Source organism: Trichomycterus rosablanca, chromosome 1, assembly GCF_030014385.1.
Source record: "Trichomycterus rosablanca isolate fTriRos1 chromosome 1, fTriRos1.hap1, whole genome shotgun sequence".
Lineage (NCBI taxonomy): Eukaryota > Metazoa > Chordata > Actinopteri > Siluriformes > Trichomycteridae > Trichomycterus > Trichomycterus rosablanca.
The window spans coordinates 29,925,739-30,502,454 of record NC_085988.1 but is presented as its reverse complement, the minus strand read 5'-3'; the positions used below and the strand labels follow the sequence as shown (position 1 = coordinate 30,502,454).

The window sequence follows — 576,716 nt, the reverse complement described above, 5'->3', positions numbered from 1 at the left end:
GATCATATTGAAATGAAGGGAGTATCAGACCACTGCAAATCTACCAAGACCCGGCTGTCCCTCTAAACTTTCAGCTCAAACAAGGAGAAGACTGATCAGAGATGCAGCCAAGAGGCCCATGATCACTCTGAATGAACTGCAGAGATCTACAGCTGAGGTGGGAGAATCTGTCCATAGGACACAATCAGTCGTACACTGCACAAATCTGGCCTTTATGGAAGAGTGGCAAGAAGAAAGCCATTTCTCAAAGATATCCATAAAAAGTCACCTGGGAGACACACCAAACATGTGGAAGAAGGTGCTCTGGTCAGATGAAACCAAAATCGAACTTTTTGGCCACAATGCAAAACGTTATGTTTGGCATAAAAGCAACACAGCTCATCACCCTGAACACACCATCCCCACTGTCAAACATGGTGGTGGCAGCATCATGGTTTGGGCCTGCTTTTCTTCAGCAGGGACAGGGAAGATGGTTAAAATTGATGGGAAGATGGATGGAGCCAAATACAGGACCATTCTGGAAGAAAACCTGTTGCAGTCTGCAAAAGACCTGAGACTGGGACGGTGATTTATCTTCCAACAAGACAATGATCCAAAACATAAAGCAAAATCTACAATGGAATGGTTCACAAATAAACTTATCCAGGTGAAAATGGCCAAGTCAAAGTCCAGACCTGAATCCCATCGAGAATCTGTGGAAAGAGCTGAAAACTGCTGTTCACAAACGCTCTCCATCCAACCTCACTGAGCTCGAGCTGTTTTGCAAGGAAGAATGGGCAAAAATTTCAGTATCTCGATGTGCAAAACTGATAGAGACATACCCCAAGCGACTTGCAGCTGTAATCGCAGCAAAAGGTGGCGCTACAAAGTATTAACGCAAGGGGGCTGAATAATATTGCACGCCCCACTTTTCAGTTTTTTATTTCTAAAAAAAGTTTAAAATATCCAATAAATTTCGTTCCACTTCACGATTGTGTCCCGCTTGTTGTTGATTCTTCACAAAAAATTACAATTTCATATCTTTATGTTTAAAGCCTGAAATGTGGCAAAAGGTTGAAAAGTTCAAGAAGGCTGAATACTTTTGCAAGGCACTGTATATATATATATATATATATATATATATATATATATATACAAGCCCGGAGTGGCTAATCGGGAGATTCGGGAGGATTCCCGATGGGCCGGCTCATGTCAATCTCGAGTTTGGGCCGGTTGGGAAAAAAATCTTGACATTTATCTGTCACTTATCTAATTTTCTTCTTGCATTCATTCTGCATTTATTTGACAGCACAGCCCCTACACCGCAGTAGATTAGATGGGTTCTACCATCTGAGGGAATTCCCCCCTCCCAAATGATTCAGTTGGTTTGGCCGACGAGGCGTCTTTTCTGGAGCGCCGCGCAAACCATCAGTCGGTGGTGATGGAGGGAAGGAAGAGGCCAGCTGGAGCCGAAAAGGCCAGGTTAAAAAAAAAGAAAGCTGCCAAATGTGCCAAATGAACAGACCTGTTTTCCAGAGGACAGACCCCAGTTGCAGCCGGTAAAGAGAGATATGGAAATAATGTTGTATTGTCACTGTAAGGCTATTGCGCAACAATTGCAATGTCAACTTAGCATAGTTTATTTTGTAGAACCCAATAAACACCATTAATCACAAATATCCCATTTAAAGCTGAAAATAATAAACATAATTTGAAGTGTAATATATTAAAAACCCTAACTCATTAGTTTTTGTTCCGACGCTACTGTACTGATGATCCCGAGGAGGCCATGACTACTGAAGGGACAGGTAGAAGATAGTCTAACAGAGTTATTTAAACTAACATAGTTATTTGTAATGTAAAATATAACGTAGAGAATATACATGATATATGTTAAATTGTTCAGACATTCAGAAAGATGTCAGCATGATAGCCTAATTTATTTTAACAAGTAGAGACAAATAGCCTAAATCACTATCAATTTTACACCATCATAATATAGGCTAAATTGTTAAAAAAAAAAAAAAACTTCAAGCATGTTATGTTATTCAGCAAAATAGGCTAACCCTTAATGAAATGTTTTTTAGCCTCAGAGCAGCAGATAAGCCATGTCTTATGTCTATAGACAATGACACCATTAACTTATTGCTCCTGTACAAATGTAAATAAGTTTTCATTTTTATCAAATTTTTTTACCTTTTAAATCTTTATCTGATTTAAATTTGAAGTGAAGTGTTTTCTGTTATATACCCAATAAAAAGGCATTGTAAGAGCTAGCTGCTGTTTCATTTATTTAAATTCCTCCTCCATGGAAAAAGAGGGCCGGGTATGGGCATGAAACTCCCGGGCTGAAAAAGGGGCCCACTCCGGCCCTGTATATATATTAATGATAGTGGAAATGATGTTAATATGTTGACTGATGTGCTCACCTCATATATTCTTTTTTGTAAGGAATCTGTTACCACTACCAAGCAAATAAAAATATATCCAAATAACAAAAAATGGATTACAAAAGAACTTAAAGGGTGCTTGGTTGAGAAGAAAAGGGCCTTCCTACAGAAAGATCAGCAACGTGTGAGGGAGCTGGAAAAGGATTTTCAGAGGAAAGCGACACTTGCAAAAAGGAACTATACACACAATGTGGAGCAACAATTGAAATCTGGGAATGCGAAGGAGGCATGGCAGGGCTTGAACATCATGATGGGAAGAGACCCCAAACTTTTGCGGGGTCACTGCCCGAACCCTACCTCCTTTGCAGAACAGCTCAACATCATCTTTGCCCGGTTCAATAGTTGCTGCCTACCCTTCAACTGTACTGATCCCACCCACAGCACTACTCAACCAGCCTTGATCATCAGTGAGGAAGAGGTCACCACCATCCTGCGCCGTATCAACCCATATAAGAGCTCTGGCCCTGACGGGCTTCAAGGCAGGGTGTTGAAAGAATGCTCCACCCAGCTAGGTGGGGTTGTCACTAGGTTGTTCCAGCTCCTCCTGGATTCTGGCTGTGTTCCGGAGCAGTGGAAATAATCGATTGTAATTCCTATCCCCAAGAAAACACACGCAAAAGAACTGGGAGATTTTAGACCAGTGGCCCTGACATCAGTTCTGTGCAAGTGTATGGAAAGGGTTGTGGGAGCCCATTTGAAAAAATTCATTTCAGACAAGCTGGATCCTTTACAATTTGCTTATAAGGCAAAACGTGGTGTAGAGGATGCAAGTCTTACACTTTTAAATACTGTCACGAGACATCTGGACACAACACAACCGCATATAAGGATTTTATTTATGGATTTTTCTTCCGCTTTTAACACTGTTGACACAAACATTCTGCTGTATTGCCTCTCAGACCTCAATCTCCATTCATCACTGCTTTTATGGATACACAATTTTTTAAAGAATAGGCCACAACAGGTGCTTCTAAACGGTTTTAAATCTAAAAAAACAAGTTTTAAGCACTGGGCTTCCGCAAGGCTGTGTTTTATCGCCTGTTCTCTTCTCTGTCTACACAAATAACATCTCATGTAGCAGTGAAAGAATGACACTTTTTAAATATGCAGATGACATGGCTCTGGTGGCCTCAGTAAAAACATTGGAGGACCTGTCCTGGTACCAGCAGGCAGTCAGCACCTTGATCCAAAGATTCAAAGATTTTCACCTGGAACTGAACATATAAAAAACTAAAGAGTTGTGCTGAGGAAGTTGTGCTGAGGAAGAGTTGTGCTGTGGAAGTGTCAGGGAAGCAACCATATCCCTGGGTCAGCCTCTCAGCATACAGGGCCAGCTGGTGGAGCAGGTTGAGTCGTTCAAATACCTGGGAACGGAGATTGACAACTGCCTGTCCTTCATAAATCACAGTAACTGTATTTACAAAAAGGCACAACAGAGACTTAACCTGTTGAGGAAGCTCAGGACTTTTAATGTAAGCACAGATATTTTAACAGTTGTTTATAGATCACTCATTGAATCTATCCTTACTTTCAACATTACATCCTGGTATAACTTTCTTACAGTCAAACGCAAAGCACAACTGTCTCGTATCATTAAACAAGGCAGCAAAATTACAGGCTCTTCACAGACATCATTATCAGCATTGTATGAGCGAGCAGTGCTCAGGAAGGCTACACTGATCACTGCAGACCCATCTCATCCACTACACCCACATTTTCAGTTACTTCCATCAGGAAGGAGATATAAGGTTCCACTAGCTCGGAAATTTTTTTACAAAAAATCATTTGTCCCTTCGGCAATCACAATTTTAAATTCATAAAACATAATATTCTAATCGTTTTAACCTATGTTGTATGTATGTGAATTGTGTAATTGTGATTGTGAGTGTACTGAAGCCCTGTCAAACACAAATTTCTGTCTCAGTTTGAGACAGACAATAAAGATTATCTATCTATCTATATCAAGTTTCATTATATATAAATCAAGTTTCATTATATACATATATATATATATATAGTTCATTATATATATCAAGTATCATTATATATATCAAGTTTCATTATATATATATCGAGTTTCATTATATATATATTGAGTTTCATTTTATATATATATATATATATATATATATATATATATATATATATATATATATATATATATATATATATATATATACATGTATATATATATATATATATATATATATATATATATATATATATATATATATATATATATATCGAGTTTCATGAAACCGGATATATATGGAATGAAACCTGATATATACAGTATATACTGTATATATACTGTATAATGAAACTTGAATGAAACAGGGCAGGCGCTAGGACCCCCCGATTTCCTCATTGCTCCTCCAAACGCAAAGCAAGCGCTTTGGTCATCAGTTTTTCACTTCACATCCCAGGTTTCAGTTTTCAGTTTGTTTTCAAATAACAACAAACACACATTGAAAATAAACGGCTCCTACTTTAATTTTTTTAAATCAGCATTTATATCAGTTCAATTGCAAATAAACGCGCAAGCGCATGCATGCGCTTACATGCTTATATTATTGTTTAGACAGTGTAAATCAAACACGTGTTAAAAAAGTAATAATAACGACGCGTCCTGTTGTTCTGACTGTGTTTGTATTTGTGACGTGCACATATTTGCTCTATCTGCAAAAAAAAAAAAACAATGTGAGGAAGCGATTTTTGTACTGGACGTTGTAACGTTGTCATGTTAGTTTTATACACAAAAGTCAGAACAGGGGTCAGATCATGTCGTTATTACTATCAATGTGTGTTTGTTTGTTATTTGAAACAAAACTGAAAACTGAAACCTTTTCAATTTTGGGATTTGAAGTGAAAAACTAATGACCAAAGGTACACGAACCCCTTTGCATTGTGCTTGGGGGGTAGTTTTCATTCATTCCATTTCATTCATATCAAGTTTCATTATATATACTGTATATCGAGTTTCATTATATATATCAAGTTTCATATATATATATATATATATATATATATATATATATATATATATAGAGAGAGAGAGAGAGAGAGTTTCATTGTATATATCGAGTTTCATTATATATATATATCAAGTTTCATTATATATATATCAAGTTTAAATTTATATATATCGAGTTTCATTATATATATATATATATATCGAGTTTCATTATATATATACAGTATATATCAAGTTTCATTCCATATATATCAGCGTTTGCTATATATTTCCTGTTTGGCTTGCCATAATATATATATACAGGGTGTCCCAAAATGAACTGACATTTTAAATTTGCCGCCATTTTTTTGCGGCAAAGGCAGAGTTAGAGATTTTTAAATTGCTGTCTTTAGTAAATGTTGAGGTTAAATCATGAAAAGGTACACAATCGAACAACTCGTAGAAATTTTAAAAATTCACTTTAAAAATGGTGATGTAAATTGGCCGCCAAGATCATGTGACTTGACGCCGTTAGACTTTCTTTGGGGTTATCTTAAGGATAAAGTGTATACCAACAAACCACAATCCATTGAGGATCTCAAAAAAGAAATTCGACACAACATTGCTGAAATTTCTCAGCAATTATGTCAACGTGTCATGCAAAATTTCATCAAAAGAGTAAACATGTGCTGCCACGGTCGAGGCGGTCATTTGTCAGATGTTCTGTTTCATACATAACCTCCATGTCTTTACTTTCAAATAAAGCAAAAACATTATTAATGTTCAAATAAAAAACTGTGTTTTGTTAAAAAATGTAAATGTCAGTTCATTTTGGGACACCCTGTATATATATATATATATATGTATATATATCAGTGGCAGCTGCTGGTCTTTCAAAGAGGGGAAGCTCATTGTCGGCTTACATCATAAAATTTGTCAATTTATTTATACATAAATTCTTCCCTCAAGAAAAAGGCCTGAAATGGGTTTCAGTTTGTCTTTCGACTTCACTCGCAAAATCTGCCATGGGACTGAAGCTCCCAGTGATTAAGTGATGGTGTAGATCTCAAAATAGCTGTCGTGGCATTTATCCATTGACCGGCGAGTTTCGAAGCAATGAAAAAAACCTTTCCATGTGGTCCCATTGAAGTGAATAGACGCTCAGCTTCTGCGGGCAAATGCATTGACGCTACGGGAATGTATGAGAAGTTCGAGTCAGTCGATTTGTGATAAGTAGCTGATTCTGAACAAACTTGTCTTCGAGATGAAAGTGTTCTAACGCATTTGTAGTCTCGTTTTGATTTAATTTTTTACATTTTAGGGGGAGCTGAGCTTCCCTTGCAGTCTTAGAGAAATCGCCACTGATATACTGTATATATATATATATATATATATATATATATATATATATATCATTATTAATCCATAATTAATCTATTGACAGTATAATTTGAAGACTAATGAGGAAAATATAATTAACATAACAATTTGCATAGAAAGATATTTTTAGACACAAAACAGTTTAGATTTCTTAGTGTTTGGTATATCCCTCTTTTGCTGTGCAGCATTTACTCAAGCTGACCTGAACTCCACTAGGAGTCTGGGAAGATACCAGTATCAACACTACAAGTGTCACTACCAAGCCCCCAAGATTACTGCAGAAATTTTAAAACGATCAGACTGTTTGTGTGTGTGTGTCAGTGTACTTAACAATAGCACTGGTTTCAATTGACTCAAGCCTTGCCAGACAGCATATTCAGTTTACTCAAATATAAGTAAAGCCAGAACTCAATTTTCAAGCCTTGCTTCTGTAATATCTGACACCCGGTACTTATGAGCTCTTTTGCCCAAGGCCACTGCATTGTCAGTCTAAGGGAACTTCATAGACTCTGACAGCAGATTCCAGTCCTAATCAAGATATAATTACTGTACTAAATGCATAGGTCTGGCACACCAATTCACTCAACAACTCAGCCACCAATTGTTTTTCATTTTCCCTCATGCAATATGCTGCTCACCTTTTCTTCTCCCCCCGCTCTTTTAAACCCACAACTGAGCAGACTGGAAAAGGAAGCCAGTCATGTCAAAAGAGATTTTCGGGAAACCGTGAGAGGCTGGATGATTCTCCATTAAGGTAATGAGGCTCCTGGAATGGCTATGGCGTATCCTTCATTTAGGTTGTCTCAGCCCTGCCACCTCCTCAAGAGGATACACACCTTGCTCCATAATGGCCTATTTAGTCTAGCTTTTCTACTTTTTTTTTTCATTCTGTGCCTCTTCCCTTCTTAAATGCTTCATGACAGTCAGGGAGAAATAAAAATGGGGATGGAACGTTATGGTGCAATTTATTGCATGGATTGTAATCTAGACGAACATTTACAGATACAGTAGCACAATGGTGGCAGATTAGAACTAGCATTGGGCTAAAGGAAGTTTCAGGTTACTCCACTATCACTTTGGAGGTCTTACAAAAGTAGTGTTGCAACATGCTGTGACTAAATGATTAGAAAACACATATTTGTCCAAACATGTTTTAACATTTATTTTGCCCCCCACCCCCAAAAAAGTGAAGGTTAACGATGGCAATTTAGATTAATTAGATGAAGGACCCCCACAGGACCACTACAGAGCAGGTATTAATTAGGTGGTGGATCATTCTCAGCACTGCAGTGTCAATGACATGGTGGTGGTGAGTTAGTGTGTGTTATGCTGGTATGAGTGGACCAGACACAGCAGCACTGCTGGAGTTTTTAAATACCGTGTCCACTCACTGTCCACTCTATTAGACACTCCTACCTAGTTGGTCCACCTTGTAGATGTAAAGTCAGAGACGATCGCTCATCTATTGCTGCTGTTTGAGTTGGTCATCTTCTAGACCTTCATCAGTGGTCACAGGACGCTGCCCACAGGGCACTGTTGGCTGAATATATTTTTGATTGGTGGACTAATCTCAGTCCAGCAGTGACAGTGAGGTGTTTAAAAACTCCATCAGCGCTGCTGTGTCTGATCCACTCAAACCAGCATAACACACACTAAGACACCACCACCATGTCAGTGTCACTGCAGTACTGAGAATGACCCACCACCCAAATAATACCTACTCTGTAGTGGTCCTGGGAGAGTCCTGACCATTGAAAGACAGCATGAACATTGTCTGTGGATACTTATTTTTTTGTTTAATATAATTGCAGTATTTTATTGTACTATTAATACTTTTTTCTAGTTGTAATATATATTTCATCTCAATTCCTTTTCATTTTAGGGAAAGGCAGGTCTATAGTCACTCACGTTGGTAACAGTACAGTAAGAGACTTGATGCTAATGTTTCTGGAGTCCTGAGGGGAAGATTATGGAGAGTTATGAGCCATTTGAATGCTATAAAATGTATAAGATACAGAGCTGTTATTAACCAATAAAAGGCTAAGGCTGGTGCATTTTGGGCTATGTAGCAAAGTGCCATTGTTCCAAATTTGATTTGGGCAGCAGTAGCCAGCAATGAGGTGAACATGGAAGTGGGTAGACTAGAGTTCCGAATCATTTGCAGGAGTGTAATAGTACACATGGAAAAACCTTATCAGAAGAGGTTTCTGCACAATCTAAACAGTCAATGAGAAGTGGGTCTATTTATTTTAGACCTAACAAGGACAACTAAAGAACACCAGCATGAAAGAATCACAGCATGTACTGTATTACACATCTCATCTGTTATGCTATGACATTTATTCTACAGCATTGTGGTCAATGAAGGATCATTATTTTTGTATAATGGCCACTGATTGATGACAGCTGTTTCACACCTAATCACACTGCAGTTAATGTAGTCCTCACTTTATGCCAGTGTCTTTATCACCCTGCTGGGACTTGTTCTGAAGCACTGGCAACATTTAGCTGGTGGTACATTATCCTTAGGGTACAGAAAAGACAGTCTACTGTAATTTAGTGTTTATTCACAAAATATTAATAATAATAAGACAAAGAGAATCAGACTACGGTGACCACAGAGTGTTGAGCTCCTGATGTCTTGTATCAAACAAGAATGAACAAAATATCTACTTGCAAAACTGCAAGAATTTGTCACATCAATTCCCCAAACAGAATAAAAGTCTTATTAATAGGAAAGATGATGGAACACGGGTAAACATGCCTCTTCCCCACGCTTGTTTTGAAGTGCATTGCAGGCATTACATTCTAAATTAAATTCAATATTGGAAATCTTTTCTTTCTACTTTTATCAGTTAAATTAAGATTTAAGAGAATGAACAAAACACAGATTCTTTTCTTTATTGTGTTTAAAGGCCAGGCTATAGAGTAAAAATTAAACTTCACAGTGACTGTCCAGACTTACAATCTCCCCTGTTTCTCTCTAAAGGCAGCCTTGTGGCATGACCCAGGTTTTTGTTCGAGGTAAGTGGCAATTGATCTGTTGTGGCTTGTGTGCTGGCTTAAATGTGGTGCAGTGGCAAGAGTTCAAATGTTATAGATTCCCTAGGGGCTGAAGAAACTACAAGCTGAAAGAAAAGTTGAATCAGCATTTTGCGCTTTGAACTCAAACACACAGCTAAAATACTGGTATATGCAAAGTAGTATAGACATGCCAGAGCCGTAAAGCTCTCAAGTCTTTAAAAAAGTATGCAATATTTAGCACAAGCTTAAAATCAATTTGGCCCCCCACCAATCCTGACATATGAATCAGTTTGCTTTAGATTAAGGTTTCTTTGCTATGTATGTATGGTTGCGTCTGAATGAATGATTAGAACAAATCCAGATGGCTCATGTGTATTCTAAACCTTGGTTTGCAATCCATAAATTAGTAAAACAACAAAGATCCAACATTCATGGAGAATAGAACTAACACCTAAAGCTGAGAACTATGGACCAGTTTGTCTTTAAACTAGCCAGATTGTGGTTATTCACCATTACTATAGTTACTATATTATATACACCGATTAGGCATAACATTATGACCACCTCCTTGTTTCTACACTCAGTGTCCACTTATCATATAGAAGCACTTTGTAGTTCTACAATTACTGACTGTAGTCCATCTGTTTCTCTGCATGCTTTGTTAGCCCCCTTTCATGCTGTTCTTCAATGGTCAGGACCCCCACAGGACCACCACAGAGCAGGTATTATTTGGGTGGTGGGTCATTCTCAGCACTGCAGTGACACTGACATGGTGGTGGTGTGTTAGTGTGTTGTGTTGGTATGAGTGGCTCAGACACAGCAGCGATGCTGGAGTTTCACCTCACTGTTACTGCTGGACTGTGAATAGTCCACCAACCAAAAATATCCAGCCAACAGCACCCCGTGGGGCAGCATCCTGTGACCACTAGAAGATGACCAACTCAAACAGCAGAAATAGATGAGCGCTCGTCTCTGCCTTTTCATCTACAAGATGGACCAACTAGGTAGGAGTGTCTAATAGAGTGGACAGTGAGTGGATACGGTATTTAAAAACTCCAGCAGCGCTGCTGTGTCTGATCCACTCATACCAGCACAACACACACTAACACACCACCACCATGTCATTGTCACTGCATTGCTGAGAATCATCCACCACCTAAATAATACCTGCTCTGAGGTGGTCCTGGGAGAGTCCTGACCATTGAAGAACAGCATGAAAGCAGGTTAAAAAAGTATGTAGAGAAACAGATGGACTACAGTCAATAATTGTAAAACTACAAAGTGCTTCTATATGGTAATTGGAGCTGATAAAATGGACAGTGAGTGTAGAAATAAGGTGGTGGTTTTAATGTTATGGCTGATTGGTGTAGTACTATACTATACTATACCATCTAATTTATGGTGGGCCTGCTGCTATTTTTAAGACATAAGATATAGACAACACAAGTAAATGGAAAATGCAGGTAAAGAATTCAAGAAACCTATATCAACCATTTAAAAAACGAACCCTCCAACCCTTAACCCAATAAAGGTTGCGTCAGCCTTGACAGCAACAACTGCAATCAAACTTATTATTACTTCATAATATATTATCTCAAAATGTTTTTTGTTCTTTTTGGTCAGCAGTGGTTTCCGCCATGCAAAGCTTTCATGGAAGCCATTTTTGCCCAGTGTTTTTCTTATAGTTGAATTGTGAACATTGACCTTAACTAAGTCAAGTGAAGCCTGTGATTCTCTAGATGATAGTCTATGTTCATTTGTGACTTCCTGGATAGGTCATTGATGCGTTCTTGTTGACATTTTGGTAGGCAGGCCACTCATGGTTCACCACTGTTTCAGGTTTTCGCTATTTGGGGATAAGGCTGTCCTTGTGATTTGGTGGAGTCCCAAAGCTGTAGCAATAACTTTGTAACCCTCTACAGACTAGATTTCCAGGTTGGAATTTAATAACTTTGTTCTGTATTTAAATCTCTTTAGAATGTGGTGTCATGATTTTTAGACATTCTAGCCTATTTCTCAGTGCCTGACAGGTTATTAAAGTGATGTTTAGATTTGACAGGTCTGGCAGTAATCATGCCTGGATGAGGCTTGTGAAATAAAATCAATTTGGGAAACTGGGGGAGGGGGCAAATACTTTTTCACAGCAATGTATGTCCAATGCCTTTAAGTTGGTTCTGTAAAATTATTTTACTTTAACAGGGGTACAGAATCATATCATGTCAAGATGCATGGAAGTGCAGATGATTGATAGTGGTGTTTCCACCATAGTGGTAAATCTAGCAGTATCTGCACCTCATCATCATTAATTCAACGCAGCTGAGACAGCCCTTTAAATACCGACTTTATTGGCTCTTTACCGTGAACTCTTTGCAATGTGTTGTATGATGGTTATGGTTTCTTGATGCATGTTTTGAATTCTGCTGACCTTTATGTCAGTATTCTTTGATCTTCTTTCTGAGGAACTGCAGTGCCCCTTGGCCATTACTATGTAAACCTCCTGGGTGAGCTTTCTCCATAAGTGACATGACGGCATCTTTTTGAGTGGACCCAGAGATGGATCTGCATCAATTTATGAGCGAAGAACCCTGGTCTGTTCCTTTTATGACTGCCCCTGATTTTTTCTAATTTATCATTCTTTATGTTTGTTGGGACCATGGGTTATCATACCAGTGGACAGAATGTAACTCAGTTTTCACCTTTCCTCCTTTATCTCATTTCTTACTTTTCTGTGTGGTTCTGCATTTCACTGTGGCTGATGCCTATGTTGGGCAAGTGACTTTTTTTTTTTTTTTTTTTTTTTACTGATCGAGCTTGTAGAGTGTAACTACACTTGTCTAACTGATATATTGCAGATTTGCTTCATTTGTTTCTCTATTTTTGCCTCTTGTTGTTTAAGGTATCTTCTTTTTGTGGTTCTTCAGCCATAATATTGTTTTGCCTTGGTTAATTTTCTGCAATTGGGTTTATATACCTTCCAATGCATTTTTCCCAGCGTCGTACCAACTTTTTAATGCCATCAGCAAAAAATGTTTTTGGTTGAGTCTGTAGCCACTGATGTGCCACTGCTTTGACATTATCATCACATGAAAATCTTCTTCCCCTTAAAGGTTCTTTGAGCGGTTCAAAAAATTGGAAATTAGATGGTGCTAAATTCAGACTATAAGCTCTCTCTCAGTCTCTCAGAAACAACCAGTTATTATTTCTCCCGCCCTCAATGTTTCCAATGAAAATATAAAAGTGCAGAAACTTTTTGAAGATCAAACTGTATGTATTTCGACTTTGCAGGGGCTTTACCTGAAGCACCTTGCATGTTTGTCTATGCCTAGACTTGTTTTTAATGGACTTTAACTTCATTTTGAATTGTTTAGTGGCCATTTTTTACCATACTTGTAAAGCAATTAAAAATAAAATGGCCTTACATCTCTTACATAGATTTGGACCACAAACAAAAGAGTTGAAAAGGCAATGTTTTGTATGAGATCAAAGGTAAGGTATGATTTTGTATGAGATCAAAGGTAAAGTATGATTTTGTATGAGATCAAAGGTAAGGTATGATTTTTCTATGCAATCAAAGGTAAGGTATGATTTAGTATGAGATCAAAGGTAGGGTATGATTTAGTATGAAATCAAAGGTAAAGTATGATTTTGTATGAGATCAAAGGTAAGGTATGATTTTGTACGAGATCAAAGGTAAGGTATTATTTTGTATGAGACCAAAGGTAAGGTATGATTTTGTACGAGATCAAAGGTAAGGTATGATTTTGTATGAGACCAAAGGTAGGGTATGATTTTGTATGAGATCAAAGGTAAGGTATGATTTTGTATGAGACCAAAGGTAAGGTATGATTTTGAATGAGATCAAAGGTAAGGTATGATTTTGTATGAGACCAAAGGTAAGGTATGATTTTGTATGAGATCAAAGGTAAGGTATGATTTAGTATGAGATCAAAGGTAAGGTATGATTTAGTATGAGATCAAAGGTAAGGTATGATTTAGTATGAGATCAAAGGTAAGGTATGATTTTGTATGAGATCAAAGGTAAGGTATGATTTGTGTGATCTAGTAAACAGAAGGTTGCTGGTTCAAACCCCGCCACCACCAAGTTGCCACTGTTGGGTCCCTGAGCAAGGCCCTTAACCCTCAATTGCTCATTGTGTAAGTCGCTTTGGATAAAAGCGTCTGCTAAATAATGAAAATGTAAATGTAAATGTGTGAGACCAAAGGTAGGGTATGATTTTGTATGAGATCAAAGGTAAGGTATGATTTTGTATGAGATCAAAGGTAAGGTATGATTTTGTACGAGATCAAAGGTAAGGTATGATTTTGTATGAGATCAAAGGTAGGGTATGATTTTGTACGAGATCAAAGGTAAGGTATGATTTTGTACGAGACCAAAGGTAAGGTATGATTTTGTATGAGATCAAAGGTAAGGTATACAGTGGGGGAAATAAGTATTTGATCCCCTGCTGATTTTGTAAGTTTACCCCCTTACAAAGACTTGAACAGTCTATAATGGTGGTCGAGAGATTTGAACGGAAGAAACTGATTCTGTGACAGGAGTCTTTTATACAGGGACAGGACTAATTTGTGTGCCTCATGGGCACATAACCGGTCTGTGGGGGTCAGAATTATTGCTGGTTGGTAGGGGATCAAATACTTATTTCCCTTAATTAAATACAAATTAATTTATAACTTTTATTTAATGTTTTTTTTCTGGATTTTGTTGTTGATATTCTGTCTCTCTCTGTTAAAATAAACCTTCCATAAAAATTATAGACTCTTCAAGTCTTTGTAAGGGGGTAAACTTACAAAATCAGCAGGGGATCAAATACTTATTTCCCCCACTGTATTTTAGTATGAGATCAAAGGTAAGGTATGATTTTGTATGAGATCAACGGTAAGGTATGATTTTGTATGGGATCAAAGGTAGGGTGTAATTTTGTATGAGATCATAAATAGGGGTATTACTGAGGGTAAAAAGGATAAACCAATAATCTGTTAAAATCCGTTTACGATGAATTATTAAGTAAATTGATTAATAACCTAAAGGAAGTGTTCATTAATAATTATCTTAAGAGGGAAAGGTCTTATGTGAATATGTATAAATAATTAACTCAGATTTAGTAAGCTCCTGGGAAATAAATTGACTTTTATAACTTTTACAACTTAACTTTTCTTTAAGAAAAGGAACAAAGCATTTTACATTTTTGTTTGTGGGTGTTAATCACTTTTATCAGGTCTAGATAAATTGAAGGTAGACATATAATGTGGATGGCAGTGATCATGCAGGGCATTAAACAGTGTATTGGCAAAGCTATATGTCACTTTTTATACACATTTTAAAACGTGTAAGCTGGAGTCATTAAAGGGGCTATACTGCCAAGTTATCACCGGTATAACTTCTTTTAACAACCAAAGGCTGAGAGTACTGTAGTGAAAGCACAAATAATCTTAGGAGCAGAAACCTTGGTTAATACATTTTAAATATGTTAAAATAGTCAAATGATCTTATCATTCATTCAGTCGGCCGTCGGTCGGTCGGTCGGTCGGTCGGTCAGTCATTTATTGTCTGTGTTACCACTGTTTTTTCAGGATCACAATGGGCCTGATTAATTAGGCAAAAGGCAGAAAGCATCCCAGACAGTTTGCCCAGACACTCCTTCACAGGGCAAACACACACACACAATTTTGCTAAAACAAACAAAGCATACGCTCAAAGACTTTCTAGTATCTTCTCTGTTTAATACTCAAAGATTCTGATCTACGACATTTAGTGAATAGTGAATGATTAAGACATAATGAGCATATATTGTTATGAAAAGTCTCTATACAACAACAGCAAAAAAAAAAAACAGATAAATGTGTATACAGTATATTAGGGATGTAATGATGTACCACAGGACAGTTAAAAATCGGTGCACATGTGCCACGATTCGAATCGATTATTCATTTAAGATGAATCAATATTCACTTTAAACAGCAGAGGGCACTGGCACTATTCACCTTGCCTGGTTGTCGGCACTTTACAAAGTTGCCAGGTAGGGGGATTTTCCAGCCAAATTTATTTATGTGAGGATACTCTCTTTATTTGTATTATTACTTATTTATATAATGTTGGATTTGTTTTAAAATTTCATTTCAGTTTTTTTACACAGTAAAACTTTCATTATTTAGATAAATAAAAGATAAGCACAAATATGTTTTTTTGTTTTATTTTTTTAAAGAGAAATAATAAAAGGAAACTTTGTCATAATTTGTCTTCAATTTCATTTTGTTTAAAAAAATACTGAACCCAGTATCGTGAATCGTATTGCATTGTGGGTAGACTGTATTGTTACATCCCTACTGTATATAGTTCAATAATCTAACAGAACACTATGGTAACTCAGGGTAGATTCACCTAGCACCATAACTAACTGCTTGGTCTCAGCACTCAAGCAAAAGAGGATTGCAACCAATGCCGTCCATCTTAATGTCCAGACTACCTTCCGAAAGTTAACATCCTTTAATCAGGAAAGGGAAAAACAGCGGACCAATGTCTCACCTCTAGACTTAGGACCCTGAGCATAGCCTGGGACTGGGAAATGTGTGTCGACCTAGGGCAAAGACTTATCTTCCCGTCTAAGATTGCAGTAATCAACCTGTGTCTGGATCTTGTCCTCTGGTCTGACTACAGCCAATGTGTCTATATCGTACAGTTGACGGTCCCATGGGAGGATGCATTTAATGAGGCATACGAAAGGAAAAAGCTGTCATATGCCAACCTGGCAGCTGAAGCAGAGCAGCAGGGCTGGAGTGTAAAGGTCTGTCCAGTGGAGGTGGGCTGCAAGGACTTTGTAGCCAACCTCAACTATAAGGTTTCTGAAGGAAGTAGTTATCAGAGGACATGCCCAGCGGAAGGTTATTAAAGAACTTGCCACTGCTGCCGAAAAAAGCAGCCACTGGCTGTGGCTGAAACTAAGCAGGTCTGATCAGCCTGAGGTGGTCCGGCCTCTGCTGAGGGTGTCTTGTGATAAAAGGCTGAAACACCTGAAGAGGCAGGGGTACACAACTGATGATGTGACATGGCGGTGGATACAGAGACCAACCAAATCCCTCTCAAGAGGACATCTCCAACCCCACTTATGTAAGAGTTGTGAGTCTTCAGGGATTGCAACACCTAGTCCTGTTAAGTACAGTAGACCCTTGACTTGCGAATTTAATTGGTTTTGAAGGGCTGTTCTTAAGTCAAAATGTTCGTTAGTTTAACCTTTTTTTCCCATAAGAAATAATGTAAATAGAATTAATCCGTGCCAGACCTCCCAAACCACCCCCTTACCTAACCTTTCTAATGTCGTAAATGGTTGTTTTTTTGTTATAAATACAGGTATATTTTCCCTTAAATCTTAAATTATAGAATAGACATTACTGTAATAAACAATAATAAACAACAATACACAGTAGTACTGTACATAAAAAACACACACCACATTTCACTACAGTACGTGTGCTGTACCATACACCATAATACATTGTATCTACCAAAAACAACAATAACTCTCATATTTCTCTATTATTTCTTTCTGTATTTCAATAGTGTTGTATTTTGTAGGTGTAATTGCATGAAAGAATAACTTCCTTCTTATCTCTTACTCAATGTCCCCTCTGTCTGATACACAGTGACAGCTACTGGCAGGAGTAATTATACAACAACAAATAGCATTCGATTGTTTTATTTTCTCACCACTTTGCTTTCTCTGCACATTCTTTGAGGCCATTTTAAAATAGAATTTTACAAAATATAAAGAAAACACTGAAAAAACACCGTTCGCTCTCCGCTCACTGTATATATATATATATATATACAGTATATAAAGAGAGAGATGGTCAGAGTCAACTTGTTTGTGATGTCACGTGTTTTGCGAATTTCGGTTCGTAATCCGAAATTTGTTTGTATGTTAAGTTGAAAAAGATCGTTCGTAACCCAAAATACTGTACTAACATGTGAGCAGGCCCACATTTAATTTAATTTTTTATTGTTTTTTTATTTTTAACCATGCTACATTAGACTGAATGTTTTGTGTTATTCCCATAACTTTTTATAACCAGCTCACCATTGAAAAAAGCACCGGCAGCTTCTACCTGATATGAAGCTGAAAACATTTCCACTTACCTGCACTGACTCTCCGGGAGGCTGAAATTTCTCATTTGGAGTTGACAGGCTCTCTGTAATGGCTGGCTCCCTCCCACACTGCAGCTCCAGCTACATTCTCTCTGCACCAGCTTCCACTACAAAAACAACTGTGATGTGAAACACTGTCTTCAGCAGGAGTGAATGAGGCCTGCTGGCTATAGCACTTCCTGCAAAACACATAGCTCATTTCACTCTAATGCTGCCACCATCCAAAGTTTCATTCAAGATAAGAAACTTACTAAGAGTCCTTCTGCTAGTTTTTAGGTCAGATGTAATGAGGTTCAAAAGTAGAAAAGATGGTACTAATTTTACAGGAAGAGGGATACACAAAGTGGTCTTTTTGTCTTAAAAATGTAAAAAATAAAGAAAATGATTCAAAGGTTCTCAAGTTTTTAATTGTGGACCTTTTTCCTGTTGCCTTTCTCGTTTAGCTAAGACTGGCAGCTTGTGTAGTAAAGGTAAACATGCAGTTGAATGTGTCAAAAACTACACACTGAGCTCATTTATGAGTAGTCAACATTAATGTTTCACAAATGTGTAATAAATAGCATATTTCTAACATGGAAACCAGCCTTGATACCCCTGCAGCATTGTGCTATAATAAAAGAACGCTGTAATAAATATTTATTTTCTAATGCCAGGGCTGCAGTTTCAAAGAGGATGATGGATTCTCCTGTCTGTGCCCACCTTGTGAAGCTCGGATCATGAATATTAAACACACATTTCCAAACAATTTTTTAAATTTGTCATCTTCAATGATGCACACCATCAAACATTTCAAAAGCATTTTCCCTGCACCAGCGTGTGTGGGTGGTGAAATTTATGCTTGAGTTTTTGATGGCAAAACCAACAGAAACTGTGCATTTAGAGTGTTAATGTAACACTAGCGCTCTTTGAAATCAATTACTCTCTAGCCTTTCTAGTCATCATGCATTTATTTATCATGTTAAGATGGAATTATAAGGTATAAATTGTATAAATTAGCTCACAGTTATACAAACACTAAAAAATAAGTTTTACTCAGGTTTTCAAAACCCTTCCTGCTGCACCACCATGCTGTCCCCCTTAAAATAAAAAAGAAAACAGTTTGTGTGCCCACTGATCAGGGTTGTGGTGGGTCCAATTTATTGGGCAAAAGGCAGGACATGTTTATTATTTTCCACTGATGTTTATTACCTTCGACTGATGTTTATTACCTTTCACTGATGTTTTTTTTTCCCACAGTGAGGATCTAGAAATTTATGGATAAAGAATCATTTTATTAACAAACAGAGTTTGTTTATAAACTAACAGTAGTCAACAGTAACTTGACTGACATTGGAAAAACCCTTATAATTGTTGATAAAATAAATACAATCATGTCACAAAAATCTTTACTTTGAAAAACATGTATGAACAGCGGGATATTCCGCTAGCACACCAGTGCCGAGATTCTAAACTCCTACAGTTCGAAACTCGCCGTTGCCACCGGTTGGCTGGGAGTCATCTAGCAGGCATAATACGGTTCTGCTAGGGCGGGATGACCGGACTATGTGGGTGGGGTCTTCAAACGCTGTGTATGGACCCTGACTGGCAGATAGAGAGGCGCCTGTGCAATGTGCATAGGTGAAAAAGGAGGAGGCGCGAGCAGCAATATACCTGACTACAATCAGTGATCCCCCAGCAGCAGAAGACAAATTGACTATGCTAAATTGGGAGAAAATGCATAAATAAAATAGAACAAAAATAATATATATATACACTGATCAGCCATAACATTAAAACCACCTCCTAGTTTCTACACTCACTGTTAATTTTATCAGCTCCACTTACCATATAGAAGTACTTTGTAGTTCTACAATTACTGACTGTAGTCCATCTATTTTTCTACATACTTTTTTAGCCTGCTTTCACCCTGTTCTTCAGTGGTCAGAACCCCTACAGAGTAGGTATTATTTAGGTGGTGGATCATTCTCAGCACTGCAGTGACACTGACATGGTGGTGGTGTGTTAGTGTGTGTTGTGCTGGTATGAGTGGACCAGAGACAGCAGCGCTGCTGGAGTTTTTAAATATCGTTTCCACTCACTGTCCACTCTATTAGACACTCCTACCTAGTTAGTCCATCTTGTAGATGTAAAGTCAGAGACAGTCGCTCATTGCTGCTGTTTGAGTTGGTCATCTTCTAGACCTTCATCATTGGTCACAGGACGCTGCCCACAGGGCGCTGTGGGCTGGATATTTTTAGTTGGTGGACTATTCTCAGTCCAGCAGTGACAGTGAGATGTTTAAAAACTCCATCAGCGCTGTTGTGTCTGATCCACTCATACCAGCACAACACACACATATACAGTGTATCACAAAAGTGAGTACACCCCTCACATTTCTGCAGATATTTAAGTATATCTTTTCATGGGACAACACTGACAAAATGACACTTTGACACAATGAAAAGTAGTCTGTGTGCAGCTTATATAACAGTGTAAATTTATTCTTCCCTCAAAATAACTCAATATACAGCCATTAATGTCTAAACCACCGGCAACAAAAGTGAGTACACCCCTAAGAGACTACACCCCTAAATGTCCAAATTGAGCACTGCTTGTCATTTTCCCTCCAAAAAGTCATGTGACTCGTTAGTGTTACTAGGTCTCAGGTGTGCATAGGGAGCAGGTGTGTTCAATTTAGTAGTACAGCTCTCACACTCTCTCATACTGGTCACTGAAAGTTCCAACATGGCACCTCATGGCAAAGAACTCTCTGAGGATCTTAAAAGACGAATTGTTGCGCTACATGAAGATGGCCAAGGCTACAAGAAGATTGCCAACACCCTGAAACTGAGCTGCAGCACAGTGGCCAAGATCATCCAGCGTTTTAAAAGAGCAGGGTCCACTCAGAACACACCTCGCGTTGGTCGTCCAAAGAAGCTGAGTGCACGTGCTCAGCGTCACATCCAACTGCTGTCTTTGAAAGATAGGCGCAGGAGTGCTGTCAGCATTGCTGCAGTGATTGAAAAGGTGGGGGGTCAGCCTGTCAGTGCTCAGACCATACGCCGCACACTACATCAAATTGGTCTGCATGGCTGTCACCCCAGAAGGAAGCCTCTTCTGAAGTCTCTACACAAGAAAGCCCGCAAACAGTTTGCTGAAGACATGTCAACTAAGGACATGGATTACTGGAACCATGTCCTATGGTCTGATGAGACCAAGATTAATTTGTTTGGTTCAGATGGTCTCAAGCATGTGTGGCGGCAATCAGGTGAGGAGTACAAAGATAAGTGTGTCATGCCTACAATCAAGCATGGTGGTGGGAATGCCATGGTCTGGGGCTGCATGAGTGCAGCAGGTGTTGGGGAGTTACATTTCATTGAGGGACACATGAACTCCAATATGTACTGTGAAATACTGAAGCAGAGCATGATCCCCTCCCTCCGGAAACTGGGTCGCAGGGCAGTGTTCCAGCATGATAATGACCCCAAACACACCTCTTAGACGACCACTGCTTTATTGAAGAGGCTGAGGGTAAAGGTGATGGACTGGCCAAGCATGTCTCCAGACCTAAACCCAATAGAACATCTTTGGTGCATCCTCAAGCGGAAGGTGGAGGAGCGCAAAGTCTCGAATATCCGCCAGCTCCGTGATGTCGTCATGGAGGAGTGGAAAAGCATTCCAGTGGCAACCAGTGAAGCTCTGGTAAACTCCATGCCCAGGAGAGTTAAGGCAGTTCTGGGAAATAATGGTGGCCACACAAAATATTGACACTTCAGGAACTTTCACTAAGGGGTGTACTCACTTTTGTTGCCGGTGGTTTAGACATTAATGGCTGTATATCGAGTTATTTTGAGGGAAGAATAAATTTACACTTTTATATAAGCTGCACACAGACTACCTTTCATTGTGTCAAAGTGTCATTTTGTCAGTGTTGTCCCATGAAAAGATATACTTAAATATCTGCAGAAATGTGAGGGGTGTACTCACTTCTGTGATACACTGTATATAATATTTTTACATTAATTGGTCAAAAGTATTAAAGCACTCCTTCTATTTATTGAATTTATGTGCTTCAGCTACAACAAACAAACAGGTGTATTCAATGTGCTAAACATTAAAATGTGTTAGAAATACTTTATAATGTTCTGATTTGTTTAATAATAAATACCATTGTCTACTGGTAATGCAGTACACAAGTAAAAATGTGTACCTAAGTACACTTAAATATGCTTATTTTTTAAATTAATGGCACATTCCCAAATGCCACAGGCTTTTGTTTCTTTGGGAGACACAAAATACACTGCATTTGCCCCATGTTTCATGCAGATTCCAATTTGCACTTAATTAAGTGCCTGATTAGAATTGCTTAGATAAAAAAGAAAATAAACAGTTAAAAAACAAATTGATTTATAATAACTAAAGTAACACACCCGTTTTATAGTGCAAATGTAGTGAATAAAAATAGACTTTCATTTCTGTTGAAATAAAGTTAATAAAAGTATTAGATTACAGAAGTAATCAAGTAAAGTACAGATGCTTAAAATACTTAAGTACAGTAACAAAGTAACAAAGTCATTTCTATGTGATGCTGCAGAGGGTCGAGAGTATACATTAATCTCCCTGCCATTGGTAGCAACTTGGACAGCAACCTGGTGACCCTGTTGGAGGGTAAGCCATGCAGAAATAGATGTAAATTGCCCCTTCAAATGCTCTATTGGCTAGAATGAGTAAAGCATGCTCTCTTGTTCATGTCTGTTTACCAGGTTTCAGTAGGTTGCACTGGTCCAGAGATAGTAATGACAGCACAACTACTGTGAATGTCCTTGATAAAAAGTACAGTTAAGACATCTGACCAAACAAGTCTGAGCACCAATACCAGACATAAAAGAGGACATGTAATATGTGTAATGCACTAACGTATGTGCCATCATGGTGTTTAAATAAATCAAAGAATATAAAATGTGACATAAATTAAAAGCATATAAAAGTATTCAGTATTTAGATTTTTTTATTCAATACACTTTGTCTCTTTGACAGCAATAACAGCTTTAGGTCTTCTTGGACACAGTTTTACAAGCTTTCTTCAGCTCAATTAAGGTAGTTTATTTCATTTTTCAGATCCTATTAGGCTTTGTCAGATTGGATGGAGTATGTGAACTGACATTCACATTTTCTGCATTTAGTGGGCACGTTTATGAAAAGTGACTTACAGTTGTTACAGTATACAATCTAAGCAATTGAAGGTAAAGGGCCTTGCTCAAGGGCAGTGATGGGGCTTAAACCAACAACCTTCTGATTACTGAACCAGTACCCTAAACACCAAGTCTTTCAGGTCTCTCCAGAGATGTTTGATTGGGTTTAAGTCTGGGCTTTGGCTGGGCCACAAGGATATTCACATACTTGTCTCAAAGACACCCCAGTATTGTTTTGGCTGTATGCTTTGGGTCATTGTCGTGTTGAAACTGTTGGCCTAGTCTGAGTTTCCATGGATTCTGAAGGAGGTTTTTTAGGGGTGTTACGTTATTTGGCATTACCCTGTCCCTCGGCTCTTATGTGTCAATCTCCTTTTTTTGCTGCCACTATTTTCACAGTAAGGATTGTATAATGTATTGGTAATGTACATTGCATGTTTTTTTAGTTTTGATGTAGGTGTAAAAAGTAATATGAGGCAATTAACAAATAACAAATTAACAAATGTGCAGGAGCATCAGTCACAAAAAACTGTATTTTTTTGTGTAATCTGTAATAGTCAAATATCATACCATCATAAATAAAACCTAGTCAAAGAGGAATAGAGGTTGGAAGTGGAAGCTCAACAGTAGATAAAGAAAACACTGAACAAGGCCAGTACTAATGCCCCAAGATTAAAGACAAAAATAATCAGAGAAGTGAAGGACCTCTATGATGTAGTCTTAACAAAAAAGTATGTTTTGATCCTCCTGAAGCTGAAATTTATAGCAGGGCCATCAATCAGAAAGGTTGTGGATTGATAGCAGTGCACAAGGACAAAAATAAAAGGATCACAAAAGCTGGATGTGGATGGATTTATGTTTTGTGAGCCAAGAATACTACTAAATGTTCTTTTACAGACACAGTGTCTTCTGCTGTCTGTTAAGTATGGTAGGAGATTTATAAAGGAATGAGCAGCAACAGTGGAAATCATTAGATTTAATGATTGTTTTGCATAGTCATATAACAGCTGACAGTTAGGAGGAAATTTTACAGCACTAGAAATGCTCTATGGTACAGTCACTCCGGGTGATTTTTTTACTCATTTCAGAAGCAATGTGGATCTCATTACTGATGCAATTACGACCTCTGCTGGCTGGTTGATGGCGTCTGCACAGAGTAGAGGAAAAATGCTGATCAGGGTGTGGCTCTCCGTGCACTGGGCTGATTCGCATATGAACTCAGATGGTGCAGGTGAAAAAATGCAGTGGGCTACTGCTCACATGTCGGAGGGGGCGTTTGTTATTTCGCTCTTTTCAATCAGGGGTGAAAATCGGGAGAAAAAAGGGAGAAAACGCATTAAAAAAAGTAAAGAACTTGATTCATATTTCAGGCATATCTCATAGGCATAGCCTTTGTTTACTGTACAAGGAAGGCTAGATCTGTGCTCATGAAGGTTTTTCTGTCAGGTAATCTGATTTCGTCCTCCCTTCCAATAACCTGATAGTAGATGAATTGGCTACTCTTACTCTATTGAGTGTTATGAATGGAAGGATATCCTGCGTTCCAGGTTACTTTCTTACTTTGCACTCAGGTGGAAAATATTTAGGGAAGTCTAGGGAGAAAGTCTAACGACTGGCAACTAAACATAAAAGTATAAATGACCAAGTGTTCTCATACCCAGGATAAAACAATTAAATGTCCGGCATTTAGCAGATGCCTTTATTTAAAGCAACTTACAGTACAGTGGCAATATACAGTCTAAGCAATTGGGGGTTAAGGGTTTGTTTAAGGGTCCAACAGTGGCAAACTAGCATTGGTGGGGCTTGAACCAGTAACCTTTCGATTGCTAGTCCTGTATCTTAACCACTAGACTACAACTGCAACAATTAATTCTGTCAAACAATTGATTCTGTCAGTGCAAACAATTTTAATTTGTATGTCTTTAATTAACCCAGAATACGGATTTGAAACTCTGGGTCCCTCTCTCAAAACGATCCTAATAGGTGGATAGGCTGCCATTAATTGCCTAGCTGTGAATGTTTAAGTACGTTAGTAATGTAGTGACATCCTGCTCATGGTGTATTTTAACCTTGAGTCCATCTTATGAGTGTGCAATCTGAAATCATCCTTACATTCAAGTTATAATTTTGACTAGGCCATGCAAACATCTTCACTTTTTTTTATAGAAGGCAGTGTCTTGTTTGTGTGCAAATTTTCAATGTGCATATCTGTGCCTGTTATTGCTGCTATTTTTTGCTACATTTTGTCAGCAACAATATTTTTCTTAATTATGGTTTTTAAACCCAATGTGTTTTTGCTAATATTTACATACTTTTTACCAGTGGTGTATAAAGTACCTGAAGGCCATACTGTAAAAGTATCTTACCAGAAATTTACTTTGAGTAATATGACTTGAGTAAATGTCTAAAAGTATCTGATGTTTAATGTACTGAGGTATCAAAAGTAATTTTCTGATATTAAATGTACTTAAGTATTAAAAGTAGAAGTACAAGTAAATGCTGTTAGTATAAATGCAAGCGGTTAGAATTTTGAAAAATATGAAGATTGTTCTTTTAAGCCTGTAAACCACCTTAACAATTAACCTACTTTCTTCCTTCCATCTGAACATGATTTGTGCCAAATCATGATTATAATCAGCTGTTGACCTTACCTATTTGAAATCACATCATTTTTTAGTTTTTTTTACCTTATTACTAGCCCAAATTTTTTTTAGAATGTGTTAAAGACTTAAAATGCATGTATGTGTATGTTAAGAATTGAAATGAAGTTGACCGGACAAAACATAAAATATATTGGGTTCATATAAGATCAAATTAAAGGAAATGTAAGAAACACTGTCTTTTTTTAATTGCATTTTCTATACTGTCTCAATTTTTTATTTGGGTAGTACATTTAAGTCATAGATATATCTCAACAACCTATAACCACTGAATTTTGGCATATTTGGGTAAAAATAAGCTGTATTTAAATAATCTTGTTTGGGCCAGATCTACTGCCTGATTGGCGTGTGTTAAACTAAAAAAATATTGGTATTCTTATTTTAAGAAAACACAATTTCTAACTTGTATGTCAACTTGAAGCAGCAGCTGAAAAATCATCCATTGAAAAGTTGGAAATGTTGAAAACTAGGAAAAGCAAAGAAATAATCTTTTAAACATTATTATTATTATTATTATTTATTTTATTTTTTTTTCTATTCCCCCCCCCCCCAAATATTCTCCCCTAATCTAGTCGTGTCCAATGACCCTGATTGTGTCCTCTAAACTGATACGACTCTTCACCGCTGACTGAGGACGCCTCTCAACTGACATACGCCCCCTCCGGCACGTACAGTCAGTACAGATTGCATTTTTCACCTGCACGAGTCAAGTTCATACACCAACGGGCACTGTGTACGGAGGGCCACACCCCCATCAGCATTATTCCTCAGCCCTGTGCAGGCGCCATCAGTCAGCCAGTAGGGGCTTCAGTTGCACCAGTTATGAGGACCTACGATCCGACTTTTTTACCATCTAACCCTATGAACAACAGTCAATCTTTGTTTATGCAGCCACCCAGCCCAGTCGGAAGACAGAGCTGAGATTCAATACGATGTATTCGAAACCCCAACTCTAGTGTGCTAGCGTACTCTACCGCTGCGCCACCTGAGCGGCTTCATTTAAACATTATTTTCTTGTTGAGACCATTAAAGGGTTAAAGACGTGCTGTACCGGGTTTTTTTATATTTTATATTCTTTGTACTTTTTTCTAATATATTTTAATACTTGTATCCCATGTTTATTTTATTATTGCTGCTGATCACACTGAGAGCTACCAAACAAAGTCTCGTTGTATAACTACAATGACAGTAAAGTCTGTCTTATTTTCCTCAACACCACGAATGTTTCCTCTGCTGCTGTAATACAAAAGTTAGTTAAAGAAATATTTGCTGGCAGGTGAGTTTTCGAAAATAATGGACATGTTTTCATGAGTTCTGCACTGAATTAATTCCAAACAAATTTAGTGAAATGTTTTATTTGTGGTTTGAATGTTCAAAAATGGTAGCTAGATATCTGAACAATCTCAATGCTAATAATAAGAAATAAAAAACAATGATGCTGCGATTTTACTTTATTAATCATTCTTAACTTACATCAGCATGTTTGGTGAGGTTGGACGGGGAGGTTCTGATATGCCGATATTTCCGTGTCTTTGGGTGAACGACACACTTCACTCTGATCGCGAACTTTTGTTTGCTCATGTGCATTAATGTGTTTACCCACCGATCTAACTTACAAGCACAGATTCGCCAAACCTGCGTGCAGTTTGTCACACATCTTACATCATTTAGCTGAAAAAAAATCTTCTCGTTTTATTTTGTAGTAACGAGTAACGAATTTGCATACGTCAAATGTATTGAGTAAAAGTACACAATTTCTTTAGGAAATGTAGTGGAGTTAAAGTAAAAGTTTTTTATACTCCAGTAAAGTACAAATACTCCAAAAAACTACTTAAGTACTTTAATGAAGTATTATTACTTCGTTACTATACACCACTGCTTTTTACAATATAATTTCAATAGATTAAACAGCAGGTCTTGTGTGTGTAAATTTGATGTTGTTATATGTGCTAGAATTTTATTAACTAACAAAAAAGAAGTGGTTGAACATTTGTTTCCTGTCACTATATTTCAACAATTGCACTTCAAAATGTTTCTCTTTAGTTGCATGGCACACTTTCAAGTTTCTTTCAGCATTGAAAATCAATTAAGATAAAAGAGCAGTTGGCAATAGTCTTTGCAGTTTCTTCAGATAAAATCAGTTTGTCACACTTAAGTTGAAGGAGAAAAGAAAATGACATCAGTCACAATTCTCTCCAAGGTTGAGATGTAGCCCAAAACAATACAGTAAGAAAATATTTTTTTATCTAATAAATCTTTCCAGTGTCTGTACTCCTCAGCTGTTTACAACACAGAGTATGAAAAAATGAGAATTGTTTAATTTTACACATCAAAAAATCATGATTTTTAACAGGATTTACATTATATTATCATTAGTGTAGTCTAAAATTATGACAGCTGACTTAAGCAGTAAAATAAACAGCTGTCAGAATAAGCCAAAAAAAAAAACAGATACACAAGAGTAATCACAGACCTGCCAAACCTGGCACTCGCTGTCATAGTTTTTCTTGTCATAATGACAAGAAAATCATCATGTCACGGTTGTGTTTGAGGGTTTAAGTAAAGTGTAATAATGTGGACATTTTGGAGTAGACTTAAAAATTCATAAAATGCAAATTGTGGTTCTTTTCAGGGCTCATTACATATTCTGTTTAGGCAATATGTTGTTGTTGGAGGCAACTGACTGTTTTTCCAACTGAATTTAGTTACTTTGGTTTCTTATTTGGGAATTTAACTGACCTCAACCCTGTAGATATTCCTATTCCTATTCAATTATATCAGCTTGGGAAATAAAAAAAATAATTTTGCCTTTTGAGTTTTGAAAGCAGAGAACATGGTGTACCACATACATGGAGAACAGCTGCATTTTGTTTAAAGTAATCTTTATTTATTTAGTTACTTAGCTAACCAATTTAGTCTGCATTAACTGCATAATCAGCATATCAGTGTCTTCCACACTATGTACTATGTGTACTGTTTCACACCAGTGTCTTTATCAGAAAAACTCTTTATTTCTAATGTCTTTAGCATTTTCATTCTTTATGATTGATAATTTGTATTATGTCATAGAAGCTTTTAAATTCTGGGCCTAAAGCAAGGAAAAAGATTGTGCCCTTTGAAATTCTGAATAAAAAAAATCTTTATCAAATTGTGGTCTGATTTTCATCCAAGTCACATTCTGCAGTTTTGACATTTTGTTGTTCTACTTCTTAAAAACCTTTTTGCAGATAGTTTAAAATATATGTTTATAGAAAACCTTTTTGGGAAGTGCACACAAAAATGTATATTACAATATTCTAGCACACCAGAGCTGGAATTTCAAACACATTGTTTTGAATCTTGGTTCTGCCATCCGGCTAGGCGGCTACATGAACAACGATTGACTGTTGTTCATACAGGGTGGAAAAGCTGGACCAGGGCACCTCATAACTGATGCAACTATGACCTCTGCTGGCTGATTGATGGTGCCTGCACAGAGACGAGGAATAATGTGTTGATAAGGGGTGGCTTTCCTTACACAAAGCTGATCCGCATATGAACTTGCCTCGTGCAGGTGAACAGATGCAGTCGGTACTGCACAAGTGTCAGAGGGGGCATGTGACAGTTGAGGTGCTCCTCAGTCAGCAGTGGAGGGTAGTATCGGTAGAGGGGAAGCGTAATGCAATTATGGTAATTGGATACAACTAAATTAGGGAGAAAATTGGGGAAAGAATTGCAAAAAGAAATAATAATATTCAGATGTTATATAGCAAAAATTATTAAACATTGTACATTATTTCTACCATCTCAGAGTTATTGCAAATTAATAATGTTAATATTAAAAATAATTTTAATAAATTCATGAATTATGCCCTGCGGCCACAGCCCAAGCATTTTTAGGCGATAAACAGTTGGTTTTGTGGTTAGAATGGCGTTTTGCTTGTATGAACATTGAACATAGTTATTTTGTGTTGATGTTGTGCTTAATGTTGTGTTTTGTATTTGTTTTCGTGTTACATATGTAACTTATCGTTTTCGTTAAGAGTTGTGTTTGATGGGGTGAACCCATTCTGTGCTTTTGTTTAGACATAGCGGGAGTGGTCTGTGTATTTAGATCTAGCCTCTACTTGTGCTCTGTACTGATTCAGAAGCAACTGAATAAAATAGTGCTGCCTCCTGCTAAAAATGTGTATTACTGGGCAGAATTACTTTAGGGAATTGTTGTTATAGGTTTATGATGGTTATTGGTTACATTTCAAAGAATTCACACTTTTGTTGTTGTTGTCATTGCTGTAATATTTAGAAATTAGCCAGTACTGGTGTCTGAGACCATGTCAAACCTGCCCACATCAGCTCTCTGAGTGTCTGTCAGATGTGACACATGATGATTGACATTATTCTCAAATTAATTACTATAGGCTCACCCCATTACTCTGAAACATGTCTTATGCAGTCTTATAATTAGGTCTAAATTCCATTTATGAAAATGAGTATTCAGCAAAAATTCTGCTTCAAAAGACTGGGGACCTTTGAACACCCCCCTTCATTTACCTTCTGCCTCCTGCATCCAGTCAAAAGGCTAATTATAATGCTACTGTAAGTCAGAAAATTGGGAGGGGAATAGTGGTTGGCGACTTGTGAATCTACTATTCCTCTCCTCCCAGACCCTCCTTGATGAAATGAGCTAGGATGCAGAAAGTGCCTGGTCAGCAGCTGGCATGTGACCCAAAACAGGGACTGGGAGGGGAAGCTGGGACATGTGCTCACTTAACAGAACAAACAGCCTGCTGGGAACTCTTTGATAACACAATTCACCTCTTTCAATCATGCTTTCACAGCTCAGTGCCATCATTCAGATACCTTGTAAAAACGTCATCTTTATATAGTCAAAATATGTCATTGTGTCTGCTTTATAACATGACATGTTAACAAAAAAGAAGCAAAGATCAACTCTGTTTAGTATATGCATAGAATAAAAATGTTATCAATATCAAAAGTTCCAGTTCTAGATGGGTAACACATGAAATGTATTAAGTTTGATGTTAATTAATCCATTAAAAACACCATAAGAAAACAAACTGTGTATTTATAGCAATTTATTGCACTATAATTAACTTATAATAAAAAATTGAACTGTATGGACCACTGTGACATTATTGTACGTGTTTGCCATCAACAGGGCCTAACAGTAGGGCTCAAATCTACGCTTAAAAGTCCTTAGACTTGTCTTGAACTTGTAAGGGTTTTTTTTATATGTACTTGTCTTAGTCCTTGAGGCCCCATAGATATTGTTCTTGTTCTAGACAATGTGTTGTTTATTTATTTATACATTTTCAACCAATAGTTTCTTCCCGGTGAGTGTTGTGGTGCAGCCAGTGCAACAGGTGACAGATCTGAACTACAGGTAGGCCAGTCAAGCTAGTGCACTCAGTGTTCAAGTCTCAGTGATAGCACCTGCAAAATGATGCCTGTCATTGTCTAGCTACAATAACCATTGACTTTCTAGAAAATGGCAACGTTTGTCTATCTCCTAGGTCAATGGTGACTTCATTATTATGCAAGTCACCATGCCATCAGCACTGATGCACACCATACCATAACGGATTGCGTTTCTTGATGCGGCGGACTGTGTCAAGTGCCAACAACTTTGCGAATCACTCCCAAACCCATGTGACTATAATAATTACAATAGTATTATGGTTTCTTGTGCAGTGCTGTCTCAGGGCTCAAGGGTCATGCACATTCAACAGTGGGTTCGGGTCTTACACAAATAGCGCTTTTCCACCAAAAGAACCATGGTTCTTGAACCGGTTCTGTTCAGGTTTATTCGAACCTTGGTGTTTTGTCGAGAACCGACCCCCGTTTCCACCAGTTTTTGGTGAACCAAGCCTGCGTCATCAGCGGTGGGCATTACACAACGAAAGTAAGGAGTAGTAACATCATGCGGAACATGAGATGTTCGTTTTTATGCAAAAAGCATCGCTCAATTATTGGTGATAAGAGAACATAGACGTGTTTGTCGCAGTTGTTGTTTTCTTTAGTTCATTGACGTGAGAAGCGTTTTGCGCTTCGCTCTCACCGCGACCCTCGGCGCAAATAGCCGATTTGCTCAGCGCTCGGCTTGAGCGATAATTTGTGTGAAATAACCATTAAATCCACTTTAAAAGCTCCACATGTATCTGTGTTTAGCTGTATTTACTTCACATGTGGTGTTTATGCAGCTCAGGGTTCTGAATCCGCAAAAAGCTTCACCTAAATAAAGTGTAATGTGGCTGAATGTACTAAAAGTACGACACAGAAACACAAATTTCTCTTTGTTATTACTGGTTATAAGTGCTCTGTACTGACCAAATTCATCGGTCATTGTTTTAGTACAACAAAAATTCTATATAATGTTATAATGTCTCATGTGAAAGCACCCATACCTCTACACTGTGACATGCCCACAGATGACGTCACGGTTCACGCTGAAAAACCAAGTATTCTGTGGTGCCAGATTAGAACGCTAGTCTGGAACCTCTTTTTTTCGGTGGAAAAATGCAGAACTGGTTCAAAATCAAGTTCACAAACCGGAATGGAGCCGGATCCGCGTCAGTGGAAAAGGGATAAAACTGATATTTCTTTGGATTCCTTAAATTCCTTCCTTAATTTTACAATATAATGCATGGTAGATGGTGAGAACGATGGCACCTTAATACAAAACAAAATTATCTTTAAAATTCTGAAACATACGCACAACAAACCCAAACATACCACCACTCAGACAAAGTGAATCAGCTTGCTCTTGGGTCTTACATTAGTACTATTTCTTACAAGCAGTTCTGCTTGGTTTTAGTAGGGCAATTTTAAGGTAATATGTGTGTATAACAAAACACACACACACTGTGATCACACAAGGTGAACCACACAAAATATCCTCAAAACTATTTGTAAATCAATAAACCTCCTTTCCACAATCAAACCATATTGGCTATACCTCAACCAGATGAATAAGTCAAATATTGATTTTGATTCTGCTACAATATTAGATTACACTGTCTAAATGCAGGTTTTCTCTATGATGCCAAAATGAGAAAAAACTGTCCATTATTTCCCCACTTATAAATTATCTGACCAGGCCACTGAGGCATGACACCTTACCACAAAATGCAATTATCTCTTAAATGTTTCAAACATAAGCACAACTAACCCACAACATACCACCACTCACACAAAGTGAATCAGCTTGCTCTCGGGTATAGTCTTTCATCAGTGCTAGTTCTTACAAACAATTCTTGGTTTAAATATGGCAATGTTAAGGTATTAGGTGTGTATAACAGAACACACACACAAACACTGGGATCCACAAGGTGAATCACACCAAATATCCTCAGAACTGTTTATAAATCAGTAAAGATCCTTTGCGTAATCAAACATTATTGGCTATAGCTCAACCAAGTGATTAAGTCAAATATTAATGCTGATTCTGCTACAAAATTGGATTAAACTGTCTCAGTCCACAAACATTTTTCAGCTGAAGTGAAGGTGTTTTAATTTGATGCCAAAACCAAATCAGTAAGTAAGTAAAAGGAAACACATTATCATTACAGTATAACTCTTAGCTTAGTAAGCTCACACTGTGGCGGTAGGTGGGGACAGCCAATGACGTAATTGCTATCTAAGTAGTGAGTCTAAATCTGCTTACCTAAAAGTGTAATGTCAGTTAGAATTCAAGACAGCTCACTAGGTTTTCAGACAGACCCAACATGGTGAACATTATGCTGCCTTCATAATGTCATCCTGGATGACTAAGAGATTAATGCCATTGACTGTCCCTCACATTCCCCAGACCTGAATCCAATTGAGAACCTCTGGGATGTTATGTATCAGTGCATCAAAAACTGCCAGGTAGTGCCATGGACTGCGCAGGAGCTTGCTGATGCCTTGATCTAGGACTAGGAGGAGATTCCTCAGCACACCATCTACTGTCTCATCAGGAGTATACTTAGACAAAGGGAGTCAGGAGTCAGGCACGTGGGGGCCATACACACTATTGAGTCTGTGATTTTAGTTTTTACTTGTGTGATTTTGTATTTGTGCCTTGCTAGGCAAATCCACACAGCTGCAAGAATGAAACCCAAGTTGGAAATGTCTAATCAAAGTAGAATAATCTACTTTTTTCAGTGCAACATTTAATATATTCCTAATTATGACATGCACAAGTGTTACAAACTTTCCACTCACATTTTTAGTGTGTGGTCCTAATATTTGGCTCCTTAGTGTATATGCAGTATGTAATCCAAATCCAACTGCTGCTATAACAGCCTTCATGCTCTTTAATCCAAAGAAACTCTAATATGAAAAGTGGCGTATGCACAGCGTATGCAATTTTTGTCTGGTTCTATAGATTTGTCATGTATTTAAGCTGCTAAAGCATGGGTGATACTGTCCATAGTCAAGCAAGCTGTTGTGCTTAGATGCTATGGTGCAAGAAAATAATTATAATAATAAAAACTACTTCTAGTTCCTATCTTTTTCATTTAAGTTGCTGTTTGTATATTTGGACTACATTTTTTTTAACATATGTGTTTTAACAATTCATTCACAGATAATAATAAAATAACAATTGCAGATACTAAATCCCTGGATTTGCATTACACTGTACTGTATGTATTGTTCAACGTAATTTGTATTTTATACAGAATAATTTTAGATCAATTAAGCAAAACCGATTTTACACAAAGTGAGCAAAAGTATAAAAAAAAAAAAAAGAATATATATTCAGTGGTACCTTGAAAGTCAACGCCAATTGGTTCTGGGAGTGGCGTTGAGTTTTAAAGACAATGAGGTTCAAGGTATTTTTTCCCATAAGGATGTATGGGAAACCTGTTAATGCGTTCCATGGTCTCGTGGAACTGCATAAATTTTAGGCTAATGTATAATAATCGGGTTGTTTTTGATATGTATCCACTGGAAATACCACAAATATAGTATGAAAAACACTGAAATACAATTGAAAAACAGTTAAAAATCCATATAAAAATGCAGTAAAATCTGCATCTTAACATTACTTCTTTATTGAGGTATTTGCAGTATATTGCAGAAAAAACATGATCAATTATTTGTACTTTATAGTATCATTATTCAACACATTTGTGCCTTTTTAGCTCTAAAGCTCTGTCAGACTCTGTCCATACACATTACCCTCCCCCATTTCTTCACCTCAGTCTGTGCAAAAGCATCACTGATTTACTAAGTAAACTGAATCACCCAGAAACGACTCTTTTCCAATGAATTATTCATTGGAATCGAATCAGGGAGCTGTCCTCTTGTCTATGGTTAAGATTCATTCGTTTTGCTCTATTTTATTATGGTGTCGTGCGTAAACAACTCCATAAATCAGTTCATATGTTTGGTTTTTGTTAGTTAGACAAACACAGTTGAAAATGGATTTATGTATTCTGGAATTATTCTGGAAATATTCTGAAAACACACAAGATAGCCGCCAAGAAGATAAACAAGTGGATTATATCCCTAATGGAACAACACACGGATATTGATCTGGTCTTCATTTAACGAAGAGAAGCTCAGGTAAACAGCGGTAATGATTTTATGCTGGATCGCGGTGCTGCTGTTTACCGTGCGCTTTAATTTTGCAATGATAGCAAAGCATTATCATAGCATAAATGTGATTGTGAGATTCTGCTGGTTTTTTTGATATAAATATTTTTACATTTTATTGCACCGCTCAAGCCAGTCGCTGAACAAAGTGAAAGTCGCACACACATCGAGTTTAAGGGAAACGTTGAGTTTAAGGGATACAAATTTCTTGACAAAGGGTGTCGAGTTTCAAAGATTTCGAGTTTAGGGGACGTTGAGTTACAAGGTACATCTGTATATGTGATTATATTGTTATGTATTTTGTAAGAAGCTGTCATGATAAATGATAAAAGCTGACATGACAGTTAACTGGTGAGATTACAATACAACAGATAACAGTACTGATGAAATAACACTCCTGACATCAACACCTGACATCAACTCTTAAGACAACCCCTGACAGCATATTACTTCTGGCTCGATATTATTCAATGCATATATTTGTAATATATGAGATAATTATTGCATCCTGTTTGGGACATACACAATAAACTGCATAATGCCTAATTACACATATTCTGTTCTGGGGGGTTTTTCTCAGTAAATTGGGGGCTTACAGAGACACCTGTTTTTCAGGATTCATTGCTGTATTTCTGACAAACAAACAAAGCAACTCCACATATCCAGTAATCCACCAATATCAAATATTAATAAGGCAATCTCTGCTTAGATTAAAGTATTATGCTTGTTTACACAAAGAAATGGCCAGCCATAGCACTTTGAGAAAGTATTTGCCCCCTTTCTAATATCACTAAATATTAGTCACACTAAATGATTTTAGGCTGTTAAACGAAACATGATATAACACTATGTTAACTATGCTTAGTCAGAAACAGAATTGTATAAAACATGATTTCATTTACTTATGGAACAGGGTTATTAAACACCCATATTACTTGTTTTGAGTGTGTTGCAGGTATTAAATTTTGAATTTGTTTTTATTTATAAAAGAATCATTATGTGTGTATGTATATGTATGTATGTGTATTTATAGTGCATTTATAGTGTCTTATTTGTTTATCAATGTTTTTATGTTATTGTGTAGCATTTTTAAGTTTTAATTTTGTGTTTTATTTTATTTTACTTCATTGTAAAGCACTTTGTGGCCTGGTCCTAGAAAAGCACTCTATAAATAAACTTTACTTACTTACTTACTTACTTACTCTCGTCAGTTAAATAAAGGGTCAAGAAAATTAACATTTTGCAAATTGTTGTTTTATTGCGCATTACAAAATGATCATTTAATTAAAAGTTGGGATAGGTTAATTGGCTGCAGTGTAACTCAAGTACCCTAATGACAGTTTTTAAACAATTAAAAATTAATTAATTAATAGGAAAGGTAATGTAACACACTGTTGAGCATATCTCTGTTTCAAATTGTTTTGAGTATGTTGCAGGTAAGTGTAGTGTAGTGTAGTGTAAGGCTGTAGTGTAACTCAAGTACCCTAAAGATAGATATTTTTATACACAGCCTGACCTAGTTAAAGATCTTGGTAATATATATAGGAATATGTTTCAGGGCTCAGTGTTGCAAACAGACTGATGTAAATTACTGTCAGGTGCAATTACACTCATTAGGAGAAGAAGATCTTGACATTTAATTTCTAGGTTACAGCTCTTTCCCGTTACTCAACACCTCCTGTAGTGTCCCAGCATAATGTAGTCTTTTAGATATGCATAGTCTCAGAGGTGGATATGCAACATCTGCCCAGAGGCAAAGTCATCACATTACTCTCCAGTGGAAGATGGGGAGGCAGAGAGCCAGAAAGAGGCCCACTGGGAACACCAGCACTAGTTCAGGTTAAATCAAAACTTAAGACCTTCCACAGCTTCTCCAGGGAGCTTTAAATTCATCTCTCCTCTTGCTCAATTGCTGTCTGCCTGAGCCTCTCATTGATTTGCAACTCTCAAGAAAGCACAGTGGAAGATTGTACAGACGGCGCTTTTGTCTCAAATGCTGAAATGTGCTTCTGACCCAAGCTACTTTCTGCAATTAAAATCCCAATACATCAGGGCTAGTTAAGCTTACAGGCAAAGGCAGCACAAATGGACTGGATTCAGCATTATTCCAAAAGCTGATTATCAACAGTATTAGGGCTCTTTCCTGAGTAGATGAAGTAACTGATGCACCACATGTTTTTATTTGATGACTGTTTCACAGAAGATATGAGGCAGCTCCTCCTGTAACCCTGTTTTCGAAAACACATTATAAATACAGTTAACTAGCTAGGTTCAAACAGCGGGAAAAGTCATTTGCCTGTAGCGCTGTGAATTATGGTCCATCACCTTTGATTAAGTTTTTCTTCCAATGACACTGAGCTGGATTAGGAAGGGCAGGGCTCCAGGGAGTATAGTCTTCCTGCAGCGCTTATGCACCCAATAAATATAACAGGATGTAAACAGTGTTTCAAAAAGCAAATGCACTTCAGTTGTTTTTCCCATATCAGCCTATAAGGTGATTTGTATATAAGAGCTGTTTTTGTAAGCTAAACTGTGCTTCACTGTATAATATATTTTAGGAAATTATTAACCCAAATACATATTAATATAGAGTACTTAGATATACACAGTTGAGTCACATTATTATAACCACTTCCTACTTTCGACGGCGGCAGCACATACTCATGAAGGAAGTCATGTTTCGTGAGCTGGCTTGGTGGGTATATAAGGTGAGCGATAGGCTGTCTGCACATATATCCCTTGTTGCTGTCATGGGTAAAAGTATCATGGGTAAAATTGTCTTTCCTAGGGTGGATAGGATCTTCCAGCAAGACAATGCAACATGTCACATGGCTAGAAATGTCTGACATTGGTTGGAAGAACATGATCAAGGCTTCTAAGTACTTGAATTCAATTGAGCATCTGTGGGACCACCTCGATCGTCATGTTCACTCTGTGGATCCTCCCCCACGCACCCTTCAGCAGCTGCGGGATGCACTACAGTCAGCATTGCTCCAGATATCTGTAACAACCTACCAGGTTCTTATTGATTCACTCCCAGCCCATCTAGCTGCTGTCCATGCTGCACACAGCAGTTATTTTGAATATTAGCTGGTGGTCATAATAATGTAACTCGACTGTGTATTTTAAATAGTAGTATGAGACTCCTTAGAATAGTTGCTTGTTATTATAGTGTTCTTTCCTTACTGCATATGAGTGTATGAGAGCATAGACCTCAAAAGCTGGGCTCTTCCAGGACATTAGGTACTCACTTATTTATTCAATCACTCACACCTAGGGGCACTTTCTTTGGGAGAAAATAAAAAACCCAAGAAAACATACATGGACACAAGGACAAAAATGATTATTTTTGACAGAAGGTATGGATCAAATCCAGGTCCATAGGAGATGCACTGTACTGGCTGTGCTATCATGCTGCTCCTACAACAACAACAATAACAACTATAACAACAACTATACTACTACTATTATCACTACTACTACTACTAATAATAAAAAAAAATAATAGTAATTTATAAAAATAAGAATAATGATGAAATATGGTATATCAATGCAGATTTTTGTGGCACCGTACTCCGGTCAGTGCAAAAGGTCCACCCACCACAATCCGTTGTTTTCCACCACCAACATGCATGTGCAGACCAAAAGCAAAATATGAACCTTCCCACATATTACTATTTTACTAGATCTAATATTGTATAATGCTTGTATTGTTGTTTTTGGCATGTGACTTTTGTATTTTCAAACACTTAAATTGTGTATAATCTCTCGTCATATTTCTGTTCTCTGTGTTTACAGACAATTAAACATTTAACTTAATTGGACCTTTAAAAAACGCCTGAAGATTTATCAAACAGCAAACACATGCCAACAATGCTGCTCCTGCTAGATTTGACGTGAACCTGGTGTGTTTGCACCAAAAATGTCAAGAACTCACTTCAGACTTTATCACAGACTGGACTGAATAATGAAGAACTCCAATTATTATTTTGCTAGTTATAACTTCTAGTTCAGTTTAATTTTGTGTATGTATGTACGTATGTGTGTAAATTCAATTAGTTTAAATTATCCTCCAGGCCACCCAAGGAGGATGGAGATCCCTTGAGTCTGGTTCCTCTCAAGCAGGCACGTGCACAGATAGACCCCTAGGGGTGCTCAAGCACCTGCCCTTTTGCCCTGGATGAGAAAAGTGCCTTTTCTGCTGGAGCCCAATTTTTTTTCTACATTCATTAATATTTAAAAATAAATATTACCCTCTGTCATCAATTCCCCCAAAAGTGTTTCACTAGTTTTGTTTTATTTAAAATCTTACTTATTTTGATGTGAAAGCCTGAAAAAAAAAAAAAAACATGAGCACAAACATTCTGCAGGAAAATGTCAAGTAGCTCTCACAGTAAAGTGTTGAAAATAGATACAAACATACAATATTTTTTAATTAAAGCATCATGGCCAAAACGCTGTGTAGGAAAAGTCACCTTTTATTTTCATGCAAGCATTTATACTTCAACAGTTGAGGTTTACAAATTTTGCCTGTTTTTTTTATTTATTCAATTTGATGATTTAAGTTATTTGATTAGATAGATGTGTATTGATTGTGTTAACAAAAATAAACATATAAGTTAAATATCCTACTGTGTGTTTTTTTTTTTTTTTTTTATTAATAATTTTCGCGATGGGTGCCCTTTTTTTTGGCTTGAGCACCTGCCCCCAAAAATGTCTGTGCACGTGCCTGCTCTTAAGGTTTCTTCCTGCAATTTTTTCCTTGCCGCTGTCGCCCTCGGCTTGCTCAACAGGGGTTTTTGGTCTGTTGGTCCTGGATCCTGTAAAGTTGCTTTGAGACTTGACTTGACTTGACATTTGTCTTTTCTGTTCACTACACGAATTACAGAGAAACTACTACTCATTTTTACTGGATTATATTTTACTATTTTTAAATCTCTACTAAATAAATTTTTGTTTGTATTATTAGGGATTATAGTTTTATCCAGAGTTGGCCCTTTTATGTTTACGGTTTAGGTGCAGTTGCACCCATTGCACCACTGTCACTTATATGTAGATTTTATGAAAGATTTTTTTTGTGTGATCACCCGTTTACTGTAAGTACCAGATCAGGAGACTGATCTTCTCCAAGTAATAAAATGTGTTGGCGATTTCCCCACATCCTTCATTTGAAGCACAGGCTTAAGAGACCAATACCTGTACTTATCATGAGCTGATTAAGCTGAAAGGGCAAGCATATTAACTGAATATGTTGGATAATACAAATGGGAATTTAAATCCTAATGGAAGCAGACTTTTGGAATCTTGTCATTTTAAAGTGCTGTGCTGCCCCCTACCAGGTCTAAAAGAAAACGCTGCTAATGCAGCTGGATCATGTAGCCTTATTCCTTCTGAATGCGTTAAACAGCCACAATCTACTCTGAAGTTACCACAGCAGATCACAAGGCATATCTCCCAGTTATGCCTTACACAGATGTGCACACAACAAGACACAGCTGCAGTGGTGATAAACGTGTACTATTTTTTTCGATGTAGTGGGAAAATGTGTCTGGAGCTGGGTAAGGGACAAATTTTAATTTGTCCATGCAATCACAGTATATATAGTGCTGCTGCCTCAGAGCACCACAGCCTATAAAAAAACAGAGAGTGATAGTCTGTATGCCACATGCACTATTTTTTTTTTCCGGTGCACTGGTGAAATGTGTCTGGAGCCAAGTAAGGGACAAATGTGAATTTGTCCATGCAGTCACAGTGAGGATTAAGAAAAGCCAAATCTTTATTTTACAATGCCAAGTTTTTTTGCATAGGGCACCACAGCTTATGTAAAGTAATATGACATTTGAAAGAAATGTATCATATGACTAGAACTTGATAGCCTGCATGCCACTTATATGTTTTGAGGTAATAACAGTAGGGCAGCTAAAAGACAATTTTAGTCCAAACCATTTCCATTTCCAGAAAAGTTAGGGTGTTTGGTAAAATGCAATAAAAAGAAGAATCTGTGATTTGTAAATTATCTTGAATCTTTACTTGACTGATACAAACAGAAAGAAAATATTCCAGTGTTTTCACTGATCAACTTATTGTATTTTGTAAACATAAACACATTTAGAATCTGACGCCTGCAACACACTCCAAAAGGTTAATTGTTGCAGTTTTTGTTATTAATTGTTGCAGAATTTTTGTCCATTCTTACTTGATACTAGACTTTAGGACTCAACAGGCCGTGGTTGCTGTCATCTGATTCTTCTACTCATGATGGCAGCATGTGGCTCTGTAAAATCCCATATACATCTCTGTGTCAATGGTAGCTTTAGTCAATGGTATTTAGTCAGCCACTGATTGTGCAAGTTCTCCTACTTAGAAAGAGAGAGGTCTGTAATTTTCATCATAGGTACATTTCAACTATGAGAGACAAAATGAGAAAAAAAAAATCCAGGAAATCACATTGTAGGATTTTTAAAGAATTTATTTGTAAATTATGGTGGAAAATAAGTATTTGGTCAATAACAAAAGTTCAACTCAATACTTTGTAACATGACCTTTGTTGGCAATGACAGAGGTCAAACGTTTCCTGTAAGTCTTCACCAGGTTTGCACACACTGTAGCTGGTATTTTGGCCCATTCCTCCATGCAGATCTCCTCTAGAGCAGTGATGTTTTGGGGCTGTCGCTGGGCAACACGGACTCCACACATTTTCTATGGGGTTGAGGTCTGGAGACTGGCTAGGCCACTCCAGGACCTTGAAATGCTTTTTACGAAACCACTCCTTCGTTGCCCGAGCGGTGTGTTTGGGATCATTGTCATGCTGGAAGACCCAGCCACGTTCCATCTTCAATGCTCTCACTGATGGAAGGAGGTTTTGGCTTAAAATCTCACGATACAAGACCCTGTTCATTCTTCCCTTAACACGGATCAGTCGTCCTGTCCCCTTTGCAGAAAAACAGCCCCAAAGCATGATGTTTCCACCCCCATGCTTCACAGTAGGTATGGTGTTTACTCAGCATTCTTCTTCCTCCAAACACAACGAGTTGAGTTCTTACCAAAAAGTTCCATTTTGGTTTCATCTGACCACATGATATTCTCCCAATCCTCTTCTGGATCATCCTTAAGCTCTCTGGCAAACTTCAGACGGGCCTGGACATGTACTGGCTTAAGCAGGGGGACATGCCTGGCACTGCAGGATTTGAGTTCCTCTCGACGTAGTGTGTTACTGATGGTAGCCTTGGTACTTTGGTCCCAGCTCTCTGCAGGTCATTCATCAGGTCCCTCCGTGTAGTTCTGGGATTTTTGCTCACCGTTCTCATGATCATTTTGACCCCACGAGATGAGATCTTGACCCCAAGGGAGATTATCAATGGTCTTGTATGTCTTCCATTTTCTTACAATTGCTCCCACAGTTGATTTATTCACACCAACCTGCTTGCCTATTGTAGATTCACTCTTCCCAGCCTGGTGCAGGTCTACAGTTTACTTCCTGGTGTCCTTCGACAGCTCTTTGGTCTTGGCCATGGTTGAGTTTGGAGTCTGACTGTTTGAGGCTGTGGACAGGTGTCTTTTATACAGATAACGATGTCAAACAGGTGCCATTAATACAGGTAACGAGTGGAGGACAGAAGAGCTTCTTAAAGAAGAAGTTACAGGTCTGTGACAGCCAGAAATCTTGCTTGTTTGTTATTGACCAAATACTTATTTTCCACCATAATTTACGAATAAATTCTTTAAAAATCTTACAATGTGATTTCCTGGATTTTTTTTTCTAATTTTGTCTCTCATAGTTGAAGTTTACCTATGATGAAAATTACAGACCTCTCTCATCTTTCTAAGTAGGAGAACTTGCACAATCAGTGGCTGACTAAATACTTTTTGACCCCACTGTAAGTAACCCGCTCCATAGACACTGATGCCGCCCCATCATTATTATGATTATTATTATTAGTAGTATTAGTAAGGGTGCATTCACATGAGAAGTGGGAAAACCGCTTTTGCACCCACTGTGCCATTGTTTCCTATGGAGTTTGGCGGTGCTGCTTATCTCGCCGCTGTGCTTCCCTAAGTGGCATTCACAGTGCACTTTTGCAGCGTTGGGCTTGCAATTTTTGCACTTGCCGCGGCGTTCAAAGTTCACCTGATTGAACTTTGATTGCCGCTGACCTTTTCAAAGCGCCTTCAATGAGACAAACTGTTTAGTTGACTCGATAAAAGTGACTCAACAACATTTACCATGAACAAAACTTAACAAGACTTATTGTACTGTACAAAAACAACCTAGGAGAATTGAATTAGTGGTGAGAATATATGATCAGTAATAATTAAGAGAAGTTAAGTGTTCTTATGTCGTTTTTTAGTACATTAAACCACATTGAGTTTCTTAAGCATTTTAGACTCTCTTGGAAAATCTCACAATATCTCAGCACACCGAGCTATAACACAAGTTTAAAAGTGAAACAGTGAGGAAAATACAGCTAAACACAGACACATGTGGATGCCTTTAGAATGAATTATTTTATGTGGTTGCTTTCAGAGCGATTATTTTACACAAATGCATATTCTTGTTGTGGTGCACTTTAATGGTGTTTTACCGCTCAAGCCAAGCGCTAAGCAAAGCACTGGTTAAAACAGGAGATATATAACACATCAATTATTCTACTAAATAAGATTTTCCTGTATGAATAAAGCTCTTTTGTTTTTGGCCATTTTTTTGCATGTGCTCAGCAGTGGAAAACCGAATGAGATTTAATAAAAGATCAAATCCAAGTGGCATTATAAGATTTCTTAACATTTAATAATGGCATCAAAGTATGATGTTTACTTACCAGCGGATACACTTACACCATGGATAAACTGAATTCAGCATATCAATGTCAATAAAAGCAAGAAAATGCCTCTATGTCCCTGCTTGCCAATGTGGCTAAATTGGAGCCTTTCATGCTGTTTGTCTCTCCTTTCCCTGGGTGAATGTCATTACGGTAAGAACCTTTAGAGTGGATCAATGCAGGGACATGATATGCATCAAGTGGACAATTTTGCTTCACAGCCTCATATCGACTTTTTTAAAAACTGGCCAAAAACCACAGAAAATAAAGATGCTGAGACCCTTCTATTAGTCATCCGAAAAGAATCAGCAAAAAGCCAACCTGGTGGCAAACATTGCTCTTGTTACTCTGCAACAGCCCTAGCACTTTAGAGTCTGACAGTCACGTTTTTCTGTAAAGTGTTTTTGTAACATTCTGTTCTGTTCATTCAGTCGCTCATGATGAAGCTTTCTTCACTGCTCTCAGCAAAAATAGTACTTCTGTCAAAGCTGAATGAAGCAGAGAAAAAAAATTTATTTGATTCAGAGAAAGAAGTGAATGCCAGCCACTCTTCCTCTCCACTCCATCTGTGCCAAGAAGAAAATGGGGGATGGGACAGAGCCGCATCTTATCAGGCTAAAAGCAGGGAGATAAAACAGAACTGAGACATACTCTGTTTGTATTCCAGTCATGGAATGTCCACTGGCCATTGCTTGTTAAGAGATCAGCACTGAAAAAAGATCTATAATGCAGAGAACGCATGACAACCAAGCAGCTCAAGAAAAAGAAAGGAGAAAGAAAGAGACTCTATAATTCATGTCGTTCAAGGACAATATCAGTAAAAAATTTAACCGTAGTATTATCTAAAACTTTTTTAATCTTTTGAAGCCATTTCCAAGCTTGTGCATTTTACAATTAATCTTCTAAGGGCCTTTGTTATTTATGATCAGGGAACAAAAGGGTTATGACATACAGGTCACTCATGATGTTATTGGAACATTATTGGAATTACTGGAATACCACTGTCACACACAAAGCAGGAAACTTGATTGCTTATCCAAATTAAAAGCGTTAAGCACACACTGAAGGAAACAGCGAACAAGACAGGTTTTCTTTTTTTTTTTTTTTTTCAAAGGCCCTTCATCTTACCATCTTTGAGAATTAAAAGTTCACACTCCAAGTAAGATGACCTGAATTTAATATTTATGTTTTTTATGACATTACATAAATAGTACATACAATCTAAAAAAAATTTATTGTGACCTCGACCACTTTTATACAATCCCAAATCAGAAAAAATGAGACAGTTAAAAAAAAAAAAAACACACACAGTGACTTTTATTTTATTGCAGGCAGTAGATCTGGACAAAGATCTAGAATATTAATTCATCTGACCATAGTACACATTTCCACTGTGTGATGGCCTTGAAACCCAGAGAACTGAACATGGTTAACATAGGGCTTTTTTCTTTTTGCACAGTAAGGTTTTTTTATGGCATTTGTGAGTGCCGTCTGAGGAATCAGAGATCACAGGTTAGTCTTGCAACCTTTTTTGCACTGAAATTCCTCCAGATTATTTTAATTGTTTAATGATATCATGCACTGTAAGGGACAATTTTCTTGAATATTTGTAAACAGTAAAAATAACTAGGAGACAAATAATTTTACCATGAATTTGTTTTTACTTACTGTAACATTTTGTTTTTACTTACACCAACCAGGCAACATTATGACCACTGACTGGTGAAGTAAATAACACTGATTATCTCTTTACAGCACCTGTTAGTGGGTGGGATATATTAGGCAGCAAGTGAACATTGAACAAAGTTCAAGTTAGAAACAGGAAAATGGGCAAGTGTGAGGATTTGAAAGGTTTGACAAGAGCCAATTTGTGATGGCTAGACGACTTGGTCAAAGCATCTCCAAACTGCAGCTCTTGTGGAGTGTTCCCGGTCTGCAGTGGTCAGTATCTATCAAAAGTGGTCCAAGGAAGGAACAGTGGTAAACCGGCGACAGGCTCATTGATTCATGTGGGAAGCGAAGGCTGGTCCGTGTGGTCCGATCCAACAGACGAGCTTCTGTAGCTCAAATTGCTGAAGTAGTTAATGCTGGTTCTGATAGAAAGGAGTCAGAATACACAGTGCATCACAGTTGCAGGACTGTTTTGGCAGCAAAAGGGGGACCAACACAATATTAGGAAGGTGGTCATAATGTTATGCCTAATGGATGTACAGTGTATCACAAAAGTGAGTACACCCCTCACATTTCTGCAGATATTTAAGTATATCTTTTCATGGGACAACACTGACAAAATGACACTTTGACACAATGAAAAGTAGTCTGTGTGCAGCTTATATAACAGTGTAAATGTATTCTTCCCTCAAAATAACTCAATATACAGCCATTAATGTCTAAACCACCGGCAACAAAAGTGAGTACACCCCTTAGTGAAAGTTCCTGAAGTGTCAATATTTTGTGTGGCCACCATTATTTCCCAGAACTGCCTTAACTCTCCTGGGCATGGAGTTTACCAGAGCTTCACAGGTTGCCACTGGAATGCTTTTCCACTCCTCCATGACGACATCACGGAGCTGGCGGATATTCGAGACTTTGCGCTCCTCCACCTTCCGCTTGAGGATGCCCCAAAGATGTTCTATTGGGTTTAGGTCTGGAGACATGCTTGGCCAGTCCATCACCTTTACCCTCAGCCTCTTCAATAAAGCAGTGGTCGTCTTAGAGGTGTGTTTGGGGTCATTATCATGCTGGAACACTGCCCTGCGACCCAGTTTCCGGAGGGAGGGGATCATGCTCTGCTTCAGTATTTCACAGTACATATTGGAGTTCATGTGTCCCTCAATGAAATGTAACTCCCCAACACCTGCTGCACTCATGCAGCCCCAGACCATGGCATTCCCACCACCATGCTTGACTGTAGGCATGACACACTTATCTTTGTACTCCTCACCTGATTGCCGCCACACATGCTTGAGACCATCTGAACCAAACAAATTAATCTTGGTCTCATCAGACCATAGGACATGGTTCCAGTAATCCATGTCCTTTGTTGACATGTCTTCAGCAAGACTTCAGAAGAGGCTTCCTTCTGGGGTGACAGCCATGCAGACCAATTTGATGTAGTGTGCGGCGTATGGTCCGAGCACTGACAGGCTGACCCCCCACCTTTTCAATCTCTGCAGCAATGCTGACAGCACTCCTGCGCCTATCTTTCAAAGACAGCAGTTGGATGTGACGCTGAGCACGTGCACTCAGCTTCTTTGGACGACCAACGCGAGGTCTGTTCTGAGTGGACCCTGCTCTTTTAAAACGCTGGATGATCTTGGCCACTGTGCTGCAGCTCAGTTTCAGGGTGTTGGCAATCTTCTTGTAGCCTTGGCCATCTTCATGTAGCGCAACAATTCGTCTTTTAAGATCCTCAGAGAGTTCTTTGCCATGAGGTGCCATGTTGGAACTTTCAGTGACCAGTATGAGAGAGTGTGAGAGCTGTACTACTAAATTGAACACTCCTGCTCCCTATGCACACCTGAGACCTAGTAACACTAACGAGTCACATGACATTTTGGAGGGAAAATGACAAGCAGTGCTCAATTTGGACATTTAGGGGTGTAGTCTCTTAGGGGTGTACTCACTTTTGTTGCCGGTGGTTTAGACATTAATGGCTGTATTTTGAGTTATTTTGAGGGAAGAATAAATTTACACTGTTATATAAGCTGCACACAGACTACTTTTCATTGTGTCAAAGTGTCATTTTGTCAGTGTTGTCCCATGAAAAGATATACTTAAATATCTGCAGAAATGTGAGGGGTGTACTCACTTTTGTGATACACTGTATATATAGCTACATTAATTTTTTGCAATTAAATTATTAATTGAAATAATTAAATTACATAAAAATAAATACAAGCATACATTGTATGATATGCATTAATTTGGACTCTTGGACAACCTGTCCTGTAATGGACAAAATGTTTAGGAAATGCATTTTTATGGACTCAGGTAAGTAAAAATTCACTGGGCTCTAAAACATTGGGTGTTTCTGATACTGAACATAGGATTATTACTTTTAATAAAAAGTTATTGAATAGGTAAAAAGTTTAAGGACTGTTATAGAGGTGAAGAATCCACAGTGTATAGTCTGATAATTCTCAGGTGGAGCTCTGTTCTGCACATGCACATATCCATAACAGGGAACACATCACAAAAACTCATACCTAGAGGGCATCTCCAATTAATTTGACTGCATGTCTTTGGACTGTGGAAGGAAACTAAAGCACCTGGAGGAAACACAAGCAAACACAGGGAGAACTTGCAAACTCCACACAGAGAGGATCTGGACCAAACTGGATCGAACCAAAGACCTTCTTGCTGTGAGGTGATAGTGCTACCCACCAAGCCACCGTGCTGCCTTACATTGGAAACATGTCGCATCTGATATGTAAAATAATTTGTTCATTTATTAAATATTAGTTACTGCATTTTTCTGCTTTGGGTTTGGGTGAGTCGTACAACCCAGAAACTGAAGATTGGGAACAAATCCCTGCACAGTGTGTCAATTTATTACAGGCCATTACACTTATCCTGTCACTTATTTACTTATTCAGACCCAGGGGCAATTTACAGTTACAGATACTCCTTTTGTTTGTTCTTGGAAGGTGACAAGAAGCCAGATTCCTTAAATGAAACCCCCTCTGGATACAGGAAAAACAGACAGTGACCAGATGATAATACAAACCAGGTCAGGGCATATGCAAATCATGACTAATTAATTCATTGTAGATTTACTTTTGATTTTAGCTTAGTATAATAAACATGGAGCTGGTAAAGCATAACTCCAGCCAACCAACTTTCTGCACTTTTAAAAATTGGCATTAGTTAGAAAATGGAAATGGAATTGAGGAGTATTAGTAAAAGTATTGGCAGTGCAGTCATATTTATAATTAAACTGCTTTGAATTTTTATTATTTAGTTTTTTTAATTACTGCACTGATGTCTCTAAACAAGATGATTTTGGAAGTGTTTACAGGGTCTTACAAAAAGTAATACAACTACACCGATCAGCCATAACATTAAAACCACCTCCTTCTTTCTACATACATTGTCCATTTTATCAGCTCCACTTACCATATAGAAGCACTTTGTAGTTCTACAATTACTGACTGTAGTCCATCTGTTTCTCTGCATGCTTTGTTAGTCCTTTTTCATGCTGTTCTTCAATGGTCAGGACCCCCACAGGACCACTACAGAGTAGGTATTATTTGGGTGGTGGATCATTCTCAGCACTTCAGTGACAATGACATGGTGGTGGTGTGTTAGTGTGTGTTTTGCATAAAACATAGCAATGCTGATGGAGTTTTTAAACACCTCGGTGTCACTGCTGGACTGAGAATAGTCCACCAACTAAAAATACCCAACCAACAGTGCCCTGTGGGCAGCGTTCTGAGACCACTGATGAAGGTCTAGAAGATAACAAACTCAAACAGCAGCAATAGATGAGCGATTGTCTCTGACTTTACATCTACAAGGTGGACCAACTAGGTAGGAGTGTCTAATAGAGTGGACAGTGAGTGGACACGGTATTTAAAAACTTCAGCAGCACTGCTGTGTCTGATCCACTCATTCCAGCACAACACACACTAACACACCACAATGTCATTGTCACTGCACTGCTGAGAATCATCAACCACCTAAATAATACCTGCTCTGTGGTGGTCCTGTGGGGGTCCTGAAGAACAGTGGTCCTGAAGAACAGGGTGAAAGCAGGCTGATTATGGCTGATTGGCTTGTTGTTCATGGAGGGAGGGAGCCGGATAGGGTAGAAAATGTGAAAGTACCTACTTAAAGACAGTCTGGGACTGTACTGTATACAGTATTTAACTGACTTTCATGGCAGAAGTGATGATTAATTAAAGTGGTTTTGTCACTCACCTGTGCGCAGACCTTGATGAAGACGATCAATACAACAGTGTGTAGCTTAGTGTGGCTGGTCAGTTGATCAAGTGCTTTCTCTCACTAACAAATACTCTCTAAAGACAGACCCACATGCAGCCATACACATCACAAAAATTATATTTGTTTACCGGAACATGAGTGAAACTTTTTCTAAAGACTGTTTCAACTTTGTTACTGACCAAATCTTTAGATACAGTTATAACAGACTATCATACTAAAATGCCCACTATGAAAAAACTTAATTTCAGTTGCAGGTGGTGACACATTGCACCCACAAGATAACAGCTGCTGATAAGGAGTCCTCTCAATAAGCCTTCAACTATTTCTAGGAACAGAGTAAAGCCCTATCAGTGCCATAGCAAAACACTGTTAATGCAAGAGCAATAACAAGAAAATGTCAGTTCAATGTCACATCAGTGCACCATAAACGTCAAAGCAATTGTATGCTGTATCAATGCTGGAGACCTACCAGAAATATGCCATACTAATGTCAGGTCTATGTTTGAGCTTGCTGTATAAGTACCAGTGCATGTCACATGACTGCATGATAAATACTAGAGTCATGTAGTAAGTGCAACCAGGGTAACTCCAGAACAATGTCAAACAAATCCCAAAGCAATGCCATATCAATTTAGCAAAACCAGAACCGAACAAGAGGAATGTTAGTGCCAGAGCAATATCAAACCAATGTCTGGACATTATTAAACTAGTGCTAAAGCAATACCAGTACCACCAGTATTTTACTAGTACAGTGCTGATGCAATACCAAAACAATCTTAAATCAACCCAAAAGCATTGCCCTATTCCCCTATAAAAGTGAACGAAAAAAAAGAAGAGTGTCATACGGCTGCTAAATACCAATACCAGATCACTGCTAAATGAATACTGGTGCAATGCCATACCAGAGTAATAATAAATCGATGCAAAAGCAATTCTATATCCGTGCCAGCGCAATTCCAGATCATCTCTACTTCAAAAGTACCACTAGCATTAGAACAAACTCATTCTGCCCTACTGCACTTACAGGGAACATTTTTTATTATTACATAGCTCATTCCAGAGACAGTCCCTCAATCATGCAGCAGCACACTCCACATGGCTGCCCTTTTCTTTTTCTCTTTACGGTGGTGCCTCAATAAGACATCGACATTTAATTAAGAAACAGCTGTGTTTGGAAAAGAAAAATGTCACAAAACAATACAATACATACACTCACTTTATTAGGTACACCTATCTGGTATGTCCTTTTTCTATTTTTTTTTAAGGTACTCCTACCATACAAAAGAAGTTAGGGGCAGTTGTAGCCTAGTGGTTAAGGTCCTAGACTAGTAATTGAACGGTCACTGGTTCAAGCCCCACCACTACTAGGTTGCCATTGTTGGGCCCTTGAGCAAGGCCCTTAACCCTCAATTGCTTAGACAATATACTGTCATAGTACAGAAAGTCGCTTTGGATAAAAGCGTCTGCTAAATTCTGAAAATGTAAATGTAATGTAAATGAAGTTTGAGGGTTTACAATTACTGACTGTATCCTATTTGTTGATCTGTACAGTTTTCCACCCCTTTCCGTTCCTAACAACACTGCTGCACCTCATACATTAATACCAGAACAACATACAGTACTATGTTATTACATAACAGTGTCAGTGTAATTGCAGTGCTGAGAATGTCCACCATCCAATATCATCTGGCCAGTGTGGGTCATATGGGAGTCCCTTTCTTTGATAAATAGTGTTTAAGGGTTGACAAAGTGTGCAGAGCAACAGATGAACTACAGTCAGTAATTGTGCACCTACAAAGTTAATCTGTATGGTAAGTAAAAGCTTATAAAATAATTAAATAAAATATGTACATATCAGATAAGTGTATCCAATAAAGAGTCTGTCTTACAGGTTCTCCTCTTTCTGCACATGACCTTTGATGCTCATTTGAAGTGATTATTGGGTTCTTTTTTTTACCAAGGCCAACTCCAGAAAGGTTCAAAGTTCAAAGTTCAAAATTTTAAAATTAATGAGGCCAATGCGGTCCTGGAAACACTTAGAAACTTAAATATACCTTTGGCCTGATCTATGCCTTGCTACATATTGATTGTGAATATCTAATCGGATCTTCCATGAACTGGAGTTCCTTGAATCTTATGGCTTTTTTTTTTCCTAACAGTGCGTGTAAATTGTGTGCCTTTTTAAACTATGTCTAATGAATATTAATTGCCACAGGTGAACTCCAACTAAATTCCACTATTATCCACAACCATTGAAAGTCCAATTAAATCAGATATTAGTTGTATTTCAGTTGTATTTGGAATCCTCAAAGACATTTTATACAACTGACGACCAGGTATGGAGATCCTTCATTGAATGCCTCAGCATCAACATCAGTCTGACATCGAGTCACCATCCAGAAATTAATGGCCAAGTGGAACAAATAAATTAGGAGAAGCTATTGTGACCGGCAACATATACGGTGTAAATTTTTCACATGGACTGAATAAACTAGAGAGGGCATCCATAGATACAAGCTGATCATCACTGCAGGGGGGCATCAGAATACCGACCAGAAGCAGTAACAGGGTAACATACAAACTTCAACTTCCCACACATCTCACAATATCTCCCTCATTCCATGTCTCTCTCCTCAGATTGCCGCAGCATGAGTGCATCCGCTTGTCAACTCTTGTACAGTAGCTGAACATTCTTACGGCCCTACTGACAACTTTGTGCCCACATTGTGCACTGAAAATCTTTTGGTTTGCAAATGAGGAAAAGGGGAATATGGAATGGAGAAGGGTTTGGAATGGAGAATTTAATATGAAGAGAAGAAGAAGATAGGTGGGTATGGGGTGGTACAGAATAGCAAAGGTAAAAGCCAGCATCTCTCATGATATTGTGGTGTGTCAGTGCCAATGTAATGTCATAAATAACTTGCACATTTATGAATTTTTTATTACTGGTATTCGGGTCGTATAATATAAATATTGGACAAAAATCAAATGCAACAGCTAATCACAACTGGGAAGCATGATAGAAGAAGCGTCATGGTCTAGGTCTGTTTTGCTGTTAATTATCAATTAATTAATTACCGTGTTTTATAATATATGCTTGTATAGTGTTACAACCATATCTTATGTGGTTGTATAGTGTTTTTGAGGGTCTTGAAAAGTGCTTATAAATAAAATATTATTATTATTATATATTGAAAGTAACTTTGTTCTTTATTATTATGTGGCTTAATGCTTATAGCTGAACTGTTCTTACATCTAGATCTTTCGATTCACAAAAACACCACTTTTAACATTTTACCAGTGTAACTCAAAAAGGGCAGATATAGTGGCACTCAGGTGGCACATCGGTAAAACACATTAGCACACTAGCACTGACATTTCGAACTCATTGGTTCGAAAATCAGCTCTGCCATCCGGCAGGCTGGGCACCTACATAAACAACGAATGGCTGTTGTTCAAGGGCAGGGTGCCGAAGGGGACCTCATAACTGATGCAATTATAACCTCTGCTGGCTGATTGATGGTGCCTGCAGAGTCGAGGAATAATGAGTTGATCAGGGTGTGGCTCTCCATACACAAAGCTGATCTGCATGTAAACTCACCTCGTGCAGGTGAAAAGATGCAGTCGGCTACTACACATGTGTCGGAGGGGGCGTGTGTTAGTCACAGCTCTCCTCAGTCAGGGCAGGGATCGGCATTAGTAGAGAGGAAGCATAATGTAATTGGGTAATTGGATACACTAAAAAGTCGGGAGAAAAAGGGGAGAAAATGCATAAAAAGTGCCAAGCATTTTTTCTGAGTGTCTTGAAAGGTGCTTATAAATAAAGTATTATGATTATTATTATATTACTGAAGTAATCTTGTTCTTTATTCTTATGTGGCTTAATTCTTGTAGCTGAACTGTTGTTACATCTAGTTCTTTCGATTCACAAAAACACCACTTATATTTTATATAGCACAGATATAGCGGCGCTCAGGTGGCGCTCAGGTGATTATTAATTAATGAATTATGTTTTATGTTTTGTGGTTGTATAGTGTTTTTGAGTGTCTTGAAAGGTGCTTATAAATATATTATTATTATATTATGGAAGTAATCCTGTTCTAAATGTTTGTACCTGAATTGTTCTTACATCTAGATCATTCAATTCACAAAAACACCACTTATATTTTACCGGGGTAACTCAAGAAGGGCAGATATTTTGGTCTTCAAACTACTGATTAGTAAAATTAGGTGTAGCTCTTTATAGTTGGTATGAAAACCTTGAGCCACAGTGGCTTGTTTTGGATAGGCGTGAATACCACTGCTCTACACTGTTTATATAATATAAAAATCACCGGAGGACTGAGTGTCAGCAATAATAAAGACAGTTCAATCTCCTCAACTTTAATTATATTCTATCACATCTAAGCCTGAAATGTGAGCATTTTGCTGTGCTTGTGGGGTATCACTATGTCTGTTTGTAGTGATAAGATTATTTACCCACTGCTTTAGTTATATATTTAGACCTGTGAGTATTTATATATTACGCGATATCCCTTCACCCACTCTGCTTATCTTTTCAAAAGCACCCACTTTGTCTCCTTCCCATTTGAAAAGCTTAATGAGCTGCAAATGGAAAAAGAATTAAGTGAAATGGTGAAAGTAAAAAGCACCTTCAAAGAAAACCCTTTCAGCATGTGTTTTTTTTCTCTGGAAAATGAAAATATTGGTTTCAAGGTCTGGCGCTTGTGTTTTTGCTTTGTTGCTGGCTTTGGACTGCACAAGGACTTATGTATTGATGATTACTAGTTGTTCTAGTAATAAAAAAAAAAAATAATAGTAATAATAAATGTTAGATCTGCAATAGCTACTGTTTTGCTCCCTATAAGCACTTTGACATAATGAAATAATTATTGCAGGGCCATGGTAGATAAGGCACCATCCTGCTATTGGTAGGATTTAAAACATATAGGTCCTTACTGGTTTTGCCTATATTACAGAGATAAGAGATAAAATGATGTCTTACAAGTAAATGAATATACTGAGCCAGCATTAGTAAATCTCACCCTGTGTCGTGTGACAACAAAGATAATGTTTTGATTGAGATATTTAGTCAGACTTTCTTAATATCTAGAGCTTGTCTTTGCCTCTATAACAGATTTTTATTCTTTCTGCAATGTTGTTATACACATCCTGAATAGTTTGTGTGCCAAATTTCAGTGTGTTTGGGGAGCTACAGAAGAAACTTGACTGAATCAGGATGTTCAAGGGTTTTAGCAGGTGGTAGACAATTTTCAGCACTGCAGTTAAACTAACATGGTATGACATGGTATTGTGTTTTCTATAAGTGTAGCTGGTGCAGCAGCGTTTTTGACATTTTAAAACACCTCAATGTCAATGACAAAGAAAGAATACAACATTGTCCATGAAAAAAAAAATAGCTGTAGTTTCCAGGGTATGTGATCATAATAAAAAGGCCAGATAGTTTAAACAGTAAAATCTGAACAATGTTACATCTACAGTACATCACCAAAGCAGAAAAAGATGGGACAGCATGGAAAATGCAAAAAAAAAAAAAACACTTAAATTTTTTACATTTACTTTGACTTTTATTTGATTGCAGACAGGATGAACCTGAGATATTTTATGTTTTATCTGCTCAACTTCATTTCATATATTAATAAACGTACATTCCTGCATTTCCGGCCTGCAACACATTTCAAAAGGAAGTTGGAACAGTAAAGCATTTACCACTTTGTAATGTTGCCATTCCTTTTCACCACACTTAAAAGATGTTTTGTCACCAAGTATACCAAGTTATTTAGTGTTTCAGCTTTTATTTTGTCCCATTCTTCCTGCAAACACGTCTTAAGATGTGCAACAGTACGGGGTCGTTGTTGTCACTTTTTTCGTTTAAAAATTCTCCACACATTCTCTATTGGGGACAGGTCAGGACTGCAGGCAGGCCAGTCCAGTACCTGTACCCTCTTCTTCCACAGTCATGCCTTTGTAATGTGTGCAGCATGTGGTTTTGCATTGTCGAAAAATGAATGGATGTCCCTGGACAAGATGACGTCTTGAAGGCAGCATATGTTGCTCTAAGATCTTGATGTACTTTTCTACATTAATGCTGCCATCACAGAAGTGTAAATGACCTTTGCCAAGGACACTGACACAGACCCCTACCATGACAGACCCTGACTTTTGGACTTGTTGCTGATAACACGGAGCACACGGAGTCAATTTTTTTTCCCAAAAAAAAAGGCCTGTAGGCCTTGTAGGCCTGAAATGGAGGTATATTAACAATTGAAATTAAGTTGAGCAGACAAAACATGAAATATCTTCCCTCTCATCAAACTGTCTGCAATCAGATAAAAGTCAAAGTAAATGTAAGGAACACTGCATTTTTATTTTATTTGCATTTCCCATACTGTCCCAACTTTTCTGATTTGGGGTTGTAATACTTATTTCAGTACAATCATGTCATTACCATGTTGGTGCTGAGATTCGCTCATGACCCAAACATCATCTGTACAATGAGGGACCCATAAAGGTACCTTTGAATTGATAAATGGGGTGAAGGGGAGTGACAAAGTGTACCGAGCAACAGATGGATGTCTAATATAAAACAGTATATTGCATATATTGCAACTACGGCTACTTAATAATGCGCTATTATTTTTGGGGCTGTACGATTAAGCTTTTTTTTTATCAACTATTCCTGTCAAAGAGCTTTTTTCTCCTATTTTGTAAAACATGCAGAAGGTGGATGGGCCATAGGTTTGAATTATTGAGTAAATGATTGAGTGTGTAATGCCCCTGTGTAATGGATAGGCCTTTAAAGATGATAAATAAATGTACTTACAAAACATTTAAAGGATGGTAGATGGTTAAAAAATATATAAATATACTGTAGTAATGTTTGCACATAATGCTTCATTTCCACTATTCATTTAGTCTTGTTTTCTATGCCTACACTCATTGCTTGTGGAAGCTCTGCTCATTTGTGTTCATGTTTGTTCAGGGTTGCAGAAGTGGTCACAGGAAGAGGTGGCCTGTAATTACATTTTCGATCATTTGCTGGCCCCTTGGCTCTGCCTTACCATCAAGTTAATGTATGTGATCCTTTCCTCTTAGCCGAAAATGGATTTTGCTGCATTAGCTGATGAGAAGCGTAAATTACATTAGAATCTACAATGTGTTTTCAGGTGTAGACCAGCTTTAACCCAGGGCATTTCTGTTTCAGAACATTGTGTTTTTACATGTCACTTCTTATTTCTAAAAACAGGATGTGAATCAGGTCTGATAAAACAAAACTGCAATGCCTCCTGTAGCAGAGAGGCAGCTACTAAATAAGTTCTGAGCAATGGACTTTAAAGTGAAGATTCTCAGTGAGTCTATAAAAAAGGACTTTGATCCCGACATTCAGCACAGCTTAAGTAACAGTGCAGTGCCAGAGTTTTTAAAGTTAACAGACTGTACGGTTTCTACTGAGTGTTTTAGCTGTAAAAGGCATGAAAGGCAATTAGCATCTGCCTATCAGTTTCAAGGTCGGGATTCAACTTAAAAGAAATAAGTAAGACAGAGATGCAAGCAGAAAACAGTGCAGCCCATGTAACTAACACGAGGATCAATTAACAAGCCTGCTAAGGTGGAAACAAAAAGAAAGAAGAAAATGAAAGGCTTGTGACTATTCATGCTGGTTCTTGGCCAATAAATTGTGCCCAGACAATGTTATTGTTTCATAGTAGTGGTACAAATCATAAGCATAGGCTTTGTAACCCTTCTGAGACTGGTAGATTTCAGTGACTTTGTTTTGAATATGTATTTGAATCTTTATAGAATATGGCATCATGTGCTGCTTTTTGAGACCTTCTAGCCTGCTTCACATTGCCTGACAGGTTCTATTTAAGTGATGTTGAGATTCAACTGGTCCGACAGTAATCATGCCCAGTGTGGCTAGTGAAATTAAACCCAATTGACAAATGAATTTAGTAAGCTGGTTGATTTAGTAGCTAATGGGAAAATTACTTTTTCACACAAGGCCAGGTAAGAACAGCATTTTTCCCTTCAATAAATGAATGAATAAATGAATGAATAAATGAATGCTTTTTCATTATTTTATAAAAGCAGTTTGTGTAATTTTAAAAGTATTTTGATGATGATTTGAAACACGTGTGACAAAGCGCTATACATGCTTATTCTATAATTGACTGTCCAAAACAGTTGGGGCACAGGCTTTTCTACCATTGTGTTACCCTGAGCAAAAATGTAGTTACTTGTTATAAATAAAGAAATGCCACCCACAGAAGTAACAGGCAACATTTTAGGCAAACTAATACTATAATGGAACTATACACTAATACTATTTATTTTTTACTTTAACCTGGTAAGGGTCATGGTGGGTTTAGCAAAGGTTTTAATCTTGACATTCATTTCTTAGTACCTGTGATTAAGGGATTTACTCTTTTAGCCTCTTTGATTTAGTAAAAGTAAGCAAAATATACAACCCCAAATCAGAAAAAGTTAGGACAGTATGAAAAATGCAAATAAAATAAAAATGCAGTGAGAGTGTTAAATTTACTTTTGACTTTTATTTGATTGCAGACAGTTTGAACCCAAGATATTTCATGTTTTGTCTGCTCAACTTCATTTTATTTATTAATATACCTCCATTCCTGCATTTCAGGCCTGCAACACATTCCAGGTGTTACAGGTGATTGTAATCATGCTTTGGTACAAATGAGCAAAGATGATCTGAGGATCTTTAGTTTGTCAACAAATGCATGAGAAAATGATTGAAATGTTTAAAAACCTCAAATAAAGATTGGAAGGGATTTGCATATTTCTCTTCTACAGTGCATAATATTATTAAACATACACTAGCACCATCTGTTCAATATATACAGGTTATTATTTACAAGTAATTAATTTTTAGATGTCCAAAGATTACAGTATGCTGTACTGTCAAAACATAGCATTACACTACTGACTAAAAATTGTTAGCATAGGAACAGAAGTCCGCCATGCTTGCTTTTAGTGGTAGGGCTCTTCAGTGTGTATCTAGAATGTGGCTGACAAGAGATACTACCACAGTCCTCTTGGAAATGGTGAGTGCCTTAGGTGGGGTCAGTGGCCAGAAAAAAATTGAGAACCCATTTAATAGTGTGTTTTTTTAAGAATAGTAATCATTTTTTCGGAATAAAAGTAATAATGAAATATTGCTTTGATCAAATTGTTTAAACATGTTATGATGTGTTATGTTTCATAGTGACCTATATGTTTTGGCACCTTATTAAGAAGAGTAAAACTTATATTATTGACCAGGGCTTTAACTACTTTAAAGCTACAAGCAACCAACTTTTTATTTTTTTTGCTTTGAGTTGGAGTTCCAATGTGCCATTGACTGAAGTGGATCTCCTGACTTTAATTAAGCCTTCATAATTAATGTCCATGGCCATGTGTTCACCAGGACAGACGCCGGATACAGGATAACCCTAATTAGTTTATGGTTTCTGAAGTGGCCACATTGTTTCATTATGTAGTGTCTGTGCAGCACAGCTCCATATTATAATTCTGAGCAACAGAAACCAATTGAGTGGAGTTTGCCATGAGGCTTTACACTTGGTACTCTGGTTTCTTCTGACCTCCCAAAACTTGTCAGACAAAACAAAACAGGTGGGCTGAGTACTCATAATTGCCCATAGATCTAAGTAATTGTGAAGGAGTAAGTGTTTAATACTCTGGCACCCCATCATACATTTTGCATTCTTTGGATATGCTCAGGAAAGGACCTATTCTAGGTGAAGGGTCTTCACTGTTGTACACTGCACTTTATTTCCATGAGAGGCATTTCTGGTCTGCAGCCAGTCTAGGACTGGCACCCTCAAAGCCATGCTGTTGTAACACATGCAGAATGGAGCTTGGCATTATCTTGCTGAAACAAGCAGGAACAAAAATGTTGTCTAGATGAAAGCAAATGTTACTTCAAAATGTGTTTGTAGCCCTCAGTGTTAACAGTACCTTCACAAGGTATTTTTTTGCCCCTGGAACAGACCAATGTGGTTTACTATGGCTCAGATTGCATATAATTTTAATATTGGTGATTAAGGAAAGTATGACAGCATATAGTGCATTATTACCTTATGTGTATTAAGGTAAATTTACAATATACACCTCTGTGTTAATGGCACCTTCACACATATAAGGTTACCCACGCCATGAGCACTAATGCACCACTTTACCATAACAGGCTTTTGCAAGTCTGTATGGTCCATGTCTTTGGCACAGATAATGCAACATCTGTTTTTCCAAAAGCAAGCTGAAACATTTCAGGTGGCATTTCTTGATGCATCAGTGGAAACTGTAAAAGACTTAAAGTGATGAGCCACAATTTACATTTGCTTGCAAAGACTGCTGGATCCTCCTTTTACTGTATATCATATCATGCTACTCTTACCTGTTACCAACAGGGAAATGTTCATAAATGCACAATTAATTGTCCCCAAACAGAATATCCATACAAACAAAACATCTGTTGCCAAGACACTTTTTTAACCACACAAAATAACTCTCACTGCTTGAGATCACTGCCAAAAAAGAAAGCCACAATAACACTGCAACGAAATACTTCAAGATTCTAAAAAAGATTTGATTTGATTAGAGTAATTACACAATATCAAAGAAAGAAGACAAATAGGGTGCAAACCATTGTACAATTTCCCCTATATACCAGCAAAATTATGCTTATAAACTAAAATTATTCAGCGCAGAATAAATCTGCCATATGTGCAAGCAATATTTAGAACAGGCAGATGAATAAGAGATATCACAGATGTAAGATGGATTACGGAACGAGCTGAGAAATTCATGTCAGCATGTGCTTCAGTGACTACAGAAAAGCTTCCGACTGTGTTGACCACACACACACACTGTGGAATGTCCTCCTTTAATAAGAATTTCTACACTAATAACAATAACAAGCCACTGTCAGAAGATTGACAAACAATTAGAGTTAGACAGCGCTGCATTCTACTGTATTACTATTTCTGTTTAACCTGTACACTGAACATTTAATGAGATGAGCAGGACTGGAGGAACATGTTCAATAATAGATGCAAATAAAACAACAATTACAGCAAAAACAACAGGAAGACCTAAAGACTCTTCTAACAAAATATGGAAATTCAACAAGAAAAATACCACTATTTTTTTCTATTTTTTCCCAAAGTAGCGTAGCCAATTAGTCTTCCACTCCTGGGGACCACAATCACGTCCGAGGAGGGTATATTCGCCTGACACATGCTCCCTCCGACACGTGCGCAGTCCACCAATTCATTCTTATTCGCCCATACTTTGATGGGTTCGCATGTGAGGCCAGTCTTGCGCACTGATCACCATGTTCCTCCTCTTCTGTACAGGCCAGGACCTTCTGCTGTGAGCTGACAGTGCTACCCACCCAGCCACAGAGTTTGTGTCACCCCACAAGTTTTAGAAAACCCAGAATAAACATTCATCATTATGATTTGTTAATGATTTGTTGTTCTTAAATCCTACAATTTTGCTAAAAAAAAAAATTAAGCTTTAAAAATGATTTGGATGCAGAGTAAGAACAATGAAATATGTTAAAAAGTTGGCATGGAGTTGGAAGCACGTAAATACACTACCCACCCAGAGGTATGGAGACATATCATTAGATTTCAGCTACATCATGAAATCATGCAATTTATACAAATATTGGAACAGAATGAGTAGAATTCAAACAGCTCAGTACAACATGAAAATGCCACTTTACAGCTTGGTCACCCTGTCGACAACAATTTCTAGGAGTGACACTTTTTGACCCCTAAAATGTGTAGCTGATTATCAGGTATTAACATCACAGCTCTTTGATGCTTTTGCAGCTGAATTGAGGGGAACCCTTCCAAAATCCAAAAAAGACTACTATAGCAGTTCAAATATGAGTATGTCCATATTACAGCTAATGGTTTTGTTTAACATGTGTTTGTGTGTTTACATATATTGACAAAGGAATTTTCTTTGAAATGACTTCTGAATTCTGTTGTGAAAGTTAAAGAAATTATGATAAGAAAAAAAAACTACAGAGGTTTTACTGTAAAAGATGATTTAAAATATGGTATCCTAACAAGTCAAGTCAAATTTATTTGTATAGCGCTTTTTACAATGGACATTGTCTCAAAGCAACTTTACAGAATCCAGGACCAACAGACCAAAAACCCCTGTTGAGCAAGCCGAGGATGACAGCGACAAGGAAAAACTCTATTCAAATAAACTACAAGTTACAGTTACAGCTGATTCATCTTTTTGACTAAATATACAGATGTTAATTTTCTTATGAAAACTAGAAATTGTCACACATTTACCATCTTTTCAGATTTTATACAAACCACAGTTCTCTTCTGTTTTATATCCAGTTCTTTTACATTCCAAAGAGTGCATCATGTGCATCAGTCCTACAATAAATAAGAAGTTTAAGAGGGGGGAAATAAGTACAGTATTAATAATTTGTGTATCTCTTTCTGCTGGGCTTGGCCCTATGTCAGATAACCTTTCATCATTGCATTTAATCTGCAAAAGAAGCCGTACCACCTAAAATTACAGCTCATTCACTTGAGCCATGACATTTCATCTGCAGTTGCAGGCAGGAGAATTTAAATTATGCTAGAGGGAAAATGTGAATACTATTTTATTCACGTTATTGATTGCCAGAGCATTGTCCAATGTCGATAAAAAGCACAGGTGAAAAGTAAAACTAGCTTTACATATCTGGCTCATTCATGGCTCTATAATAAAAAAGGTAAAACTTCTTTTTGGAATATAAAATGATTCCAATTATTTTCAATATTTATTTTGTTAATATTTTGTTTTTAATTTATATTATTTGGTGACACACTGGGTTTGACATTTGTGTACAAAAAGCTGTAGCTTATACCAAATTTTGTTCAGCATCACCTGCTAATTAGACAGATGAATTAACTAAAGTTAGTAAAGTCAACCGTGTGAAAAGCATTGATACAGCTGGTATGGCATTAGACGCAGGTAATTAGTATATACAACCCCAAATCAGAAAAAGTTGGGACAGTATGGAACATGCAAATAAAATAAAAATGTTTCTTACATTTACTTCGACTTTTATTTGATTGCAGACAGTTTGAACCGAAGTTATTTCATCTTTTATCTGCTCAACTCCATTTCATTTGTTAATATACCTCTATTCCTGCATTTCAGGTCTGCAACACATTCCAAAAAAAGTTGGGATGGGGGCAATTTAGGGCTAGTAATGAGGTGAAAAAACTAAATTATGATGTGATTCCAAACAGGTGATGTCAACAGGTGATTGTAATCATGGTTTGGTACAAAAGCAGCATCCAGGAGTCTTTGATGAGCAAAGATGATCAGAGGATCTCCAGTTTGTCAACAAATGTGTGAGAAAATGATTGAAATGTTCAAAAGCAATGTAACTCAAAGAAAGATTGGAAGGGATTTGCATATTTCTCCCTCTACAGTGCATAATATCATTGAATGATTCAAGGAATTTCAGTGCATAATGGTGCAAGCTTAAGTTAAATGCCTGTAATCTTTGATCCCTCAGACAGCACTGCATCTAGAACCACCACTCAACAATAGCTGATATAACCACATGGGCAAGGGATTACTTTGTCAAACCTTTGTCAAGCACTACAATACAGAGTTATATGCGCAAATGCCACTTAAAACCTTACTGTGCAAAAAAGAAGCCTTATGTTAACCATGTCCAGAAGCGACGTCAACTTATCTGGGCTTGGAGGCATCTAGGATGGACCATCACACAGTGGAAACGTGTATTGTGATTAGATGAATCAACATTCCAGGTCTTTTTTAGACAAAGTAAATGCAAGAAACTTTTTTTCTATGCTTTCTCAACTTTTTCTGATTTGGGGTTGTAAATAGTAGTGAAAACACTACTGTAATATGATTCAGGTTTCCATATATGAATAACATAATTGCAAAAAAATTAAAAAGTAGCCCAGCAGTTCTTACAAGGCAGTGGTAGTTTAGTGGTTAAGGTACTGGACTAGTAATAAGTAGGTTGCCGGTTCAAGTCCTACCTCCACCAAGTTGGCAGTGATGGACCCCTGAGCAAGGCCCTTAAATCTCAATTGCTTGAATTATATTTATACATAATTGTAAGTCGCTTTTGGATAAAACTGTCTGATAAATGCCACAAATGTAAATAGAGAGCAATTTGGCAGTTATGTCACTCTCTGCAAGATATATATCTTGTATACATCTTTTTTTGGGAGACAAAAGAAACAAAGAAATTAGGCCACTCTTGGTCGCAGAAGCTAAAAATGTGCTCATTGGTTTGCAAACCACCAGCCTGGGGAAACCACAGAGACCTGAACATGTCTTTTATTGTCAGCTCATAGAATATTGAAAAGATATTGAAATGACTGACTGTTAGAACATCAAGAGATCTTAAAGAAATCTTGCTGCTCAGATCTTCTACTCCAGTCTCATTTGCTGAGCAGAATGTCAGAGTGAGACAGTCAGAGTAAGCTTCCAGTTTATTGTATGAAGTTTAAATAGCTGGGGATAACAGGTGTACGTGAGAATGTGAGCCTAGGTTCAAGCTTAGTGGAACTCAAATAGTACAGCACAAAGAGAATTATTTACGAATAGCCCAGAACCAAGTTAATGGTTAGGGTATTGGGGTTGTTAACGTTTAAACAGGTGCTATGGTTAGTCATTGCTGAATAGTGTACCTCTGTTGCAACACAGGCCAGAGATGAAGGACAAGTCATTAAAAGTTTATGGACACCTTGATATTTTTACTTAACACTGACAATAACTGAAACTCCCTTCAACAACTTTTTATTACTAAAACATGATATTTACTCGGATCTATTTTACTGTCATAACTTGTATTGCTTTTAAGTAATCCAAATACATTTACAATTACAGGATAAATTGTATATTTTTAAAAACTATGTAAAATTTTATACAGTATCTATAAATGGGATTAAATGATACACACTATATTGCCAAAAGTTTGTGGTATGCGGACCCCCTTCTCAATTAGTAAATCTTTTAGCTACCTGGGGTGCTGGAGCCTATCCCAGCTTTTCAATAAATGCAAGGCACACAGTAACACCCTGGACGGGGTGCCAGTCCATCGCAGGGCAGACACATACACACACCCATTCACCTATAAGGCAATTCAGTGTCTCCAGTTTACCTCACTTGCATGTTTTTGGACTGTGGGAGGAAACCGGAGCTCCCGGAGGAAATCCACGCAGACACAGGGAGAACATGCAAACTTCACACAGAAAAGACCCGGACCGCCTGGGGATCGAACCCAGGACCTTCTTGCTGTGAGGCGACAGTGCTAGCCACTAAGCCACTGTGCCGCCCTCATTGTTAACATGTAGATAAAATACATTTTATTTAAAATAATGTTATGCTTCCAACTTTATGGCAACAGTTTGGGAAAAGCACTTGTTCTTGTTCCATCAAGACTATGTCCATGTGCACAAGGAAAGAACACTTATAACATCATTTGACTAAAGGCCAGACCACATGCTCAAAAAAGCTAAAGAGTTTGGGAGTAAATTAACACTCAAACTCTTGTGGTGTAGATTAATGCTATGACTTGTATTAGTGATAACAAATTTATACCTCCCATAGGACACACTGCATATATCCAGCTGCATATATCCATCATTTTTAAAAGCTTATCTGTAATGGCACTAGGGTGGCACGGTGGCTCGGTGGGTAGCACTGTTGACTCACAGCAAGAAGGTCCTGGGTTTGATCCCCAGGTGGGGCGGTCTGGGTCCTTTCTGTGTGGAGTTTGCATGTTCTCCCCGTGTCTGTGTGGGTTTCCTCTGGAAGCTCCAGTTTCCTCTCACAGTCGGAGATACAAAATTGTCTATGACTGTGTTTGATATTAAACTTGTGAACTGATGAATCTTGTGTATCGAGTAACTACCGTTCCTGTCATGAATGTAACCAAAGTGTAAAACATGACGTTAAAATCCTAATAAACAAATAAATAGTAATGGCACTACATTTTCTAAACTGTTTACAACTACCAACTTTATTTTTAACTAAACTAAACTAAACAAGGTTAATACTCAGTAAGTTACATTTTGGTAGATCTAGATGGTAGATCTTGGGCCTGGCTTAAAAAACACTAACAGCCATGTATGGCCATTTTCCTTCTCTTTTTCCTTGTTCAATTTGAAAATAATTATCCCAAAATCAAGTATCTTTTAGTAAGATACTTTGTATGAGTTTGTATGAGTATGTTTACAATTGCATGTTTTGATAAGCAGAACATCGTCAGACCCTGAACATGACTCAAAGCTTTGCCAAATGTCACGAGTGCTCTAAGGATTTAATAACAAATATAATTTCAACCCAGCCTTTTCATGCTTTATTTAATCTGTACTGAATAGCAACGTTACTTGTGACATAGTTATTTTCTTTTGTACAGACGGTTCAAAATACACAGATATCAAATCTCCACAGAGTGATGCTTCCATATTGTCTTGAAATGAAAGAGACACATTGTCAAACATCTTGCAAAGCAGTGAATAGTATTTGGCAAGGTTGTACTGCTTTAAACAATGCTGTTTTTCACCTGACTGTCAATTTGACTTCTTACTCCCCCAAACCCAGGCAAAGATAAATGTTTTATTTGTGAAAAGATATCCTTCTTGTCAAGCGCTGACATAAAATATAGACGCTTTCTTCCCCTCTCGTGTGCCACAAAGACACCTCCTTCCCATTACAATTAGCGCACCAAGGTTTCACTCCGTCTCAGTGCTGGCTAGCAAGGGCACATTTCAATTTTCTCATTGTCTTAACGCTGAGGTTGAGTGACAGATTGTGTCCCTGTATACCAGCTGAAGAGGCTTCTCGTGCAAACATTGGAGCCAGAACAGCTGCCAATGCTTTCCTCAATAGAAATCAGCAAGTCAACTTTCATGCAGCTAAGAGAAAAAGATGTGGACAAGGAAGGGAATTGACTGGAATATAACACATCATTTTACAAATAAAAAATGAAATGTAGATAGGGTGGAAGGATGCAATCACTTGTGCAAGGTAAAATGTTTCAATATTATACTTCAAAATCATAAACATTAACGTGGAGTCCCACAAGATTTGAGAGGTCAGGCACTGATGCTGAAGTAGAAAGTCTGGCCCACAATCAGTTTTCCAATTCAACCCAATAGTGTCCATTGAAGTTGAGGTCAGGGCTCTGTGCAGGCCACTGGGTTTCCTTCACACCAAACTCATTCAACCATAGCTGCATCCGAAATCGCATACTTCCATACTCAATAGTATGCGAAAGCTGTACGCGAGAGTGGTTAGTATGTCCGAATACATAGTATACACAAAAAGGTAAGCGAGAAGTACCCGGATGACCTACTTCTTGGGCAGCCATGTTTGAGTATGCAAATGATGCACACTTTCAGTCCGCTAATGTATCCCATAATTCAACTGGAGCTGCGTAGGCGTCTGAACCGGAAGAAGAAACCAGAAAGATGGTGGAAAACGGAGAGTCCTCTGTTTACAAGTGTAAGTAAGATTAAAAATGTTATTATTGTGTACAACCCTAAATAATGTTATGATTCACGCAAAAATATTCAAAATATTGCTGAGTCGGGCTTGTAATGAGCAAGCGGTCTGTAACTATGGTGATACTACATCCTCACGTCATCACTTGACGTTGGTAAGATGACGGACGTAATACGTAGGGTGTTGCGTGCATACTGCACACTTCTGTACTGAAAGCGCGTACTTCTTTACCGGCCGAGCGGTGCGTACTTCCTCAAATCTAGTACGTATTCTGTAAGTATGCGATTTCAGATGTCTTTATAGACCTGACTTTGATTACACGAACACAGTGAAACCAACTATGATGCTGAATTGAATGAGATATAGTAGATACAATTGCGAATGTGCTAAGGTTGAAAATATGAATGCATTAAAAAGTACAGATACTTTAATAATAATAAAGTACATAATAAAGCTACAGTCTTTATTTGTGTAAAAGCAGAATGTAATGATGGTACTCTTCTTATTCTGTAATGTGGCAGCCATAGTAATGTAACATGATGGCATTTTTTTCATGCCGAGCTGGGATGTATAATACAAAATAAATACAGTCGTCTTAATGAAAACAAAAGACTGAAAACTAGATTCTTCAGACTTCAGAGAACAAGAGAAAGCTATTTGCGTGTAGGCACAACCTCTATTTCTCTACTTCTGGTGTGAAGGTTATGGAACAGGAAGATTAAAGTAGTGGCAGCCAGCAACCTTAAATAGCTGCTATTAAGTGCAGAACTACTCCTTCTTCAAAAGAAGTGAAAAACTTTTGGAAAAAAAAATGAAGAAAACAAAAAGTGAGAGACACAGGGGAAGTTTAGACAAAGGAATATGGAATATGCACCTGTGTGCAAGTCAGAGGAGATGGCCTAAATAATGGAGGGTGAATAATAGAATGATGGACAAGGGAGAGATAGAAAGAGGGAGCGGCAGACGGGTGTGGGAGAAATTGCAATTGTTCTGTGTTTGACACCTTCACAAAAACACCTCAGCGGCCTGTCAATCAGGAAGGTTTTCCTGATTGATTTTCATCTGCTCTCAAGAAGGGTCTGGAGCAGCCTCGCCATTTTCTAACCATGTCTCTCACACCCACACACACACACGCCTAAACTCAAATATCATTCTGTCCTCTGCCACTTATCAATCAATAAGATGAATTGCAAAACAGGACGATGTCTGCAATTCAATTAGGAACATAATTTTTGGGTTGTAATCGGGTAATTAAAGCATGTGCAGTAATAATTACATACAACAATTTTGTGTCCTAATAATTAAACTAACAGTTAATTAGTTAGTTAGTTGTGCATGTAACTCTGTATTGTAGTGCTTGACAAAGGTTTGCCAAAGTAATCCCTCACCCATGTGCTTATATCAGCTACTGTTGAGCGGCGGTTCTTGATGCAGTGCCGTCTGAGGGATCGAAGATCACGGGCGTTTAGCTTAAGCTTGCACCTTTGGCCTTTACGCACTGAAATTCCTCCCGATTCCTTGAATCGTTTAATGATATTATGCACTGTAGAGGGAGAAATATGCAAATATGCAATCCAATCTTTCTTTGAGGTACATTGTTTGTAAACATTTCAATCATTTGAACCAAACCACGATTACAATCATCTGTTGACATCACCTGTTTGGAATCACATCATTATTTAGTTTTTTCACCTCATTACTAGCCTTAAATTGCCCCCATCCCAACTTTTGTTGGAATGTGTTGCAGGTCTGAAATGCAGGTATGGATGTTTATTAATAAATGAAATAAAGGTGATCAGACAAAACATGAAATATCTTGGGTTCAAACTGTCTGCAATCAAATAAAAGTCAAAGTAAATGTAAGAAACTTACAGTTTTTATTTTATTTGCATTTTCCATACTGTCCCAACATTTTCTGATTTGGGGTTGTAGATTTAACATTTGGGTAATGTCATTGCATAACTGGCTTTGAATTGTACTGATAAAAGTATGGCCACATCATTAGTTTTTCCAAAACCCACACGAAATGAGTGTTTTCGACAACACATGCAAAACAACATTTTATAACGAACTACTTAGACAAACTATCCAATAGACTTTTCTATTTGGATGAAAGTCCACTTTACCTGAATGTATGAATGGTATGCAGTGTCATTAATCTGCACTTAGTTATATGATACATTAAGATTAATGACTTTTTGCAAAGGGTGCCACTTCATCACTCACTCACCAAAAAGGGATAGGATTTGAATCTACCACAACACTGATCAGGATGGATTACTATAGCTGAATATATGAATGTGCTAAGGATGAATGTATAAGTACAGTTACTTATATAGCACACATTCCTGAAAAATAGACATGCTATTTCCTGCAGAAAATGAAACGACTTCCAGGAATGCATAAACCTCCTGGCTTAGAACGTTCAACAAAGATGAAAGCTTTCATTTCAATTTATGTATAAGGAGAGAGTGAAAATGATACTCCTCTCACCATAACCATATAAAAGTTATGGGGCACCCACAGACCCATAGACATAATGTCATTTTGCCTGGCTTTTCCTTTCATGCTGGGATGTCTATTCAAATACAGAAATGTAATGAAAACAAAAAAACTGCAAACAAGTTTCTTCACACATCAGAAAGCAGAGAAAGCTCTTTGTAGTATCAGAATTCAAATGCTTTTTTTAACAAGTATAAAATATATAAAAGGGGTGGCATGGCTCAGTGGGTAGCACTTTCTCTTCACAGCAAGAAGGTTCTGGGTTAGATTCCCAGGTGGAGCAGTCCGGGCCCTTACTGTGTGGAGTTAATGTTCTTCCCATGTCCAAAAATATGCAGTCAGGCTAATTGGAGCTACTACAATTGCCTTAAGTGTGTGTGTTATGTTTGTGTGTTTGCCCTGTGGTGGACAGTGAATCCGACCCACCATGACTATGATAAATGATAATATGGAGTGAAGATATACCTAACATGGCACTTAACATAATTTACACTGTATTATTTACTATTGATTTAACATTACATGAAGTAGGCACAGTGTCACAGTGCACGTTAGGGGCATGTTTAATGAAAATATTTAAAATTCACAAACACGGCTCTGAAACATGCTTGTGTGTAAAAAAAAAAAAAAAAGATAAGCTGCCCTAATGGTATCCTTCCATTACTCATTAGTTATGTTCCATTAATTCCAAAAATGAATTAATTGCCTACTTTTAATGTGCATTTATTAGGGCAGGGATAGATCAGTGGTAAGCTACTGCACTCAATGGTACTGCCAGCTTGCCAGTGTTGGGCCCCTTAACAAGGCCCTTATGCTTCAATTGCTTGCATTGCATTCAGTTACAATTGCAAGTTGCTTTGGATGAAATCATCTCCTATATAGTACTCCTATGTACTTGTAAAACTGTAATTTGCATAACAATCTCACATTGGTCTTCCTGCTATGTACTTCCAGGGTTTTTACTGCATTTTGTGTTTAGTCCTAGCCTAGTTCTGCACTTAATAGCAGCTATTTAGGGTTGCTGGCTGCCACTACTTTAATCTTCTTGATCCAGAACCTTTACACCAGAGGACGAAGCCACACATGTGAAATTGTGAAAAGCTGTATAATGACAAAAATCATCAACCATTGAGCCAGACATATTAATAATTACTTTATAATTGTATAACATTTAAAAACACTACATTTAAAACACTAATGTATACAGAAAGGAAATATTATTCATTTTTTAAGCCATGATTAGATTATATTAGATCTAAAAAGAGGAAAAAATCGTTAAAAACAGGATACATCTCACGTGTATATTAGTTATATACACCGATCAGCTATGTATAACATTAAAACCACCTCCTTGATTCTACACTTTTTGTCTGTCCGTTTTATCAGCTCCACTTACCATATAGAAGCACTTTGTAGTTCTACAATTACTGACTGTAGTCCATCTGTTTCTCTGCATGCTATGTTAGCCCCCTTTCATGCTGTTCTTCAATGGTCAGGACTCTCCCAGGACCACCACAGAGCAGGTATTATTTGGGTGGTGGATCATTCTCAGCACTGCAGTGACATTGACATGGTGGTGGTGTGTTAGTGTGTGTTTTGCTGGTATGAGTGGATCAGACACAGCAATGCTGCTGGAGTTTTTAAACACCTCACTGTCACTGCTGGACTGAGAATAGTCCACCAACCAAAAATATCCAGCCAACAGCGTCCCATGGGCAGTGTCCTGTGACCTGCTGAAGGTCTAGAAGATGACCAACTCAAACAGCAGCAATAGATGAGCAATCGTCTCTGACTTTACATCCAAGGTGGACCAACTAGGTAGGAGTGTGTAATAGAGTGGACAGTAAGTGGACATGGTAGTTAAAAACTTCGGCAGTGCTGCTGTGTCTGATCCACTCATACCAGCACAACACACACTAACACACCACCACCATGTCAGTGTCATTGCAGTGCTGAGAATCATCCACCACCTAAATAATACCTGCTCTGTGGTGGTCCTGTGGGGGTCCTGATCATTGAAGAACAGGGTGAAAGCAGGCTAAAAAGATATGTAGAGAAACAGATGGACTACAGTCAGTAATTGTAGAGCTACAAAGTGCTTCTATATGGTAAGTAGAGCTGATAAAATAGACAGTGTGTGTAGAAACAAGGAGGTGGTTTTAATGTTATGGCTGATCGATGTACTATATAACATCACTATTCTACACAGTCACCTTTTCATGCATTTTCACATTATACCAACCTTTTAATGCTATCAGCAAAAAATGCTTTTGGTTAAGCATGTAGCCACTGATGCACCACTGCTTTTACATCATCATCATGTGAAAATCATCTTCCCCTTAAAGCTTCTTTAAGACATCCAAAAAGGTGGAAATCAGATGACGCTAAATCCGGACTATAAGCGCTCTCTCAGTGTCTCAGACACGACCAATTACTACTCCTCCCGCCCTCACCGCTTTCAATGAAAATGTAAAAGTGTGGAAACTTTTAAAAGTATGGATCCCTCCTATATATATATATATATATATATACAGTGTATCACAAAAGTGAGTACACCCCTCACATTTCTGCAAATATTTTATTATATCTTTTCATGGGACAACACTATAGAAATAAAACTTGGATATAACTTAGAGTAGTCAGTGTACAACTTGTATAGCAGTGTAGATTTACTGTCTTCTGAAAATAACTCAACACACAGCCATTAATGTCTAAATAGCTGGCAACATAAGTGAGTACACCGCACAGTGAACATGTCCAAATTGTGCCCAAAGTGTCAATATTTTGTGTGACCACCATTATTATCCAGCACTGCCTTAACCCTCCTGGGCATGGAATTCACCAGAGCTGCACAGGTTGCTACTGGAATCCTCTTCCACTCCTCCATGATGACATCACGGAGCTGGTGGATGTTAGACACCTTGAACTCCTCCACCTTCCACTTGAGGATGCGCCACAGGTGCTCAATTGGGTTTAGTCCATCACCTTTACCTTCAGCTTCCTCAGCAAGGCAGTTGTCATCTTGGAGGTTGTGTTTGGGGTCGTTATCCTGTTGGAAGGGAGGGGATCATGCTCTGTTTCAGAATGTCACAGTACATGTTGGAATTCATGTTTCCCTCAATGAACTGCAGCTCCCCAGTGCCAGCAACACTCATGCAGCCCAAGACCATGATGCTATCACCACCATGCTTGACTGTAGGCAAGATACAGTTGTCTTGGTACTTCTCACCAGGGCGCCGCCACACATGCTGGACACCATCTGAGCCAAACAAGTTTATCTTGGTCTCGTCAGACCACAGGGCATTCCAGTAATCCATGTTCTTGGACTGCTTGTCTTCAGCAAACTGTTTGCGGGCTTTCTTGTGCGTCAGCTTCCTTCTGGGATGACGACCATGCAGACCGAGTTGATGCAGTGGGCGGTGTATGGTCTGAGCACTGACAGGCTGACCTCCCACGTCTTCAACCTCTGCAGCAATGCTGGCAGCACTCATGTGTCTATTGTTTAAAGCCAACCTCTGGATATGACGCCGAACACGTGGACTCAACTTCTTTGGTCGACCCTGGCGAAGCCTGTTCCGAGTGGAACCTGTCCTGGAAAACCGCTGTATGACCTTGGCCACCATGCTGTAGCTCAGTTTCAGGGTGTTAGCAATCTTCTTATAGCCCAGGCCATCTTTGTGGAGAGCAACAATTCTATTTCTCACATCCTCAGAGAGTTCTTTGCCATGAGGTGCCATGTTGAATATCCAGTGGCCAGTATGAGAGAATTGTACCCAAAACACCAAATTTAACAGCCCTGCTCCCCATTTACACCTGGGACCTTGACACATGACACCAGGGAGGGACAACGACACATTTGGGCACAATTTGGACATGTTCACTGTGGGGTGTACTCACTTATGTTGCCAGCTATTTAGACATTAATGGCTGTGTGTTGAGTTATTTTCAGAAGACAGTAAATCTACACTGCTATACAAGCTGTACACTGACTACTCTAAGTTATATCCAAGTTTCATGTCTATAGTGTTGTCCCATGAAAAGATATAATGAAATATTTGCAGAAATGTGAGGGGTGTACTCACTTTTGTGATACACTGTATATATATAATTCCCAAATCGTGCACTGAAAGTGAGAAAATCTTATGTGCCCACTTCTAGCATCATGTCTGCAGCTGAACTACATCATGTTTTAAGAGGCAGTATAAAAACTGACTGCTAATAACTGTCCTAACCTTAATAAATCAAATAATAATAATAAATAGATAATAATAATAACAATTACAATAATAATAAATTAAAAATATGTAATGATCACACAGAAATGGGTTCTTGTCAATATCAAGCAAATCAACTATCATACCTAGATAGATGAAACATAAAATACAACAAAATCATTTTAAATCATTACCTGCTTCATCCTGATCAGTGCCTGGTGGGTCTAGTGACAGAAAAAAAGCACTGGCCACAGGACAGAAATACAACTAAACAGGAAGCCAATACATCACAGGGCAACACGTAAGCATCCAGGAAACCCATAGGAAACAAGAGAATCATGCAAAATATCTTGGACATTCATTTAATCCAAGTCTTCTTTAACACATGGATCAAAAAGAGGTCTGACCATGGAACACAGTAACCTTTTTATTTTCTTTATAAAGGTTAACAAGCAGCATGCAAAAACAATACCTCACTGACTTGATTTGAAGAAAGGCAGACAGAGCAAATTTTCCATTGCCATTGTAGTTTAATTTGCAGAACTTTTCTTTTTTCCGGTCTATTACCCAGTAAAACATGCTTAAATACACACACCCACACAAAGTCTATCATTCATTACATACTGCAGGATATTTTCTCAGTGATTTATGGTTGCATTGTCCTGAGCTACGGAGTAAACAAAGCAAAACTTATCCGCTCTGCTTTGCTGGGTTGCAGCCAAATCCATTCGATTTAATTTCTGTGAGGGCAAAAATGTCAAATTGATCGTGTCCAACTTCACTGTGGAGTTTAATAGCTGTGCAGGAGTCACTAAACAAAGACAGTGAACTGGACAGAGCACTTTATGAGTACAGAGGTTTACTAAAAGGTTAATAGGAATATAGACCGTGTGTATGATGGGCTTTCAAGGCTGAGAGCTGTGGATTTTACCACTGTAACACAAACACAACGGGATGATCTTTAATTTACTTAATTATATACATAAGAATTCTTCCTTTTTTATTGTGTATTGGTCACATTTATTTCAGTAAAATTAATGAAGAAAAGACATTACACAAAAGTAACTAAAGTAAAAACACGCATATATCATCTTTGCTACATTAAATTTTAAACTGCTAGAGCCACCTTGCCCTCACATTTACCTTACTTAAAGTTATCTATAATTTGATGAGATTACGTTATTTCTACATTCCAAAAGGTTTAGGAATCCTCCAGGTGCTTTTATGCAAATGTCAAAGAAGCACTAATGGTTTTCTTGGTTAGCAGTGGACTTTTGCTACTGTTTCTCTGGAGGACGTCAGACCACTGAATACCAGACACAAACCACAGTAGACTACAACCGTGCATTATTAATGTTGATATAATTTGAGGATAGAGCAGCACGGTGGCTAAGTGGGGAGCACTGTCGCCTTACAGCAAGAAGGTCCTGGGTTCGATCCCCAGGTGGGGTGGTCTGGGTCCTTTCTGTGTGGAGTTTGCATGTTCTCCCCGTGTCTGTGTGGGTTTACTCCCGGTGCTCCGGTTTCCTAAATACAAAATTTACTAGATACTAAATTGTCCAGGACTGTGTTTGATATAACCTTGTGTGAACTGATGGATCTTGTGTAATGAGTAACTACCGTTCCTGTCATGAATGTAACCAAAGTGTAAAACATGACATTAAAATCCTAATAAACAAACAATATGAGGATATTATTTTTATTTTAACTTATTTGTGTACCATAAACCATTGTGGAGCTGACAATGGATAAAAGGATGCATTTGGAACCCTGCCCTCTTTAACAACCATTGGTTAACGCTCTAAAAGTGCAACCCAGCAAAGACCAATGTCAAGCCAACGTTCTGTTTGTTAAATTATCAAACATTTTCTAGCTAGCTAATAATGTTGCTCAGACTCAGGACATCTGATGGTAACTATTACTATGCAGCAGATAAAGTTTTCATTTATCACATTACCTCTTTTTGTCTTTTCACCATCTTTCAAGCTTTTCTCTTTGGGCACCAGAGGGCTTTGGCCTTTTGGACATATTGGCTGGTGGCTGCTATGTTGTTTGCCAATCCTTGTGTTTACCGTTAATCACATACTGTCATTTACTCACTGGTGGTGGCCCTAACTTCTAACTAGATCGTGAGGAGTGGGGTTTGATGTGCCAGGGGGATTCTCGACAGGCAGCGCACACATCATGGCAAATATTAAAGCTTATAGCTTCATGTTGTGGGCTTATTTGTTAGCGCCCGGGCGCCTTATGGATAGATGGCACCCATGGCATCTCCTTGCCTTGGTGGACATCCTTTCCAAAATGTAATTTTTTAAAAATTTTACTCATTCAAAGCTAGAATTAAATAAACATTGTAATGTTAATTGCTTGTATTCTAAAGTTCACAATGTATTAGCCACAACTTAACCTCTAATTAATAGGCAACACAAGCTCACAGAAAATGATAAGAGTTTCAAATGTGCCACAAAACAATGTCAGCACATGAACTGTTTGATTAAGCAGCCACACACCAGCCTAACTTTCCATGAGGGCTTTTAAATGTCAACTTGAGGGGTGTAAATCATAATTCCATACTACTGTATTCTGGAGGAGCAAAAACTAGAGAGCCAGACTGTCCCGGGCAATCCGAGAAACAAAGCGCGCACACGGCCAGAACATCCACAGCCACTTCCAGAACAGCGGTGACACACGGCGCTTGTGGCAGGGCATCCAGGCCATCACCAACTACAGGACGACTCCACCCGTCTGTGACAGTGATGCCTCCCTTCCAGATGCGCTGAATGACTTCTACGCTCGGTTCGAGGCGCAGAACAACATGTTGGCGAGGAAGATGACCCCACCTTGTGACGACCAGGTGCTTCGTCTCACCACAGCGGACGTGAGGAGAACTCTGCACAGAGTCAACCCACGGAAGGCTTGTGGACCAGACAACATTCCTGGCCGAGTGCTCAAAGGATGTGCAGACCAGCTGGCAGATGTATTCACTGACATCTTCAACATCTCCCTGAGCAGCGCCATCGTTCCAACGTGCCTCAAGACGACCACCATCGTACCCGTGCCAAAGAAGTCATCTGTGTCATGCTTCAACGACTATCGTCCCGTAGCACTCACGCCTATCATAATGAAGTGCTTCGAGAAACTAGTCATGAGGCATATTAAGACACTACTGCCTCCCACCATGGACCCACTGCAGTTTGCATACCGTCCTAACCGCTCAACGGACGACGCCATATCCACTACACTTCACCTGGCTTCTACACACCTGGACAGAAAGAACACTTACGTCAGGATGCTGTTCATAGACTTTAGCTCAGCATTCAACACCATCATTCCTCAGCATCTAATTGGAAAGCTGAGCACGCTGGGCCTGAACACCTCTCTCTGCAACTGGATCCTGGATTTCTTGACTGAGAGACCTCAGTCCGTCCGGATCGGTAAGGACACCTCCAGCACCACCACACTGAGCACCGGCGCTCCCCAAGGCTGTGTGATCAGTCCACTGCTGTTTACTCTGCTTACGCACGACTGTACAGCAATGCACAGCTCGAATTCCATCATTAAGTTTGCAGACGACACAACTGTGGTGGGACTCATCAGCAACAACGATGAGTCAGCGTACAGAGAGGAGATACAACATCTAACGGACTGGTGCCAAGTCAACAACCTGTCTCTGAATGTGGATAAAACCAAAGAGATGGTCATTGACTTTAGAAAGACACTAAGGGACCACTCCTCACTGCACATCGACGACTCATCTGTTGAGATCGTCAAGAGCACCAAATTTCTCGGTGTTCATCTGGAAGAGAATCTCACCTGGACCCTCAACACCAGTTCCATCACCAAGAAAGCCCAGCAGCGTCTCTACTTTTTGAGAAGACTGAGGAAAGCTCATCTGCCACCCCCCATTCTCACCACGTTCTACAGAGGAACAATCGAGAGCATCCTGAGCGGCTGCATCACTGTCTGGTTCGGAAATTGTACTGCGTCGGACCGCAGGACTCTCCAGCGAGTAGTGAGGACAGCTGAAAAGATCATCGGGTCGCTCTTCCATCTCTCACGGACATTTTTAACACCCGCTGCATCCGCAAAGCTCTAAGCATTGTGGACGATCCAACCCATCCATCACATGGACTTTTTACTCTGCTCCCGTCTGGGAGACGATACCGCAGCATCCGGACTAACACAACCAGACTGTGTAACAGTTTTATCCCACAAGCAATCAGACTCCTCAACTCAGTACTATAACAATTTCCTCCGGAAATTTTTCTGCTGCCACACACTGAACTATATTGACTATGTTAGACTGTTTTTACCTGTTTATTCAAATACTGAAAAAGTCTTTTTGTATTTTTGCACCTTATTTACTTCTTAGGCACCTTATCTCCATTGCCAATTTTACTGCTTATTCAAATATTGAAAAGTCTTTTTGTATTTTTGCACCTTATTTACTTTTTAGGCTCCATTGCCAATTTTACGCTGCTAATGTACAACATGTCACTACCTCATGAACCATTGTACCATCTATTCACCATCATGTACTAACACTTGTCTTTAGTCCTGTCTTCTAATTACTTGTTTAGATTAGGGATAATTAGGAATATCTTTTGTAGTTATTTATTATAGGATTTTTTGTATTTATTGTTGTACCTACACTGTTTTGTATTTACACTGTTTTGTCTTGCACTTTTTGTACCGTGTTACACCGTGATCCTAGAGGAACGCTGTTTCGTTTCAATATGTACTTGTATGTAGCTGAAATGACAATAAAACCTCTCTGACTCTGACTCTGACTAACTAAATAAATTTAAAAAATCTTGAAGCAATGCATCAAGATTCACAAGCTGACTGATGGATACATTTGTATTTGGCAGATGCCAGGAGAACACCACCTTACCAAGAGCACAGTGCCAAAAGTACATGTCTGTGAAGGGGAATTAATGATCTGAGGATGTTTTTGATGTTTTAGGCTGGGCTCATTAGTTCCAGTAAAGGAAAATCATAATGCTACAGCATACATTTACATTCTAGAGATTTATGTGCTCCAAGCTTTATAAAAACAACATGGCTGCAGCATTCAAGTGCCGCTTTTTATCTGTTTTAATTATCTTTATGTGATTATTTTATACTAGCAAAAAGAAAAGAAACAGTTTTGTTGAATATGGTAATGACAGGCATGTGCTTACTTATAATGCATAATATATCTATCTATCTGTCTGTCTGTCTATCCGTCTGTCTGTCTATCTATCTATCTATCTATCTATCTATCTATCTATCTATCCATCTATTTATCCATCCATCCATCCATCCATCTGTCCGTCTGTCTATCTATCCATCCATCCATCTATCCCTCTTGTATATCTATCTATCTATCTATCTATCTATCTATCTATCTATCTATCTATCTATCTATCTATCTATCTATCCATTCATCTATCTATCTATCCACCCATCCATCCATCCATCTATCCGTCTGTCTGTCTGTCTATCCATCCATCCATCGTCCATCTATCCATCCATCCATCATCCATCCATCCATCATCCATCTATCATCCATCCATCCATCATCCATCCATCCATATATCTGTATGTCTGTCTGTCTGTCTATCTGTATTTGTGTGTGTGTGTGTGTGTGTGTGTGTGTGTGTGTGTAAAATGTGGAGGCTGGGTTAGATGAAGAAAATGTGGTTAGTCTTTTTGTTCAATTTTTTAAAGCACAGGGCAAACCCTTTTTAAAAAGACAGAGGCAGAGAGTGGTAGGTATTATGCCGATAATTTAGATGAGTTTTGATCTTGCGGTGTAGATTGTACTACAGTCATGCACAGGAATAGAGTGGTCTAAAAAAGGCTAAGTAACCTCTAAAAGATGAAAATGCATGGATGTGAAGCAAATCATTCTGACATCAGTTTTAATCACTTTTAATCTATCTATCATGGCAATCATCATCAACAGGATGTATAAATATACTTACAAACGGTAGTGCCAGCTAAGAGTTTACAACTATAATTAATTAGATAAAAATGTGGACTAGATTAGAGTAAATGTGTTTTATGTGTGTGATTTTTAAAGCTTATGGGTGCCAATGTAACTTTTGGCACTCATAAGCTTTGAAAACATCTTAAACAAGTTGGCTAGTGAAGGGGGCTACCAACAAGCTAACCCCAACCAAATATGGGATATTTAAAATTAGATGTACTTACGTGTAAAGAATTGAATGATGATGATCATGTTGTTGATTATTCCTCTGCTTCTCCTCTATATGTATATACACTGATCAGCCATAACATTAAACCACCTTCTTGTTTCTACCCTCAGTGTCCGTTTTATCAGCTCCACTTACCATATAGAAGCACTTTGTAGTTCTACAATTACTGACGGTAGACCATCTGTTTCTCTGCATGCTTTGTTAGCCCCCTTTCACCCTGTTCTTCAATGGTCAGGACTCTTCCAGGACACTGACATGGTGGTGGTGTGTTAGTGTGTGTTGTGCTGGTATGAGTGGATCAGACACAGCAGCGCTGATGGAGTTTTTAAACATCTCACTGTCACTGCTGGACTGAGAATAGTCCACCAACCAAAAATATACAGCCACTGATGAAGGTCTAGAAGATGGCTAACTCAAACAGCAGCAATAGATGAGCAATCATCTCTGACTTTACATCTACAAGGTGGACCAATTAGGTAAAAGTGTCTAATAGAGTGGACAGTGAGTGGACATGGTATTTAAAAACTCCAGCAGCGCTGCTGTGTCTGATCCACTCATACCAGCACAACAAACACTAACACACCACCACCATGTAATTGTCACTGCAGCACTGAGAATGATCCACCACCTAAATAATACCTACTCTGTGGTGGTCCTGACCATTGAGAAACAGCATGAAAGGGGGCTAACATAGCATGCAGAGAAACAGATGGACTACAGTCAGTAATTGTAGAACTACAAAGTGCTTCTATATGGAAAGTGGAGCTGATAAAATGAACAGTAAGTGCAGAAACAAGGAGGTGGTTTTAATGTTATGACTGATCGGTATATATATATATATATATATATATATATATATATATATATATATATATGTACAGTATATATATATATACTGTATATATATATATATATATATATATATATATATATATATATATATATATATATACATACAGTGTATCACAAAAGTGAGTACACCCCTCACATTTCTGCAAATATTTCATTATATCTTTTCATGGGACAACACTATAGACATGAAACTTGGATATAACTTAGAGTAGTCAGTGTACAACTTGTATAGCAGTGTAGATTTACTGTCTTCTGAAAATAACTCAACACACAGCCATTAATGTCTAAATGGCTGGCAACATAAGTGAGTACACCCCACAGTGAACATGTCCAAATTGTGCCCAAAGTGTCAATATTTTGTGTGACCACCATTATTATCCAGCACTGCCTTAACCCTCCTGGGCATGGAATTCACCAGAGCTGCACAGGTTGCTACTGGAATCCTCTTCCACTCCTCCATGATGACATCACGGAGCTGGTGGATGTTAGACACCTTGAACTTCTCCACCTTCCACTTGAGGATGCGCCACAGGTGCTCAATTGGGTTTAGTCCATCACCTTTACCTTCAGCTTCCTCAGCAAGGCAGTTGTCATTTTGGAGGTTGTGTTTGGGGTCGTTATCCTGTTGGAAAACTGCCATGAGGCCCAGTTTTCGAAGGGAGGGGATCATGCTCTGTTTTAGAATGTCACAGTACATGTTGGAATTCATGTTTCCCTCAATGAACTGCAGCTCCCCAGTGCCAGCAACACTCATGCAGCCCAAGACCATGATGCTACCACCACCATGCTTGACTGTAGGCAAGATACAGTTGTCTTGGTACTTCTCACCAGGGCGCCGCCACATATGCTGGACACCATCTCAGCCAAACAAGTTTATCTTGGTCTCGTCAGACCACAGGGCATTCCAGTAATCCCTGTTCTTGGACTGCTTGTCTTCAGCAAACTGTTTGCGGGCTTTCTTGTGCGTCAGCTTCCTTCTGGGATGACGACCATGCAGACTGAGTTGATACAGTGTGCGGCGTATGGTCTGAGCACTGACAGGCTGACCTCCCACGTCTTCAACCTCTGCAGCAATGCTGGCAGCACTCATGTGTCTATTTTTTAAAGTCAACCTCTGGATATGACGCCGAACACGTGGACTCAACTTCTTTGGTCGACCCTGGCGAAGCCTGTTCCGAGTGGAACCTGTCCTGGAAAACCGCTGTATGACCTTGGCCACCATGCTGTAGCTCAGTTTCAGGGTGTTAGCAATCTTCTTATAGCCCAGGCCATCTTTGTGGAGAGCAACAATTCTATTTCTCACATCCTCAGAGAGTTCTTTGCCATGAGGTGCCATGTTGAATATCCAGTGGCCAGTAGGAGAGAATTGTACCCAAAACACCAAATTTAACAGCCCTGCTCCCCATTTACACCTGGGACCTCAACACATGACACCAGGGAGGGACAACGACACATTTGGGCACAATTTGGACATGTTCACTGTGGGGTGTACTCACTTATGTTGCCAGCTATTTAGACATTAATGGCTGTGTGTTGAGTTATTTTCAGAAGACAGTAAATCTACACTGCTATACAAGCTGTACACTGACTACTCTAAGTTATATCCAAGTTTCATGTCTATAGTGTTGTCCCATGAAAAGATATAATGAAATATTTGCAGAAATGTGAGGGGTGTACTCACTTTTGTGATACACTGTATATACCCTAATGATGGTCAAGTTGAATGTTTTTGTGTTTTGGTCACTTACTAAAAAGTGTATTATTTCAAGCTGTTTTTCAAAAATGTGTTGACCCCACCCCACTGTCTAGGCCCCAGTTTTGGCAGCAAGATTTCTGCCATAGTGCTTTTGTAGCTCTGTGTCCTATTAATGTAAGTCTGAGAGGATTTGGCCAGTCCCTTATTTGGATAAGGGGCTGTTTATATTAACATATTACAGCATGAAAGAAGACTAGCCCATCAACTAAGCATTAGCTTTCATCGGCGCATCAAGTCTTCTGCTAACATCCCAATTTTTTTTTCTTTAATTAATTTATTTTAGTCTAATATAAAAAACTAGTTTGGTTTCTTGTATTACATTTACTAGTATCATTAGTATGAAGTTTATATAATCATTTCCACATGTACCAGTAACAATATAGTGATGACAAGAATGTATTTATTTTAAATGAGAAGACAAAATAAAGTTATGAAAAGCAGAGCTATCAGTGCTAAAGCAACATGGCAGAATAAAGTGAAGCAGGATTTAACTATGCAAATTAAATGGTAGGCAATATGACGGCTTCATTTGCTCTGGTTTTAAAACAGGCTTTTCCCAGTAGATGCAAGCTCACAAAACATAAGACATTAAAGCATGAAATTTATGTATTCATGAATCTCATTTTATTAGTTTTCCCTCAAATAATTTAGCCAGGGTTGATTTTAAGCCTCTTTTACCCAGATGTTATTATTATTTCTAATCATTTTGCCACCTTTGCTGGAATGGAAATCAATCACAGCACCATCCTCACTGCAGAACTCTCAATCAGCAAGTCTGAGTGTGACATTTACCAAAAGATATGACACAGATATATGTAATATATGATAGAGATAGTCAATGTGACACTATGAGTCAAGTCTTGCTTTACCATAGAGACTACAGTGGAGATATCTAAAAGGCGATTGGTCAGATACAAGCTTATATTTGGTTTATAGCAGACAAGGTTGCGAAGGAGGAAATGAAAAAGTTGCTGGTCTAATTTCCTGCATGCTTCAGCGAGCGTCAGTGCTAGCTGGATGCTGAAGATGTTTCACAAAAGATGCATATCACTGAGCTCAAGCACTATACACTGTTGAGCATGAGTCAAAATTACTCTCAGCATCAAGCATTATGCAGCAGACAGTGGGTTATTCTCTGCTTTTGCTTGAAATCTGTAAATAGGATCTGAGATTGTCTTATTGTGTACAGGATTGTGATTAAAGCTTATATTTGCTTTGTGATGGCTACATGTTAAGGGCAATATATCATATTGTACCCAACCATCATTTCATTTACTTCCAGCGGATATATCCATGTCAGATACACTATATTACAAAAAGTATTTGGACATTACAGCTACCATAAAAAATAAAATTGTCTTCTACAAACACAATTAATGTTTTGTTGACAAACTTGGTCGTATTTTGTAAATATAAACACATTCTACATTATATGCCTCCTACACACAAAAAGTTAGGACAGGTCAAAACAGGTTTATAAAATGTTAATGTTGCATCATTTTAAAACATTTCACAATAAGCAGGTAAATTGGTAACAGGTGAAAGTATCATGATTTGATTTAAAAAAAAGGATCCAATAAGGCTCAATCTTTATAAGCAAAGATGGGTTGTGGCTTACCACTGAGTGCCAAACTTTATGAAAGAATCAGAATCAGACTTTATTGGCCAAGTATGCTCACACATACAAGAAATGCTAGCAGTGCATGATAAATACAATAAGGGCAGTCTTATTCACGCACATATACTCCCTCTCTAGCACACATTCATACCTGTAAACAATTAGCATGTGCAATTTACATTATGGGTTAAAGGTGCAGAGTTCTGTGCAGTATAAAAACTATAAAAAAAAAATAGAAAAATATATAAATAAGAAATGAAAAATGAATGTGATAGACCAGTGTATGCAGTATTGCGAGTCATTATATAAGTTAAATAGGTAATTTGTAGATGTACAAGTGTCTCAAAGATTAACAGTTCTGTAGTGTTCAATTGTTAATGAGCAAAATGAAATGTGGAAAAAAGCTTATTTGTAGTTGTAAGAACATTTCTCATGGCATTGCATAAGAAACTATCATGCTACTGTGATAAATCTAGTCACATGGTCTCAGGAGTCCAGAAAAACTGTTGTAAGTCCGCAGCTGCATTAAAACACACAGTCTAAAGGCGCTCAGGTGCAGCGGTAAAAGTGGCTAGCACACCAGAGCTGACATTTCGAAATCATAGGTCCAAATCTCAGCTCTGCTATCGGCTGAGCGCCTACATGAACAACGATTGGCTGTTGTTTATACAGGGTGGGAGCTGGACGGGGATTCCTCATTACTGATGCAATTATGACCGCTGATCAGGGTTGATCAGGGTGTGGCTCTCCGTACACAAGGTTGATCCACATATGAACTCACCTCGTGAAAAGATGCAGTTGGTACTGCACACGTGTCGGAGGGAGCGTGTGTCAGTCACGGCTCTCCTCAACCAGGGTGGAAAAAAATATTAATCCACCTTTTGTTATTTAATGTTATTTAGTATACTTAATATACTGTATATAGTATATTAATATAATGAAACAAAGCGATAAACCAGGACATATTACAAACCAGAAAAGTGGGGATACTAACTATATTAACTATATTGATGCAGCAAACATTTTTAACAGCAGACATTCACCGATCAGCCATAACATTAAAACCACCTCCTGGTTTCTACACACACTGTCCATTTTATCAGCTCTACTTACTATATAGAAGCACTTTATAGTTCTACAATTACTGACTGTAGCCCATCTGTTTCTCTACATACCTTTTTAGCCTGCTTTCACCCTGTTCTTCAATGGTCAGGACCCCTACAGGAACACCACAGAGCAGGTATTATTTGGCTGGTGGATCATTCTCAGCACTGCAGTGACACTGACATGGTGGTGGTGTGTTAGTGTGTATTGTGCTGGTATGAGTGGATCAGACACAGCAGCGCTGCTGGAGTTTTAAATACCATGTCCACTCACTGTCCACTCTATTAGACACTCCTACCTAGTTGGTTTACCTTGTAGACCAGAGATGATCGCTCATCTATTGCTGTTGTTTGAGTTGGCCATCTTCCAGACCTTCATCAGTGGTCGCAAGATGCTGCCCACGGGGTGCTGTTGGCTGGATATTTTTGGTTGGTGGACTATTCTCAGTCCAGCAGTGACAGTGAGGTGTTTAAAAACTCCATCAGCGCTGCTGTGTCTGATCCACTCATACCAACACAACACACACTAACACACCACCACCATGTCAGTGTCACTGCAGTGCTGTGAATGATCCACCACCTAAATAATACCTGCTCTGTGGCGGTCCTTTGGGGGTCCTGACCATTAAAGAACAGGGTGAAAGCAGGCTAAAAAAGTATGTAGAGAAACAGATGGACTACAGTCAGTAATTGTAGAACTACAAAGTGCTTCTATATGGTAAGTAAAGCTGATAAAATGGACAGTGAGTGTACTGTAGAAACCAGGAGGTGGTTTTAATGTTATGGCTGATCGGTGAATGTCTCCTGTTAAAAATGTTTGCTGCATCAATATAGTTAATATAGTTAGTATCCCCACTTTTCTGGTTTGTAATATGTCCTGGTTTATCGCTTTGTTTCATTATATTAATATACTATATATAGTATTCTAAGTATACTAAATAACATTAAATAACAAAAGGTGGATTAATATTTTTGTCCTCTTACTGAACATTTTATTTAAGCAAAAAAATGTATAGAGAGATAAAAACTAAATATATGAATTTTCCTTAAAAACATAAAGAATGTGTATATTCTTGCATTTCTGCATTTTCACATTTATATAACAGAGCATATAATATTTAGGAAGGAGATGAAAACACGGTATACAATAAAGTAGTTCAGCTGTATGAATGCTAATTTGCTGTTCAGTGGTCTGAAAGGGCTGCAAGCTTTTGTATTAATTAGCATGTAATTAAAAAGACTTTAGAACACACTGTGCAAATGGTAGGTACATTTAAACATTCAAAAGAAAACTGAAATATAATTAAAACATAGTATTTAAAAAAAATAAAATAATATAAACTAGGGATTTTTGCAGTTTTATGTTTGAAAAATCAGCTGGCAGGTTATTCCAAATAACTCAAGAAACCAGTCTGAATATAGTAGAAGTGAAACGTTTACATATATTTGTAAAGAACATCTAATGTATGTGATGGCATTCTTGAGATTTCAGTTACTTCTGCAACTGTTCTGTATTTGAAAGATTAAAGTGCATACTTTATACTCTTTGTCACATCCATCTCATTTGTCCTTTTTTAGTATTATAAGCTGGCGACTCTTCACTCAGTTACAAAGAACACTATATAGATGAAAGTATGTGGATACACAGAACCCTAATCTGAACCCCAATGAGCACATCAAATGAAATGAGAACCAGTTCTTTTTATCCATCATTTATGCCTGACCTCATAAATGCTCTTTTGATAGGAGAAATTATAACAGACACAGTGGGAATAGTCAGTGTTATAGCCAGAAGAGGGGTCAACTTCATATTAACACACACGGTTTTAGAATAAAATGTCTAACAAGCGCATATGAAAACGGTCTAATTTCTGAGGTCAGAAAGAAAACTGTCTAAAAACTGTTTAAACTGTCTCTGTATGATGAAATTTGTCCAGATACTCAGACGTATCCCAAGAACTACCACAAAACAAGTCTGACATAATACAAGCTGCTACAACACAACAAATATATTTTTTATCTAGACACTCCATTGTGTACTGAATTCCATAGATGGGTTTTAGGAGTAAAACAGAGACAACAGGAGAACAAGTAAAAAGAATGTGGTCTCATTCCCAGACTTTATCCCACTGATCCAGCTCTAAATACCACTTCATTTAAAACCCAGGCCACGTATCCCTCTGCAGCTTGCAGCATACCTACTACTGTAAGTCCTTCTGCTGCTCTCTCTAAGCATTAGTGCCAATATCAGCCTGGTTTACGCTGCAATGGCAATGTGAGCACGAGGCCTTTAGAGAAGGCTTAATAAGGGTTATTTGCATAGGCATTGCTTTAGAGATCAACAGGAGTGTCTGTTCTTCCTCCCTCTGCGTGTTCCTCTGTGTAGCATGATGCTTTATTATCATATCCCTGTATTACTCTATCATTTTTCCGTGATGTAAATCATTGAAAGCTCAGTCGCATCCAGGGGGATGTAAATGCGTTCAAAAATGTGTAATAATCAAATAATCCAGCTAGACATTTACATCCTGTTTATCACAGAAAGGATAAGCATGTGTATAAAAGCACCATGACTAGATTAATCCAACCTCCCACCAGGAATCCATCAAGGGTTGAAGAATAAACCATTATTAGAATAATGCAGTGCATAGTGGGGTAGGCAGGGTGGCACAGTGGATTACATCAAAAACCTGTACTGGCTAAGGGTTTGTTGTCTGTGACATTGGATTGTATGTTAGAAGTATTAGAATTACAAATAAGTCAAGACAGTCCAAAAGATAAGATAAGAGATAATTGTGCAAACAATGAAAAGGATACAATAATATAGCAAAAATACTGAATGTTTCTAAATAGATTAATGTTTCTAGGCAGGTTCAAAGAAAAAGTAGGTCAAGTCAAATTTATTTGTACAGCGCTTTTTAAAATGAACATTGTCTCAAAGCAACTTTACAGAATCCAGGACCAACAGACCAAAAAACGCTAATGAGCAAGCCAAGGGCAACAGTGGCAAGGAAAAACTCCCCTAAAAATACAGGAAGAAACCTTGAGAGGAACCAGACTCAGCAGGGACCCCATTCTCCTAGGGTGGCCTGGAGGATAATTTGTATAAATAGGATTATACAAATTATCCACTGGATCCACTATCTGTACGTGGCAGAATCAGGAACTATCTCTGACTGCCACCAGATTCCTGAGAAGGCAGGTGATTAAAACGCTTAAATGACTGCAACAGCCCTGCAGCAAGATTGGTGGAAGAAGGTACTGTTCTGTGGAGTGATGAAACAAAATGAGAACTTTTTGGTCCTATGGATCAGTGGTATGTCTGGAGGAGAAGAATGAAGCATATACTGAAAAGAATATCCTTCCTACAGTAAAGCATGGTGGTTCCTCTGGGATGCTCTCTGCAGTGTGTTGAAGCCAAGGATTCAATCAAGTATTAAGAAATCCTGGGAGAAATCATGCCTTCTGTGAAGCTGAAGCTTGGACGTCATTGGACCTTCCAAAAGGACAATAATTAAATTTTTAAATTTTATGATTTTCATGACCTCTGACTGTTTGTTTTCTGTGACTGAATGAGTAAAAGGTTTATGAATTTAAATTCAAATTTTTTTTAATTAAAAGATGATATACTTTAATGATCAATTCTTTTGTAGTTTTGTAATGTCATTTAACATTCTAATTCCTAATTAATGATTATGGTTAACTAGTGACCTCTGTGACTTTATCACTAGGCATAGTTTGACTGCTTCCATTAGACTGAGCAATGGAGGTACAGATATCAGAAAGATCATAAGACTACCACCAGTCAGGAATGTCACTTGGAGACACCTCTGAATATGCTCAGCTTTCCATACCATCTATACAAACAATTGTCTGTAAATACAATGCCCATAAAGAAAGCCCCCAACACCCAACCATTCTGGCTATGACCACCTTCACTTATGTGGGAAGGTTTTACACAATTCTATAGAATGTGTCTGTGGACAACATGTGCCCATGTTGGATGAGAAGGACTGGCTCACAATCAGCATTCCGATGGGTTAAAGTGAAGGCCCTGTGCAGGTCAATGGCATTTACACCTTTGTGGACCTTGTTTTGTACACACGCGGACAGTGGTCCTGGAACAATATTTTTGACAAAAGGTTGGCTCATATAATAAAATATTATATAACCCAATATTAGGATAACCCATAATTAGATAACCCAATGTATCTTGGTAATTAGTTCCAATGAGGTATATTATTAGACGTGACTAAAGCAGGAATCATGCTTTAGTCATGTTAAAGTATGGTACTGTTATATAGTTAACCCATCATTCAATGTTATGTTAATTATGTTAATTACATTAAGTGAACATTATCTTACTCTAGTAAACAACAGTTTAAGGATACAAATCTGCTGAAACCCTGTTATTCCCCACTATTTCCCCCCCAATTTTCTCCCCTAATCTAGTCGTGTCCAATTACCCTGATTGCGTCCTCTATACTGATTCGACCCTATGCAAGAAATAAATAAGAGCATTAGTAAGTACATGTCAGCTTAAGTTCTTAGTAAAGAGGTGGGTTTTTTAATAATCAAGACAATAAAACAATTAAACAGCAGTACAAACAATATATTCTCATCTTAGTTCTCCCAACACAGCTTTGCTTTATTATAAAAACGTAATAAAACTTCAATTGTATAGAACACTATGACCTTTCTGTACACGGTGGTCATGGCAACCTGTGATGATTTAAATAACTAACATGCTTTCTTGACTTATTTTGATTCACGGACATGATTGGCTGTTGGTGCCCAAAGGGGTGGCCGAAACAGCCTAGACACTGGCGCACTTTTGTCAGTGCTGGTTCCAATTCCAAGCCTGGATAAAAATAGGAGGGTTGGGTCAGGAAGGGCATTGGGTCAGGAAGAGTGTAAAAACTGCACCAAGTCTGGTTTGCAGACCAGATCCTCTGTGGCAAGCCTTTAATAAGGGAGCAGTTGAAAGACATAAGATTTAACTGGTTTAACAATAGATTAGCAAAATTGCAAATGTAGGTAAAGAACACTGGTTTAAACAGTTCTTTTTGTACAAAAATCTGTTCGACTAAGGAACTATTTTGGTCATTTCAGCTTTAGTGTAGGGCACTTCATGTGGCAAGCATGTGATGTGGTGAGTAATAGCATCATTCCCAGGATGGTAGGACCACCTAAGGAATTGGGTTTTACCTTCAGGCAGTGATTAACAACCTTACTTCTGAAGATATACCATCCTACAGAATTCACATCCAACCCTAATCTAACACCTGCTCCAGATAATTATTCTTCTTGATTAGCCAGATCGGCTGAGTTGACATAGAGCTGAAACAAAATTCTGTAGGAACAGAGCTAGTAATCTCTGCCTTAGGGTTTTTTTTAAGTCTAATCACCAAGGGAACAGGAATTCTGTGTAATTACTGTGAATATACAGAATTGGTCAGAAGATCTAGGTCTTGTGGTTAATAATGATTTTCTGGTATTTACTGTGGCTTTTATTACCACAATTAGTTACTTTAAAGAACTTAAAAGAAATATACAGCACATCAGTGTGGCTTATTTTATGTGGCACAGAGCACTGCAGAAAAAAACCTCTAGTTTATGAGCAAAGCCTACGGAACAACCAGCAATGCAACAGTGACACCCACAGGCGGAAAAAGAAATATCATCAATTCCTTCTCACACATAACACGTAACAGGTTACGCAAATGTCACAGGTAGCAGCAAATTCATAGTCATTTGGCTGCAGAACCATATGGAAAGTTTCCACAGGCAGATCCAACATCTTCAGCTGCATTTGAACTTTAATACTTTAAAGAATGTAAGGCATGATGACAATGAGACATGATACATTTCTTAAAAGCATTGACCTTGTACTCACACAAGTTTTATGACATGAAAATTTTCTTCAAATCTAATTTGAATCTATTTTTTATGATGCACCATGCAATTTCAGTAATAGAGAGATCTAGATTGCAGTCAGTCCAGTTGAGACACTTTGTGTCAAAGAAATCATGCCATTGTAGTGCATACAGAATGAGACCTGTAATCGCCATACAGAAATAACCATGGATCTTCCTGGAAATGATGCTGGCCTGGTGTCAGCATATGTTTCTCCAAAATCTCACTATACAGTGGTACCCTGAAACTCAACGTCAATTGATTCTGGGACTGGCGTTGAGTTTAAAAGGCTTCAAGGTATTTTTTTCCATAAGGATGTATGGGAAACCTGTTAATGCGTTCAATGGCCCCGTAGACTTGCATATATTTTAGGCTAATGTAAAATAATAATGTGGTTTTGACACTTATACACTGAAAAAGCACAAATATAACGTTGAGTTTAAGGGAAACGTTGAGTTTAAGGGTACACATTTTTCAATGAAGGGCGTTGAGTTTCAAAGATTTTGAGTTTAGGGACATTGAGTTACAAGGTACCACTTTATGCCTTCACACATGCAAGTCACCTATGCTGTGTGCACTGATCCATCCTTATACCATGGCAGCTGTTGGCCTTTGCACCTGCTGATAAATGTCTGAATGGTCTTGGCAAACTAGACATCTGACTACATCACATTTCCACTGTCTTTCGGCATTTACTTATTCATTTAACTAACCACTTCATTCTGGTTAGGTTAGGAGTGGTTCTAATGCCACAGTGGATGGAGTGACAATTCATTGCAAAACATTACACACTAATAAATTAACTTACTCCCTTAGTCACATCTATGTTGTTTAGAGTAAGTAGTCCACCAAAACCCAGACAGATAATTAAAAATCATTCACTTGTTAGTGATGGAGTTTTGTGCTGCTAAAAAGTAACAGCCAGACATGCCCTAACATTTACTATAGTCCAAATTTAGGAAACGTGAATGTATTACAACATTAACTTAAATTTATAAAATAATAATGGTAAGCAGTTAATAGTATAGTAAAATCCCAGAACATAAATAAATAAAATTATAATTTAAACAAAGTGGCATGTAAACACAAGAGAATGACATAACAGAGCTCTTAACATTGTCTTAAAGCAGTTGTGAGACTAGCACCGGCAGCAGGGACAGGAACTTAAATCATTTGGAATTTGTATGACCAGGTTGCACCCTGAAACCCAGTGCAGTAGTGTCTCCTTACACAAAATAATGTGGAGAAATAATGTCTTAGCATTCAAAAATTTGTATTTATTTGGATTTTAACATCATGTTTTACACACTTTGGTTACATTCATGACAAAACAGGTAATTACTGGTTACACACGATTCATCAGTTCAAGTTTTTAATGTCAAACACAGTCATGGACAATTTTGTATATCCAATTCACCTCATTTGCATGTCTTTGGACTGTGGGAGGAAACCAGAGCTTCCAGAAGAAAACCCACACAGACACGGGGAGAACATACAACTCCACACAAAAAGGACCCGGAGCGCTCCACCTGGGCATCAAACCCAGGACCTTATTGCTCTGAGGCCACAGTGCTACCGAAAAATTTATAAATGATTTTATTTTCCAGTTTTACTTATTGCAGCCCAAAATACTATCTAACTTACTATAAAACTTACTTATAAAGCTTCATTAGTGTACTAGCTTAATGAAACTACTATAAATTATTTGAAATTGATAAACAAGAGGTAATTTTGTTATCTTTATACTTATATTGGTATATTTAAGTTATTTAACTTTCCTGGCGGCACAGTGGCTCAGTGGGTAGCGCAGTAAGAAGGTCCTGGGTTAAATCCCCAGATGAGGCAGTCCGAGTCCTTTCTATTAGGAAAACATGTTCTCATGTTCTCCCCGTGCCTGCATGTGTGTTCCTCCTACAGTCCAAAGACATGCAGTCAGGTTAATTGAAGATACAAAATTGTCCATGACTGTGTTTGACAACTTTTGAACTGATAAATCTTGTGTAACCAATAACTGTTGTGTCATGAATGTAACCAGTGCGTAAAACATGACATTAACATCCAAATAAAAAAAATACTTTTCCTAATAATTTTTCTGCCTGTTATTGTAAAAATACACTACTTAGTATTTTGTGTACATAGAGTTTTTAACTATTTGCCCATATTTATATTAGCATTTGTTTACACATCCACAGTTACCAGTTTGTTCTGATGAGGAATGCAAGCACTGGGAGCAAGACAGGAATACACCATAAACAAGGTGCCAATCCATCACAGATACATATAATTAATAATGTATCTGTGATAGATGTCTAATAAATTATATAAAGAAAAACATATCAAACTTTATCTAGCAAGTAACTAAAGGCAAGGTCGCCAAAAACAAGGAGCTGTGCAGATATTATGTTATGTATCAGAACTACATAAATACACAAGGTTCTCTTGACTCTTCACATCTGGGAAAGACTGTTAGTGCACCACTAAGCAAACAAAACCACATGTGTACACCTGTTAGAGAATGTGGGGGTAGAATCAGGGTTGCCCCGTTAATCTTTCCATCTCTTTGGAATAGATCTGTAATTTAGCTCATATTACAATCACACACAATATAAAATCTATTTTAAAAATCTGTAGAACTTCTATAATCAGCAAAAGAATGTAGAAATCATCAGTCTGAGAATGCATGGAAAAAGAAAAGATCAGGGTTGCCCTCCTTATCTCTGGAGCTGCTCTAACTGAAAGGCCGTGGTTATGGCACACATGGGCTAACAGAACACACTGAGGTTGCCCACCTGGCAAACAGAAACCACCTTCACCTGTTGGGACACCCGGAGAACACCCAGAAACTGAAACAGTGAAATGAAAACATATACATACGTTCATGCAGGGCTGGATGTACCAAGCTTTTTATGCCCAGTTTTAGGTGCATTTTGGGTTAAAACTGGTGTAAAAGTCCAAGTTAAAAGGTTTTTTTTTTTACTCTTTCTTTTATTAATGTATAAACTGTGTCTCACCCTTATACATTTGCAAAACTGGGAAAGTTGAAGAAAAAATTACCGCTCTTCTGGATCCTCACAAGTTAATGCTTAATGAGGCGCAGAACCTGCCTAATAAGGAACCAACACCCTCAGTCATATGCGCATCCATGGCCCCTGCAAGGTTACCATGGGCTGGCATGGGCTGGCATGGTGGGCATGATACCGAGCTATATGGCAGTTGGGCTTGTTACACTATGACAAATTCTGAATAAAGTAAGAATTTAATTATTTTAAAACCCATTATCCTGGAAATCAAAAGGCAGTGGTAGCTTGGTGGTTAAAGTGCTGGACTAGTAATCATAATGTTGCCGGTTCAAGCCCCACCATTCCCAAGTTGTCACAGTTGGGCCCCTGAGCAAGGTCCTTAACCCTCAATTGCTTGAATTATCTGTAGTGATAACTGTAAGTTGCTTTGGATAAAAGTGTCTGCTAAATGCTGCAAATGTAATTCTAAAGACATTTTATCCATATCTATGCCAATTACAACTTTTCTGACATGAGTACCAAATGCACTGTGTGTCCAATGTGCTAACAGTCTTAGCACATTGGACCAAAGTTTTAGACAGGTTGCGAGCACAGACCGCGAAGTTGATTCACACTATGCCACCATACCTTCAACTATTAGTTTGTTTTTTTCTTTTAGCCTGACCACAAATAATGACATTAAAGAGATTAAAAGACACTTTTCTAAGGCCTCACAAGTTCTTAGCCTGAGCCTGCCTATTAAAGAACCAACATCCTCAGTCATTTGCACCTCCATGGCCCCTGCAGGCTTACAGTAACATGATACCGAGCTATATGACAGTTGGGCTTGTTACACTATGACGAATTCTGACTAAAGAATTTAATTATTTTAAAACCCATTATTTTTGAAATTCAAAGCAATTTTAGCCATATCTATGCCCATTACAACATTTCTGACATGTGTACCAGATGCACTGTGCATGATTAGTTAGTCTTAGCACACTGGACCAAAGTTTTCAACCAGTTGCGAGCACAGACTGCAATAACATAAACGTCGATTTACACAATGCCACCATACCTTCACTCCTAGTTTTTTTTTTCCTTTTAGCCTGACCACAAATAATGACATTAAAGTAAAGCTTTGTAAAATAAAAAATGTAAACTTTGAACGCAGGAATGTTTTGCAGGGTTATACCTGCATAGTCTAAAGCTTCAGTCATCCCAGATATTTTTACTAACATGTCTGATTTCAAACTGTGTAACAGTAACTGTCCTGTGAAAAGGTCTTGTTCCCTTCAAAACTGTTCCAACCTTAACACCCACCAATTAAAAGTGAGATGACAGGAAAGGGCATCAAAAATGCATGTCTACAGACAGAGCAGGCAGCTGAAATATGAACACAATCTTAATGTTTTAGAGAGGTAAATGAACAGTCATACTTCAGCTACCTTACTTAAATTCCTGGCACACATGAAATTCTGAAAAAGGTTACAAAAAGGCATTCAGCTGACAGCCATGTATGTATGGATAAGGACAAATACAGAGCACAGTGTAAAATAACCCATATTATGCAATAATAGACTTTTTATATTGTCTTAGAAATGTCATAAAAAGCAAACCAAGGAACAAAAGGGCACAATTTTAGTCAAGACACTGACAAGGCTTTTAATCGGTTTCTGAAATCCTTACAAAGACAAAAATGAAAAACACTCGATTTGTTCAAGGGAATAAAGCACATTATGTTGCAGCCTGTAACTGCATGAATGTAATTGCTCTACCAAGAGTCTCATACACACATAGTTGCTGCCGTTGTTGTACCAGGGCTGACCGCAGTGCCACAGGCCCCTTTTTATGCACAGATTGCTGCAGAATAAAATTCTTGATTATTTTATGAGCTTTTCATAAAATTAGCACCACTGTATGCAGAAACCTCCAGATGACTTAGAAGAAAGGTGTTCGCAACACTGTTTAAAGGTTTGTTTGTTTTATTAGGATTTTAACATCATGTTTTACACTTCATGACAGGACAGGTAGTTTGGTTACAGATGATTCAATTTAAGTTAAACATCATGGGCAATTTTGTATCTCTAATTTACCTAAATTATGTGTCTTTGGACTGTGGAAGAAAACCCACACAGACATGGGAATAACATGCAAACTCCACACAGAAAGTACCCAGAGTTCACCACCTGGGAATCAAACGCAGGACCTTCTCGTTGTGAGACAACAGTGCTGCCCGCTGAGCCATTGTGCCGCTCACTGTCAAGAGGTTATGAGATTAAAGCAATAATGTGCTTCAGACAACTTTGTCTGTTAGTTCATGTGGATAAGCGTGAGCAGCTATTGCCTCATCCAAGCACAATCATTTGATAAATAACATGAAACAGAAAGTCTAATGAAGTGAGATGTTTTTAGATTTTGTTTCATGATGAAAAATGCAGAGTTTCTTACATTTTATTTGCCTTTTATTGTAATGCACACAGCATAAACTCAGGATATTTAATGTTTTATTACTTCATTTCATTTATTTGTATACATCCATTTCTGCATTTCAGGCCTGCAACACATTTAAAAAAAAGTTGTGAAAGAGAAAATTTAGGGCAAGTAGTAAGGAAAAATGTAAACAATTATGTAATTTCAAACAGGTGATGTAAAAAGACGTAATCATGTAATCATGATTTGGAACAAAAGCAAAGACAAAAAGGACAATCCAGACTGTTATCAGCAACAAGTCCAAAAGCCAGTGTCTGTCATGGTATGGGGCTGTCAGTGCCCTTGGCAAATGTCATTTACACTTCTTTAATTAAAGCATTATTGCAGTAAAGTATATTGTAAAGACATGAAAGTGAGGTGAATTGGAGACACTAAATTGTCCATGACTGTGTTTGACAATAAACTTGTGAACTGATGAATCTTGTGTAACGAGTAACTACCTGTCCTGTCATGAATGTAACCAAAATGTGTAAATCATGTGTAAAAAAAAAAATCATAATAAAATAAATACTATATATATATATATATATTTTACGTTTTTCATACTGTCCCAACTTTTTATGATTTGGGGTTGTATAAGGGTCTTACAGACTGTTAGGCTGACAGCTGCAGATTGACAATAATTGATTTAAAACATTTCCAGCTACATAACACATTGAAAATAGTGAGATAATTGGACACAATTGCAAATGTTACAAGAATGTGATACATTTGCATGAATCCTGCAGTAGAGATTCTATGGGGACTGACAGATGTGTTTTTGGTGAAAATGTGCTCTGTGTCAACACAGTGATTAGAGCTGAGCGTATAATTAAACTATTTTTACCATCATTTATGGACTAGCCAGTAGTCTTTTAAAAAGGACATTCAGGAGCAAAGTACAGTTCAGTGGATGCTCAAAAACACAGCATGATGTGTTCTCTTTACCATGAATTCTAAATATCTAAATGCTTCCCACTTTTTATTGTCATTTTATTGCTAGAGATAGAGCTGTACAATTTAATAGATTCTCTGACATTCGGTCCAACTGTGGGCACTCACTGGTCACGACGATCCACTGCTGCAGTGTTTGATGGGATGCTTGTGAGAAAGCACTACATTGTCATAATCAAAGCTGTCATCCAGACTGAAAGGCAAAACCTCTTCAGATTCACTCTGCAAAATAAATGAAAAAAAAAAAAAGCAACAGCTTTGTAAATTCCAAACATGCGGCACAAGATTTAATCAAATTTTACTCTGTGTAATTAACCAAATTACATTGCTTAAACCCAGTTCAATTTATCTGAACACATTTAGTTAAATTGCCATTTCACTTCAGTGCTATTTACTCATAAGTCTATTGCTGGATTGAGACAGACTCTGGAGAGTGTATTATAGTGACAACTATCTGCAAAGGGATGCTGGGAGTGTTGAGAAGAATGGTAAATTGCTAATTGTGTGTAGGGTTGGACAGAATACAATAACAAAAAGTTTCTCTACAGACCCTTCAGGCTTCTTGTCCTAGGTTCTTACTTCTGGACTCTTCTCATCAGTTCACCCACAGGTTTTAAATAAGACGTATACGAGGGATCTTTTATATTTTGGTTGGAAATGTTGAGGGTGGGAGGAGTAGTAATTGGTCGTGTCTGAGAGACTGAGAGAGAGCTTATAGTCCGGATTTAGCGCCATCTAATTTCCACCTTTTTGGACCGCTCAAAGAAGCTTTAATTTTCATGTGATGATGATGTGAAAGCAACTGTGCATCAGTGGCTACGCGCTTAACAAAAACCAATTTTGCTGATGGCATTAAAAAGTTGGTGGAAAAATGCATCGGAAGGTGACTATGTAGAAAAGTAATGTAATTAGTTTTTTAATTTTTTAATAAATAGAGTTAAAAAAAATGCAGAACATTTTTGAAGAAGCAAATTCAAATGGCAATTTAAAAGCTTGTTTTTGTGCACATTAGCCTGTATATGTGTGTAAATTTGTACATTTAATTTGAATTATTGTCTAGCTAATAACTACAAACACCTGTTTTCTTTTCTACTGTGACTTAATGACTTTTATAATGCAGTGTATCCTACACCTATCCCACACTATGGTGGGGCAAAAAAGCCCTTAGTTTCCTCACCTGACCTTAGAACTTCCCTGAGAGTCCAGTAAAATAAATTCCAGGCATGCAGTTTAATGCCAAACAAGTCCAAGTGTTCTGTCCAACCATGACACTTCAAGAATTGTTGCCTTTCCAGTAATGATTTTTACTGTTTGTGAGCACAAAATACACTTACTTACTCCAGGTAGGTTAATTACAGCTCAAGTTGCTCCTAATCTAGTCATCTTCAGTTCCCTCCCATCACGTACTATCACATGCTCACTCAGACAATCATATACACCGATCAGGCATAACATTATGATCTTCCTTACTGACTGCTCTGCGGCTATGCAGCCCCATATGCAACAAACTGTGATGTACTGTGTATTCTGACACCTTCAGCAATTTGAGCTACAACAGCTCGTTTGTTGGATCGGACCACACGGACCAGCCTTCGCTCCCCATGTGCATTAATGAGCCTTGGCCTCCCATGACCCTGTCGCTGGTTTACCACTGTTCTTTCCTTGGACCACTTTTGATAGATACCGACCACTGCAGTCTGGGAACACCCCACAGCATTTGCAGTTTTGGAGATGCTCTGACCCAGTTGTCTAGCCATCACAATTTGGCCCTTGTCAAACTCGCTCATATCCTTATGCTTGCCCATTTTTCCTGCTTCTAACACATCAACTTTGAGGATAAAATGTTCACTTGCTGCCTAATATATCCCACCCACTAACAGGTGCCATGATAAAGAGATAATCAGTGTTATTCACTTCACCTCTCAGTGGTCATAATGTTATGCCTGGTCGGTGTAGTTGCTTGTCACCTGCTTCATGTCGGGGAGACAAACCAATCCTTGTGCATCATACATTGTCAGTGTAGGTGCTTGGACCAGAGAGCAGAGACTGCAATTTTACTGCTGCAATTAATTTTATAGTTTTTCCATTCTATAGGCGCACAAGCAATTGTGTCTGTGTAGGCGTCTGGCTGGTCAATAGCACAGCTGATATTCAAGCAGATCTTAGCAGTGGTGGGCTGGTGAGTTAGTGCTGCACCACCTGAGCACCTAAACCAGTTATTGCCTTAACAGTGGGTAAGGCATATGGATAGATTAGGCATATAACTATTTGCATAGCCTTATTTCTCATTTTAACAGAACACATTTATTTTTTGGTATTTTCTTATTTTTCACACATTGACAAAAACCTTAAGGAATTTATCCATCTTCATCTAGGTTTTTAGTTTTTGATATCTTATAATGTATTTTTGTCTTTGGTCATGATTAAAATAAATAAAATAAAATAAAACAAACAGCCTCTTCAGCTTTGGACTTTGACTGAAATACTAAATACAACTCATTTTATTTTCCATTGTGGTACTACCCAACGCTGATTGTGTACCTGTCCCTCAGCATCACTTTGTGAAGTGTGTTTCCTGTGGATCACGGCAGTAGAGCAGAGCTCCAGCCGTGTGCAGTGACAGAAAGAGGGAGTGTAGGCCGGCAAATCCTCCTTAGCCTCGCCAGGAAGTACGCACACATCTGCCAGCAAGAGAACAACATGAACCTGCTTCATATGCATTCAAATATTGCTCTGAAAAGCTGAGGAGGTTCACAAATGAAAAAGAAACACACAAAAATCTCATACAAAACAGTACCTAATAAAAATACAAGTACATTACAAGAGAGATTGTACATCATTTTGTAAGTGATTTGGATTTCTGAATTAATTTATCATAACAAAGTAAGTATTTGCCCCTTCGAAGTTTCTTCTGTTTTTTGTCACTGATATAATTTAGATTAAACTACTTATAATATTTGACAATGATAACCCAGGTACACACAAAATGCTTTTTTTCAAATAATGATTTAATTTATTGAAGCAATAACGCTGTTTAGCCCAACCTTGCCTGATATAAAAAAGTAATTGCCCCCTTGGATACTAAATCAACCAGTTAACCAAATTTAATTGACAACAAAGTTCATCTTTACTTGTCACACCAAGGCATTATTACTGTCAGACCAGTTCAGTCCTAACATCACTTAAATAGAACCTGTGTGGCAATGTGAAGCAGGCTAGAAGGTCTCAAACGGCATTACATGATACCATGTTAAACAATGCTAAACAATTTATTGATTTATTTATATATTAGGATTTTAACGTCATGTTTAAACACTTTGGTTACATTCAGGACAGGTAGTTACTCATTACACAAGATTCATCATTTCACAAGTTTAATGTCAAACACAGTCATGGACAATTTTGTATTTCCAATTCTCCTCACTTGCATGTCTTTGGACTGTGGAAGGAAACCATAGCTTCCAGAGGAAACCCACGCACACACGAGGAGAACATGCAAACTCCACACAGAAAGGACCCGGACCGCTCCACCTGGGAATTAAACCCAGAACCTTCTTGCTGTGAGGCGACAGTGCTACCCACCAAGCATGCTATACAAAGTTTTTAAAGGGTTGCAAAGCCACTGTTAAGACTCTGGGACCTATACGAACATTTAGAACTGCAGGCTTCACTTGAATAAGTTAAGGTCAATGTACACAATTCAACAACAGAAAGACACTGGGCAAAAATAATTTATGGTAGAGTTGCAAAGTGTAAACCACTGCTGACCAAAAAGACTGATGTCAGACCCTGTCTGAGTGATGAGTCAAACTGATGAGTCAAAGGTAGAACTGACCCCTGTCCACTGCCGAAAGCACCAACAATGAGCAAGTGAGCATCGTAACTGGACCATGGAGCAATGGAAGAAGGTGGATGAAGGTCTGATGAATCACGTATTCTTGTACATCACATGGAAGGCCGGATACATGTGCGTCGCTCACCTGGGGAACACATGGCACCAGGTTGCACTATGTGAAGAAGGCAAGCCGGCGGAGGCAGTGTGATGCTTTGGGCAATGTTCTGCTGGGAAACCTTGAGTTCTGCCATCCATGTGGTTGCTACTTTGACACGTACCACCTACCTAAGCATTGCTGCAGACCATGTACCCCCATTCATGTATTCCCTGATTGCTGTGGCCTCTTTCAGCAGGATAATGCACCCTGCCACAAAGCAAAAATGGTTCAGGAATGGTTTGAGGAGCACAACAACGAGTTTGAGGTGTTGACTTGGCCTCTAAATTCCCCAGATCTCAATCCAATCAAGCATCTGTGGGATGTGCTGGACAAACAAGTCCGATCCATGGAGGCCCCACCTTGCAACTTACAGAAGTTAAAGGATCTGCTTCTAACATTCTGTTGCCAGATACCACAGCACACCTTCAGGGGTCTAGTGGAGTTCATGCCTTGACGGGTCAGGGCTGTTTTGGCAGCAAAAGGGGGGCCAACACAATATTAGGAAGGTGATCATAATGTTATGCCTGATCGGTGTATTTTCTATACACATGCGCCTATAGAAAACCAGCCAACTCTAACAAAATCCTTGCCTTTTGACACGTTACACAATTAAAATAAAAATTCATGAAGTTTAACTTTTCCAGCTGTGCTTACACATTATAGCCTTCATCATTAAAGTGAAAACAATTACACTTTTAAAAATCTGAGATTGTTATAATTTAATTAGTAAAATACCTGGTTTGCATGAGTAACCAGTCCCTCAGAGTAACCATTATAAACTTACTCAGGTACAGCCAATCACCTTCCAGGTCACACACCAGGCTAAATGGCCCACACTTGACATTGTAGTGGTTTTCAATGACTTCAAAATAAAACCAGATGTTCCTCGATGATTCCACTACTAGTAATGCATGGTAACACAAAAATTCATCATGGTTGGAATGGTGCACTTAAAAGGGCTCTATGATGAAGATGTGTAAAGGCACAAGTTAGGAGAAGGATACAAAAATATTTCAGCAGCTAACTATCAGAGTTTTGTTTAAAACTAGAACCACCAACACCTTGCCAAAAGGTTCAGCTTCCAGCATGACAAAGACCTTAAACACACAGCCAAAAAAGCCGTGGCTTAAAGCTAGGAAGATGACCAAGTCAGAGCCCTGACCTAAATCCAATAGAAAATCTGTGGATGTACTTGAGGAGAGCAGTGCACTGCCGGTCACCAAGAAAATTGAACTGAATGCAAACAATTCTGCAAAGGAAGAATGGGCAAATATTCCCCAATCTAGGTGTGCAAAGCTGGTAGAGACATATCCAAACAGACTGATGGCTGTAATTAAAGCAAAAGGTGGCCCTTCAAAGTGCTATTTCAGAACCAATTCCTTTTTTCTCATTAAGTGAATGTTGTAAGTTAAAATGTGTAAACACTGGAGAAAAATACTTTAGTAATTTTGATTTCAGGCTGTAGGACAAAAAAGTCGCAACGGGGTATAGAGTTTCTATATAGAGGTTCTGTATTGAAAACGTGGTGCACAATTTGAGAAATAATAGGATTTAGGTTTTTTCTACTAATCATTTCATCATACTTCTAATAAAGGGGAACTTTTTAAACAATTTACATAAATAGTTGTATAAGCAATGAAAAATGTTTACAGCCTGTTATTATGTTTTTTCAGGAGTGCTGATATATAAGGAGAGGACTGTATACAATATACTGATAGATATTTTAAGTCTTATGTAATTGCTGTTCAGTTTAGTGTGTGTAGGAGAAAAAGAGAGAGAAACATCACTGTGTAATTTTTTAGGATTGTCAAGTTCACACTACATGACTTTCAAGTTGTTTAGATCACTGTACAGTTCACACTACACAACTGGATCTCTTGCACTCGGGAGTCTTTTCAGTCGTTGTGGTTTTCACATTACATGACTGATTGGCGATAGGGGATAACACACCATCTATCACAGAGAGAAATCGCAGGCGAGTCATGAAAACAAACATGGGAAATGATGATGGGTTTAACTATACTACGTCCAAAGCGTAAATGCAAAGAGGAAAAATAAATGAATCCGAGTGGATTTGGCTACGTGAACAGCATGGATTGTTCTGTAGTGAGTTGGAGGTTAATATATATTTTTTGCAATGCAACGTTGGTATAATGTTTTGTCGAGAACGTTAATGTCAGAAATACTGTAAAACGTGTGTGTGCCGATGTATTCTGATAGAAACTATATTAGGCCCCTGTCCCACGTTTTACAACTACTCCCCTGCCAGTCGCCCGACTGATATCCAGATATTTAGCATGCTACTGTAGATATCGCTCTTCAATTGGGAAGCGCTTGGCGAGCTGCTCGGATCGAGTCATTGAACAGTTCACACATAGCGATCGAGAGCCGAGTTTCGATCGCCGAGCGAACACTGAGTTGCCTCCAAGCTAGCAAATTTAGCGGCGACCAGTCAGCGAGCGAAAATCAGGGCAAAAATCATGTAGTGTGAACTACGCATAACACAGTATCTAACGTGTGATAAGGGTTTAGCATTCTGTTGCTAATTTACTTGGGCCATGATTCATTTGCATAGTCTAACTATGAGGGGTCTTCAAAAAGTTTCCGCACTTTTATTTATTTTGGTTGGAAATGGTGAGGGTGGGAGGAGTACTAATTGGTCGTGTCTGAGACACTGAGAGAGCACTTATAGTCCGGATTCAGCGCCATCTGATTTCCACCTTTTTGGACTGCTCAAGAAGCTTTAAGGTGAAAAAGATTTTCATGTGATGATGTGAAAGCAGCGGTGCATCAGTGGCTACGCGCTCAAACAAACGTTTTTGCTGATGGCATAAAAAAGTTGGTACGACGCTGGAAAAAATGCACTGGAAGGTGACTGTAGGAAAGTGATGTCATTTGTTTTTGAAATTCCTAAATAAACAGAGATTTTAAAAGTGCGGAAACTTTTTGAAGAACCCTCGTAATAAGGTTCAGGTGACAGACAGCTACCCTGACATTCTTCTGTAAAATGTGCAACAGGTGTGCTTGTTATACAGCTCTGGGTTCTTTAAGACCATCTTTGTTATTGTTGGTAAGTTTTGCATGGTTGTCTGTGTTAGTGTAGAACAGTTATCTCTCACCTTTAAATAAATATGCATTTAAAGTTTCCAGTAGGAACAGGGCCCACCATGACTCTGATCAGGATGAAGTGATTATTCAAGATGAATAAATTAATTTGTTGTTACAGTTTCAAAATCATTGAGTCTTTGATATAGTTGGCTACAGTGGTATAGCTAATGGAGGATATTGCTTACAATCACTGTCTCTGAGGGATGTCACATGTTACAGATTGCTCCACCATGCTTTACATATACAAGGAGATTCACTCGAAAGTGTCCCTGAATATTCTGTTGTAAATCCTGTTAGGATGAAGCAATCTGAACCAAAAAAATACACTACATACCTTGACGTATGTGTAATCGATTGCATTACATGCAATGTTGGAAGTGATCCCTGTTTTCTGCCAGACACATTGACACGACGCTTCTTGAATATGTTCAGTCCAGTTTCCATACCATCTTCTGAATATCACTCTTTGAGAGTACTTCCTAAATTCACTCGGACATCGCTTACACGAATTGGTGACCCAATAGGTTTGCACCATGAAGATACACTGCTCAATACTGTACACCACCATCCTCATTAGAAGTCGAGTGACTGAGTGAAGAGGTATGGGGTATGCACCCGGGAAAGTTGCAAATGGAGGTTAAACATTGCGAGGGCTGTCCGGCGCCTACCTCATCGCCATGCTGCAGGGGCACCCCAGCTTGTTCGAAGCTCCATATACTGAGGAGCAGATTGCTCGTTGTTTCGTTCAGATTGCTTCATCCTAGCGAGATTTAGGATGTTTGAATATTAGGGGACAATATTCGGGGCTTTTATCGATTGAATCTCCCTTTATAATAATGTTTCTGTAAAAGTAACAAATCAAAACTCGAACTATTTGGCCATATGGATAAGCAATTTTTCTGGTCCAAGAAAGCCGAGGCTTATGACCAGAAGAAAACTGTCCCCATGGAACAAGCATGGAGGTGGGTCAGTGATAATAAAGGGCTGTTTTTTTGCTGCAGGAACTACTAATCTTGACTGTGTAACTGGCATCATGGATTCACATAAATTCCAAGACATTCTGAGTTGATATGCTATTCCTTCTGTGGTGATAATTGAACTTTCCAGCAGTGACCCCAGACACACTTTAAAATCAACCAAAGCTTGGTTGAAGAATCATTTACATTTACATTTACGGAATTTAGAAGACGCTCTTATCCAGAGCAACTTACAGAAGTGCTTCATACCAGAATCAGTCCTGGTATGTACTGGAGTGGCTGTCTCAGTCTCCAAATTTAAAACCCCATAGAAAATCTTTGGTGGGATTGAAATAAAGCAGTACAAAAGCCATCACACCTCAGTGAGCTGGAAACTTTTACACAAGAGGAAAATTTTTATCTGCAATATATAAGCCACCATGTCTGTTTAGAAGCTCACCATCATTTTTAAAGCACCATTCTTCACTTGTTATTTTCAGACACAATTTGCAGTATATCTATTTTGACACTGAGTCATCTTACCTAAAAGAAATGTTCTCTATTTCCCATTTCTCTCCCATTCAGTTTGTGTATGAACATCTGAATAAGTGTGTGCGCTGCTGCGCGAGCATGCTTGGCACTAGTGTAAGCAATCTTAATTAAAGTCTAATTAAAGCTAATTACTTGCTCAGTGAAAGACATACTTTTACTGAATCAAAACCGAGCATCTGCAAGTGTGTTCTTGTGTGTGACCCTGTGTGAATATACACTGGCCTGCTATATTTGCATGCCTTTCATTCTTCAGCTCTGGGCAGCTGGTATTGGGAATGCAGCACCAAAAAGGTCATTAACGATCACAATAAAGTAACAGAGAAAGAACATTTACTCCTGTAAACAATTATAAAACTGCCATTAGGTGCATCATAAAAAACTTCATGGCCCCAAACATCTGGAGGAAACAAAATCCACCCATACTGCAGTTAAAACCCATGAATTCTTGTGAATCTTGTTCCAAATGGACCAGAAGCTTGTCTGGGCATCTTTTTTGCCAGCCTGGTTTAGCATCTGTCTCCTAACGATGTATTGCTGTATTCTGGCGTAATGGTGATTATCCAGTGTTCCATGTCTGGCTGAGTTTTCTCGCTTACTGTCGGTCTTTTATACTTATGCTAATGAGTCTAAAGTTTTCTGTTACTCAGCACTTTTGACTGACATCCAAAATACCAGATGCATCAGGTCTCCTTTCTACTGATCCCACCTTCTAACCTTTGCTACCTATCATCCTGGCAGGCCCCAGCACAGCTTTCCACACTAGAAAAAAATTGCTGCTAGGTGCAATGAACATTATTATTATGTTAATTAAAAATGTACCAGTTAATTGGATTTTTTTTTAAATTTTGAGTGTGCAGCAATGTTTATCAAAATATATGTTACATTTAGGAATGTTTACCACAAACGCAGAGAAACTCGGCGTTGTCACTGGTCAGCTGAGCGCCATCTGGCAGGCATAACTGGCAGTACCTGCAGCAGATACTAATTGGCCATTGTTTAAAACCACCTCCTTGTTTCTACACTTACTATTTTATCAGCTCCACTTACCATATAGAAGCACTTTGTAGTTCTATAATTACTGACCATTTATTTCTATACATATCTTTTTTAGCCTGCTTTCACCCTGTTCTTCAATGGTCAGGACCCCCACAGGACCACCACAGAGCAGGTATTATTTGGTGGATCATTCTCAGCACTGCAGTTACAATGACATGGTGGTGGTGTGTTAGTGTGTGTTGTGCTGGTATGAATGGATCAGACACAGCAGCGCTGCTAGAGTTTTTAAATGTCATGTCCACTCACTGTCCACTCTATAAGACACTCCTACCTAGATGGTTCACCTTGTAGATGTAAAGTCAGAGACGATCGCTCATCTATTGCTGCTGTTCGAGTTGGTCATCTTCTAGACCTTCATCAGTGGTCACAGAACGCTGCCCATGGGGCGCTGTTGGCTGGATATTTTTGGTTGGTGGACTATTCTTAGTCCAGCAGTGACAGTGAGGTGTTTAAAAACTCTAGTCTAATTGTAGAACTACAAAGTGCTTCTATATGGTAAGTGGAGCTCATAAAATGGACAGTGAGTGTAGAAACAAGGAGGTGGTTTTAAATGTTATGGCTGATCAATGTATATCTATTTATACGCTGTGTAAGGACCCTGATTGGCGGATGAGGCGCCTGTGCAGAATGCAGGGGCGAGAAGAGGAGGGCTGCGTACATGCTCTCCTCGGATGCAATCGGGTATTCCTCAGCAGCGAAAGACAAATTGACTGCGCTAAATTGGGAGGAAAATGGGGAGAAAATGCATTAAAAAAAAAATGTTTACATGTAGCTATCTCGGCAGCCTTGGATGCTTTAAAGGGTAGAGCCATGACTGGCAATAAAATAAGGTAAACTTATGTATAATAGCAGAGCTTTGGGGAAAAATGCATTATTACCCATAAAACCATTTCAGTAAAAAGCTGGAGAAAGTCAAAGACATCTGCAGGTGTTTTGCTGTTAGAATTTTTTTAGTGATCTTTGCAAAACACACTCCTAAAAAGAATAACACAAAATTTTCTTTAATTGTAGACAATTTGTCTTCCTGTGGATCGATGTTCACACAGAAACGCTTTCAAAATGCTTTTCCGCGATCTCATTTTCTCCTCCTCTACTCCAGTACTTTGCCATCCCTAGCTCTACAGCACAGACCATAAAAACCTTCTGCTGGATAAATTGAACATGCTTGTTACTACCAGTTACGGTTTTATATGCACTGTTACTATGGAGAGTTTCTGTCATCCAGCTAGCATTAATTAGAGGTTATTAGTATCACAGAAGATTCATGGAGACGAATAAAGATGCTTATACATTTTCCCGCTCATTATGAATCTGCTCTGTAAGCAAAGATAGGAAAACAGTAAAGCTGCTGTCTTCGTCTATAAAAACACACCAGTCTCTTGTAATTTGCAGAGAATTAATAGGTCTAATAAATGGTAAGAATGAAATTGGATACCTTGTGGCTGTTACAGAAACAGTGCACATATAATTCTCAGTAAACTAGACTGAACATATGGTGGATCCATAAATGCTTTACATGCACGATTTGTTCATTCTCTTAAATCTTTATTTAACTGACAAAAGGAGACAGAAAGAAATTCCAGTATTTTCACTAATCAACTTTAATGTAATTTGTAAATTACATTTAGAGTTTGATGCCTGCAACACACTCAAAAAAAAGTTTGGACACCATGTAATGACACTTTTTAATAGTTTGGGAACTGTGGACACTAACAGCGCTTTTCCACCAAAAGCACATTGGTTCTTAAACCCGTTCTGTTCTAAACCTTGGTGTTTTTTAGAGAAACAATGTGCGTTTCCACCAGTTTTTGAGAACCAAGCCTGAGTCATCAACGGTGGGCATTACATAAAGAAAGTAAAGGGACAGTGGTAGCCTAGTGGGTAGAGTCCTTGAGCAAGGCCCTTAACCCTGTCTGCTCCAGGGGCGCCGTACAATGGCTGACCCTGCGCTCTGACCCCAGCTTCCAAACAAGCTGGGATATGTGAAGAAAGAATTTAATTGTACTGTACACCTGTATATGTATATATGACAAATAAAGGATATCTTCTATCTTCTTCTAAAGAGTAGTGATGTGATGGCAGGGCGTGTAGTTTACCTGCGAGCATTTGTGCTGTTGTTACAGATGTTCGTTCTTATGCAAAAAGCATCGTCCACTATTGGTGATAAGAAGATGTAGACGTGTTTGTCACCACTGTTGCTTTCTTTAGTGCATTCACGTGAGAAGCGTTTGGCGCTTTGCTTTCACCGCGACCCTTGGCGCAAATAGCCGCTTTGCTTGAGCGGTGAAACATCACTAAAGTTCCACGACACGAACATCCATTTGTGTGAAATAACCATCAAACCTACTCTAAAATACAATACATACTGTACAGTGTATCACAAAAGTGAGTACACCCCTCACATTTCTGCAGATATTTAAGTATATCTTTTCATGGGACAACACTGACAAAATGACACTTTGACAAAATGAAAAGTAGTCTGTGTGCAGCTTATATAACAGTGTAAATTTATTCTTCCCTCAAAATAACTCAATATACAGCTATTAATGTCTAAACCACCGGCAACAAAAGTGAGTACACCCCTAAGAGACTACACCCCTAAATGTCCAAATTGAGCACTGCTTGTCATTTTCCCTCCAAAATGTCATGTGACTCGTTAGTGTTACTAGGTCTCAGGTGTGCATAGGGAGCAGGTGTGTTCAATTTAGTAGTACAGCTCTCATACTGGTCACTGAAAGTTCCAACATGGCACCTCATGGCAAAGAACTCTCTGAGGATCTTAAAAGACGAATTGTTGCGCTACATGAAGATTGCCAAGGCTACAAGAAGATTGCCAACACCCTGAAACTGAGCTGCAGCACAGTGGCCAAGATCATCCAGCGTTTTAAAAGAGCAGAGTCCACTCAGAACAGACCTCGCGTTGGTCGTCCAAAGAAGCTGAGTGCACGTGCTCAGCGTCACATCCAACTGCTGTCTTTGAAAGATAGGTGCAGGAGTGCTGTCAGCATTGCTGCAGAGATTGAAAAGGTGGGGGGTCAGCCTGTCAGTGCTCAGACCATACGCCGCACACTACATCAAATTGGTCTGCATGGCTGTCACCCCAGAAAGAAGCCTCTTCTGAAGTCTCTACACAAGAAAGCCCGCAAACAGTTTGCTGAAGACATGTCAACAAAGGACATGGATTACTGGAACCATGTCCTATGGTCTGATGAGACCAAGATTAATTTGTTTGGTTCAGATGGTCTCAAGCATGTGTGGCGGCAATCAGGTGAGGAGTACAAAGATAAGTGTGTCATGCCTACAGTCAAGCATGGTGGTGGGAATGCCATGGTCTGGGGCTGCATGAGTGCAGCAGGTGTTGGGGAGTTACATTTCATTGAGGGACACATGAACTCCAATATGTACTGTGAAATACTGAAGCAGAGCATGATCCCCTCCCTCTGGAAACTGGGTCGCAGGGTAGTGTTCCAGCATGATAATGACCCCAAACGCACCTCTAAGACGACCACTGCTTTATTGAAGAGGCTGAGGGTAAAGGTGATAGACTGGCCAAGCATGTCTCCAGACCTAAACCCAATATAACATCTTTGGGGCATCCTCAAGCGGAAGGTGGAGGAGCGCAAAGTCTCGAATATCCGCCAGCTCCGTGATGTCGTCATGGAGGAGTGGAAAAGCATTCCAGTGGCAACCTGTGAAGCTCTGGTAAACTCCATGCCCAGGAGAGTTAAGGCAGTTCTGGGAAATAATGGTGGCCACACAAAATATTGACCCTTCAGTAACTTTCACTAAGGGGTGTACTCACTTTTGTTGCCGGTGGTTTAGACATTAATGGCTGTATATTGAGTTATTTTGAGGGAAGAATAAATTTACACTGTTATATAAGCTGCACACAGACTACTTTTCATTGTGTCAAAGTGTCATTTTGTCAGTGTTGTCCCATGAAAAGATATACTTAAATATCTGCAGAAATGTGAGGGGTGTACTCACTTTTGTGATACACTGTATATCTGTGTTTAGTTGTATTTACTTCACGTGTGGTTGTTATGCAGCTCGGGGTTCTGAGAATCTGAGTCGAAAAAGCTTAACGTAAAAAAAGACTAACGTGGCTAAATGGTTATAAGTGCTCTGTACTGCTGAAATTCATCACTCGTCCACAAATGATGTCACGGTTCGCGCTGAAAAACCAAGTATTCTGTGGTGCCAGATTAGAACACTAGTTCGCTGTCTGGAACCTCTTTTTTTGGTGGAAACGTGGAACCGGTTCAAAATAAAGTTTGTGTACAGGAACAGGCTCCATTCTGCTTCGGTGGAAAAGGGGTATGATTGTTGCAGTTTTTCAAGTGGAATTTCTCTCCATTCTAGCTTGATACAAGACCCCGTCTTCTGAGGGCTAAGGTCATGCACATTCAGCAGTGGTTTCCATTCTAGTCCTACATAAACTTTCTCTAAGATTTCTCTTGCATTAAGAATTGTTTTTAATTGATTGACAATTTCTTTATGAAGTTTAGTACAAAGTGGTAAGCCACGACCCATCGTTGCTCGTAGACTGAGACTTTGGTGGATCCTCCATTTACACCCAACTTTTACCAATTTATCTGCTATTGTCAGATCACTGTACAGTTCACACTACACAAATGGATCTCTTGCAATCGGGAGTCTTTTAAGTCACTGTGTATTACACACTACACGACTGATCGGCGATAGAGGATTACACACTACACAATCTATCACCGTGAGAAATTGCAGGTGAGTCTATCTGGTCTCCCAAACTATTTTTCGTCACAAAAACACACACACAAGAAGTGACTAGGGGTTTAATGAAACCACGTCCAAAAATGCACATCAACAATAAGCAAGCGATCAAAGTTGTTTGTGCGCTGATGTTCAGCGTAAAAGCAAGTAGGAAAAATAAATGAATCCGACTGAATTGGGCCACGCAACCAGCAAGGATTGTCTGTTTTGTAGTGCGTTGGAGGTTGGTATTATGTTTTGGCATGGAAGATAAAATCACAAAATACTGTAAAGCTTGTGTGTGTGCTGATGTATTCTGACAGAAACTGTATTATGCACTCCTCCCCCTGGTTTCCCCTCACCCCGTATCTTGCGTTCTCATTGGCTATATTTCCACATAGCACTTGCTGCCACCTGCTCGTAACACCTTTCACACTACACAATTTTGAGTCGGCGACTGATTCAGATATTTAACATGCTAGATATTTTTCTTCAATCGCTTGGATCGAGTCACTGAACAGTTCACACATAGCAATTGAGAGACAATCGATCCCCGAGCGACCGCAGAGTTGCTTCCGAGCTGGCACATCTAGCAGCGACCAGTTGGCGAGTGAAAATCAGGGCAAAAATCGTGTAGTGTGCAATATTCTATTATTTAACATTCTATTATTATTCTATCATTATATTATTCTCAATATTCTCAACTTTTAATTTTTTTTTACCTCTGCCCTTAATTTTTTTATGTGTTGCAGGCATCAAAGTTTAAATGTTACATGTGTTACATTTTCAAACTACAGTAATGCTGATCAGTGACAACATTGAAAATCTTCTCTTTCCACGTGTCAGTTAAATAAAGATTCAAGAGAATAAACAACTCACATATTATTCTTTTAATTGCATTTTACATTTTGCATTTCTTGACAATACAATCAAATAAGCATAAGCACATTTAAATGTAATTACTTTCCAGAGGGAATGTAATGTTTATTGAACAGGCTAATAAAAGGAAGTGTGCACTAAGTACATAATAAAGATTAATGTTCCCTATAGGCACTTGGATGTAGCACTAGTCTAATACACTAGCCTACTGCGAAGATACAAGTTTTAGCAGTGGCACTGGCCAAGTTGGGAACTATACAGATGCAACTGCCAATGTCTGAAGAATGACAGGCCTAGTAGAGATTAACTTTTTTGGTGCTGTGACAGTAATTCCTATTGGCAGTTTACGTAACACATTTGACATAAGGCAAAGCAACTGAAATAGGAAAATGAAGATTACTTGGAATGCAGAAAGAGTAAAAAAAAAAAAGAATTTTAAAAAGGTTAATGTTTCCTTAACATGGTGGCACAGCAAGCAGTAGCACCTGGGTTCAGAAAACTTGGGTTTGATATTTGTTTCCGGTCAATGTCTGCATTGTTTTCCCAATGTCCTTTGGGTACTCTGGTTTTCTACTATCCAAAAACATACCAGTTTAAAACCCTGCAATGATTTGACTCCTTGCCCTTGGTGTATCTCTGTCTTGACTTGCCAATCTGTTTTTCCTAACCCAACTATTAATGAACCAGGCCCACCATGACTACCACTGACCAGATAATATTTAGCTGATGAATCTTTCTAATCACAGCAGAGACATAGGGTCTGTTTGAAAACCTAGTGAGCTACCTTGCTGTCTTACTGCCTACATAGGCTGCCTAAGCAGGGAGGATTCTAATAAGTCGACTTATAAGTCAGGTTATTCGAACGCACTACTTAGACAGTGATTTCCACGATTCCATCAGTTTTTGCTTACTAAGCTAACACTGTTAGACTCATGCCATTCAAACCAATGGGATGAGGTCGCACAACGCGCTAGCATGTCAACTAACATCTCCCTCCATGTACCAAAAACACTTAAATTTGCTGTCAAGTCCGAATTTGCAAACAAATGACACTTGTGCACATTTATACAAATAAAAAATCAATAATAATTTATTTACGTTTGAAAATAACTCTGTTTGTTGCTCCGCACCGTCTACATTTAAAAAAAAAAATTGCCTTCACAGCTAAAGCAGCATCAGATGCTCCTTCGTTATTCTGTCAAAATACAGATTTAAGATGCCTTAGTAGGCAGCATTTTAAGGCATCTAAGAATTCGAACAGCCTCCTTCTCGGGAGCACGCATAGAATGACATAAAATGCGTCTATGCAGAGAGCTCACTAGGTTTTCGAACACACCCATTGACATGATAATGGAATAGTAATTCCTGTGCCACTGGTTTTAGATTTTTAGTTGCAGCCACATCTCTAGGATATTAAAACACCCTGTCACTGCACCAACTTTTATTAAACTGAACAGATATTCTCTAAAATATTTAAATAAAACTAAAACATTCAGTAATTTAAATAAGGTTTTGTCAATGTTTAGATATTTAGGCAGCAAAGCACACTAAAACCATTTCTTCCTTCACCATGCATTACAGATAGAATGAAGTATTGGTCTTGGAGGGCACTGCATTTTATTCTATTAGTCCCAACTATTTCAAATATAGTGTATCAGGTGTGTTGTCAAACATCCAGGTGGAATTTTGCAAAATTCCCCATGCAGCAGTAATGCAGCAATGTGTTTTTTGGAGAGAAGCAGTTTTACCTATGGTGTCCTTTCACTAACACCACTTTTAATTACTTTAATTATTTTAAATGTATATAAAAACATGTAAACAGATTGTACAGGACTTATTTTATTTAACCTTCATTAGGAGTGTTAGTTGTGTTCTCAGTGTGATTAATGCAAGATATTCCTCAATCAGGTCTTTATGGACGTTTGTTTAACCTTCGTCATTTTCTCAATTCTTCCTCACCTATTGGTATCATTTTTAAAATCAGACACGTTCTATGTAATTAATGCAGAAATCAAGATATTAACAAATACAGTATTTCTCAAATAAATATGAAGCTTTATGCTAAAGTTGGAACTTAGTTTCTCCTTCTAATTTCGGTTTCTCCAGTTAGGAGTCACCACAGCGGATCATTCGACTTCATCTTGCTCTGTACTGAACATCCTCTTCTGTCACACCAACCACCTGCATGTCCTCCCTCACCACATCTATAAATCTCCTCTTTGGCCTTCCTCTCTTCCTTCTGCCAGGAGGCTCCATCCTTAGCACCCTTCTCCTGATAGTGCTATCATCCCTCCTCTGTACATGCCCAAACCATCTCAATCTCACCTTCCTAACTTTATTTCCAAATCCTACCTGCACCATCTTTAATCTTGTTCATCCTTGTTACTCCCAGTAAGAAGAACACCATCATCTCTGTCACCTCCAGCTCCCACTCCTGTCTTTTTTGTCGGCGCCACCATCTCGCTTTCACAGATACCCTTCTATCACAAGTCACTCCTTCCACTCTATGCCACCCATTCCACCCTTCGTACACTCTCTTCTTCATCTCTTTACCATACACTCTTTAATAATTTGTACACCCGACCCCAGGTAATTAAACTCATCCACCTTCACCACCTCAACTCCTTGCAACTTCACGCTTCCACCTCCCTTCCTCTCATTCACACACATGTTTTTCTCCTGCACACCTCCATCTCTCCAGGCTCTACTCATCCTAAATCACAATGTCATCCATAAACATCATAGCCCATAGAGACTCCTGCCTTACCTCGTCCATCAACCTGTCCATGACCACAGCAAACAAAAAAAGGATTCAGAGCCGATTCTTGATGCAGTCACACCTGCACTTTAAACCTGTCTGTCATTATTCACCGCTGTCACACTGTCCTCATACATATCCTGCACCATCCTCACATCCTTCTCTGCCACTTCCAGTCTCCTCGTACAATGCCACAGCTCCTCACTCAGCTCCCTATTATAAGCTCTCTAGATCCACAAAACAAACAATGTAACTGCTTCTGGACTTCCCTATACTTCTCTATCAACAAACATCTGTGATGCACTTTTACTGGCATAAAATGATATTACTGCTCAAAAATCTTCATCCTTTTTTTCAGTCTAGCCTTCATTACTCTTTCCCAGATCTTCATGCCGTAGCTGATCAACTTTATGCTTTATGCCAAGTTGACAGTTTGTATTAATAAAATTTTTCTTTAATTGTCTTTAAACAATTATATTCAGCAAATAAACAAAATTGTGTATTTATAAAAATACAATTAAATTCTTTCACTGTGGAGAATGTCCTATTTTACTATTTTACGTATTTAAAATTGACAAAACATGGAATTTAACTAGGGGTGTCCAAACTTTTGCTTAATACACTACATCAAAGATCATGCCATCAATATTAATACCAAACATCATATTGTTTAAAGCATATACAGAAGATTGTATTCCTTGTGTGTGTGTGTGTGTGTGTGTGTGTGTGTGTGATCTATCTATCTTTTAACGCTGTGTAAGTGAGCTTAGATAGATAGACAGACAGACAGACAGATACCTTGGATGGATGGACAAACAGACAGATGGTGGGTGGGTGAATGGACTGACAGACAGACAGACAGATACCTTGAACGGACAGACAGACAGACAGACAGACAGACAGACAGACAGACAGACAGACAGACAGACAGACAGACAGACAGATATACATTATTTATCCCGAGGGTAATTATTAAATTAGCTTTCGTTTTTCAGGTTGCTGTTATTTACATAAGTAAATAAAAATGCACACTTTAGCAGTGTAGTGCTAATGTAATGACAGTCTGCTTACAGGTTTAAACAGACAGTCAGGGGTTCGCATCTGAAATCTTTTTTGTTTGTTTGTTTTACGCAATCAAATCACATTGTTCCACTATTTCTATTGTTACAAAAACATGGAATACGTGTTGTTACTACCAGTAGCAAGATAGATAATGTACCTTGGGTGTCCTGCAAGTCATTTGCCTCTTCTAAGTGTTGTAGATAATTATCAAACTAGTGGAGACAGAAAAGAAAAGCTGAACAAGACATTTAGACCATACATTTATTTAATACTGTACTGCTTACACAAAATAGTTTTAGATCTAACAGTTAACATTTCATTTCAGTTTAATCAGTTAACTAACCGAAAAAATAACTTTAAATTATTGCAAATCGTTTAAAGACACAGTGGTGGCCTAGTGGGTAGAATTTCGTTGTACTGTACATCTGTATATCTATATATGAGAAATAAAGGCATTCTAGGCATTCTAAGTGATCATTTAAATACATTTCCAATAGCCAATGACTGACATTTAAGTCATATTTGGGCATTATAAATGCTGAACTAGCTCTACATGACATTTATACTCACAATACTCTTTTACTTTACAGCCACACTACATGAATTAAATTTGCATTCAATATTGTTTAGTGCATTTCTTAAAATCTGCATCTGTTCTATAAAGCTACCAGAGACGTCTGTGCAACAAAATACCTACCTTGACAGATCGATCTATTAGGAGAGTCCCCCCATTGCCAAGTCTACCTGCTGTGACACTGCCATCCAGCGCCAGCTACAACAGTATAAACACATTGCAAACACAGTCAGCATTTACATGTACAAAACATTCAACATGTGCATTCTTATTTTGTTTCTGGTTCTTATACAGGGTAAATAAATAAGTGATCAAACTATAATAAAATTAACAATGGAATTTGCTCACAGATTTTAGAGGGCCTGAAATGCTCAGGATATTGGTGCATTTTTAAGAACCACATTTTCTTGTTATGCTAGAGATATACAGTACTTTACCATCTATACTACAAAAACTTCTGTACAATTTTAATGATGTCTTAATGAGGTGATTGGAGAGGCCATAGAGGGCACTTTTTCATAGCACTCTAAAATAATTGAAGCAGTGCAGTACAGTATGTGGACATTATCACCATGTTTTGTGGAAACATTATTAGGAAAGAGATTGCAGCCAAGGCCACACAATCCTGTAACTTTAATTTGTTACTGAGGAAAAATTGAACACAAAAAATACATGAAATTTCGAGTTGGTATACTAAGGGATGTCCATGAACAGGTCATAATTGACTAAACAAAGATAAATAAATAATAGAAAGAATACATAGAAAATGTCTATCTGCAAGACATCAATTGCCAAGACACTTTTGTTGATCTCAACTACACAGAAGAACTTTTTAGTGCTTGTCAGACAGCCCTGAGAACTGGTAGATTGGAAGAGAGAGGTCTTACTGAAACTTTTATGAAATCCTATTCTAAATCCAAAAGCATTTATAAGGAGTCGCCCCCAGCTTTTTGCAGCTATAACAGCTTCCAATCCTCTGGGAATCTTTCTACAAGATTTGAGTGTGTCTGTGGGAATTTTGACCATTCGTCCAAAAGTGAATATGTGAGGTCTGACACTGATGTTGGATGAAAGGGCCTGGCTCACAATCTCCTCTTTAGATCTTGTCAAAAGTGTTTGATGAGGTTGACGTCAGGGCTCTGTGCATGCCAGTTACGTTTTTCCACACCAAACTCACCTAACCATCCCTTTATGGACCTTGCTTTTTGCACTGGGGCAAAGTCATGCTGGAACAGAAAAGGGCCTACCCAAAATTGTTGAAAGTTGGAGGCATACAAAGGTCCCAATTTTCTTGGAATTCTGAGATTCACTTTCACAAGAACTAAGGGGGCTAGTGCAACCTCTGAAATACAACCTCATAGCATTATCCCTCCTCCACCTAACTTTACAGTTGGCACAACGCAGTTAGGCTCCAGAGTCCAGTTGTGGCATGCTCAATAGCAGTCCATCTGAAACTTGGCACTGGTATAAGACTTGTATGTAGCTGCTTGCCCATGGAAAACCATGCCATGAAGGTCCTGGCACACAGTTTTAGTTTTGCCAGAGGAGGTTTGAAACTTATGAGTTTGAGTCAACTTTACATTTTCAGCATTTAGCAGACACTTTTATCCAAAGCGACATACAGTACTGTGACAGTATACAGTCTAAGCAATTGAGGTTTAAGGGCCTTGCTTAAGGGCCCAACAGTGACAACCTGGCAGTGGTGGGGCTTGAGCCAGCAACATTTTGATTGCTAGTCCATCACCTTAACCGCTAGGCTACAACTTGTCCACAAAAGGTTATATCGGACACAGTCATGGACAATTTAGTATCTCCAATTCACCTCACTTGCATGTTTTTGGACAGTGGGAAACCGAAACCCACACAGACACAGGGAGAACATGCGAACTCCACACAGAAAGGACCCGGACCGCCCCACCTGGGGATCGAACGCAGGACCTTCTTGCTGTGAGGCGTGTGAAGCCACCGTGCCGCCCTTACATCGAACACCCTTACACTTTACATGGTCTGCTGTGGTTCCTAAACACTTCCAATTTTTGTTTATCTAGGAGGGAAGAGCTTTCTCAAAGTGATAAATAAAGAAATAAATGCAGTGGTAAAGTTGTGTATTAAAACAGATTTCTTCCTAAAAAGTGGATGTGCTGCTGTTTTTTTTGTTACTAGGATTGAACAGTATATACAAGTGGGACCTTTGAGATATAAATCTTGGGTACTTGAAGCTGGCAGTGCTCTCAGCAGCAGGCTTGTAAAAGTGGAATGGATTGTCTGCTTTCTCCTAAAGTCAACCACCAATTAATTGGTTTTCTCAACATTCAAGGAGTGTCGTCAGTGCACCAGGCAGTAAGAAGGTCAACTTCTTTACTCTGAGATGATTCATCTTGATTGGATATCAGTGATGTGACAGAAGTGTCCTTAGAGAACCTCACGATGGTGTTTGTGCTGTCCATCAGCACACAGCAGTGATGAAAGAGCAAGTATTATAAATGAGCAAGAATAAGTTTTAGAGGCATTTATTTGTATCCTTGTCCATTAAAGTCTCAAATCAGTGGTCCTAAAATATTTAGCTACAGCCCCTCCCCTTTAGAGATATTTAAACTGAAGTGGCATATTTATTATATAAAAAATTACAGATATATTAAAGGTGCTTGAGAGGCGCAGCAGTCTACTACACTAGTCTATCATTACTGTAATCCGGGTTCTAAGCTGGCTAGTCGGTGTCTACAGAGACATAATTGGCTATGTCTGATGAGGAGAGATGGTCTTTTTTAAAATAAGTTATGATGATCTAAGCTAAGGCACCATAACATGCAATTATAATTTTGCCTGTATGCCTCATTTCAGATGGATAATTTTCTTCTCCGAGTAAAATAGTCAGGATCTCTACAAAATCTCTATTGTAACTGATCAGAGTGATACAGATTACACTGACTTTGTAAATGTGCCTGTTAAAACACAGTTTTATCTGTTTAATGTAATTTTATCTGGATTAAATGTAGCTTATTCTACATTGGTTTGTGTTTAATAGTTTGTGTTCAATCATTACAGTAGTGTGATCAGTATAGTGTAGAGAAGATACCAGTTTCTTTTAACTGATAACAGATCGCCATTAGTCGATGGTTAACCGACTTATAGTAACCCATCAAAGTCTAAAACATGATGGAATTACTTGTAAAAGAAAAAGTTAATGAAATAATTAGAAAAAAAGTTCTTTACATCATATCGAATTTCAGCTCTGCCATCTGGCTGGGCTGGGTGGCTGCATGAACAACGATTGGCTGTTGTTCATAGGGTAGGATGAGCTAGACCGGGTTCCTCATAACTGAGCGAATTATGACCTCTGCTGGCTGGTTGATGGCGTCTGCACAGAGTTGGGGGAAAATGCTGATCAGGGTGTGGCTCTCCGTGCACAAAGCTGATCCGCATATGTGTGAAACGTGCCAGGGGAGCGTGTGACAGTGTCGTTCTCCTCAATCGGGCAGGGGTCAGCTTCAGTAGAGAGGAAGCATAAAGCAAATGGGTAAAAAAATGAAAAAAATGAACGTGCTAAAATCAAGAGAAAAAGGGAGAAAATGCATAAAAAACAGAAAAAAGTTCTTAATAAAGTTGCTTGGTTTGTGATGCTTAGGGAAGAGAAATTTATTAAAACTTGCAGCTGCAGAGATGACGAAAAACCCTTTTGTTGTACAAAGATAAAAGAGGCCTTGATTCTGTAAAAAATAATGAGCCTAAAACCTCTCTAGCATTTTTAAACTGATACAGAGAGAACTGAAGCATCAATGTTAGGTTAAGGGTTTCTCCGTGCCTGGGCAACATGACCAGGCGAGGAAATAAAACTTTAAAAAATAAATGAAACATCTGCTGTTTGGGGGTAATTGTGTCTAAAAGAAGGGGAACAGCAGTCGAAAATGAAGGGGGCAGTAAGCAGTGCAGAAAGCAATATTTTGTATGTAATTGAGTCCACGTTGATTATTAAAAAGGGCCGACATCATAGAGAATGAAAATCATCACCTGGTTTTATTAGTGTCTTAATTAGAAATGGTTACATAAAAGAAAGGCAGGCTGATTACAGCTCCCCTGTTTAAAAATGTATAAAATTGATGTATCCTGAGCTGTACTTTGCATTCGTTGTGGATTATGCCCAGGTTGTGATCACATCTGCAATAAAGTTGGAGTCTTTTTCTCTTTTATTCTTTTATTACCAGTCTCTGATGTTTTTATTTAATTGTTGTGTAATTTTTATTACATTTAGTCTGTTGTAAGTGATTTGGAATCCTTACGCCATGACAACCACATGACTTAGCTTCATATCAACAACACTTAATACTTTATTGATTAAAAACATTGCAACATAGTTAAAATGGCAGTAATGCAGAACAGTAACATGAACATAAACACTGAGCAGAAGCAGTCAGCATCAGTGTAGATTTTAAACGTAGGTAGAAAACAGTTCATTACAAGCACTAACTAAACATGCTAGAGATAGATGCTAGAGAGATGCAGTCTGTGCATTAAATCTCTTTCTGATAACCTTAGTGTTGTTATTATAAAAGCATTAACAGAGTTTTATCGTATTACTGGAGCATAATGCAAAATATTTTTGTTAAAAATAGTTAAGCATGCCATTTGACTTTATACTGACACTAACCAGCTTCACCTCTGTGTAATAGTTCATTACTAAAATAACAGAAATACATAAACATTTTGCTGTTCTGATTAAAATCTCTGAATATGGCTGTAAACAGAGCATGTGCACTAAGTTAAGGCATTTCAAGTAAAATTTTTTATTCGACCTCAGGATCAGCTGTTAGAAATGAATTTAAAAGACATTTTTAATCTACAGCATTTATCAAACATTGATTTACATGTCGGTAGAATTTTAAACAGTTAAACCATGTTACAGTTTATTGCAGCATAATAATAGCTTTATTAGCTTTTTTTTTTTTGACTGCATGTGAAAGCAGTGTTTGTACCTTTGCACCTTATATAACACTGGGTTCTGTTCTGTATGCTCGGTAATAATAAATGTGTATATTGATACTTTATTGATACAGTATACTGCTTTTACTCCATATTTGTATATAGCGGTGTCCCTGTGTATCCCTCCCTTACTGTTCTCTTTTCTATACTGTATGGTTGTGCAATATGTGTAGAGTTCTGTGTTTTGCTGCTGTAACGAAACAATTTCACTCAGGATTAATAAAGTTCTATCTATCCATCCATCCATCCATCCATGTACTGTTCTGACTATGACACTACAGAAAACAGTTTCCGGCTCAACCAATCAGTACTTGCTTGTTGCACACCTCTGTAGATTTGCATGATGCATAGTATTTTTTATTTATTTATTTAGACTTTACACAGTAATCCACCCCCACAAGCCACCCCCAGTGCAGTGAATCAAAGTAAAGTAAGATACTTACCTCTTCCAAATCTTTAGTAAGCACATGCTGTTCTCTGGGTTGTGATGGTCTCCAGTCCATTGCATTCACCTCTCTGTTCGAGAACTCTCTGTCTCTTTTTCCCTTTAGATAAAAAACTGCGTAGTTTTTTTCATTTGGAACTTTTATATGTCCAGCAGTAGCATCTCCTTTAAAATAAAAAAGCAGATGATGTACTGTTGCACCAAAAACTCTGGTCTGGTCTCAATCCAAGTCATCACAATGGAGGTGCCATGTCCCATATAAAAGCACAAAATCTAAGGCATCTGTATTCAAGACAGACCTGTGTAGTTAAACAAACTATTTAAGAAAACAATTCACAGTAATACAAATGGTTTACAAAATGGAAGAAAGCTGTAACCACTTTCTTTAGAAGAGAAACTGGACAAAAATATTTACATTTTTTATAACTTTAAGAAAAACATGGTGTATTTTTAACTATAAAATTCTATTCAATAAATTCATTTAAAAAAATCACATTACATCTAGGCTATATAGGTTTTTGTGCACTGGTGTGCCCTGTGGAAGGACACTATACTAACTTAGGCACTAACCTGTAGTCAGGTGTGTAAACGTGGAAAGAAACTGCTCATACGACTGTTCTGAGGAGTAACAGAACTGCTTAAAAGCCAAAGTCATGCACTGATCATAATTTATTTATTTATTAAGATTTTAATGTCATGTTTTTACATGTTACATTCAGGACAGGACAGGTAGTTACTCGTTACACAAGAATAATCAATTTAAGTCTTTAATGTCAAACAGTCATGGACAATTTTGTATAACCAATTCACCTCACTTGCATGTCTTTGGACTGGAAACCAGAGCTTCCAGAGAAAAATTACTCGGGGAGAACATGCAAACTCCAGACAGAAAGGACCCAGAACGCTCCACCTGGGAATCGAACCCAGGACCTTCTTGCTGTGATGCGACAGTGCTTCCCACTAAGCCACCGTGCCACCCCGCACTGATCATAACAAACATCATCCGAGTTACTCTGTAAGTCTGGTCTCCTGCCAAATCTGGAAAGAATTGAAAAAGAAAACTAAACTAAGATCTTACAGCCTCATTTATCCTCACTAAGTTCAAAGCACTGTCCAATAAACCAAACCAGAGACAATAAAGATGAAAGGAAGATGATGCGGGTACAAAGAGAATAAAAAAGTAAGACTGATGATTATAGAGTAAGAGTTAGATTGCTCCACTTGTTCAGTCACTTAATCACACAGTAATATACATTCCAGCCCCATTAGCTCTGATTATCGGCATAAACTTCAGTTCAATTCTAATCATTTAGAAGGGGGGATCATCACAGTGACATTAAAGAGTAATGAAGGGCCTCGAAAAAAGATCATCGAAACGTCTAAGCTGCCACCGTGTCATTTGTCAAACTCTTGCTGCAGAGGAGTTATCATCCACCAGCATGCCATTGCGTGGGACAGAAACAGGTGGTACACTACAGTCTAATTACCTTGTGCTATCATTTAATAAGTACAGTGCCATGCATGGCCTCAGGCTTGAGCTGAACTGTTTCACTTCCCACTCATTTAACGTTCGCCTGGTTATGCTAAACAACTGCAACACAGGAGTGGCAAAACATCAAAAACCTGTCACATTACTGAATACATTTTTATTACACAACACACACTATATGGCATGTGGACGCCTCTCCTAATAAATACGTTCAAGATTTTAAGGAGAAAACATGTTTCTGGTTGATTAGAGAAATGTTGTTGGTGCTCAGGTGGCGTGGCAGTGTAATTTATCTGCTTGTCATTACAGTTGTCTACAGTTTGGTTTGTTTGTATGTGCTTTTACTGCCTTGTTTACACAAAAGTTACCTATTTTTCCCATAAGAAATAATGTAAATAGAATTAATCCGTGCCAGACCCCCCACACCACCCCCTTACCTAACCTTTCTAATGTCTTAAATGGTCTTTTTTCTTAAAAATACAAGTAAATTTTCCCTTAAATTATAGAATAGACATTACTGTAATAAACAACAATACACAGTAGTACTGTACTGTACGTGTGATGTACCATACACCATAATAAATTTCCTTCTTTTTTTATAAAATGTATCTACCAGAAACAACAATAACGCTTATATTTCTCTATTATTTCCTTCTTTATTTCGACAGCGTTGTATTTCGTAGGTGTAATTTCACGAAAGAATATATATATATATATATATATATATATATATATATATATATTGTATATACAGTGTGTATATATATATATATACACACACACAGGTGCTGGTCATATAATTAGAATATCATGAAAAAGTTGATTTATTTCAGTAATTCCATTCAAAAAGTGAAACTTGTATATTATATTCATTCATTACACACAGACTGATATATTTCAAATGTTTATTTCTTTTAATGTTGATGATTATAACTGACAACTAATGAAAACCCCAAATTCAGTATCTCAGAAAATTTGAATATTACTTAAGACCAATACAAAAAAAGGATTTTTAGAAATGTTGGCCAACTGAAAAGTATGAACATGAAAAGTATGAGCATGTACCGCACTCAATACTTAGTTGGGGCTCCTTTTGCCTGGATTACTGCAGCAATGCGGCGTGGCATGGAGTCCATCAGTCTGTGGCACTGCTCAGGTGTTATGAGAGCCCAGGTTGCTCTGATAGTGGCCTTCAGCTCTTCTGAATTTTTGGGTCTGGCGTATCGCATCTTCCTCTTCACAATACCCCATAGATTTTCTATGGGGTTAAGGTCAGGCGAGTTTGCTGGCCAATTAAGTACAGGGATACCATGGTCCTTAAACCAGGTACTGGTAGCTTTGGCACTGTGTGCAGGTGCCAAGTCCTGTTGGAAAATGAAATCTGCATCTCCATAAAGTTGGTCAGCAGCAGGAAGCATGAAGTGCTCTAAAACTTCCTGGTAGATGGCTGCGTTGACCTTGGACCTCAGAAAACACAGTGGACCAACACCAGCAGATGACATGGCACTCCAAACCATCACTGACTGTGGAAACTTTACACTGGAACTTAAGCAACGTGAATTCTGTGCCTCTCCTCTCTTCCTCCAGACTCTGGGACCTTGATTTCCAAAGGTAATGCAAAATTTACTTTCATCAGAGAACATAACTTTGGACCACTCAGCAGTCCTTTTTGTCTTTAGCCCAGGCGAGACGCTTCTGACGCTGTCTCTTGTTCAAGAGTGGCTTGATACAAGGAATGCGACAGCTGAAACCCATGTCTTGCATACGTCTGTGCATGGTGGTTCTTGAAGCACTGACTCCAGCTGCAGTTCACTCTTTGTGAATCTCCCCCACATTTTTGAATGGGTTTTGTTTCACAATCCTCTCCAGGATGCGGTTATCCCTATTGCTTGTACACTTTTTTTCTACCACATCTTTTCCTTCCCTTCGCCTCTCTATTAATGTGCTTGGACACAGAGCTCTGTGAACAGCCAGCCTCTTTAGCAATGACCTTTTGTGTCTTGCCCTCCTTGTGCAAGGTGTCAATGGTCGTCTTTTGGACAGCTGTCAAGTCAGCAGTCTTCCCCATGATTGTGTAGCCTACAGAACTAGACTGAGAGACCATTTAAAGGCCTTTGCAGGTGTTTTGAGTTAATTAGCTGATTAGAGTGTGGCACCAGGTGTCTTCAATATTGTACCTTGTCACAATATTCTAATTTTCTGAGATACTGAATTTGGGGTTTTCATTAGTTATAATCATCAACATTAAAAGAAATAAACATTTGAAATATATCAGTCTGTGTGTAATGAATTAATATAATATACAAGTTTCACTTTTTGAATGGAATTACTGAAATAAATCAACTTTTTCATGATATTCTAATTTTATGACCAGCACCTGTGTGTATGTGTATGTGTGTGTGTGTGTGTGTGTGTGTGTACATACATACTGTGTATATATATATACAGTGTATCACAAAAGTGAGTACACCCCTCACATTTCTGCAAATATTTCATTATATCTTTTCATGGGACAACACTATAGACATGAAACTTGGATATAACTTAGAGTAGTCAGTGTACAACTTGTATAGCAGTGTAGATTTACTGTCTTCTGAAAATAACTCAACACACAGCCATTAATGTCTAAATAGCTGGCAACATAAGTGAGTACACCCCACAGTGAACATGTCCAAATTGTGCCCAAATGTGTCGTTGTCCCTCCCTGGTGTCATGTGTCAAGGTCCCAGGTGTAAATGGGAAGCAGGGCTGTTAATTTGGTGTTTTGGGTACAATTCTCTCATACTGGCCACTGGATATTCAACATGGCACCTCATGGCAAAGAACTCTCTGAGGATGTGAGAAATAGAATTGTTGCTCTCCACAAAGATGGCCTGGGCTATAAGAAGATTGCTAACACCCTGAAACTGAGCTACAGCATGGTGGCCAAGGTCATACAGCGGTTTTCCAGGACAGGTTCCACTCGGAACAGGCTTCGCCAGGGTCGACCAAAGAAGTTGAGTCCACGTGTTCGGCGTCATATCCAGAGGTTGGCTTTAAAAAATAGACACGAGTGCTGCCAGCATTGCTGCAGAGGTTGAAGACGTCAGCCTGTCAGTGCTCAGACCATACGCCGCACACTGCATCAACTCGGTCTGCATGGTCGTCATCCCAGAAGGAAGCTGACGCACAAGAAAGCCCGCAAACAGTTTGCTGAAGACAAGCAGTCCAAGAACATGGATTACTGGAATGCCCTGTGGTCTGACGACACCAAGATAAACTTGTTTGGCTCAGATGGTGTCCAGCATGTGTGGCGGCGCCCTGGTGAGAAGTACCAAGACAACTGTATCTTGCCTACAGTCAAGCATGGTGGTGGTAGCATCATGGTCTTGGGCTGCATGAGTGTTGCTGGCACTGGGGAGCTGCAGTTCATTGAGGGAAACATGAATTCCAGCATGTACTGTGACATTCTGAAACAGAGCATGATCCCCTCCCTTCGAAAACTGGGCCTCATGGCAGTTTCCCAACAGGATAACGACCCCAAACACAACCTCCAAGATGACAACTGCCTTGCTGAGGAAGCTGAAGGTAAAGGTGATGGACTAAACCCAATTGAGCACCTGTGGCGCATCCTCAAGTGGAAGGTGGAGGAGTTCAAGGTGTCTAACATCCACCAGCTCCGTGATGTCATCATGGAGGAGTGGAAGAGGATTCCAGTAGCAACCTGTGCAGCTCTGGTGAATTCCATGCCCAGGAGGGTTAAGGCAGTGCTGGATAATAATGGTGGTCACACAAAATATTGACACTTTGGGCACAATTTGGACATGTTCACTGTGGGGTGTACTCACTTATGTTGCCAGCTATTTAGACATTAATGGCTGTGTGTTGAGTTATTTTCAGAAGACAGTAAATCTACACTGCTATACAAGCTGTACACTGACTACTCTAAGTTATATCCAAGTTTCATGTCTATAGTGTTGTCCCATGAAAAGATATAATGAAATATTTGCAGAAATGTGAGGGGTGTACTCACTTTTGTGATACACTGTGTATATACAGTGTATCACAAAAGTGAGTACACCCCTCACATTTCTGCAGACATTTAAGTATATCTTTTCATGGGACAACACTGACAAAATGACACTTTGACACAATGAAAAGTAGTCTGTGTGCAGCTTATATAACAGTGTAAATTTATTCTTCCCTCAAAATAACTCAATATACAGCCATTAATGTCTAAACCACCGGCAACAAAAGTGAGTACACCCCTAAGAGACTACACCCCTAAATGTCCAAATTGAGCACTGCTTGTCATTTTCCCTCCAAAATGTCATGTGATTTGTTAGTGTTACTAGGTCTCAGGTGTGCATAGGGAGCAGGTGTGTTCAATTTAGTAGTACAGCTCTCACACTCTCTCATACTGGTCACTGAAAGTTCCAACATGGCACCTCATGGCAAAGAACTCTCTGAGGATCTTAAAAGACGAATTGTTGCGCTACATGAAGATGGCCAAGGCAACAAGAAGATTGCCAACACCCTGAAACTGAGCTGCAGCACAGTGGCCAAGATCATCCAGCGTTTTAAAAGAGCAGGGTCCACTCAGAACAGACCTCGCGTTGGTCGTCCAAAGAAGCTGAGTGCACGTGCTCAGCGTCACATCCAACTGCTGTCTTTGAAAGATAGGCGCAGGAGTGCTGTCAGCATTGCTGCAGAGATTGAAAAGGTGCGGGGTCAGCCTATCAGTGCTCAGACCATACGCCGCACACTACATCAAATTGGTCTGCATGGCTGTCACCCCAGAAGGAAGCCTCTTCTGAAGTCTCTACACAAGAAAGCCCGCAAACAGTTTGCTGAAGACATGTCAACAAAGGACATGGATTACTGGAACCATGTCCTATGGTCTGATGAGACCAAGATTAATTTGTTTGGTTCAGATGGTCTCAAGCATGTGTGGCGGCAATCAGGTGAGGAGTACAAAGATAAGTGTGTCATGCCTACAGTCAAGCATGGTGGTGGGAATGCCATGGTCTGGGGCTTCATGAGTGCAGCAGGTGTTGGGGAGTTACATTTCATTGAGGGACACATGAACTCCAATATGTACTGTGAAATACTGAAGCAGAGCATGATCCCCTCCCTCTGGAAACTGGGTCGCAGGGCAGTGTTCCAGCATGATAATGACCCCAAACACACCTCTAAGACGACCACTGCTTTATTGAAGAGGCTGAGGGTAAAGGTGATGGACTGGCCAAGCATGTCTTCAGACCTAAACCCAATAGAACATCTTTGGGGCATCCTCAAGCGGAAGGTGGAGGAGCGCAAAGTCTCGAATATCCGCCAGCTCCGTGATGTTGTCATGGAGGAGTGGAAAAGCATTCCAGTGGCAACCTGTGAAGCTCTGGTAAACTCCATGCCCAGGAGAGTTAAGGCAGTTCTGGGAAATAATGGTGGCCACACAAAATATTGACACTTCAGGAACTTTCACTAAGGGGTGTACTCACTTTTGTTGCCGGTGTTTTAGACCTTAATGGCTGTATATTGAGTTATTTTGAGGGAAGAATAAATTTACACTGTTATATAAGCTGCACACAGACTACTTTTCATTGTGTCAAAGTGTCATTTTGTCAGTGTTGTCCCATGAAAAGATATACTTCAATATCTGCAGAAATGTGAGGGGTGTACTCACTTTTGTGATACACTGTATATATATATACAGTGTATCACAAAAGTGAGTACACCCCTCACATTTCTGCAAATATTTCATTATATCTTTTCATGGGACAACACTATAGACATGAAACTTGGATATGACTTAGAGTAGTCAGTGTACAGCTTGTATAGCAGTGTAGATTTACTGTCTTCTGAAAATAACTCAACACACAGCCATTAATGTCTAAATAGCTGGCAACATAAGTGAGTACACCCCACAGTGAACATGTCCAAATTGTGCCCAAATGTGTCGTTGTCCCTCCCTGGTGTTATGTGTCAAGGTCCCAGGTGTAAATGGGGAGCAGGGCTGTTAAATTTGGTGTTTTGGGTACAATTCTCTCATACTGGCCACTGGATATTCAACATGGCACCTCATGGCAAAGAACTCTCTGAGGATGTGAGAAATAGAATTGTTGCTCTCCACAAAGATGGCCTGGGCTATAAGAAGATTGCTAACACCCTGAAACTGAGCTACAGCATGGTGGCCAAGGTCATACAGCGGTTTTCCAGGACAGGTTCCACTCGGAACAGGCTTCGCCAGGGTCGACCAAAGAAGTTGAGTCCACGTGTTCGGCGTCATATCCAGAGGTTGGCTTTAAAAAATAGACACATGAGTGCTGCCAGCATTGCTGCAGAGGTTGAAGACGTGGGAGGTCAGCCTGTCAGTGCTCAGACCATACGCCGCACACTGCATCAACTCGGTCTGCATGGTCGTCATCCCAGAAGGAAGCTGACGCACAAGAAAGCCAGCAAACAGTTGGCTGAAAACAAGCAGTCCAAGAACATGGATTACTGGAATGCCCTGTGGTCTGACGAGACCAAGATAAACTTGTTTGGCTCAGATGGTGTCCAGCATGTGTGGCGGCGCCCTGGTGAGAAGTACCAAGACAACTGTATCTTGCCTACAGTCAAGCATGGTGGTGGTAGCATCATGGTCTTGGGCTGCATGAGTGTTGCTGGCACTGGGGAGCTGCAGTTCATTGAGGGAAACATGAATTCCAACATGTACTGTGACATTCTGAAACAGAGCATGATCCCCTCCCTTCGAAAACTGGGCCTCATGGCAGTTTTCCAACAGGATAACGACCCCAAACACAACCTCCAAGATTACAACTGCCTTGCTGAGGAAGCTGAAGGTAAAGGTGATGGACTAAACCCAATTGAGCACCTGTGGCGCATCCTCAAGTGGAAGGTGGAGGAGTTCAAGGTGTCTAACATCCACCAGCTCCGTGATGTCATCATGGAGGAGTGGAAGAGGATTCCAGTAGCAACCTGTGCAGCTCTGGTGAATTCCATGCCCAGGAGGGTTAAGGCAGTGCTAATAATGGTGGTCACACAAAATATTGACACTTTGGGCACAATTTGGACATGTTCACTGTGGGGTGTACTCACTTATGTTGCCAGCTATTTAGACATTAATGGCTGTGTGTTGAGTTATTTTCAGAAGACAGTAAATCTACACTGCTATACAAGTTGTACACTGACTACTCTAAGTTATATCCAAGTTTCATGTCTATAGTGTTGTCCCATGAAAAGATATAATAAAATATTTGCAGAAATGTGAGGGGTGTACTCACTTTTGTGATACACTGTATATATATATATATATATATATATATATATATATATATATATATATATATATATATATATATATACTGTATATACACACACATACATATACAGTATATACACACATACTGGTGCTGGTCATAAAATTAGAATATCATGACAAAGTTGATTTATTTCAGTAATTCCATTCAAAAAGTGAAACTTGTATATTATATTCATTCATTACACACAGACTGATATATTTCAAATGTTTATTTCTTTTAATGTTGATGATTATAACTGACAACTAATGAAAACCCCAAATTCAGTATCTCAGAAAATTTGAATATTACTTAAGACCAATACAAAAAAAGGATTTTTAGAAATGTTGGCCAACTGAAAAGTATGAACATGAAAAGTATGAGCATGTACAGCACTCAATACTTAGTTGGGTCTCCTTTTGCCTGGATTACTGCAGCAATGCGGCGTGGCATGGAGTCCATTAATCTGTGGCACTGCTCAGGTGTTATGAGAGCCCAGGTTGCTCTGATAGTGCCTTCAGCTCTTCTGAATTGTTGGGTCTGGCGTATCGCATCTTCCTCTTCACAATACCCCATAGATTTTCTATGGGGTTAAGGTCAGGCGAGTTTGCTGGCCAATTGAGAACATGGATACCATGGTCCTTAAACCAGGTACTGGTAGCTTTGGCACTGTGTGCAGGTGCCAAGTCCTGTTGGAAAATGAAATCTGCATTTCCATAAAGTTGGTCAGCAGCAGGAAGCATGACTTTACATCTACAAGGTGGACCAACTAGGAGTGTCTAATAGAGTGGACAGTAAGTGGACATGGTATTTAAAAACTCCAACAGCACTGCTGTGTCTGATCCACTCATACCATCACAACACACACTAACACACCACCACCATGTCAGTGTCACTGCAGTGCTGAGAATGTTCCTCCACCTAAATAATACCTACTCTGTGGTGGTCCTGTGGGCGTACTGACCATTGAAGAACAGGGTGAAAGCAGGCTAAAAAAAGTGTGTAGAGAAACAGAAACTACAGTCAGTAATTGTAGAACTACAAAGTGCTTCTATATGGTAAGTGGAGCTGATAAAATGGACAGTGAGAGTAGAAACAAAAAGGTGGTTTTAATGTTATGGCTGATCAGGGTATGTAAAGCATTCAGTCAGGTGCTTAATGGAGAGGGGTGTGAGACAAATCCCACATAAAGAGGTAGTTCCCCTTCTTATCAATTGTGAGTGTGTTAGTCGTGTGTGGCCAATGCAGCATCTGATGCATATTAATTGGTCTTTGCACCTTTCTAGCTGTATTTTTGGTTGAGTGTTTACACTGGGGAATATTTTACAGCTTATTCCTTTTGTGGTTGTTCTATTCCATCTGCCACATGCTCTTGATGTAGGTAGTTATTAAAGGTTTAATATTTGTTGGTAGGAATCTGTTGCATGTAGGTCTGCTTTTTTTAGACATCTATGTTCCAAAGAAAGTTCATGAGCTTCCACATAAAGGTTCTGTATGAGAAGCTTCCCAGTTCTGTAAGCTCCCATTGTCAATCTGATGCCTAGATGGTGTATGGTGTTTAACAATCCAAGTAGGATCCTCTAGCCATAATCTAGCTTTGAATGCTTTGTAGTTCTATAGATGGAGATGAGTGGGAGGAACTTCTTGTCCCACTTGATGCTGGCCAGGAATTTTAATACATTCAGTGTTCTTCAGTGTTCATGGATAAAAGTTAGTTTTGGGTGCAATGTTAGGTCCAATAATTTGCTCATTTTGTGGATTTTGATGGGACTCATTTAGGCGAAGTTTTGCCTCGAGAAGGATGATTCTTCTTTGGTGTCAATGCATGCCTGCTGTTTTGCTTTTGGAAAATGTAAAACCATTGGTAACTGGCCATCAATGGATTCTATTGTTTGATTCTATAAGTTGAAGTTTGTGTTCTATGATAGGATGTGTTTTCCTCTGTACACAATGCATAGGTCATCTACATGTGAGCCGCTAAATGTACCTGGCTTTCTATGTGTGATTGAGAGGATGCTTCCCATCTCCTGTGTGTGGATATTTGAATAAATATTTAATAATTTACATTTACGGCATTTAGCAGACGCCTTTATCCAAAGTGACTTACAGTACAGTTACAGTATACAGTCTGAGCAATTGAGGGTTAAGGGCCTTGCTCAAGGGCCCAACAGCAGCAACCTGGCAGTGGTGGGGCTTGAACCAGCAACCTTCTGATTACTAGTCCTGTACCCTAACCACTAGGCTATGGCTTGCCCTTGACATAATAATTCTAACCCTTAAGTATCTGTTTGCTATGTAGGCAACTATGAAGATTGGTTGGCGACCCCTGAGACAGCCTGGTGTAAATTGTCAGGTTGCCATACCTCCAGGTCATGTCAAATGTCTTTTCTAAGTCAAAGCAGACTATTAAAGCATGTTCCTTTCTGGAGAGGATGCTGTAGATAAAAACTTTTAATCTCATCAAGTTGTCTATTGTGTTTCTTTCTTTTCAGAAGCCACTTTGGGCTTCATTTATTATGTGATCATTTTCTAATTGCCATACGTTTGTTTGTTTATTAGGGTTTTAACGTCAAGTTTTTACACTTTGGTTACATTCATGACAGGAACGGTAGTTACTCATTACACTAGGTTCTTCAGTTCACAAGGTTATATCAAACACAGTCATCCACAATTTCTGTATCTCCAATTCACCTCACTTGCATGTTTTTGGACTGTGCGACGAAACCGGAGCACCCGGAGGAAACCCACACAGACACGGGGAGAACATGCAAACTCCACACAGAAAGGACCTTCTTGCTGTGAGGCGACAGTGCTACCCACTGAGCCACCGTGCCGCCCCCAATTGTCATACTAGCCGATTATTGATCATTTACTCTATTGTTTTGCACAGACAACTTGTGAGTGCTATGGGCCTGCAGTTGTGTGAGTCATTATGATCTTTCCCCAATTTGGGGATGCATTTGGCACTTTCACCTGAGTTCCATATTTGGTTGAAGGTGCTTAAGAGTAGATCTACTGAATCTGCCCAATTTTACTGCCCAAAAGAAAAAAAGTCACAGAGCCGCGGAACTCCAGCGGTTATACACTAGGGATACAGGGGTGACATTAAAAAAAACTAAACAGGTGTAATTGGCGTTCAATTGACTCTTAGCCAGCACATTTTAGGGATCTCATAAAAGATAAAGCCTAGGGCTCGTCCTGACCAGCCGTTTGATTGGAGTGGGCATCTTTAACCTCCTGTCTGTGTGAAGTAAGAGCCGAAGTACTGTGTTGAGTTCTGACAGCCGCAGCTTGCCATTTTCCTCAAGTACCAGGAGCTCTTCTCCCACAGACACAAGTTGGGCAAACGGGAAACAATTTGATCACACCTCTATTGTGGTCCTTTCTCTAGTAGTTGGCAATCAGGGACTCTTTTGACAAAATGTGATGGTAGTCTATTGTTCTACATGACCTGAGCACTGTTTATTTGTCAAGCAGTGTTATTTATCAATGTGTCTTTTTGTGGTAGATTTTTTCTCACCTTTCTGAGATTTTTAAATGCAGATCTGAAGAATAAATGTGGAGTAAAAACCCAGATAGTAGCTGTTAACTCACAGCAAGTTTATGTCTCCAGGTTATGCAAAATCAGACCAAATTAAATAGAAGTGTGGTAAGGCATGACAGGAATGGTTCAGGGGTGATGACGATGGCAGTGCTAACTTAGTTGTGAAGCTACTGGAATAGTAATCAGAAGGTTGCTAGCATGCTTTTCGTTCACAACTGTAAGTCGCTTTGGATTAAAGCATATGCTAAATGCCATAAATGTAATGCAGAGCACCTGCAGCTCGTTTTATCAGTCCATGGTTATGCTTTTATTGCCCCATTATGTGTGCTAATAGGGAGGTAAGCAAGCAGTAAAAAGAAAGAGAGCTGAAACAGTCTGAAGTTTACTACTTAGCATCTGTTTAAGTTAAAATATGGTAAAAGCACACATCAGAAAGTCTTACAACCATTGTTTCCCAGGCTTGTACTTCAGCTCAAAGTCCTCGGAACTGACCACACAGGCAGGATATTGACATGATTAAAGATAGCTTGTGTCATATATGGCATTTAGTTAGTCAGACATCACAGTTCCACAGCACAAATAATTAGAGCACTGGATGAGGTTGGTAAATGTGAAAATATACACCGATCAGCCATAACATTAAAACCACCTCTTTGTTTCTACACTCACTGTCCATTTTATTAGCTCCACTTACCATATAGAAGCACTTTGTAGTTCTACAATTACTGACTGTATCTGTTTGCCCCCTTTCATGCTGTTCTTCAATGGTCAGGACTCTCCCAGGACCACTACAGAGCAGGTATTATTTGGTGGTGGGTCATTCTCAGCACTGCAGTGACATGGTGGTGGTGTGTTAGTGTGTGTTGTGCTGGTATGAGTGAATCAGACAAAGCAGTGCTGCTGGAGTTTTTAAACACCTCACTGTCACTGCTGGACTGAAAATAGTGCACCAACCAAAAATATATCCAGCCAACAGCACCCTGCGGGCAGCGTCCTGTGACCACTGATGAAGGTCTAGAAAATGACCAACTCAAACAGCAGCAATAGATCGTCTCAGACTTTACGTCTACAGGGTGGACCAACTAGGTAGGAGTGTCTAATAGAGTGGACAGTGAGTGGACACGGTATTTAAAAACTCCAGCTGCTCTACTGTGTCTGATCCACTCATACCAGCACAACACACACTAACACACCACCATGTCATTGTCACTGCAGTGCTAAGAATGATCCACCACCTAAATAATACCTGCTCTGTGGTGGTCCTGACCATTGAAGAACAGGGTGAAAGCAGGCTAAAAAAAGTATGTAGAGAAATAGATTAGACTACAGTCAGTAAATGTAGAACTACAAAGTGCTTCTATATGGTAAGTGGAGCTGATAAAATGGACAGTGAGTGTAGAAACAAGGAGGTGGTTTTAATGTTATGGCTGATCAGTGTATATGATAACTTCATGATTGTATTAATATCAGTATTCTTTAGTGCAAAGCAGCAACCCTCCTGTGCTATTATAATGCATAATATAATTATTAAAATTGATGTGTACCTGAAGGTCAAACAAGCACACTTATACACACCTACACTTTACCCGTTGGGGCAATGTAAAGCACAAAATCCACTTTTTGCATGTCTTTTGGGAGATGGAGGAAATAAGTAACTGGAGAAAATCCACACTAACACGATAAGAACTTCCCACACACAATAATCAAAGGTGAAAATTAAACCACGGCACCTATAATGTGCATACATGCAATTTAACACATGAAATAAAATCCTCACAGCTGACTGAGAAGCTGTTTGCACAATGTTTTTGTCTCGCTGGCACCAAGGAGACAATTAGGCCCCCTCTTAAGCCTGCAACACAACAGCAGTTCAGACACAGGTGCTCAGGCAGTGTTTTTTCCCCAGCTCTAACGTTTCAGGCGCTCATGGTTACAACACTTCCACCAAATACACATTTGCAGCCGCAACACACCAAAACATTATGCTAATTATCCCAGAACAGCTGTTATCCACTTTTTCTAACTTTCAAACGATCATTGTGCTTCCCTATTACCTTTTTTGCTGTTGTGTAATTAAAGACAGGTCAATTGATACAAAACTAGTAAAGTGAATTGTCTAAGAAATTTTGTATATTTCAGAGCAGATTAATTGTGCAACTTTAGCAGTCCTATGGCGTTCATAGGGTGTTTCTTGCAAGTGGTTGGGATTATGCTTTGTCACTGAGGCACCAGCCCCCACACCTACAAGCTTTGAAGAATAAATCCAATATGCAGAATGCTTGACCAAGTTAGAACAATACTGTTGCTAAAAACACAAACCAACAGGCGAAATCACAAAATAACAGAAACTGATAATAGTATCAAAACAAATGCACAAATTTCATCTGCAGCATGTAGCAGAGAAACCAGACAGAAAAGAAATGGAGTCACATTAGTGTCAGTTGTTTGATTCATGTGATAAAGAAATGGGGCATGCAATAAAGAGAGGAAACTCTGTACAAACTGGGAGCTATAAAATGAGCAGGACAGCCACTCCACTTACAACTGCAGCTCGCGACCCCGCTACAAGACATGGGGCCCCGCTCATAAGTATTTATTTATTTATTTATTAGGATTTAAATGTCATGTTTTACACACTTTGGTTACATTCATGACAGGACAGGTAATTCACTGATTACACAATTTTAATCAGTTCACATATTCAATGTCAAACACAGTCACGGACAATTTTGTTTCTCCAATTTACCTCACTTGCATGTGTTTGGACTGTGGGGGGAAGCCGGAGCTCCTGAAGGAAACCCATGCAGACACAGGGAAAACATGCAAACTCCACACAGAAAGGACCCGACGGGCCTATTACAATTCCAATGTTCTAAAAAGAGAACTGACAAAAGTGGAACAGTGGTAGCCTAGTGGGTAAAGTAGGGAGTTGCCAACTAGAAGGTTGTGGATTTGAATCCCAGCTCTGCCACACAGCAGTTGTTGGGCCGTTAAGCAAGACCCTTAACCCTCTCGGCTCCAGGGGTGCCATACAATGGCTGCCCCTGCACTCTGACCCAAGTTTCCAAAAAACATGTAATATGCATTCTATTTCATTGTACTGTACATGCGTATATGAACATATGACAAATAAAGGCATCCATCTGGCATGGATTATCCTTATTAAAATATTGGAATATACCAATTTATCAGATAAAGACATCCTATTCTCTGCAGCCAAGTTATGGATGCATGTTTTAATTAAGTTAATTTCCTTATTCACAGGATAGACAGAAACTAATTAAAATTAAATTGGATACCAATTTAAAATTTTGGGCTTGTGTTCTAATTATTACTGACACTTCGTATCAGATCAGTTCATTATTAGTCTTTCAATAACCCTTGGTGTCACTGGGTTTGGTTTATTTTAAAATATTACTATTATAATCTTAATATTGTCCTACTGCCATTCTAACTTTTTTTTATCTTGTGTAAATCCAACATTATTGTGTCTTTAACTAACTTCATACTTGTTTTTGTTTAAATGTATCATGCTCAGCCACCTGCTGAAGCTGACAGTCACAGACAGTTGACCTCAATATTAAGCTCTGATCAGAATCAACCATGCTTCACAAGCATCTGAGCTCTGCCTGAACCTTTAAACTTCAACTAAATACAAATAAAACCTTTAAGATCACACTTACGACTACTGCTACTACTGCAGGCAAACTTTGGAGATTATACCATCATTCATTTAAGCTTTGGGAGATTATACTGTCAAGAGGTAAGGCGTGCGATAAAGTTTACTACCAAATCAGAATACAAATGAAAAAAGGTAGAAGAAGTGTTGTGTGTGCTAATTACATGTCAAGCATTACGTTAACTGAAAATGTAATTTAAATAACAGAATAATTTAAGAAAATTTGACAAACATGATACTTTGCTTGTTGTTTTAATTGAGATTATTAAATGCTGTCTTTTTTATTGTATTAAACAACAGACCTTCTGAGCTTTAATTATCTATTTCTTTAGCTATAGATCTTGAACATATTTCAGATAAATTGTTCATTGATGAATTAATACATAAGTGTATTAATGTAATACGTACCTATTCCATCTAGTTAACAGTGAAAGCTGTTATTACTGTTTCATTCATTCATTTACTGCAGACAAACTGAAGTCCAGGAACATAACACACTCTATGGCCAAAAATATGTACACACCTACTCAAGAGCTCTCTTCTATAAAGCTTTCCATACAATTTTATTATAATGTACACCAGAAAAACTATAATAAAAAGATTATTTATGAGGTCAGGCACTGATGCTGGACATAAAGATTGCACTGATTAGTAATTACTGCTTCAATTCATCCCAAAGGTGTTCAGTGGTATGAAGGTCAGGGCTCTGTGCAGGCCACTAAAGCTCCTCCAAGCCAAACTCAACAATCCAAGTCGTTATGGACCCTACTGTGCACACAGGAATTGTCTTGCTGGAACAGAAAAGGTCACGTCATGTCACTACACCATCATTGCTTTGCGAAGGTTGGCTGCACAAATGGGTCAGCTTTCTCCAATGCCCTCTGTCTCGAGTCACTTGTAGCAGACTAGCCCCAGTAATGCAATACATGTGGTCATGTCAATACAGCTCATTCTTGGTCTTTCCTGTCTTCTGATTCCTGCCTCTAATGTTGTCATGTGTGTGCCTCATCACATGCACAAACTAACATGCAGGACTTGGGGTTTAGTAGCTACTTTCCTGTTCTGGCCACCGTGTTAAATTGCTCAGTGGTCATCATGTTCCTTCATAAGATTTTAAGCAATTTTCTAATGCACTTGTTCGTAAAGCCATGAATGTGTCTTTCTTTATCTTTTTTCAGTGTCCAGGCTTTACAGGGAAGGGCCTTTGTGCCAAATTGTTGTCACAAAAAGTTAAGCTTTTATTTAATGTAACAGATTTTATACACTTATTATTAATAAGTGTGGCTGAAAAATCTTAACTCAATAATTTAGATGGGTGTGTACATACAGTTGGCCTTATAGTGTACAAAGGAATATCATAGATGTTTATTCAGTTTTTGTATTCATACTGTTAAATGCCAGAGGTTGCTTCTTTCTATTCCCTTTCCTATATATATATATATATATACAGTATATACTGTATATCACAAACAGTAATACAAAAAAAGTAGATATTAAATCATTACTAAACTACATACAGCAGCACAGTGGCACAAATGGTTGCGTGGAAGCCACACAGCAACATGGGCCCTGGGTGGCTAGTTTTGACACTTGCCCCAAAAATGCAGCAGGTGGATTGGCTGCTCTAAATTACCCCTATGTGTGAGTTCACGAGGGTGAGTGCTACCCTTGGCTACTGACAATGAATACAATAATACACCATATACTGAAGCCAGAAGGTCACTATTTAATCCACAAAACTGCTGTAGGACGTTTGGAATCAATAAAACATCCAGTCAGTGATGGGTCATGTTATAAAGCTGGACTTCATTCAACTTACCTACCTACCATAAAACACATAAACACATAATCTAACCGCTACAGACTATTACTAAACTATTTTAACAGGAAATTAGATTTGTTAGTAATAAAAATAATGTTAATTGGTTAGTTGCTGTTGGTTTAATTAAAAAAGATGCAGATTTTGATCTGCCTTTACAGGCTGCACTTTTAAAACGACGTTCTACGGCTGCGTCCCAAATGCATTCTACCTCACCAAATAGTGTCTCAAATGAATACAAAACACGTTGGTATTTTAGCACACTAGTTAGTACGCCAGTATGCTGTTTGAAACACAGCGTGTTTCTTTCTCGCTTGGCAACTGGCTGTTAGTTTGAAATGCTGCTACGCTAGCCAAGTTACTCTACGATTTAAAGCAACCAAATGCACACTTTTATTAATGTTTTATTTATTGTTAAAATAAATAATAAAACATACCACAACGCTTAAAAGCCGTCCAACCTATTAACTACACTGCTCCTCCAGCAACCACGTATCACAATGAATTGTGGGTAATGCTGCGTTTTTATTCAAACTCTAATGCGATAAATAGGAGAAAGAGAGAAAAAGAACTACAAACTTTTAGTGCGCTTGTTTTCAGAGTCCGTAAAAAACAGGTAAGAAACAATAGTTCTGACTATAAGAGAAATTCAGGATAATTCACGCATTGAAGCGCATTTTTTATTAGATTTAACAAAACCAAGACTATAGGAGCTGCAACCCCCTCTATAATAGCAACAATCAACACATCCCACCACATTAACTCAAGCATCAAGCTGCAGGAGTCCACAACTCTGTTCCCTGCTCTGTTCTGGTCTGGGTCACTGTGGGTCAGGTGCCACAAAGAAATCCAAGAAATACATTGAGCGCCAATCCATGCAAAAACACACATAATGACCTATTCAGTCTATCATTCATACAGCCAATCTACCTTCAAGCTTTTTGTAGGTGAGGGAAAAACAACTCACCCTTAGCTAAATATTTTTAGGATTTAGTTTATCTTAGCATCAATAAAGAAAGTCGTGCTAGATGCATCAGTTCTGTGTCTGGTTGGGCTAATCATGACTGAGAAAAGTCCAACAGTTATGTTTTACACACTGTGGTTACATTCATGACAGAAACGGTACTTACTCATTACACCAGATTCATCAGTTCACAAGTTTAATGTCAAACACAGTCATGGGCAATTTTGTATCTCCAATTCACCTCACTTGCATGTCTTTGGACTGTGGGAGGAAACCGGAGCTCCCAGAGGAAACCCATGCAGACACGGGGAAACACGCAAACTTCTCTAATTTCCTTCGGGATCAATAAAGTATCTATCTGTCTATCTATCTATCTATCTATCTATCTATCTATCTATCTATCTATCTATCTATCTGTCTATCTATCTATCTATCTATCTATCTATCTATCTATCTATCTATCTAAACTCCACACAGAAAGGACCAACTACAATGGTGAACGTAAAGGTGTGTACATTCTAAATAAAGGTGTGCACACTACAGTGCTATCTAGTATTTTTTATTATTAGAATTTATTATTATAGACTCACTCACTCACATTCTTAAACGCTTATCCAATTAGGGTCGCGGGGTGTGCTGGAGCCTATCCCAGCTTTTCAATGGGTGCAAGGCACACAGTAACACCCTGGATGGGGTGCCAGTCCATCGCAGGGCAGACACATATACACACACACACACACATACACACACCCATTCACCTATAGGGCAATTCAGTGTTTCCAATTAACCTGACTGCATGTTTTTGGACAGTGGGAGGAAACCGGAGTTCCCAGAGGAAACCCACACAGACACGGGGAGAACATGCAAACTCCACACAGAAAGGACCTGGACCACCCCGCCTGGGGATCGAACCCAGGACCTTCTTGCTGTGAGGCGACAGTGCTACCCACCGAGCCACAGTGTATTATAGACTATTATAGACTAAATTAAAATGAAACATCAAAATTGCAAGGATTTGATTGGGTTGTGTAGTTATGGGCAGTCTCATCTATACTTCAGTGAAATACCTATTATTAGGCATTCTTTAAAAAGCTACAAAAAAGTTAATTAAAATTCCTATTGTAAAATTAACTTTTTTTCAATCAGAGCTGGCAAATTATGGCCCATAAAAAAGTAAATGCAGCATATCTCTTAAATAGATGAGTGGTGGATTAGTGGTGGCAGCTACAATTTTACAGCTATTTTTGTCATCTCTGGATTTGCTTTCCAGTTACACTCCAAGTGACAGTGCTATTACATCTTGATTGACAAAATTAATATCTAAATAAGGTTTGATCTATTATAAAAAAAAGGTTAGTATTCTTTACAATATTATTAGGGTGGCACGGTGGCTCGTGGGTAGCACTGTCGCCTCACAGCAAAAAGGTCCTGGGTTAAATCCCCAGGTGGAGCGGTCCGGGTCCTTTCAGTGTGAAGTATGCATGTTCTCCCTGTGTCTGTGTGGACTCAGTCCAAAGACATGCAAATGAGGTAAATTGGAGATACAGATTGTTCATGACTGTTTGACATTAAAGACTTGAACTGATCTTGTGTGACCACCCATTACCTGTCCTGTCATTAATGTAACCAAAGTGTGTAAAACATGATGGTAAAATCCTAATATGTAAATAAATACAATATTATTAAACTAAATTAACTAACATTTCTTTTCTCATTGAACCCTACAGCTTTAAGCAAAAGAATGTCTCTTCAGCACCTGACTGCTTCAAACTTTGCAGGTCTTTTGCAGCCTGGATGCTCCATATTAAATCTGGAGGGTGATATTTATCTCTTTGGACAGAAAGGCTGGCCCAAACGATCCTGCCCAACTGGAATCTTTGGCGTACGCATTAAGCATGGAGAGCTCAAGCTCCGTGCCATCTCATTCTCCAATAATTCCAGCTATCTTCCACCGTTGCGTTATCCTGCGGTTGCTCATTTAACAGCTCGCAGTGAACACCCCGAGTGTATTGTCATTCACGGAGGCCGAACACCAAACAATGAACTGTCTTCAAGCCTGTACATTCTTAACGTTGACAGTCGAGGATGCAATCGGAAGGTTACGCTGAGATGTCAGGAGAAAGAATTGGTTGGAGAGCTGCCAGGACCTCGTTATGGCCACACCATTAGTGTAGTCCACAGCAGAGGGAAAACTGCATGTGTTCTCTTTGGCGGCAGGTCCTACATGCCACCTTCTGAGAGAACGACAGAAAACTGGAACAGCGTAGTGGACTGTCCACCCCAGGTGTACCTTATAGATCTGGAGTTTGGCTGCTGCTCAGCACACACCCTTCCTGAGCTCACAGATGGCCAGTCATTCCATCTGGCACTTGCACGACATGACTGTGTCTACATCCTGGGAGGCCACATTGCTTCGACTGACTGCCGACCACCCCGTCTATTCAGGCTACATGTGGAGCTTCTCTTAGGCAGTCCATTGCTCTCCTGTGAGATCCTCAATGATAGTCTGTCAATCACAAGTGCCATAGTAACACCCATTGGATCTCACGAGTACATCATCCTTGGTGGTTACCAGTCAGATTCCCAGAAGCGCATGCAATGCACTTATGTGGCACTGGATGATGTGGGTATACACATGGAGACCCGAGAGCCACCTGAGTGGAACAGTGAAATTAGTCAAAGTCGCACCTGGTTTGGTGGAAGCCTGGAAAATGGGAGCGCATTGCTATCTGTACCATCAGGAACAAATCCAGCACCACCAGAAGGTTATTACTTCTACCAGGTAAGCTTCAAGCTGAAAGAAGATGGAGAAGAACCAACCCAGACATGCAGTCAAGAGTCCACAGATTTTGAGGATTCAGCTCCTCTAGAGGATTCAGAAGAGCTATACTTTGGACGTGAACCCCATGAAATGGAGGACAGTAGTGACGGAGAGGGAGACACGTACAATGAGGAAGATGAGGAGGACATATCTCAGACTGGTTACTGGATCAAGTGCTGTCTCACCTGCCAGGTAGATATCAACACCTGGGAGCCCTTTTACTCAACTGAGTTGACCAGACCAGCCATGATCTTTTGTTCCAGAGGTGAAGGTGGACACTGGGTCCATGCTCAGTGTATGGAGCTCTCGGAGAATCTACTCTTATGCCTCTCTCAGGAAAACACCAAGTACTATTGCCTGGATCATGGTGGCCTTGCCATGCAGGAGATGACTCCACCGCGCAAGATAATGTCTTTGAAGAGGGTGCCAATGAAGCCAATGCACCGCAAAGCCCCCATCACACTGAAAATGACTCCAGCTAAAAAGAGCTTCCTCAGAAGACTGTTTGACTGAGCTGTTATAGTTATTTCAGAGCTAAAATGAATGTTATGCAGTAATAAAAATCTTACTTGATTTAGTGTTTAGTAGTTAGACTATTTTCAAATACAATAATACTAATGTTTGCATAGAGGTTCAAAAATTTATTTCTTTTGTTGTTTAAAATAAAAAATACTGTTGTTTTGTGTCAATTGTCTGGCTTTAAAATAAAAGTTGGGTGTCAAACACATCTGATGTAGTGTTTTAAGTGTTATGATCTGTTTTAAATACACCGATCAGCCATAACATTAAAACCACCTCCTTGTTTCTACACTCACTGTCCATTTTATCAACTTTGTAGTTCTACAATTACTGACTGTAGTCCATCTGTTTCTCTGCATGCTTTGTTAGCCCCCTTTCATGCTGTTCTTCAGTGGTCAGGACTCTCCCAGGACCACTACAGAGTAGGTATTATTTGGGTGGTGGGTCATTCTCAGCACACTGACATGGTGGTGGTGTGCTGATATGAGTGGATAAGACACAGCTGATGGAGTTTTTAAAACTGTCACTGCTGGACTGAGAATAGTCCACCAACCAAAAATGTCCAGCCAACAGCACCCTGTGGGCAGCGTCCTGTGACCACTGATGAAGGTCTAGAAGATGACCAACTCAAACAGCAGCAATAGATGAGCGATCGTCGCTGACTTTACGTCTACAGGGTGGACCAACTGAATAGGAGTGTGTAATAGAGTGGACAGTGAGTGGACACAGTGTTTAAAAACAGCAGCGCTGCTGTGTCTGATCCACTCATACCAGCACAACACACACTAACACACCACCACCATGTCAGTGTCACTGCAGTGCCGAGAATGATCCACCACCTAAATATTACCTGCTCTGTGGTGGTCCTGTGGGGGCCTGACCATTGAATAACAAGGTGAAAGCAGGCTAAAAAGATATGTAAGGAATAGATGGACTACAGTCAGTAATTGTAGAACTTCAAAGTGCTTCTATATGGTAAGTGGAGCTGATAAAATGGACAGTGTAGAAACAAGGAGTTGGTTTTAATGTTATCGCTGATTGGTGCATGTATATGCATACATATGTTGCCATTAAAAAATGAGTAAATATCAGGTAAGATAAAATAAAATAAAAAAAAAGGTATGACCCACTGCACTGCACCACTGTTACCATACAGAGCAGCTTACACAGATCTATCTTTTGCAAAATTATACTGTTTTGTTGAATCATATAGGATAGGAATTAAAAATCAACTTCAACTTGCATTATGAAACTAAGCTTTGCTACCACAAGTTAATATTATAAAAAGTAACAAAGCATGTACATCAACCTATGCTATATACTATACTATACTACGTAATGTAGATTTAAAAAAAATTTAAAATGGGATTTGTACCAATGTTTTGAAAACAGTGTTGATTCATTTCAAGATCTTTACATCAGTTTTGCAAATATGGGGTATTCTTCAAAGTTATTTCTTACAATTTGTTAAAGCAGTTGTAGAATGTGGTTTTAGTTTTTAAGACCTGTCGAGGGTTAGTAATGCAAGGACTGTAGAGGGTTAGTAAATAAATGACATATTTCACATAATTCTTTACAATATTTCTATGCAAATGCATTTTCAGTGCATCAGAATAAATCTAATTATGCAGTTATACGCCCAAAGTGGTTTATTTGACCAACCATGAATTTAGTGAAATGTGACTATAGCGTATGTATAAAAATGTATAAAACCGTTAAAATGGTATTTAATTATATTTATTCATTGCATTTTAGTTTTTTATTAACTAATTAAATCTTTAACCCTGGGAGACTCCAGTTGCAGAATTTCAACATTTCTTTTAAATGATGCCATCATAATTATTTCTGACAAAAATGGCCAAAACAACATTTCCCAGAAGCCCACTCTCTAAACTTTTGGATTGCAATTATGTGGGTGGACTTACAATTACAGTCAAGGTCATGTGCTTCACTAAAGTCAGAAAGAAAAGAGCTGCCCTTGTTTAAATCACATGCTCCTGTTTTCAATCAAAATTTGGAAGGTGTTCAAGTAAGAATTTATCATGTAATATTTTTTCTACATTTTGTATGACGATTAGTAACAGAAAATGTAATATATTAACAAACTGCACTCTGTCCATTTGATTTGTAGGCAGTTTTTGAACATTGCAAAAATACAACACTGGGCTCCAGTGTTCATCATAATTACAGAAGGATAAACTCATTACAAATGAATGACACCAATATTTTACAGTAATCAGTATTAGTTTTAGAGACATTTGAGCATGTAGTCTTGTACTATAATTTGAATAACTGTCTTATACAGTTTTTGTCCTAATTTTTTTTTTAATTACATGTTCATTACCCTCCAGATCCCAAATAAAGATGGCCACCTCACTTATTTAGGTGAACATATCAAAAAGAGAGAGACCTTCTCTGGATGAGGGAAGATCTCCATGCCCCAGTGTAAGGGTGCCTCCCAACAAGATGGTCCAGAATGCCTTGATCAGCAGATTGCTATAAGTGTGAAAAATTTCTAAAACGACTAATATGGAATACACATAATTGACAGGATATGTGTATTTGTATTGTAAAGGAGATTCCAATAAGGGGCGTAACTACAGGGGGGGCAGGTGCACTGGGGCCCATGGCGGGGGAGGGGACCTCCACGACATGAACTCAACCACTCACCTCACTGCCTCCCCATTGGCTGCACTCGCCAGGTCGTTATTATTATATTACAATATTTTTGTTAAGTACAATTAAAATAACCAAAACTGTGCATTAAAAGTACCAGAGCCAGGAATTTGGACTTTAAGTCTATTGTAGATGATTTTGCTAAGTGCAAGGCAAGCCGCATGAACTTCTGAGTACCTTTAATTCATTCGGATCAGCTATCAGTATATTTAGGGGGCCCAAAATTCTTTTTTTGCATAGGGGCCCATGAGCTCTTAGTTACGCCACTAATTCCAATAGAGCTTAGAAGTGCAGTGACAAGGTCAGCAGCTCTTCAACAAATCAGTAACAATAAAAAATTAGTTGAAATTTGTTATTTTTGTGCCAGGCTAGGTTTGTTAATACAGATGGTATAACCACAGGCATATTTAAAATATTGCACAATTAATTATTAAAAAAAGTAAAGAATATTATATGCAACAAAGACATTACTAGATTTAGTTTATACATGAATTTAGCAGATAAAAAACTTATATAATTAATATAATAATATATTTATATTTTTATATATTTTCTCAATTATAGTGCAATATTACCACTGTTTTTCTGAATAATAAAACTGATTATCTTGTTCATTACTTAATATATTGCTGTAAGAGCTTTGAAATATGCCCAAAACAATGTGTGTTTTAATGCAGCTATTATTTAGTAAAACTAAGAAGTAAAAAAACATATTTGACATTTAGAACAAAATCAACAAATGTAATAAATTCTTGTTTATTTAGTCACAGTGTTGTTCTCACAAGAAAGAAAACAAGTTTGAGAACATGTACAATATTGTGTGCACAACTACAAACAATAAAGAAATTACATCTGTAATTAAATTGTGCAAATAAACACAATTATGCAAATACACAGTAAATAAAAAATCCATAAAACCATAGATATCACAAGAAATTTAAAAGTAAAAATGAATAAAATGCTACCTGGGGGTTAAATGCCCCCTCACACAACGTATAAAATAAAAATAGTCTGAGGCACAAATGTAATACAAAGTGCTATTTAAAAGTGGTATGAGGTATTGGTGTCTATTGGTTTCACCGCGGGTGGCATGTAGTATCATGTGTTGTCGCATACTTATAAAAACATTTCTGAAAAAAGTCAAGAGCTTATTAAAATAACAAACAATAAGCACTATTCTTCCATATTACAGCTTATTGTTTTGGTTTTAACATTGTTACATAATGCTGGGTATTTATGTAGTAAATAAAATTAAGGACATCAATGCTTCCAAAAACACAGTCAATGAAATTAATCAATAAATGTAAAATACTGTAAACTAAACAAATGTAACACAATGAATTGACATCAAATTAAGTAAATAAACAAATTAGTTAATAAAAACACTTTTTGTTTTATATACAAAAGTACAGATATTAAAAAACATAAAAACATTATTAAACTAGCACTATACAATGTGACTGGCTAACTGAGGATGATGTGTTGTATTGTCTGGTGCAAAGTCATAATAATTATAGTTAGGTAGTTAAGATTGTGCAAAATCTTTAGAGTAAAACTGATGTTAGAATAAACAAATAGCAAATCTATGAAAAAGTGCAAATGTAGTAGCACCCAACTCTGCTGCTATTCTTTAAGAGGTCCCTAATTTACAGCTCTAAAGCAATGCCGTTCATGATTTATTCACAAACTGTGGCAGTTGGAGTTTCCCTAATATCATTTTGTCTTTGCCCTCTGTGATAAATGAATACAGTGAAAATAAAAGTGAAATCTGTTAAAGCTATTCCCTGGTGGTGACTTACAGTGTTTTCATTTGATTCCATAAATAAACCTTCTGTATAAATTCATGAGCGTCTTCTAACTAAAAAATACAATAAACTATACCTTATTTCACTAGCAACCAAGTATGAAAAAGAGAATAGAACAAAACCTAAGGAAAAAATAATAAGCCAACCCCATAAGCCAAGAAAATACTGCAACAGATATTTAAAACCTTATTGCAATAGATATTTAAAAAATGCATAACATTGTGATTCAATTTAAAGTCAAAGTTCTAAAACACATCTAAAAACAACAGTTTTTGAAAAGGTGTCCTATTGCAAAGAGTCAAAAAAGGAAATAAATATCCCAAGTAAGTCCAAAGTAAATTACTCTCTGCTCACTTTTTCTTGAAACTCTATGCCATGTGCTATATATATATGTAAAAATCATCAGTGTTTTTAAATTACTGTGAGCCTTCAAGCATGTTTGCCATGTACGTCCAATGTTTTTTTTCAGTATGTCTTTAAGCTTGAATGTTTTGAACTGCCAGGCATCCATCTCATTCACTTAATGGAAGCGGCAGACAGGCGTGTTCCCAGACTTCCTTCTCTCTACAGTTTTAGGGAAGTAAGCTAAAGGATTGTGGAGGTTGAGTTGGTTGTCTTGCCACTGCTTTTTTTTCTTTAGGAACCAGCTGACACACCACTCCAGGCCATTGATCACTGGGCATAGTTGTCAGTTATCATCTTTACTTTTTAAAAGTCTGGAATGTCAGGTTCTATATCTAAGTCATCAGGGCTTTCCTCAGGGTGAATAGTGGCTTGGAATGCTTTCGCAGAACTTTTGTGAGCCTCCATGAAGTTTTGCAGATACTTAGATGTGTACAGCCAATGGTGTTTTAGTATGTCTTCTAACTCAAACATCTTGGACTGCCTAGCATTCATCTTACGGAATCGACGGAAAAGTTTATTCCCGGACTCATTTCCCTCGCTGGCCCAGGCACCAATCGATCCATCTCGCTCTACAATTTCAGGTACATGAGCTAAAGTCTTGTGGAGGTAGTTGGTAATCTTGCCATCATAACGATATTTAAATTTTGTGGAAAGGAGTTCGGCAAATCGCTGAGAGTTGAAGCTGTAACGGCAGAGCAGATCTGGGCAATCTCGAGCTGGACAGGTAGAACGCCACACAGGTTTCATCTGAAGATAAAGCTCCATGAGTTCCTTTACAGCCTCACGCCGCTCTTCAGTAGGAACCAGCTCACACACCACTTCGATAGCCTCACGGGTCATCAGTCGCCGTGCATAGTTTCCATTCATCCGCATCACTGGTTTTAGCTTCATCTTTTTTCTAAGCTGCTTGTCAAGGGCTGAGCGCCAGAGTCTACGCTCTTCTCGAGTTGGGTTGCTTTTCAAGTATACTTCACCAATCTCATCCTGGAAAATCTTGTAAAACTCAGTAGCATTGCCAATGTCACAATGAAGGGCATCTAATGTAGGCTGTGTCTCCATAAATGGCTTAGCTGAGACCCCTTTGACTCGATCCCTCAGTTCTTCTGCAGACTCAGAATAAGGGTTAGTCCTCCATATCTCATAACGCTCAAGATTTTCTTCATGGCTTCTGGTAATAGAGTGAAGCACCATGTTCTGAGAGGCTTCAGCTCGTGTAGAATCACACAGGGTACAAATGTAAGTGGAACCTGAAGCCTCCAAACCTTCCATATCTCTTACCATCTTTTCATCATAGCCTGTGCCTCGAAAGTGAAAGCGGAAGGAACGAAGGAGACCACCTATAGAAAGAATGAGGCGACTCTCTTTCATAGCTTTACGTTCGGTGACCACAGGTCCCAGGATGGCTGTCAGCGTCTCATGATCAGACTCATCCACAAACATAAGGCACAGAGGTCTACAGGAGAGCTCCGAGTTAGGCTTTGGCTCCTGAAAGATAGTGACCGCGTCCGCCTCACCTTCAGCTTGAACTGTGATGGACATGACTGTGAAGGAGAATCTCACTGCTTTCTCTGGGACAGCCGGTCCACCTCCATGCTTTTCACTGACATCTCCCATGCCATCACATGACTCCTTGATCACCACAGTGAAACCTGAGGTACAGGTGCTGTCATCTATATCTCTCTCTCTCAGTCCCTCCATGATGTCCTCCTCTAAGTCCTTCAGAGCCGATACAAGGGCCACATCATAACGAAATCTTCTAGAAATGGTATCTGCAGGTACTTCATCTACAGAGATTGTCCACCCAGACAGGCCATCTATGATACCCACATTCCAAGAGGTGGAAACGTTTTTTAATGCTGGCTGCCACTCAAATTGATGAAATCCAGGAAGAAGCTCCTTCTCAGCATTACGAAGAGTGTGTAAGGGCTGGAAGATTTGACGTCCACTAATGGCCTTGACAGTGCGGTACATTTTGTGATATTGACTACAGCTGAGGAAGGTGTTTACTCGGATCGCCAGACACACAGCTGGATGCAAACCGAGACCCCTGCCTGAGAAAAAGACAAAGGCAAAACAAACCAGTTTAAACATATATAATGACTTTATGTAGATGTTAAGTAAGCAACTGGGCTAAGTAGGTAAGTAACAGTCTTTTGAGATGTTACTATAAAAAAAGTGTTGCCAGTGAGTACTGTTATCTAAGTTTGTGGCTTATAATATAATCTTACATAAAATAATAAAATCATTTACTACAATTCCTGTCAGTCAATAAAAGCCAACTTGTTACAGTGGGATCATCAATTACCAAAACAAGTCTACCATAAATTAGCAGCTTCTGAATATGGGTGACACTTTCCACAGTCAAGCTTTAAACCACCATGGGTTTTTACACTGATCAGCCATAACATTAAAACCACCTCCTTGTTTCTACACTCACTGTCCATTTTATCAGCTCCACTTACCATATAAAAGCACTTTGTAGTTCTACAATTACTGACTGTAGTCCATCTATTTTTCTGCATGCTTTGTTAGCCCCCTTTCATGCTGTTCTTCAATGGTCAGGACCCCCAAAGGACCACTACAGAGTAGGTATTATTTGGGTGGTGGATCATTCTCAGCAGTGACACTGACATGGTGGTGGTGTGTTAGTGTGTGTTGTGCTGATGGAGTTTTTAATTACCTCAGTGTCACTGCTGGACTGAGAATAGTCCACCAACCAAAAACATCCAGCCAACAGCGCCCCATGGGCAGCGTCCTGTGACCACTGATAAAGGTCTAGAAGATGACCAACTCAAACAGCAGCAATAGATGGGAGATCGTCTCTGACTTTAGATAGGAGTGGACAGTGAGTGGACACTGTGTTTAACAACTCTAGCTGCTCTGCTGTGTCTGATCCACTCATACCAGCACAACACACACTAACACACCACCATGTCAGTGTCACTGCAGTGCTCAACATAATCCACCACCTACATAATACCTACTCTGTGGTGGTCCTGTGGGGGTCCTGACCATTGAAGAACAGGGTGAAGCAGGCTAAAAAAGTATGTAGAGAAATAGATGGACTACAGTCAGTAATTGTTGAACTACAAAGTGCTTCTGTATGGTAAGTGGAGCTGATAAAATGGACAGTGATTGTAGAAACAAGGAGGTGGTTTTAATGCTATGGCTGGTCAGTGTAAGTTGCCTTGCAAGAAAGAAGGGCCCACTCAAAATTGGCACCTAAAATTTTAACTAAACTTTGTGGCTCATCAGCAAGGAGTAGTTAGAATTATCTTTACAACCCTGGCATAGATCACTGGTGCATGTACCTTTTAATGCATGCAAACTAACCCTGTTTATCTGAACGCAGTAAAGTCAGCAGCTGTAGGTATTTACAAAAAATGGAAGCTCATGCATACAGCTATGCTCTATGTGTATTTTTGACCCAGCCTATCTTCAGAAAACTTTCAGTGAAATTATGTGTTCCAATAACGTTCCAATAATGTGTTTGATAACAACTGTGGATTTAAGAGTATTTTAGAGTTTTCTTGGTTTTGCAATTTAACATTACCTTGCATCATGGCCTCCAGCTCATCAGCCTGTCTGTGTTCATTGCCTGCCCTTAGAGCCAGCAAAAACAGGGTCAAACACACTGATTTCACATCTCCACCTTCCTCTTTGTCAGCAAAAGCCTTCACCTGATTCTTCAAGTCTTTTAGCCTGTGCTTCTGTGCTCTTCGTGTTAGTGAGAGCAGGTGCTGCCGAGGACGGCCACCCTTGTTGACAGGCATAAAGCCATCCAGATTCTGCTCTGTGATACTTTCTTCCTTTCCATTGTTGGCTTCAAGACAGTGATTCAGGCAATGGTCTCCGAAAGAGTCAAATCTAACCCACTCCTCACAACCTTCTCTTGGACAGAGCAGAGGAAGAGACTGGAGAATAAAGATAAATGCTTTGGCAGGGCTCTTCAGGTCAGTGGGGTTAAAGAGGAGTCCACAGGTTGGACACTGGGGTCCCAGGGCAAGGCTGTATTTCTGGATGCAGGTGCGACAGAAGAGGTGCTGGCAGGGGGACTGAACTGGGTCAGACAACAGATGATCACAAACTTGGCAGGCAACAGCATTTACAAATTCTTTAGGGAGATCGCCTGGTAGCAGCTTGCAGCTCAGGTGATCTCTCTGGCAACGAGTGATATTTTTTACCCAAAGGTTCCTCTGAGCAGTCGGCTTTACCCAGGTTTTAAAATTCACAGCTGTTGGGTTGTCTGTGGTTTGTCTCCACACTCTAGTGCCCCCTGTGAATGTTGGAGAGTCTCTTTTTGTCTTTTTGGGAAGGATGTGTGTACTATGTAGTGGTTTGCTTCTCTTCCTTCCTCTTCGTTGAAGTTTTCTAATCTTGGGGTAACAAAGCAAGCAATTTGAGGTATGAGGCTTCCATACAGGAACCTGAGTCCTTGTGAAACTACAGATCCCCCCTCCTCTTATAGCTACTGTCCAGCATTGATGACAGAACATAGCTGGGTGAATGGTCTCCATGTCACCACTCACATCCACCTTAAAGACCTTTACAATGACTTCAGGCCATCTGGTAGCTTTGCAACCCATCTTGCGTAAGGCATTTCTGCTGGAATCATCAAGGTCTCCTTGGACCTCATGCTCTGGGCCTTTTGCTTTTCTCAGAATTATGCCGCATAAGCGACAAAAAGACCTAAAAAAGAAAGATATTAGCTAGCTTTCATTTAGTCCATTTATTAATTATGATTTAGTTCAAATGCACAAATGGGGCACATGTTAATCATCTTTGTCTTGTTGATATTTAACTAAACCTGATCATTATCCATTTACCTGAGATGCTCCATGTGTGTGTCAATCTCCTGAAGCTTGAGATCGATCTCCCTGCCCGGACCCTCTACATTCTCCTTGTTCTTGCCTCCCAGACAGAGCTTCATAACACTTCCTGGACCTCTTAAGTCATCACACTGTTCAACCACCCTCAACTTTGCTTCCTTCCCCTGCAAAGGCTCACTTGGCAGAGGGGCCTTTTCCATTGAACGAACCCGGAAGAGCTTAAACTTCCATTCAGAAAACTTTGAAAAAGGATGGCACAACTCATCTGGCATGGAAGCTCTCGGAGCATCCACTGGATTGTGTGGCTCCATGGTATCACCAAGGTCCCAGCTTCTAAAGGAAAAATGGGGAGAGAGGGAAGCTGTTGTGATCTATGGAATTATTTGTTTTACATTTATTTGAACAGTGCCTTTAATAATAAATGTTTTGAAACAGCTTTCAGAGATTAAAATCCATGACTTAAATAAGTAAGCCAAGTGTAGAGGCAAAGAGAATCTTCCTAAACATTTTGTGAAAGAAATGTTAAAAGAAACCAGGCTTTAAAGCAATTATATGCTTTGCCCTGCAAGTGCCTAGATGCCCACCACCTTTAACTTTGTGTCCATATTGCAATTTGAAAAATTTCATTGTTAAATCTTACTACAGAAAACATTTCCATAAATTTTTTTTATTAAATTTGTCTGTAAACAAAATAAACACATTTCTTGTATGCTTTTAAAATCTAAAGCTGTAAGGGTCTCTAAATGTCTCCAGATGACCCTTTCTAAGAGAGGCATATTATCTTTAAAAAGCCAGGCAGAAATTGGCCTAAATTAATCAGATTTGAACATGAGATGAATTACCCTAAGAGACAAAATGTTTTGATAAATGGTTAAAGAAAAACACAGTTTTGTGGATTATTTTAGGAATACCACTTAAATTGTTCAAACTCACAACCTGCACTAATGGGAATAACAGTCCTATGGCACAATCAGGCAGATATAGGGACAGATGGTGAGAATGTTTGGTGCAGTGTTCTTAAATACCAGCACACAGTAAAATGCTGAGCTTTGACCCACAATGTGGCATTATTTTATAAGTGGCATTTAGCTCCTCTGTGAAATGCATGAGACAAGCATTCAGAAATCGATCGACAGCTGAAAACTTCATTTTATACCTTCTTTATTCTTCTGCCCCGGGAGTAATTGTGTCCTTTTATTCTAGCAAATCTCTTTTTTCTTGGATATGGCAACTTTTCTCAATGGGCATCTTTATCGTTTTGGTGCCATCAATCACTCGTATTAGACATTTTATCAAGTGGAACTGGAGTCAGTGCCTCAGGGGCACCAGACTGACATTTTAAAGTAGCAAATAAGGGAGTATTTACAGTGTGGTAGCTGGTTAGTGATCAAGGAATTAACAAGAAAAGGTGTTAACCTACAGTTAATGTGTACACACATTTGTTATTCACAAGTCATGACAGTCTAGGAATTTTAAAGACTTTTACAAGTGCTTTTTTCTCAGTTATTTAAACACAAATATAAATTCTTACAGACTTTCACAAACTCAAATTATTTTATGCTTTTACATAATTTAACTACTGAAATACTAAATATTCTAAACTACTGGTGACGTTTCTATGCCAGTATAAAGGCTAGTTTTACTGCACCCATTACAAATTACATGGAACACTGCTCCTTTTGCCACTGTTGGGAATAAATTACCATATGCTGACAAGCAGGCTTTACATTGTAATGGGCTTAGAGGCTGCCATGCAAACAGAAGTATCTGATCCTGCTTTTTTGCCCATGTGATCAGAAACAATCTTCAGTCAAGTTTTTAAAGTGCTTATTTTTTATTCAGGGCATCTTTCTTGCACAGCAGCCTCTAGGTCTTTGGTAATGTGTGGATAGAGTACCTCATGTACCAACAGCCTCTAATTCATAGAAGACCTGTTTTGTGTAGTATTTTAGTGTCTTGAAATACAACCCCAAATCAGAAAAAGTTGGAACAAAAAAGGCAGTGCTTGTAACATTGACTTTTATTTAATTGCAGAAAGTATGAACCTAAGATATTTCATGTTTTGTCTGGTCAACATGTTCTTATCTGTTAATATACCCTGCGTAAGATAAGGGTTAGGATACTGGACTGTCCTGCCTGCAGTCCTGACCTGTCCCCAATAGAAAATATGTGAAGTATTGGAATGGAAACACTTTATTGCTTGGTATCCTGTGTGCCAAAAAAATGTGTTTTAAGTGTTGTAAAAACAAATGGCAGCAATACAGCCTTACATCCTAACTTTTTTTGAAATGTGTTGCATGCATGAAATGCAAGCATGAATGTAAAAATTAAATCAAGTTGATTACACAAAATATGCTGTCTGCAATAAAATAAGTCAAATCAAATGTTAGCAACACTGTATTTTTCATTTTCCATACTGTCCCAACTTTTTCTTATTCAGGTTGTAAATCTATCCACCCGAATCAACAGTTCCATGGACTTATTTATTTATTAGGATTTTAACGTCATGTTTTACACTTTTTTTTACATGACAGGAGCGGTAGTTACTCATTACACAATATTTATCAGTTTACAAGTTTAAATGTCATTGTCATGGACAATTTTGTATCTCCAGTTCACCTCACTTGCATGTTTTTGGACTGTGGGAGGAAACCGGAGCTCCCGGAGGAAACCCACGCAGACACAGGGAGAACATGCAAACTCCAAACTCAGGACCTTCTTGCTGTGAGGTAACAGTGCTACCCAATGAGCCACCATGCCACCCAAGTACTTATTTAACATGACATTATACTGTATAACCACAGCACCAAAAAAAAAAAAAAAAAAAAAAAAAAAGATGCTGTATGTATGGCACAGCATATTTTCAGTCAACTCACAATGATGTGTTCCAATCATTAAGTTAAGGGAAAAAAAAGTAGTTAATGACATCTTTAAAATCCCAGGACTGCCATGACAGAGACTTCTTACTTAGAATAAATACAGAAAAGTGAACACTTGTAAATATTGCACAAATGGAAGATGAATGCAAGGACCAGAAAGCAAAACCACTGGTTTCCCAGTAGGTGTCAAACATTGACAGCATTTCTCAGCTGCTTTTCCATGATATAACATAAACCTTTCCTCCTAGACACCAATGCTTTATCAATTCAGTGCTCAATAAATAAATCTGCTAAAGCTTACCCTTGTTTTCCAACGGTGGCAGCATTATGGAATTATCTTTAACTCACTGTATCTTCTCACACATTTTATCTGCACCCTGTGCTTCTTAAACTGTCTGCATTAGCTTTTACACTAAATTACCCATACACACTCTCTCTCTCTTTCTCTCTCTCTCACACACACACACAAACACAGGTTCACAAAAACATCAGTTCCACACAAACAGATGAGCCTCTGTCAGCTGGGTTCTCCTACCTTGTTTTTGAGGCTCAGCTGGTGTCAAGTTCCCCAGGGTCCTTTCTGCTTGGGAGCACAGAGACAGAACTGTGTGGGTTCCTCTCTGCACTCACTGTGTCTGTTTGGATCTCAGTCTTCCCACCTAGGATTGTGTCACTCCACAGGAGGAAAACACTATTTATACCATGCTGAGGGGTATGTAAGTGACACCCTATGCCACCTGAGTGATGCAGGAAAAACAGGGAGGAGTGATAGCGCATACCACAATAATTAACACCCACACCAAGATATACATTTACAAATACAGTTTGCTCTTGCCATGCAAATGCAATAACATGCAAGTAGGTATTTTGGCTACTCTTAATTGGTCCTAGTTAAGAGAAAGTACATACTGGAGTTCTCCTGTCTTGTTTTTTAGAGCGGTAATTTCTGCATGTTGGATTTTATCAAACTAAATATGCACTAATGACAGATATGCACTTCAGACAGGGATAACAGGTTAAGGCCCTGTTCTGTTTTTGCATTAACTGATAATGTCTGTCCAGCTATCACCAAGCAATACGTATCACTTTTTGTAATATTCAGACAAAATTTTTTGGTAAATGGTTAGAGAAAAAAACTTTTTGTGGATTATTTCAGGAACACCACTTCAATGGTTCAAACTCACAACCTGGGAATAACAGATAACAGTCTTATGGTACAATCAGGCAGAAATAGGGACAGATGGTCAGAATGTTTGGTGCAGTGTTCCACATGCCTAAAATGCAAGAATGGATGTATGAATTATGTATGAAGTTGATTACACAAAATATTAAATAAAATATATTTGGTTCATACTGTCTGCAATGAAATAAAAGTCAAATCAAATGTAAGAAACGCTGCTTTTTCATTTTCCAAACTGTTCCAACTCTTATTTGGGACTGTAAATCTATCCACCCGAATCAACAGTTCCATGTACTTACAATGGATCTTTTACCTTTTACATACTTGAAACTGTGCATCTTTGCACAATATTCATTTATAATTCAGTCTCCAGTTTTATAGTTTTTTTCTTGTAGTGTGGGCTGTTTCAGTTATCTTAGTGTATGTATGTACGTATAGTGCAGGTTTGTATGTACTGTTGAAGCTTTATTCTGTCTGTCTATCTATCTATATAGATATTTTAGTTTTAGTTTTAGTAACTTTAATTGAATTGAATAAAATTATCATTTAAAACTTGCTTTCTTATGTTTTCCTTGTATTAAATTTGTATGAGGACCATTTACGCAAAACATTGTATGCAAATGTAAAGTAAATTATGGAATCAGAACTGGTCAAATATTATATTATTTCATGACAGTGACACCAAATGACAGTACAAAACAATGTATTAATAATAAAACTAATACTACCACCATTTCCACTACTACTACTGTTACTAATACTACTAATATTACTACTACTACTAATAATAATAATAATAATAATAATAATAAGTCATGCAGTCAGGCCAACTGGAGCTACTAAAATTGCCCTAAGTCTAAGTGTATGTGAATGTTAGTGGGTGTCCACTAAGATCTATCAAAACAAGAATAGAGATACATAGACACACCCATTATCAAAGTACATTAATATATTATTACCTATCCTAATTAATGCAGTGTCAGTACCATAGTTAAGTTTAAATCCTGATTGAAATATCTCATATACTGTTTATGTGCAGATAAGAACATAATTATTGGGAAAGTGCTTTTACTTAAATAATCGTGAAGACAAACAGGAGGTTTGAAATTGGCCTGAAATTAGATAGCACATGTGGATCAAGATTAAGTTTTAAATAGGGGTTTGATTACTTCACATTTAAACGATTTGAGCACATAATCAAGGCTAAGGGATGTATTCATTATGGTATACAAGGGCTCTACAATGACAGAGAGTAAATCTTTAAGTAAGCAGGTTTGAATAGGGTCAAGTATGCATGACGATGACTTAATTACAGCAAACAGAAAGCACCTGACCACAATTTGGTGTGTATTTTTGTGTTCAGTATATTTGTTCAGGCTGTGTTTCACCTTAGGAATAATTAAAAAAATGCATAAATACAGAAGTGATTTTATTAATGATGTGCACAAAGAAAGATTGCAAAAAAAAGATTGAGGAAAAATGTATATACGTTTTTATTTGGCTGAAGGTTGCAAGTTTTTCCAGGTGCATTTCTTTAGCTCAGGTCCTAAAGCAGAACTACTGTACTACACATGTATCATGCACTAGAAAGAGGTACAGATGTTACAGTCTGCCCTACATACAGCAGTCAGGTTTCTAGGCCTGTTCACCAAGGATAGATTATATCCCAAAAGACTGTCACCACTCTAATGACTTTCTCTGACAATTTCTTTTCTGTGTCTGACAGATTATTTGAGAGTCTCCCAGCAGCCACCCAGCTGACATTCTTCTGCTCTTTTTACAGATTCCTTTAACCAGAATTTCATTAGTAAGAAACTTGGTTTTGGACTGTTGGGACAAGCAGGGATGAGCACTAATGAGAGAGAATGGTTTGATAGTTTGGCTCTGGAGATGGACAGTGTATTTGCGTAAGAATAAGTCTTGTTTGAACTGAAGTGGAGAATTAATCTTGTCTGCTCTCTGCAGTACTACGCCTGGCAGAGCTAGATCTGTCAGCCCTCTCATTAGATATGCAGTCAGTGCTGCACATCATTACTACTGTCCATGACTTACTATTAATGACAAGTCAAGCATCAAAAATTACTCTGAGATATTAAAAGTGCTGGAAGAAAGCATTTTCAAATGCTAACGAGAGTGCTACATTAATTATGTTAGTCTGACTTACAAATCTGGATTAAACTATTCATGTGGATCAGAGTCATGGTTGGTGTGAAGCTTGGAAGTGCTTGGACAGGACACAAATACACTGAAGTATATCTCTCACACACACACACACAATCGCATGTGTATGATAAGTGGATGAACAAGACCCAGGGAAAACCAATATTTAGAGAAAGACTTTGAAATGTCTTACAGATTATTATAGGTGGGGTTTGTACACAAGTCTTCAGTTCTCTGAAGCAGAGGAGCATCTACAGTTAAGGTCAAAATTATTAGCCCCCTAGGAACTTTTAAATATTTCCTTAAAATACTGCCCAATGTTTGCAATATTCATAAAATTTCATATAGTAAATCATTCATCAATGATGTGGCCCTATTTTGGTACACTTTAGAATGTAAAATAAATATTCAAGATTTCTTTATGAAAAATCTGGTGAAAACTGAGATGGTCAAAATTATTAGCCCCCATGTGATTTTGTGCTTTCAAAACAAATGAACTGGGTTTGAAACTACACCTGAGCAGTCAATTAGGTTTGAAAACTCACCTGAGCAATCAATTAGCACTGAACCTTATTTAAGTGACTCCAGGAAGCAGAGTTAGTATCATTTGACTGCTTGAATGAAAGGGATACTCTAGGGTTGCTCAGTAATCTTTGTAAGAAGCAATATCATCATGCCAAAAAGCAAAGAAATCAGTCTGGACCTCAGACAGAAGATAGTGGACCTTCATCTTCAGGGGGATATACTGGATAAGGGCCAGTGATAGCTCAGTGGTTAAGGTACTGGACTAGTAAACAGAAGGTTGCCGGTTCAAGCCCCGCCACCACCAAGTTGCCACTGTTGGGTCCCTGAGCAAGGCCCTTAAGCCTCAATTGCTCATTGTGTAAGTCGCTTTGGATAAAAGCGTCTGCTAAATGCTGAAAATGTAAATGTAAATAAGGATATACTGCCATTTCCAAGCGTTTCATGGTTTCTAGAACATTGCATCATCGCAAAGCACAAAGAAACAAAGTCTGTTAAAAATAAACCTGGCCGTGGTCGAAAATTTCCAAAACTTTGCAGCGAAAAATAATCAGAGATGTCAACAAGAATCCCTGGACCTCTGCAAAGATGATTGTTGCTCAGCTGGCTTCCTCTGGACTTGATGTTTCACGCAAGACTGTTGTGAGGGCTCTTCATCGTGGTGGACTTCGTGGTCATCGTCCAAGAAAAACCCCGTTGCTCTCACAGCGGCACACCAAAGCCCGACTGAACTTTGCCAGAGACAATCTGAAACATAAGGGTGAGTTTTGGAAGTCTGTCCTTTGGTCTGATGAAACCAAACTTGAGCTGTTTGGGCATATGGATGCTGCTTATGTTTGGCGTAGGAAGGGCGAGGCCTTCAACCCTAAAAATACTGTCCCCACAGTGAAGCATGCTGGTGGAAGCATAATGCTGTGGGGCTGTTTTGCTGCTTCAGGGACAGGAAACCTTGTTCGGGTGCATGGGACCATTAAAAAAGAGCATTATGTGGATATTTTGAAGAATAACATCAAGACATCTGCTGCCAGTCTAGGGTTAGGTCATCGCTGGGTCTTCCAACAAGACAATGACCCGAAGCATACATCAAAGTTAGTCAAAAACTTTTTGAAAGACACCAAAATCAAGGTTCTGAAGTGGCCCTCTCAGAGCCCTGATCTCAATCCTATCAAGAATCTGTGGATGGAGCTCAAGGTTCAGGTCCATGCTCGGAGACCAAGCAATTTGCATGATCTTGAACAATTTGCCAAGGAAGAATGGGCTAAAATCCCTCAGGAGACATGTGCCAACTTAGTTAGAAACTACCAGAAGAGGTTGTTGTCAGTTTTGGATCAGAAAGGCTACAATATTGACTATTAGTTGTCAGAGGGCTAATAATTTTGACCATTGCATTTTTTGCATTTTTCTTGTTTCAGTTCAGCAAACCAATAAAAATGTTCATTTGACCTTATGCAGATGTTGTCATTGTTCTTGTGGACGCACACAAACTATAAACACTTAAGGTTATGGCCCATGTCATTGGAAGGATAAGGGTTTTATTTAATTTCATAAGGGGGGCTAATAATTTTGACCTTAACTGTATAATACCTGCTGTTATACTTTGCCCAAGGATAGCAAGGGAGAATTCTCAAGTGGACCAGAAATATCAAGATTGTTTTATATTGTAAGTCAAATGTATTTGGTACCTCATTTATTAATTCATATTTGTTAACCACTTAATCCTGGTCACAGTGATCTTGGCTAGGATCTTGAGTATGTGAGGAAACTCGAGTATATAGACAAATGAAGAACATGACAAGACAAACATGACAGACACTGTCAAACATGACAATGACCTGAGGTGAGGATCCACACTATGATCTACGTTGCAGTGCAGCACCCACTCTAGCAGCTGCACATCACTCACTCAGTGGAACTTTAAAATCTTTAGAGCTTTAATAACACAATTACCATACCTCAAGTTTACCAAAATAAACCATTGAATATATATATATATACAGGGGTTGGACAAAATAACTGAAACACCTGTCATTTTAGTGTGGGAGGTTTCATGGCTAAATTGGACCAGTCTGGTGGCCAATCTTCATTAATTGCACATTGCACCAGTAAGAGCAGAGTGTGAAGGTTCAATTAGCAGGGTAAGAGCACAGTTTTGCTCAAAATATTGCAATGCACACAACATTATGGGTGACATACCAGAGTTCAAAAGAGGACAAATTGTTGGTGCACGTCTTGCTGGCGCATCTGTGACCAAGACAGCAAGTCTTTGTGATGTATCAAGAGCCACGGTATTCAGGGTAATGTCAGCATACCACCAAGAAGGACAAACCACATCCAACAGGATTAACTGTGGACGCAAGAGGAAGCTGTCTGAAAGGGATGTTCGGGTGCTAACCCGGATTGTATCCAAAAAACATAAACCACGGCTGCCCAAATCACGGCAGAATTAAATGTGCACCTCGACTCTCCTGTTTCCACCAGAACTGTCCGTCGGGAGCTCCACAGGGTCAATATACACGGCCGGGCTGCTATAGCCAAACCTTTGGTCACTCGTGCCAATGCCAAACGTCGGTTTCAATGGTGCAAGGAGCTCAAATCTTGGGCTGTGGACAATGTGAAACATGAGTCCACCTTTACTGTTTTCCCCACATCCGGGAGAGTTACGGTGTGGAGAAGCCCCAAAGAAGCGTACCACCCAGACTGTTGCATGCCCAGAGTGAAGCATGGGGGTGGATCAGTGATGGTTTGGGCTGCCATATCATGGCATTCCCTTGGCCCAATACTTGTGCTAGATGGGCGCGTCACTGCCAAGGACTACCGAACCATTCTGGAGGACCATGTGCATCCAATGGCGGTGCCGTGTATCAGGATGACAATGCACCAATACACACAGCAAGACTGGTGAAAGATTGGTTTGATGAACATGAAAGTGAAGTTGAACATCTCCCATGGCCTGCACAGTCACCAGATCTAAATATTATTGAGCCACTTTGGGGTGTTTTGGAGAAGCGAGTCAGGAAACGTTTTCCTCCACCAGCATCACGTAGTGACCTGGCCACTATCCTGCAAGAAGAATGGCTTAAAATCCCTCTGACCACTGTGCAGGACTTGTATATGTCATTTCCAAGACGAATTGACGCTGTATTGGCCGCAAAAGGAGGCCCTACACCATACTAATAAATTATTGTGGTCTAAAACCAGGTGTTTCAGTTATTTTGTCCAACCCCTGTATATATATATATATATATATATATATATATATATATATATATATATATATATATATATATATAATATAGTTAATATAGACATGTGATAAATAAATGAAAAAAAAGTTGCTGCATTACTGCTGGTGTAAATGTTATTATCTTGAAAGGTTGCTAAAATGTGTCAATAATAATAATATGTACAAGCATTTTATGAATTATATTTTCGTTTGGAAAAATAGGCTTATTGATGAGCAACTGAATGCTGAATAATGTTATATTCAAGTTAATAGTCATAAACACTGCATTTATATGAAAACATTTAATCTAGAATAAAGCAGTAAGCCACGAGAGACCGTGCGTCCTGCGATTTGTTTTGGCACGACGCGAAGCAGAGTGCCTAAAACGTCTTTCCCCGTGATAAAATCATAGCAGTAACACACGGTCTCGAGTGGCTTATTGCTTTTATAAAACGGCGGTCAACATAAAATATAATGAAATACAACAATGTTCAATTTATAAATGTTTTTATTTACAAAAACACTTACAAAAAGCATTCTTCCACGACCCCAGGTAGTTCGTTAACAGTGTTGCCAGGCAACATGAGGGCGAACATAACATACACTTTTTCTTTTCAGTGGCGTATTAATATGGAATGATGTGAGGTGGTCATAGGTGTGCATTTATCGGGGATTTTACAACGGCTTCGAACGCGGCTCAGCCAATCAATTTTTAGGACCGGAACTATCCATTTTATAATGTTCATTGTGTCATGTGAACACAAATGGTTTTTGTATTAAGACATTTTCACTAATAAATGGGGCAGACATTTAATATTTTAAATATTAATATTTGTATTATCATTGTAACTTTTGTATTTCACTGGTGTTACAATTTAATAGCCAGTACTAAATGTGTTAAAAGTACTTAATTTAAAAGCCAGTACTTAATGTGTTGATAATGATCAATTATTTTAATGCAATTAACTGACAAATTATTAAAATTTTGTCATAATTATCCTGTTTGAATAAAAAAGTCACCAGTACCACAATATCACAGTATCACACGAAGGCTTTATTCGTATTCAAATAGTTGAACATCAGATATTTAGCATAAGAAACAACCGCTTGTTTTTGCTATTTTCGTTTCATGCATTTTTCCCTTTTCTTCCAATTTAGCGTAGTCAATTTGTTTTCCACTGCTGGAGACTCGATCATGTCCGAGGAGGGTATTTCTGCCTGCTCCATGCTCCCTTCGATGCGTGCACAGTCCACAATTCGCGAGTGAAGCCAGTATCCGCATGTGGAGAGCCACTCACTGATCTCCGTGCTCCTCCATTTTCTGTACAGGCACCTCGAGCTACTCAGGAGGGTCCTTACACAGCATCAAAGACCACTCCCAATTTACAGTCTGGTCTTTTTCCCACCCGGCAAACTTTAATGGCCAATTTTGTCTGCAGCAGCAACTGCCAATTATGCCAATTATTATAAAGTGGGCCCAGCCAACTGGTTGCTGAGGAGCTGAGGTGCTGAGGTTCGAATTTATGAGTTCAGAATCCCAACGCTGGTATGCTAGCGGATTATTCTGCTGCGCCACGAAACAACCGCTTTTTAAATATATTTATTTATTTTGTCCTGTCCCTATAATAACCAAACTACTCTTGATTAAGTAATAATGAATGATGACCATTGATGAGCTCAGTAATGATGAGCACTACAATGTTTTTTTGTTAACATTGACAGTTAACATTGACTATTAACAGTGACTATTGACTGCCACATAACTGGCCATAGACATAGATTAAAAGTGAGCTTTGAGAACGATTTCACTATGAAATGTTAAAATTATTAGTAGTCACATACATTACAGATGCAGTAGATGTGTTCATGTGTTTTTGTATTTTTCCATAGAGATACAGTTGCAGTAAGTGAAAGATCTGGTGTTGTGATGAAGAGGACAAAACTTCAGCTGTCTATCTAACGAACACACAAGGACCCCCTGAGACCCCATGATCTCATTCCTGTCCACTAATTGACTTGTTATTGATAAACCCAGTGGCAGTTTGATTTATAGGAAAAATGTCTTGTGTTGACAGCCACCTGCTAGGAGCTGGGTGTTGTTGTGCAGTGGTTGGATTTTGGGGTCGATGGGGCCGTTTTTGAGGTAGTTTGTTACAGCTATCTCCAACTGTAGAGCACACCTGCTGAGTGATGCAGGAGCTACTAATGCTGATCTGAGATCAGTTTTAGGTTTTCACTTGTAATGGATTTAGACCGCTCCAAGAGTAAAGACATTTTCTGCCATGAGCAATAATACCTAATACCCAGTACACATCCAAAGTCAGTAGATCAGCAGTGAATTTAATCTTAACTGGAAAGTGAATTTAAAATAGATCAACATGGTGGTTATAAAAGATAAGCCACTTTTTGTATATTTTATGAATAATTATTTAATTTTGTTACATGGAGTGTAGTCTGATAAAAATAAAAAACAGATGCAACCTATTACCTAGGGTGAAAACATTTTTTTCTTTGTGCCTCATACATACAGTGGTATAACAAAGTAATTTTCCCCATTCTTACTGCCTTTGTTATTGCCTGTCATCCTGAATGATTTCAGATTATTGAACAAAGCATGGTATTATACAAAAAAAACCAAAGAACCAAAGTAAAAAAAAACTAAATAATTAAAGAAACTGCAAATAACATGTCTTATCTTTTAATATGGATTGATTTCACACTGTTAGACAAATTGTTAGCTTGTGAGGAATAACTGCTTGTTTAAGGTTTTGTACAAGCATCTCTGCTGATTTCAAGTCTTGTTTCTTTTCAGCCATTCACTAGTAAACTTGCCTTTGTATTTGGAGTAATTGTTCTCTTGCATAATTCAATTACATCTCAGCTTCAGCTCAGCCTTAGCTAACTATGTTTTCACTGAGAATGGAATGCATTGTCTGTTCAGTAATGGCAGGTCTGCCTGGTCCTTACAGCAAAGTACCCCTACAACGTATAATGCAATTATCATGTAATATAATAAACCATGAAAACATTTGTTCATACATAATAACCCTTGTTTCACAAACTGTCCATAGAACATCATGTGATTTTCTTTGCAAATGTCAGATGTCTTGGTTTATAACCCATTTTCCAGACTGATATAATTCATCATTTAATGGGTTTTGGTACCCATAGGGTATTTTTGCATCATCCAACCTCTAAGCTATATTTTTCTGACATTCTTTAAATTAATTGTTACTTAAATGCGAGCTAAACAGACCTTCATCAGTTGAGACAAGGTTGGTGGTATGCAGTACTGCTTCTAAACATTTGCCAAAAGGAATTTACCCTCTCTAAGAACCCAGAGGTTTTTATAAATTCCTGTCAACATTTTATGAAGATGTCTGGTGAGAAATCGTCCTAAAACACCCACTTTTATCAGCAGAGAGGTGTGCAGGGCAACAAGCTGAAAAACCAGATGAACTACATGCCCAAGAGGCTCTAGTACACAACAAACACTAATGCACTGCAGTTGAACTCAACACTATATATATACAGTATATATATATAGTCTGAGTCTTTCCATTGTGCTTGCATTGCACAGCCGGTAAGGTAGACGGGTGGTGTCAAGTTCACCTTCAGTTTTTTAACTTTCTAAACTAAAAACTAAAAAGTAATTTCTAAAACCTATACAACCCCAAATCAGAAAAAGTTGTGGAAAATGCAAATAATAAAAAGCACAGAGTTTCTTACATTTACTTTGACTTTTATTTGATTGCAGACAGGATGAACCTGAGATATTTCATGTTTTGTCTGGTCAACTTTATTTCATTTATTAATAAACATCCATTCCTTCATTTCAGGCCTGCAACACATTCCAAAAAAAGTTGAGACAGTAAAGCATTTACCATTTTGTAATGTTGCCATTCCTTTTCACCGCACTTAAAAGACGTTTTAGCATTGAGGAGACCAAGTGATTTAGTGTTTCAGCCTTTCTTTTGTCCCATTTTTCTGCAAACACGTCTTAAGATGTGCAACAGTACGAGGTCGTCGTTGTCGCTTTTTTCATCTCAGAATTCTCCACACATTCTCTACAGGTCAGGACTGCAGGCAGGCCAGTCCAGTACCCGTACCCACTTTTTACTCAGACATGCCCTTGTAATGTGTGCAGCATGTGGTTTTGCATCGTCTTGTTGAAAAATGCATGGACGTCCCTGGAAAAGATGACGTCCTAAAGGCAGCATATGTTGCTCTAAGATCTCAATGTACTTTTCTGCATTAATGCTGCCATCACAGAAGTGTAAATGACCTTTGCCAAGGGCACTGACACGACTCCATACCATGACAGACCCTGGCTTTTGGACTGGTTGCTGATAACAGTCCGGATGGTCCTGTTCGTCTTTGGTCTGGAGCACACAGCATCCATTTTTTCCAAAAAAAAAAGACCTGGAATGCTGATTCCTCCGACCACAATACACGTTTCCTCTGTGTGATGGTCCATCCTAGATGCCTCAGAGCTCAGAGAAGTTGATGCCGCTTCTGGACATGGTTAACATAAGGCTTCTTCTTTGCACAGTAAAGTTTTAAGTGGCATTTGTGCATGTAACTCTGTATTGTAGTGCTTGACAAAGGTTTGCCAAAGTAATCCCTCACCCATGTGGTTATATCAGCTATTGTTGAGTGGCAGTTCTTGATGCAGTGCTGTCTGACGGATCGAAGACCACAGGTGTTCAGCTTAAGCTTGCACCCTTGGCCTTTCTGCACTGAAATTTATCCTGATTCCTTGAATCAATTAATGATATTATGCACTGTAGAGGGAGAAATATGCAAATCCCTTCCAATCTTTCTTTGAGGTACATTGTTTTTAAACATTTCAGTCATTTTCTCAATGCAATGCATTTGTTGATAAACTGAAGATCCTTTGGCCATCTTTGCTCATCAAATTCCTGGATGCTGCCTTTGTACCAAACCATGATTACAATCACCTGTTTGGATTCACATCATTATTTAGTTTTTTAACTTCATTACTAGACCAAAATTGCCCCCGTCCCAACTTTTCCTGAAATGCAGGAATAGATGTTTATTAACAAATGAAATGAAGTTGACCAGACAAAACATGAAATATCTTGGGTTCAAACTGTCTGGACTAAAAAAGTTCTTATTTATTTCTTAGTTGAGTTGTGTGTTTTACAACACTTTATGCTGGTCAGAGTCACAGTGGGTCTGATTCATTGGCCAAAAAGCAGGAAATACTCCGCTCACCAGTCCATCAGAGGGCACACACAACACAAACACACTCACATACTCACACTTTTTGGTAGCTGACTGCATGTCCTTGGACTTGTGAGAGGGAACCAGAGCACCCGGAGGAAATCCACACAGACACACAGAGAACATGCAAACTGAACATCCACACAGAAAGAACACTGGCTGCTTGGCCGGGGAACTGAAACCAGGTCCTTCTTGCTGTGAGGTGTTTATTTGTTTTCCCCTTGTGAACTGATCAGTGTTGTATGTGAAACCAACCATGTTGGCTTCCTTGCTATTGAGGCTTTAACCCTTTTGATTTTGTTCTCCCCTGGCTGGTAGTGCAGTCATTTATGACTCTGTATAGTGTGATATCTGTTAATCTACTGCGTTATCCCGGTCAAGTCCAGTTCCACCACTAGCGATAGATAGATAGATAGACAGACAGACAGACAGACAGACAGACAGACAGACAGACAGGCAGACCAGACAGCTCAGTTCAGATGCACGTTACAAAAATGTCAGAAAATGTTTAAAAAGTGTGAAACATCTAAATGATCATTTGCAATGCCAAACTCCCAGGGGGAACAAAATTGCTGAACCTGCTACACCTGCTACACATACACACACTACCTACCATGTTATTACCATAATCATGTCACTGCAGTGCTGAGAATGGTCCACCACCCAAATTACATTTGGTCAATGGGGTTTCCTTTTGATTGACACATGGAGTAAAGAGAGGTGACAGAGCACAGAGCAACTAATGGGCAAGAATCAGTAATTGTACTCTCACAAGTTTAACTGTATGGTAAGTGTAGCTTATAATATAGTGAATGAATGCTGAGCCAGCATAGCATACATAGGCGGTATAAGCAAATGCTAGGTTTGCCGTCCATTTATAGGGATGCCCATTTGCCCCAAATAAAGAAAACTATTTTTGAATAAATATTATTTACACTATTATTTTTAAATATTACAAAAGCCCACAACATCATAACTTTATAGTCTAATAATGTAAGTTTTATTTTTTTCTGTGATGTGTGTGCCGCCCATCCGGCATTCCGCTGCCACATCAAACCCCCATCATCACGCCCTAGTTATAGACTTACCTGCCTATGGAGGACGGGCGCTGCCAGTGAACACCACCTCCTTATTTCTACACTCACTGTCCACTAATCAGTTCCACTTACCATATAGAAGCACTTTGTAGTTCTACAATTACTAAGTGTAGTCCATCTGTTTCTCTGCATGCTTTGTTAGCCCCATTTAATGCTGTTCTTCAATGGTCAGGACTCTCCCAGGACCACTACAGAGCAGATATTATTTGGGTGGTGGGTCATTCTCAGCACTGCAGTGACACTGACATGGTGGTGGTGTGTTAGTGAAATGCTGATGGAGTTTTTAAACACCTCACTGTTACTGCTGGACTGAGAATAGTCCACCAACCAAAAATATCCAGCCAACAGTGCCCCATAGGCAGCGTCCTGTGACCACTGATGAAGGTCTAGAAGATGACCAACTCAAACAGCAGCAACAGATGAGCGATCGTCTCTGACTTTACATCTACAAGGTGGACCAACTAGGTAGGAGTGTCTAATAGAGTGGACAGTGAGTGGACACGGTATTTAAAAACTCCAGCAGCGCTGCTGTGTCTTTTCCACTCATACCAGCACAACACACACTAACACACCACCACCATGTCATTGTCACTGCAGTGCTGAGAATGATCCACCACATAAATAATACCTGCTCTGTGGTGGTCTTGTGGGGGTCCTGACCATTGAAGAGCAGGGTGAAAGCAGTCTAAAAAGGTATGTAGAGAAATAGATGGACTACAGTCAGTAATTGTAGAACTACAAAGTGAAGTGCTTCTATATGGTAAGTGGAGCTGATGTACAGTATATATATATATATATACTGTATATACAGTGTATCACAAAAGTGAGTACACCCCTCACATTTCTGCAAATATTTTATTATATCTTTTCATGGGACAACACTATAGAACTAAAACTTGGATATAAGTTAGAGTAGTCAGTGTACAACTTGTATAGCAGTGTAGATTTACTGTCTTCTGAAAATAACTCAACACACAGCCATTAATGTCTAAATGGCTGGCAACATAAGTGAGTACACCCCACAGTGAACATGTCCAAATTGTGCCCAAAGTGTCAATATTTTGTGTGACCACCATTATTATCCAGCACTGCCTTAACCCTCCTGGGCATGGAATTCACCAGAGCTGCACAGGTTGCTACTGGAATCCTCTTCCACTCCTCCATGATGACATCACGGAGCTGGTGGATGTTAGACACCTTGAACTCCTCCACCTTCCACTTGAGGATGCGCCACAGGTGCTCAATTGGGTTTAGTCCATCACCTTTACCTTCAGCTTCCTCAGCAAGGCAGTTGTCATCTTGGAGGTTGTGTTTGGGGTCGTTATCCTGTTGGAAAACTGCCATGAGGCCCAGTTTTCGAAGGGAGGGGATCATGCTCTGTTTCAGAATGTCACAGTACATGTTGGAATTCATGTTTCCCTCAATGAACCGCAGCTCCCCAGTACCAGCAACACTCATGCAGCCCAAGACCATGATGCTACCACCACCATGCTTGACTGTAGGTAAGATACAGTTGTCTTGGTACTTCTCACCAGGGCGCCGCCACACATGCTGGACACCATCTGAGCCAAACAAGTTTATCTTGGTCTCGTCAGACCACAGGGCATTCCAGTAATCCATGTTCTTGGACTGCTTGTCTTCAGCAAACTGTTTGCGGGCTTTCTTGTGCGTCAGCTTCCTTCTGGGATGACGACCATGCAGACCGAGTTGATGCAGTGTGCGGCGTATGGTCTGAGCACTGACAGGCTGACCTCCCATGTCTTCAACCTCTGCAGCAATGCTGGCAGCACTCATGTGTCTATTTTTTAAAGCCAACCTCTGGATATGACGCCGAACACGTGGACTCAACTTCTTTGGTCGACCCTGGCGAAGCCTGTTCCGAGTGGAACCTGTCCTGGAAAACCGCTGTATGACCTTGGCCACCATGCTGTAGCTCAGTTTCAGGGTGTTAGCAATCTTCTTATAGCCCAGCCCATCTTTGTGGAGAGCAACAATTCTATTTCTCACAACCTCAGAGAGTTATTTGCCATGAGGTGCCATGTTGAATATCCAGTGGCCAGTATGAGAGAATTGTACCCAAAACACCAAATTTAACAGCCCTGCTCCCCATTTACACCTGGGACCTTGACACATGACACCAGGGAGGGACAACGACACATTTGGGCACAATTTGGACATGTTCACTGTGGGGTGTACTCACTTATGTTGCCAGCTATTTAGACATTAATGGCTGTGTGTTGAGTTATTTTCAGAAGACAGTAAATCTACACTGCTATACAAGCTGTACACTGACTACTCTAAGTTATATCCAAGTTTCATGTCTATAGTGTTGTCCCATGAAAAGATATAATGAAATATTTGCAGAAATGTGAGGGGTGTACTCACTTTTGTGATACACTGTATATACAGTGTATCACAAAAGTGAGTACACCCCTCACATTTCTGCAGATATTTAAGTATATCTTTTCATGGGACAACACTGACAAAATGACACTTTGACACAATGAAAAGTAGTCTGTGTGCAGCTTATATAACAGTGTAAATTTATTCTTCCCTCAAAATAACTCAATATACAGCCATTAATGTCTAAACCACCAGCAACAAAAGTGAGTACACCCCTTAGTGAAAGTTCCTGAAGTGTCAATATTTTGTGTGGCCACCATTATTTCCCAGAACTGCCTTAACTCTCCTGGGCATGGAGTTTACCAGAGCTTCACAGGTTGCCACTGGAATGCTTTTCCACTCCTCCATGACGACATCACGGAGCTGGCGGATATTCGAGACTTTGCGCTCCTCCACCTTCCGCTTGAGGATGCCCCAAAGATGTTCTATTGGGTTTAGGTCTGGAGACATGCTTGGCCAGTCCATCACCTTTACCCTCAGCCTCTTCAATAAAGCAGTGGTCGTCTTAGAGGTGTGTTTGGGGTCATTATCATGCTGGAACACTGCCCTGCGACCCAGTTTCCGGAGGGAGGGGATCATGCTCTGCTTCAGTATTTCACAGTACATATTGGAGTTCATGTGTCCCTCAATGAAATGTAACTCCCCAACACCTGCTGCACTCATGCAGCCCCAGACCATGGCATTCCCACCACCATGCTTGACTGTAGGCATGACACACTTATCTTTGTACTCCTCACCTGATTGCTGCCACACATGCTTGAGACCATCTGAACCAAACAAATTAATCTTGGTCTCATCAGCCAATAAGACATGGTTCCAGTAATCCATGTCCTTTGTTGACATGTCTTCAGCAAACTGTTTGCGGGCTTTCTTGTGTAGAGACTTCAGAAGAGGCTTCCTTCTGGGGTGACAGCCATGCAGACCAATTTGATGTAGTGTGCGGCGTATGGTCTGAGCACTGACAGGCTGACCCCACACCTTTTCAATATCTGCAGCAATGCTGACAGCACTCCTGCGCCTATCTTTCAAAGACAGCAGTTGGATGTGACGCTGAGCACGTGCACTCAGCTTCTTTGGACGACCAACGCGAGGTCTGTTCTGAGTGGACCCTGCTCTTTTAAAACGCTGGATGATCTTGGCCACTGTGCTGCAGCTCAGTTTCAGGGTGTTGGCAATCTTCTTGTAGCCTTGGCCATCTTCATGTAGCGCAACAATTCGTCTTTTAAGATCCTCAGAGAGTTCTTTGCCATGAGGTGCCATGTTGGAACTTTCAGTGACCAGTATGAGAGAGTGTGAGAGCTGTACTACTAAATTGAACACACCTGCTCCCTATGCACACCTGAGACCTAGTAACACTAACAAATCACATGACATTTTGGAGGGAAAATGACAAGCAGTGCTCAATTTGGACATTTAGGGGTGTAGTCTCTTAGGGGTGTACTCACTTTTGTTGCCGGTGGTTTAGACATTAATGGCTGTATATTGAGTTATTTTGAGGGAAGAATAAATTTACACTGTTATATAAGCTGCACACAGACTACTTTTCATTGTGTCAAAGTGTCATTTTGTCAGTGTTGTCCCATGAAAAGATATACTTAAATATCTGCAGAAATGTGAGGGGTGTACTCACTTTTGTGATACACTGTATATATTGACTCTCACAATGCTGCAGTGCATTGATAAACCTTTATCATTTTAAATCTTAAAAACATAATTGTTCTACTGGGAAAAATAAAGGCCCGACTCCAGCAGGTTAAACAAGTTCAACTCCTCATTATTCTTTGCATGCTCTCATTTCTTTCTCTCTCTCTCCATTTCACTCCTTTTCCTCCAGCCACTTCTTCTCACTCGTCAAAGTTTATTTTGTAAATTACCATTCCAAACAGCGGCCCCGGGTGCCATGCCATTTGTCAAAGGTAGGCTGCTAGAACGGCTCTTTCGCTGTCCTATCCACTTTTAGGCGGCTCATCTATCTTTCTCACTCCCTCTTTCCTCTATCTCTCATCACCCTCCCTTCAGCCCTGCCTAATAATCATTAATGCCATTATCAGGATGCAGGCTATTCATTACCCAACCTGTCTGTCTGTCTCTGAGTCTGACTCATTTTCACCCACTCTCTCTCATTCTTGGTATTTTTCTTTGTCACTACTGTAGTATAAAACTATACTAATTGTACCAATGGTATGAATGTAAAGCCAGGATTGCAGTTAATTAAAACCCATACTGAGAATTCAAATTTGTTCTTTCTTGCTCTCATCAGTGTGTTGTCTTGTTTTTTTTTCCAATTTTAGAATTTTTGGCATGACTGACTTTTTGTGCTGTGTTGAGAAAGCAATTATAATGTGGTAACAAATACATATCATAAATCTATTGCATGGCACCACACATTTAGAGCTGGATGTACTAAATGTGTCTTATAAATGTGTGCTATGTATGATACTGGTGCACCAGCCCTAATGACCAGTTTGCATGCAGTCATCATTAACAGATGTTTAGTGTTTGTATAACAAAATGTAAAGAGCATATACACCGATCAGCCATAACATTAAAACCACCTCCTTGTTTCTACACTCACTGTCCATTTTATCAGCTCCACTAACCATATAGAAGCACTTTGTAGTTCTACAATTACTGGCTGTAGTCCATCTGTCTCTCTACATACTTTTTTGGCCTGCTTTCACCCTGTTCTTCAATGGTCAGGACTCTCCCAGGACCACTACAGAGCAGGTATTATTTAAGTGGTGGATCATTCTCAGCACAGCAGTGACAATGACATGGTGGTGGTGTGTTAGTGTGTGTTGTGCTAGTATGAGTGGATCAGACACAGCAGCGCTGCTGGAGTTTTTAAATACCATGTCCACTCACTGTCCACTCTATTAGACACTTCTACCCAGTTGGTCCACCTTGTATATATAAAGTCAGAGATGATCGCTCATCTATTGCTGCTGTTTGAGTTGGTCATCTTCTAGACCTTCATCAGTGGTCACAGGATGCTGCCCACGGGGCCATGTTGGCTGGATATTTTTCAGTCCAGCAGTGACAGTGAGGTGTTTAAAAACTCCATCAGCATTTCTGTGTCTTATCCACTCACACCAGCACAACACACACTAACACACCACCACCATAACAGTGTCAGTGCAGTGCTGAGAATGATCCACCACCCAAATAATACCTGCTCTGTGGAGGTCCTGTGGGGGTCCCGACCATCGAAGAACAGGGTGAAAGCAGGCTAAAAAAGTATGTGGAGAAACAGATGGACTACAGTCAGTAATTGTAGGACTACAAAGTGCTCCTTTATGGTAAGTGGAGCTGATAAAATTGACACTGAGTGTAGAAACAAGGAGGTGGTCATAATGTTATGCCTAATCGATGTATATGTACATAAAAGTCATTTTTGGGTGTGAATATATTTAAAGCAACTGTTAATTGCCATTTTTATGTCAGTGGATTATTTCTAATCACAGATTAATTGCTGCAGTGTTTATTTTGTGGAGCTTTTTAATTTATGCATCAGTTAGAGCATTTGGCTTTAGTTAATTCTCCTGGGTTAAATAAAATGCCGGTGGGAATTAATTGATTTCTCACTGATAGAGAACTCTAATAATGGCATCGCCAAAATGGCAAACCTTACACTGAGAGATCGTCACAAGGTCACACGTCATTTAATTTTACTAACCACTGTATCCTAATTAGCGTCATAGTGGGTTTACACTTAGAAACACTGAGCTTGTGACAGCAATTCACCCTGGACATGGTGCTAATCCATCACAGGGCAGTGCACAATCACCAGTTCTTTCACTACCCATACTTGGAGGCAATTCAAAACAGCCAATTCACCTTCATGTTTTTGGAAGGTGAGAAGACACTGGAGAACGAACTTGCATACAGTGACTGCAGGCAGGGCTCAAAACCTGGTACTCATAAGCCATGCTGCCCTGCAGCAACCGCTCCACTTCCCATATTTCTTCTTGTTATTGATTATGTTTACATTTACATTTTCAGCATTTAGCAGCGACCTACAACTGAGACCATATACATTGCAAGCGATTGAGGGTTAAGGGCCTTGCTCAAGGGCACAACAGTGGCAGTTGTGGGTCTTGAACCAGTGACCTTCCAGTTACTAGTCCGGTTAAGGTTACTAGTCCTATACCTTAACCGCTGAGCTACCACTGTGTTCTCTATAGGTATTAAGTCTATATGAATTGACTCTTTGTAACTCTATTCTTACACACAGCACGTATCATTTTATAATTTCTAATACAGAAATCATAGCTAAATTTATGTAGCACACAGCTGAACTGGATTGTTATGACATGTTTGGACACAGCTGCACATTAACAGCTAATGTAGGACATAATGGGGTGCTCAGGTGGTGCAGCGCTCTAATGCACTAGCCCACCACGGCTAAGATCTGAAGCTCTCGAGTTTGAATTTAAGCTGTGTTATGGACCGACCAAGCATTCACACAACTGTACTCATAGAAAAATTAAAAGGGTTCCTCATTGCTGCATGAGAAAACTCTTTCATGGATACTTGTGCATGACACTCCATGTACAATAGTGCTCTCTGTGAGACCTTTATGTTAACCATATAATGGGCGGCTTGTTCCTTAGGGCGATCGGGCGACGCACCACCAAAAGGCAAAAGGGAAGAAATTTTTCTATCACATTCAACCAGTGTTAAACTAGCTGTGACTGTTCTGGACAGTCTGTCTTGCCTCTGAATATAGTAGTCCAATAGCGTCAAGTTGTGTTCCGTACAGTACCGCCCCTTTTGGGCGATTTCAGTCTGATTTTAAATCGCCCCGGATTGCTCTGATAGACTCTCATATTAAGGCACTTTTTTTGGAACTGTAGGCACTGCAATACAATCTGTATGGGTCCCGGGAGGGCTAGCACTTACGTGCTTGCGTCACACATAACCTGGTGTAGCAATAATTTGAGCAGCTAGCAATCTCGTCAACATGACTACTATTACCTCAGGATCTGCTGCACCTAAAATAAAATGCTATCTTATGAAGACTGAATTAAGTTGTTAGTGTAAAGGCTTAAGATGTTAATTATTTAAGCTTCAATTTACCCATTGAACGGGTCATCTTGGCCATCATTGCAACAATTGCCCCCCCCCCCCCCCCCTCCTGAGAGATTTGGCAGGAGCCGCCACTGAACCATATCCAAAAGCAGCTTCAAGTTCTCTGGGCCTGGAGGCATCTGGAATGGACCACCACACAGTGGAAATGTGTATTGTGGTACAGATGAGATAGTATTTTTGATCTTTTTTGGAATAAATGGACACCGTGTGCGCCAGTCCAAAGGTGAAAAGGAACATCCAGACTGTTATCAACAAGTCCAAATGCCAGGGTCTGTCATGGTATGGAGTGTGTTGGTGCCCTTGGCAAAGGTAATTTACACTTCTTTATTGCCAGTACATTTAGATTTTAGTTCAATATATGCTGCCTTCAAGACAACATCTGTTCCATTCTAAATGTTAATCCACATGCTGTACACATTACAAAGGCATGGCTGCAGAAGAAGAGGGTACAGCCCTGACATGTCTCCAATAGATAATGTGTGGAGAATTTTGAAACGATAAATGTGACAACGACGACCCCGTACTGTTGCACATCTTAAGACGAATTTGTAGGAAGAATGGGACAAAATAAAAGCTGAAACACTAAATCACTTGGTCTCCTCAGTGCCAAAACGTCTTTTAAGTGTTGTAAGTGGCAACATCAATAAAAGGCAAAGCAAGTGGTAAATGCTTTACCTTTGGTGCAGGTGTTAGTAATAAATTAAAACTAGGAAAAAACATATGGGCATTCTGTGCATATAGGCACTCAAACATCCCTTATGGCCAGAGGGTTCCATCCTATTTATCCATCCTGAACCTTAAACCCTAATAATCTGCATTAAAACACCTAGCAATTTATGTAGGTTAACTAGAAAAACTTGCATTGCTTCATTATTATTATTATTATAATTATTATTAATAGTGCACTCAGGTGGCACAGCGGTAAAGTACGCTAGCCCACTACTGCTGAGACCCAGGGTCTGAATCTCAGCTGTGCTAATGGGCTAATCATGACAGTGCATGGAATCAGGAAAGGCATCTGGCATAAAAACTGTGCCAAGTCAGGTATGTGGACCAGATCTGCTGTGGCAACCCCTGAATACAAGATTACAAGATAATTATCATTTCATTTTAATATTTTATAATTACAAGATTATTTAAAACTAAATAATTTTATAACTTCTTGATTTCCTGCGTACAATATGTACGTCTCTTTTGATTGATTTTAAGGGATTTTAGCATAAAGTTTATCAAATTAAATAATTTAGGTAACTACAATAGATCTGTCACATGCTAACAATGATAATCACGTAACATGATTTATTTCATAATTCAAAAAATGTTTAAAATATCCCTCTACATTTAAAATAAACCCCCTGCAATGCCACCACGAACCTATGATTGTTTTTTTAAACCCCTGGTTGGAACACACTACCTTCAGTTATAACATAATGCATTGAACTTCAGCCAGAAATGGCTGCTGTGTGCTTCCCTTGCAATCTAATCAAATTGTGAAATGATAATCTTTTTGTCTTTCTTTTTATCCCTCTCTTTCTGCTACAGGGCTGCTCCGGTCACTGATGTTATCTGAAGCGTTAGTTCTGGCAGGCCAGGCCTATTTCCTCTATCTCAGCACTGTGTGCCTTTGACAGATGAGGGATGGCACAGAACAGACACATGGTGTTACAGTACTCTTACATCTATTGCTTTTGCTTTTTTCTTGCCATGGGGTCACTGTCTTCTTTTCTCCATACCATCTCTGTCTTGCCTCCAGCAGACATTCAATTAACTTCAGATTTTTGAGCAGGAGGGCCCACTGTGTGTATGGCTTCATGTTGCTCTTTTTTTCTTTTTCTTTTGCTGTATGCTCCCTTTCAGCTTGTTGGGGAAAATCTATTCTGTCCTGAGTACCTACTGTTGTAATCCATTGTTCAAATTTAATAAGCACTTAGGATGACTTTGTAGCAGATTAATTCACTTGTTCACCATAGTATCTGTAGACAGGTGAATCTAGTATTTTCTTTTATATGCATTACATCGAGGGTGTTAACCCTGTAGCTACATGTGCACAGTGTATTAACAAAAACCCTGTAAACTGTGTGAAACAAAATTATAATATCAAACTGCTGTAGCCTTGGCATCCAGATTTAATCATCTGTGGAATGCTGTCTTCAAGTATTGAATGATATGTTGTTAAATGCTTTTCACTCATATATTGCTGCTGTTAGAGTTGGTTTTCTAGACCTTCATCAGTGGTTACAGGACGCTGCCCATGGGGCGCTGTTGACTGGATATTTTTGGTTGGTGACAGTGAGGTGTTCAAAAACTCCATCAGCATTGCTGTGTGTCTTATCCACTCATACCAGCACAACACACACTAGCACACCACCACCATGTCAGTGTCACTGCAGTAATAATACTTCGTTACAGTACTAAAGTAGTTTTTTGAAGTACTTGTACTTTACTGGAGTATAAAAATTTTCGGCAACTTTCACTTTTACTCCACTACATTTTCTAAAGAAATTGTGTACTTTTAGTCCGTTACATTCGCTGTATGTAAATTCATTACTCGTTACTACAAAATGAAAGTTACAGTGGGGCCAAAAAGTATTTAGTCAGCCACTGATTGTGCAAGTCCTCCTACTTAGAAAGATGAGAGAGGTCTGTAATTTTCATCATAGGTACACTTCAACTATGAGAGACAAAAAGAGAAAAAAAAATCCAGGAAATCACATTGTAGGATTTTTAAAGAATTTATTTGTAAATTATGGTGGAAAATAAGTATTTGGTCAATAACAAAAGTTCAACTCAATACTTTGTAACATAACCTTTGTTGGCAATGACGGAGGTCAAACGTTTCCTGTAAGTCTTCACCAGGTTTGCACACACTGTAGCTGGTATTTTGGCCCATTCCTCCATGCAGATCTCCTCTAGAGCAGTGATGTTTTGGGGCTGTCGCTGGGCAACATGGACTCCACAAATTTTCTATGGGGTTGAGGTCTGGAGACTGGCTAGGCCACTCCAGGACCTTGAAATGCTTTTTACGGAGCCACTCCTTCATTGCCCGAGCGGTGTGTTTGGGATCATTGTCATGCTGGAAGACCCAGCCATGTTCCATCTTCAATGCTCTCACTGATGGAAGGAGGTTTTGGCTTAAAATCTCACGATACATGGCCCCGTTCATTCTTATTTTAACACGGATCAGTCGTCCTGTCCCCTTTGCAGAAAAACAGCCCCAAAGCATGATGTTTCCACCCCCATGCTTCACAGTAGGTATGGTGTTCTTGGGATGCAACTCAGCATTCTTCTTCCTCCAAACACGACGAGTTGAGTTTTTACCAAAAAGTTCCATTTTGGTTTCATCTGACCACATGATATTCTCCCAATCCTATTCTGGATCATCCATAAGCTCTCTGGCAAACTTCAGACGGGCCTGGACATGTACTGGCTTAAGCAGGGGGACACGCCTGGCACTGCAGGATTTGAGTCCCTCTCGACGTAGTGTGTTACTGATGGTAGCCTTGGTACTTTGGTCCCAGCTCTATGCAGGTCATTCATCAGGTCCCTCCGTGTAGTTCTGGGATTTTTGCTCACCGTTCTCATGATCATTTTGACCCCACGGGATGAGATCTTGACCCCAAGGGAGATTATCAATGGTCTTGTATGTCTTCCATTTTCTTACAATTGCTCCCACAGTTGATTTATTCACACCAACCTGCTTGCCTATTGTAGAGTCACTCTTCCCAGCCTGGTGCAGGTCTACAATTTTTTTCCTGGTGTCCTTCGACAGCTCTTTGGTCTTGGCCATGGTTGACTGTTTGAGGCTGTGGACAGGTGTCTTTTATACAGATAACAATGTCAAACAGGTGCCATTAATACAGGTAACGAGTGGAGGACAGAAGAGCTTCTTAATGAAGAAGTTACAGGTCTGTGAGAGCCAGAAATCTTGCTTGTTTGTTATTGACCAAATACTTATTTTCCACCATAATTTACAAATAAATTCCTAAAAAATTATACAATGTGATTTCCTGGATTTTTTTTTCTCATTTTGTCTCTCATAGTTGAAGTGTACCTATGATGAAAATTACAGACCTCTCTCATCTTTCTAAGTAGGAGAACTTGCACAATCAGTGGCTGACTAAATACTTTTTGACCCCACTGTAAATGATGTGAGATGTGTGACGGACTGCACGCTGGTTTGGTGAATCTGCGCTTGTAAGTTAGACGGTGGTTAAACACATTAATGCGCATGTGCAAACGTTCTCTAAAAGCTATCTGAGTTTTCTAAAATTGCGTCGTTCACCCAAAGACACGCAAATATGGACATTTCAGAAGCTTCCTGTCCAACACACTGATGTAAGTTAACAATGATTAACAAAGTAAAGCTGCAGCATCAGCGGTTTTTTAATATTATTAGCATTAACATTGTTCAGATATATACCTACCATTTTTACCGATTACATTCGAACCACAAATAAAACGTTTCATAAATCATTAAATTTGTTTGGAATTCATTGACTGCAAAACTCATGAAGACACGTCCATTATTTTTAAAAACTCACCTACGGACAAATATTTCCTCAGATAACTTCTGTATTAGACCGGCAGAGGAGAGATTCATGGTGCTGAGGAACATGCAGCAAGTCTTTAACCCTTTAATCATCTCAACAAGAACTCAATTTATCCAACTTATTATTAATGATTTTTCAGCTGTTGGCTTCAAGTTAGAAATGGTGTTTTCTTAAAGTAGGAATACCAATATTTTTTTAGTTTAACACATGCCATTCAGTGAGTAGCCCAAAAACGATTATTTAAATACAGCTTATTTTACTCAAATATTTTGATTTAAATTAATGGTTGAACAGATCATTAAAGGGATAAAAGTGCCACACGTTTTGTTAGACTCTCCTGAGTTTTGCTTTAAATTAATTATGCCAAAAAAAAAATTTTTTTATTTAAATATACTACCCAAATAAAAAAATGGGACAGTATAGAAAATGCAAATAAAATAGATGCAGTGTTTCTTACATTTACATCGACTCACATTCTAAAAACGTTGGAACAGGAACATTTAGGGCTAGTAATAAGTTAAAAAAACAACTAAATAATGTCATGATTTCAAACAGGTGATGTCAACAGTTGATTATGATCATGAATTGGCACAAATCATGTTCAGATGAAAGGAAGAAAACAGGTTAATTGTTAAGGTGGTTTACAGGCTTTAAAGAACAATCTTTATATTTAAAATGACCACTTCCATTTATACTAACAGCATTTACTTTTACTTCTACTTTTAATACTTAAGTACAATTAATATCAAATTACTTTTGATACTTAAGTACATTAAACATCAGATACTTTTAGACTTTTACTCAAGTAATATTCTAAAAGGGGACTTTTACTTCTATCAAAGTAAATTTCTGGTAAGATACTTGTACTTTTACTCAAGTATGGCCTTCCGGTACTTTATACATCACTGTTTATAGGTGATAAATTGCTGTCAGCACAGTAAAAATATTTACTTTATGTATTTGAGCACTCGATTGGCACAGCTGTCTTTTACTGTAGCCCACCACCGCTGAGATCTGGGTAAGAAGCTCAGCAGTGCTATCAGCCAGCTGTGCGTTTACACACACATGATTGGCTATGTCTGAAAGCTGGGCTGTAGAGTTTCAGGGGGTCTTGTGATCCTCTTTTAATAATTTGTAATCATTTGCATGTGACAAAAATCAATGTTTTGCAAGAGCAAAAACCAACATATGCACTGGGTTAACTTTCAGTTTTTCTTATTAACCAAGCTATGGCTTCCACAGTGGCAGAGATGGTAAATGCGCTGAACAGCAACATGGGTCTTGAAGATCTTGATCTACACTGATCAGCCGTAACATTAAAACAACCTCCTTGTTTCTTGTCCATTGTCCATTTTATCGGCTTCACTTATCATATAGGAGCACTTTGTATTTCTACAATTACTGACTGTAGTCCATCTATTTCTCTGCATACTTTTTTAACCTGCTTTCACTCTTCACTGTTCTTCAATGGTCAGGACCCTTACACAGAGCAGGTATTATTTGGGTGGTGGATCATTCTCAGCACTGCAGTGACACTGACATGGTGGTGGTGTGTTAGTGTGTGTTGTGCTGGTATGAGTGGATCAGACACATCAGCGCTGATGGAGTTTTTAAATACCGTGTCCACTCACTGTCCACTCTATTAGACACTCCTACATAGTTGGTTCACCTTGTAGATGTAAAGTCAGAGAAGATCACTCATCTATTGCTGCTGTTAGAGTTGGTTTTCTAGACCTTCATCAGTGGTTACAGGACGCTGCCCATGGGGCGCTGTTGACTGGATATTTTTGGTTGGTGGACTATTCTCAGTCCAGCAGTGACAGTGAGGTGTTCAAAAACTCCATCAGCATTGCTGTGTGTCTTATCCACTCATACCAGCACAACACACACTAGCACACCACCACCATGTCAGTGTCACTGCAGTGCTGAGAATGATCCACCACCCAAATAATATCTGCTCTGTAGTGGTCCTGTAGGGGTCCTGACCATTAAAGAACAGGGTGAAAGGGGGCTAACAAAGCATGCAGAGAAACAGATAAACTACAGTCAGTAATTGTAGAACTACAAAGTGCTTTTATATGGTAAGTGAAGCCGATAAATGGACAGTGTGTGTAGAAACAAGGAGGTGGTTTTAATGTTATGGCTGATTGGTGTATGTTTTTCTATTTTCTCTTATCTACCTATAACACGCAGAAGGTAAAATGGCTACTGACAACAGGTGTGTGTGTGAGTGGTTAAAATGAATGAATAAGGTAATGAATCCAAGGGGGGTTCATTAAGGTATTTTATTTTTGAGTCCAGGGGCATATCCTTTCTAATAGGTTTTTTAGTATTTTCTTTAAAAGAGATATTAAAAATGGACTGTGCCTGAGGAGAGGAGAGCTCTCCAGATGGGTCTTATGTATTCTGATGTCTTTAATCAAAATAACAATGCACTTTAATTCTGTGTTAATTAAATTGTTGTTTCCCTTCAGTGAGACACAGAGTTAGTGGAGCTTGGAGATGTGGCACACTACTGCATTCTCTCTTTGGATTTGTGTCATGTTCAATCATTATCTTTTTGCTGATTTATTGTACATTGGTGTTTGTTTATTCATCTGTTCCACAGACAGGAGAAATCTCTCTCTCAATATAAACACTCACAAATATTTACAGCAACATTGATTTTGGGAACCTGGGTTTAATCACACCTAATCATGGTCTTTAGGGAGTGTGGTATGTTTTCCCTGTTTACATACACCAATCAGGCATAACATTTTGACCACCTGCATAATATTGTGTTGGTCCCCCCTTTGCTGACACCTTTCTATCAGAACCAGCATTAACTTCTTCAGCAATTTGAGCTACAGTAGCTCGTCTGTTGGCCACACGGGCCAGCCTTCGCTCCCCACGTGCATCAGTGAGCCTTTGCTGCCCATGACCCTGTCGCCGGTTTACCACTGTTCCTTCCTTGGATCACTTTTGATAGATACTGACCACTGCAGACCACCCCACAAGAGCTACAGTTTTGGAGATGCTCTGACCCAGTCACCTAGCCATCACAATTTGGCCCTTGACAAACTCACTCAAATCTTTGCGCTTGCCCATTTTTCCTGCTTCTAACACATCAACTTTGAGAATAAAATGTTCACTTGCTGCCTAATATATCCCACCCACTAACAGGTGCCATGATGAAGAGATAATCAGTGTTATTCACTTCACCTGTCAGTGGTCATAATGTTATGCCTTGTCGGTGTACGTTTCCACCACTCAAAAATTAGAAGGTACTTAGTTTTGAGTGAATGTGTGAGTGTGTGTTGCCCTGTGATGGACTGGTGCCCTGTCCAGGATGGATTCTTACCCTGTACACAGTGTTTCTATTTTTCTTTTTTTTGTATGTATGTGTGGTGCAAAAAATAACCCTGAATGTTTGCAAGAGAAAAAAGCAGCTGGGGTGTCCATCACAACAGAGCCCGATTGTCCTGTGGTCACTGTCAACTTGCAAGACAAATGGTAGCTTCTCTCCACCATAAATCTGCTTATTATTTTCCTGTCTTTTGACTAAGAAGTCCATTATAGGAAATGTCAGGGCAGCCGTGGCCTTTTCAGTAGCGAAGGTGTCAAACTTTAGCGATGCAAACAATAGAGGGCCTGACATCAGTATGGACTGTGTCTAGGTTTAAACAGGCTGATCTTTAAATCAGTTCATTTTGTAATTATAATAGAGCGGTGGAAGGTGCAAGCAGCCATCTTTCAGTATTAGATGCTTAAAACCTTGCCACAGACAAGATCAGTCATTGCGGTCGTGCTCAGAAGCATCTGTCAAATGTATTACTGAAGGAGGTATGGCATATAATAGTGTAAATGCAATAGGTCACAGCAGAAAGGATGATTTAGGTGAATATGGTGGGTCGTAAAACAGTTCAGAATGCCAAATTGTAACTGGAACATCTTTGTGCCAAGTGAAGGGAGCTTGACAAGGCAGTTTTTTTTATTCTGACAAATAAGTTTTTGTCATTTTATTTAAATATCTAAAAATGTGATGTACCAAACAAGTCAACAAAGGATATAAAGTAACTAATGATTACTCATGATCATATTATAGTGGATTCAAAGAACTCCAAATACATGTTTTTGCTACAATACAATTTAAAGCAACAACAAAATAAAGTGTACAAAACATACAGGTGGCTGAATCCTTTTTGAATTCACTGTGTATACACATTCTCAGAGGTACAGCACAATAAAAATATTTTCTTTGCATATGCAGTGGCAACCCTTGAGTAGAGAATAATAAGGGCCTTGCCAAAGGACTTGAACCCTCAATCTTTTAATCAATAACCAGTCCTAACCATTAAGTGCACTTTGCTTCCTCCGAACCAAAAATAGAAATAATGAAGCACCATACAATTTAGGGAAAGAACACTTCAACTTAGTAAATGAAGGATAATAATTTGTGATGTTCCTGTTTTTTTGTTCATCACTGTAAACAGGACCACCACAGATATTATTTAGGTGGTAGGCCGATCCCAGCACAGTGGTGCAATTGACATAAAAGAGAGGCATTGTGGTTGATGTGGGTTTGTATAACAGTAAGTTTAAAACTGTTACAAAGTTAACAACAAGATAGGAAAAAACTGCTAAGTACATTGAATAGTAGGTTATTTTCAAGGTCAGGAAAAACTGTATGCTATGAGAGCTATGTAAATCACTATGACATATTGGCTGCCATGCTAAAAAAAACATAAAAACACAACATGTTCATTGTAATTTTTAGTAAAATCAACCTAGCTCTATTTACCTCGACAGGGCAGTGGTAGCTCAGCGGTCAAGGTACTTGAAGGTTCCCAATTCAAATCCCATCACTGCCAAGTTGCCACTGTTGGGCAATTCAATTGAATTTAATGATAATTGTAAGTTGCTTTGGATAAAAATGTCTGCTAAATGTCGAAAATATAAATAATTACTAATGAGGAATTAGGAGGTTTAGCCACAAATTTAAATGCCATCATAGTGCTTTTACCACCAAATTGCATTCACATTGCTATATGTATATTAGACAGTATATTGTTTCTTATAGAGCACATTCGTTTTGTAAATGTGTATGTAAAAATTTGACTGTAGCAGAAATGTCCAGTCTTATTTACGAAGGGTCAGTGTGACTGGAGGTTTCTATACCAATCAAGCAGGGTCTTACCTTATACAACTGATCAGTTGTCTAAGACCAAGACCCACAGATTAAACAATCAAAATCAAGTGTAGTTTGTGCTATGAAAAACTCACATAATGTGTTGTAGTCAGTGCTGCTTGTGTCAGTGTTCTTGTTGTTACCTTGTTGTTCTGTTGATACAAGTACACTGAGAGCTCAATCACTAAAACAAATGTAATTGAGGGCAACAGTGGCAATTGTTTAACATAAATGTTTAATTTAAGATAACAGACCCAGACAAAAGGAAAGGAAGAAAGAGAAAATGCTACTGTTTATTCAGGCTGGTGCAGAAAGATAACTCTGATGTTGGGGAAGCTGCCTTAGCAATCACTGTAACTTAAAAGTAAAAACAATGGTAAAAATAAATGTTTCCTTATTGTATGGAGAGAGAGACAGAGAGACAGAAGAAGAAAAAGTAAAGAAGAAACGAGAGATAAATTAAAATAATAAGAGAGATTAAAATTAAATGAGAGAAAGATTAGAGATAATTACTTTATTTGCACATTTAATCACAGATAGAAAAAGAGTAAATTACATTTTTGGGTGGGCTTTAACTAAAGTCAAAAACAGGGTATCTGTCCTCAGTGCCATCTCCCTGCATTCCACTTCCCTGGTCAGTCAGATAGCAACCTCAGCCAGACCTAAAATTGAAGTTAAGTTTATTAAGGCATGCTGTATACTTTGGCCTAAAACATAGAGACTTTATGTTCATGGCCTCCTGCACCACTCACTAAGTGCTAAAACAGGCTGCTTAGCCTTTTGCAGTGTAAGAACAGATGCTGTAGTGTTTCCTTGCTGCCATAGAGATAACATTCTTTAGCTCAATTGAGGTCCAGGTGTGCCACGTGTCTGTTTGTGGCCATGGCCCCATGTACTATCTACCACTTCTGATCAGCTGAAAAAGGAGAGAATAGGAGAGAACTCTTTCTTCTTGCTCCTGATGATCCCCTTCAGCAGAGATTTGTAGTGATGGGAGGGGCTGCTGTTTCTCTCCTGGGTCATGGCCAAGAGCCTCCCTGAAGTATGATAGTGATGCCGAGATCACCTCTTCCAACATCCTGTGCAGTCCTCCAGGTGTTGCCTGACATTGACTGGTGAGATTGGTGATTCCAGCTCAGACAGATATAAATTGATGATAGCATTTAAGACTGTATAAGAGGACTGTGGAAGAAAGCATTTAAAATTGCTGACCAAGCATTAAGGACAGGCTGGTAGAAAGATGATGCTGTCAGGTCCATCTCTCTCAGATCCAGCTCAAATAGTCATAGGCTCTTCTTAGCAAAAAACAAGCTGTGCCAGCCCACATGGATTCTTTCCCATATAGCAGCCTCTGTACTGTCTGCAGTCTGAAGGTTCTGACTTGACAGGATAGGTCAATTATGTTTGACCCCCTTCTTGCAGCGGCAGATAAAGTATTGAGGCCCAGGTGCAGTGCTGCCCAGTCCAGGAAAAATTCACAATTTTCTTTTGCACCTCTCTGACTAATATCTCTGGTGGCTCAGGGACAGAGAGCAGAGAGGTGGTGCCATAGCATGGAGACTGTCAGGTTATCTGTGACCAGAACTCTCATCATATCGGACAGCTGTGGCAGTAACCAGTTCCTTTGAGAGAGCTTGGCACACACCTTCTCTTCTACACCTTCCGAATATATACAGTGTATCACAAAAGTGAGTACACCCCTCACATTTCTGCAGATATTTAAGTATATCTTTTCATGGGACAACACTGACAAAATGACACTTTGACACAATGAAAAGTAGTCTGTGTGCAGCTTATATAACAGTGTAAATTTATTCTTCCCTCAAAATAACTCAATATACAGCCATTAATGTCTAAACCACCGGCAACAAAAGTGAGTACACCCCTAAGAGACTACACCCCTAAATGTCCAAATTGAGCACTGCTCGTCATTTTCCCTCCAAAATGTCATGTGACTCGCTAGTGTTACTAGGTCTCGGGTGTGCATAGGGAGCAGGTGTGTTCAATTTAGTAGTACAGCTCTCACACTCTCTAATACTGGTCACTGAAAGTTCCAACATGGCACCTCATGGCAAAGAACTCTCTGAGGATCTTAAAAGACGAATTGTTGCGCTACATGAAGATGGCCAAGGCTACAAGAAGATTGCCAACACCCTGAAACTGAGCTGCAGCACAGTGGCCAAGATCATCCAGCGTTTTAAAAGAGCAGGGTCCACTCAGAACAGACCTCGCGTTGGTCGTCCAAAGAAGCTGAGTGCACGTGCTCAGCGTCACATCCAACTGCTGTCTTTGAAAGATAGGCGCAGGAGTGCTGTCAGCATTGCTGCAGAGATTGAAAAGGTGGGGGGTCAGCCTGTCAGTGCTCAGACCATACGCCGCACACTACATCAAATTGGTCTGCATGGCTGTCACCCCAGAAGGAAGCCTCTTCTGAAGTCTCTACACAAGAAAGCCTGCAAACAGTTTGCTGAAGACATGTCAACAAAGGACATGGATTACTGGAACCATGTCCTATGGTCTGATGAGACCAAGATTAATTTGTTTGGTTCAGATGGTCTCAAGCATGTGTGGCGGCAATCAGGTGAGGAGTACAAAGATAAGTGTGTCATGCCTACAGTCAAGCATGGTGGTGGGAATGCCATGGTCTGGGGCTGCATGAGTGCAGCAGGTGTTGGGGAGTTACATTTCATTGAGGGACACATGAACTCCAATATGTACTGTGAAATACTGAAGCAGAGCATGATCCCCTCCCTCCGGAAACTGGGTCGCAGGGCAGTGTTCCAGCATGATAATGACCCCAAACACACCTCTAAGATGACCACTGCTTTATTGAAGAGGCTGAGGGTAAAGGTGATGGACTGGCCAAGCATGTCTCCAGACCTAAACCCAATAGAACATCTTTGGGGCATCCTCAAGCGGAAGGTGGAGGAGCGCAAAGTCTCGAATATCCGCCAGCTCCGTGATGTCGTCATGGAGGAGTGGAAAAGCATTCCAGTGGCAACCTGTGAAGCTCTGGTAAACTCCATGCCCAGGAGAGTTAAGGCAGTTCTGGGAAATAATGGTGGCCACACAAAATATTGACACTTCAGGAACTTTCACTAAGGGGTGTACTCACTTTTGTTGCCGGTGGTTTAGACATTAATGGCTGTATATTGAGTTATTTTGAGGGAAGAATAAATTTACACTGTCATATAAGCTGCACACAGACTACTTTTCATTGTGTCAAAGTGTCATTTTGTCAGTGTTGTCCCATGAAAAGATATACTTAAATATCTGCAGAAATGTGAGGGGTGTACTCACTTTTGTGATACACTGTATATATATATATATATATATATATATATATATATATATATACTGTATATATATATACTGTATATACTGTATATATATATATATATATATATATATATATATATACCGATTAGCCATAACATTAAAACCATCTTCTTGTATAGAACATGTAGTTCTACAATTACTGACTGTAGTCCATCTATTTCTCTACATACTTTTTAGTCTGCTTTCACCCTGTTCTTCATTGGTCAGGACCACCACAGAGCAGGTATTATTTAGGTGGTGGATCATCCTCAGCACTGCAGTGACAATGACATGGTGGTGGTGTGCAGCGCTGCTGGAGTTTTAAAATACCGTGTCCACTCACTGTCCACTCTATTAGACACTCCTACATAGTTGGTCCACCTTGTAGATGTGAAGTCAGAGACGATCGCTCATCTATTGCTTATGTTTGAGTTGGTCATCTTCTAGACCTTCATCAGTGGTCACAGGATGCTGCCCACAGGGCGCTGTTGGCTGTATGTTTTTGGTTGGTGGACTATTCTTAGTCCAGCAGTGACAGTGATGTGTTTAAAAACTCCATCAGCACTGCTGTGTCTTATCCACTCATACCAGCACAACACACACTAACACACCACCACCATGTCAGTGTCAGCTCTGACCATTGAAGACGAGGGTAAAAGCAGGTTTAAGTGCTAAGACTGATCCACCACCCAAATAATACTTACTCTGTAGTGGTCCTGGTAGAGTCCTAACCATTGAAGAACAGCATGGAGCTAACAAAGCATGCAGAAAAACAGATGGACTACAGTCAGTAATTGTAGAACTACAAAGTGCTTCTATATGGTAAGTGGAGCTGATAAAATGGACAGTGAGTGTAGAAATAAGGAGGTGGTTTTAATGTTATGGCTGATCAGTGTATATGCTTGTATCATTTATTTTAACCCATATGTATAGTTTTATTTTTAAGAATTTCCTTCTCACGTCTACCAGTCTGCACTGACTAATGAGCCCCTCAAGTGCCTTGCTGAATGTGGGTGTGGTTCTTTCCCATTCCTATCTACAATCTGTGGTACAGTTCCATTCCCTTCTTATTAACACTACAAATGGGCTGTTATGTTGTAAATAATGTTTTTATCTTGTTAAAAATATCATCATTATTAGAAGCATTAATTGCCTTTACCATTAAAACTCTTGCTACCCCAGAAATTATATTAATAAAAAGGATTACATTACCCACTTAGTTTCATTTTTCTGATCGGTCAGTGTTTCCTGCAGAAAGACAACATTTGTGTGTAAATATCTTTTAATCAGCATTTTACCTTTCTCCAATCTGTTTGATTATTTAAATCAATACCTCTTTTTTGATCGAGTTCTTTGTCATTAGCGGTACACTGAGGTCTTACACCAGAAGCTATAAATGTCTCTGTGTCTGGGGAAATAATCCTTTATGTTGACTTTTTTCCCCAAATGTTTCATCAAGGAAACTATTGATCTCTTCAAAGTTGTTCATCTCCCACCTGTGATACACTGCTGTCTGAGCAGTCAGAGAAACTATTCTTCTGCATATCTACACACCACCTTCCTTCCTCCACATTTCTTCCATGCTACCTGACCCCCCACGGTACACATCTCTTCCAATGTACCTGATCCCCTGCTCTGAACATCTCTCCCTTACTGCCTGACCAACTAACATTGTCTGTCCCCTCCAATCCACACACTTTTTCATCTTCTCTCCCATGGTTTCTCTTGTACTTTTGACTCTTAAATCTGTCTTTTCTTTTCCTCAGAGTGACATGTATGTTATGTTCCTATTTTACATTAAGATTTTCAGTTTTGTTGCTCATTTTTTGCTGCGGCTCTTCTCAACCGGCTCCTCCGCCCTGGCCTCACTTGGACTCGGCTTGTCTTTGATCTGCACTTTGTGCAGACAGGCCATTTTTTGTGTCCAGTGTCCCGGCATTTAAAGCTTATCATGCTCCCAGTGCTGGCATGCAGCATGAAAGATGCTTCATGATAAACTCTGAGAGAGATGTCCAGATTGGGCTCTTTTAGAATCATGAGTACTGTGCGCCTGTGGGAGATGATGTGCTTCAGCCCCGAGTTTTACAGTTTAGTGCCACTGACCTCAACCCACTTCTTATTTTACAGAAGCAAGAACGCTCTCGCTTCATATCCTTGTCGAGTATCATTGGGGAATGTTTGACATTGTAACTTTCATTGGTGTAGCACCCTGCTGTATTTTATTCCATAACAAGAACACCATAGATCAATGCAACATTAGTGTGTGTGTGTGTGTGTGTGTGTGTGTGCAGATGTTTGATGAACACCTGTTTTTAGCTTCTTTTTTTTTCATTTCATTTTTATGTATTCATAATAGTACTGAAATACTAGGCCACCCCTTAGTTTAAACCTTTATATTTATTTATTAGGATTTAAATATCATGTTTTACACACTTTGGTTACATTCATGACAGGACAGGTAGTTACTCATGACTCAAGATTCATTAGTTTAAGTCTTTAATGTCAAACACAGTCATGGACAATTTTGGACAATCTCCAGTTTACCTCACTTGTATGTCTATCGACTGTGAAAGAAAACCAGAGCTCCTGGAGGAAACCCACACAGATATGTGGACAACATACAAACTCCACCAAACCACTCCACTTGGGAATTGAACCCAGGTGCCGGATGTGGGCTATTTATTACCGGGCCGCACAGAAAGAATGAAAAATTTTAATTTGCTAGAAAAACAGTTTTCACTGCTTCTATTTCGGGTGTTATTGCCTTATTGTCACCCCTAGGTGGGAGCAGCGTCTTGTTGCAGCGAAAACAGCTCATTTTACATTGTTTGTGAGCAATATTATTAAATAATATTAAATTCTCCCTTCCCTGCCGGTCTGTGAAATTATATATTATATGAAATCGGTCTGTGGTGCAAAAAAGCTTGGGAACCACTGGGGACATATGCATTTGGACATCACACCAGGACCATACTACTAATAGTGACTAATCACCCCCACACTTCACTGGTCCTTACCTAGAGTGGATACTGGTTAGAGCTGTACACTTTACCATGGAAGTGGCTTTACACAAGATTAGGAGCACATTAAATCCATTGCATTAATAAAACCCAATTAAAATACAATAAAAAGATGCTCTGTATTTTACAGCAAGCCACCTACATATAAACGCACAAAAATACTTTAGTCATTAGCCATACGTTAGCAGTGTTTTATTATTCATGCACCAAGCCGAAACACACCATTTAACATACAGAGCCACTGACCTACAGAGCTGTTTAACACACACATACCATACCACATACAAGAAAAAAGGAGAAAAAAAATCATTATTATAGCTGTATAACCTAACATACCGCAAAACAAATTATAAAATGTAATTGTCCTACTGTGAAAAATACCTCAGTTTTATGCTTTAACTACCATTGTCAGTCAAATCCTTGATATTTACTTCACATATACAAAAGCTGTAACAAAGCATATAATCCTTTTAGTTCTAATCTTCTATTGCTAGTCCACTAGCCAAAAACACAAACAAACAAATTACCTTCTAATATGTCCACAATGTAGTGTCACTGTTTGGCCACAACAATGAACACATACAAGGTAAACAATATTCTTGTTTTATCTTACAGCTCAAAACTAAAGCTAAACAAATTAACCCTTCAGCATACCTCATTCAGTCTACATGTTTAACCCAAACTGGACTCGGAAAGAAAATATGCCATTTTTTGTTCTACACTGGCTTAATTCTTCAATTTCTTTAATTTCCTTCAGGATCAATAAAGCATCTATCTATCTATCTATCTATCTATCTATCTATCTATCTATCTATCTATCTATCTATCTATCTATCTATCTATCTGTCTGTCTATCTATCTATCTATCTATCTATCTATCTATCTATCTATCTATCTATCTATCGATTTATCTAAGCTCACTACATTTATCAACTGCTTTATCCTGAACAGGGTTGCAGTAGGGTTGGTTCTATCATCCATCAGGGATGGATCAGGGTGATCAGGGTGTGGCTCTCTGTACACAAAGCTGATCTGCAAATGAACTTGCCTCGTGCAGGTGATAAGATGCAGTCGGCTACTGCACACAAGTCGGAGGGGGCGTGTTGGAGGAGGCGTGTGTCAGTCTTGCTCTCCTTAATCAGGACGGGGATCGGCATCAGTAGAGAGAAAGCATAATGCAATTGGGTAATTGGATACACTGAAAGTCAGGAGTAAAAATGCATAAACAAAAATATTTGTAAAAAAAAAGTCTTAGACTGATGTGCAGCACTAAATACCCAGACTGAAACAGTCAGAGATATGTGTGACGAAATAGCACTCTGGAGTATTTTTGTTTTCTTCTGCCCGCCCCCTACTACAGTCATTTTCCTTCTGCTATTCAAAGTAAAGTCCACAGTGACTTTGTTGCAGGTAGAATCAGCTATATTGTGCAAGCCGGACGTTAACCAACACAATTGTCCGTCCCTAAAGACAAGCTACTCTATATGCAAAGCAGTGGTGTGGTTGGGAAAAACTGAGCCTGGTGTGGAGTGATTATATTTGTAATTTAATTTTGCCAGTCACAAGAGGCGAGAGATAAGAGTGAAGACCGACTGCAGTTGTCTGTGTCCAACCATGAATAGCACTGTGAGGACAGACAATAGAACTGAGAGACAGACATTGCTTCATTGTAAAGGACAGAGATCTGTGATGGATGGCTGGACACAAAGAAAACATTTCTGAGCAAATTCATACAAAGAGTGTGGATACTTATGTATGCACTCAATATACACACTGACTAAATAATAATTCATGTGCTTATTAAACCATATAAAGATACAGTATCTGTGGACTGAGAGCTTTCTCTTAATAGTTTAAAAACCAGGCTGAATGTGGTTTTTTTATATTTTTAAACATTTAATATTTAAGATATTTAAGACCACTTCATCCTGGTCCACACCTTTGTTGCCAGTCCAAAGCACGAACGTAAGCAACTCATCCTTGTAAACCTGTAAACACTATGGCAACAGCAAGAAGAAGCTCAGGTATGTCTGGTACTTCAAGTTGGATTCTGGAATTTAGTCATATGACTGTGCCAAAGCAAATGCACTGCCAAGAAACACTGGATGCAAGGCTGAAATTCACCCTGGACAGGGCACCAATCCATTACTGGGAAAAACACATACAATAACTCACTCACTTAGTTACTTAATCACTCACTCACATGACAGTCCTGGAATTGCATTGATTTTTTTGTGTGGAATTGCACTGTTCTCTTTTTGTGACTTTCATAAGTTTTTTGTATTTCTACTGGGTTAAATTAATTTTTACACAGCAGCATCTAAGCCTAAATCATGTCAAGCTTGTTTGACTATGAACAGTGTCACTAATATTCCAGCGGCTTCTAGTTCAAAGCTGTTTTTGATCATAGTTGGCCTGACACCAATTGGCACTAGTCCATATTACACCCTGGACAGGGCAATAATTAAATACAATGCTCCAAGTCAACTCAAATTTATTTGTATAGCACTTTTTACAATAAACATTCAAAGCAACTTTACAGAATCCGGGACCAACAGACCAAAAACCACTGTTGAGCAAGCCAAGAGTGTGGCAAGGAAAAACTCAAAAAATACAAGAAGAAACCTTGAGAGGAACCAGACTCAGCAGGGACCCCCATCCTCCTTGGGTGGCCTGAAGGATAATTTAAATAAATAGGATTTACACAATTCATACACACACAAATTAATATGAACTAAATGTTTTAACAAGCAAAAAAACAGTTAGAGTTCTTCATTATTCTGTCCAGTCTGTGATAAAGTCCGTAGTGAGTTCTTGACATTTTTGGTGCAAACACAATACGTTTCCGTCACATCTAGCAGGAGCAGCATTGTTGGCACGGCAGTCTCGACTATCACTATCAATTATTTATTTACTGACTCAACCCTTGGGGCAATTTAGAGAAGCCAGTAAACCTGCATAATATTCAAACATAGGACAACACTGAAGTACTCACAGATAACTTATGATGACACAGACACGGTGAGGACATGCAAAACCCCTCACAGTGAGTGGCTGGAGGCAAGGTTAAAAGCTGCTGACCCATAACCTTGGAACTGTGCAGCACCCACTTTACCTGCTGCATCAGTGGGTTAACCCAGTGTTATATTTATGATTATTATTAGTAACGGTATTGATGGCAGCCTTTGGACACAAAAAGGGCACGTCATGTTATTAACCCATATATAACCAAATATTACCTATTAAAAAGGTAACACTGTAACCCAAATAACACACTAAAATTCCTTCTTCACAGTCCCACACTGGAGAAGGATATTCCTATAGGACATTCTTAGCTCTAAGCTTTAGCTTCTGTCTTTATTTAAGCATCCAGCCATGAAATGCTTTATTGTGGTCTATCCTCCTGAGACAAACACACGCACACATTAAAACTACAAAGCTTAAACTGACCTCAGAACTGAGTCAGAACTGTCTGAGAATTTGTTATTTTCTTTTTTTATGTGTCTTAACAAAAAATGTAATCAATGAGGGAGCCAGACAGGTAGTGTAGTCAAAGAGCAAAAACACATTTAAGATTCCAAAGGAGAACACACAGAATGGCATCAACCCAGGAATAAAAGCAAGGTAGTGAAGGACAAACGTGTGACCCTGAATATATCCGTCTCCTTCTCTAAGGACCAAAGATAACTGATCTCAGATCAGCAGGAGAAACATGGCCCTTATGCACAGTCAGTGCTGGATCTACAAATACTACAGGGTGAAGAAGGGCTAAGTGTGATTTATACAAGTTCTATGCAATAAAAGTGTATTTCTCAAATGGGCACACAAATAATGTTGGTACCGGGACTTAGAATTACAAATTAAAGTAATAAATCAGTGTAAAGTTAGCAGCCTGAAATGACTTCGTCTATAAATCTGTAACTAATTATTCAATCTTAATAAAAATTTCAGTTATGTTTTAAATAACTATTGTAAATTATCAGTTAACTGTCCACTCTGCACATTTTGGATTATGCCCTAGTTCCAAAGGAACAGAGGATATCTATCTATCTATCTATCTATCTATCTATCTATCTATCTATCTATCTATCTATCTATCCATCCATCCATCCATCCATCCATCCATCCATCCATCCATCCATCCATCCATCCATCCATCCATCCATCCATCTATCTATCTATCTATCTACCTATCTATCTATTCATCCATCTATCTATCTGTCTATTGTTGTGGGAATTCAAAATAACCCTTAAAGATTGACACAGACAACCGGGGTGATAATAAAAGCAAAATAATCAATTTATTACTCAACTGAGGACCAATCTCATAATGCAAACACACACATGCCTGTACAGGAGAAAAAGGTGGATACCATTCACCCTATCGCAGTATTTATACCCCGCTTTACTGCCCCTTCAGGCTAACTCTTCTCAGCAACCCAGCTCAAGACTGACTTTCCACACCAAACTTGTTTATCATTCTACAAGAATAGTCAGCTTGTTAGGAACATGGCATACTTCCATAAGTATGTAAAAGTATCAAAACTGTGTGTGCGGGGGTGCCCATGCCAAGGTCAACGTATCTCTGGACCTCAGAAACCTTCCAAAAGTCTCTTCTACCTCTGCTAATTGAACTAAGAAAGCAGAAACGTATGAGTTTAATGCAAATAACTAATAAAATATAACATTTCCAGTCACACTATCTATCTATCTATCTGTCTGTCTGTCTGTCTGTCTGTCTGTCTGTATATCTATCTATCTATATATGTTTGTACTCTGTGTACTTATGTAAACAAGGTGAGTTTAATAAGTTGGACTGCACTTAAACCACTAAAGTTATATGGAGCAGTGGACTTGCCAGTCCAAATCAGAAAGAAAACCTAAACTAAAATGACCTAAAATGACCCAAACTGTCATCTTAGGCTGGGAGAAAATGTGTCTGGGTGGTTAGATGCAATCCAAGAACAAGAGCTTTTGGAGCAAGAGCTTTTTTCTTGCTTTTAAACCAATGTGAAGGGTCACGCTGGTTTAAAAGCAAGAAAAAGCTCTTGTTCCAAAATTGGACAGCTTTTAGCTACACCAAATTCTAAGGCATAAAATCAATGCCATGTAAACTCCACTGACAAAGATTGACAGTTGAATGGGTCCTAATAAAAAGCCTTGTTAATCTTAATGCAAAACTGTTATGTGATGCCACCTTTCCATCATGGGTGTCTGAAAAAACCCTTGCTTCATTACAGCTGTCTTGTTAGCCCTAAGTGTCGTAATAGTTAAGTGTAAATGTTCCAAAACATTTAGCCAAAACAATAGCCAGGCTTAAGAGTAGAAGACCAGTCAACCCCCAGAACAGTATGACTGACTGCTGATGGTGTAGAAAATGTACTGTCAGAATGGTGATTTATTTAGACAAGAATAAGAAATGGTGCTGTACAACAAGAACAAGAAAATTACAAAATCCACAACCATGAAATGGACTAGAAAAAAAGAGATACACACAGAGACACAGTGCGTTATGTTTTAAATAACTATTGTAAATTATCAGTTAACTGTCCACTCTGCACATTTTGGATTATGCCCTAGTTCCAAAGGAACAGAGGATATCTATCTATCTATCTATCTATCTATCTATCTATCTATCTATCTATCTATCTATCTATCTATCTATCTATCCATCCATCCATCCATCCATCCATCCATCCATCCATCCATCCATCCATCCATCCATCTATCTATCTACCTATCTATCTATTCATCCATCTATCTATCTGTCTATTGTTGTGGGAATTCAAAATAACCCTTAAAGATTGACACAGACAACCGGGGTGATAATAAAAGCAAAATAATCAATTTATTACTCAACTGAGGACCAATCTCATAATGCAAACACACACATGCCTGTACAGGAGAAAAAGGTGGATACCATTTACCCTATCGCAGTATTTATACCCCGCTTTACTGCCCCTTCAGGCTAACTCTTCTCAGCAACCCAGCTCAAGACTGACTTTCCACACCAAACTTGTTTATCATTCTACAAGAATAGTCAGCTTGTTAGGAACATGGCATACTTCCATAAGTATGTAAAAGTATCAAAACTGTGTGTGCGGGGGTGCCCATGCCAAGGTCAACGTATCTCTGGACCTCAGAAACCTTCCAAAAGTCTCTTCTACCTCTGCTAATTGAACTAAGAAAGCAGAAACGTATGAGTTTAATGCAAATAACTAATAAAATATAACATTTCCAGTCACACTATCTATCTATCTATCTGTCTGTCTGTCTGTCTGTCTGTCTGTCTGTATATCTATCTATCTATATATGTTTGTACTCTGTGTACTTATGTAAACAAGGTGAGTTTAATAAGTTGGACTGCACTTAAACCACTAAAGTTATATGGAGCAGTGGACTTGCCAGTCCAAATCAGAAAGAAAACCTAAACTAAAATGACCTAAAATGACCCAAACTGTCATCTTAGGCTGGGAGAAAATGTGTCTGGGTGGTTAGATGCAATCCAAGAACAAGAGCTTTTGGAGCAAGAGCTTTTTTCTTGCTTTTAAACCAATGTGAAGGGTCACGCTGGTTTAAAAGCAAGAAAAAGCTCTTGTTCCAAAATTGGACAGCTTTTAGCTACACCAAATTCTAAGGCATAAAATCAATGCCATGTAAACTCCACTGACAAAGATTGACAGTTGAATGGGTCCTAATAAAAAGCCTTGTTAATCTTAATGCAAAACTGTTATGTGATGCCACCTTTCCATCATGGGTGTCTGAAAAAACCCTTGCTTCATTACAGCTGTCTTGTTAGCCCTAAGTGTCGTAATAGTTAAGTGTAAATGTTCCAAAACATTTAGCCAAAACAATAGCCAGGCTTAAGAGTAGAAGACCAGTCAACCCCCAGAACAGTATGACTGACTGCTGATGGTGTAGAAAATGTACTGTCAGAATGGTGATTTATTTAGACAAGAATAAGAAATGGTGCTGTACAACAAGAACAAGAAAATTACAAAATCCACAACCATGAAATGGACTAGAAAAAAAGAGATACACACAGAGACACAGTGCGAAGCTAATGAAAATAACAAACATGAGACATGGGGTGCTTCATTGTGCAGCCATTGAAGTAGCAGTGATGGTGCAATTGTGAAACCATCAGTTTGTCACAGATGAGAGTATAGCTTACAAATTTTACAAGCTGTTCCTGTTCATAACACTTCAATATGTCTCAGAAAACATTGTAGAATGACCAAGTTTCCTTTTGTAAAATCATGTATTTTAATTTCACTTTTTATGATCATTTACTGGGAGCAAATTACTGTATATCAGTATAAGGCTAAGATGTTAAAATGTGGGTTTGTTTGTTTATTAATTAGGATTTTAACGTCATGTTTTTACACTTTGGTTACATTCATGACAGGAACGGTAGTTACTCATTACACAAGGTTCATCAGTTCACAAGGTTATATCAAACACAGTCATGGACAATTTAGTATCTCCAATTCACCTCACTTGCATGTCTTTGGACAGTGGGAGGAAACCGGAGCTCCCGGAGGAAACCCACGCATACACAGGGAGAACATGCAAACTCCACACAGAAAGGACCCGGACCGCCCCACCTGGAGTCGAACGCAGGACCTTTCTGCTTGTGAGGCGACAGTGCTACCCACTTAGCCACCGTGCCACCCTAAAATGTGGGTAAATTGGTATTTAGTTGAATAGAATTAGTGTGAAGGTAAATGTATGTTGGAATAAAGCGGTGTTGTTGAGGGCTTTTTACATTTGGCTTGTGGAAGATTTGCACTGTATAATAATGGCATGTTAGCTTTGGTCTTTGTTCTGGTAAAATGGTCTCTTGCTGTGAACAAATGGTGCTGACTGGTAAATGAAACAGTGCGCAGCATGCAGTTTGATGTGAATGATACTCAGGCCCAACAAGGAAGGTGAAGTGTGTCTCAAAGTCACCCAAATGCAGATAATAAGAAGCAAATAACTTGACAGTGCAGTTTTGCAAAAATTCCATTAGGAAACATGACAAGGCACACAAGCGTGTCTACAGCCTTATCATGAAATCCAGATTCTAGGCTTATATGCTATTTAACACACTCCAAACTACACATACCCATCCTTTCTACTTGTGAATAAGTGTAATAAATAAGAACATTTGCATAATAGAGCATGATAGATTTTTGTTATGCATTATACAGCAGGAGTACCATTATATCTTATAACAGATTTTCACCATATCATTATTTAGCAGTTTTACATCCATCATCTCAACAGTATAACTCACTTGCCTTGCAGTATGTATTTATCAGCTGGGTACATTTCTGACCTCTCATTGCCCTTCTAACAGTTTGGCAGCCTGATGCTCAGACACACCATCAGTGAAGCCGAGCCCTAGTTCATAAAAAATGTTCTACTGTGAAGCTCTTTTAATTGAAGTTATTTTATTCTTTAATTTGTAAATTAATTTTTATTATTATTATTACTATTATTATTATTATCACATGTAAATACAATACAGGATAAGAGATTATTAATAAACTTGAAAAAGGCAGGAAATGCCAACAAAATTGATGTCTTCAATTAAAAACAGTTCAAAGACAATATACACCTATCAGCCATAACATTAAAACCACCTCCTTGTTTCTACACTCAATGTCCATTTTATCAGCTTCACTTACCATATAGAAGCACTTTGTAGTTCTACAATTACTGACTGATCTATTTCTCTGCATACTTTTTAGCCTGCTTTCACACTGTTCTTTAATGGTCAGGACCCCCACAGGACCACCACAGAGCAGGTATTATTTAGGTGGTGGATCAGACACAGCAGCACTGCTGGAGTTTTTAAATATTGTGTCCACTCACCGTCCACTCTATTAGACACTCCTACCTAGTTGGTCCACCTTGTAGATGTAAAGTCAAAGAAGATCGCTCATCTATTGCTGCTGTTTGAGTTGGTTTTCTAGACCTTCATCAGTGGTCACAGGACGCTGCCCATGGGGCGCTGTTGGCTGGATATTTTTGGTTGGTGGACTATTCTCATTCCAGCAGTGACAGTGAGATGTTTAAAAACTCCATCAGCATTGCTGTGTCTGATCCACTCATACCAGCACAACACACACTAACACACCACCACCATGTCAGTGTCACTTCAGTGCTGAGAATGATCCACCACCCAAATAATACCTGCTCTGTGGTGGTCCTGTGGGGGTCCTGACCATTGAAGAGCAGCATAAAAGGGGGCTAACAAAGCATGCACAGAAACAGATGGACTACAGTCAGTAATTGTAGAACTACAAAGTGCTTCTATATGGTAAGTGGAGCTGATAAAATGGACAGTGAGTGTAGAAACAAGGAGGTGGTCATAATGTTGTGCCTCATCAGTGTACATGTACATTAAGAACATTCTGTATTCATATGGGATCAACAACCAGTTTTTGTCATTGAAAACTGAAATTTTCCATTCTTTCTTGACTGCTCTGGGTTCTCCACTGTTGTATGTTGTTTCATAACGCTCCACGCATTTTCAGGCTGGTCTAGTCTCCAGACAGACCAGTCTAGCATCTGCACTGTATTACTATTAAGTCACATTGATAAAACACCTGCAAAGTTTGGCTTTGCATTGTCTTATTAAAAAAGCAGGGAAGTCCCAGCAAAAGACATCATCTACAGCAGTGGTCCCCAACCACCAGTACCGGTCCGTGGGTCATTTATTGCCGGGCCGCACAGAAAGAATAAATAATTAGAGATTGCTACAAGAGCAATTACATTTTCCAAACTCTTCGGGTGTTACTGTCTCCTATCACCACAAGGTGGGAGCAGCGTCTTGTTACAGCTAAAAAGCTTAGAATTTACACTGATTTTCCATTCTATAGTTACTCTATTTTAAATCCTCCCTCCCCCGCCGGTCCGTAAAATTATATCACAATGAAACTGGTTCGTGGTGGAAAAAAAAAGGTTGGGGACCACTGCTCTAAATGGATGCATATATTGCTCCAAAATGCTTAAGTACCCTACAGTAAAGTTAACTGTGCCATTTGCACTAGCACACCCTCATAAATAACAAATTCTGGCTGCAAGATAGACTGGTCAGACCACAGCACACGTTTCCACTTTGCATCGGTCCATTTATTATGAGCTTAAGCCCAGAGAAGTTGACACAGTTTCTGGATGATGTTGATAAATGGCTTCTATTTTGTATAGTTGCTTTTAGTCTTTTAGGGTCTTGTAGCTTTTAGGCAACAAATTGTGTTTACTGAGAAGGGTCTTCCAAAGTAAGAACAAACAAAGGCAAATCTGAGCACCATAATCCCTAAGAAATACTTACCTATTTGTTGTTGTTTAGCCACAAACTATTCGTTCTGCCTTAGGTAAGTGCTCTGCAATTGGGTTATTTTATAGTTTCACTGGTACGGGGCTTCACCTGCTGCTTCAGTAATAAAGCATGAACAGCCCCAGTGCAAAATAAAAGGGAATGAATTGCTTATACGAATGGTTTTATTACAATGTAACTGAAATTAAAACACTGTAATACTTTAATTAACGTGTTAATTAATTATCATATTACACATTAATTAATTAGTGTTCATTAACATATATCAGTTACAAAAAGCAAACAGTTGGCAATTGTAGGACTAATGAGTCTTTCTGACTGTAGAGAAGTGCAAGAGTAAACCTTAGTAAAAGATAACACAGCACATACACTTGTCCTTAACTATCAGGAAATTCATCTAAAGAGCCTTGAGGAGTTTAGAGATATGTTAAGTCTACATTGTATCTGATTGTAGGACATATACAAGTTAAGCATAAAAGAAAAGAGGAAAAGCCAGGGCTGAAGGGCATGACACGTAGACAGGTCACATACAAGCCAAAGCCAAGAACACACCTGAATGAATTTAATCCCATTTCACACTTATCTCCTTTGTCAGCACATATTCTTTTAATCTTACCATCTCCTATCAGTTTATCAAGTGAGAATCTCAGCCTTTCCTTCCTTTGTTCCTTACCAAACATCGAACCCAAACAGAAAAAGTTGATAAAAATGCAGCTAACAAAGCAGAAGCAAGTCTTTAACCTTTTGTAAATACTTAACTACACAGTTTTTGGACCCCCTGTGTAATGGACATACTGGTAAAATTATTATTTCGGGTTAATTAGATCAATCACAACACTGACAATACAGTATAAGATACATCTCTTTACATTAACTGAATTCATGACTTAACAATAGGAAAGCCAGATTTTCATTTAAAATCTCCTGGTACTTCATGGATGCTATGACAGGCCTGTCCACAGAGGCTCTGCATTATGTCAAGTTCACACTACATGACTTTTCAAGTTGTTCAGATCGCTGTACAGTTCACACTACACGACTGGATCTCTTGCAATCGGGAGTCTTTTGAGTTGTTGTGTATTTCACACTACACGACTGATCGGCGATAGGGGATTACACACTACACGATCTACCCCCCTGGAGGAATCACAGGCGAGTCTATCTGGTCTCCCAAACTACGTGAAGTGACGAGAGGTTTAGCAAAACCATGTCCAAAAATGCACGTCAATAATAAGTTGTTTGTGCGCTGATGTGCAGCGTAAAAAGCAAGTAGGAAAAATAAATGAATCCAAGTGGATTGTGCTACATGACCAGCAGGGATTGTCTGTTCTGTAGTGAGCTGGAGGTTAATAAAAAAAATTTTGCAATGCAGTGTTGGTATTATGTTTTGGCATGGATCACTAAATACTGTAAAGCTTGTGTGTGTGCCGATGTATTCTGATAGGAACTATATTATGCCCCTGACCCACGTTTTACACTCCTTCCCCAGGTTTCCCCTCACCCCGTATCTTGCGTTCTCATTGACTGTAGTTTGACATAGCACTCGCTGCCACTGGCAACCTGCTCGCAACACCTTTCACAGTACAGGATTTTGAGTCTGCGACTGGTCCAGATATTTAACATGCTAGATATTTTTCTTCAGTGTGCGAGCCGCTCGGATCGAGTCGTTGAACAGTTCACACATAGCAATTGAGAACCGATTTCCGAGCCCCGAGCGAACGCAGAGTTGCCACATCTAGCGGTGACCAGTCAGCGAGCGAAAATCAGGGCAAAAATCGTGTAGTGTGAACTAGGCATTAGCCGTGCTAAAAATGTGTTTACTAATTTATTCATTTTCATAAGTGTTTTATCTTGGTCGGAATCGTGATGTGTCTTGGCAGTGGACCAACTGGAAGGTATACATTAGGCAGAATATCATTTAACCACAAAGCATCACACACTTAACAATGATCTCACTTTCCTACTGATACATGTACTTACTCACACCTAGGGACTATTACACATTTTAAACTCATCACAAACAGCAACCGGGAAAGAGGCTCAAATTCAGGACCTTAGAAAGCATGTGGTTATGAGACAACCACTATAGCAACGGCAACACGGTACAACTGGAAACACTTACTCACTCATTCACTTTCTTAACCGCTTATCCCAGCTTTTCAATAGGCGCAAAGCACACAGTAACACACTGGATGGGGAGCCAGTCCATCGCAGGGCAGTCACACATACACACACACATACACACACCCATTCACCTATAGGGCAATTCAGTGTCTACAATTAACCTGACTGCATGTTTTTGGACTGTGGGAGGAAACCGGAGCTCCCGGAGGAAACCCACGCAGACACGGGGAGAACATGCAAACTCCGCACAGAAAGGACCCGGACCGCCCTGCCTGGGGATCGAACCCAGGACCTTTTTGCTGTTAGGCAACAGCGCTACCCACTGAGCCACTGTGCAACCCCAACTGGAAACAATGCTTTTTTATTCGTCGCTGCTTTTTAAATAAATCAAATAATAAAATTTTAGAAGTTTAGGACTTCAGATACATGTACATTCTAAGAAGGCTAATGTAAAAATCATTATCAGAAAGCATTATCTAATCTCACATTACAAGCTACAGCTTTTTTGATATGACTACAGGTTTCTCATTTTTATTAAACTAATGATAAGGTCATATCACTGTATTATTTATTGTTGATTCTGTATAAGATTTAACCTACTATTCAGTTGTCTGGATATTTTTCATCTCTTCGCCTTTGTTCTGACCTTGAATTGCATTTTGCTAGATTCTCTTTCAGTTAAGTGGATTGAGCAGTTCAACACCCTTTCTCCCTGAGATATGAGCCATTAGTTACAGCAATGAGAACACAGCTGGCATGTTAAGTGTCTTTTTACATTTTTATGAAAATCTATCACACACGTATTTACATTTTCTCACAAGGGATGGCAGCCAAGCTGTGAAACTTGTAGTCAAATTAGATTTATACAATTGAGAAATACGTGCATAATTTATTATATTCCTAGATCCTATATGGTTGTTAGAATATATCTTGTCTCAGTATGTCTGCATGATTAAACAGAGGAACCAGAGACACTGTTACACACATGTATATACATTTGATTCCATAATCACACAATCCAGCACACATTTATCCGACATGCATGAAGCATCACACTCTGTTTTATTATTTGTCAAAAATAAATCACACCTTGTACCAACTTCTAATTCTTCCAAGCAAATTACACCAGCACCACCAAGTGGTGAAAACATGGAATGCATTCCAGTTGATCAACTCTTTGATCAAACTTTGCCAATGCTTAGTACCAGTTCATTCATCTTGTAATTAAACTTCTAGATTGCAGCACATTACCTTGCCAATCTACTCAATTTCTTAGTCCACAGCTGTGTGAAAATTTTGGAATCATTAGTTTTTAATCACTTTGCAAGGATGAAAGCCCACCTCTGTTTGCAGCCTCTCAATACGGTACAAACCATCCAGAACAGAACAAATTGAATTTAAAACAATTTAGGAATCAAATCATAGAAAAAAGAAAGCTCTGTAGAGGAATACAAACACATCTTAAATGCACCGAACATACCTCAGAGCTTAGTTCAATCATAAAGTTAATCATATGGAACTAGGAAAATAATAAAATAATTTATACATTTAATTATGCAATTATACTGCCTGTATGTTAGAATAGATTCTGATTACATTGTAGAAATCAGTAGCTGAGATTGATTGTGAGGTTCCTGAAAGTGCCAGAAAGACAGTAAACTATCAGTAATATATAATATCAGAAAAGGCATTTTTGGGAGGTTTTCAGGATAATAAATAGCACACAATACAGAGAAATCAGCTCTTTGGTTAAAAAAATTGTCATTCAGCAAGACAATGACCAAAACCACACTGTGAATGCTGCATTTAAGCAAGGGATTTTTAGGGGCGGCACAGTGGCTCAGGGGTAAGCACTGTCGCCTCACAGCAAGAAGATGCTGGATTTAATCCCCTGGAGTTTGCATGTTCTCCCCGTGTCTGTGTGGGTTTTCTCCAGGAGCTCCGGTTTCCTCCCACAGTCCAAAGACAAGTGAGGTAAATTGGAGATACAAAATTGTCCATGACTGTGTTTTACATTAAAACTTGTGAACTGATGAATCCTGTGTATGGAGTAACTACCTGTCCCATAATGAATGTAACCAAAGTGTAAAACATGACGTTAAAATCCTAATAAACAAATAAAAAATCCTAGCCAAATAGTAATATAAAATTAAAAAAACAAGTTGTGTCCTAGTTAAATTTGTACAATTCCGGCACCCAGGTGGCGCAGCGGGATATTCTGCTAGCACACCAGCGCAGAGATTCTGAACTCATCGGTTCGAAACTCAGCGTTGCCACCGGTCGGCTGGGCGCCATCTAGCGGGCATAATTGGCAGTGCCTGCATGGTGGGATGACTATGTGGGTGGGGTCTTCAAATGCTGTGTAAGGACCCTGATTATCAGATAGAGAGGCGCCTGTACAGAGTGCATAGGTGAAAAAGTGTTCCGCTAAGGGCTGCGCGCGGGTCGGAGGAGGCATGAGCAGCAATATACCCACCTCGACTGCAATCGGGGATCCTCCAGCAGTGGAAGACAAATTGACTACACTAAATTGGGAGAAAAGGGGAGAAAATGCATACATAAAATTGTACAATTCCAGATTCTAAATAATAACTGTTAATGCAAAAAGAAGTTGAGGCCTGAATAATTCTCTAAGACTCTGTAAGTGTCTCTAAGTTCAGAAGAAGCACAACACAGCTGAGGCAGTCTACGTCGTTATTTATTTCTATTTATAAACACACACATACTCACTAAATGATAGGTATGCAGACATATAATTAACATGACACAGCCCTTAATTGCATTTTAATCGATAGGAAAAGCATGACAGGGCTTGAAACTGTATATGCACCTGCTGAGAGGAAGGGTGTGGTCAGTGGGCATTCACCAGCTGTCACTCAAATACAGCTCAGAATGGTCAGAATAGAAAACTACACCCACTTATTAGTAAGCAACTAGGATATGGATATCATCACAGTTTCTCTGCTGTGCTTTTTAATCATAAAATCTTTACTAATTAAGTGTTTACAGAGTATACTATAAACCCCATTTTCAGAAAAGCTGGGACGTTTTGCAAAACACAATGAAAAAGAAGAATCTGTGATTTGTTAATACTCTTGAATCTTTATTTACCTGATAAAACTAGAATGAAAAGATTTCCAGCATTTTTTTTATTTTTTTAAAATAGAAACACATTGAGAATTTGATGCCTGCAACACACTCCAAAAAAGTTAGGACAGAGGCGTGTTAACCCCTGTGTTCCATCACCTTTCCTGCTAATGAGACTTTTTAATGGTTTGGAAACTGAGGACACAAATTGTTACAGTTTTACAAGTGACATTTTGTCCATGCCCATTAAAAGAGAAACAAAGTCTTAGTTTTATGCATTTATGGAAGATCTGTTTTTAAAAAGAATATGCTTACTACTTACGAAAAAGCCATATGTTAACCATGTGCAAAAGCTACATCACGTTCTCTGGACTCAAAGGCATCTGTCATGGACCATCACACAGTGAAAATGTGTATTGTAGTCAGACAAATCAGTATGTTAGATATATTTTTTTTAATTGACTTTGTTTGATGCAGGTTAAAGATGAAAATTATCATCCAGACTGTTATCAGCAACAAGTCCAAAAGCCAGGGTCTGTCAGTGCCTTTGGCATAGGTCATTTACACTTCTGTGATGGCAGCATTAATGCAGAAAAGTACACAAAGATTTTAGAGGAACATGTTCTGCCTTCAAGGTGACATATTTTCCAAGGACGTCCATGCATTTGTCAAGACAATGCAAAACCACATGCTGCACACATTACAAAGGCATGGCTGCCGAATACAAGTGTACAGGTAGTAGACTGGCATACAAACACTTCCGATAACACAAGGTGACGTATTTCTGAGTTTAAATGAAAAACATTTAGTTCATTGACAAACGTTTATGTGCACTATTGTTCAGCCCCCAGCCTTGTACTTATTGGAATATCTTCTAGCCTTGATAACCTGTAATAAGCAAGACACTGTTCTCATGCAAATACTTTCTGCCCATTGAGGTTTGATTGCTTTTGTGCTGCAGCTGCTTTCATTAATTCTTACCAAAAATGCAACAACCACAACCCCATACTGTTGCACACCTTAAGACGTGTTTACACGATAAATGGGACAAAACAGCCAGTGAAACACGTTATCACTTGGTATCCTCTGTGCCAAAATGTCTTAAGTGTTGTGAAAATGTGGCAAAATTCTAAATTGGTAAATGCTTTACTGTCCCAACTTTTTCTTGGAATAATACAGGAATAGATGTATATTAAAAAATAAAATAAAGACAAAATCAAACAAAATATGAAATACTTTAAGTTCATACTGTCCTTACTTTTCTAAATTAAATTAATCAGAGTAGGAAAGTAGAACTTTTTGTTTGACTTGTTGTTTTAGTGGGGTATGTATATGAATTAAGGTCAAATTATTTTATGTCATTCTTTAGCATAGAAAAGACAAGAGAATATAACAAGCAGTCATAAAATCTGAGAGAGTAGATCATTTTATCGCACCAAAAAGTAACAAGTATAAGAAAATTCCCAAGACCTTGAACGTTCCTGGAGACACAGTTGGCAATATTGTGTGGAAGTTCCAGACTTAGGCACAGCAGCAAACCTGCCTGGCCAAGGGACACATCCCAAAATTTCACCCAGAGACCTTAGCAATCCTGCAAATGGAACTGTTTAGCCCGACGGATTAGCTACTTGTCTGTCGCAAGAAAAGCAAAGCTTATGACCAGAAGCTTGGTGATAAATGAACTCTCCAGCAAGACAATGATTCCAGGCACACTTCCTGAATTGAGAATAAAGCTTGGAATATCCCAGAGTGGCTCTTACTGTCTCCAGATTTAAATCTTTAAAAAAAATCTTTGGTAGAATTTAATTATAGCAGCTGCAGCACAAAAGCTATCAAACCTCAATAGGCTGGAAGTTTTTGCATGAGAACAATGTATTGCTTATTAGAGGCAAAATGATGTTCTGAGGCTGGGGGTTAAACAATAGTGCACAGACATTTGTCGAATGAACTTAATGGTTTTCATATAAACTTAAAATCATGTAAAAAAACCTGAAAAAAAAGTTTTTGGAACATTACAAAATTTGTCCAACACACACACACACACACACACACACACACACACACACACACACACACACACACACACACACACACACACACACACACACACACACACACACACACACACACACACACACACACACACACACACACACACACACACACCACATTAAGTGGTTTTGATGCTTATTTAGAAGGATGTTGTCTTATCATTTATAGTACACCAAAACAAGCTGCTGTTTTGACCTTCAAGGACATTCGACTCACATTCCGTCGTTAATTAAGCTTTATCGTGTTGGTTAATTGAAAAAGGTCCTCTGTGGATTGAATAACAAACTCATTAGGCACTGCTAACAGGGTGGAACTTCCTTTAATTACTGCTGCACTTGACTAATGCACAAAGCTAAATTCACAGAGCTAAATTCAGTTTTTTTCTTCTCCACTTTGGTGGGATCAAAAAGTAAACATAAGCTTAGCATGCTCCTCTTTTAACTCTCCAATTTAATCTGTACCATCACCTCCCAAAATCTGATGACTGCCTTTACTAGAATACATACATCTTTCAACAGCAAAGCACCCTTTATCTACAGTTGAGTTTAAAGGCTTACTAAAAGAGCACCCTGCTAAAAAAAAAAAAAAAAAGCAGAAGCATTAATTGATTAAAGGTTACATTAGGACTGTCTTTCATACAACCCCAATTAAAAAAAAAAAAAGTATGAACCCAGGATATTTCATATTTTGTCAACCTTAAATAATTTGTCAATAAACATCCATTCCTGCATTTTAGGCTTGCAACACATTCTTAAAAAGTTGGGATGGTAAAGCATTTACCACTTTGCAATGTTACCATTCCTTTCTCACTTAAAAGATGTTTTGGTTTCAGGTAAAAAGGTGTGCATCACAGGTGTTCTTAGGCCTGCAACCTTTTCCTGTATTCACTAAAATTCCTTTAGTTTCCTTAAGTCATTTATTGATTCTATGCACTATAGAGATAAATATCTTTTAATTGTTCTTTGAAAAAAATTGTAACAAAACACAAAATTCAAATGGTCTTTTGTTGTTTTCGGAAAATTTGATTACCAGGGAGGCAAAAAGAACTACACAAATCAGTTTGCAGGGCAGTTGTAGAACATGGGCTAAGGTAATATTTATCATAAAGTGGGTGGTTTAAGCCTCACCACCATCTTGCCACTGTTGCCCCTCTAAGAAAGACTGTTAACCCTCATTTGTTTCCATTGTATTCGATCACAGAAGTCGTTCTAGATAAACGCGTCTGCTTAATATCATACATGTACAGTATTTGCACATCTTTGCCAAAGCAAATATTAGATATATGAGACTGCTCCTTTCAAAATAAAATAATTATAATTAAATAAAAGCAAAGTAAAAACAACAGGTTAAAAAATAAACTGATGCATATTATTTATTTTAAAAGCAATATAAAGCAATAAAGCACGTGACTTGTTTATTCTTACCAAAACATTATACATTCATTATCCAAGCAACTCCAACTGAGCTCCTTAATTCTATGCTGAAGGATATAAGCAGTAAATTGATTTAAAACTATGTGGAACTGTGTAGTATCATAAACTAACCAAAAGGGTGAGCTGTTGCAGCAAAAAAGCACAGCGTGTTCTGTTCTTTACATTGTTCAGAAAAAACATGCTTACTAATTACTTCTGTTTTTAGACCCGTAATCTGACAAATGCAATATTTTTTATTATTATTTATTTATTTTGGGATGTAGTAAAGGTAATTAAACAAACACAAGGTTTCCTTAAGCAGAGTAGGCGTAGTGTCTGTAGTACTTGTATAGTATGCTGTATGTAGCATTTTAGCTTAGAACATGGTTTTTCAAATTCTGGGGTTGCAAGCCAAAAATGGGTCGCAGAGAAAAAAAATATATAATAAAATCAACAAATTTTAACAGGCAGAAGCACAAAATAAGCTTGTACACAAACGCCCCCTTGTGGAGGCTTTACGTTACGTTATAATCCATTATTTACTCTACAGTGATCCCACTGTGAATTCTGAGGCAGTTGTGTGCATAAAACACTAAACCATAGATTCATTCAATCACGCCCTAATTTAATGGCTCAAATAATGGGTACCTGATTGCATGTGCAGTCTAACAGATACACTGCATGTGTAGTTAATCCATGTTTTGCTGGTGATTTGACAACATACACATATAATGCAGTATTACTATGTAATTTAGTTTAATGCCAGCTACATGTAGTCAATACCCATGGTGAAATTAGATGTCAGATAAAGGTGGCTGTTACAGAACAGGGTAAAAGAGACTATAAAAGTTATCGTTCTGTACAATGGTTAAGGTTCAGAGCTGGATGATTGTGTAAATAATTATATGAATAATTATAGTAGCACTGGTACCAGATAGGAAACATGCAGGGCCTTGTGTACAGGTGTAATGTGATATGTGCAGGTTCATTTTTTTAAACAAAATTACTATAAACACAAAAACTAACCCTGAATAAATACTATTGTTAACTGTTAAACAAATGACAGCTTTTAACACTTGAAAACAATCATAGTAAACTGCAATACAAAATACAAAACAGATTTCATATTAAAATCATTGGTTTTCACATTTTCCTGATAGACCACACATTCTTATAAAAATAAAACTATGTACTTTTAGACTAACAAAAATTTAATGAAATTAAAAATTAAAATTAAAAACAACATAAAACACATGGAAATTAATGTATTATATTATGGAACATTTATCACAATTACTGAAAGTTTTCCCACGTTTAGTCCTACCCATGCCCTAATGTTATGCTACACTTGCATACTGTGTGTTATGGCAAAATGTGAAGTTGTGAGGTATCCACAGTTGTGACATATGCAAATGCAGATAATTAAATGTAGCTAAAGGCAGATTCAACATTGGTAATGTATGCTGAGCATTTATGCTGTCAATACACAGTGCAAACAAATTATTGAGTCGGATGCTAGACTTCATCACTTCAGGACTACTACAGACTTCCAAAACAAAAATGCATTGCTAATGCCCATCTTTTCTGAAATGCTGGCATAGTTATTAGTGTCGACATCACTGATTTAGTGTCCATCTCACCATAACAATTGCAGTCATGCTTTAAGGTGTGCATCAGAAAAGTTTCTGCCCATCACTTGTATTAATTGACAGAAGTAAATACCATTCCTAAAAGAATCTGGGCTTAATACTGTACATCAGCCTACAAACCACATAAAGCAGAGCTCCTCTATCTTCTTTACTGGCTGCAACATGCAGTTACTGAAATAGAAGCACTATTCTTCTGCCTCTATCATGGCATTGACAACTGTCTTCTGTGCTCACAGTGTTTGCCTCTGTGCTGGTAGGGCTCACTGAAAGAGCGCATGTATGGCACCTCGGGTGCCTTCCACCAAATCTCAGTTGCCTTTTTCAGCTCAGGTAGTGTGTCAGGTACCACACACTGCTCCACCAAAAACACCACCGGCAACACAGCCAATAGCAGAGCCCAGCCTACTGCACCAAGCCAATAGGAGAATCCCAGGCGTGAGAAATTGTCTCGTATATCAGCAATGTGCTCACTGGTGAAAAGTGCCCAGCTTAGAAGGAAAAAGAACCCTGTAATAAAAAAGAAAGATAAGTGTGAGTATTATACTGTTAATGTTTGCAATGGAGAATCAATGCATAGGAAAAAGTATGTGCACATAGAATAAATTAATTCTGCTGTAATTGCTAGGTATTTTGCAGTGCTTGATACTCTGCATTATGTATAGTACAAACTCAATTCCTAAAAGTAAAGGTAATACAATGCAGATAAAACCAGGAAATTGTCATGCAATACATTTTAAAAGGGGGCAGAAACAAATGAGGCCATAAAAGTTTAAGGAATGACTAAAAACATGTTTTGGGACAGGTGAATAGCTTACAAATAATACTGGCATAAATGGGTATGCAAGCAACATTAACAAAAGTATTGGTCATTTACAGTGGCACGGATGGGTTGTGGTTCACACTTTGCAAATATGCATGAATAAATAATCCAACAATACAAGAATAACATTTATAAATGCACAATTGCAAGGAGTTGCAAATTTTTACCATCTACAGTCCATAACATTTCTAAAAGATCGAAAGAAATCTCTGTGCATAAAAGACAAGGCTAAAGACCAGTATTGAATGCCTGGGTGTGTAATAGCATTGCATTAAAAATTGAGCATGCTTCTGTACTAAATATAATCACATGGGCTCTGGAACACTTTAGATAACAGTAAACACAGTTTGTTGCTGCATATTATATTTTATATTATTACATTATTATATATTATATTATTATGGGCTAGCATGGGGTTGTTGTATTAAAGCTCTGCTCAAAACCTTACAAAGGCATATGTTTAATAAAAACCAAATCTCAATGCCCTATCAAAATATTTAGATTCTGCCCATTTTTGTTCATTTAAAAATTAGCTCAAATCTAATCTTTTGTTTATCAAATAAAATCATAAGCTGTTTGTATTGTCACACTTCTCCTGCAGAGCTTTTTATTTTAGAACTGAGAGATTGACACTCCAGTGTGATGTGGAGGTTCTGACCTGTAGGTGCCAGCGTGATTAGAAGTAAGGTGGTGGGATAAAGAGCTTGGCCGGCCATCAGCAGCGAGCGAGTGTTTGAGTAAGAGTGTACTGTGCGATTTGTCCAGCAGAATGCAAACACAAGGCACAGAATTCCTGAGCTTACTGCCATGAGGAAAGAAAGAACAGCGAAGACACTCTGAGCTCCTGGACCTGTTCAACACAACACAAAACATTACTAAAATACATTATACTTAACTGTGATAAGATATACAAATTAACTGTTTAGGTCAAACAGAAGTAAATAATAGATTAAACAGCCAAGGACATCAGCAAAAAAATAAAATAAAAATAAGTGGACCTCACAAGTTTGGTACATCACTCACTCACTCACTCACTCACTCACTCACTCACTCACTCACTCACTCACTCACTCACTCACTCACTCACTCACTCACTCACTCACTCACTCACTCACTCACTCACTCACTCACTCACTCACTCACTCACACACACAGGATTCTCAAAATGTAGAAGTGGTCCTAACTGATCTAAAAGAAGGAATGTGTACTAGGATTAAATTTCTGGGATTGTGAAAATTGTTTAAATAAATGTGGCTGAGGTGAATGGAAACGTATAAATTTAACTGTTTATATTACAAGTATAGAACATTTTATTATTAGTATGATTTAAACATGGATTTCTTGCTTTGTGAAGACCTTTACATACCACTCACTTAATAGTAAATCAATTAAATAAACCCTAATAGTCATTTATTAATAAATAATATTTAATGTTATATTTATATGTTTTAAAACTCAATATATTTATTTGTGAATGTGAAATTGTGTTTTAGGGTCAAAGTCTACTATATATGTTCAGAATGTTTGTAAGACCTCTGATGGCCCGACATCCTATCCAGGGTGTATTCTTGCCTGACACCCAGTCATTTAGGGTAAGGTGCTGGATACTGATACCATGATTAAGATGAAATTATTAAGAATAAATACATAAATAATCAATGTTTTGATTAATTATCCAGTATTATATAAATTGTGGTGACATTATTGCACTACGAATTTGGAATGTTTAATAAAGAACTTTACAATAATACTCTATAAGGCCTCTAATGTCGCCTGGTTAATTAAGAATAAAAATTCCCACTTGCCATACTGTCTCAGTGATGACATTAAATAAAAAATATTGGTCTCTTAATTCCTCTTGTGAAACTGTGCAGTATGACTGTTCTGTGAGGGAGTGTTCCTCATAATTCAGAAGTAAATAATGGAAGGTACATTCTGATTGTTTATTATAGACCCAGAAGTACATGACAACACTTGGGCACAATCATGTGAGAAGGTACATCACAGCTACATAATTCCTAATGTTTTAAGTTTGAAACTCGTTTCCAGTAATTGTCTTTGAGGAGACCTCCCAGTCACATTCAAAGAGTGAATTGGCTACCAAAAAATTCCCCTAATAATAAGAACTGACACTTTTATTTAAACAAATAAAAAATATAACAGTTTTGTAACCTATCAGATATCCTTAATGTAATATTTACTCTCTACATCTGTGCAAACACACCTACCATTACTTAGATCTCCAACCAAGAAAAAACTGAGCTTTGGTTCCGTCCAAAGACATGGCTTAGGTTATTGGGACGGCACAGTCATTTCTAGCTCGAGAGTGAACCAAATGTAACACAATACAGTGACATAAATCATCATCATTGGCATCCGTCTATCTCGTGAGATAATGGTAGTGCCTTGGTTGGTCAAGAGTAGTCCTGTTGATGGCACTGTCTGGCACCGTATTTTGTGATTATTGCATACTAAAACTCTTATTTGCAGAAGCTTTTGCATTATTTGACATTGGATCAGAAAAAATGTTTCGAATATAACATTGCTTCTGATCAGAAGAACTGGAGAATTAAAATGGATGCAGTTAAAGAGATAGTCACAGAGAAAGGTCTGTGAGTAGTACCATATTTGGTGTAAGTCTAGAAAATCTCATATTTCCTCTTATCACCATCAATCTACTCCTCTGAGCAAAAGAAAAAATATGACATCTGCTGAAAAAAAATGTTGCTGAAGGTACAAGCCTAAGCTCGTCAGTTTAAACTGAGGCCTCTTAACATCCATACACTATACACACCTCATAACTGTATGGTTTTAATTTTGCCTAGGATACAATGACCTAATGAAGTAAAAATAAAAAAATAAAATGTTATCAGTTTTTACATTGAAGCCAGATTTAATGATAATCTGCTGAATTCCAGCTCATTATAGTTAACCTTTTATTAGTCTGCTGACTAACTGATTGCCCATTTCATTCCTAGTTAACATGTTGGTGCTTGCATTAGGACAAAATGCTTAGGATTCTTCAGGTTCAGAAAGCTGTCTTATGAAACTAGCACTGATAGAGATGTTCTGACAGAGTTAGTATACTTTATGTATATGTAAGATGGTGGTTTTGCCACCAACAAAACAACAATTGAGGGAATATATTTTTAAACAAAATGTTATCCTTCCAGAACAAAGACGTAGAATTTTGAAGACATTTCTTTGTCCTTTCACGTGCATATGCTGTATATACACCGATCAGCCATAACATTAAAACCACCTCCTTGTTTTTACAGTCACTTTCCATTTTATCAGCTCCACTTACCATATAGAAGCACTTTGTAGTGCTTCAATTAGTGACTGTAGTCCATCTGTTTCTCTGCATGCTTTGTTAGCCCCCTTTCATGCTGTTCTTCAATGGTCAGGACATAGGACTACTACAGAGCAGGTATGATTTAGGTGGTGGATCATTCTCAGCACTGCAGCTGGACTGAGAATAGTTCACCAACCAAAAATATCCAGCCAACAGAGCGGGCAGCGTCCTGTGACCACTGATAAATAAAGGTCTAGAAGATGACCAACTCAAACAGCAGCAATAGATGAGCGATCGTCTCTGACTTCTGTGTCTGATCCACTCATACCAGCACATCACACACAAACACACCACCACCATGTCAGTGTCACTGCAGTGCTGAGAATGATCCACCACCTAAATAATACCTGCTTCCGTGGTGGTGCTGTGGGGGTCATGACCACTGAAGAACAGGGTGAAAGCAGGCTAAAAAGATATGTAGAGAAACAGATGGACTACAGTCAGTAATTGTAGCACTACAAAGTGCTTCTATATGGTAAGTGGAGCTGATAAAATGGACAGTGGGTGTAGAAAGAAGGAGGTGGTTTTAATGTTATGGCTGATCAGTGTGTGTGTGTGTGTGTGTGTGTGTGTACACACTATATAGAGGTTTGCAGTTTCCTTTTCTCTAGGGGAATAAGAGGAACCGAAATAGGTCAGCAAAATCCTTGTTTTTACCTGTATGTATGTGTACATATTTGTATAAGATTACTATCTACTTAAATACAATTCCCTCAAAATACTGGCAAACTAACCATTATATGCCAATATACTGGCTTTTTATAAAATTAATTATCAAGTATAGAAAGCTATTAATAAAATGAAAGAAACTTAAGAAATATAATGAAATATAATAATATTATAACTATACTATATTAATTTTTTATGATATAATATTTGTTGAACATGGAGTATACACTGAAGATAGATAGATTCATCTTGTGTTGTTCTGTGAGGGACTGTTCCTTATAATGAAAGGTACATTATGATTGTTTACTATAAATATATAATGAAACATAATATTATAACTATACTATATTTTTTTGATATAATATTTGTTGAACATGGAGTATACACTGAAGATAGATAGATAGATAGACAGATAGATAGATAGATAGATAGATAGATAGATAGATAGACAGACAGACAGACAGACAGACAGACAGACAGATACTTTATTAATCCCAAAAGAAATTATTTTATGAATAACATGTTTGCAATGTAAACTACATTTAAATCTAATACTTAATGAAACAGAGTATTTGTTAAACTGTGCATTAATGATATGAGACATACCTTGCACTGAATGCCCTGCTGCCCAGCTGTCATCTGGATTCGAATCATTCCCACTGACCCACAATCCTCTACCATCCAGCCAATCAGTGGTCCAGACAGCAAAACTGATACTCAAGCAACCAATTAATCCCAAACATGATTCAATAAATCGAAAGCGACTTGTAGAATCCCAAAGCTCTGGTTCATTCATCACTCCTTCTTTACAACAGAAAGCTGTAGAACAAAAAGGGAGAAAAGAATCATAAAAGCTGATACACTGTCATGTACTGTAAAGTGTTTTAATTAATATTAATCTAATCTAAATTAGTACTAGACAAGTAAAACAAAGTTCTGTTAAAGTACAATAAAGATATCAGCTTATAATCAACATCAAAATGAATTAAATAGTCTTACCTTTAGTTTAAATCAGTATGTAAAATTTCTTGTGGAGAAACTAAGAAAGCTGTAACCTTGTTGAAGCTGATTCTTGAAGAGAGTGAAAGAGATAAATCACACATGCTCTCACTTCCACTACACACTACTGTAATGTGATACTGAAAATTTCCCTCAGCCTACAGAGTAGACCCAGCCTCCAGCAGGTGGAAACTCCCCCAGTACATACACACGTGAACATACAAAGAAACAAACACCGAGGTTAATTTCCCCCAAGAACCCATCTGACTTAAACTGTGGCCTGTAAAGTGGAACTGTAATTTTCTAAACTTTCTAAAGTGCAGGGGAGACTAATATATTGACATTTAGAGACTTTGAATTAACCTGTTACACATATCAGCACATTCTACAAGCTTTCAGACAGAAATAAAATTAAAGCTGTTTCATAATGGAATTTGAACTCCCCAAAATGGTAAGAAATAAAATGTATGGATCTTAAAAGTAAACTAAAATGGTTATCATTATATTAAAAAAATCCAGGAATATAAAGAATATTCTTTAAAAATATAGATTTAGGCCGCTCAGATGGCGCAGCGGTAAAAACACACACTGGAGCCAGAGCTGGGATCTCGAATACACCGTATCGAATCTCAGCTCTGCCTGCCAGCTAAGGCTGAGCGGTCACATGAACAATGATTGGCCTGTTGTTCAGATATGGGTGGGATTAAGCCGGATAGGGTCTCTCTCTCATAACTAATGCAATTACGACCTCTGCTGGCTGATTGATGGCGCCTGCACAGAGATGAGAAAAGAGAGCTCTCAGGGTGTGTCTCTTCGTACACAGTGCTGAGCTGCACTGGGTGATAAGATGCATATGGCTGCTGCCCACGTGTTGAAGGGGGTGTGGGTTAGCTTCATTCTCCTCAGTCAGAGCGAGGATCGGCATTGGTGGAGAGGAAGCATCATGCAATCGGAATGTGACTGCAGAATATGTATTCCATTAATACAAAATTAACTTCTCAAACCCATCTAAAGCTATCATGCTAATATCATGTGAGAAAACATCCCTTTTACTTGGTCCCCCTAGCAGCTTGTCATGTTTGAAAAGAAAAATGTTAAGTATAGAGTATGGAGGTGGGAGCAATATGATAATTTTGACATTTAACCAAACTCAACAAGCCAAACAAAAGTTCCAAATAACTTAAAATTAGTTTCTAAAAATGTTGAGTCCAGTGCAATGTCTAGCCAATGTTCTGAGTTGAATCCCAATTAAAATTAAGCATTCTAAAATTGCAAGGTTGTTAGAGTGACCTTTGTAACCTTAGAACCTAAGAATTAAAAACAATTTGTCAAGATAAATAAGTCAACATTAAACCAGAACTGTTCTAAAAGCTAATAACTCATTACCATAGACATACCAAAGCTGTAATTGCCATCAACGGTTTCACAACACAAATACTTTTGTACATAGGTTTTTATTCATATTTAACAGTACATGGTCATAATGTGTGTAGTGGATATACAGTTTACACTGGAGGTACATGAAATAAGAAAAACTCAAGCGGTTAAATACTTGTTTCCCTCACTCTATTTAACATACTGTAACCAAACCTACCCACATTGTTCTCACCCCTGAGTCAATGATACGCTGTTTTTCAGAGAGCGGAGGTGGAAGAGGGGTTTCTCTGATGTCATGGTGTAACCTACACAGGAAAGAAGAACCCACTGCTCACTACACTACCAAGTATGGTTCAACAAAAGCCAACACTTTTTTCCTTACTAGGTTAAACATACCCTCAATCTGAAAGCAGCTTCTCTTTTCCTATTCTTAAATTAATAATTTTGTAATGTGGGTTTGTCTAAATAAACACGAGACATAATCAAACTTGAAAAGACTAATTCTTTATTACGAGGTGCTGTGTATTTAAAAGTTCAATTCCTGAGCATCATGATATAGAGAAATGTAAAAGGCTGCTACAAATCATTTATATTTAATCTATTAGTCTATTTAAAAATACATTTTACATGTTGTTGGAAGAACGAAGCATCTTTACTAACCAACTCGGTGCCAGTGTAGAAGCTAAATATTGTTTAAGATTTAGTTTTTTGTGATTTTGAATCATTCCAAAATAAGTTACAGGAGATTAACAATGGACAAGTAAAAATAAAAAATTCCTATACTAGGAGAAAACATTTGACAGTGGGAAAAACTCAACAACACAGAGTGACCAAAAGTAAGATTTAAATTGAGGTTTCCAGTAAGGGTCTTCAGGGTCTACAAGCAAACACTAGGCACAAGACAGTAATAGAGCAAACATATAATACATCTCAGGGTAATACACAACTGTTTGTGTATGTAGTCATCTGGTGTGTACATTCATTGATATTGGTATAAGCTTTACCTTTGTGGGCATACAATTACTGACTCTTGTCCGTTAGTGCCATTGCAGTGCAGAGAATGTCCACCACATTATCAGATGGGCTACATTCAGTAATTGTACACCCACACATTTCAACTGTACGGTAGGTATTCACTCAATGAGTAAAGGTTCAAATCTACAAAAAGCTTCAAGAACCATATAGCTCCACTTACTACACACTACACTCACTGAGCTAATTTGCACGATATGCAAAATCACACACATGCAAACTAGGCTCTGGATTTTAACACATTGTTTTCTCAAATAAACGCTGAGAATTTGAAGTGTGTGTAAGTGTAAATGTATATAAAATATCTAAATCAATGTCATTGCCAGATGCCAATCAAATACATGGGTGGAGCAAGCCAAGCAATCATCTGTAACCAAAACAATCATCCAATCCAATATTAAATCTTTACCATTTCAGAAGGGAAAAAGATGACTTAACAAAATTATATCTACTTATATTAGTAGGTGTTTTTTTGCTTTTACTACAGTATTTGTTTTGTTCTCATCACAGTGCTCTCTTCAAAATCACAACAATCAAAATAATTCACACACATATTGGTGTAGTGATATACTCATTTCACAATTTAGTTTAATTTATGACAGTTCACGATTCAATTTCCTCAACTGAACAGAATTAAAGTAACTAAAATGTGTTTCTACATTTGATTTAATGTACATTTAAAGCATTTACCAGATGCTTTTAAAGTGACAACTGTGACCAATTACAGTGAAAACAATTGAGGGTTCAGAGCCTTGCTCAGGGGCCCAACAATAATGGCGATGGTGGAGCTTGTACCACCTTGAGACCTTCTGATCAATATTTTAGTACCTTAACCACTGACCTAACACTGCATTTCACTATGTGCAAACCTGAGAGTAAAACACACATGTACTTACTGATTTCTAGTCTGAACATTTTTTCAACCTGTTCTGAAGTGCAAAATGTGATTAGACATACAGTCCTGCTCACCATTATTGGCACCCATGAAGTTTAAGTACATAATGTGGAATATCTCCTGGAAAAAAATGAATCAAGTGTAACAGCTTTTTTCTATAGGGAACTTGTGTTTGATACAAAAGAGCAAATGATAAACAACATTTAAAACTAAAAACAATGGGAGAGAAAAAATAGAAAAACCTAAAGCTTGCTGTGGCACTGGTATTGGCACCCTTTACAGTAAATCAGTATGGAAACACATTTTGACTCACCTGTGCTAAATCACAAATGAGAATCACCTGTGATAAGTTGTCAGTGCCCATGTGACATTAATTACCCAATGAATGATGACTTCAGTGTTTTAAAAAGCCACATGTTATTCCCTGTTCCTTTGTCACAATGGTGAAGACTAAGGAGCTGTCTGAGGACATCAGAAGTGCTATTATTAGCAAACACAAGACCTCCAAAGGGTATAAGTCCATCTCCAAAGACCTTGGTATCTCTGTTTCAACAGTGTGCAATGTTATTAAGAAGTTTGCCAAGCATGGAACAGTCAAGAACCTCCCTGGATGTGGAGGGAAGAGGAAAATTGATGAGAGATGTCTTCGAAGTTTGGTGCGAATGGTGGAAAAAACACCATGTCAAACATCCAAAGACCTGAAGGCCAACCTGGAACAGTCTGGGGTCATGGTTTCAATAAGTACCATACGGCGCACACTAAACCAAGCAGAGCTTTATCGGCGAAGGCCAAGAAAGAAACCATTGCTAAAGAAAAGACATAAAAAGGAATGACTCAACTTTGCCAAAGAGTACCTGGACAAACCACAATCCTTCTGGGAAAATGTTCTGTGGAAACAAAAATAGACAAAAATAGAGCTTTTTGGCAATGCACACCAACAGTTTGTTTACAGACGGCGCAATGAAGCGTATAAGGAAAATAACACCCTACCTACAGTTTAGCATGGTGGATGATCCATAATGCTGTGGGGCTGTTTTGCTGCGTCTGGTACTGGGGGCCTCGATCGTATCACAGGAATCATGAAATTGGAGAATTATCAAGAGATTTTAGAGCGAAATGTCCTACCCAGTGTAAGAAAACTTGGTTTGAGTCGAAGATCATGGGTCCTCCAGCAAGACAAAGACCCAAAGCACACATCCAAAAGCACGCAGGAATGGTTGAAAAGGAAGAAATGGACTGTTTTAAAATGGCCAGCAATGAGTCCTGATCTCAATCCCATTGAAAATCTGTGGGGTGAGCTGAAATCTGTCATTGGGGAAAAAGAACCCTGCAAACATTCAAGAGCTCGAACAAACTGCAAAGGAAGAGTGGGAGAAAATACCAGCTGAGAAGTGCAAGAAGCTTATAGATGGCTACAAGAAACGTTTGGAGGCTGTCATCACTGCCAAAGGGTGTGCAACCAAATATTAAGGAGGGGTGCCTTTATTACTGCACATTCTGTTTTTTTCTGTTTCTTCTTTAAAATGACAACATGTAAGCTGAAAAACAATGTTCTTCATTATATTACTTTGGACCTCCAATTAAAAAATCCTGATAATATAAAATTGGTACATTTCCATTTATTTCTGAAGATATTGTACAGGTTATGCAAAAAATGAAGGGGTGCCAATAATGGTGAGCAGGACTGTACAACCTGCATACTTCAGATATGTACTATGCTTGAATATGGTCTATGGCAAGGATATTGAATTATTTTAAAATAAAATATTAAATATTTTACCAGTACCATTAAACATTTTCTGATTCCAGATGTTGAAGCTTTGTGGAAAATTAAAATATCTGCACTATTATACTCCTGTACGGTAAATACACTGGCACAATACCAACATCAGCAAACAAGCCCAGTTCTGCCCACATGAAAAAAATGTCCAATTTAAGTAGGGAGGTGTCCTAAAGTAACATGCCTCTAGGCTGCACATTCAAAATAATGATCTGATTTTTTTCATTTGATTAGCTGGAAAAAACAATCAGTAGAAAGTCAGTATAATTGACACTACTGAAATGGCTCTATTCTACAGATACCCTTACCCTTAATAGGACAAAGAGGTGGTAAAACAGCCAGTGGATAATTGAGTGATCATTCTATGGCATGTGTCAAACTCAAGGCCTGCTATGTCACTTTATGTGGCCTGTGAGAGGTTAAAAGGCATATGATTGTCCTAAAATAAAAGTCAATCCTGCTTTAAAGAATACATTGTAAAATCGTACATAAACTGCCACAATGCATGTAGATTTTTTGACCCACAAAGGTACTCCATCCAGCATCCTGCCACTAGATTGCAGTGTTTCCACATCAGGGTTTAACTAAGGCAGTTTTCCAACAAGTGGAGCTGAGAAATATCTACAAATAACCCCAACATGTCTAAAAAGAGAAAGAAATATGCAGAGGAAAGAAAATTTAATGAAAGATGGTTAAGCGAATACATGTTTGTGCTTTAACTGTCTGTGTCCGTGGTAAAGGAGTACAATTTACTTTACCAAACACAGAGCTAAGTACGCTAAATTTAGCCTCCAAGACAAACTGTCCAATAACTAAAAGGCAGATTGCAATCACTGCAGGATATGTTCACAAAAGCTAGAGCCAAAAATGATGCAGCAGTGAAAGCTAGCTTTATTGTGGCTGAAGAAATCTCCTGAGCTTCAAAGTGTTTTTTAGAGAGTGAATTTTTGAATCAGTGCTTTCTAAAGGTGTGTGAGCAGGTGTGCCTCGACCAGATACAGACTTTTAAAAATGTTTGTTTGTCAAGAAACACCACTGCAGATCGAACTAGGAACTAGAAGGAAATCTGGCAACACTGCTGGCGAGACATGCGGCTTTATCATTACCTGTTGATGAAAGCACAGACAACACGGATACAGCGCATCTATCCCTTTTTATAAGCGGCATGAAGGCAGACTTCTCTGTCACTGAGGAGCTCTTGGATGTAGCTGCAATTTATACAGTGTTACAGTTACAAACAGCCCTTAACGCTGATGTGACCCTGAAAATGAGTTTGACAACCCTGTTCTATGGATTATAAGTAATTTGGTTTAAACAGTGCAACTGCACAGAATTAAAGTATAATAATCTGTTTTTAAGCAAAGGTAAAATATATAATGCTCATATTTGCATAATGTTACATTTGCTTTGGATGCATTTTTTACAATGCAATGTTACACCCCACTCTTGTATTTATATGTTTTCCGTGTGTGTTGCCATTGGTCCTTTATGAACAGCAACCAGACTGTTTATTTAAAATCTTAATAACATTAATAGTATTGTCAATAATAGTACAATGATAGTATTGTCAACTGGCACTTTGAGATTTGTACACAAATGTAAAGTGCGTTACAAATTAAATGTATTATTATGATTATTATTATGATTATTATTATTATTATTATTAATTTAAAAGAATACCAAACTCTGCTTATCACTTACATTAAAGTTAAAACACTGCCCCTTCCACTGGAATGTTGCACTCTTGAAATTGCTGTTAAATCCTGGCTCTGTCCAACAGATCTTTGAAAACATCAGCTTGTGTTGGGTCTTCTCCAGCAGCCAGTTTTGGTCTGTTCTTTTCCAGCCAATCAGAGGAGTGGATCTGCTGTCTCAACACACCAATCAGGGAGTCTAGAATCTCTGAGTTAGAAGTGGATTGGCCATTGTCAACAATTGGCAAGTCTTCATCAGCCAATAGCAAGTTTGCACCTACAGTTCCATTTGCTTGCGAATGCCCTTTTGGTGTAAGAAGGGCTGCCATTGTTGAGTCTTTGGAGCTGTCTGTATCACTATTGTCCCATGTCTTAGTGTAATGCTTTTGTGTTTCTGCCTTTGTCTTCTCATTATCAGACATCATGTTGCAGGCTTGAATTTCCTCTAAAGTCTTCTTGATTCTTTCAAGACCTGCACACACAAGGCAGTAAACATTTATTTAAAGCATACAAGTGATAGAGCCTCTATTAAAACCTAGTGTGATAAGCAGGATACAATGTAGTGTGCAAACTTACCAATCTGGAGGCGTCGGTGCTGGTCGGAGAAGATGATACGAAACCAGCCTGGCGAGGAGCAGCTAAAGGCCTGACCACAGCTCAGCAATACTCTGTGCTTCAGAAAACACTTCCATATGCACAGCTCCTCTTCACATGTTTGTTGCTTTAAATACTGTTTCATGTAAAAACAGGAATACACACACAAGTACACAATCATAAAACTCGTTACAGCAGCAATATCAGAGAGTTAGAAATGACTTACACTGTAAACACAAGGTAAATACTTTTAAACTGGAACACAAAATGTATAAAATACTATAATACTACTATAATTTGTTTTTTAACATGATTTAAATGTCAAATATACTAAACTGATACCTTTAAGAAAATCGGCTTTTAATAAGTCAAGTCAAATTTATTATATAGCGCTTTTTACAATAGACATCGTCTCAAAGCAACTTTACAGAATCCAGGACCAACAGACCAAAAACCCCTATTGAGCAAGCAGAGGGCAACAGTGACAAGGAAAAACTCCCTTAAAATTACAGGAAGAAACCTTGAGAGGAACCAGACTCAGCAGGAACCCATCCTCTTTAGGTGGCCTGAAGGATACTTTAAAAAAATGAATTTTTAATAAAACACAATTAAGCTAAAATAATATCCTAGATTTCCATAAACATCACACTTATAACATCTATTCATTACAAATGCCATAGAATTAGAACCATAACAAGATTTCTCTGTCATTATTGCTATTGCTATGTCATTTGACATGCTTACATTTTACATACATCACAACTTTTAACTGTACAACCCATATAACCCATTCTCTCAGTGCACAACCAATCCTTAATAAGTATGAGTACATTAAATAAAGCTGTCACTATTTCTGTAGAACTTAGTAACCAGTGATTAATATAACTTGGAAACGGTTGTTCATTTTGAAACCAGAAATGAGACATAAAGCAATTACAGATCTGATGCTCACTGACCCTGATGACAGTCATAAACATTACGGGTCAGTCACCCAGTTAACACCAAATACAATAATTAGTTCAGCACAGCTGAACAATAATTGATATAAATAGAATGAGCTGTTAATATGAATTCCAGTAAAAGCAAGAATAAACTGGAAGACATAAAAACCATTGCTCTGTTCCTCTGCATCAGTCCTGTAGTGCATGTTTTTTTTTCCAGATAAAAGTCCTTAATTTATGTTAATTATGAGTAAATCAGTTATTTACTTATACAACCACCATTTAATTGTCATGCATGACATTCATGCTGTCTAAGGAGGACCGCACAAGACAATAATGCTGTTGACTAGGCCGGTGGCACCTCTAAGACAGGCACAATAATTTGGGCATTTGGGTGTATTCACTTTTAGAGTTTTTTATTAAAGAATTAATCACAGTGTTTTGTTAATTTATCTTGTTTTAGCAGAATAATATTTCTTTTTATCTGTCAATCATTCTTTTCATCTGTATTAAAAAAATCACTTCTTGATTCAGCAGCAAGATCATAGTAGTGGTAGTGTACTGTGTGTACTGACAGTTACCACTGTACTTGGTATTAGGGCTGGGTGTCGCCACTAATTTCCTGGATCGATTCGATTCGATTCACAAGGTCCCGATTCGATTCGATTTCCGATTCGATTTAACCCAGTTAGGCATATTTGAGTTACATTAACAGGTTTTGTTTAAATATGTACAGATGTTCAGAGAACGAATGTGATAATTGTACAAAGAACACTCATTATTAAAAATATTTGTGTGTTTTGTTTACATAAATAATTAATCCAAAACAGAAAACAGTAACATTCATTTTTTATTATTATTTTATATGTCTGACACACTACAACATTGTAAATGTAATGTAAACATACACCTGGCTGTTGAACAGCTTATGCCAAGTTCACACTACACGACTTTCTGATTTGCCGGGTCGCTGTAATATTCACACTACACGACTCACAGGCGATGGGGGGTTTAACACTACACCATCTATCTCCAACTGGAATCACAGGCGAGCTTCTCTGGTCTCCAAAACTACGTTTTGTCACGAAAACACACGTGAGAAGTGATGAAAGGTTTAATGATACCACGTCCAAACATGCACATCAACAAGTAGCGAGAGATCAAAGTTTGTGCGCTGATGTAGAAAACGGAGAAAAATAAAGGAATCTGAGTGGATTTGGCAACACGAGCAGCATGGCTTGTTCTATAGTGAGTTGGAGGTTAATAAATATTTTGTTTTGTAGAGAACAATCAGGTCAGAAATACTGTAAAACTCATGTGCTGATGTATTCTGATAGAAACTATATTATCACCTGTACCACCTGTTTACAACCTCTCCCCTGTGTTTCCCCTCGCTGTTTCTCACATTGATTGAGAGCCGAGTTTTGATCGCAGAGCGAACACCGAGTTCCTCCTGAACCGTAAATCTACTCTAGCGCCGACCCGTCGCCGAGCGAAAATCAGGGCAAAAATCGTGTAGTGTGAACTAGACATAACTTGAGCTTCTGCCATGCTAAACTGATGTGCAGGTCAGATCTCGTTGCGCAAAAAACAGTGGCTGGTCACGCGAAATTAAAGGGGGTAACAGATTTCCGTGTACACCGTAAAAAGGGGCGTATTTAAAAGATCGATCTCGCGTTTATATGAATCGATATCGGATCGTTCAAATAAAGATCGATTCGAATCGAAAAATCGATTTTATAAACCCACCCCTACTTGGTATGTAAATTTTGCATATTTATTTATAAGGATGATTATTTATTTATTAGGTTTTTAATGTATTGATTTACACTTTGGTTACATTCATGACAGACTCCACACAGAAAAGAACCTGAACCACTCCACCTGGGTATTAAACCCTGGACCTTCTCGCTGTGAGGCAACAGTGCTACCCACTGACCCACTGTGCATATTAAAACTAGAACAAAGATTTTGGACTGATGGGGTAAGAAGCTATAACACCATTACAGACAGGGACATTTTGTTCTCTATGGGTGCTAATGTGCTCTCCTCCCTGATGTTATACCCCAAAAATATTCTGAAATACGTTTCTTCTCAAAAATGTATTTATAGTTTTAAGATGGGTTGTGTGAAACCACTGTGGTTATAAATATGAAAGCAGTCATTTTTAAATTCACACATACAGTATAAGACCTCTGTAAATGTCTGTGGTTGTTTGCTCATGAAGCCAAAAATGTGAAGTTTTTTTTCTGAATCCTATGCTAATCACAATTCATTTAAATCAGCCAGTTAGAAGAGTAGAAAAGATTAAGTTTAGGGGTGGTCAAAAACTGATACCATGCTTTAAAATATTGGGTGAAATGGTGTTACAACATTTGAAGTGACCGAGAGAATAAACAACAAAAAATAATGAGGGGGTACAATGACTACTGTTTACTGATTATTACCTTTTTTACCTCTTTTACTGGCTTCAAAGAATGCCAACAGAATGGTAATTAGCAAAGTGTCTGGCAGGCTACACTGTCACAAATATTAAATTATTGCCTAATCACAATTATACAGAGCTTTTTGTGTCCATTTGGGATAACCACAATTGACCATCAGGTTACAAGCCAACCTGATATGCATATTTCTTTTTTTAGGTTATAGAAATTATACACAGAAGTATTATTTAATACATTATAATTAAACATATTACATTTAAATATAATATGTTATAAATAAACATGATTTATTTATTGATAAAATTAACACATTTGGCAAAGTTGTTAGTTTCAGTACTTTCAAGATATAAAGTTAGAGGTTACATGCAAATATAAGAAAATCAGTAAACCTAAAAAACAAGTAACCTCTCAGTCAAAGCACAGATACTCAAACTGAAGCTGTCCTATTTTGGTTACATTATGAGAATAACTAATTCATTAGAAAAGGGAATTGTTATTTTTTGTGTGCCTGAAAGAGGTTACGTTAAAGGAGGGAGAAGACGGCCAGCAACAAGACGAATAAATACAATTAGAGGAACCATGAATAAGCCATTAAGAGGCCTGGGGACCCATACAGTTCTTGTTCTGGAGAAACACTATGTATATGGCTGCCAGAAGTAAACATTTATTGGCTCTTAATATTAATAATAATAATAATAATAATAATGAACAAGACATGCTGTAGCCACAGCCATTTAACTTGGATAATGCATGATGAAAAAACAGTTAATTCATTCTGTGAAATACAGAGTTCACAAATAGAAAATAACAGTCTACAAATTATTGGAATACAACATGAGCTTGTGTGCCTGATATTATAAGCACCTCACCTTGCTGAAGTCAGCCCAGATAAAGAAGCCTGCACCCTTGTGCAGATACGGAATGCCAAGCCTTTTCAGCTGAGTGGAGACATACTGATGGGCTTCCTGTAATCTGCGCCTGTTCTCCGGCAGAAAGGTGTTATTCACCCAATCTAAAAATATCAACAACAACACAGAATAACTATCAAAGTTACGTGAATTTGTCAAGGATCACTAAAGGCATTTCACAGTATCAAACCATGGCTGACATATTAAATGCACTGCAAACTAAAGCTGAAATTGTTATGTCTCAGTATTAAATTATAGAGAGATTGTAAGTACCTTTATCCTTCAGCAGCTGAGCCACCTGATGCTGTGTAGTTCCTGTTACTCCATGAAAGCAGCCCAGCTTATCGAGAGCCTGCACTAAATCGTTATTTTCAGAGTACAGCGTCCCCAACCGCATCCCTGCCATTGCAAAGTCCTGAACACACATCATGTCACACCACAATGTAAGAAACAATGTGAGATTAATAGCAACATTCTGTGTTAGAAAGAAATGTTATTGTGCACTAGCCTTACTTCTCAGTTATACAGTGATTGCCCTACCTAAACCTGACTTGATATCATATTAGACTCAATTGATATGCCACGATTAATAAGTCATTTTATAATTACCACAATGTCTTGTGTTTTTGCGCCCTTTCTGATTTTCTTTAATTTCCTTTTCATCCATGGAGTGACAAAATAAACCTATTGAAATGCAGGCCTTGTTTAACCCAGATAAGCTCAGCATTGATAATATTAAAAATAAACAAGGCAAAACAGTATCCATGGGAGAGTTGGAATGATGCTCTTTGGACTGATTCAAAAGTGTAAATTTTTTAGATGACATGGGTCCTGTTACATAAGTCTGACACAGTATTCTACAACAAGATCAACAACAACAATACCAACAGTCAGATCATTTGTTGACATAATTGAAAGCACAATTCATTCTATTCTCTATCCTGAAGTAGAATGCAGTCATTAGTCTGTGATCTGAAGCTCACAGAGTGCAAAGCGCAATTGGGTTGAGTAACAGGACAGCAATACAAAGCCAAGTTCACCTTTAAATTATTTTAAATAAACAAAATTAGGGTTTAAAAGTAGCCTATTTAAGGTCCTAATCTGAACCCCATTGAGAAGTAGTGGCAGGCTCTTCAGGACACGCAGTTTATGCTCAAAAGCCCCCCAACATGGCTGGATTAAAGCATTGCAAAAAAGGGTCAATATTTATTTCACAGTGATGTAAACATGGACTCCAGTTAGTGTCCAGAAGTGTTTGGTTGCAGATGTTGCTGCTAAAGGTGGCAGAACAATTTAAGTTTAGGAGGGCAATTACTTCTTAATTAATGGGTGATATAAGCGTGTTTCTTCATTTTGTACATGTATGCAAAACATGTGGAAAAAGCAAGTACTTTGTGTTAAAAAAATATGAAATGTTGCCTTAATGACAGAAAACCATTAAGGATACATACATGCTGCATTTTAAATGGAACAATTTTTACTTAACAAGTGCAAACATCTCATATTTTTGTCATCCTAAGCCTACATAAATCACAGGTTACTTTAAATTGAGCACAATAACAATATTGTAGAAAGTTAAGACATGACTGATGATCACAACATGAATAGAATTGTATGTTTGATGCAGATAAAATGCAGATATAGATTTATTTACTCTTACCTTGCTAATGCCCCACATAATGTGGGTCCTTTGAGGGTCTGGCAACCTAATGAGATACACTGTAGTTATTAAAGGCACTTATCTTGAGACAATGTAAAATATGACCCAAAATGTTATGTACTATTGTTTGTGTACACATTTAAATGTATGTATGAGGGTGGACTAAATAACAACAAATCTATACCAATATAAGGAGTAGGGCCACTTTTGTTCCAAGAACAGCTTATTTGCTATGCTGTCAAACAAGTTTCTAATGGTCTGTGCTCCAGACCTTCTTATAAAGCTTAATAATGTTTAATCCTGGTGATTTAAACCTTTGGTTTTTAACATAAATTCATACAGATGTAAGAAATAATTCTTTCACACACACACACACACACACACACACACACACACACACACACACACACACACACACACACACACAGTTTAAAAAGTGAAAGTATTTATTGGGCATTTAGGGGCTATCCAGTAAAGTGCAATGCATCCCTTTCAGTAAGCTTCTACAACCCAAATCAGAGAAAACATTGGCAGCATTTTGTACATTGACATTTATTTTATTGTAGACAGTATGAACCCAAGATATGTAGTGTTTTGCCTAATCAACGTAACTTCGTTTTCAGTTTTTGTAACAAATGTGTTAGAAAATGGTTGAAAAGTTTAAAAATAATGTTCCTCAAGAAAGATTGGAAGGAATTTGCATATTCCTCCCTCTACAGTGCATAATATTATTAAATTATTCAAGGAATTTGAAGAAAAGTGTGTAAAGGGTAAAGGCACAAGCTAAAGCTGTGATTTCCGATCAAGAGCCATCATTCTTCAATAGCTGATATAACCAACATGGGCAAGGGATTACTTTGACAGACTTTTGTTAAGCACTACAATACAGAGTTACATGCACAAATGCCACTTAAAACTTTACTGTGTCAAAAAAGCCTTATCTTAACAATTTCCAAAAATGACAACAAGCAACAAGTTCAAACACCAGGGACTGTAATGTTATGGGGTTGTGTCAGGGCCCTTGGCAAAGGTGATGGCAGCATTTATGCAGAAAAGTACATTGAGATCTTGGAGCAACATACGCTGCCTTCAAGACTTCATCTTTTCCAGAGACACCCATGCATTTTTCAACAAGACAATGCAAAACCACATGCTGCACACATTACAAAGACATGGCTGCAGAGGAAAAGGGTACAGGTACTGGGCTGGCCTGCCTGCAGTCCTGACCTGTCCCTAATACAGAATGTGTGGAGAATTTTAAAACAGGATGTGTTTACAGGAAGAATAGGATGAAGTAACACCTGAAACACTTTATCACTTGGTATCAGAATCTATTTTTGGTGCAATGTTTTTTTAATTGCTGTGAGACGGTAATGGCAACATTACAAAGTGGTAAATGCCTTACCATCCCAACTTATTTTGGAATGTGTTGCAGGCCTGAAATGCAATAATGGACGTATATTAACAAATAAAACGAAGCTGACCAGTCAAAACATGAAATATCTTTGGTTCATCCTGTCTGCAGTTAAATAATAGTCAAAGTAAATGTAAGAAACACTGTGTCTTTTTATTTTTTTCTGTTTTAGGATTGTACTTTTCACCAGTGTTTCTTTTCATGGATGGCATAATATCATTATTGTTACCTTTGTAGACTAAGAACACTGGTAAACAAGCCATCGAACACAGACAGCATGTAGATTTCATCCACAACTGCATGCAGCTCATGTCTGTAGTAAACAAAAAAGGGGAAAAAACTGTATCATCTGAGACACAAATTGCTGTTAATGAATCAATTACAGGGTTTATCACAGCCTTAATGAAAGTTCTTAAGACAATAGAATCCCCCTTTTAGCAATAAAAAGCTTAATTGCACTTAGTAAAATTAATGTAAGCATGCTGCAATAATGGATAATTGCACACCACAGGGGATGATCAAGTAGTAACTGTAGCACCAAGCAGAGCAAATTAGGGGTGTACGAAACCTTTAATTGCCAAATATATTTAGTCAGTTTTAGATGCACATTTAAAAAACTGACTTTTTGGCAAACTCCAGAAAGCAGGTCATCTCTTCTGCTGTGTAGATCTCCCCGAGTGGATTTTGTGGGTTAACCAGGATAAGAGCTCTTACATTCACCCCCTAAAAAAAACAAGCAGCTCTTTCATTTTAATGTGTATTTATTTGAAGTGTATGTGTATGTGTGTAAATCATGTACTTTATGAATCACCTCTTTCTTTGCACTCTGGAGAGAGAGCTCCAGTTTTTCAACAGTGAGGTGAAATGGCTTGTCATCATTTTGGCTGGGCTAAAAAAAACAAAATATGCATAAAAACATGCAGAATAGAAAATAACATCGTATATTATATACAAGAGACACAATGGACATAAAGCACACTTGGTAATTACCTCACTGTCAAGAGGAACATAGTAGAGTTTTACACTGCCATACAAATCAACATCCTCCATAATCGCACCATAAAAAGGGGTTGGGATGAGGATTGCATCTGCAAATCACATATACACAGTGAATTACTCGCCATATTAATATAAAGCATACACTGCAATACAACTGTTATTGCAGACAGCAATGTAAACCACATTTAATCATATCATATGTGCAAAAATAGAAAATGTGGACACCCCTTCTTGTTTGTGTGGGTTGGATATCTTATGGGATAGTTCTATTGTTAAGGTATACACTATACAGCCTCTATAGACAAACAGTGATCTTAAAAATGGCACCGTTGCCACCTTTTCAACATGCCAGTTTGTCAGTTTATTACCCTGCTATAGATGCCCTAGTCAGCTTTAAGTTATTGGTAAGTAGAAATGTCCAGAGCTTAGTCACAAGGCAAAAGGCGGTAATTAATTAAGGCCACAGAATACTAAAGCACATATGGCATAAAAACTATTTCTCTGTTCGAGTTGTCTGATAAAAAAATCTACTTTTGGTGCATGTCAGAACAACGTTATCTGCCTAACATTGGAAACACTGGGTGCAAGCTGGAAATACACTGCATGCAGGGCAGAAAAACCTCCTGACAGGGAGCCAATCCACCACTGACCAAACAGACTCACAATAACTCACTCACTAGCACAGAAATATGGGCAACCCAAAGTTTAATCCACTTCTGGCATGTTTTACAAGGTAGAAGAAGAAAAACAGACGTTGTGACTAGAGGTGAGGATTAAATTCATGTTCCCATGAGCTGTGTTGCCACTCTGAAGAGAAATAATGGTTTGGTGTTTGCCCATGTGTTCTTACCATCAGGATCACAAAGTACAGCTGCTAATGCAGAGAAAAGAGAGCCACAACCATTCATTACAACCACCTAAGAGAGAGAGAGAGAGAGAGAGAGAGAGAGAGAGAGAGAGAGAGAGAGAGAACAAGAGAGAACAAGAGAATGAGCAAATATGTTTTAAAAAGATCCTGCTGATCCTGATTAAGTCATTAAAGGAAACTCACATTTTCGGCTTTTAGCGGCTTTGGAGAATTGCAGTGCTCTGACAGGAACTCAGCCACTTCCTTTCTTAGGCTGTAAAAATAAGATTTCTTTCACTGCACTTAATAATGCCTCTATAGAATTATAGGTAAAAGGGTGTTTTGTAAAAGTAAAGCCCAACTATTTATATTTCTAAAGTGATGTTTTAATGTACAATAATTTTCTCTAGAATAGTAATAGTAGAATTTCTCTACTATGTTTGGTGTTGACATCTTAGTTCTGTAGTTTTGCAAATATCTAAAATAACCTAAAAACACCAAAATAGCTGAGTCATTTTATTATTTATACATAGATTTATATTCAATTGCCAGCAAAACTTATTACAGCTGATTACACAAAAAAACTAAATACGAAAAGCACATAGAAGACAAAAAGTTGTTATACAAGAAATGGCCTTTCCAGTCTGGGTACTGCAGCAGAGATGGCTCCACATAAAGCATGTCAGGTTGCACCAGCTGTAAAAAAAAAAAAAAAAAAAAAAAAGATTAATAAATCAATCAAGTGCAGCAGACTGGTAAGAGCAATAATTTTAACATTTCAATGCATGATAACTAGCGCTGTCAGACTCAAATGTTGGGGCTCAACTGTACCAGCACATAAGTGGGCATCATTATATGTGTGTGTGTTTGTGTATATATTACTAACTAAAGTCCGACACGTCTGCTCAAGCTTATGGCTCATAAGGCTACACATGAGCTGAATCTGGTGTGTTGGGAGGGCAAACCAAAGTTGAAAAACCCTGCTTAACACAAAAATCTATAGAACAATGTATTCACTATTTTTATGGCTTTGCATAATTTTAGTCAAAAAACGAAACAGAAAGATCAGGCTCCTTAAGTGTAACTAAGTATAGTATTTTAATGAAAACCCCTCACCCGTTGCTGCAGGAGGTCCAAGCATAGCTTGTTCTCACTTGTTCCCATATTAATAATGCCCTGAAACAAAGTGAAAAAACAATACATTCACAATAAAGAGTCCCTTTATTATTTCTGAGTTCCGAACCCGGATCAAAGCAAAAAAAATTTAAATGCTGCATAATACAGGAATAAAAATACAAATCAAACTGTATTTGTGAGATTACCCTGTATTATACTGTAAGCACAATCCTAACCAGTTTTATAAAGTAGCCAGCTGCTTTGTTTTTCCTACAGTTTTACAGCTGTTCGTACATATGCTGAACACTTGTTGGCTTTTCCCAATGAAAACTACATGTTGAGGAAACATAATTTACATATTTTCAATATTTCAATAAACAAGCAAAAATGTCACTATTAGTTATATTTAACATATTAAAAATCCACTAAAATCCACCAAAAAACAAAAAAAGGAGAAAAACAGACAACCAACTGTGTATATCCAAATTATAGAGTGAACAAAATGCAGAAATAATGTTAATAATTCCATAAACACACATTTACAGGAGAAAACCGGCAAACTTTACCAAACAAGCCAAGCCATGAATTCCAAGGAACTGTCTGTGGAATTCTGCGATCAGATTGCAGCAAGGCATAAATCAGGACAAGGATATAAAACAACATCTAATGCTAGTCTTCCCAGTACCACAGTGACCTCAAAAAGTTTTCCTAAAGTAAGAGGTAGAACAAAACCAAATTCTTATAATAAAAGGGCTCCAAAGGTCCTGTGCAGAAATTGGAGAGCTTGTTGGATGGACAACCATTTCAGCACTCCATTGATTTATTATCTTTAGAGTGGCAAGAAGGAACTTTGGCCTAGTACTGTAGTTTGCTAAATACCATGTAAAGGACAGATTCTCTGATCTGATAAGATGAACACTTTGGGCAGAGCATCAAACACAATGTCTGGGAGAAGAACAGGCACTGCACAAAACCTGACTGAAGCCATCTTTACAGTGAAACATGGTAGTTGCATCATCATTCTGCTTTTCATGCAGCAGACACAAAGAGACTGGTAAGAATTAAAGAAGGATGAATGAAGCCAAACTATATGAAAAGCGTCTATGAAAAAACCTCTGACAGACAGTTCATCTTTCAAAACAACAATGACCCCAAACATAAAGCTAAAATAAAACTGGAGTGGCTTAAGCCAAACCCCAGACATAAACTTCATCAAACGCGTGAAAAGGCTTGAATAGGACAAGTCACAAACGCTCACCATCCATTCTGATGGAGCTTGAGAGTAGCTGCCATGAGGAGTGATATAAATCACCCAAACACAGCAAAGAGAAGACAGAATGTTCTGGAGAAACACTATCCATATGATCACCAGGAGTCGAAATCAACTTTATGGCACTTAATAATAATCATAAAATTTGTAGAGACAAAGACAAAAAGACTTTTAGCTATAATTGCTGCCAAATGGGTATTGTGTCAATACTTAATGCTTTAGAAATTTAATTTCATGATTCTTAAACTCCAAAAACCAAAAACATGTTCTAATTTCATCCTTGGGTAATTAAGTGTAAAGTGTAGGGATGTAGCGATACACTCTACCCACAATGCAATACGATTTACGATACTGGGTTCACGATATGATTTTTCCCAATTCTTTAAACAAAATGAAATTGAAGACAAATTATGACAAAGTTTCCTTTTATTATTTCTATTAAAAAAAAAAAAAAAATACTGTATTTGTGCTTATCTTTTATTTATCTAAATAATGAATTTTATTTCTGATCTATGCCAAATAATGCTTATTGTGTAAAAAAACTAAAATGAAATTTTAAAACAAATCCAACATTATATAAATAAATGAATAATACAAAAGAAAGTATCCTCACATAAATACATTTGGCTGGAAAATCCCCTACCTGGCAACTTTATGAAGTGCCATCAACCAGGCAAGGTGAATAGCACCAGTGCCCTCTGCTGTTTAAAGTAAATATTGATTCATCTTAAATGAATAACCGATTTGAATCGTGGCACATGTGCACCGATTTTTAACTGTCCTGAGGTGCATCGTTACATCCCTAGTGATGGAAAAAACTAGCAATTACATAAATTTAAAAAATCAGGGGGTTTGAATACTTCTGAATCAACTGTACATTAATAATTAAAGTACGAAGGATCTTCAAAAAGTTTCCACACTTTTATATTTTCTTTGGAAACTGTGAGGAGGAGTAGTAATTGGTCGTATCCGGGAGACTGAGAGAGTCCGGATTTAGCGCCATCAGATTTCCACCTTTTTGGACCGCTCAAAGAAGCTTTAGGGGGAAGAAGATTTTCATGTGATGATGATGTGAAAGCAGCGGTTACGCGCTCAGTGGTTACGCGCTCAACCAAAAACATTTTTTGCTGATGGCATTAAAAAGTTGGTACAACGCTGGGGAAATGCATCAAAAGGTGACTATATAGAAAAGTGATGTTATTTGTTTTTAAAATTCTTAATAAATAGTTTTTAAAAGTGCGAAAACTTTTTGAAGAACCCTCATACATTGCAGTTACTGCCTAAATACATCTCACATTACATGAGTGGAGTACTCACATCAGGGTTGCTATTCTCATCATACTTGTTGGCATGGTATTGTGAGTACCCCTCCTGCAGAATTCCCTGATGCTGGCAGATCCTATTGCCTCTCTGGGACAAGAATTTGCTGGGCTTGAGTGTCTGATTGCCCGTTAGCAGGCTGGATCCTGAGGGGAGTGTTGAGGCCTTAGGTGAGAACTGTGCTGAACATGAGGGGGTGAGAGGAATAGAAAAAGACGCTGATTCCGACATTGCTGGATTGAGGTTAGATATGTTGGTTCTGGCGTCTCCATTGTCTGGTCTCTGACCAGTCTTTACTGATTGGGGTACAGTTGAGAGTTTGGAAGGGGCTGGATGAGACTGGTGAATAAAGGAGTCAGACATTAACTCTGACACTCCAGGTGTATTAGTACCTCCTTGATCTCTCTGTAGTGTTTTGGTTGTAGATAGGGAAGTCAGGTGACCAGGCGGATGCACAGAAGGCCCAAATATAGACGTTTGCTCTGATGCTGTATTGGTATCCAAGTTCATATAGTTGCTGTTTCCTTTGGCTGCACTGAAAGCCCCAGTAAGTAAAGAAATGATACGCAGCTCATGCTCCCTCTCCTGCTGAGCCCGTCTTTCCTCTTGTTGTATCCTATGCTCCTCAGCCCTTGCCTCCTGCTGCAGCCTCATCTCCTCCAGGGACATATATCTCTCCTCCATGACTCGCTGCCAGCTTATGAAACTAGTCAGTGCCTTCTCTAGCATTCTTCCACAGCTGCCCACTTGTACTGGCTGACGCCGTTTCCTTTGAGGGATTGTGCTTGAATGTTTAGGACCTCCTAGGTCATCCTGGTTAGCCTTTTCTGTGTTTTGTACAGGAACTGCTGCTGGGGAAACAGCTGCACCAGAGGAACCAGCCATGTTATCACTAAAACCTAGAAAAAGAGATATTAAATGAAAGTATTATAAATATACAGTACATGAAATCAATATTAACACAGAAATACAGTTGTTGTCATTCTGTATCAACATTTTACACTTATTCACCCACAATAACATCCATCTAAATCTTGCCATGTCCTACACCCCCTTCTTTGTCGCCCCAACCATCTACATGTCCTCCCTCGCCGCATCCATAAACCTACTCTTTGGCCCAACTCTCCTCTGGCCTGGCAGCTCCATTCTCAGCACCATTCTTCCAATATAACTCATATCCATCCTCTGCACATGCCCAAACCACATCAATCTCTCCTCCCTTACTTAGTCTCCAAAACATCCTACCTGTGCTGTCCCTCTAATTACCTTATTCTTCATCCTGTCAAACCTTGTCACTCCATAAAAGAATCTCAGCATCTTCATCTCTGCCACTTCCATCCCCCTCTCCTGTCTTTTTGTCAGTGCCACCATCTCAAAGCCATCCAACATAGCTGTCTTATAAACTTTTCCTTACACTCTGGCAGATACCCTTCCATCACAAATCCCTTACGCCATTCAATGCCACCCATTTGACCCAGCACTCGCTTCCTCACCTCTCTACCACACTCTTCATTACTTTATTTTACACTGAACCGAAGTAGATATAATTGTCCGCTTTTATCAACTCAACTCTTTGCTACTTAACCTTCCAGCCACTCTTCCTTTTATTCACAAACATACACTCCATTTTACTCCTGCTAACTTTCCTTCCTCTTCACAATGCATACCTCCATCTCTCCAGGCTCTCCTCAACCAACTCCCTACTCTCACTACAAATCACAGTCCAGCTCTCTACTCTCACTACAAATCACAGTCCTGCTCCCTACTTTCACTACAAATCACAGTCCAGCTCCCTACTTTCACTACAAATCACAGTCCAGCTCTCTACTCTCACTACAAATCACAGTCCAGCTCTCTACTCTCACTACAAATCACAGTCCTGCTCCCTACTTTCACTACAAATCAGTCCAGCTCCCTACTCTCACTACAAATCACAGTCCAGCTCTCTACTCTCACTACAAATCACAATCCTGCTCCCTACTTTCACTACAAATCACAGTCCTGCTCCCTACTTTCACTACAAATCACAGTCCTGCTCCCTACTTTCACTACAAATCACAGTCCAGCTCCCTACTTTCACTACAAATCACAGTCCAGCTCCCTACTCTCACTACAAATCACAGTCCAGCTCTCTACTTTCACTACAAATCACAATCCTGCTCCCTACTCTCACTACAAATCAGTCCTGCTCCCTACTTTCACTACAAATCACAGTCCAGCTCTCTACTCTCACTACAAATCACAGTCCTGCTCCCTACTTTCACTACAAATCACAGTCCAGCTCCCTACTTTCACTACAAATCACAGTCCAGCTCTCTACTCTCACTACAAATCACAGTCCAGCTCTCTACTCTCACTACAAATCACAGTCCTGCTCCCTACTTTCACTACAAATCACAGTCCAGCTCCCTACTTTCACTACAAATCACAGTCCAGCTCTCTACTCTCACTACAAATCACAGTCCAGCTCTCTACTCTCACTACAAATCACAGTCCAGCTCTCTACTTTCACTACAAATCACAGTCCAGCTCTCTACTCTCACTACAAATCACAGTCCAGCTCTCTACTCTCACTACAAATCACAGTCCAGCTCTCTACTCTCACTACAAATCACAGTCCAGCTCTCTACTCTCACTACAAATCACAGTCCTGCTCCCTACTTTCACTACAAATCACAGTCCAGCTCTCTACTTTCACTACAAATCACAGTCCAGCTCCCTACTTTCACTACAAATCACAGTCCAGCTCTCTACTCTCACTACAAATCACAGTCCTGCTCCCTACTTTCACTACAAATCACAGTCCAGCTCCCTACTCTCACTACAAATCACAGTCCAGCTCTCTACTCTCACTACAAATCACAGTCCAGCTCTCTACTTTCACTACAAATCACAGTCCTGCTCTCTACTTTCACTACAAATCACAGTCCAGCTCTCTACTTTCACTACAAATCACAGTCCAGCTCCCTACTCTCACTACAAATCACAGTCCAGCTCTCTACTCTCACTACAAATCACAATCCTGCTCCCTACTTTCACTACAAATCACAGTCCAGCTCCCTACTCTCACTACAAATCAGTCATCCACGAACATTATAGTCCATGGAGACTCCTACCTAACCCATCAGCCTGTCCATGACAATAGCAAACAGGAAAGGACACAGAGCTGACCCTTGATGCAGTCCCATTTCCACTTTAAACCCATCCTTCTTTTCTACTGTACATCTCACCACTGACACACTGTCCTCTTGCACTATCCTCACATATTTCTCTGCCACTCCTTATTTTCTCTTTACAATACCAACGTTCCTCTTTCGAACCCTATTATAAGTTTTCTCTAGATCTACAAACACGCAGTGCAACTGCTTCTGGCCTTCCCTATACTTCTACATCAACATTTTCAAAGCAAACATTACATCTATGATGCACTTTACTGGCATGGAGCCATATTACTGCTCACAAATCCTTGCCTATTTTCTCAACCTAGCTTCCACCACTCTTTCCCAGACCCTTATGCTGTGGCTGATTTAAGTTTATGTCTCTGTAGTTGCTGTAGCTCTGCACATCACCCTTATTCTTGGAAAGCAGAACCTTTACACTTCTTCTCCAATTCTCAGTTATCCTCTCACATTCCAGGATTTTGTTAAATAATCTCATTGAAAACTCCACTTCCATCTTAACGAAAAATTTCCACACCTTCAACCTCTCTCTTTGCTCATCAAAGTACTCTTTCCACCTTACCACCTTATGAAATATAAAAGACTAGTCTAACAATGTAATGAAGTGGTTTATGCTGTTTTGATGTCAATGCTGTAAGTTCATTAAACACCCACACAAAACTTACATAAAGCGGCAAAATTTAAGCCCACAATAAAGCATATTTATTGCAATGTGAACATTGTACAACTTTTAACTTTAAGATATAGCAATATAACCAAATGAATAAATTACTGCAACGTGGATGGTTGCAAACAAACTACAATACTTTGTGGTGGTGGTGGTGAAAACTGTCTTTTTAATACATAACACTAACATAAGTTAACATAAGCAGATCCATAATCAGAAATCCAGAAAACAGGCAAAGGTCAAACCATGAGAGCAATAATCAGTAAATGCAGACACAAGACAGTAAACCATTTTGTTCAAAATCACCAATCATTTACTGTTAGTAACAACTGAGTAATAAAAACTCCCGACATTAGACTAAACTCACAATACTTTTTTCTTCCAGCTGCTCCTGTATTTAGGCATAGACAGTGCTGATCAATTTAGTCTGTATACCTGATTTGGCACAGGTTTTATGCCGGATACCTTTCCCCAACACAACCCTCTTTATTTTATCTGGGCATGGGACTGGCACTAAGAGTGCACTGACAAGTGCACCTTCCAATGGACAGGCTGTTCAGCCACCCTCCAACCCCTGAGAGAAACCTAACAGTAGGTGGCAGCAAAGTTCATCTATGTCTGGCTGGGTTCACATTATACGTTTGTGCTGGCTGTGGCTTTGGCTTTGTTTCCTATGGAGTGAGGTGGTGGCACTTACTTTGCATTGCACATTGCCACTTTGTGTAAGAGTAACAAAAAGCTAAGCTCACATGATTATGTCTGTCATACCCATGAATTAAAAAAAAAGCTAAAATTCAAACAAAACACCCAATAACAGGTGTTAAGTCATGTCCAATATGGAGAGTATATTAAACACAATTATAATTAAACAATCTGTTTCGGGTTTTTTTTTCTTAACCCCTCCTAGTGACATTTCTCCCTCATGGGAGCATTCCTATCATGTGTGCAACTACCTTCCACATCAAAAATGACACAACAATACCCATCATGAGTGTAAAACCCACACAAAACATATGTTTAATCAACCCCATAGCAATCTCCATCACGACTATGTCAGACATCCCCATTTTAAGTTCATCAACCTTAATGAGTGTAATAGCCGTCAACATTATTAGTGTGACCACCATTTTCACAAGGACAAAAGCATGCTAAGTATTTGACTTTTTCACTGGTGTACTCGACAACCAACATCATTCTGCCCTACTGTTCTGCTCTCCCCTACTATGCCCCCATGCTGCTAGGGAGACAGCATTAAAAGGAGGGATGCAACACAGTCGGAATGGAGTCGGAATCACTAGCAACTGGGATAGAGAAAAAGGACCCTGTGCAAAGTGCTTTCCATTATGGACAATCAAAATCACCCACTGCACACAACTTTTCTGAAACAGAGAAGTGTGTTCAGTGGCAGACTATTGTCACAGAGCTGCTCTACTGACAGACTCAGAAAATCCTTTGTCCCCAGAGCCATTAGGCTCTTTAACTCTTTGTGGGGGAAGGAGGGGGAGTGTTAGCTGAGAACTGAATGTAACAGAATTGTGGCACATGTATGTATATATTTATGTATGTGGGTGTGCACGTGTGTGTGTGTGTGTGTACATTCATGCACTGACAGACACATGCACCTCTGTGCACATCCATCTGTACATTTTTTATCTTTGCACTGTAGACCACTTTATAATTCATACCTTACAAGTAGGGCTGTCACGCGATTAAAATTTTTAATCAAGATTAATCGTGATTAAAGAACCAAATTAGTTGCAATTAATCGCAAACTAATAACTAAGCAAAATATGAACAGTTATGCACATTTTTATTGAACATGTTTGCCAATAAAAACATTCATAAAATGATGACAAAATTATTAAATATAAATTATTTTTAGAAAGCCAGCCAATACCTATATAGAGTTAACAGCTACCCATCTTTCAGCCAGTTATTTAAAATGAGTCTGTTCACATTATCTGACAAAAATGAGGATCTTTTCCTGTTCGTAACCCTGCCACTGAAAACAGGCGCTCATAATATGAACCATTTCTAGATGCAACACCAGTGGGGTAATTATGAGCTCATGGGCCCCAGTGCAAAAAAAATGTTTGGGCCTCAACAAATTGCATATGCTGATAGCTGATGAGAATGAATTAAAAGTACTCACTCAGAAGTTACACTTCAAGTCCAAATTCCTGCCTCTTTTTAATGCACAGTTTTAGTTATTTTAATTTTACTTAAAGAAAATATTGTAATATAATAATAACGACCTGGCGAGTGCAGCCAATGAGGGGGCAGTGAGGTGAGTGGCTGAGTTCATGTCATGGAGGACCCCCCCTCCTGCCATGGGCCCGGTGCACCAATTAACAACAGCCCTACTTACAAGTGATACTTTACAATCAATACCAGCCTTACAATGTATACCGAAATCACATCTCCATATGTATGCACAGGTCCTGTTGTTGTGATTATGCAGGTACTTGTTTGTATAATGTGAATCTTTATAGTGTGTACTATTACTTTTGATCTATGTAACTTGCTACTGAGGTCTTAATTTCCTTTAGGATTAATAAAGTATCTAGTCTATTGAAAACTACTAAATAAGCACTTTTGAGAAAGTAGTACGAGTTTTTGAATGCATCTATGGGCTCTGTACCTGAAGGAGACCATCCAGCATATGGGGCTGCGCTTTCACCCCTAACTGCTGCCTCTCCTATCTCCTCTTTATCTTCTCCAGCTGTTTTACAGTCTTGTTCTTCCTCCTCTTCCTCTTCCTCCTCTGAACAAAGCGGTTCATCTGCACTCAGCAGCTCTTCCTCGCCATCTGCATTCAGCTCTTCCAACTTAATCTCCATGAGCTCTCCCGGTTTAGGTGGACAGCTGAAGGTGAAGGAGGAGGTGGAGGAACTGGGAAAGGTCTGGTGCACGTTTGCGTTGCCCCACAGAGCACAGTAGGAGGAGGAGGAAGAGGAGGAAGAGGCGGCGGGTCGACTACTCAGAACTCGATCTAACACATCATAAAACTTGCGGGCTCTTCCTCCGCGCGGGGTTTGGTAGTTCTCTTTCATGCGCCGGTAATCCAGCTTCAGTTTCTTTATCTTGTCCCGGCACTGGTCAGCACTGCGGTAAATTCCCCGGTCATGCAGAGCCTCCGCTATGCGATTAAAAACGTGCTGGTTCCTTATACAGCTCTCAAGCTCGGTCTGAACCGCTTCATCCGACCACAGCTGTAACAGCTGCACCACCTCAGGCTCGGACCAGTTACTGCCGCGTTCATACTTTCTACTGGGAAAATCCATTTGAACTCCTTTTAACTGGGAAGATACAATGCTTTTCCTTATGGACTGATTAAATATAATGTAGTTCTGAATCTCATATCATGTATATTACCAACAGCCACATCTATCACTCTTTAAGCAAACAAAACGGGCCGGGCTAAATTTACATCCGGGTTTACCGCACATGCGTGCTGTCTTTATTCCGGGACAACTTTGTCCCGTGCCAACGCCGCTGCACTAATAAGTCTTGTCCAATAGAGGGCGCATTAGAAAAGCAGAGTCTCTATTTGACACAATTTCCTATACAAGTGCACTATATAGTGAACACTGGCGTACTATGCACTACATAAAGCGATTTGTAGTCACTAGTAAGTCGTTTGTGACCAAGCCCCAGTTGTATTTAACATCTTTTCACTCATTGTTTACATTTACATTTTGGCATTTAGCAGACGCTCTTATCCAGAGCGACTTACAGAAGTGCTTCCATAGTAAACATTACCTTACTCTAGTTCAAGTAAACAACAGTCCAAGAACACAAATCTGCTAAAACATGTTAGAATCTTTTTTTCTTTTTTTTTTTTTTTTGAAAGAAATGAATAAGAGTGTTAGTAAGTACAAGTCAGCTTAAGTTCTTAGTAAAGTTGTGGGTTTTTAAGCGTTTTTTAAAGACAGCAAGAGACTCAGATTTTCGGACAGACAGAGGAAGTTCGTTCCACCACATGGGTGGAGAGAATAGCCTTGATGCTTGTCTTCCTCTAGTCCTGGGTGGAGGATCAAGTCGAGCGAGACTAGTAGCTCGGAGGTTGCGTGGTACAGAGCGTTTGTTTTTTTGGTTCTTTAGTTCACAAGGTTATATCGAACACAGTCCTGGACAATTTTGCATCTCCAATGCACCTCACTTGCATGTCTTTGGACTGTGGGAGGAAACCGGAGCTCCCGGAGGAAACCCACGCAGACACGAGGAGAACATGCAAACTCCACACAGAAAGGACCCGGACCGCCCCACCTGGGGATCGAACCCAGGACCTTCTTGCTGTGTGGAGGCAGTGCTACCCACCTAGCATTCATTCATCGAACCTCCATCACCTTGTAAATAGAATTAAATGAAAAATATACCAGAAGAAGTCTAATTAAATAAAGAAAGAAGAGAAACATAGAAAAATATGTATTGATACATACAAGCAATTTTCATTGACAAACTTTTGACAACATTTTGAGTTTAAATAAGAAAAACATATAGTTCTCTTGACAAAGGTGCATGTACACTAGTATTCAGCCCCATCCTTAGTACTTGGTGGAACATTATTTCATCTTAATAACATCTAACAAGTTCCAACAGGCTTCTTGTGGAATATTTGATATCTTTCTTATGCAAAAGCTCAAAGAGGTTTGAGGATTGATTGATTTGAAAGTGTGCTTGGATACATTGTTTTGCGGTAAAGTCCAATTATCCTGAAGGTTCAATTTAACTACACAAGGCATACTATTCCTCTTCAAAAGGCCTTGGTATTTCTGTGACTCCATGGTGGCAGTCACAAAATTAAGATTTCCAGTTACTGCAGCAGAAGAAAAATCACTGATACACTTCCATGCACTTCCATGCTTTACCTTGAAATATTTTTCTATTCATAAATCTAGGCTTTCTTTTGCCAACCTGTGTACAACATTTTGGGCTTTTCTCCATGGCCAGGCAAGTTGCTGCAATGCAATAAGTTTAAAACTACTGGGCAATGACTCTAGGATTGTTCAATGTATTGGGAATCTTCACATACCCATTATTCCTTCAAATTTATTTCCCCTTTTAGCTATTGTGACAGCCCCTTAGTTTTCACATGTGTCCCTCAATCCTTAAACTGGGTGTTGTTTACAACCAAAAACATTTGTTAATACACTGCCTAGCCAAAAACAAAGTCACACACTCTAATATTTTGTTGGACCGCCTTTAGCTTTGATTACGGCACGCATTCGCTGTGGCATCGTTTCCACAAGCTTCTGCAATGTCACAACATTTATTTCTGTCCAGAGTTGCATTAATTTTTCCCCAAGATCTTGTATTGATGATGGGAGATTTGGTCCACTGCGCAAAGTCTTCTCCAGCACATCCCAAAGATTCTTAATGGGGTTCAGGTCTGCACTCTGTGGTGACCAATCCATGTGTAAAAATGATGTCTCATGCTCCCTGAACCACTCTTTCACAATTTGAGCCCGATGAATCCTGGCATTGTCATCTTGGAATATGCACGTGCCATCAGGAAAGAAAAAAATCCATTGATGGAATAACCTGGTCGTTCAGTATATTCCGATAGCCAGCTGAATGCTAGAAATGTACTCAATGCAAGTATGCAAATTAAAATGGCAATGTTAATAAACATAATGCAAACATGCAATAATTAACATGTATTATTACATTTGTGTCCTGGTTTTTATCACCATAATTTGTTTTTGCTTGTTAGAGTAAAGAGAATCTGCATTTTTTATCAGGCATTTTATTAGCCGTGTACTAACATTTAGGGGTTACAAAGTGTACTGCTGAATTTACTGCTGAGATTTTCATTAAACTGATGTGCTATGACAGACTTTTTATAAGACAGGTTATAAGAACACTTAAATCTTGATTCTAAAGGGCCTCCTGCTGCAATGCTTAGCAAATTGCATCCTTACACTTTTGTGTTTTTCTAGCTTAACTTAATAATTAAGTAAATTCTTCCACTACCTTCTGTGTTTTTTTTAAAAATCATGCACTAAACACATATGCATTTATGTATTATGTGATTGACAGGCCTTTTTATGTAGACTGCCTGTCTGTGCTATTTGGTTAAACAATGCCTTCAATCTTCTTTTGATTATTATTTTATCCTGTTGTCACAGACAGAATCTGCACAGAGAATGTTTTTCCCGTCATGAAATGATTGTTTCTTGTTAGTGCCTGGGTTGTGAGAAAAAACTATACGAAATATCAAACAATTTTTTTGAATAAAAAATATTGGGAACAGTCAAATTTGGACATTTCTAATAAAAATAATAGGCTGTCCAATTTTAGAGCTTTAATGCAAATATTGTATTTTCCCATTAAACTATTTATGAGGGAAAAGTTGGAGGCATCATGACCTGATATATGATACAGAACTGTCTGTATCATGCAGGGGGAGAAGTCCCAAAAAACAATGTTTAACAAGGCCAGCTCCATCACAGGACTGACACTGGACTTACTGAGAACAATTACTGAAAAGAGGATGTTGGCAAAATTATGACATTATGAACAATTCCACTACTTAACTTCATTGCATCCAGTAGTACTTTCAGCTTAGACCATCAATATGCTTTAAGAAGCGGTATTGGACGTCTTACATGTTCAATGCATGAACAAAAGACTGTCTAAACTAATAGTACCCCCCCCCCCCCCCACACACACACACACACAACACAACACAAATACTTCACTAAGTGTAAAAGTAAATATTTAGTGTGAAAATGTATATCTTTAAATCAGTAATAACACAATCCTGGAAATATGATTAAGTTATTCCCCTGCCTTTTACAAAAACAATGATGCCTCTGGTTGATTTTTTTTTTTTGTTTATACATTTTTCTCCCACTTTTAGTGTATCCAATTACCCAACTGCATTACGCTTCCTCTCTACTGGTGTTGATCTCCACCCTGGTTGAGGAGACCCGAGATTGTCACACGCCCCCTCCGACAAGTGTGCAGTAGCCGAATGCATCTTTTCACCTGCACGAGGCGAGTTAATATGCGGATCAGCTTTGTGTACGGAGAGCTACACCCTGATCTGTGCAGACACCATCAATGAGGAATCCCTGTCCGGCTCTCACCCTGTATGAACAACAGCCAATCGTTGTTTATGTAGGCACCCAGCGATGAGTTTGAAATGCCAGCTCTGGTGTGCTAGTGTGTTTTACCCCCATCTGGTTGAATTTTCTTTGTCTTGCTTATAAAATGCACTATTTTTAAAGAGTTTTCATTGAACAGTGAGGGGTCTGTTTTCTATTATTTATTTATTTATTTTATTACCACTGCTTCATCCTGGTCAGGTTCACGGTGGTTCTGATCAAGGACAGATTTAGGATAGTCTGGGCCCCTGGGCAAAGAGTTGCCCAGGAAACCCCCCCCCCCCCCCCCCCCACGCCCCCCCCCCTCCAAAAACATAAATAAATGAATACATTAAACAACCTGTCAATAACTAACCCTAACACAAGAATCTATTTTATATAAGTTTCTTTCTACTCTTCTTTCTTGCAGTCATCCACTACTTCATCAAAATTAAGCTGTCTGACCAAATCTGATTCAATGGCCAGAAGTGACAGTGAGTTCAGGCAGTTTTGGCGCATCCTAATCCTGAGTTCATTCTTAATACGAGCCAGTTTGGAGAATGAACGCTCCCCTTCACAATTTGTGATAGGCACAGTCAAAAAAAGTCTAAGTGCTATGTAGACATTTGGAAAGGTTGACTGTAAATTCAGATTTATCATGGTTTTGAGCATTTTACTAGGACATTTTTCTTTTTCTGTTATGAATGATTTGTATTGTATCAATTCATCTGCCAGGCTCATGTTCAGATCTGAAGGATATGCTGCAGCGAGTGAGTTAGCCTTTAAAGTGAGCTCACTGTTGGACATATTGTCAGGCATGAAAAGAACATCAAATAGCTCAGTTAAGTGCGTGTATGCATTCAAACGGTGGTTGAGACAGGACACAAGTTTGTCAATGACAACATTGAAAGTTTCGATCTGTTAAATGCTACACCTGGCTCTGCACTATCATCAGACATAATTTTGCGCTTCTTTGTACACTGGAGGTCATGCCTGTACTCTTGGGAGACAGCAGTGGTGACATTTAAAGCTGCCCCTTCAAACACCTCAAAGTTATCTCTCTGTGCTGCCACAAAGTCTCGTAAAGACAAGAGAAGTTGTGTAGCTGTACATACAGTGTATCACAAAAGTGAGTACACCCCTCACATTTCTGCAGATATTTAAGTATATCTTTTCATGGGACAACACTGACAAAATGACACTTTGACACAATGAAAAGTAGTCTGTGTGCAGCTTATATAACAGTGTAAATTTATTCTTCCCTCAAAATAACTCAATATACAGCCATTAATGTCTAAACCACCGGCAACAAAAGTGAGTACACCCCTAAGAGACTACACCCCTAAATGTCCAAATTGAGCACTGCCTGTCATTTTCCCTCCAAAATGTCATGTGATTTGTTAGTGTTACTAGGTCTCAGGTGTGCATAGGGAGCAGGTGTGTTCAATTTAGTAGTACAGCTCTCACACTCTCTCATACTGGTCACTGAAAGTTCCAACATGGCACCTCATGGCAAAGAACTCTCTGAGGATCTTAAAAGACGAATTGTTGCGCTACATGAAGATGGCCAAGGCTACAAGAAGATGCCAACACCCTGAAACTGAGCTGCAGCACAGTGGCCAAGATCATCCAGCGTTTTAAAAGAGCAGGGTCCACTCAGAACAGACCTCGCGTTGGTCGTCCAAAGAAGCTGAGTGCACGTGCTCAGCGTCACATCCAACTGCTGTCTTTGAAAGATAGGCGCAGGAGTGCTGTCAGCATTGCTGCAGAGATTGAAAAGGTGGGGGGTCAGCCTGTCAGTGCTCAGACCATACGCCGCACACTACATCAAATTGGTCTGCATGGCTGTCACCCCAGAAGGAAGCCTCTTCTGAAGTCTCTACACAAGAAAGCCCACAAACAGTTTGCTGAAGACATGTCAACAAAGGACATGGATTACTGGAACCATGTCCTATGGTCTGATGAGACCAAGATTAATTTGTTTAGTTCAGATGGTCTCAAGCATGTGTGGCGGCAATCAGGTGAGGAGTACAAAGATAAGTGTGTCATGCCTACAGTCAAGCATGGTGGTGGGAATGCCATGGTCTGGGGCTGCATGAGTGCAGCAGGTGTTGGGGAGTTACATTTCATTGAGGGACACACGAACTCCAATATGTACTGGGAAATACTGAAGCAGAGCATGATCCCCTCCCTCCGGAAACTGGGTCGCAGGGCAGTGTTCCAGCATGATAATGACCCCAAACACACCTCTAAGACGACCACTGCTTTATTGAAGAGGCTGAGGGTAAAGGTGATGGACTGGCCAAGCATGTCTCCAGACCTAAACCCAATAGAACATCTTTGGGGCATCCTCAAGCGGAAGGTGGAGGAGCGCAAAGTCTCGAATATCCGCCAGCTCCGTGATGTCGTCATGGAGGAGTGGAAAAGCATTCCAGTGGCAACCTGTGAAGCTCTGGTAAACTCCATGCCCAGGAGAGTTAAGGCAGTTCTAAGAAATAATGGTGGCCACACAAAATATTGACACTTCAGGAACTTTCACTAAGGGGTGTACTCACTTTTGTTGCCGGTGGTTTAGACATTAATGGCTGTATATTGAGTTATTTTGAGGGAAGAATAAATTTACACTGTTATATAAGCTGCACACAGACTACTTTTCATTGTGTCAAAGTGTCATTTTGTCAGTGTTGTCCCATGAAAAGATATACTTAAATATCTGCAGAAATGTGAGGGGTGTACTCACTTTTGTGATACACTGTATGTCAATATCATGCTTCTGCAGCTGCAGGCTTGTGACTTGGAACCTCTGTAGTATTGTGTCCCAGAAGTATGCCATGAAGGCCATCTCCAACGTGTCCAATTTGTCACAGAGTGCAGAGGCTTCACTTCGGGTTACACATTTCTCCTCCATATCTTTAGACATATCATTCAATGCCTCTCTCAGTTGTGCATAATATTTCCAAAGAGCCTTAGTTGACTCAGCTCGTGCGCTCCATCGAGTACCTGACAGTGATTTCAGTGTGAGTTTGATATCAGTATCACGGAAAACCTTTCCCCACCTGTGTGTAGATGATGCACATAATGTGTACATTGCCTGTACAAAGTCAAAAAAACATCCAGCTTCTGGGCTACTGTCAACAGCATTGACACCAACTAAATTCAGTGAATGTGCTGCACAGGGGACATAACAAATCAAAGGCTTTCTTTGTTTAAGATGAGCTTGGACTCCATTGTACTTTCCCGACATGTTACTTGCATTATCATATGACTGGCCCCTACAGTTGGATAAGTCTAGGCCCAGATTCTCCACCATAGCAACGACACACTCTGCCAAACTGTCCCCACTATGGTTTTCAATAGGCTCAAAAGCTAGAAAACGCTCAACTACATGTCCGTCATTATTAACAAACCCGAAAATAAAAGTAAGTTGGTCCACATGAGCAAGGTCTGGAGTGGAGTCAACTATAACAGAGAAGTATTTTGGCTAGGGCCCAAAAGCATGGCTAGGGGCCCCAAAAGCATGGCTAGGGGCCCCAAGAGGCCCTGGGGTCAAAGTCCCTAATAGTCAGAGGATCCTTAAAATGGAGGGCCCTCGGAAATTAAAATATATTGTATCATAAATGTTGATAGGCATCGCAAAATGTTTTGGGCCAGGGCCTCCCCCCGAGGCCCCCTGACCTCAAGGGCCCCTGGGCGCTGGCCCCACTGGCCCGGTCAGTAATCCAGCCATGGTTCTGATTCATTGCGCGAAAGGTAGGAAACACCCCAGTCCATCACAGGACACACACACACGAAGGCAATTTTCAGTAGCTCTGATTAGCCCGACTGCATGTATTTGGACGAGTGGGAGGAAACTGAAGCTGAGGAGTAATTCTTGGACATCCGGTCGGGGAATTGAACCGCGGCCCTAATTGCTGTGAGGCAACCGTGCCTCCCCGTTTTCTACAAACGGTAAAATATCTCGTAAGGTGTTTTGGTCTTTATCCTGAAGATGGTGCTAAAAGCTAGCTGACTGAACACACTCTCGTGCCATGACGTATTTCCTGAGCTTTGTAGGCCATTCCCAATACACAAGAATGGACTGGCATACGGATTTGCGGCTGAGCTTGTAGTGTTAATTTCTAGTCAGAGATCATGTCATGTGTAACGTGACTATTATCATATTAAAAATGAGTAGGGGTCCGTAAAGCAGAGTGTATATACGGGACTGGAGAGGAGTAAACACTGACGAAAGTTTCATCCACATTGTTGCGGTTCTGTTGGACCGCTCGCGTGGACAGGAGGGACGGTACGCACGCGCACGAAACATCCAGCCCTTGATGAATGAGAGTTTGGGTTTATAAGAGGCAGAAGTGCTCCGGAGCTGGAGCGCTGTGTGCTGAATAACGGAATGACAGCTCCATCACGGCTGCCGGCGCTGCAGGTGTAGTAGCGGTCTGTTGTTCGAGCGCGTGGATGCTCACTCACTCACTCACAACAATGAAGGCGCGTGCGGTAGAATTTGTGACCGTTGGAATTTAAAATCGAGCACTCGGATATAAAAACAGTAGCCGACGGTTAACCGTTAGTTTGTTGTTTTGGGAGTTCGGATAGCTTTATTGTTTTAACACGAACGCTTAAAATAATCTACACCTGACTGACCCCAGAATTTCCCTGACAAAGGATTTCGGACCAGCGTTTGGATGACATTTGGTGAGTTTCCAGAGACATTTGAAGTTTATTCAGTTTATTTAAAGCTTGTAGGGCATTTCCTACACAAAGTCAATTTATTGTGCTATGTTTTTTTATTGTGCTGTTTATTTTAAATAAGCTGTGGAAAATTGGAAGTTAAACTTCAGACTATAAAACAGTTTTACCTCAGCTGTATACGGAACAGTAACTTCAGTTAACGTTATATTTAAAGAACAATAAGAAGAACATTTGAATTGCATTATATTTACTCAAAAATCCATGAGAAAAACAGAAAAAGCCAGACTAAGTACATACTCGTGTCTTTGTTAAGCAAGGGACATGTTTTAGCTATATTTTCCATTAAATCATGTATCTCCTACTTTATGCTGCCACAATGAGTCTTATAAGTTGAATTCTCTCACACCATGATACAGATAAAGTGAATATTGTAATATCACTTATAACCTAAACGTAAGTAGGCATAATGCTGGTGAATACATTTTGCAACATCTTTATAACAAGAGTGTGGCAGGTGGCATGGTGGGTAGCACTGTCACCTCACAGCAAGAAGGTCCTGAGTTCGATTCCCAGATGGAGTGGTCCTGGTTCTTTCTGTGTGGAGTTTGCATGTTCTCCCCATGTCCGTCTGTGTGGGTTTCCTCCGGGAGCTCCGGTTTCCTCAGTTTGCACAGTCTAAAGACGTGCAAATAAGGTGAAATGAAGTCCATGACTATGTTTGACATTAAAAACTTGAACTGATTAATCTACCTGTCCTGTCATGAATGCAACCAAAGTGTGTACAACATGACGTTAAAATCCTAATAAACAAATAAATACATTATAACAAGATGTTGCATGATTAAAATAAAGTCTAATAACAAGCTTACATATAAAGCCTGGCATATTTGTTACATTAAATTGTCTACTAAAACTAGCTAAGCAGCACCAAATGTCTTATACACATTTTTATAAAAACATTATGTTTCATATAAGTGAGTTTTAGCCTTTGTAAGGTGATGTTTTTGCAATTTAATTTGCTTTTGTAATGACTGATATGCATTTCAAGCTTTGATTTCTTTTATTTTAACCGTTTTTTAAACTAAAACTATACAAGATACACCATACAAAATACTGTCAGTGATACAATAATACGGTATAATAATGTTGGATGTATTTATATGCACCACAACAGTTATCTCAGGTAGTCATCTTTTAAAACAAAGGGCCAACCACATCATAAATAAATGAAATTTATATACTACTGGTTAAATGTTTTAGAAAACCATATGTTTATATATTTTTTAATACAAACCCCATTTCCAGAAAACTTGGGACACTTTCTAACAATACAATAAAAACTGAAATCTGTAATTTGGTAATTCCATTGAGATGTTATTCAAGAGACAAATGGACAAAGACAAGGTTTTCAGTGTTTTCAACGACGACCTTAATTCTGTTTGTTAAAAGTAAACAAATTCAAAAATTGATGCTGGGACAAAGGCATGTTTACCACTGGTTCACATTATCCTTACTTTTGATTATACTTTTTAATTGTTTGGGAATTGAAGATACCAATTGTTGCAGTTTTGCAAGAGGGATTGTTTTTTTGCTGTATATTTGAGACGTGAGCTGTCAACAGTCCGTGGTTGCCAGGCAGGCCAGTCAAGCACATGCACTGTACTATGTCTATGCTTTTGTAACTTGTGCAAAAAAAGGCCTGGCATTCTGTTGAAATAGACATGGGTTTTTTGGGGAAAAGATGTTGTCCTGATGACAGCATACATCTTTCCAAATTACAAATACAAGCCTCTTCATCAATGGTACCTTCACAGATCATCCATGCCATAGACATTTATGGACCACCATTCCATCACAGATGCTGTTTTTTTTGCCTTTTTGTTTGTAACAATCTTTTTCATCTGTGGTACATCTTATGCACATTACTTTATGCAGTGATAGACTGTGTTAAGTGACAATGATTTTTTGAACTGTATGTGTATGGAAACTCTGCTTGATGAATTGAAGCAGACAATTTTTATGTTTTTCATAAAACCTTCTCCAGGTCATCAGTAGTCAACTGGTGGAAGTATATGATGCAGACAAACCTTGTTTTCTTTTTTTGTCATCTTAGCACTTGACCTGTCAAACCTGCAGCTCAAAGTCTTCCTTTAACAGTTGAATGAGAGGCTTCCTTATTTCCACCAGTGTTAAGCTGTACTTGAAACTGCCTATAACATAAACTGTTGACTCTCAGATACTTCTGTTGCTGCTTGTTCTTTAGGTCTTCCAAACCTTTCCCTGTCAGAGTTTCCACCAGTTTCCAAGTGCCTTTTTATAAAAACTGTACTATTTTTAAAAGTAAAGGGGGCCATGCAAGTATTCACTGAAATGTATAACACGTACGATTCTTTGCATCAACTTTCAAAGCCTAATTTAGTTCTATTGTTGCAGAACAACAGTGGGTTGCTAGTCATTGACTTGTTCCCTGATAAAGTCCTGCAAGGGTGGATTGCCCTGTGATTAATTATCTCCCTGTTCAGGGAGTGTTTCTCTGCCCACCTTTTGTGAGTGGTGCCAGACATATTGCTACCCTGGCCAGGATGAAGTAGTTGAATCGATGAGACACTACACGATCTTCAAAGCCGTCCGATCGCTGTACTGGTCACACTTTGCAACCTGATCTAAAGAGAGTCTTTAAGTCGTCGTGGTTTGCACACATGACTGCTCGGTGATAGGGGGTCACACATTACACAATTTTTACCCAGGAGAAATCGTAGACAGGTATATCTGGTCTCTCAAACCACACTTTGTTATGAGTAGGGTTTGTTAGTGAGACAGGATTTTAACCTTGCAAGAAATAATCCATGTTGTTTGTGCGCTGATATGCAGCAAAAAAGCAATAAGGAAAAAGAAAAAGATGTGGTTGAAGGCCAGCAGTGATTGTCTGTTCTGCAGAGTTAGAGGTAAATACATATTTTTTTTGCAATGAAAATGTAGGTATTATGGTTTGGCATGGGCAATAGGGTTACAAATACAGTGGTACCTTGAAACTCGTCAGTTGGTTCTGGGAGTGGCGTTGAGTTTAAAAGGTATTGTTTCCCATTAGGATGTGTGCGAAGCCTGTTAATGAGTTCCATGGTCTTGTAGAACTGCATATATTTTAGGCTAATGTAAAATAATGGGGTTGTTTTTGACACTTTTACACTGAAAATAACAAAAGTATAACATAAAAACACTGAAATACAAATGCAAACAGTTAAAAATAAAAAATATAATAAAACCTGCACTTTACCTTTACTTATTTATTGTTATGCTTCCTAATTAGTGGAGAGAACATATAAGCAGTAATAATTAAGAGAGGTTTAGTGTTTCTATGTCGTAACATTAAGTTACATGATTTTTTTTAATAATGAGCATTTTAGATTCTCTCAGAAAAGCTGATTCTCACATTTTCTCAGCACCCCAAGCTGTAACACAAGTTTAAACAAACACAGATACATGTGGAGCTTTCAGAGTAAATTTTACTGTTATTCCACACAAATGCAGATTTGTCTCATGTTTGCATGACGTTTTACTGCACCGCTCAAGCTGAGCGCTGAGCAAAGCAGCAGTAGCAAATACATTGAGTTTAAGGGAAACGTTGAGTTTAAGGGTACAAATTTCTTGACGAAGGGCGTTGTGTTTCAAAGATTTTGAGTTTAGGGGGCGTTGAGTTACAAGGTACTGTACTGTCCCACTGTACTGTAAACCTTGTGTGTATGATGATGTATTCTGATAGAAACTATATTTTGATGTAGCCATGCTTGTTGATGTTTATACAACACCCCCAGGTTTTCTTTCACTCCATATCTTTTACACTACAGGATTTGAAGTGGCTGACATGTCCAAATACTTAGTATGCTAGAAATTTTTGTGGGTCTGCAAGTGATCGGCGAGCCTCTCGGATCGCGTCTATGAACAGTTCACACATAGCGATTTTCAAGCCCCGAGTGAAGACTGATTTGCCCCCAAGCTGACGCAAGTGTTGGTGATCCCCAAAACATTTTAGTGAGTGGAAAATCTGGGCTAAAATTGTGTAGTGTTGACTTGGTGAGACTTGACATGAAATTCTGGGCAGGCTTTCCTCCCAGACCTCATCTGACAATGAAATGTTAATTTCAACAGCCTATGTCTCCATGTAGTGATTAGTATTGGGTTAAAAATAAGAGTCAAATAAACCTTACTTTTACTTTAAACATGAAGCCAGACCTACAAATATAAAAAAAGGAATGTATATTGGAAAGAATATATTTTATTTAAGCAACTAAGGCACAAGATATTTAGCAAAACATGTTTATGTCCAACTGTCAAAGAAAGTGTAAAGGGTGATTATGGAAAAGAGGCATGTGATGTTAGGTTACAGGAGGTTATTTTATTTAATACAGGATAATTAATAAGCTTTTTGAGAAAAAGTTGATTCCTTCCAGAAATACTGAAAGGGAAGTCCCTGAGTTTGTAAGACCTTCCAAACTAATCCAGCGTGACAAATCTTTTGACAAAAAATCACCCGGAGAAGCCTAAATCCCAGAATATAAATGTTCTACAAGTTTCTCCACAACAACAAAGTTTAAAAATGTCCAATCATTAATGCAGAAGATTTTGTAAATGAAACTCTGATGGCCAAAATAATGTGGACAACAGACCATGAGATTGTTAAACATCCAATTCCCATAGCTAGTAATATGTTGTTAGACCCGCTTATCAGCTTTAAGAGTCTTCACTCCTCTGGAGTGAATGTGGAGTTTTTCTGTGTGAATGTGTCTGAATTTAGTCAAAAGACTGTTTGTGAGGTCAGACACTGATGTTGGTTGACAAGAACAGGCTCACCATCAGCATTCCAATTCATACCAAATGTGCTCAGCAGGGTTAAGGACAGGTCACGAAAGTTCCTTTACACTAAATTTGTCAAAAGATGTCTTTAAGGACCTTGCTTTGTGTACTGGGGAATAGTCAAGCTAAACGGTAAAGAAGCTTCTGAAACTGCTGCCACATAGCATTTAATCTATTCTGTATCCGTTAGCAATAGGTATATGAAAACCTACATTAAAAAGTGGCCATGTACTGTATATGTTTTGTAAGATCACACAAATTAGTATAACTTGCAGGAACAAATATAGGACTGTTTAAAATAGATATTAGCAACTTGGTAGTATGACCATTTTTGTCATTAGCATGACCATAATGTAAAAATGAAGCAGCTTCTGTACCCATACTTATCTTTAGGCTGTCCACCCGATTCAGAATTTTAATTCACTCTTTTGGAAATGCTAAGACTAAAATATATACTTGCCAAGCACTGTATTAGGTATCTAGTATGGACCATTCTCAGCACTGCAGTAATGGCATGGTAGTGTGTGTTTTACTAGTAGGGGTGTATCTGGTGCAGCAGTGTTTTAACATCTAGTGTTAGCTTAACAGCTATGGTATTGGACTGTTGACCAGAAGGGTACTGGTTCTAGCCCCACTACTGTTAGGCCAGTAAACACGGCCTGTAACCCTCTATTTCTTTCATTGTATTTGGTCACAACTGTAAGTCACTTTGGGAAAAAAAGTGAAATAATGTAAAAAGCTGCATATAAGAGCAACACAGACTACCATGATATTTACATATTAGTGTCATTGCAGTGCTGAGATCGGTCCATCACACAAACATCAGGCCAGAAATGCAGAAATGGATGTATCACATTGACAACAGTTGGGATGGTTCTTTGCCTCTTTAACCTGCAAACACAACATCCATTATTTTGTAAAACTATTTAAAAGATCAGGACTATCGGACGACAGCACACATTTCCACTTTGCCTCAGTCCATCCTGGCTGAGCTTGAACCCAGAGAAGTTGGCAGTGTTTCTGGATGTTGTTGATATATGACTTCTGCTTTGCATAATGGAGTCTTAACTTGCATTTGCAGATGCACTGATGAACTGTGTTTACTGAGAAGGGTTTTCCAAAGTATTTCCAAGCCCAAGTGGATATTTTTTTTAAATGCATGCCAGTTTTTAATACAGTGCCATCTGAGGGATTGAGGGATCGAAGCCATTCACCATAGTTATTTTGGCCTTGCCCTTAGTACACAGTAATTTTTCTCTTAAACTCTTGCTCCGGTCCTTTTTTTCACACAGCGTTACTGGTTCCCCTCGCTGTTTCTCACATTGATTGAGAGCCGAGTTTTGATCGCAGAGCGAACACCGAGTTCCTCCCGAATCCAGCACCGACCCGTCGCCAAGCGAAAATCAGTGCAAAAAGTTGTGTAGTGGTCATAACTTGAGCTTCTGCCATGCTGAACTGATGTGCAGGTCAGATCTCGTTGCATGAAAAAACACTGGCTGGTCACGCGAAATTAAAGGGGGTAACAGATTTCCGTGTGCACCGTAAAAAGGGGCGTATTTAAAAGATCGATCTTGCGTCGAGAACACACGAGGTCGTGTGTTATCGCGAATAACATCACGGCTGTGATTTTGTCGCAGGCACGAACCGAAGGTGATGTTATTCGCGATAACGCACTCCCTCTCGTGTTGATACAACATTTAAAACATTTAGCGGTGTGTAATGTGTCATTTTAGTCCCATAAAACTTTTTTAAACTGTATAACCACTAGTGATGTGTCGTAGAATTATTGGAATCTATTGAACGGCCCTTTAAACTGAAATAAAGGAATCGATTCGCGCTTCTGGGAGTCGTTATGTATATATACGGCTCTTTTAAAGGAACCGAGACAAAAGATCCGACTCCCCGTCGCAGAATTCACTGCAGCAGTTTCCCAGACGCGATTTCTTTAGCGTTTATTATTTTACTCAGTAACGGATCTTATTTAAAATGTAGCGAATTACAATTCTTAATACAAAACATACTTAAGTAAAAGTAAAATTACAGGCTGTGAAATCTACTTTAAAAAGTATAAGTACACAAAAAACAAAAAAGTACACTCAATTACAGTAACGCGAGTAAATGTAATTCGTTACTTTCCACCTCTGGTCTTAACTAACTTTAATCCTTTAATTATTATTTGTATATAAACATTTTCGAACAAAAGTGCTCAACCAGGATAAAGAATATAAAAAGTACTTAAGAGTTGCTGCAGAATTTGCTGCAGCAGATGTTGTGCTTAAAAAATACAGAAAAAAAGAGTCCTTTCTTATCAACTATTTCTACTGCTTCTTTTTTAACTGTGGATGCTCGTTCACTCACAGCTGTTGAACGCATTTTGCCGCTAATATCCACCGTGTTGTAGCGGAGTGTAATCAGAGCGGTAACGCTGAGCACTGGCTTCGTGCCTGTGGCGTACGTCATCACGCACTGATGTATGCATGTCGATCGAATTTGTTTAAAAATCATATCACCGTTATTGAAACATTTTCTATCGCGATATATATCGATATTGAATTATTGTCCAGCACTATACATAATATAAACTGCCAGCTCAAACAAATTCCTGCATCAAAAATCACGTGTGCCTTTTTGATGTCATGTTGTTTGCTGTAAAAAATGGAAGCACACATATTTTTTATAATTTAATGGGTTTGTTGATGGCTGGCAAATTCAATGGTTGTAAATGAATATAGATGGTGATATTTCACCTTGAAAATAATAATAATAAATCAACTGCTGATAGGCAATTTAAAAAAATATATGTTTCTGTCATTCAGCAGAAGACATTCCAATTACAGCGTATCATAAACCTCTACTACAAACAGACATTTGGGATTTATTTATAACCCTTTAAAATGTATTTATTACCCTTTATGTCCTTTAGAAAAAAATAGGCAGGCATGTGCAGATAAAATCGGTGTGTGTGCTTGTGGCTGTGTCAGTACATTACTCAGTATACACAGTCATGTATGACTGAGGAAAAATTTAATGTACATACCTGTCAAGTCTCCCGTTTTGGCCGGGAAACTACCGTATTTTACCCCTCTTTCCCGCCGTCCTCCCGTATTAGTATTTTCCCGTAAATTTCCCGTATTATATTATAATTTTAAAAAACATTCATGTGCCTCTCCAAACTGAAATGTCACTAACCTCGCGAGAACTGCCACCCAGGCTGCTGCAAATGGCAGTTCTCGCGAGGTTAGTGCGGACAGCGGGAACAAACCTGGAACAGGGAGAGATGGATGGATGCAAGGAGAGAGAGGGCATTCCTGCCAAAAAAGTAAAGACTGCATGTAAATATCTAGAGAAATGGGACATCGAATTTACCTTTCTAAAGAGGAGAAGAAAATAAAATGTGTTTTACTTTAAGACAAGCAATGTTTATATATGCTGAAAATATATAAAATAAATAAATGTGCTTCAATTCCCTTTTGTGTTTTCATTTAGGCTGTATTATAAGAATTACATATGTAGGAATGTCCACAGCATTTCAGTGTCAACAAAGGTAGGCCTATCAGATTCTGATCATCTAATTGTAGTTTGTAAGTGGTTCACAGGTGGTTATTTTAGATTTCTTGTAAACCTGTCTTAAAATGTAATGGATACTGAACCTCGGTTGAGCTGGTGGGACGGCTCGAAGCGCGCGGCGGAAAATTTCCCTTATTTTTAAATCCAAAACTTGACAGGTATGAATGTAGATTCTCTTGAATCTCCATCTCTAGATATTTAATAACAATTGATGTTTACTTAAGTGTAACGATTGTTTTTTTACCTGCATTACCAATATATTTACCCAAGTACTAATTACAAATAAATACTGTAATTTAACATAATAGCAGAAAAAGGGAGAAATTTTAAGCACCTCACTCAAAATTCTGCTTTAAAATGTTATTTTTGTTAGGCTCTGTGGTGTCAGTGGAATTTACCACCTTTCCCTGACGCCACAGGCCTTACAGAGCTGAAACGAGTCTGGCTTTAAATACCTGGCCAGCTCGTTAGGGCGAACGCGCTTATTTAAGGGGATGGCGCCGAGCTGCAGGCGTCGCACCTTCTGTTCTTCCTGCTTGTTTAGCTTTTTCTTTCTTTTGGTTTGTTTGGCACTGCGGTGCCCTTTTATGTTCGTTTTTGCTTTTGGCTAGGACTGAGTCGGTTCCCCAGGCGCTGTATAGCGGTTGGGTGAGTAGGTCGTAAGGCCGAGGTAAAGTAGGTTTAGATTTTTGGCTAAGATAATCTTGGTGCGATTTTGTGCAGTCCTCGCGCTGCAGTTTGTTTGGTTCCCGTTGCTTTCCCCGTTCGCCGGTTAGCTACCGGTTAACGCTAGCGCTGCAATCCACACACCGCAGCCATTCAAAGCGCTTCCGGATCTCCGGGCTCATCGCGGCGCTATGGGCTCACTGGTATGGAGCCGCGCTACAGCCGGTGAGACCCCGGTTCGAATCCGCGCGCTGCCTTTTATCTTTGGCGCTCTCTGAATGGCTTGGCCCCCTCCCAGCAATGCCTGCTGGTGACAGCGCCGTTGCCTTTTTCTCCTAGCGCTCCCAAATGATGCGGCCCCTTCCCAGCAATGTCTGCTGGTGACAGCGCCGCTGTTTTTTCTTTCTGCACTCCCTGATGGTCGCGGCCTCTTCCCAGCAATGCTTGCTGGTGACAGTGCCGCGTTCCGGTTCAGTTGCGCTCTTTAAATGATGCGGTCACTTCCCAGCAATTCCTGCTGGTGACAGCACCGCTACTTTTTCTCTCCTCGCGCTCCCCGAAGGACGCGGTCCCTTCCCAGCTATGCCGGCTGGTGACCGTGCCGCGTTCCTCCTCATTCGCGACTTTCTAAATGACGCGGTCCCTACCCAGCAATCCGTGCTGGGGACCGTGTCGCCCGGGCTTGTAAAAGCCCGTGTTTCCTTCCCTCTCCGTTTTCAGCCTCGAGTTATTCCATCACGCGAATCCACGCTTCTCCCCTTAAGCGCCGGGAGCGATTACACTCCCAGCCTGGTCGTGGCATGGCGCGCAAGCATCCAGCCAGGGGGCAAGCGACTAGGGTTCGCGTCTCGTGGTCTCCGTTTTTTGTCTTTGTGTTTTTCTGTTTCTTTTTCAGTTGCATGACGTCAGCGGCTGCCTTCGGGATTCCTCGAAGTGTTTTCTGTTTTCCTTATTACCTGGTTTATTGTATTTTATTATTTATTAAATAAACAAATTTTTCGTTATCTCCGCATCTTTGGGTCCTTTCTCTCCACCTCATAACAATTTTTTGTTGTTTTTGTTTTTGTAATTATGCTAATTGTAATTCTTACAAATTTTAAAAGCAGTTCTGTATCTGGCTGCCCTTAATCATCTTTAAACTAGTTTTCTGCTTTGGCCAATGCTCTGAAATCAATTTTATTCATTTTACATTGTGATTATTTTAAATTATTAAAATCTCTTAAATAAAAAAATTAATTTATTTAATACATTTTTTATGCTTTTCTTAATGTGTGCTTATGTGATAAACTGACTTGTCAGAAAATAATGTAGTGAGTAAAACAATAAATAAGTAGTTGCAAACAGAACTGTGTTCAGTGTAATTCACCTTAATTAAGCTGTTCATTAAGGCAGCTTTGTGGCTATGACAGATTCCACTTCTCTTGAAAAGCTTTTAACAAAATGTTGAAGTGTATCTGTTAAAATTCGGGCCCATTTAGGTCATGCACTGATAGATAAGAAGTACTGGTTTGAAGGATGTTATGTGGCCCACTTTCACAATCAACTAGTGAAATCATGTTCTTATGGACCTTGCTTTGAGCACAGGGGCACATCATGCTGGATGAGTACCATTAAGGACCATCTCCAAACTGTTGCCACACTACTGTGCAAATCTAATGCATTGTATATAAATTATTCAATACAGCTCTTAGCAATTGATGTTGCCAAAACACCTGAACCTAATAATCAGGAGGTGTGTGTACATGCTTTTGGCCATATAGTGTATATGTTTGCCTACATTTTCACACATTTAAGTATTAAGTCTAGGGAAAGTGCAGTAATCGTGTTTTCACACCAACGCACTGAGATTTAAAAAATATCTCATAAAAGTGTATATGAACTTTCTCTTATAGGAATTAAATAGTGCATATCCAAACCTTACTTACAAATGCATTTTTGTGCATACGAGCGTGGCTCTATTGCTTCATTCTTGCTTCTTACCCTGACAAAATATGTGTAGGTCATTAACCTGTGTGTACTGGTGTCAGATAAGAACACATTAAGCTGTTATTGCTGTCACTTTTCCAAAAGACACATTGCCTCAGTGTCATCATTACTTTTAAATCCTAAGAGCACTGTTTTTTTTTTCCTTACTACTTTAGGATTGCATATTGACAGACAATAATTATGCGTATTAGATACAGCTTTGTTTAAATGAGCTAATTTAAAAACTAATCCAGATGTATCTACTAACACACTAATGATTTTTGTTTTACCCTAAAAGTCTTGGGTTTGCTGCACATTTCATAATTTATATGGTTTCAGAATTTTATCATAAAGATGCTAAATTAATCTAAGCCCAAACAAACAGTAACCATTAGTAAACACAGGTTACATTGTCATACATAACAATATTAACCAAATACATGTTAGCACTAACAATAAAACATTGTGCCAATACCAAATTTGCTGGAGGGACAGTTTTACCAGGTCTAATAGAGGTTTAATATCTGCTTTATGCAAACCTGTCAAACTTGTCTTGGTCCAATCCAATTTTTACTTCTGCTTTTGGGTGAAGTTATATTCTTTGGTGGCTTTTTGTACCATTCCTATTCCGTTGATAACCAACGTATCTGTAACAGTGGTGGTGAGGATGACAGAAATAGACTCACAACCAGAGTGTTTCTGGTTCCAAATTCAAAGGCTTGGAAGAATCAGAAGAAAGTGGGAAGCCTCTAAAACAACTGACTTGGCCCAAAAAGAAAATAAACACAATTATAGAAACATGGATAGGGCAAACACAGTTCATCAGTCTACTAACTCTGAGTTGAAGTCCCTGTGCTACTCTTCCGAAGTTAAACTAAAACTGATTTGATGAAATAACAAATGGCTTCCAGAACACGGAAGCGAAAGACAATGTTTACATAGTGGCGTAAACTGCGAGGGTGAAGAGATCTCATCGAAAATAGCAGGGAAAGCGGCTACCTTATCAACTGAGTAAAGACAATGACTCAGCACCACACTGCTCTCTGGGGCTTGCTTAAATTGCCCCAATTTTAGGTGTGATGCATTAACGCTGAAAAGCGCTGCAGCTTTTAGGAATAATAGTTTGTTTTGAACTACAACAGGCCAATCTATGCGTCCTGCCACAAAATGAAGCGGACAAAGGTACTCAACCCGTAAAAGCATCCTGCCCTTTCCTCCCTCAGTCACTAATCTGACAGCTCTCATCACAGCATGTCTGGCAGACATCATGTGTATCAGCTCATCCGTTAAAACCTAGCTAATGTATATTTTTACATTACAAAAACTAGTTCTTGCCATTAAATTTTTTGTTTATTGTTTGAAAATGCAAAAAAAACCAACATGCAGTTGTTCTGGATTTCTGGATAATCTTTTTTGGCTGATGTTTCAAATTATTTAGTATGCAGATTCTGATTCTTTTCTGTACTTGCACCCAGGTGATAAAATTAACTTCTGTTTTAGTACTCAAGTAAGCACTAACCATGCACATTTTTACTTGCCATGAAAATGTCTAAAAGAGCACTACTCTTGCCCAGTAAATGCAAAGTTTGGACCAGATTAACCTCAGTGTGTACTGAAGTTCACATTTGCACAAAGAGTGACTTAGATGAATTTAATGTTAATAAAACTGTTTAAGAACACCCACCTTTATTAATAGGGTCATAATATCCACTGTATTTAAGCCTTGAGCGTTAAGGTGCATTGATTATGAATTTCAGTTGCCCGTTTTATTTCATATGTTTTGTATTATATGATGTTTACCTGATTATTATTGTAACTGACTGAACTCAGCGTACCAGCCTCCACCTGCCAGTGGATAACTGACTTCCTTACTGGCAGAGAACAGCAGATGAGGCTGAGAAAGTTTACTTCAGGGACCCGAACCATCAGCACGGGTGCCCCACAGGGTTGTGTACTCTCCCCACTGCTCTTCTCGCTGTACACAAATGACTGTACCTCCATGGACTCCTCTGTTAAAATCCTAATGTTCGCAGATGACACTACAGTCATTGGTCTCATCAGTGATGAGTCTGCCTACAGACGGGTGGTTGATCAGGTTGTCCACTGGAGTAGTCAGAACAATCTGGAGCTGAACACAGCAAAAACTGTGGAGATGACCGTGGACTTCAGGAGGAGCCCCCCAACCCTGCCAGCACTCACCATCTTAGACAGGACTGTGATGGCTGTGGAGTTCCTGGGCACAACAATCTCCAAGGACCTGAAGTGGGACAGCAACATCAACTCCATCATCAAGAGGGCCCAGCAGAGGATGTACTTCCTGTACCAACTGAGGAAGTTCAACCTACCCCAAGAGCTGATGGTGCAGTTCTACACAGCCATCATAGAGTCTGTCATCACCACATCCATCACAGTGTGGGGCAGCTCAGCCACCAAACATGACACCAAGAGACTGCAGCGCATCATCAGGTCTGCAGAGAGGACCACTGGTGTAAAGCTGCCCACACTGCTGGACCTGCATGCCTCCAGAACCAGGAAGCGTGCAGGGAAAATCATCATTGACCCGTCTCACCCTGGCCATAACCTGTTTCAGCGCCTTCCATCAGGCGCTGTGTGTGTGTGTGTGTGTTTTTAAGACTGTCCTTATTGTATTTATCGTGCACTGCTAGCATCTGTATAATCAAAGTCAAATTCCTTGTATGTGTGAGCATACTTGGCCAATAAAGTCTGATTCTGATTCTGATTCTGAACTGGGTGGCACTAGATGTGTGGTCTAGTGAGACTCACAACATGAGTGAAGGGGACCTGGATGGACCTTTGCCTCTGAGCTCTGTCTGTAAAGAGTTTTACAGACAGTGAACATGGTCTTCCATGTAGGATTTCCACAGTTCCTCTTGCCCCTCCAGATCGTACAGTATTTCAATTTCCCAAATGTGTGAGCAAGTAAGTGAATTTGTGAGTGAGTAATTACCAGTGAGGAATTGGTGCCTTGTCCAGGGTGCATTCCTGTCTTGATTTCCAGGTGGCATTAGACACACTGTGAGAGCACATTTTCAGCATGGTTGCACAACGTGGTGCAAGTGATTAATTGTGCTTGCCCAGTCATATGTTTTCCAGAAAACATGATTAAGTGGTCTAAAATGCAAGCATAACTTAACCCAAATATAGAAAGTACATTCATTAATACTCCCAAACTCACACACTTACACCCACATAACCTGAAAATAGAGAGCATATGACCTATATACTATCTTTTAGGGATGTTAAGCAAATGTGAGCCACTGGGATACCTTAGGCAGATAGCTGGGAGACCCCTTTTGTGTGGGTCACTGGGACATCCAAGGCATGCCTTGGCTTAAGGTATGTCGAGGGGTGACTTTCAATGGATCACAGAAATAGAGATTCATTTAACATGTGTCAGCACTGACAGCTTGTTCTTTTCAATGCTGTTATTTGGTTTCTGCTTAGAATTAAACAGCTTTTTATGTTCTGTTTTGAAGGGCATGGGGTTTAGATTGTGCACACATAAGACAAATGCTGATGTATTTCATGAGATGTTTTTTGACTTATTTCACCTCGACTGTGTCCTATCTCTTTGCCTTTGCTGGAAGTTCCCCTCTTCATTGCCATAAGTATTTTGCTAAATTTAGCAAACTGAAGCATTTCCTCTGGTAGCCTGTAATATAAGCTGTGGACACATATGTCATGTCCTAAGAAATCTGCCATCTGGTCCTCTTCATTTTTCTCCAGATTGAATCCTTGAATGTGATGGCAATATGTTTTCTCAGTCGTGTGGATACCAGGGAACTTTGTACCAGACTCAAGTGAATATTTATTAATGAGTGTTTCTTGTGCTAGGTGGGGCTAATCTTAAGCACTCTGTGTTTCCATCAGTTCTTTTTCCAAATATAGATGAAGCTGCTTGACATCCTGGACAAAGGGCAGTAGTTGTGGGACATTAAATTTAGCTTTTTTTAGCTGCTTATAGCTTTCGCAGAGCTGCTTTAATTCCATCTAGTTTTATTAACCTGCCTAAATCTTTTGGCATTTGATTTTACAAGGCTGCAGATTTTTGAAAGTGACTGACCCAGTTTAAGGCCCAGTTTCTGTTGATCGTTTTTCTGTTGATTCACTGGGTTGTTCTTTACATGTTTCCATAACTATTTAAATGCATGTAGGCCTTAGCAATAAATGTAGTGTATGAAGTACTTAGCTGTCTTTGTTTAGGTTGGCCGATAACTGTTCTCAGGCTACTTCTTTATGTTTTTGCCAAATTTCCTTGCGTTTACAGTAGATCTGCAAATACATATATACACAGATACATACACCAAATATATAAAATGCTAGCCAATCACATTTTCCTGGTTACATGTTTTTCTTTATCTGCGATTAGTCTAAAGCAAAGAACAACATAGGCCCTTGGGCTCCTTGTTATCCAGCCTTTGTTATTGGGGTGGGGAGGGTAGGGGGTTTATTTATCTGTCTTTCTATCTGTCTATACATGTATGTTGTTGTTAGCCGGTCACAAATTCCTGGGTACATGTTTCTCTTTATCTGTGATTAGGCTCAAGCAGTGAATAAAGCAGGCCCCTGGGCTCCTTGTTATCCAGTCTCTGTTATTTGTGGGGTTTTGTCTTGTAGAGGGATGTATGACTTTGCAGTGGGCTCTGGGGAAAACACTGAGCTTGTTTCATATTCAAAATTTTCAGCAAAGTCTCTAAAGATGTGCTTGTATCTAACAGCAACTCATCTGTATCATGATTCTGCAAAGACTTTCCCTGGGGCAAGAAGAAGAGATGATAAGCAAAAATTGCTAAGCCTTCATATTTCGGGTTTTTATACAGTGTGATACAGATGTTTAAAAGTCTTAAGTTCTAAAGTTTTATTTTCAGTGTTCAAATTGTGTGAATTTTTGAATAACAATTTGTGTAGGTACCATATCTTTAAATGGCTTAAACAAAAAAAACATGGAGAGAAAAAAAAGATCCCACCATGGCTAACTTTAGCAACAATGACCATATTGACATTTACATTTGGATGAAAATAAAATCAATAGATAGAGTTGAAAATTGTGAACTGCACATTAAGTGAGTGTATTGGTATTAGTAAAAACAGAAGAGATACTGTTTTTTTTAAATAACTGAATGTCAGTCATTCAATACAAATATATTCAGACTTATCACTTAATCAGCTTAATTGTACAGTTCTATAACAATGCCCCATTGCCAGGGTATTAGGGGTTTTTTAATGATTTGATGAATATGAGAAAAACTGATTGTTGGATGTCACCAGGTTCTTTTGATTGAGTTAACTGTAATGTTAGCTATATAACTTTATAATCAGATCTTTTCATTAAATAAAAAAAGATTTTTGCACTAATTATAAAGAAGTAATAGACCGCTGTGCCACCTCACAGTAATTGTAAAAAAAGATACATTTGACAGCAGTACATGCTAGATGTAGTTGTTTATGTGGGTACTTGTTTCATTTTACTGCTTTGTCATCAGGCAAATCTTCAGCTCCCTCTACAGCTAGCACCTAGGGCTACAAAAGACGTCATTTCACTTATAACTGAACATCGCATTTAACCTGATATTTTGCACAGACATCTATCAATTATTTTAGTATCATTTGAACAATTGTAGACTTATCATTGTAATAACAAAATGACTGCATTATGGGTCTTAATGAACGATTTTCTACAGCATTTAAATGTACTGTACATAATTTAGCAAATGTTCTTATTTAGAGCAACCTACAAAAGTGTAAACATATACTCTAGTTGTTCCTTGAGAATCTAGCTACTAGTATTGCATGGTAACACAGAGTTATCATGGTTGGAAAGATGCTTTCAAAAGTAATAAAGCTCTTGAAAGGCAAAATTAAGAAGGATACAAAGAGGTTTCAGCAGCTTTTTACCCATTCCTCACAGTGTAATTCTGAAAGTGTATGGCACCCTCAACACATTCAGGCCCCATAACATTAGCATGATTGTTTCTCAAGCATTCTCATGTCAGAGGACTGGAAGGTCAAGCACATTCAACAGTGGTATCTGGCCTAGCTCTACATGGACAACATTTCTTTGAATTTCCTAATTTTTCACATGATTTTCACAAGATTATACATAGTGGTAAGCAATAATCCATTTTTGCTTACAAAGACTAAGCTTTTGGTGGATCATTATTTCATACCCAATCATGACACCCTCACCTGTTACATTTAAATTTGTTTATTGTGGAATGTTTGAAAGTGGTGTAGCTTATATATTTTGCCCTGTCCCAACTATTTATATTTTTTCATTTCTTTGTACTTTTGTCAGATTAATAAAGATTTAAGATAACAGACAGAGAATTGCTTTTATTGCGTTTCACAAAATGTCCCAGGTTTTTTATAGAGTTTGTAGTTGTACACATATCAATAATTTGTCAAGCCTGTTGTGTTTAATGTTTGATGTTTACAATATCTGCTGCATTTTTAAGTAGTTCATTATTTGTATGCAATTTATAAAAGGTTAAAGAACATTTCAAGCACTTTAAGATAATGCTGCCTAAAATTGCCTAAAAAGCATTATTAAAAGCATATTTAGATGTTCTTTTGTTTCTCTTAGCAGATCAAAGCAAAGCCAAATCTCATTTAACCAGTCTCATTACCTTAAGCAGGCTTAATCCAGTGCGCAGATAAAAAAAAAAAAACCAGAACAAAATCATGACAAAATTTTGTGGCCCTTTATTTCTGATTAGATTTGTTGTATATGTCAGGTATGGTATTATAAAAGGTTACATTTATAACATTATCCTGATGGATACTGATACATCAGAATGGCTGCTTGTTCATTTTGCTGCGTGGTCACATGTGTTTAAGCTTTATTTCAAACCCAAATCCTTTGTTATATTTAGATCCTTTTTTTCTCTCTGTAGGTCGCAACATGGTTCCAGGCACCTTTGTCATCCAAATCAAAGAATTTACTGAGTAACAGAGGTAAAGCATTTAGACCCACTGGAGTGCTGTTCATGGAGGTCCGCTGGCTTCTGCTGCAGTTCGGAACCAGCCTGCTCCTCCTGAGTGCAGTGGTACAATCTACATCCAGTCGAGAGCTTTATACAAACTCCTGGGCTGTTCACATCACTGGAGGGCAGGAAGAGGCTCTGCGCATCAGCTACAAACACAACTTCATCAACCATGGCAATGTAAGTGAAATAAAAAAGGAACCACTGGCAGCTGCAAAAAAAGTTGTGTGTGGATGGGGATGGGCTTGAACAAGAGGAAAGACAAGTATTTAACCACTTTTTTGTACAAATAAACCTGCCTTGCCTTACCTTGCCTATTTTATATACTTTCAATTTTTATACTACTACTATAAATTCACACTAATTGTGTCTTGTGACTTTTACTTACTATTAAAAAGTTTTTTTCTAAGCATAAACAAAGAAATTTATAAATAGCTCAACCGCTAGTACAATAGTACACTGGTAGTACAGTACATCTGAATAAGATATTTTATTTTATGGTTATTAATTAATTAAAATGTTTTTGGACCCACCGCAACCCTTGGGCTGCCCCAATATGACCAGCTGTTTAGAATGCCCGCAACAACCAAGTACTTGGCGCAGCCCATGCCCAACGTGGATCCAAGCGTCAGGCCCACTACAGAAAGGGTGTTACACTACCTCTGGGGCAGCTTGCTCTTCCAAGCCGGTTGTGATGGCTGAAAATTGTTGATGGCTGGGTTCACAGTAAAACATGCGCCGGCAGAAAACCGAACGGTATTAAGCCTGGCATCACAGTTTTCTCAAAGTCGAGCTTGTAACAGTTAGAAACCGACATGTCAATCAACTGTGCCTTCACGGCCTCTCTGCTGGCCATAATTTACAGTGCAGATAGGCATGATTCTGTAACCTTGCCCACCAGCCGATCTTCAAGGCAATTGGACTTGTTTCACATGTTGGACTTGTTACACACTTGTTAAAGTGTGCAAAAAAGCAAGGGGTCTGAATACTTTTCAAATCCTCTGTATTTTAAGAATGCTCTCCTTTGGAATTTTGGTTAAGTGTTTCTGTACAAACTTTAAGGTAACTGACTATGATGGTACAGTTTATGATCAATAAATGAATAATCTACAGGGCCATCTAAAATAAAGCCTGACAGTGTTCAATAAGCTACAATTACTTATTAATTGGTTAACAGCTTTGGGCTATTAATTAGGAGATTGTCGGTTTGCTGTGCAGCAAGGTCCTTAACACTGTCTGCTCTAGGGGCACCATACAATGGCTGACCCTGCGCTCTGACCCCAACATTCAAGCAAGCTGGAATATGCGAAAAAAAGAATTTCACTGTACGGTACTCATGTATACGTAAATATGACAAATGAAGGCATTCTTCTTCTTCTAATAACTTTGTTCAGTAAATGAATGTAATTGTATTTTACTCAGGTTCCCAATGAACATTTATTGTAACAAATAAGCAGTAACAGATGCAATTGGAATTCAGTTTTAGCTTCTCTTTTACAGTTGTGGTTGACAGTATTTGGACCCCTAGTATAAAAAGACAATATTATCAGAAATAAGTGGATATGTATCATTAGAATATTTTAATCACAGGTCTAAATCTTCATTAAATATTACCTGTCAATATACGTGCAGCCATTAAAAAAAAAAAGAAATAAAGAAACATATGGCATAGGATTAAAGACACCCTTTCCTAACACTTGACCGTGCAACTTTTGGCAACAGTGACAGACTCTACACATTTTTTAAGCCATCTGTCATCTTATTGCACCTGTCTGCAGGTAGTTTCTTCCACTACAGTTCTCTCAAGCTGCTGGGTACCTTTTCCTGATAGCAGATTTCAGCTTTTCAATTGAATTGACATTAGGACTCATTGCTGGCCAGTTTAAAACAGTCCTTTTTTTCTTCCTAGCCATTTTTAAGTACTTTAAAATGTGTGCTGTGGGTCATTATCCTGCCGTAGGGCACATTTTGTTCGACCCCAACCTAGTTTTCTTACACATGGAAGCACATTTTGCTTCAAAATGCTCTGATAATCTTCTGATTTATTTGTTCCTGTAACACATTCAAGGCCTTCAGCTCCAGAGGCAGGAGAGCAGCCTCACAACAGTATGGATCCTGCACCATGTTTCACAGTAGGCAGGGTGCACTTTTCTTTATAGGCTTCATTCTGTTGTCTATAAACACAACACTGGTATGCACTGCCACAGAGCTCTAGTTTTTTTTCTTTCTGTCATTGAACATTTCCCCTGAAGGATTGTGGTTTGTCTGTGTAAGTTTTGGCAAAGTTCACTCTTTTCTTCAAGCAGTGGAGTCCTCCTTGGTCTTTGCCCATAGAGCCTAGTTTTGTTCAGTGTGCTGCGTATGGTACGGATTGTAAACAATACTTCACATGTCTCCAGCTCAGCCTGTAGTTCTTTGGATGTTGTATGTGCTTTTGGAAGTTTCTTGAATGATCTATAAGTAGCAAACTTTCTGCAGGCGCCACCAACCAGCCAGCAGAGGTCGTAATCGCACTAGTCTGAGAGAGAGTCCCCATCCGGCTTAATCCCACCCCTATCTGAACAACAGGCCAATCGTTGTTCATGTGGCCGTTCAGCCTTAGCCGGCAGGCAGAGCCGAGATTCGATACGATGTATTAGAGATCTCAGCTTTGGTGAACAGCGTGTTTTTAACCACGGCGAGACTGGCCTCAAAGCCACAATTCATAACCTAATTAAAGTCATGTGAGCACTGACAAGTTGGAGACAAGTGAGTCTAATTTGTAATTAATCCCAGGTTAGTCTGATTTTGTCCTTTGTTTCAAACTGAACAAAAGGTGCCTTTTATCATGTCATGGCATTGTTTTCAATTTTGTATCCTTTTTTCCTGCAAAGTTTTTATTTTGTTATTTTTGTTTCTTGTGCTTTTCTGCAGCAAACATCAAATTAGTTTGATTAACTCATCAAATGAGTTTGTTAATCAAAGCAGTTTCATTAAAAATGATGTATTTTACATGGTGTACTTAACATTCTGGCGTGACCACAACTGTATGTCCTGCCTGATTAGAAAGATTTGTTTATGCTGTCTTAAGATAAGATAAGAGATAAGATAAGACTTTATTGATCCCCTTAGGGAAATTAACTTGTTACAGCAGAATGAAGACAAGAATACAAGAAATAAAACTAAGTAAAAAATATTGCACACATAGTGTGTAGTTATTTACTCTATAAAATATCAAAAAAATAATATATACATTAAAAATATGCAAAATATATTAAGTTATTGCACTTATTGTGAATAGGTTACATATTGCACTTGTTATTACACCCAACATGAAAGATAAGGAATGAGTGATATTATTATATATTATTACTGTTGTAAGCTCTGATGGCTGCAGGAATAAAGGACCTGCGGTAGCGCTCCTTCTTACACAGGGGGTGGAGGAGTCTGGTACTGAAGGAGCTTGTTAGGTCTCCTACAGACTCATGTAGTGGATGTGTGGTGATGTCCAGGATGGATGACAGCTTGGCTATCATCCTCTTTTCTCCCACCTCCTCTACAGGTTCGAGAGGACAGTTCAAGACAGAGCTCGCTTTCTTGATCAGCTTGTTCAGTCTTTTTCTGTCTCTCTCTGATATTGCACCACCCCAGCACACCACTCCGTAGAAGATGGCTGATGCTACCACAGTGTCATAAAAAGATCTAAGCAGTGGTCGGCACACTCCAAAAGACCTCAGTCTCCTCAGAAGGTGGAGGCGACTTTGGCCCTTTCTATATAGGGCATCCGAGTTGCTAGACCAGTCCAGTTTATTATTGAGGTGAACACCCAGGTATTTGTACTCCTTCACCATCTCAATGTCCAAACCCTGAATGCTCACAGGTGTGGTGTGATGCGACTTTTTCCTGAAGTCGATCACCAGTTCTTTAGTTTTGCTGGTGTTAATATGAAGCACATTCAGGTCACACCAGGGAACAAAGTCCTTGACGATACTCCTGTAATCCTGTTCATTCCCGTCAGATAAACATCCAACAATGGCTGTGTCGTCCGAGAATTTTTGCAGGAAACAGTCTTGTGTGTTATGTTGAAAGTCTGAGGTGTATACGGAAAAAAGAAATGGAGAGAGGACAGTCCCTTGCGGTGCCCCTGTACTGCTAACCACTACGTTGGACACACAGTCCTGAAGTCTTGAGGAAAAAATGTCAAAATTGTGAAATTACTATATAAAATTAGCTTATTTATATCATTTTCTTAAATTAAGGTAGGGTTTGAAAGCCTTTTTGAATATGTTGCTAATTAAAATGGGTTATAAACCCATGTGTCTTAATTTCAGCACTTACATAACGTACATAACTTTACTTGTACATATGATTTAAAGTGTGTGTGTGTGTGTGTGCATGCTTGTAGGGGTCCTCATTAGTGTGGGAAGCTTTATTCCTGTTCTGACTTGTCATATTTTTCATTAATCTGTACCTTAATGAGCTACACACACTCACACCCACCTCCACAAAAACATCTCTCAACAGAAGTTCACTGGAGGGGTGTGGGCAGCTCTCCTTCATATGCATACCAGTTACCTAATAAAGACATGCTTATGTCAGTGCAAATTAAGGAGACGTATTTTAGCTCTGTTTCCATTATCTAAACCTAGAACTACCTTTTATTGAGTCCTGCAAGCTCATCTTCTTTAGAATTTCAGTATCAGCCTCAGGGTTTGAAATCAACTGAAGTAATATTGCTGTGAATTAATTTTAGATCATTTTTATTCACATCTGATTGAGCCCCTTGTGCACCTGTGTGAAAAGCATATGTGTGGGAGAAAAGGGACAAAGAAGCCTAGCATAGTCAGAAACACCTCTCAGTAGAAAATCACACATCATTTCCCAATCCACTACACTCCACCAGAGCAGCCCACTTAATAACTCAGGAAAAGATCCAAACCATCTGCATGTTTATTAATAGCGGTTTCTTTCTTTCTTTCTTTCTTTCTTTCTTTTTTATTCAAAATACAATATGCAAATTAAGTGGAACAAATAATGTACCTCATTTTCAGTTGACATAAATAGGCTTTCTTGCTTCTTACTTATCAATGCTGTGGCTTATAATAAATAGCAGTTTGGCCAGAAGGGATCAATACATGCACATTAAAATTCACACTTGCAATGCAGTAAACAAAAGCTTGCTACAGGTAACACACACACATACACATCTACATCTTTCTACCTGAATCCAATATCTCCCAGCAGTTGTTCACCTTGTGGCAGCACTTACAGAGAAAGTGAGTGGGCAGAACAGCCAAATGTGAGTTACAGCAGGAGAAGAGCAGTCGTGTGTTCATGACTAATGTACAAAGTGTATTTGTTGGTTGTGCTTTAGGAAAGTGTATTAAACTTTTTAAACCTCATGCACCTTTTGTTAGGTCTCAAATAAATCATGTTTTTAAATGTCAGCATATCTGGGGAAGTTTAAGTAGCATGCACAAACCAGAGTAGTAATAAAAGTACAGTTGTATTGTAGTATAGTTATCATGAATATGGATGATCATTATGGATATTCATATTTTTCTCATTTTGGCTAAATGTATTTTGCCTAATGTACAAATAAATAAGTTGATTCCAAAGACCAATAGTTTATTACTGTGCAGCCTATTGAAAGCAATCAGTAAACGTTAAATAAAGGTTTTCTGCTGGAACAAAACACAGTGGTTCTACTCACACACTAACTTTGCTGATTTACCATCAGTATTGACCAGTTAATTATATTCAAGACCAACATATGAAATCTGGATTGAAACGTCATTTGTGGCAGCTCCAGCAGCTTGTAAGTATCCTTAAATACTCTTCACAAATGGGTTCCTGACAACATGTGGCAGCATATGTTCCTCTTTATTACCTTTTCTAAATCGCTTTCCATGTAGTGCAAGTAAAAGCTTCAAGATGCAGCTTTTGTTATTGTGCGTTGCAGCTAGACGGCTGTGTCGTGTCGGTGTCATTTGCTGGAGCCAGTTAAATAAGAGCAAGTTTTAGAAAACCATTAGTACTTCAAATGATGTAATAAAAACATTAAATCACATGGAGTAAGACTGTAAAAAAGAAAATGTAGTAGAAAGGTAAAAGAGGAAGCAAAGAGCCAGAATTAGGGTGTGACTAAATATCCCCATCCACCTTATTCACTAGTTCGAAACAAATGGAAGGTGTCACTATGTGTTTGATTTTTACCCTTTTATCATTTTAGAATGCATTGACTTGACATTTGTTTTTATATTCAGATTTTTAACAAGTTAAATGTTGTCTTTCTGTCACATCAAGAAAATAACAGTCTTTCAAAATGACTGACAGAATGATTTACAATTGTGGTCCTTGACATGACATGCACATTTATTTGTTTGTATGATATATTTGGTTCTGTCTGTTTGAGAAGTTGTGTGTGTGTGTGTGTGTGTGTGTGTGTGTGTGTGTGTGAAAAACCTTAACTGTAGAAGAAGCTTAATTTTATTGAGTAATTACGAGCCAGTCAAATTAACTCAGCTAAGTATAGTTTTAGTGATAATAGCTTTAGAATAAATTTGATAAATTCAATGCCACTTTTGAAACCCATTCTGGTTCTATGTCTTAATATGCATGTGTGTACAGAGACTGAGACCTTAATCACTTTGTTTTTCTTACTCGTATCTGCTTATTGCACAAAGTGGTGAGTGATTAAGTAAACTAGGGTTGTTTTGTGTTTAGGACTCTGAAGAACAGACACAGAGATGTTGCAAGATTTCTAAGAAGGCATAGAAGCTTAGTAAAAGCATGAGACATGAAAATATGGGTTTTAAATGAAAATGTGTTTAATCAAATTACAGGCATTTCTATGTTTATTTCTAAAATCCATTTTGTGCCATTTTAGTCCATATATTTGTGCACCATGATTTTCACAAGGGGCTACTTTACATTACACTTTATCCTGGTTAGGGTTGTGCTTGTCGTGATTGCAGTCACTTCACTAAGCACATGGATTTGTTGTTTTTGTATTGGTTTCATGCTCCTTCTAACTCTGCTTCTTTCATTTGACTGGTCCTTGTAATGATTAGTCTCAGCTGTTCCTCATGTCTGACCTGTAAATATTACCCCTTGTGTTCAGTCTTTCCTTGTGTGATTTGTGCTAGTCTGTATTCTGTCTTTGCTGTTGTCTGTGATCCTGTCTGTCTATACTCTTGTCCTTGCTCTTGTATGTGCTTCTGTTAGTGTAGGGCTTGGCACTCCTGGTTTGTCTTAGTTTATGCTAAGGTTAGTTCAGTTTAAAATCCTGTATATTGTCTTTCAGTTATTAGCATTAACAATTAGCAATAGCATAGAGTTAGTTAGCTTATGTCTTGTCTGTCTTGTTTCCAGTCTGTTTCAGTTGTCTTTACCTTTGACACCTTGCATTTTACTCATTGCTGCCTTGCCTTGTTCATTGTTTGTAATGTTGTGAACCTCCTTAATTATAAAGTTAGGAGTTTATAATAAACAGCCACACCTATTGATAAGGTAAAAAGTAAAAAGTTTGGCATAAAGGAACTACGACAACTTGCACAATACCCTGACCCCTAAACTGTAGTGTTGATTGCAAACCAAACATTATCTTTTAGCATCAGTGCTTGACCTCACAGATGCTCCTTACCCACAGACACACTCTAAATCTGCTGTAGCTGCAAAGACAGACCAACATCATATCAATGCCCATGGTTTTTGAATGGTATGTCCATCAAACTCATCAAACCTTTTGTGAAACAATATATCTTCTTTGCCACTGGGCGGGCTGGCTCATTACTTAAAAATGGAAGTTAATGGAAGATAGCAAAAAGAAATTACTAGAACATTATTGGATACCTGACACCCAAGATTGGCTGATGTAGCTTGATTGATAGAGGACATGGAAATGCTGTTAGTTTATGCACAGAGAGAAGGGCTGATCAGCTCTTGGCTCTTAACCATGCTTGCATAGTAAGTACTGGAACCTGTGGGATTTAAGGGTAAATGCTCTTGTCTAGAAAAGATGACACAAAGTTTTAGTGAGGCTGGTACAAAATCAAGAACTTTTATGCTGCAATAATTACAACAAGGGTGTGAGGTTCTGTTGGGACTGAATGCTAAATGATTAAATAAATTACTCCTCCAAATGAAGTGGCTGACATTTTTGCCATTTTACACAACTTGACGTGCTTCAAGGAATGAATCATTATTTTTTGGTTTGTTTCTGGTTTTTGTTTTTTTATACAGATACACAGTTTTTTTAAAAGATACATGGTGGCCAAAATAACTAAAACAAACAAAGTAACAAATGAAAGACTCAACAACATATGCAATGCAACAGAAAGCGGATAGAAAAGGGAAGAGTAGAAATGAAAACTGGTTGTCACAATGTAGCAAGCAGCTCGGAGCGCCTACGACAGCCAAGTTCTTGGAAAAAGAGTAAAGAAAGATAACCCAGAGCAAGCTGGGGATGGCAATGAACGAGTGTATTCCCACCCCACCAGCTGGTGCAGCTCGCTCTCAGTGTGGGTTCAAATGTGGGGCTCACTCTGGAAAAAGCTGTCATACCACTTCTGGTGCAGCTTGCTCATCATCATCTGATTTTCTGGTTTATTTCTGTGATTACTTATGTTCAACTTTTTTTAAAATAGAACTGCTACTAACTTCAATTTTATCACTTGGTTGTTTATTATTTAATTGACTTGTATTTAAATCATTAAAATTTATTTAAAGGTATACTAAAAATTGTTATCCTTGCTTTTTTGCCAGTAATCTTTTAAAAATGCTTAAAATATTCATTTAGTCTGAGTCTTAGCTGTTTAACCTGACCGGGCTGTCTAACAGGCACAATTGACTGTGTCTGAGGGAGGGTGGTTGATGCAAATGTGACTTCTGCTGGGGGGGTCAAGGTGCCTTCACTAGTAGTGAATGATTCACAGAAGGGCATAGCATGGCTTTCTATGGCTCCTGGCTTTCTATGGCCAAAGTGGGGAAAGCAGCAGGTGAGGAGGAAATTGGAAACAACTTGGGATAAAAAAGGGGAACATTAAATGTAAAGTTAGGTTCCTGTCAATTCTGTCACTGTTTTAAACTCATTCTTTATTTAAACTCTTTCTTAGTCTTGATTACTTTTCTTGTTCTTTTGACTGGGATGTAGCTCTGTCTGGATGATTTTTGATGTGCCTTCCTGCTTTGACAGCCACATCTTAAATGCAACTCTGCCTAGTTTTGTTTTGTACTTGACCATCTTGAGGCACAGACTGTTTAACCACCCATAAAATCCTGTTTTGGAAGCTTTCTACAGGCATGGCTGTTTATCCACAGCCCCAGCTGTCATTCCTGTTTGTTTGCCACTTATTCTTGGTTGTTTAAAACATTTTAGGCACCCAGGTGGTGCAGCGGGATATTCCGCTGGCACACTAGAGCTGGGATTCTGAAGTCTCTCTAAGTTGTAATTTCAGCTCTGTTACCGGTCGGCTGTGCGCCCTCTAGCAGGCACAATAGGCAGTGCCTGCAGCAGACAAATTGGCCATTAGTCTGCTGGGTGAAGGGGTCGGTGCAAATTGGAAAAAATGCATAAATAAAATAGTAAAAAAAACACTCACTCACTGATTCACTTGCTTAACCGCTTATCCAATTAGGGTTGGGGGGGTATCCCAGCTTTTCAATGGACTCAAGGCACCACGGTAACACCCAGTCCATTGCAGGGCAGACACACATATAAACACACACAAACACATACACACACTCATTCACCTATATGGCAACTCAGTTTCTCCAATTAACCTGACTGCATGTTTTTGGACTGTGGGAGGAAACCGGAGCTCCCGGAGGAAACCCACGCAGACACGGGGAGAATATGCAAACTCCACACAGAAAGGACGTGGACCGCCCCACCTGGGGATCGAACCCAGGACCTTCTTGCTGTGAGGCGCCTGCCCTAAAGTAAACATTATGTAGAAAAATTTAACCACTGGCCATCTATTGGTGCTAGGTATATGTGTTTGTGTTTTAAATGTTTTATTATTAGTGTTATTTTTTACATAAGCAGCAAGTTATAATTCAATCCAAGCCACCTGTCCTGTCTGGGGTGCTCAGGTGGCACAGTGGTCTAATGCCATAGCCCACAGATCCTGAACTTTTAAGTTTAAGGGAGGAAAGTTCCTTATTGTTGCTGCTTTTCCAGCTTCAATTCATTGTGCATCTGTAATCTGAGTAAGTCCTCCTGAAGCCATTGTCTGCATTATCATCTTTAAAATGCATGCGACACCACATATCTGACTTTGTACTTTGTAACTCAGAGTCTCACAAAATCTTTTTATCTTCTAAAATGCCTGGGCCTATAAAAACTAAGTCTATCATTTGTTTCCACTTCTAACAGATTGTTCTTTAAGTTGCAATTTTGGAGTGTTTTTCAATTTTATATGAATTGCACTACTCGGAGCCTTCAAAGAAAACACTTCAAAGAAAATACTTCCTGTTCTCCTATTTTCTACGAAAAGTGTTTTTGAATCACTTAAGCAAACATGCAGAATGAGTGGTGGGCATTTTGTGATAGAACAGAAATAAGATTTTCCAAGAGGTTGTAATTGTCTCTATTTGTATTGGTCTGTACTCCTTTAATTTAATAATCATATAATGTTGTATGTAATTGCTACATGTCTGTCCTGATATCAAGGTAAAAAACAAACACAAAACCTAAAGACAATTTAGCCACTGTACTACCTATGTACAAAAATTACCACCCTGTACCTGTATTATCATAGCTGCAAAGTGTTAGAAATGGACAAAAAATATTAATAGAGATACTCTACTTTTTACTTTAATTAGCCAGTATTCAAACCAATAATACAAGGTGTTACTTTAAAATCACTTAAAATAATCTTTGGTACTTTTAGAGTTCATCAAAATTTTACAGTTTATTTTACTGCTTCTCATATTTTGTTATACTGTTCAATCCCCATTGTACTTTTGTATAGCTTCTCAGTAAAGTTACTAGGAATTAATATACGTCTTACCAGGTCAGAGTGGATGTAGATTTTCTAAAGATGGTTTGAGATCATACTTAATCCACATGCAATTGTGTCTTGCTAAAGCAATTACTAATTTCTTAATCCAATTTACAGTTTTGTAGTACTATTAATACACTTAGTGTTGTTGTAGAAATTTGGTATACAAGTTTAAACAATGTAAATTTCTTCTAACGTGGAAAAAGCAGCTCCCAGATTTACTCTTATTTATTTATTTGTTGGCCTTTTTTGCCATTTTTCACTGCAGATAACGTTATTTAACACAACAACATTAAAGTCACTAGTGGTTTTAAAGTTGCCCCACTATGTTTGCGTAAAAAAAAAAAAAAAAAGGTCTTCTGAGAGCCTGTCTGTAACTGACAGCGGATATAAACAAGATAGTCCTCTGCTGTAAGGCACCTTATATCTCAGGCATATAATAAACCAGCTTTAATCATATTGCTTGAACAATTGTGTTTTATCATGTTTGCCAGAGACCATAAAATGCATCTTAATAAAGCTTTCTTTTCTCCATTAAGCCAAAAGTGATGAATATGGCAAAAAAAAAAACTCTCTAATTTGCACAATGCCTGAATGAATGTGGCACAGTTTGAGTCTTAAATGCCTATTAAAATGAAGAATGAAGGATCGTATCTTTCCAACTTACTGCTTGAAAACAGAAAAAACAGAGGGTAATGTCTGGCAAATCACTGTTTGTTGCTTCCATCTTCCCCCTATACAGTATATACTGTACACTTCAAAAGTATGGATTTGTTACAATTCTGTTTTTTTGTACAATTCTGTTCTGAAATACAATTCTGGTTTTTTTTTTTTTAATATTTACAGAACTGAGTTAAAGTGGTCTCACAACATAGTCTAACTGACATCAGCTACTGACTACTGCTATTGAGTTTATAGTTCTGTATAATCTGTTTGTGACATCTCATGCAGCTGAGTCTGTAGAGCTGAAAACAATAAGATAAATGAGTGAAGACTAGTTTTCTCAATGATAAAACTTACTACTAATGATGAAAGCTGACTACTGTGGTGGAAACCCCCTTAATAAAATACATCAAAGACTGGATTGTGAGTAGAAAAGTTTTAATCTTGTCTGCAGAGAAAGATCACACAGACAGAGTCTCACACAGAGGCTCAGTGAATGCGATAACAACTGATAAACTAGATATATTTTTATACTGTTGTTGGTGACCTTGTAAGACAGTAGAAGACTCCACAGTTAACACAGGAACCAGTCTAAATCAGCTAGAACTGGGTTTTGGACGTCATACAATGCAATTGATGCACTTCTTATCACGTACACATGTACACATCCAGTAACATTCTATTGTAGCAGTATTCTTTGGAATATGACTACTGGCAATCATGCCCTAAGCATATCTACATTTTCTAAGTAGTAATTGATTATATATTAATACTTCTAGTGTATTAACATTTTTTTATCACACTACTATACTGTCAAATTCTGTAACTCTACTTCTTTTATGCTACTCAGAAGTCCTTAACTCTTCGTTGTCCCATAACATTGGAATAAACTATAATAAGATCTACTAACACAAGCCAAGTTTGGTAATAAGGCTAGTAGTTTTATTTAATATGCATTATGCCATGATATAGATTTATTTCTATGCATTAAATGGCCAGAAGTATGTGGACACCAACATATTTTGAGCCTGGCTGACATTGATTAAACAATATTTTTTGTCTGAAAATATCATGGAAAGGTTTGGTTTTCTGCGGTGATAAAATTGAGCTGCCACATCGACAGTTTTATTGGATTATTCTGAAACTGGCTTTAATACCAGTGCAGTTTAATCTACAACAATCTATAAATGTGTCATAGTAAACAAGCCAGGTCTAGGTCATTATTCACTTTTACATCCTGTTAGAAAAACTATTTTTATTGCTACAGTGCACTCTGCAATTTATGTCTTACAAAGGATACTATTTATTTTTTATTTTTACTCATGCAAGAAACTATTTCACACTGAACTCTCATATTGTCATATGTGAAACCTTTCCCATATAGTTTTCTTCATATAATTTGTTTATTACACCTGTTAGCAATTATCAGCAAGTGTTAGCAAATCAACCTGTTGTGGCTGAAACACATTAATTCAGAAATTGCATGTAATTTTCCAGTAACTGAGCTCCGACAGACCAAAACAACACAAACAAATTACATTCATGTAATGTTTTTGCATATTGGCATCTGACTTCTAAACGTGACTTTCCAAAAGAATAATAATTAACGCCTGTTAACTAACAACATTTGTGTAAAGAGAGGAGACCTTATATAAATGCACCACATGTTGCACCCTGACACTCATGCTAATGTGTTGTTAACAAGCTTGTTCTTAGAATGGCATGCGTTTTTATAGATTTGAACACACTGTACAACAAGGTTACAAGAAACCCTTCTAGTTTAAAGTACTTTCATGTCTTTGTATAGACTAACACTGTGGTGACACTGTATTATAGCTTAAGACATTGAGCCAAACTGTGCATGCTAATTTGACTTAAATGGCCAGAGTCTGGCAAGAAATTAATGTGTCTCTTGTAAAACTTGAACAGCCATAACTGTTATTGCAAATAGGCTTCTTAGCAAAAGTGCAAATGAAATGTCTGAACCCTGATTTTATGCAGCCTTTTTGTAAATGAGTATTCAAAACAGATATGTGGTATTAAAATACTCAAAAGGCTCTTAATTAACAATCATAATAGTGATCATTTACTATGAGTTAAAACCATTTGAAGGTGTACTGGTCAATAGCTATTAATTATTTTTGTAAATGAGGTTAAAATGTTTAAAGAAAACTCATTTGATAAAAATAGTAAAAGTGAAAATAACATCTAGAAACACAAGTATGTAAAGTGCAAATAAAATCCACTTCGACCTGCATTTAAGCAAATGCAGTGCACAAGGCAATACTTTTAATGCTTTACATATTCAGCATCACTATAGACAACTGACAACTGATGTTATAATAATTTTCATTAAACAAGTATGAGCTCAAATATGAGTTAATTGTTTAAGCCCCACACCAGCCAGGTTGCAACTGTTGGGTTTCTGAGCAACTCTGAGGCCCTTACCCTCAGAACTCACAATTGTGGGTCCCCATGCTAAACACAATAAAGGTAAATAAAATGTAAATATGATATATGTTTTATAGAAATAACATCTGCATGTCAATGTGATTGGGATGTTTACTAATACTAAATACTAATTACTAATACTAGTACTAAATTAACAAATTACTAAATTAGCTTTTATTCTGTTATATACAGCCTTCTTTGGTTGATTGTGGTAAGCCTACTGGTTAATTCTAAGAAAATATGCACTTTTTTGGTGTGTAGAGATGTGCTAAAGTTGTTGCTTGCAAATAAGCACTGTCCAGTCAGTTTTGGAAGTGTGGCCAAATGTGTAACTTACATTGTTTTAGATGCATTTCAATGCTATAAATAAGCTTAGGAGAGGATATAAAACAGTAATATAATAAGTGTTTACTTTCTTACATGCCCACCAAACACTGTTGAATAGAAAATTAAATTGTGAGGCGAAGGACTCCAGATGACATTGGATTTTTGTGCCAGTGTCTCAGAAATCAAGTGCAGATAATCATTTGGAAATGTTACATTATAATATCATGCATAATGTGCATAAAGTTGAAAACAATCTTCATTCTTAATGCTTAAATCACAAATTTTTGCTGCACACTTACATAGGAAATAAATGATTGTCACTTTGTCACTTGTGTAATGTTACATTCACGTTGCTGTAACATAGTTACTTTGCCAGCTGTTACTTTGATGGTATGTCACCTAAATGTAAATAGACTAAGCTGTGTAAATTACAGTGTACGTAAGTTGTACTTTTGTTTTGTTTCCGGTAAAAATTGTGTTTAACATAAAATGCTTACATATAATGTTTTTAGATAGCTGTGTTTATACAGATTTTTTACACCCTAACCAACATACTTAATTCAGGCTAAATGTTTGTATTACTGTGGTGTGTTTTTACTACTGCATTGGCTAATGTACATTTAAATAATACTTTAAATAAAAAAGTATTACGTGCTTATTTTTAAAGATTTTAGAAATATTCAGAGATATTTCAGACTAAAAAAATAAAAGGCTGTGAAGTTCAGTAGATGTGGCTGTAATTATGGGTGAGTTTCTGAAAATAAGTTTTTCCTTCCCTAATGATGCCACTGAGTTTTATCTGTGTAGACAGTCTCTACTGCATTGATTTTAACATACAGCTTGCAGTATGTGTGACATCAAAATTCCATTTGAACCATCAGCTTTCTGATCAGGTATCTTCTGGAGAGGTTTATTATCTACATTACAACTGCACAGTTTTTTGCTTTGTACTCATTTTATTACCATAATCATGTGTTTATAAATTGCCTGTTTCTATTGAAAATAAATTGGAGGCAGGTAAAAAAAAATTGCTCTGCTGCAAGGACGTGTTAGGACTCGTAGGGCAGGTCCGGTATTGTCATTAAAATTATTACTTCAGTACAATTTTAAAGCACCATTCTCTTGCTTGCACAAATTAAAATCTAGATGAACCAGAGACTTTTTAAAAATGTGTACTGTCAATGAGTAAAAATTAAACCTTTTTGGCCACAATTACCTAAAGTATGTTTGAACACAGAGTACAGGTAATGAAAACTTGGTGAACATGGGAATATATCAGTTGTAAATGGGAATATATATTGTACATAGACCAGTCTAAGAACTAGAAATGGTTTGCATGGAAGAGTAAGTTAACCTAAACAGGAATAGAAAGACTGGCTAGTAAGAACATTTGCAATCATCTTCAAGAGGGAGTTTCTAAATAATTTCCTCTCTTCCTGTCTCCTGTCCTAACTTTTTTATATTTACAAAAACAAAGCAGTAATGTAATAAAGGGCAAGCTGTAGCCTAGTGGTTAAGATACTGGACTAGTAATCAGAAGATTGCTGGTTCAAGCCCCACCACTGCCAGGTTGCTGCTGTTGGGCCCTTGAGCAAGGTCCTTAGCCCTCAATTGCTCAGACTGTATACTGTATTTGGATAAAGGCATCTGCTAAATGCCAAAAGTGTAAGTGTAAAGTGTAATTTTCTTGGGTGACATAGCAGTAAATTACACTAGCCCACCACCGCTAGAATTCACGGTCCGAATCCCTAGTGGTGGTATTGGCTGGACAGGCACTTACATATAGACATGATTTGCTATGTCTTGCCAAAATTAAGCTTTTGAATTGGCCTTTATAAAGTATCAACCTTAATGATACAGGGAACTTGTTGGCTTTACTGCAAATTATTATTCTGCTTTTAAAAGATTAAAATAGGAACCAGAAGAGTTTTTAGCCAGGATTAATCATGCAAAACAAAGTTGTACTGTACTGCTGTTATGCAGAGCTAGGTCTCAGGTGGGCCAAGTGCCATCTGTGCCTAGAAGTCTGCCCATTCTCCTTTAGAGGGATGGAGCTGTCCATAAATCGCTAAATCGCTGATAAGCAGCATACCCGTCAATCAGGCATCCAGATGGTTGTGTAGGATTAAAGCATGCACACTTGTGTGGTCTGGAGTTCAGACAGATGTGGTGGGCTACACACATGATGGGGGGCTAATGATGGTTCTTATTTTTCCAGATTGCTGGCACTGTCAGGACATGTCCTTTAATGATGAGTTAATTGATCAAACTAATATGGAAAATAAAACCTAAACACATCCTCATACTTAGTTTTTTGTGTCAGTGTTATTTTTACCTGGACCTATAGAGAAAAAAGGAAGGTCAGAACAGCAGATGACTCATAATAGTCAAATCTGCAGAGGGGTGAGAAAAAGTCTTGTTTCTTTTTTTTAGAGGCACTTGTCATCCTCCATCAAGCCACAAGGATGCTCAGGGATAATGGAAGAGTTTATCTTGGGCCATAATTACAGGATCATTTATCTCTGAGTGATAGTACAAGAGTGTCAGACCCATGCTGGATATGGACGGTGGATACATGAAGACAGTGGTGGAAAGGAAAGGACTTAAATGTCATGTTTCAGGATGGCACATTTCTCTTACAGACGTACAAAAATGGAGCAGTGAGTCATGTAGGGACTGGGAATATTTAATGCCACGAGAAGGTAATGCCAGTGGATAAAATTATTTTTATTGGTTTTCTTTATTATCACACTGAAAGATCAACCTATACCTGAGCATTCTAGTCTGTTTGGCTGTTTTGTGCTTTTGACCTAAATGAGTGGCACTTCCTGGCATAGCAAAAGGTTGATTAGTGTTACCTCGAAAAACAAAGTAATGCCATAAAACACTGTGATGGATGAAGGGCTACAGTAATATGTTGCATTGCTGTGCATTTTTAGTCTAATCTTTGGCTATCATTCGGTCAGGCAATTACACAGACCTGATTGGCTTTGTCCGGGGGAAAGTGGGGGTTATCGCTGCAGTTCTGAGATTGATTGGCGCCCTGGGTAGTTTTTCCTTGCACCTTGTGTGTTCTGGTAGAACCGGACCCCACCGCGACCCTGACCAAAAAAGCATATAACAATAAAATTAAATAGGAATTTAATTGTTAAAGCATGCTTTAAAATATTACCACTGCTTTTTACATTTTACCCTAATCATAGGTTCCAAACATACATTCAATCATCTAGTCATTTTTATCACTTAACGCATCACTTAATTCTGATCCAGGTTATAAATAGGTGCAAGGCGAGAATACACCCTGGACAGAGTACGAATCCACCACAAGGCATCACAAACCTATTAATTTATGCAATCACTCTCTTACACCGAGGGGTAATTTAAAGCAGCCAATTCTTTTTCTGCTCGTTATGAGAAGCAGGAGGAAACCTGAGAACTAAAAGAAAACCCACTGATAGAGCTCTCCACTAATAGTCAGTAAAGGCAGGGTTCAAAACTAGATCCCTCGACCCTGGTTACCTGCTGTGCCACAATGCTGACATTCAAACATTTTAATCACACTTAATGACTTGCATGCTTGGTGTTTTCCACCTCATAGATCACATCGGCCGGTGGGTCTGTTGTTGCTTAGACCAAAGTTCGCCTGCTGTTTTTATATTTGCCCATCTGTGACAATTTATCAAGGGACTCTTATGAGTGGTTTGGAAGAAACTTAAGCTCTTAAGTGACTATAGGAAGTCTCTAGGAAGCAGATCCAGTCTGTTGTTTCTGTTATTTCAAAAGTTGCAGCTGTTTAGTCCCTATGTCTGTCTGTCTGTCTGAGTGTGGGTATCACAGAATAAGTGATGCGGTTGGCACCTTACTCCCCCACTAAGTCTGTGCACAAAATTCTCTGTGATTATTTGCATCTTGGCACCAAGCACTCTCAAAAGCCTCTTTGGTAAGGCGTTGCTATGGAGAAATTGGTTCCTGTTTTATTTTTGGCTAATTGTATTACGCACAGTACTTGATACGATTGCAGAGTCGTTAGTCTGTTTCAGTCCAGGTAATTAGGGTTACTGAAATGAGTAGCAACAACAAGGGCTTGCACTTCATGTGTTTTCTGTCTCATGTGGCCACTAAACTAGTCCGTTGTTCTTGATACCTTCGTACAGCTGATAGCTGATTTTACACGTACATATTAGGGATTTGTCACAGCATGCCGCATTTAACACAATCCATACACCACATTACCATACTATATAGTAAATCCTAATCTACAGTTAAGTAATCTTACAGTGAAAAGTAGAATACATACACTTCTAGTATGCTTGAACATAAAAGCATGTTATTTATATAAGAGTGTTTAGTAAATATACAATACTTATTGTATTGCAATATACAATAAGTAAAATATGCTGTAACATACAAAGCGGCAATGCAAAAAACAGAGTACTAATAAATAGGTGTAGGTTTGGTATTAGCAGGTTTTCTTTGGTACACTGTGTCAGAAAGATCCAGAATGCTTTCAGGCTTGATTATTATACTGGAGACACTGGCAGAGCAAAGAAACTATTTTGGTGAAGGTCTGTTGTGTTCATTAAATTTTTCTGCTGATGAAATTCTTTGAAATTGCCCTTTGCCTGGGTGCCAGATATAACCAATTATAAGCGTATAGCTCCTTGGCATTCTGGCAGATCAAGTAAATCATATTGTACCACACAGACCTGGCCTATTGTCAACTTGTTTTCACTTCTCTGTGCTTCTATTTGTTGGTTCACAAATGAGCTTGTAAAGCCTTTGAATGATCAGGGGACAGAGGCATTTCAGAACCTCAAGGTTTTAAAAGTACTGAAGAAAATACGCTGGTATCATACTTTACCTGAAAAAGACAGCAACTCAAAATGAGATTGTGTCAGAAAGGGAGTTTGTACGGTGCAGTGTGTACAGGCTCTGAAGTAGAATTCCTTGCCACTGAGATTAGCATGTGTTATCTGCCTGTTTGCTTTCGGCTGTGAGAGCAGCAGCATAACTAATCATGTGACTAATCCTAAAAATTAAAACTTTAATTAGCATAGTGGATTGAATATTTACATCTTGGTACAGAGCTCATGTGACACAACAGGGAATTAGCCCACTACCACAGGAATGCAGGGTTTGAATTCTAAATACAGACATGATTGACTATTTCTAATGGGGCTGATTCTGATGAAAATGGACCCATCATGACCCTGACTAGGATAGCAGTGGTAAAACATGTACTTGCAATTAATTGGTGTTAATTAAACTACAATATTGCTGGATTTATAACACTTAATGTGCTACAGAAATTAATAAATAAATTGTTTCTATTGAACCATTTTACTAAAGATTATTTTTTTGAATATTTTTTTTAATGTTTCTTAAAGGGTTTTCTTTGATAAATTTGATTACAAATATTATTATAGGTCAGATGTTTTGAGTTCCCAGATAATTACAGAAAAATAAGACAGAATATGTTTTAATGAAGTCTGATGACGTTGGCTTTAGTCACCACCACGCTTCAAAACCATACTGTAGCAGGCATTGTCTCCTAGCATTATGCTATTGCTACTGAATGTTTTAATGGTGAATGACAGACTAAGACACAAAAAATGATTAACTACTGAAGAATCGAAGCACTCTTATTGGGATTGGTGCTCTGTCCTGGGTATTCCTGCCCTGTGCCCAGTAAAACCAGACCAGTTGTGATTCTGACCAGTATAACGTGGTTAATAAAAATGAAAAAAGTCAACTCTTGTCTTTTTACGACTTTTAGCTTGTGCCACTTTAAATTGTTCTTTGCAAGAATGTGATACCATAAAACTGTGATATATTTTGACCATAAAAAATGTCATCATAATGCCTCTAATGCTTACACACACACACACACACACATACACATATATATTCCTATAGCTTATTAACAAATGTCTTAACACATACACATTTTAGATATGTGTGGATTGCCTCCTTTTGTCAGCAGCTTCTGGTTTGTTTAGTTTTTTGCCAGTTTTTGTTTGTATCTTAAGGCCAGCAGCCCACAAACCTTCCTTCTCATTCTAACAAAAAACAAGTAAAATGACTTTACAAAGTACACAAAACAACTTTATTTATTTATTAATGATTTTTTTTAACTTTACACCCTAATGCAGAAGTGCTCTTGTCAAATAATCAATCTTCAGTGTTGAGGAAATGAGTTTCTGATGGTCTGCGGGTGGTCGATACCGGATGATGATCTGGGCGATTGTGAGACAAGAAATATCAAGGTTGGCAAGTAGTGTGGGTCAGCACAAAAGCAAAGCTGAATCTAATGAGCGGGTAGTTGAATTTCAAAAGACGTGTAGTTGTTGCCCTTTAACACTGCTGGGTCTGAATCTAAAGAAGACAGAGGTTAGAACAGAGGTCAAAGAAGCTGGATCAGTGTAAACGTGTGGCTTCCCAGGTGAAACTAGCTTAATAAAAAATAGAATTGTATTTTATGTAGAATTGGTATTCACATAGCAAGCAAGCAAGCAGAACAAGCAAAGGCAAAGTTTGAGGGTTTGTGTGTGTGTGTGTGTGTGTTAAACATATCCTGTGATGAAGAGAATCTCCATGCTGAAATGTGTGGATCAATAACTTAAAAATAGACACTGAAATTACATGAAGAAATTATTTATTTTGGTGTGAGTGTTTGATTTTTCCTACGTACATGTGTCTGTTTATGATAAATGCTTGTAAATTCTTCATGTGACAAAGCAGATTTTTTTTGGTATAAAAAGCTGTCTGATTCCTGTAGTAAGTGTTCGGGTTGTACCCGCTAGTGGATTGAACTGTGGCTTATGGTGGGGTTTTGTTTTGGTAATTTCACGAGTTTATTATTTATTATTTTGTGTTTTTTTCAGCTACTGTATTGCTCTGTCTTGGTTAAGACTCCCGCAGTTGGGTTTATTCACTAAAATCACAGGTGCAGGGTTGTACCTGGAACTGCTGTTCCACCCATTTCATCCAGTTTGTCAAATGTTTTTATATTTAAAATTCCTTTTAACACACATGAAAGGAAACTGGAGACAGAGAACAGGATTAGCCTCCTACGTGACTGTGGAGCAGCTGAAGGTCCATGCTGTGGGCACATTTAAATAAACTTTTGACTCCTGAATTTTCAACTCAACAAACAGGAAAAATCGAGGAAGTTCCCAAGTTACTACTAAAAAGTGTCATAGTTTACCATTCATAGACATTTGATCAGCAGTAAGATCAGATCAGGTATCCAAGACTATAATTAAAAATAAGTTTTTTCAAGAGTTTTCCAATTTAATTGAACATGATTAAACTAAAATACTAAAATAAAGTCATAAAACAGAAAAAAACAGAAGTGTAAAAGCATTCCAATTTTTACTGCTTTTGATACAGTATGTTAACACCATGTCTTTGACATTTATGCAGTTTCCTTATATAAAACTAAACTATAAGGGGAATCAGTTTTAATATGCCATAGTTACAATGTCATTACGACCCACACATGAACATGTGAGTAAGACAACATGTTTGTTCTTATATGTACTTTTGGGTAGCACTGTCGCCTCACAGCAAGAAGGTCCTGGGTTCGATCCCCAGGTGGGGTGGTCCGGGTCCTTTCTGTGTGGAGTTTGCATGTTCTCCTCGTGTCTGCAAGGTTTACTCCGGGTGCTCCGGTTTCCTCCCACAGTCCAAAGACATGCAAGTGAGGTGAATTGGAAACACTAAATTGTCCATGACTGTGTTCGATATAACCTTGTGAACTGATAAAACTTGTACTAAGTAACTACCGTTCCTGTCATGAATGTAACCAAAAGAGTAAAACATGACGTTAAAATCCTAATAAACAAACAAATGTGTACTTTTGAGCACGAGCTGATTTCAAGCCTGACTGCAGTCCCAGTAACCAATTTAAAATCCAGGTCTGGAGTTTACATTGAGTGAACAGAGATATGGACCACAAAATAAGTTCCTGTGCAAAGCATTTCTCTCTAAGAGAGAGCAAATAGTATGAAACATCAAATGTCAGTCTCTCATGGCTGGTAAAATGGGTTCCCCATAACAACATGGTTTTTTAGGCATTGGGTTCTATCCTTAACATTCGGTTAGTTTCTGTTTGGAGTTTCTTTTTTCTTATACCGTTAAGGGTTCCAACCTAATGACAGGAAACATTTATGTTTCGGTATAAAACTGTGCATTTGTAAAACAAACCTACAAACTAACGCAATACAAAAGTAACAATTGTATAGAGCTTTATGTCTTTAAGTTTAATAGCACTTTAATTACATATAAATCCATATTTATCCTAAAGCAGCTCAGCCCATCCAGTCACATTAAAGTGCTGATTTTTTTTATTTTATTCAGTACATGGCAGTTATTGAAAATGTGGGACAAACAATTAATTATGCTGTTACTGGCTGTTGAAACACAAGTGTGTGTTTGCATTACCATCCAAATGATTTTAACATCATTAAGAAGTGACTTAGTTTTCCAGTGTCTCTAAGGACTTTGATTCAAGCTTAACAGTTGTTTAGCCGTTTTTTTAGCTTGGGCTGTAGTTTTGGCCAAGAAATTGCGGCTAAAGGATGGGTAAATTACAGCTATAATGAACCAGACAACAAACCCTCAATAATCCATTGCATTCCAGTGTTTATCTGTGGATGACTATGCAGTAGGAACATTGATTCGAAGACGGATTAAGCTATTGATGCCTGCCCTCAGGGTTGTCTTAAAGTGAGATTTGTAAACAAAGTGTTGGGACCAGCCTTATTTCTAACAAATTGCATATAATCCAAGAGGGTCTCTTGAGCTATAATTTGCAACTGTTGCTAGATATCATTAACATACTTAATCTCCCCTAAATTAGAGGTCTAAATCAAAGGTCTGAGATCTAATCCCATTCATGTCCACTCCTTCACTATACCAGCTCTGTTATACCAGCACCAGGATATAAGATTCCACTATTACCAAGCAACTCTTGATGGAAGCTTCTTTTTTGTGTTGGGTGTAAAATGAAAATGAAAATGAAAGGCTAACTTATATTAGCCAACAAGCCCTTGGTATAATGGCTGTTCATTAATTCATTTATTTATTTATTCATTCATTGTCTACTTTACCACTGTCTTATCCTGATCAGGTCTCCTGTCAATCACAGAGATGACTGTTTGTTTATCTTGGATCTATATAACAAAATGTCATCATTTGATTTATGATGCACAAGGCTATGATTAGTAAAGAGCATGGTGTATCTGTTGGTGTATCAGTCAGTCAAAACAAAGGTTTGAATTAATCAGCCTTATTTAGTAAAAGTCATTATTATTGAATTTTTAAGATTGCCATGACATATATGGCTCCGAAGTGTATGTGAACTTTTGACATCAATTGTACATGACTAAAAACTAAAAATATTCAATTTTCCTTCCTTATTTAAATAAGTATGTTTCTAAGTTTCATTCTTATGGTTTATAAGAGATCACAAACTATTGACAAGAGGCTCTTAAGTGCAATTCATTTTTTAATGGATCCTATTGTTTATGTTGCTGTTGTTTACTTGTTGGAAGACAAGTGCTCTCTGTTGTCTCATTGGGGGATGTCTACTGCTCTTGAATCATTGTCTATATTCTTCTCTTCATTCCATATAGCAAGCAAAAGCTGGCTCTAGATGCAGAATTGTGTTTGTCACGCTGAAAGATGAGAGTTTCAGTATTCATAACCCCTCCACTTTCTCTAAAAAGAATTACTCATAGGCTCATAAGTCACCAGAACTACAGCTTTGCATATGCAGCATCCAGAAATGTTATTTCATTTTACAGTTTCTATTTTTTACTCATATTAGTTCCCAAATGTATTGCACTTGTACATTCTGCCATTTCTGTTTCTGCCAGACTGATCTGTTTGCATTAGCACTCATTTTTTGGTGGTACACAGTATATCAGTGATTCACAAAGGTCATGTGTGAATGCTACATTTTTACATACATGATTTATTGTGCATATTTAAAAAGACTGTAGGTTTAAATTGACCCCACTTTTGTTTTCTCACAAATTAATCAGTAAAGGCAGCAGAGTCCAGGCTCCTCTTTATGTAGTCTACACTGTGTCCTCTAAGCTGGAAGGGATTTTAAAACAGACTAGTGTATACGGTTGGGGGTAAGGTCAGTGCGGCTTCTCTTCTGCTGACAATGTGGCTCTGTTTTGGATGCAGTAGCAGCACCACACCCTGTCTGGAGACCACAGTGTCCTTACCTTTGCTCATTCTTATTTATTTATTTCAGGCTTGACATTTGACAAGTATGCACATCTATTCACACAAACATAGTGAAATTGCACTCGGTTAACAACGAGCACTGCACATTCTGATTATAGGCTTCATTTTTGCTTTGTTGAAAGTAGCTGGCAGAAGATGGTTGGGTAATTACTCTCCTGTTGTGCACAAGAGAGGACAGAGGCTGTGCCCATTAACGCTTTTTCAGTGTGTGTCCCTTTATCATGCTCTCCCTCATTTTCTGTTTTCTTGATCTCCCTTTTTTATTTTGCTGGTTTTATTTTTTACCCTTTTTTGTTTTTAATCTATTGCGATCTTAAGTTCTTTTCTTTTTGTACCTTTCTCTTTTTAGCTCTCTTTTTTTAGTTTTATTGATTTGTAAGGGTAAAATATTTATTAATTTATGTGAAAGAATTGCCTCTGCTGTCAATTTTTATGCATTCTTTTGCAATAAGAATGGGGTTAGGAAAAGTACTTTTAATGCATAAACAAGAGCATGTTCTATGAAATATTGATGTAGAGAAAAAGATTTAAAAAGTGACTTTGTAAAGTAAATTTGAAAAGACTTTTACTAAAACTGCATTAAAAAGTAAATTTTAAATAAGTTTGAGATATTAATGTTGCAATCTCTCTCCTATAGAATTGAATGAAATATAGGGGAACACTCAGTAAACAACTAAGAATATTCATTGATAAATACAAGCAATTCTAATAATTTATGATCTTAAAATCTAATTCAAGATGGGTTTTAAGTTGAAAAGTGAAACATCTAGTTCTCTATATAAATGTCCATGTGCAGTATTATTCAACCCTCAGCTTCAGGACATGGTGGAACACCCCTGTGCTTTGATAACCTCTAATAAGCAATTTTGATAATTGGTAACAGGCCATAGACACCTCTTTCGTGGAATCTTTATTCTTCTTGTGCAAAAGCTTCAGACTCATTGAGATTTAATGGCTTTTATGCTGCAACGGTATTCTTTAAATCCCACCAAAGATTTTCTATGGGATTTAAATCTGGATACTTCAGGATATTCCAGGACGGATTTGAACCAAGCCTTGATTTACTTGGAAGTGTGCTTGGGATCACTGTCTTGCTGAAAAGTCCAATTATCACCAGGATTCAGTTTAACCACAGAAGGCGGAACATTCCTATCTAAAATGGGTTGGGATTTTTTGTGAATTCACAATAGCAGTCACACAGCAGAAGAACATTCCCACATCATCACTGACCCATCTCCATGGGGATAGTATTCTCCTGGTGTCACACTTTGAGCCTCTGTGTGCTCCAGTGTGCCACGCCCTTCTCTCCTCAGTCTCCAGCCAACTCCCCTCTCTTGATTGGTTCCCTGGGCTAATTAGCCCCAGCTGCGAGTATTTAAGAGAGGCACTGGGAAAGGCTGGTTGGAGACTATTCTGGTGAACCCTGTTTTGTTCCTTGCTCCATGTTCCTTGCTCCATGTTCCTTGCTCCTTGCTCCATGTTCCTTGCTCCATGTTCCTTGCTCCATGTTCCTTGCTCCTTGCTCCATGTTCCTTGCTCTTTGCTCCATGTTCCTTGCTCCATGTTCCTTGCTCCTTGCTCCATGTTCCTTGCTCCATGTTCCTTGCTCCATGTTCCTTGCTCCTTGCTCCATGTTCCTTGCTCCATGTTCCTTGCTCCATGTTCCTTGCTCCTTGCTCCATGTTCCTTGCTCCATGTTCCTTGCTCCATGTTCCTTGCTCCTTGCTCCATGTTCCTTGCTCCATGTTCCTTGCTCCATGTTCCTTGCTCCTTGCTCCATGTTCCTTGCTCCATGTTCCTTGCTCCATGTTCCTTGCTCCATGTTCCTTGCTCCTTGCTCCATGTTCCTTGCTCCATGTTCCTTGCTCCTTGCTCCATGTTCCTTGCTCCATGTTCCTTGCTCCTTGCTCCATGTTCCTTGCTCCTTGCTCCATGTTCCTTGCTCCATGTTCCTTGCTCCTTGCTCCATGTTCCTTGCTCCATGTTCCTTGCTCCTTGCTCCATGTTCCTTGCTCCATGTTCCTTGCTCCTTGCTCCTTGCTCCATGTTCCTTGCTCCATGTTCCTTGCTCCTTGCTCCATGTTCCTTGCTCCATGTTCCTTGCTCCTTGCTCCATGTTCCTTGCTCCATGTTCCTTGCTCCATGTTCCTTGCTCCATGTTCCTTGCTCCATGTTCCTTGCTCCTTGCTCCATGTTCCTTGCTCCATGTTCCTTGCTCCATGTTCCTTGCTCCATGTTCCTTGCTCCATGTTCCTTGCTCCTTGCTCCATGTTCCTTGCTCCATGTTCCTTGCTCCTTGCTCCATGTTCCTTGCTCCTTGCTCCATGTTCCTTGCTCCTTGCTCCATGCTCCTTGCTCCATGTTCCTTGCTCCATGTTCCTTGCTCCATGTTCTTTGCTCCATGCTCCATGTTCCTTGCTCCTTGCTCCATGTTCCTTGCTCCATGTTCCTTGCTCCATGTTCCTTGCTCCATGTTCCTTGCTCCTTGCTCCATGTTCCTTGCTCCATGTTCCTTGCTCCTTGCTCCTTGCTCCATGTTCCTTGCTCCTTGCTCCATGTTCCATGCTCCATGTTCCTTGCTCCATGTTCCTTGCTCCTTGCTCCATGTTCCTTGCTCCATGTTCCTTGCTCCATGTTCCTTGCTCCTTGCTCCATGTTCCTTGCTCCATGTTCCTTGCTCCATGTTCCTTGCTCCTTGCTCCATGTTCCTTGCTCCATGTTCCTTGCTCCATGTTCCTTGCTCCATGTTCCTTGCTCCTTGCTCCATGTTCCTTGCTCCATGTTCCTTGCTCCTTGCTCCATGTTCCTTGCTCCATGTTCCTTGCTCCTTGCTCCATGTTCCTTGCTCCTTGCTCCATGTTCCTTGCTCCATGTTCCTTGCTCCTTGCTCCATGTTCCTTGCTCCATGTTCCTTGCTCCTTGCTCCATGTTCCTTGCTCCATGTTCCTTGCTCCTTGCTCCTTGCTCCATGTTCCTTGCTCCATGTTCCTTGCTCCATGTTCCTTGCTCCTTGCTCCATGTTCCTTGCTCCATGTTCCTTGCTCCATGTTCCTTGCTCCTTGCTCCATGTTCCTTGCTCCATGTTCCTTGCTCCTTGCTCCATGTTCCTTGCTCCATGTTCCTTGCTCCTTGCTCCATGTTCCTTGCTCCTTGCTCCATGTTCCTTGCTCCATGTTCCTTGCTCCTTGCTCCATGTTCCTTGCTCCATGTTCCTTGCTCCTTGCTCCATGTTCCTTGCTCCATGTTCCTTGCTCCTTGCTCCATGTTCCTTGCTCCATGTTCCTTGCTCCATGTTCCTTGCTCCTTGCTCCATGTTCCTTGCTCCATGTTCCTTGCTCCATGTTCCTTGCTCCTTGCTCCATGTTCCTTGCTCCATGTTCCTTGCTCCATGTTCCTTGCTCCTTGCTCCATGTTCCTTGCTCCATGTTCCTTGCTCCATGTTCCTTGCTCCATGTTCCTTGCTCCTTGCTCCATGTTCCTTGCTCCATGTTCCTTGCTCCATGTTCCTTGCTCCATGTTCCTTGCTCCATGTTCCTTGCTCCTTGCTCCATGTTCCTTGCTCCATGTTCCTTGCTCCATGTTCCTTGCTCCTTGCTCCATGTTCCTTGCTCCTTGCTCCTTGCTCCATGTTCCTTGCTCCATGTTCCTTGCTCCATGTTCCTTGCTCCATGTTCTTTGCTCCATGCTCCATGTTCCTTGCTCCTTGCTCCATGTTCCTTGCTCCATGTTCCTTGCTCCATGTTCCTTGCTCCTTGCTCCATGTTCCTTGCTCCATGTTCCTTGCTCCATGTTCCTTGCTCCTTGCTCCATGTTCCTTGCTCCATGTTCCTTGCTCCATGTTCCTTGCTCCATGTTCCTTGCTCCTTGCTCCATGTTCCTTGCTCCATGTTCCTTGCTCCATGTTCCTTGCTCCATGTTCCTTGCTCCATGTTCCTTGCTCCTTGCTCCATGTTCCTTGCTCCATGTTCCTTGCTCCATGTTCCTTGCTCCTTGCTCCATGTTCCTTGCTCCTTGCTCCATGTTCCTTGCTCCATGTTCCTTGCTCCTTGCTCCTTGCTCCATGTTCCTTGCTCCATGTTCCTTGCTCCATGTTCCTTGCTCCTTGCTCCATGTTCCTTGCTCCATGTTCCTTGCTCCATGTTCCTTGCTCCTTGCTCCATGTTCCTTGCTCCATGTTCCTTGCTCCTTGCTCCATGTTCCTTGCTCCATGTTCCTTGCTCCTTGCTCCATGTTCCTTGCTCCTTGCTCCATGTTCCTTGCTCCATGTTCCTTGCTCCTTGCTCCATGTTCCTTGCTCCATGTTCCTTGCTCCTTGCTCCATGTTCCTTGCTCCATGTTCCTTGCTCCTTGCTCCATGTTCCTTGCTCCATGTTCCTTGCTCCATGTTCCTTGCTCCTTGCTCCATGTTCCTTGCTCCATGTTCCTTGCTCCATGTTCCTTGCTCCTTGCTCCATGTTCCTTGCTCCATGTTCCTTGCTCCATGTTCCTTGCTCCTTGCTCCATGTTCCTTGCTCCATGTTCCTTGCTCCATGTTCCTTGCTCCATGTTCCTTGCTCCTTGCTCCATGTTCCTTGCTCCATGTTCCTTGCTCCATGTTCCTTGCTCCATGTTCCTTGCTCCATGTTCCTTGCTCCTTGCTCCATGTTCCTTGCTCCATGTTCCTTGCTCCATGTTCCTTGCTCCTTGCTCCATGTTCCTTGCTCCTTGCTCCATGTTCCTTGCTCCATGTTCCTTGCTCCATGTTCCTTGCTCCATGTTCTTTGCTCCATGCTCCATGTTCCTTGCTCCATGTTCCTTGCTCCATGTTCCTTGCTCCATGTTCCTTGCTCCTTGCTCCATGTTCCTTGCTCCTTGCTCCTTGCTCCATGCTCCTTGCTCCATGTTCCTTGCTCCATGTTCCTTGCTCCATGTTCTTTGCTCCATGCTCCATGTTCCTTGCTCCATGTTCCTTGCTCCATGTTCCTTGCTCCATGTTCCTTGCTCCTTGCTCCATGTTCCTTGCTCCATGTTCCTTGCTCCTTGCTCCATGTTCCTTGCTCCTTGCTCCATGTTCCATGCTCCATGTTCCTTGCTCCATGTTCCTTGCTCCATGTTCCTTGCTCCTTGCTCCATGTTCCTTGCTCCATGTTCCTTGCTCCATGTTCCTTGCTCCATGTTCCTTGCTCCATGTTCCTTGCTCCTTGCTCCATGTTCCTTGCTCCATGTTCCTTGCTCCATGTTCCTTGCTCCATGTTCCTTGCTCCATGTTCCTTGCTCCTTGCTCCATGTTCCTTGCTCCATGTTCCTTGCTCCTTGCTCCTTGCTCCATGTTCCTTGCTCCATGTTCCTTGCTCCTTGCTCCTTGCTCCATGCTCCTTGCTCCTTGCTCCTTGCTCCATGCTCCTTGCTCCTTGCTCCATGTTCCTTGCTCCATGTTCCTTGCTCCTTGCTCCTTGCTCCATGCTCCTTGCTCCATGTTCCTTGCTCCATGTTCCTTGCTCCATGTTCTTTGCTCCATGCTCCATGTTCCTTGCTCCTTGCTCCATGTTCCTTGCTCCATGTTCCTTGCTCCATGTTCCTTGCTCCATGTTCCTTGCTCCATGTTCCTTGCTCCTTGCTCCATGTTCCTTGCTCCATGTTCCTTGCTCCATGTTCCTTGCTCCATGTTCCTTGCTCCTTGCTCCATGTTCCTTGCTCCATGTTCCTTGCTCCTTGGTATGTTGTTTCAGTTTTAGTCCTTGTTAGCTTATTATTTTTGTTTGTTTAGTTTAGTTAGACATGTTAGCCCTAGTTAGACCTCTTAGCCTAGTTTAGCCCGTCTTGTCTGTTTAGCTCTGTGTTTTAGCTCTGTATGTTAGCCTTTGTTTATTAGCTTTAGTTCTGTTTATCTCTGTTTAGTCTTTGTAGTCCTGTTTAGTTTGTGTTGTCCTGTCCTGTCTAGTTCCTGTTTAGCTTAGCTTAGGGTTTAGGTTCATATTTCATGTGTTTAGTCTTTAGCTTAGCATAGTTCATTAGTTTGTGTGTTGTTATTACCTGTCTTGTGTTTAAACCAGTCTCGTGTATCCCTGTTATATCTTTTGTCTTTGTTATTATTAAACATTTTAGTATTATACATTTAGTGTGTCCACCCCCTCTTGTCTGTCTTAGCCCGCGCGTTACAGCTGGTCATGAGCCTCGCCTTTCTCGCACTGGACAAACTGCTGATCCAAATGGTCAAACAGTTCCAGGTTTGATTTATTGCTCTATAGCAGTATATATGGCATATTGTATATTATTTTAAACAACAAATTTTGTCCATAATTTTTTTGTGACTTAGGCAACACAAACAATGCATCTTACTCTCTCTTTTCTGCTCTGTAATCCGGTCCCAGTGGGGTTTACAAGATGTAACATAAAGACTGCACAAGGGGGCGTTCGCGTACAAGGTTTTTTTTGTGTTTACTTGCCTGTTAAAATTAGTTTATTTAATTATTATTATTTTTCTCTGTGACCCATTTTTTTGGCTTGCGACCACAGAGTTTGAAAAACCATGTCCCAATTCTGCAGGCCTATCCAAATGCATATTCTGGTCAACTTTTCCTTCTCTTTTTACTTAAGAGTGGCAGGTGTCATGGAGTCTGACCATAGTCTTCTTCTGGTTGCCATTGACACTTTTGTCACAGTCATCAGGTCATCCTGTAAGTCTTTTGCTGTAACACTGTTGTCCTGATGAAATTGCTAAGACCTCTGAAGGAAATCTTTAGTTTTCTCTCATGGCCATGCAGGTTTGCTAATGAGCCATAGGGTTGAAACTTTCAGACAGTTCTCCTAATAGACAGTTTCTTTTCACTCTTCTAAATAAAATGCGAATGACATCAGAGCAAATTAAGTCTTACAAGGCCGGCCATTATTTTAACTAAATTGGACATCTGATGAAACTTTTTGTAAAATTAGCTTTTAACAGTGCTAAATTAAGCACATCCATGCTCATACTCATACACTAACAGGCCAAAGTAAATGTTTCAAAAATAAACTTACAATTTTGTTCTGTTTTCAACACCCTGTACTTTTTAAAATCTTTTCTCATGGATAACTCACTGTTAAGCTCCAACACATTGTTTTTAACTTTTATCTCCTGACCAGAGATTTCTGCTAATGCTCCATCAAGGTCTGCAGTTTATCTTACGAAAATATTGATTTTCTTTACTGTATTGTTCTCCTTACTTGTGAAACACAACTTCACACTTAACTGACATCATTTAATTTTATTTTCCTCATTTGCTTTATTCTGGTCCAGGTCTGAGGCAGGTCCAGTTTGATCAGTCTTGTTGACTTTTTGTTGATTATGAAAGCCATTTTATTTTTAATTTGTTGTTTCTAGATATTGTGTTCTTTTGCTTGAAAATGTCAGGAAATTGACAGTTAATCCTGTCTCTTTTAATAATGAAACCAAGCATGTTGCTCTGTAGACGATCAATTTCCATCTTCATGAATTCCAGTTGACTATGATTTTATACTTTGAATATTTTAATAGTTCTGCTTTGACCTAGCCATGTCAAACATTTAGAAACATTTAGATGAATCCTCAGCTATTCCTCAGCTCTTCCTCTTCCTCAGTAACAGACTGGGTCTAGTTTGGGTCTAACTGGCACTACACTGACAGTCATTATTTTGTTCCTTTCTATTTGGTTTTCTTGGTAGAGTACAGAAGTGGTTTGCCATTGCCTTCTTCCACACATTACTGATCTAGTGATTTTTAATCTTGCAGTCATCAGGTGATTGGTTGCATGCCAAATTGCTAAGTGTGTGCTACATACATGTAGAAATAAGTCAGACCCATGTAATAGATTTTAAAGGTTATGCTGTATACTACTACTCTGTTATTTTGTATTTATGTTTTCATTTTGCTAATAGAAGGCATTTGAAACTGCAAGCAGGCAGCTTGGGTGATTTATTTATGAGTGGCTTGTGTTGGTCAGCCATTCTTTGTTTAAGTGGTGTTGGTGGTTCTGGCTTTCAGTGACAAAGCGGTATCATTAGGTTGATATTAAAACGACACTTTGAATAAGAGTTTAGAGTTTGTGGCTCATAACATTTTAAGTACCAATTGTAAAACTGTCGTGTGTGTGTGTGTGTGACTGCATTGTTTTAGTTGCTACATCAATAGATGAATGTAAAGGCTATTTTGAGGACTTTCATGGTTCTGCTGCTCGTTTAAAATGATCTTGTCTGCAATGATTTTTTTTTTTCTTTTCAGTAAGATGGAGGCAAGGTCTTAGGATTTTTTTTTAATAAAAAGAAATAAGATGCAAAAGAAATGTTTGCTCACATGAAAACAAAACTGCAATTTCTCTCACTGTATATACAGGGGTTGGACAAAATAACTGAAACACCTGTCATTTTAGTGTGGTAGGTTTCATGGCTAAATTGGACCAGTCTGCTGGCCAATCTTCATTAATTGCACATTGCACCAGTAAGAGCAGAGTGTGAAGGTTCAATTAGCAGGGTAAGAGCACAGTTTTGCTCAAAATATTGCAATGCACACAACATTATGGGTGACATACCAGAGTTCAAAAAAGGACAAATTGTTGGTGCACGTCTTGCTGGCGCATCTGTGACCAAGACAGCAAGTCTTTGTGATGTATCAAGAGCCACGGTATCCAGGGTAATGTCAGCGTACCACCAAGAAGGACAAACCACATCCAACAGGATTAACTGTGGACGCAAGAGGAAGCTGTCTGAAAGGGATGTTCGGGTGCTAACCCGGATTGTATCCAAAAAACATAAAACCACGGCTGCCCAAATCACGACAGAATTAAATGTGCACCTCGACTCTCCTGTTTCCACCAGAACTGTCCGTCGGGAGCTCCACAGGGTCAATATACACGGCCGGGCTGCTATAGCCAAACCTTTGGTCACTCGTGCCAATGCCAAACGTCGGTTTCAATGGTGCAAGGAGCGCAAATCTTGGGCTGTGGACAATGTGAAACATGTATTGTTCTCTGATGAGTCCACCTTTACTGTTTTCCCCACATCCGGGAGAGTTACGGTGTGGAGAAGCCCCAAAGAAGCGTACCACCCAGACTGTTGCATGCCCAGAGTGAAGCATGGGGGTGGATCAGTGATGGTTTGGGCTGCCATATCATGGCATTCCCTTGGCCCAATACTTGTGCTAGATGGGCGCGTCACTGCCAAGGACTACCGAACCATTCTGGAGGACCATGTGCATCCAATGGCGGTGCCGTGTATCAGGATGACAATGCACCAATACACACAGCAAGACTGGTGAAAGATTGGTTTGATGAACATGAAAGTGAAGTTGAACATCTCCCATGGCCTGCACAGTCACCAGATCTAAATATTATTGAGCCACTTTGGGGTGTTTTGGAGAAGCGAGTCAGGAAACGTTTTCCTCCACCAGCATCACGTAGTGACCTGGCCACTATCCTGCAAGAAGAATGGCTTAAAATCCCTCTGACCACTGTGCAGGACTTGTATATGTCATTTCCAAGACGAATTGACGCTGTATTGGCCGCAAAAGGAGGCCCTACACCATACTAATAAATTATTGTGGTCTAAAACCAGGTGTTTCAGTTATTTTGTCCAACCCCTGTATGTAAATCTATTAATTTGTAATCAGATCAGAATTTTTTGGTTTAGGGGTCCAGTTTTTTTGTCTATACATCAAAAAAACGTTTCTCTCAGTCATGACTTCCAGCGTTGTAATGCTGTCCGGTTTTGTTGAGACTGGCCATGAACGTATTTGAGGGTATATTTGGGGTATTTAGAAAAAAAAAAATCCTGGCCCTTCATTGAGAGAGCTTTGACTTGCTTATGCTTTTAATCTTTGTTTAATTATTCAGCTGTTCCTACAAGTTTTACAAGTTTCTGTGACTGATGCAGCAGAAATTTGGAAACCTATTTGTTAGTTGCCTCATGTGACTTTGTAATCGTGTACACCAAGTGCTCATTGTCAGCACTTTTTTATATGTGTTACAGACTTACTGATAAGGTTGATTTGCATGTTGATACAACCCACAAATGGATTCAGTCAGACTACAGTTATACCTCTATCTATATTGTTTTGACTTTTGTCATTTTTGACTTTATGATGGCTGTTAATAAAAATCGATTTTATCCAAAGCGACTTACAGTACTGTGACAGTGTATTGTCAAAGCAATTGAGGGTTAAGGGCCTTGCTTAGGGGCCCAACAGTTTGTAACCTGGCAGTGGTGGGGCTCAAACCAGCAACCTTTTGATTACTAGTCGAGTAGCTTAACTGCTAGGCTACAACTGCCATCTAAAAATAAATTAGCAAAATCATGTTAACAACAATACATTTGCAAAATCACTTGAAAGTAAATATTGAAATATGTAAAATAATATCATTATATCATTATCATTATTATAATAAAATCATTTACAAGCTTAATAAATTTAAAAATAGTGTCTTATTTACAAGACGTACCCATAGTTTTAGTGTGTTCAATTTCAAGTGTCATTTCATAGATCTTATTTGCAGTGTATTGTTTGCATTGAATATAGGACATTACCTATTGGGTACAGGTGAATTCTTGCTAATGTAAAGTTTTTTTTTCTTTACATTAGCATCAGTAAGAATTGTAAAATGTTGTATATCTAACATTTAATAAATCTCTGCCCATCACATGCATATTTTTACATGATAAACATTGCCATGCACATTTTTTGGGGGGTGGGGGTGTACACCATATTATTAGGCTACACAGTAAGACACAGCCTTTTATGATTTGTTTTATGTTTTGTTATTTCAGCCTTTCAATGTAATGTGATTGTAAGTTAAATGAGCTATCAGGATTAGCTGTTTAAAGCACATTTAAGTGGACGTATCAAAACACACATCTGAATACAAATAAGAATTCTAGGAAATATCTTAACTAATCAGCTTAATTTGCTGACTTATATGATCCATTGTGAATTAGAGGTCTTGATGTAAGCATACGAGAGATTTAGTTGGACATTTTATAACAGCAGCAGTTCCAGCAGAAGTTGGAGGAAAGGTCTCTGGGGTGTCCATGGTAGATTATTCACTGCAACAGAAAATAGATCTGTGTAGGCATTGTGTAATTCCCCAAAGATGCAAAAACAGAATGATTCATAGCAAAAGCAGTGCATTAGGATCATTCTCTAGTGTTTACTGCTACTGAGGCTAAGAGGTAACAGTATATCAAGTTGTTGCAATATCTTGCCTCAGCATAACATTTTTTTTCTCATGTCTCCAAATGACGACCCCTGTCGGACTGTCCTTGTATAAACTAAAACACATTTTATACAAAACTGCATCGAAGTAAACTGTCAGTCAACAGCCTGCAGAGAGAGGTTTCGACATGTATCATATGGAAAGCTTAAACACTGTGGTAAACAGTAATATGTGCCCAGACTCACAGTATTTATTAAATATTTACTAACTGTTTTATACTGGTAAGGGTGACAGTGAGCTACACCCAAAAGCAAAAAGTCTCTTGACAGAGTATCATTTTATTGCAGGCCACCACACTAATGCACTTACTGGTAAATTAATTAAAATCACATGCATGAACAGCATGAAATACACAGATCAGCCATAACATTAAAACCACCTTGTTTCTACACTCACTATCTATTTCATCAGCTCCACTTACCATATAGAAGCACTTTGTAGTTCTACAATTACTGACTGTAGTCCATCTGTTTCTCTACATACTTTTTTTTGCCTGCTTTCACTCTGTTCTTCAATGGTCAGGACCCCCACAGGACCACCACAGAGCAGGTATTATTTGGTGGATCATTCTCAGCACTGCAATGACACTGACATGGTGGTGGTGTGTTAGTGTGTGTTGTGCTGGTATGAGTGGATCAGTCACAGCAGCGCTGCTGGAGTTTTTAAATACTGTCTCCACTCACTGTCCACTTTATTAGACACTCCTACCTAGTTGGTCCACCTTGTAGATGTAAAGTCAGAGACGATCGCTCATCTATTGCTGCTGTTTGAGTTGGTCATCTTCTAGACCTTCATCAGCAGTCACAGGACGCTGCCTACGGGGCGCTGTTGGCTGGATATATTTTTGGTTGGTGGACTATTCTCAGTCCAGCAGTGACCGTGAGGTGTTTAAAAATTCCAGCAGCATTGCTGTGTCTGATCCACTCATACCAGCACAACACACACTAACACACCACCACCATGTCAGTGTCACTGCAGTGCTGAGAATGATCCACCACCTAAATAATACCTGCTCTGTAGTGGTCCTGTGGGGGTCCTGACCATTGAAGAACAAAATGAAAACAAAACATGCAGAGAAAATGGACTACAGTCAGTAATTGTAGAACTACAAAGTGCTTCTATATGGTAAGTAGAGCTGATAAAATGGACAATGTGTGCAGAAACAAGGTTTTAATGTTATGGCTGATCAGTGTATGTCAGTAAATCAGATTGGGAAAAAAACAGTTCAAGCTTCGATACCATACTTGGAATTAAATTGTCAAGAGTTTTTAAACAAGGTGAGTTATATTTAATAATTTTTATTTCTGTATTTATTTTTTAATATTTATATATAATTGCTTTCTAAATCCACATATCATTTTAAAATATTATAGTATGCCATGTGATGGGGGTTGTACTGTTCAGGTATAACAATACACAGTATACCTAATTTTCATTCCAGTAGATTTCTTTTTATGTTTGCCCCGTTGCAATGTTTAAGAAAAATGTTCTGGGCCCAGACATCACCATAATGTAAAATGATCAGTTGTCAGTTGTCAAGTGAATGCATTAACCAAGATTTAGCTACAGTAATCAATCTGCCGTGAGGAAGACCGTGATAACAAATGTTGCATTAAGGACTGTCCTATGGAAAGCCATTGAAGAGAGTGATTGCAAAATCAATTGTGTTTGTTCTAAAATTACCTTGACTTAACCATTTAGCTAAGAAAACCACTTTCCTCAGGGTGATCAATTGGTATTTCATTATTATCCTTTGTTACCTGCACAATTTTTCATTAGAAGACTCCAGCCTTTCAAAAGCCAGCTATTTAGTCAGTGTCAATAAAGCTGTGCTGCACAGGAGAAAGTGAATTAAGCAAGGTTCATTGGTTTGAATAACTTTTTAAAATTAAGTTATTTCTTTTCTTACTAACATTGTCGCATCCCAACAAAAATACTAATGATGCATTGCAGTGTCATTACAGCAACACAAACCTATTTCGCCTTACCCCAAAAAACTGTTAAATTCTGCCTGGTAAAGTTAAAGCTCACACAATCTTTTAATCTTTTTTAAAAACCCAAAAACATAGCCGCTCAGGTGGCGCAGCGGTAAAAAGACACGCTGCAACCAGAGCTGGATTCTGAGTACATTGTATCGAATCCAGCTCTGCCTTACCGGTTCAAGGCTGAGTGGCTGTATGAGCAACGATTGGCCGGTTGCTCAGTTGTGGGGTGGGACAAACCGGATGTGGGTCTCTCTCTGTCAGAATGCGATTACGACCTCTGCCGGCTGATGAGAGGCGCCTGCTCAGAGATGAGGAAGAGTGCCCTTAGGGTGTGTCTCTCCGCATGCAGCACTAGGTGGCACAACACTCATCAATGTGTGGGTGGCAAAAATGCATCCGGCTGCTGCTCATGTTTCGGAGGGGATATGGGTTAGCTTTGATCTCCTTGGTCAGGGCAGGGTTCGGCATAGACAGAGAGGAAGGACGATGCAAATTGAACAATTGGACGAGCTAAAAAAGGGGGAGAAAAAGGGGGGGGGGAAACAACAAAAACCTAACTAAGCACTCTACATGATTATCACTGATGTTGGTTAAGATGATTTGTGGTGCTTTTTATCAATGTGTCAATTTAAAAAAAAAAATTTCTGATTTTCAAAAACAATACAGACAATAGAAAAAGACAAGGAAAAGGATTAAGCTTTTTTGGGTGGGTTAACAACTTTGCCAGAGACTCAGAGAACTGAATACTTCATTGGTTGATGGGCAACTCGTATGGCGGTAAAACACACTAGCCCAACACTGCTGAGATCTTGAGCTCGCAAATTCCAGTCTTAGCTCTGGTGTTGGCTGACTGGGCGCACTTTTATCCAAAGTTACTTAAATTTATGACTGAATACAATTCAAGCTACTGAGGGCCTTGCTCAGTAACCCAACAGTGTCAACCTGGGAAACCGGCAACTTTCTAATAACAAGTCTAGTACCTGCCAGGTCTCATTCTGACACGTGATAACAGCTTAGCGTCATAGACAGAGTGAGTGTGTTTGACAAGCCTGCCTGCAGACTAGATCTGTCTACTGTTATAAATGTATGGCGCATCATGAACAGGAGAATCAGACAATGGCAACCACACACCGTTAAATATTGTATTATGTTATATGGAATAATAATTAGTCTACTCCAGCATTCTGAGGATTGCCTGTACTGTGAACCAGAGAATAATACAAATTCTGCTTCCTAAGTTGGCTGCTTAAAAAACATTCTTTATTTGAATGCAGAGAGGTGAGGTGTTTAAATCAATACAAAGTCAAAGAAATATCCAGAAATAAATGGTCCAGTGAACTGAAACAGAAATGCTGGCTTTATAAAGAAAAAGCTATTGTATGACGCTGTACTTTTAAGGAACGTTGTAAGATGGTTATTTACCTGGGATCTGGTTTGCATAAGGTGGTAATAAGTTTAATTTATTGGGGGTAATACACCCCAGAGAATCGTTAAGTTTTAAGCATCTCTGTTTTCTGTCTGATTCATGCACTATTAAGCTCTTTTCAGTTTGCTCTGTCTTATGTGAATAAATCTGGAGAAAGTGATTTTAGAGAAGCACAATAAAAGATCTTCTATTTTTAATGGTGAGGGGGTGGAACAGTATGGACTTGTATTTGCTATAGGTGTTGAACTGGATGTAAAATGTCTGCTGTGTTTAATGATTTTTTTTTCTCAGTTTCGAGAGTCACTGCCTCAGGCAAATGAAAAATATATAAAAATATAAGAAGAAGCATAACTTGAACAACTAGAAAAAGAATCAGTGAGTTTGTTGTGCACTCTATATGACGTCTGTGAGTTGCACTCTAAGGTCTGGAAATGTGGGCAGAAAAAAACAGTAAATACCAAATAGAAATAACAAAATGTGTAGTCCATTTTTGTAACACATACATTCCATTTGATTTTATATTTTGTTATTATATATTTGTTATTGTTTGTAGATAATTGCTATAATAAAAATCCAAACAAAATAAGCTTTTTCATTAAAATATAAAAAATATTTATTTATTTATTAGGATTTTAACATTATGTTTTACACACTTATGTTACATTCATGACAGAACAGGTAGTTACTGGCTACACTTACAAGATTCATCAGTTTACAAGTTTAATATCAAACACAGTCATGGACAATTTTGTATCTCCAGTTTATCTCACTTGTATGTCTTTGAACTGTGGGAGGAAACTGGAGCTCTCGGAGGATACCCGGGAGAACATGCAAACTCCACACAGAAAGGACCCGGACAGCTCCACCTGGGAATTGAACCCAGGACCTGTTTGCTGTGAAGCAACAGTTCTACCAATTGAGCCACCGTGCCTCCCTGGCGGTGTATGACACGTGGCAAAATTATTCAGATTAGGATTTTAGCTTAAATTATCTGTATGAATCCAAGGTTTTCAACCATGGCAGTCAATATCATACTAATCACATGCAGAGAAATTCCATCTTGAAAGGGGGGAATGTAAACAAACAAGTGGCTTTAGTATTTAAAGACATTTGAATAAAAAACATTACTTCCTAATAATAACAAAGAAACTACAACCAACCACAAGGCAGCAAAGCTAACACTGTAATGAGGTTAGAAGCAGAATTAGCACATCTTTGAAAGAAAACATGTGGCCTGGTATGACTGTCAAAGCACAACAGATAACTGGTTTAACAGGAAGAGGACAGGACTGACATACCGATTATGTTGCTAACTTTTTCCCAAAGCCAGGACACCATGATAGGTCTATCCATGCTGATTAAGTGCTTCAAGGATGGTTTATTAATAATGGCATGTAGCCTAAATAAAATGTTGATTATTTAATATTTTAAAAGTGACAGTGATTTAGGTGGTACTTTTAACAGTGATCACTAAGGACAAAAAGTATGTGGTGCTCATGTTGTATTGTAATTTGCTATAATGGAGAAGAATGATACCTCTTTTTAAAACAAACTGCAAATGGTATGTTAAATTAGATGAATTCTCAAAGTAAAGCACAAGAGGAATGTTAATGGATTTTGTTCATGGGATTTCCTTTGTGGGAAAAGGAAAAAGAACTTTGAGTTTGGGGGAGTTAAAAGAGCTTTTGATTTGATTTGACTTTTATGAATAGATACTGTTCAAATAAACAAAAAAAAAAAAAAACAAAAAAAAACACGTTTATGGAAATGCTGTTAAATTAGGTGCAGCAGTGTTTGTTGGATGTCAAATGTTTATTTAACCTTAAACAAGCAGGCTTATAATAACAGGAGTTATTATGATGAAACCATTAAAGACAGAGAAAGCAACTTTATTGACAAAAGTAAGTCTACAGTCAGAGCAAAGAAAAATCTATTGTTGTTGTATAAGCAAGTAATTGACCAAGAATGGTGCATTCTTGGTTGTACATTGTTGTACAGTAGATTCCGAAGGGAATCAGAACCCTTGACCTTCTGTAAGGTTTCCAGTTACATTACCTAGCCACATACATCTGAATGTTAGAATAGAATTGTTATTGTTTATTAAAAGTGGGTATGTGCATATCTTAACATAAATGTCATATTATTGCATAGTGCTTAATGTGTGTCTATGCGTGTGTGTGTGTTTTTCAGCTCTTTGGTTGAGCAGGGAGGGTCATGATAAAGCCTACAGCTCTGGTGTGGGATCTTAATGTTCTGAACCTTTTGCCTGATGGCAGCAGTTCAGACAGGGAGTGACAGGGGGTGTGTGATGTCTGTGATGCTGCTGTTAGCCTTCTCTCTCAGTCGGCTAGCATAAATAGTGTCTGGAAGCCCAGTGTCAATACTGCACTGTGTCACAAGATACGATTCTTTACACTCAGCAGTCGTTCAGCGTTCCCTTTTTTTGAAAACCAAAATATGGTCACCCTACATTTATGCAATATCGTTTTTGTTTTGTAAACTGAGAACAAACAATTATTGATTAAATTTTATATAACTTGCTTGAGAACTTATAGAGCATCAGTAATTGTGTCTGAATTCTTTAAGTCCCAAGATGTATGACTGCTAGAGTCCTGTTAACATTTATCTCAATGCTCTAGACAAAACCAGGTTTCAGGTTTAGCCCATTACCTCACCCCCAAGAATGATGCGGGAATGCAGAAAATGTGGATCAAGTGAATGACCAAAAAATCAGTTCCCGTTCACACAGGCACTCTACCAGTAATTTTGAAGGACTGCAAATTAATATAAAAAGTTTATTACAAATATAGTATATACAAAATACACAATACTTTAAATAGAATTACTCTAAAACAAATAAAAACAGTATTGCAATTTTCCAATACAGCCAATGATCATTAGTACTTAAGTATTAGAGGAACTAAAGAATTTGGATAGGCCTCAGGATAAAAGACAGAGCATTAAGGGGAATAAAGAAATAAAAGGGATTAATAGAACTATGGTGGGCTGATTACCAGAACAGGGCACATACCAGTCTACAATGCTAATCACACTTGCAAGTCACCACAAAAAAGACACCACATACATAAAGCAATTTACCATACATTAATCTCAGCAAAATGGTGCCATGACTCTGGTGACACAACTTTGTGATATAGCCCAACTATTTGTATAGACCCCACCACTCTGATTCAGGCCTAATTGTCTCTTTAGGTCCTATTTGCTCATAAACATTATTAAACAATCATTAATTTTTACCAGTTGTCCTTTTTTAAACCCCTTTTAAACAATTACCAATAAAGTGTACAACAAACTGTAGAGGAAAAGAAAACTATAGGATTGACTCTGCTTAGCAACTTACAGGATCCTATAAAAATACCAGCCATTAGCATCTGCCAGACAGGTTAAGATATGCTAATAAAAACCATTCCATGTGCAAGGCCTGCCTGTTTGTTAGAGCCAGTTACTTTTGTACTTTAAAGATAATAGGTTACTCTAAAAGCACATGTCCTCAAGCCCACAATAAACCAAAACATAAATAGATAAGTATTTACTGTTTAAAGCCACTTTCACAGGTACACTCGAAAACAATATACGAGTGCCAAAACAGGAATTAAAAGGGCACTACTTTCTTTAAAAAAGGTGATGCACTTGTCAAGGGCAACCGCTTATGGCTATATTGATATGACTGTCACATGGTAGCTGAGTCCCAATTGTCACATTAGGAGTTGAATTTGGGAGTCATTATGGACAAGTTGCAAGTCAAATCTTAAATATATATGCAACTTAAGTGCGACTCAGTCTCAAGTCATTATATCAAATGCCCATCTTTGTCACTAAGTTGACATTAGCCTGCTAGTTAGTTAACAAGCTCATAGTATCGCATATTACAAGCTCATAATTTTCCAACCACTATAAAATTCATTGATGCATTCATGGGCATCAATTTTTGGTTAGACTTAGCTAATGGAAGCTAATAGTTAATGTTAGCTAATATATACTAATGTAGGGTTTCCAGGACAACCAACATGCTGATGTCACGTGCTACTTTAGGATAAGATAGTGATACACTTGTTTTGAAAAAGAAGTGTAGTCTCACTGACTGTTAAACCTGTATGGATTTTTAGAGTGTGAATCCATCTTGTATTTTTAATGCCTACTTCATCTGATGTTTCATGTCCCCTTTAACTGGTGAGCTACCACATACTAAAACAAGAAACTCCCAGTAGTACCAACACACTAGAAATACAATTACAGTGGCCACACTATACCAGGAAAACTGTCCCAGTATCAGCAATAAAAAGGAATAAAAAAGAAGAAACGCTGTTCCAATGGCAACAATATAATATTAAAAACATACCAGTAGCAGCAAAATATGAGAGGAACTGTTTTTGTAGCAGCAGTATACCACAACAGCTTCCAGTAACAGCAATTTACCAGACATAGTGTTTCACTGACAGCAATATACCCAGAACAAAAGTTTAAGTAGAAGCAATATATCCAAAAAATGTTACAGTAAGATTAATTTATAGGAAACACTGTTTTAGTAGCAGCAATGTACTGGAAAACGCTTTCTCAGTAGCAGGAATATACTAGAAAAACTATTATTTTATAGTAAAATGTGGTAAACAGTTTATAGGTGAATCATAAGTAGTATATTTAAGGTTGTAATATAATCCATTAGATGTAGTACTCTGTGTTTTGAATATGTGGTCAAAGGTAAGTCAATCTTGGATGGGACAGTAGTGTGTTGAGTTTGGCAGTGATGGGCTAGATACTCCTTTTTTTGTGGGCTTTTTGAACAACCCATGTCAAAATCCATAATTCCCTTTTGCAGCTATAATATTCCTTTCTCTTGGCTTCTTTGTGTGGTCTGACATTAATGTTGAACAAGAATGACTGGCTAACCTTCCTTCCAAGGATGAATGGGGTTGAGGTCAGCATTTCATGCAGACCACTGTAGTTTTTCTAGAACAAGTGATTTGGACCTTGCTTCACACACAGAGGCACAGTCATACTGAAAGGGCTCTTCTGCCACAATCTTGCTACAAAGCTGGAAACATTGACTTGATTTCATATGATTGACTTTATACTCCTGGTAGCAATGGATCTAGCCTGAATTTATTCATTAGAATAGATGTCCATGATATTTTGGCTATAAAGTGCATTTTGATGTATAATGGAGAGTGACAAGGACTGCAGGTCCTTGCTGTATTAATATTAAGAGATAAATCTTGCTGTCTCTGTATCAGTCTGTCAGTTGCCTCACATCCTTCCTGGATGCTGACTTGTCATTGTTGCTGATGTGTTCCACCACTGAGATATCATCAGCAAACGTAATGTGATTTGAGTTGTGCTTTGCAGAACAGTCATGAGTCAGCAGCTGGAACAGCAGGGGACCGAACACATATCTCGGGAAGTGCCAGTGTTGGTTTGTTGGTGTTGCAGGTGTTGCTAATGCTGAATTATAAAGGTTTTCCAGTCAGATAGTCTGGAATCCAGCTGCAAAGAGAAGTGTTTAGATCTAGCAGGCTCCACCTTATCAAACGTTGTTGGATAGTTGTGTCCCACGCTAAAAACAGGAAAAAGCATTTTCACATAATAGACTTTTTTGTTCAGGTGGGTCAGTGACAGGTTAATGGCAGAGACTACAGACGAATCGAAATGCATCCATTGTGTATGGACGGCCACTCCTTATGTGTTTTATAACTAGCCACTTAAAGCACTTCAAGATGATTGGTGCCTGTGCCTCTCTGAGGGAAGACAAAGACAGTTTCTTAAATTGTGCCATGGTTTAGTGCATGTTCTTTCATTGCTGACATAAAAAATACCTAGTGAAACACAACTGTAAAGGATTGTGCTTTAGTTTAAGGCTGAAATATAGTCCTCATCACAAATATTGGCACTCCTGGAAAACATGAATAAAAAGGGCTGTAAAGAACATTTTAATGCTTATCTGTTTGATCTTTGTGAATAGTGACCTTTTTAACAAAAAGTTCCCTAAATATTAGAAATAAAATCTTCAATTTATGAGTGCCACAATTGTCGACAGCCCAAATATTCTTATGATTTTAACAGAAGTATCTTCCTTATCATATTTTATGTTTTAAAAGTTGCTTAAGTGTTTAGGAACATTTCAGCCACAACCTGCTGCTTAAGTGGGGTATAAATATAAGGTGACACACAGACCTTTTCTTAGATATCAGTCACTTTGCAAAAGATATATGGGGCGGCACGTTTTCTAAGTGGGTAGCACTGTCGCCTCACAGCAAGAAGGTCCTAGGTTCGAGCCCCAGGTGAGGGTGGTCCGGGTCCTTTCTGTGTGGAGTTTGCTTCCTCCGGGTGCTCCGGTTTCCTCCCACAGTCCAAACACATGCAAGTGAGGTGAATTGGAGACACTAAATTGTCCATGACTGTGTTCGATATAACCTTGTGTGTGAAGTGATGAATCTTGTGTAATGAGTAACTACCGTTCCTGTCATGAATGTAAACAAAGTGTAAAACATGACGTTAAAATCCTAATAAACAAACCAAAAGTTGGGTCATTGGGATTTTTAAGAGACACACGCTGCCATCAAGGCAATGCCTTTTCCCAGGAAGTTCTTGATTATTTCAGCAAGACAATACCAGGCCTTTTTCTGTATGTGCTACAACAACAGTGTGGCTTCTTGACACAAAGTGTGTGTGCTTGACTGGCCTGCCTGCAGTCCAGATCTGAAAATGCATGGTGCAGCATGAAGAGAAGAATCAGACAACAAAGACAACCACAGTCTACTGCGCAGCTAGTCTTGTGTCAAGCATAAATTGGGAAGTAATTTTACTTGCAAAACTGCAACTTAGTTTCCTCAGTTCCCAAACTATTAAAAAGTCTAATTAATAGGAAAAGGTGATGGAACAAAGAGGTAAACACTTTTGTCCCAACTTTTTTGGAGTGTGTTGCAAGCATCAAATTCTAAGTCCTTATATTTACAAAATACAATTAAGTTGTTTAGATTTTTCTTTTTATTGCTCTTTACAAAACGATCCAACTTTACTGGAAATAGGGTTTGTAAATGCCATAGAAAATGGATAAGGGATAAGGTTTTTATTGATTTATGTTCTTGCTACATAAAACACATTTCACATTTGAATTATTCAGGCTCATGATTGGCTGTCCAGTTTCTGTTGATATTTGGCATGTCGACCGATGGGTCTGAGGTTTGTCGTCTTGGCTGAACACCAGTTCTTCAACTTGCGCTGTGCTGTCAGAGGTTTGCGCGCTTTTTAGTTGGCCTCTTCACTTTCATCTTTCGTAGCTACCAGTTTCACAGTTCTTAGGCATTTTTTTAAGTCCTTCTTTTTTCCACTTCTCTTAGTTTATAACCTTTAAGCAGATACAAGTCCTTTATTAAAATTTTGTCCTCAGTGGTAAAAAACATTTTATCTTGTTCTACAATTAAGTCATCTGCTGCTGTTGAGAAAACTAATGGTTGTCATGAGAACCATTATTTTAAATAAGTAAAATGACCTTTTTGTTGTGTAAAGCATTTAAATAAATTTTGGGCAAAGTTATGGGCAAACTGTACATCACAAAGTCAAATTAGAACCTGTCTAGTAGTGCAAAGTAGTACACTTTATGTCTAATAGACAGTATTTGCTATGTAGCCATAGAAAGTGTAAAAAGGTGTATTTTGTGTTGTAAGTTTGCTTTATGGTCATTATTAATAAACCGGTATGCAACAGATCAGATAAAATGACTTAAAATTAGTTTAATTACTTCTGTCAGTTTAAAATACTTAATTAATTCCTACATGTACATTATTGTACGTCCCTGTTACTCTGCCCTCAAATGCATTTCCTCTCAGAAAATCAAGTTGCAAGCCTGAGCATAAAAAACTATACATTTCAATAGTTGAATAAAAACACAACATATTATGCATTTTAATTAGAAACTGGGAATCTATTAGACAGTCCAATCCCACTGATGAACTAACTGCATGTGACAAACTCGGCACATAAGGATTTGTATGGTATGTTATTTCTTATCAAAAATAATATAAATATTTTGCCATCTGCCTTTGTTTAAAGATTACTTTCTGAATTATTTAATAGCACGATTTTAATTGTCATTTATGTTGCTGTTTTACATTAATGCCATGTAAAATCGTTTCTCATTTAATACAGCCTAAAGCCGCATTGACATGAAACTCAGTAGTTTGACATTTTGATGAGTTGCTATAACATGGCAGTAAACGATTTATCCTTGACTAATAACGGTTGCTTTGTACTGAACATTCTCTATAGTTTCAATAAAGTATTGTTCACTTGGCATTGTTGGATGAGGTTGCTGCTATGTCAGCAGGCCAATAAACAGTAAGAGCTCTATTAGGTTAATGAGCACCATGCCATAATGTATTGTAATATATCATACAACTAGAGATGGGACGATCGATCGGCCATGAATCGGTATCGGCCGATTTTTTATCAAAATATGCTATCGGCGATCGGCGATATTTCCTAAAAGTAGCCGATCCGATCGTGTGATATATAAAGATCACGTTAAGTTAACAGCTCAGTGGATTGATCCAGACTTTGAGCTACGAAGCACCAACCATCACATCACCATTCATCAACCATCGTACAGAAACCACAGTGAAAGCTCTTCATGACCTAAAATAACATCATTAACGTTGTGCATCATACATACGATGTAATTTTGCTGATTGTAATATTAACTTTAAAAAGATAATTCAACCCGGTCACATCTGAGTCGATTCTATCAGCACGTTATATAAACTCCTGGTTCACTTTGGTAAATCGTAAGTGGTTCTTACTTGTGATGTAGATGAGAACAGAAAACGTTACAGAGCCAATCAGAGGCAAAAGTTTATTCATTACCAAATTCGTTAGTTCAGGATCATCTGCTGAACTTTTAGCTCCACAGACGGAACGAGTCTGACTCGGTTACAGATCTGTGGTAATAGCAGTTTAATTAAGCTTTTTAATGAAGCTTTTTAATGTAAGAGAGTCACACAAAATGTTCTGTAGTAGCTGGTGTTTATTTAAAACCACGACATTTAATTAATAACAGTAAACACGGAGAGATAACTGAGAAGAGAAACTTACGCTTCGCGAAAAATGACTCGTGAATCAATGAATCACTTATAGCGATACAGTGAACAAAGCGTCTCTTCTAAAGGCACAAACACACACACTCACACGCACGCGCTGCTCCGGTTTATCTTCACTGTGAGGCTCTTTTTAAGTTTATTTATTTTATTTACTGCTAACCCACACCCACCACCCCCCCCCCCCGGTCGCAATCGGCTATCGGCCGATGTCCCTGAAAGGAGATCGGAATCGGTGCCAAAAACCCCGATCGTCCCATCTCTACATACAACCGTGTCATTCTTGTAGTGATTGATTTTTAAATTATGTATTTACCTTTAATAACCACTTCTATTTTAAGGATAAAACTCCATATTAATACCCAAGGTTTGGGATTAAAGTATCCAACAAGCTCATTCTCAAGTGTTTACACACAAACCCTGTTTCCAGAAAAGTTATGAGACTTTTTATTGGTTTGGGAATTGAATGAGTTGGCCTGGCATCACTTGTTAAAATAACCACTGACTTTCTGGGAAAAAGCATAAACTTGATAACAGCATGTCTCTCTAAAAGTGAAATATACACCTTCATATCAATGGTACCTTCACATCAATGGTACCTTCACAATATGAACCAAACCATACCATGACATATGTTGGCTTTCGCAGTTTGGCTTTCCAACAGTCTGGATGGTCCTTTTTGTCCTTGTCATGAAAAACTCAATGTCATTTATTCCAGAAAACAAGCTAAAATGTGTACCACAGAACACGTTTCCACTTATTTTTGTCCATATGGGATTAGTTTGTGCCCAGAGAACTCGGTTGTGTTTCTGTAAAGATCTGATGTATGGCTTTTTCATTGTGTAATCGAGTTTCAAGTTTCATTTTTGATGTAGTGACGGACTGTATTAAGTAACAACAGTTTTCTGAAGTACTCTTGAGCCCATGTGGCTATATTTATTAAAGAAACATGACAGTTCTCATCTGAGGTGTAAAGTGGTTTTCATTCTTGCTGTGCATGAATTGAGATTTATAGATAAATGGTGAAAGACCTACATTATTGCTATCTTGCATTAAGAAATGGTCTTTGATTGACAATTTTCTCATGGATTTTGGAACACAATGGTGACCCACGATCCATAATTGCTTGTACAGTCTGAGCCTTTGATGGATCCTTCTTTATATCCAATCATTATTCTGTCATTTGTTATCAATTAATCTTCTTCATGTGTAATGTTTTAAAACACTGTACCTTTCAGTCTTGTTTTGCCCCTGCCCTAACTTTGTGTTGTAGGCATTACATTCTAAATGTGTTTATGTTTACAAAAGTGAAACAAACCTTTTTTTGTTTTAATTTATCAGTTAAATAAAGATTTAAGAGAATTACCAAATCACAGATTCTTCTTTTTATTTGTACTTATGGCTATATAGTGCATGATTTTACATGCAACACAGTTTATAATGATTTAATTTCTGTAGATTTTTCTGATAAAAATGCACAGTTGTGAATGTGGATTTGGAATCATGCCTGAGTAAAAATTACTCATCTTTTATTTTATTGTCATATCCCATTGTGCTATCTGATTTTTGATTCATTTAACACACCATGACTCCTCCTGAGCTCTTTAGTCTCTTCTCAAAAGCTCCACTGACTTCATATATCTGACTGGCTATTGAATTGCAGATATTGACTCCCTCTTCCCCTTCCCTCCAGGATCCTCTCTCTGTCCTTCAAGTGCCAGAATTGTCCTCAGGTCTCATTTCCACAAAATGCATTTTGAATTAGTTTTCTACAATTCACTGGAGTGTAGCCAATACTTTATAATTTGTCTTTTTGTGTTCCAGATGTCAGTTTCATATAAAAGATTGAGAATATACAGTATATATTATCAACTCCATTTTACAGTTTGTAAGTCAGGGTTTACTGAAGAATGACAGTTTTTCATTTTCTCAAATTGGCATAATAAGAACACCTGGGCCATTTGCCACAATAACAATTTGCTGAAATCCTCTATCAAGCCCTCAGATGTGCACTGCTCTGTAAATAGATTGGTGAGTTGCTCTCTTCAAAAACACTTCAATTTATGAATTTTGAAGCCATGTATTATATTTATGAACACATGTGCCATATAGATTAATAAAAACAAATGACTTACTGACCTCAAATGCATGAGTAAATATACAGGCCATGCACAAGATAAATAGGAGCATGAATAGACTAAAGGACAAACATTCTATATTACAAACACTGATATTTAGCTTTTATTAGATTTATTGCTAATAAACGGCATGTATCAGCTGGAAAAAAAAAACCTCCCACAATTAGCACATTGATATGTGAGATTTCCTTGAAACATTAGACAATTAGCAAAGTTTCAAAAAAGACCAGATGGTGAGTACATCAGTTATAAAAGGTAACAATGGTGTAATGTTTCAAAGGAAACAGTCTTAAACATAATGGCAGCAAAAAAAACAAGCATGCCCAAATGGCATCAGTAAAATAATACAATGGCCATACATAAAGGCTCATTGATAGGGATGGCACATTCCAGGACAGTTGATGAATGCCCCATTACTTTATCCAGAAAAATAAAAACAGAACTGAATGAGTACCTCTATGAATCTTAAGGAGAAGCATAGTCTTAAACATTTTATAGCTAGATATCATGTCAGAACTGTCAAGGTTTTTTGTATACAAGGACAGTGCATGAAGACATTGTTTAATGAAGCAACTTTAACTTTTTTTGCATACTGACTAAAGCCTAGGTATACTTTCAACCCACTGTGTTTAACCCACTGCTTTGCATATTATAACAGTCAACAGATATGAGTCCAAAGGACCAGATAAATCTCAGTGGTCTGATAAACACTAGGTCAAGTGATTTCTTTGGCCTCTCCAGTAGCCAGATTTAAACATAATCAACAAATTCTGAGAAGCTCTGTAGTGCAGACTGTAAAGTAGATTTTCCCTTTTTTATCTCGTAAGTAATTCCAAGATTGCCTTTTTAAAGAATGGTCTAACATCATACTACAAATTATCCAGGACAAGTACAAGAACACACTGAAAAGTGATTTAAAATAATGTCATTTAATCTTTGTGTACACTTAATTAAGATGAATTTATTCCACCAATGAGTTCAGTCTTGAGGTAAGATAATTGATCTGTGCCTCTGTGTTTTAGGGAATTTGTTCCCCTGGAGTTTATAAGAGGCAGAACAGTTTGCCTTTAGGACTGGTTGTGCCATTTTACTGCCTCAGTTAGAGGAGAGTAGCAGGACGAAGTGTGTGTTTGCGCATTGTGTAAATGGGTATAGTAGGATTGTAACAAGGCATCAGAACATCATGCATCATGGTGCAAAAATGTGATGTGTGCACCTTGGAGAGGCATTAAGGTGTTTTCACAAGGACATTTTTGACATCCGGTAAAAACCACACTGTAGCCAGATCTTTTAGTCCTGCCTTTTCCATAGTTTTCTTCTCCATTCAGTTTCCTGTACTGCATAAAGTCATGTGTACCTTTACACTTACATTTTCAGCATTTAGCAGATGCTTTTATCCAAAGCAACTTACAGTTATGACTGAACAGAATTTTTAGCAATTGAGGGTTAAGGGCCTTGCTCAGGGGCCCAACAGTGGCAACTTGGTGGTGGTGGGGCTTGAACCGGCAACCTTCTGATTGCTAGTTCAGTAAATTAACCACTGAGCTATGCCCTTTGCATATCATTCACTACTCATGCTGGAGTCTCAGCCAGATAGCTGAGCTTTTTACAGCAACATTGAAGGAAAACCACAACCGATCTGTTGTACGAGCCAGGCCAGTAGCACTTCTATGACACAAACTCAAAAGCTCAAACTCTCTTCAGTGGTGGGATAGAATATTATCCTGCTGCACCACACAAATACTGACGTTTTTAAATGTATCTTAAACAAATATTTATTTTTTGCTTATTAAATAATTATTCTAATTACAATGTAATCACACAAACCTGTCTGTGTTTATAATTAAAATGTATTAATCTCACAAATCTACAAATGTTGCTCCTGTTCTTTGTATGTTTTCCATAAAGCCAAAAATGTAGACAAACAAAAAGAATCCATGTAGATAAACTGTAGATAAACATAAAAAAATGTAATTCTCTTATTAGTTTAATTAAATCGTAAGCATAGCAAATCACAAAATCTGTATTGTTAATTGCATTGAGTTTTGACCTGAGTGTTATTTTACACCAGTAACACTGCTGAAATGAATGTGCTCATGCATACAGTAGTATGAAAGACTAACAGCTTTGTCTAATTGCCCAAATGATCTGAAATCATTAAGTGTGACAAATATGTAATAACAGAAGGGTAGGCAAGCAATAACTTTTCACACCACTTTACCTCTTAAGTCAAATAAACTGTGTTGTTGAGTGGAAACAACTGGCATTGTTTAACTGCTAGTTATAACACACCATGTGGTACAGCAAAGCTTTTATTGAATTTCTTTCAATAAAATTGACAGTTGCAATTAAAATGATTTAACCCTCATTGCCCAGGTGAAGCGGTCCGGGTCCTTTCTCTGTGGAGTTTGCATGGTCTCCCTGTGTCTGCTTGGGTTTTCTCCAGGAGGTCCAGTTTCCTCCCACAGTCCAAAAACAAAGGTATATTGGAGATACCAATTTGTCTATGCTGTGATTGGCATTAAATTTGTGAACTGATGAATCTTGAGTAATTACCTGTTCTGTCATGAATGTAACCAAAGTGTAAAACATGACGTTAAAATCCTAATAAATAAATAAATAAATTCAACCCTTATTGCAATTTAGGTTAATTAGTAAAATTAATCCCTCATAAGAGCTCACATTTGCAAGTCAGGTGCTTTCTTAAGCACACCTGATGCAACTAATCAAGGGCTTTATTAGTTGCATAAGGTGTGCATGAGATAAAACACATCAGACCCATCTGGACTGGCTAGGAGTTTGTCGACTGTGACATTTAATTGCATGTTGAAAATATGTCAAGAGAGTTGTCCAAAAAGTTAAGAGAAAATATAATTGCCTTTTTCAAACAAGACAAAGGATAACACTGGCTACACTACTAGGATGTGGCAGAATAAGGAACTATCACTGGCTACCACCGGATTCCTGAGAAGACAGGTGGTTGAAAAACCCTTAAGTGACTGCAAAAGACCTGTGGCAGGTTTGGTGGCAGCAGGCACTGAGCTTTCAGTTTGCACAGTAAAGTGCAGATTAAATGCTGAAGGTCTCCATACCCCAACTCTAAGACCTGTACTGACCCAAAAGCACAAGAAAATAATATACATATAATCCAAAGAAAATTTGGGATTCTGTTCCTTGGAACAATTGAACTTTTTGGCCCTATGGATCAGTGGTATGTTTGGAGGAGAAACGATAAAGCAAACGCTGAAAACAACACCCTGTCTACAGTAAAGCATGCTGCATTGCTTTCTCTGGCACTAAAAACTTGCAGCGTGTGGAGGGTAAGAATTAATCAAGTATCAGAAAATCATAGAGGAAAACGTCATGCCTTCTGTGAGAAAGCTAAAGCTTGGGCGTTATTGGACCTTCTAAAAGAACAATGATCCCAGGCATACCTCAAAGTCCACCATAGCTTTGTGTCAGAAGAAGTCCTGGAAGAACCTGGAGTGGCCACTGCACTTGCCTAACTTGAACCTTATAAAAAATCTTGGTGGGGTTTAAAGAAAGGGTTTGCAGACCCAAACCCAATAATATTAGTGAATGAGGATTGGATTCCCCAGGAACGCTGCCAGAAGCTGGTGTCTGGCTATGCATCACATTTGCAGCAGGTCATATCAGCAAAAGGGTACTTATCTAATTAGTAAAGACGCTTGTCATGAAGGGGTTGAATTATTCTGCATTAGTCATTAAAAGTGGCATTTTGTGTTGGATTTGGAGAAACCACGTGTTATATTAGTTGTGTTGAGTTATTTATAATGTTCTTGTTTGATTGGCTTATTGCACACAGCTGAAGATTTGTACATTTTGTTGATAAAATTTGTAATGGGGTTGAATATCTTATAGTTACAGCAGCAAGTAAAAATGGATTTTGTTTAACTAATTTATAAAATTACTGTTAAGGAACGTTTGTAATGCATGGTCCAGGTTTGAGTTTTACATGAGGCGTTGATCAGGAATTATACACTCATCAAGTACTTAATCAGGTAAAGCTATCTGTTACGTACATTAAAAAGCCGTCCTTCAGTGCTGTACAGTCACTAAAGACAGAGAATTTCATATTCATCCCATCTGAGTGATGCACACTGAAGAAATGCAGAAAAAACTACGGCTTTTGATTTGACAAATAACTTAAATTCCGTCAAAACTGAATTCATAAGCTTTGATTAGTTTATAAAAGTGTCTTTCACTGCCTGCAGCCATTTGTATGAATCATAGTAAATCATTGGTCACACGACACTATTCTGATCAAAGAGAGAGCGAGATTAATGAATCTTTACATCAGATAGGAGCACACTTCTGTGATTTTGTTCCGAAGAAAAATTCGTTTGAACAAAGTCATTTTCTGACTCATTCGAGCTGTGATTCAGTCCAGGTTTTCACACTGTGGTGTGAAGATTTGGGGCAGGGGTTGATTTAGATTTTTTAGAGCCAAAAAAGGCACAAATGTGTTGTATAATTACACTATACATTACAAATAGTTCATGTTATGTATGTTTGTACAATATAGCTTGTTTCTTGCAGTTAAAAAGGTTTGACGATTTTTTGGAGACCAATATGGACTCTCTTTACTTCACCTTCAATAATTCCAGATAAGATGCAGATGTAGAAGCTAAACATTTAGTTTGGTGATAGTAAACACCTTTTGCCACAGAAATGGTATGACTGTTGGTATGACATTCCAGACTTGCATAATAATAATTTTTAAAAAGTGCCTAACATTTTTGGAGTTTTTAAATCATCTTTTGAGCATGGTGAATTATTATTGTAGCCTTTAGCTTTTTTTCTGATGCTTTAAAAAGGTTTTCTGTAACATTAAACTAATATTAGTGCAGTAATATTATTGCATGTAAAAATATGATGAGGGAACACAGTGTTTGTTGTAGACTTTGAGCTGATATCCTTACTTTGGGCAATTCAAAAACTTTCATATTACATTTCAAAGTGCAATGTCGATGACATTTAGCTTCAGGCTTTAAAAACATTCCTACCAGATTCTCACTGCCTTTTTGCCCGTAGCATTTCATAACTCTGCATCTCTCTGCAGAGAGATCGCTTTCTTTAATATTTTTTCTGGCTCTCAGAACTATATAAAAGAAATGTAATAATATCACATCAAACCCTGGGGGCAGAATAAACAGAATCATCCCATCATAGAAAACATTTCCAATCACTCTGGCATCACTATGTGTACACTGAGGAAATGCACTGCGAGTCCTGAATGCCTGTGTAACTGTGTAAATAGTGTCTAACTAATCATGTACATTTTTGGTATTTAGCAGACGCTTTAATCCAAAGCTATTTACATTACAGTTACAGTATACAGTCTGAGCAATTTAAGGTTAAAGGATTTGCTCAAGGGCCCAACAGCAGTAATCTGGCAGTTGTGGGGTTTGAACCAGCTACCTTCTGATTACTAGTCCAGTACCTTAACCACTAGGCTACGGCTTATTTAATTGTTTGTAAAATAGTTCAAAATACTAACAAAAGAAAACTGGATTAAACACTGATGTTAAGATCATGCTTCATCTTGATCAGCATTGTTGTGGGTTCAACCTGTTCTGAGACCACTAGGCAGGTTTTAAAATAATATTTTCTGCAGATGTTAATTCACAATTACTTCATATTTAATGAATTTTAAAAATGAATTTTGGCCACCCTTCAATTTGCAAAATCTCCCAAGGGCCCCAACTTTAAATCTCCAACTGACATTTTGGGACAGAATTTATTAATAAGAAATGTCAGGTAATTACAATCCCAGAACCTAATTACTTTTAATAATAATAATAATAATACATTTTATTTATATAGCGCTTTTCAAGATACTCAAAGACGCTTAACTTTTATGACTTCTCAAATCTTGTGCTTACTCTCAACAGCCATGGGCTACTCGTGGTCATTTTAAACTTAGTAAAAGGAAACTGTTGAAGTCTTAGAGAAACTTCACACAGGATAGGAATCAAACTCAGGCCCTTTTGCTGTATGGTGACGACACTACCCATCACTCCACCGTGCCACCTGTGCTCACAAATTCTTTCTTGCAAACATTTGTGACTGTATTAGAGTAAAAGGATATTATGTGTATAGGTGTATATGTGTGTTTGGGACATGCTTGATCCAGATGTAACTTCTCTCAGCATAAAACAGAGGAATGCAAAACTAATTAAAAAACCTATTTAGGAATAAGAAAACTGATGTTAAAAGATTAATGTACTATGCATCAACAAAGCTGTGAAAATCTGCAGTGTTTACTAATGTATTTTAGAGCCCTCTGGGGAAGGAGATGTACGCACAAATAGGCTCATTTTGATATTTGTGTGAGTGAGTTTCTGTTTTGTCTCTTGTGTGAGTGTGATGGAGCAAGCTAACCTTGCACCCAAATTATACATGCAAGCCACGCTCTCATCCATAACCAATAGAAGCTTCATTAGTACAAGTACTCATTATTCATTTTGTTTTGAGTGTTTTTTGAAGTGCTTCTTAAAAAAATATTCAGTGGTAAAACATCTTGCTTATCTGATTCTGATAAAAGAGAGCTGTTTTGGATTCAAAATTAATGGAAAACAAACTTAATATTTCCCTCTAAAAGGACTCTTTTTGGATAAAAACAATACAGAAGATATTTTGAAAGCATTTGAATGACCAGACCAGTTAGTTTGAGTTTTATATTAAACATTTAAATCTTTTCCTGAATTCATCTCAGCACACAAGAAATTATTTAAGTAAATTTCTCTGTTTCCAGTTTTTTCCCCCAAAAGCAAGTTGTGGCACAGTTCTCAGAAGTGCATTTTTTTGCAATAATTTGTTGTTAGGGCCATTAACAGGAATTTTGTGTTTGCCTCATTTTTGCCCAGGAGCCCATAGCTTAGAACTTAGGCTATATATATGTATCACTGAAGTAATCTTTAGTTAACTAGCATATGAGTTAACCTGGGTCAGTTTTAAATGATCTGCTATATAAAAGTCAGAGTACTGTTTAGTGTAGTTGTATGTGATTTGAAACTAGAGTTGTATAGATTTTATAAATTATTTATTTTAAATAATTCATTTTATATACTTGTTGGCAAAGGGTGGCTAAAACACAGAAACTCGAGGAATGTCCATAAACCTTTCATTTTTTGTATAAAAAAAAACATCTGTGTCAATTGGACCATAAGTAAAATGCAAATAAAAACAGTAGTTAATTGTGAATTATCAATTACAGATATTCAATTGAAAACAGCTAAAAGAGGGGATATGTAATGTTTTACCTCATCTACTTGATCGATTTTTGTAAATAAATGCTACTTCCTAATTCGATGCATGCAACACATTTGTAAAAGTTAAATCAATAGCATTATATGTCTGGTAAGTTTGTGGAATTATTTTATTTAGAAATGTATGAAACGTTCACAAAAATAAATGCATGTAACAGCATTTTTAAAGAATTTTAAAAAAAGTTTTCAGTCTACAGTCTATAACATTATTAAAAGATTTAGGGAATCTGGGGACTTCCTATAGATCAGAGGGCCACATCTGCATTGTGGTGCCCTTCAAAGGGTCGATTGTAACGTATCCTGCCGTGATTGCAGTCTGCCTTTTAAGTCTTGGACAATTTGTTGTTTTTCTTGGAGGCCAAATTCTGTGTTTGGTGTAAAAATGCCAAATTTCTACTGTATATTTATAATGTACTGTATATCTACAGTACATTTATATTGTACTCCTTTACCACAGATATGTACAGGTTTTTCTTTTTGAAGCACAAACTTGTATTCACTTTTCCATCTTTCATTTAATTCCCTTCCTTCTGCTTCAATTTTCTCCTCTTGTACATTTTGGGATTATTTGTAAATATTTCTCAACATCACTTGTTGGAAAACTGCCTCAGTTAAATGCTGATTTGGAAACACTGCCATCTAGTGGTGGGATGCGGTCACTTTGCGGGTCACAAAATCAGTATTCATTGTGGGATGCAGTTTATGTACAATTTTACAGTGTATTTTAAGACAATCATACGTCTTTTAAGCTCTTACAGGCCACATAAAATGACGTGGTGGGCCGGATTTGGCCCACAGGCCTTGAGTTTGACACATGTGCTGTAGATGCAGAGCATGGCCATAAACCAGGATTGTATGCACATGACTTTCAATCCCTCAAACAGCATTGCATTAAAAATAGCATGCTTTTGTGATGAATATAGACACATGGACCTAGGAAAAAATACAGCTCATCTTTGCTATGCATGTCAGAAGCCTTATACTAACAACATCCAGAATTGTCATGACTCAAACTCATCTCTGATGTACTGATGCAAAGTGTAATGGTGTGCTGTGGTGTTTCACTAAAAATGTGTGAAGCATTATGAAGCACTACACATAACAAGAGACCCTGGACTGTACAGCAGCTGAAGTGTTATCAGGCAAGAATAGAAAGAAAATACAATGATTGGTGTACTCAGTATCAAAACTATAGCAAAAGATAAACATTGCGAAACACAGTGGTAAACATGCCTCTCTGCCAGATTTTTATATACATGGATATATACAAAGACCAATAAAGTTGCTTAGGTTAGTCATTTTTAATTGGCTACAGATCTAAAAGGAGTACAGAGTAAGGTGTCTTTTTATTAACATATTTTCCTACTGTCCCAGCTTTTTTGGAATTAGGTTTATATTAATATATTTGCAAGTAGTTTTAGGAGGAATGTTGTGCAAAGCTTTGTTCAGTTCAGTTTAGTACATGAAGTTCTTTCAGCATGACCTTGCCTTTATTAATCATTATAATTCTTTAAGACCAAGTTCACCCTGCAATAACTCTTATTGATCCTTGCAGACCTTCATCACCTATTGAAGTCTATACCTCTTTCTGACTGCTTGTGTTGCTCCTATGCTGTTTAAATTGACAGAGGGCATAAAATCAAGTGAACAGATCCAATCTGAGTTCCTGGCCCAAAGGAACTAATTTAAAGTCAGCCGTAATGTCAAAGCAGTCACATTTGGAGTGAATACCATGCCACACTTGATTCTCCACCTCGCTGCGAAGAAATTTAGTAGAAATGTATTGGCTGGCTAATCAGAGTTCCATTCCCCGGTGTACATGTGGATTTGACTATTTAGAGGCAACAGCAGCAGTAGTGAGCTTTTTTCACGTGCCCCTGTATGGAGGCAAATTCTCAGAGCCGGAGTAGTCTACAGACTTGGAGCTACATGCTTATGGTGAAATTTGTGTGCAGTCAGTGCTACATGCTTCTCTGTGCCTTATTATGAAACGCATTGTTGCTGAAAGTGCCCAAGGACTTTACCAACAGAATGATTAGTAAAAGTACTAACAGCAGGCCTTTTTGCTAGCTTTGGTATATGATGATCATTGTTGTTCCAGCATTCCTTACTGTCACAGTCTTAAACACCAGCCTGCAAGCTGACTTCTAAGTGGTCTTTGCACAGCATCCATGCACTTAGTCTTTCTAATGGTGCCAAGGCATTTTGAACTGGTGGCTTGTTAAAAGAAATAATACAGCTGTGAAGGAATACATTAGCATCTAAGAAATCATTTTTAGCATGTCTAGCATGCAGCCTATCATCTATTTTGATCTATCTATTGTTTTCTTTTTTGTATTTAAACTATTGCAAAGCCATTTATACGAGACATCATAAAACTTTTTTTTTTTTTTTTTTTTTTTTTCTGAAACAAACCTACAAACCTTTTTAAAAAAAAAAGTTAGGACATTGTGTGAAATGTTGTGCTGCCGCGATTGGTCGACCTAGTCGATTAGCGTCGACGTCAATATTTTAAGTCGGTGCATGGTTTTAAAACTATGTTTATAAATGATCCTTTTTTAATTTCTACAATGTTTCCATTCATATAACCATTCATATGATTTCCCTCAGCACTACTTGCTGCGTGCAAGTCGTATTTGGTCCAGTCACTGGTTGGCGGCATTAAGCGCAGTCTTAAAAAATGCCGTCTGCAGCAGTCAGAGGCCAATTGTAGAGAGCTTTCTAAGAAGAGTTAAAAGACCCAAATCATCAAAAGTTTGGGAATACTTAAAACTGGCACAAAACAAAAAGGTGGTTTGTACACTGTGCAAAGCTTTGATGGTACCACAGCAGCACTAGCACAATGTTGCACGTCTATATTGTTTCATTAGGCTTCTTAAATGTGGAGATCTTGGAACACCGTATTGCTTAGCGAGTTCAGTTAGGGCGCATGAGACGCGGCAAAACTTTTACTTCTATATTGTTTTAATACGTTTCTTAATCGCGGAGATCTTGGAATACCGTATTTCTTAGCGAGTTCAGTTAGACCGCCTCGCACTTTGCTGCATTGTGCTCATGATTTTTGCGGTTGCCGCGGCGCTTAAAGCACAAAAAGCTTCACATGTGAAACACTTACCACTTTGTTTACATAAACCCTGTTTACATTTAATTTTGTGCCATAATATTATGCCATACAGGTTGGATAATTCGACTAATCGATAAAACAGTCTATAGATTAATCGATAGAAAAATAGTCATTAGTGGCAGCCCTAGTGAAATGCAGTACAAAGATGAAACGTCATTTTTAAGAACTGATATAAGAAGTAGAAAGAAAAGATTTACAATGTGTTATTGGATCATCTGTTTGTATTTTGTAAATAGAAACACATTTAGAATTTGATACCTGCAACACACTCCAAAAAAGTGGGGTAAGAGGCATGGATGGTGGACGTTTTTGCATGAGCTGTGGATGATTTTATGTTTTTTATTTATTACTTTGTTTCTGTTATTTTGACCACCTTATTCATTACTGATTGTTCTGTTTTTAGCCACACATTTTTCCACACAGGTTTTATTAGCTAGACGCAACCTGCCCTCATTTTCACAAGTAAGCAAAAGGAGTGAATATGAATTTAAATGTTAAAAGCTTTGTATTTACTATATTTGACAGTGACATATGGCATGGTGTAAATTTTTAATAGGTTTAAATATAATGCATTCATTTTATTAATCTGTTGGTTTATTGCTAATGACTTTTAAAACAGAAAATCCTTCTCTTGCTCCGTATACTTTATCACCCATCTGTACCCTATTTATCTATTAAAGTTTACCCCATGAGACCCCCCACTAACCAGATGATGTTTGGGTAATGGACCATTGTCAGCACTGCAAGGACACTAACAGAATAATGACATGACAGTGTGTGTGTGGTTCTGGTAAGAGTGTATCAGATCCAGCAGTGTTGTTGGGATTTGTAAATACTGTTTAAACTTACTGGCCTCTTTATTAGAAACACACACCCTGTTAGCACTCGTTTTTTGTGTACAATTAGAGGTTTGTGCTATTTTCTTTTTTTCATCCACAATGTATGTTTATCTCCCTCCAGCCTTTATCAGTGAACACTTTCTGATTAAAGGGTGCTGTTGGCTTTATGTTTTTGGTTGGAGCAATTCTTTTTTCCCAGCACTGGCAGTGTGGTGTTTAAAAATTCCAACAACACTTCTACACCTGATTAACCCATACCAGTTCAACACAGTACCATGCCATTACCATTCTAGTTTCATTGCAGTGCAGAGAATGGTCCACCACCCAAATCAATTCTAGTTTGTTGGATTCCCATGGATGTCTCTCTTTGATTAATAAATGATGTAAATAGGTAGAACAAAGTGCATAAAGCAACAGATGGTCTGCATCAGTAATTGTATACTCGCAAAGCGTATTTGCATGGTAAATGTAGCTTATAAAATAATTAATAGTTGTACCTAATCCTGTGCTCGGTGAATGAATGCTAAACAGATGCCTTTAACTATCAGAATCTTTCCACAACTATGTAATATAAAGTAGGATGGGATGTAGCCAATGAAGTAATAATGTGGCTAATTAGAAAAAAATTACATTTAGATATCAGCCTGGCAGGGGTCAGGCTTGAACCAGTAACCTTCTGATTACTAGTCCAGTACCCTTAACTACTTATCCACCACTGCCCTATACCTATTACCTATAACTTTTACAATAAAAGTGTTTTTCCTGTACTTTAGAACGTCGAAAGAGTTGTTGAAAGTGTTTTGTGATGTCGGGTGAAATACAGACTGGACTGGTTGTAAAATATGATTGGAGTTGGTTTTGGAATATGACATTAATGGCTTTAATGCTTAGAAAACTTCTTGTTGTAAAAATGTCCTTCCCAAACAGCAGGAAGCTTGTCAGGGTGACCTGCAGGCCTGCTATAGATGAATCAAAATTACTTTCTCTCTCTCTCTCTCTCTCTCTCTCTCTCTCTCTCTCTCTCTCTCTCTCTCTCTCTTCTACTCAGACTGAAATAATACAGGCTGCATTTCCCATTGCACTGATCTCTCTTGTAGAGAGTGCAGTGGTGGCAAAAATTATGATGAAATGTGAGGTGGCAGATATTAAAGCTGAATATGAGGCAGAGAACATCCAGGTTCTGTAGCGTTTGCTTTTACTGACAATCTGATAAAGCAGCCTTGCCTGTAAAAAAAAAATCTGGCATCTTGTGTGTATCTCCCTTTAGCCCAGCTCAAGAGTGCTGAGCTGAGAAATAATGCGATTTAGATCTTTAACGAAAAAGAATAAATTTTACTGTACATTCAGTCTGTGGGCCATTTATTTCTCTATACAAATACTGACACTTTATTAGGAACAACGTTAATTTTAAGTAGGACTTCCTTTGCTGTCAGAACAATCTTCATGTTATTGCCAAGTTGCTTCTGTTGGGCCCCTGAATAAGGTCCTTTACCCTCAGTTGCGTGCATCATATTCAGTTATAATTAGAAGGTGCTTTGGTTAAAAGGTGGCTGGTATATGTAAATGTTCCAATTATTCTTTTAACATCTGGCTTATTTTGAGCCAAATTTGACAGTTTGGAATTGTCAGTTGCACATTAGTGCTGCCAGTCTTTTATTTTACCAGATTACGAAGGTGCTTATTAGATTCAGATCTAGTGACAGGAGAGGCTTTTAAAGTGTTTACTTTTATGGCATTTATTCAATGCTTGTATGCAAAGTTACATAATACAACACAGGCAGTTGAAGGGTAAGGACCTTGTTAAGTGCCCTTTTGTGCTATCACTACCTTTCAATTACCATTGTTAACAATAATATAAGCACACTTTTGTATATCCTACAGTTACCTCTACACTGATTGAATACAATCAAAGCAATTGAGGATTAAGGGCCTTGCTCAAGGGCCCAGAAGTCACAAGCTCTAGAGGCTTTTGTGCATTAAAATCCCAGAAAATAAGCAATTTCTGATATTCTGGCAGTTAAGCTGCCTGGCACTAATAATAATGGCATTCAGATCACATTTTCCTCATTTTGATGTTTGATGTTTCTTTTTTGCACTGCTGCCACATGACTAATAATGAATAATTGCCGGTGACCCATGTTCGATCCCCACATCTACATTTAAATTTTCGGCATTTAGAAGACACTTTTATCCAAAGCGACTCACAATTATGACTGAACACAATTTCTTAAGCGATTGAGGGGTAAGGACCTTGCTCAGGGGCCCAACAGTGGCAACCTGGCAGTGGTGGGGCTTGAACAGGCAACCTTCTAATTACTAGTCCAGTACCTTAACCACTGAGCTACCACTGCCCTAGACACATCTAGGCTATGTCTGTTTGCTGTTTAATGTGTTCTTTTTGTGTACACAATAGTCTTTTTCAGGTAATCTTGGGTCCAGCACCAGCTGATTACACTGAGTGAAGGTTTACACACTAGTCAATTTATCAGTTATACTGTACAATTCATCACAGACTGTACCCAAATGCAAGAATATAATGCTAAATTTCAGGTAATACTTTCTAAATTGCTTCTAGGTGTAAATTAGTGAGTTGGTTTGTGTATGTGTGGTGCTCTGTGAATACCTGCCCTGTCTAGAATGTGTTCTCACAGCAGACCAGTATTTTCAGAAGCAGTTTTTAATAACCACAGCTTTCAGCAGTATGAAGCAGGGAGTGAAGATCAACAAATAAGAAGAATAAAGGAATGTGCCTCACATTTTTAAAAGACTTTGCACATACAATGAGAGTTCCTTTAACACTGAAGATGTTACAAATTGTGGTCCAGATAGGATTTAGATATTTTATTATGCATTAAAACAATGACACCAAACTAGCCATTAATTAATAATTGTTGCCATTAATTAATAATTGTTAACAATAGTTTTAATATGAATTATTCAGAACTCATTAAATTAAACAGTGTAAATGAATGGAACAAATGAAACAAGGACATACCAATAATAACAATAGCTCTCACTGATGTGATAAAAAGATTTAGGATGAATATACACAACACACATGTGCAGTGATTGTTATATAATCAAAGAGCAAGATTGTAGAAGTAACAAAAGAGAATAATAGACTGTGATTATTAAATAGCAGTTTGCTGAGTGATTCTTGTCAGTGTGGTGTACAGTGTGGATGTTCCCCAGCCTCCTCTGCTTAATTAGAATGAATTTAGTTTTGAAGCCCCAGGCTACACTTAGCTGTCCTCTGGCCTTGATCTTTATGTCTTGAGTAACCTCAATAGTGCCATTGATCATGCTGGGAAATAGAAAAAAGAGGTTTCTGTTTCTTTTAGCGCATTTGTTTCTAATTGCTGTTCTAGAAACTCCAGCATTGGAAACTAGCAATCTCTTCCTCGTTTAACAGGCCTTAATTAGCTAATTACAGAGAGGTGAATTCGCTTGACCTTGACACAGCCAGCTGACTGTCAAGCATTAGGTACTGATGAGTGTTGGTAGAAAATTGTTACAAGTTGTAAGTGTCTGTCCTGCATTGGATCTATATGGACCAGTTATCAGTCAGAACAGCTGACATTGTTGAATCAGTTGCAGATTGTTATCCTACTTCCCAAAACGTACCAACCCTTGCTTGACAGCAAACAACCTGCAGTGGTAAGCTTTAAGCCTTTGATTACCTTGGCAACACTTTTTGACTCACCCAAATCCTTTGGGTGTTCAGGACCTCATGTTTACTGCTGGTCTTTGGTCTTCATGAGTACTGCCTACTCAGGGGTGGTACATTTTAGCCACTGCAATATTGGATATGCAATTGCACTATTGCATAGCCAAAATTTACATAAGCATAAGCAACTGTTTGGCTTTATTATTTGTGCCTAAACCAAACACACACAACTAAGCTGAGTCGATTTGATTTCTCAATATCTGTACACTTGGCAACCATATGCCCAGCTATTGCATTTACCACCTTCATAAGCCATATTCCTTTGTGCATATAGATGTTTCATATAATTACTTATTAACACTTGTTAAGTATATACAGTGGGAGAAGTGAAATGTGTGACTGCTTTATTCTGATCAGATTTGCATTTGGGTATAGAAAAAGCCAAACCTGATGATCATTAGAACCCTAAGGCTGTGCAACACACACACGTGCTGCACCACAGCGGTGCTGAAGCTGCTACTGTCATGCATCTTCAACTGTTCAAATCCGCTTAACTTTTTTCATGTCTTTTGCTCCTCCCACTTAGCATTATTATGCTCACATTGCCTTCTGGGACAATACCCTGCCGACACGTATTAAAAATGAATAACTTCCAGCTGCTTGGTAGCATTTTGTTGCTGCCAATGTGAACCCAGAGATTTGTAAAGCCATACAGAGGAAGGGTGCTAACTGGCCCCTATTGTACACGAGTCCACAGACTACAGAGGTTCACTAGTGTCTGATTGATTGGGGAGGCAGAAATGCCATCCGTCCCACCCAGAAAGCAGGGCCAATTATGATCTTTACAGCTTTTCTCTTGCACCCCAATACCAAAGTGTGAAAGTGGTGCATGTCTTGGCTAGTTTAATTGGCTACTGCACTGAACAGTATTTCAAAATAAGACAGTGCCTATTTATAAGTACAGATTCTGCTAAGTTTACATGGATTTGGGACATGTAATTTTTTTATGAATATATCTTTTTATATTGAGGCTTTTATCTGTAGCACAGACAGAACCAAATGCATGCTGGTCATAAACGATTGTCTTTGTCTTGTGTTCAAGTACAGATTTTCCCAAGAGGCATGAGACAACAGCCAGCAATAGTAGGCAATCATTACTCTGCAGCAGTTCTTTGACATTGGCTTGGTGTGTTACAGTCCCTAAATGAGGGGAAACAATTCTCAGTTGGGCTGTGTTTTTTCAAGACTTGGTTTAATGATCCAGTTCAAATAAAACAAATAAGTTTATAGGGTGCAAAATGTACTAGCCTTTCTGGGTTTTTTGTTTATTCATTAATTCATCATCACTTACCATTTCATGCTAAAAAAAATCTTATATAATACATAACATTAAAACCATCACATATATTGTGTATGCCACCAAAACAGCTCTGACCCATCAAGGCATGGATTCCACAAGACCTCTAAAATGTTCTGTGGTATCTGGCACCAAGATATAAGCAGTAGATCCTAAGTTGTGAGGTAGGACCTTCATGGATTGGACTTCCTTATCAAGCACATCCTATTGGATGCTCTGTTGGATTGAGATATTGGGAATTTGTTGTTTGTTCCTCAAACTATTTCCGAAGAGTTTTTGCTTTGATGTATTATCCTGGTGTGTGTGTGTGTCTGTGTGTGTTTGTGTATTGTCTGCATAACAGTGGAATTCGAAACCATGTTTATTTTCCGAATGGTAGCATGTAGAGTCTAAATAATAGAGGTCTCTACACTGACCCCTGTGGAGCACCATACTTTTGTAGCTTCTGAGCATTTATTATTTGAACAAATTGGTAGCGGTCAGTCAGACAGGATTTTAAGTGAAGAGAGTGTCAGTACCTCAATACCTATTGTACTTTCTAGCCTCTTCAGTAAAATATTGTGATCATTAGTATTAAATCCGGGTGGCACGGTGGCTCGGTGGGTAGCACTGTCGCCTCACAGCAATAAGGTCCTGGGTTTGATCCCCAGACGGGGCGGTCCAGGTCCTTTCTGTGTGGAGTTTGCATGTTCTCCCCGTGTCTACATGGGTTTTCTCCAGGAGCTCCGGTTTACTCCCACAGTCCAAAAACATCCAGTCAGGTTAATTGGAGACACTAAATTGACTGGGGGGGTGTGTGTGAGAGTGTGTGTGAGTGTGTGTGAGTGTGTGTGTGTGAGGATGTGTGAGGATGTGTTTCTGCCCTGCGACAGACTGGCCGGGGTGTTACTGTGTGCCTTGCACCCACTGAAAAGCTGGGATAGGCTTTAGCCCCCCCCCCTAATTGGATAAGTGAGTATTAAATGCAGCAATAAGAATGAGAACATTATCAGAATATAGATCATTATACTACCTTAATGCAGTGTCAGTACTCTGGTTGTGTATAAATACTGATTGAAATCATGAATATGATTTCTGTGCAAATATGAGTGTAACTGTTAGGAAACTGCTTTTTCACAATCTTTGAATCAAAAGAAATATGTGATATTTGAAAATTAGACAGCATATATGGATTAATATTTGATTTCTTAATCAAGGATTTAATAACTGCACATTTAAAAGATTTGGGTACACACACCATAGCTAAGAGATGCATTTATTATAATAAGCAAGAGTTCTGTGATGGCAGGAAGTAATTCTTTAAGTAAGCATGTTGGAATAGTGTCAAGTAAACATGAAGATGACTTTGATGATTTAATAAATGAAGTTAGTTTAGTTTGGGAGATTAAAGAAATGTTATTGGATATCATTGCTATCAAATGGGAATCTTAAAAAGGAAAAATATAAAGATTTAGGCAGCCAGAGCACCTTTCCATGTTAGCTGATACAACTTCATTGTAGTGTTCTGCCATATGCGCTCTAACTTTTGTGCTGTCTGTTTTAGAACATGTGTGTGGTCATTATAACATAAGCATTTTCTTCTTGGTTCTTTTTAATCATTTTAATTTTACCTGGTTCTATATTACCTAAGGTTTTGTGGAATATTTAAATACACAGCAATCTGGTAGAGAATTTGTTAATATGCAAACCCCATTTCTAAAAAAGTGTGGCCTTTGTGTAAAATGCAGTAAAAAGAACAATCTATGATTTGTTTGATTTGAACTACTGACAAAGGTAGAAGGAAAAGATTTCCAGTTTTCACTGATCAACATGACTGCACACTGTTCCACAACAAGCAGGTGAATTGTTAAAATGTGAGGGAATCATATTTGGGTATAAAAGAAGGATCCACCAATAGATCAGTCTGCACAAGCAATGATAGCATGTGGCTCACCACTTTGTGCCAATTTTCATGAATGAATTGCCAATCAGTTCAAAAAGAACATTTCTCAGTCCAGAAATCCAGATTTGTATTTTTGACTAGACAAAAGTCTATCAAGATAAATGACAGATGAACATATTTTAGGTAGGCAGTTTTTGTATTTGTGTTTTCATGAATGGTCATTCTGACTACAATGTTTTTTTGGAAATGGGGTTTTGTGTTAGTAGAGAATGATCTATGATTAAGCAGTTGTGTGGTAGAACATCAAGCTTATCTTTGCCAATTCAAAGATTTAATATTAAGTCTGAGGCATGTTTACTGTTGTGAGTAGGTTCCATTACATTTAGGGTGATATAGTCAATATGTTTTTAAGTGGATTGTGCATATTTTCATAATGAATATTAAATTCTCCAACAATTAAGGTCTTATCAGTTGATAGTACTAAATTGAGAAGAAAGTCAGCAAATTGTCAAAGAAGCCGGGGGAGGGGGGCAGTTAAAAGTAATTAGCTTCAACATATGAAGTTTTTTATCTGATGTAGATTGGTTTTCCACATCATATTCCACATTCACCTATAGATTATTTTTACAGTAATGCCTATGTCTTTGTCATAAATTGTGGTTACTCCTTCATAACTATTCTATTAAGACACAGTTCTCAATCCTATTTTGGAACTGAAAATGTAATGAATAATTTTGGCTTAATTCCCTTTATTGTACAGATTACATAATGCTGCTCATTTATGTATGAAAATTTAAATTCTGCAGTCTAACAATGTGACCAAAAGCCCAGCTGGAAATATTTAAAAAAGAAAGAACTGGAAAAAAGGGGCAAGTGGTATAAGATCAGAAAGAATGAAGAAAGGGAAACTGTAATGCATTGCAGTGTTGAAGGGGTAGCAGCAGGGGTATGGGGTAATACATAATGTGCCTCATGTTAATAACAAATGCACTTGCATCCAGCAGAGCCTAAAAGACAGAGTGCATGAGAAAGCTAGACTTACAGAGATAAAAGACCGGAAGCAGAAATTGAAAATTAGATTGAGATCATCAGTGACAAAGGGACAAAAGCTGACAGAGAGGCAAAATGAAAGAGATGGAGGAGAGGAAGAGAAAGGAAGACGTGGTGGTGGGAAGGGGGATAAGAGAGTCTGTAAGTCTGATCTTCATTGTACTTCCATCTGACTTCACCTCAATAGCCGGGTCTGACAGGTGTGTATGGACATGTGTAGGTGGAGGAGTGTGTGTGTGTGTTTTACAAGCTTCGACCTTGCACTAATAGCAAGGTGACAGAGGAAAAAGCAGGATGAGTAATGACAGAAGTATGAATAATGACAGCACATTCACACACATACACAGAATTTGAGCTAGAGGGTTGAAGTTCAGTAAGATTTGACAATTTTGTCAGTGACACCTGATTTAAGCTTGTAGTTGAGCTAGGATCTGTTCACACAGCAAGGCAAACATATTTTATTCTTTCCTTTATTTAATTTCAGTAACATCAATATCCCAGTCAGGTTCAGGGTTCAAAGGCTTTCTTGATTAAACTGACAGCAAGGCAAGACGATGCATGCAAGAATAGCACATTTTCACTGTTTAAATCACACATTTTCCCCAACTAATGACAATTTTCAGTAATCACTTCACCACAGGTTGGTGGAAACTGGAGTTACTGGTGGAAACAGTACATTGGAAGAATATGCCAAGTTCAAACTGACAATAACTAGAGGAAAAATCATATTAATTTAACTGTTTTTGTCTGCAGTGCAAAAAAAAATCTAATAAAGGTGTACACCTTTTTTCCATTTTTTTTGCTGCTTCTGTATTTAGGGGTTGCCACAGCAGATTATTCTGGTCTGCATATCTGATTTGACACAGTTTCTTTGCCAAAAGCCCTTCCTGATGGAACCCTGATATTTTTTATCTGGCCACCTCTCAATGACTATGCTGTTCGGCCAACTACACCGACCAGGCATAACATTATGACCATTGACAGGTGAAGTGAATAATGATTATCCCTTCATCACGGCACCTGTTAGTGGGTGGGATATATTAGGCAGCAAGTGAACATTTTATCCTCAAAGTTGATGTGTTAGCATCAGGAAAAAATGCGCAAGCGTAAGGATTTGAGTGAGTGTGACAACAGCCAAATTGTGATGGCTAGACAGCTGGGTCAGAGCATCTCCAACACTGCAGCTCTTGTGGGGTGTATCTATTAAAAGTGGTCCAAGGAAGGAAAAGTGGTCCAAGGAAAGAATAGTGGTAACAGAGTCATGGGCGGCCAAGGCTCAATGATGCACGTTGGGAGCGAAGGCTGGCCTGTGTGGTCCGATCCAACAGTTGAGCTACTGTAGCTCAAATTGCTGAAGAACTTAATGCTGGTTCTGATAGAAAGGTGTCAGACTCCATGCCTCGACGGGTCAGGGCTGTATTGGCAGCAAAAATGGGGACCAACACAATATTAGGAAGGTGGTTATAATTTTATGCCTCATCGGTGTATATGGCTAAAAGAATGTGGATGCCTGACTATGAGCTTGAAAGATTTTTCATTTCAAAACATGGACCCTATCTTTTGTCTCAAGTACTCCGGGTTCTTTGAAACTCTCCAACCTTTCAACATGCAGAAGGTGACTTGGCTATTTTAAATGACCCTAGGTGTGAGTAAGTAAATGAGTAGTTGTGTGTGTGTGTGTGTGTGTTTTCTTTGTTCTATTCCTGTGCCCTTTCTGAAGTGTATTTTGCCCCCCAGACTTTTCTCTTGTCTAACCCACCACCAAGTAATAAAAAATAAATGTATTAATGATTAAATGTACAATGTGTGTCCACAATGTGGTTTGCCATTATATCATATGATCACCCTAAACCAAATTTACCAAACACATCAATTTATTTGCCACTTAAATAAAAGCCGGATTGTTTGCCTTATTTTTGGTACTTAATTGGCCTAGCTTTGTTTAAAATCAGTGAAACCAAGTATCTGTATATAGAGCTAGCACTGTGGTATTACCATCTGATCAAAGGATGTCAAAGTATCAGAGGATGATAAACAACAAATGCATCCACACTGAGCTCCAGATAAAGCAGGACAATGTAGGGCTTGGTGGGGCAATACAGTGAGTAGAATAAACAGCTTCTGATGGTGCTGTGTATGCAGTTTGTTATGGACCCACATACTCAACACCCATCCATCTTCCTGTATGGTGTTTGTCAGCTGGGATGTTCCCAGTGCAGCCTGCAGGGTCGAGTGAAGGTGAGAAGCTGAAGTAAATGAGAAGTCTGGGTTTAATCACCCGTTTTCTCATTTTAGCCCAAACGTCACTCTCCCTCACACTATCAAACACACACTCACGTACATACACACATACACACATTGAGTAACATCCACTTTTTGCATACACTTGTGTGTGTGTGTTTACACTGAGCACATGTGGACAGCCTAACTGCACACCGTGTGTGTAAAATGAATTAGATGCTTCATTGCACACACAGCAGCAGAGCATGTGCTTCCAACCCTTTAGTGACTCCTTAAAGCTAGTGTGTGTGCATGCGTGTGTGTGTCCTAATCATACCACAGGTATCCTAGTGGATGCTGTTGATTATGTTTTCACACAAGTCAATTTGTTTACACACATCTCTGAAGCTAAGAATTTTGAGTGTACTTTGATTATTTAGGGGCTGCATGCTCCAAAGGTCAAAATCTATTATTATGTAGTGGCTTATCAGTTTTGGAGTCTTATAATGTAAACAACACAAGCCTAATTGAAATACTGTTGCTACAAGTGAACCGTAAAGTGAGCTGTTCGTATCACTGTTGTAGCATAATTATGTATGATAACATCACGTATAGTGATAACTTAGTGTGCTAAATAGTTCCTCTTATTGGCAATTTAGCATTAGATTAAACTATATTGGTGGCATGGTGGTCTGTTAAGCTAGGCCTTTGCTGAGATCCAGGTTTTTTAATATTAGTGGTGTTAATTTTTTTAATGCTTCCTCTCCACTGGTGATGACCCACACCTCTGATTGAGGAGAGCGAACTGACACACATCCCCTAAGCAGCAGCCAACTGCATTTTTTCACCTGCACCAGTCGAGTTCATATGCGAATCAGCCCTGTGTACGGAGAGCCACACCCTGATCAGCATTATTCCTCAACTCTGTGCAGACGCCATCAACCAGCCAGCAGAGGTCGTAATTGCATCAGTTATGAGGTCCCTATCCGGCTCCCTAACCCTGTATGAAAAACAGCCAAACGTTGTTCATATAGCCACCCAGCCCAGCCGGATTTGATACGATGTATTCAAAATCCCAGCTCTGGTGTGCTAGCGTATTTTACCTCTGCCCACCAGAGGGCCCATTAGTGGTGTTATTAGCTGGCTGGACGTACACATACATAATTGGCTGGCATACATGATGTCTGAGGAAGATAGAATGAAGAATAGAAAAGTGTTGTTGTTTTTTTTATTTAGAAGAAGAAGATATACTTTATTTGTCATATATACATATATAGATGTACAGTACAATGAAATTCTTTCTTCGCATATCCCAGCTTGTTTGGAAGCTGGGGTCAGAGTGCAGGGTCAGCCATCGTACGGCGCCCCTGGAGCAGACAGGGTTAAGGGCCTTGCTCAAGGACCCAACAGTGGCTGCATAGCAGAGCCTGGATTTGAACCTCCAATCTTCCGGTTGATAGCCCAAAGCTCTACCTACTAGGCTACCACTGTCCGTACTGCACTGACATTTATGTACTACAATTGTAGTTATAACCGTTAACTATATGATGCTTAAGGTGCTTATTTACAGTAGACATCTAGTGTGGTTTACAAATCCAGGACTCAATTTGACTCCACCTGTTGCATTTTAAATTGATTGGAATGTTTGGAAAGGTACACCTGGGTCTATAAGAACCCACAATTTGCACTGCATTGTCAGGACTAAAATCAAACCATGGAGTCCAGAGAACTGTTTGTAGATCTCCATAATTCAACTGTGGCAGAATATAGATCAGGCCAAGGATATGAATCAATATTTAAGGCATTGGGTGTGTCCAGAACCACAGTAGCTTCAATAACTTTGGCCAAACTGTGCATTGATCAGGGAGGTAGGAAAGAACACAACAATCCCTCTTAGAGAGCACCAAAATCCTGTTGAGAAATGGGAAAACTGTAGCACTCCATAAATAAGTCTGTTGATGCATGCTTCAAATGAAGAAGTCATTCGGATTGAGTGACGAAACGTATCTCTACAACAAACTTGTGTCCAGATGAACTGATTCAACTTTGTGGATCCATAAATAAGGCTTTTATGACAGAATGGCAGATTCGCAACTATGAAATACAAAGCATATGACAGCCTACTTGGAGTTTTCTATATTATACGCAAAGGACTCTTCTGAACATAAGAAAAAGATGGTATAATGAATAAAATTGAACACTTAGGGCAGAACAGCATGTACTATGTCTGTCAAAAAGCAAGCACTGTCTAATATTATCCCAAAGTTGAAGCGCGGTGGTAGCATCATCATCAAGACTGGTAAAAATGAGAAACTAGATGTATGCAGCCAAGTACTGGAACCTCCAGGGTGCATGCAAACTCAGAGTGGGACATCGGTTCAGCTGACAATGACCTGACAATAACCTCAAGCATACAGCCAAAGTGTTTGTATCCATATCTCAGAGAAGCTTGTAATATCTGTGATGGTGTGTAATTGTGTGTGTGTGTGTGTGTGTGTGTTTGAATTAGTGATGGTCTGAAAGTGAGAGAAATGGCTTTACTTCTGAGCACAGTTATTTACAGTAATGAGTTCTTTTCCCTGGAGTGGGTTTGACCATCTCTCTCTTCTATCTATCCATCTGCCTGTCTATCTATCTAATAATTATAATTATCTGTGTGTGTATTTACAGATTTTTGGTGACTACTACCACTTTCAACACAGAGGAGTTGTGAAGAGGTCTGTTTCAGGCCATCGTGGGGTCCATGTTCGTTTGCTTAGTGAACCACAGGTATACGCACACACACACACACACACACACACACACAAACACACAAGAACAAAAATCTAAAATCTATCAAGAGACTAAAATGAAAAGATCTGTGGTGGACAGAGCCCGCCCAAGTGGGGCTAGAAAGCAGGCGGGAGGATATTACAAACTCAAAATTCGTAGTACGGGAGCAATGACAGTCATGAAGGTCTGATCTGTGTGTGTGTGAGTGCGTGCTGATGATAAGCTATCAGCCCCTACAGGCAAGGAAAAGTGCTGTATATTTGCCCCTTGGGTCTCATGTTTCCACAGATCACTCTGAGATGATCACCTTATCTAACCACTTTCAGGAAGCACTGTTGCTGCCTACCAATCAGTGCTAGTGATGTGTGACTCCAGAATTCATTTTTTAAAACAAATCTTTTTTATGAAACCAGCCAAGCTGGCTTACAAGAGAAATTAAATCAAAAGGTTTGTAATGCTTGTGCAATTTTATTTTGTAAAAACACAATTTATTATTGTACAGCTATAATATTATTATATTACAAAAGAATTATAAGAATTAAAATAGCTTTTAATAGCTTTTGCTTTGCTTGGATTTTTCTCAAATGATCAAATGTCATGTTTTGATCCTTTTTTTGGACCAAAATTTATTAAAAGGGAACACACCTAAATACTATTACTCTGTGCTAAAATAAATTTTTAAAAATATATAAAATACAACCTAAAATTACAGCGAAATGTTACAGCCTGTCCAAAAGGGTGCTGTCTGTCTGTCCGTCCATATCTCACATTTTATGGATTTTTATGTTGTTAAATTCAGCAATTAAACAGCAGTGTGCCTTAAAATGTGTATTTTTCCTTAGGAAAAATAAAATCACAAGAGGTTTAAACCTTTCCATAAGAACTAATTTTCTGTCTGTAGACATTAAAAAGCCTATTGGTTACTTCTTTATGTTTGTGTAATAAAAACTTCTATCTGCTGTATGGCTCCATGACTTGAGAGACTATTCTGATTAATGAGCTGAAACCAAGTTAAAATGAGTTCAGTGTGGATGAAAATCGCTAAATTAAAACTCATGGCTTTCTGTCATGTTTCAATTTTGAAAAGAGCTAAAACTCAATGAGTCAATCCTGAAAGTATCAAATGAGCCATTTCCTTTGTGTCAAATGTCACTCGTTGTCAGACATGAGGTAACTAACTCATGCTCGTGAGTTAGACAAAGAGTGATTTCTCTGAAAATCTAGTCAACGTTTCTTTAACCAGTCTGATGGAACTTTGTTGTGAAAATGGTCAGACTAATAAAATAATATAAAGCTTGTGTAAATAAGAGGGTGACATGGTTGTATGGCTGTTAAAGCAGATGTTGCACAGCATTATGGTTCCTGAGGACCTAGATTTGATTCTTACCTTGGCCACTGTCTGTAAAAGATTTGCTAAACACACTAAGTATGCTAGTTAATCAAATGTGGATTATTCTTTGTGCTACGGAAAAAGAAATGTATGACTCTCTGGTAGGTGAAGAGAAATCCAGGTTGGAGGTGGCATGTAATAGTCTGTAGCTCTCTTTGGTCAGGGCAGAGGTGTTGCAAGCGGTGCAGGACGTTACGGTTGAGGAACTTTGTAACAAGCATTTTTCATTGCAATTCTGCAATTGGGACATGCATCCCCAGCTCATCAGGGGCTATTTGGCACTGGGGTTTCTATGCTGGTGTTTTTGGTGGCCTTTGACCGAAATGCCTCATCATTCCAGCTGTGCACTCACAACAAGGGGCCCAAGATACGCCCTGCGGAGTTACTGCACCTGCTGCCCATTCTGTTCCTCCTTTGGTCTCATTTACCTTCATTTGTTTCATTTTGTGACTGTTGCACTCTCAGAGCAACACTGGGATTTTGGTTGTGGTTAATTGGCTTGCACAGGGCTGCACATTATCATGCTACAGAATCTCCCCCTGTCAAAGAGGCCAGTGAAATTCTCAGTGGTCAGAGTCTATGGTTTGCTCAATAACCTGGTGTCAGATTGGGCATGCCTTCAGCCCAGCAGTTCATTCAGTACTGAAAAAGAGCATTGGAAAAGCCCTGCAACACCCTCAGGTTACCCCTGTGTGTAGAACGTCTGCTGCAAACCAGGAAAAGCATTTGGGGCATTTGCTGTCACTAGAAACTAAGTGATGGATATGGATATATACACATATCCCACTGGAGATTATACGTCATGCCATGTTAAGAAGATCTATAATCTCATGTGGCTCATTCAGAAAGGTTATGTTAATTTCAGGTCTAAATTCACTAGGGCTTTGAGAGCATTAGCTTTTTAAATAGGAGGCATTGTTAAAAAAAAACTCCCTAAATCAAGGTCAGCCAGTGCAATATGGGATATTTTATTCATGTACACTTGCATGTATATCATCTGAGGAAATATAATTTTCCAGCAAGCAGAATGTGATTTTCATACCAAACTGAAATGAGGTTACAATCTGTGCTTTCTGCTAAGAAAAAGTGAGGAAAAGTAAAAAAAGCTACTAATATATCAAACCAAGTATGACCTGACCTTGTACCACATCTGCTGGATTTGGAATGTAAAAATCTCAAGAGACTGAAATATAAAAAGTGAAACTTGGGTTGTAAGGATAACATAGGAAAGGAGCACACAAAGCAGGAGACAGAGGGTGTGGGTGAGTGGGTGTGGATGTTTTACTTTAAATCTGATACACATACAGGAGTACAGATTCACCCAAATAAATTTGTGCTAAATATTTATTTATTTATTAGGATTTTAGCATCATGTTATACACAGGTAGTTATTGGTTACACAAGATTCATCAGTTCAAGTTAAATGTCAAACACAGTCATGGACAAATTTGTATCTCCAAATCACCTCACTTTCATGTCTTTGGACTGTGGGAGGAAACCGGAGCTCCCAGAGAAAACCTGGACCAGGACCGCTGGGAATCGAACCCAGGACCTTCTTGCTGTAAGGCGACAGTGCTACCCACCGAGCCATCGTGCAGACCCTGTAGACTAGGTGTTCTAATCCCTCAGCACAACTCTTACATTGTGAGGGGTTGAAGATGTCCTCTTTGGAGGGATTCAGTGATCTCTTAGAAATGTTTCCCCACCATGACACATCATCAGTTGTGTACCGCTGCCTCACCGAGTGTTTTAAACTTTATTAAAAGACACCCTCGGCCAAGGCCGGCCCTCTGCAGACAGCTCGGACCTGGGTGTGTGTCGCATGGGGACTGAGTGAGCATTTGGCAGCCCATATCGTCTCCTTTTGTTTCAACGTCGGCCAGTGACTGATCATTTCTGTGGCAGTGGCAAGTTTTTAATAGCCTTTCGTTGGGCTTGACCTTTGATGCTTACTCCCCTCAGGAGCTTTACAGTGGAATTGGCTTCAAAGTCCCTGCAACTCACCTGCACTGGATGCACCTTTACCCTCTAGCCCTGCTGCTCTGCTTCAGCTGCCAGGTTAGCATACGGCAGCTTTTTACTTTGGTATGCTTCATTAAAGGCATCCTTCCAAGGGACCATCAGCTATATGATAAATACAAGCAGGCTGGAGTGGGACCAAAAGATTCAGAAGAAGGTTGGTCACTGCAATCTCTAATGGAAAGGTAAGTCCTTGGCTTAGGTAGATGTGCAATTACAACCCACTAGGATGTGTTTAGTGGTTGCTGGGGCTACAGATTGGGAACAGGCTTTTACGAAGCCAGAGATGAAGGTTTGTTGGAGACATATGGCAGCATGGTGATAAAACCTATTGATTTTCATATTTCACAGCTCGCCCCGTGTGATTTTTTTTTTTTTTTATTGCTCAATGCCACCCCATTCCATCTAGCAGCTTTGCTGGGCTTGGAGGACTGTTCTGGCACACCTGGCTGCTTCCTCCTGGCGGCACACCCTCTCCACCACCAGATACTGGCACTCATTTGGATTTGTCCACTGCCAAATGGGTTTTCCTGCTCCTGACTCTAATCCCCCTCTGCCAATGTTGGACATGCCCCAGGATGTCCAAATGATTGAGGGTGATCTTTGCCTCTGCTGCTGCTGCAGCTGGATTGCATTTGTTTCCTGTTGCCAGAGTAAGGGAGCTCCGCTTACTACAGAGTCATGAGACTCTGTGATTGTCATTTCTAGCCTTGTCTTAGCACATTTGTTTTTCTCCACCAGACTTGAAAATGGCAGTGAGAGAGCTCAGTTTCCGTACAGCCCTATGCTGCTGAGGCATCTTGGTAGTCCAAGTCACTTCCTCACTTGTGCGCTCACCAGTCTCTCCAGCTGCTTGACATGGGATAGCGTAACCTCATAGACGGTAATGAGTTGGCCACATGGGATGGGCCAACAGGCCAAATTGCAAGCACCCCAGCTTCAGCTTTCCTGAAAGAGCAGTAATTGTTAATTGTTAATATTGTTAGTATTGTTAATTTTTATGAGGCCATATTAAGTCTGAGTTGTACCACCGTACAGGGCTTTTGATGAGCTTCTACAGGATTGTTGGTATTGATTCATTATTGATGCAGAAACTCTCATTGATGAGCCTCCCTTCGACAATTGGAAATAGTGAGAGATTTGCTGGGTTTTCTATTCATGCCCATTTGATGTTTTTGTGGACTTTATTTAACAGACATCTGGTGTATGTTTTTTGTAGATACGGTCAAAAGTTTATATACACCTAGTCTTGAATCTTAAATGAAATGAAAGAAAGACAAACCTTGAGCTACTGAGGCAAAACTGCAACAATTTGTGTCCTCAGTTACCAAACAAAAAAGTGTAATTAACAGGAAAGGTGATGAAACAGTGGTTAACACACCTCTGTCTTTTTGGAGTGTGTTGCAGACATCAGATTCTAAATGTGTTTATAGTCACAAAATACAATGAAGATGATCAGTGATTCTTTCTGCTTTTGTCAGTTAAATAAAGGGTTCAGGAGAACTAACAAATAGTAATTTCTGCTCATTAGAAATTACTAAAACCATGAATTTTTTTTTTTTTTTTTTACAAAATGTTCCAACTTTTTTTGTATATGCACAGAAAAGTCACCAGCTGTAATGAGTCATAATCACTAATTAAATTTTTTTTAATAACATACACAGACAAGGCATAACATTATGACCACTGACAGGTGAAGTGAATAACACTGATTATCTCTTCATCACAGCACCTGTTAGTGGGTGGGATATATTAGGCAGCAAGTGAAAATTTTATCCTCAAAGTTGATGTGTTAGAAGCAGGAAAAATGATCAAGCGTAAGGATTTGAGTGAGTTTGACAAGGGACAAATTGTGATGGCTAGACGACTGGTCAGAGCATCTTCAAAACTGCAGCTCTTGTGGGGTGTTCCCAGTCTGCAGTGGTCAGTATCTATCAAAGGGTCACAGGGTCATGGGCGGCCAAGGCTCATTGATGCACATGGGGAGTGCAGGCTGGCCCGTGTGGTCTGATCCAACAGACGAGCTACTGTAGCTCAAATTGCTAAAGAAGTTAATGCTGGTTCTGATAGAAAGGTGTCAGAATACACAGTGCATCACAGTTGCAGGGCTGTTTTGGCATCAAAAGGGGGACCAACACAAAATGATGAAGGTGGTCATAATGTTATCCCTGATTGGTGTATGTATATATTTATATTTAGTTAAAAGATTTTAAAAGCCTTTATTACAGAAATACAGCAAATGCGCAAACACTCAAAATGGGCCAACAATTATCAGAAAGTCAATGCTGTCAGAAAAAAATTTGATTCCCAGGTATGATGTTTATTTTAACTACTGTTTTATGTTAATAAAAAAAAAGAAAAATCGTCTCCTGACATACATTTTCCTATGCCAAATCATGAGGTAGTCATTCCCGAAGCTAAGAATGAAGTCTTTTGAACTGTGCGCTTGTTGGTAATGTCATTAAACTGCAGGACCTCAGGCCTTCTTATCCAATATCAGTCCCTGACCACACAGGTGTTCTTTTGACTGAGTGGACATAAATTACCACAGACACATATTACAATTTTGTCAGAAGCCTTTCCCAAACAGTACAGCCTACAAGGGAGGGAGCAACTTTATATTAATGTCCTTGGTTTTAGAATGAGATGTCCATCAAGCTTATGGTCAGGTGTCTAGGAGGAAAAAGAAAATAAGGCATTTAAAACATGTTTTAACAAGTTAATTAAAAATTATATATATATACATATATATAATTAATCTCAGAATTTCATATAGTTAATCGCGATTAATCGCATAAAAAAAAAAAAAATCTGTGTAAATGTTATAGAAAACAAGGATTTTTAAGTGAAATGTTACAATTAAAATGGTGAACACATTTTATGCTAAATGTACTTATGTTAAAAACTGCTGGGACAAGAGAAAACTGTAAGGGAGTTTTATTCACTCACATACTAGGCAGTAATACTATCCAGCAGAGACCCTTGACTTCGTATAAATGTCAGATTATAGGTTAGAATTTCTCCATCAGCAAACACTGTAGATCAGCGGTGCTTTAGGTGGGATAAGGCGTAGTTATTGTAACAGACTTTTCTGTGGTTGTATCATGACAATGGTTTGATGGACGTTTCTACACGAAGTGAGTGTGTTTTGACCCTTTGGGGCTTCCATAGTTCATGTAATAGCATGCTTGGCTAACGTGATGACTCTAGCTGTCCGCTATTCGGTACCGTAACAGAAGCAGTTAATAAAGTGTTTTGCTCCCGACAATTTGTGAATATACCGTGTATTAATTTCTTTATTAAGCGAGTGCATCACTACGACGCTCGGTTACATTATGTTAACAAACCGCAAATGAAACACGGTGGCAAGTCTCAACATGAACTACGGATGACTCGCAGGGCCAAATAGAATTTGCGTTAACGGCACTATTTTTTTTAATTGTGTTAAATTGAGATTGCGTTAATGCGTTATTATTGCGTTAACTTCGACAGCCCTAATATATATATATATCCATTTTATCAGTTCCACTTACCATATAGAAGCACTTTGTAGTTCTACAATTACTGACTGTAGTCCATCTGTTTCTTCCCATGCTTTGTTAGCCCCCCCCACAGGACCACCACAGAGCAGGTATTATTTAGGTGGTGGATCATTCTCAGCACTGCAGTGACACTGACATGGTGGTGGTGTGTTAGTGTGTATTGTGCTGGTATGAGTGGATAAGACACAGCAGCGCTGCTGGAGTTTTTAAACACCTCACTGTCACTGCTGGACTGAGAATAGTCCACCAACCAAAAACATCCAGCCAACAGTGCCCCGTGGGCAGCGTCCTGTGACCACTGATGAAGGTCTAGAAGATGACCAACTCAAAAAGGAGCAGTAGATGAGTGATCGTCTCTGCCTTTACATCTACAAGGTGGACCAACAAGGTAGGTGTGTTTAATAGAGTGAACAGTGAGTGGACACTCCAGCAGCGCTGCTGTGTCTGATCCACTCATACCAGCACAACACACACTAACACACCACCACCATGTCAGTGTCACTGCTGTGCTGAGAATCATCCACCACCCAAATAATACCTAATCTGTAGTGGTCATGTGGGGGTCCTGACCATTAAAGAACAGGGTGAAAGCAGGCTAAAAGAAGTATGCAGAGAAACAGACTACAGTCAGTAATTGTAGAACTACAAAGTGCTTCTATATGGTAAGTGGAGCTGATAAAATGGACAGTGAGTGTAGAAACCAGGAGGTGGTTTTAATGTTATGGTTAATTGGTGTATATACTGTATATATACTGTGTGTTTTTTATTTACAAAACTATTAAAACCCTTTATATAATACTATGTAGAAGTTCATTTGGTAGCAATGTCATCTGCAAGTCATCTTGGATACATTTCCACAAGCTTTGCACACCTGGATTTGTGTAGTTTATTTCACTCTCCATAGCAGAACCTCTCAAGCTTTTCCAGATTGGTTAGTGAGCATCTGTGAACTGCCATCTTTAGGTCTCCTAACAGATGGTCAGGGTTTAAGCCTGGACTGTGGCTGGATCACTCCAGGACATTTAAAGATTTGCACTGCAGCCACTCCATTGCTGATTTAGACATATGCTTTGGGTAATTATCATGTTGAAAGGTAAATTGTAGCCCCAGTTTGAGTTTGTGTGTTTGTTTTTTACTGTATTTGCCACTTTTGTCTCATCAAACAAGAGAATTTCTGATTCTGTCCAGAGTCCTTTAAATGCAATTTAGCAAACTCAAAGCATGCTGCCATGTGTCTTCTGCTCAGCAGTGGCCACTCTGTCATAAAAGCCTGATTTATGAGATGTGGCAGCAGTGGTTGTCCATCTAACAGGTTTTCTCCATTTCTGCACAGGAGTCTTGGAGCTCTTTTGATAAACTGTTGGACTCTTTTTTACTTTCCTATCCAAGACCCTTCTTGCCCAGATGCCCAGTTTGCTCAGATCGAAGGTGCAAGTCTGTGCCAAGTTTCTTCCATTTCAAAATAATAAGGCCATTGTGAGCTTGTAAATACTTAATATTTTAGACATATATTTAAATCCTTTCCTTGATCTATGCCTTGTCACAGTTCAATTTCTGAGATCCACAGACAGTTCATTGGAATTCATGGCTTGTTTTTTTGTTCTGACAGTGCAAAAAACAAACAGGTCTCACCTGCCCACAGTGTGAAGTGCCTCTGAAAGGGGTTGAAATACTTTTGTGAATAAAAGAGTTTGATTTTAGATTTAACTAAGTGGAAAAACACTTTAACACACCAGAGCTGACATCTGAAACTCGTCCGGCAGGCTGGAGGTCTACACAAACAACAACTGGCTGTTGTTCAAGGGAGGGTGCCGGAAGGGATTCCTCATAACAATGCAATTACGATCTCTGCTGGCTGATTATTGGCACCTGCACAGAGACGGGGGATAATGGGGATCAGGGTGTGTCTCTCTGTACACAAAGTTGATCCACGTATGAACTCGCCTTGTGCAGGTGAAAAGATGCAGTCGGCTACTGCACACATGTCGGAGGGGGCGTGTGTTAGTCACGGCTCTCCTCAGTCAGAGTGGAGGTCAACGTCAGTAGAGAGGAAGCGTAATGCAATTGGGTAATTGGATACGACTAGATTGGGAGGTAAATTGGGGGAAAATGCAAAAAAAAATTAATTGAAAAATATAGCTTTACTTCATAATTATGCATAGGTTGATAGTTAAAATGGCAGTTATATACATTTAAAAACAAATCTACAACACATTCAAGTTAAGGAGTAATAATACTGTCTGAATCCACTGTGTCATAGCAGTCTTGATTTGTGCAACTTTTTTGTGACTGAATGATTGGGTTCTTGAAATATATTTGACCACTTGGACAAATGATCTCCCAGCTTAAGCTTACAGTGTTTATTCACTGATCTTGGCTAGAGGCTATAGTTTCATGGACCTTTGAAGGGTTTAGTCAAACTAACCCTATGTAGATGGGTATCCTGTTTAGTCACCTGCTGCAGTAATAATTATGCCACAAAAAAAATAACCTGTCAGAACATTACATATCTCAAGGTAGGGCTGGGCAGTATGATGGTACATTTGGTATACCGTTTTTGATTCCTCATACGGTATGGATTTTTCATATACCGCCATACTGTAACACAGTTCATTTTTTTAACAGCTGTAGGCTTCAAAAGGCAGCAGATCATATAATATTGTTCACCGCTAGAAGCGATATGGAGTGCTGTGCAGATAGCTCAATAGTTAGCCGGTAGTGTTAGTATGACAGTGTTAACAGATGAGAGAGGCTTCCTCAATATAGTGAAAAAAAATAAACAAAAAAATGGAGGATGAAGAGAGGATATATACTATATATACTGCACGGCTTGTCGTGCTACGGCTGTTGCAAACAACAACATCACAAATGCAGTAACAGTCCACATATGCACATATGATTCCTCTATAGGAATCAAGAAAGTCAAGAAAGAAGCTTTCAGAGCAATGTATAAAAAACGGTGGATTCCAGGTATGTCTTACGGGGGGAAAATACTTCAGGTCAGTCGCTAAACCAGCGCTATAAGCGAACTAAAAGCAGAGATAAATAAAGTTGTCCACATTTCTACAGCAGACCTGTGGTGAAGTTGTACAGTGAAGTTTGCAAATGTCATTTTATTTGTTAAAGAGAGAGATAAGGGTAATTGTACAATACTTCAATATTAAATAAAATGTATTTATTGCAGCTGTTTCACACATACTGATTCCATCATATATTGTGTCATTTTGTGGGGCTAAGCAAAGCTTATAGTACTTAAACCTTCATTATATACATAGTGAAATTAAAAGTTTTTATATTCTATGTACTTATGACAGTAGAATAAGCCACAGACATATAAAAAGTCCCAGTCATACAATAAATAAAACATACCGTGATATACAGTGATACAAATTTTTGGTCATATCACCCAGCGCTATCTTAAGGTTCATTAAATTGATTAAATCTTAAGTTAATTTACTTTTCTTGTTTACTTTTACTAATATTGTACTTTTACTGACATCCAAATACAGTAACACACATACTTACCCACACCCCAATATCACCAAATTATTCCCTCTCTTAAATAAAGACACCAGCGGCTCAATGTGACCTACTGTTAACACAGTGGTAGCTGCTGCACTGCCTCCACTGACTAATAAATTACTACCTCGAGTCAGCATTACAGACCATGTAATTATGCATCTAAAGCACTGGTGATTACAAACAGATTGGTCTTTGTCCAGCCTGTGCTTTAGTATTTAGGCTAAACCTGCAGAAAATTAAATATTTGAAGATAGGATAAAACAGTTTACACTGTGAGAATGAGGTACAGAGTTGATCAAAGTCAGAGAGGCAGAAAATGTGACGACCAAAAGAAAGTAAAAGAGATGCATCTGGGGTTTTACGTCTTTGGTCTAGGACAAAATCTGAAATTAAAGAGCAACATTTTTAAATTCAGTTAGAAAGAATGCTATCTGGTGGATCATGATTTGTTGTTCCTAGAGTTAGAAGACGTTGTGACTACTTTTAAAGCCATCCATTATGCTGCTTGAAATCTCTGTCTAAAGCTTAGTATTTAACACAAGTATCAATTGTGGCAAATGTTAAAAACTTCCTCAAGTTTTTTTGGGACAGAATGATTAATAATCCACAAGTTTATGGAACCATAAATCCCTTCTGGACAGGTGTGGCACACAATGGATCTGTTTGAAAACCTAGTGAGCTCTCTACATAGACTCATTTTGAGTCATCATATGCACTCTCCCGAGTAAAAATGCTGTTCAAATTCTTAGATGCCTTAAAATGCTGCCTAGTAAATTACCTTAAATTTAACTGTTATTTTGACTGAATAATGAGGATGCATCCAATGCCTCCAGTGCCATCCAAGGCAATCCCAGCTTTCAATGCAGCACAACTTTTCTCACAAAAAATGACAAATATGGAGGATAAATGCGGATCAACGAGTTATTTTCAAATGTAAATAAATTATCATCGTATAAATTGGTCATTTATTTGCTGTACACAGAGGGAGATGTTAGCTGGCATGCTAGAGCATTGTGCCACCTCATCACATTGGTTTGAATGGCATGAGGCTAACAGTGTTATCTTAGTAAGCGAAAACTGATGTTATCACTGTCTGAGTAGCGCGTCCAAATAACGTGACTTGTAAGTCGATGTCTTATTAGAATCCTCTCTGCTAAGGCAGCTGCCTATGTAGGCAGTAGACAGCAAGGCAGCTCACTAGGTTTTCGAACAGACCCTTTATGTAACAAAACTCACATAAATGTCAACAAAAAGGTCACGTAAAAAAGGATTAAGGTGATCTATAAGCTACTTGAACAACAATTACACAGAGAACTCTAAGCAATAAACTTTCACCACAGTCGTCTTTGTTCCTGCACCAAACACAAAAAAATGGCTAAAAGGAGTGTGTCTAAAATTTGTACTTAATTGTCAGAATCATTAAAATAGACTGCTTCTCTGCTTCTCTGCAAATGGTACTGAGATATTACCTGCTAATAATGAAACCAAATGAAATGAAACCAAATAACCTGAATTAATAAGTGGAGAAATACAATGCTGCCAGATGTTACAGCATCGCGTTTTGCTGTCTGTATTAGAATAATACTAAGTATGCTAGTAAGAATGTCCAATTTAAATTGTTTTTGGGAGGTAAGTGGAGATTGTAGTGTAGGACCTCAGGTGCCATGTTGTTTTGTGTCACACACTCTACCAGCACAACAGTTGTGCTGCTCATCAGAAACATACCATCACTCACCAGTACTTAATAAAAGGAGACAACCCCCCGACATGTGAAGAATGCCAAACACAGCTCACAATAAAGCATATTCTGACTGAATGCTCCAAATACACCAAAGAGAGACAATAGCTACACATACCTGGATTCTCTTTATTTTGGGATCTGCTAGTCCACTCTGTCCCGTTTGCAGCTTGTTCAAAACGCAGCTGCTCGGTTACTCACAGGTACAAAGAAAAGGGAGCACATTTCACCCATCCTGGCCTCCTTTCATTGGCTCCCAGTAAAATATCATGTAGAATGTAAGGTTCTTTTATTTGTATTTAAGGCTCTCCATGGTGTAGCCCCATCCTATACAGTATCTCGGATCTTATTTGCCCCCACTCTACCTCCAGCATCTTAAGATCCTCTGACCAGTTGCTTTTAACTGTCCTACGCTCTCGGATGAGGTCCAAAGGTGACCGGGCTTTCTCTGTGGCTGCTCCAAAACTTTGGAACAGCTTTCCACTTTTTATTAAGACATCACCTACAATTGATTGTTTAAAATCCAACTTGAAAACCTATTTATTTTCACAGGCTTTTGGGTTGTAGCATGGCTTTTTCTGTATTATTTACTCTGATTTTATTTTGCTGTATGTCTTTTACTTCATTTTATTTCACTGGGTTGTTTTATTATTGTTCTGATTTTATTGTACAGCGCCTTGGATGACCCTCAAGGTCTTTGAAGGCGCTTTATAAATAAACTTGACTTGACTTGACTTAAAGAACCAAGAAAACACAAGAGCAATCTTAAACTCCCTTGCAGGAACAAAAATGAATATATATGGAAAATATATATGGAAACAAGGAAAAAATTACTTAAACATAACACTGATCATGCCAGAAATAACACAAGCATGTGTATAACGGGTGTATAACTCAAATAAATAAATAAATACCAAGGCTCATTGATGTCAGATGACATGAAGGCTACAGTGTCTGGTGTGGCCCAGCAGAATAGCTTCTGTGACTCGAATTGCAGATAATTTAAATACTAGTGATGACATGTACATGTCACAGCACTATACTAAGCCTATGCTAAATCATGTCCACTGTCAAACACAACTATAATGGGCACACAGGCATTGGAACTGGACATCGAAGTAAAAGAAGAAGTTGATGGTACCAGACACCACTGCAGTCTGTGTCTCGGTGGGTCAGCTGTTTTGACAGTTAATTAGGCAGGTGGTTCTAGTGTTTTGCCTAATGTGTCTATAGTCACCTAAATTAGCATAGTCAGCTAACAAGCAGGTAATAAACTGAAAAAGAAAGAAAAGTCATTTTATATTGACCTCTTTGACCTTGCCGCTAATGCTCATTAATGCTTTTTTAATCTTTTTTTAATTAACATTGTAATTAACATCTTAGTTTTTGGTTATGTAACCTTACTTTCAGCATGACACCAGAACCTCCTGATTGATGATTGTAACAGAAAGTAATTTTCTTGCATCATATGCATATCATTAGAAAATTATTTTATAATCTGACAAGGAAAACACTTTACATTGCAGTCTGACATAGTATTTCTCAAGAATTTGATTTATTATGCCATGCAGTATGACGTAAGAAACCACAGTTTTCTTATTTATAATATACAGAGATTTTAGAAACAAATAAGCTGTCATTTTGACTTTCTATTTAATTAGAGTACTACAAAGTCACAAGCAAACTTTCTTTAGTCATTTATTAACATGGGAAAGATTAGAGGATTAACATATTAAATAAGACTCTCCTGGCCTTTGTAAATTAGGCAATGACCATAGAAGAAGCTAAATTTGTTTTATTAACAACAAATGCAAGCACACTTTGCTAGACACTAATACAATTCTGTATTCTTCTGTCATTAGATAAGACACAAATGGAGTTCTGCTGCCAACAAACTCTTAGTGTTGGTTTGGTGTATACAGAAAATATTTTGGGGAAAAAAAATAGTTTTTGCATAATCAAGTTGTTTTTTTTCCCCTAAAACCTCATCAAAAATCATTAAAACTGCTGCCAAAATTAAAGCAATCACAAACCACAAATCACAAATTTTGTTTACACTGCTACAAAGCTAGTGCAGATAAACTCATTGATTTTGGTAGGCGAGGTTTTTTGTACTTGTGCATGAACAGAACTTGAGATCAAAAAGAAAAATTACTAGAACCCAATTTTGAATGCAAATTGTGTCTTAGGAAGCCTACATAGCTCAAGGAAAGGGTCTCTGAGCGGGCTTGTAATGGAGACTAATCATAGCCACACTTACGCACAACAATTCTGCAGATTAAATCATGTGTGCCAGATGAGTTTGACCTCTACTGCAGAAAGAGCTTGATTTAGCTCTCGGGGCAGAATAACATTCAAAATGTACCAGTTTTAGACAGTGCAATGTAGGTATTTTGTGTGTGATTTTTTTTAAAACTGTGTGTGTACTTTTGACCTTCTTTTAGGTGATTTGGGCAGAACAACAGGTTGCCAAGCCGAGAAGAAAGCGAGACACTTACAACAAGCCCACTGATCCAAAGTTTCCTCAGCAGTGGTACCTGGTAGGTGAATAATACTTATTATTATTTTCTCAATCAACCCTATCAGTCAACAGTAATTAAGCATTTTAGTTACGCTGCTGTCACACAAATAACCAAGACTGCCATTGGCTTTTGTTAAGGCATTTGCAATTAAATTTGTTAACAGAAGTTACATGGCATATTAATTTGTCATTGAAACGTGCAACAAATTCATTTTGCATATAAATGAGATCCTTCAATCACACTTTGTTTAGGATAGTGTAGTCATGCTCACTTCCAAAAAGATGGACAGAAAAAATTACTAACATTCTACTAATCTAAAGGTTGTATTTTTGAGATAATTCATTACTGAAAAATGCTACTAGCTAAAGCAGTTAGTCTGGGTTCTTGAAACTAGACAAGAAAAAAAGATTGTATTCACACTGCAAGCACAAAAATTTAAGTCTGATTTTTTGCAAGGTTGTTTTTATAGATACAGTTTGCCAAATAATTTTAACTACAGATCAGTCATTTGTAAGACAGAGACCCAATGCCAATTGTTCCCTATTATAATAAGCAGATGACTACTTCATTCAGTGAAGAATACCTCAACACTTAATTACTCAGGCTAAGACACCTATCATTTTAATTGGGTTATTATTGACTTTAAGAATTAGAATGTGGAAGTGTCACAGTTTTGTGGGCAAATAGGCGTCCAAAAAGGGTTTCCAACCTCTTGAGTGCAACATGTTAGTAGGGCATGATAGGAAGAGATAATTGAAATCAAACAGATATGCAGATATACAATTAACGTAGAAGTCTGCAGTGAACATATTCCTCCTGTAGTCATTAATAATTCATTAAGCTTTCTATTATTGCCAAAATTAAACTGCCACAAACTGCTTTGCACCCAAATACAAATATGACTGTTATGGTTTTTAATGTGCTTTTAATTTGTTTTGTAATCTCCCAGCCTTTGGCCTCATTTCCCTAAACCCAGCAGTACATTTAGAAAGGATTTAGGTCCTTTCAACATGTTTTCTCTTTGTTATTATGGGTGATTGTGTGCAGATTGGTGGGTAGAAATGTTAATTAAAAATTGAAATCCATGATGTCGAGGGGTCTGAATACTTTCTAAATCCACTGTATGTCCGCTTTGTCAGTAAAAGCCTAGAACATTTTTTGTTCCACAAAGCCCTCAACTTGGATAAAATGGAAGACTGACTATTAGCTAGGTCTTATAAAATAGTTATATTAGATGTGGTTAAATAAAAATAACAAATAAATATTATAGACTACATATACACTGATCAGCCATAACATTAAAACCACCTCCTTGTTTCTACACACATTGTCCATTTTATCAGCTTCACTTTTTTTTTTTTTTTTTTAAACACCTCACTGTCACTGCTGGACTGAGAATAGTCCACCAGCCAAAAATATCCAGCCAACAGCGCCCTGTGGGCACCGTCCTGAGACCACTGATGAAGGTCTAGAAGATGACCAACTCAAACAGCAGCAATAGATGAGCAATCGTCTGTGACTTTACATCTACAAGGTGGACCAACTAGGTAGGAGTGTCTAATAGAGTGGACAGTGAGTGGACACAGCATTTAAAAACTCCATCAGCGCTGCTGTGTCTGATCCACTCATACCAGCACAACACACACTAACACACCACCACCATGTCAGTGTCACTGCAGTGCTGAGAATCATCCACTACCTGAATAATACCTACTCTGTGGTGGTCCTGTGGGGGTCCTGACCATTAAAGAACAGGGTGAAAGGGGGCTAACAAAGCATGCAGAGAAACAGATGGACTACAGTCAGTAATTGTAGAACTACAAAGTGCTTCTCTATGGTAAGTGGAGCTGATAAAATGGACAGTGAGTGTAGAAACAAGGAGGTGGTTTTAATGTTATGGCTGATCAGTATATATCTACAATGCTTGTATTCTAAACTGTTTGTGGTGAATGAACACAATGTTACTATGGGTAAATATTCGATAGTGAACATTGTGTTGAATTGCCATAAAAGTCAGTGAACTCTGATCTGACTGTTCAGACTGACACTATTTACAAAGTCAATTTTATTCAGTATTTGCAGTTGAAAACTGCATAAAAACAAACAACATAAACTGAAAAAACTAAAACATAAAGATCTTTGGGTCTTTGTGAAACACCTGCAGTTGAATACTAACAGAGACAGACATGTATAATTTAAAAAATAGGGAGTAACTGGGTAACATATATAGTTTTAAGCTGAATGTTTTAAAAGTCCAAAGCTACTTGTATTCTGACTGGATCTGCTTTTAAAGATGTTGTAAGAGATAGCAGAGTGAATGCTTTTGTAGGTGATTCATTTGCAGGGATAAGAGCAGCCTACTGCATTTATGTAGGTTGACTGCTTCAAAATGATATAAAAAAACAGGGCTGTTATCTATAATCATGTCAGTAGCGGTCTCGCTTTTGCGGAGGCATGCGGTTTAATGTTTTTCATAGGAGAGTGGATTCATCAGTGCTATTAAGACCTCCTCACAATGGAGCGAGTGCCAGGCAGAGCATGAAAATTAAAGAGATGTGAAGAAACAAAAAAAAAGGGAAGATATCATAAATGCTCTAGAAATATCGCAGTCAGGCCAAAAGTTTCACTGAACTGAATTAAACTAGATAGGCCTGGAGGGGGAAAAGACAGATAACGAGTAAGAAAAAACAGCAAAAGCAGGAAAAGCAGGAAAGCGGAAGGAGGCTTGAGGGTCTTCCGACAGGTTTGCTGTGTGTGTGTGTGTGTGTGTGTGTGTGTGTGTGTGTGTGTGTGTGTGTGTGAGTCCACTGTTTTCTAGGTTGACTTTGTGCATATGCCATCCTGCACCGCACTGGGTGTTCATGCTGACACCTGCTGTGTGTAAAAATGGGCTACACAAGCTCTCTGTATGTTTTTGTACCCTCTGGCACTTTAGGAAGTTACTATTTTGTTATTATTCATCAGTTTGCTTAATTATATACAGCACTGGCTTAGATGTGTGTGTATGCTTGTGTGTGTTAAAGGAGGTTGTGACATTTAGGGACGTTTTGTATAAATGGAGCTGGCAACACTTGAAAAACTCGGCTCTGAAAAGGAAAGACAGTGTTGAAGTGCTGACACAATGTGTTGCGTGCCAGCATCAACATACTGCTAATTATTTTTGCAATTTCACATTATTTTGCAACTCTGTTTTCTGTTTTAAAAATGGTTTTCAAATGTGAATGTAATAGGACAAACAAATCCACTCATGCTTCAGAAATAAATTGTAAATTGACTATGTCAGACTAATGTTAGATAAGATTACATATTTGATTTCTGGGTATTTTTTGGATCTCTCTAAGGATAAGCAGTCCAGTAATGGTGATAAAGCCTTTCTGCTACATAATTCACAAAAGAGAAGTGAGAAGACTGAATGAAATGAAGCATGTTAAGTCAGCCATAACCAAGTCTTTAAAAACAATGATTCAACTCTGTGGCACCTGCCAATTAGAGAACACAGTCTTCCTTATCTCTGTACCTATTTATTTTAGTTTGAGATGTCGTCTTCTCTCTGTCTTATGTTCGTCTGAAGAACACTTTAATGTGCTACTTCAAACAGAAGCAAGAAAACAGTCTCATCTTTTCTGTTGAATATTAAGAGACAAGGCTTGACTCAATAATCTTGCAAGTCTTTGATCGGTCGTCTAAAGTCTAACTTTAATTTGACAGTACAACCCCAGCCGCCGGGACCTGCATGTGAAAGAAGCCTGGGCTCAGGGCTTCACAGGAAAGGGAGTCGTCATTACCATCCTGGACGACGGCATTGAGAAAGATCATCCTGACCTGATTCAGAATTACGTAAGTAACTCTTTCATAGAGAATCACAATTTGTGACCTGCAGCATGGCTTTGTTGCTTCCATTTTTTTTTTTTTTTTTTTTTTTTTTTACAGGTTAATTGGTTCTCATTTTAACATTTTCTTTTCAGGATCCAGATGCGAGTTATGATTTGAATGACAGAGATCCAGACCCACAGCCCAGATACACACAACTAAATGACAACAGGTAGGACTGACTTCATTACTCACTTTTGTTTCTGCTAGGCAGTAAAGGATATTTCTTTGTGAAGGTTGCAAAACAAGCACATGCAGAAGGGGTCTACAAGTGCCTCAGCCTCAGGCCCTTTTATGCTTGTGTTCAAAGTGCCATTTTAATAGGGATTGTTATATTTAATACAATTTAAGTAAGTACTTTGGTGCCAGGGTAAAATGAAAGTATCAAAGTTTTGGCTGTGTTTTTGTGGTCTATAAAACACCTACAGCATCTGCCCTCCTTCTTCACTAATGATTCATAAGAATATCTTGGAACTAATACTGAAGATGTGTTGCTTCTACCTCTTTAGTGTGGCCTAATGTACCTTATTGTCCTTCTCTTTTTCTCTCAATTTTTCCCACTCTTGAACTGTAGGATTCATTAGCCCGTATCAGCTCAACAGCATCTCCTTCTCTTTTTATCTCACCCTCTAATCCACCCTGATTCCTCCCTCCTTCTGTTTTCAGATCGACCTGCTCGATGCCTGCACTTTTATTTTCATCCCCAATGCTATTATTTTTCCATTACACTTATTGCAAAACATTAAAGATTAAATTCCTTCTAGTGCTGAAGATCACCTTAAAACATATGTTTGGACGATTACTCTATTCTTTAGTGTCCCTCTTGCTTTTATCTTCTCTTTGTCTTTTTGGTAACAGGCTCGACAGTTAAGGTACTAGATTAGTAATTAAAAGGTTGTTGGTTCGAGCCCACAGAGATTATGCAGTGGTGAGGATCAAACCCTCATCTGAAAACAACATAGAATACTATTAACATTGGGGCTGGCACCGATCCAATACTCTGTATCAGTATCGGTTCGATATTGGATATCGGAAGGTAAAAAACATGTAATCCGATCCGATACTGTTGCTTAATATAAATAACACTTAATGTAAATAAGGCCATTGGTTGTGTGTAAAGCAAATAACACACGAAGAGATGTTCCAACAGAGTGCCGTTTATTGCCACTCACTCTTGATGACATCACTAACATGTGCCACTGATCTACAACTCATCTGCAACAGCCATTTAGAAATTAAAACACACTGATCTACTTTTAGCATTTTAAAAAATCATCTACTACTGCCACATCTAAATACACTGTTTAAACACAATAAAGATCACTTTATAAATGATACATCGCTCACCTGAGATAAAGAAAACATATCTTGTCCTGACTTGGAGATCTCTCGTATCCTCAACGATTAATCCATTAGTGTTATGAAATAACACAAACTAGACCGATTCTCGTTTTCCTCTTCAAAATCCAGCAGGTTTTTTAATAAGCGCGCTTTGGTTTTTAATGATCTAAAAACGTGACAGAACTTTAACGGAAAATTTCAACTCTGCGTCAATTCTGATTGGTCCATCGCGTTTGATTGACATCCACATCTTTCAATTGTAGACACTTTTGTTAAACAAGCCAAAAAAAGCTGCTAAATGTTCTGTGTGTAAAAGTTCAAATAAAAACAGCAGTTTTGCATAAGTGTGATGTTGTAGGTTCTGTATATATTCCTTTAGAATATTTGTTTTACAGTCTGAGCATTGTTATTAAGTAGAGCAAAATGTAACTTTATGAAGAGTAAAAAATAAGCTAATAAGGGTTATTTGCTCCTTTTTCCCACTTTAAAACATGATGCAGTTTAAGCATCTCTGAGATACTTGTTCCCACTGAGGACAATGTACTTTAAAAAGATAACATGTAAATGATTGTTAAAAAATGTAACATCATATTAATTTAAAGTATACAGTCAGTATTGAGCTGTAGTATTCCTACTACACCAAGGCTGCATTTCAAACTGCATACTTCAGTACTAACAAATTGTTTGAGGTTAGGGGTTTATTAAGTGTGAATAATTAAATATACCTGTATGTGTATTGGCTGGAACATGCCTAAATACAGTGAGAGCGAGGTGGATCCCCAAACACCTGCAAGGATGGAAATAAAACCTATAACAAAATTGTGCCTAAAAAGGGAAACGAATAAGCGGCCAAATTAATAGAAAGTATCAAATGAAAACACAAAAATATCCACAAACCAATAGGTGGAAAAAAGGGATAGTGCAGAAATGAGGTGTGGTTGTCACATGATGACAGCCATCCACGACCAGCCATTGCAACAAAACTAAAGCCGAACTCCATACCAGTTTCCGTTCCCCTGCACATACCAGTGGATTTATAAGCATAATCGGCTCTGGAAAAGGGACAACAGCCAACCTTTGGGGCAATTTGCTTTTCCAGGTTTGTTGCCTCATAAGGCCCAACATGATGTGACAACAGATAGAGTTTCTAGAAAGAAAGAAAAAATCGTGGCTTCAGAGAAATAAGCTGGTGAAGGAAACAGAGAGGAGCCATGAAATATAGGAAACCTTCCACCTGAATCATCTTAGTGCTTATGAAGTGCAGGTGACTGTCAATCAAGAGAGATCAACAAATCACAGACACAACTGAGCCTCTGTGCTCCTTCTGCCTGACAAACTAGACAGTGCAGACGGATACAAGGTACAGGTAACTGTCAGCTGAGAGAGTCTGATAGATGAACATGTCCTTAACTTCTTGTCAAACACGACTCCTACCATGAAGCAGCTCATGGATGACTGCCACCATGTCACGATATAACATCTATCTAATCATTCGTGTCAAGAGAATGGAAGAACTGACTTGTAAACAGGGTTACCAGGCCTCTGGGTTTTAGCCCTTATAGTTCACGTTCAACTATATTAAGTTTTGGCATAAAAAAGCAAGTGAAGCAACCAAGAACTCCTGTCCTGTCCACTTTTGCCCTTTATAAAATCCTGGAACCCTACCTAAACAGTCAAATAACAAGTGGTAATTTGATTTGAAATGTGTGTGTCATTAACAGATACTATTAACAGTGCCATGAAAAAAGAAGTTCCCTCTTCACAATTGTAGTTCAGTTCAGTTATTGTGGACACAACTATGCTTGATTACTGCCAGCTGGTTACAGACTCATTCTATAATAGATTGAGTAAATTTTTTGTCACAAAATACTGCACAAAATAGCCCACAATGACAAAGTGAAAGCAGTTTTTTAGACATTTGTGCTAATTTATTAACAATCTAAATGTAAAATATCATATGCACACAAGTGTGCACACCCTTTGATATGACACCCAAAAGTGAGCTGAGGTGCATTTTGTTTTCACTGATACTGCTTGAGATATTTCTACAATTTAATTGGAGTCCATCTGTGGTAAATTTAATCAATTGGACATGATTGGGGATTGCCAACACCTACCTTTATAAGGTCCCACAGTTGACAGTGCATATCAGAGCAAACTCCAAGCCATGGGGTCAAAGGAATTAGTTTCTGCAGACCTCAGAAACAGGATTGTGTCAAGGTATAGATCTGGAGAAGGGTACAGAAAAATTGACCAAACTGAGCGATTGGGGAAGATGGGGGTCACTCTGACAGAGCTCCAGCGTATCCTTGTGGAGATGGGAGAACCTATCAGAAGATCAACCATCCAGGCAGCACTCCACAAATCACGCCTTTATGGTAGAGTGGCCAGACGGCACATGACAGCCCGCATGGAGTTTGCCAGTTTGTGAATGTCCTTGAGTGCCCCAGCCATAGCCCGGACCTGAATCCAATCAAACATCTGTGGAAGGAACTGAAAATGGCTGCATACCGAGGCTCCCCATCCAACCTGACGGAGCTTGCAAGAATATGCCGAGAGGAATGGGTAAAAATGTCCAGAAACAAGTGTGCCAAGATCGTAGCTTCTTTCCCAAGACGACTTGAAGCTGTAATTGGTGCATCAAGGGACAGTGGTAGCCTAGTGGATAGAGCTTTGGGCTATCAACCGGAAGATTGGGGGTTCAAATCCAGGCTCTGCTATGCAGCCACTGTTGGGTCCTTGAGCAAGACCCTTAACCCTATCTGCTTCAGGGGCACCGTACGATGGCTGACCCTGCACTCTGACCCCAACTTCCAAACAAGCTGGGATATGCGAAGAAATAATTTCATTGTACTTTACACCTGTATATGTATAAATGACAAATAAAGTATATCTTCTTACTCAACCAAGTATTAGGCTAAGGGTGTGTACAGATATGTAACCCCTAAATAAACCATTTTTGTCAGTAAAATAAAATTGTATATTTTCTAAACCCTGTTTTCAATTCGTAATTACTGGTGATTGAGTTCTTTTTTGCCTCAAACATCTACACACAATCTATAATAGAATGAATCTGTAACGTAATAAAACATGGAGAAGGTGAAGGGTTGTGGTCTGTCTACCCAAAATTTCTCCAGTAAGTCACAAAAGAATGATGAACATGTAAGGAACTGCTGGCCTTGTTCACCTGAGCTGATTAGCTATGGAAGTGGTTAAAGTGGTTTGGACATATTACAAGGAAGCTCCTGGCTGTCTCCTGCTGAATGACCCGCTGAGCAGGGCAGACCCAGAACTAGTTCACTTAAAAATTTCAACCAAAAAGGTGGTTCATACATCCTATACATTATAGAACGTCTACAGCACCAAATCAATAAGATTATCTTATTTGTGTATTTAACTGGAATGAGAGGGAGATTTAACTACTATACACAGTCCATCTAAGGATAAAAAAGCAGCCATATTAAAAGCAAACATTCACACCACACAGAGCTAAAAACGAGGCTGAACAGCAGGACGAGAGATTGTAGAAACTGATTTTTTTTAAAACATGAATATTTTGCATTGATAAAAATGATTGTTGGATAGTGGTATATTGCATTAAGTGAATAAGACAGCTGTATGATGGGGAAGAGCACATATGATACCTGTTTTTTTAAGATGAAAACAACTTGAATTAAGTTAATACAGAGGCTACTTATGATACTGTTTTAATGTTTCAAACCAAAAACCAGTTTTTTATTAATGACAGTTAGTAGCATAAACCTGTAGTTAGGGAGAATGCAGAGTGAGAATCATTATCATCAAATAAATCTGTCTGGTTTTTGTTTACCCGGGAGATTTTTTTTATTGACAATGACCAGCTGTACATGATCTGGTTAAATAAACAGCTCTTTAATGCCAAGTTCACACTACACGACTGGATCTCTTGTAATCGGGAGTCTTTCAAGTCCATGTGGCTTTCACACTACACGACTGATCAGCGATAGGGGGTCTCACACTACACGATCTATCACCAACTGGAATCGCAGGTGAGCTTCTTTGGTCTCCCAAACTACGTTTTGTCACGAAAACACACACAAGCGTGAAGAGGGGTTTAATGATACAAACAAGTAGCAAGCGATTACAGTTTGCGCTGATGTGCAACGTAAAATCAGAGAAAAAATAAATGAATCTGAGTGGATTTGGCTATGCGAGCAGCATGGATTGTTCTATAGTGAGTTGGAGGTTAATAAATATTTTTGCAATGCAGCGGTGGTGTTTTGTAGAGAATGATAAGGTCAGACATACTGTAAAACTTGTGTGTGTGCCGAATGATGTGTTCTGATATAAACTATATTACGCCCCTGTGCCACCTTTTTACACTCCTCCCCTGCGTTTCCCCTCACACCATATCTTGTGTTCTCATTGGCTGTTTGACATAGCACTCATTGCCAGTTGGGCGACTCAGATCCAGATATTTGACAAGCTAGATATCTCTCTTTGGTTGCTCGGCGAGCCGCTCGGATCGAGTTGTTGAGTAGTTCACACATGCAGTAAGGCTAAAAAGTATTTAGTCAGCCACTGATTGTGCAGGTTCTCCTACTTAGAAAGATGAGAGAGGTCTGTAATTTTCATCATAGGTACACTTCAACTATGAGAGACAAAATGAGAAAAAAAAAATCCAGGAAATCACATTGTAGGATTTTTAAAGAATTTATTTGTAAATTATGGTGGAAAATAAGTATTTGGTCAATAACAAAAGTTCAACTCAATACTTTGTAACATAACCTTTGTTGGCAATGACAGAGGTCAAACGTTTCCTGTAAGTCTTCACCAGGTATGCACACACTGTAGCTGGTATTTTGGCCCATTCCTCCATGCAGATCTCCTTTAGAGCAGTGATGTTTTGGGGCTGTCGCTAGTCAACACGGACTTTCAACTCCCTCCACAAATTGGTTGTGGTCTGGAGACTGGCTAGGCCACTCCAGGACCTTGAAATGCTTTTTATGGAGCCACTTATTCGTTGCCCGAGCGGTGTGTTTGGGATCATTGTAATGCTGGAAGACCCAGCCACGTTCCATCTTCAATGCTCTCACTGATGGAAGGAGGTTTTGGCTTAAAATCTCACGATACATGGCCCCGTTCATTCTTCCCTTAACACGGATCAGTCGTCCTGTCCCCTTTGCAGAAAAACAGCCCCAAAGCATGATGTTTCCACCCCCATGCTTCACAGTAGGTATGGTGTTCTTGGGATGCAACTCAGCATTCTTCTTCCTCCAAACACGACGAGTTGAGTTTTTACCAAAAAGTTCCATTTTGGTTTCATCTGACCACATGATATTCTCCCAATCCTCTTCTGGATCATCCATATGCTCTCTGGCAAACTTCAGACGGGCCTGGACATGTACTGGCTTAAGCAGGGGGACACGCCTGGCACTGCAGGATTTGAGTCCCTCTCGGCGTAGTGTGTTACTGATGGTAGCCTTTGTTACTTTGGTCCCAGCTCTCTGCAGGTCATTCATCAGGTCCCTCCGTGTAGTTCTGGCATTTTTGCTCACCGTTTTCATGATAATTTTGACCCCACGGGATGAGATCTTGCGTGGGGCCCCAGATCGAGGGAGATTATCAATGGTCTTGTATGTCTTCCATTTTCTTACAATTGCTCCCACAGTTGATTTATTCACACCAACCTGCTTGCCTATTGTAGATTCACTCTTCCCACCCTGGTGCAGGTCTACAATTTTCTTCCTGGTGTCCTTCGACAGCTCTTTGGTCTTGGCCATGGTTGAGTTTGGAGTCTGACTGTTTGAGGCTGTGGACAGGTGTCTTTTATACAGATAACAAGGTCAAACAGGTGCCATTAATACAGGTAACGAGTGGAGGACAGAAGAGCTTCTTAAAGAAGAAGTTACAGGTCTGTGAGAGCCAGAAATCTTGCTTGTTTGTTATTGACCAAATACTTATTTTCCACCATAATTTACAAATAAATTCTTTAAAAATCCTACAATGTGATTTCCTGGATTTTTTTTTTCTCATTTTGTCTCTCATAGTTGAAGTGTACCTATGATGAAAATTACAGACCTCTCTCATCTTTCTAAGTAGGAGAACCTGCACAATCAGTGGCTGACTAAATACTTTTTGGCCCCACTGTAGCGATTGAGAGCCGAGAGTTTCGATCACTGAGCGAATGCCGAGTTGCTCCCGAGCCGGCAAATCTAGCGCCGACCAGTCGCCGAACGAAAATCAGGGCAAAAATCGTGTAGTGTGAACTACGCATAATGTGCTTAAGATTATTTTTCTTTTTATAGGTTGTAACTATCCTCATCCAGAACACATATTAATAAATAATATCCCCCAAAAGCCTTGACAGATCTATTAAAAATTTATTACACTATTCTGCATAATAATAGCATAATGTATAGGAAGTCAGGTAACTGTGACCTTCCTCAAAGTTTAAATAAAAACTTTAAATAAAATGTCAGTGTATAATGCAATTAAAATTAAACAAACAAAAAAACTTTAACAGAAGCTGGTAGAGTCTCTTAAAGTCTCTTAAAGTTCCTCAGCCCACTCATAAATCTACATCAGACATAAAACCTTGGAACAGGAATGCTAGGGAAAGTGCCTCAAATCCTAGGCTATATGCCAGAATTGCTTTTCAGTCAGTGCTTTGCTTTTTTTTTTTTTTTCATTTGGAATTCCACACCTAGAGCTAAAAGAAAACACAGATGTCAATATGTATTTTAAAAAGGAGAACTCAAGCAAACATTTTAGAATATGTTTGTTCTACTACTTCCACGATTTCTCTAGTATTCAGCCCAGCTGTTCAACTTAGGTTTAAGCTCTGTGTTGCAATCTGAGTTTGCTATTAATATGGCTGCTTTGTCTTCACCAGATGGACAGTAAAACTGTAAAAGGTGGTTAAAATCTCTCCTCGTGTAAGCAAGACATGCACCGCTCCCTTACTGATAATACAGAGAATAAGGCAAAGGGGAATTCATGAGTGTCTGCTTCCTCTGCTCGTTCCTCAGCTCAGCAGCTTTGAAAAAGCCATCAGGAAACAACACACTGCTCACACACTTAAGATGTCAAGATTATTATATTCTAGCGAATCGATTCAAGCCCATGAATAGAGAGGAAAATTTATGTTTCCGTCAATAGCTCTGAAACCGTACAGTACTCCTATGAAACTGCAGTCGAACCGAAAAAAAATGAGAGAGCAGTGTTATCTCCAGCTGTGTCTCCCATCCCCAGCTCAGAGGAATATACTCACCACCCAGTGAGTAAATAAATATATGTATAAGGACAGAGATAAAAAGACAGGGCATACCCGTTTTTTGCAGGTCAGCTCTTACGGTAACTTTCAATGCTAGTCTTTATCAGGTTCTACTTTTTAAGGAAGTTTTGGGAGAGATACTGTCTTCTTGCCACCCTTCCTGACCAGAAATTTAAAAGAGAACTAGGTACACCACTAAATAAATATGTGCATTTTTATATACTGTACACAGTTTCATTGTAGACATCTTTTCTATATTACATTGAGCTTGGTATCCTCGGAGCCGAAATGTTTTAAAGTGTTGTGAGAAGGAATGGCAACATTTAACAAAGTGGTAAATGCTTTACCATTCCAACTATTTCTGGAATGTGTTGCAGGCTTGAAATGCAGGAATGGATGTATATGAACATATTAAAATGTAGCTGACCAGACATACTGTCATACTGTCTGCAATGAAATAGAAGTAAATGTAGGAGTCCCTGCATTTTTAATTTGCATTTTCCATACTGTCCCAACTTTTTCTGGTTTGGGGTTGTACTTCATTTCCCATTGTGCCTTGCACTGTTTCATTTACATTTTCGGCATTTAGCAGACCCTTTTTTCTAAAGCGACTTACAATTGTGAAGGTATTCACTGCAAGCAATTAAGGGCTAAGGGCCCTGCTCAAGGGCCCAACAGTGGCAACCTGGCAGTGGTGGGGCTTGAACCAGCGACCTTCTGATTACTAGTCCTGTACCTTAACAGCTGGGCTACCACTGCCCACTGTTTTGTTTATGCTTCTCATCATGGCAGTATTAAATGAAGTGAGGAGCTTAATTTTTAAACATCAGTCAGGGGCACTTAGTCCACCAATGCTGAGATCTAAAGCTCTCGAGTTTGAATCTCAGCTCTGCTGTCAGCCTGCCGGGCACTTACACACACACACAATTGGCTGTGTGTTTGTAAAAGGCAAATTAGGTAATTGTATATGACTAAATTGTGAGAAAATCAGGGGAAAATATAAATATTTAATAAACCTAATAATTAGGGCTGTCACGCGATTAAATTTTTTAATCGAGATTAATCGTGATTAAAGAACCAAATTAATCACAATTAATCGCAATTAATCGCTAACTAATAACTAAGCAAATTGGAACAGTTATGCACATTTTTATTGCAAGAACATGTTTATCAATAAAAACAATCATAAAATTATGATAAAATTATTAAATCTAAATTATTTTTAGAAAGCCAGCCAATGCCTATAGAGAGTTGTTAACAGCTACCCATCTTTCAGCCAGTTATTCAAAATGACAAGTCTGTTCACATTATCTGACAAAAGTGAGAATCCTGTTCATAACCCTGCCACTGAAAACAGGCGCTCATAATATGAACCATTTCTAGATGCAACACCAGTGGCGTAACTAGGAGTTCATGGGCCCCAGTGCAAAAAAAAAATTTGGTCCCCCTCAACAAATATGCTGATAGCTGATGAGAATGAATTAAAAGTACTCACTCAGAAGTTACACTTCAAGTCCAAATTCCTGCCTCTGGTATTTTTAATGCACAGTTTTAGTTATTTTAATTTTACTTAATGAAAATATTGTAATATAATAATAACGACCTGGCGAGTGCAGCCAATGGGGGGGGGGGGGGGCAGTGCGGTGAGTGGTTGAGTTCATGTCGTGGAGGACCCCCACCGCCCCCTGTAGTTACGCCCCTGTGCAACACGTATAACGTCCTGTCAACCCACATCGTTAACTATGTTAAAGCGTTTATACAGTCCATTGTGATCCATTTAACAGCAGTGTTTGTAATGTTCCCACGACGTGTACAGTTCATGAGCTTTCCATCCAAATTCATCTGAAATACAGTTAGACTGAGTCTGAGCTCATTTTGCCAGTAACGCGTATCCGTGCGCGCAGACACCTGACGAGACAAATGCGCTCTGACCAAAGATGATATTAAAGCGTCAATTAATAACTGTAATTTTGTGTAGTGATGATTTCTCATGCTTTTTGAAAATTATAATGTAAAATAACCGATATTTCGCAATATGTCGCAGCAGCAGCAGCTCGAGTAATTCGTAACTCACGACGCAAACTGGAGAAAGACGTGTGTTATCGCTACAGTATAAACACGATGTTGCCGTGTTAAAGCAGCGCAGATTACCATAATGACGCGTATTTACGTGGCACAAACACAGCCCAATAAAAATGGTTTGATTCAAAATTTTAATTTCGATTAATTTTTTTAATCGCGATTAAAATTCTTACGCGTTAATTAACACGATTAACGACAGCCCTACTAATAATAAATTTATAAATATAATATTATAAACAACAAATACAAAAAAACAGCAGTCAGTATGCTACTTTTTGTGAGTACTAGAGATGGGACGATCGGGGTTTTTGGCACCGATTCCGATCTGCGATCTCCTTTCAGGGACATCGGCCGATAGCCGATTGCGATTGGGGTTAGCAGTAAATAAAATAAATAAACTTAAAAAGAGCCTCACAGTGAAGATAAACCGGAGCAGCGCGCGCGTGTGTGTGTGTGTGCGCCTTTAGAAGATACGCTTTGTTCACTGTATCGCTATAAGTGATTCATTGATTCACGAGTCATTTTTCGCGAAGCATAAGTTTCTCTTCTCAGTTATCTCTCCGTGTTTACTGTTATTAATTAAATGTCGTGGTTTTAAATAAACACCAGCTACTACAGAACATTTTGTGTGACTCTCTTACATTAAAAAGCTTCATTAAAAAGCTTAATTAAACTGCTATTACCACAGATCTGTAACCGACCGTCAGACTCGTTCCGTCTAAGGAGCTAAAAGTTCAGCAGATGATCCTGAACTAACGAATTTGGTAATGAATAAACTTTTGCCTCTGATTGGCTCTGTAACATTTTCTGTTCTCATCTACATCACAAGTAAGAACCGCTTACGATTTACCAAAGTGAACCAGGAGTTTATATAACGTGCTGATAGAATCGACTCAGATGTGACCGGGTTGAATTATCTTTTTAAAGTAAATATTACAATCAGCAAAATTACATCGGATGTATGATGCACAACGTTAATGATGTTATTTTAGGTCATGAAGAGCTTTCACTGTGGTTTCTGTACGATGGTTGATGAATGGTGATGTGATGGTTGGCGCGTCGTAGCTCAAAGTCTGGATCAATCCACTGAGCTGTTAACTTAACATGGACTTTATATATCACACGATCGGATCGGCTACTTTTAGGAAATATCGCCGATCGCCGATAGCATATTTTGATTAAAAATCGGCCGATACCGATTCATAGCCGATCGATCGTCCCATCTCTAGTGAGTACTGATGTGTATAACCTTTACAGTTATGAATGCACATTAGGTATGAACAACAGCAAGTGTGCTTGCACTGTGCTGGCCTTGCATGGCCATTTGCGTTTACATAATTGTAATCATTATGCTCCTGTAAGAAGGCAAGTTACATAAAACGCTTCTTTAAAAGTTCTCTTTTCACATTTAGTTCCTGGATTGCTTGTAAAAAATATTTGTAATGTCTGTGTGTAGCAAAGCAGAGAACATTTTCTACCATATTGTTACGAATCATCAGTCCTCCAGCCATCAGCAGTTGGGCTAGTGAATTAGCTTTACAGTGCTGCACTTGCTGAGTGTTTGACTTTGGGAGTAAATGATGGCTTTTTTTAAACCCTGCTGTCATACCCCACTCCCACTGTCAAAATAGCTAAATGTGAGAGCCCCCTGTAATGTTCCTAAACACATTTGCATTATTCCTACTGCATTTGCTGAATATTTTTACCTCCTCTATAATGCAAAGTGAAGTTCAGCGCCCAGCAAACAAAGAAGGTGTTGATGGTAGATGGGTTTCTCCAAGGATGTCAGGTTTTATTTAGCAGTCCTGTTTTTTTTAATTAGTCCTGTGTTATTCAGAGCATGTTTTTCTATTAGACAATATTTCAGTGCAGAGCAGTGCAGGGACATGTGATGTTTTGTTTAGATGTGAATAACTCAATTAAACAAAATGGTTATATGAATTTATTTGGAATGCTCAAACCAATTATACCGGTCAGCCGTGATCTCTACACCGCCAGCAGAATCACATGCTTTTTCATCCAGCAGATTCTTCCACTCACATAAAGGCAATATGTAAAGTAAGACTCAAACATCTTTCTTTGTGTGTGTATGTGTTTGTGTGTGTTTATATGAACACTAATTTTACATTTACATTTTAGGCATTTCGCAGACGCCTTTATCCAAAGCGACTTACATTACAGTTACAGTATACAGTCTGAGCAATCGAGGGTTAAGGGCCGTGCTCAAGGGCCCAACAGCAGCAACCTGGCAGTGGTGGGGCTTGAACCAGCAACCTTCTGATTACTGTCCAGTACCTTAACCACTAGGCTACGGCTTGCCCTAATAATAGCATTATTATTAGAAACAACAGTTCCCTTAATTTGATCACATCTGGATTTTCAGGTATATTAGTGCATGTACTGTATACACCATCATTACATTAAAATGCTGTTTTATTCTTAACCACATACAAGATACTGAGTATTATTTTAAATTAGTTTATCACTTCTGTAGTGGCATACTAGGCAAGCCGTAGCCTAGTGGTTAGGGCACAGGACTAGTAATCCAAAGGTTGCTGGTTCAAGCCCCACCTGCCGGTTGCTGCTGTTGGGCCCTTGAGCAAGGCCCTTAACCCTCAGTTGCTCAGACTGTATACGCTAATGTAAGTTGCTTTGGATAAAGGCGTCTGCTAAATGCTGAAAATGTAAATGTACTATTCATCTCTCAGTGTTAGATGGAGCAAGGTGAAAAGTCCCAGTTCAAAATGTACAGAATAACAGTTTACATAACAAGTGCACTAGTTCTTTAAGCTGATTTAGAGGGGACGCCTGACTTAGGCAGTGTGGCTATAGTTTGATATCTTTACTGCTTTTTTTATGATGGACTGAAGTGAACTCTAAGAAAAGTTCTGTGCCTTTTAGATGCTGCGGTACTTTTCTTATGTGTGCTTTTAATGATTAGATTTCCTCTACCGAAATAATAAACCTTACGAAGACACCTTTATCTCTTGACTATATGTCACAAATTCTTGAAGGCGATGGATTGTAGATATTGTCATAAAGGGCAAGATATGATTATGTAATTGAATAGATGAGTAATCACATTCATTGAAAATGTAAACCATTCATAACATTTTATATGTTTAAAAAGAGGAAGGACGTGTGAGAGAGACTACAGGAGTATTTAAACAGAGTGACCTCTATGTGATCTTTTCAGCTATAACAACAGCCACTCTTCTGAGAAGGCTTATTTTAAGTATGTCTGCAGGAATTTCTGCCCTTTAGTTAAAAGAGCATTTGTATGGCTGGGCACTGATGTTGGTCAAGAAAGCCTCAACTGATGTTTCAATTCCAAGGCTATTCAGTGGGGCTATTCAGGGCTCTGTACAGGTCACTGGAATTTCTTTAAATCAAGCTTTTATTTATTTATTTATAAACCTTGCTTTGTGCCCAGAGCACAATCATGCTTGCAAAGCAAATGGCATTCCTTCAACTGCTGCAAAGTTAGAATTATGTAATTTAATTTATTGAATTGACATATTACACCTGTTAGCAGTTGTTTTTCACTCCAGTTTATGTCCTTCAGGGCCCTACATCAACTTTATGCCCCTATCCTTGATCATTAGCTTATTTTGTATCAACAGCATCTCACTATGTGTTCATTAACAAGGAGGTGCCAAGTGAATAAAGAGTGATTTAGAAATGTCTTCAGGAGTAAACATTACAGCTTGTTAGAAAAGTGAGAGGAAGAGCAAATGGCATAGGCAAATTATATTAGACTGTTTTGAACACAGAAGCAGCAGTATGCTAAAACCTGTCAAACAGATAAAGAAATACTATAAAAGCATGAATATTATTGGGTATAGAATGGTGCAGCGGTCTGTTATGTTAACCCACCACCACTGAGATCTGGGTTTGTGCTGTCAGCCAGCAGTGCAGCCAGCAGTGCTGTCAGCCAGCCAGGCATCTACACAGGCATTATTGGCTGTTATCTGGGGCTGGGGCATTGGCACCCTGTCCTTGGTATTCCTGCCTTGTGTAAAGTGTTTTCTGGTGGAACCATGCCAGAAGCTACCCTGACCAGAATAAAGCAGTTGCTAAAAATGAATTCAATTCCTCTTGTCAAGAGCTGATGAACACACACAGACTGATGCATATGCAATGAATTATGCTCAATACGTACAGTTTAGGCTAGTGTCACAGCTGGTATGAGGTAGTGCACAAAAAATGAGACCTTGGGACCTTTGTTTATTATCACCTTTGGTCTTTTTATCTAAAACATGCAGCTAGTTGATTGGTTGTTCCTAATTGGCCCAGTGTGTGGGTACCAAAGTACTAGGGCAGTGGTAGCTTAACAGAACTGGACTAGTAATCAGAAGGTTGCTGGTTCAAGCCCCACCACTGCCAAGTTGCCACTGTTGTGCCCCTGAGCAAGTACCTTAACCCTGAATTTGCTTTTATTGTATTCAGCCGCAATTGAAATTGTTTTGTATAAGCGTTCGCCAAATGTAAATGATAGTGAGAACCTGCAAATCTCATCACGTATAAATACAAATGCTTCATTTTTTTATTTTGAATCAAGACACTAAGTACCTGTATTCCAGTACCTGATAGGAATGTGGGCTTGATGAGGAGTCATGGTTGGGTTAAACAGGCAAGTCTGGAGCATAATTACCCTGCTGCTGTGAACATTCATGACAGGACAGATAGTTACAGGTTACACATGATTCATCAGTTCAAGTTCACACAGTCAGGGGCAATTCTGTATCATTATTTCACCTAAATTACATGTCTTTGGACTGTGGGAGAAAACTGGAGCTCGCGAAGGAAACCCACGCAGACACAGGGTGAACATGTAAACTCCATACAGTAAGGACCCGCATTGCTCCACCAGGGAGTTGAACCCAGGACCTTCTTGCTGTGAGACGACAGTGCTACCCATTAAGCAACAGTGTAGCTCTAATGTGGAGTAAATATTTTCTTTTGCACTTAAATGAAAGTGAGTAAGCAGTAAGCCACTATATATAACAGAAAAGAAGAAAAAGATACCGAAGCATAAAAAGGAGGAAAAAATACATAGAACTGATATAGAGTTTCTTCCATTACATTATATTTTGTCTCCAGCCAGGCTTAGAAATAACAAAACAGTAGTACGGTCAGTGCAATAAGGAACCTTTCATCATTGTGGCAGAGATAGACTTGAAATTGACATGAAATTTAAAAAATGGGGATTTTAGATTCAGGGTACTTTCGACTTTACAGTTATTTCAGCCTACCTCCCGCCAGAGCTGGCTTCAGCATTTCATAATTTAGAATTTGAGCCAAACACCATGGTTACAAAATCAATGCCTCGTCCATGACTGATCGTCTTCATTGTTCAGTTAATAAGTGTCAGTGATGCGTGTCATTTCACAGCCTGCCAGCACTATTTGTCGCCTCATGGAACAAAGCTGGCTTTTACATGTAGGAAATTCTTTAGCTTTATCTGTTTTGCAACGTGAGGATGTGTCCCGAGTGATGCAGTTCTGTTTATCAGCTGCACTGTTCTTTAGTAAATGTCTGACAGCTATTCAAACGTTATCTAAAGTGTTTTCACAATGTAATGTTTCACAAGTAGATGTAGAATAAGAAAAAAATAAAATAAAAAGCATGCCACAGTTCTCTTAACTCGACTGTGATTAAATACTGTTAGCGGGTTAGCCTGTGCTATCCATCATGTTTAGAATGAAAGCACTGTAGCTTTTATAAATTGGCATAACACAGAGCTTGCTGTCTGCACTAAGAAGTAAATGACGATTTGAAACGTTCAATGCTAGGAAGGCTGCCAGTGGGCTGGCCGCAATATTTTTCCCTTTAGTGATGTTTTTGATTTATTTATTATTGTGCTATTGTCTTGAGCATGAAAAAGTATTTCAGCCATTAGTAATGCTGCTTATGTAAGAAAACACATCAATCTATATGCAAACAGCCTTTCAGTTCGTGACTTACAAACATGTTACCTTTAAACCGTGTCAGTTGCTGTCAATGATTAAATTATCCTTAAATTGCATCAATCACATGGTACTGTTCACAACTGATGAGTGTGAATTGATGTGAATTTAAAATGAACATAGTCATTCCAAAGATCTCTCTTAGGCTAAAACAAGCGCTTATTTATTTTAAGCTGCTTCAGTTTCCATCTGTCATACAAATGCCCTTGGATAAAAGCATGCTTCTCTGAATATGATAGACAGCCCTCACAGGTAGATTAGAGCTTGTGCCGTGAACAACTAGCAATATGAACTGACATGAGCAAAGCATTGCTTATTCATGAGCCATTTTGCAGCATTCACGGTTTGTCGCAATAACTGTCATCTCCCGTACAATGAACGTGCCACATGCTGGTTTTATGTGCGCTGACAGCTTCTCTCTCTCAGCTGTGCAGAATTTGAGGATTTGTTTTTATCCACATTACTGCTAATATGTACGGACCTTCAGATTTGTACTAATAAAAAAAAAATCTGTGTAACCTGGCTTAGAAACCTGGTATGCAGACCTTGAAGAACAAAATGATATGGAACCAGTATGGAAAATGCACCATTTTTGCATTTACTTTGACTTCTATTTCATTTCAGAGAGTATAAACCCAAGATTTTATGTTTTGTCTGGTCAACTTCATTTCATTTGTTAATATACAATTATTCCTGCATTTCACATTCCAAAAATGTTGGAATAGTAAAGCTGTAGTTATTCTTTAATATCTCTAATATACAGTATCTGCTGCATTTGTCTTTTGGTATCATCCCCTTTATTTCTGAGGTTAGAAAATGTGCCCTGTATTTGTTGTACTGTTGTTTATCTGCACTGCTTGTGTTGTATTATTTGCACTTGTGTTCTGTGTTGCATCAGTGTCCTGGAGGAACGTTGTTTTGTTTTAATATGTACTTGTATATAGCTGAAATAACAACAAAGCCCTCTGAATCTTGAATATCTGCATTCATCTTGTCGTTGGGCATCCTCTATCTCTTTGACCTTTAACTCTTTCAAACATAATTGTCTTTTCCAATATGTTGTTTTTTTCATTATCTGCTTATCTGGGTTGTGTGTGAGAGGTTAGGTTTGATTTGGTTGAAGACCATAGTCTAGACAATTATGATCTTAGTTTGGAAAGACAAATTGTTACAGGAAGACTTTTTCCAGTTCCTTCATTCTTGTTCTGCCAAGTGCCAGTCTGTGTTGTACAACCCCAAATCAGAAAAAGTTGGGACAGTATGGAAAATGCAAATAAAATAAAAACACAGAGTTTCTTACATTTACTTTGACTTTTATTTAATTGCAGACATGAGGAACCTGAGATATTTCATGTTTTATCTGCTCAACTTCATTTCATTTGTTAATAAACATCCATTCCGGGATTTCAGATCTGCAACACATTCCAAAAAAAGTTGGGACGGGGCAATTTAGGGCTAGTAATGAGGTAAAAAAAAAACTAAATAGACTTATTTGGGCTTGGAGGCATCTAGGATGGACCATAACACAGTGGAAACGTGTATTGTGGTCAGATGAATAAGCATTCCAGGTCTTTTTTGGAAAAAATGTACGCCATGTGCTTCGGACCAAAGAAGAAAAGGACTGTCCGGACTGTTATCAGCAACAAGTCCAAAAGCCAGGCTCTGTTAGGGTATGGGGCTGTGTCAGTGCCCTTGGCAAAGGTCATTTACACTTCTGTGATGGCAGCATTAATGTAGAAAAGTACTTTGAGATCTTAGAGCAACATATGCTGCCTTCAAGACGTTATTTTTTCCAGGGACGTTCATGCATTTTTCAACAAGAAAATACAAAACCACATGCTGCACACATTACAAAGGCATGGCTGTGGAAGAAGAGGGTACAGGTACTGGACTGGCCTGTCTGCAGTCCTGATCTGTCCCCAATAGTGAATTTTGAAAGGAAAAATGTGACAAGGACGACCCCGTACTGTTGCACATCTTAAGACGTGTTTGCAGGAAGAATGGGACAAAATAAAAGCTGAAACACTAAATCACTTGGTATCCTCGGTGCCAAAACGTCTTTTAAGTGTGGTGAAAAGGAACAGCAACATTACAAAGTGGTAAATGCTTTACTGTCCCAACGTTTTTTGGAATGTGTTGCAGGCCTGAAATGCAGGAATGGATGTTTATTAATAAATGAAATGAAGTTGAGCAGATAAAACATGAAATATCTCAGGTTCATCCTGTCTGCAATGAAATAAAAGTCAAAGTAAATGTAAGAAACTCTGTGTTTTTTTATTATTTGCATTTTCCATGCTGTCCCAACTTTTTCTGATTTGGGTTATAGTTTCTCACTGCTGGATACTTTGTTGTTGATAATAACCAATTAGACAAAAGCTGTCCACTACTTTAAAATGTTCTCTGTCAAAGGTAAAATTAGTGGTCTTTCCTGTTTTCTTGACTTTTCATCATTTCACTCTGTTCACAACCTTTCCTTATAAGGGCCTTTAGGTCTTCCTGATTTTCTTGTCTTGTCTATTTGTCTTGTGTCTGATGCATATTAAAGGTTGTTGATATATCTTCCACCAGTCCTGAATCCTCTATCATCTCAGTCCAGTCCTGCTTCTTACATTATATGTTCAGCACACAGGATGAACAGAAATTGTGACAGAGTGACTGGCAAAGTATTTCTGTGGCAAGATTAATAATGCACTTAAAAGTAAGCTTTAATGTACTTTCAGAGCCTGATTGTATTACGACCTTATAGATTTAAATGCCAATTGAAAAGCTTGACCCCAGACAGTCACACAATATCTCATATGCAATAAAATAATGGCATTGAGTGGACTGCACAGTCCTAATAATTAAAACATGTTAAATTCATTTAATGGTCTTGGTCAGTTTTTTCATGTGACCATTATATTTAAATTGGGAATCCACTGTCACTCCTCAAACCGTTATTAAGCTTCTGAAACACACTTTCAATATACTATTTAATATTTCTGTGTAGTATTTGCTGAAAGTACTTTGGAGAGCACTGAAAGAATTTAGATCTGAATTGTTATAGCCAATTTCCAGTTCTGAGGAAATGTACCGACACTGAGGAATAGATTTATTACATTTATTACATGCACTATAGATCTTATCAATATAGCACTATATTTTTGATAAAATGTATATCTAGTTCAAAAATAATTAGCCATTAAGTTATCTAATTGACCAATAATCTTGTGAATTGTACATGGATCTGTCTATATTATGTGAAAAGATGTTGTGTCCATTAAATTTTGTAGTGGTATTACTGAAGTAAAAAAAGTTGATTTTTCATTAGCATTTTCCATAGTCTCAGTGCTTATTCTTTCATTTATTTCTAATGCTCTTATCTTTCAACACTACATCCCTCTTTTTATTAGCAGGTGATTTACAATATTCCACCATGGTAGCGATGGTTTTTGTTAAATCAGTCGTTTTCAATAGGTGCGTAAATCATTGAGTAAGTTTTGAAAGAATAATCTTTTAATAATAAGCATTTTCTCCCCTTTTTTCTCCCTTTTAGCGTGTGCAATTGCCCGATTGCATCATGCTTCCTCTCCACCAATGCCAATCCCTGCTCTGATTGAGGAGAACGAAACTAACCCATGCCCCCTCCGACACGTGGGCAGCAGCCATATGCATCTTATCACCTACACTTTGACGAGTGCAGTGCAGCTCAGCACTGTGTACGGAGAGACACACCCTGAGAGCACTCTTTTCTCATCTCTGTGCAGGTGCCATCAATCAGCCAGCAGAGGTCGTCATTGCATTATTTATGAGAGAGAGACCTTATCTGGCTTAATCCCACCCATATCTGAACAACAGGCCAATCGTTGTTCATGTGGCCGCTTTTAGAGCATTTGTCTCTGATATACATTAAAATATTGCTGTTCAAGCAACTTTCACTTAAAACAGAAAATCTAAATTCAGCAATAAGTGGACTTGTACTTGGGATGTATTTGGGATATAACACTCTGCATATTTAGATATCCACAGATAATTCTCTTTGGATTGGACTTTGAGTCCCATATAAACTTTGCATGGTTTACACAAAAAAAAAAGTTATTTTTGTTTATTTGTAACATAGATTGAACTTCCTTTTCCATTACCTGATATCTGTGTTCAGTTAAATGCTTTTTTAACGTTCTCTGTCCTATTATTTATTCTGTATGCATGAGATGATTTCCACGAAGCACACCTCTTGAGAATGAAAATGTAGATGAGGAAACCCTTTAAACGCCTAGAATAAATTATTCAAATTCATGTCTCAACAAACATAAACCAAAGCAAACATTTTGTTGTATAAAAGACAGCCTTGTGTGGTTTCCATGCTGGGGTTAGATAAGACCATGCCAGCTCAAGTTCTCACTGGTCCTATAACACATGCATTGCAATGAAATGACAGCTTTTTGGCCATGTGCTCATTTGACTTTCATTTGTTGATGGGCCTGGATTTCACTGAATATCACCACTTAGTAGACGTAAGAGCAAAAGCCCACTGAATGCTCTTCACTGACTCCACCCACTCCCCTTCCTGCAATTTTGGTTTCTTTGGTTTGACTGAACTTGATATTTATTTTGCTAGCATGTAGGCAATGTAGGCAAATTAACAAAATATGCATGACCAAAGATGTTCAGTTTGAATGTATCAGTCACAAAATAGTGCGCAGTAGTGTTTGAAGAATGATCATGTCTCTTAGTGCCATTTCCCTCTCAGTGGGATTAAGGATCAGTGTGGAGATTTCTCATTAGAATGATGAGATGCTCTGGTGTTTCCATCTTCCCGAGGACATTACAAGACTGTATGTGGTCAACACAGTCAGAAGCTTTTCTGTAATCAATGAAGCACATTTTTAGCTTCTTCTTCTATCTTGTCTCCTTTTATAATCCAGCAAATACTGTATCTGCAATGAGCTCTTGTTCCTCTGCCTTTTCTAAGTCCTGCTTGCACATCTGGCAGTTCTTGTTTTACTGGGATGTGATATGAGGGAGATAGTTTGCACACTTCTCACTGTCTCCTTTCTTTAGTACATGGATATAATTGCCCTTTTCCAGGCTACCTGCCAATAAGGGGGTTTCCAGATTTGTTTGCATAATTTGGTCATCATTTTAACAAAAGCTTTTTCAGAATCTTGAATTTTTCTGTTGTGATGTTATTGATTTCTGTGTCTTTTTGTGTAGAGATGTCAGAGCATGTCTTCATCCTCAAGCAGTGAATTTTCGTCTATGTAGTTGAGCTCAACAAAAATGTCTTGGCAACTGATGTCTTGTTTGTAGAGGTCTTTACTGTATTTCTTCCATTGTTGTTTGATCATTGTTTGTTCAGTTATAATGGATTGATTGATGAATGATTGATTACTTTATTTATCTCCAAAGGGAAATTTGAGTGTTACAGCAGCAATTCACATACATCACAAACTAGGGATGTAACGATACACTCTACCCACGATGCGATATGATTCACGATACTGGGTTCACGATACGATTTTTTCCCGATTTTTTTAAACAAAATGAAATTTAAGACAAATTATGACTATGATTATGATTATGAAGTTTCCTTTTATTATTAAAAAATAAATAAAATACTGTATTTGTGCTTATCTTCTATTTATCTAAATAATGAATATCCTTTTATTTCTGAGGTAGGTACAGACTATGCCAAATAATGCTTACTGTGTAAAAAAAAACCTGAAATAAAATTTTAAAGCAAATCCAACATTATATAAATAAGTAATGATACAAATAAAGAGAGTATCCTCACATAAATAAATTTGGCTGGAAAATCCCCTACCTGGCAACTTTGTAAAGTGCCGTCAACCAGGCGAGGTGAATAGCACCAGTGCCCTCTGCTGTTTAAAGTGAATATCAATTCATCTTAAATGAATAACCGATTTGAATCGTGGCACATGTGCACCGATTTTTAACTGTCTTGAGGTGCATCGTTACATCCCTATCACAAACACATGTATATTGTGAAAAAATTTATTATGTATTATATGTAAATATAAATATTTTCTGCAATTTCCTTCGGGATCAATAAAGTCTTATCTTATCTTATCTTATCTTATATGTAGTAAATATAAAAAAACTAAAGGACTAAATATTAAATGCTGTAACTCTGCATTGTGCAAATCAAATAGTACAATTTGCTAAGTTATTATTTTTCAGAGAATATATCTCCTCTCCCTACACCAGTGTGAGTCATTGCCACTGCAGAGGGCAGGAATGACTTCCTGTAGTGGTTCCCACAGAAAGTCCATGGCATTCCTTAGCATACCAACCTGAGGCTGAAGATTATTCTTGATCTCACATACAGTATGTTCTGTAAAACATTTCTTGTTTTTCCCTGTGTGTCTTTAACAATTTTGTTTAGTACTGACTATTGTCCTTTTTTGCAGCCCTCTGGAATTTAATAATTTAGTTCCCTTAAAAGATATTCATCCTTCTTTACTTTGGCCTTTACTGTGACATATAGTCATCCACTTTGATTTCTTCCTTTCTTTTATTCTTCCCAGGTTTTTCTTTGTGTCTTCTGATGACCTCTTTAAGTTTCATTTATAGCTTCTCTGGTTCTCTGTTATTTGTAGCATCTGAAATAGTTTCTAGATGGTTTCCTAAAGTACAGGTGGTACACTGATCAGCCACAACATTAAAACCACCTCCTTGTTTCTACACTCACTGTCCATTTTATCAGCTCCACTATATAGGAGCACTTTGTAGTTCTACAATTACTGACTGTAGTCCATCTGTTTCTGTGCATGCTTTGTTAACCCCCTTTCACCCTGTTCTTCAATGGTCAGGACTCTCCCAGGACCACCACAGAGCAGATATTATTTAGGTGGTGGATCATTCTCAGCACTGCAGTGACACTGACATGGTGGTGGTGTGTTAGTGTGTGTTGTGCTTGTTTGAGCGGATCAGACACAGCAGCGCTGCTGGAGTTTTTAAACACCTCACCGTCACTGCTGGACTGAGAATAGTCCACTAACCAAAAATATTCAGCCACCACCTATCCAGCCACTACCTAAATAATACCTACTCTGTGGGTGCCCTGACCATTGAAGAACAGTGAAGCAGGCTAAAAAAGGTATGTAGAGAAATAGATGGACTACAGTCAGTAATTGTAGAACTACAACGTGCTCCTATATGGTAAGTGGAGCTGATAAAATGGACAGTGAGTGTAGAAACAAGGAGGTGGTCATAATGTTATGGCTGATCAGTGCATATTCTCCAAATCATATTTTGGGATTCTAATGATTTGATTGTTTTTTTATCTTTACTTTGAGCTTGCAGTCTGTTCCATAATCATCTCCAGGTCATGCACATGGAATTAAAATTGAGCTAATTCATCCCTTGGTGCAAAGAATGCATTTTATTTTTCTGATTCCATCTCCACAACTTCCAGTTTGTCCTGAATTATACTTTAAACATTCCATGTTCCAATTTAGATTTGTTTTTGCATTGTTTTTGCCAACCTCGGACACTAGGCATCCAGAAGGCTTTATTCTAGCTGTGTCATACATGCAGAAGTACTCAGAGGAATCCTCAGCTCTTCTTCAGTAACAAGTTGAGTGCCTTCCAACTTGATGGTCACATCTTTTGGCACTACACCAACAGTCATTCTGTTGTTCCTTTTCATTTGGTATTTTTGGCAAGAAGACATGGTTTACCATGGCTTTCTTCCATGCAGCTAAACTGATATAATTGCCCTTGTCACCTCTGTAATCTTCTGCCTTTGACATCATCCTACATTGCTGCTGCACAGTGTAGGTGGTAAGTTTAGTCTGGCACTTCTGCTAAGATCTTTTTACCATGGGAGACCCTGATAAAAGATAAAACTTCAGACATCACAGCTCTCTGCTTCCCTTCTCATCTAATAACAGCACTATACTATGAAAAGGACAAATCTTAATGCATGGTCATGTTATATCTGAAAATCATTTTGGTATTTGCAAAAGTTTGGACACTTTTCTGGTTGTTCTGTCTTAGAAACACCCCAAAGAGTAATAATCTTTGACATTTCAAACCTTCAGCTAACACTAAACTATGAACTTCTATAAGCAGCTGACTGAGAATCTACAAAATAAACGTGATGCCAACAAAGCTTAACAAGGTTATAAAACTGTTATAGTGCTTTCAACTTTTCCACTGTCTGAAATATCAGTAAGAAATGTCAGTTAAAGTCAAGACAAGTTCTGGAAGATAAAGAAAATTCTTAAATAAAACTGCTTAAATGCTAACAAGAAAGGCTCAGCAAAACCCCCATATGCCAGCCATATACCTGGAGAGCGATTTGTCACCACCCTGTGCTGGTGGTGCAAAATTCTACTTTGCAGGATTGCTTGCACAAATGTGATCTGCAATGAGGAGTCATCAGATTGAAACTTTTCCTTTGAGATCATGATAGAAGTCCGTACAAAACAACTTCTTGATAAGCCAGAGGCATTTTGGAAACAAGTGCTATGGACCGATTGAGCAGGAACACTAGTAAAAAGCCATCTGCCTGACTTAAACATCAGTGAGAATGTGTTGGTAGATCTTTAAACATGCTGCGCATGCAAGGCAGCTAAAAATATCTTAGAACTAGAAGCTTTCCACAAAATAAAGTGGGTTAGACTTTTCCAAAACAAAAATAGACTTATACCTGGCTCCAGAAGCATTTGCAAGCTGCAATACATGTCAAAGAGAGTGTCACTAAGTATTGATTTATTAGGGTGTTTCAACTTGTACAAATGCCTCAATTACTATTTTTGTTAGTTGGGTGGCTCGGTGGGTAGCACTGTTGCCTCAGAGCAAGAAGATCCTGGGTTCGATCCCCAGACGGGATGGTCCAGGTCCTTTTTGTGCAGTGTTTGCATGTTCTCCCTGTATCTGTGTGGGTTTACTCCAGGAGCTCCGGTTTCCTCCCACAGTCCAAAAACATGCAGTCAGGGTAAGTGAAGACACTGAATTGCCCTATAGGTGAATGGGTGTGTGTGTATGTGTGTGTGTATGTGTGTCTGCACTGCGATGGACTGGTGCCCCGTCCAGGGTGTTACTGTGTGCCTTGCGCCCATTGAAAAGCTGGGATGGCTCCAGGAACCCCCCACCCCGTGACCCTAATTGAATAAGCGGTTAGGAAAGTGAGTGAGTGAGTGAGTAAATGCAATATGTGCATTAATATTGCAGTAATTCCTATTTAAAAATGGTTTTAGATTTTAGTGTTATACTATGTTCAAAAATTAGTTTTTAAGTGTTTTATGTTTTAAAAATCAACAAAATATTTAAATCTCACAGGGGTGCTCAAATGTTTGCTTGTTTGGTCTCCAGTCTATCATAGGGCAAACACACATACACACACATCTACACTCATACCTGGGTGGACTTCAGTTTCTATAGTTAACCTGACTGCATGTCTTTGGACTGTGGAAGGAAACACCACACAAAAAGGGCCGCTCCACCTGGGAATTAAACCCAGGACCTTCTTGCTGTTAGGCAACAGTGCTACCCACAGAGCCAATATGCCACCCCAACTATTATTAAATTTTTTCATTAGTTATTTCTTTTTTGTTTACTGCATGGTTACGTCTCCCGCAGCTGAGTTCATCTTCTTGCTGCTTGTGTTAAAAGTTCTTTTTGTTCTTTCCTGTTTTCTGAAAGCTTCAGTCTGTCACCTTTGATCTGTCTTTGATGCTTTCATATCACAAGTAGAGGACAGGTCTAGACCTTGCTCTTGGTTTTGAGATTAAAACATCAAGTGGATGTGCTGGAGTGATATAAACTATTTGTGCCAGTGGGAAAGTGTAATAGCATCGAAGATAAAGGCTCTGCTGAAGAAGTGATGGGCAGAAGCAGGCCCATCAACTGTTTTTGGTAAGCTCATAGAGCCTCTAGCATTTTGTGGGAAGCATTTAGCTTTTCACAGCTAGCAATTATTCTTAAGCTAGCACTTATTCTTTCAAAATGTGTGAGTTTTACTGCCAGATGCCATTATTTACATCACCATTGTCCAGCCTCTTGGAAACGTCTGTATTGCTATGGAAACAGGGACAAAAAGACAATCAAGAATTAACATGTTTTTGGGGATTGTATTGATTGCAGTTTGTGAGTCCAGCAATAAGATACTAATGGCTTTTTATTGGATTATGTTTGTTGGCTTCTCTTGCCAGAACATCTGCCATGCAGATTTTATTTACAGGACGGACTGGAATTTTAATAGATATTGAATTGTATGGGAATGGAAATTAAATAAGATTGTCCTGGCTGTGGATGAAAGCCTGCCATTTGACAAGCCTGTGCCACAAAAAAACATACTGAACAAAATGTCTAAAAGGTTTTTTTCTTTTTTCTCTGTCTTTCTAGACATGGGACTCGTTGTGCTGGGGAGGTTGCTGCCGCAGCCAACAATAGTGTCTGTGGAGTGGGTGTGGCCTATAATGCCAGAATTGGAGGTAAACGCTCATAGTAGAAAACTGAAATTGATTATTTTAAATGAATTACTATTATATACCATCATTATATCTTCCAATGTTAATTAAATATGACACATTAGGTGGTTTGGTGGTGTAAAAAGATGTCTTTTAATGACCTCTTGGCCTCTCCAACTGTCAGATAGGAAACTGGTCATGTTCAATCCATAAAACAGGTGCGAGCAGAATTAAACATTTACATTAAAAGCAAGATTTGTATTACTATGGTTTTAGATACTCCAGTGCAACAAAAGCCAGTGCTTAAAGTTTGTTGCTGAATAAATGGCCCAGAAAAGCCAGAGCAAGGCTTCCTTCTTGCACATAATCCTCGAGGCACATGTTGATGTAAATCTTGCTTGACTATAAACATTGTCACATGTGTTTTAGCTGCTTGTAATCCATAGCAGACCTTAGTGACCATTTAGGTTTCCATGCCACACAGTTCAATAACTTTGTTAAACCTTTTCAAAGAGAGTCCAGTTTTCTTGTAATCACTGGGTGCAATGCAGTTACTCACCCCAGACAGGATGCCAATCCATTGTGGGTCCTCACCCACAATGTCCCCCCAGACATAGCCAATTATGTCTGTAAGTAGCCACCCAACTAATAGCACCAGTGGGAATTCTAATCCTGGATCCCAACGGTAGTAGGCTTGCACATTTTACCACTGCACCACCCAAGTGCCCATTATTACATTTATAGACCATTAAATTAATAGTCCAAACTTGTGTGCATATTTTTGACACAGTAGATTTTTAAAAAGATAACAAATCAGAAAAAGGTACACATACAAAGAACGTACACATAATGTATGAGTCTGACAAACATAATGTAATGACATATGACTTGTCTAAACGACATTTGACCCTGTCTTTGAGATCTTGCTTTATTTATTTTAACCATGTATCTATATTATATGAATTTACCCTTTTTCCTCTGATATATTTATTCTAAAAAACCTAATTTATTCATTTAGATTTTTCATCCCATCAATTCATCCATACATCTCAGCTATCCATCTATGCATGCAGTCATCTGTCTATCCATCAGATCCATCCATCGAACCTATTCGTTTTTTCAATCAATCTATACTGTACGTATATCTATCATCCATATATCCATTCATCTATTCAATCATTAATTGTATTTACACTATATGGACAAAGGTATTACAACACCCCTTCTAATTTTTTTTTTAATTAATGTGTTTTAGCCACAAAAATTGCTAACAGGTGTAATAAATCATTGTAAGGTCTCAAAAATGCAGTGACACTGGGTAAGTTCCCAGAAAAAGATAAGTATTACACATCAGTGGAAAAACAAAATGGAGAAAGCTCATTATAACAGTTTAATAGAAATAGCTGGTTTGCCAAAAGAGAAATTGTGATACATGGAAAAAAACTTTCACCTGGAGTGAATTATTGCTTATTAGGTGCAGGCGATTGTCAACTAAAAGAAACTGACACATAAATCCTTTGCACCTTGTTGCTGTCTTTGCCGGCCAAAATGACACTGCAGAAGGACATGACTCTCATTGTGGCTCACAGCTAAACTTATCCAGCAGCTGCCATGTTACACCATCTATATATTAAATTATTTTACTATCCATTTCATTAACTTATTTACAACAGGTATGGCTAAAACACCTGAGCTAAATAATTCAGAGGGAATCAATAATAATAATAATAAATTCAACTTATATAGCGCCTTTCATAGTACCCAAGGACACTTTACATAGGAATTATAATCACAAACAACATCAAACAGAAACAAAAGAAGACGAGTGAAAGTGCTGAGTAAATAAGAAAGTTTTAAGAAGAGATTTAAACTCAGAGAGAGAGGAAGAGAGACGAAGAGAGAGAGGAAGAGAGTACCACAGTGTAGGAGCAGCAACACTAAATGATCTACCACCCATGGTGGTCAACCTAAACCTAGGAGCAACCAGGAGACCAGCATCAGACGGCCTTAACCTACGAGAAGGGACATAGTGGTGTAATAGATTAGCCAGATACAAGAGGGCCAGACCATGAAGTGCCTTAAAAGTGAGCACTAAAATTTTATATTGAAGACGCTTATTGACTGGAAGCCAATGGAGTCGTTCTTATACTGGGGTGATATACTTTTACACTGGGTCAGCACTCGGGCAGCAGCGTTCTGAACGATCTACAGGGGTCTGAGGGATTTTGAGGGAAGCCCATAGAGGAGAAAATTGCAGTAGTCTAGTTTGGAAGTAATAAAGGCATGTACCAGGGTCTCAGCAGCTTTAAAAGAGAGAAACGGACACAGTTGAGCAACATTTCGAAGCTGGAAGAACGCAGACTTTGCCAGTGAACTTATATGTGGCTCAAGTGACAGGAGAGGGTCAAACAGAACCCCAAGATTACAGACCTTGGAAGAAGACTGAACAGGGATACCAGCAACAGTGAGGGATGTGTTAGTGAAAGAAGAGACAACAGATTTAGAGCCAATGATGAGATACTCAATCTTATGGGCATTCAGTAGAAGAAAATTTGCACGCAGCCATGAGTTTAGATCATGGATGCACTTGGTAAAGGAGAGGGGTGGAAATGGGGCAGATGGTTTAAAGTTTGGATAAACCTGGGTGTCGTCTGCATAACAGTGATAATTCAACCCATGATGACGGAATATATCACCAAGGGGCAGGATGTAAATAATAAACAGCAATGGTCCCAATACAGAGCTCTGGGGAACACCCTGCTTAACAGGAGCAATGTCAGATTTATGATTACCCATGCAAATGAAATGACACCTATTGGATAAGTAGGATTTAAACCAGGTCAAAACTATGCCAGAGAAACCAATATCAGAGAGCCGGGTTATAAGAATTGCATGGTTAACCCTCTACACACTTTTAGCCACTTTCTTTACTTTACTTCACTCTCTCACTGTTGGATTTATCTGAATAAACTCTTTTTTATTTCTGGAAGGTGTGCGTATGCTGGATGGTGAGGTGACAGATGTTGTGGAAGCTCAGTCACTAACCATCAACAACCAGCACATTCATATCTACAGTGCCAGCTGGGGTCCAGAGGATGATGGCAAGACGGTTGATGGCCCTGCCAAGCTGGCTATGGAGGCTTTTCTGCAAGGTGTCACAGAGGTCAGTTTGTGGAAATGCAGATCAAACTAATTAAGAACTCATATAATTAGCTGTTGTATTAAGTATTTCAGGACCTCATGTTTACCAGGATTTAATTAATGTGGTGACATTCAGCTGTCTGCGCTTTGTTACATTTATATGCTTTGTTGCTGTTTAAGACATGTGCTGCTGAGTGAGCACTTTATTAGGTATATACACCGATCAGCCATAACATTAAAACCACCTCCTTGTTTCTACACTCACTGTCCATTTTATCAGCTCCACTTACCATATAGAAACACTTTGTAGTTCTACAATTACTGACTGTAGTCCATCTGTTTCTCTGCATGCTTTGTTAGCCCCCTTTCATGCTGTTCTTGACTCTCCCAGGACCACTACAGAGTAGGTATTATTTGGGTGGTGGATCATTCTCAGCACTGCAGTGACACTGACATGGTGGTGGTGTGTTAGTGTGTGTTGTGCTGGTATGAGTGGATCAGACACAGCAGCGCTGATGGAGTTTTTAAACACCTCACTGTCACTGCTGGACTGAGAATAGTCCACCAACCAAAAATATATACAGCCAACAGCGCCCCATGGGCAGCGTCCTGTGACCACTGATGAAGGTCTAGAAGATGACCAACTCAAACAGCAGCAATAGATGAGTGATCGTCTCTGACTTCACATCTACAACGTGGACCAACTAGGTAGGAGGGTCTAATAGAGTGGACAGTGAGTGGACACAGTATTTAAAAACTCCAGCAGCGCTGCTGTGTCTGATCCACTCAAACCAGCACAACACACACTAACACACCACCACCATGTCATTGTCACTGCTGTGCTGAGAATCATCCACCACCTAAATAATACCTGCTGTGTGGTGGTCCTGTGGGGGTCCTGACCATTGAAGAACAGGGTGAAAGCAGGCTAAAAAAGTATGTAGAGAAACAGATGGACTACAGTCAGTAATTGTAGAACTACAAAGTGCTTCTATATGGTAAGTGGAGCTGATGATGTTTGGGTGGTGGACAATTCCCAGCACTGCAAGGACACTTAACATGGTAATAACAGGGTTGTGTGTATCATTCTGGTATATCAGGTGCAGCAATGTTGGTGGGAATTGTAAATACTGTTTAAACTTACTGGCCTCTTTATTATGAACACATACCCTGCCAGCACTGGCTGTAGATGCGCAGTAAGAGACAAGAGCTATTTTGTTTTTTCATGCACAGTGTGTGTTAATCTTACTTTCCAATCTTCTTCTAATCTTTTATCAGTGGACACTTTCTGATTACACTTATACAGGTCAAACACCCACACACATACACACACACACACACACAATCAGGTTATCACAGTGGTAGAAATGGCCCACCACCCAAATACCATGTGGTATGTCAGCATCCCATTATAACTGGGGTACAGGGGGTGACAAAGTGTACAACCCAGCAAATGGGCTACACTTTGAATTAAATACCCACATCTGTATGGCATGTGTTTTTTATAAAATAGTCAAATATAGTATGTACCAAAAAGTTAGTATGTACCTAATAAAGTGCTCAGTTAGTGTAGCATTTAGAAATAAGCTCATTTTCACCTATCTCAGTGGGTCTGTCACATTTCGAGATTTCTTAAATCTCTGAGGACTGAAAATGTGTTTCTTGTATGGGCTTTGGGTTTTTGGGGGTGCTTTTTATATTCACGTTTTTCCCCAGTGCACACACGCCTCCACTTGTCATTTTGTGCACTGCTGGAGCTTGCAAATACATGCACACACAACACAGTGTGATGTGCCAGTGACACAGTTTTTCTTTTATGTTTATTTCTAAGCCTTAATCTCACCTTTTTGTCATGTGTTCCTTCTTTTCATTATCCCCTTTTCCCATCTTTATATGTATTCTTTTCCTCTTTGAGCCCTCCTATCATTAGCTGTTAAATTAGGCAGATAATGACTCTTTATCGGACCAGTAGCTTTTTTATTCTGGTGCTGCTCACTCCTCAGACTCACATCATAGCCTTTTTATTTTTTATATATCATGAGTTCAGTTAGATTGGCATATCAGTGTTGATTTAGTGTGCTGTTCTTGTCAGTCTTCTGAATAATTTATATCAAGAGAAGGGTTTGAAAGGAATATATAGATAGACACAATGGCTTGGATTTCACTCCTCATATCTGATATGTAATTACAGGAGGAATGTGTAGACCGTAAGTCCACCGAGAAGTCAAATAATGAAATCTATTTATAAGTAATGGCATTGTGCACTGATCTGTACTGGATTCCACAAGCACATACTGTATGACCTTTCCAAACTTGCATCCTGCAGTCATCTCTGTTTTTTAATTCAGTTCATTTTAAAGGTGTTATATCAATCCATACACTGACTTATTACATCAGCAGAATGAAGACACAATCAACATATTACGAAATAGAAGCAAATAAAGAGTTGTATAATTTTTTGTTTGTTTGTTTTTTGTACCACAAAAAAATCTCATTCTTAAAAAACTTTTGGACAGCCAGACCTGATTATACAGTCAAGCCAGAAAGGCACCTAGAGGACTCGCAAACCATCAGAAACAAGATTCTCTGGTCCGATGAAACCAAAATTGAACTTTTTGGCCTGAATACCAAGCATCACATCTAGAGGAAACCAGGCACTGCTCATCACCTGGCTAAAGCCATCCCTACAGTGAAGCATGGCGGTGGCAGCATCATGATATGGGGATGTTTTTTCTGCAGCGGGACCAGGGCGACTAGTCCTGATAGAAGGAAAGATGAATGCACTGAGATCCTTGAAGAAAACCTGCTCTAGAGTGCTCTGGACCTCAGACCGGGGAGAAGGTTTACCTTCCAACATGACAACGACCCGAAGCACTCAGCCAAGAGAACAAAGGAGTGGCTTCGGAGAAAGTCTGTGATGTCCTTGAGTGGCCCAGCCAGAGCCCAGACCTGAATCCAATCAAACATCTGTGGAAGGAGCTGAAAATGGCTGCGTACTGACGCTCTCCATCCAACCTGACGGAGCTTGCAAGAATATGCCGAGAGGAATGGGCAAAAATGTCTAAAAACAAGTGTGCCAAGCTCGTAGCTTCTTTCCCAAAATGCCTTGAAACTGTAATTGCTGCCAAAGGTGCATCAACCAAGTAGTTGGCTAAGGGTGTGTACAGATATGTAACCCCTAAATAAAATAAATAAAATAAAATTGCATATTTTCTAAACCCTGTTTTCAATTTGTAATTATTGATGATTGTGTGTAGATGTTTGAGGCAAAAAAATTAACTCAATCTCTAATAGAATGAGTCTGTAACGTAATAAAACGTGGAGAAGGTGAAAGGGGTGTGCAGACCTTCTGGCTTGACTGTAGACTGGCCTTGGTGTAGAAGACTTTTGTGATTAAAAACAAGAACTTGCTGAGTACTACTGCCAAAAAAGAAAATCAGGGAAATTAGACGTTATTTTTTTATCTTTCTATTCTCTTTAGGGTGACATCACCATCCAAGCTCTACAGTAATGACTTTGACAAAAAGCATTGGATAGATATTTTTTGCTTGTTGTTAGGGACTGTTCCAGTTTTCAAACTACTGAATGCAGGTGGTGTTGTCTACATTTACATTTTACATTTTCAGCATTTAGCAGACGCTTTTATCCAAAGCGACTTACACAATGAGCAGAACACGATGAGCAATTGAGGGTTAAGGGCCTTGCTCAGGGACCCAACAGTGGCAACTTGGTGGTGGCGGGGCTTGAACCGGCAACCTTCTGTTTACTAGTCCAGTACCTTAACCACTGAGCTATCACTGGCCCTATTGTCTAATAGATTACAAACAACACATGGGTGGTAAAGTCATTTGACATATTATTTAATACAGTTATATGTGGTTTGGAACATAGAAAGCAGATAGTTCCTGGGAATTAGAAATATTAAAGTACTTCAAACTACAAACCCAACACCAAAAAATTAAAATGCTAAAAAAGAAAATACTGATTTTTAAAATTCTTTCTGACCTGTCCTAAAACACATGATATATAATGCTATGTAATGTTTTAGCTTATTTTATCTATTGCTTTTTGTTTGCATGTTTGTTTGTTTCTAATGAATTCTTGTTTCTAATGAATGCTTGATCCATAATTGGTGCTTGCAACATTAGAATTAGTTAGAATCACCTATTAACAACATGTAATAATGCAAAAAAAAAAACGCATTTAAATGCATTTTAAACATGAACATACAGTTTTTTTTATCAGTCTTCAGCAATGCAACAGTATGTGACTGTTACTTGCATATGCACAGCATGTTTTTAGTGAGAGTCATTTTTGGAATGCAGGCAGGTCATTTTCTTCTTTGTTGCATAAACAAATGTCAGAAAGGTTGACTCATCAGACCACAATTCACATTCAGCTGTGGACCAGGCATTGTCACTTTATGCCTGGATAAATCGCTGATGTTTGTGGACAGTACAGCGTGCAAAGTACAATCCTAACTTGCATTTATAGATGCAGTGGTAAATAGTGGTCACAAACAACAATTTATTAAAATATTCCAGAGCGGATGTGGTGTTATCTATCAGTGCATTCTAAAGGATCAAAGGTCAAAGTTATTTAAGTGTTCCCTTTCATGAGTATTTTAATAATATTACGCCCTGTAAAAGGGAGATTTTATTCGGCCGCTCAGGTGGCACAGCGGTAAAGTATGCTAGCTCACCAGAGTTGGGGTTTCGAATACATCGTATCGATGCTCAGCTCTGCCTCTCCGACTGGGTTGGGCGGCCGCATGAACAACGATCGGCTGTTGTTCAGGGTTAGAGGGTAAGAAAGTCGGATCATAGGTCCTCATAACTGGTGCAACTGCGGGCCCTGCTGGCTGACTGATCGCGCCTGCACAGGGCTGACGAATAACGCTGATGGGGGTGTGACCCTCCATGCACAGTGCCCGTCAAGTGTATGAACTCGACTCGTGCAGGTGAAAAATGCACAATCCGTACTGACTATGCGTGCCGTGAGGGGTCGAGTCAGTGTAGAGGATGCATTCAGGGTAAATTGGACACGACTAGACTGGGGGATAAAATTGGGGGAAAAAAGTGAGAGAAATAGTAAAAAAAAAAAAAAAAAGGGAGATTTTATTCTATACTCAACTCAGCCTTGTTTATAAAGTATTAAGTAGTTTCTGGATGCTGCTTTTATTACAAGCACAATGTTTGCACCTCTTCCAACTTTTTAAATCATATATGAATTGTTTGAATGGACATTTACAAAATACAATGCATGTGTGTGTTGTATAGGGTCGAGGAGGCCTCGGCTCTATTTTCGTGTGGGCTTCTGGTAACGGTGGCCGAGAGAAAGACAGCTGTAACTGTGATGGCTACACCAACAGCATCTACACTCTGTCTATTAGCAGCACCACTCAGTATGGCACCGTGCCATGGTACAGCGAGGCCTGCTCATCCACCCTTGCAACCACCTACAGCAGCGGCAATCTCAACGAAAAGCAGATCGTGAGTACTGCATACTCACACTACACCTACAGCTATTCATTCACACACATACACAATACAATGACTCACGTGATTAGTGAAGTGTATGTAGTGTATGTTTCCATAGCACTGTAAGTGGTTTACATAAAAAATTCAAGATTTAAGTAGTCATGCTCAGAAGTGGGTAATGTTGGTGCTTTCCAGCTCGACATACCCTTGTACTCTCCAATAACTGTCTGTGTGGAGTTAAAATGTTCTCTCTGTGCCTGTATGAGGTTTTGCCAGGTACTTTGGCATCCTTCTACCACTCAATACGAGCTAGTTGTCAAGACATGTCAATATAAATATTTCTTGTGTAGCAGTTTTACAGTAGACAATTGTCCTAATGTAGCTTTACAGACATCAGGGTCTAAAACCCTATATGAGTAAGCACAGGGTCAGAGTGGCAAAAAAACTCAACAACAATTTTGAGGAAAAAAATGCCAAAACCCTAAAGGAACGTGAAATGGAGAGTGAAATCGCACATGAGCTGTGAATATGCAAGGAATATTGCTGAAAACAGACAATACCTGAGGAAATGATGAGGGTTTTTTATTATTTTGTTCTCGCTTTGATATTGCCCTTTGCAGTCATGGTGAATTGAATGAGTCAGATAATCAGAGAAGTCTTTTGGAGTTAGTAGACTTAAAGAGCATCTCATAGCCCCTTAATTGACCAGCTGTACAAGAAGCAAGAGAAGTCATTTAGCTTTGTTCATAGCGAATACCAAAATGAACTCATTACTAGTGTCAGGTCAAGTTAAAAGTGAAATATTGGACTGAGTGTGTTATGAAATCATTTTTGCACTACTGGGTCTGAGCAAGTTACAGAGTTTTAAAAGATGACCTTAAACTCTTTTGTTGGATTTTCCAAAACAGACAAAACATACCGCAAATTTTTTGGCTCTGGTTTTAAAGAACATACTGGGAAGCCTTGAGATTGATATCGACAATTTGAATTCAATAAAAAGATGCTGCCATTGTTTGGAAAGATTAATGCAAGTAGCAACTATGGTAATCATAAAGAAGTTTTTTTAACCCTCCTATTTATTTATTAGGAATTTAACGTCATGGTTTACACACTTTGGTTACATTCATGACAGGGCAGGTAATTACTTATTACACAAGATTCATCAGTTCACAAGTTTAATGTCAAATACAGTCATGGACAAATTTAGTATCTCCACTTTACCTCACTTAAACGTCTTTGGAAACTGGAGCTCCCAGGGGAAACCCACGCAGACACAGGGAGTACATGCAAACTCTTTAACTCTCCTAAACACTTCCTAAACAAGTTGTGGAGCCATAGCAAACACATAATTCATTCATTTCAGTATGAACTCATTACTAGTGTCAGGTCAAGTTAAAAGTGAAATATTGGACTGAGTGTGTTATGAAATCATTTTTGCACTACTGGGTCTGAGCAAGTTACAGAGTTTTAAAAGATGACCTTAAACTCTTTTGTTGGATTTTCCAAAACAGACAAAACATACCGCAAATTTTTTGGCTCTGGTTTTAAAGAACATACTGGGAAGCCTTGAGATTGATATCGACAATTTGAATTCAATAAAAAGATGCTGCCATTGTTTGGAAAGATTAATGCAAGTAGCAACTATGGTAATCATAAAGAAGTTTTTTTAACCCTCCTATTTATTTATTAGGAATTTAACGTCATGGTTTACACACTTTGGTTACATTCATGACAGGGCAGGTAATTACTTATTACACAAGATTCATCAGTTCACAAGTTTAATGTCAAATACAGTCATGGACAAATTTAGTATCTCCACTTTACCTCACTTAAACGTCTTTGGAAACTGGAGCTCCCAGGGGAAACCCACGCAGACACAGGGAGTACATGCAAACTCTTTAACTCTCCTAAACACTTCCTAAACAAGTTGTGGAGCCATAGCAAACACATAATTCATTCATTTCAGTAATCAGCAGGTTTATGGTACCACAAATTGTCTCTGGACAGGTACACCAAACAAGATTTCTCAAAGTGCTTTCTGATTAATGATAAGGAAGGTTAGAGAGAAGTCACTTGAAAATGATGACCCAAAAGCAGCAGGAAAATAAACAGTTCAGCAGTAAACAATCTACCACACCACAGCAAAACTGTAAAAAACACAGAGATGCACATCTAAATTGGGAGCACAGGACTTTTGTGTCTTATATTTCCTTGGGAAATATAAGACAACCCTAACCATAATGCTGCAAAAAGCAGATCTATAGATGCTGTTATTGCCAACAATGACTTTGCATTGAAATATTATTTGTGGGGTCTGAATATTTTCACTCTTTCAGTGCCTATCTGGCCATCTGCCCTACCCACGCTGGCCAGCAGAGGGTTGGAGGCACAGACAGATGGAAATGGTAGTCTTCTTTGAACTGAACTATTTTATATTTTATTTATGCATTTTCTCCCCTTTTAGCGTGTCCAATTTCCCGATTGCGTCATGCTTCCTCTCCACCAATGCCGATCCCTGCTCTGATTGAGGAGTACGAAGCTTACCCACGCCCCCTCCGACACGTGGGCAGCATGCCGTATGCATCTTATCACCTACCCTTTTGACGAGTGCAGTGCAGCTCAGCGTTGTGTACGGAGAGACACACCCTCAGAGCACTCTTTTCTCATCTCTGTGCAGGCGCTATCAAGTCAGCCAGCAGAGGTCGTAATTGCACCAGTCATGAGAGAGACCCATCTGGCTTAGTCCCGCCCATATCTGAACAACAGGCCAATCGTTGTTCATGTGGCCGCTCAGCCTTAGCCAACAGGCAGAGCTGAGATTCGATACGATGTATTTGAGATCCCAGCTCTGGTTCCAGCATGTGTTTTTACCGCTGCACCACCTGAGCGGCCTTTTGAATTGCACTTTAAAGCATTCTCTGCTCCTAATAAAACATTACTCGTTATACCTGGAGACAGTGCTTTAAATAGCATAAAAACCGTCTGTTTTCTTTTAACTTATTCCTGGACAATGGCAGCTTTTTGGTTTTGTAGCTGTCATGGACAGGTTCTTTTCTCACCAGTGGACTAAGTGGCAGGCGAAGTTGCTCCCAAACACTTTTATAGTTTTTAGCTTGAGTCTGTACCTGTGTTTTTCTATGTTTTCTGATTGCATGGAGTGCAGTGTTTTAGCTCCAGTGATAAGGTTGTCTGTCTTTTTTATTATTTTGCCCTATTTCTGTGTGTTTCCTCAGTCTTATTTGTTTGTTTCTTCTTTCAGTTATTACTTCTCTGTCTTTGTTTTCATGGCTTTTCAACCACAGTATTGTTTCACCTTGTCAAGATTCAAAAGACTTGGTGTGCTACTTTAATTGAAGTATAACATGGATTTAGAAAGTATTCAGACCCCTTGACTTTTTTGCATACTTTTTTGTGTTGTGGATTTCATTTTGTGTGGATATATCTCACATTTTTACCCATCAGTCCACACATAATTATCCATAATGATGAAGTGGAAATACATTTTTCAGTTTTTCAAAAATTCATTAAACATTTAAAGCTGAACTCTTTTATTTATGACAGTGTTCAGACTATATTCAATACGTTATAAACGACCATTTGACAGCATTTAGAGCTGTAAGTCCTCCTGGATTTGTCTCTGCAAGCTTTGTACTCCTAGAGTTTATCAGTTTATCGTATTCTTTATGGCAGATCCTCTCAAACTCAGACTGGATGACAAACTCCAAGCTCAGCTTGAAAATAAATGCTGGAAATAAATATATTAAAAGCAATACCTGAATATTCTCTTTGTATCACTGTATGTGCTTATTTATGATATTTATAGTGAACCATATCAGACAGCAAACCCCTGTATTAAATTAAATTATATATTATCAAATACCTGACAATACCAGATTTTCACAGCTGGAAAGAAATATCAAAAGGTTTTCGGGTTCTTTAATGGTAAGCAGATAGCAAATCCATTTCCTTTCATGCTTATAAAAAGTACAGGTAGTTTTTAATAAACAGTGCTCTTGACACCATGTCTCTGATGGGCATAGCTTTGCCGAAGCATGTCTTTTCACTCTGTTGTGTCTATTGTGCGCTGTGCATCAATCCGCCTCACTGACTGTCTCACTTACTCACATTCAAACACACACACATACACACCTACAGACACACAGAGCTGCTGCTGGGCTCCTTCCCAGACATCAGTGTTCACTACAATTAAATCACAAATTAAATCAAAGGCCATTACTTTATAACAGTTTTTTTTTGCCTGGTTGTGGCAGGTCTTCTTAACCAGGAAACACTGGGAAAAAGGCATGATTACCCTGAACATGGCACCAACCCATAGCAAGGCTTTGACCCCCTCCCCTCTCCCTCAGACATAGCCAGTTATGTACGGCTGGTCGATAGCATTGCTGAGAATGGAACTCAGATCTTGGTGGTGGGCTAGCTTCAAAGACGGCACCACCTGAATGCCGTACCAGTTTTGTTGAAATTGCACAGACATGTATGTAAACATACTTCTACATCCCTATTAATGTCTATTCCTGTCACACCTCTACAATGATCTGATACTGTCTGAGTTAGGAACAGATGCTAGCCTTCACATGCTGTTGCAGTAAGTGTGCCATTGTTTAATGGACAGATGCTAGGTAACAGCTGGTCCATTCTGTGGTGCAAGAGACTGCATGTCAAAATGAAAATTATTTCCAATATATGTGCATGCATGCATGCTATTGATGACAGTATCTCCAAGTGTAATTGGAGCTTATGGATTGAGATCACATAATTTTGAGGGTGAAAAAAAACGTACTGGGGTACTATAGGTTGCACTTTTTATGAGTCAGGGCGGCACGGTGGCTCAGTGGGTAGCACTGTCACCTCAAAGCAAGAAGGTCCTGGGTTCAGGTCCTTTCTGTGTGGAGTTTGCATGTTCTCCCCGTGTCTGTGTAGGTTTCCTCCAGGAGCTCCGGTTTCCTCCCACAGTCCAAAGACATGCAAGTGAGGTGAATTGGAGATGACTGTGTTTGACATTAAACTTGTAAACTGATGAATCTTGTGTAACGAGTAACTACCGTTTCTGTCATGAATGTAACCAAAGTGTAAAACATGATGTTAAAATCCTGATAAATAAACAAGTAAATAAACTTCAGAGTCTAACTTAAAACAGCCAGTTATTGATTATAGGGCTGGCAGATTCAAACATATGTGGCCAGTTTCAGTAATTTATGTGGCCATCCAGGCTTCAGCCACTTTGTAGATTTTAATAATTATTATAAATTATTATACAGTGGGGCCAAAAAGTATTTAGTCAGCCACTGATTGTGCAAGTTCTCCTACTTAGAAAGATGAGAGAGGTCTGTAATTTTCATCATAGGTACACTTCAACTATGAGAGACAAAATGAGAGAAAAAAATCCAGGAAATCACATTGTAGGATTTTTAAAGAATTTATTTGTAAATTATGGTGGAAAATAAGTATTTGGTCAATAACAAAAGTTCAACTCAATACTTTGTAACATAACCTTTTTCGGCAATGACAGAGGTGAAACGTTTCCTGTAAGTCTTCACCAGGTTTGCACACACTGTAGCTGGTATTTTGGCCCATTCCTCCATGCAGATCTCCTCTAGAGCAGTGATGTTTTGGGGCTGTCGCTGGGCAACACGGACTTTCAACTCCCTCCACAAATTTTCTATGGGGTTGAGGTCTGGAGACTGGCTAGGCCACTCCAGGACCTTCAAATGCTTTTTACGGAGCCACTCCTTCGTTGCCCGAGTGGTGTGTTTGGGATCATTGTCATGCTGGAAGACCCAGCCACGTTCCATCTTCAATGCTCTCACTGATGGAAGGAGGTTTTGGCTTAAAATCTCACGATACAAGACCCTGTTCATTCTTCCCTTAACACGGATCAGTCGTCCTGTCCCCTTTGCAGAAAAACAGCCCCAAAGCATGATGTTTCCACCCCCATGCTTTACAGTAGGTATGGTGTTCTTGGGATGCAACTCAGCATTCTTCTTCCTCCAAACACGAAAAAGTTCCATTTTGGTTTCATCTGACCACATGATATTCTCCCAATCCTCTTCTGGATCATCCATATGCTCTCTGGCAAACTTCAGACGGGCCTGGACATGTACTGGCTTAAGCAGGGGGACACGCCTGGCACTGCAGGATTTCAGTCCCTCTCGGCATAGTGTGTTACTGATGGTAGCCTTTGTTACTTTGGTCCCAGCTCTCTGCAGGTCATTCATCAGGTCCCTCCGTGTAGTTCTGGGATTTTTGCTCACCGTTCTCATGATCATTTTGACCCCACGGAATGAGATCTTGCGTGGGGCCCCAGATCGAGGGAGATTATCAATGGTCTTGTATGTCTTCCATTTTCTTACAATTGCTCCCACAGTTGATTTATTCACACCAACCTGCTTGCCTATTGTAGATTCACTCTTCCCAGCCTGGTGCAGGTCTACAATTTTCCTTCTTGGTGTCCTTCGACAGCTCTTTGGTCTTGGCCATGGTTGAGTTTGGAGTCTGACTGTTTGAGGCTGTGGACAGGTGTCTTTTATACAGATAACGAGGTCAAACAGGTGCCATTAATACAGGTAACGAGTGGAGGACAGAAGAGCTTCTTAAAGAAGAAGTTACAGGTCTGTGAGAGCCAGAAATCTTGCTTGTTTATTATTGACCAAATACTTATTTTCCACCATAATTTACAAATAAATTCTTTAAAAATCCTACAATGTGATTTCCTGAATTTTTTTCTCTCATTTTGTCTCTCATAGTTGAAGTGTACCTATGATGAAAATTACAGACCTCTCTCATCTTTCTAAGTAGGAGAACCTGCACAATCAGTGGCTGACTAAATACTTTTTGGCCCCACTGTATATTATTATATTTTTGTTAAAAGCAGAACATTCAAACTATAATACTCTCTAAATATTTATTTATAAGTATTTAGCCTAAATTTTGTGTGTTCAGAACTGGGTACTACTTACCTCTCTATGACTTAATCTGTCAAAATAGTGTCAGTATTATTGGAGGTGCAGTCAAAGAGATTCACAGCCAAAATATGTGATCTGTGCTCTGCTAATATTTATGTAATTGGGGCAATCATGAGAGCCTCTATTTGTATGCATGCATTAATGTTCACTGCAAATCAGTTAGGAAAATGGTAAAATGTGTAAACTGGAGCGTATTCACATGCTCAATTGACAAACGCTATCCACATAAAACACAGATTCATTTCGGCATGCTACATTAATTATATTTACAAATATAATGCATATTTAGTTTCTAAGAGCATTACTTATTCATAATTTAACAGTAAGTCCATATAAGGATTTTATGGACATAACCAGTCATAAATCTTTTATCATTAGAAGTCAATCAGACAATCAATCATTTAATAAATAATGACTATTTGACAGGTTCAGTTGCTGGTGCGATGTAACTTGTCTTTTTCAATTGATTATTTACAGAAAAAAAAAAATTGAAATCCTTTAACATCTAGTCTATTTTTTTTTCTTTTAGCTCATTTTAGGGGTTTGCCACAACGGATCTGGTTCGCATGCCAATTTGGCACAGTTTTCACACTGGATACCCTTACTGATGCAACCCTAGGCTTGGGATCGGCACTGTGAGTGCAATGACAGGTGTACCTCCCGTTAAATAATGGTTTAGGAGATAAAACAAATCACATATTCTTAATTTTATTGCATTTTACAAAATGCTCCAGAAATTAGGTTTGTAGATATTCTTAAACTGGTCATAAACAAAGAATAAATGGAATATAAAAATGGTCCATAATGGGAAAGTTCATGTGTGATTTTTGCAACAATTGTTTCAGATGTTCATAAACCAGATTCAGTCGTGTTTAACTGACTTTTTATGTGTTTTGTGGTGCCTTTAGGAGTGCATGAAATGTTAGTTTATTGGTTTATCAGTCTGATATTAAAATGTTTAGATTCTACATAGATATGCACTGAGATAGCAGTGGCATAGCAGTTTGATATGCCACCATCCTGGTCATGCTTAACAGACAAAATTGTCTGTGTGTGAGAGATGGGTGCCTGGATGCAACAGCAGAACAAAAAGGAAAAAAGGCAGTAGAATCCCATATTATGGGATTGCAGTCAGTAATTGTTCTACCATTTTATGCTTCAAGTAGTTAAAATCATTGATTCTTAGAGGAGAGGTAAACAAGTATGTATGTATATATAAGAGAGAGATTTAGAAAGAGCTGAAGCATGTGCTTAATCACTTTATAAATGCATATTTCTAGAAAGTGATAACATAGGCTGGAAGGTTTTTACCGCTCATTACCATGTGTAATATCAGTATAGTATACATTTAGTAGGAAGCTCTAGTCTGACACAAGAGTCTGGTTTCAGTCATGCTACACCGATTTACAGCTAATTTAGACGCAGCCCTTAAAGTTAATTAAATCCTCTAAGCCTAAGCTCAAAGCACATTACGTTTTTGGGGAGTCTTCACAGTTTCAACAATGCTGTCTGATAAGCTTTTTAAACCTTTCATGCTACTTGTTGAGGTACTCTCCACACTCTCATGCCTCAGGGACAATAGCCTAATTCTGCCTGATTTGCCAGTAATTATATATGCCAGTGAGAGCAATTGTGGATTGTGGAGATGAGCCTTATGCTTGCTCGTTTTCTCTCTCTCACTCATTTGTCGTCTGCACAGGAGAAGCAGTCGGCCACAAACGGTTTGTTTGGAAACGTTGAGCATGTATTTTAGCATATTTGACATTGAGAGCTTTTTGCTCTCCCTTTTGGCCTGTCCATTTTGTTATGGTGTCAGTTCTAATACTAGTTCAGGATTAAATAGAAGCACACTGACCAGTATAGGGCGGGGTTTAATTAGAATTGTATTTATTCCTGGCTGTGAATGTGATGTGTGTTGGTCTTTAAATTCATGTTCATGCATGTAAATGTGCACCAGTGTAGTCAAGTCACATACCCTAAAATCCAAGTGAAACATGGGTCATCCTTACATCTAAATCAAGACCAGAGTCTCTAATCTGTTTTCTAATTTGAGTCATGACTGGAATTATGTTTCGGGGGGAAGCACTGGGGCCATGTTCTCACCATTAATGATTTAATGGATTGGGAGACGCTACTGTGAAGTGAGCGTTGTTTGGATAACAGGATTTGTTGCTAAAAGGCAGTTGTTAGTCATCCTGGTCACGCTTAACAGACAAAATTGTCTGTGTGTGAGAGATGGGTGCCTGGATGCAATGGGGAAAAAAAGAAAAAGCAGTAGAACCGTGTTATGGGATTGCAGGCAGTAATTGTTCTACCTCTTCATGCCTCAAGTAGTTACAATCATTGATGCTAAGAGGAGATGTAAACAAGTAAAATAAATATATATATATAAGAGAGGGATTTAGAAAGAAAGAGCTGAAGCATGTGCTTAAGAAGAATGTCGTTATTTGTCATATTTTACAGTTACATTTTCTGCATTTAGTAGACGCTTTTATCTAAAGCGACTTACAGTACTGCGACAGTATGTTGTCTAAGCAATTGAGGGTTAAGGGCCTTGCTCAAGGGCCCAACAGTGGCAACCTGGCAGTGGTGGGCTTGAACCAGCGACCTTTCGATTACTAGTCCAGTACCTTAACCACTAGGCTACAACTGCCCTTGTATATACAGTATATACGGGGTGGGCCATTTATATGGATACACCTAAATAAAATGGGAATGGTTGGTGATATTAACTTCCTGTTTGTGGCACATTAGTATATGGGAGGGGGAAAACTTTTCAAGATGGGTGGTGACCATGGCGGCCATTTTGAAGTCGGCCATTTTTGATCCAACTTTAGTTTTTTCAATGGGAAGAGGGTCATGTGACACATCAAACTTATTGAGAATTTCACAAGAAAAACAATGGTGTGCTTGGTTTTAATGTAACTTTATTCTTTCATGAGTTATTTACAAGCTTCTCTTTGTTTACAGCCATTGACATGTCGCAGAGGTTAACACGTGAGGAGCGGATAGAAATTGTGTTGATGTCTGGTGAACGCAGTACCTGGGTCATTGCAGCAGATTTCAATGCAAGACACCCTACGAGACCACCCATCTCCCATGCTACAGTTAGCAAACTGCTTGCCAAGTTTCGTGAAACTGGTTCAGTGTTGGATTTGCCAAAATGTGGACGCATGAAAACTGTCACTAATGAAGAAACATCAGTGGCTGTCCTAGCTTCATTCAGCAAGAGCCCACAGCGTAGCACTCGCCGCATGTCACTGGAGAGTGGCATCAGTCGACCATCCCTTCGGCAGATATTAGCTACTCACAAATGGCACCCTTACAAACTCCAGCTGCTGCAGCATCTCAACGAGGATGACCCAGATCGGCGCACTGAATTTGCAGAATGGGCAAAACAAAAATTGGAACAGGACCCTCAGTTTACACAGAACATTTTGTTCAGTGATGAGGCAAACTTTTATGTGAATGGTGAAGTTAACAAACAAAACCACCGCTATTGGTCTGACACTAACCCACATTGGATAGATCCCTCCAAGACTGTTGGAACACAAAAATTGATGGTATGGTGTGGTATATGGGGTACAAAGATAGTGGGGCCATTCTTCATCAATGGAAACCTCAAGGCCACTGGATATTTGAAATTACTACATGATGATGTGTTTCCCTCTTTATGCACTGAAGCTGGCACGTTCCCTGAGTTTTTCCAGCAAGATGGTGCACCACCACATTATGGGTGTCAGGTCCGAGCATTCCTAGATGAACAGTTTCCTGGAAAGTGGATTGGTCGTCGTGGGCCAGTTGAATGGCCCCCAAGGTCTCCCGATCTGACCCCTTAGACTTTTATCTTTGGGGTCATCTGAAGGCAATTGTCTATGCTGTGAAGATACGAGATGTGCAGCACCTGAAACTACGGATACTGGAAGCCTGTGCTAGCATTTCTTATGTGGTGTTGCTATCAGTGTGTGAAGACATTGACAATCCAACACAATGGGCAGCACTTTGAACACATTTTATAAGTGGTCAGAAACTTGTAAATAACTCATGAAAGAATAAAGTTACGTTAAAACCAAGCACACCATTGTTTTTCTTGTGAAATTCTCAATAATTTTGATGTGTCACATGACCCTCTTCCCATTGAAAAAACTAAAGTTGGATCCAAAATGGCCGACTTCAAAATGGCCGCCATGGTCACCACCCATCTTGAAAAGTTTTCCCCCTCCCATATACTAATGTGCCACAAACAGGAAGTTAATATCACCAACCATTCCCATTTTATCCATATAAATGGCCCACCCTGTACATACAGTATGTACATATACAGACGTACAGTACAACAAATTCTTTTTTCGCCTATCCCAGCTTGTTTGTAGCCAGGGGTCAGAGCGCAGGGTCTGCCATCATACGGCGCCCCTGGAGCAGAGAGGGTTAAGGGCCTTGTTCAAGGGCCCAATAGTGGCTGCATGGCAGAGCTGTCAGCCTTTCAGTTGATAGCTCTACCCACTAGGCTACCACTGTCCCTTAACTTTATAAATGCATATTTCTAGAAAGAGATGACATAAGCTGGAAGGTTTTTATCGCTCATTACCATGCCTAATAATGGATTGGGAGACACTATTGTGAAGTGAGCATTGTTTGGATAACAGTATTTGTTGCTAATACGTCAGTACGTATCGTAGTCCAGGTCCAGGTGTCATAAGTTCATGACTTTTTTTTTTTTTTTTTTTTTTTTTCCTCTTTTTTCTCCCCAATTTTTCTCCCCTAATCTAGTCGTGTCCAATTACCCTGAATGTGTCCTCTATACTGATTCGACCCTTCACCGCTGACTAAAGACGCCTCTCAACTGACATACGCCCCCTCCGGTACGCACAGTCAGTACAGATTGTGCATTTTTCACCTGCACGAGTCAAGTTCATACACTTGACGGGCACTGTGCACGGAGGGCCACACCCCCATCAGCATTATTCCTCAGCCCTTTGCAGGTGCCATCAGTCAGCCAGCAGGGGCCGCAGTCGCACCAGTTATGAGGACCTATGATCTGACTTTCTTACCCCTAAGAACAACAGCCAATCGTTGTTCACACTGCCGCCCAGCCTAGTCGGAAAGGCAGAGCTGAGATTCAATACGATGTATTCGAAACCCCAACTCTGGTGAGCTAGCGTACTTTACCGCTGCGCCACCTGAGCAGCTGACTTCCATAAAATCTTAAATCAAACTGTTTTTAATTACTTTCTTTACTACACACAGTTCAGACTCCAAATGTCTTTGTGTCCTGTTTCTCATGTATTCATTATTTACTTACCTATTTTTCATTCTGTCTGGAGGCCAGTGCGGTGCTGAGCCACTGGTTTAAGTCAGTTGGTAAGGTAGTCAGGCGGTGTGCATTCTCTCTTGCTAAGGAACTTAGGAGACCTCTTTTTACTTGCTGTACTCGTTCTTGGATGCTGTTGAGCAACCAGCAGATCTTTTGCTAAATCTGTTCAACAAATTGATTCAGAGTTGCTTTTTTGGCTCATGTTTTGTCTTCCTTTTAGTTTTTTTCCTGGTAGAGAAGCATATTGCTGGTGGACTGACCTTGGTCATGGTTTCACCTAGCAATCTCTGCCATTAGCTGTAGGGCTCTCGGCAGAGACCAGTTCAGCACAAGGAACAGCCGACTTTGTGACTCCTCTCACCCCTCCTCTTTTCATTTTGTGTGTCTTTGGCACTGACTGTAGGTTCTGGTGGTGTGGTGCCCAGGGCTAAACCATGTTATATCTCAAACATTAGGAGAATGCCAGGCCTGCCCCAGGTCTCAGAGGCCCTAATTAATGTCATGCCGAGTCAGCTGTAATGATAAGGGTGCATTTTTATTTATTATCAGGCCAGTTCTAGCTCCTAGCAGTAGTGACTGAGTGAACGAAAGAAGCCATCCCTGATGCCAGTGCTGTCACTTGTGTCAGCCAGCCAGTCTGTCGCCTCCAGCTGTTCTGGGTTTGATTTGTTATTTATGGATGTTTCTGTTGACTTGGATGATTTGTAATTGCTCAGTGTTGTGTGTGTGTGTGTTTGTGTGTGTGTGTGTAGGTAACAACAGATCTGAGAAGAAAATGCACAGACTCACATACTGGAACGTCTGCTTCAGCTCCTCTGGCTGCCGGAATTATCGCTCTCGCCCTGGAAGCTAAGTGAGTGATGAGACCTGCCATCACATACACACACGCACGTTGCCATATACCTGTCACATGAGGATGACAAAACTGCCACATACCACCAAGATGACACCAAGTCTTCACCAGTCCTTCATTAATTCATTGTACAAGCACACTTACACGAACACACACACACTTTATCCATCCATATTGACAGTACCACACATACAGTGGCACAGCTTTAAAACAGTCTGTCACCACAGCTATCCTGACAGACTGGTCATTTCCCTTCTGCCATTAAGTCACGCTTCATTTAGACACAAATCCAGTATTAACTGACATGTCATCTAGACATATTCACACACATACACCGACCAGGCATAACATTATGACCACTGACAGTTGAAGTGAATAACACTGATTATCTCTTGATCATGGCACCTGTTAGTGGGTGGGATATATTAGGCAGCAAGTGAACATTTTATCCTCAAAGTTGATGTGTTAGAAGCAGGAAAAATGGGCAAGCGTGAGGATTTGAGCGAGTTTGACAAGGGCCAAATTGTGATGGCTAGACGACTGGGTCAGAGCATCTCCAAAACTGCAGCTCTTGTGGGGTGTTCCCGGTCTGCAGTGATCAGTATCCATCAAAAGTGGTCCAAGGAAGGAACAGTGGTAAACCACCGACAGAGTCATGGACGGCCAAGGCTCATTGATGCACATGGGGAGCGAAGGCTGGCCCGTGTGGTCCGATCCAACAGTCAATGTTGGTTAATGCTGGTTCTGATAGAAAGGTGTCACAATACACAGTGCTTCGCAGTTTGTTGCGTATGGGGCTGCATAGCTGCAGACCAGTCAGGGTGCCCATGCTGATATCTGCCCACTGCCCAAAGCGCCAACAATGGGCACGGGAGCATCGGAACTGAATCACAGAGCAGTGGAAAAAGGTGGCCTGGTCTGATAAATCACATTTTCTTTTAAATCATGTGGATGGACGGGTGTGTGTGCGTTGCTTACCTGGGGAACACATGGCACCAGGATGCACTATGGGAAGAAGGCAAGCCGGCGGAGGCAGTGTGATGCTTTGGGCAATGTTCTGCTGGAAAAACCTTGAGTTCTGCCATCCATGTGGATGTTATTTTGACACGTACCACCTACCTAAGCATTGTTGCAGACCATGTACACCCTTTCATGGAAACAGTATTCCCTGATGGCTGTGGCCTCTTTCAGCAGGATAATGCACCCTGCCACAAAGCAAAAATGGTTCAGGAATGGTTTGAGGAGCACAACAACGAGTTTGAGGTGTTGACTTGGCCTCTAAATTCCCCAGATCATCTGTGGGATGTGCTGGACAAACATGTCCGATCCATGGAGGCCCCACCTCACAACTTACAGGAGTTAAAGGATCTGCTGCTGACATCTTGGTGCCAGATACCACAGCACACCTTCAGGTGTCTAGTGGAGTCCATGCCTCGATGGGTCAGGGCTGTTTTGGAAGCAAAAGGGGGACCAACACAATATTAGGAAGGTGGTCATAATGTGGTTGTCATAATCGGTGTATGCCCATTCACTACCTGTAACACACATTATACACACACACACACAACAACAACAACTAATGTGTGCGTAGTATAAAATGGAAAAATGATGTACCTGGATTTGATTTTATTCAGACACACTACGGGTGTGTTTGAAAACCTAGTGAGCTCTCTACATAGCATTTTACATCATCCTACGCACTCTCCTCAGAAGTAGACTGTTAGATACTTTAAAATGCTGCTTTATTAGGTACCTTATGTCGAAGTGATAATCTGACTAAATAACGAGTGAGCATCCGATGCTTCCTTACTGGTGAAGGCAATCCCAGCATTAAGTGCGGCACAACTTTTCTCACAAAAAATTACAAATATGGCAGACAAATTCAAAGTTCTTTTCAAATGTAAATAAATTCCCACTCACTCTCACTCACTTTCTTAACCGCTTATCCAATTAGGGTTGCGGGGGGGTGCTGGAGCCTATCCCAGCTTTTCAGTGGGCGCAAGGCACACAGTAACACCCATTCACCTATAGAGCAGTTCAGTGTCTCCAGTTAACCTGACTGCATGTTTGTGGACTGTGGGAGGAAACCGGAGCTCCCAGAGGAAACCCACGCAGACACGGGGAGAACATGCAAACTCCGCACAGAAAGGACTCGGACCGCTCCACCTGGGGATCGAACCCAGGACCTTCTTGCTGTGAGGCGACAATGCTACCCACCGATCCACTGTGCCACCCTAATTAAATTCTCATTTATTGATAATTCGTATACAAGCTTAAATGGCATTTATTTGCAAATTCAGGCTTGTCAGTGACAGTTCAACCATTTTCAGTACACGGAGGGAGATGTTAACTGGCATGCTAGCGGATTGTGCCATCTCAACCAATTGGTTTGAATGGCCTGAGCTAACTGTGTTAGCTTAGTAAGTGAAAACTGCGGTGACGTGATCGCTGTCTAAATAGTGTGTCAGAATAAGTCGATGACTTATTAGAATCCTCTCTACTTAGGCAGCTGCCTGGGTAGGCAGTAGACAGCAAGGCAGCTCACTAGGTTTTCGAACAGACCCTACATCTTCTTTCTGAAACAATTATTATATGTTTTGCTGAATATAAATAGTAGTCCAAGCCCCAACATTTTGTGGGGCAACTATCCAAGCCATAATATTAGTAGCAAGGGGCGACTATAATAATTGTTAATGTCCTTACTAGTATATAAGTAAATAGATATAACAGAATGCAAGGATTGTTCCATTTAAGTCCACTGAAAAAAATATTCTGGACATTTTATTTAAACATGATTAAAAGTGCATGTGTGTTATAATTTATGTGTTTTTGGCTACATAGATTCCTAATTAGCAAGTGTAAAAAGCAGTGAAATAAGCCCATTTGGCTACTGAATATTAAGTAAAAATAATGTGACTCATGGTGCTGGAGGTAACTTGAACACATGCAGTGGTGTTGTGTTTGTCTGGGATGACGGTGGCCTCTTTGTTCACCGTTCTCTACCTCTAATTGGCGGATTTTGTCGCGCCATTAGCTTTCAGTAACACAGTAAAATATTATATTGCGGCTTCGGCATTTTGGTTAGGCTGTTGCCTTCTGGTATTTATGCCATGCCTTGCCTTGGGCTGATTAGATTCTTAAATGCTTAAATGCCCATTTAGAGCATCTGTTCCACCTGGTTTTCCTCTGTTCTGTTCAATTAAAAACCTTCAAGTATGAATTCAGACCTTGACACATTTCTGTTGATGAACTCGATTGCTTTAATATACTTAATTATTTGTGAATGCTTTGTATTATGCATGCACTTCTTTATTAAAAGTTACAAATTAAATACATATTTAACACATTTACTAAAAATAGTCATTTGCATATCCATCACAAAAATGTATTCATGTATTCAGAACATAAATATATCTAGCTGAAGATAAATCAGTACAGCTAGTAGACACTGACAAAATGACAGCAAAGAGCCTTGATACCTGTCCTCTTCAAGTAGATCAACAAGACCCAGACTTGTGATTCACTCATCAAAGTTCTTTAAGTAATAGGTGCTATAGCTAATAAATGTTGTAACTGCAATAGAAGTGTTTACAAATGAACACTTACTGTACTTTCTCTGAGCTAACAGTTTTATGATTTCCACTGTGTCCATTGTAGCAAATCAACAAACATGGCTACCAGCCGCTCAGGTGGTGCAGCGGTAAAATACACTAGCACACCAGAGCTGGGATTTCGAATACATCGTATCGAATCTCAGCTCTGCCATCCGGCTGGGCTGGGCGGCTATATAAACAACGTTTGGCTGTTGTTCATACAGGGTTAGTAAGCCAGTTAGTGATCTCATAACTGATGTAATTACGACCTCTGCTGGCTGGTTGATGGCGTCTGCACAGAGTAGAGGAATAATGCTGATCAGGGTGTGGCTCTCCGTGCACACGGCTGATTTGCATATGAACTTGGCTGGTGCGGGTGAAAAAATGCAGTGTGGCTACTGCTCATGTATCGGAGGGGACGTATGTCAGGGGCGGGGGTCAGCATCAGTAGAGAGGAAGCATAATGCAATTGGGTAAAAATTGGACTCGCTAAAAAATCGGGAGAAAAAAGGAGAAAATGCATAAAAAAAAACTACAACAGCAATTAAAAACAACAGTTAATCTAAATTTTAAAATCAGAGCTCCAACACACTCGCATTTTCCTAAGGAAATGCACCTTTCTAGTTTTTTTTAAACATGATAAACGTGTCAGCTTTTCAAACTAAAGGTTTTATTAGCTTAGTCGAATTTGAAAGCTTTTTTCTTTGATTTACTAGCCAAATGGGGTTTTTAAAACAACCAAAACATTTTATTTGATTTACAAACATATCCTACTGCAGTAAGCAAAATATAATAATGTCAGGTTATTATATTTTCTGAATCAAAACAGGAAATTATACAAGGATTTTATCTCACTTCTGTAAACTATCATAGATTAGAGACTGACCACTTAACATGCTGCATTTCAAAACAGATGTGCTCTTAATATGATAGATCTAAGATCTGAAATAAACAGCAGGTAGAAGAGGATTAGTAGTAGATACATTCTGAGTAAAACTAAAAATGAAGTCTTAGATTCATTATTCCCCAACTGGTGCAAATGTATCCACAGGGTTACTCCCACTGACAATGGGACACATAAAAGAGTTAAGATTTGCTTTTCATTACCAAGTATGGTCAGCTTAGTGACATGTAACCATGTCCTGCACACTCCTTTTATTTGTATGTTTGAATGTTTACTGACCCATTGGGTTTTTAAACAAAATTTAAACAATTTTATATTGCCTGCATATGTATGTAACCTGTAGCCTTCATTACATCTTCTCTACACCCCCCCTCAGACACATACATTAACATGTTCATAGCTGCTAAAAACAGCAAACCAACCTGCCTTGTACCCCGCCTTCCCCAAGCTGATATTAAATGCACAGATCACTTTACATTCTGTAAATAAAAACAATACAAATTGTGCAATTATTATACTTTTTTTCTGCTGTGATACCGGTTACACAGTTCTGTTTTGCACTATAATACACACCGATCCACACTACATCACAAACTACAATTACTGACTGTAGTCCATCTGTTTCTCTGCATGCTTTGTTTGCTCCCTTTCATGCTGTTCTTCAATGGTCAGGACCCCCACAGGACCACCACAGAGTAGGTATTATTTGGGTGGTGGATCATTCTCAGTACTGCAGTGACACTGACATGGTGGTGGTGTGTTAGTGTGTGTTGTGCTGGTATGAGTGGATAAGACACAGCAATGCTGCTGGAGTTTTTAAACACCTCACTGTCACTGCTGGACTGAGAATAGTCCACCAACCAAAAATATTCAGCCAACAGCGCCCCGTGGGCAGCGTCCTCTGACCACTGATGAAGGTCTAGAAGATGACCAACTCAAACAGCAGCAATAGATGAGTGATCGTGTCTGACTTTACATCTACAAGGTGGACCAACTAGGTAGGAGTGTTTAATAGAGTGGACAGTGAATGGACATGGTACTTAAAAACTCCAGCAGCGCTGCTGTGTCTGATCCACTCATAACACACACTAACACACCACCACCATGTCAGTGTCACTGCAGTGCTGAGAATTATCCACCACCTAAATAATACCTGCTATGTGGTGGTCCTGGGAGAGTCCTGACCATTGAAGAACAGTATGAAAAGGGGCTAACAAAATATGTAGAGAAACAGATGGACTACAGTCAGTAATTGTAGAACTACAAAGTGTTTCTATATGATAAGTGGAGATGATAACAAGGACAGTAAGTGTAGAAACAATGAGGTGGTTTTAATGTTATGGCTGATTGGTGTATAGTATATATAATATGATCATATCACCATGTAAATACACAATGTTTCCTATAAATGTATCTTATTTTATGTTGATGCTGGTCTCACCAAGAGCCAAACAAAGATTTGTTGTATAACTACAATGACAATAAAGTCTATCTCGTTATGTTAAATTATGGGGGATAAGAGACTTCTCTCTTTCTAACTCAGTGCTACGAAACACAAAACACACACTGATAAACAACTTATTTTAAAACAGATATGCTATAAATACAGTTTTTGGCTACCAATGGAAGAAACATCAGTTTGGAGAGAGTAGATAAATTCTTAGTAAAAAATGTGTTTCTCTATCATGTGGCTATGTGTATCCCCAGTGTTACTTCCAATAGTAATCTCTTCATTTATTTACATTATCTATTTTTTGCTTGGCTAAATTTGAACACATGGCACGCTCAATACATCTGTGGCTTATGCTGCAGTTTCTACTTAACCTTTAAAAAGTTTTCAAATAAAATGAATTTTTATTTGATTTACATACATTAAGGACTGTATGGTTTATTTTCATCTGAACTGTCTGGCACTGTTAAATGTTGACATTTTAAATAAACAGTGCAGATTTTTGACATTTTGAATATCAGTGCAGATTTTTGAAGTAAAAAATGTAAAGTGATATGTAAAATCGATTAGTTATATGAGCTAAAAAGGTATGGCACTGTTCATCTGAGTTAGACATGTCATTACAGCTTAGGATTATGATCTCATAATATTAGTAGTCATTATTCTCCATTATAAGCTTTTATAGAACAATAATAGTCTGCCCTTTTATATTGAAAAGTGGTAATGAGATAATAAAACATATCAGAGATCAAATCTGTAATATAATGTTTCTGTGGCTGTCATGGTTTTAGATGGAGATGTATGTGTGTCCCCATGTGCGCAGTATAATTTACTTTGTAGATTGTAGATCACTGATGGAAATGTATTGTTCAGACAGTGGAAAATTGGAATTTTAAGGCTGTTAATGCTGGTGTGTACCTACAACCACTCTTTTATCATAGCCCCTGATGGCTGGGGCAGTAAACCCCACTGATGCATGCTTTCAGTGTTTTTGTCCATTTTTGTCTAAGGAGTCTTGCATTTTCTCTCCTCTCTCTCCCTATCTCTCTCTCTCTCTCTCTCTCGTTATTTCTCTCCCTGTTAAATGTGTTGGTGGTGTTTATGATATTGTTTAGCTGAAGGTGACTCCAAAGCAACATTGTGTGTGTGTGTGTGTGTGTGTGTGTGTGTGTGTGTGTGTGTGTGTGGGAAGAAAGGGGTTGGCTTTGGATGTGTTTGGTTGGGATGGGTTTATTATTTCCTCTGGCAGTGTCCTGAGTGCCGCATTGCCCAGTCATGTCTAGGTCACCCTTTTCACAATTTTTATTATAAGTTACAAATTTATGTCATAGGACGTTTATAAAAATTTTTTTCTTTAAGATTTGTGGTAGCTAGACCAAGAAATGACACTGCACACACATAACAAGCATTTCATACTATATTATGCACATCTACATTCACACTGTATACATAACTGTGAAATTAAGCTTGGCTTAAGAGTTAAATAGGGCTTACATGTGTGACAAAATATTGCATAAAAACTATATTTACCCTGGGAAGTATCAAGTTTAGTGCCACTGTCTTACAATGCAAAATAAAATTTGTACACAATGATAAAATACCGCTTTAGTATTACACATATGAAAAGTTTGGTAACATTTTACTTGAAATGTTACTGATACTGACATAAGCATGTCATAGAACTATCATGCCAATTATGCTCGGTTATAAATTGATGACCTTAAAAATAACAGGCATGACAGGTATTATAACTGTGTAATGTTAACATCTTCATAATATGTTATGTCATTACTGCTTGTCACATGCTAGTAAGCTGTCATATCACATATGCATTATTAAATCACATATCACATCACAAGCATTAATAAAGCTTGCACGATACAGATACATATTTACTCGTATATACCTCACAATAGTAAGCATTTCCTTCCTTCAGATAGCACTATGTCTTTTACTATTCAGTGAACTGGTTCAATCTTACACCGAAAAAACATTTACAAAATTTATTCCAAGAAAATCAGTGGGCGGCACAGTGGGTAGCACTGTCGCCTCACAGTAAGAAGGTCCTGGGTTCAATCCCCAGGTGGGGCGGTCTGGGTTGTGTGGGTTTCCTCTGGGAGCTCTGGTTTCCTCCCCACAAATGCAAGTGAGGTGAATTGGAGATACAAAATTGTCCACAACTGTGTTTGACATTAAACTTGTGAATCTTGTGTAACGAGTAACTACCATTTCTGTCATAAATGTAACCAGAGAGTAAAACATGACGTTAAAATCCTAATCAATAAATAAATAACTACACCACATATGACACAGTTATTGACACCCCTTAGAAACAAAATGTAAATTAAGCATTTTTTCATGACTTCCTGTTCCACTGGAGTATGTATATGAGGTGACACGAAGGTCAAATCCTCCTAGTCCGAGTGTTGACTTTCAGAAGTCACTGAATAATTAAAAATACATACTCTCCTGAAAATGTCCACAGTTAGGACAATCATTATAAGTCTAAATCAAGTGGAACTGTGACGGCCGCTCAGGTGGTGCAGCGGTAAAAACACACGCTGGAATCAGAGCTGGGATCTCGAATACACCGTATCGAATCTCAGCTCTGCCTGCCGGCTAAGGCTGAGAGGCCACATGAACAACGATTGGCCTGTTGTTCAGATATGGGTGGGATTATGCCGGATAGGGTCTCTCTCTCATAACTAATGCAATTACGACCTCTGCTGGCAGAGATGAGAAAAGAGTGCTCTCAGGGTGTGTCTCTCCGTACACAACACTGAGCTGCACTGCACTCATCAAAGTGTAGGTGATAAGATGCATACAGCTGCTGCCCATGTGTCGGAGGGGGCGTGGGTTAGCTTCATTCTCCTCAATCAGAGCAGGGATCGGCATTGGTGGAGAGGAAGCATGACACAATCGGGTAATTGGACGTGCTAAAAGGGAGAAAAGGGGAGAAAATGCATAAATAAAAAACATTTTTTTTAAGTGGAACTGTGACAAACTTGGCATAAAAAGAATGACTATGCTAAACAAAAAAAAAAATAATGCCTACCTTTAAGCATGATGGAGGTTCCAAAGGTTCCATGGATTCCAAAAACCATGGAAACCTCTTAGTGTACATGCCATCATAGACTCATCAAAAATGCCCAAAAACTTAAATGGGTCATCACTGGAACTTCCACAAGGACAATGATCTAAACATATGTACAGATCAACAGAAAAATTGTTTAGAGAACACAAAATCAAGCATCTGCCTAGGCCATCTTATTCCCATCTAAACCCTAACTCAGTGGTATGAGCTAAAGAGGAGAGAGGAGAGTGCATAAAAGAGGACCTAGGACCTTGAACAATCTGGAAAGATTCTGTAAGATAGAGTGGTCTCAAATTCCCTGTGCTGTATTCTCCAACTTTATGTAGGAGAAGACATATGTGTCATAAGTGAGTGCCATTTAATTAAATGCATGGCTGCCAATAATCATTAAAATGATTATGTAAAACTAATTATTTCTTAATGAAAGATTTTTTCCTCTGGATAAATTTACTTCAGTTAAAGGTTGGATTTTTCTCTTTTTTTCAGATTAAGCTAATTTGCCAAATAGTGAATTTCCTATAACCCTTTTTACTAATCTTGATCAGGAGTGACGGTAATTGTTTGCTTATTTTGAAATTATATTGTAACTTATCATTTTTGTGTGTTTAAAACATTTAGCACTTGTGTGTTAGATATTAGTGTCAGGATATATAAATAAAGCATGTGAATGTATTCAATAGATTTTAGAGCTATTTACAATTTCTTAAGTAATACTTTCACAGGTGAAGTCATAGATCAGGCATGCAACTGACTTGCTGATTCACTTAAGCTTTTTGGCAATATAGTAGTTTTGGCATCAGTAACGCTGTGCATCGTTGTTATTAGTAGTGTGTTATTTATGTTAAGCTCTTAAAAATCTCAGCAAATATTAGCAAACTGAGCTTTATTTTTTTTATTTAGAAGCCTGGTCTTGGCTAAGTGAGGTTTTGCATTGTTGTGATTGATGCAGTAAAGCTCGCTTAGGGCAGCAATTGTGCTAGAGCTTGGCCTGGTTCTCAAAAATGATAACAAATATCATATCAATTTCCAATAACTCTTCAGCAGCATTGAATTTTCTGCTAGTAAAACTGTGTGAATCATGGCAGAACAAACCAAAGCCACCATGCTTTTAAGCCTCATTTTATCATTTTAAGTATAGTATCATGCCATGAATGCCTATGTGATTATTTAATTTTATCTTACATAAATTTGTCTTAAATTTGTTGTTAAAATCCAAGAATTAAAGTTTTTAAGAAAATAACATTCATCTACAAAAAATAGGTCAGAATCATTCATTATTAATTTGTAATTAAATAGTTAATACGACAGAATCCTCACCCAGGATTACAACTGGAGAACTGCAGCAGAATTTTGAGATTACCAAGTCCCCACATTTATACTAAATGCTACTAAGACTTTGGGGCAGCACGGTGGCTCAGTGGGTAGCACTGTCGCCTCACAGCAAGAAGGTCCTGGGATCAATCCCCAGGCTGGGAGGTCCGGATCCTTTCTGTGTGGAGTTTGCATGTTCTCCCCGTGTCTGCTTGGGTTTCCTCCGGGAGCTCCGGTTTCCTCCCACAGTCCAAAGACATGCAAGTAAGGTGAATTGGAGACACTAAATTGTCCATGACTGTGTTTGATATTAAACTTGTGAACTGATGAATCTTGTGTAACCAGTAACTGTCATGAATGTAATCAAAGTGTGTAAAACACTTACTCACTTTCTTAACCAATTAGGGTCGCAGGGGGGTGCTGGAGCCTCTCCCAGTTTTTCAATGGGCGCAAGGCACACAGTAACACCACAGGGCAGACACACACACACATACACACACCCATTCACCTATAGGGCAATTCAGTGTCCACAATTAACCTGACTGCATGTTCATGGACTGGGAGAAAACCTACGCAGACACGGGGAGAACATGCAAACTCCACACAGAAAGGACCCGTACCGCCCTGTCTGGGGATCGAACCCAGGACCTTCTTGCTGTGAGGCGACAGTGCTAGCCACCATGCCGCCCAGTGTGTAAAACATGACATAAAAATCTGGGATCTGTGGTCAGATGACATTAAACGTTCAAGGTTTTTAGGTGGCTCTAAAGAAAACTAACCAACTCTATGGTGGGGGATCTGTGATGATTTAAAGCTGTTTGTCCTCCAAAGGTACTAAAATCACTAGGGTCTATTGCATAATTGGGGAAAATGGCTGTCTCTGGCAAGGAGCTAAAATTGGTTTGTCTTTGGATTCTCCAGTAGGAAATATTAAAAACATGAGTCCAATGGTTCACTTGAACAGAGAATAAAATTTTGCTAGGGTTATCCCTTTCCTCCACTAGTCCACAAGAGAGTATCTGGAAGATTTAGTGCAGTTGTGTTGTATTAAGTGTATTAACTATTAAGAAACGGCAATGAATGTGACAAAGCTTTATTTAATAATAAGATTTCCTTATTTTAATTACACTTTACATTTAATTAATTCTTTTAAATATTTAATGTGGAACTTAGCAAACTAACCATGAAGATTTTTGCATGACCTCCTTTGCCTGTCTTTATCAAGCATGGCAAAAAAAAATCTCGACCTACCAGCATGCAGTGATTCAGCAGCATTCAGTTCTAGTAATAGAAAACAACTCATTCATAATCTAAATCTTTAAATCAATGACAGTACGACATAAATAATCTTAATTGGCCACATTTTTGCTTCATGCTTGATGGTAAAATAACAGGATCTACTGTGCCTAATGAGATGGAGCATATTTCAAATGAGATCTGATTTATCATATCTTATTTTATATTGCTTGTTAAGTTCCAGGCTGAAAAGCAAGCGCTTGTTTTTAAAGCTTTCCTCGCATATCTGTTGACATATCCGTTTCACTAAATTTGCTGACTGTCTTACACATTTTAGTTTTTATTTATACTGAAGGATTAGAGTAAATAAATTTCACTGTGTGTCTGCTAAACCATCTGTTCAAGACTGTTTTTGCTCATTTCCTCCATAGTTGTCTTTGCATGTATATTAAGGAAACACATATCACACATCCGATTTTAATAAACAGAAGATTTAAGTTCAAAATGTTTACTGATGTAATTTGTTGAGAACAAAAAGATGGTCAATGGAAACCAACATCTTCAACCCACTGAGGCCTGGATTTAAATTCACACCAAAAATCAAAGTAAAAACGGAAATTACAAGCTGATCCAAATTGCTTGAATTTCCAGACCTGAATTAGGGCACTAGTGAGCTCCTGAACAGTCCGTGGCACTACCTGGCAGCATTGGATGCACTGATACATAACATCCCAGAGGTTCTAAATTAGATTTAGGTCTGGGAAACATGAGGGACAGTCAATGCCATCAATGTCTCTGTCATTAAATTTTTACATTTTCAGCATTTAGCAGACGCTTTCTTTAGCAACTTACAGTCTAAGCAATTGAGGGTTAAGGGCTTTGCTCAAGGGCCCAACAGTTTGCAACCTGGCAGTGGTGGGGTTTGAACCAGTGACCTTCTGCTTATTAGTCCAGGTCTTTAACCACTAGGCTACAACTGTCATGCCTACACACTGTAACTACATGAGGCAAGTCACTGTTTTGCACCAGGAGGAACTCAGGGCCCACTGCACCAGCATAAGGTCTGACTATGGCTTTAAGGATTTAATTCCTGAACCCAAAAGTAGTTAGGGTACCATTGGCTATCAGGTGAAGGTTTGTGTGATTATCCAAGGATATGCCACCCCACACCATCACTTACCCACCACCAAATCATTCTGAATGATGTTACAGGCAGCATAACGTTAACCATGGCATCTCCAGAATCCTTCAGGAACATGAACACCAGTAGTCCACTGGAGGTCGTTTTGTAGGGCTTTGGCAGTGCTTCTCCTGTTTCTCATAGCATAAAGGAGCAAATACCAGTTCTGCTTCTGGGTTGATGGCTTTACAACCCTATCTACTGTAGTTCTCCTTGTGTAATGGTCCATGTCCTGTTATCTCCTTCATGCTCTTGGAAGACACAGAAAACTTTGTTGTGACAACACGTATGGATGTGCCATCCTGGAGAAGCTGGACTATCTGTGCAACCTCAATGGTCTCTTTATTAGAAAAAAAAACTGAAAATACAGGACATTTTGTGCTGTAAAAATATACAGGGTGGGCCATTTATATGGATACACCTAAATAAAATGGGAATGGCTGGTGATATTAACTTCCTGTTTGTGGCACATTAGTATATGGGAGGGGGAAAACTTTTCAAGATGGGCGGTGACCATGGCGGCCATTTTGAAGTCGGCCATTTTGGATCCAACTTTAGTTTTTTCAATAGGAAGAGGGTCATGTGACACATCAAACTTATTGAGAATTTCACAAGAAAAACAATGGTGTGCTTGGTTTTAACGTAACTTTATTCTTTCATGAGTTATTTACAAGTTTCCGACCACTTATAAAATGTGTTCAAAGTGCTGCCCATTGTGTTGGATTGTCAATGCAACCCTCTTCTCCCACTCTTCACACACTGATAGCAACACCGCAGAAGAAATGCTAGCACAGGCTTCCAGTATCCGTAGTTTCAGGTGCTGCACATCTCGTATCTTCACAGCCAATCTTCACAGTATCTTAGACAATTGCCTTCAGATGACCCCAAAGATAAAAGTCTAAGGGGGTCAGATCGGGAGACCTTGGGGGCCATTCAACTGGCCCACGACGACCAATCCACTTTCCAGGAAACTGTTCATCTAGGAATGCTCGGACCTGACACCCATAGTGTGGTGGTGCACCATCTTGCTGGAAAAACTCAGGGAACGTGCCAGCTTCAGTGCATAAAGAGGGAAACACATCATCATGTAGCAATTTCAAATATCCAGTGGCCTTGAGGTTTCCATTGATGAAGAATGGCCCCACTATCTTTGTACCCCATATACCACACCATACCATCAATTTTTGTGTTCCAACAGTCTTGGAGGGATCTATCCAATGTGGGTTAGTGTCAGACCAATAGCGGTGGTTTTGTTTGTTAACTTCACCATTCACATAATAGTTTGCCTCATCACTGAACAAAATGTTCTGTGTAAACTGAGGGTCCTGTTCCAATTTTTGTTTTGCCCATTCTGCAAATTCAGTGCGCCGATCTGGGTCATCCTCGTTGAGATGCTGCAGCAGCTGGAGTTTGTAAGGGTGCCATTTGTGAGTAGCTAATATCCGCCGAAGGGATGTTCGACTGATGCCACTCTCCAGTGACATGCGGCGAGTGCTACGCTGTGGGCTCTTGCTGAATGAAGCTAGGACAGCCACTGATGTTTCTTCATTAGTGACAGTTTTCATGCGTCCACATTTTGGCAAATCCAACACTGAACCAGTTTCACGAAACTTGGCAAGCAGTTTGCTAACTGTAGCATGGGAGATGGGTGGTCTCGTAGGGTGTCTTGCATTGAAATCTGCTGCAATGACCCGGGTACTGCGTTCACCAGACATCAACACAATTTCTATCCGCTCCTCACGTGTTAACCTCTGCGACATGTCAATGGCTGTAAACAAAGAGAAGCTTGTAAATAACTCATGAAAGAATAAAGTTACGTTAAAACCATTGTTTTTCTTGTGAAATTCTGAATAAGTTTGATGTGTCACATGACCCTCTTCCCATTGAAAAAACTAAAGTTGGATCCAAAATGGCCGACTTCAAAATGGCCGCCATGGTCACCACCCATCTTGAAAAGTTTCCCCCCTCCCATATACTAATGTGCCACAAACAGGAAGTTAATATCACCAACCATTCCCATTTTATTTAGGTGTATCCATATAAATGGCCCACCCTGTAGATTAAACAGCTTATATAAGCTAAAGTGGCAGGTCTTTAGTGCGACCTGCCCTTACACTTGAGCAACAGCAAGAACCTGGATCTCTTAAACCTGAAGGAAGGGTGCCCAGGTGGCGCAGCGGGATATTCCGCTAGCACACCAGCACCGAGTTTCTGAACTCCTCGGTTCGAAACTCATTGTTGCCACCGGTCGGCTGGGTGAAAGAGACGTCTGTGCAGAATGCAGGCGCGAGAAGATGAGGGCTGTACACGTGTCGTAAGAGGCGTGTACAGTGATGTGCTCTCCTTGAATGCAATCTGGTATCTTTCAGCAGCGGAAGACAAAATTGAGTGCACTAAATCTTGAGGAAAATGGGGGAGAAAATGGATTAAAAAAAAAATAATAAACCTAAAGGAAATGGAACCCTAACTAATGTCATTGCTAACACCTGTATTTGTCTTACTATTTCATGTCAAAATGACTCCTTTGAGAAAGACATGCTTACATTTGTTATATGAGTTTAATTCATCAGAAGCTTGCTAATCTGTATAAGATGAACTTTCAATCACATTGTTCTATTTAAAATGCCAACGATTACAGAATTTCACAGACATAAAATCATAATTTTGCATTTGCAGGGCCACTCAAAGGTAAACCAGCAAACACGCTGGATACTCAAGATGTGGCATTCAAGCTCTTATTAAGGAACTTGAAGAATCAGGAGTTTTTGAAGAGAAAAAAATAACTGAAAGGAAACTTTTCAAATCTGATGAAAAGTTTCTCAGAGTTTGTTCTTTGAAGACTGGAAGAGGTCCAGCAAGGACCTGGCTCAGCATCTGGCAACTTCAGAGAAAAGAATAAAAGAGCCTAAATCTTAAGAAGAACTCTTAGGAAGTGCTGAAAAAAGCTGATTACCTCAGAAAACTTCAGGATAGTTTCCTCAAAAGAGTTTAAGATGTGCTTACTGCCAAGGGAGACAATTTGTTTTGATTTTTTTTAATTCTGTGTACATATTTCTTGTCATTTCTGTTTGTAGCTTAATAAAGAGAAAAAAAATCATTTTATATACAGAGGGTTTGAAAAGTATTCATACCTTCTGGCTTTATGAAAACTTTTAGAGTTAAAAATTGATTTAAAAAACTGAAACTGAGGTATTTAGACCCTTAATTAAATGCTTTGTAGAAGTTTACAGCTTACAAATATACTTTCAAAATCAAACACACAATACACAAAAAGACAAGGGGTCTAAATACTTCCTTAATCCAGTGTACAATATAATTGTTAACCCACCTTAAAAGTAAATGGCACTTTTATGTGCCTTTTATGAGCCATGTGCTCTCTCGTATAGTACACCAGCTGATCGAATTAATGAATGCATATGCTGAGCCAAGTGTAGAGCAAAATGTTCACACAAGTAGATGCTCTATTGCTCTTTGGGGATTCTGGCCAAATAAGTGCTTGTAGCCCACTTTATGGTAGCAATTTGGAAGCTAAGCACTTGCTAATAGTGACTTTAATTTGAAATATACATATAGAAAGCACAGCATGCTGTATTATTATATTAGTCCTGTTTAGCATGAAGATGTATTCCAGTATCAGTTATGACATTACTTTGCTCATTACTTTCCTAATACAGTATGAATCTAACCTGGAGGGACATGCAACATCTGGTGATTAGATCGGCACATCCCACCCACCTCATTACAAATGATTGGAGGACCAATGGCGTGGGTCGCTTAGGTAAGTAACAGATCCTCTCCCCCAGGTGGGAATTGGAAACAGCTGTTTTGGCTCAGTGAACTGACCTTCTCTCTCTCCCACTCTCTGGCAGTGAGCCATTCCTATGGCTATGGTCTGCTGGATGCAAGTGTCATGGTGGCATTGGCCCAGAACTGGACCAGCATGGGGCCTCAGCACAAATGTGTAATCGACATGCTGACTGAGCCCAGGTAGGAAAGGTCAAAGCAGTGCACACCGGGTCTAGTGCCTGTGGATCATGCAGATTAGCATAGCTTATCTGAAAAACAAAAACAAAAACAACTTTGTACTTCTACAATTACTGACTGTAGTCCATCTGTTTCTCTTCATGGTTTGGTTGCCCCCTTTCACCCTGTTCTTCCATGGTCAGGACTCTCCCAGGACCACTACAGAGTAGGTATTATTTGGGTGGTGGATCATTCTCAGCACTGCAGTGAAACTGCCATGGTGGTGGTGTGTTAGTGTGTGTTGTGCTGGTATGAGTGGATCAGACACAGCAGCGCTGATGGAGTTTTTAAACACCTCACTGTCACTGCTGGACTGAGAATAGTCCACCAACCAAAAATATATCCAGCCAACAGCCCGTAAGCAGCGTTCTGTGACCACTGATGAAGGTCTAGAAGATGACCAACTCAAACAGCGGCAATAGATAAATGATCGTCTCTGCCTTTACATCTACAAGGTGGACCAACTAGGTAGGAGTGTCTAATAGAGTGGACTGTGAGTGGACACGGTATTTAAAAACTCCAGCAGCGCTGCTGTGTCTGATCCACTCATACCAGCACAACACACACTAACACACCACCACCATGTCATTGTCACTGCAGTGCTGAGAATCATCCACCACATAAAAAATACCTGCTCTGTGGGGGTCCTGACCATTGAAGAAACAGGTGATACTGGATAAAAAAGTATTTAGAGAAACAGATGAACCACAGTCAGTAATTGTAGAACTACAAAGTGCTTCTATATGGTAAGTGGAGCTGATAAAATGGACAGTGATTGTAGAAACAAGGAGGTGGTTTTAATGTTATGGTTGATCAGTGTATCTCTGCCACAGAGGCAAAGCAGCTAATCACAAAATCCTGCTGTTAAAAAAATGAAAAATGTTAAAAAAAGGAAAAATTATAAGCACATTCAGCATAATAGTTCTAGTTAGTGCACTTCTTTGTGTTTAAATAAAGAAAATGGTAATAAAAAACACAGCACGGAGAGTTAGGGAAACAAACATTGGCTGTGTTTTTCATAGTGACTGATCAGAGCAAACAAGCAGAGTAAATAATCAAAAGCTAGAGTAAATAAGTATCAGTAACATATTACTGGGGTGCATGAAATGCCAGAATAAAACCTTTTTATTGCATTGTAAGTGGTATGCTTCTATGATGGTTATAACTACATTAGTCCCTCATATTATAAATAAGCATTGTTAATGGGTAATTAATTAATAAGGAAAGCTTATGTAACACAGTAGTAAATATGCTCCTGTCCCAACTTTTTTTATTGAAACTCTTTAGACATGGAATGAGCATATATAATTCAAGTCAAAAAGGGACCTTTGTACCTTTGCTCAAATGGTGATCAGTTTTTTAAATTCTCTGTAAATGTAGCAAATTTAAGCAGATACACATTCTGCTCAAGGGTTTTGCTTAAAGACAAATTCTATCTTCAGTGATAAAAATAACATTTTATTCTGTAACAATATTGTTGTCTGGGGCGGCACAGTGGCTCCGTGTGTAGCACTGTCGCCTCACAGCAAGAAGGTCCTGGGTTCGATCCCCAGGTGGGGCAGTCTGGGTCCTTTCTGTGTGAAGTTTGCATGTTCTCCCCGTGTCTGCATGGGTTTCCTCCGGGTGCTCCGGTTTCCTCCCACAGTCCAAAAACATGCGGTCAGGTTAATTGGAGACACTGAATTGCCCTATGGGTGTGTGTATGTGTGTATCCAGGGTGTTACTGTGTGCCTTGCACCCATTGAAAAGCTGGGACAGGCTCCAGCACCCCCCGCGACCCTAATTGGATAAGCGGTTAAGAGAGTGAGTGAGTGAGTGAATATTGTTGTCTGCTGCTTGTAAGCTATGGGAAAAGGTTATGAGCAAAGGTACAGAGGTCTCTTTTTGACTCACTGTGTATATAGAGTTATTGCATACCTGACCTGTGCTGTTCTTTATATGTTGCAGGGACATTAGAAATCATCTGGTGTTCAGTAAAAGTGTAGACGCCTGTTTAGGGCTGCCTGACTTTGTGAGTTCTTTGGAGCATGTGCAGGCCAGACTCACATTGTCATACACACACAGAGGAAACCTGGCCATCCACCTCATCAGCCCTCCAGGGACCCGCTCCACACTGCTGGCACCCAGGTGACCAACTCCCCAAACTTATACACATACTTCATAATTCATATACAGTTCATTAAAATAAAAGTAATGCCATGCATTGGTTTAATATGTGTATGTACAATATATACGAGGGTTCCTCAAAAGGTTTTCTCACTTTTTTTAACTTAATTTATTAAGCATTTCAAAAACAAATGACATTACTTTTCTACATAGTCACCCTCCGATGTATTTTTCCCAGCATCATACCAACTTTTTAATGCCATCAGCAAAAAATGTTTTTTTTAGTCACCACTGCTTTCTCATCATCATCACATGAACACTTCTTAAAGCTTCTTCGAGCGGTCCAAAAAAGTGAAAATCAGATGGAGCTATATCCGGACGATAGGCTCTCTCTCAGTCTCTCAGACACAACCAAACACTACTTCCCCTGCCCTCACCGTTTACAACGAAAATATAAAAGTGCAGAAACTTTTTGAAGATTCCTCGTATATGTAGATACACATCCTAACCTAAATGGGGTTTGTATTTGACTAATTTATTGATTTAGTGAATTTAAATGTGTCCATTAAATTATTGCCTGTCAGTTATATTTTACATGTTAATTGTGTTTGCCTGTGTGTGTGTGTGTGTGTGTGTGTATGGCACAGGCCCCAGGACAACTCGGCTGAAGGTTTTAACGACTGGGCCTTCATGACCACACATTCGTGGGATGAGAATCCTCAGGGAGAGTGGACATTGGAAATAGAGAATGTAGCCAGCCTTAATGATTATGGTAAAATTCAAGACTGTATAATACATATTTATAATACTGTACATATTAATAGTCATAAAAGACTACTTTTGCCTAGGATTTATACCAGCCTTGCAGGAGCACAAACAACTGATTGAAATTGAAGATGTGGAGTCAGGTGTAACTCCTTCATGTCTAGTATGAATATCTTCAGCCATACTCACCAGTTATGCAATACCAGTAGCAAAAGGCTGGTCATCACTTATCTGAATATCAGTCCCAATATCTGAATTCTGGAGGCTCAGGATGTTTGTTCTAGATGTCTGTGCTTGATTGATTTTTAAGTCCCATGTCTGGTTAAAACACTATTACAATTTATGCTTGATTTTTTGAAAGACTTTTTCTTTTTTTTATTCTTTCCCCATCTACACAAGCTGTTCATCTGCTTACTGGTAATTCTTTGCCCTGCCCCATGATAATGCCAGTCTCTAGTATGTACCATCAATATTCCTTTCATTCTCTGTATTGCTCTAACAAGATGCCTATTAATATCTGGTCAGTAGGGCTGCTATTTGGAAGGTGTAGACTATATGCCAAAATAAAGTGGCCAGTAAGTGTTTAAAATCAGCTTTGTTTTTTTAGTGCAGCTTTCTCTGGCAGTCTACGTCATCATGTTTCCAGAGTAAATGCAACATTTGCTCATCTCTGCTTGCAAATAAAGTTACAGGACTATTAACATGCACATGTTATACAGCACAACATATTACTTGTTTAAATGATCTCAAAACATGATAAATTTACAGATAAATAAGTCAATGCTGCAGGTCAGGCATCTACACAGACATGATTGGCTGTGTTTGAAGGAGGCTGGCCCAAGCCCTGCAGTGGATTGGCACCCTGTCCAGGTTGTTCCTGCTTTGAGCCCAGTGTATTCCATTGAGAAATAGACACTTGGGCCTATAGTTAAATGTAATTGTTGTGCACCACCACCCCCTTCCCCCCCCCACACACACACAGCAAGTATTGCAATGCTAATTGCAGAGCACATGACAGCCTTATTGACTTATTTTGTGACATCTGACTTTAAAATGTTTTTGTTAAAATTGGGGTGTTCTTTTAGATGATGATGAATGATTTCTCAGTAAAACCTAATTTTCTGTTGGTTATTTTGTACTTTCCTTTCTTTAGCCAGACGTTCAGCACATAATAGCTGCTAAACATCAGTTTATTTGTTTCTTTTTTTTTCTTTTTTCTGGTGTTTCTTGTTTCTTTTTTATCCATTTGCTCCCAAAATAGTTGTTTCCAGTTCCCTCCCATTGAAATCCGGCCTCTAGCATTGCCCCCACACTGGTCAAGGAGGTCACAAGGCCCCACTGACAAATGTATTCACCAGTCGCATCCTTTCACTTGTCCACAATAGAGTCTCAGAGAGAGGCTCTCCAGATCATCCATTGCTAGTGCAGGCGCCTTAACCAGACAGCAGAGGCTGCGATTGTACTGCCACAAAAAATTTCTGCCCACTATCATCTCAAAATGTGTGCGACCATTCTATTTAGCTGATAGCACAACTAAGATTCAAACTTGGATCTTAACAGTGGTTGGCTAGCGCATTAGACTGCTGCTTCACCCAAGAGCCGGGTTTATTAGCTGTTCCGCTAAAACACAAGTGTCAAAGGTTGAGTACCCTTGCTTTAATGATATCTATCTTGGTATAAGCTTGAGTCAAATGAAGTCTAAAATGAAATTTGGCTTGAAAGCTTGGAATGGCTGAATTTACTAGCTGCATTTCTGGCACCAACTGGCTGCTACACCCCTGACTTTAGCTATTATCGTGTTGGCACTACTCAGTCGTGTATTTAATATAACTGTGTTGTTTCCCAGTCCTTGTGAAGACTTTTGCATAATTAGATTGCATATTAGATTTACTATAATTTATCATTTGACCTTTATTATTTTGTTATTTATTATTTTGTTTAAAATAAAAAAACAGCTAGTGAAGAAGAAATTCTTTCTCAACCTCACCTAGTGTACAGTATGCATAATGTCACTGCTCCCAAGTGAGCCAGGTCGTTCTGTGCTGGCACTCTTTGATGGCAAACTGAGGGCATTTCACCCTGCAGCATGTATTTGGAAATAGAAATGTCTTGTGTTGCCAGAATGGATTTGTTAAGAGATGGATTACGATCAGGCTTTGGCCAGGCCAGCTCACAAAAAAACATTGATTTGAACCAACACCATTTTCTTTTGTTTTCTCTCTACACCATTAAGTCTCAAATCACATATAAACCACATATATCACTTCCTTTCTTCTACTCCCGCAGGTGTTCTTTCACAGTTTACACTCATCCTATATGGAACAGGTTCCAGTGCTATGGACTCAGGTGGCTATGACTTCAGCAGGCCATCCAACAACAGCTGTAAAACCTTCGATGCCCAACAGATCTGCATTGGTAAGAACAGACTAATATGCTAGGACACACACACACACATTTCTATCAGTCCTGATAAGTCTCTTTTATCAGCTTTCCGGCTCTTTTATTATAAATATGTACTTGTTGAGAATATTAAACCACCACAGAGAGCAACTGTCAGAAAAAACTACTAAAAATGCAAATTGTTTTGAGAGGAAAACAGCTATTAAAGTGATTGTTCCTGTTTGGTCTTAATGAGGAAGTATTTACTAATGGTCTTCTCCTGAGACAAATCATTGCAGCACTACTGATGTATCTCTATTGGCAGCAGTAATGAATGGACGCTTTTAGGTCTTAGTATTGACAATACTCTTTGTAATTGATATTACATTGGTCAAATACAACAGAGATTTGTATGAGAGTTCTTTAAAAAGTTTCCACACTTTTTTAAACTATATCTTTTCTGCATAGTCACCTTCTGATGCATTTTTCCCAGCGTCGTACCAACTGTTTAGTGCCATCAGCAAAAAATGTTTTTGATTGACCACGTAGCCACTGATGCACCACTCCTTTCACATCATCATCACATGAAAATCTTCTTCCCCTTTTTTGAGCGGTCCAAATGGTGCTAATTTCGTACTATGAGCTCTAAGACACGACCAATTACTACTACTCACGCCCTCACCGTTTCCAGCAAAAATATAAAAGTGTGGAACTTTTTTGAAAATCCCTCATAATTTATTATGTAATATACACTGATCAGCCATAACATTAAAACCACCTCCTTGTTTCTACACTCGCTGTCCATTTTATCAGCTCCACTTACCATATAGAAGCACTTTGAAGTTCTACAATTACTGACTGTAGTCCATCTGTTTCTCTACATACCTTTTTAGCCTGCTTTCACCCTGTTCGTCAATGGTCAGGACCCCCACAGGACCACCACAGAGCAGGTATTATTTGGGTGGTGGATGATTCTCAGCACTGCATTGACAATGACATGGGTGGGGGTGTGTTAGTGTGTGTTGTGCTGGTGTGAGTGGATCAGAAAAACTCCAGCAGCGCTGCTGTGTAAGTACTGTGTCCACTCACTGTCCACTCTATTAGACACTCCTACCTAGTTGGTCCACCTTGTAGATGTGAAGTCAGAGACGATCGCTCATCTATTGCTGCTGTTTGAGTTGGTCATCTTCTAGACCTTCATCAGTGGTCACAGGATGCTGCCCACAGGGCGCTGTTGGCTGGATGTTTTTGGTTGGTGGACTATTCGCAGTCCAGCAGTGACGGTGAGGTGTTTAAAAACTCCATCAGATGGACTACAGTCAGTAATTGTAGAACTACAAAGTGTTTCTATATGGTAAGTGGAGCTGATAAAATGGACAGTGAGTGTAGAAACAAGGAGGTGGTTTTAATTTTATGGCTGATCGTGTATGTCGTTTTAGTGTAAACTAAACTTCTTTCAAGTGGTTAATTGCTTTTCTTAACACTCATTTTACTTGCAGCAAGAACCAAAACAAGGGACAAGGGAAACTATCTTTGTCGCCTTTTGTCTTAGTTATTTGATATTCTCCCCTGCATATTTCCATTTTAAATAGATGCACGATGACTTTTGCAAAAACAAAAATATGGCTAAACAAAAAAAAACTATTAAGAAAAAAATAGACATTAATAACATTAATAAGTCAAATTTATATTTTATTGAATATATGTTTATACAATACATTAATTAATCAGCTTATTTAAATTGTTTTTTAAAGGGGTTAAATTACTTGGTTTAATAATTGTAACCTTTTGTCTAGAACATTTTTTGGCTTTATGGTTAATTCTTTTCATCACTGAATGGCGATTCAAATTGTAATACTTAAACACAGCCATCTGCTATCAAAAACAAAGCACACAGCTTCACCTTTGACTTCAGTAAATAAATACTTAACAAGTACATGTCTTGTTAAAAACTCTACATGAGCTGACATTTTTGAAGGCTAACTGCTAATCTCCTCTAAGCTCTGTTCACCAACACATTACAGTGAAGCTGCATACACTCACATACGCACAAACTTACTAACATATGTCAATTGAAAAAATAGCAATTCCTTCAAAATAAGTACAATGTCATTGTATTGCTTGTATGATGTACACTTATTTACGTTTGATTCCTGAATACCGTCGACCTTACCGTCGGCCGGTCGGGGACAGCGAAAGGGCCGGGTGTTGATCTGTACAATGCCCAGGTCTGATCCAGCCCTTAGTCTCTTCTGTGGTGTGTCTGTCAATTACCGAAATGAGAAGAAAACAGCTAAAGGCTGAATGTAGCATGGGTGGTACAGCTGAATTAAAACAAATTTGCAAAGAAGAGCCTCCACATTGATGTAAAAGAATCCCATCATTCAATTTTGTACATTGTAAGTGCAGACAATGCAGAATCCCATCATTCAGTTCTATACATTGTAAGTGCAGACACCGAAAAAATCCCATTATCCAATTCTATACCATGTAAGTGCAGAGGCCACAGAATCACGTCATCCAGCAGGAACGTCATCCAGCAGGAACGGCATTGTTGGCATGGCATTTTGTAGGCTTCAACCTCAGGTGTGTTAAAGGGTTCATGTCAGAGCCACAATGGAAAAAAGAAAACAAAACGTAGTTAAAATGTATTATGAGCAAAATCATTAATGTACAATGTCAGTACAATGTCAATTAAGCAGAGAATAGCATGAGACTCTGGCACCCCTAATAACAGCATAACTAAAAGGGTGAACTAGGAGGTTACACAGTTTCCTCATCAGAGCCCATTTGCCCTACCATCCACGATCCTGAGTGATCTCACGAGAAAGACAGAACAGCAGCAAATCCCTGATCACTACAAATGTCTATAAACTTGAACCCCGAGCTCTGCGTCTTTGTCTATAGTTGGGGTGGCCAGTCCCAGTCCTAGGATTCAAAATCAGGTGCAGCCTGATGAGAACATATCTTAACCACGCCAGAATTGTGACAGAACATGACCAGACGCCCATGATCAAAGCCATACATCCCTGGTTTGGGAAGACTAATCAAAAGCCTGAGTAAATAAGTGTGTTTTCAGTCTGGACTTGAATACTGAGACTGTGTCTGAATCATGAACAGAGGTGAGAAGAGTATTACCAAATTGTAAAGCTAAGTAAGAAAATACTCTTCCCCTTTTGGACAATGTAGATTTATTGATTCAGTTACTTTTTTTTTTTTTTTTTAGTTTTTAACAATATACACTATATTGCCAAAAGTATTCGCTCGTCTGCCTTCACACACATATGAACTTGAGTGATGCCTCATTCTTAATCCATAGGGTTTAATATGATGTTGGCCCACCCTTTGCAGCTTTAACAGCTTCAACTCTTTTAAAAAGGCTTTCCACAAGATTTAGGAGTGTGTTTATGGGAATTTTTGACCATTCGTTCAGAAGCGCATTTGTGAGGTCAGACACTGATGTTGGACGAGAAGGCCTGGCTCGCAGTCTCCAATTCATCCCAAAGGAGTTCTATCAGGTTAAGGTCAGGACTCTGTGCAGGCCGGTCAAGTTCTTCCACACCAAACTCCCTTATCCATGTCTTTATGGGCCTTGCTTTGTGCACTGGTGTGCAGTCATGTTGGAACAGGAAGGGGCCATCCCCAAACTGTTCCCACAAAGTTGGGAGCATGGAATTGTCCAAAATCTCTTGGTATGTTGAAGCATTAAGAGTTCCTTTCACTGTAACTAAGGGGCCGAGCCCAACTCCTGAAAAACAACCCCACACCATAATCCCCCCTCCACCAAACTTGGCAAAATGCAGTCAGACAAGTACCGTTCTCCTGGAAACCGCCAAACCTACCACTTCGTGGCTGAGTTGCTGTCTTTCCCAATTGCTTCCACTGATAGTATAATACCCCTGACAGTTGACTGTGGAATATTTAGTAGCGAGGAAATTTCACAACTGGACTTGTTGCACAGGTGGCACCCTATCACGGTACCACACTGAAATTCACTGAGCTCCTGAGAGCGACCCATTCTTTCACAAATGTTTGTAGAAGCAGTCTGCATGCCTAGGTGCTTGGTTTTATACACCTGTGGCCATGGAAGTGATTGGAACACCTGAATTCAATGAATTGAATGGGTGAGTGAATACTTTTGGCAATATAGTGTACATTGGCACAAAGCAGCTTTACAGAGGCCCAGACTTAAGCCACAAATAAACAAGCCAAATATGAAAGTGGTAAGGAGCAGCTCCTTCAAATGCTAAAGGTTCAAAAGGGGAACATATCTCCTCTGGGCAACACCAGGCAGTGAGATTAAGTTCTCGATGAATTCTAGTTCAAGAAAAAATAAATGGAAGGCAATCAGTGCTGAGGTAAAAATGCTGTAACAAAGGCTATTTCTCCACAGAAACCAAATCTATTGCAAACAGCTCTTTTGTGGCTTTTGTTAGGGGGTTTTTCAGGCAGACATGTACAAAGCAGGTAATATACCAACTACAAAACTGAACTGTTCACAAGCACACAATAACAACATAAAGTCTCTCAAGCTCCCTGAAACAGCTTGACCACCCAGAAATCTTTGCATTAACAACTATTTACATAATGTCCATCTGTTCACCAATCAAAGTCTGATGGATGTGGCCCCATTACCCACTGATGTTATAATACTATATAAAACTGTTACATGTATCATGTTGTTGATAAAACAGTTTTTAAGCCTATTAAACTGGTGTAACTGGCGTACCAGTACTACAGCTGTTCCCATCAGCTTGGTACAAGCTTGGCAGTATTATGAAGATGCCGAATGTATTCAATTATGTCAGTTTTTTTAGGTAAATTGAAAAAAAAAAATCTGCAAAACTTCAAAAGACTTTAGTTGTTTTTTTTTTGACAGAGACACTAGACAAGAGATTTATCAGACAAGTGAATGACTATAGGGAGTTGGTCACATATCTCTTAGCACACAGCGTCCATTTTTTCCAAAAAAAGACCTGGAATGCTGATTTATCTGACCACAATACACGTTTCCACTGTGTGAAGCCCAGAGAAGTCAACGCCGCTTATGGTTAACATAAGGCTGGTTAACACAAGGCTTTTTTTTGCACAGTAAAGTATTAAGTGGCATTTGTGCATGTAACTCTGTATTGTAGTGCTTGACAAAGGTTTGCCAAAGTAATCCCTCACCCATGTGCTTATATCAGCTATTGTTGAGTGGCGGTTCTTGATGTAGTGCCGTCTGATGGATTGAAGATCACGGGCGTTCATCTTAAGCTTGCGCCCTTGGCCTTTACGCACTGAAATTCCTCCTGATTCCTTGAATGATTTAATGATATTATGCACTGTAGAGGGAGAAATATGCAAATCCCTTCCAATCTTTCTTTGAGGTTCATTGTTTTTAAACATTTCAATCATTTTCTCATGCATTTGTTGATAAATTGGAGATCCTCTGATCATCTTTGCTCATCAAAGACTCAGCCTTTCCTGGATGCTGCTTTTGTACCGAACCATGATTACAATCACTTGTTGACATCAACCATTTGGAATCACATCATTATTTAGTTTTTTCACCTCATTACTAGCCATAATTTGCCCCCGTCCGAAACTTTTTTGGAATGTGTTGCAGGCCTGAAATGCAGGAATGGAGGTATATTAACAAATAAAATGACGTTGAGCAGACAAAACATGAAATATCTTGGGTTCAAACTGTCTGCAATCAAATAAAAGTCAAAGTAAATGTAAGGAACACTGCATTTTTATTTTATTAGCATTTTCCATATTGTCCCAACTTTTTCTGATTTGGGGTTGTAAAACAATGACATGAGATTTTATCTTTGTTGCCTAAACTAGAAGCATACAAATAAGTGTACATTTCATGTATTTATAGAGCACATCGATTATGTGTCATGGTGTGTTTCAGTTTTTGAGATTGAATTGTATGTGTGGGTAGTAGAGATGTCCTGTCCTAAAAAAAAAAGCTCACAGAATCGGAGGTTGATCTCAGAATCTGTTTATATGACTCATGCCCTAGTCAAAGCTAATTTTAGAAGACCAGTAAAAAAGAATTGTAGAGATTCGCAAAGCTGTATAAACCTACAAAAGCATTCTGAAAACCTAAATGTTAATCAGTCCACAATAAAAACAAAAAATAAGTTACCAATATAAGAATTTTTTAACATTTACAGTTGCAAATGGGAATATTCAGCCTCTCAGTTTGGTTGACTTGTAAGTGTTTTTGGGGATGTCTTGCTAGAAAGTTCAGTTATCACTAAAGTTTAATTTCACTACAGAAGAAAATCAAACATCATTCTCCTCAAAGTGTCTTGGTATTTCTGTGAATCCATGATGCCAGTCAAACAGTCAAGATTGTCAGTTCCTGCAGCAGAAAAACATCCCCACATCATCACTGACCCACCTCCATGCTTGACTGTGGATATTATTCTTCTGGTCATTAGCTTCACCTTTCTTGCGGCAGACAAACCGCTGATTCATATGGTCAGATGGTTTTGATTTGTCACACGGCTATGTTCCAGAACTCTACAGGTCTATCCAGCTTTCTTCTGGTGTATCTCAGTCGACCCTTCTTATGGTTGCCACTGAAAGCCTTTATAAGGTCATCCTGCAAATCATTCATTTAACACAGGGTTTTTCTGTCCCTTGGGCGTTAATTCTCTCGAGATAGAAGTGTCTCTTCCTCACAGATTTGCCATCTCCTCTGTCCAGTCTGATAGACCAGCACACTTTTATCTCTTTCTTGGAACTTACCTTGTGTTGCTGCATTTTTTTTGAGCATCAGGGGAGAACCAACCTGGATGAGTCAACTGCCTCAGAGGCAGTGTGACAGCCCGGAGTGGATCCCACGTACTGGGCATTAATGTGGTGGGGTGCAGTTTGCTGTCCCCGACTTGTTCTTAGTTTCCTTTTTTTCCTCTTTATTCCGAGAACTGTCACAGGTGCTCGGAGTAGCTTGCCATATTGTGACAACCAGTTTTCATTTCTGCACTTTACCTTATTGCAGTCCACATGCTTTATTGGATGCGGCGGATGTTTTTGTGTCCTTCGAATGTGTTACTTTCCCATTACTTTTTTGTTTGTCGCCTTTTAGCCAAATATTGTTTACCTTGTTTTACCTTAAGCATCTTAATTATTGCAGACTATCCCTGCTGCTTGTGGAAATCCTTAATCCGCAAACCTACCCGTATTTCTAAGCCCATGTTGTTTTATTTATTACAGAATCATGTTGGTTTTTAATGCAGTGCCTCCTGAGGTATTGAAGGTCACTGGCATTCAATATTGGTTTTTAGCCTTGCCCTTTTACGAAACAAGCTTTCTCTGATCTTTTAAATCTTTTAACATTTTTATACTGCTATGTACTGTAAATGGTGAATTTCTTGCAGTCATATGTTAAGAAACATTGTTATTAAATTACTGCAGTATTATTAAACACAGTGTTCCACAAAGTGGTGAATCCCAACCCATTCTTGTCTGTAAACAACCCCAGCCCTTTGTTTATGTAGAAATTTATATCTGATCATTATAGTTCCAGAACAGGAGTTCCCAGTCTTATTCTGCCCCTGTACTTACTTTTTTAATGTTTTGCAGTCATCAACATGGGAATTAGGAAAAATATATTCCCCAATATCACATTTATCCCTTTTTTAATTAAATACCTGCAAAATACAGTTAACAAATTACTGCTTTGATTTTCTAAGTCCTAAAATAAGTTAGTAAGTACTCAACATGTAATTAGGCCAGGTGCATAAAACTATACTTTTAATTGTATACCATTACCAATGTGCAAAAATGACACACACCGTGCAGCACACACTCACCCATTTGTACGTTTTAGGAAGTGGTGAGTACCTGAAGTACACATGTGCCGACACAAATAAAACAGAAAGGTTCAAGGATCAAACCCAGGTCCCTAGTGTCGCCAGACACTTGTACATATTACATCTTGTTACATCTTGTAATAATCATTTCTTTGTGTGTGTTGGTTTACAGAGTGTTGCGCCGGTTCATGGCTCTACCTACAGGGCTGTGTGAAGTCGTGTCCTCCTGGCTTTACCGCAGGCCTTCAGCAACTCAACCTCTCTTTGGAAAACTGGGTGGAGCAGTCCTCTGTGCAGGCATGCCTTCCATGCCACACTGCATGCCTGACATGCTCTGGACCCAGTGAGTCTGAGTGCCTATCCTGCCCTCCTCACAGCCACTTGAAGGATAAAACATGCCTGCATCAAAACCAGGTGCAGCGTAACTCTCCCCTCAGCCCCACACTCAACAGTGAGAGAAAGAATGTAGCCAAATCAGACTCCAAAGTGCCAGAATCTGAAGGATCTTCACACATGCCTGTGCTGGTGGCCGTGCTCAGCTGCGCCTTTATCCTGGCTACATCTGCGACCGTTTTCATGCTGCTGCAGATGCACTCTGGGGCATCCGGAACCCAATTCTGCCGGAGGACCAAATTGCAGGTTACTGACTCGAGCGGCAGAGGTGTGCGAGTCGGGTTCGGGTTCGGATTCGGATTGGGACGGGATTGGACGAACAGCAGGGTATCGTACAGAGGGATCCCCACTGTATGTGGGGACGAGGATACTGCCAGGGGAGGGAATTCTGAATCAGAAACTGAAGAACTGGATAGTCAAAGTGAGAAGACCGCTTTTATAAGGACCCAGAGCGCACTCTAGTGCTCCCCAGACTCTTTTTTTAAATGCTTCTGTCTTCCTCTCACAGGATGAGAGAGCTACTCTAGGCAGTTCCTTTCTCTCTGTCTCTTGCACTGTTGCATCTCAGCTCTGCTCCACGTCCTGAAAGAGAGCAGATATGGGCAGGTAGGCAGGTGCGGGTCTGTTTGTAAAAAGGATTCAGTGCTGCAGTGTGAGTTATTCATGATATCGGACTTGAATCTTTGATGAATCCCAGCAGGACTTTCTGGCTGCAGAGTGCTGGAAGATCCTTTTATTTTGGCTTTAAATTCTCAGTTGTGGTTTGACTTGAGATTTAATGTGCGTACCCAGATTCATGTGCGTGACTGTAAATGCTAATGTCTCTTTTAGAGCTGAAAAGGGCTGAATTTACTCCAGTTGGTCTTTTATTATCAGTGGACTAGGCTGGATTTATGCACAACACATTTTTGATGAGTGAGTGGCCATAAAGTGCATACATATTAAGTGTAGGATTTAGTGTCATTGTTGCATTTTAAACTTGAGCTGGCAATCAGTTTCAGCCTATATGTCTTATCTCTTTCTATTTATGTAGGGATGTTTGCTGCATTACTACATTTGTGTTGTTATAGCCAGTAGAGATCTAAATAAAGCCAAGTGCACACTACATGACTTTCAAAAATCATTGTACTACTCACACTAAATCACTACACTACTGATTCTCAATGAGGAATCAAATACATGCTCTTTCACCAACCACCCTAAACCACCTGTTTAAAAATCCTACGGACACAAGGACAAAGAAAAAATATTAGTCCAGGTTTGATTAGGGTCGCGGTGAGTCAGCCACCAACAAAAAAAAAACAGAAACCAGAGTATGCAGTGGAAAATGATGTGGACACAGAAAGATTTAAAGATCCTCATTGACAGTGACTGGACGTGATGATCAAACCCAGGTCATTAGGACTCAGGCTGATGTGCACCACCCTCACTCTCACTATAAGCTATACTACACCAGATCATACTTAATGGGTGAAATAAGATGCGGTATCTTACTATTATGAACAACAGCACTATTTTTAAAACAGCAATATCTTTAAAAATTGTGGTTAAATTTAAATTTATAATATACTTTTAAATTTGGATAGAGAAATTAAAATTATATACACCGATCAGCCAAAACATTAGGATGACATTGCCGATGCCTATTGCAAAGCAAATGTGCACAAATCGCAGCCACGCTGGGCAGCTAAGACTCATTGATGCCAAAGGACATAAGGTCTATGGTGTGTGGTACAGACCAACAGAAGAGCTACTGTAGCTTTAATTGCTAAGACGAATACAATACTGATAGTGAGGTGAATGTGCCACATCATACAGGATATCAAATCTTTTTGTGTATGCAAATAATAGTCCCCATGCAAACTTCTGTCCACCATTGAAAGCACCTTTAATTGGCATGCAGGTATCTGAACTGGACATGGAAGAAGGTCAGCTGGTCTGATTAATCCTATTCTTTTCAAGGTCACGTGGACAGCCATGTGCATTTTTTAGCCTCAGAAGAGATGGCACCAGGACTCACCTCACAATGTACAGAAGATAAAGGACCTGCTGGTAATGTCTTGGTATCAGCTACAGCAGGACTTTCTCAGATGTCGTGTGGAGTTTATGTGTTGGTGGTGGCTTTGACAGCATATGAGGCAGGTGGTCCTAATTAGTGTATGTGACATTTTTGTCAATAGAACTGAATACTTATAAGTTTGAATACTAATGTTTCTGACTAATTACCATTTTATTATGTTAGGGATGTCATTGGAATCTTGGGATTTTATTGATTTATGCAACTTATTTAGTGACAAAATGTGCTGAACATTGAATCAGACAATGTATAGTCTTTTACAGGTGGGTTTTTCTAAAGATATGCTGGTTCAAAAACTATAAACAAGATTGTTAGTTTAGATTGTTAGTTTTGTGGGAAGCCATGCAACAAAGTGTTTATACACTGATCAGCCATAACATTAAAACCACATCCTTGTTTCTACACTCACTTCTACCATATAGAAGCACTTTGTAGTTCTACAATGACTGACTGTAGTCTATCTGTTTCTCTACATACTTTTTTAACCTGCTTTCACCCTGTTCTTTAATGGTCAGGACCCCCACAGAACCACTACAGAGTAGGTATTATTTAGGTGGTGGATCATTCTCAGCACTGCAGTGACACTGACATGGTGGTGGTGTGTTAGTGTGTGTTGTGCTGGTATGAGTGGATCAGACACAGCAGCACTGCTGGAGTTTTTTTAAATACCATGTCCACTCACTGTCCACTCTATTACACACTCCTACCTAGTTGAACCACCTTGTAAACGTAAAGTCAGAGACAATCACTCATCTATTGCTGCTATTGCTAAGTTGGTCATCTTCTAGACCTTCATCAGTGGTCACAGGACACTGCCCATGGGCGCTGTTGGCTGGATATTTTTGGTTGGTGGACTATTCTTAGTCCAGCATTGACAGTGAGGTGTTTAAAAACTCCAGCAGCGCTGCTGTGTCTGATCCACTCATACCAGCACAACACACACTAACACACCACCACCATGTCAGTGTCAATGCAGTGCTGAGAATCTACCACCCAAATAATACCTACTCTGTGGTGGTCCTGGGAGAGTCCTGACCATTGAAGAACAGCATGAAAGGGGGCTAACAAAGCATGCAGAGAAACAGTCAGTAATTGTATAACTACAAAGTGCTTCTATATAGTAAGTGGAGCTGATAAAATGAACAGTGAGTGTAGAAACAAGGAGGTGGTTTTAATGTTATGGCTGATCAGTGTATATAATTCAGCTTTTTGTATGTATTTGTGTTATTCAGCAGATTTTTAAAATGTGTATGTGCTCAAATCATTTAGTCACAACAACAATACTTACTAAATCACAGAAATACCAAGCCTCCTGTGTCATGTCCGTCTATTAATAAATCTTAACAAAGCTAAGATAAAAGCTAAGATAAGAGCTTGTTAATTTTTGTTATTCTTTACACAGCTTTACCTTTGAAAAAATGTGGAATAGACTAAGATTTTATTTCAGTGGTGAATGTTATTATTTCAAAAGGGGTTCTTGAAAATCATAAGGGACATCATGAAAGAGGCAGAAAGCAAAGGTATGTGTGATTCTAAAAACCTTGTGAAATAATTCTAGTGTTCTAGAAATTCTAGTTACTTTAGTATAAAGACTGAGCCTTTGATGAATCCTCCTTTTAAACATCATGGTACCTCTCCTTTTACCACTACTGTTTTTTTTTCATCCAGGCTTATTGTGGAAGGTTTCTAAAAGGTCTATCATGAATATTCTATGAACCTTTAACTTTAGTTCTACCCGTAAACTGACTTTTCTGAGTGGGTTGCAGGCATTAAACTGAAATTTGTTTATATTTATAAAATACAATCAAGTTAATCAGCCAGAACATTAAAAGTGTTTTTTTGTACATTGTCAGTAAAATACAGGCTCAAAATACCTTTTTCTATATAATGGATGCATTAACACCAATATTAAAAATATTAAAATTTTAAATAACGGATTGGTTTTACATAGGGAGCTGAAGTAATTTTTTATTTCATTTAATTTTGTTTTTTTCTTTCTCCTGTAGAAATAACAGAACAACATCTGACTGGATAGAAACTCTATGGTTTTACAGGCAGATGTCTCCAATTACAACCCCAAATCAGAAAATGCAAATAATAAAAAAAACACATGGCCATCCTCTGAACATCTTTGCTCATCAAAGACTCAGCCTTTCCTGGATGCTGCTTTTGAAACAAACCATGATTACCCCCACAACCTGTTGACATCACCTGTTTGGAATCTCATCATTATTTAGTTTTTTCACCTCATTACTAGCCCTAAATTGCCTCCGTCCTAACTTTTTTGGAATGTGTTGCAGGCCTGAAATGCAGGAATGGATGTATATTAACTAATGAAATGAAGTTGAGCAGACAAAACATGAAATATCTTGGGTTCAAACTTTCTGCAATCAAATAAAAGTCAAAGTAAATGTAAGTAACTCTGCATTTTTATTTTATTTGCATTTTCCATACTGTCCCAACTTTTTTCTGATTTGGGGTTGTAAATTGCTGCTACAACTGATGTACACTTATTAAACATTTATTGAGTCACCAAAAGGTAAATGCCTTGAAAAAGTCTTATAACCATTTACATGATTGTTACAGGAGAGTTGATCAGTGATGGAAAACCCGTCAGGATCAGGAATTTGTGATGCAATAACAGTGATTTATTTCTCCAAGTCTGATGACAGGTGCACAATATCATACATAAAGAAAAATTATTTTAATGAGATATACCAAAAGTCAGATAAGGCCTGAACCAACTTAAACTAAAAATTAGCTAGGGTGCTTCTCTACAGCACCGCTATTATGTCCCCACCACGACAAAAGAAAAACCTCTCTCTCCCCACTGGCTGAAGTCTGCTCCTTAAATACTCTGTGGGATTGGACAAAACCAACTACTGTATAGGGAACTCAGCATTTCCACAAGTTCACCATTATTAAAAATATATTGGTCTAGGATAAACCAATACATTACATAATTACATTAATAAATAATTGTATATTAATTACCTTACAACAATATCACTAACACAATTATATAAGAACATCATACCAAGGATAATTTACAATCCCTCCTTTTCCCCAATGCATTCAAAACAGCACATTTCCAAAATGGACTTTAAATACCATCAGCCATTTGAAGAAGGACTTCAAATACCATCAGCCATCAGTGCTCGGGTCCTTTGACTCCCAGCACAGCTTCCTGCATGCCCGATATAAACCTGTAAGTACAGTTACAAAACATAAACAATTATCCACTTCCTAAAATCATCCACACCTTCAGTTGGACAATCACAGTTTGCATTGTTTATCAAGCTAATGATTGTTGTGTTTGTACATTGCAGCAGTCAAACAATAGTGTAGGGGCTGTGTCTGTTTTCCTCTCAACTTTTACATGTTTATATCATGAAACAGACCTTAGCTTTGTCACAATTATGTAGATTGTATAACACAATTGCCACTCTTTGTACACTGGAAGAGAATAAGCAGGTGACATCAAATAATTACAATCATAAAAACACAGTCGATTCTGCAGACTGATTGAAAGCTGGGTTATAAAGACTTATTTAATCTTCATCTATGCCATAAGAACATGCTCCTTTTCTGGAAATGGACTAATCAGCAGTTGTGTCCCTATTTGTTCCCTTAACAGCTAATAGATAATTCCATGTAAAATAAATACAACTGCAAGATAATCTCCCTAAATTCATATAATGGACTAAATGTGAATAAAATAACAGATCAGGATATTTCAGCTTCAGTTCTAATTGACATGAATTCTGTTTTAATCATGTTGTGTAGTGAGGCAGATCTGTTGTGTTTTACAGTTGGGTGGGTCATTAACATGTTGTCACTTCAAAATGATACTTCAGTGAGTAAGCATGTCATATTCAGCTGTTTTGATACAGCTTTGTCTTCTTTTTCCCTTGCATCCGTATGAGCCAGAAATAAAAAAAAAGAAGACAGGAAAAAAAAATCAATAAGTGCATTCAAAAACTTGAAATGATGCTTCCTTGCTCCTACTGTTTTTAGCCGTGACCCAGAAATTAATAAGAAGTCTTCCATCTTCAAGGACATATTAATTCTTTTATTGCACCCAGTGGAGTAAAGTGAGCAGGACATATAAGCCTTCTAGGACACACAGTGCTTCCTATGTGAATGTATTAGGTGAATTATACAACATAGCCAATAAACTTCCACAAGGAACACAAAGCTCAGATAAAAACATGATATAAAAACTTCATATAAAGCCCATTGTACTATATTAACTACAACAGTGATTTTATATTACAATATACAGATGGGTAGGTCATCGATAAAGTAGATTAATAAAGCCACTTTAAAGTGACGTAAGTAAACAAGGACATCTCTTTAAGCAAGTGAATCTCGTCTTTATCTCTTCTCGTTTATTGTGTTTGGTTCCATGAAAGTAAGAATGTAGGTAAAATAAAAAAATAGAATGCACATTTTGACTTCTTTGCGTCCTTAGAGGTAGGAGCTAGAAATCAATAAAAGGAATCAAAAAAAGAAACAAGGTTATACAACAGAAGCTTGGATGCACCCTTAACGTCCTTCACTTTCTCCCTTGAATAAAGAAGTTTAAAGTTCCCTTGGACTTGAGGAAACAAGAAGATAAAATTAGAAAAATTGAAATGCACTCTTTGATTCCTTTTACTTTGTCTTTCGAGATATGAGTTAAGTAATTAAGCTAAGGAAAAAGGTGAAATTATAAAAGTTAAAATGTACTAAGATACAGCCATTGTTTGAGAACATGTACATGAACTTATGTACCCATAACAAATTGGATAGATTAATACATGACAGTTACAGAATTAATTGTTTGTTTTTATGTCTAGTAAATTTGTTGTTGCATAATTCTTAAGTTAATTGCAATATACTGCTGCTTTAATTTTTAATCTACCTGGCTCTTTAGCTAATCCTTGAGCCTGTCATGAGCTAGGTCCGATGTATTAAACTGTGGGAAAGGTATCTTCAAACTGAAGGTGAGAAACTCCCCTGTATACCAATCTAAAGCACAACTTAGTTTGGCTAAATGAACTGGGGACTACTGGGAGCTGAAATATCTTTTTATAATGAGTTTTCTCTGCTTTCTTGTAGTGGGGAAAGTAATTTTCATTGCCCCAAAGAAAGCTTTATTGATTTTGAGGTATGATGCACTAAAAGCTGTCAGTACCGGCATGGCAGGGGACTCAAAAGAGTGTTTGGCATTTGTTTCACGGAAGATCAATGCAGCTCCTGTGATATGCTTCCTTTATTTGGGCTCTAAGCTTCGAATTTTCCTGCTGTAAATGTCCTGCTGTAGCTGCAGTAAACATTATTGGAAATTATGCTGGAAATGCCTCCAGTGTATAATACTAATGAGCCCTGTGTTCCAGAAATAGCAGGCACGAGGAGCAATTTTTACTGAATCATCTCTTTTACCTGTAAGTTGATCATTTTTATTAAAAAGATGTCATTTTTTTCGTATTAAACTGCAAAAGAAATGTAATGCTTGTGTTGTTTTGAAGGTTCATTTTATACTGTGAACAGCGGCAGTTCTGAATAATGATCACTATATTAGCACCTTACATACGCAGTAGTTTGCAGAGGCCAGGGCATGCTGCATTTGCATTTATTGTGCTACTAGCCATGAAGAAAGTGGGGGCTGCTTCTCTAAATGTTAGTATATCTGCAGGAGTGCTAAGGCTCTGTAGGGCGAAAAAAGGTTGCATGCATAATTTACACCAGCAAGACAGGCATATAGTTAGATATGCAAATTATAGCTAAACCTTATGATGATGTCGACTCCAATAAAAGATGGCTGAAAAATTAGGGGTAAACCAACATAAAGCACTTATTGTAAGATGTTGCACCACAACAAACCACAAGACAGGTTAAACACACAGTGTGCAACTGTACAGAGTTGTACACAAAGGATAGAACTACAACCCAAAAAAGGGAAGGGCAGTATAAAAAGTTTTTGGAGGAAATGGACATTCCTTTTTGTGCTCCAGACCAAAGATGAAAAGAAACATCCAGCCTGTTATCAACACGTCTAAAAGCCAGGGTCTTTCATGGTATTAAATTGGGTCAGTGCCCTTGGCAAGAGAAATTTACAAATGTACACTTCTCTGATGGCAGCATTACTGCAGAAATGTACATTTTTAGTTGAGATTTTAGAGCAACATATGCTGCCTTCAAGATGACGTGTTTTCCCACAAATTACTGTTAAACTCTGGTACTCATCAAACCATTTAGTGGCTGTTAGTAATATTCACTGTCATTTTGAAAGATATCATCTTTTTAGGATAGAAATGTTGTATAATATTTATTAGCCGATTAATCAAAATGGTTTTGTTATGACTGACTAGTAGGTATCATTTTCTTTGCAGACTTTTTCTAGTATCTGTATGAGTTTTCCAGTTTCTATCTCCTTAACAAATACATGCCAGTACTGTAAATAACCCCTAGGTGTGAGTAAGTCAATGGGTAGGTTCAATGCTTTTCTATTCAATCATCAATGCATGAGCATCACATACATGTACCCACAATTTTCAACAGTTTCTAATCATATTTACTAATGTCTTTCCCAAAGGTCTCAATGCAAATTTTATTCTACTTGCCATTGGAACACTGACCAGGTGAGCAGTATTTGAACATGCCCCCTGTCTAAAAGTATCTCTACTCACTGTGTTTCTTCATTCATTTGTTTACATTTTACTTTAAATCTCTCGTCTGTATCTGCATTTTTACACATTGGACAAACATTAATAAAACAGCTTCATATGAGTGACAAATCTCTAATTTCTTAGGGACGGATGAGAGAATCTTCATTCCCAAAAGCTTGATGCGATCTAGTTTATGGAAATGGTCCATATAAAATGATTTCCATAATTAGCTCATCTGGGAAAGCTTGCCGACTCTAATCCGTGCCTGGAGCAACTGCATGCTTGGCATTATAACTAGAATATAACTCTCAGGTGCTTTATAGCTCTGAAGCGCCCAGATTCCTTTGACTTGCCATGTGCTCATTATGCATCATTAATGCTCATTTTAAAAATACATTCATCTGCCCCTGTGTGAGGTTCCCTTGTGCTGATCTGAGTCTAAACCACTGGACACTTGTTCAGGGTTTTAATACAGCTGAATTTGTTCATATCCTGGAACATGGGTGTGGTTGCATATTCATTATGTTACACGGATGTATGACGTACCCTAATATGGACATCTGATTATTTTCTCAAAAAATCTCCAGCCTGAAAAGAAGTGCATTAGTCTTATGCAGAAAGGTGCATAAAACTGCAGTTTTACTGCCCAGTGTGTGGTAGAGCAGTAATTGGTCACTAAGCTAAATAAAGATTGTGGTTGAACACCTTTGTCTGTTTTTACTGCATAATAAAACTCATTTCAGTAAGAAGAATTCTCTCAATGTTGTTACATAGTGATGACAGTGTTTCTGTTTTGGGCTTCTTATTATTCTTGCTTAATGTACAGTCCCTGGGACAGGTTACCCATAAACATAATGTAAACTTTTTCTTTTATACTGATGTTTATTTCTATCAGCTTAGCTCAAAAAAATAGAAGAGGGTGGTAGAAACATCAAATCTTGAATATAAAACATCAATCTTTTAATTCCTATAAAACAGAAGTGTAAATATTGGCCACTAAAGCTGCCAGAGAGCCAATGTCAATAATTTAGACGTAGTACCTGGTGTAACACTGAACACTGCTTTATAACTTGATTTCCATATAGGTAACATATCTTTTATACCATTTATTTTTATCAAAACTATGTTTATGTCCTGACATTTTAATAGGCTGCAGTTTGTTTATAATGCTGTCACTCATCTACAGTAATACAAAGATTAACCACATTAACCTGATCTTGTTTGGTTTGGCAGTGACTTGCTGATTCTCTGAGGCAGCATAGATCACCCTTATGACTTCCTTTACCTTCCTTTTCCCTGCTGTGGGTCTGTTCATTTCTAGGGTCACTGGTTGTCTGGTAAAATTTGTTTTGATTATCTTTTCACTTGTGAAAATGTCCCAGAGGATATGAGGAAAAACAATATTTAAATATACAAACCCCATTTTTAGAAAAGTTGGGACAATTTGCCAAATCTGACAAAAATCTGTGATTTGTCAATTCTCTTGAACCTTTATGTAACTGACAAAAGTACAAAAAAAAAAGATTTTCATTGTTTTTTCTGACCAACTTAATTGTATTTTGCAAATATAAATAAATTTTGAATTTGATGCCTGCAACACTAAAAATGGGACGGGGTGAAATATTCATACTGTGTGAAACATTTTAAAACAATCCAAAATTAGCAGCTGGATTGGTAACAGATCATGATGATCCACCAAAGGCTCAGCTTTTTTGCAAACAGAGATATCAAACTATGCCAAACAGTCAAAAAAGAACATTTCTCATAGCAACATTGCAAATAATTTAGGTTTTTTTACAATCTACATAATATTGTGAAAAGATTCAGTGAATTTAGAGAACTCTCAGTCTTTGTAGGTCAAGGTCATAAACCACTGTTTAATGTGCGTGACCTTCAAGCCCTCAGATGGCACTGCATAAGAAGCCTTCGTGTTACTGTGAAAAACATGGCTTGATAGTACTTCAGAAAACCACTTTACATAGTTTACTGCTGCATCAAGAAATGCCAAGTCAAGTCAAATTTATTTGTATAGCGCTATTAACAAGCCACCCCGTTGAGCAAGCCAAGGGCAACTGGGGCAAGGAAAAACTTCCCAAATATTACATGGAAGAAACATTGAGAGGAACCAGACTCAACAAGGACCTCCATCCTTCTTGGGTGGCCTGAAGGATAATCTAAAATCTGAAACATGGAATTCTCCAAACCAGAATTGACAAGGACCCTTCAGACTGTTATCAGTAAAAAGTGCAAAAGCCAACATCTGTCATGGTATAGGGGTATAGGGGTGCATCAGTGTCCATGCCATGGGTGACTTACATGTGTGTAAAGGTACTATTGATTTAAAGGTGTATATTGGGATTTTAGAGAAGCCTTTCAAAAGTGTGACTTTGTATACACAGTGTGTGTGTGCTTGGTCTGTCTCCTATTTAAAATAGATGGTGCACCATTAAGAGGAGAATGAGACAAGGTGACCACAGACTGTTGAGCAGCAGAAGTCTTAAAGGCTTAAATGGGCTAGAATTCCCCAATTGCCATCCTCAGTTCCCAAACGATTAAGATATGTAAAAAGAATATGTAACATTTTAGTGTCTTGCAGGTATCAAATTCAAATGTATTTACCTGTATTATTGTATAATTTAATAATTTTAGCTCAACATCCTTTGTTAACATTCAGGTTTTTTTGTTCTGAAAGGTTTTGGAAATCTACTGTTTAACTTTTGTGAAAAACATAGCTTGCTCTCATATTTTATTGTAACACATACACAGCTTAACACCATTCTCTCTACAACTGTAATCAAATATTGTTCAGAAAGTTCTTTCCAACACTGTTGTTGGAAAGATGTTCCCATTAATATATTATTTTTGTTGGTTGCTTTACTTTCACTCTTTAGTCCAGTTCATTCTAAACCAGCTTGATGTGGTTGAAGTCTGAAAGCAGTGTAGGTGAATTTCTCAGTAGGAGCTACATTTGATTGATTATAATGACTTGCCGGGGAAGCACGGTGGCTCGGTGGGTAGCACTGTCGCCTCACAGCAAGAAGGTCCTGGGTTCGATCCCCAGGCGGGGCGGTCCGGGTCCTTTCTGTGTGGAGTTTGCATGTTCTCCCCGTGTCTGCGTGGGTTTCCTCCGGGAGCTCTGGTTTCCTCCCACAGTCCAAAAACATGCAGTCAGGTTAATTGGAGACACTGAATTGCCTTATAGGAGAGTGTATATGTGTGTATGCCCTGCGATGGACTGGCGCCCCGTCCAGGGGGTTACTGTGTGCCTTGCGCCCATTGAAAAGCTTGGATAGGCTCCAGCACCATACCTTCAGATGTCTGGGTTCCTTTGTGACCTCCTGGATGAGTTTTCTCCATTTGTGGACAGTAAGTCTGCTTGTCGAGACATTGTGGAAGATTCTTATCATTTTTTGTTGGTGTACAGTAAGATCATTACAAAAATTATCCAAAATTGAGCTATTAGAGATCCAGGCTGATGGAAGTACAGTACAATTTTATGGCAATGTTTAAAAAAATTCTTCTAATCATCTGCCAGTGGTAGAGACTGACTAACATAATCGTGGATGTAATATCCTAGGTTTTACTAGGCAAGTCAAGTCAAATTTATTATATAGCGCTTTTTACAATGGACATTGTCTCAAAACAACTTTACAACATCCAGGACCAACAGACAAAAAACACCTATTGATCAAGCTGAGGGTGACAGCGGCAAGGAAAAACTCCCTTAAAATTACAGGACGAAACCTTGAGAGGGACCAGACTCAGCAGGGACCCCCATCCTCCTTTGGTGGCCTGGAGGATACTTTAAATAAATAGGATTTACACATCATACAAACACAAAATTAAATTGAACTGAAAGTTATAACTAGCAAAAATTATTGGAGTTCTTCATTGTTCAGTCCAGTGTGTGATAAAGTCCATTGTAAGTTCTGGACATTTTTGGTGCAAACACACCAGGTGTCCATCCCATCTAGTAGGAGCAGCATTGTTGGCACTGCAGTCTCGACTTGCAGTCTTTAACCTCGAGAGGGTAAACAGGTTTCTGTCAGAACCACCTCGGGGTAAAACAACAGAAGATGTAGTTACAATGTGAAATCGTTAAGAGTAAAATGTCAGTTTTACAGAGAGTAGTTTTAGACTGCGGCACCCCTAATTATTACAGCATAACTAAGTTTGCTTGTTTAGTTTGACAAGACTAATCAAAAACCTGAGTAAATAAATATGTTTTCAATCTAGACTTGAACATCGAGACCCGAGTCCCAGACAGAGGCAGGGAGATTATTCCAAAGTTGTGTATTAGGTTTTTTTATGGTGTAAAAGGCCCCTAACACTCTGCTTATGAAGGCACTTAAAATTGTTTTTAAGCCTCAGTTTTACAACATAATAAAGAGCAAACACAATGTAGTTCTTTTTAGATTAGAAAAATCACAGTTTAGATATAAATGTGACTCGCGACTACACTGTTGTTAAATTCATCCCAAATGCCTTCTGTTTAGTCAGAACCAAACATTTAACATTAATTTAAAAACCACATTCTAGCTTAGATTAGTCAAAAAACAATGGTACCCCTTCAGGATTATCTTTTTTTTTTTTTTTTTTTTTTTTTTTGCTGCCAAAACATCAACCCACTTTATTCTCTGCAAAATGTGTAGCCAATGCTAACAAACAATACTGATATGCAGGACCTGAAAATGGTGCCACCAGTCACTTAGTCAGAAACATTTACAATTTTAAACCTACACACTCTTCATTCCAGCACAAAACTCCATATAGAATACACCTGTGTTTACTTTGCCCACTACCTCAACCTACAGCTCATACTCAGAACAGCTTGATCTCATCACTGTTACTCTCAGTGTCCCAAGCTGCATGCCTGTATTATTTTACCAAAACCCCTGACACAAGATTGTATCTGCTGCTGCTTTCTCCATCTGTTTTAGCAGCCAGACTGATTGGATAGGGAGTGTGCTTAATAAAGATTTGAGTGCCTGGAGCAGATTCACAATCAGCTTTCCTCACCTAAAGTTGTATCAGCCACTGCAACAAAAATGTGATTTCTTCTCATATGTTTACACATGCAAGTATCTACTAATGTCTATCCATGAATTATAAATGTAGGAACTTTAGTCTGTCTCAGAACCAGTGGCTAAGCAGGGTTCAAATGATCAAACAAAAAAGCTTTTCTATGTCTGAAATTTGCCCATTTTAACAATATAATTAAATACAAGCCAAATGAAGTAACATAGTGTTTATCTGGCATACGATACAATATCCAATACATTGCCATACAATAACTGAATGCAGCCCAAATAGGAAAAGAAATTTGGTCTTACTGCCTGTTGTGTTGTAATGTTGGTATTTTTTTCTGTTAGAACTAGAAAAGACTGTATAATGTCATTTTCTCCTTTAATATGTCATTAAACATATAACATTAAAACCACCTCCTTGTTTCTACACTCACTGTCCATTTTATCAGCTCCACTTACCATATAGGAGCACTTTGTAGTTCTACAATTACTGATTGTAGTCCATCTGTTTCTCTACATGCTTTGTTAGCCCCCTTTCATGCTGTTCTTCAATGGTCAGGACTCTCACAGGACCTCCACAGATCAGGTATTATTTGGGTGGTGGATCATTCTCAGCACTGCAGTGACACTGACATGGTGGTGGTGTGTTAGTGTGTGTTGTGCTGGTATGAGTGGATCAGACACAGCAGCGCTGATGGAGTTTTTAAACACCTCACTGTCTCTGCTGGACTGAGAATAGTCCACCAACCAAAATAAATTCAGCCAACAGCGCCCCATGGGCAGTGTCCTGTGACCACTGATGAAGGTCTAGAAGATGACCAACTCAAACAGCAGCAATAGATGAGCGATCGTCTCTGACTTTACATCTACAAGGTGGACCAAAGTGGACAGTGAGTGGACACGGTATTTAAAAACTCCAGCAGCGCTGCTGTGTTTGATCCACTCAGACCAGCACAACACACACTAACACACCACCACCATGTCATTGTCACTGCAGTGCTGAGAATGATCCACCACCTAAATAAGGAGGTGGTTTTGACGTTATGGCTGATTGGTGTACTGTATATATGCAGACTATTACTAACTGAACCACTTTAAAAGATTAATAGAAATAATGACCGTTACATTCTGATAAGCAAATGAATTGATTAATTGAAGGTCTACAGCAAGCGAATGGCAACAGTCATGGTCAGAGAAAAAAAAAATTCTAAAAAAAAATTATAACATGGCAACCTTCCAAGATATTTGAAAAAAATGATTGTGCCAGTATGACTGATTAGTTGATTAGAGGTTTTAAAATTCAGCGACTCTTCTTAGAGTGCAGCTTTTATCCTGGCTGTGAATCATCGTTATGCAAGTCAACAGCCAACCTAGTCATTTTTTCCTGGTGTAGATAACAAAGGTGGAACAGCAGGCAATTCCCAATGTCCAAAGGGTTTAGTCTTTTTTTTTGTTTGTTTGTTTAAATCAAGCTAGAAGGGACTAAATTTCCAGCTACCGTAAGATAAGCTAGGGCTAGCTAGACAAGGGAATGGACAATAAAATAGTGCAATTTTTGTAATTGTGATATGTAGATACTGTTTTTTTATTATTATTATTAGAATTTAAATATGTGGCACCCAGGTGGCACAGTGGGATATTCCGCTAGCATACCAGCACCGAAATTTTGAACTCCTCGGTTCGAAACTCGGCGTTGCCACCGGTCGGCTGTGCGCCATCTAGCGGGCATGATTGGCAGTGCCTGCAGCAGACACGGCTCTGCTAGGGTGGGATGACCGGACTATGGGGGTGGGGTCTTCAAACGCTGTGTAAGGACCCTGATTGGCAGCTAGAGAGGCATCTGTGCAGAGTGCATAGGTGAAAAGGGTTTCGCTTATGGCTGCGCGCGGGTCGGAGGAGGCGTGAGCAGCAATATACCCACCTCGACAGCAATCAGGGATCCCCCAGCAGCGGAAGACAAACTGACTACACTAAATTGGGAGAAAATGCATGAATAAAATAGAAAAAATAAAAAAAGAATTTAAATCTGTAATATTTGCACTAGCTTTAATATTTTAATAAAAGTTACATTTTGTAGCATATTTACATTTGCTTCTGCAAATTATTAGGTTTAAATTGTTCTTTTCAACCATTTTACTGTTGAACTCTATAAGGGGTATAGTTGTTTTATTGTTTTATTAAATTTTTTATCTATAACAATTAGACACAAATGTGAAAGTTAATACTTGGCCAAAATCACGATAACGGTTTATTTGTATGTTGTAGTCTATTTATTGTAAAATGTTGCTTTGGTTCAGTAACCAACAAAACAATCTGCCATTACTGACTTCAGATTCAGTGAGATTCTCTGGTGCCTGTAATGGAACCACAACTAGCTGTGATGTGTAGATGATCATCTGTGTTTGTATGACCTGTAATAGGCTAGAGTTGGATGGGCAGGAATCCTAAACCTCTATTTTTCCTCGCTAGATAGACTGCTCTTCACTGGGTATAAAGATCAGACAGGATCCTGTGTTATTGTTCTCCTGCTACATTGCGGGTGGTAGATGAAAAGGGCATCATAACGGGGACCTCCACCCAGCTCACAATTGCACAACGCAGTCAACTACTGCCCCCTGCCTATGCACTGAGAATATACAGCCTGATGAATTTTGGGACTATGATATGAGCCTGTCGATGCTTCCATCCTCTCTCAGTAGGAGAATGTGTTCTCGCTGAATTAGTTACCAGATCTCTGAGAATATTCAGTACATACACCGATCAGCCATAACATAAAAACCACCTCCTTATTTCTACACTCACTGTCCATTTTATCAGCTCCACTTACCATATAGAAGCACTTTGTAGTTCTACAATTACTGACTGTAGTCCATCTGTTTCTCTGCATGCTTTGTTAGCCCCCTTTCATGCTGTTCTTTAATGGTCAGGACCACCACAGAGCAGGTATTTCTTTAGGTGGTGGATCATTCTCAGCACTGCAGTGACACGGACATGGTGGTGGTGTGTAAGTGTGTGCTGGTATGAGTGGATTTTGTGTATTTGACTTTATCCTGTATCCTTCTCCAAATCTGTGATCATCAATGATTTTGTGCCTGACTTGTTTTGTATGACTTTCAACTTCACTTCGATTTGTATTATGGCCAGTCTTTTCTTGACTGTTAAACCTCACAAGATATTAAAAGATTTTTTTTCATTGGTTTGACAATGCACACAGTTTAACATGTTACTGATGGGAAAACTCTGTTCAAATGTGCAGCCTAAGATAAATTCACACACACACCATTTAGAGGCTGATTGCTTTGTAAAAGCACAATATTGGTATCACAAATGAAAGAAATTAAGTTTGAACATACCTTCTTATTATACAAATGCTAAGACAGCTTAGTGGTCAAGGTATTAGACTAGCAATCAGAACCAGAATAATGCTGGTTAAGCCCCACCTCTGTCAAGCTGCCACCTTAACTGCCTAAATTGTAATCGGTCACAATAGATGTAACTTTGGATAGATGCCATGAACAGAATGATAGATCTCATTTATTTTAGAACCAGCTTGCCTGTAGCACAAATCAACTGTTAAAGAGAACAAAATATTGCCATGATTGATGTTTATTAAATGTCAACTTTAGCTACTTTGCATTTTTATGTATTGTTCATGAACTTTCTTCCAGAAGGAAATGGGCACAGAAGAAAATGTATATATTCAAAAAGCAAGACAAAAAATAAAAATGATTTGCTTGCATCATACTACACAAATAAGTAATAGTCCAAGCAATTGTCCAAACAGCTGACAAAAAGAGTACATTGTCATGTCAACTAATAATTAAAAAACATTTGTGGTATTCAAAACATTTTTTCACAGCTTTAGTAGAGGAAACAAAATAATATGGCCTCTTAGTATAATTTGTTTTACCAGGTTTGCCTAAAAATTGAACTAAAACTTAGCAGAAATGAGACACTTTTGACTTTAATATCCCCAGTGTTCCCTTAGTTCTGCTCTTTTAGAGCAGCTGATCAGATCAGTACTAGAGCTTCTGTAGCATAGATAAAAGGCAACAGTGATAACTTTCTCCTAGAGGTTTAATGAGTGCTACCAACCTCTGGTCCACAGCCTTGATACCTCTCTTTCACACAGCTCTCACAGTAATTTACAGGTTCGAGTCTCTAAAGAACAAGCCATTTCAGGGCGCGTCGTGTAAAATCACTTAGCAGAAAAGAAAAGAAGTGGGAACTAATAAAAAACAAAATCATCAGCAGACAGCTCCCTCCTGGCAGTTTTAATGCAGTCCCCGCTGGACGACAAAGACATATGAGTAAATCGGGTAGAAGGAATGCATCAGATAAAAACTCTATGAACAGAAATCAGGACATTAGACACTGCTAGAATGAAACTTTACAATGCATCTGTTGTGCCAATGTTCTCCTCAGCACAGTGATGGTAGTTTAAACAATCTTTAATCTCCACCCACGCTGAGATACGGGATAAATGCCTCAGGCAGAGCTCACATCAGATGACATCGGGATTGTTCACTACTCCCTTAGAATACTGATTCTAAAGAACCTAAAGATACCTGAAGCCTGGTTTCTGCTTCTATCTGTAAGTCTCTGTCATGGCTGAATAGAAGCATTCATTTTTATTTATTTATTTATTTAATGGTCAAGTTTCTGACTTTTGATTAAGATGCATTTTAGTCACTATTTAGCCATGTCCATGAATAACATTTCAATTACTAATGACATACAAACGTCTTATAGCTGTAGCAAATAAACAAGGTTTGTTAAACTGTTCCTGTGTGTTTCATGCTATCATGACTTTTTTGCATAATCAAATTTCTTATTGCAGATTTCTCTATAACAGTTGATAGAAGTGGCCAGACATTCTCAACTCAACAGTCCAGTACTTAACTTGGTCATTCAGGTGAGGCTACACTGTTGCTGGGCTCTGAATTTCATTAATTTTATTAACCACTTTATCCTGGTCAGGCTTGCGGCAGGTCCAGTTTCCCTGGTAAACAATGGGTGCAAATCAGGAATACCCTGGAAAGGGTGCCAATTCCTCGCAGGGCTTTGGCCATCTGCCCAGACATAAATAATCAGGTCAGTGTAGATGCCTGGCTGGCCAATAGCACTGCTAAGATTTATACCCGAATCCTGGCGATGATGTGTAATAGAATGCTGCTTCACTCAAGCTATACGTTAAATTGGTACATCGAACGGTATCACCACCACTGCTGTACTATTTGTTCTTTAGTTCATGTTTTGGGACTAAGCAAATGGTTTGAATGGAGTCTTTTAGGAGGTTTCAAATGTCATAACATTTTGCATAGCCAGGTGGGCAGCATTGTTCTATTTAAATCTTGTTTAAAAGTTGTTTACTTAAGAGAAAAAAAATCATACATTTTTGTAATCTATCAAGTTCTGTATTTTTGGTCCGAGGCACGGTGGAGCTGTTTCTGTCGAAGTCAGCCAAATACATTTTAATTATAAACCAGCTTTGCTAAAGTGCTGCAAATCCCTCACTAGACTTTGTTTATTACTATTATTTGTTTACTACCAGTCCCTTTTTTGATATGAAACTAAGAACCTAATGTTTCAGGTGGCATGTTTCAGTTTCAGTGAAGCATAAACCAGGCTTTGGTCACTCCTTCATATTACAAAGAGTATAAACAGTACAAATGCAGTGAACACACATTTTTGCTCATTTCCTACACACAACCTCCAGCAATCACAGGTTATTATATTGCACATTCCAATGTTCATATGTAAAATATAAGAGGTATTATTTACTGCATATTATTGAGTACACTACACCATCTGTAGCAGACATCACAACACACCAGAGGAGAACCAAACTGCAGATCATCGATGATTTCAGTTAGAGGGAGCAGCATTTGCAATAACGAACAAAAATAAAACAACCCCGGTGCAAAAGGAAAGATGATGGGAAGAGAGAGAACCCAATCAGGCGTAAGCACAGTCTGTTAGCTTAGCTTGACTGTCGTAATGACAGGCAGACATTCACAGAAACATGTGGCTACAGCAAGCAGCACAGTCGATCCAAATCCAAAAAAAGGAAAAGAGCTCAAAGGACAGTTTTATGCACAGCTTCTGCAGAATGGAGACAAAGTGAAAGCATGACTCCAAAAAAAAGCTTTACATTGCACTCGATCCTGCTGGTTCATGAAAAGCCAGAGACATTTACACAGAGTAAAAAGCCCAAAACTTCACCAATAGTAACATGAAGAAAAAAATCTGTGGTTCCAGCCAGGATGGCAAAAAAAGAAACATTTTTAATGATCTTCACCAAGCATCCGTATCTAAAAAGCATATAATCACTAGTCTCTCATTTAACATTAAAGCATTAAAAAAGTTCAAACATTCTTCATCTCTTTATAACCCATCAGTTCTGGGACAGCTACTGTGTCTGCTTTGCCAGAATCACTGTTTAATAAAAGTATTTAATAAGAAATTCAGCAACCTCAGTGTTCATCTGGAGATATTGGTTTCTTGGGTACATTCAGTCAAGCTGTTCCTTCCACAGTCCAGAAAACTCCAAGCACGTTCAGTTATTTCACGTGGCCTCTGTATGCTGTACGGCTCCAGTGCGACAAGGCCTAGTGCAGTTTGAGCTTAAAGGCAGAAAGCTCCATTGGCTTCAGGCTGATAACAGAGCTGTTAGACAGAGGAGGTTCTGAATACATTAACGTCAAAGACATGGGCTGCACCAACTGCAGGTCCAGACCGCGGAACAGCCCAGAAATGGCCAGCTGGAAACCACAAGCACATAATATGCATATCAGAGAGTTAGAGGCATGAAATACTTTTACATTAATAAGAATTCAATATCCAAAAAGGCAATATTTATAAGAGCAGGCAATAATTCTGAGTAAATGTTTGGAACATGTAATTTGCACAGTTTTGCCTGTGCAAAATACAGTTGCACATGTTTGTATCTGTTTACGAAAGTTTACTTTTGATTGGAACTGGAGCTGTGATGTTAATAGTAGGGATGCACCGATCCAACTTTTTCAGTTCCGATACCGATCCGATACATATACTTTGCATATCGGTCGATACCCGATACCGATCTGATACCATTGTTGAATTAATAAACCGTATACTTTATCATGTGGGAAAGACTTAAGGCATCAGGATCGACTTAAACATTACTAAGTTTGCAAAACAAAATATAATTAACACAGATATAAATGTACTGAACTGCTATTTATTTGTCAATAAATTAATAAACAATTGTGCAGGACCTTGGCACAGCATTCAAATTCAAAATAAAAAAGTTAAAATATTTTCTTAAATATTTCTTCTTAAAATATTTTAAAATAAATTAAATGTATCAGCTGAAACTGAAGTACTTACACAAACAGTAATCAATCTTATTTTTTAAATATGTAGTGTAAACAGTAATTCAAAATAAAATCTAGCAGCGGAAGAACCTGAGAATAAACGAATACCTTGGTACTATACAATCAGTAATCAAACACTGTAAACAAGCAAACACCTAGTGCAATTCAACATAAAGGGTGTGTTGGAGAAGCTAGTGATCTCTCTACATAGACAGCATTTTACGTCATCCTGTGCGCGCTCCCGATAAGGAGACTTAGAAATCCCAGATGCCTTAAAATCCTCACTACTGAGGTATCTTAATATTTATAATGTTATTTTGGCTCAAGAACGAGTGAGCGTCCGACGCTGGCAATCCCAGCATTCATTGCGGGTCGGGCGCTCTTCTCTTACAGAAAAATAAACATGGCTGATGGGGCGGAGAAACGAATGGAGTTATTATCAAACGTAAATAAAATATTACTATCTACTATCTACTAATACAATTATGTTGCCTTTTATCTACGCTACAGAAGCTCTAGTACTGACCTGATCAGCTGCTCTAAAAGAGCAGAACTAAGGGAACACTGGGGATATTAAAGTCAAAATATTAATATCGGATCGGTGCATCCCTAGTTAATAGATAATAACTTTGCAAAACAACAATATGAATCATGGTGCAGAAACGAGTGATGATAATGTGTTAGGTATTAAAAGCCTGTTACAATTCCAGTCTGAGTGCCAAATGTGGAACATGAACAGATTTTATTAGGTCCACACCTTCTCTCATACATTGATAGGTGACGTACAATACTTGTGTGTCACTGTTACTGTAAACTGTCATCTAGCAGTGCTAACACAACTAAACTGGGAATACATACTGTATCTTGGCCATTTTATGAGCATGATGGTTGGGTATAATCCTTCACTATGTATCAAATACAATGTCGATAATTATTTAGTAACATTCTGTCTCAACACATGCAGGTGAAGTGACAACACTTGTCGTAACATGTACCTACCATATCTACCATATAGATGAACAGTAGTCCATCTGTTGCTCTGTACCTCATCCATCAATGGAAATGGACCCCACAGGACTGCCATTAACCAGATATTATTTGGCTAATGTACCATTCTCAGCAATGCAATAACACTTAACAGCCATGACACAGTAGTGTGTGTTATACTGGTATAAGGATATCAGGTGCAGCCATGTTGTGGGTATTTTAGTCACTTTAATATTGATACCTTTACACATACAATGTGTAGTAACAGTGTGAGTGTATGTAAAAAAACAGATCTTAGTGTAAAGAGTATTCAAAAACTTTGGATATGCTGCTGAACCTGATATACCTGTTATTACCACTAAAGTATAAATAGAGGAAATAGGTGTGACAAAATTTGAAGAGCAACTAATCGACTAGTCATCAACTGTCAAGCCACAAGGAGAACTAAATAGTAGCAAAATTAATACAGTGAAGATTATTTGCACTGTAGAGCATTATACAGTCACAAAATCTTCAGATCAGCTTAACTGGGGTTAGGTAGTATCTATGGTTGAGGCAACAAATGGATTTAGGTTTACACAGGGCAATGTAAACATCATATGACAATGCAATAAAAAACAAGGCAAGTTAATAAAATACTTCAGAAAATAACTTTGCCAATGTGCTTTGAAGTAAAGACAAAAATAAATGCTTAAAAAAAAGTCTTAAAAACCTGTTTAACCACTAATACTTTATATATGTTCTTTTACTCCGACACTAACCTTCCCTTCTGTGGTGGTGCAGTTGAATCCAGGGTTCTGTAACTCCAAGCCACAGTCGAAACCCAGCCGGTGCATCAGAAGAGCCGTGTAGGGCGAGGGAGAGTTAGCATCCTGTAAACAACAGCCCCCCCAAAAATTTATATCAAGACACATTTCCAAAGAATCAAAGAATCACATCCTCAAATTCATGCAAAATTCTTCGTTTGTTTGTTTATTAGGATTTTACCATCATGTTTTACACTTTGTTTACATTCATGACAGGAACGGTAGTTACTCATTACACAAGGTTCATCAGTTCACACAGTCATGGACAATTTGTTATCTCTAGTTCACCTCACTTGCATGTCTTTAGACTGTGGGAGGAAACCAGAGCACCCGGAGTAAACCCACGCAGACATGGGGAGAACATGCAAACTCCACACAGAAAGGACCCGGACCGCCCCACCTGGAGATCGAACCCAGGACCTTCTTGCTGTGAGGCGACAGGGCCACCCTTCATGCAGGATTGTAAAAAAACTGTGAAAGTTAGACGTTTGGTAGTAACCTAATTATTTGAATAATCATGTAAACAGCCCAGTTCTATCTGGATGCTGAGTCATGTTTAATAAGGTAGCCAGATTTTTTATTCAGTTCATGCATTCCAGCTTCTAAAAAATGTTTTACAGCTGCACATTTGTGTGAAAACACCTGTTGGCCCAAAACTAAGATCTATAAAGTTCTAGGTAGGGCACTACTAACTACATAAGAAGCAGCAGTCTAATACATTAGTCCACCACTGCTGAGATCCAAGTCCGAAGCCCAGCTGTGCTATTGACCGGCTGGGTGCCTACATTGACATAATTGCCTGTGTGTCTGTAAGGGATGGAAATGGTCGAGCAAGGGTTCCTTATTGCTGCTGCAATTACAGCTGGATGGTTGAGGCCCCTGCACAAGGGGCAGTTGATTGCGGATATAAGTGTGAGGCTTTCAGAACACAATACTCTTGTCCTTGGCTTGCTCATCAGGGGTTTTTGGTCTGTTGGTCCTGAATGCTGTAAAGTTGCTTTGAGACAATGTCTATTGTAAAACTTGTTATATGAAAAATTTGACTTGACTACTCTGGCAGATAAAAATAATCTAAACATATTCAAATCTTTTCACTAATTTTCACTCCATTTGTTGACAAACTGGAGATCCTATCCAACGAATAAAATAAAGCTGACCAGACAAAACATGGATTACAATCCCAAAGAATTTGTACTTGGACTGCAGTATTAATATGAAATCTTATTATAAAACAAGTGAACATGAGACTACTTAAATGCATCATTAAATGTAAACATTACCTGGCCCTGAATGCTCCTAAGGTTAAGCAGGTGGAAATCACAGGGTAGTGAACTGCCAAATGGGGAGAAGGTATGAAGGGGAGGAATGCCATTGCTTTTTGGAATGACTGGCAGCACCATCACCTCGTGGTTCAAGATGGCAGAAGTGATGTGACTCAGCAGAGAAGGGAAGCTAACTGGTCCACTATCAGCAGCCTGTGAAAGTATACAGTTTATATACAGTGGATATAAAAAGGGGTGATATAAAAACACCCCTGTTTTTGTGATGTAAAAAGTCAGACCAAGATAAATCATTTTAGATTAAAAACAAATAATGTGGTTGCATAAAAGTGCACACCCTCCTATAATGGGGGATGTGGCTGTGTTCAGAATTAACCAATCCTATTCTTACTCATGTTAAATAGTAGTCAGTGACACCTCCCATCAGTTAAAGTGACTGATTAACCCAAAATAAAGTTCAGCTCCTCTAGAAGGATTTTCCTGACATGGGAGGCTGTCAAAAGGCCTACATCAACATTAGAGCTGCAGGAATGGTTGTGTACTAAATGTGACAACAATCTCCTGTATTCTTTGTCTGGACTGCAGGGTAGGATGGCAAGAAAAACATTCAAGCCTGGTTACATTTTGTAAATCCCTACATCAAGTCTGCCAAAAGTATGTGAGAAATGTGTTATGCTCTGATGAGACGAAGATTTAACTTTTTGATTAGTGTGTGGTGCTAAAACAACACTAAGCATCATACCCACAAGGAAGCATGGTGGTGGCAGCATTACGCTTTGGGAATTATGAACAGTTCCTAATGTAGGCACAAAATCCTTGGGCTTGTGCTAAAAAAGCTGAAGATGATGATGAATTTTACCTTTAATCACAACAACAACCCAAAGTAAACCTCCACAGAAACACAAGAATGACTCCTCCAGAAGATGATTAAAGTTTTGGAATGGCCCAGCCAGAGCCCAGACCTAAATGCAATTGATTTGTTTGTTTGTTTGTTTTTAATGTCGTGATCACACTTTGTTGTGTTACTCATGAGAAGAACAGGGTTTTATTTTTTACTAGGGTCTGTCTTATATATGTGAATTCAGTGATATATTAGTGAGAATTCTGACTGAGGGTCTCTTTTATTGTTTTAGACATATGTAATCTTCGGCTTTCTTTTTTTATATGTTTGACACTCTTATTCAGTGCACTCAGGATATGCCTTACAGTAATAGGTGTCTGACAGGCTTCACAGGGTGTAGGATTTTCCTCCCTTACTAGGTGTTGATGCGTCAGTTTGGAGTGACCGATTCTGCACCTTGTGTAAATTACTTGGTCTATGCATATTCCATGGTGTGTTTTTGGTTTTCCCTTAATACTGGGTTGTATCTCATATAGTTTATTGCATATTTGAGTGTTCCATTTGAGTTGCCATTTGTTTTTGATGTACTCATTTACTATGGATTTGGTGTCCATGGTGGTATTTTTAGATTTATTTAGATTACTGTGGGGTGTTCAAAGAATAGAGACATGATTTGAAGTCGGTACATATTAAAATACTGTTTATGCGTGCGCTCTGCACAATTCAAAGCCATGAGTAAATCATACACTTCATCTGTGAAGACAGAGCTAAAAAGAGGTAGGTTTACTTGTGTTACTCTTATGTGTTACTCTTATGTGTTACTCTTATGTGTTACCCTGTTACCCTTATGTGTTACTCTTATGTGTTACCCTGTTACGCTTGTGTTACTCTTATGTGTTACCCTTATGTTGTGTGTTGTAATTGCAGCTGTAACTTGATTAATTGTTTTCAATCCATCTGTATATATGGGCAGGTGAGATGAGCATATTTTTCTGAGTTTTAGGAAGCAGTTAAGGTTATTTTTTCAGTGTGTGGTTGCTTTTTGTTAGGTGCAATGTCGAGGCTAACATTAGGTCTTTTGATTTTGCACGGTGGTAGGCTGTTGGTGGGGGTCTGTACTACTGCAGTTGGATTTAATGTTAGGGCGTTTATATTTTGTTTGATTTGTATTCTGAAAGGTTGTATTGAGTATATGTTTGTTTTTGTATATGGTTTGTTGGTTTGATGAGCGTACTATTTTATGAATTGTTTTTTTGGGTTACTTATTGCATTGATTATGCTAGTTTTAAACGTTCAGTGAGGGTTTCTGTGCTTTGGTGTGCAGACTATGGTAGGGAAAGTGTGGTATGCTCTCAGTGTGAGTCTGATGCCCTGGGGTGTATTGTATTCAAATTGTTTAAATATGATTTTCAGGCTGAGTCATATATGAAGCTTCTATAATCTAGTTTTGTTTTTATTAGAGTTCTATATAGATGGAGTAGAAGAGAGAAGTCAGCACCCCATTTTGTACTGGCAAGGATTTTGATAATGTTGAGTTTTCTGAGGCATTCAGTTTTAGTGCTTTGCTATGTGGAATGAAAAAGAGTTTTTGATCTACTGTCAGTCAAAGGAACGTTGTGCTTTCTACAATTTTGATCACTTCTCCATCCAGCTGGAGTTCTGGATTAGGGTGGAGCATTTTACATTGCCAAAAATGAATACATGTGATCTTTTTATATGATTGTTTAAATCCACTGGAAATTGTCTCGTTTTGGATTTTATTGATTAATGTTTGACATTTTTGTTATATTTGGTTCATATATAGATTTTTGTAGCCTATTCATAGGTCATCAATGTATAAACTGCTTAAGATGTATGAAAGTAAGTCCTTGATTATGTTTCTTATTTTTAGGTTGAATAGTATGGCTGATAGGATACATCCTTGTGGTATGCCTGTTTATTAAATGTGTTCTGTAGATAGAGTTTTGTTAAGGGTATCTACTGGTGAGAGAGTTGTTTATAAACATTAGGAGGGGGTCTCTGAGCCCAGCTTGTTGTAGATCTTGTATTACGACATGTCCCCAGGTGGTACTGTATGCCTTTTCAATGTAAAAGATCGCTGAATGTTATTTTTAGATAAAAGCTTCCCTTGTGTACATCTCCAGTGTAATTAGGTTATCAGCATAAGATTTTTTACAAAGGCTGCTTTGGGTTCTGAGGGATTAGTACAACTGTTGCTTTTTTTCATGCTGTTGTGATATCTCATTAGTTCCATATTTTATTTATTTTTATGAGTAAAAGGCAGGTGTTTGAGTGTCTGATAATGTATTTTGACAGGGCATGCCATGGCCTTCTTCTGCACAGTTGCAGCAGACTGAGGCACTTCTGCCAACAGAAGATCCATGTCCATATCTTTGGGACATATAGCACCTCGTGGGATTTGGGATTTATAGGTCTACGCCTCCTTAATCATGGTTTTGCTAAAGCGTATTGGTGTATTAAAGATGACGATATAAGTGTTGGTTTTTATGATTCAGTATTTTAATTGTAATCCTCTTAACGCTCACACTTGGGACTAGTTCTTTGGTTCTCCTCCTCCTTCATATTTTGTAGTTTATAGCATCAAATAACTCCCTTGCTGCTAGTTAAACTGGGGTGAGGAGAAGTCATTACATTAATGTTTGCGAAAGTTTTGATACTCAGGAGGATCTGTTTGAATTTTCAGTAGATACTTTACTAGAATCTGCCCTGCGTGCAGCCTTTTGGCATCCTTTACAGTGCAAGCTGTACTCATAATGCCTTTTTAAACTGCGAATGGGAACAATTAGGTAAACATCATAACAGCTTGCACAGATTCTATTCTCACAAATTTTGGACAGTATTTAAGTGAGCCAAGAAGATTTGATTCGATTGTCAGGTCTAGGTCGCTGTTGTAATTAAAAAGCTTGCGTTTAGGAATGTGTTTATTATTCATTTTCAAGGTTTTTTCCATTCATTATCCTTACTTCCAAACCACCTTGGAGCTAGTAAGCATGCAGAGCCACAGAGCTCCAGCGGTTGCATACCTGGGCTATAAGGATGATATACTAAATTTACCCAGTGTATTCGGCGATCGATTGACCTTAAGCCAGTGCCTTCTAAGGATCTCACTAGGGATGCTACAAAGAGCATGTCCTGACCAGCCAATTGATTGGAGAGGGCCTCTTCAACCTCCCTTACATGCAAAGTCAGACCCAAAGTGCTGAGCTGAATGCATGACACCCACAGCTCCCCTTTGTCCTCAAACACCAAGATCACTTTCTCTGCAGACACAGGTCGCACCTCACGGCAAACAATGCACCTCCTTTGCACACCCTTTACAAGCAGCCTGAGGGGGCTGAGGACCTATTCTACCCTGGATCCCGATGTGCCATGCTGATAGGATCTTACCCGAAAAGACTAAAAGCTGTAATAAAATCAAATGGTGAAATAACAAGGTATTAGTTTAAAGGTGAGCATATGTATGCAACCACAATGTTGTACATTTTAGTCTCCCCCTTCTCCCAACACCCCACAAGTTTGTTTTACAATTTAATTGTACAGATTATAGGTCACATTAAAGGTGGAAATGTTCTGAAATGTTTATCTTGGTCTCATTTTTCTACTGTATAACTCTACAGCACACAAAATGCTCTTTTATAAAGGGGAATAATCACTATCCTACACACTATACACAAAGGCTTTTTACTTAGTAGAGTGGGAGCTACAGGGGTTGGACAAAATAACTGAAACACCTGGTTTTAGACCACAATAATTTATTAGTATGGTGTAGGGCCTCCTTTTGCGGCCAATACAGCGTCAATTCGTCTTGGAAATGACATATACAAGTCCTGCACAGTGGTCAGAGGGATTTTAAGCCATTCTTCTTGCAGGATAGTGGCCAGGTCACTACGTGATGCTGGTGGAGGAAAACGTTTCCTGACTCGCTTCTCCAAAACACCCCAAAGTGGCTCAATAATATTTAGATCTGGTGACTGTGCAGGCCATGGGAGATGTTCAACTTCACTTTCATGTTCATCAAACCAATCTTTCACCAGTCTTGCTGTGTGTATTGGTGCATTGTCATCCTGATACACGGCACCGCCATTGGATGCACATGGTCCTCCAGAAATGTTCGGAAGTCCTTGGCAGTGACGCGCCCATCTAGCACAAGTATTGGGCCAAGGGAATGCCATGATATGGCAGCCCAAACCATCACTGATCCACCCCCATGCTTCACTCTGGGCATGCAACAGTCTGGGTGGTACGCTTCTTTGTGGCTTCTCCACACCGTCACTCTCCCGGATGTGGGGAAAACAGTAAAGGTGGACTCATCAGAGAACAATACATGTTTCACATTGTCCACAGCCCAAGATTTGCACTCCTTGCACCATTGAAACCGACGTTTGGCATTGGCACGAGTGACCAAAGGTTTGGCTATAGCAGCCCGGCCGTGTATATCGACCCTGTGGAGCTCCCGACGGACAGTTCTGGTGGAAACAGGAGAGTTGAGGTGCACATTTAATTCTGTCGTGATTTGGGCAGCCGTGGTTTTATGTTTTTTGGATACAATCCGGGTTAGCACCCGAACATCCCTTTCAGACAGCTTCCTCTTGCGTCCACAGTTAATCCTGTTGGATGTGGTTTGTCCTTCTTGGTGGTATGCTGACATTACCCTGGATACCGTGGCTCTTGATACATCACAAAGACTTGCTGTCTTGGTCACAGATGCGCCAGCAAGACGTGCACCAACAATTTATCCTCTTTTGAACTCTGGTATGTCACCCATAATGTTGTGTGCATTGCAATATTTTGAGCAAAACTGTGCTCTTACCCTGCTAATTGAACCTTCACACTCTGCTCTTACTGGTGCAATGTGCAATTAATGAAGATTGGCCACCAGACTGGTCCAATTTAGCCATGAAACCTCCCACACTAAAATGACAGGTGTTTCAGTTATTTTGTCCAACCCCTGTATATGAGCTATACAAGCAATACAAGATAAGGGGCCACAAACCCAAGGCTAGATCCTAAATTAATTTACCCTGCTTGTGTTAAAATAATGGCTTGTCTTAAATACTTTATAACTTCACAGCTCTTGTTGTAAACACACACAGAACCCAACTCAAAAAAAAAAAACCTTTCTGCCCTCTTATTATTAAAATGTCTGGATTAAATGTCTTTGATTGAATGAAAACCACATCTTAACAACAGAGTAGCTCAGATGGCTAATGAAACATAGTGGACATTAGTGAGTGGTATGAGCTACAGTAATTATATGCTGTTATAAGGTAATTATAACTGACTAATGGCACTGCTGGTGTAGGACAAATAGCAGAAATAACTGTGAATTAATTCCCTAATGCAAAATTAAATCTGTAAAACTACACTCAAGGTCCAGATCTGGCCCATGGGTTAACAGCACTGCAATTCACTATAGTGAGTACAGTCAGACAATTAAAATATACCAGATTGTCAACTAGAGTAAAGCAACTGTAAATAGAGAATAATCACTATCCTACATACTATACACAAATGCTTTTTATTTAGTAAAGTGGGGGCTATACGACACAAGCAATACCAGATGAAGGTCTACAAACCTAAGGATAGACCATAAATTCTATACTATAGTGAGTACTGTCAGACAATTAAAATATACCAGCTTGTCAACTACAGTAAAGCAACTGTAAATGAAGTTCATAAAAATTGAGCGATTTCATTAGCAGACCTGCAAGACCAGAGGATCAGAGGTAAACAGTAATCATTATTTGGAACTGCACCACAGTCATTTGCCCTCAGCAGAACACAGAGATTAAACGTGGGCACATAAAAAAAAAAAAAAAAAATGAACGGAAAAAGTGGTGGAAATGCTACTATACAACGCTAGTAGGATCTACGGCATAAACCGTTCGGACAGGGTAACATTACCTCCTTCATTTCTTTTCCTAAAACATAGGCAATGAATTTACTTATCAAGTGGCTGAATTTGGCATAAAAGCCAACATGCTGCATGCAGTAGAAAGAAAGTGAGAAGTGGGAGTAAGATATACATAATACAGAATTACAGAGAAAAAAAAGTCATGGATAAAATGCCCATAAAGTACAAGGTTTAGAGTAGGTGTCTACTTATGTTTGTAGACTTTATGGCAAAAAATGTGAATACCCCTCCTAATTATTGCTGCAAAGTTGAGCTAATTCTGTTATACAGCTGCTGTATATACTGTATATATATAATATATATTAATTTTATTTTATTATTATTTTTTTTTTAGCACGTCCAATTGCCAGACTTCGTCATGCTTCCTCTCCACCACTGCCGATCCCCGCTCTGATTGAGGAGAACGAAGCTAACCCACGCTCCTTCCTACATGTGGGCAGCAGCCGTTTGCATTTTGTCACCTACACTTTGACGAGTGCTATGCGGATCAGCACTGTGTACGGAGACACACACCCTGACAGAACTCTTTTCCCTTCTCTGTGCAGGCACCATCATTCAGCCAGCAGAGATCGTAATTGCATTAGTTATGAGAGAGACCCTATCCGGCTTTAATATCCCACCCCTATCTGAACAACAGGCCAATCGTTGTTCACATGGCCTCTCAGCCCAGCCGGCAGGCAGAGCTGAGACTCGATACAATGTATTCAAGATCCCAGCTCTGGTGCTCCTGCGTGTGTTTTTACTGCTGTGCCACCTGAGTGGCATAGCTGCTGGTTTTTAAATGCAACAAGTTCATTTGCAAAATTATTGTACTTGCTTTCAACTCATTCAATAGGTTGTAATATTAATCAACTATTTAAAGTTCTTGTTCAAAGTATATAATTAAAATAAAATAAAAAAATACTGGCTATCAAGACAAACTTAAACCTACACTTAACCCTTTGGCATATAGATTAGAAAGGCTGTTTCCAGAGTCATCTACCAACATTTTAAGTTTAACACATGTCAACCAAAAAATAGATACGGCCCAAACAAGATTATTTAAACATATCTTATTTTTACCTAAGTATTTAGACTCAACCAAATGGTTAAGCAGACCATTAAAGGGTCAACTACAATTTTTATGTAATTATTTAAAAGGTTCATGTGTGTCAATAATCCTCAGAGTACAGTAATACTCTGTTTGTATTGAGAAAATGACAGTCAAAATAAACTGCATGAAGAAAGGCAGCATCAAAGTGAGGATGAATTTGCTATTCAAATCTTTTAAGCAAACAAATGGATTGTCACTCACCCGGCTGCTGCTGGATCTCCTTTCGAGTAAAAGCCGGAAGCGGTTGACTGTTCTTTTGTTGTCTTTTAGACCTTGTCCTAGACCCCGGTTATCATCCTGCATCAACCTACGATCTAAAATAACCTCCAACTGACCTGATGATGGCATAATGAGAGTTATTAGCTTTGCACATTCAAAGTATTGGCTACAAACATCACACCCATATTACTGATATTTCCTACACTGTGTACAAGGTTTTTGTTGTACAGAACTCACCACTACTGAGGCTGCTGACCCCCAGGGCCTGGGCTGTGTGCAGGGTCAGGCGATACTGGCTGTCTTGTATATAGGCCATGGTTGGCATGGGGTAGAAGTTGGCCTGCAGTGGCAGTTTCTGGAAATATCTGCGTGGCTGGATCTAAAAGGTGATTATTACAAATCAGTGAACATAATCATGGGCTACTTTTAAATCTATGACTGGTTTAAAAAAAATGCTCAATTAAGTGAGTTGAATCTGTTTTTAAAAAGGATATAGTAAGTAAGAAACTACACTATTCAAAAAATAAGTTACAGTTTGACACAAACTGAAATTCACATAACCTCCCACTTACAACAAATGTGTCGGTCATTCCCACCTATCTGTCTAAGACAATGTTATGATTGACAGTACCAAATGCAGCACTGAGTTCGAGAAGCACCAACACATATTTTACCATCATAACCGTGCATACAATTGTCAATCAAAACCTTTATAAGAGCAGTCTTTGTGTTGTGATGTGGATAAAAACCTGACTGGAAAATCAGCATGACAGTATTCACATTTTCAGTTAAATGAAGACAGCTTTCTCAATAACTTTACCTATGAATATAGATTTATACACTATATTGCCAAAAGTTTTCGCTCGTTTCCCTTCACACACATATGAACTTGAGTGACGTCCCATTCTTAATCCATAGGGTTTAATAAGATGTCGGCCCACATTTTGCAGCTATAACAGCTTCAACTCTTTTAAAAAGGCTTTCCACAAGGTTTAGGAGTGTGTTTATGGGAATTTTGACCATTCTTCCAGAAGTGCATTTGTGAGGTCAGACACTGATGTTGGACGAGAAGGCCTGGCTCGCAGTCTCCGCTCTAATTCATCCCAAAGGTGTTCTATTGGGTTGAGGTCAGGACTCTGTGCAGGCCGGTCAAGTTCTTCCACACCAAACTCACTCATCCATGTCTTTATGGACCTTGCTCTGTGCACTGGTGCGCAGTCATGTTGGAACAGGAAGGGGCCATCCCCAAACTGTTCCCACAAAGTTGGGAGCGTTAAATTGTCCAAAATCTCTTGGTATGTTGAAGCATTAAGAGTTCCTTTCACTGGAACTAAGGGGCCGAGCCCAACTCCTGAAAAACAAGCCCACACCATAATCAACCAAATTTTACACTTGGCACAATTAGGGTTGGGCAGTATGACGGTATTAAGGTATACCGCGGTATTTAAAAATGGTGACGGTATTTTAAAAATGTGAAGCGCCAAATTTCTGCTTAAGGTCCACCTTGAAAACGGAGACTTTAAGACCTGCGCGCATCCACAATAAGGGAGGGGCGGGAGTTGTAGGTGGTTGGAGCTCACTGATTGGTTGTGGGGGTGCTCACTTTTTGAGGTGATAACACAAAAGCTAGGGAGCTCTCTATATAGGGTGTGTTCAAACACCTAGTGAGCTGCCTTGCTGTCTTACTGCCTACATAGGCAGCTGCCTCAGTAGAGAGGATTCTAATAAGTCAATGACTTATTATAAGGCAGGTTATTCAAACACGCTACTTAGACAGCGATTCCATCGGGTTTTGCTTGCTAAGCTAACAGTTAGTATCTTGCCATTCAAAACCATGGGCTGGGGTGGCACAACGCGCTGGCATGTCTTCACATCTGTGTATCGAATACGGTTACATTCACTGACAAGCCCAAACTTGCAAAAACACACACTTGTGCAAGTTTATACAGTATAATATTATCTGTGTGTGTGGGTGTGTCGCGCTCACTCTTCGCGATACTCGGATGTGAATTCCGACAATAAAATGCTTTCATTATGACTGGTTAATTCCCCGTACTGATGTGAAGCAGAATGGGTGTATTACAGCCAATAAGAACGTTGCAAAAATGAAAAGAACATATAAAACATATATGTAACGGTTCCCAGAGATGCGACTCGGTTCATTTGAAAGAGCCGTTCAATAGAATCGGATCGCTCGCGACCAACCCCCATTAGTAACAGAGAGATGTCCCTACCCACCCCCATCCCCCCCGCGGTAATACCGTATACCGCGGTATTTTATGAAGACGGTATGAAAATCGGCAATATCGCCCAACCCTAGGCACAATGCAGTCAGAAAAGTACCGTTCTCCTGGCAACCACCAAATCCAGACTCGCCCATCGGATTGCTGAATGGAGAAGCGTGATCCGTCACTCTAGAGAACACGTCTCCACTGCTCTAGAGTCCAGTGGCAGCGTGCTTTACACCACTGCATCCAGTGCTTTGCATTGCGTTTGGTGATGTAAGGCTTGGATGCAGCTGCTCAGCCATGGAAACCCATTCCATGAAGCTCTCTATGCACTGTTCTTGAGCTAATCTGAAGTCCACATAAAGTTTGGAGGTCTGTAGCGATTGACTCTGCAGAAATATGCCGACCTCTGGCTGGGTGAGTGAATACTTTTGGCAATATAGTGTAAGTAGGTCTATAATTATTAAGGACAAAAACATCCAAATTGCTCTTTAAAAGCGGTTTAATCACATCAGTTGTCAGCTTCCCTGGACAGATGTTTAAAATGTCACTATTTGCAGTCGATTGACTGCTAGCTAATGGCTTAAAAAAAAAAGGCAAAATATCAAGAATGAATGTGGATAATTGTAAATGCTGAACTGTTTCCTTAAGAGTTTTCAAGTTAGTAGCAATAAATTAGGACATATAACCCTTGTTATTTAGAGGCAGTACACAATGACTTTACGTTTATGACTCCGTTTATAGATGGAGTAGTGATTGACATTCTGACATTTAAGATTTTAGTGCTGAAAAAAAAATAGCAAAATCATTGCATTTCTCCATAGAAAGGAGTCTACCTGTACTGATGGGTGTGTTAGACTGTCAAAGTTTGTAAACGAGGTGCAGGCATTATTAATGTAGGAAAAATAAGTAGTTTGAAAGTGTACATTTTTAGTTGATAAATTTCAAATTATTATTATTATTTTTTTAAGTTTAGTGCGTCTTCATTTATGCACACATTGCCATGGTGCTTTCTGCTTTGCCAGTGCATAAACAATGTTCACAACTTTAGAGGTAAGATTGTTGAGAATGTTTTCAGGATAATCAGGTGCATTATGCATGATCTATTATCCAAAGAAGGGCAGTGTGGTAGCTCAGCAGTTAAGGCTCCACAACTACCAGGTGGCTGTTGTTGGGCCCTTGAGCAAGGCCTTTAACTCTTAATTGCTTGGAATGTAAGTCGCTTTAAATAAAAGCATCTGCTAAATGCATACATGTAAACAGTATTCAGTTAGATACCGTTTCTTTACACAAAACAGCTGGCAAAGTTTTAATATCAACAAAGACAAAGGGGTCAACAATGTCAAGCCTTTCACCACAACAAATGGAATGTTCAGCCCATTACTAAGCCCACCACATTTCCTGTTAGCTCTACATGCACTCATAAAACTAAAATTAGGAATTACAACTACATCACAACTACATCTGGCACCTTGGCAATGTAAAACTCCACTATCCATTATCAGCTTTGTTAACTGAACATGTTATACTGTGTGCTTCGTGAAGAGATGATGCATGTGGTTGCTGCCGTTGCTGCTGTGGTTGAAGTGCTCAGTCAGATAAAAGGCATGGCTGGGGTGGTCGGACTGGAGGGCAAGTTTTAGGAGGAGGATGTGCCTGCCGTTTTATAGATGAAACATGCTGAGTCTGTGCCACCAACTGGGAAAGCAGTGATGATAGTCCTTGGGCATGGAGTGTTTTGGCTGTAATGAGTTAGTCTAGGAATGCCATGAGACAACACGTCAGGCTAAAGCAAGTCCAGCTGTTTCTGGAGTGCCATTGCACTGTTAAATTCTGGCACATAGCCATAGGAAGCGGCTGAGTGGAGAAGAGACCTGCTGCCTTGGGCCCGCTGAGAAGAGTTTGCAAGTTTAATCTCCTAAGTGTATTAAAGTTCAAAAGTCGTCACTCTTAAAGAGGTCAAATTGCTCTCCTTGAAAGTCTATTAGTAACAGGTGAGGTATTATGATTTGGTGTAAAAGGAGGATCCACCAAGCATTGTCTGGTTGTTGTACCAAACTTATTAAGACAATTGTCAATAGGTTCAAAACAAACATTTTAATGCAAGGTTGTTATTAATTTAAATCTTCCTTATATAATACTAAAATAATTTAGGTAATGTGGAGAATTCCCAGTTTGTGTAGGGCAAGGCAGGACCCACTGTTGATCTATTTTATTTATCTATTTATTAGGATTTTAACGTCATGTTTAACACACTTTGGTTACACTCATGACAGAAACGCTACTGCTTACACAAGGTTTGACCACTGCTGAATATGCGTGACCAACAAGCGTTCTGACAACCTTGCATTAAAAAACCACCATGCTTCTGTGATAAATACAGCCACATGGGCTCAAATGTACTTTGGAAACTTTTGTCACTTAACAAAGTCCACCTTTGCATTAGAAAAAGCAATCTGAAGCTCTAAGAGTGCCATCAGTTAATTCTATGCAGAAATACCAGAGTATTTTGGATTCAAGCTCATCTTAGATGGCCCGGAAGTCAGTGAAAACATGTGCTGTGGTTTGACCACGGTTCAGCTTGTTTTTGCAAAGAACAGATGCTGAGTTCTCAGTAACAAAGACAAAATGGATCGTACAGACTGTTATTAGCAAAAGGTGCAAAAGTAAATATCTGTCATGGTTTGCAGGCGCATCACTGCCCACAGCATGGGTGACCTGCATATGTGTGAAGAGGCACATATTAAGAGACATATATTTTGCTGCCATGAAGGTGCTGTCTTTTCTCAAGATGTCAAGAGTTTCTGGTTATTCCAGAAAGACAATGCCACGTTGCAACAGTGTTGCTTCGTAAACACAGAGTGCGTGTTCCTGAGAGAACTGCCTGCAGTCCACATCTGTCTCCTATTAAAAATCTCTGCTGCATCATGAAGAGGAGAATCAACAATGAAATGTTGAACAGAAATCTTTTGCTAAATGTTTTTAATTCTGTTTTTAATGAGAGAATTATTTTACTTTCATTGCTGTAGTGTGTCCTGCCACTATGTGGATAAAAGTTGTAGGGACACTCCTTTAAATTACTAAATTCATGTGTTTTAGCCACAACAGTTGCTAACAAGTGTAACAAATCAAAAATATGAAGAAAATTACTTGCTTCTGACTGTGCATCAACAGTTTAGGGAGGGCTCTTTCCTATTTAGTATTATTGTGCCCCTGTTTTCAAATGAAATCCTACAAAGCTTGGTTTAAAGGAACTACAGTAGCCTATAGAGCCCTGACCTCTTTGCATCATCTTTTTGTGCCCAGACATACAAATACTCTTGACTGAATGGGCACAAATTCCCACAGACATTCTTCAAATTATGTGAGAAGGTCACTGTTTTACAACCATTTATTTTTTTGAAATGGGATGTCTAACAAGCTCATGATCAGGTGTCCAATTTATTTAGGCCATATAGTGTATGTGACTGCCAGTGCCAGCAACTGGCCGTGCTACTGTTGAAACCTATCAGGATTAAGGGTACATGTGTAGTTAAGAAACAAGAATTTGAACACAAAAAGACTCACCTGAAAGCCATTAAGGTCTGTGTAAAAGGTATCCTCATTACGAATGTCTGTTACAAAGCGCATGGCCAGCTCCTTATTGCTCTGATCTCTGATGTCCACCAAGGTGGTGATGTCTAGAGACTGACCATCTACACCTGGAAAAGCAATGTTCACTTATAAAACAGAACATGCTAAATTATGGTGTCTGTTTATATATGGTGTTTAGGTGCAAGATAAGTGTGTGAACCTGGCACGTTGTGTATACGGATGGTCTGCTGGAAGTGCTGGTAGTGTGTGACCACCTCCGAAAAAAGAGGACCCTCGACCACACGCACAATAGGAAGATCATTCTGCACATAGGGCTGAAAAACATCAAAATAGGTGTTTAATCTTATTCCATTCTCAGCTGTTTGTTTACTGCATATAACACATCTGAATTCTGACTAAATAGGTCACCTTGGCACTGCCATCTGGTAAGAAAAGGTATGCCCCACTTTTGTCCTTGGAGGACCGAGTTCCGTAGGTGAGGAACTGGATCTGCACTCTTAATTCCTGAGGGTCGTCCTTACGTCGGATACTCTATACACAGAGAGAAAAGCAGAAGTGCAACAAGAGGAAGTAAAACACTTTAATGGTATTTTATTTCACACTATTAATTCTACACTTCTTATTTTACTACCCATTTATTTCATGGTTTAATCTTTAGCTGAGTAAAATGTTCTGACATTAAATAGCAGTGTTTTAATGAAAGTGCTGAGCCCAGTTTAAGTCATTAGAGGAAATAATTTTAAGCAAGTAGGACTGCTAAAGTATTTAGGCATTTTAATAACTACGCTAACTAGAATACCAAAGACACTTCTTTATGATTTATTGTGGTTACGCTTACAAATCAAAACTACACATCACAGATGAAATAAAATCAATTGTACATTCTACACACATTCTATTCAGAGTTATTGGGGTGGTTAAATAAAATACCTTAAAAGAAGGGGTGATGGCAAACTGTAACACTAGCTGAAAATCACATCTTATCTTATCAGTTCACAGCTGGTGTATGATGTTATACTTCCATTAATATTACAGTTGGTCTATTAGATGTAACTTATAGTACAAACCCTGTTTGTTATTTGTATTAAACTCTTATTTCACTGCCAAAAAATATTTCCAATGTTTTTAGTGACAAACTAAATTGTAATTTGATGCCAGCAACACACTCAAAGTTGGGACAGAGGCATGTTTACCAATATGTTAAATCAGCTTTCCTATTAATTACACTTTTTAATGATTTTGGAACCGAGGATACTAATAGTTGCACAGTTTGAAAGTAAATTTTTTGCCCATTCTAGTTCGATACAAGACTTACAAGCTGCTTAACAGATTGTGATTGCCGCTGTCTGATTCTCAACTTCATAAATTTTCAATAAGAGACAGATCAGGACTGCAGGAAGGCCAGTCAAGTAGACACACTGTTGTTTTAGTGCCTGCAAAATGTGTTTGAAGTACTTAAGTTCATGTGGCAATGTAGTTTCTCAAGCAATGCTGAGGACTCAAAGGTCACACGTGACATTCAACGTTGGTTTACAGCTTCGCACTATAAGAACTAAGAATTCTCTGGAATTTTTGAATCTTTTTATAATATTATGTACGGCAGATGGTGAAAGACCAGAATTATATTGCTACATACAAATATATAGTTGAACTGACTGACTATTTAACCTTGAAGTCTGGCACAAAGTGGTGAGCCACAACTCAACTTTTCTCGCAAAGTCTAAACCTTTGGAGGATCCTTCTTTTTATACCCAATCATGATCTCCTTACATTTTCAGCATTTAGCTGACGCCTTTATCCAAGGCGACTTACATTATAGTTACAGTATACAGTCTGAGCAACTGAGGGTTAAGGGCCTTGCTCAAGGGCCCAACAGCAGCAACCTGGCCATGGTGGGGCTTGAACCAGCAACCTTCTGATTACTAGTCCTGTACCTTAACCACTAGGCTACGGCTTGCCCTTACATTTTATTAATTCACCTGCTTATTGTGAAATGTTTCAATTCTGTTTAACTTTTATAAACATTTGTTTTTTGTCTGTTGTATTGCAGTGATTAAATTCAATGGTCAGTAAAAACATTAGGAATCTTTTCTTCGTATTTTTGTTAATTAAATAAGGGTGGAAAGGAATACATAACAGATTCTTACTTGCATTGTTTTTTTTTTTTGAGTGATGCTAGAAGGTGACAAATTTAAAATTCAAGGCATTTTAGTATACTTAAGGGACATCCCACACGTGACAAAAAAGTAATAGAACTTGCAAAGATTCACACACGTTTTGTGAATAAGGGTATGTGATGTTTAGATGAAGCCTATGCAACCTATGCAATATTTTAATAAACACTAAATACTTTAATTACAATAAAAGAAAAAATGGCTTTGTGATTGTTACTGGAGACTTCAAGGTAAAACTCTAGACTGGGACCTGTTTATTACCAAACATAATTTTGTAAATCCCAATGCCACTTTGAGTTCCATGCTTACCTCTAACAGGCCTGTGGTTCCAGAGAAGCCCAGTGTGAGATACTGGCTCTGTATGTAGAACGGCTGTGAATCAGCTATCTGAGTGCGCACAGGAAAGGGGTCAATTCGATGCATGCTCTGACTCCGCCCTGGAACCCTCAGCACTGTTTCAGAGCGCATGGTCATGGGTGAGTCAGTCGAGTCGTACAGATGAAACACAGCCAATCCCAAAGCAGGAAGCCGCACCATAAAGGAAGCCTGGGGAGGCCAACGATGCAGAACAGAAGAGGAAATACTGATAAGAAGGGCCATCTGGAGCCACACTCACAAAGCAACTTGCAAGCAGTCAGGCGTAAAGCACCAAGAACACACATACCACACACAGGTGCTTCCTGTTTCGAAAAATATTCAATTTGTTTTGCTTTAGCTTTCACTTATATAACAGCTTATATAACTAGAAAGCAGACCAATCTACAAAGACTAAGTATATTTGGCAATATAATGTAGTAGGTACAATGGAACGTTTTGGCAAGAGTAGTCTATTCAATCACTTGATTTACACTTCACAGATTTGTTTGTGTTTATAGAAATATGTCACATTTATTTTGCAGACAATTACTTATGCACACACCTGGTAGACTTCTCCACTCATCTGCATGGCTGAGCTCCACTGAGCGCTGAGCTGCACTGGTAGGGTCTGGCCATCCTCAGTAAGCACTCGGACATGCACAGAGTTCACCAATACAGTGACCACACACAGACGCTCCTGCTCCACTGGGTTCAACAGCACCACATACCTGAACAGGAGCAATACACCAGGTTAAGATTTCCTTTAACTAAATATGCAGTCCTGAATTGTTTACATTACCCGTATACGTTATCAAAAGATTCATTAGAAACCTTATTTGTAAACATAGGACCTTTTGTAAAAAGTAAAAAAGTAAGTATCACACATGGAGAGTCAGGCACTGATCTCCACAAACCCCCTGTCTCTGTGCAGACATCTTCTACCAGCCAGCAAAGGCAGAAGTTGCAGCAGCAATAAAGAATCCCTTCGGCCCGCCCACCCTCAGACATAGCCTGTAATGTCTGTGTAGGCACGTGGCTGGCCGATAGCAAAGTTGGAACTCAAAATCATGAACCTGAGATCTCAGCAATGGTGGGCTAGCGTGTTAGACTGCTGCACCACCCGAGGGCCCTTAATTTCCTTCAGAACAACCACTTTATCCTGGTCAGGGTTTCACTGGGCACAAGGCAGGAAAACCCTGGACAGGGCACCAATTCATTGCAGTGCTTCATCTATGCCTCTGTGCAGTTTTCCCAAATGCAACTGACAGAACAGGTAGACAACCATCACACTATTCTTAGAATGGTTTAATGTGACATCAATACCAAAATTTTAGTAGTCAGTACCCAGTGCTATAAATAATTTAACCAGTCTTGGTACCAATTACAAAACAGTGCAAAAATGGAAATCCAATTAAATGCAATCATTCATTTACAAATTAGAGTAATACAATTACAACAGTTTAAAGCAAAAATAGCACATAGCCTTCAAGCATTTTACAGCTAAATAGGCTTTAAGTAGTTTAAGTTACATCAAACAGTGTGCTTGTGGTTGGGCAGTCCCTATTTTTCTGGATGTTCGCATTGACCTAATAACAGCTAGTCATGAGTCTTAAATTTGACACCTTTGTGCTGGTGGACACTCAGTACATGATGCTTGAAGTGGGGCCAAATGAAAATCAATATAAATGCTTCATAATTCAATTTCAACTAAAGCTTGTTATGCAGGATCCTCGACTGCTGTAACATGGTGCTTTGGAAATGTAACAGCAAGGGTTACCTGGGAGAGGCATCCAATTCGATTAGTGTTTGCTGAGGAAGAGAGTCCTGCGTGGCACGTCTGTCATCCTGCACTCACAAACACAGCCAATCACACACACATACAATCATGAAGGTAAGCTTAAATATAAAAAGAGGCTTTGAAGAGAAGACATAATGTGTAATCGATTCCAAATGCAGCAGTCCGTTAGCTTTTCCTACCGTCTCTAGGAAGGGCTCTGTCTGGTAGAAACGATAGACATCTTTTTTCTTCATTATAAGGAAGTGTGCTGCATTGATGATCACTTTTTTCAAGCCAATAAGTGAGTGCAATAACCTGTGTGAGCAGAACACAATAAAGACAAAACATTTTTCAAATCAGCATAAGTAACTTAACAGCATTGGGTAGATTAGTACTTACAAGGTAGAACATGTAGAGATTTTAAACAGTCATTCAAAACTGAGATTGTACATGACATCATTTCGTGTAATATAATCTTTACTACATTATGTTTAAAGCATTTTCACCTTGTACTATCTGGATAGTTCACATTGTTGTACATATGAGTTTATTTATATCATGCCGTGCTTGGTGCTTAACACCGATACATTAGGAGTGCTGCATGAAACTAACTGAGCGATTAGCTCAAGAAACATCCGTGCCATCCAGGTTATCTTAATTACTAACATGACTTTTACTACTCTCTATCACACTGCCAAGAGAGCAGCCAGTCATACACACAGATTAGGGATACAAATTTTGCCAATTTCGTTTAACCGCTAACAGACACTACTAGATAATGGATAATCAAGAACAGATAAGCTTACAGTGTCACATTGAACATACATTTATTAAATAATAAACAATGTAACTGTAAAAATGTAAAACAGTACGGTTATATGAACATAACCAGTTCAGCATCAGTAGGTAGGTTTTGAATAAATGTTAGGTGACAAGCGCTGACATACTAATAATAATAAAAAGGGGTTCTGTATATCAAAGCTCTTTTCTTCTCATTAATATAAACAGATTTTTTACCTTTATAAAGAAATATGATGTACAATCATCGCAAATATTTACCCTGTTTATTTCTGTAAAAATATAACTTTACACAGAGATCCACATGTGCAAAGTTTACCATACCAAACATCTTCAGTTTTTGCTCCACATAGGGAGCAAGTGGGGGACTGGTCTCCTTTTAGTTAGGTATAGGTGGTATGGTGAATCTGGTGTGTCCTATGCGGCATCTCATGTAGACAATTTGTTCCCATCATTTTTGGGATTTGTTCCCATTTTAATGCATAATAGTTCAGTTGTTAATGATTTAAGTATTATTAATGCATAAAAAAGTTTTTCTGCTCAGAAAGAAGCTTGCACATGCTTTTGTGGACAAGTCTGAACAGCAGACTGAGCTCTTGTGTGTGTAGAGATCTGTACCTTCATTTTATGTTCAAAGTCAGTCGGTTATTGGTTAACTAATAAATGACTGACATCCTTCAACAGATGGAACAGATTTGTTAGGTTGCAATATTTAAAGAAGAATAACAGATTAAATATCCAAATAAATAAAAAATCCCATGAAAGAAACATCACCATGTGTGGAGCAAGGCAGATGCCAAAAGCTGTTATAAAATTAGTGATTATCTAAAGCCTGTTAGCAACAGTGAGTAGAGCTACAGAAATATGTCAAGTAAAGCCATCAGACACAAGGAGAAATCTTAATTATCTGACATTCTTATGTGAATTAGACAGTTGAAGGGCATATAAATCATTTGTAAGACATACTGTAGTATGATCTGATTTTACAGGGTCTTAATAAATGTTTGACCTGGTGCCGTAGTCAATGAAAACAGCCTCTTTAGCAGTGCCAGCAATTGCATCGTGATGCTGGAAGAGGCCTACGTTGCGTCTGGCATCTGTCAAAAGGGTGTAGTCGGAGATGGGATAACGGCTTTCCATTCCTGCATGGCGCGCATGAGCCACAGCCAGGCTATACAGAATCTCTGCACTCCTACAAAAGACACAAGAGAGAAACTTGTCAAAATGAACTAAACCTGTCCAAGACAAAAGCAATCCTATAAACTGCAGTAATGTGAAACACCTGTAATCTAGTAAAAAAAAAAAAAAAAAAAAAAAAAAAACTGGTAGAAATGCTGAGGGTTCAGAAACATTTTAGCCTTTGGGCAGAAAGCCGGTATGACAGCACTGAAAATAAGTCTAGAAGCGAATATGAAAATAAGCACTTTAAAGAAGCAATAATTATGAGAACAGGTCCATAGTGTATTATGCCTGCCATGTAGGATGGGAATAAACAGTGAATAGCTTAGGCCACCTGGCAATTCCTGCTGGCAAGCAAATAAAGCATCAGCCAAAGCAGTAATTAAATCATTAAATTCAATAAACATGATTTGAGTCTCTTGTTGTTGTGTGCAAAGTTGGCAGCACATAAATTAAACAAAGCAAACAGCCAGGGAAAAAGCAGGGAAACTATAATTAAACAATCCCTTGATACTATGTCATTAAAAAATTGGATGTGAATGCTCGACGGTAAACTGTCTGATTGTAGACTTACCTAAGGTGTGACTCAAGCACACGGTCCAGGCTTTTGTAGAATGGTCTAGAGGTGTAGTAACCACTCCAGTAATGATCCTCTCGGTCAGCGTAAGCAAAGAAGTCACCACTCAGTATAGGGTAACCAGGTGGTTTTGCCCCCTGGGCCACCCCATTAGTCTTATAAAGTGCGTTGAAGTAGTCAGTCAACGTACCAAATTGTGCCTAAAAAGTAAGTTTAAAACAAAATAAAAATATATATATATTTAGGTTGAGTATTTGCCTTAAAGTATCACTCATTTTTGTAAGTAACTGCTTAATAGAGCATTGGTCCATTGAAGAGTATCTAACTCATTCAACCCAGTCACTTACACCTATGGGTGATTTAGGCCAGCCAACACACTTATTGGTATATTTTTGGAAGTGTAGGGGTAGATTAAATTTACAATTGCATGGAAAACTCTAAAAGTAGGAAAGAGAATCTGTTTTTAGATGATTCACTTTATTAACTGACAAATGTACAAAGCAATGACTTTTAATGTTTTGGCTGACCTACTTGGTTGCATTTTGTAAATATAAACAATTTTTGAATTTGAGGCCTACAACACTCCAAAAAAGGGGTTGGGATGGTGGCAAAATAAGAGTGAAAAAACATTTAAGTAACACTATTTTGAAAAATTTCACAATAAGCAAGTGGATTTGTAACATGTGAGGATATCATAACTGGGTATAAAAAGAGGATTCATGAAAGGCTCTTTTTTTGCAGATGGTTCAGTTGGGTCCGTTGATCACCACTTTGCGCCAACTTGTCAATCAGTTTTTTAAAATAAAACATTCCTCAAAAAAGGACTGCAAATATTTTAAGTCTTTCCCTATCTACCCTACATGAAACTGTAAAAAGATTATTGAAATCCAGAGAATTCTCAGTCTGTGTAGGACTGTCTTTAATATGCGTGACCACCAAGTCCTCAGTCACATGGGCTTGGAAGCATGTTGTCTCATAACACAGTCAGCCATCAAGAAATGCAACCTAAAACTATTACACAAAGAGAAAGCCAGACATCAATTCTATGCAGAAATGGCAGCGAGTTTTCTGGGCCTGAGCAAATCGTAGATTGCCTGAAAGTTGTCTTTGCCTGACAATGTAAATGTTTGGACCCGCTAGAATGTTATAAATGAAAGGTCCAAAAGCAAACATCTGCTGTAGTTTTGGGGTGCATCTATACCCATGGCATGGGTGACGGGCACATCTGTAAAGGTACCATCGACACAGGGGTGTATTTTGGGATTTGAGACATTTGCTGCTATTAAGATGATGCTTTTGCCATGATTATTTAAGCAAGACAATATCAAACAATGGTGATCACACACACTGTTAAGCAGCTGAGGTCTTGTATCAAGCAAAAATTCCACTGCAACAATCAGTACAATCAGCATTCTCAGTTCCCAATTAAAACATAACATTAACAGCAAAGGTAACTCTGTGGTAAGCTCTGTCCCAACTTCATTTTGTTGCAGGCATCAAATTCTAAATGTGTTTATATTTACAAAGAAGATTCAGGTTAATCTATGAAATTTGGACATCTTTTCTAACATATTCCTTTTATGTTATGAGTTTATTGAAATGCATTTTTTAGAAAGTGAACGATAAGCTACAGATTGTAAAAGTACTTCAAAGCTGTAAATGAAAATAAATCAATATTGCATATGCTAATGATGAAACCACTCCTGCCGCTTATAAAACGCTGGATTTTCTCAAGGACAGCCAAACCACCACACTTCCCAGTCAACACGTGTTCAATCTGAGGCCACTTATCATCACTTGTTGGGTTCCCACGGAGAACCATATCACATAGGGAGAGCCAAGCTACACTACATGCGACCCCACCCCCACTTAGGTGTCCGGACCGGTCCCGGAGACTGTGTATTTCAACAGAAAGAGACTATCAAAATTCCTTCATACAAACATGACTTATTTTGTGTGAATACCTGGTCTAGGTTTGCTGGGATTCGAGATCTCAAGTATGCACACTCCACAGTGGTGTGCCAATGTGTTGGACCGCTGCGCTACCCAAGCCTCAGCTGCCTTAATATTTATTGTAAAATATTCTACCCACAAAAATGAAACCGACATGATGAGATTCAGACTTGGCATTTTTATTTTTTGTTAAGGTGATCCTATTAAAATAATTATGCTCCAATTTCTTACAGCTAGTGTTGCCTTGACGTGTTAAGTTTGAGCTTGGCAGAAAATCTTATTGAGGGTCTAAAACAGTGGGTCAGCTCTTACCTTTACATGCATTTCTGGATGAGAGTTCATGTAATCAAAAAGCTTCTGGTAGTTTGTGTATTGCTGGTCCCACTCCTGTGCTTTATCATAGCGGAAATCATCTCCCAGTGGTACAAGCACAACTTTGCTACGGTAAAGCTTTGACTTCTTACGATACTGGTCCAAAAGGACTTCAGCCCTGGGACAGGAGCAAAAAAAATGTGTGATTTGCCAGCAATGCTCTCATTGCAGGTATCAAAGAGAAGGACAGTGGTACAAAAAGTTGCAGTCAATGGTAAAACAGCCAATTTAAAGGTTTTTATTAGCAAACAGGTTTTAGTTTGAACTAGAAATGAAATCTTTAAACAACAAAAGATGGAGCAAGATTTTTAGATAAGTTTCCTAATTCTGGAATGCCTTGGTGTTGCTTCGTAGCTCGTAGCTTCGTATGATTTAATTTGCTTTTACATTAATGAAACCAGAGATTCGTGAACCCACTTTATTCTTTGCTTTGAGTTTTTCATTCTTATCCAAATTACGGCCAATGTCAGAGCTTCCTTGTAACTAAAATACATTTCATACAAAACTGCATTTGAATAGATAAGAGTCAGAACTGTAACTCAATACTATGTATTGTTAAAGTTTGGTGCCTAGTCAGCAGAAAGTGGCAGAAAGTGGTTTTGCCACATGTCTTGTGAAAGGCTTAAACGCTGTGGTAAGCGGCATTATGTGCCCAGACTCAGTGAACAAAGCACAAAATGCTCATCATGTACAACACCGCATTAATCACTTGTTGGGAGAAGAGATTATCTAAACATGACTGGAAAAGAATCAGGGCAGGAACTAACAACAAAAAGTATTTCCAGTAGGCTGTGGGCACAAAAAAAGTCCCTTAAACAGTTTTAACAAGATCTTACCTCTCTGCCACGTTGGCATCTGTGATTGCCTGAGGAGGCACCTTCCACGGGCAGTTCACTCTGCTTCCTGGCAGCCTCTTAAAATCAAACTGGCAGCAGATCTTTGGGTCAGGCCCACATGTGTGAGGCACATCGTAGCTGTAGAATGGCATCATGTGACAGAATATGTCTGTGCCTGCCTCAGGATCTAATAAAGTAAAGCAAGATTCAACAAGATATTCTGTATTATTTTATGTTAACTGTATTAAAACAGTTTAAATTTTTTTAGAAAACAAGACTTAAGAGTTACTGTTACAATGCTTTACATATTAATCCAATGCATTCAAAGCTCTTTCTTTAGAATTCTTTGTGGCTGCCCCAGACTCAGAAAATGAGAGAAAAAATGAACTACCGACTGTTTGCCTAAAGATCAGTTATAGTTCCAGCATCCAGGTCATGCCTTTAAAGAGAAAAGCTGAAGGGAGCTTTCAAACAGTAGCATTTATTTATCTAAATCACAAAAACACTTAGCCTACCCCCTTAGCCCAAAATCTACATAAGAGTTCTGTGTAGAACTTAATTAGGTTAACAGAGCTCACCCCAAGCTTGTCTCCACATGAACTCCAGGCTGCGTGTTGAAGCAAAATGCTTCTTGATAGAGTAGTGAACCCTCTGGATTAGCATGCTGGTCAGATTGGCCCTCTTTAGTAAATAAGGCATGGTGGCGCTGTGGCCAAAAGGGTCAACGGCCCAACCTGAGCGAGGAATCACACCTAAATGCACAAACACACATCACATTAAAAAACAAGAGAGCATATACAAGCCAGGACAAATGAAATGGCATACCCTAGCTGTACATGACTGAACAAACTATTTAAGAAAAGTAGCTACCACTGTTAGCTCAATGCATTTTTTGTGAGCATACCCAAGTTTTTTTCCAGCCACTGATGGCCCTCTATAAGTTGATCAATCATGGCAAAGTAGTGAGCGTTGGCTTCGTCTGTCATTACCCAGCCTCCGGTTACAATCTCAAGTTGCCCTCCTAGGATCAGCCTGGAAAATGATTTCAGATACAGATCTAATCAGGCAAGGAAAATCCACTTTCATTTACAGGTAGTCACGTTAAGCTACATTAGGATCTTCTACAATAGCTACCATTAAACTGAAACTATAGATAAATGTAAGTAATAGCAACTATTCAGATATGCATTAAAGATACAGACAATTCAAAAAAGGTAAACAACCTTGATAATTGCAAGTTGCAAGCAGAGAAAGATTTTACTTCAGAAATACCAAAAGTATTAATGCAGCAGTCACATTTTAATATCACAGTTCAAAAGAATTAAATATTTGACAAAGCTGACTAATGCTAATCCACTCTTGGAAAGAGTATCAAGATGGCACCCCAACTGTAATACAAAGGTTTAAATAAATGCGGAAGCCACAGATGATGCACGGAGGACAGCAGTATTCCTTCAGAACCAGCCCTTTCATCTTTAGTGCCACCGCAGCAACCCCATCGACCACTACCACCCCTTGTCTACTCTTCTTTTCCCAGCCACCACTACCACCTCTTGTCTATTCTTCTTTTCCCAGCCACCCCATCGACCCTTGTTCATTCTCCTTCTCCCTATCCCATGGAAGGCGATGGTGATGAGCTCTGTGGTGATCCACCTCCAATGTTGTAAATAAATAATTATTTATTGCTTTCTCATCATGCTAAATTTAAGGCTGAATTAAACAGTTTGGGGTTTATTAAATTCCTCCCCACCATGTCTGTGCTTTGCTTCTGTCTATGTCATATAAACAATTTCTCACTGGCAGTGGCAAACAGGGTCAAAGTTCAATTGGATTAAACTTGTGCAACGCTCAAGGTAGCACAACTGCAAGGTAAGTAGCACCCTTTCACTACATAGGAAACAATGGCACAGCCAGCAAAAAGATTTTTTGCCACGCACCATGTGAGTCTTATATTACCAAGAAGTTGTAAATGGCTGACAGGCACATAAGTCACACCAAGTAAATACCTTTTTGTACGTTCGTTTGATATGAACTAATCTCTGTGGACTTGTTTTAATATTTAGTGTTTACAGAAAATGTATTACGATATCCATGAGAATTACAACTGGTAGAGCCCATAAGATAACAAGACAAGACATACCAACATCCATGTTTATGCTAGGCAAGACAAGGTAGTTAGATATTTCGCAACATATCACACTACTCTAAAACTGCTTAATAACTTAGTAATTTAGCATAATTCGCTGGAGGGATAAACTTACTTGCGTATTGCTTCCTGCTTGTAACTGTCCGAAGTCTCCCACCACTTAACAAAAAAGGCCATCTCTGACAAGATAAATTTTCTACGTGGGTCCTCTGCAAGCTTAACAACCATGTTGTTAAAAATGTGCTGAGTCTGGTCACTAAAATACTTGTCAAAGGTTTTGATCCAGCCTGCAAAAGAAAAAAAAAACAGTAACAGTAGTAATCAGCAGTGTAATTAGCCTGTGATTTTTTGTGATTATAACCTTTAAGATAATTTTGAAAGTATCTAAAACATACTATGGTATGCAGTTTAGGGCAGTTTAGGACAGTTTAGAAGCGAGAAATAGTTCACTTGCTTGTCATTCTTGTCCAACTAACAAGTGTCATTACTACATTAGATGTCAGCTGCATGAGTAGGTACAAGTGCCTACAGAAAACCACCACACCCCTTTAAAACAGAGTTTTCTTGATTTTAGGCTGTAGGACAAAAAGTGCCTTTTCTTTAGCTTTATTTACATTCTGCTCTACAACATTCAAATAATCAACATAAATATAAATGTATTAAGGAAAAGGAAATTAATCTGAAAGTTAATTAAAATTTTTTGGAAAAGGGATCAATCCCCTGATTTAGCACTTTGAAGAGCCACATATTGCTTTAATTACACCCATCAGGCTGTTTGCATATGTCCCTACTAGCTTTTCACACCTAGATTTGAGAATGTTTGTTCATTTTTTCTTGCAGAATTGTTCACGTTCAGTCAAATGTTCGTGGTAACTGGCAACGTGCTGATCTCTGATCAGATTTAGGTCAAGGTTCTGAATTGGCTGGTGAAGGACGTTCACCCTCCTACCTTTGAGGCCCTGCTTCGTTTTTGTTTTGTTTTTTTTGGCTATTATTAGCTGTCTAGCAGAGGGCTGCACGGTTTCCTCAAGAATTTTAATGCACTTGGCAGCATCCATTTCTCTTTAATCCTTCCCAATGGCATAGTTCCTGCTATGTAAAAATGCCCATAACATTGCTGCCACCAGTGTGCTTTATGGTAGGTGTGGTGTATTTTTGATGGTGTGCTATGTTTGTCAGGGGAGCACTTTTTCAGGAACAGCTTCTTTCTAGTCACACCTTTCTAGTCCGACCAGTTTCAGCCATACAGACTTGTAAAGCCTTCAAAGCTCACTGATCAAAATCATTCTGGCTCGGATAACCAGACTGGAGGTACAGCCTGATCTTGGCAAGTTGCCGGTGGTGCCGTACACCGTCCACTTCTTGATAATGCTTGATAATTGATTTGATGTGACAAATGATTTTCTACAGGCACTGTATGAGTCAAAAGTGCAAAAAGTGTAAAATCATAAAATCTTTAGTTTTGTTAGCCTTGCAAATAAGTGGTTTGCAGTATTTACAATTAATATACAGCTTAAATGAACATTTATACAAATATTTGTCCTTCTTTGAGGCAGGTCATAGCAATAAAACTGTAAAATTATGATTGTATTATTTTATTGCACTACATGGATGTGCATAACTCTTGTAATGTTTAAACTGCTGCTGTTACACCACAATTTCCCAGGGAATCAACAAAGTAATCAATCAATCAATCTTGAAAACAGGTTCTCAGTGTTTTTTTCCAAGGTATGACATCTGACTCTGAACTAGTCTGAACTGAGCACCTGTTTAACAATAAACAGCATACAAAGTACACATACACCAGCTTTCAGAACCTTAAACTTACTGGTCTAGGGGTTTTCAAAATGTCTAGTTGCTCTTTCAGAGTTTCTTTAACTATAACACTTGTCCAGGAAGGCTGAACTGGTTATTTTAGTCACGTTCCACATGGTTTAAAAACAAGTTGCTGAATAACAAACGCAAGGTCCCATCACACTGCTACAAGACTGAAGAGTACCATTTACAATGACTGCAGGAAAAATAGTTCCTGTACAATGAACTATTTCAATGTACACACTGCATAGTGCAGCACCAACTACAGAACTTTGTTGTTCTTTGAGGAATATATTACAATGTCAGTTATTAAAAAGATCTTTCTATGCAGCATTAAAGGTTTATATGCCTGTGCAGCATAAATAACACACCAGAACTGTTCATGTGCGGAAGAAACTTGCATCTCTGCTGAACTCACCACATTTAGTTGCAGCAGTCAGCATGCAAATTGCATTTTTATGTAAAGTGAGCATAAGTCCACCCCTCCAAAATAACTATTCACATGTGGGTTGGTGGACTGAGTAAAATGTTTTTTTTTTGTTTTTTTTTAATAAACTGGTAAAGGATTTTTATTTAGGTTTTAAAAAGCTATTTTAAGTTATGACTAGGGGCTAAACAGAGCACTTCATTATGAGTCATTATGAGTCCAGTATAGCCTAGGGGTACATTCACAGTACATAATTACTGAATAATTATTAACAATCCATTTGAAAACATATGTAAACATCTGGGTTAAAGTTAATATTTACACATTAGAGTCTTCTGCCAAAGTCACAGTTGTAGAGGTGTGCTGTACAAGATCATGGTTTAAGCTGTTGGGTAGGATTACACACCCTCCAGCTTTAGGTAATATGTGATTTTTGAATTAGGTTGCATAAATTTTTTACTGGTCTACTATCAGAGCAATCAATTGCTCATTTCCTACTAATATGACTAACTGATAAACTGATAACTGACAAAGAAGACATTAAAGAAATCCTGGCTTTCTAAAGAGCACAGACTACCCGACAAAGCTGCACTTTCCATTCAACATTAAAATATGAACAAAATATAAATACTTCATATCATTTGAGATCCCCCCCCCCCCCCCCCCCCATTTTAACCATTTACAGCTATGAAATGTAACTCGACCTCATTCACCCTCAATTAAAATGCACACACTATTAACAGTTCTAGAGAGCAAGCTGCAGTTACGTACAGGACAAAACTACATTCAGAATGATTAACAATTTCTGCTCATAATGTTTGTCATAGTTCTGTACTTCAATACTGCTGGGTTCACCATGTTAAGCTGTTCTTCATTATATAAAGCATAAAGACTTGTTGATATAAAGTTCAATGTTTATATTTCAATGGAATGCTTATTGTTTGTGGGTATTGGTTGGTTGACTGACTGATGATCAACATGGTTTATTAAAAATAAAAACAGTGTAATACAGTAAACATGGCAGTATTGTAGAACAGTAAGATTAACATGAACACTGTGAGCAGAACCAGTTCAGCATAAGAACCAAGATTTTACATATCAGTGGCCAAGTTATTTACCAGTGCTAACTAAAAATATTAATCAAAATTATCAAAAATGCAGGTGATATATTAAAGCTCTTCCTGACAACATTAGTGTCGTTATTATAAGATGATTAGCAGAGTTTTACCTTCAAACCGAAACATGATGCAAAATATCCACATAATTTTGGTTAAAAAATGTTTTCACAGATCCACGTGTGTATAGTTAATATATGTGTGTATAACAAGTATTCTGACTCCATGTTGATGCAGAACACCTTCCGTTTGTGATATTAATGCTTAAGAGTTTTGATGTCCATTATATAAGTTATACAGTGTATCACAAAAGTGAGTACACCCCTCACATTTCTGCAGATATTTAAGTATATCTTTTCATGGGACAACACTGACAAAATGACACTTTGACACAATGAAAAGTAGTCTGTGTGCAGCTTATATAACAGTGTAAATTTATTCTTCCCTCAAAATAACTCAATATACAGCCATTAATGTCTAAACCACCGGCAACAAAAGTGAGTACACCCCTTAGTGAAAGTTCCTGAAGTGTCAATATTTTGTGTGGCCACCATTATTTCCCAGAACTGCCTTAACTCTCCTGGGCATGGAGTTTACCAGAGCTTCACAGGTTGCCACTGGAATGCTTTTCCACTCCTCCATGACGACATCACGGAGCTGGCGGATATTCGAGACTTTGCGCTCCTCCACCTTCCGCTTGAGGATGCCCCAAAGATGTTCTATTGGGTTTAGGTCTGGAGACATGCTTGGCCAGTCCATCACCTTTACCCTCAGCCTCTTCAATAAAGCAGTGGTCGTCTTAGAGGTGTGTTTGGGGTCATTATCATGCTGGAACACTGCCCTGCGACCCAGTTTCCGGAGGGAGGGGATCATGCTCTGCTTCAGTATTTCACAGTACATATTGGAGTTCATGTGTCCCTCAATGAAATGTAACTCCCCAACACCTGCTGCACTCATGCAGCCCCAGACCATGGCATTCCCACCACCATGCTTGACTGTAGGCATGACACACTTATCTTTGTACTCCTCAACTGATTGCCGCCACACATGCTTGAGACCATCTGAACCAAACAAATTAATCTTGGTCTCATCAGATCATAGGACATGGTTCCAGTAATCCATGTCCTTTGTTGACATGTCTTCAGCAAACTGTTTGCGGGCTTTCTTGTGTAGAGACTTCAGAAGAGGCTTCCTTCTGGGGTGACAGCCATGCAGACCAATTTGATGTAGTGTGCGGCGTATGGTCTGAGCACTGACAGGCTGACCCCCCACCTTTTCAATCTCTGCAGCAATGCTGACAGCACTCCTGCGCCTATCTTTCAAAGACAGCAGTTGGATGTGACGCTGAGCACGTGCACTCAGCTTCTTTGGACGACCAACGCGAGGTCTGTTCTGAGTGGACCCTGCTCTTTTAAAACGCTGAATGATCTTGGCCACTGTGCTGCAGCTCAGTTTCAGGGTGTTGGCAATCTTCTTGTAGCCTTGGCCATCTTCATGTAGCGCAACAATTCGTCTTTTAAGATCCTCAGAGAGTTCTTTGCCATGAGGTGCCATGTTGGAACTTTCAGTGACCAGTATGAGAGAGTGTGAGAGCTGTACTACTAAATTAAACACACCTGCTCCCTATGCACACCTGAGACCTAGTAACACTAACAAATCACATGACATTTTGGAGGGAAAATGACAAGCAGTGCTCAATTTGGACATTTAGGGGTGTAGTCTCTTAGGGGTGTACTCACTTTTGTTGCCGGTGGTTTAGACATTAATGGCTGTATATTGAGTTATTTTGAGGGAAGAATAAATTTACACTGTTATATAAGCTGCACACAGACTACTTTTCATTGTGTCAAAGTGTCATTTTGTCAGTGTTGTCCCATGAAAAGATATACTTAAATATCTGCAGAAATGTGAGGGGTGTACTCACTTTTGTGATACACTGTATATGCAGCACTGATGCATGCACAATGGGATAGGTAAGTGTGTTTTGGCGTTCTTACTCTACTGTAGCTGTGCTCTCAATTGTAATCAAGAATCAGCTGAAAAAAATTAAATGACATTTTTAAACTGCAGCATTAATCAAACTATGACTTCAATGTCGGTTATTGGTTAACCAGTTAATTATGGACATGCAGTAGGTCTCTGGCCCTCCACATAACCAAAGGCATTAATTTGATTATGTTTTTACAATGAGATTAACCCTAAAGTTATTATATTTAGATGACACTACTCTGTCTCTGGGGTGGCACAGTGGCTAAGTGGGTTTGATCCCCAGGTGGGGCGGTCCGGGTCCTTTCTGTGCGGAGTTTGCATGTTCTTCCCGTGTCTGCGTGGATTTCCTCCGGAAGCTTCGGTTTCCTCCCACAGTCCAAAGACATGCAAGTGAGGTGAATTGAAGATACAAAATTGTCCATGACTGTGTTCGATATGACCTTGTGGACTGATGGGTCTTGGGTCAAAAGTGCTTCCATAGTGGTGTACGTGTTTTAGACAAGCTTCCACGTTTTCCAATTCCTTAAGTGCTTTACAACCATGACTGAATACGATGCAAGCAAGGCCTTGCTCAGGAGCCCAACAGTGGCAACCTTGCAGTGGTGGAGCTTAAACCAAAAACCTTCCAATTACTAGTCTGGGATCTCGATCACTGAGCTACCCCTGCCTGATTGAAGCCTTGATAATGTGTACTGAGTAAGACAGTACGGAGTCTGCCTTGCTGAGAGTAGTAAATGATATTTTAATGCATGTTGATTCTAGGGAGCTCACAATTTCATTACTGCTGGATCACGACCATGGACTTTTGATTAACAGGCTTAATAAGTGGGTAGGTGTTTATCTTATTTATCTAAAAGAAACGTTCAGTCTCTGTTAGTGACAAGACAGCTTCCACTGCTGCTTTGACATGCAGGGCACCCCATGGGCCCAATTTTACTGTCACTTTATATGCTTCCATATAATATTTTTTTTAATTACAGTTTCAAAACCTTATTTCTTATTCTGATTAGCCCTCTGACAGCAGTAGATTAATCAGTTGAATAGATTGGCCCTGACCATACCTCTAGAAATCTGCAGGTTGCTTTGGGTCCACTAGCTTCTAATGTTCAGCCTCACCTTAGAAATCAAGTTTTTTTTTTTATTCTGGACAAATTTTTACATTTCTAATTTTTGCAGAAATTATTTTGGGTTTTGAATGATTGGCAATAATGCTTCAGTATGAAGGTCAAATTTTGGTAATCATCTTATAAAAACTATACTAATGTTGTCAGGAAGAGCTTTAATACACTGAATGCATCTTTATTCATTATGGTTAGCTTTTTAGTTAGCGCTTGTTATGAACTGTTTGTGACTATGTTCTGATGCTAAACTGGTTCTCTAAACAGTAGCTCTGTGGGTAGCACTGTCACCTCACAGCAAAAAAAGGTCCTGGGTTCGATTCCCAGATGGAGTGGTCTGGACCATTTCTGTGTGGAGTTTGCAAGTTCTCCCCATGTCTGCATGGGTTGCCTCCCACAGTCCACAGACATGTAACTTAGATGAACTGGAGACACAGAATTGTCTGTGACTGTGTTCGACAATGAACTTGAACTGATGAATTGTGTGTAACCTGTAACTACATGTTCTGTCATGTAACCGAAGCGTAAAACATGACATGACATTAAAGTCCTAACAAACAAACAAACAAATATTACAGCCATGTTCACAACTAACAATCATAAAGAGCTTCTGGTATGAAGCTAAGAGATATGTTTTACATTTCAATGGGATGATAGTTGGTTATCAGTTAAAAGAAATTTGCATCCCTTGTATGTAGCCCTTTTTGGAGACAAAAATGTATTCTTGCTTTTGTGTCTTTACGTTGCAACTATTGTAAGGCATTGTTCACTTGCCTTTGGCTTGACTACAGATGATACAAAATACTGCTGCGCAAAAAACGTGTATGCATTTTCTTGCTGAATACCAGTGAAGTTCAGAATAGATTTTAAATTATTAGTCCTAACCAACCAGGCTTTACATGGTAAAGCCCTGAAAATATTTTGGAACAGTTGGCTAAAAACAAGATTGCAAGGTATTTTAGGTCTTCTAATCAACAGCTAATGGAAAAGTTGCAACAAATAGGTAGACTGCATGTTTTGCTGCAGGTCTTTTGTGTGATATTTATGCTTTGTTCATTTGTGAGGTGGTGTGGCATAACAGTAAGAGCCTAGATCAGGGCACCCTTAGTGCTGGCCCCAAGCCAGGATAAATAAAAAGGTTGTGACTGGAAGGGCATCCGGCATAAAAACTGTGCCAAATCAAACATGCGGTCGAAACAGGCAGCTGAAAGTAATCGTTCATTAATTCATATGTTTTGATCATTTATGCTTATTTTGTTAATTAGTTTTTTTTTTATTGTAAAGTACTTTTGTAATTTCTGTTAAGTAAAGTCTTTCACAAATCAAGATTAGCAGCAATACAGATTTCCCATGAGGGATTTAGCTCCACATTGTTCAAAATCAATTCCACTAAAAGGACAGAAATATGTTTTATCAGATTATGGGTAACTTTAATGGTGGAAATATTAAAGGCTGAATTAATAAAAAAAATTTCAGTGTCCATTAGGACTGGTTACTGAATTGATTAAAGGTCAAATTACAAGCATTTATAATCATTAATGTCTGTGTCACACCATTTGCGCATGTGCGCTTCCAAAGGTCAGTGTATCCAGCGCAAAAGACAACAATAAAAATCAATAGAAAGTACCCACCTGGGTCATTGTGGGAATGAGGCACCACAAACACTTGCAAGGGTTCATTGTCCCACTCTGTGTGCTCATATGTGATATCAAAGCCCTGCTTCCAGACCCCTCCATCCACATTATCAAAGTTCAGTATGGAGTATACATCCAACATCTATAAAACACACGCAGTAGAGCAACTTACATTAAAACATATGATATAAAGCTTAATATGAAATGATTTGCAGCAAAAAGCAATTAAAATTCATGACCATGTTTCCTCGTGTTAAAAATGCTGCACACACAGGCGCCCAGGTGGTGCAGCGAGATATTCCGTTAGCACACCAGCGCCGAGATTCTGAACTCCTTGGTTCGAAACTTGGCGTTGCCACTGGTCAGCTGAGCGCCATCTAGCAGGCATAATTGGCAGTGCCTGCAGCAGACAGGGTTCTGCTAGGGTGGGATTATTAGGACAGGACTATGTGGGTGGGGTCTTCAAACGCTGTGTAAGGACCCTGATTGGCAGATAGAGAGGCGCCTGTGCAGAGTGCATAGGTGAAAAAGGGTTCCGCTAAGGGCTGCGCACGAGGAAGCATAAGCAACACCCTCCTAATATACCCTCCTCGACTGCAATCGGGGTCCCCCAGCAGCGGAAGACAGATTGACTACACAACTGACTACAACTGGGAGAAAATGCATAAATAAAATAGAAAAAAAAATGCAGCACACACAAAGTGGTTTTCCCAACCATGCTAAACAAGCTTCTCTCAAAACACAGCATTTTTTAAGCACACTCGCCTGCAGGTCACTTCGGCCACGGTGGCCCAGTGCAAACTGGCAGTCTTGGGGCTTGACAGAGAGAAAATTGGGCCTGCCGTCAAGGGGGAGCACCCAGGAGCCGTTGGCACTGCGGAATGGAAGGTGGCCGCTCGGCGAGATGGCACCCGTGTCTGTAAGCTCCAGCACAGAATCTTTAATATGGCTGATGATCTGGTGATTCTCCTCCAGAAGCTGCTCCAGCTGCTCAATTCGGTTCTGCAACACTGAAATCTGGCTCTAAAAAGAAGAAGTAAGAAAGAAGGGTGGGTGTTATTTACCACAACAGTTCTACAAAAGCACAGGTTTTCGATTAATAACATTTAGTATCTTCAGTCTCTGCTTTTAATCTTTTGTTCATTTGTGAGCTAGTGTGGTGTAATAGTAAGAGCCACACTGCTGGTAACAACAGTGCCAGAGTTTCACAGGTTCAAATACTGGGCTGGGCTCACAAACCACAAGGTGCATTTGGTTACATGTCAGTGCACCCTTACTGCCGGTACCAAGCCTAAATAAATTGGGGCATTGCTTCCAGAGAGGAATGTCACCTTTATTCAGTCTCTGGTCAAATACATTTGGGGTTTAAGAATCTAATCTGTAACCGCAAACCAAGCCTGCTTTGTGTAAACTTCTGTCGTCAACTTATGCAAAGCATGGCAGGTGTGGCAGAGGAAGCAAGCCATAATCATTTTTCTTCTATATAAATACTGTACAGTTTCCTCACAATTGTGTTTTATGTCTATCAAATTACACTGTTTTTTAAATGAGCTATTAAATTTGAGGACACCACCTTTGCTTCAGCAAAGCCAACTTAAAAATGCTAAAATGTACGGAAAATGGAACATTCAAATACTAGTAACACTGTCAAATTAATGAACAAAATTCTGTCCTTCAGCATTCTTACCCTTGGAAAATTTCCTCCATCCTGTCTCTTGCCTGAGTCAGGCTGGACACGATCCAGCATTAGATACAGAGAGAAGACAGCCACACAGAAGATGGCCCCGCCACATACAGTCACCTGCTTCTTGAGCTTCATTCTGTCTTTTTAGTCTTGAAGCTAAACTTCATAAAAAGGGTGACTTGGAAATCCTTGCAGATTAAAAGTCCCGCCAGAAGGTCCAAAGGTCAAGCTTTGTCAGCAGGTTTTCATGTCCTCCCATACAGCACCATAGCAGTCCAGTCTCCGGAACAGGGGTCAAGATACTGGGCAGCAACAATAGACTAAAATCCCCAATTCCCAAACTTATCCTTAGCTAGCAAAATCCAAGGGACCCCAGACAAGGAGTCTACTGTAGCCACATAGTGTTTCAGTATAGATGTGCATTCCGTTTAAATCAAAAGGCTTGATCCGATCGTCGTACTCCTGAGACTGGGTCTTTCTTAGTAGACTGTACAGACAAAGGCATTGCAATAAATGCAGGTTTCCACACTCAGCTGTGTGAAATAAAAACTTGGCTAATCACATTCCCCCTTTTCTTAGTAAAATGCCAACTGAACAGATGATAGAGCACTGTGTGTGCGAGGTCACAGTCCGACAGAGCAAACACAGTAAAATCAACCCTATGCTAAGGATAATAAGTGATGTCTGCAGATTTGCATGCTCTGAAGAAAGTAAAGCCCACACACTGAGAAGTCAAAAGTGAAAGAGTAGTCAAAATCCATGCATGTAAAGTGACTTTTTGACTCAAAGTTTGACACAGCCGTTGAAATGATTTAAAATTGATAGTCCAACATTCAAACTCACTTTACCAGTTTTCAGAACCTAAACAAAAACATTTTTTGACAGCTATGAAAACAAAATGAGACACAGTACAGACTCAGTTCTGGAACATCTGTTTTGAGCTGCAGTCAGTCAGATTTAAACCAGTGTTGTTGTGCAAGTGAAAACTGAGCTCTTTCCTGTGTGTTTTTACACTGCCACTGCTCCAGCATCAGGATCCACAGAGCAAAGGAAGCACCTGTGAAAACAAAAAAACACTTCATGTGTCAAGTAGACTTATTGACACTTTCCTTTCCAATGCATTTTGCAGCATTCAGCTATTATTGAGTGAGGACAATGAAAACCATTACAATAATAAAACAACATAAAAATATTTCAACATGAATAGTTAGTAAACCACCATTAGTAGCTTAATTTCTACACTATTGGCTGAGGCTGACATGACAATGTGACAATGATACTTCAATTATGATACAGCTTTCCAAGAAATGCAGAGTTTATCAGGCATCAGTGCCTTTATAACTGTAATACAACAATTTTTATATGCCTAATCATCAGATATAATATTACATATTATTAGAGATGGGACGATCGATCGGCTACGAATCGGTATCGGCCGATTTTTAATCAAAATCGGCGATCGGCGATATTTCCTAAAAGTAGCCGATCCGATCGTGTGATATATAAAGACCATGTTAAGTTAACAGCTCAGTGGATTGATCCAGACTTTGAGCTACGAAGCACCAACCATCGCATCAAAATTCGTCAACAATCGTACAGAAACCACAGTGAAAGCTCTTACGATGTAATTTTGCTGATTGTAATATTTACTTTAAAAAGATAATTTAACCCGGTCACATCTGAGTCGATTCTATCAGCACGTTATATAAACTCCTGGTTCACTTTGGTAAATCGTAAGTGGTTCTTACTTGTGATGTAGATGAGAACAGAAAACGTTACAGAGCCAATCCGAGGCAAAAGTTTATTCATTACCAAATTCGTTAGTTCAGGATCATCTGCTGAACTTTTAGCTCCTTAGATGGAACGAGTCTGACTCGGTTACAGATCTGTGGTAATAGCAGTTTAATTAAGCTTTTTAATTAAGCTTTTTAATGTAAGAGAGTCACACAAAAGTTCTGTAGTAGCTGGTGTTTATTTAAAACCACGACATTTAATTAATAACAGTAAACACGGAGAGATAACTGAGAAGAGAAACTTACGCTTCACATAAAAACGAATCAACTCATGAATCAATGAATCACTTCTAGCGATACTGTGAACAAAGCGTCTCTTCTAAAGGCACAAACACACACACGCGCGCGCTGCTCCGGTTTATCTTTACTGTGAGGCTCTTTTTACGTTTATTTACTGCTAAATAAATAAATAATTGTCTTGTTTAAAGCTAAATTTTTTTATGCCAAATCTTGTTAGAGGAATAATGACCGGTTTTACAAGACCAAACGTAAGTGTACTATACCTCCTCTCCCCCACCTTTTTCCTGCACTTGAATTTCCATTACAGACTTCACACATATGTATATATTTATATATAGTATATTTATTGCATTACATAGTCAATATTGTTTTGTTTTATTTTATTTTACTCTATTTTATGTACTCTATTTACTGTATTTACTCTGTACTGAAGCTAGTGTTACACCTGAATTTCCCCCTTGGGGATCAATAAAGACATTTTAATTGTATTTACAGTCATGGCAGTACAGTCAGAAATCATCAATTAATACAAATAACAATTAACTATAAAACTGTTTAATCAGTCAGAATGTTTATGTGAAAAATTACTGAATTTGTAAAACCTTATTTTTACACTAGATCCTGCACATCTAGAAGGTCTATAAAAAAACTATTTCTGTCAAAGCACAGAACTCTTCACCAATCTATTTTTACCATTAAGTAACACAAATGACTATATTATTGTACAAATACATACATTACATTATACTGTATTTAAAACCTTTTACTTGTTGTAAGGGTTCTGCAGCATGACAACATTGCATGAATCTCTAATGTACACAGTGTTTTTCACTGTAAAAAGTAACTAGACATCAAACTTTAGTATATGTATAAACTTTGAGTAGTTTTTTGTAGTTTTGCTTCGTTGTTTTGTCTGGCTTTTCTCAAGTTTGGGGTGGTGGGTGGCTTAAAGCAAAACTACACCAAGACTAAGAAAATAACTAAACAAATCATTTGTAGCAGACAATTTACTTTTTAATTATTTCACATTGTAAATATGTTAGTACTAAAGTATAATGGCATTAAAGTTAAGTATAAAAATAAGCATCAGTATTATTATTATACATGTATATGTGTACTTAAGTATATTCATACACACGCATATGTATCCTAATGTATATATGGCTATATTGGCCCAATCCAATGTGCAATACTCATCACTTATCACTTTATATTTATTATTTAATCTATATTTAATCTGGACCATGTACTGTATACTTGGAACTGCACCTTCCTGCACTTTTAATTCCATTCCATTTGTTTATTTACACTTAATCCATCCACATAGTAAATAAATAACTACTTTGTAGTTATGCAATATATGTGAAACTTAGGTTACCTTCAATCTGTGGAAGTGTTTGTACTTTTTCGAAATTATATTGTTGTAATTTTTTTATAGTGTGTATTTGATTTTATGTACAATGCTACCGGGATCAATCAAGTATCTATCTATCTATCTTTCTAAGTAATTAGTGTATTTAGTAAGTACATTTTCTCATTATATTATTATATTTTCTCATTTGTAAACTGAAATCCCTGATTATGCCGCATTGCTTTGCACTATTCAAATCCACTGTATGCATATATGGCCCTATAAATGTTTCTATAGTTATTATCTAGTATCTCATTTACATTCTTACAGCTGTTGGTTTCTCTGAAAGCTACCAAACAAAGTGCCATTGTACAACTAGGAAATAATAGAAATAACAGGAAATAATTTACACAGAAATTAAAAGAAACTAAAGCATTTACACCATCTACTTTACAGTAACCACAAAACCGGTGTTTGTACTTCAGTTGTACTCCAGTCATCTGGTTTAAGAGTAGATTACTGCATGAAGTCATGAACTTTAGTGGGCATTCTCAGGTGAGGGGTTTTTATTGGTAGTGGAAGCGTTTTTGGTTTGTTTTCCCTCAAATCGTGTATCATACAGGGTTTAATGGAAAATAAAGAATCGTATGTTTAAAACGTTGTTATTAGACAGACGTTTGTATTATAAATGGAAAGCTCGATAAGTTTTATGAAAGCTCGATGATAAAGTTCAGTTGTGACGCACACGGCTCAAAGTGACTTAAGTTCAAGATTTCCTCGTTCACTGGAAAGAAACGACTTTGACTGGGCTAATTACTGACTATAAACAAACAATATTTAGCTAGATATGGGTAAATACATCTCTCTACTTGGTTTCTGATTTAAATGAGTTCTTTAATGGAAAGAATTGTACCTGAATGAAAGATAACCCCCCCGGTAAACACCAGGTAGTGAGCTTAATCCAGTCACTACAGTCTCGTGCTAGCTCCATCAGGCTAACAGTCAATTCTCTCCCAGTGCTCAACATTGCTCCACTCACCTGGTGTAAGCTGCTATAAAGAGCCGTGCCTGTCACCGTTCTTCATCATTCAGCGCCCAAACCACCATTACAGCACTGCATAGCATAATGGACCCAGAACTGCTGTCTAATCCACACCAACACTGTAATCTTCAACCCTAATCTCCTCATCCGGCGCTGTCCCACTGCGCATGCGTCAATCTTCTCGGCGCTGCAATGCACCCTGGTATGCTGAGGCGCTTTTGGATTGGTAGACGACTGCACTGTTGCTGTTTTTGTTGTCTGTTGGTTTTTCATTATAATTATGCGTTTTATGTAGTTTTTATTTAGTTTTGCTTGACTGTAACATGATTTAAATTCTCATTTTAAAATTCATAGATGGTCTGTAAGCTGCTGCTCCTCCAAACCCAGAGAGCAAAACTGAAGGTGAAGACTAGGAAAAGAATGTAGAAATTGCACAGTGTTTTGTCAAGCCCTCTTTTTATCATCATTTTTTATCATTAACAGTGTATTAATAATCATATCATCTTTGGCTGTCTCTACTCCTCCAGCCTGGCAGCTCCATCCTCAGCCCCTTCTCCTGATAATACTCTCATCCCTCCTTCTCCACAAGCCCAAACCATCTCAATCTTTCCTTCTTAACTTAACTCTTGTTCATACTCATCACTTCCATTGAGAAATGCAGCATAATTTCTTTGCCACCTCCAGCTCCCTCTCCTGTATTTTTGTCAGTGCCACCACCTACAAGCCATACAACATAGCAGGCCTTACTAATGTTCTCCTTTTTCTGGCAGATACCCTCCTATAGCAAGTCACTCCTGTCACACTTTAAGAACAACGATAATTGTATATTGTATTAAGACAAATACAGGGGTTTATTGTTTAAATTTAATATTAAAAGTCAACGATAAAGTTTTTTGTGTAGTAAACTGTGATGATACCGTTCATATTATTAACCCTTATTAACCCATGGTCTCACCATGTGTAGAAAAATATTTCTTAGCATTTTTTAGTTTCTTTGGACTTTTAATGAGCCTCTACCTAACAGTTGAGATGATCACCAAAATGATGCAGCTTTCATGGATGATTTTTCAGCTGCTAGCTTCAAGTTGACAATTAAATTAGAAAGGCTGTTTTCTCAAAACCATCTACCAATATTTTTGAGTTTGAACAAATGTCAGCCAAGAAGTAGGTATGGCCCAAACAAGATTTTTAAATTGCAGCTTATTTTTGCCCAAGTATTTAGACTCAAAGTAAAGTCAACCAAATGGTTTAGCAGACTATTAAAGGGTTGTGATGTATAACATTATATCATGCTAATGTTTAGTACAATCTTAGTATTTAAACCACTGCTACCCAAGAGATGCATCTTTAACAATTTCCTGAACATACACAAGAACAAAAATACTTATTTATTATTTTAAAAAACTAGTCATTGGGGGTGTAGGTATCAGTGCACTCTTAGTGAAAGACCTAAGCCTGGATAAATACAGAGGGTTGTCAGGAAGGATTTCCATTTGAAGATCAGATGTCAGAGCTACAAACCAGATTGGTCTGGCCCAGATTTACTACCACTGCTACCAGTACTGTTGACCAGCAGGATACTGGTGAAAACTATGCCTTATCTTGCCCAAGGACGAGAAGAAGAAGGAGAGGGGAAGGGATGGTCTGAGGCAGAGAAAGTGGTAGAAGGGTAGAAAGGTGGTGGTGAGAGTCAGAACTTTAAGTAACTTGAATTTCAACCTGCAAACACCAGTCTAACAATAATGGTCTTAGTATAAGACAGAAATTAGAGAATGTAGTTTTATTCAACTTTCAAACACACTAACATTTTCCGTTGGTTTCTGCTTAAACTTTCACAAAAAGGGGGTTACAAATATTGTTTATGGTAAACAATGTAAACACAGATAGAAGAAAATTATGAATATTTTGAAGCTCTATATAATTATTTAAAGGATTTAACTGTATCTTACTGTATATTTTAATGTTTTAAAAATAGATTTTTTGTAAACATCATATGTTTTCTATTTTATAAGGACAGTGAAAGACATAAATAGGACATGCAATTGTGTTTGGCAACTTTTAAAACCTGTTTTACAAACAAAGCTGTAGGTGTGCATTACAGCAGGCATTGAGTAAGTGTAAACAGAGACAAATGAGCACACCCAAAATGCAATGTGTCTTGCACTTCATGTGGATCGTATGCTGAAATCCTTTAACCACAATATAATTTACCAACATATTTATAGTCTAATAATTAAGATGAATTTAATTTAAAACTTAATTTAATGCAGTTGCATCATTAAATCTAATTCAGGTAAATTAAAAAAAAAGTATTATACATAAAAACAATGTTGCCTTATGTAGACTGGGTGACCCAGCAGGTATTGTGAACTCTTATCTGGAACTTATTTACCATTACAACAGAGATAAAACAGTACTGCACTTTATTGATCTGTTCAGCTGTGTTAACCTCTTGTCATTGAGGTATTTGACTCTGTATTTTGACTTGGGGTTTTATTCCCTGCACTTAATATTTAACCCTGTGTGAACCAGTAAAGTAAAACATGACATCATAGCAGCTCTTTCAACATTACATATAGAAAGTATAGTACTGTACAATATGTGCTAAAGTACTTAGATAAAATGGTTCATAGTTTAGAGCTCTAAAATGTAATGAGTATTAACAGAATAAAGACCAGCACTGGACATCTTTTGGTGTCATGGCTATAGCCTTAACATTTGGTAGCACAACATTGGTAGTAAAACTTTGGCTAGGAATTTGCATTTTTTTTGCATTTTGTTGAAACTTGCTCCTGATTCACTGGGCAGTATTCACTATGCAAATCTATGAAAGATTGTGTGAAAACGTAAAACTGCAGTCTCAAAAAAGTCACTTTGTTCACTTTTAACCTTTTCTGTCACTTTCTTTCTTTTAAAGTATGCATTTTCAGTGTTATTAATGTGACATTTGAGCAGATATTGCAGTCAGCATCAGTAAGGACAGTTTGCTATTCCTTTCTATAATGATTTTGATTAAACCTAGTAAGGGTAGCACGTACAAACTTACCGGAAACACTAGTGGAAAGCTGGAACAGGCCACCAGTCATACACACCCTTACACATTTATTCACTCTCATACTAAGGGGCAAATTAAAGTTGACAATTTACCTTCTACATCTTTTTGAAAAGTGTACTTGAGAAAGTCTACAAAATCCTGAGTACAATAAGGGAGAACATACCAAAACTTTACATATTGTGACTGTATGGAAAGATACATACAACCCAGTCTCCTAGACCCCATGTAGCTGTGTGTTATCCACTCTACTAGCCATGCTTCTGTGTAACCAGTATGCCTATAGCAGTTTGTTATAAGTGGAATATTTCACATAAGTGTACTGTGGAGATAATACATTTTATACAAAATATGTTTTTGCAAAACAAAAAAAAAAAAAAAAGTCATGCATGATCATTCAAGGTAGCCTAATTAACAATAAAATTTCAGTTTTGGTATTGTAACGGTATGGGCTATGACGGACAGGAAGAGCGGACACATGCAGAGATGTGAAAACCAATAATATTTTAATAACAAGACCAGACAAGAAGAACAAGACAAGGGTACACAAAACTAAATACACAACCTCTGCTAAGCTAACTGATAAATGCTAAACAAACAAAGAAGAATGCTAAACTAACAAAAGTTAAATTAGATACACATGAAACCTAAATACTTAGCTAAACATGAACTAAACAAGACTAAATAAGATTAAACAGGACTACAGGCCAAGGCTGACTAACAGGTTAAACAGACTAAACACAGGCTAAACAAGGATAACTGACTAAACAAACTAAGCAGGCTAACAAGTACCAAACAGAGACTAAACAGGCTAACAGGCTAATTATGCTAACAGACCAAACAAACAGAAGGCTAAGGCACAGACAAGAGTGCAACAGAACTGAACAGACTAAACATGACAAAGGCAAAGACAAGAACAAACCAGAATAGATCAGGATCTATATGAAACAGACAGAGATACATCAGTCAAACAGAGTAACCATGAAAATAATCTCCAACTGTCTGTGCTCCAGTGCACCTCTTAAATGGAGGGCAGCTGGAGCCAATTAGTTCAAAAGAACCAATCATGAGAGAGGGTGTGGCAGGAGACGTGTGCACACAGAGAGGGGGACGTGGCACACAGGAGCTCCAGAGCACAGAGGGGCTGTAAACATGACAGTACGCCCTCCCCCGAAGGCATGACTCCTGGCGTGCCCAAAAAACTCAGAACAAAACAATGGAGGTCCTGGTCCCTGAGGGGGAAATTTGAAGTCCTCAAGAAAGTCTTGAGGCAGGCATGACAAAAGTGCAGTAACTTGGGGTGCCGACGGAAATCCAGAAACGCCGTCGGGGGGCGTCAATGAGAGTTCAGAAGCGCCATCTGGGGGTGCTGACGAGGAACCGGAAGCGCCGTCTTGGGGCGCCGACGAGAGTTCAGAAGCACCGTCGTGGGGTGCTGACGAGGAGCCAGAAGCACCATCTAGGGGTGCCGACGAGAGTTCATGAGTGCCGTCGGAGGGCACCAACGAGAGTTCAGAAGCACGCTCTAGGAGTGCTGACTTAACAGGAGCGCCATCTGGGGGTGCCAACTCAGGAACAGGATCGCCGTCAGGAAGCACCAACACAGAAACAGAAGCACCCTCAGGGGGCGCCAACTTGGGAACAGAAGTGCCATCAGGTTGCACCAACGAGGAAACAGAAGCGCCATCGGGGAGCGCCAACGAGGAAACGGAAGCGCTATCGGGGGGCGTCTTCGAGAGTTCAGAAGCACCGTTAGTGGGTGCCAACTTGGAAACAGGAGCGCCATAAGTGAGGGCCAACTAGGGGACAGGAGCGCCGTCAGGGAGCACCAACATAGAAACAGAAGCGCCTTCAGGAAGCGCCAACCAGAGGACTGGAATCCCATCTAGAAGTGCAAACATGGAAACTGACGAAGAGTCATCAGGCATCAGCTGCGTGGAGCCGGGCGAAGAGGCTTCGGGAGTCAGCTGCGTGGAGCCGGGCGAAGAGGCTTCGGGAGTCAGCTGCGTGGAGCCGGGCGAAGAGGCTTCGGGAGTCAGCTGCGTGGAGCCGGGCGAAGAGGCTTCGGGAGTCAGCTGCGTGGAGCCGGGCGAAGAGGCTTCGGGAGTCAGCTGCGTGGAGCCGGGCGAAGAGGCTTCGGGAGTCAGCTGCGTGGAGCCGGGCGAAGAGGCTTCGGGAGTCAGCTGCGTGGAGCCGGGCGAAGAGGCTTCGGGAGTCAGCTGCGTGGAGCCGGGCGAAGAGGCTTCGGGAGTCAGCTGCGTGGAGCCGGGCGAAGAGGCTTCGGGAGTCAGCTGCGTGGAGCCGGGCGAAGAGGCGTCCGGAATCAGCTGTGAGGGACCCTTGCGAAGAGGCGTCCGGAATCAGCTGCGAGGACCCTTGCGAAGAGGCGTCCGGAATCAGCTGCGAGGACCCTTGCGAAGAGGCGTCCGGAATCAGCTGCAAAAACACTAGAGAAACATCCTTAATCAGCTGCAAAGACCCTGGAGAGGCATCCGAAGTCAGCTGCTTGGACCCTGGAGCGGCGTCAGAAGTCAGCTGCTTGGACCCTGGAGCGGCGTCGGAAGTCAGCTGCTTGGACCCTGGAGAGGCGTCGGAAGTCAGCTGCTTGGACCCTGGAGAGGCGTCGGAAGTCAGCTGCTTGGACCCTGGAGAGGCGTCGGAAGTCAGCTGCTTGGACCCTGGAGAGGCGTCGGAAGTCAGCTGCTTGGACCCTGGAGGGACGTCCTGAATCAGTTGCTTGAAACCTGAAGATTCATCTTTAATCAGCTGCTTGGAACCTGGTGAGGTTTCTTGAATCAGCTGCTTGGAGCCTGAACAGGTGTCTTGAATCAGCAACTTGGAACCTGAAGAGGCTTCTTGAATCAGCTGCTTGGAAACTGAAGAGGTTTCTTGACTCAGCTGCTTGAAACCTGGAGGCGGCAGTAGCAGAGCTGAAGGAGAATTGTCTGTAGTAGACTGTGGCTTGAACTCTGCAGGCTGGAACATACCGGTTGGAACTTTGACAGGAAACAGAACTGGAGAGGACTTGGAACTGTTCGACTCTGTCTGGGTGGCAGGAGGGCCCGAATGTACAAACAGACCATTTTTGAAACCCTGACCTGCTGACTTATACTTAGGATTGACAGAGACTGATGAACTTGGAACAGGACTAGACAAACTAGAACTCAAGGAACCTGACTTAGACACAGTCAGCCTTGGACAGACTGACCCGGGCAAGACATGATAGACTGACTGACGATCAGACAAACCAGAATTCACAGAAACGGAAGAAGATACATGACGGACTTGGACAGACGGACAAGACATGACGGGCTGAATGACTGAACTAGCATGATCACACAAATTAGTGTTTACAGAATCTGATAAAGAAATAGGACAGATGGACAAGACAGGACAGACTGTAAAGATGGACTAGGAACAGGTAAGATCGACAGACTAACAGAAATAACTAAATTCAGGGGACTAACATGAACAGACAAACATGGCGACATAGGCTGAACTGGCAGAGGACTGACCTGAGTCTGGGTACTAGACATAGTTACAGGACTAGTGTGAACTAGCGAACATGACATGGACTGGTCTGACTTCGACACTGGCGAACGAACATAACCGAACTGGCAGGATACAGTCATAAACTTTCCTAGACAAAGACTTAGACTGACTACAAGTCAAGGAAACAGACGGAACCGGCATAGGACTGACCTGAACCTGAGTACCTGGAACTGGAGCTGGTGAACAAACAAAAGGACCCCCGGAGCCCTTGGGGTCGAAACAAAAAACAGAACCAAAAGATTTTTGGCTGGCTCCTAACGTGGACATGGGACGGTCACGAGCATTAGTAGCGGGCACTGGCACCCGGACCACATCAGCAGTGGGCACTGGGGGAAATTTAACATCCTCAGTGGTCACTGGATGCCGGGTATAAGCTGCAGTGGGCGCTTTGCTGCGTGAAAATTTGGCTCTCATGAGGCCCTCAAAATCCTTCACCGAGTTCAGCACAACTCCCCTGTCAGACCAAAGCTGCTTAGCCCACTCACGAGCAGCACCCCTCAGTCTAGACATCATAAATCGTACCTTGTCGATTTCAGCTGGCTGGGGGTCCAGAAGTTTCTGCAGGTAGAGCTGGCTCTGCAGAAGGAAGCCTTCAACACTGTGGTTGCTTCCATCATAAGGAGCCGGCCTACTAAGCGGGAAGACCTGAGGAAACCTCAGAGCCGAAGTGAACAACATGAACGAGAAACATCTCGCTGTGTCCTATAAGGGAGACTATTATGTAACGGTATGGGCTATGACAGACAGGAAGAGCAGACACACATGCAGAGATGTGAAAACCAATAATATTTTAATAACAAGACCAGACAGAAAGAACAAGACAAGGGTACACAAAACTAAATACACAACCTCTGCTAAGCTAACTGATAAATGCTAAACAAACAAAGAAGAATGCTAAACTAACAAAAGTTAAATTAGATACACATGAAACCTAAATACTTAGCTAAACATGAACTAAACAAGACTAAATAAGATTAAACAGGACTACAGGCAAAGGCTGACTAACACAGGTTAAACAGACTAAACACAGGCTAAACAAGGATAACTGACTAAACAAACTAAGCAGGCTAACAAGTACCAAACAGAGACTAAACAGGCTAATTATGCTAACAGACTAAACAAACAGAAGGCTAAGGAACAGACAAGAGTGCAACAGAACTAAACAGACTAAACATGACAAAGGCAAAGACAAGAACAAACCAGAATACATCAGGCTCTATATGAAACAGACAGAGATACAGTCAAACAGAGTAACCATGAAAATAATCTCCAACTGTCTGTGCTCCAGTGCACCTCTTAAATGGAGGGCAGCTGGAGCCAATTAGTTCAAAAGAACCAATCATGAGAGAGGGTGTGGCAGGAGACTGAGTGTGCACACAGAGAGGGGGGCGTGGCACACAGGAGCTCCAGAGGACAGAGGGGCTGTAAACGTGACAGGTATGTACACTATGTAGCCAAAAGTATGTGAACACCTAACCATGAGCCAACAATTAACAAGACATTATTTTATTTCTAAACTTAAATTATTGTATCTAGGGTAAAGCAGAGATTTGCATAAACTTACTTCTGTATTTTACCTATTCTAATTAAAACCATTGGAATTATCATAAAATGAACTAATCATGGCAGTAGCAGATACTTTTGCTACATTAAAAATGAAAAGAAACATTAGCGATTTTGAGGAAACTGACTCTTTTTAGCTCACAGGTTTGTAAATCAACAAATAATCAAATTCACACCTTCTGTTTTGTGTTTCCTAGAAAGCCATGACTTAACACAAACATTTTAACATTCACATGTGATTACCAAGCAAGTAGGATGCCTCCTTATGCCAAAAGGCAAGCTTTTGTTTGGTTTTCATTGCCACAAATTTTGTTATTTCTCCACAAATGCAGGAGCAATATAATATTATATTTAATTACTCCTACCACAATAAAAACATAATTTAACTTTACTGCACCAGGTAATGATGTAAAGCCATAAGGGGAAGTTAAAATTAGTTTATTTGATTATTTGTACATTCGAATATGATCTGGAGCCCCATTTCTGTGTGGCTCAGTAGGTGAGAATGATACTCTGAGAAAGCTGTTTCTATTGATTCAGCTGAATAAGTAAGTAATTCTGTCTCCTTTATTGGCCAGGTCTTTTGTGTGATGTCATCTAATAGCAGCAGCCTGAGGACAAAAACCTGTCACTTATGTCATGGTTGATCGTGCACTACAGAAACAAGACCCCAAATCCTTGAGTTACTTATATAGAAGAATAATAAAAGGATGTCTTATTATTGTCACATACAGTTGCGAGAAAAAGTAAGTGATCCTTTCGAAATTACCTAGATGTCTGCCGTAATTACTAATAAATTGTGGCCTGATTGTTATCTAAGTCACAAATACAGGCAAACCAGTAGGGAAGAGTGGGCCATAATTTTTACAATTATGTGAGAGACTGATAAACATTTAAATTATTGATGCTAAATGTGGTTCTACATGGTTTTGTATTTAAGGGTTGTTTTTTTTCTCACCTTGTTTCTAAATGTTGGGTTAATTATTGAAAATATGACTACATTTTTATATCTGTTTTTGTCATCCAAAGTAAATGTGTTTGTTTATACAAGGTGGTAAAGACCACACAACCGTTTTAGGCCCTAATAAATAAAATCAGGACTGAAGAAGAGTGTACTTTCTTTTTCTTTTGACTGTACATACATTTAGTAATCACTATACATCTCAATAAGTAAATTTAAAAAATAATACATGTATTTATTTACATCATAATTACACGTTTGATAGTGTGGTTCATGCCCTGCCAGTAAAGGCACCAGTTGTAGCCTGAACTTGCGAGAAGAAACCGATATGCAGGATGCTTAATCAAGGTAGAAAAATATTGCAGCTAAAAGCCACAAACTAAAAGGATAAAGAGAAAATAAAACAGTGGCCAAAAAAACAGAAACAAAGTAACAAATAAAAGACACAAAAACAGAGAAAGTGGATAGAACAGGGTTAGTGCAGAACTGAAACCTGGTTGTCACAATACAATGCAAGCTCCTCAGAGTGCCTGTGATAACACAGTTCTCAGAAAAAGAAGAAGGAAAGAAAAACCAGAACAAGCCCGGGATGGCAATGCACGAGTAAGACCCCAGCCCACCAACTGCCGCAGCTCGTGCCCAGCGTGGATCCAAACATAGGGCCTGCTCCGGAAAAGGGCACTGACACAACCCCATACCATGACAGACCCGTACTTTTGGACTTGTTGTTGATAACAGTCTGGATGGTCTAAAGCACACTGTGTACAGTTCTTCCAAAAAAGATCTGAAATACTGATTTGTCAGACCACAATACACGTTTCCACTTTTTGACGGGCCATCCCAGATGCCTCCAAGCCCAAAGAATTTGAGGCCGCTTTTATACATAGTTAATATAAGGCCTCTTTTTTGCACAGTACAGTTTAAGGTGCATTTGTGAATGTAACTGCATATTGTAGAACTTGATAAAGGTCAGCTTTTGATAAATGATGGTTCTTGATGCAGTTCCGTCTGAGGAATCGGAGATCACACATGTTCAGCTTAGGCTTGCATCTTTGTGCCCTCTATATTCCTTGAATTGGTTTCTATTTTTTAAGGACAACAAGAACATAGGTAGACATACAATTGTGTTTGGCAATTTTAATTTCTCTTATAAGGGAATTCATGCTTGGTGTTTGTTTCATGACAAGATAGACAAGGCTGTAGGTGTGCATTACAGCAGGTATTGAGTAAGTGTAAACAGACAAATGAGCACACCCAAAATGCAATGTGTGTCTTGCACTTCATGTGGATCGTATGCTGAAATCCTTTAACCACAATCTAGACAGGGTGATATGGAATTTATTTGCCATTACAACAGAGATAAAATTGTACTGTACTTCACTGACCTATTTAACTGAGTTAACCTTACTATTTAGGTGTTTGACTCTTTGTATTTTGACTTCATTACCTGCACATAATATTCAACACTGTGTGTAATTTTTAAATAGAACCAATAAAGAATCTGCATGAAGTAAAACATCATAGCAGCTCTTTTAACATTACATATAGAGAGACCTAAGTATAGTATAATATTTGCTGAAGTACTTAGATAAAATGGTTGATGGTTTAGTGTTCTAAAATGAAATATGAGTATTAACAGAATAAATGCCAGCGTTGGACATCTTTCAGTGTCATGACTAGCCTTAAAATTTGGTAGCACAACACTGGTAGTAAAACTTTAGAAAGAAGTTTGCATTTCTGTTTTGCATTTTGTTAAACTTGCTCCCGATTCACTGGGCAGTATTCACTATGCAAATCTATGAAAGATTTTGTGTGAAAACGTGTCTATCAAAAAAGTTACTTTGTTCAACTCAAACCACTTTCTGTTTCTTCTGTTTAGTTTAAAGTATGCGTTTTTAGTGTTTTAAATGACATTGAGCAGATATTGCGGTCATCATCAGTGAAGACTGTTTGTTGTTCCTTTCTTCAATTATTTTTATTAATCCTGGTCAGGTTAGCAGGTACAAACTGACCTGGAAACACTAAGCGCAAAGAATAAATACACCCTAAACAAGGCATCAGTCAAACTCACACAAGGAAACTTACACAGACACAGAGAAAACATGCCAAAACTTTTTACATATAGTGGCTGTATGCAAATATACATACAACCCAGTCTCCTAGACCGTATGTTGCTGCGGCCTAAAGGTTTCCATGCATTCTCTCTGGTAGGCCAGTCCAGGACTCGTACCCTCTTCTTTCCCAGCTGTGCCTTTTTAATTTGTGCAGCATGTAGTCGTGCGTTGTCTTGTTGAAAAATGTGTTTAGCTTAGGTACTGTAACAATGATGGTGGCTTTAAAGCTGGGGGGAACTAACACCTGAGCCAGTAAATGAAACTGTCATCAAACACTCAAGCCATCTGTTCTGCACAGACCCTTAGGACTCGACCTGGAACCCCATCTGGACCGGTCGATTTTCGCACATTCACTCGCTCAGAATGGAGCAAACGTCTCTGATAGAAAATGACAATGGTTGGCTGTCAGGAGCGAGCTCGGTTTTCTTAATAGACTCTGTGTTCCCTCTATCAAACTGAGCATAGAAGTAGTTCAGCTTGTCATAAAGGGAGTGGTCACTGGTTGATGGGGTGCTGGGTGTGTGCTTGTAGTCTGTGAGAGCTAAGAGGCTGCACCACATGCACTGAGATCCAGTGCTGCAGAAGCTTTGCTCAATTTCTTGTTTGTATTTAAATTTGGTTTTGATAATGACCTTACTTAGGTAAGCTCTGGATGTGCAGTATGCTTCTCAGTATCAGGACCTAAAAGCAGTGTTCAGCCTTCAGTAGTCATTGCATTAATTTAGGCAAAATGCTTAGTAAATAAGTATGTTTATTATCAGGTATTATGATTTTCTGAAGATTACACCTCATACATTGAGTAATTAATTAAGAAATCTAAGTCTGGGAAATAAAATAAATGTTGGGTTCGATTCTCAGGTGGAGCGGTCCGGGTCCTTTCTGTGTGGAGTTTGCATATTCTCCCTGTCTGTGTTTTCTCCGGGAGCTCTGGTTTCCTCCCACAGTCCAAAGACATGCAAGTGAGGTGAATTGGAGATGCAAAATTGTCCATGACTGTGTTTGACATTAAACTTGTGAACTGATGAACGAGTAATTACCTGTCCTGTCATGAAAGTAACCAAAGTGTGTAAAACATGACATTAAAATATATTTAAAAAAAAACATAAATAAATATTTTATTTGTTTCAGGTGTTGTCAGTTTGATATTACAGCCCCAAATTGACATTAGGAACACCATGTACAGATCTACACTGATCAGCCATAACATTAAAACCACCTCCTTGTTTCTACAATCACTGTCCATTTTATCAGCTCCACTTACCATATAGAAGCACTTTGTAGTTCTACAATTACTGACTGTAGTCCATCTATTTGACTAAATACTTTTAGCCTGCTTTCACCCTGTTCTTCGATGATCAGGACCACCACAGGACCACCACACATCAGGTATTATTTAAGTGGTGGATCATTCTCAGCACTGCAGTGACAATGACATGGTGGTGGTGTGTTAGTGTGTGTTGTGCTGGTACAAGTGGATCAGACACAGCAGCGCTGCTGGAATTTCATAATACCGTGTCCACTCACTGTCCACTCTATTAGACACTCCTACCTAGTTGGTCCACCTTGTAGATGTAAAGTTAGAGACGATCGCTCATCTATTGCTGCTGTTTGAGTTGGTCATCTTCTAGACCATCATCAGTGGTCACAGGACGCTGCCCATGGACACTGTTGGCTGGATATTTGTGGTTGGTGGACTATTCTCAGTCCAGCAGAGACAGTGAAGTGTTTAAAACTCCATCAGCGCTGCTGTGTCTTATCCACTCATACCAGCACAACACACACTAACACACCACCACCATGTCAGTGTCACTGCAGTGCTGAGAATGATCCACCACCCAAATAATACCTGCTCTGTGGTGGTCCTGTGGGGGTCCTGACCATTGAAGAACAGCATGAAAGGGGGCTAACACAGTATGCAGAGAAACAGATGGACTACAGTCAGTAATTGTAGAACTACAAAGTGCTTCTATATGGTAAATGGAGCTGATAAAATGGACAGTGAGTGTAGAAACAAGGAGGTGATTTTAATGTTATGGCTGATGAGTGTAGTGTTAACTGTAATACAGTTCTGTTTAATTTCTGTTAGATTGTGTAAATGCTGTAGTAATTCAGGTATTAGTGTTCGGTACAAACGTTATTATTAGTTATTATCAGATATGTGATTACACCACATATTTTGAGTATTTAATTAAGAAATGTAGGTCTGGCTGCTAAAAAGGTCTATATAATTAAATGGGAAATTAAATAAATACACTTTGCATAGACCAGTTCCATGCTAGCATCGAATTATCTTTTTCTTAGCATATTCTGTTTGTTAGAAGTAAGTAAGTAAGTAAGTAAGTAGTTTGTTAGAAGATCCCCTTTAAGGTCAGAATCCCAGTAACAAACCAGCAGTAGCTGGACTGCTGTACCTTTTATGGTAATGCTCAGGAGAAGAAGTGGGCATGTCTTAACCATACGTCATTTCACATTGTTAAGGAAGTTTACATTTTCTACCCGTTTTCCTACAAGTTCCGCCTTCTCTGTTATGAGTGGTTTATTATTTCAATTTCTCCGCTCCGATTGGTTAGTACTTAGTATTCTCGCTTGATTTAATGAAAACAGACCATTCGGTGCGTTACTCTGTGTGTTAGTAGCCAATTCTAGCTCAGAAAATAAAAGTTTGTACGAATACGGGTGGGAGAAAAATAACACCAGACAGAATGCTCCAGAAGAACCACAACAGAAAATAGCTTAGTTAGGCTAGGTTATATTGTGGTTATATTGTTTGAATTAAAAACACACTGTGAGACTGTTGGATGAAAAGCGGTGTTTAAAACAGTACGAGTGAGGAAACAAGGTAAGGTGTAAGAAACCTCATTGACAGCAGGTACTCCACATTCACATTATCGTGCAGATATGTGCAGCATACTCTCACCGTTATGTAGAGTGATGCTGTACAACAATAACTTGGTGCTTTTTAGATCACACACACTAGTCTGTATGATATTATATCACAGTGGACAATAATAACGTTCCTATAAGCCTGTAGAGACTGATTTACCCACACTACCTGTTCATTACAGATACAGATGTTTTATAAAGACAAAAGAGGGGTTGCACAATAAATCGTTCTTTAATCGTGATCATGATTGCTTTCTCAGTATGAAAACATATTGACATACTGATTAAACAGAACGCATAAGTTGTGCTTAAATAAATGTTACCAGAGCACTGTCGCCTCACAGCTAGAAGGTCCTGGGTTCGATCCCCAGGCTGGGCTGTCTGGGTCCTTTCTGTGCGGAGTTTGCATGTTCTCCCCGTGTCTGCGTGGGTTTCCTCCGGGAGCTCTGGTTTCCTCACACAGTCCAAATACATGCAGTCAGGTTTATTGGAGAATTGCCCTATAGGTGAATGGGTGTGTGTGTGTGTGTGTGTGTGTGTGTGTGTGTGTGTGTGTGTGTGTGTGTGTGTGTGTCTGTCCTGCAATGGACTGGCACCCCATCCAGGGTGTTACTGTGTGCCTTGCGCCCATTGAAAAGCTGGGATAGGCTCTAGCACACGCGACCCTAATTGGATAAGCGGGTAAGAGAGTGAGTGAGTGAGTGAGTGAGTGAAATGGTACCAGATACACCTACAATATTGGTTCAACTCGTAGGCACAGGATATGGGAATGTGACGTCACGCCCTGACTGGCCGACCTATACCCAGAATTACTGTCTCGTCTAGCTAGGCATTTAAAAGAGCATTTCGTTTTTCCATAGTAAAATTTCAACGTTGTAAAGATTTTCATTTGTTTTAGGTGTTGAGTTTGTAGTTCGATATTACAGACTGCCCAAGATTGTACAGATCTAGTGTTAACTGTAATACAGTTATATGTAATCATCTGCACACCATTTCAAGTGATTTCAATGTAATTAACTGTACAAATATAACAAGAGCCCCACTTCAAACCAGTTCTGTTTAATTTCTGTTAGATTGTGTAAATGCTGTAGTAATTCAGCTATTAATATTCAGTCCAAATAGCACTACATGTTTACAGTATGAACACAGTGAAATATTAAATAATGAAAAGTGTTTGCTGGCTCTATGGACCTAGATATAAACTTAATGCACTGCATCACTGACATTAAGATGTTTTACAGTTCTAGGGACAGCAGCATGTTTTGGAATTTATAGAAACTTCAGCATTACCATTGGGTTAACAATAGTCTAGCGGCATGTTGAGGTAAATAAAGTTCAGTAAATGTACACAGTGTCTAGAAACCCAGCAACATTGCTGTCTGATTTCTACCAACGAAACACACACTACAATCTCTGTTAGGGCGGCACGCTGGCTAAGTGGGTAGCACGTTCGCCTCACAACAAGAAGGTCCTGGGTTCGATCCCCAGGTGGGACGGTCTGGGTCCTTTCTGTGTGGAGTTTGTATCTGTTGGTCCTGGATTCTGTAAAGTTACTTTGAGACAGTGTCTATTGTAAAAAGCGCTATATAAATAAAGTTGACTTGACTTTCCTCCGGGTGCTCTGGTTTCCTTCCACAGTCCAAAGACTGCAAGTGAGGTGAATTGGAGACACTAAATTGTCCATGACTGTGTTTGATATAACCTTGTGAACTGATGAACCTTGTATAATGAGTAACTACCGTTCCTGTCATTAATGTAAAACATGACGTTAAAATTCTAATAAAGCAAACAAACAATCTCTGTTACTTTTGTACCACAACCAGCTGTGGTATGGAGATTTTTTCTATTAATGTAGATGTAAAGGGGGTTCTAACAAACAGACAAAGGGTGACATTCAGTGATTGTATATCCTCAAAGTTTACCTGAATGAGAAGTAATCCTAATCCATTTTTTTCATTTCTTATTTGATTTAGATGTCAGAACTCTAATCCAATACTGACAAATTTAAAGTGATCTAGATTTCTGTATTATGGTGTTTCATTTTATGTAAAATAAATGCTTTACACATTTAAGACATAATTATTGCACATTTTAGTTCTATGTTTATATGGATGATTGGTATACTTAAAATAATGGGAATGTACCTAATAAATAGACAAGTCAGTCTACACATAGTTCTGTCTAAATGTGTTAAAACTGTGTTGTAATGCATGATTTAAATTGATCCATGGACCACTTTTGCTTTTTTATTTATTACAATGCAAAAGTAAAAACAATTGTCCGTTGATCAAAATGCTAAAATGAAAGTGAACTATTTTATTTCTGATTTAGCTGCACAGTCATATTATGGTATCAATCTTTATTCTACAGCTGGCAGCTACGTCACTGTGTATTCACAAAAGTCATACAAATTTTTTTCTCATAGATGACACAGGACCCCTCAACCTTGAGAGAAGAGGGGAACAGCTTGTTTAAAAATGGAGATGTGCAGGGAGCGCTAAGCTGCTACACTAAAGCTTTGAAGCTCAGCGACTGTGCATCACAGAGTGCTGTGCTGTACCGCAACCGAGCTGCATGTTACCTCAAACTGAACGACTATGCCAAAGCCAATGTGGATGCCACCAAAGGTACAACCGTCTCTAAATAAAAAAAAAAATTTTTTTAAATGGACAACCAATGGCCCATAGGTGGAGGCTGCTGGACTGCAGTTCAATGTTTGTATTTTATAGAAATAACTGTATTATAGAAAAAGTGAGGGGGCACACAAACATTTGCATTGCATTTACACATGGCCTTAAAATCCTTAAATTCCCTTAACATTAAGTAGCAACCTTGACTTTTTTTGTTATAAAGTCCTTGATCAAGCAGTGTTTTATATGTTTTTCAATATTTCCATTTCCAATTTTCAAGTCTTAATTTATAAAATGCTGTTTAAATGAAACGTCTGCATAGAAGAACCCTAAGACAGAATTTGCACAATCGTGGGCAGGGACGGGTGATTTGGCATGAATATAATATTTTATACAATACTATACCGGATATGTAACACATTATGGAGAGGTGTAGAAATAATAGAAAATGTATGTGTCATAAAACATTCACGTTATATCACAATATTGACCAATTTGATTACAAAAATGCTACACTGTAAAAGCCCATAAGTACATTTAGCATTTACCTTACAGTGGGGTCAAAAAGTATTTAGTCAGCCACTGATTGTGCAGGTCCTCCTACTTAGAAAGATGAGAGAGGTCTGTAATTTTCATCATAGGTACACTTCAACTATGAGAGACAAAATGAGAGAAAAAAATCCAGGAAATCACATTGTAGGATTTTTAAAGAATTTATTTGTAAATTATGGTGGAAAATAAGTATTTGGTCAATAACAAAAGTTCAACTCAATACTTTGTAACATAACCTTTGTTGGCAATGACAGAGGTCAAACGTTTCCTGTAAGTCTTCACCAGGTTTGCACACACTGTAGCTGGTATTTTGGCCCATTCCTCCATGCAGATCTCCTCTAGAGCAGTGATGTTTTGGGGCTGTCGCTGGGCAACACGGACTTTCAACTCCCTCCACAAATTTTCTATGGGGTTGAGGTCTGGAGACTGGCTAGGCCACTCCAGGACCTTCAAATGCTTTTTACGGAGCCACTCCTTCGTTGCCCGAGTGGTGTGTTTGGGATCATTGTCATGCTGGAAGACCCAGCCACGTTCCATCTTCAATGCTCTCACTGATGGAAGGAGGTTTTGGCTTAAAATCTCATGATACATGGCCCCGTTCATTCTTCCCTTAACACGGATCAGTCATCCTGTCCCCTTTGCAGAAAAACAGCCCCAAAGCATGATGTTTCCACCCCCATGCTTCACAGTAGGTATGGTGTTCTTGGGATGCAACTCAGCCTCCAAACACGACAAGTTGAGTTTTTACCAAAAAGTTCCATTTTGGTTTCATCTGACCACATGATATTCTCCCAATCCTCTTCTGGATCATCCATATGCTCTCTGGCAAACTTCAGACGGGCCTGGACATGTACTGGCTTAAGCAGGGGGACACGCCTGGCACTGCAGGATTTCAGTCCCTCTCGGCGTAGTGTGTTACTGATGGTAGCCTTGGTACTTTGGTCCCAGCTCTCTGCAGGTCATTCATCAGGTCCCTCCGTGTAGTTCTGGGATTTTTGCTCACCGTTCTCATGATCATTTTGACCCCACGGGATGAGATCTTGACCCCAAGGGAGATTATCAATGGTCTTGTATGTCTTCCATTTTCTTACAATTGCTCCCACAGTTGATTTATTCACACCAACCTGCTTGCCTATTGTAGATTCACTCTTCCCAGCCTGGTGCAGGTCTACAATTTTCTTCCTGGTGTCCTTCGACAGCTCTTTGGTCTTGGCCATGGTTGAGTTTGGAGTCTGACTGAGGCTGTGGACAGGTGTCTTTTATACAGATAACCAGGTCAAACAGGTGCCATTAATACAGGTAACGAGTGGAGGACAGAAGAGCTTCTTAAAGAATAAGTTACAGGTCTGTGAGAGCCAGAAATCTTGCTTGTTTGTGGGTGACCAAATACTTATTTTCCACCATAATTTACAAATAAATTCTTTAAAAATCCTACAATGTGATTTCCTGGATTTTTTTCTCTCATTTTGTCTCTCATAGTTGAAGTGTACATATGATGAAAATTACAGACCTCTCTCATCTTTCTAAGTAGGAGAACTTGCACAATCAGTGGCTGACTAAATACTTTTTGACCCCACTGTATATGTCACTAAAGAACTTGCTCTTGATAGTTTTAAAACTTGTAATACTCAATGCCTAATGTAGACCTGTGTTTTTCACCAGCTCTGGACACCGACCCAGGGGACATCAAGGCCAGGTTTCGTCGTGCACAGGCTTTGCATAATCTGGGTCAGCTGGATCAGGCTTTTCTTGATGCTCAAAAATGTGCACAGCTGGAGCCCAAGAATAAAGCATTTCAAGATTTACTTAGACAGCTTAGTCTTCAAATCCAACAGAAGGTGAGATTGCAGATGTGCACTGTTGCAAATTCATGAATTTTATTTTTCTTATTTATGTATGAACCAGGTGCCTACTCTGACCCCATGTTGAGACCTGCAGTGGTTTTCCACCTCACGCTTCTCAAACTTGATTCAGTTTCTTTTATCCCTAATTATTTTTATGCTGACATTTTCTGTATTTTTCTGTGTAATTAATTTTTAAGATGTGCTAAAAGATCATTCAGGCATTCAGCTCACATAATCTTTCATTTATCTAGGCTGTGCAGCTGTCCTCCACAGACTCAAAAGTTCAGCAGATGTTCAAACTTCTGATGGATGACTCTGCAAAGACCTCAGACAGACAGAAGGTAACAATTTCTGGAATGTGATTCTCTTACAAATTGACACAATCATAAACTCAATTTTTTTAAATGGTCTGCTTTACCTAGGCTGCCCAGAACCTGGTTGTGCTCTCTCGTGAAGATGCAGGAGCAGAGCAGATCTTTAGGAACGATGGTGTTAAACTGCTCCAGAAGCTGCTGGAGTCTCAGCAGGAGGACCTTGTCCTCTCTGCGCTCAGGACTCTGGTTGGTCTGTGCACAGGGCATCAGTCCAGGGTGAGAGGCACTTGGTGATCTTTAGTTCCATATCTAAAGCCAGTCAACTTCAGCATATTCACATGCATTTGATTTTGTTTAATAGAATGTCATTGCTATGCTTAAACCCCCATTTGTCATTCAAAACTTGATTTACAGTTTCTGTATGTTGTTTATGTGTATTATTTGCTTTTTTTAATAGACCATGGCTATAGTGAATGAACTGGGCATGGAGAAACTCTGTGGGGTCATGGGCTCCGGGGCCTCTTCTGTGTCCCTGGCTGCCTGTCATCTGCTGCAAGTGATGTTCGAGGCTCTCACGGAGGGCATGAAGAAGGAGGTCAGAGGAAAGGACGAGGCTATAGTGCAAGGTAGGACTCCTGAAATGAACACCAGAAATAATTTATTGAAAATAAATGACATTTAAGTAAGCTAATTTTAAATGTGTACACAGGATAAGTACGTTGATGCACAGCGCATGTAGCATACTGCAGTACACATATTTACAGTAGTGGCAGTTTAATGCTGTAAGACAGGAAGGAGGCTATTAGATCATTAGAAAGATTGTTAAGATCAAATCCACTTTAATGTAATTTTACTACCTTACTGTTATAAAGACCATTTATTTTATTTACAAACTAATTACTACATTATACAACTCCAATTCCCAAAAAGTTGGGATGCTGTGTATAATGTAAATAAATGAAAAACAAGAATGCAATGATGTGCATATTTTATTATATATATATTTATTATATATACTATTATATGCTTTATTCACAATAGAACATAGAACACATATTTCAGATGTTAAAAGTGAGACCCAGGACTGTTGAGCAGCTACGATTCTACATTAGACAAGAATGATACAACTTATTTCCTGCAAAACTCCAGCAGTTGGTCTCCTCACTTCCCTGATGTTTACAGACTGTTGTTATAAGAAGAGGGGATGCTACACAATGGTAGACATGGCCCTGTCCCAATTTTTTTGAGGTGCGTTGCTGCCTCATGTCTCACTTTTAACATGTGATATGTGTTCTATGTTGTACCGTGAGTAAAATATGAGATTTGCAAATCATTGCATTCTGTTTTAATGTTTTAATTTACATTTATTTACATTTTAAACAGCATCCCAACTTTTTGTCACATAGCAGGAATAAGCCTGTTTTTATATTAGCAAAAATTGTTTAACATCACAAGGGTGTACAGCGGGTTGTTACTGTCATTACTAGGGGCAGGCACTGTACAGTTTTTAACAAGACTAAAATGTTACTGGTTTGTAATGTAGGGTTGTTTTTTACCTTTTTTTCATGCAACAGAGCCTTCTCGCGAGCTGCGTTCTATGCTGCGCCATCTTATTGACATGCTTCCTGCATCAAATGTGTCTGGACCTGGACGTGACAGTGCAATCAACCTGCTGGTTAAACAGGTGCCTCGTAAATCTCAGAAAAACCCAGACAACTCTCTCAGCCTGTGGGTCATCGACCAGGGTAAGAAGGCGCATAATACCTTATTTACTTTCAGATCTCATGCTAGCCTGTGACAGCGAAAGTGATTACCTAAACATTACCTGTTATTTACATTTACATTGACAGCATTTAGCAGAGCGGCTTACAGAAGTTCTTTCTCTGTAAACAGAAGTGCTTCCTCTGTACAAATAGACAATGCTGTAAAAACACAAATCTACTAAAACCTTGTTAAACCAAAAGCATAGGTAGAAGAACAGATTTAGAAAGGCAGAATAGTAAGTGCGTGTTAGTTTACATTGAAAACTAGGCAGGCAGCTTCATTTTGAATCAGTTTGATAGAAATAGTGGAAAGACTTGTCAGGGGAGAGTGAAAATCAGACAGTGAATGAATACATTTTAAGCCTTGACAAAACTACAGACACGGCAAAAAAATCAAAGTGTCTTCCATAGACAGAAATAGTCGAATATTTCTGATGTTGTAGAGGAAGTACCGGCATAATCAGGTCATATTAGCAACATGAGTCAAAAAGGACAGCTTGGCCCAGGTGGCACAGCGGGATATTCCGCTGATGCACCAGCACAGAGTTTCTGAACTCCCGGGTTCGAGGCTCTGTGTTGCCACCGGTCGGCTGGGCGCCATTTGGCGGGCATAATTGGCAGTGCCTGCATCAGATACTAATTGGCCACCGTATCTGCAGGGTGGGGACCAGACTATATGTGGGTGGGTGGGTGGGTGGGTCTTCATACGCTGTGTAAGGACCCTGATTGGCAGGAAGAGAAAAGGAGGGCTGTACACGTGTAAAGAAGGCGTGGGCAGCGGCATGCTCTTCTGGATGCAAATCTGGAGTCTGTCAGCAGTGGAAGACAACTTGAATGCGCTAAATTGGTAGGAAAATGGGGAGAAAATGCATAAAAAAAAAAAAAGACCAAGGTTTTATACTTTATCAGATGGTTTGTTCTTATTCAGAGTTATTAAGAGAAATGACTAGGTATTGGCATGGAGACAGATCTCCATAATTATATATCAACTTGGTTTTACTGGTGAGGATATAAGTGAGTGTATAAGACCTCACCTAGAGAGTGGGTGTATAAGGATGACCAAGTACAGAAACCTGTGGGACTCCAGCTGAACATTGCATGGAGAGAATGTACTGTAGATGACACCTGGGTAGAATGCCCTTTCATGTAGGAAACCATCTACTGCCATGCTGAACCAGTTATTCCAATGTTGAAGAGGGTGGACAGGAGAATGAATAGGATAGAATAGAATACAATAGAATAGAATACAATAGAATAGAATGCCTTTATTGGCATGTATACATATAATATGTGCAGTATAATGAAATTCTTTTTCCTGCATTGCCTTGCTCAAGGACCCAACTGTGGCTGCTTGGCAAAGCTGGGGTTTGAACCCACAACTTTTTTATTGATATCCCAAAGCTTTACCCATTGAGCTACCACTGAACCACCAAGGGCTGTTTTTGTAAAGTGTGCTGCCTTGAAGCCAGACTGATGTTCTTATTATAACCATTACATAAATGCTGACATCCTCCACAGAATAATAGTGTTGAATAGAGATTAACTAAAGACTTGATTATGCTAGCATTATCATTAAATCTGCTGTTTGTTGTTTACCTCTAGGCCTGAAGAAAATTCTGGAAGTGGCAGGTACAGTTTCTGAGGTCACTGATGGACCACCTCTAACCGACAGCACACCTATGAGCTGCTCTGTTCTTCTCAATAAGTTATATGATGATCTGAAGTGTGACAAAGAGAGAGAGAATTTCAACAAGTTGTGTGAGGAATATGTGCAGTAAGTATGGATGAAAAAATTCCTATAACTGTTTTGGCATAAGCAACCTTTTATGAAGCACAACCAGAAAAAAAATGTCTATGCTTAAAATACTATAGAATAATCAGATGAAAAAGATTATAGCAGTAATGGGATCACTCGGTAGCATAGGTAACCTCAATCATCTAAACAGTGCTATGTGATTCCTCATTCTCACAGTCTGTAAAGTACAAACAACAGCTGGGGAGCAAACCAGCCCTGGAGCACCTGCATACCACTTCCCCTAGTTTTAGAGAATCTAATTAATGTGTTACCATGCTTCTGAGTGATTAACCTGAGCAATGTTTCTTTTAGTAACTGATCAGCCACACACACACTCGCACTAGGCACAGGGGATCAGCCAGATGAAATGGTTGTGAATTGTTTGAAGTAAAACAATAAACAACCAAAGGTTTGGTCATATTTATGCAGTTTTGATCCACCAGAGGATAACATAAATCACATAAAATTATTCCTTGGAAGGTTTTAATGTTGGGTTCTTGTTTAGAGATTCATGCACAGATCTTTATTATTAGATTTTGAAAACTTATGATGACAGAGGTTACTCTTTTTGAATTGTCATTTCAAGCAACTTACAAAGTTTGCTAAACATCAGTAGTTTGCTATAAGCAACATGACAGAGAAAGCTGACTCAACTGTGCAGCCAACCATTGCAAAGCGATGACGGCGTAGTGCCGTGACGACAGTGCTACTTAATCAGTTGTAAAACAATGAAATTTGTCACAAAACAGTGTCGGTTGGTATGGCCGAGGCCATGTGATAGATTGCTTGGGCTGTGTTGCTGCATTGTTCCCAGTCATTCCAAGGAAATCTGAATCTGACTATGACCCTGACCAGGAGAAAGTGGTGGTAATTTAAATGCTATTTAAATGAAATAATAAAATGTGAATTTAATAACCTTGATTAATTAAGATAAATCCAAATGCATCAGCAATTATTTCCTAATCAATTATATTGTGGAAAAAGTAGGGATGTAACGATGCACCATAAGTCAGTTAATAACCGATTCAAAAATTCCACGATTCAAATCGATTTGGCATGTAAAATGAATCGATATTCACTTTAAACAGCAGAGGGCACTGGCACTATACACCTCGCCTGGTTGACATCACTGGCTCTATACGCCTGGTTGCCAGATTCGAGTTCTTTCATCCAAATTGGGCTTAATTCAAAATGGTTTTGCATAGTTTGTATCTACCTGAGAAATAAAAGGGCATTCATTATTTAGATAAATAAAAGATAATCACAAATACAGTATTTTATTTTATTTTTTAAGAGAAATAATAAAAGGAAACTTTGTCATAATTTGTCTTCAGTTTCAGTTAAAAAAATTGGGAAAAAATCGTATCATGAACCCAGTATTTCATCGTGGGTAGAGTGTATCGTTACATCTCTAGGTAAAAGTTTAAAGTTGAAATCTGAAAGAGATCCACTTAGCAGCTTACATGATGAGTTAGATAGGCAGATTATTAGATTTAAATCTAGGAGTCTTGATTTCATATCTCTTGAACCTATTCTATACTGTAAAAGTAGACTTACTCTTATTCAATTAAGGAATGCAGTTTACGTGAGTAGTGTGATAGGATTAGTATTGACATTCTTTAGGCATGACCTGGCTTAAAGCTATGCAAGTTGAGTAGTTTTTCCAGACTAGCAAAAAAAGAAAGAAAAACGTTCAGCTTTCTGTTTCCCAGGTATCATTTTGGAGGCTCAGACTTGAAGAGAAAACTACGAGCGATACAGACTGTGTCAGTGCTGCTGCAGGGCCCCTGTGATGTGGGCAACCGTACCCTTGAGTTGTCAGGTGTAATGGATGCTGTAATATCTCTGTGCGCTTCTGAGGATGTAACCCACCAGCAGGTGGCTGTGGAGGCACTCATTCATGCAGCAGGAAAAGCTAAAAGAGCATCCTTTATTACTGCAAATGGGGTGGCACTGTTAAAGGATCTGTATAAGCAGAGTGAAAATGAACAGATCCGAGTGCGAGCTCTCGTGGTGAGTACTACAACAAGTATAATGTACTAGGGTAAAGCATGTATAGAATAGTACAGTGAGACATGAAATGACATGTCCATGAATATTAAATCATTCATAAAAATGATTTTGATTTGTATTTTTGCAGGGCCTGTGTAAACTGGGCTCAGCTGGAGGAACAGATTTTAGCATGAAGCAGTTTGCAGAGGGATCAACACTCAAACTCGCCAAACAATGCAGGAAGTATGTCTCTCAGTTCCAGATGCAGTAAGGCGTGTGGTTGCAAATGCAGACACTTACATTTGAACCTATTCTGAAGTTTTGAGGATGAATTACTCCATAGTTTTAAACACAAGCATCTTCTCACCTGAGTCATATAAATATAAAACATAACATTAATACAGTGTTAAGTTTATGTTTACACATGTCAAAGGGGGCATGTGTTCAATACAGCAGTTCTCGCTCAGGGTAGGAGTCCAAGGCAATAGAGGAGATACAACTGGGTAACTGGATACAACTAGATTGGGAGAAAAAGGGAAAATGCATAAAAAGAATAAAAAAACATTTAAAATATCCAATAGTAAACTGGACCTAAAATAGAATGTTAAGATGTTTGTTTATTAGGATTTTAACGTCATGTTTTACACTTTGGTTACATTCATGACAGGAACACTAGTTCATTACACAAGGTTCATCAGTTCACACAAGGTTATATCTAACACAGTCATGGACAATTTAGTGTCTCCAATTCACCTCAATTGCATGTTTGGACTGTGGGAGGAAACCGGAGCACCCGAAGTAAACCCATACAGACAGTGGGAGAACATGCAAACTCCACACAGAAAGGACCCGGACCGTCTCACCTGGGGATGGAACTGTGAGGCGAACTTCTTGCTGTGAGGCGACAGTGCTACCCACTTAGCCACCGTGTTGCCCCAAAAATGTTAAGATGAAAGCTAAGATGAAACTATTGACTTTAATTGGACTCTAAGATTTGTGTTATTTGGACAGGTGGCTGTGTAATGAGTCTCTCCCTTCCACGTCTCGGCGGTGGGCTGTAGAAGGTTTGGCTTACCTCACCTTTGATGCTGATGTGAAGGAGGACTTGGTGGAGGATAAGAATGCTCTCCAGGCCATGTTTCAGCTCGCAAAGGTAAATATAGACTTAATTATCACAAAGGAATAAATTCAAAGGAAATGGTTTCTGTGTATAAGGGAATAGGTAAAATGGAATACTATAAATAAAATTACAGATCACTATAAAAGGAAATAAATGCATTCAATTTATTTACTAATAAAGAGATGAATACTGCATGCTAGTTGTTATTGCTGCCAAAGTTTATTTATCAAAGGGGCTATAAATTTGCCATGTCAAAAACATTAACTGCATTAAAAAGCTGAAGTAGCATATAAAAACTGCATGTACTTTTCAAATGTCACATGCACACCCACATACACAGCTTGATCATCCATAAAGTTGTTCTCCATGGAACTCTTTTGATCTTTTGACACAATATTCAAAGAGTTGACTGGCCCTGGTCAGTTAGGACAAAAGAACCAGGTGGTCACTTCAAAAGACACTGAGTCCTGTGCAGAGATGGGAGAACCTGCGGACAGACAACCAGTTTTACTGAACTCCTTAATCAGACCTTTATGGCAGAGTGGCAGGACAGAAGCCACTGTTAAATAAAGGCATACAACAGCCAAATTGGACAAAAAAAGCAAGCGCTTCACCTTTTGTCATCTGTCCAATACCATCCCTACAGTAAACCATGGTGGTGGTGGCATCATGTGCTCCTCAGCCACAGGGATTGGAAGCCTGGAAAAATTTAGAGCAAATTCAGAAGCATCCATGAAGAAACCCAAATCTAGTGCACACACAAACTCAGACTGGTGCAACAGTTCGGACTGTGCAACACGACAATGACACAAAGCATACAGCTAAAACAACACTGGAGCACTTTTGGAAACTAATAGTTAACTCATTTTTCAATCTTTAAAAATATGCTTCTAATTCATTATGGATGATCAGTGTAGATGGATGAGTAAAAATGTTTTTATCCATTCAAAATACAATCCACAACACAATGAAGTGTGCAAAAATGGGTCTGAATACTCATGTACACTTCATGAATCCATTTTGCCGACACAAAACACAAAAGATAAAATGTTTTGATTTGTCTCTGAAACTAAATTACTAAAACAACTAAATACAAAACATCTAAATGCTATAAAAACGAACAGTCAAGATAAACTATCAAATTCATATTTTAAGAACAATAAAATATATATTCACACGAAAAGTCCTTCAAAAATCTGTAGTAACACTGCTCTGCTCATTCACTTATTCTTGTTTTTCCTGCAGTCTGAGGATAAAACTGTATTGTTTGCCATTGGATCGACGTTGGTAAACTGCACCAACAGTTATGACACTGAGAAGCCAGACCCTCAGTTGGTGGAGTTGGCCAAGTATGCCAAACAGCATGTACCAGAGGAACATCCAAAGGTATCTGCCTAAAACTCACACACACACATCCTACTGCAGCAATACAAATCAAATTAAACACCCAGTGCTGTTACTGTTAAAGTGATGTAATTATTAACAATAATAAAGCCTGTCTTGCATGTAGGATGCTAAACCTTTTGTGGAGAAGCGTCTAGTTAAGCTGTTGGAGGCTGGGGTGGTCTCAGCTCTGGTGTGTATGGTAAAACAGGAAAGTCCTGCTCTTACGGACACATGCAGAGAGTGCATCGCCAGGTCTGTTCCTGCTTATTTTGACTGTTTTCTTACAATTTTAATGATAAGAGGACAAACTGACTATAATTATGTAGTGTGATCCATCCTCTCTGACAGGGTTTTCCTGGCTCTGGTGGAACGACAGGAAGATCGAGGAATGGTAGTAGCACAGGGTGGAGGAAAAGTAAGTTGTGTGTTGTTTTGTGCCAATAGTAAAACAATTCTTATTGTTTATTAAGTTGATTAAGATATACATTTATTTAACAGGCATTGTTGCCCCTGGCATCAGAAAATACAAGTTTGGGTAAAATTAAAGCAGCACAAGCACTGGCCAAGATTGCCATCACCTCAAATCCTGAAATTGCTTTTCCTGGTGAGAGGGTAAGAAATCCCATTGGTATTTTTATTTTATTTTTTTGCTTGTATTGCCTGTTTCTAAAAAACCCTGTATGTCTGCAAAAGAATGCAAATTATACACCTAGTGATGGTAACATCTGCGATCCTAAAAATATAGCAAAACTAATATATAGTTGATAGAACGAGAATAGATACGAGAATAGTTGTATAAGCACATTTTTATCTAGTGGTTGTAATTGATATACTGAATGGTCTAAATGCAAAAGTATCCAGATGTTCTGATTAGCAGCCATAAACTGACTACCCGTAAATTGCCTATTACATTTTTCTCAGTGCTACATCATATGGCCAAAATTATTTGGACACCTCACCATGAGCTTGTTGTACATCCCAGTTAAAAAAACTAATGGTATTTAAATAGTGAACTCTATGTGATATGTTCACAGATTGTGAGAGGGCATCTCACAAGATTTGAAAAATGTCTGAGGGAATTTGTGCCCATTCAGTCAAAACAGTATTTGTATGGTTTTAAAGCTTGTTTAGTGTGACTGAGGCTTTGTGCACAGGGGCACAGTCATGCTGGAATAGAAAGGGGCCTGTCCTAAATTCTTGCAGCATATTCTATGTTTTCTTTATAACTTGATCAATTAAACATGCAGTAAAATGTATAATTTTTAACAGTTTATTTCATTTTCATTGTTTACCACTACTTTATACTGATCAGGTAGGTCTGGTTTTCCTGGACATACTGGGTGCAAGGCAGGAATACACACTGGACAGAGTGCCAGTCCACCCTTCTCCTCAAACATGGCCAATTATGTCTGTGTAGGTGCCTGGCTGGCCGATAGCACCTGCTGAGATTTAAACCTGAATCTTACCGGTGGTGGCTAGCTTAATAGATACCCCAGTTTAAATTACTTTTCTCTTGAATATGTTTTCTATATTATGTTGAAAATGTAACAGAATGTAAACTATTTAAGATGTGTTTGTGGGTGTGTTAAATTCTATGACATTGCTTACATTTCATTCTAAATTCTTAATGAAAATCTTAATATAAAATAGAATAATTTATAATAATATATTTAAAGTAATTTTTGTTTGTCTGTGTTTTAGGTTTACGAGGTGGTGCGTCCACTAGTCAGTCTCTTAGCTCTGGACTGCTCTCTTCTGCAGAACTTTGAGGCTCTGATGGCTCTCACCAACCTAGCCGGGATTAGTGAAAGACTCAGGTTATAAAAGATCTAACGTGACTACAGAGCTGTAATCTTAATATTTGAAAAATGATGAACTGTAGGTAAATGAGGATAAAAGTATGAAATGTAAAACTGTTTATGGCATACAGGCAGAAGATTATTAAAGAGAAAGCTGTAGCTAAAGTGGAAGGCTACATGTTTGAGGAGCATGACCTGGTGCGAGCAGCAGCCACTGAGTGCATGTGTAACTTGGTCTTAAGCCCTGAGGTATGTCCAGACTCTGCAATAGGTATAAAATGTTTCCTCTTTCTTTTGTCTCAATGGTTTTATATTTGCCTAATCCTTCAGGTGCAGAAGCTTTACCAGGTCACAGACAGTGACCGGTTGAAACTCTTGGTGCTGTACTGTGGTGAGGAAGATGAGAGACTGAGAAAGGCTGCAGCTGGAACTCTGGCAGTGCTACTTGGGGAAATGCCTGAGCTGTGTGCACGGATCCCCAACACAGTACGTTGTTTACATGGATCAAACATCAAACTTACTACAATTAGTAATAATACAAAAATATGCAAAATGTATGATGGGATTTAAGGTGAAGTTCTTCAGTCATCTTATTATCTGGAAGCATCAGCCTGTAAGAGTAGTATCTTATATTAGGCTTTTCCTGTTTAATTCAGTTTTTCATATATTTCCTCTATTTAGACCAGTCATTGGCTTGAGATCCTGCAGGCACTGCTGCTGAGTGAAAGTCAGGAACTGTGCCACCGAGGTGTGGTCATCACACTGAACCTGATGCAGGCAGAGAAGAGTATGGCTGAGAAACTACTGGAAAGTGAGGTGCTGGAGATCCTGTCAGTCCTGGCTAAAGCAGCTGATGCTAACCGTGCTCCCATCACCAGAGCAGCCCAGCGTTGCTTAGACATGGCTCTGGAGTACGGCCTCATTAAAAGCAACGAGGGGCAGACCAGTGGAAAATCTATACCATGATTGGACAGTCGTCCAGACAGACCAAGCTCACTACATATTCCAACATAAGTTTGCAGTTCTGTAATTATTGTGTGATTATATTTCACATTCAAGTCTTTGGGACTGTGACACTAGATTGAGCCTCGAGTAAAACAGTATCAGGAATTGATTAAGAACAGACATAAGCAAAGAGGAGAAGAACATTCCTGATTGGTTGTGACCTAATTTCACACCAAAATGTAATTCTTAATTTTACACAGGACATGGATTTGGGTTGCAGCTTCCTACACAAGCTACACAAGAGACCAAATATGTAATTTAGTCCTATTAACCCTTATTTCTTTTAACCAATAACATCATCAAATATAACACACAGAGTTTCATATCAACAAGTTTTTATACTTTATTGATTATAAAAAGAATGTGACAGCAAACAGTAAGTTGAACATCTAGTTCACATCAAGGTCAGCATCATGAATGTAGGTTTTAATTCGGTAGTGGACTCTCATTTGAAAGGGCTAACTAAACATGCTAATAAAAACACACGTAGTTGGTATCTTAAAAGCTTTTCTTGACGATGTTAGTGTATTATATACACTAATCATAAGCAGAGTTGTACCTTTATTCTAAGGCATGATGCGAAATATTCCCATAATTACACGCAGATCTACATGTGAGTTTAACATGCAGTCAGACTCCTTTCCAGCACAAAATATCTTCATTGTTTGTGATTTTATTGTGTCAAATCATACAAATGCAGTAAGTTTCCCATTGGGGGTAGAACTGCAGTGCTTGTGCAATGTGGGTGAGTGAGAAATAAACACTGCTCCCGCATCTGTAGCTCTGCCCTAAGTTTAAATCAACCATCAGATGTTGGAAAGGGATTTGCATGACATTTCTAACCAACAGCATTGTTCAAACCATGAATTCTTTGTTGAGTATTGGTTATTTGGTTAATCTTTGACATTCCTACCACCATTCCATTCCTTACACTCAGAATTGTTTACGTCGACACTTAGTCTTACTGTATTTGTGCATTCCACTGAACCAGTCACAGATCTTCTAGTGGTTGTCTGCACGTGGCACATTTATTACATAAAAAAAAGAATGTACATGTAATCAAATATTCACAGGAGTTGCTCACTGTACTTAGCCATTGTACATGTTATCTGTAGTTTCTTAAGATTGAAATTATATTTGATATGTCTTTGAGATTGATAGATCACTAAATAACCACAAATAAAAAAAAAACATTGAGTGTAAAGTTTTTATCTTTGTATGAACTTCCTTAAAGTCTTTTCACTGGGTGCAGTAGAGATGGTATACTTCCTGACATAAGATTCCATTTTACACAGGTAGCAATCACTGTGAAATCTGTGGTGCTCAGGGACAAAATTATTAAACAAGCCTAAAATTTAAAACGCTACAGAGACACGGTGAACACTCTAAATCCTATCAGCTTTTTGACAGCTGGTTTGATAATCTGCAGGTAAAAGGTTTTTGGAACCACAAATCATCCCCCGACAGGTTTGCTATGCAAGATTTCACAACATGCTTTCAGGTTGATAATAAGTAGAGTGAGAAATATTCAAGTTTCTAAAATAGGTGCAACTGCCATAATCTCTCCTATAACCTGAACACAAAACTGCTAAAACTGATCTACAGAGCTGCACATCTGAAACTTGCACACTGGTACGAGGGTTCTTCAAAAAGTTTTCGCTCTAAATATTAAGAATTTCAAAAACAAATTACATCCATTTTCTACAGTCGCCTTTCGACGCATTTTGCAATCAGCAAAACATGTTTTAGGTTGAGCGTGTAGCCCCTGATGCACCGCTGCTTTCACATCATCACATGAAAATCTTCTTCTCCTTAGAGCTTCTTTAAGCGTCCAAAAAGGTGGAAATCAGATGGCGCTAAATCCGGACTATGAGCTCTCTGAAGCGACCAGTTACTACTACTTACTACTGAGGCCTTGGGCGGCACGTTGGCTAAGTGGGTAACACTGTCGCCTCACAGCAACAAGGTCCTGGGTTCGATCCCCAGGTGGGGCGGTCCGGGTCCTTTCTGTGTGGAGTTTGCATGTTCTCCCCGTGCCTGCGTGGGTTTAGTCCGGGTGCTCCGGTTTCCTCCCACAGTCCAAAAACATGCAAGATAGAAAAATTGTCCATGACTGTGTTTGATATAACCATGTGAAGTGATGAATCTTGTGTAATGAGTAACTACCGTTCCTGTCATGAACGTAAACAAAAAGTGTAAAACATGACGTTAAAATCCTAATAAACAAACAAACAAACTGAGGCCTTCATTTCCTTCGGGATTAATAAAGTATCCATCCATCCATCTATCTAATCTATCTATCTATCTATCTAAGTGTTGTGGTTTAAACGTCATACAGTTGACAGCCTGGTCAGGGGAGCTGGTGTAGGAGTGCAACCGTCCAACAGATGGCAGAGTAGCCCTTCACAACACAGCCTTCAGTCGTTTGGTCGAGTTGAAGCACGTGGTAAGTCGCCTGATCAAGATTATTCAGGGAGTTGATTCGCATTACGAATCGATTAGCCCAAGAGGAATGAGCGATGCTTGATAACGTTGTCATTTTCCTGAACTAGATATGTTTTTATTAAACAAGCTGTCGTTGTTTGATGTCACCTGCAATGGAGTGTCAGAATCACACGTTCACCTACACTAACAAGGATTTTGTGTACGAGGTGTGCCGGAACGACGACAAAACGAGTAAACATGAAGCAAGATTCGACTCCGCTCTGAAATCCGGCTGGTCTGAGAAAATGAATCGCGGGCTGTTTAGATATCAGTTAGGCCAGCTGGAGACGAGAGTGCTGACCGGTGAGTGTGGATATATCGCTCAGCTCAACACCCAGAGAGGCACCGAGAGGAGAAAACCTCAGCTCATTCTCAGCATTCGTCAGCAGTTCGACCCCAAACTGTTTAACTTTAATAAGATTAACCAAGAGGAAATACTGTTCCAAATGTGTAAAGCTGCGGACAGCTGTGTGCAGAACGGAATCGGCTCTTCATGTTTTGTTATTATAAACGCGAGTCCATTGGAGTTTGGGCACTGTCTGTTGGTTCCAGAGCCTCTCCGGTGCCATCCTCAGATCTTAACCCCGCTTGCGGTCCGATTCGGAGTCGAGTCAGTGTTTCTAAGCGCTGATCCGTCATACCGAGTCGGATTCAACAGTCTCGGTGCGTTCGCGTCGGTGAATCATTTACACCTTCATGGATATTACTTGAATCACCCTTTGAAAATTGAATGGATCCGAGTCGAGCCGATTCTTCCCGAAAAGAATCTGTACCGAGTTGCTGACTTTACTACCGGATTCATGTTTTACACAGAGGAGCCGCACACGATTGCTGACACTGTTTGTAGGCTCACAGATATACTGGTGGAAAGAAATATCGCACATAATGTTTACATGACCCGAGGGTGCCATCCAGACAGCGATGGGAAAGCCAGCCCTACTCGTCATGGAGTGCGTGTCTTCGTCTGGCCCAGAAAGTCTTGTTTCGGAGCCAAAGAGGAGTCCGCTTTTAATGTGGCTCTCTGTGAACTGGCAGGTCATCTGCCCTTCAAAAACAGACAGGACTTTGACAGCTTGGACGAGGATGGAGTAAAGGCAATTGTTCAAAAGTACACTCTTGGTGAAGAAGAGTTTACTGAATTACAAAAGCTAGTTGTTGGAGAACTAACTAGTACTTAACAACACAACAACACTGTTCAATAGTTTATGTTGAGTTATCCTCACATTCCTTCTTCTCCCCCTTTTTTAGCTCATCCAATAGTTCAATTTTTTGCATCGTGCTTCCTCTCTGTCTATGCCGAACCCTGCCCTGACCTTGGAGATTCAAGCTAACCCACATCCCTTCCGAAACATGGGCAGCAGCCGGATGCATTTTTGCCACCCACACATTGATGAGTTTGGCGCCACCTAGCATTGCATGCGGAGAGACACACCCTAAGGGCACTCTTCCTCATCTCTGTGCAGGCTGTAATCGCATTCTGACAGAGAGAGACCCACATCCGGTTCTTTGTCCCGCCCCCAACTGAGCAACCGGCCAATCATACAGCTCATACAGCCACTCAGTCTCGAACTGGTAAGGCAGAGCTGGATTCGATACGATGTACTCAGAATCCAGCTCTGGTTGCAGAGTGTCTTTTTACCGCTGCGCCACCTGAGCAAGACTGCAACATGATTTAGTCACAAACAATAATTCATGTGTGTAACATTAATCTGTAGTCATTTCAATTCATTTTTGCATTTAGTTCTTAATTTATTTAATAAAATGTCTTATTGTGCCTTCAACATAACTGTGAATTCCTGAATTAAACTAGGAAAAAAACTATTGCCCCTCTAATTAAGAATTAACATGGCTTCTTACACTGTGTACAATAGCAAGTCCACTTTCTTACTTTTAGGCTTTAGCATTAGTTTGGTCAGTCATGTCACACTCCAGTCTTGAAGGGAGTAGAAAGCATAGCAAAGCATTTCATTTCATTCAACACACCTGATTTAAACCATTAGCCACGCTGTGTGGCTAAAAGTATGTGGACACCTGACTGAGAGCTTGTTTGACATCCTATTCCAAGACCATGATCATATAGTGCTGTGAAAAAGTGTTTGGCCTCGTTTCCAGTTTCTTCTGTTTTAAACATTAAACTACTCTCAATATTAGACAAAGAAAGTAAACACAAAATGTTTATATTATGATTTCATTTGTTTAAGGAAAAATGCTGTTAATTAATCCCTTTGCCATTAAATCAACCAGTTAATCAAATTCAATTGACAATTGGGTTCAATTTCACTAGTCACACCAGGCATGATTACTGTCATGTGACCCTCCTATTCCTCCAAGCTTGGGACCAGAACAAAGCTGATATGTGTCACAAACTTACTCTTTTTTTAAGTATTTTAAGATTGACACCATAGTTGATTTTAGTTCACCACAGTTTGTCAGTTAAAATTATATACATATTTAAATTCAGTAAATGTAAGTTAATACATTTTATAATTACAGCATAAAGTCAAGGTTATGACATTTCGAGTAAAAATATTTTTTGTTGATTTAGCATTTCATTTATTACATTACTCAGATTAGACTAGACACATTTAAGCATGATTACAACCAGCTCTGTTCAATATAAACATAACTCAAATTAGAGCTGGGCGGTGTGATGGTACATTCGGTGTACCGTCTTTGATTCTTCAGATGGTATGGTTTTATCATATACCATCTACCATACCATAGCATAGTTAATACAACAGCTGTAGGCTTTAATAGGCAGCAAATCATATAATATTGTTTGCCGCTAAAAACGCTATGGAGTGTTGTGCAGATTAGTTACAGCTTGTTAATCAAGTATCATTAACATAAGTGTTAACAGATGAGAGGTTTTCTTGATATGGTGGAAAAACAATGAACAAAAACAGCAAATAAATGAGCTGTGTCTGCAGTTTAAAAGGTTTTTTTGTTCCGACACAGATTAAAACACTATACACTGTACTGTTTGTTGGGGCATGGTTGTTGCAAAAAAGCAAACGGTTAAGCGACGTTACTACCAGGCCGAAAATACTTCAGTTTCATTGCTATACCGACATTTAAAAAGTCCCAGTCATACAAAAAATAAAACATATCGTGGTGTGCAATACTGTGAAACCGCCAGAATCTTAAAAAATACTGTAAAAAAGGCTAAAATGTTTCAAAAGATGACAACAATAATCTGGAACATAATCCAAAGCAATTTTAGGGCTCAGACACTCCAGTGAACCCCAGTGAAAGAAAACTACAAATAAAGATAACTTGGAACAAAGGACCATCTTCACAGAAGTAGACAGCCTACCAAAACTACGTTTAAAGCACAACCCATACATAAAGTCACACAAGAATGCAGACAAATATGTATGGAACTGCAGGCCTTGCTTACCTTAGATGTGGCTATTTTTATCATCCCACTATTAGAAAGAGACTCGCAAGCCTTTTGGGATGATGTTCTGTGTACTGATGCATCACACAACAACAAGGCTATAGCCATAAACTAAACATTGGGGAGGGGGGAGCTACTCGAAAGGAGGTTCTTGCCATTCTAAAACATTCCTGCCATGTCAACAACTGATAGGAACACTTAAGAGATCCTAAGATTATACAAAGCTAGTAAGTGGAACATTTTTACATCAGTATACTGGGGGAGGCATTTTGAGCATATCTGAATATCCAGATTCAATGTGATTACGACTTTGCTCAACAAACATAGCTGTAAGATCTTCAGATTAGGGGGCATGAGGCATTTCTGAAATAACAAAGCTATGTTTGGACTTACTTTATAAGCTAGGAAACCTGGACTCAATAGGTTTAATTCCTGTAGTTTCAGATAAAGAGAAATAAAATCTAAACATTTTGACTAGCTAGGCCACTTAGTAAAAGACAGCCCTGTTGAACAGTTAGGTGTTTAGCTTTATTGTGTATATACAGTGATTAACAAAAACATCATGATAAATCCACAGAAATGTGAATGGCAATAAGCTGTTTACAACATTTGTGCGTGTCATGGTCAGGAATACTGTATATTAAATGTTGAGCTGATGGTAGTTATGCATAGTATATGTGTAAAATGCAGTAGAACTGGGCAGGCGTAAAAACCTGAGGGCCGAATTGTAATGGCCAGATAAATAGGTAGAAGTATTTTCAAAATGTCAAGGAGCTCATGGAGTGTCATGGAGGGGATCTTTTCAAGGTCTAATCAAACCTCGCTCTGTACCACGCAACCTCCGAGCCACTAGTCTCGCTCCACCCAGGACTCGAGGCAGACAGGCATCAAGGCTCTTCTCTGTACTTGCACCCAAGTGGTGGAACTTCTCTTGCTGTCTTTAAAAAATGATTAAAAACCCACCTCTTTACTAAGCACTTAAGCTGACATGTACTTACTTACTAATGCTCTTATTTATTTCTTGCAAAAAAAAAAAAAAAAACTTTGGTTCTAACATGGGTGCAGCAGATTTGTGTTCTTGGACTGTTGTCTTCTTAAACTAGAGTAAGGACATGTTTACTATGGAAGCACTTCTGTAAGTCACTCTGGATAAAAGCGTCTGCTAAATGCCGAAAATGTAAATCTAAATGTGCTCACGAGCAGCTGTGGTGCCTTGAAACTAGAGATTAGCGTACTACTGGTGATGGAGAAATGGGTAACAACACAACAGCACGTTGAATCATTCCGTGTATGGGCCTAAAATGGGCTTTTGAGCATTGGAACTGGACATTTAGGCAATAAAAGAAAGTCACCTGGTCAGAAAAATCAATATTTTTCTAGATCATGTGGATGACCAGGCACATGTGAGTTGTTTACCCAGGGAAAAGATGGTACCTGGATCCTTGAAGAACAACTCCCACACTGGGGTGACAGTTCACTTTTCAACACAGACTCTGAATGAATGAACCAGCCAAAGTTAATACTATAACCCTATTGAACAGCTGTGGAGAGACCTGGTGATAGCAGTTCACAGGCTGCTTTTTTTCAATCTGATAAAGCTTGAGATAATATGCCAGTAAAATGAAAGAAACTGTTCTAAATTAATGTGTGCAAAGTGTAGAGATTCACCTGAAAGGACATGCAGCACTGCCAGGAGGAAGTTGCTGTTGTCTAGGCTCAGGATAACTGAACTGAACATGAATCTGGATGGATTTCATAGAAAGGAATGACCAAATGTTCTTGATGTTGTATAGGAAGATCCTGCATGATCAGGTTAGGTTAACAACATGAGCTCAGAAGGTTATATGATCTCTGAGATCTGCTGGGCTTCTAGTAGATCATATTTTGTGAAACTGAATTAATCGGATAAAAGAATATCCATTCACAACATTTGTATAGGCTTACCTCATCACAAAAGAGCATTCATTCATGTAACAATGGTATAGGGTTTTTCAATTCTTTGCCTTAACAAATAAAGTACAATAAAACCACAGTCAGCTGTCTTTGTGACATTTTGAGTCCCGATGCCAGTCAAGCTGATATTAATAATGCAGTTCAACAGATTTTTTTCTCTATAGGTATGTGCAGTGGCATAGTTAGGATTTCTGAGACAACTTTGAGAAGGGGACAAAAGGAATACTATACAGGACTACTAACTTGTTAGTACAAAAGAAAAGAACAAGAATTAAAGGTTGACACAATTTTACTTGAGTTGCTAAGAGCAACTAGCTACAAACAAGTATGCATTTGCATTTGTAAAGAAGTGTTGTGGTTTGGTGATCAGGGTTGCCAGGTCCACCAAAAATACCCATCCTAAAATCTGTCTAAAACCCATCCTTCAGAAGCGAAATTTACCCAAAATTAAAAGTGTCAAAGACATTTGAAGAAAATAGACTGGAAATGGCAAAACAAGTGTACCACTCTTAAATATTCTGGTATTCTTACTTTGTTTGTATATTATTTTATTATTTTCTATAAGCATTTTGTTTACAATTGTATTATTTTTAGGACTGCTGTTTTATCATTATATAACCAAATTAGAAAAATTTGCAGTGCAGTGTTTCCTACACTGACTTTTATAATGTGTATGCAGACATACTGCAGACAGTATGAACCAGAGATATTTTATGTTTTGACTGGTCAACGTCATTTCATTTGTTAAAATACATTCATTCCTGCATTTTAGGCCTGCAACACAGTTGGAACGGTAAAGCATTACAGCTTTGTAATGTTGCCATTCCTTCTCACACTTAAATTATGTTTTGGCACCAATGATACTGTTTATATGATGATGTGTTTTAGGTGCTATTTCGTCCCATTCTTCCAGCAAACACGCCTTAAGGTGTGCAACAGTACAGGGTTGTCATTGTTGCATTTTTCAGCATGTGGTTTTGTCTTAATGAAAAATGCATGGACGTCCCTGGAAAAGATGTCGTCTTAAAGGCAGCATATGTTGCTCTAAAATCTTTTCTGCTTTAATGCTTCTATCACAGAAGTGTAAATGACCTTTGCCAAGGGCGCTGACACAGTTCCATATCATGACAGACCCTGGCTTTTGGACTTGTTGCTGATAACAGTCTAGATGGTCCTTTTTGTCTTCGATCCGGTGCACATGGCATTCATTTCTTGCATCCTGTGATCCTCTTTGTATTTCCATTTTTTATGATTTCTGAAAAGAATTTCATGCTACATGAAGAGCTATTTTGAACTTTTGGACAGTCCTCCCAACTGCTTTCTATTGTAACATTTGACTGTTTGCTCTTTTTTGTTCTGTCTATTTCTCTTCTTCTGTCATGACTTTTCAGGACTCTTTTTCAAACCCTATGTTTTACTGCCTTGCTGTGTAGCTTTCTTTTGATTTGAGTTTTGATTAACATCTAGTTACAGTTTTAGAGTTGTTTTCTTCTGAGTGGATATTAATTTTCATCTTGTACTGTTTGTAATGAAAGCTCTTTGCAGCTGCAGCGTGAAGTGTCTACTCAATTTCTATTATTGTTAGTCTGGTGATGTAGCAGATCAATGCACTAGCTCTGATCTGAGATCAAAGTTTAAATCTTATTTTAACTGTTGACCATCTGGGCGCCTAACTACGAATAACTACATTGGGCAGGATTCCTCATTACTGCTGTCTCTGGTGGCTGGTCAAAGAGCCTGCACAGAGATGGTGAATAATGGAGAGCAGTGCATGACTCCCTGTACATGATACTGCTCTATGTGTAAACTGCATGCTTTTACAGTTGTAAAAATTATTTGGCCTCCTCCCAATTTCTCCATATTTGTCACACTGATTTGTTTCAGAACATCAAAATACTTTTAATATTAGACAAAGATAAATTAAGTGAACGTTTTAAATGATTATTTAATTTATTGAAGTTAAATCATGTTCAGCTCTAACTGGTCCTGTCTGAAAATGTAACTGTGCCCTTACCTGCTAAATCAACCAGTTTACTAAATGTAATTGACCATTGAATTCAAATTTTTGCTGATGGCATTAAAAAGTTGGTACGATGCTGGGACAAAAATGCATCGGATGGTGACTGTGTAGAAAAGTGATGTCATTTGTTTTTAAAATTCTTAACAAATAGAGTTAAAAATGTGGAAACTTTTTAAAGAACCCTTGTACAGTTCTGCAGAAAAGAGTGGGTTTCATTAACTTTACAACAATGTAAAAGATTTGATTAAAGCCATTTGATTAAAGCCAAGGCTGGCACAACACCTCACAATGTGATATGTCACAATTTTGTATTGGTTTACACTTCCATCTGTTTCTCAGAGTATTTATCCAACTCTCACTGCTTTTTATCTCTTGCTGCTATTTTCCCACTGTTTTTATATGTGTGGCCACCTGTGCTTATTATTTCCAGGTGATGACTTGTGTAACTAAGACTAGGTTAATCAGAGGGGAGCTGTGTCATCTGTTCACACTAGAGCATTCTATTTTATTCCTTGTACTGTGTACACTGATTAATTGCTTTCAATTGTCTTTAACAACACACTCTTAAATTACTATTACATTACTTTTACAGTGTATTTTATTATTTGCATGCACTCACCAAGCACTTTATCAGATATACCTATCTAACATGTACAGTCAATAGTTGTTTATCAATCCCTAATCATAAAAAGTAAAATAAAAAACCCAGTGTTTCTTATGTTTACTTTGACTTTTATTTTATTGCAGACAGTTTGAACCCAAGATATTTGAATTATTATTATATTTACATTTTGTACATTTTGGTCTGGATTACTATATTTACATTTCTACAGAAGTTGACATATTTAAATTTGAAAAACATATAGCAAAAATAAGACCTATGTTATCCTAGTGTAATGGTAAGAAACTTATATGTGATATTAAACCTCTACTTTGGACTACTGCAATGTGAATACTGGAATTCCACGTTTCTGCAAGTTTAAAATGCTTATGTCCTTAACAGAAAAAGTCTAAATAAAAAAATTATCTTATTCAGTTTCCATGTAATGCTTATTCATTTTATCATTCACAAGAAGTCAATGCTTATTTATACTAATACAATATAAAGGCTTAAATGGTTTACCTCATATTTCTTACTGATGTACTAAAGCAACATGACAGGGACAAAAGTTTATAGATACCCCTTCTAATAAACAAGTTTCAGCCACACCCAGTGCAACTTAGATTATTAAATAGGTCTTGTAGAAAGTTCAATGTCTTTTAATTTTGTGGCATGGCTAATATACTGTAAATAGGACACTTTAGTGAAGTTTTTGAAGCAAGAGTTTCTTTTCTTCACAACAGCCTCCAAGCCCACCATGATATAAAGCTTGCTAAAATGTTGGCAACTTCTAATTGTTTTCTTTCTTTCAGCTGCTCCTGTATTTACTGGTAGCCCCAGTAAATCCTTCTGATCCATGTATACCTGATTTGGCACAATTTTTACTTTACCCTTCTGCATGCGACCCTTCTTATTTTTATCTGAGCTTGGGACCAGCACTGAAAGCACACTCACAAGAGCACTTCTTAACGGCTAGGCTGTTTGACCACTCACCCATCCCCAGACGTAGCTGATCACCAATCATATCTCTGTAGATGACTGATCGGCAGTTAGCTCAGCAGAGATTTGACCTCAGGACCACAGCATGGGCTAGCTTAATTTACCGCTGTGCCACTCAAACGCCCCAGCAACTTCTAATTCTATTTATATGTAAGTATGTATGTATCTAATAAAATAGAGATTTTTTTTATTTTAGACACATTGGGCAAAACCAATTTATTGTAAAAGAGGAGTTGAGGGTAAAAGAGAAAGAGGACAACCATCCATTGAAGAGATGGATGCAAGACCCAAACAGAAGACAAGGTGTTCTGGAGTCGAAGTCAGCTTGAAGGCGCTTAATAAATAAAATAAAATGCATCTAACCATGCAGACAAATTTCCTTTTTGTCTAGGTTTACAGTTTAGCCTGACCTTGACAAAGTCAAACCAACTCTATTAATATAGTCACCAGAAGTAGTCGGTCATAACCACTGACTAGGTCTACATTAGGAAGAAATTCCTCCAAACAGTACAATATTATTACACTCGCAATACAGTTTTATTAACTGACAAAATGTTTTTCCATCACTAAATCACTTATCTAAGTAGTTGCATGTCCGTATATTCTTGAACACTACCTACATATAAATTTAAATACGTTTAAAACCCGTTAAAAACAGTTCATTGGTATCTTGATACCCCATGATATTCATGTCCTCTGCATGTCTTTGTGCACTTTTGACTTCAGCTGTACCTGCGCCGCACCTGAGTCTTTAGTAAAGCAGGCTATGACGCACTGTGCGCACGGACACACCCCTGGTTCCTTACAGGCGTTATAAGAAGCGCGCTCATACAGCTCCCTCTCAGAGTAACTGTATCTATACCTGGCGCTATCATGGGGAACTGCATCGTGCCATACTGCAACGGTCCCAAAAGTACCAACATCAGATGGACTCTACCCGCGGTGTGCTTTGCGTGGCAGTGCGCTATGATCGTACTGTTCGGGGTGTTTGTGCGTTATAACGATGAAACGGACACTCACTGGGTGGAACACAAAGCTATGAAAAATATTTCCAGTGATATTGAGAATGATTTCTACTACAGATATCCCAGTAAGTATGCCCAGCTTCCAGTTCTATATTTTCACTCTATAATTAATGGCAATTATAATTCAGCTATTGATAGTTACTTATCTTATAACATTTTGTGGAGTTTTTATGTTTTAATCTTTTTTTCATTATCTTCAACATTTTATTTATAATTTGACTAACGACTTTCCTAAAGCTTGGGCGAGTTAAAAGTGGGAAGAAAAGTGAGGATAAAAAAGACTTAAAACTAATGAAATAAATAAGCAGCACTGCATCCCTTTATGTAAGCTTTATCTAAGCAGCATATCAAAACAATTAATTATTAGACACCTGACAAAATAAAGTTCATAGTTGTGTTGGTAACATTCCTGCCATGCAGTTTTTGAGCTGGTTCCTTAAAACCCAACATCAATTGGTTCTGGGACTGGCACTGAGTTTGAAAGGAATTAAGTTTCAAGGCATTTTTTTCCATAAGGATGTATGGGAAACCTGTTAATGCGTTCCATGGTACCATGGACTTGCAAAATATTTTAAAATTAAATGATGTAAAAATAATTGGGTTGTTTTTGACACGTATACACTGAAAATAACACAAATCTGATATAAAAACACTGAAATAAAAAGCTGATTCTTACAATTTCCCAGAAACCCAAGCTGTAATACAAGTTTAAAAGTGAAACAGTGAGGAACATCCAGCTAAACATCGATACATGTGAAGCTTTCAGAGTGAATTTGATGGTTATTCCACACAAATGCACATCCGTCTCATATGCACACTTTGATGACGTATTACCGCACAGCTCCGAGCGCTGAACAAGGCGACTGTTAATTGTTCATTTGAAATTAAATAAATACCCTTTTAAAAAACAAACTGAACACATTGAGTTTAAGGGAAACTTTGAGTTTAAGGGTACAAATTTCTCGACGAAAGGTGTTAAGTTTCAAAGATTTTGAGTTTAGGTTTCTGTGTGTATACTTGTGTGCATTCACATAATTTGAATTGTGTTGTTTTTCAGTTTAAGATTTAGTTGGAAGCCTCTTCATATCTTTCTTGAAACCAATTAAAATGCCTCTACCAAGTGTGTGGTGTTGGGGAGGAAACCAGAGTAGCCAGGGGATGTTCAGACATACAGAGATCACTGGAGGAGGGGGGTATCTGAGGGAGAGAACCAAACCCTGGTCAAACTCTAAGCCTGTTTGAAGCAAAACTCTTTTGTTTTTAAGTGCTTTAAAGACCAATGTCTTTGAGAAAACACAGGCTTAAAACGCTTCTTTAAATACTGTATATCAGACTCTGGATCTAAAGCCCATTTTCCATTGCACGGTACCTTACAGTACAATACAGAACATGTTGAAAACCAGAAATATCCGTGCTGTAACCAAATTTGCTGAAATAGGAGGAGTTCAATAAAGTTAAGGCTAATTCTTCACCAAACACTCAGAGCAAATACACCAAGGTAACTTTAGACAGTAGCAGAAACAGGACCATTTTCGTTTTGCCCTGCTGCAGTAGCTTTAATCTTCAATTTATTGTAGCAATGTTTAAGTGTATACATTTTTTGGTTTTGGTTAAAATGTTTTAAGTATTCTTTTACTCCTGCAGTGTTTCTGTTTATTCAATCCATGATCTGCACTGTATCATGTCCCACCCATACAGCCTGCTTTGGTAAGCTTAGTCCCCTGGTCGAGAAAAGTAATCAAATTTAGCACGAGTACTTAGATAAAGTACGGGTCACCTGCCAATGAAAACAACCATAAATTGTGGAATCACAGAGTAAACAAACTACAGTACGATTCAAGGTAACATGCAGCTTTAATAGACTCAGGTTTAGAACAAAAGTGCAGGTGCAACAATCCCCCTAAAAGTAGGATAGGTTTTCCCTGTCCTCATAAAAGAGTTTTAAATATTAAAAGGCAGTAACTTTGCTCTTTTTATATTTGTTTTATTTCAACACAAAAATGAATTTGAATGTTAAAGATGCATTTTATTGGAAGACACAGCATCCTTGTTTGAGCCCTTGGTTTAGCAAGGAAAAGATTTCAGCCTCACCTTTTCATATCAGGTGTGTGAATTACAAAGAAAATTGTATGCTTCCAACGTTGTGGCAACAGTTTTGGGAAGCACATTATCTGTTCCAGCATAACTTTCCCCCATGCTAAAAGTGAGGGCTATAAAGACAAGTTTAGTGTGGAGCAATTCCAGTTGACTGCGAAGGCCAGATCTTTACCCTTAAAATATTTGAGTTAAACTAGAACACAGAATAAAAATAAAACATCAATGCCTGACCTCACAAAGTCTATTTTAAATGAATAGGAACACTTTTCCATGAACACCCTGCAAAAACTTGAGGAGAAGATTATTTAAATAAGGTAAAACTAAATAAAATAACTTGACATTAGCTGACAAAAACGCCTTTTATTGTGGGAAGTGAACAGTCCTTCGTCTTAAGACCACAAATGACCTTTTCATGTAGTAACACGATCAGTAGCCTTCTTACAAAGATTTTTTAAATGTCATGTTCAGTTCTCAGTTTAGCTGGTTTAGTGGTATAATGTCAGGATGTTATGATATTAACAGTGCAGTTCAAAGACTACAATGATTAACTTACACAAAGACTAATGTAAAATAACATTTTAATGTCTTTATTCATATTCATGTAGTGACAGTTTATGTACTTCCTTGTTTAAAATACACTGAGTATGCTTTATTGGAAATACAAACCTTAAGTTTATATTAGTTTTAATAAAAAAAAACAAAAAAACAATTTAAGCCTTTTAAAACTTTTTTTGTATCTCTTATTTGATATTTATCCATTTATCATCTCCATATATTTGGCAAAATAGTTTGGTTAAAATGTCCAGTGTTGCTGCACAGTATTTATGACTCTTTAATAATGACATGCAATGAAACACAATAAGGACAGGGTTTGTTAGACATGTATCACTTTCATTTAAGTATCTACTCTAAACTCGAAAAAAATAACTTTGTAATAACTCAAGTTTGAAATTCAACTGCACTGGGTCATTAATGAAATTTGCTCATATAACCCAGTTAAATGACCTTGGCTGGTAAATCTAACAGAGTATATTTAGAGCACATTATAATGATGATGATCTTTTTTTTTTCATTTTATTTTCATCAACTGCTTTAACCTTAGGGACACAGCATGTCCGGTTTTACCAGGAAACACTGGACACAGGGCAGGGAAATTCTGGACATGGCGCCAATTAATTAGAGCTTTGGTCATCCCGTCCCCCCAGACATAGCCAATCATGTGTAGATGCTGGCAACAAGGTCACTGAAACATACATGGACTGTTGACACATCACACATGTGGATGGTGCTGCAGGTTAAAGAATGTAACATTCACAAACTATGACAGTAGCACAGTTCCACTATTTAGAAACATTTAGTTTCTGTTTAACTATCAACAAAGTGTGGCACCTGGATCAGCTGGAATGGAAGGATGTCTGTCTTTGGCAACATGTAAACAACCACATGACTGAATTAAATAATTAAAGAACCTGCAGCTATATACAGTACTGTAGTATTATACAGGATTTATGGTTAAAAATTAAAATGTGACTTTTTCATGAACTGCCCCAAGTGCTTTATTTAATACAGAACTCAGTATATAAAGTAAACAGTTACCAACTACTGGACCTAAAATGCAGAACCTAGCAACTTGATTTAAAAAATAACAGGGCATTTTTAGCTTTTTCTTCTACAATACCATCATAGGTTTAAGGTGAGTGGAAATTGTCTTTTGTTGGTTTGGAAAGGTTAAAAAAGGTTTCCTTTTCTAATCACATCTCCTAAAACTGTCCTAAATCATGTAAGGAGGAAAGTTTTGAAGGATGTTGACAGTAATAATACTAGATTACCTGTAATTCACAGTGCTACCTGCATCAGTAGCTGCATTTACTTGTCAACACTGTAACCTTTTGTGAGATTGACATGTAGATGCCCTTGTGTTGAAGCTGTATTACCAGTCAGCACCTGAGGGAGACTGCGTTGCCATCCCCTATGGTTACCAATTTACTTTCACATGAGTAGAGGTGCTGTTGGAGTGGAACTCTGCAGAACTATTATTTCATTTCATTTCTATTAACCACTTTATCCTGGTCAGAGTTGAAGCAGGTCCAGATTCCTACACAAGGCAGGAATATCCTAGACAGGACACCGCCAGGCCACCTAAGCTCATAGCACCATTAATATAATTATTATTAGAATGAGCTACACACCAATGTAGTTCCAGTCAGCTGTTCAGTCACTAACATAAAAACATCATCAAAAAGGTGTTTGTATTCAAGGACCCCTCTATTTACAACCATGCCTTTATCATGATTTATCAGGGCTCCAAGATTTGTGTTTTAACACAATTTTTAATTATCATGAATTCCAGCTTTTTAAAGCTCATCATGTATAGTTTGTATTGAGACTGCTTCAATAAGGTAGTCCTTTAATTTTGTGATTATGTTTGTGGTGATAATTGTGGGATGTTACTTTATTGTAAAGTGTTTATCTTTTTTATAACTTCCAATTTGGTAATTTGGTTCCTTCCATTTAAGATATTTTTTTTAACGCATTACCATGCTCAGTTGTGACACATTACATTTAAGAAACTTTGAATGCAAAAATGCCTAAAGTTTAATTTATGTTGATGCACTGTAAAAATGTATACATACTGTACATACACCACTGTAGAAAAATGTTCTGTATATGGTAACTGCTCTATGTGCTTGGGTGGCGCAGCGGTCTATTATGCTATTATGCCCACCACCATTGAGAGTCAAACCTGCAGATATCAGTCGGCTGAGCATCTACACATTTTGGCACATTCTATTGGTAACAGTCTGGATAGTTTTTATTATCTTTGGCACATAGAATCCAATGTCTGTTTTTTCCCTAAAACGTGGACCCATTTGAACACAGAACACGTTTTCATGTCTTTCAGTCCATCTCAGATGACTTCAGAGCACGCTTATTGTTTTTTGCACAAAAGTAATATATGGCTTCCTCTTTGCATGATACAATTTCAGGTTGCATTTCTCGATACAGCAGTGGTTTCTGCCCTTGGCTTTTACATACTGAGATTTTCCCTTACTCCTTTTAACTCTTTCATGATATTATGAACTGTAGATGGTAAATGACCTAAATTCTGCTTACTTAGTCTTTGAAATGACTGACAATTCTCTAATGAACTACTCTTGATAACCTCACCTGCTACCAGTTGAACTGCTATATGTTATATTTACAAAATACAAATAGGTTTGTCAGTGAAAACACTGAAAATGTTTGTACTTTTATTAGTTAAATAAAAGTTCAAGAAATGTAACAATTTACAGTTTTCAGTTTTTATTGCATTTTTAGAAAATGTCCCAACTTTTCTGCTAATGGGGTTGTATTGTTTGAAATACTCAGTTTCATGTTTATCTGTGACACTCATTGTCAAATGAGAGTTTACAGTTTACATTTCTATTTTTTACTTGTGTCAAGTAAAATGAAATTTTTCCATAACATCCTAATGTAGTTTGGAAGTTTTCCTTTCAGTATTGGGATTTGTTATCATTTTTATTATAATAAAATATCATTTTTGTGGATGAAATCATTGAAATTAATGCTTAGTATTTTCTTCTTCAGGTTTTCAAGATGTCCACGTCATGATTTTTGTGGGCTTCGGATTCCTAATGACATTTTTGAAGCGCTATGGCTTTGGTGCTGTTGGGTTTAACTTCCTCATTGCAGCTTTTGGGATTCAGTGGGCACTACTAATGCAAGGCTGGTTCCACTGGTTGGACTTCAAAGATGGTTTTATCAAAATCGGTGTTGAAAAGTAAGCTGATATTGTTACAATTAAGCATATTTGTTGAAAATGTACTTTAAACATAGTTCAGGAGAAGCATACCTCCAAAACCTCAACAAAAAAAAAACGATCGATATTGTGTAATATTGGTACTTGCGAGAGCCACAGTAACACAGAGAGACTAGTTAGTTTAGTGTATGTTGTTTCTAATTAAAATGATTTGAGATTTACACTGATATTTTAAATTGTAAGTTTGTGACATTTTAAGGCAGTCTTATTTTTATATGGTTTCCAGGTTACCACTAGCATGAAGCATACCTTTAGTAATTTTTATTACTTCAGTTTCATTTACATAATATAATATTCCTACTCTTAAGGTTGTTTGTTAAAATCTGCATTTAAACACACCAGGAGAATGAAACAATGTAACATTTAATATGGTACATTTATTTTATTTGAATGTGTGTGCACTTTTACACACACATGCTGAGGTGAAACTTCAACCAGTGTTGATATTTATTTTATCCATTCCTCTTATCATAATGGTAGATTGTGTTATTGCAGTAATGTGTGTCTTACTGCTATTTTAAGCTATTTTTAGAAAACCCACAATACTCTTCTAAGAGAACTTAAATACATTAAATTGATGATTTTTGAAGATTTTGCCTTTTTGTTTTGTATTTAGTATAATCAATGCAGATTTCTGTGTGGCGGGCTGTCTGATTGCATATGGAGCAGTGCTTGGAAAAGTTAGTCCTGTGCAGTTGATGGTGCTGACCCTGTTTGGAATTACCCTGTTTGCTGTTGAAGAATATATCATAATTACGCTCATTCATGTGAGTCTACCCAGTGAAAATATTTATATAATACTGTATGTCAAAACTCTATGGGTGCAAAGTAAATGGTAATGTCTTAACTGGTTAACCCTAACCCTGACTTCTATGTTGACTCACAAAAGTTACCACTTTTATCTGTAAGGCCAAAGATGCTGGGGGATCTATGGTGATCCACACTTTTGGAGCTTATTATGGTCTGGCCATCTCATGGGTCCTCTATCGGCCCAACCTGAAAAGCAGCAGTCATTTAAATGGATCTGTCTATCACTCTGACACGTTTGCCATGATTGGTAAGTTTCCTTTTAGGTCTTATATTAATGAATGTACAGACTGTTCTGCTTTGTTTGAAAACAAAATGAGGTCATTCTTATTTAGTTTTGACATTTTGTAATGTAAAAAGCCTTATTGTGAACTTCTAAAATGTGTATGTGATTTATTTAAACAGACTTAAAAACGAGGAATTCTGTTTATTTCTTTTGATAGGAACTCTGTTTCTGTGGATGTTCTGGCCCAGTTTCAATTCTGCCATTTGTGATCATGGAGATGGACAGCACAGAGCAGCTATTAATACATACCTCTCACTGGCTGCCACTGTACTGACCACCTTTGCTCTTTCCAGCCTGTCTCAGAAGCATGGGAAACTGGACATGGTAATTGACTTTTGTCTATTAAAGTTTGTAACAATTATAAGCACAATGTTTTAATTAATTAATTATTACAACTTTTATTTACTAAATACAACACTAAACAACAGTTGGTCAGCCAAAACATTAAAAAAAGTATTTTATTCGTATTTTAATTAGTTACAGTAAATGAAGGTTTCAAGAGAATTTGCAAATCACTGTTTTTTGTTTTTGTTTTGTTTTTGCATTTTACACAATGTCCCAATTATAAATCCAAAATGGGGTTTTTAGTTTATATAATGCTTAAAGTGACTAAGCAGAGCATGCAACACCAACAAAAAAGCCACTAAAATAATAATACATAGCATGGGTTAAAATTAGCACATATACACAGGTACCTACCCTAAGCAAAAGTAAAGATAAATTAAACACAAATCATTTTTTAAGCACATTCATCATTTTTTTTTCAGTTTTAAGGGAAAATTAAATATAAGAAATCATAATGAGCCAGGCACCAAGCCTTGGAGAACCTCAAGACAGAAATAGCAATAGACAGGCAAAGCTATGCAAAACTTCTGCATTTCTCTAAAATAACAAACAAAAACAATAATATGTAGATACATCAACATCTATAAGTACATAATCAATTAAGGAGTTGTTCTTTTATGGGGTCAAATCTATATGGTAGTTTCCTCCTACATGTCCGCTAACGTACTCTGCAGTGTTGTATTACAGTTTAAAAGACGTGGAATCAGGTTTCATGCATCGTGAGAAAAGAATATAGCAGACTTCCTTTTTAAAATAAATAAACAGACAACCTTTTTAGATGTATACACACACAGTAAATAAATAATCACTTAGATTATACAATTCTGTAAAAAAATTATAAACTAATTAAAGTAAATGATTTGATTTTAGTTTAGTATTATCAAATTAAATACAATAATGCAGTACTTTTTGTCTTCAGGTACACATCCAGAATTCCACCCTGGCAGGCGGTGTTGCTGTAGGAACAGCTGCTGAGTTTATGCTGATGCCTTATGGTTCCTTGATAGTAGGATTTTTTTGTGGAATCATCTCTACACTGGGCTACAAATACATCTCGGTAGGGGTTTCTTTTGGTACTTAAAATATGACCAGACCAAAAAGGAAGCACTGGACATATAAAGTTTGACAAGTAAATAAAAGTTGTAACAGGGAGGTGATCCAATGCACTGATGGTGAGGCAGGAGCACTAAGTAACACACTCACATAAACCTAGAGGCAATTTACAGTAGACAATTCACCTTGTGTTTTTCAGTGGTAGGAAGTAATTGGAAAACCCCAAAGAAAACAAACACATACACACAGAAAGAATATCTAAAGCACCTCATTGGATGCAATTAATAAACGTAGGGCCTCTAGAATCATGTTGCTGTGTGGCACCCACTCTACCATCTCCACCCACTTTTTATACTGTTCTTATAGTTTATATTAATGTAAATGCAATTAATGCAATTAAATCATTTCTGCAGTTGAAATTCATAAATGTTTGTCAAAATTGAAACTGAATCTATCATGTCTTGCAGCCCTTTATGGAAAAGAAGTTAAAGATCCAGGACACTTGTGGTATCCATAACCTTCATGCCATGCCAGGTGTGATAGGGGGAATTGTAGGAGCCATATCAGCTGCTGCTGCAACTGAACCCGTTTATGGTAAAGAGGGGTAAGCTCAAATGACAAGATTTTAGTTCATGTTGTAAGAAGATATTAGGTATTACTATTTAAGATTTTATATTAAGGTTTTTAATCATTATTTCATCCTGCCTTTTATTAAACTAAATGACCCTGCAAAGGCATTGCAAAGTTCTTTTTTCTTTTTACTTTGTTAACAATACTAGGTTGCAGAATGCTTCATTATTTACTATCTCTTTGTATTCAGTGCGTACTCAAGTTTCACTATGTAGCCCAAAGTCTATTCTCATAAAAAATTTGTCTCATTCTTTTTTGCAGGCTAATAGCTACCTTTGATTTTAATGGCGCTTTTAAGAACAGGACTCCTGCTGTACAGGGTGGCTACCAGGCCGCTGGAATGTGTGTGGCTGTGTGTTTTGGAATAGGAGGTGGAATACTTGTGGGTATGTCTGACTAGATTGGATGGTTATCTTTGAACAGGCAACTATGCTACATACAGTATATGCAATAAAACTATTATTATATGGTGATACACCAAGATGTGTTAATGCAAACAGCTCCAGGGGCCTAGGGTAAATCCTCATCTCTGTTTCCCTATATTTGGATTTATCTTATCTTCTAACAAACATGCCAATAAGTGAATTGGCTAGTGTAAACTAGTGGACAATCATGGTATGTTATTTTTTATGCACTTAATGACCAAAAGTGTTTGGGCATCACTTTTAATTACTGAGATGTTCTATGTATAATGATAATAAAGACTGTATGTCTCATACCTAGTTTGGTGTATAAAACTAAACAGTGTTGCCTCTCTACAGGTCTGATCCTAAGGATGCCAATCTGGGGCTCTGTTACAGATGAGAAGTGTTATGATGATGAAATCTACTGGGAGGTAAGATTTTACTTAATCCAACCTCAAAAAACACTGTACAAGAATGATTGGTGATATGTTAACGTTGATGTATTGGGTGTGTTCAAAAACCTAGTGAGCTCTCTACAGCATTTTACGACATCATATGCGCACTTCCGAGAAGTAGGCTGTTCGAAATCCTGGATGTCTTAATATTCTCACTACTAAGGTATCTTAAAATTTCAACAGTATTTTGACTTAAGAATGAGTGAGCATCCGATGCTGCCTTAGCGTTGAAGGCAATCCCAGCATTCTGTGTGGCACAACTTTTCTCACAGAGAAAAAAAAAAAAAAAAAAAAAAAAAAAAAAAAAAACCTGTACGGAGTTATTTTTAATAATTTAATAATATATTTTAAATAAATTATTATTGATGTTTAATTTGTATAAATGGCACAAGAGTTATTTATTTGCAAATTCTGGCTTCGGGCAAATTTCATTGGTACTTCGGGCAAGTTTTCGGTACGGAGGGCGATGTTAGTTGACATGCTAGCGTGTTGTGCCACCTCCTTCCATTGGTTTCAATGGCATGCGGCAAATGGTGTTAGCTTAGTTAGCGAAAACTGATGGAATCGCTGTCTAAGTAGTGCGTTTGAATCACCTGCCTTATAAGTCAATTACTTATTAGAATCCTCTCTACTTAGGCAGCTGCCTATGTAGACAGTAAAACAGCAAGGCAGCTCCCTAGGTTTTTGAACACACCCATTGTGTGGATTTGGCAATTTCAGCCACACTCGACAGGTAAAAAAAGCTTTTATTGCAGCAATTAAATGTTAAGCACCATGGTTGTGCCTTGGGAGATGCACTGGAGAATATTTAGAATCAACACAAAATGTGACTTTACTAGTTTGGTAATTAGTTTACATTTTACACACACTTACATGCTGTCTGAACCTGACCCTTAAACTGATTGTGAGAGTGATTGTGAAAGTGTAATACACAGATTGAAAATGTTTTGGTTATGTTGTAACAGTATGTACACAATTTGACAATTTATTCCATCAAAATTATTTAGTCATAATGACATTAAAAGCACGGATATGTTCTTAAACATAAATATTTTATGGTCTGAGTGGCCCTAATGGTGATCCTTTGCATGAGCAAATATTATGTTTTAGCATTTTCACAGTAATGTAAAGGTTAAACTAGCTTAGTGTTTAGCTTTGCCCACATGGCCCTCAGGTGTGTTGTGTCATTGTTCAGCTGGAGTTGCTTATGTTGAAACATGTGTATAAGGGTGCTGAAGGTGAAGGTAAATAAAAGTCACATTTCACAATTTACTAGTGGCTTCATCTTGATAACCTTATGTCTGATAGACTGTGGGTCTTTAAACTAGACAAATGTTTCTTTTATTCTCAGGTACCTGGAGAAGAGGAAGCAGCTACACCTGTTTTAGAATACAACAATCACCTGGCCATCAACAATGCAAATATGTGAGTTGAAAGTCTATTAAAAGCAGAGATGCTAGGATCGCCCAGTTAGTCTTAGAGTTTTGCATGTATTGGTTTATAGATGGGGTTGAACCTAGGTAATCAATAAACAACAGACTTATTCTAACGTATGATTTGGATGAAGGTTATACTGGTAAACAAACACCGAAATGTTTTTATTAACCACTAATTAATAATTCACAGCAAGAGTGAAAAGTGAAAGTTTGGGATTAGGGGATTAGTTCAGATATCATTAACATTTGTACCTGTTAATGTACACTTCTTTGTTTGTTTGTTTATTAGGATTTTAATGTCATGTTTTACACTTTGGTTACATTCATGACAGGAACGGTAGTTACTCATTACACAAGATTCATCAGTTCACAAGGTTATATCGAACACAGTCATGGACAATTTAGTGTTTCCAATTCACCTCACTTGCATGTCTTTGGACTGTGGGAGGAAACCGGAGCACCCGGAGTAAACCCACACAGACACAGAACATGCAAACTCCACACAGAAAGGACCCGGACCGCCCCACCTGGGGATCGAACCCAGGACCTTCTTGCTGTGAGGCGACAGTGTTACCCACTTAGCCACCGTGCCACACAATGTACACTTAATCACCCATAATTGCAAATATTGATTAAATCATACCAGTTCAGCATACACAACTATGTTATCACCATGTTAATGTCATTGCAGTTTTAATTAACATGTGGTCAGAGGGGGTGATATGGTGGTCCCTTTTGATTGCTAAACGTGGTACAGGAGGGTGACAAAGTGTACAGAGCAGGAGATTAACTACAGTCAGTAACTGTATACTGTATCTAATAACGTAATATGTAAGTGTTTTTACAATATTTAATGTGTTATTAGTTTAGGCATTATGTGATTGTCAATTCTAGGCTCATGACACAGTTTAGAAGTCATTTGTGCAGTTTAAAAATGGCATAAATAAGTTTAGGATTATTTGCTGGTTTCAAATAGACTCGACTAGTTTAGCTGGTTACCCAGCCTGAAAAAGCTGGTGTTGAGCTGGTTTAGATGGTTGTCCAGCTGGTCTTTTAATCAGATTAACTAAACCCAGTATAACCTACACCAAAACCCCTCTAAAACCATTAAACAGGACAAGCTTGACCAAACTAAACTGTAGAAACCAGTCTGACCAGCAAAGGCTGATGACCAGTTAAAATCACCCAGTTTGCACAGGTGATTTAAGATTTTTCAGCAAGGAATTAAACGAGGCTCACAAACTTTTTCTTGGAAAGAAAAATACACTCGGTTAATCCTTTAATACAAGTTCTTTCAAAAAAGCTATTCGTCTATTTGTCATGGTATATAACTAAACATTGTCACAAGATGGCGTAGTGTCACCACTATCGTTATAGCGTTTGGAAGGTGACCTACAATGTCTGTGTCGTTTGCAGAGCGGATACAGCCTTGTCTGTGGAGCAGCACTAATCATGGAGGAGCAGCCTGCTAGCAGCCGTGATTCCTGCCCCATGTTTTCTTCCTTCATACAGCACTATAGGCGGATGTGTTCAGTAATGTCCTTTATCAAAACAGCATCAGATACATTTTTTTAACCCTATCAATTTATAAGATTGTAATTGTAACATTAAATATCTGAAGCCTATATTAGTGATTCATTTATTGCTAAATAAAGTAGGCTACATACAAGTGGTTAGCACAGAGGTTAGGAACATTAGACATTTAGTAGAAAGTTAGTAGTGCTTTATTTAATGTTTTTGTACTCTTAGCATTAAATGTAGATATAACAGGTTGTTTTCTTAATTTGATGACCATATAATTGTACAATAATTGTAACTCCTTAATTGTGATAATTTTATATAAACTAACCTAAACATCTAACTACTGTAGAAAGTCAGTGTAAGTAGATATATGGTTCTTCAGCAGTTTTATTTAAGAGCAATATAATTAAATTATTGTATTGAAGTAAATACACATTATTGGCTCGTTACAAAATATTGAAGATAAAAAGTAAATAATAATGATAATAATAAATGTGAATTGCTGTGTGAAAGGAATCTATGTTAGACGTCAGCCGACACTGCATATAACATATAACCTCACATTTAACTACTTTAAATTTTAATTACACAGATTTTACGGTATCAAGTAAAAAGGGGCACTCGGGTGGTGCAGGGGCAAAGTACGCTAGCCCACCACCACTGAGATCCCGAGAAGTGGTTGGATGACAGCCTTGTCACTGAGGGGTCCACTTGTCAGTGCATGATCAGTGCTGGTCCCAAGCCAGGATAAAAATAGGAGGTTTTTGTTAAGAGTGGCTTGGGGGTAACAACTGTGCCAAGTCTGTTATGGGGACTAGATCTGCCGTGGCCCGTAAAAGTACTGAAGAGGATGCGTAACCATAATGCCAACTAAACAGAATTTCTAAGGGAGTATAATTAATAGCTATTTTAGATGAACTAGATTAACTAATTAACACAACTGGTGTGTTAAAGTCATTAATCATCATTAAATTAAAAGAAACAGAAGCTATAAAAGATAAATTTGCAATTCCTACTTTATTAAGTGAATTATTAAGCTGTGCTAATACCATATACCACTTGTATGCACACTTTTAAACTAAGAATTAATAATTATTATGTGTTTCATATTCTAAAGTGTTATAGTGATAAAAAAATACGTTTGTGGATAAGGATTGGGCCACAGTATATGGCATTTATCATACACGTCAAATATTTTTTAAATGTTGCATTGCATCTGACATCAGTTGCCCTCAAAGACTAAAGTTGTTGGAGAGAAATGGTGTTTACAAATACCATTTCATATACAGAGGTGGCTCTCAGCTTAAAGAAGGAGTTTGCTCTATCCACAGTATTTCCTTCTTTTGCAAAGAATGATTATTACTCAGTTGCTTTTGTGCTTTGGATCATTTTTACAGTCCAGACAGATGACCCCTTCTTGCATTATAACAGTAACCCTGCATAATCCTCTATTTTATTTTTTTTATTTATCCCTTTTTTAATTTTTTTTTAAAAATTAAAAATGATCTGAATTGCTTTAGTTTATTTGTAATTCAAATGTTTGAATTAATTTAGTACTTTGACAGATTTTTTTTATAGTTTTGTAGTTTTAATAAGCTTAACTATACTCACCCCAGCAGGCACACACAATTAATACAATTCCCTATTTGAATAAATTATTTTATTTAAAAATATAATACATTTCTAGATATTCTGTCATATTGTTATCAATGTTATTTAAGCTGTATTGATCAAATGGTTTTAATGTTATTATTTCATTTCAAACATTATTTTACATTATGAATAAAGGCTTAGCTCAAAGAGAAATTCCTTTCCCTACCTGTTTTTTTTACATCAGTGCTGTTTGTCCGGTTTTCACTTATACCCTAGTTTTTCTGAATAAGTTTATTTAAGCAATAGAACACGAGAGGGAGTGTGTTATCGCGAATAACATCACGGCTGTGATTTGGTCACAGGCACGAGCCGAAGGCGATAATACATGACCTCAAGTGTTCTATTGCTTTTATACAACAGTTTTTACAAAATAAAGAAAGAAAATAAATCAAAGAAGCCCTGAATTTCATAATAAATATGCTTTAAAATTGACAATACGTTCCGCCAAAAAGTAGTTCCACAACAAATATAAAGTTTAACACTACAAAACAGACATCCCAAGTTGCAAAAACTCATTTCAGGGAGGTAAGAAGAAGAAGAAGAAGAAGGCAAGAACCTCCGAAGGGAAAAAAAGAAATAAAAAACCTCTCACACACACCAAAGGATATGGGTGATAACAGAATTCTTAGGAGCTGCTAACTGGGCTATTAAGCTAACTGTTCGCATTACAAACACATTAATGTTCCCTACATAGTGCACTAGATTGTGTATCAGATCATGGATTTACGTTCCCTACATAGTGCACTAGATAGTGAATTAGACAATTGGTTATGTTCCCTACACAGTGCACTAGATTGTATATCAGATAACGGTTCATGTTCACTACATAGTGCACTAGACAATATATTAGACAACTGATTTATGTTCCCTACACAGTGCACTAGATAACAGATCAGATAACGGATTTAAAACACGATCGGAAAAAAGTCTGTGTCGCCTGCGTGCGCGTTTGTGTGCATGAAGCTTGTCGTTACTGGCAACGCGTCAGCGGAGTAATACAGTTGTGGTGTGAAAAGGCCGTGCTGTTATCACGAATATCAGCACAGTTAGAACGCTTCTCAACCAATCAGATTGTAAGGTCGGAACTAACTGTTGTATAATTGATTATATTCTAATGTCTGATTTTAAATTATATGAAATAAAGTCTAGTAAGATGTTGAATAAATTGTTTGTGTTTTTTGGCAAAGCTTTCCTTTACTAGACAGATGTAATATTAGATGTTTTACATTTACAATTTCGCCATTTAGCAGACGCTCTTATCCAGAGCGACTTACAGAAGTGCTTCCATAGTAGACATTACCTTACTCTTGTTTAAGTAGACAACAGTCCAAGAACACAAATCTGCTGAAACCCTGTTAGACCCAAAGTTTTTTTTTGGTTCTAACTAATAAATAAGAATAAGAGTGTTAGTAAGTAAGTGAGTAAGTAAGTACGTCAGCTTAAGTGGTGGGTTTTTAATCGTCTTTTGAAGACAGCGAGAGACTCAGTTGTTTGGACAGACAGAGGAAGTTCGTTCCACCACATGGGTGCCAGTACAGAGAAGAGCCTTGATGCTTGTCTTCCTCGAGTCCTGGGTGGCGGATCAAGTCGGGCGAGACTAGTGGCTCGGAGGTTGCGTGATACAGAGCGGGGTTTGATTAGACCTCGAAAATCAGGCCAAATCAGGCAAAAATTGGTTGTTTTAATTACAACCAAAGTTTATTTTAACAAATCAGCCTGATGTAAAGTCAGGTTTTAATAACATGGGGAAGCATCCCAAGAACTGCTTACATTTGCTGCACTGGGACTTTGGACAATCCTGCCATTAAAATTGTGCTCCTTTCATCTCAATAAACAGGGTGGTTGATAATTCAGTCTTGTTTTTGTATACTGCTGTTGTACATTTGTACATACACTTTGTTTCTCTATTAGTCATAATATGTGGCCTGATTTTGAATCATAAAACAGAAATACATTCTGCCTGAACTACAGCACATAATTGTTCTATATGTCTTCATGAAACTTTAAATTATTAGATTCATTCAAAGCTGCATGTAGAGCCTTTTAGGTCATAACTGGTAAAACCTCATTTAGCAGAAATAATGTTTTCTATGACTGCTGATGACTGTTGTTCTGTTATCATTGAATTTTCAAAGCTTTTTTAAACTTCGGTTAATTTTTTAAGCTTAAAGTTATGATACAGTGAGCACACAGAAAATCATACAGTTTCATCAAGAAATGCAACCTGAAACTCTGTCACACAAAGAGAAAGCCAGACAATGCAGAAACACCTTTGAGGTCCCTGGGTGCACACTGTTCTTACATGGACTGAAAGACAGTGGAAACGTGTTTTGATTTTAGCTTGTTTTCTGGAAATAAGAACACTTAGTTCTTTGTGCTAAAGACTAAAATGCCCATCCAGACTATTATCAACAAAAACTGTAAAAGTCAACAACTGTTATAGTATAGGGGTGCATCAGTGCCCTTATATATGCTATCAAAGTGTCATCTTTTCCTGGAAAGTCCATGGTTATTTCAACAAGACGATGCTAGGTCTCATTCTGTATGCGCTACAACAGCTTTGGCTTCACAGACGCATAGTCTGTGTGTGCTTGACTGGCCTGTCTGCAGTCCAGATCTGTTTCCTATTGAAATGTATGGTGTAGAATCAAACAACTTCAACCACAAACTATTGAGCAGCTGAAGTCTCATTTCAAGCAAAAATGTAAAAAAAAATTAACCCCAAAACTGCAACAAATAGTGTCATCAGTTCCCAAACCATTAAAAGTCTCATAAAGATGGTGATGAAACTAAGTGCTAAACACACCTCTGTCCCAACTTTTTTGAATGTGTTGCAGGCATCAAATTCTAAATGTGTTTATATTAACAAAATACATTAAAGTTGATCAGTGAAAACATTGGAAATTTTCTTTTCTTTTTCTAATGGGGACAGTGTAGCCTAGTGGGTAGAGCTTTGAGCTGTCAACTGAAAGGTTGAGAGTTCGAATCCCAGCTCTGCCATGAAGCTACTGCTGGGCCCCTAAGCAAGGCCCTTAACCCTCTCTGCTCCACTGTACGTCTGTATATATGAAAAATAAAGGCGTTCTATTGTAGTTAAATAACAATTTAAGACTATTTACAAATCACAAATACTTTCTTTTTATTTAAAAAAAATTCCCAACCTTTTTGGAAATGGGGATTGTAGAACTACAAATGCTTTAAGGGTGTTACCAAACTTTTACTGGTTTATCTATGTATGCCAACATTGTGTTTAATTTGTTTTATTTACTAAACAACTAGTCAGCTTTAGGCAAACATGGTTAAAAATATTTTTTGAGTCAGTCCAGTGAATATACTGTACAGTCACAGTATAAAGGTAGTGTAATAGTTTTTTGTAGGCTCATTCTTGTTATTTCACTGACTATTTGGTTTTTGAGTGGGGTGAAGGGTCATGACCTCTGCTTGTAAGGGTCATCAGGGTGATGTTGAAAAGATGACGATGCCACATGCCTTTATAATAATGCTTGTTAAAGAGCAGGACCAAGGACCAGGGCTTTAAGGGTCAAGGGTAACAAATCATCATACAACAGGTGATTTAGCTGACAAAATTGTTTGATTTGTTGTAAAGCATTTTCTTGGTTTTTTATTTAATTCCTGAAGCTATTGCAGATTGTAGATTCATATGTCTAAGCAAAAGATGTACATTTGGGATGGATTAAAATATAAAATAAATACATAAAAGAATGAATTTTAAGAAGCATAAAGCTTTGTGATTAAACTATTTTTTACAGTATTGCTTACAGTGTAGCCTTGAAGAATATTTTTCTTTTTTCAAAATAGAGGGGAAAATCAGGCAGCAAGGTCTCTCTACAGGAGGCCTGGGTGTAAAACATTCTAATCTAACAGGCCATGTGAGCAAAGAAAGCGCTCTAATTAACTACTTTTGGGGAACTGTGGAGAAGTGAGGACAGAAGGAACAAACCCCATTTTTCTTTACTCCATAGCCCCCCACCTCTTGTGTATTCAGGTCCTTTCCCTACACTCCCCACCCTGCAGGGCCTCTCTCAACTTATGTTTATTCATTTGCCACTTAAAGGCCGGACACAGCACCCTGTTAAAACTAAATCAAGCCCCTTTCATGACATTGATCCTTTTGCCAAAGCTGAAAGGGCCCCAGTCTGAGGGGGGGTGTGACCTAGAGGACATTGAACCGGGGAGGAGAATAAGAGGAGGGGGAACGACTTGATGTTGTGTTTCCCAAAAAAGCTAGTACTGTCTGCTCTGCTGGTGATTAAGGCAGCCAATGGTGAACGGATAGAAAGACAGCGGCGGGAACTCAGAGGAGGAGTGTGGGAGATTAAGAATGACACGCCCATTCAGAAAGCAAGGGAACAGGAGGGATAAATGAGGCAAAGCACATTAAAAGAGGGGAAGGAGGGAAAGAGAGCTCTTTTCATGGCTAATGACTGATTGCCTGTCTGGACCAGCGCTCGGGTTTGATTGACAACCATGCTGAGCTGAAGGGTGGGAAAGTGGAAAAGTGGGAAAGCGAACTTGGCTGGGGTTGATAGTGTGGGAGAACCCTTGGTGAGGGGGGGTACATGCTAAGTACAAGATACATAAATTAGTATTCCTTCCTGTTAGAGACAGAAAATGAAATCAAATCATGTTCTGCATATAAAACCAATAACACCCAGATATACACTGGACCTTCACTGTATTGGCAAAAGTATTGGGATGTATCTTTCAATCACTGAATTCAAGTGTTTTTTATTTAGTCCCATTGCCTTGCGTGTAGAAAATCAAGCACCTAGCCATGCCGTCTACCTTTACAAACATTTGTGAGAGAATGGATTGTTGTCACCAATGCTGCTGACTCAGTCACCCGAAAACCTCCTCTGGCATTAACATCAGCACAAAGACTGTGCGCCAGGAGTTTCATGACATGGGTTTCCATCACCAAGCAGCTGCATGCCAGCCTTACATCACCAAGCACAATGCCAAGCGTTGGATGGAATGGTGTAAAGCACACCATCCTGCACTCTGGAAACTCTGCAGCACTGGAACTGTATTATGTGAAATGACGAATCATGTTTCTCTAGGTTTGTTGAATGCCTGGATTGTTAAAATGTTAATGCTTCAGCATAACAAGACATTTTGAACTATTGTATGCTTCCAACTTTGTGGGAACAGTTTAGGGAAGGCCCTTTTCTGTTCTAGCGTGACTGTGCCCCAGTGCACAAAACAAGGTCTATAAAAAGAGATGGTAGGGTGAGTTTGGTGTAAAGGAACTTGACTGACCGGCACAGTGCCCCAAATCCATTCATTCATTTGTGTCCCACAAAACGTCTGTGACCAGTGACACAGTTCCACATTAAGCTTTCTACTTGTGATAAAAGTATCATCATAAAATATTTCATTTAAAAAATTAAATATGTACTTTTATTTACTTATTTATATATTTTATTGTAAATGCCAAATAATGTCACAACCCCACAAACCCATATATCTGATCAAACTAAGATATTAGTTTTAAAGCCTTGTTTAATGTTAACAGTGCTATAAACCCTGAAAGAAGTCTATAAACACTTTTACGAACTGACCGTTAATCAGCCCCTGCCACCAGTGCCATGATTGTCCAGCTCTTTGTCAATTTTCTTCTCAAGACAAGGTTTCCTAAGAAAAGAAAAGGCTTTATGATTAATACTTCTAGGAAGATACATTTCTACCTTTCAAGACTTTCATTTCTTATTAACTACCCACAAATTAAAGAGGTACTATGTGAAACCTAAGTCATTATTTTTATTTCAAGATATTATTTAATATATTGAAGTATACTTTCCACTTTCCACTACATCCACTTTTAGATTTTTGCGCATCTCACTGTCAGTAAAGGTCAGGTGATCTGACAAATAACAGTATTGAACACTATTCTGACACTGAAAAAATGTTGCCAAATTCAGATTCTCAATTATAATGTGGCACACCCATCAACAAAGCCCTATGACATTGCAAAATGTGAATGGGCTTTGATGTTTTGCTTGCCACTGTACCCCACAGCCCAGACATATGAAGAATAAGGAAGATTGTTGCCGCATACAGTTCACATCTAGTACTTGCAGAAAAGATCTGCAGCTCCTTAAATGTAGTTGGGGGTCTCTTGGTAGTCTCCCAGATAACTTTTCTTCTGGTCTGTTCATCAATTTTTAAGAGATGTATAGTTCTTGGTAATGTCACTGTTGTTCCATACTTTATCCACTTTTTCAGGACTGTCTTCACTTTGTTCCATGGTATATGTAATGTCTTAACATTTTTGTACTCTTCTCCTTACTGATACCTTTCAACAATGACACTTCATAAGCTCTTTGCAGACCATGGCTGTAAGCAACAAAATAAATCTACTGCAGCTGCATTTTATATGGGGCTTATATTACTTTAATTGATGAGAGTCAAGTTAATTAATGGCAGGTGTGTACTGACTACTATTTAACATAAGCTTGAATGTGTGTTAATTCTAAACAACATCCAACAACACCTCCAGTTAAACGTGGGGAAGACCAAAGAACTGGTGGTGGATTTCCGCAGGTGCAGACCCACCTTGCCACCGGTGAACATCCAGGGAATGGACATTGAGAGAGTGGACTCTTATAAGTACCTGGGTGTTCACCTCAACAACAAACTGGACTGGTCAGTTAACACTACTGCACTTTATAAAAAAGGTCAGAGCAGACTCTACCTACTCAGGAGACTGAGGTCATTTGGAGTGCGGGGGGCACTCCTGAGGACTTTCTTTGATACAGTGGTGGCATCAGCCATCTTTTATCGAGTGATATGCTGGGGCAGCAGCATCTCTACAGCGGACAGGAAGAGACTGAACAAACTTATCAAGAGGGCCGGCTCTGTCCTGGGGAGCCCCTTAGACCCAGTGCAGGTGGTGGGAGACAGAAGGATGTTAGCCAAGCTGGCATCCATGCTGGAGAACGACTCCCACCCCATGCACGAGA

General features: G+C 38.7%; 10 protein-coding genes and 1 long non-coding RNA gene across 15 annotated transcripts; 5 read left to right on the top strand and 6 right to left on the bottom strand.

Annotated features, from left to right (window-relative positions):
- Positions 1 to 97,315: 97,315 nt before the first annotated feature.
- On the bottom strand, positions 97,316 to 141,697 carry iftap (intraflagellar transport associated protein). The gene is made up of 6 exons (XM_063001622.1): positions 141,609 to 141,697; positions 123,362 to 123,528; positions 118,065 to 118,139; positions 117,525 to 117,579; positions 100,815 to 100,954; positions 97,316 to 98,495 (listed from the first exon to the last, which is right to left on the bottom strand). Exons 2-6 carry the CDS (start codon positions 123,419 to 123,421, stop codon positions 98,385 to 98,387), a joined length of 441 nt encoding a protein of 146 aa, XP_062857692.1. The 5' UTR covers positions 123,422 to 123,528; positions 141,609 to 141,697; the 3' UTR covers positions 97,316 to 98,384.
- Positions 141,650 to 145,648, top strand: rag2 (recombination activating gene 2). The gene is made up of 2 exons (XM_063001611.1): positions 141,650 to 141,787; positions 143,863 to 145,648. Exon 2 carries the CDS (start codon positions 143,877 to 143,879, stop codon positions 145,467 to 145,469), a length of 1,593 nt encoding a protein of 530 aa, XP_062857681.1. The 5' UTR covers positions 141,650 to 141,787; positions 143,863 to 143,876; the 3' UTR covers positions 145,470 to 145,648.
- A 5,016-nt stretch (positions 145,649 to 150,664) lies between these two features.
- Positions 150,665 to 155,501, bottom strand: rag1 (recombination activating 1). The gene is made up of 3 exons (XM_062998043.1): positions 155,188 to 155,501; positions 153,915 to 155,050; positions 150,665 to 152,412 (listed from the first exon to the last, which is right to left on the bottom strand). Exons 1-3 carry the CDS (start codon positions 155,499 to 155,501, stop codon positions 150,665 to 150,667), a joined length of 3,198 nt encoding a protein of 1,065 aa, XP_062854113.1.
- Positions 155,502 to 214,048: 58,547 nt separating this feature from the next.
- Positions 214,049 to 221,399, bottom strand: si:ch211-256a21.4 (uncharacterized). The gene is made up of 3 exons (XM_063001602.1): positions 221,152 to 221,399; positions 217,180 to 217,371; positions 214,049 to 216,208 (listed from the first exon to the last, which is right to left on the bottom strand). The coding sequence occupies exons 1-3, from the start codon at positions 221,339 to 221,341 to the stop codon at positions 215,904 to 215,906; spliced, it is 687 nt and encodes a 228-aa protein (XP_062857672.1). The 5' UTR covers positions 221,342 to 221,399; the 3' UTR covers positions 214,049 to 215,903.
- Positions 221,400 to 222,979: 1,580 nt separating this feature from the next.
- accs (1-aminocyclopropane-1-carboxylate synthase homolog (Arabidopsis)(non-functional)) lies at positions 222,980 to 248,997 on the bottom strand. Its single transcript, XM_062991294.1, has 16 exons — positions 248,323 to 248,997; positions 241,833 to 242,734; positions 239,246 to 239,305; positions 238,755 to 238,825; positions 238,334 to 238,403; positions 238,133 to 238,199; positions 237,274 to 237,371; positions 237,095 to 237,172; positions 236,906 to 237,006; positions 236,513 to 236,596; positions 234,870 to 234,915; positions 233,483 to 233,624; positions 233,171 to 233,313; positions 228,899 to 229,052; positions 228,330 to 228,794; positions 222,980 to 223,226 (listed from the first exon to the last, which is right to left on the bottom strand). Exons 1-15 carry the CDS (start codon positions 248,963 to 248,965, stop codon positions 228,385 to 228,387), a joined length of 3,069 nt encoding a protein of 1,022 aa, XP_062847364.1. The 5' UTR covers positions 248,966 to 248,997; the 3' UTR covers positions 222,980 to 223,226; positions 228,330 to 228,384.
- Positions 248,998 to 257,155: 8,158 nt separating this feature from the next.
- On the top strand, positions 257,156 to 452,377 carry furinb (furin (paired basic amino acid cleaving enzyme) b). Of its 3 annotated transcripts, XM_062991282.1 has the most exons (19): positions 257,156 to 257,461; positions 275,422 to 275,691; positions 350,156 to 350,254; positions 364,913 to 365,008; positions 368,699 to 368,827; positions 368,956 to 369,032; positions 395,861 to 395,949; positions 396,944 to 397,060; positions 398,916 to 399,088; positions 404,346 to 404,558; positions 417,596 to 417,696; positions 434,139 to 434,242; positions 434,334 to 434,451; positions 436,435 to 436,614; positions 437,241 to 437,365; positions 439,645 to 439,773; positions 449,907 to 450,082; positions 451,493 to 451,541; positions 452,028 to 452,377. In XM_062991282.1, the coding sequence occupies exons 2-19, from the start codon at positions 275,515 to 275,517 to the stop codon at positions 452,054 to 452,056; spliced, it is 2,181 nt and encodes a 726-aa protein (XP_062847352.1). In that variant the 5' UTR covers positions 257,156 to 257,461; positions 275,422 to 275,514; the 3' UTR covers positions 452,057 to 452,377. The 3 variants fall into 3 exon arrangements, with proteins under 3 accessions (XP_062847352.1, XP_062847334.1, XP_062847344.1); XM_062991264.1 differs by lacking the exons at positions 449,907 to 450,082; positions 451,493 to 451,541; positions 452,028 to 452,377 and adding an exon at positions 447,724 to 449,042; XM_062991274.1 differs by lacking the exons at positions 396,944 to 397,060; positions 449,907 to 450,082; positions 451,493 to 451,541; positions 452,028 to 452,377 and adding an exon at positions 447,724 to 449,042.
- A 7,792-nt stretch (positions 452,378 to 460,169) lies between these two features.
- man2a2 (mannosidase, alpha, class 2A, member 2) lies at positions 460,170 to 508,975 on the bottom strand. Of its 2 annotated transcripts, none has more exons than XM_062991251.1 (22): positions 507,997 to 508,975; positions 507,075 to 507,332; positions 506,307 to 506,451; positions 498,327 to 498,498; positions 496,970 to 497,097; positions 496,644 to 496,817; positions 496,066 to 496,252; positions 495,170 to 495,347; positions 492,902 to 493,104; positions 492,158 to 492,340; positions 490,551 to 490,665; positions 490,351 to 490,418; positions 489,136 to 489,301; positions 488,526 to 488,762; positions 486,451 to 486,573; positions 486,242 to 486,356; positions 486,016 to 486,149; positions 480,458 to 480,599; positions 480,203 to 480,336; positions 472,133 to 472,327; positions 470,808 to 470,918; positions 460,170 to 460,729 (listed from the first exon to the last, which is right to left on the bottom strand). In XM_062991251.1, the coding sequence occupies exons 1-22, from the start codon at positions 508,126 to 508,128 to the stop codon at positions 460,691 to 460,693; spliced, it is 3,339 nt and encodes a 1,112-aa protein (XP_062847321.1). In that variant the 5' UTR covers positions 508,129 to 508,975; the 3' UTR covers positions 460,170 to 460,690. The 2 variants fall into 2 exon arrangements, with proteins under 2 accessions (XP_062847321.1, XP_062847311.1); XM_062991241.1 differs by lacking the exon at positions 460,170 to 460,729 and adding an exon at positions 467,969 to 468,465 and having other exon boundaries at positions 507,997 to 508,966.
- A 10,629-nt stretch (positions 508,976 to 519,604) lies between these two features.
- unc45a (unc-45 myosin chaperone A) lies at positions 519,605 to 543,948 on the top strand. Of its 2 annotated transcripts, XM_062991221.1 has the most exons (20): positions 519,605 to 520,460; positions 521,165 to 521,332; positions 528,970 to 529,171; positions 531,389 to 531,564; positions 531,822 to 531,911; positions 531,993 to 532,160; positions 532,342 to 532,510; positions 533,459 to 533,629; positions 535,250 to 535,421; positions 537,155 to 537,455; positions 537,583 to 537,677; positions 538,446 to 538,587; positions 539,800 to 539,940; positions 540,065 to 540,192; positions 540,289 to 540,355; positions 540,439 to 540,552; positions 541,642 to 541,757; positions 541,871 to 541,988; positions 542,070 to 542,225; positions 542,421 to 543,948. In XM_062991221.1, exons 2-20 carry the CDS (start codon positions 521,297 to 521,299, stop codon positions 542,703 to 542,705), a joined length of 2,847 nt encoding a protein of 948 aa, XP_062847291.1. In that variant the 5' UTR covers positions 519,605 to 520,460; positions 521,165 to 521,296; the 3' UTR covers positions 542,706 to 543,948. The 2 variants fall into 2 exon arrangements, with proteins under 2 accessions (XP_062847291.1, XP_062847281.1); XM_062991211.1 differs by lacking the exon at positions 519,605 to 520,460 and having other exon boundaries at positions 520,946 to 521,332.
- LOC134309851 (uncharacterized) lies at positions 538,854 to 575,393 on the bottom strand. The gene is made up of 3 exons (XR_010011228.1): positions 575,316 to 575,393; positions 539,169 to 539,253; positions 538,854 to 539,041 (listed from the first exon to the last, which is right to left on the bottom strand). It is a non-coding gene; the product is annotated as an uncharacterized LOC134309851 (long non-coding RNA).
- On the top strand, positions 545,261 to 547,548 carry gdpgp1 (GDP-D-glucose phosphorylase 1). The gene has a single exon (XM_063001592.1). It carries the CDS (start codon positions 545,330 to 545,332, stop codon positions 546,404 to 546,406), a length of 1,077 nt encoding a protein of 358 aa, XP_062857662.1. The 5' UTR covers positions 545,261 to 545,329; the 3' UTR covers positions 546,407 to 547,548.
- rhcgb (Rh family, C glycoprotein b) lies at positions 555,075 to 568,184 on the top strand. The gene is made up of 11 exons (XM_063001583.1): positions 555,075 to 555,291; positions 560,912 to 561,104; positions 561,760 to 561,910; positions 562,053 to 562,200; positions 562,394 to 562,560; positions 563,501 to 563,638; positions 564,102 to 564,238; positions 564,526 to 564,650; positions 565,026 to 565,099; positions 566,475 to 566,548; positions 567,976 to 568,184. The coding sequence occupies exons 1-11, from the start codon at positions 555,075 to 555,077 to the stop codon at positions 568,007 to 568,009; spliced, it is 1,458 nt and encodes a 485-aa protein (XP_062857653.1). The 3' UTR covers positions 568,010 to 568,184.
- Positions 575,394 to 576,716: the final 1,323 nt, after the last annotated feature.

What these genes read in the sequence shown, in the direction of transcription:
- iftap (XM_063001622.1), bottom strand. Translation starts at nt 123,421, where the DNA reads ATGGACTGGAGACCATCACAACCCAGAGAACAGCATGTGCTTACTAAA. An exon ending in TGACTTGCAGGACACCCAAG is followed by an intron (nt 100,955 to 117,524) that starts GTACATTATCTA and finishes TCTTGCTGGCAG; the next exon opens with ATGTGTGCGTACTTCCTGGC. An exon ending in AAAGTGATGCTGAGGGACAG is followed by an intron (nt 98,496 to 100,814) that starts GTACACAATCAG and finishes TTTATTTTGCAG; the next exon opens with AGTGAATCTGAAGAGGTTTT.
- rag2 (XM_063001611.1), top strand. Translation starts at nt 143,877, where the DNA reads ATGTCTCTTCAGCACCTGACTGCTTCAAACTTTGCAGGTCTTTTGCAG.
- rag1 (XM_062998043.1), bottom strand. Translation starts at nt 155,501, where the DNA reads ATGGAGCCACACAATCCAGTGGATGCTCCGAGAGCTTCCATGCCAGAT. An exon ending in ACACACATGGAGCATCTCAG is followed by an intron (nt 155,051 to 155,187) that starts GTAAATGGATAA and finishes TTTCTTTTTTAG; the next exon opens with GTCTTTTTGTCGCTTATGCG. An exon ending in GCTGGAGGCCATGATGCAAG is followed by an intron (nt 152,413 to 153,914) that starts GTAATGTTAAAT and finishes TCTTTTTCTCAG; the next exon opens with GCAGGGGTCTCGGTTTGCAT.
- si:ch211-256a21.4 (XM_063001602.1), bottom strand. Translation starts at nt 221,341, where the DNA reads ATGAATGAACCAGAGCTTTGGGATTCTACAAGTCGCTTTCGATTTATT. An exon ending in AGCAGGGCATTCAGTGCAAG is followed by an intron (nt 217,372 to 221,151) that starts GTATGTCTCATA and finishes TGTGTTGAACAG; the next exon opens with GTCCAGGAGCTCAGAGTGTC. An exon ending in AATCACGCTGGCACCTACAG is followed by an intron (nt 216,209 to 217,179) that starts GTCAGAACCTCC and finishes TTTTTATTACAG; the next exon opens with GGTTCTTTTTCCTTCTAAGC.
- accs (XM_062991294.1), bottom strand. Translation starts at nt 248,965, where the DNA reads ATGGATTTTCCCAGTAGAAAGTATGAACGCGGCAGTAACTGGTCCGAG. An exon ending in TGGACCTCCTGCAGCAACGG is followed by an intron (nt 238,826 to 239,245) that starts GTGAGGGGTTTT and finishes TTTTTTTTACAG; the next exon opens with CTGGTGCAACCTGACATGCT. An exon ending in GCACCGACGCCTCCAGATTG is followed by an intron (nt 228,795 to 228,898) that starts GTAAGTTTGCAC and finishes TTGTGTGTGCAG; the next exon opens with GTCTTGAAAGAATCAAGAAG.
- furinb (XM_062991264.1), top strand. Translation starts at nt 275,515, where the DNA reads ATGGAGGTCCGCTGGCTTCTGCTGCAGTTCGGAACCAGCCTGCTCCTC. An exon ending in ATCTCAACGAAAAGCAGATC is followed by an intron (nt 404,559 to 417,595) that starts GTGAGTACTGCA and finishes GTGTGTGTGTAG; the next exon opens with GTAACAACAGATCTGAGAAG. An exon ending in GCTCTCGCCCTGGAAGCTAA is followed by an intron (nt 417,697 to 434,138) that starts GTGAGTGATGAG and finishes TTCCTAATACAG; the next exon opens with TATGAATCTAACCTGGAGGG.
- man2a2 (XM_062991241.1), bottom strand. Translation starts at nt 508,128, where the DNA reads ATGAAGCTCAAGAAGCAGGTGACTGTATGTGGCGGGGCCATCTTCTGT. An exon ending in GTGGCCGAAGTGACCTGCAG is followed by an intron (nt 506,452 to 507,074) that starts GCGAGTGTGCTT and finishes TGTGTTTTATAG; the next exon opens with ATGTTGGATGTATACTCCAT. An exon ending in GGTCAGCAGCCTCAGTAGTG is followed by an intron (nt 480,337 to 480,457) that starts GTGAGTTCTGTA and finishes TGCCATCATCAG; the next exon opens with GTCAGTTGGAGGTTATTTTA.
- unc45a (XM_062991221.1), top strand. Translation starts at nt 521,297, where the DNA reads ATGTCTTATTATTGTCACATACAGTTGCGAGAAAAA. An exon ending in TCCGAGTGCGAGCTCTCGTG is followed by an intron (nt 537,456 to 537,582) that starts GTGAGTACTACA and finishes GTATTTTTGCAG; the next exon opens with GGCCTGTGTAAACTGGGCTC. An exon ending in CCATGTTTCAGCTCGCAAAG is followed by an intron (nt 538,588 to 539,799) that starts GTAAATATAGAC and finishes TTTTTCCTGCAG; the next exon opens with TCTGAGGATAAAACTGTATT.
- gdpgp1 (XM_063001592.1), top strand. Translation starts at nt 545,330, where the DNA reads ATGTCACCTGCAATGGAGTGTCAGAATCACACGTTCACCTACACTAAC.
- rhcgb (XM_063001583.1), top strand. Translation starts at nt 555,075, where the DNA reads ATGGGGAACTGCATCGTGCCATACTGCAACGGTCCCAAAAGTACCAAC. An exon ending in TCATAATTACGCTCATTCAT is followed by an intron (nt 561,911 to 562,052) that starts GTGAGTCTACCC and finishes TTTATCTGTAAG; the next exon opens with GCCAAAGATGCTGGGGGATC. An exon ending in TGACACGTTTGCCATGATTG is followed by an intron (nt 562,201 to 562,393) that starts GTAAGTTTCCTT and finishes TTCTTTTGATAG; the next exon opens with GAACTCTGTTTCTGTGGATG.